The sequence below is a fragment of the Eublepharis macularius genome, chromosome 10 (genome assembly GCF_028583425.1).
Source record: "Eublepharis macularius isolate TG4126 chromosome 10, MPM_Emac_v1.0, whole genome shotgun sequence".
Classification (NCBI taxonomy): Eukaryota; Metazoa; Chordata; class Lepidosauria; order Squamata; family Eublepharidae; genus Eublepharis; species Eublepharis macularius.
In genome coordinates this window covers 18,623,685-19,200,400 of record NC_072799.1, presented here as the reverse complement: position 1 = coordinate 19,200,400, position 576,716 = coordinate 18,623,685, and the positions used below count along the sequence as shown (strand labels likewise).

The 576,716-nt window shown below is 43.7% G+C and overlaps 12 protein-coding genes across 22 annotated transcripts; 5 read left to right on the top strand and 7 right to left on the bottom strand.

The window, feature by feature from the left end:
• Nucleotides 1-4,656: 4,656 nt before the first annotated feature.
• Nucleotides 4,657-39,743, bottom strand: IBSP (integrin binding sialoprotein). Its single transcript, XM_054990359.1, has 7 exons — nt 39,669-39,743; nt 26,779-26,842; nt 23,751-23,801; nt 23,575-23,646; nt 17,016-17,087; nt 8,766-8,882; nt 4,657-5,818 (listed from the first exon to the last, which is right to left on the bottom strand). Exons 2-7 carry the CDS (start codon nt 26,830-26,832, stop codon nt 5,195-5,197), a joined length of 990 nt encoding a protein of 329 aa, XP_054846334.1. The 5' UTR covers nt 26,833-26,842; nt 39,669-39,743; the 3' UTR covers nt 4,657-5,194.
• Nucleotides 39,744-91,231: 51,488 nt separating this feature from the next.
• On the bottom strand, nt 91,232-99,954 carry DMP1 (dentin matrix acidic phosphoprotein 1). Its single transcript, XM_054990351.1, has 5 exons — nt 99,892-99,954; nt 99,409-99,456; nt 97,079-97,426; nt 93,894-94,945; nt 91,232-93,821 (listed from the first exon to the last, which is right to left on the bottom strand). The coding sequence occupies exons 1-5, from the start codon at nt 99,952-99,954 to the stop codon at nt 93,053-93,055; spliced, it is 2,280 nt and encodes a 759-aa protein (XP_054846326.1). The 3' UTR covers nt 91,232-93,052.
• A 9,939-nt stretch (nt 99,955-109,893) lies between these two features.
• DSPP (dentin sialophosphoprotein) lies at nt 109,894-117,828 on the bottom strand. The gene is made up of 6 exons (XM_054990399.1): nt 117,769-117,828; nt 117,197-117,235; nt 114,043-114,999; nt 113,935-113,940; nt 111,501-111,543; nt 109,894-111,440 (listed from the first exon to the last, which is right to left on the bottom strand). Exons 1-6 carry the CDS (start codon nt 117,826-117,828, stop codon nt 109,894-109,896), a joined length of 2,652 nt encoding a protein of 883 aa, XP_054846374.1.
• Nucleotides 117,829-155,740: 37,912 nt separating this feature from the next.
• SPARCL1 (SPARC like 1) lies at nt 155,741-178,072 on the top strand. Its single transcript, XM_054990441.1, has 11 exons — nt 155,741-155,794; nt 157,291-157,344; nt 158,946-159,122; nt 159,935-161,131; nt 162,650-162,719; nt 164,486-164,598; nt 166,482-166,602; nt 167,715-167,851; nt 169,055-169,203; nt 172,585-172,733; nt 178,044-178,072. The coding sequence occupies exons 1-11, from the start codon at nt 155,741-155,743 to the stop codon at nt 178,070-178,072; spliced, it is 2,250 nt and encodes a 749-aa protein (XP_054846416.1).
• A 7,781-nt stretch (nt 178,073-185,853) lies between these two features.
• Nucleotides 185,854-208,119, top strand: LOC129336579 (proline-rich protein 2-like). 2 transcript variants are annotated; one of them, XM_054989755.1, is made up of 14 exons: nt 185,854-185,946; nt 189,449-189,522; nt 190,892-190,918; nt 191,157-191,282; nt 192,766-192,801; nt 194,971-194,994; nt 195,506-195,526; nt 198,263-198,283; nt 200,761-200,781; nt 201,220-201,240; nt 203,021-203,041; nt 203,560-203,580; nt 207,075-207,106; nt 207,843-208,119. In XM_054989755.1, the coding sequence occupies exons 1-13, from the start codon at nt 185,901-185,903 to the stop codon at nt 207,078-207,080; spliced, it is 465 nt and encodes a 154-aa protein (XP_054845730.1). In that variant the 5' UTR covers nt 185,854-185,900; the 3' UTR covers nt 207,081-207,106; nt 207,843-208,119. The 2 variants fall into 2 exon arrangements, with proteins under 2 accessions (XP_054845730.1, XP_054845731.1); XM_054989756.1 differs by lacking the exon at nt 185,854-185,946 and adding an exon at nt 188,324-188,398.
• A 1,960-nt stretch (nt 208,120-210,079) lies between these two features.
• On the bottom strand, nt 210,080-228,081 carry NUDT9 (nudix hydrolase 9). Of its 5 annotated transcripts, none has more exons than XM_054989748.1 (9): nt 227,977-228,081; nt 223,154-223,405; nt 220,622-220,858; nt 219,224-219,319; nt 216,786-216,872; nt 215,187-215,298; nt 213,711-213,857; nt 213,507-213,591; nt 210,080-211,827 (listed from the first exon to the last, which is right to left on the bottom strand). In XM_054989748.1, the coding sequence occupies exons 2-9, from the start codon at nt 223,285-223,287 to the stop codon at nt 211,634-211,636; spliced, it is 1,092 nt and encodes a 363-aa protein (XP_054845723.1). In that variant the 5' UTR covers nt 223,288-223,405; nt 227,977-228,081; the 3' UTR covers nt 210,080-211,633. The 5 variants fall into 5 exon arrangements, with proteins under 5 accessions (XP_054845723.1, XP_054845725.1, XP_054845721.1 ...); XM_054989750.1 differs by having other exon boundaries at nt 223,337-223,405; XM_054989746.1 differs by lacking the exon at nt 227,977-228,081 and adding an exon at nt 227,688-227,762.
• Nucleotides 228,082-228,462: 381 nt separating this feature from the next.
• LOC129336576 (17-beta-hydroxysteroid dehydrogenase 13-like) lies at nt 228,463-242,438 on the top strand. The gene is made up of 7 exons (XM_054989752.1): nt 228,463-228,943; nt 232,487-232,594; nt 233,747-233,878; nt 235,064-235,170; nt 238,769-238,906; nt 241,686-241,802; nt 241,938-242,438. The coding sequence occupies exons 1-7, from the start codon at nt 228,734-228,736 to the stop codon at nt 242,026-242,028; spliced, it is 903 nt and encodes a 300-aa protein (XP_054845727.1). The 5' UTR covers nt 228,463-228,733; the 3' UTR covers nt 242,029-242,438.
• LOC129336577 (estradiol 17-beta-dehydrogenase 11-like) lies at nt 242,350-256,002 on the bottom strand. The gene is made up of 7 exons (XM_054989753.1): nt 255,652-256,002; nt 251,003-251,110; nt 249,327-249,458; nt 246,531-246,637; nt 244,760-244,897; nt 242,895-243,011; nt 242,350-242,549 (listed from the first exon to the last, which is right to left on the bottom strand). The coding sequence occupies exons 1-7, from the start codon at nt 255,859-255,861 to the stop codon at nt 242,459-242,461; spliced, it is 903 nt and encodes a 300-aa protein (XP_054845728.1). The 5' UTR covers nt 255,862-256,002; the 3' UTR covers nt 242,350-242,458.
• Nucleotides 256,003-258,362: 2,360 nt separating this feature from the next.
• LOC129336578 (estradiol 17-beta-dehydrogenase 11-like) lies at nt 258,363-288,666 on the bottom strand. The gene is made up of 7 exons (XM_054989754.1): nt 288,407-288,666; nt 285,486-285,593; nt 283,792-283,923; nt 263,655-263,761; nt 262,347-262,484; nt 259,096-259,212; nt 258,363-258,930 (listed from the first exon to the last, which is right to left on the bottom strand). Exons 1-7 carry the CDS (start codon nt 288,614-288,616, stop codon nt 258,840-258,842), a joined length of 903 nt encoding a protein of 300 aa, XP_054845729.1. The 5' UTR covers nt 288,617-288,666; the 3' UTR covers nt 258,363-258,839.
• Nucleotides 288,667-302,706: 14,040 nt separating this feature from the next.
• Nucleotides 302,707-322,194, top strand: LOC129336875 (17-beta-hydroxysteroid dehydrogenase 13-like). Its single transcript, XM_054990262.1, has 7 exons — nt 302,707-302,959; nt 304,881-304,988; nt 307,222-307,353; nt 311,216-311,322; nt 315,645-315,782; nt 317,631-317,747; nt 321,663-322,194. The coding sequence occupies exons 1-7, from the start codon at nt 302,753-302,755 to the stop codon at nt 321,751-321,753; spliced, it is 900 nt and encodes a 299-aa protein (XP_054846237.1). The 5' UTR covers nt 302,707-302,752; the 3' UTR covers nt 321,754-322,194.
• Nucleotides 322,195-332,448: 10,254 nt separating this feature from the next.
• Nucleotides 332,449-359,239, top strand: KLHL8 (kelch like family member 8). Of its 3 annotated transcripts, XM_054990453.1 has the most exons (12): nt 332,449-332,570; nt 334,971-335,108; nt 335,859-335,892; nt 338,242-338,505; nt 344,306-344,854; nt 345,720-345,906; nt 349,544-349,687; nt 352,146-352,257; nt 354,588-354,756; nt 355,263-355,422; nt 355,869-356,070; nt 356,960-359,239. In XM_054990453.1, the coding sequence occupies exons 4-12, from the start codon at nt 338,302-338,304 to the stop codon at nt 357,081-357,083; spliced, it is 1,851 nt and encodes a 616-aa protein (XP_054846428.1). In that variant the 5' UTR covers nt 332,449-332,570; nt 334,971-335,108; nt 335,859-335,892; nt 338,242-338,301; the 3' UTR covers nt 357,084-359,239. The 3 variants fall into 3 exon arrangements, with proteins under 3 accessions (XP_054846428.1, XP_054846426.1, XP_054846425.1); XM_054990451.1 differs by lacking the exon at nt 334,971-335,108; XM_054990450.1 differs by lacking the exons at nt 334,971-335,108; nt 335,859-335,892.
• A 6,368-nt stretch (nt 359,240-365,607) lies between these two features.
• AFF1 (ALF transcription elongation factor 1) lies at nt 365,608-553,114 on the bottom strand. 4 transcript variants are annotated; one of them, XM_054989575.1, is made up of 22 exons: nt 552,970-553,114; nt 541,684-541,746; nt 462,159-462,279; nt 459,316-460,221; nt 418,384-418,428; nt 415,953-416,039; nt 415,295-415,331; nt 413,712-413,763; nt 399,877-399,937; nt 399,695-399,732; nt 394,680-394,833; nt 390,363-391,301; nt 387,058-387,155; nt 384,074-384,320; nt 381,922-382,013; nt 379,933-379,996; nt 377,230-377,366; nt 374,820-374,891; nt 374,036-374,129; nt 373,098-373,141; nt 371,596-371,825; nt 365,608-369,486 (listed from the first exon to the last, which is right to left on the bottom strand). In XM_054989575.1, exons 2-22 carry the CDS (start codon nt 541,716-541,718, stop codon nt 369,365-369,367), a joined length of 3,675 nt encoding a protein of 1,224 aa, XP_054845550.1. In that variant the 5' UTR covers nt 541,719-541,746; nt 552,970-553,114; the 3' UTR covers nt 365,608-369,364. The 4 variants fall into 4 exon arrangements, with proteins under 4 accessions (XP_054845550.1, XP_054845551.1, XP_054845553.1 ...); XM_054989576.1 differs by having other exon boundaries at nt 399,883-399,937; XM_054989578.1 differs by having other exon boundaries at nt 459,370-460,221.
• Nucleotides 553,115-576,716: the final 23,602 nt, after the last annotated feature.

Here is a 576,716-nt window from a genome sequence, read left to right as displayed (position 1 = left end):
CCCCTCCTTATTACTTCCCCCTCCCACATGGCTTTTGGCCATGCATACCCCATGATCCCAGCATAGCTTTTCGGTGGTCAAAGGGAATTCTTTCCCCCCTTTTTCAGCAGTGAGAAAGCTGGCTGGCTCCAACCCACGCTACTGTTATTAATGCCATGAAACTGTCACACATAATAAGGATTCGGGACAAACAGCAGGAGAAGATGAAGTGGCACAAAGTACTCTTGTTTTCCTACAAATTACCTGGTAAGGTGTGGGAAGAAACGAAAAAGGAAAGGCTGTTGTTATGTGATGTACCAGAGAATATCTTTCCAAACAACAGTGCTTTTTAAACACTTCCCATAAGCAGGTATCTAAAACTGCCTCCTATTTACTGTAAGTGGAACCATATAATCTTGTCTGTGTGGGTTAATCTTCAGGGGGATTTGACTATATATACAGATCCTGAAGGCAGAAGTTTCAGTTTGATGTATGACTGGAAATGTGCTTATCCCTCATTACATAATTTATGCAAACATCAGCTGACTATTACATGCCTTTTTTGACCAGTTGGCACTCAATGCACACACTCACATAGCTCCCTTAACAACGCCCAGCCATGTACTTGGCTGGAGAAACGCCATATTGTGAGAAATAGCTCTACGATTTGGGGGGCATCCATGTTTTACTAGGTATGCAGACTTTTACTGTTCATCTATCTAGAACAACTTTTATCCCACCCCGCCTCCAAGGAAATCAGGGCGGCATGCATGGTCCCTCCTTCCTTCAATCACCTACTGAATGGCCTGAGGTCATCCAGCAAACTTCACAGCAAAATGGAGAGTTGAACCACAGACTCCTAGATCTTGGGCTGAGACTTTCTCTTCAGCTGTCTCTTCAAGCTGAACAGTTAGAAACGTACAGAGATATGTGGAAGCCCTGCACTGGGGACAGTGGCTGGCTGAAGCTCCATGGTTTTTATATATCTCATATTTATGTTTACTAGATGGGGTGCCCTTTTAGGTACTGGGACCAGTCCCCTGTTCCATGCCACACATGATTGTTTCTCAGAAGCACTTATACTTCAGTTTTGACACAAAAACTCTGGAGATTCGCCTGTCTCCCTCTATCACTGTCTTTTGACAGCAGATGAAGACTTTTTTTGTTTCGTTTGGCATACCCCCAGTAAACTATTATAAGCCCTCCTACCTGGTTGTGTGTGTTTGTTTAAATATCTATATGTTGTTTATTGTATTTATGTATGAATCTGATATTTTAATGTTTTAATTAACTGTTGTTCGCCACCTTGGGGACCCTATTTTGTGTGGAAAGGCAGCATATAAATGTTTTAAATAAATAAAATTAAAATATTTATTATGATGTATAGATATAACTAATCTTCATTTAAAAACTGCTTTGGGGGAAAATTTAATCTGGCATATATCTTGCTTCCCCCTATTTGCTCACGAGAATCTCTTCCCTGCTGAAAACTGAAATGTTACTTAGGAGTTGACCTTAACATTAAAATTTTTACACAACAGCTATTAAATTAAAGCTTCAATCATAAACACGATTACTCAGGAGTAAGTCCTATTTGATTTACTTCTAGGTATACAGTTTTAAGATTGCACTGCACATCCGGTGATATCTATACAACATGACAGGTTGGTTCCTCAGATCTGTTCTGCTATTGACCTTGCTTTCTTCCAGTGCATGGAGCCTTCTGTTGATGCAATACGTCTCCTGTTCCCAGAAGAAACTCTTGCATCAAGGGGCAGCTGCATGCACTGGGGGCCAGAGCTGTCAGCAATAGATATGGTCATGAACAGCAATACGAACAAAAAAAAAGCCACGAACAGCCCAATCTGCTGTTCGAGAACAAGCTGTTCGTGAGGCCCAATTCTAAATGAACAGGTGGTCCTTGGTTCGTTGCTGTTCATCAAACCAGACAGTCTGGCACCTGCAATCAATTCCCTTAGCAACATAGGCAGGGATTGTCTGAACTCTGTCTGAACTCCTGCTGTTGCCCTGGAAACCCCAATCTAAGCCCAGGCTGGTCTTCCTTCCAAGTGTGGAGCTCCAAATTTGTTAGAAGAGAGTAAAGACCATGGGGGAGGGGGGCTCCCAGCTCTGGCTTTGCAGACAGTGGAGAGGAAGAGACAGCTGCTGTTGGCATTTTGATAGAGAGAGTGCATTGGAGCTTGAATTTTCTTTGTGTGTGGTGGGATAGGGATCTACCCCTTCAGGTTCCAGGGCTGCTGCCAGGCTCTGGGGCCAAGCTATTATTTACTATTGGTACCTTTCCTGGTGCCTGCTCAGGTAGGGTTTCTTGGAGTGGTGCGGTAGGGATCTACCCCTTCAAGTTCCAGGGCTGCTGCCAGGCTCTGGAGTCAAGCTATTTATTATTATTATTGGTACCTTTCCTGTTGCCTGCTCAGGTAGGGTTTCTGGGAGTGGTGCGGTAGGGATCTACCCACCCTCAAGTTCCAAGGCTGCTACCAGGCTCTGGGGCCAAGCTATTATTTATTATTGGTACCTTTCCTGGTGCCTGCTCAGGTCAGGTTTCTGGGAGTGGTGCAGTGGGGATCTTGACCAAACTTGGATGATGGCTGGAGGAGAACCTGCTGACCCCTATGAACAGGGCCATGTTCATGGTTATTCGTGAGTCCCTGTTCATGGATGGCAATGAACATAAGAACATAAGAACATAAGCAAAGCCATGTTGGATCAGGCCAGTGGCCCATCCAGTCCAACATTCTGTCACACACAGTGGCTAGAAATCCAGTGCCATCTAAAGGACTGTCAGTGAGGCCAGGACACCAGAAGCCCTCCCACTGCCTTCCTTCCAGCACCAAGACAACAGAGCACCACCTCCCCACAAAGAGAATACCATCTATCTCCTGTGGCTAATAGCCACTGATGGACCTCTGCTCCATATATTTGTCCAGTCCCCTCTTGAAGCTGGCAATGCTTGTAGCTGCCACCACCTCCTGTGGCAACGAATTCCATGTGTTTATCACCCTTTGTGTAAAGTAGTATTTTCTTCTATCTGTTCTAACCCGACTGCTCAATAATTTCATAGAGTGCCCACGAGTTCTTGTATTGTGAGAAAGGGAGAAAAACACATCTTTCTCTACCTTCTCTAACCCGTGCATTATCTTGTAAACCTCTATCATGTCTCCCCTCAGTCGTCTTTTCTCCAGGCTAAAGAGCCCCAAGCGCCTCAATCTTTCCTCATAGGGAAAGTGTTCCAACCCTTTAATCATTTTAGTTGCCCTTCTCTGTACTTTTTCCAGTGCTATGATATCTTTTTTAAGGTGTGGCGACCAGAACTGTACACAGTACTCCAAATGAGGCCTCACCATCGATTTATACAGAGGCATTATGATACCGGCTGATTTGTTTTCAATCCCTTTCCTAATAACCCCTAGCATGGCATTAGCTTTTTTTATGGCAGTCGCACACTGTGCTGACGTTTTTAGTGAGTTATCTATCATGACTCCAAGATCTCTCTCTTGGTCAGTCTTGGTCAGAACAACGAACATCATGTTCGGGGTTTTTTTCTGTTCGTGCCCATCTCTAGTCAGCAATAGAATGGATAAATCTATGTTTACTGTGTCCTCTTGCTGGTGTAAATTAGTTGTGTAGTGCTGGAAACATCTTTTGAAAACACTTGATGCTCATGAATGTGCTTGCATATAAATTAAAAAGAAAAATGTTTCAAGCCCAGAGAATTGGTTAATGTGAATTGGTCTCTCTCTGAGTTTGGCCTAAAAGTGGCATGCATGGAGGAGCCAATGCCTATGACAAGCAAATCGTAATGTTTCTTAATGACTGGAGATATCTCATCAATGGGCCTTATTTGTTAGGAAATGGCTGTGTTCAGCTCCTATTAGGGCTTGGATAAGGTGATTACCCACCCACCCCCTATTTGAAGGGAGAGGACAGATGTGTTTAGTATGTGAAGGAACAGCAGATTAGATTCTGGAAGATCCGGAGAAAGAAGCAGATAGACATTGGTTTGATTTGGTTGAAACATATTCAGGGTGTGATCTCTCTCTCTTTCTCTCTCTGTCTCTCTGGATCAGATATAGGATGAGTAGAAATGAGTGCTTCTTTGCCTTCCCCTGTGCTCTACTTGAATATTTGTATACAAAACAAATATAACAAAAATACCATAGGTCTTCAGCAGCCCCCCCCCCAAAAGAGGTAAATACTGCCCGTAGAACTTATCACTGCTCAGAGAATTGGTGATGGTGGTGGTGGTGGTGGTGGTGGTGGTGGTGGTGATGATGATGATGATAAAGAAGATGCTGTTGTTGTTATTTGGTCTGAGTATGTGTGAATATTCTTAGGGCATATAATGGTGTTATACCATTGATATTGCCCTGATCTGGATAGCTCAGGCCAGCCTGATCTTGTTAGTTCTCAGAAGCTTAGCAGGGTCAGCCTTGGTTAGTAATGGCAGACCACCTCTGTTAGTCTCTTGCCATGAAAACCTCACTGGGTTCGCCATAAGTCAGCTATGACTTGATGGCACTCTCCATTAATTTCAGTATGGTTTAGTGACTGAATGAGAGATTCTCCAGGAGCTCCCTGTAAGCTAAAGTGGGTATTAAAGAGAAATTCATCTAACAAAGTAAAGCTTCTTGCTCAAAACAGATCCTCTGTACGCCATTTCAGAACTCATCTTGACTTTAATATAAACACAAGGATGGAGTATATATCATATACAACAGCCATCATTTTGATAATAATTTCATTTAACACATGATATTCTTTCACAACATGATTAAAAAAACAAGTTCTACACATCCTAGAAAAGTTCACCATGAGTATGTGAATACTGGTTGAAAGCGCAAACTTAACAACAGAGAAAAGTACACGTTTTTGTACTTTGCAATAACGCCACATGTTAATCTTCTATCTTTCCCAACTGATACCATGTTATATTGTGACGCATCTTCCTGAGTAGACATTTCTGAGCAACAGTCACGAGAAATAGTGGCTCGCATCCTCCCATTCTGTTTAGCAAAGGCTGAAGCCTTCTTACAGACTAAGGAGACTTCCTCACATGGGTGTGCCTATGGTTAAAAGAGCTTCTTCCATCGGAGGAACGTTCCTTAGGCTGACGGAAGGCTTCCAACTTTGCTGAGCTGAGTGCTAAAGATACAAGCCATTATCACGAATCTTGCCAAACAATGGCTTCGTTTCTTCACTGATTGTAATAGTAGTCTTGACCATAGACATCATATCCATGCCCTTTATAATAGCTATACTCATCTTCATATGTCCGGAAAGTGTCACCACGGGGATACCCGTCCTCATTCCCATAGTAATCTGTGTGAGTCTCATAGCCATTTTCGTAACCGGTGGTGGTGGTATCGTAAGCATATGGATCTTCGGTGGTGGTGTCGTACTGCCATGGATCTTCAGGGGTCACGTATTGCCACTGATCTTCAGTGGTAGTTTCGTATTGCTCCTGATACTCTGTCGTAGGGATGACAGTGGTGACCACCGTGGTAGGAACAATGGTAGTCGCTTCCTTTGCTTCCTCTTCCTCATTACCTTCCTCTTCCTCTTCTCCATTGCCACCATTTCCATTCTCTTCTGCAGTGCTGTTGGTAGAGGTACCATTGACACCTTGTCCATTCTCATCCACTTTCTCCTCTTCTTCCTTCTCTTCTTCTTCATTTTCTTCTTCCTCATTTTCATCACTGTCTTCTTCATTTTCAGAGCCTTCCTTCTTTCCTGTTTTTTCTGGAGCTTTGTCTTTCTCACCCTTTTTAATCCCACCTCCTTTCCCCGGTTTCTCAATGGGGTCTTTACTTACTGGCACCTGCATTGAAACATGAGGGTGAGAAGTCAGATTTACAAGATGTTGTCCTGGTAGCTATAAATAGGAAAACTACAATAAGTTCAATCACAGATTTTAAATCTAGGGACAGATCGTGATAATTTTACCTACACATTGTTATGTTCTCATATGACACAAACAATATTGTGAATCCAGTCCTGAATGGGCACAAAGAGCAATACAAACTAAAAAAACCCCACGAACAGCCCAATCTGCTGTTTGTGAACAAGCTGTTTGTGAGGCCCCATTCTAAACGAATAGGTAATTATGGTTGTTGGGGGTTTTCCGGGCTGTATTGCCGTGGTCTTGGCATTGTAGTTCCTGACGTTTCGCCAGCAGCTGTGGCTGGCATCTTCAGAGGTGTAGCACCAAAAGACAGAGATCTCTCAGTGTTCTGAGAGATCTCTGTCTTTTGGTGCTACACCTCTGAAGATGCCAGCCACAGCTGCTGGCGAAACGTCAGGAACTACAATGCCAAGACCACGGCAATACAGCCCGGAAAACCCCCAACAACCATCGTTCTCCGGCCGTGAAAGCCTTCGACAATACATCGAATAGGTAATTGTTGCAAGCCTCGTTTGCTGCTGTTCGTTGCTGTTCATCAAGCTAGACAGTCTGGCACCTGCAATCAATTCCCATGGCAACTCAGGCAGGGATTGTCTGAACTCTGCCTGAACTCCTGCTGTTGCCCTGGAAACCCCAGTCTAAGCCCAATTTAGCTTGATAGGTAGGTCTTCCTTCCAAGTGTGGACTGGAGCTCCAAATTTGTTACAAGAGGAAAAGACCAGGGGGGAGGGGGGCTCCCAGCTCTGGCTTTCAGGGAGAGACAGCTGCTGTTAGAGAGACAGGGTGAGTGCATTGGAGCTTGAATTTTCTTTGTGTGTGGGATCTACCCCTTCAGGTTCCAGGGCTGCTGCCAGGCTCTGGGGCCAAGCTATTATTTATTATTGGTATCTTTCCTGCTGCCTGCTCAGGTAGGGTTTCTGGGAGTGGTGCGATAGGGATCTACCCCTTCAAGTTCCAAGGCTGCTGCCAGGCTCTGGGGCCAAGCTATTATTTATTATTGGTACCTTTTCTGCTTTCTGCTCAGGTAGGGTTTCTGGGAGTGGTGCAGTAGGGATCTTGATGGCTGGAGGAGAGCCTGCTGGCCCCCACGAACAATGAACATGTTCGTGAACAGGATCATGTTTGTCAGTGTTCGTTGTTTGTTGTTCGTGGATGGCAACGAACACCGAACATCATGTTCGTTTTTTTCTGTTTGTGCCCATGTCTATTCCTGAATATTCTGAACATTTTTAAAATAAGATTTGGTAGCTCAAATGCACTTAAAAAATAAATTCTTTTACCTAAGTCCTTTGCTCTGAGGTCAAAATGCTGAATATCCTCACATTTTAAGTTTATGATTGGAGCATGAAATACTGATTTTAATTTAAGATAAATGCAATTTGTGCAGGAGACTCCCAATGGATGATTACAGTCTTATTTATATCTAAACCCTCCATGTCTTTTCAACAAACAGAAATTTATAGGTGTAGCTTTCTCCCATGTAGCTTTCCCCCCATCACTGCCTCCCCATTACAGAAAAAAGCTTCAGTTGCTCACCTGTGCCTGCTATGTACCTGTTAAAGGTCCTTATTGAATTAGATCAATAAGAAATGGTGTAATGCGAGAAGGGCAGCACTGGGACTTCTTTTGACTTTAAAATTCCTAGAGATTGACGTGGGGGCTCTAGAGGCTAGGGTTTGGGAAGGAGAAGGGCCTCAACAGGGTATAATAGCATAAAGTCCAGCTTCCTAAAGCAGCCATTTTCTCAAGGGGAACTGATCTCTGTGACCTGGAGATCAGTTGTAATTCTGGGAGATCTCCAACCACCACCTGGAGTAGGGTTGCCAGGTCCCCTTATCCTCCTGGTAGTGGGGGGGGGGGCAGCAATCACTGTTTGGGATGTCTTCACGCTTGTACTTTGCTCACGCACGTTCCTGGATGGTGTGATGATGTCATTTCTGGGAAGTGACACCATCGCGCAGGGGCTGGGAGCACTCCTGCACTTCACAGTGGGCCAATTTGGGCCCCAAATGGCCCAGGAGGCCTATTCCCCTGCCTCTACCACCCCGATTGGCCAGGTGAGTGGGGAAGTGGTGAAAGATGGAAGCAGGGAATCCCCTGCTCCTACTGAGGGAACTGGGATCCCTAACTTGAAGGCTGGCAGCCTTAGCCCTAGTCATGTTTTAACCTTGCTCCCAACAGTCTGGCATATATCTTACAGAGTAGGAGATTATCACAATTTTACGGGCTTTTAAGTGATTTTATTATATTTTATTATGTGGTAAACTGCCTTGCAGGGTTTTTAGTTAAAAGCTGGTTTATAAAGAAAGTAAACTAAAGGTCAAAGTAGATGTTAAGTGTACCATGGGATCACCTCCTGGACTTGCAGCAGGAGCACAGCAGCTGTGAGTCCCCAGGGGAACTCAATTCTGAAAAGCCGCAGGGGCCTCATTTGGTCTTCCCCTCTGCAACATTTTCCCAACCTGACATTGCCTTGAAAGGTACAATGGGCCCTGTGAAGCAGGCTGCATGTGCAAGTATTGGCTGCATGTGCAAGTATTCAGTGCTTCTGCAGTCCTCTGATGGGCCAAATAGTATCTCCTTAGGCCATTTTGTGTTGGAAAAATGGCACAGGAGAATGTTGAAGCCACCCCTGTCCCTGTGCCATGGATCGGATCCAAATCAGGCCCCTGCTTCAGAATTAAGTTCCTACTGGGAATTTGCACCTGCTTTCCCGCTGCACATCCCTATGGCGATTATGTGTTGCATACAACCTCTGGTTTGGACCTTACTGGCATTTCTGCCACTGTATGGGATGAAACTGCAGAGCAAGCTGCTAAGAGAAGCTGGCATCACTTTATCATACATGTATGACATGTCTTACCTGCTTAGGAGGTTTGGCAACTCCTTTATTCACAGTCCCTTTCCCAGAAGGAGCCTCCGTAGCAGCCTCTTCCGTTTCTTTCTCCTTGCCACCTTCATTTTCTTCATTGGACTGTCCCTGCAGAAATATGAAGCACCGGGAACGTCAGATCTCAATCTCAATCTCATTTTGGCTTCACCAGATGCTGCATTCTGCGTAGGCCTTTGAGCAGCAGCAGTTTTGTAAGCTTGTAGAACGAGCAGCAATTCTGTTCCTTTCAGTCTTTATGCATGTTTACCTTTTTGACTGCAGTATCAGATGCTGAATGGTGTGCAAGTTCTTGAGTAGCACATCTGCCTCCCTCCCCCCTCCCTGGGAGCTGAGCCATCTAACACACCTTCCCTCTTCACTCCTGAGTTGTCCTGAAATATAGCTAGTTGGATTTCCCAAAGTATCACGAGAGTTTGAGGAACCCTTCTGGGCATGTCCACCTTGTCCCTCTATGATTCAAGATGCCTGGAAAATGGGTAAGGATGGAAGTGTTGGCAGTTCTGGTTCCTAAGCATGGAGAGGAGGAAGCAAGCAGGGGCAGCCCCAGGTGGCACCTTCTGCTAAGCCTGTGCTGTTATTCGCCAAAACAATACAATGAGGACAATGAAACTGAGGTTGGAACTTCACATCTGGAGATGTCCCAGCTCTCCAGCAATCAGAAGGACTAGACATGTAGTTCTGGCTTTGGGAATGATTTTAATGGTTTGCCTATGTCAAACATAAGTTATAGCAGTACAACAGATTTAGTCTTTTAAGAGCAGGTTGGGCTTTAGTTTTGTATTAGGAAGTCACCTTATTGACATTAATTGTCCCAAGACCTGCAAAAGTAGGGCGCTTTCTGCTGGAACCGTCATCAAACTCATGGACTTGATATTTAAAAATGAAGGAAAGGGAATCTGAAGTCTTGGATAAATTTCGATCTCAAACATTTGCACTGGCACAGCAGCCCATGATGTTGGCACAGCCTTGCTGCAAAAGTGGCATAATGTCATGTTCTGCAGCATCGTCTTGGCATTATTGATGGTCACCACTCATGTTGCTGGTACAGGAATCCTTAGGACCAGATTGTTAAACACTTAAAATAAGACATAATGCAATGCCAATAAAAACCCAAGTTATTTCCCCTTCTATTGAGAGGGCATCCATAATTGAACCATGTGGCTTGCTATTTGGATAGCAATCAGAGGACATCATGACTTCCATAAAACAGCAATTACAGCAATGCTGTTTGTTTAAATGTCTCTGAGGCTCTGCCCTTGTCAGTGCTGGACACGGCCAAGACTAAAACCATAGAACTGGATCTAAAACAATGGCCCCTTTTCAGCATTCATACATGGCATTCTGATTTTGCACACACTGCTTTTAATGAATGGCTGGTGCATTATGTGAACCAGCCATGTGTACATCAGCCTCTGGCTGGCTGTTGCAACAAATGATTATGACAGCTACTACAGGCAACCGGACAGCCCTGCTCCACCCTCACAGAACCGCTGCCATTTATTTGCCCATTCACCTTTCTTGGCAGCTATTGGCATCTATAATCAATGGAGATGAGACACAAGGAAGTCCTTCCAAAGAGTTGAGGCACTGCAGGGGAGGGTAAATAGATGAGTGGTGGAGGCAGAAGGGGCAGTGCTGTTGGAAGGGCTGGAATTGGCTCTGCAGATGCTTGTGGCAACTGTTAGAAATGAGAGCTGGTACAACCAGCCAGAGCCTTCACCATATGGAGAATGGCAATGGAACACAGGCTTCTGCATATTTTAAAATTAATTTTTTCTTGGGATCATGGCTTATATCCATGTAACTTACTATACAATATTTTTCACTTACTATTTTTCCTCGGTACTACTATTTGTCATTTGAATCTGCCAGCAAGATCTATCTGCAGTTTATCAATGGTGCTGTTATTATTAATTAACTAGCGCTATATAACTTTGCAATGGCTATCATTAATTAATCTCCTACTACATTACTTTGCAAGACCAGCCATAGCTAAAAAACAACAACAACCTTCAGTCTCACATTGGAAAATCAACTTTTCCCCTTTTGTCCTTTTTTCCTTTGGTTTTATACGCTACAATTTAGGATTTTATACAAAAACCAAGCATAGATTTAGCAAAGCAGTGGTTTTCTATGTACAATTGGGGCAGAGAAGAATGGCTAGTTCCCCCTGCGCATACTTGAATAACATTATGAATACAATACTGATGCTGACCCAGACTTCAATACACATAAAAAATACAAGAAGTATAAAGACTGGAGGAGCATTTCACATAAGGATAAAAGGAATTTATAACTGCCAAAATACAGTTCTGTTGCAGGGTTTTTAGTGGCAAGGGTTGACCTGGAGTTGCCATTTTTGGCCCCACAGTCTCCAGAGTAAAGAGAATACTCTTAGAATGAAGGGAGGGGAGTAGCTGTTCTCTGTACCACCTAGACTTAGTCCTTCACCACTTGAACAGGCTATTTAAATGGGCACCAGGAGGAGGGGATGGTGTATTGGCATATCGGCAGTGAGCAATCCCCATAGGAACCAAATGCTGGTTAGTGGGAAACTCAGACATGATGTGGTGCCTTAGAATGGCAACACAGGGAAGGGGAGCTGGGAGCCTTGGTCCTCTCAGTGGGCAATTCCTACGAAGCTCAGGTGGTGGCAGTATTGTACAAGAAGGAGAGAAACCCCCTCCGAGCGTCAAGAAAGCCCAGAAAGTGGCATGTTGCCAGGCAGAGACTTGGACAACCACTGGTGCCTAGACACCTAAGAGGGCAAGAAAGGGCAGTGCCTGCATGTCAGTGGGCATTTAATGCTTAGCTTGAGAACTACTGCTATTCCTTTTGTTCTCTGTGTCCATCGACCACTGAGACACCACGCCTAGCCAGGCTATTCTCCTGGCTCACTAGGAATCATTCTCTTCCCCCACCTGGTGTCTCTAGGCTCCACGCTTAAGCCACCACCATGTTGATCATGAGCATTTAGCTTCTAAGTGTCACCCCAGGCTCAAGAGACCAGCAATTCTAGCTTCCATGATGACTGAAGGAGCCTCTCTTGCAAATAGAGTTACCATCTCCAAGTTGGGAAATTCCTGGAGATTTGGGGGATGGAGCCTGGAGAAAGCAGGATTTGGAGAGGGGAAGAACCTCAGCAAAGTATAATTCCATAGAGTCCACCCTCCAAAGCTGCCATTTTCTCCAGGTCATAGATCCAGAGGAGTTAGTCATATTAGTCTGTAGTAGAAAAATAGTAGAGTCCAGTAGCACTTTTAAGACTAACCAACTTAACTGTAGCATAAGCTTTTCGAGAACCACAGATGCATCTGACGAAGAGAACTGTGGTTCTCGAAAGCTTATGCTACAGTAAAGTTGGTTATGGTTAGTCTTAAAAGGTGCTACTGGACTCTTTACTATTTTCTCCAGGTGAATTGATCTGTGGCCTGGAGATCAGTTATAATTCTGGGAGATCTCCAGCCACCTCCTGGAGGCTGGCAACCCTACTTGCAAACCACCTGGGCAGGACAGGAAAACAACAGCAAGCTATGAAGGGAAGCTATAAAATACGAAGCGGCAACATCTGGGAAAATTCTTGGTCTTTAAGCCCTATTTGTTGGTCTTCCAGGGTGCTGTACTGGATGGACCATGGGTCTGATCCCACGGGGATTTTTTTTAACGTTCTTACATAAAAGGTATTCTAAAGGGCCTTGCTTGGGACCCTAACCCCCCAAGGCCTCTGTCACTCTAGAAACTGGAGAAATAGCAATGCATTGAGGCAGTTGACAAAGCCTGCGTTCAGTATAGGTGCAAACATCCATTGTAAAAAAATCCCAAATGACCAGGCCTACAGATCACTATGTGACTAGTCAATTGTGAGGCATGTAAAGGGTGAAAATACATGTTCGTAGAAAGGACAATAGAACATAGTGACACCTTTGTAGCTTCTGACCTTCAGGTCCTGCCAAACATTCCCTTTTATAAATGCCCTAGTGTCTAAGTGCATATTGATCCAGCAAACCAGAACGGTACTGAAGAAGCTCTTACAAAGTGTCCAGGTAAAATATGTGCTCCCCAAATAGCACACGTACCAAGATACATATTTACTCAGGAGATTATATCAGCTCTTGGGGAGTCAACACAGTCCTGAGGTAAATACAAACCCAGAGAAGAGGCACAACACCCACAATTGCGACAACACCTCAGGGCCCATGGCTCTGTGAGGACATCCGTTGATGTGGATTTAATGCCTCTTTTTGTATTGATGGGCTTGTTCTTTAAAACTGTTCTGAGGTGGGTCTTGCTGTGTATGTCTCTTTGGGCAAAATCCAAAGAAAGCAAGACATCTCTAAAAGACATTGAATTAGGAAAGAGGGGGGCCCATGACAATTTACAACAGAGGGATCTCATTTCTCTATTCCCTCTTTCCCTCTTGCGTCTCCTCTTTGCCACCCCCTGGCTATGTTTGCATCCTCTCCCATTTCCTTCTCTCCCACCTACTTATCTTTTCCTATTTCTATCCCCAGCACTCACTCACCCAGCTACCTTTTTCTGTTTCCATCCCCATCTATAGCTTTCCTTTTTCACATTTTTCCTCTTTCCCCCTCCAGCTTTACATTGACTTCCTCTTATCTTGTAATTTCTCTAGCCTGTCTCTTTACCCCTTCCCTTGTGCTGACATTAACCAAAGCTGGGAATCTTTGGCAATGTGGATGGGGCATGGGGTTGTTACAGGGGGTTGGAACTTCTTTTTCCAGAATTTTCTTTTTTAGATATAGCAACTGGCTCCTCCTATTATTTCTTTTTGATTTCTCATTAATTTATCTTAGAGGGTTTTTTTTAACCATGTGATAATTCAGATTTCCTCACCTGTGGATTTCTGCCTGTGTGCCACTGTAATATGTTAGAAAGGCTAAAAAAATAGTCCAATGCAGTGAGGATCCATTCTGACATGTCCTGGCTTGTGTTTGTTTCTTTAATGGCTCACCTTGTCCTTAATTTTTCAACTATTCTTATAGTGTATAAATAAACACATTCCTTCATAGAGACCTAAACGGAATCTTCCTCTTCATGAAAGAGGAATTGAATTTAAAACTGACTCAAATTCCTAGAGAGGAGTAGAAATGGACTGCTGGATTTCAGGGAGAAATTTGGCAAAGGGTAATTAAGAGAATTCCATTTAACTATAGTTGGGAGTTCCCTAGCAACTCCCAAAATGGCCACTGTGAACATTCAATGTAGTCTTGCAAGATCTTGGTGCCTTTTTTTTCTTAAACAGACGTGGCTTTTATGATTTTAGGGCCTTTGAAAACTACAGGGTTTTTTTGTTTGTCTGTTTGTTTTTCGTTTTGTTTCTGTACCATGACCTGCACAGCCCAGGCTAGAATGATTTTGCCAGTCTACGCAGGGTTAACCTAAACATGGTCAACCTTGGTTCATACTTGGATGGGAGACCACCAAGGAAATCCAAGGTTGCTACATAGAGGTGGGCAATGGCAAACCACCCATGAATGTCTTTTGCCTAGAAAACCCCACAGGCTTGCCATAGTCTGCTGTGTCTTGATAGCAAAAAACAAAAGCAGAAAAAACTGCATACCTGGAGCTTCTACCAGGCTTGTAGAAAAATGCCTCATACCTGTGCGTGTCCCCACTGAGCAGAGTTTTTGATTTACATTTGGAGATCTTTGTTCAGAATTAGATATAATGGTACTATGAACATCAGAAAAAGGACAAGTTTATAGTCAGCGAAGTCAATTGGTAAATATTTTTCCTACACCCTAGCAGATTGTACGTGAGGGTGGGAGAGATTGCATATGTGATTACAAAGATCAAAGACAGAAATGTAGGCTGAACATTTCTCCTTAATGTGTTAGTTTTCTTCATGCAGGGAGCAGGGAGAGCATTCAAACGTTCAGTGCAACACCCCTAGCTACAGCATGTAGCGATCCCGTACACAAAAAGCTCAGCATTTTAATTCTGCGAATTGTTTAAAATTTAGGACCGCCTACATTTCTCTGGACTGAGCCCAACTTCCTTCAAGGAGCACAACCTTACAGTAGTCCACAGTGAATAATTCTGTGGCCAAATACCAATAAGCACGATAGCTATTGTCAGGGCTTTTTTTCTGGGAAAAGAGGTGGTGGGACTCAGTGGGTTGCCCTCGGTGAAAATGGTCACATGGCTGTTGGCCCCGCCCCCTGATCTCCAGACAGAGGGGAGTAGAGATTGCCCTCCGCACCGCTCCAGAGGTGCAGAGGGCAATCTAAACTCCCCTCTGTCTGGACATCAGGGGGCGGGGCCAACAGCCATGTGACCATTTTCAAGAGGTTCCGGAACGCCGTTCCACCATGTTCCAGCTGAAAAAAAGCCCTGGCTATTGTATCTGCTTACAAATTCTTTGAAACCAGATCACATACATTTAGATTTGCTTGAGTGATTTTTTAAAAATAATTATTATTCAACCAGACTTATTTTGTAAAAGTTCATGCTTAGCAGGTAGTAGGTAAATTCCAGTAAACAAATGTATGCCTATGATGAATATTGTTGTTTTCCCCTTTGGGAGATGAGACTCTATGTATGCTCGAAGCCTACAGAATTAAATACTTGTCCAGATTGAATTGTCAAGGACAACTGAATGCACATCAGTCAGTCAATGCATCCAGAATATGTATAAAAATCTCCCTGCATCTTGCATCTTGAAACACATAAAGTTTAGACAGCCTATTCATAGGCATATACATCTATGTATAATTCCCTCAACCGCTCCCGTCTAGCCTGCCTCTGTGTTTTGGGGAACTCAACTGAAAGCTTAAAAAAGAAACCTTCTTGGGTGTTTTGCAGAACAGAGGTCAGTAGGACTATTCTTGGAACAAAGTGTTCTTATTTTGAGTTGAAAAAGTCACATGCACACTGAGGCTGCTGTGGCAAACCTCTTCTAAGAAGAGAGGCTAACTACATGTTACCCTTTCTCAGGGGACGGCCCCAGATCAAGCGGAGAAGTGGGTTCTGAAGTTCCATTGCTTCCTAGGCATGCACAGGCCTGAGTTCAGATTGGGACCATGGTACACAGACAGTAGTCTCAGGGTTGCCAGCCTCTAGGCAATGGCTGGAGATCTCTCAGAATTACAACTGATCTCCAGGCCACAGAGATCAGTTGCCCTGGAGAAAATGGCTGTTTTGGAGGGTAGACTATGGCATTATATCCCGCTGAGGTCCCTCCCCTCCCCCAACCCTGCCCTGTCCAGGGCCGACCTCTCAAATCTCCAGAAATTTACCAGGCTGGAGCTGGCAACCCTACCTCCCTGCAATGTTATCATCATAACCTGAAATGGCTCCAGGTGCTGTTTGCCCCATCAAGGGCTGCACATGTACTAACAAGCTACAACTTACATTTCCACAATGGGGCCCCTTGGGTGTTTCAGGTCAGGAAAAGAGTAGAGCTGAGATGGTCTAAGCCCACTCCGTGCATGCCACAGTCCCAATTCAAATTGAACCCACACACAGCTAGAAAGCACAGAATGTCAGAATACACCTCTCCACATAACCTTGGAGCATCCCAGGAGAAAATGCTGAACGAATACCTAGAGGATTTTAATGAAAACTTGGACTGCTTAATCCATCTTCAAGAATCCAAGGAGTATATGTTCAATAAGCTAAGATGGTTCTGGCCTCCTTTTTAAAAGTGCTTCTGCGTATTGATGAGTATCTATCGTTCCATTTTGGTTACCTCCTTAAATCAGGCTTGCACGAGTGGTCTGCTAAACCAATAAACAGACTCCTAGCTATGTATGACGGGCCACCAAGGGCTTGAGGAACTTCCCGTCCTGTTTTTACTGCCTACCCAGACTGCAAAAGCAGAGGGGCAATCAAGTATCCGAAAACCCATAATTCACAAGACAACCTTTAATTCATTCTCAGGCACTCTCTTTTAAAATATATTAACAGCTACTATTAAAATATTATGAATGCTTCACCCTGACACCACGGCAGTGGTGTTTGTACCAACTGACAAAAGTCCAACATATTTGTAAGCTTTCAGATCCCAAAGGATTTTGCTGTGTCTTGTTTAGATTATTTGAGCTTTAAAAAACACTCCAGCCGGCCAGAATGGAAACTTGTGGGCAGTTAGCAAACTGCACCATGGAACCTCATAGAGTCTATAAAAATAATCCTGGTTATTTTTTTTTCTTATGGTCTTGGTTTATTCTGAACATAGTTAAAGAAGTTCCTCCTTACCCCTTCTTCTTCTTCTTCCTCTTCTTCAGAACTGTCACCACCATAACCTTCTTCTGATGAGTCACTGTTAAACTAAAAAGAGTGACATTTTTGAGGGGTTGCCCATATTTTTACCACAAATAACACTGAACATCTGTACATACAGAATGTCTGTTCTATAAAACTTGTACATTATTCCCACAGAAAATGGAATCTATATAATACCTCAGGACTCTGTCATTAGCTTTCTCTTTTTGTTCTACAGAGAAATGACGCATGTTGAGTCAGGAAATGAAGACATTCACAAGATAATTTGCCATCTGAACCACCCACATGAAAACTATAGAGAGCCAATGTATGGTGTACTGTATAGAGTGTTTCCTTGAAGTGGGAAAACTTGGGTGCAAACCCATGCTCAGTTCTGAAGGTCATTGGGGTGACCTTGGCTACTCTCCATTTCTCGGTCTACCTTAGGGTTGAATCCCACAAATCCATTCCAATAGTGGAAGAGTTTTCTTCAGGCACAAGTAGACAATAAGGTGCAAAGGGCTTCTTGTGGCAGAGGAAGACTCTTTCCACTGGAGGGAAGCACTTCCAGAAGAATAACAGACCTGTTGGAGCCAGCCTATAAAATGGGATAGGCCTAGGAATCCCAGGTGCCTGCCGGCAGTGGGCAACCTCCGGGTGGATTACATGTTTGCAGGTTGCAGGCTGCCCAGCGATTGCCCACTACCAGCAGGCACTTCAGGCATAAGTGCGGTGAGCACACTTCCAGCGGGAGCAACATCACTTCCAGAAATGACATCATTGTAGTGGCCATGGGACTGCTCCCGTGCTCAGTTTGGGGCTCATCATCATCATCATCATCATCATCATCAACATCATCATCTCAAAGAGGATGCTGGCACAATGGTGTCACTCCTGGAAGTATCTCCAGCTGGTGAGTACCAGATCCATCACCATCATCATCATCATCATCATCATCATCATCATCTCAAAGAGGATGCTGGCACAATGGTGTCACTCCTGGACATATCTCCGGCTGGTGAGTACCAGGTCCCCCCTCCCACTAGGAGGGTAGGTGACCCGGCAACCCTAGATATTGCTTAAAGCACTTTTGAAGAGGTGTGTTAAAAATAATAAAACCAAGATTTAGGAAAAATCCGGGTTGAAAAATCCAGGGAAAGAGCTGCATGGAGAGATGTAACACATACCTGCTATGTATAGGGTTCCAGGTCCAAAAACTCCGTGACAGTAGAAAAGAGCAAGAGTCCAGTAGCAGCTATAAGACTAATAACATTTGTAATAGGGTATGTATGAGCTTTTGTGAGTCACAGCTCACTTTCAGATATTGAACCCAGACAGGACAGAAGTGATGCTGGTTGGAAAAGCAGAGATCTTGAAGGACATGGTGCTTCTGACCTTTGATGGGGTTCAGTTGACCCTGGTTTGACTCAGAGCTAACCTACAAGAGACGCATTACACGAGGAGGAGCACATGAAGGGAGTCGCAATGTTAGCCGGGAAGCTGAGTTTTAAAAGAGACTGGAAGGCTTTGTCAATTCCCCCTCTCTACAGAGCCAGACTGCTGCTCAGAAGGTTTATTTCCTCTTCGCCTCTTAGAAGGGGAGGTGAAACTAACAGAGCCTGTGGGAGGCAAAGGAGAAATTAACAAACCTTCTGAGCAGCAGTCTGGCTCTGTAGAGAGGGGAAATTGACAGAGCCTTCCAGTCTCTTTTAAAACTCAGCTTCCCGGCTAACATTGCGACTCCCTTCATGTGCTCCTCCTTGTGCAATTTGTCTCTTGCAGCCTGGCTCTCAGTTAAGAGTCTAGCATTTTACTTGCTCCAGGGCTACTGCTAGAGAAGCAAGTAAATGCAGCTGCAAAAAAGGCCTTCTCCTAACTCAGAGCCAAGCTACAAGTGACACCTGACACAGGTCGGACACTTGTCAGCTTCCCTCAATTTTTGATGGGAAATGTAGGCGTCCTGGTCTTGCAGCTGTAATGGAGGCCAAGCTATAAAACCAGGATGCCTACATTTCCCATGAGGGAACCTGACAAGTGTCCAACCTGTGTCAGGTGTCACTTGTAGCTTGGCTCTCAAATACCTAAAGAAGTGAGCTGTGGCTCACAAAAGCTCATACCCTATCACAAATTTTATTAGTCTTATAGGTGCTACTGGACTCTTGCTCTTTTCTACTGCTACAGACAGAACAACACAGCTACCCATCTTGAAAAAATTCTGCAGTTTGCTTGTTTGCTTGGTGGCATGCTTAATAGTGTGAGGGTAGCTTCTTGATTATATTATCTTTACTACTTGTCCTCCCCCTTCTTAAAAAAGTGAGTAGAGATTAGGGGGGAAATGCCTAACACCTACCTTTCAACCAAAGAGATTAGAGCAGAGTCATTCTTAGACATTCCCCTGCCTACGACCGTCCTGCCTGGCTTCTGTTGTACATGATATGCATTCATGACCTTTTCTAGTGCCTTTCTCCAGAACTATAGCTTCCCTTGGCACACATGCCAAACAGCAGCATCTAAAATCATTTTGTTTGGCATGCAGGGCCAGGTCTCCGCCCAATAGAAAGAAAAGAGACCCTGAAGCAATGGCAGCAGTACTGGAGGCTCAAGTTGCTCCCAGAGCACACCCACAAGTTGCTCAATACTGCACTATCATTGTGCTATAGCGCTCATTCAGAACTGATTGGATTGTAAAATACTGCTGTAGCACGTCATGATAAGTGACTACAGCCATATTATTTATGTTATTTATAGTCTGTCTTTCTCACTGAGACTGATGGCAGATTACACAGTGTAAGTCAATACAATCAACGGCTGGGACGTTCAAGAAACCATACAATAGTGTATAGGTTATGGAAATTTCAAAAACAAGCATGAATCTGAATACAGAGCTGAAAACAATGCTGGAGGGAGGGGAAGCAATTTGATAGGACATATTAAACAACGTGGAAACTACCCAGTAGGAGTATACTTACTGCAACAGTATATACACAGAAGTAGAGTCTGCCATCCTATTCCTTTTCCAAAGCATCTGTCACAGCTGTTTCCTTACAGTACAGCCCTATTACCTGTTTTAAAAAGCCCTCCTGAATAATTCAGTTTTGCATAGTTTGCAGAAAGCCAGAAGAGCGGACACGTTCCTGAGCTCTTCAGGCAGTTCCATAAACTGGGAGCCACCACAGAGAAGGCACGTATATGTTGATTTTGCTCACATGCTGGGTGGCACCTGCAGAAGGCCCTGTACATCATATCAGTCATATACGCAGATAGGCTGTACTGTGAGGAGGTGGTCTCAGAGGGATGCAAAGAGGGGTAGGGAGGGACCAAAGATATTACTACTATGTGCTACTGTGTGCTTTCTGTTGCTTTGTGTATGAGCCTACCGGGCAGTTCTAGGTTATTTTATGTTGTTTAATGTATCATTCTTAGAATTTCTTATACTCGGTTTCCATGTCTCCAACTCTATTAGATTTCCGCTGGTTTAAATCCTTGCAAATTTGCATTTATAGACCCTATTACATTGTTTATTGAAATGTTTTTGAAACGGATTGTACTAACTCACATTATGTAATTTGCCTTGAGTCTCAGTCAGAAAGGTGGACTATCAATAACATGGTGGTAGAGGGTGCCCTCAAGTCATAGCTGACTTATGGCAACCCCTGGCAGAGTTGTCGTGGCAAGGGACTAACAAAAGGTGTTTTGCCATTGTCTGCAACCTTGGTCTTCATTGGAGGTCTCCCATCCAATTACTAACCAAGGCCAACCCTGTTTAGCTTCTGAGATCTGATGAGATCAGGCTCACCAGGGCTATCCTGGTCAAGGGAAATAACATAAATGAATAAATAAATAACTAAAATAGCACAGCCACCTCAGGGTGTCTGGCCAAAAACAACTCTTGCCTCTGCCTGTTTGCCAGCACACCAACATCTTCACAGATAGATCTTGTGGTTGTTTTGTTTGGTTCTTGGACCAAAAAGATTGTCCAGCACATCTGCTATTGTCTGAACAATACCTCTGTATCAATCTCTGTTTAGGCAATGATATCAAGGTACATTTTCAGCATAGGTCGCTTATGTGGAAACAGGAATGTCATAGCTGTATCAGGCACCACAAGGCAGGAAATGTTCCTAGTCCATCCCAAGCAATAGAGGCTGAATAGCACTATACATTCGAACAATCAAGAGGTCATGCTGACACCCTGAAGCCCACAGGCATTTTGACGCTGTCCCTTGTATTGTCTGGACAGCAAGAAGCATGTAATTACAAGTTAGGCATGAACACAATTCTTCTTAGCCTTGCTGAAGCCATGGATTGGCACAAAAATATCCCTGTAACCATCATGCCAAACCAACATTCTGCCGAGGCACCATTCCCAGAATCAAGTCAATTTTTAGCTTCGTTTATAGGAGCCATCCTTGAAAACATGTAATTAGCATTCCCTGTACCACTCTCTCTTAGTCAAGAGAAGGCGATTGTCAGTCTACAAGATGGTGTTGCGTGCATATCCATCGTGTACCTAAAACGGTATTATCTTTTCTTATATTTAAGGTGGCGGGGGAAAGATGTTTAATGAACTAAATGGCTACTTCCAGTGACGCTTCTTTGCCAATGTGATCTTTCCCAGAACCAACCCACATCATTCCTGGGCTGATGCATGTTTACATTCTGCCATAAATTGATTCCTTTCCTGTGACTGGTCCATCATCTGCAGCTACCATCAAATGCATAACTTTGGACCAAGCTACAAGTGACGAATGACACAGGTTGGACACTTGTCAGCTTCCCTCAAGTTTTGATGGAAAATGTAGGCAGCTTGGCAGAAGGTTGGACAAGTGACCGTTGAAAAGTTCATTGGACAGCAGTTGGAGCGCCAAGCTGCAAGACCAGGACTCCTACATTTCCCATCAAAACTTGAGGGAAGCTGACAAGTGTCCAACCTGTGTCAGGCGTCACTTGTAGCTTGGCCCTGAGTTTTTTGCTTGTACAGCCCCCAAAGCCCAGCCCTTGCAATTGCAAGAAACTGTCTTGATGCTGTGTGGGGCGAGGACCTGAAAGAATCACAAACATTTTACATGGCGTTCATTGGCCCAATGGTTCTGTGAATTATTTGCTCTTTCTGGAAGGCTTTGCATAGGTAAATATGTCATGCACATGGCAGCAGCACAGTTTTGGAATGTTTAATTAGGATTTAAAGGATTGCAGGCCCAACTTCTGCATTTATTTCTGTATCTCATCTCAGAAATCAATGGTATCAGTTTTTAAGATCTGGCCTTGGGAGTCAATTTAAATGTTGGTGAGATGGGAAGTGTGACATTTTCACTCATTTTCACTCATATGAGTTGTTTTCCTGCCATCCTTAGTCAGGATGATGGAGAAATGGCATTCTGACTAAGGAAAGCCCTCCCTGTTCAGGTTTGCTTGTTGTCTACTCTTTTATTATTTAGACGCAGGGCTCATTTCAAGAGGGAACGCACAGGAATGCAGTTCTGGTAGTTCCCCAAAGAGGTCACATGTCAGGTGGCCCCGCCCACCTGACTCTCGTCCATTTTGGGCCAGTTTCGACCTGTATTGGGGCCGAAACGGCCTGGATCAGGCCTCTGACAGGTGGTGGATCACTCTCCCACTTAGCAGCGGCCTGATCCTGACCATTTGGGGCCCTTTTCCAGCCATTTTCAGCCCCTTTTGCCATTTTGGGCCCAATTTTGGCCCTGAATGGCCAAGATTGGGTCCAAAACAGCCAGAATAGGTAATGTCAGGGGATGTGGCATATGCAAATCAGTTATACTAATGACACACTTTCGGTGATGGCAAGAGGTGCGGCATATGCTAGTAAGTTATGCTATTGAGTTCCTCCAGCTCTTTTTCTACAAAATGACCCCTGTTTAGATGTAAGTTTGCTAGTCTCTTGTCAGGGTGAGAGATTCCCCCCCGCCCCCGGCTCCATTGTCCATTTCTGCTCCAAGCAGCAGTGGGAGAATTTTTTTTAAAATGGCGGCACTGTGTGTACTGTTATGTCATGTGTGGTGAAAACTCAGAAGTAACTGAGGGTAGCTCTAGGAATCACTGGTAATTCTGTGATTTTACCTTAAAGATTCTGGTATAAGTGCTATAAGGGACACTTGGCTCAGATTTTGCAGCAGCAAGAATGACCAATAGGTCATTTCTTCCTGCACTACTGCTGCATGGGAAGATGCAACGGGTGAGCTTAAGGCTTAGAAGGATGTAACTCCCCTTAGTTAGGCTCAACAAAGGCTTCATACTTTGCTGAGCAGAGTGGCTGGATACACCCCATTGATGTGGATAGTGCTTTTATGTTCCATGTCTTATGATTGATGGTTGTTTTTGCTGCTGGATGGGATGGTTTTGATGAGATTCATTGCATTAATGCTGATTTGTCTTAATGCTGTTTTTATGAATGCATTGTTCTCGTGAGCCACCTTGAGCACCTTTCCTGGAGAGGCCGCTTATACATAAATACTGCAAATACATACATACATACATACATACATACATACATACATACATACATACATACATACATACATACATACATACATACCTGGAATCTTTTCACAGGTGGGTAGTGGTAGGGATATCTGTAAAGGAAATACCGAAATCTGTTCTTGAATACCTGTCAAAAAAAGGAAACAGATTTTCAGTTGGCTGAATTGAGGCCAAAAATAATCTGCATAAGTTTCATTTTAAAAAAGACATTTCGTAAAGTTGACAACATACTGCATTTTCTTCTGAATCCTCGGCTTTAAATCTTCTGCGGAAGTTTTTTACCTGCAAAGAAAGAGGAAATTTCTTAGGGTGCGTGTGATTTTCTTTCTGTAGTTTATCACTTTGTAGACTTCACTGGTAACTTCAAAGAGTATTTTCTGGTTGGGAGAATGAGGGGGGTACATAGGTGGTTTCCCCCCTTCGGTTTGTGTTCTGAAGCTGTGTTAATTCTTTAGCTTCTGCAAAGAAAGAGTCAATAGCTCTACACTGACATCTAGTGAGAGAACTCAACATTTACCTTCATACAGCGAAGTGAAGTGTGCTGCTGAGCAAACCCTTCAAAATAAAAATGCCTCCAACCATTTTCAATAATGAGGCGGACGTTTCCAGAGGAGGACCGGGCTATACTTATTAGACACAAATCAGTGACCAGTGGGTGGGATGAGATCCGTACAAGATCAACAGTGTGGTAAGGACCTCCCTGACAGCCATAACTTCTGAGCTGCTGAAATGTCTGCAGGTGACTCTTTTGGATTCTACCATCTTTCAGAGGAGCCACAGGGCTGGGTCTGTCTGACTGTAGTAACAGCCAAAGCCTGTTGAAATAGTATTTGCAGCGATAATTACCTTGATTTCCCCATTCTCTAAGTCACTTTGAGAACCTTTGAAGATGAAGATTGACTAATACGTTAAATAAATATAGGGACATTAAAACAAAGATGCGCACACACTCTCTTTGAACGCTACGAGCTTACTACAAATGATCAAAGCTCTGACTGGAATATGGATAAAAAACAAAGATGCGCACACCCTCCCTTTGAATGCTATGAGCTTACTACAAATCAAAGCTCTGACTAGAATATGGATAAGAGAAACCAATCCATGTGGTCTGCTGCAGTGTAAGCTCATTCTAGATGTGTATTGTGTATCACCAAACATGATGGCGATCTAACAAGGAAGGGGTGCAGTGCATTGATAGAGCAGCCATTGCTGCTTTTCTTGCATAACATTTCAAGTTCAGTCCTCAGTGCTTCGATCTTAAAGGATCTCTCAGTCATAGGGCTGGGAATGTTATTGGTTAGTCAGAACAGACCACATAAGGCTGGATGGGCCAGTGAGCAGAGCCCGTTGGAGGTAGGTTCATTTCTTTATATTGGGGTGAGCCAATAGGTCAGGAGCAGAATGTCTGTTTTGCCTGCGTAAATTCTCAGATTCAGTTCCAATCCTTTCATCTACAGTTCAAAAGCAAACAGAGAACCTGCTTTTAAAGCCCCCTTAAAAGCCCTCTTTTAAAGCCTTCTATGCTCATGGCTGTCGCTGCATCCTCTGGCAGCAAATTCCACAATTTAATTCTTCATTGAGTGAAGAAGTATTTCCTATTGCCTGCCCTGAATCTAATAATGCTGGTGACCATGGTATGCCATTTCCCCCGTACTTTACCCTCATGGTTAGATGTTGTGGTTTCAAGCAACTCGGGCATCAGTCCATGACCAAATCCCTCCGATGGGATCTGCGGGGACCTGCTGCCCACTTATCCCCCTACCGGTGCTGCTTGCAGCTGCCGTTCTCAGTGTGGCCTGAGCAAGGGATGAAAGTGCTGCCAATGCACAGTGTTTTCTTTGAGCTTGTCAGCTTCCCACAAAGAGAGAGAGAGCCAGCTGGCAAGAAATCCAGCCGGTGGATGCTGGGCTCTGAATGAAGGAATCAGTCGCCTCCAGAAATAGTTGCTTTGCTTTTTGGCTTTAAGGATCATGCTAGAGCTGCTTCAGGGCATTCATAACCAGGGCTTTTTTTCAGCAGGAACGCGATGGAACGGAGTTCCGGAACCTCTTGAAAATGGTCACATGGCTGGTGGCCCCGCCCCCTGATCTCCAGACAGAGGGGAGTTGAGATTGCCCTCTGCGCCGCTCGGGCAATCTAAACTCCCCTCTGTCTGGAGATCAGGGGGCGGGGCCACCAGCCATGTGACCATTTTCTCCAAGGGCAACCCACTGAGTTCCACCACCTCTTTTCCCAGAAAAAAGCCCTGTTCATAACTATTACACAGGCATTGCCCTGAGGGATGAAAAGTGGGATATGGATTTGGAAATCAACACCTTTTTTACTGGCTTCAGCTTTTCCTACCCTTATCCCTGCTTCTCCTCTGTTTAATCTGGCTCTTGCTATTACTCTTCCTTGCCCTCTCCTATTTCCCTTCCTTCCCCCCACTGCCTTCCATCATGTTTTCTACCCATCCTGCTGGCTCCAGCTCAGTTCTGGTCTACAACTTTCTCTTTATTTTCTCCACTCCACTCTTTCTGGCTGCACTGTCCCCTCACCTTCCAGATCTCCAAAAGACCCCCATTACCCATCTGCCCAGTTTCCCTACCCCAAAGCCCACTTGTCTCTTTTTCCTTCTCTTCCCCAATCCAACCCACTCACCAGTTCCTAACTCATCCACCCAATGTTTTTCTTTTCCCGCTGATCCCTGCTTTTTCCATTTTCATACAGTGTTTTCAGTCCAAGATGTCTGCCATTTTTTCATTATGCATAGACATTGCTACTTACATGCAGGTGAGGTTAATTTTTTTTGGTATTTTTTCATATTTTTCTGCAAACCTATGGATTATCTCAGCTTTCCAGAAAAATATACCCTAACCCTAAGTTCTTCCCTTGTGGTTTTTTGATCTGCACAATTCGGCAACTCAGGTAAATTAGATACATGATGGGTAAGTGGTTGCAATAAATGCAAAATCTTATTTGTCATATGTGAGTTCTACTTGAAAACGTTTATGGGGGGCAGAATTTAACATGGATGAGAATCTCCACTCCAGCCTTTTGTATTCCAGTATGATGGGTTATTGATTGATATGATTTACCAATTAATGTTGCACATAGAAGAATACAGAGCATCAGCTGCAAAAAAAAAATCAATTAAATTGTAACAATAATTTATAATTAAACTGTAATCAGTACATACAAGGAGTGGACCTGTCCTGTAGTACACAAGTGAATTCTTTCAGTGGCCTGCATTAGATAAAGAATTGTTAGCTTTACTTACAGAGAAAGCACAAGCGATTCCCAAAAGGCAAAGAAAGAGTAGTGCTGTCCTCATGTTTTGCTGTCTGAAGATAAAAACAAAACACAATTAGGAACAATTGATTGATTGATGATTGATTGATTGGTTGGTTGGTTGATTACATTTATAGCCCGCCCGCCCTGCGAGTGGGCTTAGTGCGGGTTACAGAAATAGATAAATTACAGTGTAAAACAGATAAAACAGTAAAATAATAAAATCACATCTCAACATAGCAGTATACATTTCAGTATACTGCTGACAGAGCTGCTACTGACAGTTGCTTATATAAGTTAAAGGTCTTTCTATGAAATTGAGGTTTGGGTGCTATGTCCAAATGGATGTAAACTCTGATTGACAAATGAGACATTTATTTATTTATTTGAGATGTTTATACGCCCATTAGATTCTGATATTGTGCAGCTTTTTATTTATTGTTGTTATCTGCTTTGGTTTCTTATTATCTAAGAAACCAAAGCAGATAACAACAATAAATAAAAAGCTGCACAATATAACTTAATTCTAAGAATGACAGATTAAAATAATCTGCAAGTTTGTGTTTCACTGTCATGAAAGATTTACTGTGTCCTAAGAGACAGAGAGAATGTATGAATGTTTTTTGGGTCTTTGTTTATGGTCTTGAAATAAACCAGATTTGAATACATATATACAATCCTGCCTCATTTTAGGGTTGCCAGGTTCTTTTACCCTCCTGCTACACACCTGTGTGAAACTTTTTAAGAATCAGCCCATTTGAGGCCCAAGTCAGCCCGAAGCAAAGTGCAGGAACATTCCCATGGCCAGCGTGATGATGTCACTCCTGGAAGTGATGTCATCACGCCCCACCAGGAGCTCACCCACTGCGGGCTTGCCCGGGAAGCATTTTCCCAGTGCCTTCCCCCCCCCCACAAGCCAGGTGAGTGGTGGCAGGTGGCAGAGGCTAGAAGTGGGGGATCACAAGCCCCCACTGGGGGACTAGCAGCCCTACCTCATACTGAACCAGACCCTTGGTCAATTGACACCAGCACTCTCTGCTCTGACTGGCAGCAGCTTTCACATTATCTAATGCCTGATCTTCTTAACTGGAAAGGTCCAGGATTGGACCTGGGACTTTCTCCATACAAAGCAAAATTCTACCATGATGGCCAGTCCCTGGGTGGTGGGAAGAGTAGCAGAAATGAAGCAGTGGATACAGGGCCGGTGCCAGCATTTCTAGCGCCTGAGGCGGATAGCTGCTCACTACCATGCCACCAGGGCACCTGGCTCGCCAGGAGCCGAGCCGAGGTGGGCAGCAGTGGCGAAGGGGTAGAAAGGCGAGTGAGGTGGCCCGCTTTTCCACTCGCCTCCCTGCTCACTGCCGCACAGCTGGGATGCCCAGCTCGCCGGGACCCGAGTTGAGGTGAGCAGCAGCGGCGAAGGGGCAGAGAGGCGAGCGGGGATGAAGCCTCCTTCTAAGTTCAGCACTTACGGTGGCTGCCCCCACCGCCTCAATGGACGCGCCGGCCCTGACTGGATAACTTGTTGGCTTTGTACATAAAACGCAAGCAGTGCTATCATCCAATCAATAGCCATTGATAACAATGGGTTTAGGTTGGAGTAACTTTGCATGGGATTGCAGTGATAGCGTGTCAAATTCCCATTCAGCTCTGAAGTTTGCTCGGTGGACTTTGGTAAGTCATAACTTCTCTACCAAGTCTACACTACATTTAGGGGGAAAGGATATAAAATATAAGTCTTGAAAAACTATTAAGGTCAGCAGAAGCATATTCCATTTTATGTTCCTCAAGATTTATCAAAGGAACTTTATTTTATTTTTAATGTAGTTGATTATCTGGGTCATTTTTCCTGAACATATGAAGTTACTTGTATCAAAGGGGCCATAGCGTCGAAATCGCAGGAGGTCATAGCCCCTCTCTATACTGCCTTGGTCAGGCCACACCTGGGTCTGTTTCAGCCTGGATTGGGGCCAAAACGGCACGGATCTGGAGGCCTCACTTCAAAAAGGATGTGGACAAAATCGAGAGGGTGCAGAGGAGAGCGACAAGAATGATCAGGGGTCTGGAGACTGAGCCCTACGAGGAAAGGCTGAGGGCCTTGGGAATGTTTAGTTTGGAGAAGAGGAGGTTGAGGGGGGACATGATTGCTCTCTTTAAATATTTGAAAGGCTGTCATTTGGAGGAGGGCAAAGAGCTGTTCCAGTTGGCAGCAGAGGGTAGGACGCGAAGCAATGGGCTAAAACTACATGCACAAAGGTACTGGCTGGATATTAGGAAAAACTTTTTCACGGTCAGAGTAGTTCAGAAGTGGAATCAGCTGCCTAGGGAGGTGGTGAGCTCCCCTTCACTGGCAGTTTTCAAGAAGAGGCTGGATGAATACTTGTCAGAGATGCTTTAGGCTGATCCTGCACTGGGCAGGGGGTTGGACTAGATGGTCTGTATGGCCCCTTACAACTCTATGATTCTATGATTCTATGATTCTACTTCCACCATTGGTCCATGTTGCTCCGTCCTGACTCCTCTGACTGGCAACCACTGTCTTGGGCCTCTGCCAGAAAAAGTTTTCCCAAAGCCACCACAGAGGAAAGCACCCAAATAAAAAAATGGCTCTATTAAATAATAAACAATATGATAATGTAAATGAGCATAGAAACACATTTAGAAAAATATAACATACACCATAAATATAAATAAGCTGGACAATAGATATAATCGTAATGTATATTGTAGTACAAATTAACATGTCATACTGGACATAACTTCTTCAGATATCCATGCCCAGGGCTCATTTCGAGGGGGAACATACAGGAACGCAGTTCTGGCAGTTCCCCAAAGAGGTCACATGTCAAGTGGCCCCACCTGACTCTCGGCCATTTTGGGTCCGTTTCAGCCTGGATTGGGGCCAAAACGGCATGGATCAGGCCTCTGACTAGGGATGTGCGTTTCGGCATTCAGAATGCCGAAAGAATGCCGAAACAAAAGTGTTTCGGCTTCTTTAGGGGAATGCCGAAACGTTTCGGGGAATGCCGAAACGTTTCGGGTAGCCGAAAGAAAAAAGCCGAAACGTTTCGGGATTCTTTCGGCTTTCTTTCGGCTTTTCAATGGGAAAATGCCTCCGTCTTCCCGGACGTCTGGGGGAGGCATTTTCCCACCGAATAAGCCCAAAATTGGTGGAGACCTTCCTCTAACCCTTCTCTAACAACCACCCAAGTTTCAGACAGATTGGACTTTGAGGGGCCATGTTATGGCCCCCCAAAGCAGGTCCCCCCATCCTCCCATAAGAAAGCGAAGGAGCAGCATATTGTTAGCATGCTGCTGCTCATCTTTCTTCATTATTTCCTATGGGGAAAAATGAAGAGGCAGGCTTCCTTTGCCAGGGGTGGCATTTTGCATGCAAAATGCCCCCTCACCCTCAGGGGCCCTTCTCCCACCCCTCCTCCCACCCCCCACCAAGGCTCAGCCTGCTCCCACTTGGGGGGGCCATTTCATGGCCTCCCCAAGTAGGTGCTCTAATCTCTACCACTGACAGCTGGGGGAGGCTTGTGTTGCCAGGGGTGGCATTTTGCATGCAAAATGCCCCCCAGCCCTCTGGGGCCCTTCTCCCACCCTTCCTCCCACCCCCCACCAAGGCTCAGACTGCTCCCACTTAGGGGGGGCATTTCATGGCCTCCCCAAGTAGGTCCTCTCAGCCCCTAAAGTCCACCCCTTACAGCCCCACACAAACCCAATTCCCCCCCAGCTGCCACACACAGACCCAAATCCCCACATTAGCCCCTCACAGACCCAAATCCACCCCCACCTGCCCCACACCCATAACCCCAGGAACAGGCTGGCAAAGGCCAGCCCTCTCCCTTTGTTCCCTATGCTGGGAACTTCTAAACTCTCTTTCCCTGGGCAATTCTGCACAGCCCAGGGGTGCCACAATGGTGGGCACACTTCTGAGTGCCAGCTGGTCCCTGTGAAAGAGCACCTGAACCACAGACACCCTCCCTCAAATTCCCCCACCACCTACAGAGATGGCTGGCCAGCCAGCCCCATTGTTCCCTATGATGGGAACCAACTGCACAACAAAGAATAAAACAAGAACAACACAAAATAAAGTTTTAAATTTTTTTTTCTCCCTTCCAAAGTACAAGTAGGCAAAGCATTATGACACATTACACCAGCAGTCCCCCACACAGAAAAATTAAAACAAAACTCACTTAACATCAGAGAATCACAAAGCACAATTCCTGTCAAAAACACTTTATTTCTTGAACAGCTTTAGGTTACACAGCAGGGGGGAACACCAAAGGGCATGGCAGCACTATCTTACACAAAAATAACACAACTCACTTAACATCAGAGAATCACAAAAACACAATTCCTGGCAAAAACACTTTATTTCTTGAACAGCTTTAGGTTACACAGTAGGAGGGCACAACAGGACATGATAGCAATGTACTACAAAAAATAATACAACCCACTTCACCGTTTTTGACAGCAATTGTGTTTGTGTGATTCTCTGATGTGAAGTGAGTTGTGTTATTTTTGTGTAGTACACTGCTTTCCTTCTCTGTGGTGCCTTCCTACTGTGTAACCTAAAGCAGTTACAGAAATAAAGTGCTTTTGACAGCAATTTTTTGGGGTGATTCTTTAATGTGAAGTGAGTTGTGTTATTTTTGTGTAAGATACTGCTTCCATGCCCTTTGGTGTTCCCCCCCTGCTGTGTAGCCTAAAGCTGTTCAAGAAATAAAGTGTTTTTGACAGGAATTGTGCTTTTGTGATTCTCTGATGTTAAGTGAGTTGTGTTATTTTTGTGTAAGATAGTGCTGCCATGCCCTTTGGTGTTCCCCCCTGCTGTGTAACCTAAAGCTGTTCAAGAAATAAAGTGTTTTTGACAGGAATTGTGCTTTGTGATTCTCTGATGTTAAGTGAGTTTTGTTTTAATTTTTCTGTGTGGGGGACTGCTGGTGTAATGTGTCATAATGCTTTGCCTACTTGTACTTTGGAAGGGAGAAAATAATTTTTTTAAAACTTTATTTTGTGTTGTTCTTGTTTTATTCTTTGTTGTGCAGTTGGTTCCCATCATAGGGAACAATGGGGCTGGCTGGCCAGCCATCTCTGTAGGTGGTGGGGGAATTTGAGGGAGGGTGTCTGTGGTTCAGGTGCTCTTTCACAGGGACCAGCTGGCACTCAGAAGTGTGCCCACCATTGTGGCACCCCTGGGCTGTGCAGAATTGCCCAGGGAAAGAGAGTTTAGAAGTTCCCAGCATAGGGAACAAAGGGAGAGGGCTGGCCTTTGCCAGCCTGTTCCTGGGGTTATGGGTGTGGGGCAGGTGGGGGTGGATTTGGGTCTGTGAGGGGCTAATGTGGGGATTTGGGTCTGTGTGTGGCAGCTGGGTGGGGGAATTGGGTTTGTGTGGGGCTGTAAGGGGTGGACTTTAGGGGCTGAGAGGACCTACTTGGGGAGGCCATGAAATGGCCCCCCCAAGTGGGAGCAGTCTGAGCCTTGGTGGGGGGTGGGAGGAAGGGTGGGAGAAGGGCCCCAGAGGGCTGGGGGGCATTTTGCATGCAAAATGCCACCCCTGGCAAGACAAGCCTCCCCCAGCTGTCAGTGGTAGAGATGAGAGCAGAGCACCTACTTGGGGAGGCCATGAAATGCCCCCCCAAGTGGGAGCAGGCTGAGCCTTGGTGGGGGGTGGGAGGAGGGGTGGGAGAAGGGCCCCTGAGGGTGAGGGGGCATTTTGCATGCAAAATGCCACCCCTGGCAAAGGAAGCCTGCCTCTTCATTTTTTCCCCATAGGAAATAATGAAGAAAGATGAGCAGCAGCATGCTAACAATATGCTGCTCCTTCGCTTTCTTATGGGAGGATGGGGGGACCTGCTTTGGGGGGCCATAACATGCCCCCCCAACGTCCAATCTGTCTGAAACTTGGGTGGTTGTTAGAGAAGGGTTAGAGGAAGGTCCCCACCAATTTTGGGCTTATTCGGTGGGAAAATGCCTCCCCCAGACGTCCGGGAAGACGGAGGCATTTTCCCATAGAAAAAAGCCGAAAGAATGCCGAAATAATGCCGAAAGAATCCCGAAAGTCGAAAGCCGAAAGAGATTCTTGTTTCGGCTTTCGGCTTTAACGATAGAGAATCTTCTTTCGGCTTTCTACTTTCGGCTATAGCCGAAAATTTTTGGCTTGCACACCCCTACCTCTGACGGGTGGTGGATCACTCTCCCACTCAGCAGTGGCCCGATCCTGACCATTTTGGGCCCCTTTTTGGCCATTTTCAGCCCCTTTTTGCCATTTTGGGCCCAATTTCGGCCCTGAATGGCCAGGATTGGGTCCAAAACAGCCAGGTTAGGTGATGTAAGGGGGTGTGGCATATGCAAATCAGTTATGCCAATGACACACTTCTGGTGATGGCAAGGGGCGTGGCATATGCTAATGGGTTATGCCAATGGGTTATGCTAATGAGTTCCTCCAGCTCTTTTTCTACGAAATGACCCCTGTCCATGCCCAATTATCAGTCATTTGTCCTTGAAAAGAAGATACTAGTAATATTCACTTCAGGCATATCATGGAGCTTGTCTCCATGTTTTCCAGTGTAAAGCATCCATTCTGCAAATTTCCTCTACAAACAAAGGAATCACTCAGAAAGGATGAAAGAAATTACTTGTACCAAAGGAGTCAAGAGCCTGGGGAACTTGTCAGTTACATTATTCATATTCATTGTTCAGTATATTCATATCCACAGTTCGATATGAAATGTTAATTTATTCTACAATATACTTACTGAACTGTTATAATTATATTTATATCTGTTGTTTGGCATATTTATATTTATTTCTCAGTATAAATTATAGTTAGAGCCAGTTTGGTGTGGTGGTTAAGAGTGTGGGACTCTAATCTGGAGAGCCGGGTTTGATTCCCCACTCTTCCCCTTGAAGCCAGCTGGGTGACCTTGGGTCAGTCACAGCTTCTAGGAGCTCTCTCAGCCCCACCCACCTCACAAGGTGATTGTTGTGAAGATAATATTAACATACTTTGTAAACTGCTCTGAGTGGGCATTAAGTTGTCCTGAAGGGTGATATATAAATTGAATGCTGTTGTTATTATATTTATTGTTTTATATGTATTTATGAGGTCATTTATTCCCATATTTCTTATTCTTTGATATAGCCAATTGTTTTTACTTGGGTCTTTTCCTCTGTAGTTGTTTTGATTTTCCAGAAAAAAGATCTCAGCACTTGCTAACAAGTGGAGATGGTAGAACTTGGAACCTTCTACATAAAAAGCAGATGTGAGACATAAGAAGAGCTGTCCTGGGTCAGACCAGTAGTCCATCTAATACGGCATCCTGTTTCAAGCAGTAAGCATGATCTCTTACCAGCATCTAATCTCTGATTCAGAACATTTGCAAAGCAGGAAGATAGAGATTAACAAAGAGGAAAACTTGGTTATGAATGAGCTCTCACATAAGCACTGCTTCATACCAAAGTTCTTATAACATCTAATAAAATATCTGTTCCTGTTTCTTCCAATATTGGCCTGTGATTGATGAGAAAGAGAGCTTTTCACTGCCGTTTATTAATAAGGTCACAGATACATGCTCTGTTTTGTTCAAGCAGCCCTCCTGCCAAATCCCAGCCATGCAGAGGAATATTAAATACCAGTCTAAGGAAGGCAGTTAAGATGTAAATTCTGGAGAATTAACCATTAATTACATTTGTAAGTTCAACAAAGTTACCGCTAAGATTAAGTCACTCTGTGAAAGCTCTGGGCATGACTTCAGGTTCTATGAGGTCCCCAACTCTAGATTTCCTGTACAAATCGTGAGAACTAAGTGTAGCCAATCATTAGAGGGGGAGGAGTTTTCCTACCATTCCATGGATTTTGATATATCGTTTCCTGATTTCTCGTCCTCTAACCCTTGAATATAATACATTATAGAAACAGAATTTGGAAAGGATTCTGTTGGAAAGGATTTGGAAAGGATACTGAAAACTATCTGAAAGCCTCCTTCTGCTCCACATAGGAAAATTTAGGCCCAAAGCATGCCAGACACGTTGTGGAATTTAGGAAATCAGTTATATTTGTCGAGAACTCAGCTGACCTGTAGGCTTATCTGGAAGGACTGAGTACATATGAAGCTGCTTAATACCGAAACCAGATGACCAGAAGCAGGGACATTGGGGGGGGGTGTCAACAATTCTGGGTGACCTTGTCATTCATGGGTTTGGAAAAACTAGGGAATTTATTTTCAGACAAATTTTTAGATTGAATCTGCATGAGGTGTGTGTGGGGGGAGCTAAAGGGAACCTTTGCCTGGAGGCCCAGGGCTACTTTTGGTAGACTTATTCAACACTAGAGATGGGCATGAACTGCAAGACGAACTAAAGTTCGTCACAAACTGGGCCAGGTTGTGCTTTGCGAACCAGTGATTCGCAACTGGTCTGCCAGTTCATTTGGTTTGTGTAAAAGTCCAATACCCCTTTCCGTGCCGCTGCAAAGTGGCATGGAAAGGGGCATTTAACCCCCTGCCCGATCAGCTGCTTGTCAGGGATCTCCCCGCTAAGCAGCTGATCTAAGCTGGTGGTGGGGGGGTGAAATGCCCCTTTTTGTGCCACTTTGCAGCAGCACAGAAAGGGGTACTTAAATCCCACGAACCGGTTCATGAACTGGGGCGAGTTCATGAAAGTTCATGGTTCGTGGTTCGTGAAGTGGGATGAACCACGAACCACAAGGTTTATTTTTCCCCCGGCTCATTCCCACCTCTACTCAACACTGACTGTTCTGACTGCCAATGTCCCCCCAGCTCTCAGGCAGAGAAAGATCTCTCCTTTCACCTGCTACCAAAAATCCTTTTTCAGTTGGAGATACCAGGGATTGAACAAGGAAACTTGATGTCACTTCTGGCATGACCCAGAAGTGATGTCATCATATGGGCAATGCTTTAGCATTCTCCCCAAACTCTCCAGTTTAATCATAGAGTTTGGGACAAATGCTAGAGTGAGAGACTAGAGGAGGTATTGGGGAGGCATGATGAGAGTCATCTATAGGAATTGCCAGAAACTCTTTGGTTTTACCATAGAGTTTTCAGTAATTCCTAGAGAGGTATGGCATCGATTCTGGGCTTTACATGGCGTTGAAGTCACACCATTGGCCCAGCAAACATTTTAATTTCACTTTTCTCCTGCCACTACTTAGAGCAACAGTGGGAAATAGGAGCTAGAGGGGGAGCATCCCTTGCTTCTACGCTATAGAGCGTACTGCCACTATGCACTTTGAAAATTGAGAAATGTGTTAAGCTACTGTTTTATTTATTGAGATTGCATCCATCAAAACTGTTTAGGTAACTGCTTTGAAAAAGGGGAATCTGGAACGGGAACCTCTTGCTGGCGACCCGTCAGCAGTTACTTTTATTGTATTTAAAATCTTATAGCACGGTAACATTTGTATGTACCCATGCATGTTATGAAGAATATTTGTGATGGATGATAAACCTCAGGCGTTGTGATATTGTATATACACTTTAATTCATTCAAGGTACAATTTGATTTATGAGAATCACTGATTAAAACTCATGATTATTACTTTATTGTTGTAGCATAGTTAGTTGGGTGCGGTTATACAGATTGTTGCTCTACCAGAGGACTGTCAATCTTAGTCCCAGGAGATAAAGTGGAGCAGGGACATGAGAGGTGACCATCAGCGATGGTGTGATGTCATTTCCAGGGAAAACTTGGAAGCGGTGCCATGCCTCTCTAGGAATAACTGGAAACTTTATGGTAAAGCCATAGAGTTTTTGACGATTCCTAGGCAGGCACAATGTCACTTTTGGGTTTTCCCAGGAGTTCTCTCAAATCCCAACAGCCATTTTTTTTTCTTTCTCCCACCGGCTGCTGGAGTACTGGTATGGCAACCCTAGTCCCAGGTCAAATGGCCTTCCTGCTCCATCCTCCAACTGGCCCTTACTTGTGGTCTAGGCAGAAAGTCTTTTCTTCTTATCCATCACCAACAGAAACAAGTCACACAGTCCTTTTCCCATTCAAAATCTCCAGTCTTTGGATCAGATTAATCAACTCTAGCTTGGGAAATTCCTAGATATTTAGGGGTGGAGCCTGGGAACGGTGCAATTTGGGGAGGGGAGGGACCTCAGTAGGAATGGGATGCCATCAAGTCTATCTTCCGAATCTCCAGGAATTTCTCAAGCCATAGTTGAAACCATAGCCCAAGAGCTCTTGGCCTTTGTCCCAAACCTAGGACATAAGTTTGGCTTGCTGGCAGTACCGTCACCATCTTGGGACATATTTGTGATTCATTTCCTGCTTGAAGTTTGCATTGGGGGACCTGCCACGGTATAGATGCAATTGTAAATTGTATTTTTAATGTTCATTTTGTAAGCCATTTTGAGTTCATGGTGTGGGAGAAAATTGGGATAAAAATATTCTAAACAAATAAATGTCTGGGTTGCATGAGAGACACATCTCAGCTATATGAAAGGCATGTTTAACATAGGAGAACACACAGTTTTGCACATTCTTAACATATCTGTTATGGGAATGAACAGTTGTTTGTTAAATGAGGCTTTTTGAATCCAGCATAGGTTTGGGGCCTTTCCATGTGTCGTGGCTTTGGAGGTTTTTTATGCTAGTCTAATCTCGGATCCTTATTCCCTATCACCATTTGTGTGTTAAAAAGATATGAGGAGTGGAGGATAGGACTGGATCCTTGTGGGTCTTCCCCCATCTGCCTGTAATTTGGCCATCTGACATGGTATGGTGGTGCCTTGGATGAGAGGTGAAGACCATAAGACCATAAGGTGAAGACCACACCTCATCCTCCTTCTTCAAAGCCCTCCTTCGCAGTCATGCTGTTGTGTCACCTGAGATGCAAGGACTCCTCCCAACATACGCTCAGCCTTTGTATAGGTGAGGACAGTTACTTTCATACACAATGAAACAATGGCTGATTCTGCACACGTTGGATAATGCACTTTCAATGCATTTTATCAATCATTTGAGGTGGATTTTTTGTTCTGCACACAAAAAAATCCATTCCAAATGATCTATAAAGAGGATTGGAAGTGCATTATTCAACGTGTGCGGAATCACTCCCCATGTGTCTGTGCACCAGAGGAAAATTCTACAGATATGTGAAATGAACGCCTTTGATTGCATTGTTGCTTATTTAAGTCTGAATCACTGGGTTGGATACAGCCAGGTCTTCCACTGGGTAAAAAGGGAGATCTTGCCTACCAAAGAGGCTGTACCAAAGAGGGGTCAGAGGACTCCATGGACAAAGGCCACGTAGGATGGGAACCGGCTTAAAACTGTGCTAAAGGCCGGCTGGATTCAATGCATGGTTTGGATCATAACAAAGAACAGCAGATCCAAATGAGTGGCTCCTCGTTCTAGACCATCATAGTCTGTCTTATAGTAGTTACCTTGTATTTCAACACAGCTACAACGAGTGTCTTACTTAAAAAAAAAAAAAACTTGGCACCAAGGCTGCCCAGGAACAGTTTCATTCATTTCAACAGGGTGAAATGCAGCCCACGGTTAATTGAATGTGGTTGGTGGTCTCCTCAAAACTTTCATAACGCTGGAGGGCTTCCAAGTTTACATGGGCTGACTTTGTAGGGGAATTTGACCAAAGATGACAGCAGCATGGCTTGAAAGCTAGGGTGGAGGAATCTTCAGACAGCTAAATATTGCTGGATCTTTTGGGAATCTCTGAGTGGGAATCTTTTGTACACAGCCTTGAGTTTCAAATAAGAAGGGAGGGGTGTAAATGAAATCAAGGGTGAAATCAAGGCCAGTTTGGTGTAGTGGTTAAGAGTGCAGGACTCTAATCTGGAGAGCCGGGTTTGATTCCCTACTCCTCCACTTGAAGCCAGCTGGGTGACCTTGGGCTAATCTCAGCTCTCTGGAGCTCTCTCAGCCCCACCCACCTCACAGAGTGTTCTGTTGTGGGGATAATAGTAGCATACTTTGTAAACTGCTCTGAGTGGGCGTTAAGTAAAGTCATCCTGAAGGGCGGTATATAAATTGAATGTTGTTGTTGTTATTATTATCCTTTTCAACATAGTGAGCTGTCAATCCTGAGTGAATTCACCTCTGTTATAATGCTAATAATTTGATAGGGGCCACATAACATCTTAGGGATTAAATTCCTAGGACGGCATTAGTTCTTTTTGGAATAGATAACAACAATGGCAGCTTTGCATGCATCTTTTTGTTTAAATTAGCCTTAAGACCTGAAATAAACCACAAATTTAATTTTATCGATGCCATCCATGTTTGTGGCTTGGTTTCTTTAGGGAAAACGGTAAGCCAGGAAATTCGTTCACCATGAATCTATAGGTGACTTTGTATACCGGCTCAGCTCTCAGTTGCAATTTGAGGACTACAATAATGACCTACTTTACAAGGCTGTTGTAAGGATGCTAACATAATGCATGAGAAGCATATCGAACAGACAAAAAGCAAAGGTAGATATTGATACTATGTGTAGGTTTGTTATATGAAGTTGGAGGAATTTTTAAAAAAGAAATAAGTGTTTCATTCTCCCTTCTCCATTCAAGTAGTAATGCTTTAATAAATTCCATCCAAGCGTCTTAGATGGCAGGGGGCAAAGGAATATTGTTTCCTAGCTTATAAAATGGGAAGTTCAAATTTTGTTCTGTTTGATCACATTGGTCACAGAAAGTGAGCAAAAGGGGTTTTTTTAAAAAAAATCTACTAAACATTGCTTTAAATCCTAGAAGCCACACTGTTAAATCCACACCTAAAAAATAAAACATAGATGAACTCCAAAGCAGAATGAGAAATTCAGAAATCCAAGGATTTGAGAAGGGTGAAAAGCTTTCCACTTGCATAGAATCAAGTTGCCAGACACTTACCGTTTTGCTGTCCTGAAGAGTACAGGCTGGTCTCCAAGGAGTCAGGGGACCGAGATTTAACAGTTCATCTGTTTGTTCTTGGTCATCCTCCTGGAATATAAACACTATTTTTACCCTCCACTAGCCAATCACCACTTTCTTTGTGTGATGTCAGCAGATGGATTCTTACCAGAAAATCTCCAAACTTCAACATTTTTTTCCTAGTCCCAGATTTTGTTTCTAAACATAATATGCCATTTTAGTGCCCAGAGTTTTGCATCATTCCACTTAATTGAAGGGTTGAGCCAGAGATGAATAGCTTTAGAGGTTGAGATGTATAATAATGGTCTAGATTTAAATTAAAACTAAATATTGGGAACATTAGTTGGGGTGTGTTTTTTTTAAAGGAGTTTTCTTTGGGGGTGGGGCAGAACGTCCAAGTGGAATTTCTCTCTTTTCTGCTGCAAGACTGTCTATAAACAAGAGAAGTTGGGGAAGTTTAATTTGTTCAAGAGGGGATTAAAGTGTGGACTCGGGTGTCAAATGTGCCATTTCACACACAACATTCTTCTGTGTGAAAACACTAACATGCAGGCAAAACGTACATAGCACATACTATTGGGTTAATAACAGGCAGCTGTTTATTTTTCAAAAGATGGCTAAAGTGGGCCCATTATTAGATTCCCCATATATGTTTTAAAGATAATAGCAGATATTAAAGTGGAGAGGGAAGAATTTGGATCAGAGCTCATCTGGAACAGAAGGAGTAATAACTGATAATCCTTTTTTCTTACACCGTTTCCCAATATAACTAGACCTGCTATTTGCTCCACGGGGTGGGGGGGCACACAAAATTCAGGTACCATATAAATACTTTATGTTTCCTTCCCTCAAGGCAAAAAGCAGTTCCAGAGGGGGTGATTTAAATCAGGAAAATGAGAAGATGCCACTGAGAGCAATGTATGAACTCCCCTGCAACCTGCAAATTTTAGCAACCTTATTAAAACTCTTTTTTCACTTCAATAATAATTGCTTGGAAGTTTTTCTTAACCAGGTCTCTCTATGGACATCTCAAAATTCCGCTTTCAGTGTCATTGGATGGAAGCTCTAGAATTTATCAACTCTGCCCCTTGCAAGAAACGTTTCTTCAGCTGCTCCAAACACCCAGCATGACATTTTAAACTAGTGAGAGACAGACAGCAACCTCCATTAATAGTTTTCTATTTAATCTCAGGTATGAATTTACAGAACTCTCATAAAGAATTTTACTACATTTGATGGGACATCTTTTTGCTTCCCTTAAACAGCTTGTGTTGTTTCCCACAGATGCCTGTTTTCACTGAGAGTTTTCAAATGGACCTCTAAATTCTGTTTTAGGGAAACTTTAGCCAGTGAAAACAAGACAAATGGACATTTTAAGCAGGAAATATAATAAGAATGGGGAGGACGAAGGAGATATATTCAGCCAAGCATACATTGTATGGCCAAGTCAGAGGGACAAAACTAGAGGACAGATATACACACTGAATTTTGGCCAGGACGCCAAAATTAGCAATCTAATCTTGGAGAATCTACTCTTTACCGCAAGTTATATGGACATTGGTTTTATGGTTCCTTTGAAGGGTTCCACATTCTGAAGCAGTGCCCTTCTAGCAGTCTGCTAGGTTTGGAATTCCATGCTGGTTCAGAAGGGAAATGGCCACCTACGGAATGTTCAGGACAACTTCTGGCGATCTTTATGTTCCTTGGTGGTCTAACACTTGGCTGGACAACTAATGAGAGGTCATTGGCATATATGAGCTGGGATGTAAAAGGGTTGTTAAACTGGAAATTTCTTGGACAGTGTTTGCATCTACCAAATTAGAAAATGCCATGCCAGTGCTATGCATGAAGTACTACAGTGAAAATCATCCTGGTGAAACTGCAAATCTGGAACAGACTCTGGGATACAACCTAGAAATTCTGCAAAATCTGGATGGGAAGTCCAACTCGAGCCAAAATAATTCCACAATAGAATCAAGAAGGCTTGTCTTTTTGGTGGTCAAAAGGGCCCCCCTCCTTCTGTTCTAATCAGCAGAAAAGCTGGTTGGATCCAACCCATTGACCATGCTGCTATGAACCACCACTTGAAAATGAAAAGAAGTCCAAGGAATGGTCTAAAAGTGCAGTGTTGTGACCCTACAGTTGAACAGGTATCAGTCTGGGCAGGATGGCTGACTGCCTGAAAAACAGCTCCCACTTTGGAGATCAAGATAAAAATTATAATACTAATCTTAGAGGTCTTTTTTTTGTAAAGTTTTTTATTTTTTAATATATAACATAAAAAACTACAGAAGACTACAAAAGTATAAAGGGGAAGGGAGAGGGGGAAAAAGGGGGGAAGGGAGAACTGGGGAAAGGGAAAATCAACATACAAACAACAAACACTACACTACATGTCTTGTATTCCCTTCATACTGCAATTTTTCTTAAAAATTAACTTTCTAATATGCTGTCAGATTGGTAGGTCTTATACAATACAGATTATATTCAGGATCAGAACTTCTCCCCCCCCCCCTTGCGTCTCGGTCTTAATTCTCTCTGCGCAGCTGGAGCAGCTGCGCCCGCTCTTTCCTCCCCCCCCACTTTCCCCTTCAGACTTTGAACTTTCTTCCTGCTGAAACTCCTGATGGTTGAACAAAAAGTCTGTCAGCTGCGCGTCCGATGTAATCTTGTAAGTTTGATCTTTATATCTGAACCAGACGCCTTCTGGAAACAGCCACTTATATTTTATATCACATTTCCTCAAGAAAGCCGCAAGTCCTTTATATTTGAGTCTTCTTTTACGAGCCAAAAATGGAACATCCTTCAATACTTTAACCTTATTGCCCAAATAGTCCAAGTCCACATTATACGAATTGTCTAAGATGGTGTCCCGAATCTTCTTAGATGAAAAGTCAATAATAATCTTGCGAGGCAGCTGCCGCTTCATTGCATACTTTGAAGATGTCCGCCGGACTTCCAAAATATCGTTTTTTATCTCTTCTTTAGTTGCCTTTGTGAATGGCGCCAAAAGTCCAGACACCAAATCTTTTAAATTTTCACTTTGCTCTTCTTTTACATTTTGAAGACGCAATACCGTTTGGGCACGGTCCACTTGTAATCCTATTATTTGATTCTCCAAAAGCTTCACTTCCTTACTTGTTGCTTTCATGAGTACTGCATTCTCGTGCGCAGACTGCTCTGCTCCGGTCGCTGTTTCTTTAATGGCTTTCACCTCGCTCTCCACTGAATCAACCTTTTGCCCCATTTCATTCAATTTCGCTACAAAGGGCTGCACAGCATCGAAAACTGCTCGTCTCACCAGCTCTTCCAACGTTTCCCCCTTCCCCTGTAACGTCGCCATCACCGATTTACTCATTGCTGGGCTCTGCTTTCTCGTCGCCATCTTAGGGGGGGGGCGCCAACTAAGTTCCGAAACTCGGTGCAGGGGAAGAAGTCTGCACCTTTTTAGCTTCAATTCCCACCGATCCTTCGCATACGCTTAAAAATCAGAAGGGATTCGCTTACTTACAGGTCTTCACCTTAAATCTGCTTATTGCCGTTCTCCATGGCCCGGCAGCACACGCGGTGCTGCGCAAGTCTGCCGGCCTCTGTTGGGGCAAGCGGGCAATTTACCCCCTGCATTACTTCCAGAGGGTTCTTCCCGCGGCACCCCGGATCCAGGCTCCCTCCCTGGGAGTCCTGGAGGTTAACCCTCGCGGGTCAACCGCCCAGTCAGCCTGCTCAGACAGTTCCCCCCGGACCTGCGGAGAGGAACGTCCGACATGGCCGGGAAAACGAAACCGAATCAATCTTAGAGGTCTTTAATTACTGGTGTGGAGAAATGCATTTTACACTGGAGGTTTGGACTGTACCAAAACCTTCTGTTTTAGTTTTATAAAATCTCTCTTTCTTAGCAGAGAACATGCAGGAGGGCAGAAGTAAAGTCAATTGCTCTCCAGCCAACCAGGCTGCATGCAAGAGGCAAGAGACAATGAAGTGTTCACACCTCCAACTAGAAGCTGACAACTGGCAGGGAACAGAAATTTGGGAGGTGAAAAATGAAAGAGGGTATATTCCTGGAGATTCAGGAAGCTTCTTTGACCCACAAAGGGAATGGTATAGGCATAAAGAGATAATAAACCCCCTGGGGTACAATGTCTCATTGGCTGATTCCATCTAGGGCGAAGGAGCTCTTATACTTGGGATCCTGCTGAAGGCCACCATTGCCATATGGAGGGTTGCAGGCCTGAACAAAGACTCCAAGGTAATGAGAAGCTTTTAGAGCACTGTAACTTCTAAGTTAAAGAGCCTGCCTTAGAATAAGAACTACTAGGGCATGTACAGAGCAAGGGGCAGAGGAACTGCAAGTTTACACAACTTTCTTTTGAGATTCATTGCTGTGCTGAGAGTAGGCTTGTGGACATTAACTTTTTAATGAATGTTTTTTTAATTTTTAAATGCTGGTAGCTCTGTACCACCTAGACCTCCACTGTTCAAACATGATATTTAAACAGGCATCAGGAGAAGGGCAAATTGCTAATCCTGCAGTGGAGAGCAAGTGTGGTAAGCAGATCCCAGACACTGGGTAGCGAGAGAATCAGAAAGAGGCAGGGCCTTAGAATGGCAACACAGGGAAGGTGAACTAGGAGTCTTGACCTTCTCAGTGGGCAATTTCTACAAAGGCTAGGTGATGGCAGCGGTGTACCAAAAGAGGGAGTGAAATCCCCTCTGAAAGGGGGTTGCAAAGCAGGACTTGGAGGGCCGCTGTGCCTAGATGCCTGGGAGAGCAAAATGGAACAGTGCCTGTGGGTTGGTGTGGCTCTTTCACCACATTTGTATATGCCCACATATCCCTAAGATGTCCTTGAAGATGGGGAGACATTGCAATGTTGTAGGAATTCATGCTGCAGCATAGATGGAGCCAAGGGATCCCACGTGCCCACCAGTGGTAGGCAATCTCCCGGCTGTTTGCATGCTTGCAGTTTCAAGCTGTCCGGTAACTGCCTGCCACCATCAGACACCCTGGGCACAAGCATGGTGCATGCACGCCTGACAGACATGGTGATGTCACTTCCAGAAGAAATATCATCACACTGGCCATGGGAGTGCTCCTGTGCTATGTTTGGGGCCAATTTTGGCCACAAAGGGGCTGATTCTCAAAGAATCAAATTGTCAAAGAATCAGCCCTGCCCAGAGTGCGGAAGCACTCCCATGAGTGGTGCGATGATGTCACTTCCAGAAGTGATGTCATCAAGTCTGCTGGAAATGCATGTGAGGAGTATCGTCCTGGTGAGTGCCAGATCCCCCCCTCACCAAGAGGGTATAGGGACCTAGCAACCTTAAAGCCCCAAGCTAAGTATTAAGCCACTGACGTAGAAAATCCACATGGTGTCCCCTTCTGGGAATTATGATAAATATATTGATATGCTGTCAATGATATGCTATATATTTACTAGATATCTAGACCATTTTTAATTGAAAAGGTGGCTTACAGAATTATAACCTAACAGCTGTAATTAAATAATTTCGAGCCATGAATATAAACAGTGCTTTAGCATAATAAAATACATAATACCATCAAATAAATCCACCAGCCAACATTAAACATAGGCATTAAAAGTATATATTAAAAGTCACTTAAAAGAGAAATGAGATACTTTTCCATGTTCCTGAAATAACAGAGAACCCTTCAGTATTGGAGAAATCTCCGAAAAGGGCCAGATCCTAATGGACACCCATCACTCCTCCTTTTATGATGGTTTTCTCAGTAGGGCCTCATTGCTAGATCTTAAGGAACTGGAAGGTCTGTATACAAGCATTGTTGCCATTGAGATATAATATCACAGAGTTCACTCTCCAGCCATTTTCTCCAAGGGAACTGAGCTGTGCAGTCCGGAGTTCAGTTGTAATTCTGGGAGATCTGGAGGTTGGCACCCTAAAATGGTATTGGAAGTGGAGAACTGATAATAATTTTAGGATGATAACTTGGTCCTCATGTTGTTCTAGTTATCTCCCCCAGTTGGCTGCTTCTGTTTTTTTTTTTTTCTATTTCCCCTCCCAATTGTCTGTGCTGACAATTCAGATTGGGGACTGGGATTTATCAGCCAGTTTAAACATTTTCAGTTCAGTTCACAGGATGAGGTGCAAACTAATGTTTTTGAATGGAACATTTTTATTCAAACGTATGTTCCAACCTACTAAAAAAAGAGAGCAGCTGCCAAGACACCTCCTCCACATTTTTGTTCTCCCTTTCCCTCTCCTCCTGAAACATAATGAAATAAGTCAGCTCAACCATAAATAAGGCAGCTCAAATCCCTTTAAAATTAGTCCTTAAATCAAGGACAATCCTAGTCATCGAAATTTGATTGGTAATCAATTCTTCATAATCTTTTCCCTATATTGCCTATATAACCAAGCAGAAAAACCAGAGGATTAAACGGTAAAGAAATACCTCAGCTGTCTGTCAGTAAAAAGAATATAGTAAGAAAATGACCTTTTCTTCTTTTGTTTCTTTCAAGTTAGTTATAAAATGAAGGCTGTGCTCTAACAGTGACTTATTCAAAGGCTTGTGTTCAGTCAGTGGGATTCCTGGTGCTTTTCCTTATAGCAACAGAACCTCCACCCCAAGCCCACTGCCCAAAAGCACGTTGTGAACTGCTTTTGAAATTTCTTTCAGATGTCAAAATGGTTCCCCGTGTAACAGAAAGCCTGACACTAGAGAAACACAATAAATAAAAGATAGTCTCCTCTTCAAGTGCCCTTGAGCGTTTCTGGATAGTTCCCCTTACCCCTCCAACCTGTGTGTAAAAACCCCCAGCAGGTTTGGAAGAGACAGAATGAAGGTGAGGGATGTAACATCTTGGTTTCTTTCTCTGGGGATATGACTAGGCACGAACAGAACATGGGCATGAACAGAAAAAAAACACAAACATGGTGTTTGTTGTTCATTACCATCCACGAACAATGAACATTGACGAACATGACCTGATCACAAACATGTTCGTTGTTCATTGTTCGTGGGGGCCAGCAGGCTCTCCTCCAGCCATCAAGATCCCTTCCACAGCACTCCCAGAAACCCTACCTGAGCAGGCAGCAGGAAAGGTACCAATAATAAATAATAGCTTGGCCCCAGAGTCTGGCAGCAGCCCTGGAACCTGAAGAGGTAGATCCCTATCCCACCACACACAAAGAAAATTCAAGCTTCAATGCACTCTCCCTGTCTCTCTCTCAAAATGCCAACAGCAACTGTCTCTCCTTCACTGTCTGCAAAACCAGAGCTGGGAGCCCCCCCTCCCCCCTGCTCTTTGCTTCCTTGTAAAAAATTTGAAGCTCCACACTTGAAAGGAAGACCTGCCTATCAAGCTAATTTGGGCTTAGATTGGGGTTTCCAGGGCAACAGCAGGAGTTCAGACAGAGTTCAGGCAGTCCCTGCCTCTGCTTGCCAAGGGAATTGATTGCAGGTGCCACATTGTCTGGCTTGACGAACAGCAACGAACGAGGCTTGCAATGACCACCTGTTCATTTAGAATGGGGCCTCACGAACAGCTTGCTTGCGAACAGCTGATTGGGCTGTTTGTGGCTTTTTTTAGTTTGTATTGCTGTTCATGCCTATCTCTAGATATGACTAGTGGATCTGTTGCCCTGGCCTGTTGGAGTGCTTATTTGATTCTGTTTGATTATGTGATCTCTGTATCTGATTACGAGAGTTCTCTCATGAAAAATGATGGGGGAATAAATCTTGTTAGTCATGATGATGCAAATAGACTTTGTCTCATTTTTCTGCAACAGCCTAACATGTCTATTGTTCTGTATTTATATTCTGCTTGAATATTTGTAGATAAAAAACCAAATCTCATCTCCCCCCCCCAATCCTAAAATCATGTATTCTCTTCTCCAAAGGGAAACAACCTACATAGTGCTACCTCTGGAATTAGCAGTAGAGAGAAAATTAATAGAAGTGGGCATGTGGAATTAGTTGCAATGTTCCTTAGAGCCTGGCTTCCCAAAGTATTTTATGTGGGAAATGTGCAGTACAGCCACAGGCTTTGCCTATGGCAAGATATGAATGATCTAAAGTCAGAGCATGAAGCAACAGAGAACCAATGTGATATTACAGTGGTCTAAAGTGTTGGTTTTAGAACAGGGTAGACCCAAGTTCAAATCCCAGTTTAGTCATAAAATTCACTGTGTGACCATTTGCCATTTACTCACAGGATCAAATGGGAAGGGGAAACAATGTCCACTTCCTTGAATTCCTTGACAGTACAGCTGGTTAAAAACTTGATAACATGATCTGGGGTGGATTTCTACCCCAATTGCACTGTTTTTGGCATAGTGTATAGAGAAGTGGCTCTACAACCTTCTGATTTTGATTTTGGGCCAGTTGCTCGCTCTCAGTCTAACCTACCTCACAGAAGTGCTATTATCAGGATAAAATGAAGGAAGGAAGAACAATGTTGTAAGCTACTTTGGGTCCCCTTTCAGAAGGAAAATGAGGTATAGATGTCTAATAAAAGAAATAAAAATAAACTGTGAAAGATATTTAGGGTTGCCAAACACACACATACAGAGAGAGAGTCATATATGCCTGTCTGTATATTTGCCATGAATGTATTCTGTGTTCATATCTGCCATGAATGTATGCTGTGTTATATACTGGTCCTCTGAGGGCATGAGAAGTTTCTTATTGATGTTAAGGCAGTAGGTTATCTCACAAGTATTTACGTTCTCTTTCCCCGCGGCCTTCAGAAGTGTCCTTGAAGGCTGCCTATGGCCAGCTCAAAATGTATCTTTCTTGGGAACTGAGACAATTTCATTCTTTGCTTTGTCTAGCCTAAGCCTAGCTTCTCCCTGACACACACACACACATGGCTCTTTTGCGCCCAAAAACTTTAACGGCCCTTATTCTGATGGCAGGAACGTTCCCTATAACTAACATCACCAGCCCCAGTTATGTCACTTCTGCCAATTCAGTTGTCTGAGCACCTTTAATTTAATTTAATTTATTACATTTATATTCCGCCCTCCCCGCTTCAGCAGGCTCAGCGGGCTTAAACTTGCTGGATCTCTAATAAAGTTACTTCAACCAATACACCTGCATGTTTGCTGTGGAGAACTGAGGGATTCTACCCGCCAAGGACTCTCTTGGACACTTGTCAGCTTACCTCAAGTTTTGATGGGAAATGTAGGCATCCTGGTCTTAAAGCTTGACTCTCAATTTAATTGAAGTTTACAGAACCCCCCCAACACCCAGTGGGGGTGCCCGGTGAGAGCCCGACATCTGCACTCCCCTCCCGACCGCATGTTCTCCCTTCCATAGACTGCCGCTCTGTAAACTTCAATTAAATGGAGAGCCAGGACGCCTACATTTCCCATCAAAACTGGAGGGAAGCTGACAAGTGTCCAACCTGTGTCAGGCATCACTTGTAGATTGGCTCTCTCTCTCTCTTTCTCTCTCTCTCTCTCTCTCTCTCTCACACACACACACACACACACACGCACACACGCACACACGCACACACAGACACAAATCTCCTGGAATTTCCCAACCCTAAGGTATTTCAGAGTATAGGAGCAGAAAATTTAATCAGTGAATAATACTGAATAAATCAGGAAATATCAATAATATTTCTGTCAGGGCATCAGGGAGAAGCTAGGTTTAGGCTAGACAGAAATCAGTAATATCAATAACTTCAACTGATTTTGCAAAAATAAACAGGAGACTTGTTGTACCTTAAAGACTAACAAAATTTTATTCCAGCATAAGGTTTTGTGGACTAAAGCCCACTTCCTCAGCCTGCTTAACTGGGAAGCCTCTCTAAAGGAACCAGTAGAATTTTAATTGGTTTTCCTAACAGCCAATGCTGACATAAAAGCAACTAGCAAACAAGTACTTATTTAATTAGTGACTTGGTCGCTGAGGCCAGTAATACAAATGAACCTAAAAATGGCTCAGTGCAGATTATGGTAATAGTCAAAGAATCCCACGACTGATATTTGACAAACCAGCAAAGCAAACAGAAAATCAAAAACTACCCACTGGTTTTAAGAAGAAGAGTGGGACTGAATGTCCTGTTTCCAAATCAAATAGGAAAACTCCCTAGGACAGGAAAACCAAGGTTATGTCATTGTAAATTCCTTATCCCTGGCTGGTTTTTACTGGAGCAATGGCTTATAAACACCTGGCTAGGAATCCAAGCATGAGTATAAAAATGGATTGCATTGCTTCAGGTTGGGAGATGGCTGCCACATGAGATTGGCTGTGAGAAAGGTCAAGGATAGAACCAGCAGACCCAAGTCAGTGCAAACTTGTGGAAACTTGACAGAATCAGAGAGAGGGCAGAATTGTGTCCAACCAGGGTGCAAAACAGAATCAAGTTCAACCCAAAGGAAAGAGGGGTTGGCTGGCAGAGTTCTGAGCATAGGGGCAGAAAGCCCTCAAGCATGACCGGGAAGGGAGGAAGATGGAAGGTTTTTTGTGAACCACCCTGTGACAGACCTTTAATAAACCTGAGGGGACTCATACCAGCTCTTAAGATTTTGAAGGATCGGGCTGTTTTAAATAAAAACCTTCCCCACAGTTTTCCCACTCAGGTAGAATAGTGTATAAAGGAGGACGGAAATGACAACTGATCGCCTACCGAGATCAGTTCCTCTAGAGAAAATGGCTGCTTTGGACGGTGGACTCTATGGCATTATACCCCATTCAGGTCTTTTCCTTCCCCAAACTCTGCCTTCCCAAGGCTCCACCCCCAAATCTCCCGGAATTTCACAGTCCAGAACTGGCAACCCTATGCTGCAGTATGGCTGAAAGTCCCTGAGGGAAACTTATGTAAAAAGTAATGTCTAGGCTGGCTCACAGAACTACACACTAAAGTATTTGCTTCCAGAGGCAGACCTGCTGCCCCACCTTTAAATCGTCCTTCTCAAATGTTATTGGATGTTTGAGCAGCATTTAAATAGGCTCAGGCCCTAACAATTGATCAGTTGTTGCACTTTCAGGGGCTTGACAACCTCCTGTCTGTCACACTATACATTAGGGCTAGAACCTGTCAAATTCTGAGGTGGGTGAGAGAATCACAATTTGGCACTCATTGTTTGGGGTTCAAACCCCACTTACCAAGAAAATCTCTCTCAGCTTGACCAGCCTCACAGGACTGTTGTGAGGATAAAGTGGAGGAGGGGGAAGAATCATGCACACTGCCTTCAGCTCCTTAGAGGAAACTTTGGATAAGAATATACTAAATATAAACAATAGTATGTTTTATAATGTGTGTAAAACCAAGGCATGGTCATCTTTTGGAGGCTGCTGCCAAGTTGACTAGCATCTGTCATGCTAGTGTTAACAGTTATATAAACCACTTGTCTTTTTGAGGCACTGGCTTCAAAGCCAAGCTAAGGCCAATTGTGCTATTGCAGCGAGGGCTAATTACAAGGGAGATCTGAAACTCGGTTTGGGTTTCAACTGAAGCTGTAGGCCAAAAATATCCCACAAAATCCAAAAAAGACCTTGTTGCCTGATGCCAGCTCAGCACACGTCCAATGGAAAAGAGAAAGGAAGGACCAAAACACAGATTTTTGCCTTAACAATTTAACAAGCCTATGAATCGGACAAATGCCCAGTTAATGTCAGCATGGGGCTGTGTAGTGTGTACATGCTTTTGAGAAGAAACACTTTGTGGCCATCATAAGATGTGCTTATCATCAAATTGAAAAATTGCCCTAGGTGACAATGTATGGTTATTACCAGTGTACTATGATGCAGGAAAGTTACCCCACTAAAAACTGGTTTCAGCAGGCAATCTGAATCACATGTTGCAGGGTCAGTCCATGCAACTTATCTATGAAAGATGACCCTATCCTATGTATTGATTTGCTTAGTTTTTAAAATCCTTTGAACCTTTACCTTTGGACCTTAAATTCAGAGGCAGCAACGCTCCAGCCTCCCCGCCAGCCACCACGCTGCCCTGGAGAAGCCAGGTGCACTCACGCTGCTAGGCTGGGTGGGGGAAGAGGCAGCGATGCTCCAGCCTGCCCACCCGCCACTGCACCACCCCGGAGAAGCCAGGTGCACTCACTCTGCGAGGCTGGGTGGGGGAAGAGGCAGCGATGCTCCAGCCTGCCCACCCGCTACTGCACCACCCCGGAGAAGCCAGGTGCACTCACTCTGCGAGGCTGGGCAGGGGGAAGAGGGAGCGATGCTCCAGCCCGCCCGCTTGCCACTGCACCACCCCGGAGAAGCCAGGTGCACTCACTCTGTGAGGCTGGGCAGGGGGAAGAGGGAGCGATGCTCCAGCCCGCCCGCCTGCCACTGCGCCGCCCCGGAGAAACTGGGGGCCTCACTCTGCAGGGCTGGGCAGGGGAGGGTCAAGAAGAGACCATGAGCCAGAGATTGAACCTGGGACTTTTTGCACCCCTAAAAAGATCACTTCCTGCAAGGAAATTCTTTTGGAGGAGATACAGGGCCAATGAATTATGAAGAACCCAGGGAGGGGTGCGATCTTGTAGTAAAATGAAGAAGCAACATCACAGCGTTATAGCACATGCTCAAACTTTAAAAAAAGAGTGATGTTACATTCAAAGCCCGCAAAGGCCGTGACTGGACCAGTACATGATGTCAAGTGTAAAATGAAAGACCTGACGCACAATCGAATAGGCAGCGGACAGTGTAAAGCGCGTGGGTGCAAATCAGAAGCCACCGAGATCAGGGTGACTGCTCAGAAATAGTGATTTTGACCGTGAGTGTGAAAAGGGTCAGAAAGCAGATGAAGAGAAGGGGGCGCTAATGTTCAAAAGCTGTACAGATGTGCTCGTATTTTTGCAAATAAATCATATAAACATGCCTCCCTTAACCCAAACTTTTAAATCTTGGTACAAGCATTCTAATGTTTGGGAGGTTAAAGCAGAGACAGCCATGAGAATTTATCTTCTTTTATGTGAGGTCCTTATTCCTGGCAGTCCATACCTCCTCAGAAGGTGTGGCTCACATTTGGAGAAAGTTCTATTGAAGTTAATGGAACAAATAGAGGATCCGAATGTACTGTCCGGGGTCCACAGCCCAGCCCCCGGACTTACCTGGAGAAAAGGACGGGAGACCCCCAGGAGACAACTGCCCAGCTGCCTCAATAGCCAGTTGTCCAGGGTTGAGCAGTCAGGGCACCCCAGCAGTAGAGTCAGGGCGCCCAGAGGCTCCAGAGAAGGCAACACAGCCAGGAGCAAGTGTGGGAGGGGGAGAGCCAGAGGGGGAAGCCTGCCAGGGAAGGGCAGCTGCGCCCAGCATCAATGGACAGGCAGCCCAGATGCCAGCCGGGGCAGCACCTCAGGAGCAAGGCCAGGGAAATGCAGCCACGCCCAGCCCCAATGGACAGGCAGCAGAGATGCCGACTGGGGTGGCACCTCATGAGCAGAGGCAGAGATGGCCAAGGCACATCACCTGGAAAGGCCCTGCCAGCCCGGTTCTTCAGGAAAAACTGAAGGTGAAGGGAGGAGGAAGAAAAGGAGGCACACCTGGAGGAAGCCTCAGCTGGGACACATTCACATTCAGCCCCACCCTGCTAGAGAGGCCAGGAAGGCCAGGAGGAGTCAGTGAAAGAGAAGGAACACCTGAGAGCAGACACAGCTGGGCGGCATCAGGAGGGGGAAAGAGCTTGGAAGGAAGGGCGGGGGGGCAGCCAAAGGAAACCCTATAAAACCTGACCTAGAAGAGGGTTTGTGGTGGGTTATGTAGGAGTGGTGGAGTGGAGAGTAGTGAGGAGGAAAGTGGATGAAGGAGGAGAGTAAGAATGATGGGGTCAGGTTAAGCAGGCCAGTGAGTGGACTGAGAGGGAAACAAGGTGAGGTATACTGCCCCTCCTTCCACAGAGCAGGGTCCTGCAGTATCCCTGACACCCCTCTGAAGTCAGAGCCAGGCCTGCCACCACCCCGCCCTGTGGCGCCCACAGCAAACCCTGACATGTACATTGTAGTTTCTTGCCCCAGTTATGAACAGTACTCCATAGGGCATCCAAGTGTCCACAGATTCACTTTTAAAGTGGGGGTGGGAGTGGGGGGCTTTTTGTTACAGTGAATGGAGCATATGAATGAGGGTAGCTAAATTGTGCTCCTTCCTCTACCTTCCTCCTTCAGCATCTCCAGTGATTGTAAGGCTGGGTTTGTTCTGTGAAGTGCGGGGGGAGGGGGAAGCAGCTAATAAAACTCTCCACAACTTTTGTGTTACATGTTTTTTTAAAATGCTTGCAAATGTGGTAGAAAACAAAATTAAAACACTAGTATTCCAAACCTAACCATGTGGTCTTTTTTTCCAAAGAAAACATACTTAAGATTGTAACGCAAGGATCCTGAGCTAAACATGCTGGCTTTAAAGAAAATTATATTGGCATTTAGAAATGAATGTGCTTAAGATCAGAAGAATATAAAAGGAATGTGTATTTGTGTATCCAGTGAAATCTGGCGTATAGCTGATAACGAGTCAAGAGACATATTAACAAAAATTTTGCTTGGATTTTAAAAAATAATAGCTAAAGATGGGATGGTGCAAAAATACCCTGAAACCCAAAGGATGTGCCAAACCACTATGCCGCTGCTGAGACATCTTTCCCAGAAATCAAACTGTTTTTAGCTTCTAAAGTGCCTTCCTTTAAACTACCATCCAGCTGCTGCCCCCTGCATGTAACTGCATTCCAGTGTGGGGACATGCACACTCCAGGCAGCCTGACCCATTGGTGCCGTTCCAGTTCAAATCAGGGCCTGAGTTGTTCAGCAAAACCAGAGTCCCACTCTATATGCATGGAAGCAACTATGTCCCTTTTGACATCAAAATGCTCTTGAATGCCCATTTCCTAAGAGGAATTCTCTTTGCATCTACAGAAGATGCAGGCCAGCTTATGAGAGCGCTTTGGATCCCTTGTAGGTGGAGTCTGGCTGCCTTGCTTTCCTAAGTGCCTCGCCACATTTCTAAAAGTCCACTGTGCAGCAATGCCGGAGCATGCAAAGATTTGGAGGATGCATTCATGAAAAGAAGCATCAGCAGCTATTGGCAAAGAATGTGGACACTGTGGAATGCAGAACCCTTCACTGAGAATTTTTTTCTGTTCTCATGAAAACTCTTTTAGTTTTCCTTAAAATACCCTGGATATCCTCTCAAGAAGGAACCTCCTAGTTCATCACCACATTTTTAAGACACAGTTATAAAGATACAGGCCCATTTTCAATGGATACTATTGTCAGGGTAGTTTTAGAGCCAAACTACACATTATTGTTTTTTGGCGAGTTGGTTTGAGATCCTCAGACCTGGCTCGCTTTCCCTGTAGTCACATAACACCAGTGGGAAAAAGCATTTTTTAAAGTCCCCAGAAACCCAATTCTGTCCGGAACTGTGGCATGGCTAGAGGAGGGACTCCTGCCTTCCACTCCATGCCATTTTCCCAAGCCCAAATAACCCCTGCATGTGTGGCTCCAAAGTTATGCAAATAACTCCTTGCAGAGGCTGTTATTGGCTTCGGCAAGAAGTGAAAGGCAAGAGACCCTTCTCCTCCCAGGCCACCATTCTGAGTACAATTGGGCTCCTGGAGATCTCAGAAATGCCTTTCCCTGCAGCTGCTGTGTGACTTGTGGGAAAGTGAGGCAGATTCAAGGTGCTCAAATTGACTCGCCAAAAAAGTAACATCTAGTTTGACCCTTAGAGATTTAAGTGGGGTAGCCAGGGAGATCTTTGCTCAGGTGGTTTGTTGATTTCCTCTTCACCTCTTAGAAGGGGAGGTGAAACTGACAGACCCTTCTGGAGTCAAAGAGGAAATTAACAAACCCCCTGAGCAGCCATCTCCCTCGCTCTGTAGAGAGGGGAAATTAACAAAGCCTTCCAATTGCTTTTAAAACTCAGCTTCCCTGCTAACATTGCGACTCCCGTCACATGCTCCTCCTCGTGTAATTCGTCTCTTGTAGCTTGGCTCTCAGATCTACATATTGGGTTGCATCCGACTCTGGAGCACTCTCCCATTTTTTGCTAGGTGGAATGATGGGGAAAGCAGCTCTTTGCCTTTATTTAAAAACACTTTTTAGATTTACCCACAAAGATGGGACTGAAAGTACCAGAAAGTCACTCTCCATTTCCTGCAACATAGCCTCTAGTTGAGATTGGGCATGGAGAATGGAGCTGTAATTGAGGAGTGGGGAATGAAATGGACATCGATGAAAGGGTCACGAGATCCTCTGTGTATAAAACACCAGCCTCACTGCTTGGTGATGGCTTATATGAAGGCACATTATCAAAAATATTGGCAAACTTTACCAAATAATCATGATAACTTTTACAAGCTTTGCAAAGTAGAAGAGACACGTTTCAAAATTATATACGACCATGTGCAAGACATCATGTTGTATATTTAAGCACATTTTTTCCCACTGCTCCTCCCTTCATTGTCTATAAATACTTCGTTTTGCTGAAGGTAAGCATTTTTGTGAGAAAATTAGGGAGGGAAGGGAAGGAGACAATGGGCTGGGTTTTGTACTCATATACTATATGAATCCTGAGTGATGACTGTGATGGGAAACCAAAACTTGGTCAACTTTTATTGTCCCAAACCAATCTTGTCTCTTTTGAAGGAGGGTGTAAATGCTCAGGGCAAAATTACACGTGACGAAGAATATGGAGGTGCCACAAAAAAGGCAGCTCCGTGGAGAATTCCATCTTTCCTTTCCACAAAGTCTATTCATCATAGCCCATGTTCCAGCGGTTGCTGCTGCACTTTATTTTCTTCGGGTTCAAATGAACCCAGTTTCTGCAGGTTCACATGAAGTTGTCTTATGCCAAATCAGGCCACTAGTTCTTCTCGTTAAGTGTTCTCTGCTTGGAAAGACAGCAGCTCTCTAGGGTCTTTCCCAACACCTATAAGCTGGAGGGCCTGGCTGAACCTGGGATTCTCTGTATTAGAAGAGGAGCTGTGATTCTGGCTGTTTTAACACTGCTTACTGGGCACAGAACATTGCGCCAAGCTCCTGGAACGACAGCATCTTCTATTGGGTTTCAGTTAAGGCACATTAACTAACCAAACTGCGAGCTCTCGTCCAAGTTAGAGAACCAATCACTGTTTGTTTATTTAAAGAAATATATTTACATAAGTTTAGTGGAAAGAACTAGTAACTGATCTAACTAGCTAGGATGGCTTTAGACTGAAAGTAGGCCATCTGTCTCAGGAGGAGACACCATGCCTCTCCTGGTGCATTAGGGTTGCCAGACCCCTGGCGGGGGCTCCCTCCCCACCCCCCACCCCCACTTACCTAACCACCTTCCATGCGCGCCCCCCTGCGGTGCTGAGCACTTCCGTGTGCAGTAGCTGCCATGATCGGGCCCATTTTGGCCTGGATCAGGGCCACTGCGAAGCATGGGAGCACTCTTGTGCTCCACAGTGCCTCAAAACTACTGTGCTCCACAGTGCCCAAAATGGGCCCAATCCACGGCAAAACTGGCCCGTTTTTGGGTGCTGAGGAGCACAGCAGCGCTCCTGCACTCCACAGCACCTCAAAATGGGCACATTTCTGCGTGGATCGGGCCCATTTTGAGCCCCTGCAGAGCCGCATGATGATGTCACTCCCGAAGTGACGTCATTGCACTTGTGGAGGCACGCACCTCTCCCCCAAGGTAAGTGCCAGACACCTATCCCCCGTTGGGAGGTTGAGGGGACCTGGCAACCCTATGGTGCACTCAGGGAAGAAGAGAGAGAGAGGAGGGGGAGAGAAGGGAAGGAAGTTCCCCTGGCAGGAAGGAGACTGATAGCAGCCTATCTATCTAACTGACTCTATGGTTGTTGCCTTCCTTCTTCTCCGCTTGAAGTCCTAAAGGTCTGAGCAAGAGACATCGCCAGTCCCTTCTTCTAACATCTTCCTGGCATGATTTCATGTGAGAACTGCAGTTCTTGTGTGAAATCGTGTCAGGATGATGCTGTCATTCCGGGAGCTTGGCATGATGTTCTGTGGCCAGTAAGCAGTGTGAAAACGGCCTCTGTGTCAGAACATCGGCTCGGCATGCAGATGGTCCCAGGTCCAATCCTGGCATTTCCAATTAAAGGTAGTAAGTAGTAGGTGATGAGAAAGACCTCTCCCTAAGCCCCTGGAGAATGGATGCTAGTCTGAGTAGACAATACTGACCTTGATGGACGGAAGACCTGATTCAGTATAAAGCAACTTCATAGCGTCATGTGTGGATGCTCTATCATTAAGACCCAGTTCAGTTTTAGATGGAGAACATTAATTGACCCTTACCTTCCTTGATACTTTTAAAATATGTTTGCAGCCCTGGTTGTTTGGTGTTTGGAACAACTTTTTTTAAGGGATAATTTTTTCTCTAGGGATGTTGACATCATCATGTGGCCAATTAAATGTGTCTATATAACTATGCCGCCTAAGGGTGAACAAAAGTTAAGGACAATGTTCTCACTCTAATGAGCATTGTTTTCTCTTACTGATCCTCATTTAGCAAATAAGGTTGGCTTCATAAGGTTGACTCCGCTGATGGTAGAAAATCATTTTTTAAAAAAATACATAAGTAGCAGCTGATTGTGAACAGCCGTGAAACTGCACACACAGAATAGAGGTAAGATGTGATGCAAGTTAAATAGTAGAGGGGCCAGCACACGACCCTGTTTCACGCCTCTACTAATAGGGTTAATGAGCCAGAGGTTCCCACCCTGATTTGGGCAAAAGTATCTTTGTGCAGCTCACGGAGCAGAAATAGCAGTTGCTTATCACTGTTAAGTTTGGCAAGCTTGGACCATAAGCGGGACCTAAGGTGGTACTGAATGAGGCTGTTTCGTGACTCCTGGGATAGTTTGGTATACTGTATTGTTTTAATTAATTTTAGGAACCTATACATACTGTGATAAGGGATTTAATTGTTTATTAGTCAATGTTTGGTGAATTGTGAGGGCCTATGGCTATAGACAATAACCTCTTTTGATTTCCCCTATGAAGTAAAATGTGATGCACTGGATAAACTTTTTAGTTCTTTATTTTATTTCTCTTTAATATTCGTTTTTGTCAGTACTTTTGGTTCTCTTTTTCTCTTGGTTTTGTAGTTTTCTGTATGTTGTAAATTAAAAAAAATTTTTTTACACAGTATGTAATATGTACCATGATGCATATCATACATATAAAGTATCATTTTTATGTATTGATTTATGTAAATTTGTAAAAAATGTATCCCTTTTAATGGAAAAGATGCAGTTCAGGGAAACAGAAAATGGTAAGAGTCATGAGCTCCGTTTGCGCAAAAGGAGAGCAAAATCAACCTGGGATTTTCAGGTTCAAATGACAGAGATGAAAAAACAGAGATGAAAAATCTGAAGACATTTCTAATGGGGCAAAGTGAAGGTGGAGTGTGTAATTCTGCTGTAGGGCAAATGTTTCTCCATTTTTCATTTTCCACCTTTCAAAAATAGTGAAATGGGGACATGATTCTGAGGGCGAAGCTACAAGTGACGAATGACACTTGAACGGCAAGTGTATTTCTCCCTGTTCACTTGCACTCCACTCAATCCACTTGCCGTTCAAGTGTCATTCGTCACTTGTAGCTTGGCCCTCAGTGGAAGAAAATATTCACAAAACACGCATACACATCCCATTTTGACTCCACACCAGTCCTAATATCTATCATTGGTGGTGGTGGAAAGTGCCACCAAGTTGTTGCCGATTTATGGCAATCCCTGCTGGGGTTTTCAAGGCAAGAGACTGAGAACCAAGCTACAAGTGATGCCTGACACAGATTGGACACTTGTCAGCTTCCCTCAAGGTTTGATGGGAAATGTAGGCGTCCAGATCTTGCAGCTTGGCTCTCCATTTAATTGAAGTTTACAGAGCAGCAGCCTATAGGAGGGAGAACATGCGGTCAGGAGGGAAGTGCAGGTGTCGGGCTCTTGCCCCCCCTTCCCCTCCACTGGGTGTGGGGGGGGCAGGGTTCTGTAAACTTCAATTAAATGGAGAGCCAAGCTGTAAGACCAGGATGCCTACATTTCCCATCAAAACTTGAGGTAAGCTGACAAGTGTCCAACCTGTGTCAGGCGTCACTTGTAGCTTGGCTCTCAGAGGTGGTTTGCCATTGCCTGCCTCTGCATAGCGACCCTGATCTTCGGTGGAGGTCTCCCAGCTAAATACTAACCAAGGCCAACCCTGCTTAGCTTCTGAGATCTGGCTTGCCTGAGCTATCCAAGTCAGGGCCCTCATATCATTACTGCCTTCAATTCTTTATCACAGCTAGCAGTAGCCCCACTGTTCTTTGTAGCATGCATTTCTGTCTCTTGTCACTTTGGATAAAGCAACACTCAGTGCTTGGATGTTTTATTTAGCAGCAGCGTCTCATCTATGCAGGATTCTTATGGCTTTGTGATTTAAAAAGTGGTTGGAAATTACTCCCAGCCATAACTAGGCTGGCCGGTGCTTGGAATCGGCAAATTTGGCCCAATCTAGTATTTGATCTGATCGTTGTGCTTTGAAAAACACCACCACCACAAGTCTACAAAAGATCTTTGTTCACTGCACAGCTTGCAATCTGGCCATTCCATTTTTAATTATTACTTTTCCTAAGCACATTGAAAATGATTTTTTCCCCTCCCCGTTCTGCCAGGATATTTACAGTAGTGCCTGGGGATGTTCTTTTGACTGTTTCAACACACTAGCTTTGTTGTGTCATCAGGTCTCCATGCCCTAGTTCTAAAAGGAAGCCACAATTTCCAAAATAAGAAAATAAATGCAAAGCAAAACACTCCCCACCCAAAGAACACAAGGATGAAAGACTGGTCTAATTTTTCCACTGTGAACAGAAGAACCCCTTCCTTTTATCTATAGAGTTTCAAGAACATTGGTCTGCATCTAGACTCTGGTGAGAGTGGTGAGAGCATCCAACAGGGATGATATCAGTGTCCAATTACATATTTTCCATGCTGCCTGTGAACAGCGTCGTTCATCCTCAGTGTGGCCCCTTTTACGGTACAGTCTAATGATCCTCACTGAATGCCAGTATGGCTGAGCGAATACAGCTTGCACTGGGCCACACAGGGAAGCAGGAATCAGACTATGCTGATTTAATCAGCAGTCTGAATAAGACAAAGTATTGGCTGGTTGGAAGCTGCAAACACCATAAAGGAATTTTATACCAGTCTAAGAACACATTCCAAAGATGTAATTGTTCTTAAAGGGGTGGGGGGGATTTTCCACTGGTTGTCCCAGCCGCTGAGTCTCTTCACGTTTTGTTCATGAGAGGGTTAGTTTGCTCAGGAACAGCAAAGAGGCAATATGAAGGGCTGCAACAAAAAGGGGAAATTGGCAGAAATTGACTCGCCTTCTTAAGGTAAGTTTTAATTGTATATGGTCAAAGGCCGTCACAATACAAAGTTAAGAAGACTCTCCTTCTTAAGAAAACATAATTTCCCTTAAGCTTTGGTATGGTTGGATACAGGCCACCATTTTGGAAAGAATCCATTAATGTGGTCAGGTGAGATCAGCATCATGCCCGTAACTCCTTTTGTCCTTTTATCTAGTCCACTAGTGAGAGAACCAGCTGGGTTGGGTTCTTATCTGTGGAAGGCCTGCGAGCCCCTTCCATTAAGCAATAATTAGTACAACCACTCAGGGGCAAGTGACACTAACGCTGCAATCCTAAGAAGAGTTACTCCAGTCTAAGCAATGGGCTTAGATTGGAGTAAGTCTGCTTAAGATTGATTGATTTGACTTATAGTCCGCTTTGCCTGCAAATGAGCTCAGAGTGGATCACATCAGTATTGAAATTTACATTAGAATTTTACATTAAAACCATAAATAGACTACAATGTTACGTAATTTGTAACTGTGCACTTACAGTACAATAAATTATGTATGCACATGTATGATACTTATATCGGATTTCTACCACTCCCTGCCGTGGCTTCCTGCAGAGAATATGTTAGAAATTCTTAGCCCCACCCACAAACTGTAATTCTCACACTGCTCTAGGAAGAGGGAACTCACTGGTTTAAATAAGTAGAATAACTATGGCTTTGAGTGTCTTCCCATACTACAGATTCACAATACAGGTTGAAACCAGTTACTGTTTTGGTTTTTCCAATGAAATTGTTTGTATTATCAAAAGAATTCTGAGAAATGTAGTTTGATAAGGATGGTGAACATTCTTGTTAGAGATTTTCCAGCGCTTTTACTATAGCTATGTCTGTGAATTGCAGCTCTGAAAAGACGTAATTCTGGAATATCTGGGTGTTTCTAACAATGGTAACAACAGCTTCCTGGGGACCTGACTGGACTGGGGCCAGGATACAGGGGAAGAAGGGATTTAACCCTTACTCTTCCATGTGGTTTCATCCATTAAAACTGAGCCCTCCGCACAGGGCTTTTTTTCAGCTGGAATGCGGTGGAACGGAGTTCCAGCACCTCTTGAAAATGGTCACATGGCCGGTGGTCCTGCCCCCTGGTCTCCAGGCAGAGGGGAGTTGAAATTGCCCTCCGCGCCACTCAGCACAGAGGGCAATCTCAACTCCCCTCTGTCTGGAGATTAGGGGGCGGGGCCACCGGCCATGTGACCATTTTCTCCAAGGGTGATTTAAACTTTTAAAAACTCCCCCCTTGTTCCAGCTGACCTAAAGTGACATCATTGTGCAGCCCTGGGAGCATGCATACACTTTGTGTGCACGCATGTGTTACCGGGGGCACCACCTCCTGCCAGGAGTTGCCCACTGTGTTGGCAACCCACTGAGTTCCACCACCTCTTTTCCTAGAAAAAAATCCCTGCTGTTTTTAACCCTGAGATGAAAGAAAAAACAGGCAAAAAGAGGATACATGTCCCCCCCCCCTTCCAATAGTAACAACAACATAGAGGAGTCAGTTTTGATCAGTGAAATGGTGCATGAGAGAAGTTAAAACTCCTTCCTTTCCTCTGAACCATGGCCAGATTTATTGCTTGAGTTCCCCCAGGTTCATGCCTGCTTTGACCCAGGGTAACCGGAAATGATTAGGAATGAATGTTTGAACACAAACATTACATTTATCTTTCATTTATATTTGAATGATGTAGCCATCAAGTAAAAATTGAAATGTACTTCAGCACTCATGAAAAGTTGCTTCAATATTAATGAAAATCTGTCATTGTGCAGTAAGTAATTGCTCTCATTGTCTGCTTTAATATCATAGGTTTCCCCCAAGTTCTACTATTGTGTCTGCAGCTTTTTCTTCTTGGTATCCTCACTATGGTTTGTATTGTTTTGCCTTGATTTATTTGGAACTGTCTAAATCTTCAGAATCACTGGAATTACTGGATTCTCTGGACTTAGTATAATTGCTTGAATCAGTAGAATAAGCAGAACTGCTGGAATCACTAGTGTCACTAGAATCACTGGATTTGCTGGAGTCACTGGATTCACTGGAGCTGCTGGACTCACTGGAACTGTTTGTCTCACTGGATTCGCTGGAGCTGCGGGATTCACTGGACTCACTGGAACTGCTGGATTTTCTGGATGCACTGGAACTGCTGGACTCGCTGGTCTCACTGGAACTGCTGGCCTTACTGGAGCTGCTGGAATCACTGGAGCTGCTGGACTCACTGGAACTGCTGGACTCACTGGAATCACTGGAGCTGCTGGACTCACTGGAGCTGCTGGATTCACTAGACTCACTGGAGCTGCTGGACTCACTGGAGCTGCTGGACTCACTGGACTCACTGGAGCTGCTTGACTCACTGGAGCTGCTGGACTCACTGGACTCACTGGAGCTGCTTGACTCACTGGAGCTGCTGGACTCACTGGAGTTGCTGGATTCATTGGACTCACTGGAGCTGCTGGACTCACTGGACTCACTGGAGCTGCTGGACTCACTAGGACTGCTGGATTCGCTGGAGTCACTGGGGCTGCCAGACTTCCTTGAAGTGCTGGAATGTTCTGATTGTTCTTCATTTGAATCACTTGGACCGTTTGGTTCTCTGGGCTGCTGGCTAGAATTGCTCTGCTCCTCTACCTGCTGGCTGGAATCAGTGTGATCAGAATTACCTGGATCATCTCCTTGCATGCCTTCATCGTTGAAATAGTAGCTGTCAAAACGACGGTGAGGATCATTATCCCGGGCATCGGCATTTTGTCTTGCCTTAAAGTTATTCGTGATGTGGAATCCCTCGACATCCTGCCTGACGAAGCCTTTTGTTGCTGACACCAGACCACGGATGGCGTTTCTCTCCCTCCAAAGAGCCGTGCCTTTTTGCTCTGCGCCGCTGCTCTTTTTAACCAGATGATGGTTAAAATCTTTCCCTGCTGGGAACTCAACATATGCAGCCCTCCTTTCCTTTCCGGGACTTTGAGGATGGTGCTTGGCCGGTACAAGGCCAGTGTCCTTGTGGAACAACCAGCTGTCCGTTTTAAGCTGGTGGGCTCCTTGGGGACTGACAGGACCGGCTGTGGACTCTTCTTCAGCATTTCCTCTGCTCTGGTTATGAAATAACTCCTTGTCCCAACGTCCATCATTTGCATCCTGGTTGTTCTGTTTCTTATGAACAGAGATGGTTTTTAATACTCCCTTATTGGCAGTAATAGAAGTAATCTCCTCATAGCTGCTTCTGACTGGGATGTCGCTCCTTTTGATCTATCACAAAGGTATAACATTTTAAAAGAGGGTTTTTTATTAAATTTAAAAGAAATATAAGCATTTTCTTCCTGTTTGAATTTTCTTTATTTAAACAATAAACTATACACCATAACATAATAAACAATAAACACAGAGAATAAGAAAAAAAACACAATTCTAAACGTGACACACTAACAATACATATATCTATAAAATTAAGAGAAAAAGAAGAAAAAACCCTAAATTACACTACAGGTTGAGTTCCGATTTTCTCCGCAACAAGTATATATCATTTCTAGAGTCACAATTATTCCAGGTTAGTCACAAAACCCCTCTTTTTTCTATTGTTCCTGTTTCTTAATCCATAAATCCAGATGTCAACAAATCCTTGTTATCCATTTCATGCAAAAAGTCTATTAACGGTTTCCATTCAGTCAAGAAGTTAACTAATGTCCTTTCTCTAATTAATGCAGTAAGTTTTGCCATTAACGCAAACTCCAAAACTTTTGTCAACCATTCTTCCACTGTAGGCAATGTTGTAGTTTTCCACTTTTCCAAAATATAGGCATTTTCTTAAAGCAAAAAAAGTCTCCCTCTCCAGGGATTTCCCAGTCCAGAGTTGGCAAGCCTACTAATAGCTAGCACTGACCAGCAGTCTAGCAGCAGCATTCAGCACTACTGTAGCATCCAAACAGTCTTCAAATGTAGCCACAAGTAGCGGGAATTAAAATGTAACTAAGGCATGGATCACAGTGGCTAGATCTGATTGACCCAGAAATGGGATCCTTCATTACTGATTTTCTCAGGCAAGTGTCTAGAGAACCTCAAAACAGTAAAGAGTCCAGTAACACCTTTAAGACTAACCAACTTTATTGTAGCATAAGCTTTCGAGAGCCACAGGTCTCTTTGTCAGATGCATGAGAACCTCAGTGTTCCTCAAAATCACAGCACTACTCCATATCCTGCAAAGAATTTATACACCTGTACAGAAGACCCGGGCTACAGAGGCAGGCAATGGCAAACCACCTCTGTTAGTCTCATGCCATGAAAACCCCACCATAAGACAACTATGACTTGAGGGCAGGATTTCATTCTTCACAATCTTAAACATGCAACTATTCTGGTTAGCAGGAAAAAGAAAGAACTCTACAATTCTTAAACTGATTTTTTAAAGTCAGCTTTGCAACTCCATCCTATGTATGAGCTCAAAGGGGCTTAGAGTACTGACTAATGGCTCCAGGGCTACACCATCGCTGTACTACTGTGGCTACGCCATCCACATCAGGGTCTTTGGATGAGCCTGCGTGTTACAAAAGACCTGTCTTTGGGAGCTAAGAAACAGCATACTGTTTCAACTATTTCACGTTAATACTTTTCATATTGTTGCAACTTACCAGGGAAGGGACAGCTACACCAAGAATATTTATAAGCAAAAGCAGCGTCTTCATGCTTGGAATTGCTTCCTATGTATAAATAGAAAATATATTTCTCCAGTTACTTTGATTACTTCAATACCCAATAGTCAATATATGTTGACAGAGCTTATCCAGAAGCAAAACTAAGTTATCCCAGAAGAACCAAGTGCCTCAAAATGAGAACCAATGTTTTGGAGTGGTTGTCATGCTGACCAAAAACTGGGGAAGGCAAAGTTCAAGACCCTTCTCATTATGGAAATTGACTGGCTCTGTCAAATCAAATCAAAAGAGTTTATTGTCTATAGCCATAGGCCATCACAATTCACCAAACATTGACTAATAAACAATTAAATCCCTTATCACAGTTTGTATAGGTTACTAAAATTAATTAAAAAAAATACAGTATGCCAAACTATCCCAGGAGTCACGAAACAGCCTCATTCAGTACCACCTTAGATCTTAACGTATCCCATGAAGTTGTTGTGAAGATATAATGAGGGAAGAGAGAACTATGTAAACTGCCCTGAGCTAGGAGGAAGGAATAACATGTGATAGATAAAGAGCTGTGAGGAAAATAAACCAGTAATGAATAAAATACACACTTAAGCTCAAGATCAAATGATTCTGGTAGCTAAAATTCAAATGGTCCCCAAAACAAATGGTTCCTGATACAATTTAACAAGGGCTAAGATTCTGAAGATGGTTGGAAACGGGGCTTTTTTCTGGGAAATGAGGTGGTGGAACTCAGTGGGTTGCCCTCGGAGAAAATGGTCACATGGCTGGTGGCCCCGCCCCCTGATCTCCAGACAGAGGGGAGTTTAGATTGCCCTCCGTGCCGCCGAGCTGTGTGGAGGAAAATCTTAGCTCCTCTCTGTCTGGAGATCAGGGGGCGGGGCCACCAGCCATGTGACCATTTTCAAGAGGTTCTGGAACTCCATTCCCCCACATTTCTGCTGAAAAAAAGCCCTGGTTGGAAACCAATGCCTTCAGAGGTGAGATGCAGGTTGTTTTGATGAGCCGTGAGTGAGTGGTAGAGCATCTGCTTGGCATGTATAGGGTTCAGGATTCAAGCGATGGCACCTCCAATTAAAAGCATCAGGTAAGCAGGTGAGGTACTGGAGAATTGTTGCCGGCGAAAGTAGACAACACTGACCTTGATAGACCAAAAGTCTGACTCGGTATAGGGCTGCTTCAGGTGTTCAGTTAAGAGAAGACCATCTGAATTCCTCTTATGAGCCATTAGACCATTGCTCCAGTATTATCTATTCTGAATGACAGCAGTTCTCCAAACTCAAGGACAGGAGGTCCTTCGGCTCAAGGTGTGCTAGGGATTGGATCTGGGGCCTTCTTTATGCAAAGTGCTACCTATATTCTACCTGTGAATTATGCGTTCATTGTCTATCATGTGACACAGACACAAGACCAGGGGCATGGTTTCAACATGGTAGCACTATTCTGGAATAAGCCACAGACCCTCTGAAAATATAGGAGCCTCTACAAAGAAGCACAGAATTCTTAGAAAAGTAAAAGTAGGCTATTCATGAAATTAAATGCAATTACGAGTGATTGTTACACCACGTAGGACTGAACAGGGCTCTGTGGCATCAGGGTTCCTAAACCTAATCTTTTATTTTGTCTCTTGAGAACACTTTATGGGTATGTCAAAAGGTGTTTATTCAAAGGCCCATGAAAATCCCCTTGTCTTTTTGCCTGCTAGTTTCAGTACATCTATTGGAAAGGAAGTGTATTTAACGATATACAGAGCCTGTTACTGCTTCAATAATACCTTACTTTGCAAAGTTGAAAACCTGTGCTTCTCTTCGTATGTTCAAAAAGTTGATTAATCTAAACTTAAGATTGCTGGATCAGGTTAGTGGTCCATCTAGTCTGGAATCTTGTTTTACACAATGGCCAACCAACCCTGGCGGGCCAACCAGGGCATAGATGCCAAGGCCTCTCCCTGATATGGACTCCTACTGCTGGTATTCAGAAGTTAACTGCCTCTGGATGCAGATCCAGAGGAGTTAGCCATGTTAGTCTGTTGTTGCAAAATAGTAAGAGTCCAGTAGCTCCTTTAAGACTAACCAACTTTATTGTAGCATAAGCTTTCAAGAACCACAGCTCTCTTTGTCAGATGTATACAGATGCATGCATCTGATGAAGAGAGTTCTGATTCTCGAAAGCTTATGCTACAATAAAGTTGCTTAGTCTTAAAGGAGCTACTGGACTCTTTACTATTCTGGACACAGAGGTTCTCTATAGTCATCTTAGCTGTAGCTAGTAACTTTTAGACAGATTAATGGTCCCTGTCCGTTTCCCAAAGGTATAAGTTATTCTCAAAACATCTGTCAGTGATTACGGTAAACACCACAGCTGGCTTTGTTCTCAGAAGGCACAGCAGTAAATGTACACATGTAGGCCTCAATTACCAACACCAGGCCTGGGGCCCTATGTGCCACCCAAGACCAGAGAAGCCACATCAGTTTGTTAATCACGGCTTTTACAGCTGGCCAAGTGATTCTGTACTAAGCCAGGGCAGGTCATGTATATTTTGCAAGTTAACACAGGGTTCCTGGCTTTGTGAAACCACAGGGGAGGTAGAGAATGAGTAATAATGGGTTTCCCTCCCGTCATGAGAATGACATCCTAATTTAGGAAGAAAAAAAGAACCCCCTCCTTTTGTGGCTGAGGGAAAAGGCTGCAGGAGAAATCTACAGAAGAAGTCCACATGGGAAAGTCCAATCTCTCACATGGCAAAAAGGGAGGAGAAAACCAAGATTCTCTTTTTAAAAAAAATATACTTAAGAGTTAGTTATTGTACTTGGTTGAAACCAATGTATCTATTGAGAAATTCTTTTCAAACCATTTTGGTTTTAAGTTCTCCACAGATGGGGGAGCAATAACGTTCTCAGGCAATGGCCACGGGAATCCAAGTACGATCTCTAACAGCAAAACTCAATGTGATGCTAGAATTCCACTACTAGAACTCCATGCATGTTATTTGGACCTAACAAGAATTTGTAGATGAGGCCATGTGAATGTGGGTTGCAGTGCTGGACCGGGGGGTGGGGGGTAGGGAATAGAGTCCATTCTCTTCTCTTTAGACCATAGCCATGGGGAAGTAAATTATACTTTAGAGGTAAATAATTCTTGTGGTATTGTATACACTGATGTTTATTTTACAGAAGAATACGAATTTCCCGTGAAAAAGACGTGTGCTGAAACAGGAGAGTATCCGGAGTCCTGTTGGGAAATTTCGGAGGGGGATTCACCCGAGTTATTGCCTATGGGATTCCCCACGCTGCAAGTTATTCCTTTCTTGAAACTTCACATTGGGCTGAAGACAAGCCTTACATGGACTTTTTTGTAGTGGTTATACCACAAAGGAAGAACTGTAAATTCTTTTCCCTAAGAAGCTGGGTTACAACAGAGAATTGTTATTCGTGTACAACCTCCTACATGTTATGTTATACTATGTTATGTACTTTGTTCTGTATCTTTGCAGCTCCGATAAGCATTTAATACGTTGTGTCTAGGTTTTTCTGCCTGACACTAGAGGCATTCATAAATGGTTAGACTGTTGCATTTGCAGTGTAAATAACATTGAGTAGTATAACACTGGGTGAAGTGTTGTTACGGGGATTGTTGTTTTGGATGCTCAGAAATGTGGCTTCCCTGAGGCTGCCTTAAGCCTGGGCAAGGAAAAAAGGCAGGAACCTAAATTGTGTCTGTTGCGGAACTAGCACGGGGGAAGAGTTAATACCCTCCTTCCTCAGTACCATGGCCCTGATTCTGATCTCCTCTTCTGCTCTTCGTCTTGTAGTAGCAAACATACCAGTTCCCACACTATTTGTATGTTTGCCACATAAGGCTGTTGCAGGTCAGCACAATAGCATGAGGCGGATGGTTTAAACATTGCCTTCCCTCCAGGCTCATGCTGCCACTTGATGAATCAATGGCAGCAAAAAATGGGAGTGGGGGGGGGGGGGAAACACCATCATCAGGCAGCCCTGTGACATCGCTTTCAGTTGTACGTGACAAGCTAGGAATTTCCCAAATCTTTAAGGTAAAAACCATATAAACCTGAGGAATTCCTAGAATGTTGCTAATGCAATGATATCACTTTTGGGCACACAACTGAAAGCAATGCAATGGCATCACATGATACCAGTTTCAAGAGTTTCCATACTCCTGCTGATTCACCACACCCCATGCATTGACATGGCCATCTGAGAAATGGGTCACACTGCTTACACGTCCTTGTGTTTTTATGTGTTCTTGTGTTTTTATGCGGAGGGAAGCGCCATGAGGAGAAGGGCTGTGGCTTCTCTGCTTCTTCATGCTGGATGTCTCAGACTAAGTTTGTGGCATCTCCAGTTAACAGTTCTCAGGTAAATGGGTGTGGCTGAGAATATGACTTTAGAGAACAGCTGCTCATTAGAGCAGGTAATGCTGAGCTTGAAAGACCAATGGTCTAAGTCTCAAGGTGCCAGGTGCCTGCTGCTGGTTGGCAAACTCCCAGTGATTTACCTCTCTGCCCATTGGCAGTTGGCAAGAGGAGGCAGGCCACCTGGAGATCACCTCCCATTGTCAGGCAGCCCAAGTAAATGACCACAAGCACTCCCAAGTCTTGCATGATGACATCACTTCTGGTGTAACCGGAGGTGACATCATTGGTGATGTCGTTAAGAATCAGCCCGAAACGTGATGATATCACTTCTGGTCACACTGAAAATGATGTTATCACATGGGGTGCAGGAGGGCGCACACACTGAAGCGTGAGTTCAAAGAGAAGAACGGTAAGTAATCCATGCCCCTCTGTACCCCTGACCTCCCAACTATTCTTGATAGTAACAGTTTCCTTAAAAGGGAGGAGGAAGGGTAGTATTCTGGTAGCCACTTGTAGGTTTTCGAGAATGTAAATTCAAACACTTCTAATGAATTCTAGAGTTTGCGTTCATGATACCGTCAAGGAAGGACTAGCCGCACAACCAGATGGTTAAAGCTTCAGGTGGTAAATTTACTGCCAATAAATTTTAGTAGTTGTTGAAAGAATTTCCCCCTTACGCACACAACCCCAAGCATATATATTTACCCAGTTGCTGTAACCTCTACAGTTGAAGATTGCATAACAACTTTTGATTAGCTAAGAGTGCCACTTCTTGCAAGTTGTTTTGTGATATTTTGCTTTGTGTCAATAAAAAGTATTCTAGGGCTTTTGTGTTTAGATTGTGCTTTAGATGAATGCCAGTACCTGGTACCTCTCTCTTTATCAGTTGCATGATTGGCAGGAATCCAAAAAGCAACATTTCCCCATCACTGCTCCTTTCAGTTTTGATTAGCTGAACCTTTTGAATTTATGCCTATTGGCCAGAAAATGTCATAGAAATATGGGGATTATAAAGATACTGTGAATTCAGCAAATAACATCTCTGCCTCAGGTAACAACAGAAATCTAATTGCTGTTAATCTTTATCCACAAAACTGACTGTTTTTCCCCCTGAACTCAGTTTTGTTACCAGGCTAAACACAGACGGCTGCAAATAAATAATATCCTTTTATTAGAGGTAGAATAATCTGTACACATATCTTGTGTTTATTATTATTTTTTATTACAACATTTCTATTTTATTAAAACTTTTTAAATTAAAACATTTTCTATTCATTGTTTTTTATTAAAACATTTCTATTAAAAACTCCACATTTTAAAAAAGGAAGCATGTGTCACTTACCTCGTTTGCAGTACGGCAATGAATGATCTTAAAATCATTAGAGATGTTTTCTGTCTCCTTTGCACATCAGTTCTTCAAGATCTGAACCCAAAATGGTACCCAGCAAGAATTTAAACAGTGTTTTAGCTTCTAAGCAACCAATTGGAGCCTAGCAACTTAACTGTGACTTCACAAGGTCTTTAAACGAAAACCCACTAATCTCCCCTTTTGTCCTTGAAATGATGATGTGTCTTTGCACTAAATTGAAATTCTTCTTATTCAACACTCATGTAGAATACTAGATAAGTATATTTTATGGCTTGTTTTTGTGAGATAATATATGTTATGAATGCCAGGCAAGTCCCCAGTTCTATGATTATTGGATTCATTCCCCTACACTTTTCTTTTGAGATGTTCAGGTGCATTCTAGTGAAAACGTGAAATTTGGGTGACACCCTTGATCCGGTTGACTTATATTTCACGCTGCTCTTAATAACTATTTTTCTAGTGCTCTTAATGCGCACCTTGTTGCATAGCTATGGTCACAAACCTTCTATTTATTCAGACAACTAGAGGTTTTTTTTCCCCTTCAATGCTGCTAATTGTTGATTTATATATGGATGATTCTTCATCATTCCATCACTCAACAGAGGTAAGATAAGGGGAGCTTTTTGTACAAGTAGTTGACTGGATTTTGTTCCATTTTTTTCACTACATACTCAAACATGCTGACATTTTGGTATGCCACAGCTGACAAACTGCCAGAAAGCATAGTGGTGGCATGGCAAAATGTTGACATTTACTGGGAAATTGGGAGGTAGTTGGGCTTTGAAGCAATCCCATGTCCTCATTAACAGGGCGGGATGTACTAAAACACAGATGAAGTGGGTGCCTAAAACCTCCTAGATCTTTAGCAGCCTCAAAATCTTTAGAGGAAAAGAAATAGGCTAAACATTCAGTTTAATTTTTTAAAAACTCAATTGTAATGTAATTTTTTAAATAATAATACAGCATAGGAGATACCATGTTGGTGGATTTTGAATAGTTTAGACAGATATCAAAATAATTGGGAAGATACCCAATCTGGGCATTCTGATCAAATCAAGCCAGATCCCAAAATTGTGTGCGTGCATCGTAAAGCATAAAAATCTCTTTTTAGGTAGGTAGTTGTGTTAGTCTGCAATAGAACAGCAGGATTTGAGTCCAGTGTTTTAGAGATCAACAAGATTTTCAGGGTATAAGCTTTCAAGAGTCCAAGCTCCCTTCCTCAGAGCTAAAACAGGAGACGAATTACATGAGGATGCTCACGTGAAGGGAGACACAATGTTAGCCAGGAAGCCAAGTTCTAAAGACAGATTGGAAGGCTTTATCAATTTCCCCTCTGCACAGAGCCAGAATGAGAGGTGAAACTGACAGAGTCTTCAGGGAGGCAAAGATCCAAACTATTGCAATCATTAATTGTGCATAGCTCTTTTCAGTCACCATGATGTGTGAGTATACAGTTCTGTGACCTGACCTGACCTGACCATTAGATTTTTCATGATTCATGTTAATGCATACCAATGCTGCATGTGTAGGGTAAATACATGTGTTACTTCTTTTCGCACATCACAATGACTACGGGTATTAAAAGAATTTACACATTGCTAGTAGGCTCCCAGGACACCTGATTGTAATATCTGAAAAGAGCTATGCACAATTAAATGATTACAATAGTTTGAATCCAAAGTGAAGAGAACTTTCCTATCTCTGCCCTCCCACTGCAGCCCATGATGCTTCTGGAAATCCCCCCTGTTCCCTAGGCTCAAATGAATCAATTGTTTCTGTTGAAATGTGGTGCTGGAAGAGAGTTTTGCAGATACCATGGACAGTCAAAAAGACAAATAAGTGGATACTAGACCAAATCAAGCACGAATCCTCCCTAGAAGCTAAAATGACAAAACTAAAGCTATCGTACTTTGGTCACATCATGAGAAGACAAGATGCCCTGGAAAAGTCAATAATGCTAGGAAAAGTAGAAGGCAGTAGGAAAAGAGGAAGACCTAAAAAGAGATGGCTTGACTCAATAAAAGAAGCCACGTCCTCCAGTCTGCAGGATCTGAGCAAGTCTGTTAAAGATAGGAACTTTGGGAGGTCTTTCCTTCATAGGGTCGCCAGAGGTCAGAGGCGACTTGACAGCACATAACACACACATACCCTAAGCTAGGGTTGCCAACTCTGATTTGGGGACCAATGTACAATCTTCTCCATACACGTGGTGCCAAAATGGGAAAAACAACCCCTGGAGTCATTTCCGCTCAGGAAAACAGTGTGGGAGGGATAGCAGGAGCTTCCCTTCTCCCAGTCCTGAGCCAAACAGAGTGTTTGCATACTTTTAAAACATTCTCTGCAGCTGCTGTGTGGCCATTGGGAAAGCAAGTCAAGTCCGTACCTGGCTCATTAAAGAACGCCTTGTGTCGTTTGGCCCAATAGTGTTCACTATTTGCAATTTTTCTCTCCCAGCAGGAAGCAGACCTGTTATTGGAGCTACCAGATTCTCCTGTGTACTCTGTAGCAGGAATAAAGGGTGAAAAAAGAGACATGCTTACCCCTACCTACCCACCACACTTTAGAGGCTACTACCTGCAAAATATTGTTCCTCATTTGCCTGTTGGCAGAAATGTCTTCTGCCAGCATAGGATCTAAGCCAGTGTGCTTAGAATGTTTGCATTAAAGTGAATGGAGCCTACATAGTCAGACCAGAAGTAGCCGCAGTGTCATTGGTGTTAGGATAAAAAAGTCACAGTGCAATGATGTGACATCACACATTTTGGCTTACTAATCATTACATGGAAGAAAACAGGAGGAAACGCAAGAGAGCTACTGCTTTGGACAGCGGTCATACCTCGGCCATCATATGGCATCTGAGCCAGAGAAGACTGGGCTTGTCTAAATGCCTCTCTTTCAGATTTTAACAAGGTTCTGCTTTGTTTGGAATGTAAACCCTTCTAGGGAGGGCATAGTTACTTAAAACAGTATTTCCTATTGCAAGAGATCTAAACAAGGATTGAAAAATCAGGCTATAGGTTTACCCTCAAATATTTTAAGTTCTGTCTTATGTGTGTGAGGGGGAGGTTCCTATCTTGAATTAATAGTTCCTAAGAACAACAGCTAAAAGGTTACAAAAATACCCCAATGCATACATAGAACCAGCAAAGTCTTTTAAAATACCAGGTGCTTTGTGCCAGGTAAATTTTGTGCAGAAATTCACCATCTTCAGTGCAAACATTTCATTCAGATAGAGCCACAAGCAAATATGACAGGGTACGTCAAACAACATAGGTACAAATACTTCAATGTAATGCTGGGAGCATAGTGCTATAAAGGAAATAACATCCCATAAGCAAATAGACAGGGAAACCTGGAAGCTTGTTTACAACATTTGATTAAAATACGCTGACTTTAGCAGCTATGCCTACGAGATATTGCATTAGAATTGTGAATTGCTCAGGGTTTACATCTTCCTTATGCAAGCAAGCATTCCAAGGGAAATACTCTGATGTGTTTATTGCCACATCTTTAACAGTCAACAACTGCACTTCATAATTCATTCAGGTGCTTAATGAAAACTTCTGCTTTCCCTCAGCCAGCTAAAATTGCTAAGGAATGCAACTTAGGCCTTGCAGTAGTCAACTGGAGATCCCACTTTACCCATATTATAGTTCCACAAATCGTTTGCTCAGTCAGTGTACATGATATGAGAAAGCAAATCCCACAGAGGTCAACAAATATCTGTTGCAATCATGGAAGAGATTTGAGTAGGATTTTGAGTGGACTTGCTTAGGACTGCTCTATATGACTGCTGATGGTGACTGTATCTTTAGCTCTGGCAAACATGCCTCCAAACCCTGTACAAAATGAGAGGATTCCTTTATGCCACAAAGAACTGGAAGCAGGAGAAATCTTTAAATTCATGATTGATATGATAGGCAAGACCCCTTTACTGTCCTTGGGTGTGGTAGATGAATTGGGTATTGTTTCCATTTCTGTTTGTTTTTGAAGAGAATCCAAGAACAGCCAATCTTTTGCTGTTTTCTGTCTCTGTTCACAGCGTAGCATAAAGCAATACACAAGACTTTGCCACTCTCCGAATTCCTCAGGGTAGGATTGCCTATTCTGGCCTGGGAAATTTCTGGAGATTTGGGGGCCTTACCTGGGGTGGGCAGAATTTGTGGAAGAGAGGGAGCTCAGGAGGGATGTAATACCATAGAGTCCACCTTTCAAAGCTGCCATTTTGTCCAGAGGACGAGATCTCTGTGGTCTGGAGAGCAGTTGTAATCCTGGAAGGATTCCAGGTCCCACCTGGAGTCTGGCAACCCTACTTCAGCAGCGCCACAGGATGGAGAAGAGGGCTCTTGAAAGCTGTATACTGAGTCTGACCATGAGTCCATCTAGCTCAGTGTCATTTACACTGACCAACTGTGGCTTTCAAGAGCCTCAAGAAGAAACAGCTTGTTCCCAGTGCTTGAATCCTTCCAGCTGGGAGACATAGGGTCAAGCTACAAGTGACGATGAATGACACAGGTTGGACACTTGTCAGCTTCCCTCAAGTTTTGATGGGAAATGTAGGCGTCCTGGTCTTGCAGCTTGGCTCTCCGGTGGCTGTCCAGTGGACTTTTCAACTGTCACTTGTCCAACATTCCGCCAAGCTGCCTACATTTCCCATCAAAACTTGAGGGAAGCTGACAAGTGTCCAACCTGTGTCATTCGTCACTTGTAGTTTGGCTCCCAGATCAGATGTGCATCAAATGGCAGGCAGATCATTCAGTACTGTGGATCTGTGCCCTATGCTGTGCCAATACTCCAATGGCTGTAATCAATAAAGTTGTGACCTATCTCACCCAAGTTCTGTGTGTTCGTATGTTTATGTCAGGTTCTGCCATGTAGATCTCAATAACTTCCACTGCATGAGTTAAAGCTTTATTGATAACCTACGAGTTCAGCAATCCTTTACAGGGTCGTTGCCAGGAATGAAATTCTATGCCAAGCTCCAAATCTATATTGAAGTCAGCCAAGCTACAAGTGACGAATGACACAGGTTGGACACTTGTCAGCTTCCCTCAAGTTTTGATGGGAAATGTAGGCGTCCTGGTCTTGCAGCTTGGCTCTCCGGTGGCTGTCCAGTGGACTTTTCAACTGTCACTTGTCCAACATTCCGCCAAGCTGCCTACATTTCCCATCAAAACTTGAGGGAAGTTGACAAGTGTCCAACCTGTGTCATTCGTCACTTGTAGTTTGGCCCTAAAAGTACAGCCCAGTTCCCACCTCCCTAGCTGCCAGCCCAGCCCAGATCCCCACTCCCCCTCCCCAATAGCTACAGTATATTTAAACAAAAGCAAAGCGAAGCAACTAAGGATGAGAGCACAGGGGTTGTTTTAGAAAGTTCAGGAGTTCCAAGGTTATGTATCTATGACAATGGCAGATAAGCGTAGGAGGACAGAGACAGAAGACAGAGGCAGAAGAGACAGCCATAGCTGTCTCTAACCTAAGAGCACAATGTCCATTAGAGTTCAGTCCTTGGCCCAGGCCAAGGGGGTTGTCAAGCCCCTGAAGTATGGCATGGGATGCCATGACATTTTATTGCCCGGAACACCAGCCTCATACAGAGCCAACAGAGCTGCAGCAAATATTCACTGCTGGTGGATGTAATGACGGCCATAAGCATGGATGGGCTTGAAAGGGGGTTAAACAGATTCATGGAGGGAGTGTCCATCAATGGTTACTAGTCATGGTGAGTAAAGGGAACCTCCATATTCAGAGGCAGCAAACCTCTAAATATGGTTTTGGGAGGCAGCAGCAGGGGAGGTCCTCAGCCTCTGCCGGTTACTTGTTGGCCCTGCAGGACAGCTAGTCGGCCACTGCATGAGACAGGATGCTGGACTAGATGGACCACAAGCCTGATCCAGCAGGGCTTCTCTTATGTTCTTATAGCACAACAGCAATTGCCAGTTTTTTTAAAAAAAATCTGCTGTGGGGGAACAGCAGCTGCAAGGGGGGGGGTCAAGACAGGGGAAGTCCAGGGGAAACGGCCGTGAGGACGCTGTGTTACTGCTGCCAATGCATCTGAATTCACAGTGTCAACAAGAGTTACAGGCGCAGTGGCCATCTACTCTTCAGGTGCAGCAGCAAGGACAGCGCTCAAGAAAAAAAAAACTTTTTTAAAAACTCCAGCAGGCTGCATTCCTGTGGTATTCCAAAAATACAGTCCTTGCTGAAAGACAAAATGAGAGAGTGATCTTGTGTAAAGAACACTTTTAAAACCTTTTCCTTTTTTTTCTGTTGGTGTTATGCTATTATAGTAGGGGGGGGGGGAATTCCAGGCAACGGGAAACATTTCTGTGCAGAAATAGTTTGAAAGCTCTAATATTGCCATGCCATGTTCTTGCATCCTAAAAATACAGGAACAGCAAAAACGGGAAAGGTGGCTGTAGCCACCCCCAGCTCGAAAACTTACAAAAACAAAAAAACCTGACCACGACCCTGTGGTAAAACTAGAAACATATTTAGAAAGCTGAAAAACTTTTAAGGGGCAGATGCATCAATGCGAGTCTGTCGTACTACTTTCCATGGCGAACGGTGCAGGATTTTTAAAAGCATTTTGATACGAAAACAGTAAGCCAAGAGAGGAGACGAGAAACAAGGTTGAATTGGAAGTGAAACAAATGCGATGTGAGATTTTGGAAAAACCAAATTTACAATCTCAAAGTTTGCTTTTTAATAATTGGATGCACCTCAGAAAAACTGGTTCGTATGGACTGGATCCTAGACATCCTTTTCTCCCAGGCAAAGAGCCTTTCTCAGGGGAGAGGCTCCACATATGAAAGAGGTAGGGGGCATTCCCTTCTCATATTTAATTGGATACAGGGCCAAGCTACACATGACGAATGACACTTGAACAGCAAGTGTATTTCTCCCTGTTCACTTGCCCTCCACTCAATCCACTTGCCATTCAAGTGTCATTCGTCAGGTGTAGCTTGGCCCTCAGTATCGCCCTCAAGCACCCGCAGGTGACTACTGAGGGAAGGGGAAAACAGGGAAATTCCATTTCTGCTAAGGCCTTCCATTGGTGTTAAATAGGATTCAACTTACTGGCTTTAATATAGATGGAAATGCAATCCTGTTAAAACTAACTTTGCCAAACCAATATTTCCTGCAATAAAACCAAGCAATCTTCCTGCCCCCCTTTTTAATCTCTGCTCCAACCTAACAATAAAATAAAGACCATCATCTGCTTTGTCAACAGCTGATGTCAACCCCATCAAAATAGAGGAAGAACATATAATTTGGCATGTGAGCAAAATATATATTGTGCTTTAATTGCCATGTAGTAAGGGAAGGGGTTTGTTCCTATCCATTAACAGACACCCCCCTCCCCCGGAAGACTTCAGTTTTAAGAAATGGACCCTTTATCCCAGTTGCTTTTTTTCCTTACAAGATGGACTACTTTGGTTTCTTTTATTAACCCATATGTGATTGTAATTGTTAAAATGGAAAAGACAGTGTGGTTTTCTAAGATTCATTCATTCATCAAATTGCTGTATCCTCTTTCCAGGCCACAAGTACAGAACTCTTACCTCCAGCACTCAGCACATTGTTTATGTACCTTCACACCTAGCCCTAATGCTTAAAGTGCTTCTTTTTTTCAATCAACTTTGTCACAGAAATTTAAAGCTAGAAAGGTCTCTTTGTGTTTGCATTACGCATGCGTCTAACATTCTGAATACTAATCAAAGCAGAGATTGGCAGTGCAATCCTACACAGAGTACTCCCTTCGAAATCCAAAGAAGTCAATGGGCTTTGAAGGTGTTACTCTGCTTAAGGCTGCACCGTCAATGTCACCAGGAGAGGCAGTATCAACATTTTCTACATTAATTAATTAATGAAATAATCCAGCAACAGGTGAAAACTCTGTAAGCCAAGAGAAGATTCATACATTACAATGAAAGAAGGAGAGTGATAGTAAATTGCACTTTCTTAATTAGCTTACATCTGGTGTCTAAAGTATAACAGGGAAGTTTTCCTAGCAAACATCAAATATAAAAACAGCTAGGCGACATTGGAAATACACTGGTGTGTATTCCACTACTTTGCCTAACAAAGTCCAAAGTCTTCTCCGTGCCAAGGGGCCCTCCTTCATGAGAAGTGGCTCAGGAGAACAGACACTTTGACATCCTCTTTCTCCATCTTCACTCTAAGATGTGAAGTCACTAGGATGGCCTCTTGATGCACTTTTTTTGCCGTTTTCAAGAGCTAGAGGGAGTGTCCTGTACTCACATGAGCAGGCCACGTGACTTGGTTCATTGGATTACTGTGTCCGACCTTGACGAGTTGCGGCTGTATGTGTTGAGTAGTATCTGCAGAAAAGCATTGCATTTCAATTCCTACAAAAGTGCTATCTAGGCGGCCTGTTTACACATATGAATTGTCTCTTCAGGTTGCAATCAACAAGCATTGAATTGGCACACATGTAAACCAAATCTCCTACGAAGTATTTCATGTGGTCCTGAAGTTCAGTTTCTGAAAGCAGGCAAATCCACCCACTGCTTCTGAAAGATGAACCAAGTTACTACAAGAATCCCCTCTTCTAATGTTACACTACGTCCATTTCGACATTAAACTATTTGCAAGAATTCATAAAGGTGCAATTTAAAAACCCAAAAGAACATTAAGTACCATATCTAGGATATTACAATGCTAGCTTCTCTAAGTACCAGGGAGGTAGCCATGTCAGTCTGTTGCAGGAAAAAAAGTCTAGCGACTAGAAGTGGGCACAACCCAAAATAGGAACCGAAGTTCATCACAAACCGGGCCGTTTTGTGGTTCACGAACCAGTGGTTCGTTGAGGGCATTTCTGACAAACCACAATGAACCACGATGATTTTTAGGCCAGTTTGTTTGGTTCATTTTTCAGTTCGTCACTGCAGACAGTCTGGTGCTGATCAATCAGTTTCCTAGGCAATGGGGGGGATGGGCTTTCTACAGACCTTCTTCTGCCCCAGAAGTGACATATTCATGAACCAAACAAACTGGTTCATGAACCGGGCAATTTCATACTGGTTCATGGTTTGTGAAATGTGATGAACCACAAACCGCAACCAACTGCCATTTTCCCAGTTCGTGCCCATCTCTACCAGTGACAATTGAAGAGTAAGATTTTTTGTCACAACAACTTCTGTGACCTGTATCCCACTTCATCAAATGCACAAAGTGCAAATGCAGGTGTAACCCTCAATGAATGAAAGGGTGGGTGAGTTCAGTCTTTTTAGACAGTGAAACTCCCGTCTGTGGCTACCAAGACATATAATGGATATAAGTTTTTCTGTGTTAACTGTACCAGCTTCAAACTTAAACATACCATCAAGAAAGGAAATAGAAGATGCACTAAAGGCAGTTAGCACTAAAATAATGTCTTTATATATGCAAAAGGATTGAGATAATAATAACCTTCAGTAACAATGCTGCACTCTGCTTGTTATTACTTTGCAGCATAGCCCTTACTTAGTATATCATAAAGAAAATTACAAATCTCTTCAGCTCCTACGAGGGTGCATAAAACAGTAATGTGCGTGCATGCGTGCACTCCTTGTACATAAACCACTAGAATCTAAGTCCTCTAAAAGTCAGCCCAGGGTAGAAAGGGCTCAGAGACATTTGAACTGCAGAGAAAATATCCTGGCAGTATTTGGGAGATTTAAAAAGGCTTTCTTCTCAAGCCCTTGAATCCTGCAATTATTCCAAGCAAGTCTGTGAAACAACAAAATCTGTGCAGGCCATTCCCATCTTTCCGATTCTGTTCCTCCTTTCCAATGATAGAAAGAGTGCCTTAAGAAAGGCATGCTCTCAGTGGCTGTTGCTAAGCAACCACAACAATATTGCCAGCCTTCAAGCCTTGGTTTCTGTCAGAAGGAGGGGCCAGGTGGATTGTTTTGGCCTTTGATGAAAGACTTATCAGGTCAAGGCCCACCAGCATCTCAGTGAATTAACATGCTGAACTACTTGGACCTCGGATGCAGCTACGATTAACAGAAGTGTGCGTGTAGTACCATCAAGGAGCAGCCAACTTATGGTGACCCCATGAGGTTTTCAAGGCAAGAGATGATCAGAGGTAGTGTGCCATTGCCTGCCTCTGCAAAGTGACCCTGGACTTTCCTGGTGGTCTCCCATCCAAGTACTAAAGAGGGCCGACCCTGTTTAGCTTCTGAGATCTGACAAGAGCCGTCTAGCTTGGGACATACAGGTCAGGGCCCATGAACACATACCATGCTAATAAACAGTTACTGCAATTGTCTTTAACAAGAGCAGTAACTTCAGAATTCTATGGTCACATTGCCCAAATCTTGGGTATAACCAGCCTCTTTTGGGGGTGCATTGAACATGCTCCAGTTTATTAAGTATAGAAAGGGAGTACATGCAGACATAGAACTTGTGGTATATTTATTGTATATATTACAATGGATTGGTCTGCTTCCCCTCTGAGATTTGGGTGGGTTGGTTTAGTCTCATGGGGTGGAATTCCTGCTTATTTAGTTGCGTTGGTTAGCTAGAAGAATAGACTGCATGAGCTCCCTCGATCTGAAACCTATTGCCCCCATCCCTATATCTCCTTGTTAATAAATGGATGTTGTTTTGAACACACCTACCTCTGCTATATGAATCTAGGAGCTGGAGCCTGAATGGCTACCCTAATCCTGTTTTACAGGCAGAACATAACATACTTTGTAAACTGCTCTGAGTGGGTGTTAAGTTGTCCTGAAGAGTAGTATATAAATCGAATGTAAAAGAAAAAGAAAGGAACATTTCAGAAATATCATTGGCCCATGATGCCAGGTGGATACTGCTGAGATACAGAGATTGGAGCCATGGACTAACAGGACAGAGCTTGCTACAAATCCAAGAAAAGCCCCAGGGTTGCAGAAAAATCTAAAATCTTTTTAAAATGGGGGTTAGCCCCCCTCCCCAATGATAGAAAAAGTGCTTGTTGCTTTAAGAAAGGCATGTTCTCAGTGGCTGTTGCTAAGTAACCACAACAATATTGCCAGCCTTCAAGCCTTGGTTTCTGTCAGAGGGAGGAGCCAGGTGGGTTGTTTTGGCCTTTGCTGAAGGACTTATCAGGTCAAGGCCCACCAGCATCTCAGTGAATTAACATGTGGTGCACAGTGATGTCACTGTGGCACATATTCACTAACACCAAATACAAGCCATCAGGGACATCTCGGGTACCACATTCCTAAAAATATATTGGAGCCACAGTATAGTGCACACATACAAGCCACAGAGAGCTGAACTGGGATACATGGAATGGATTGTACCCTCTGTAATGTGATCAGGACACATACTAACCATTCCTACATTTAAGTATGTGCTAAAATTTTTGCTAAATATTATTAACAGAATAGTAACCAAAACTACACTGAAATTTTTAGCAAAGGGTTTTGGAACACCCGTAATGGAAACTAGCTTTATTTGAGGGAGGGGGTCAGCAGGGGAGGGCTGAAGTGCTTTTGAAACAGGTTGAAAGGCACCTTTTCCAGAACTTACAAAAGGGCTCTTCTTCGGTCTTTAACGATCTGTTTAGATTGTCAGGACAGGCAGGCAAACCACCCTAACCTCAGTCGTCCAGGAAGGATGCCTGAAGGTATAAATACTCCAGCCCACAACGTCCAGATGTAGTTCACCTTCTGTGATCCCCAAAACAGGTGGAAAACAAAGCTGGCTTTTAAGGCTCCTCCTTAAAAGTTTCTTTGACTGAGGAAGTCATAACTCCTTGCATAACTCTATTCCGACTGGCAGCATTTTTGCTATGCAAACTCTAGGGTCCCCACCCCACCCCACCCCCAGTATAGCTACCCAAAATCCTTGGGAGTGCAAATGGCTTTTAAGTCTACAGCATCACAGCACTAGATATAGTCAGCTTGGGAAGGGATAGTGATGAGGGATTGTGGTGCAGTGTTAAAGCATCCACTTGGCATGCAGAAGGTCCCAGGTTCAATCTCTGGCATCTCCAGGTAGTAGTTGGTGTGAAAAACCTCCCCTTGAGACCCTGGAGAGTGGCTGTCAGTCAGAAGAAACAATACTGACCTTGATGAACCAAAGGTCAGATTCAGTATAAGGCAGCTTCACGTATATGTTCAAGATCTGTTCAAGACCTGGATCCATGCTACGGTAACGTCAAGACTATTGTAATGCACTATACATAGGTCTCCCATCCAAATTAGCAAGGAGACCCCAATTGGTGCAAAACACTGCCATGCGACTGCTATCACGAGTGAGCAGGAGCACGAACATCACCCCATTCTGCAATCACTCCATTGGCTACCTATCAGCTACCATGCTCAGCTCAAGGTATTGGTTATCACTGAGTGATTCCATACACGTTGGATAATGCACTTCCAATCCTCTTTACAGATCATTTGGAACAGATTTTTTTGTGTGCGGAACAAAAAATCCACCTCAAATGATTGATAAAGTGCATTGAAGTGCATTATCCAACATTTATTTATTTATTTATTTATTTATTTATTTATTTATTTATTTATTTATTTATTTATTTATTTATTTATTTATTTATTTATTTAATCATATTTATATTCTGCCCACCCCACAAGCAGGCTCAGGGCAGATAACAGCATTAAAAACATTTAAAACATTTCATTAAACATTATCATAAAACATTAAAAGCATTGTATAAAGATATTAAAAATAGCAGCACTCTTTTTTTTTTTTAGTGGCGATTACAGAAAGTGCAGCAGTGCAATTGAAACATGGCAGCAGCTTCAGAACAGTGGTGGGCAGCTCTCATAGGGAGGGGAGTAGATGTTATATCCTCCAGCCAGTGGAGGCCCAGCCTCAGCCATAAACCTGGCGGAACAACTCTGTCTTACAGGCCCAGAGGAAAGATAGTAGATCCTGCCGGGCCCTGGTCTCGGTAGACAGAGTGTCCCACCAGGTAGGAGCCAAGACTGAGAAAGCTCTTGCTCTAGTCGAGGCCAGGCGGGCCTCCTTGGAGCCAGGGACTGATAGTAATTTCTTTTCTCCTGATCGGAGGGTCCTCTGGGGAATATACGGGGAGAGACGGTCCCTCAGATACGCTGGCCCCAGTCCGCACAGGGCCTTATAGGTCAATACCAAAACCTTGAACCTGATCCGATACTCCACTGGCAACCAATGCAGCTCGCGCAATATTGGTGTAATATGCACCCTATTTGGTGCTTTCATAATGATGCGTGCCGCTGCATTTTGCACCAGCTGTAATCTTCGGGTCAGGCACAAGGGTAGGTCCGCGTACAGCACATTACAGTAATCCAACCTAGAGATGACCGTTGCCTGGATCACTGTAGTTAAGTCACAGGTAGACAGGTAAGGGACAAGTTGTCTGGTCTGCCGCAGATGGAAAAAAGAAGACCTGACAACCAGGTCCGCTGTGACCTGTGCCTCCATTTTCAGGGAGGCATCTAGGAACACCCCAGGCTCTTAACCCTTGGAACAGGCACAAGTTGTGCCCCATCGAGGGTCGGGAGCCGGAGTCCCGAATCCAGTCCCCCATGTCTCAAGTATAGGACCTCCGTCTTTGTTGGGTTCAGTTTCAGTCGACTCTGTTTCAACCAATCAGTCACGGCTGCAAATGCATGTTCCAGGACATCTGGGGCTGAGCCGGGCCGGCCATCCATCATCAGATACAGCTGGGTGTCATCTGCATATTGATGGCACCCAAGCCCAAAACTTTGCACCAGCTGGGCAAGGGGGCACATATAGATGTTAAACAGTAAAGGGGAGAGTATTGCCCCCTGTGGGACCCCACACACCAATGGGTGACGGGGTGACAATTTCTCCCCAAGCACCACCCTCTGTCCCTGACTGTGGAGAAAAGAGACAAGCCACTGTAAGGCAGTCCCTCGTATCACCACATCGGCGAGGCAGTGAGTCAGAAGATCGTAATCGACTGTGTCATGTGCGGAACATACAAAGCTCTTCATGGCCTTGGCCCGGCATACCTATGAGACCTCTTCCCTCCCTATGTTCCTCTACAGCAGCTTCACTCATATGAACAGGGTCTCTTGCAGGTGCCACTCTGCACATGCGCGAAATCAACAGTAGCCCGCACACAGGCTTTCTCAGTGGTCGCCCCTACTCTGTGGAACAGCCTGCCTGGGGCAGTCAGGGGAGCCCCCACTCTCCTAGCTTTCCATATACGATGCTAAACCAAATTATTCAAAAAGGCTTTTGTATTGTAGGGAGGGGCTCTCAGATGCTTCGCTTATGAGTTAAGGACCACAGACTTCACCACTATATTGCCTCATGTACTACCTGTTGTCTTAAATAGGTGCTCCTATGAGCTGCTTGTGCTTCATGGGGTCTAATGTCAGCCCTAGAATTGCTTATGTTCTGTTTCAGCATTTCTTCAACTCTGTATTGGATTCTTACTAATGCTGTGTCTTTTGTAAACTTGCATTTACTTACCCTGTGGCATTGTTTATTGAAATGTCCTTGATACTGACTGTGCTGATCTCACACTGTGCAATCTGCCTTGAGTCTCAGTGAGAAAGGCGGACTATAAATGACATAAATACATGACAAATAAATAAATAAATAAATAAATAAATAAATAAATAAATAAATAAATAAATAAATAAATAAATAAAACCACTGTCCATCCTAGATGGGAGGGAGAAGGAGCAATTACAATGACTAACCTCCACATGTGGCCATCCATTTTTGTTCCATGACCTGGTCTGAATCCAGACTGAAAAGGGTCCAGAGCAATGAACGTATCCAAGAAGACCTGGAGTTGGTCAGATACTCCTCTCTCAATCACTTTGTCTGGGGTCTGATGTCCGACATCCAGGGAACAAGGAGCAGCCTAGAGCAGCTGGTGTGGCTGGCCCCACTGCCAGCAAAGATCCCTGCCGGGGGGAGGGCCAACACATTAATACTGGAACTGGGGCCGGAGAAGGGTCAGACAGTGAGACTGCATCCTGAGCCGCAGAGAACAGCATGGGTGTGCAGGTGAAGGATGAGCCACGACACCCAAGCCCCAGTGAGTCAGATGGGGCAGATGGAAGCCAACCAGCCCCACCTTCCATGGAGAGGCAAGGCGCCCAGGACAGGCAGGTGAGGACAGCCAACCAGGAGAGGCAGCTGAAGGGCGGAGGCAGGCACCTGTCAGGCCAGAAGAGTGAGGTGCAATCGAGGAATTGGCCAAGCCCGGAGGAGGGGGCGGGAGACCCACTTGAGAAGACGGGCTAAAAGGACAGAGAAAGGGGGAGACGGGGTGGAAGGTTTAGGAGAGTGTGTGAGTGGGGAAGAGGGAGAGAGAAAGGGGGGGGAGAAAGGGATATTTTAGGAGCCTGTGCGAGCAGAGGGAGGGAGGGAGAGGGAGAGATAGGAGAGGAGGGAGAGGGTTGGAGGTGGCAAGCAGAGTCGGTGGGAAGTTTGGCAGGTTGAGCAGGCCCCCGAGTGGCTGAGAGGGAGCAAGGGTGATGTATACCTCCCCTCCTTCCACAGAGCAGGAACCTGCGCTGGCCCTGTCCGTGTCCAGGAGCCGAAGTTCAGGCCCAGTGGCGCCCTACCTGCGCTGGCCCTGTCCGTGTCCAGGAGCACCCTACATAGCTGCACCCACGGTGAATCATGACACACTTTGCCCAGAAAGGGCAGATTAGAGACTGGCGATAATAGGCTGCATCAGTTTTGTCTAGGGATGTTTTTTTAATTAGTTGATGGATAACCGCATGTTTGAGTGGGCAAGCAAAGGTGCCCTGAGTTAGGGATTGATTTACAATACACCTCAGTGGTTCATTTATGTGGTCCTTACTGGATTTTAACAGCCAAGATGGGCAAGGATCCAGTGCACGAGTAGTGCTTTCCCAAACGTCAGGGTCCTCTCATTGTAACTGGTTCGAAGCAGTCCATACGTGAGCCAGATGGTGTATTAAGCATTTTTAAAATCTTGTCTATATTACAGGCAGCATCCAGATCAGAACATATTCATGCCATTTTATCGGCAAAAAACTTTACAAAGGCCTCACAGCTAATTGTCTGTTCCTGAAACTGTAAAGTTTCAGATTTAGGGGTTAGAAGATGACAAGATACCTTGAACAACTGGGATGGTCATAAACTAGCTGACGCAATGGTTGCTGAGAAATAACATTTCTTTACCACTTTCATTTCCACTTTGTAGGTCCTCCAACAGGTTCTGTAGCACACTCTTATCAGTTTCAGCATGAGTTTTCCACCACCATCTTTCTAGGCATCTTCCAACCTTCTTTAGGTCACCCAGCTCTATGGTACACAATGGGGCTGTCTTTCTTCCCAAGGGCTGAAGTGGTTGACAAGGAGCAATGGAGTCAATAGCTTCAAGGAGCTTCACGTTCCAAGCTCTTACAGCAAGCTCAATAAAACATGTGTCTGGAATTCTAAAATCTCCCAAGTTTTTTTGGAATCTAGAAGGATCTGTCAGCCTTTGAGGGTGAATCATTTTAACTGGTCCCCCCTTATGGCTGGATGTTGGGGCTATATTCACTTTTGTCTTCAGCAGATGATAGTCTGACCACAATTCAGGTCAAATCTCCAGCAATGAAATAAGACTTTCCCTCAATGGCTCAGTGAAAATGTTAAGTCCAACCCATGGCTTCTTTCATGCATAGGGTCTGTCACTATTAGAGAGTGACCTAGGGTAGCCAGGAAAGCTATAAAACCTGACCTGGCCCACTCAGCATGGACGCTGAAGTCCCCCAGAACAATCAGTCTACATGTTGCCAAATCATATCCGCAATTAGCTCTGCCAGCTTAGAAAGGGTACTTACTGGGGGGCTGGACGTCAATAAACAAGCAGAGTATGTGGGAAACATCCAGGAACATTTTATCACATGTGGTGGACTTGTCAAAATATACATAAATTTTGGGTAACGGCGCATACAATGGTCCGAACAATTCTACAAATCCCAATACCCTTTAAACCTGAGTTATTTTTGTTGATTTGCATTCCAAATGAATTTAGTAAGGATCAGAAATATTTCATAAGACATGCAGTAAGGGCAGCGAGAATTCTATTAGCATATTATTGGAAACGCCAAATAATGCCTACTCAAGAAGGACTAGTGGCAAAGATTATGGAGAGTGCAGAAATGGACAAATTGACCTCAATGTTGAAAGGGCAAATGGAAGAGGGCTTTGCTGGGCCCCGGACTTCATTCTGTGATTGGGTTAAAAATAAGCACAAAGACATGAGTATATTAAGGATATAAAGGCTTGAATATAATTTGTGTTAATCATCACTGTCTACCTATTCCTTGTTTCAAATGATATGTAGAGTAATGTTGTAAGCAGGCTACTTAACGTGGTTGTTGATTTCCCCCTTCTATCCCCCCTTTCCCTTTCCTATGCTCCTCCCTGTCCTGACCTTGTTAAAATTCAATAAAATGTGTATATATATATATATATATATATATATATATATATATATATATATATATATATATATATATATATATATATATAAAACAAACAAGCAGCGTACCTAATGTTTCGTTAGTTTCCAAAGACAGGAGCAAATAGTCAGTACCAACTATAGCTTGGACTGGAAGTCTGCAAACATTGAAGGACTCACAAAGAATAATAGCAACCCCCCTCCCCCCCGTTCCATCTACCATTGCAATAAGGGGGGGGACTATACTACTGTATAGTCAGGTAGAGTTACTTGGGATAGATACACCGCATCTTTTTCATGCTGCCACGTCTCTGTTATGCAAGCCACATCTATTTCCTCTTCTTGCAACCTCCCAGCAATGCATGCAACTGTGTTCCTAACAGACCTGGTATTGCATAGTATTAGTATAGCTGGGGGGTGGGCGGGTGGGGAGCATCCCCTACATTATCAACACTTGGGTTGTTAGAGAGGTTAGATGCTGGTGTATGTAGTGCCTTGTATAAATTTCTACAAAGGCTCAATTTTTGGATTCCCCAATTTCCTAGCTTTTTTTCCTCTTCAAACATATGAATGTAAGGCAGCTGCCTGACAAACTTGTTTGGAATGTTTGCACCACAGATCCTCAAAGTAACCTTAAAGTAGCCAGAGCCTTATGGTGCATTATATTGAACAGTAGCGCCACTTGCTGGCTATGTTGAAGAATCACAGCATATTTTCATAGTAGTTTTGGAGCAAACCTGAGGAGAATGAAAGCAAGCTGGTCCGTAAGGTTTCGTACTGGAGTCTTACATTTTCTTGATAAATATATAGAATACAAGTTTTCTTTTTTGAGGGGGAGAAATATGCAAAACCATCTGATGTCTAACCTAACTTTGGTAATGTCTGATTATAATAATTTGTTCTCAAACCCATAACCTTTCTGCTCATGGACAGCTCATTGACCTTTTCTGTGTTAAGCATGGTTATCTAAACCTTTCTTAATCTTTTGTTTTTGTGTTTTGAAGTGTTTGTGAAGATTCAGATGCACCACCCAACAGATAATATACTAAGAAATGGTTGTGAATATAAAGCAAAGGTTTACACTGACTGCTGAAATATACAGCAAATGAAATCTTAAAGTGGTTGTGGTTGGTTTCAATAAAGATGAGTCCCAAAAGTTCTTGGTATTAGGTTTAAACTCTAGTGCTGAAGAGTTAACTGTAATTTGTTTTATATAATGCCTTCAATGTGCATGGCATTGCGCAGGCCTCTGCTCCAAGGATCTTACAATTAAAATATGAGACAAGAAAGATGCCAAAAAAGAGATAGAAGCGGATGGAAGAAACAGTAGGGAAATATACAATTAATTTCAATTATATATATGTAGGTGGAGTAATGTGTATGAAGCAAATTGAAATGTCCTATTTATTTGTTTTCAAGGTCAGCTATGAAAAAACTTTTAAGGCATTTCATATGGATGCAGAGAGAGGAATGAGGTATTATATTATTGTAGAAAAAAACAAGAAGATCTAGGAAGGGAGTAATTTTGAATTTCTCATTCCTGGTATTTGACCCACAAATCCCAATTTTGATTATGCTTGTGTGAATCAGTACTGGGTTTAAATCCTCACTTCAACAACTAGATCCAAATGTTTTACTCTCTGATCCGCAACCTACCAGAAGAGGGAGCAGCTAGCTTCTTCTTTTCTGTCACTTGGGTGCCACCACTGTCCAGGAAGTGGTACTGCAGCTACTAGTTTAACAATTGTCAGGTGATGCAAGGGACCAATTGGGTGCCAGCTGGTTGTATGTCTCAGATTCTAGCCCTTCAACATGTAGCCTGAGTAAAGACAAACCTAGTTGCCTGTCCAGTGCTGGTGTTGCTTCTATATGGTCAACTGTGACACCTGATATAAGGCATATTCTTCCCCCACATCATATTACAATATAAGTCTATCTCAAGCAGGAATTACATTCGGGATCTTCTCCAGTAGTTCACATAGCATGATACTAACACTATCTCCACTACTGTTGTGGGGATAATAATAGCGTGCTTTGTAAATCACTTTGTAAATCATGGGAGGTAAATCGTCATCCTGAAGGGCAGTATATAAATCAAATTTTATTATTATTTATTATTATTATGCGAGGCAGTGGTTTGTCATTCATGGTCCGAACCTATACTTAATTTCTCCCAAATTTGCCTGTATTCTCAAGCTTGCAAATTGGCATTGGGACTCTGTCCTTCATATAACCCTTCTTTTCATACACATTTGCAACAACACAGGCAAATCTGAACCCAAGTAGCGACACATAAAAGAAACTGGTTTCAAAACCTATAAAATAAACCAGATGATCAATTTTGTTTATTTTAAAATCTTTATTATGAAATACAAACAGCATTGTTTTTTATTTTAACTTAAGATCTCTTTTTTTATAAAAGAGAGGGTACAAAACCTCCCACAATATTTCCAAAATACAACTATACATTTGTTACAAAATATTACAATACCTCCCATGTTAATACCTCCAAGACTGCAAAACCAGCTAAGGTTCAAATGCGACTGAAATGTGGCAACTTCTTTCTTTTGCTCTCTGCATACAGCAGTTGCAGTGAGTAGATTGGTCTGGATTCTCACACATTACCTTAAAGTAACTGCTTACTATATGGCTGATTCCGCACACGTTGAATAATGCACTTTCAATGCACTTTATCAATCGTTTGAGATGGATTTTTTGTTCCGCACATTAAAAAATCCATTCCAAATGATCTATAAAGAGGATTGGAAGTGCATTATCCAAAGTGTGCGGAATCACTCAATATCAGGAAACCTCATCTGCCCTAGTGTGTGCCCAGGTGCTAATATTTTGGAAGCTGCAGAAGCTATTCCCATGACTCAAGGACCAATCTTTCATGTGTATTGCAACCATTATCCAGGTTAAAAAGGACGGGAGAGGAGTCACATAGTACGGGAGAAAGCTTTACTACAGGGGAAAATTTGCACCATCTGTTCCCTTTAAAAATGGATGATGTATGTGAAAGCATACATGAAAGGGCACATCTAGCCAAGCAAGATTCTATACAGATGGAGCATTCATGTCGGGGAAGGAGAGAGCCTCGTGTGCAATTTGCCTCTTCTAAAAGACTGAAGGAGCGATTGTACTTTAGAGCAACGATGCATTTATCCTGAAAAGAACTTATTTTTAAAGAATGGAAAACAATCCTTCTGCAAATGCAAAAATTGCTCAGAAAGGGGGGAAAGGGAGGAAGAATATGTTTGTCTTTTTGGTAGCGATGTCACAGGTACTGTTCAATAGACGTCTACATGACCCAGCCCGCTAATACAGAGAAATATTAATGCATGGAATTCTACAGTTGTGGACCAATGACTGGAAAATCTCTACTAACTTAATTTCTTGAATCAAGGACTCATCAAAGCTAGTGAGTTTTGTAGAGGGGAAGACATTCCCTTAAGTGTTTTAAGTTTTTGGAAGTTGTTTGCAAATGGAACAGACGTCAGTGACCAGAGTGGTAATCCACTTGTTCCACAATTTTTTTCCTGTTGCTAATGGTATATTGTTTCCTGCGGGGTTTATACAAAACACATGCCACTCCTGGTAAAGTTCACCCAAACTCATCAGTACTCTTTCAGTCTCCCTGAAAATTCCTTGGATTTTTACTGGGGAAGGAACAGCCCAATTTTGCCTCAAATTTTGCACCAGCTAATTTTACCTCAGTCAGTAGCAAATAAAAGTACTATGAAACTCTTTAAATGAGCTAGAACCTGCAGAGGATTTCCACTCATGGAAGCGGGGCAATTTTTGCTGATATCCCCTTCCTGCTGCAGATCGCCAAGCCCACCTTCATGCTGTTCGTGAGACCTCCCTGTCCCTAGGAGTAACATTTGGGGGGTTAATTTGGGCTGCAATGGGGAATGAGGTGGTGTGAAAATCCTGTTCTGCTGAGGGAAATCCCTCCTATCAACAGGGACTTCCCATGGGATCTAAGTCATCTCGTTCTTCTAGTCGCCTTAGAACTCTGTCCTCCTCCCTCAAACAGGTATATTTTGGCCATGCAGGAATGTCCCAATCCACCCCATTTTTGTTTTACATGCAATTTGGTGGCAATGCTACTTCCCAGCAGTCAATATGCACATTGCCAAAATGATAAAATAAATTAAAAGACCACTTCCCATCTCCCAAACGTTATTAAATTTGCCTTTCAAAATGCATTTAATATCCATCCTGACAGTCATTATCTTCATAATCTCTATAAGGTTTGTTATGGTAAATGTCAAGCATTAACTTGCGGCTTTCAAGCTCATTGCTTCTCGACCAACTATCATCTTCTACACTGTCAGACCTGCTCAGTGTGTCCTCCCTGGATTTGCTGTCCCTTTCTACAGAGTGGCTGTTTCCCTCTTTGGATTCACTGGTATCCGCTGATCGGCTGTGCTGATGTTGCCCTTCTCCAGATTTCAAGTCACTTGAATCACTTTCATTGCTGTCTTCACTACCAGTACTTTCTTGGGAAACTTTATCGCTCTCGGATGATTCGCTTTGAGACAATCTGCTGTCATCGTGGACGGATTCATCGGTGTCTTCGTTTGATTCTTCACTCTCCTCTGTGGATGAACTCATTTCACTTGACCTGCTGTGGTGCCGTTTAACCTGTCTGGATTCACTGCTCCTTGGTGACACATTTTCTGCCTTTTCAGTAGAAGAACTCTCACGTTCTTTAGATTTGCTGGCACTGTCTTTCTCTGATTTATTGGTTCTCTCTTTATACTTTTTCACAGGTTTTTCTTGGGACTCCCTGCTATTTTCAGAGGATTCACTTTTTATGTCTTCCACAGATACTGTATCATCATCCTCTTTAGATTGGCTGTTCTCATCTTCTCTAGACTGACTAGCTATGCGTTCTCTAGACCGGCTGTGCACATCTTCCCTGGACTGAATGTGCACATCTTCCCTGGACTGACTGTGCATATCTTCCCTGGATCTGCTGTGCTTGCCTTCCCCGGACTGGCTGTGCACATCTTCCTTGGACTGGCTGTGCTTTTCTTCCTTGGACCTGCTATGCTTATCTTCCCTGGACCGACTACGCACATCTTCCCTGGACTGGCTGTGCTTGTCTTCCCTGGATCTGCTGTGCTTGCCTTCCCTGGACTGGCTGTGCACATCTTCCTTGGACTGGCTGTGCTTGTCTTCCCTGGATCTGCTATGCTTGTCTTCCCTGGACCGACTATGGACATCTTCCCTGGATCGACTGTTGATGTTCTCTATAGACTGGCTTTGACTGCGCCTTCTAGATGAGCTCTCTACAGCTTCTCTGGAATGGCTAGCTGCATGTTCCCTGGATCTACCAGGGACATTTTCTGTTGATTGACCGACATCTTCTAGGGATCGGCTGTCCTCTTTAGAGTCGGCATCATCCTCTTGCAGGTATGTGCTCTCGTCATGCTCAGGACTGTGATCCTCCTCGGAGTCACCGTCCACATAGTGGTACACTTCCCTGGCAAAATGTTCCATGGATTTGCTGTGATGTTTGCCTTTGCCTTTCACTGTGCCAATTTCCTGGCTGCTTTCTTTTGAGACGACATCTCCTTGAAGCATGCTAGAGTCACTGTCATCACTCTTAAAGACTTGGGGGTCATCACCTTGCATTCCTTCATCATCAAAATCGTACCTGTCCTCTTGGCTACTGCTGTAACTCTCAACTCCATGCCCTGTGCTATAATGAATAATGCGATTATCCTCTAGATCAAGACTTCTGCTCTCACTGCTGCTGCTGCTACTGCTGCTGCTATCATCGTGGTGTCGACCAACAGTGTTGTCACCATCTCCCTCTGAATGATGCTGCTCGTCCCCTTTGTTTGGGGGTACAGTGGGCCCAGCACCTTTCCCGTAAGTGCCTTCATCATTATTTCCATCCAAAGAACCGTCGCCACTGACATCTTCATCATTTATCAGATCACTCCCTCCTTTTCCAGTGAATGTATATGATACTTGGTCAGGAATATAGAGCATTCCGTCGTTTTCACCATCATGTCGTTCTTCGGAATTTCGGATATCACTGTAAGGGAACTCTTCTTGGTCAGAGCCCTGAATCTCATTTTCATCTTCCTGTGCAAGAAGACAAAAGAAGGAGGGAAATCCAATCATTAATTATATTCCATATGATAAACTGTTCTCAGCATTTCATCGGCCCAAGTAGAGCTCTTCCTTCTACTCATCCTATGCCACAAAATTGCAATGCATGGGTACTGTAGTCACTCCATTGGATTACAATGAGTGATTCCGCACACGTTGGATAATGCACTTTCAATGCACTTTATCAATCATTTGAGGTGGATTTTTTGTTCCACACATGAAAAAATCCATTCCAAATGTCTATAAAGAGGATTGGAAGTGCATTATCCCACGTGTGCGGAATCACTCAATGTAAGGGAAGGCTTCTAATTCTTATTTCTGCTTCTTCGCTCAAAGTGTGAAAAGCTCCCGGCACTCCTCCTTCCTTATACTGAACTATTTGGGGAGTGTATGATACTATTTTTTATTTCATTGTTTTCTAATAGTGACATCTAGTTTATTAGATTTTTGTTCTCATATTGTGATATCCAGTTTATTGCATTGTTCACTGTGCACATTATACTGGTCTTTATGGCATTACTTTTATAGCTCTATAGCCTTGACTCTCAACAAGAAAGCCGGACAATAAATGAACTAAGGAATTAATTAATTAAAAGAGGAGGATTGGCCTCTGTGTCCTCCTTTTGGGGACATTTAGTTGGTCAAACAGGAAGTTGAACTAGAGGGACCATTAATACAGCCCCGCTGGTCTCCTGTGTCCTCATTCCGTTTATCACTTCCAAGGATCCTGATCTCATCTTTGTGTTATTTATTTTTCACGTTTCGTTTCTACTTTTCAGAATGAAAGTTGTCTTGATAGTAGCTAACACATATGAAATGCATTTTTAAATTATTTAAAGACGTGTTTTAAAAAATCAAAAAATATGAACTATAATAAAAAAAGTTAAAACCATCTGCAGCTTGACCGTAAGAATAGCGTTTAGAAAGATGATCTACTTTCGATTTCAAAAGGGCAGCAAATTTTTATTTTAAAAAGATCTATTCACTTGCCTTATAATGGCAAAACTAGATCCAGCAGATAGACCTCACAGGGGAGTGTATTCCACAATGAAGATGTCTTTTACAGAAAAAGTAGGTCAGTCAACGGTTAGTTGTCACAGTAGCTAGGGCTGCTTCCATATGGGGATGATACCCCACCGTGCTTTCATTGCTGCCATGAATCTTTTACAAATGATGGGAGCCTTTTCAATTGGTATAATTTTGCTGTTTGAACTTTGTGTATGGGGAGAACACACGACCCACAATTCTCACCAATATGCACGGTGGCTCTTTTGTGTGACTCAGAGCCAAACTACAAGTGACACCTTACACAGGTTGGACACTTGTCAGCTTCCCTCAAGTTTTGATGGGAAAAGTAGGCATCTTGGTCTTGCAGCTGTAACGGACAGCCAAGCTGTAAAACCAGGATGCCTACATTTCCCATCAAAACTTGAGGGAAGTTGACAAGTGTCCAACCTGTGTAAGACGTCACTTGTAGCTTGGCTCTTACAGTGCAATCCTAAGCAGAGTTACTCCAGGCTAAGACCATTGAAATTAATGGGCTTAGAACGGCCTAACTCTGCCTAGGATTGCATTGTAAGTCAACCAGACTATTTTTCCAGCTTTAGTACATGTGGACATATACCCTCAATAAATCTGAGTAGCCCCTCATATGCATTCTCTGTGATGGCTTCCACCTTCTGGTATTGCCTTCCTGAGGAAATCAGAGAAGTTTCCACTTTCCTGGCTTTCCACAAACTGCAAAACTAAACTATTCAGGAGGGTTTTTTTTTTTTACACAGGCAAGAGGAGTGTGCTGTAAAGAAATGCTCCACAGAGACGCTTTGGTAAAGGTACAGGGACTGTAGACTATAATACTGGGTACTGCCTTTTGCTGTAAGTATGCTCCTACTGCGTAGTATGTGCATCGTTTTACATGTCATGCCAAATTGTTTATGTTTTGTTTCAGCTCTGTATTTGGATTTACGTTTTTTTTTAAATTTCTGCAATCCATACCCTATTGTATTATTCATTGACTGCCCCAGCCTTTTGTTGTATTGACTTATACTATGTAATCCACCTTGAGTCTCAGTGGGAAAGACGATCTATAAATAAATAAATTCCTACCACAGAAATTCTGTCGGAAGAATGGTCATCGGAACCATCCTCATCCATGTCTTCCATGCCATGCCGAGAATCCTTGCTTTCTACCCATTTCCTGTGCACTGCCTGGTGGATCCTGAAATAGCCACCCTCGTCATTGTCCTGAGTGCTCCATTCGCTGACATCTTCCACAAAGTTTTCCAAGCTGTCACTGGAAGCTTTTCTCTTTCCTTCACTGCTCTCGTGGCTAGTGGTTTTGTGTTCATTACCAGCAGAGTCTTCTCTGCTTTCCAGGCTTATGTCAAGCCTGCTCCCAGGTTCTTGATCACTGGTGTCTACAGAATCTGCTACAGAATCTTCACTTGCAGTAGCCTGTACAAAAGATGGAAGGAAGGACAGTGTCATTTTAGGGAGGTTATCTTGCATATGTTTCCATCAGTGTGATTGCGGAAAAAGAATACTGACAATCCTTTTGTGAATACCTGGAGATAGAGACAGAAATGCACACCATAATTTAAATACAATAATCAATGTTTGACATTATTTTTTAATGGCCCCAAACAAATGGGTCCAAGAAGGGGTGCTTGTGAAATTGTGGGGCAGGGATTTCAAGCAGCTGGGCTTTCCCCTTCCCTAGCAAAAATGTTTCCCTTCCTCCCCTCCCTGACAATCACCATTTGCCTTTGTGTGCCTTCCCTCCCAAATTCCCTTCTCCTTTGCCCTCTATGCCTTCCTACCAGACACCCTTCCCCTTTCGATCCCACTTCCCTTCAAACATCCAAGGCCTTGTCCCCCCGAAGATCCTTGCCCTTTCCTGTCTTCCCTCTAAAAACCATTCTCCTCCCCCTGTTCCTTATTTTGGGCTGTCCTCCCCATGGTGAGCCTGGGCCCACTGTGGGGTTCAGCCCTCACCAGGGCAGGCCTGGGCTGCCACGTAGGGTTGCCAGCTCCAAGTTGGGAAATTCCTGGAGATCTTGGGGGTGAAACCTGGAGAAACCTGGAGAAACCTGGAGAAAGTGGTGTTTGGGGAAGGAAAAGACCTTGGCATGGCATAAGTCCATAGAGTTCACCTCCCAAGGTAGCCATTTTCTCCAGGTGAACTGATCTCTTTGGCTTGGAGACCAGTTGTAATTCCGGGAGATCTCCAGCCACTACTTGGAGGATGGCAACCCTAGTGCCACGGCCTAGTGTTCCCCAGAGACAGAGGTGCCTTCCATGCAGCAGCTCTGCTTTTGGCTGCGGGAGTTAAATAGAGATGGGCACGAACAGCAATACGAACTAAAAAAAGCCATGAACAGCCCAATCAGCTGTTCGCAAACAAACTGTTCGCGAGGCCCCATTCTAAATGAACAGGTGGTCGTTGCAAGCCTCGTTCGTTGCTGTTCGTCAAGCCAGACAATGTGGCACTTGCAATCAATTCCCTTGGCAATGTAGGCAGGGATTGTCTGAACTCTGTCTGAACTCCTGCTGTTGCCCTGGAAACCCCAATCTAAGCCCAATTTAGCTTGATAGGCAGGTCTTCTTTTCAAGTGTGGAGCTTCAAATTTGTTACAAGGAAGCAAAGAGCAGAGGGGTGGGGGGCTCCCAGCTCTGGTTTCGCAGACAGTGAGGGAGAGACAGTTGCTGTTGGCATTTTGAGAGAGAGACAGGGAGAGTGCATTGGAGCTTGGATTTTCTTTGTGCGTGGTGGGATAGGGATCTACCTCTTCAAGTTCCAGGGCTGCTACCAGGCTCTGGGCCAAGCTATTATTTATTACTGGTACCTTTCCTGCTGCCTGCTCAAGGTAATGTTTCTGGGAGTGGTGCGGTAGGGATCTTGATGGCTGGAGGAGAGCCTACTGGCCCCCACGAACAACAAACATGTTCGTGAACAGGTCATGTTTGTCAATGTTCATTGTTCATTGTTTGTGGATGGCAATGAACAACGAACACCATGTTCATTTTTTTCCTGTTCATGCCCATGTCTAGAGTTAAATGGTTAGTGTTAAGTGTTTGGGTTTGGGAAAGTTAACCCCTCAATGTACTTGTTCAATATTTAAGATTTTTCTGCAAGCCCGGGGGTTGCCTCCAGTTTGCAGAAAGAACTGTTCTGTTCCCCAGTGGGCCCAATATGTGAGTTTAAGGATCTGCATGCAGGGGGCGGGATTCCCAATTAGATATGACAGGGTTGCATCAAACCAGATTTTTCATCAGTGAAAAGGGAGGAGGGGGCCCTGACTGAGAGGGTATGTCTGGTCCAAGCAAGCTCCCAAATTGTGATTCAAACCTGGGTCTCCAAGATCAAATTACCAACCTGGTAATTTGATAGGAAAATTCTACCTTCAGTGAAAACAAAATAAAGATGATCTACTTACCCATGACTCTTCTGAGCTTCTGTGATGTGCTCTTTGGTGTCTGGCTACCTACATAAATTGGAAGAAGAAACCACAGGTGAATGCTTTATAGACACTTAAAAATATTATACAATTACCCAACAAATGCACATAACGATCCATTAACAAAATATAACAAGCAAGAAAAAAAACCCAAAAGTGAATACAAAACAAAATAAAATATTAAGAAACAAATATATAAAATGTTTACAATTATTGTTATAAATTTTGGTTTTAGTTTTTATGATTTTATTGTATTGTTTTTATTTGGTGAGCCTCCTCGAGCAAGGCTCTACAAACATGGCATACAAATGCTCTAAATAAATAAAATAATCCTTGAAAAACACAAAGAGTGCAATCCACCATAACTAAGCTCTTTTAAGCCCCATAGATTTCAGTGGGAATGTTGACCATGTGCTTAATATATTGTAGGTTGTAATGCTATTTTAAAATATATATACTTACAGGATGAGAACATGATAGAGCCCACAGGGAGATCAATAAGAGCGCAGTTCCCTTCATATTCATTCAACAATCTGTAAAGAAAACATCAAAACAATTGTGTTAAAGCACAGAATTTATACTAGAGATCAATAATCAAGTGGCCATTTTAGGGCAATGAAGAAAAGACCCTTCACCAAGTTGTATGTGTGTGAGAGAGACTGATGAGGAAAGATCTGGCAACTTGCAAAGGCTAACACTTTTTTATATACAAAAAGGTATAAGGTAAGTGATGAGCCAACTGGTGAATTTTTATTGGCCATATCTGGCCCACGAGCTGCCTGCAGTTGATGACATTCACATTGTGCGTGCTTATGATGATGTTCCAGGGCTTCCTAAAGGAATATACAGTAATGCACAGCAACGACCTTTATTGGCATAAATAATACAGACAGAACAAGAGAAATGTTGTAGAATAAGTTCGTAGGGCAGCACAATCGTGTCCCCAGACAGCAAAATTATCTCGAGATACAGCACAGTCGTAGGAGGCTTTATAAAATATTACCCTTGACTTCCACACATAAGCCAAGAATTCAGCCACAGATAGAGTTATTGCTGGACTCTTGTCTGCTAAGAAAAATTTTAGATCCTTATCCAAAAAATCCTTCTGCACAGGAAAAAGGGGACGAATCAATAAACTACGCATAACAGAATATTTGGGGCAGCGAAAAAGAATATGTGAGATTGAATCGGGTTCCCTCAGAGCACAGTCCCACAGCCTATCCCTATATACAGTAATATACAGCAAGCAATGAAGAAACTATAGTGGAAAATCTCAAGAGGAATAGATAATTTTGTTCCAGGCAACTATTTACCAATAAGTTCTCTGAAGACCATATCTGCAGTTTAAAACATACTGTATTGGATCCCCTTGAGGGTGTTTTTCCTCCCATCTATGGAGCTTGACTTGCCTGCCTCCCCTTTCCTGCAGCAGCCTGAAAAGCCCTTTGCCAATCCTACTCTTGGCCCCCTGGTAGAACTCCAGTGGATCCAAGCCACTTATATATACAAATGAAAACAAAATTGTTTTTTGTTGACTGAACATGCAGTGGCTCAGTGGCCGATTATCGGCTTGGCATGCGGAAGATCGCCACCTGAGACCCTGAAGAGCTGTTGCCAGTCTAAAGAGACAATACTGACCTTGATAAATCAATGGCCTGAATCAATAAACAACAGCTTCACGTGTTTATACTTGGTCGGGACTATGATTTATTGTGTCTGTGTATAGACACTTGGGAAAAGCATTATAGACACAACTCTGTCTGCAGCACACAAATCTGCTTTGTGGTCGCTGTGGGTTTTGGTCAAACCAGTTTTGCAGATTTCATAACATTTCAAGCTATATTTCTAAATTAACACCATCCCAAAGCATGACAGTCACCAATGACAGAGGATGTGTCTATTTTGGTTTGACTGTCCCTGATGTCTTCTAGACTCTTCCATGATGAGTAACACAACCACCAGCACCACCCTGAACTCTGTGTGTGTGTGTGTGTGTGCTGGCAAGTCACAACCAGCAAGGGGCTGTCGAAGCAAGTGAGAAGCAGAGGTGGTTTGCCACTGGCTCCTTCGACAGAGCCTTCTTGGTTGTCACCCATCCAAGTCCCAACCCTGCTTAGCTTCTGAGATCTGACAAGATTGGGCTATACCTTGTCACCTTCCCTCCTGAACTATTATTACAGCAATGCAAGAATTTAATAAGATTTTTAAAGTATATGAAAAAATGGATGCATATTGCCCTTAAGCATTCAGGTAGCTTTTTAGTGCTTAAACGCAGTCTGATGTGGAGTGAAATTGACTAGACCAGAAGTTGCTAATTATGAGAGCTAGTAACTTTCACTGCTGAACTGTATGGGAACTAGGCAATCGGAGAAATGGAAAAACAGAGTTTCCCCCTTATTTTACATTTCTTTAGCTTTTTTCAGGGTGTATGCACTGGTATGGTGTACCAGCACCTCTTGGGTATTTGGGACTTAGGGGAGAGGGAGAACATCAAAGCACCTCTTTTTTTGTTGGGGGAGGGAGCACCGGACCTGACGAGGCACTGATCAGGGCTAGTGTGATAGAGCAATCCCTGATATTGCTCAAAATAAATCGATCATTTGTACGCAGTGGTTTCAAATTTGCCTTGGGACTTCATTGTTGGGGAGGGAGGTTACATGTTCCCTTGCAGTATGGTTTGGTGTTTCTCCTGCAGTGGCAGGTGAAGGTATTTTGCTGCCTAAGGTTGATAACCTGTGCTTGTACCCCGATGGCATCACTGTCCCCTTCTGGGAACTGGCTCTCCCAGCTTTCTTCAAAACCAGTATGGCAAGTTGTTCATGCCCTACTTCCTGAACTCTTGTGAGAGAACGAAATCCAGAGGGACATATATAGGTTTAGACAGACTTGGAGGCACAAAGAGATGAGAAGCATTACTTCCTTTGGCTCTCAGGGGGTGACAGTGAAGTAGGGTGAAAGGTAGAGGTTGGCAGAAATCGAGCGAGGTGGCTATCCCTTCTATAACCCAGTGTCAGAGGCACCACTTGTTCATGGATGAGCTAACCCTGGCACATAAACAAACATATGAAGCTGCCTAATACTGAACTATATCTTTGGTCTACCATGGTCAGCATTGTCTACTGACTGGCAGTGGCTCTCCAGGGTCACAGGCAGAAGTCTTTCACGTCACCTACTACGTGCGCCTTTTAGCTGGAGATGCAGGGAATTGAACCTGGAACTTCTGCATGCAAAGCTGATGCTCTACCACTGAACCATGGGCCTGGCTCTTACAACACGCTCAGGTAGCAACTTTTCAACCATTCTTTTAGAATTCCCTCCAGTCAAAGGTCACTAAACAGTATAATGAACCCATGAAGACATTTCTTTCCTGCTTTGCAATTCCGGGCCTTGTTAGCATAAGAAGTTCCAAACAGCCACATGGAAATACATCAAAGTGCTTAAGAAATCAAGGGCTATTTCATGAGGGCCACACGTGGCATCTGCTTTGTTAATGGCTCGTTCACGAATGCGTATTTCTCATTCATTGACCAGAGCATCAGTTGATGTTTTGCGGGTGTGGATGTGCCAACACAGATTAATCATCACAGCTAAAGCTTTTGCATCAGCTAACAACTACTGGAACACGTGTGGCTGAACAACATCAAGTGATATGTTAATCAATGCTCAATATGTGTGTGTGTGTGTGTGACTCAGCAGTAAGTCCATTGATCTATTCAGCTAGTGGAACAACACACAATTAAACAAAAATCAGAAAAGTAAAGACAAGGGAACCCGTATCCTATCCAGTGGAGGGGCTGTAACTCAGGGCCAAGCTACAAGTGACGAATGACACTTGAATGGCAAGTGAACAGACTCACGTGTATTCCTCCCTGTTCACTTGCACTCCACTTGCACTCCACTTGATCACAAAGTAGAGAGCAAGTGAACAGGGAGGAATACACGTGAGTCTGTTCACTTGCCTTTCAAGTGTCATTCGTCACTTGTCGCTTGGCCCTCAGTGTTAAAGTACTTGTTAGGCATGCACAAGTTCTTAGATTCAAGTCTCGATGTCTCCCCGTAGGAGATCACAGATAACAATTGAGAAAGATTCAGGCCCTGGAGATTTGCTGCTAGTGAAAGTAAATGCACTGAGATAGATAAGCCCATGATCTGACTCACTGTAAAGCAGGTTCATAGTTTCATTATATATAACACCCGACACATACATAGACGCACACATTCAAAGCGGCAATTAATTTGGGAGTTAAATTTTCTTTGTATAATTCTTTTCTTTGCAAAAAGAACACCCCACCATTGCACATTTCCTTTAGATTTGTTTCAACACTTCCACGCGGATGCTCTCAATATCAACACCCTTACTGTATAAACAGCCTGTAAAATCTCTCTTGCTCTCTTTTACCTTTAAATATGTGCAGGATCAGGTAACAAGATCCTTTAACATTTTCTTTCTACAGCCTTCAGACACCTTTTTCTAAGTCTCTGTGATACTCTGAGACACAACATTTACCCCATGCCACCAGGTGTGGGCATACATTCTTAACAACATTAGAACAAGGAAAAACTTTGGAAGTATTTACCTTTTGTGCGTGTCTCAAGGGGGTTGGCTCCAGGAATTTTTTTTAATGGCTTCACTGCAGCAGAGAAGGGCTATGTTTCTCAAGTTTCACTGATTTTGGGTTATCTTGCATGACGGTGCATGAATTTAAACTCTGCTTCAGCGATAAGGGGACCAATCACCAGCCTTGAGGAAGAGGATGATGTCATCAGGTGTCACCAGGCATCCAGCACTCCCCCGCTTCCCTTTCTGCCTCCAGATGGATATTTCCCCTAAAAATAAGCTGTGGTTCTCAAATGACTAGACTAGTTTACATTTAATGAGAGTTCTCGCTAAGGGTTCATTTGGATTTCTAAATTTATGCCATTTCACATGCGTGCAGGTTTATGAGCATAAACAATTGCAGGAGGCTGTCGTTCCCAAGAGGGAGTTTGTTTCCGGCTAATATATGTATTTTCAGATTATACAAGCAGACCGATGGTACTGAGATGCTTCAAGAAGTGTGACTTCAGCAACATTCTTTATGGGCTGTCATCTTTTCTGACCTTGAAATCCACACTGTGGGAGGATGGCTGGGATGGCTTCCCAATCAGAAATGGCTGAATTTGCCCTTTGTGGATGTGATCTAGCTAACATGCAGACAGCAAGATTTTTCTTGGGCAGTTCCATTGCAGCTACTTGTGTGCCACCAAAGAGCCAAGCTGCTTTTCTGTTTCAGTATGAAAGTGGGTTGCTTCTTCAACACAGAGTGAAAACCTCAAAGAAATTTTCAGTATTTTCCTTTGTTATTTTCTAAACCACAGTTTAAGCACCAGTGCTATGATCAGTAAACTATAAACTACACTAGCTGTTGTACTGTGCAAAGTGCCATTTTATTGGTTTTCTTCGCCATTATCTCCCCAATTCCTGAAAAGTCCAGTCTTGCTCTAATAAATGCACTCTGACTACTGAAGTGATGTGTTGGGGACACTCACACAGCCTGCTGCATCCAGCTAGGGACTGAAAATAAAACTTTGCCACATCCTGTTGGTGAGACATGAGGAACTGGAGGCAGGGAAAGCTTATTCAAGCCGAAGAAGAGCCGTGATAGGAACAGTTAACGTCCCTACTTCCCCACACACGGCTCAGCCACTTCCTCCTAACACCCACAAGAAATGTTAGGAATAGATGCTCAGAAAGGGCTTCTCCGAACCATGTTGGAAAAACCAAGTTTTATGAAGCACTGAGAAGTTTTTTTTTTAAATCTTGTTGCAGACATAAAGGGAGCACATATGTCCAAAAAGGCTCCACCTCAGGGCCAGGAAGTGGCATGTCTTTCACAGGTAGATAGGTCACTTGAGGCCAGGTAGCCAGGTTGAAACCGAGATTCTGAGAGTGCCTTTGCCTTCCCAGTGGTTTCTTCCCCCTATTCTTCCCTCACTCTGGTCCCTCATACTCTCCGCAACGTGCTGTACTGAGCAAGATTCCAGACATGCCTCACAGCAAGTGTTACCCAAATAGGAGGTCTCCTTAATTAGTTGGGGGAATTAGCTTCAAAGAGACAAGCGAGAGGGGATAACTGGGATTCTCCACCTATGTCTATGAGGATTATTCCCTTAGAAAACTCTCAAATAAATCAGGCAGATGTTCAACTGGAAAGGGTTTTTTTATTAAAGAGAAATAAAAGGCAGATGTGCAGAAAATCACACACAGCATGCATACAAGTCTAACTAGAAAAAGCAGGGAGGAAAGCGGGAGAAAGCAATTTCCGAGAGGACAATAATTGCCAGTCTTGAAGAGCAGAGATCCACGAAGGCAACAAAATGACCAGCGTTTCACAGTGAGAAGCAAACTTGAAGGTGGGTGTATGGAAGCGAGAAGCAAACTTGAGGGTGGGTGTATGGATCCACAACACATGGCTGGGGAACCCACTTGTAGGCCAAAATGTTCCCTGAGGCAAGCTTGACGTCTTGCTCTCAAAAACAATGGCTTAATGGTTTGTCTGGAGGTAGAACAATATGTTGGGAGAGGTTTGATGGATCCTATCTGGGATAGACTATAGGTCAATATTACCTGATGACCTGGTTTTCTCAGGGAACCTCATGATCTCTGTATCTCTCCAGAGCATGGAGGGGCCATCAGTCTGTCAACCGCTTCTGACTCATGTTCTGGTAGTTTTCCAGGCTCCCACCCAGTTGGCATCCTGTCATGTATGTCTGTACCCATTCATCCATGCCAATGTTAATTCTGGTGCTTATGTTCTAATGCCAGTTATTGTAACCATGATCCTGGTATAACTCAATTTCCTGTTGCTAGTATTCTAACAGTTTCTCGGGCTTTCACAGGCGGCTATCTGTTGAGCTCTACTATTTACGACCTTGGACTTCCCCTCGGACTATGATATGTCTTTCTTCTTAGTGGCGCAGCATGATAGCACAAATATGCAAAATGTTCTCACACCGAAAAAGCAGCAAGGGATTGTTTGGGAATTGAGAGGGGGAAGAAAAGCAGGGTAGAAAACAGATGTATTTTTCCCATGTTGCCATTCTTGTCAAACTCCTAGTCAAGCTACTTAGATGCTTACCTTACTCCTAAGTAGACCTTTGAACCTGAATATGGAAAAGATCTGATTTCTGGATAAAAGTCATTTAACCAAGGACCTGTGTCTTGCTAGAATGATCTAGGGATCTGTCTGCAATATACTGGCATCCAGAGCCTGACACATCCACTCTGGTGCAGGCAGTGCCTTGGACTTATGAGGGGCATTTATGATGTTCCATCCATAAACTGCCTTCTTAGTGTGAGGAAGGTGTCTGCTACAAGCAGGGGAGGAGGCAAACAACTGGCCAAGGAGGATGAAACAGATAAGAGAAGCTTGCATGCCAATACATCAGGGACCAAAGGTACACAGGAATCTGAGGGTAATAATAGGGATGCCATACGCCATATGAGGTTGGGGGATCCCCCACTCCCAGCTCACATTTACTATTGCCATTCATAGTGGTGGCAGGAGAATTATTTTTAGAAAAGGTTGTCAGGCGTATGGCATGATGTCATTTCTGAGAAATCCTGGAAGTGATGTCACGCATCTCTAGGAATCAATGGAAACTCTATGGTTTTACTATAGAGTTGCCAGTGATTCCCACAGAGGCAATCCTAGAGAGGAAAATCCAGAAATGTCACACCATCATTGATGGCTGCCCCTCATGGCTCTGCCCTCTGGGTCTCCTGCTGGTTGCCTGGCAGGACCAGCCAGTCCTAGGCTCTAAACAGGTAGCTAATGACCTTTAAAGTCCTTCACAATTGGGCCTTGTAAATGTCTCAAGGACCATCTCCTCCCATACGCTCTTGTGTGCCACCTGTTGGCTGTTCCCCTACTCAGGATGGCCCTCCTGCAATATTTTTCCATCTCCTGGGCAGAATAGGCTCCCTGAATAAGTGAGGGGATTCTTTTTGTTGGAGGTCTTTAGAATGCACTGTAAGGCTTGCTTGTTTGGCAGGGCGTTTCATGGGATACGAGCAGCCAGCATCTTTTAACGGGGGACAGTGATACCTGGAGTTTTTAATTTTATTTGGTTTTTAACATGTAACATTTTAATTACTGCTTGTAAGTTGCTTTGAGCCAAGAGGAAAGGCGAGTATAAATAGTTTAATAAATAAATAAATAAACTGATCCTAAATAATCTATCCCTCCAAAACTGTGGTGCTGGCATACTGGAGAGTAAACACATATGTGGTTCTGGTCTAACACGGGGCCAACCTGTCTAACAACTGGATTTTTATCCTATGCTTCCTCCAAGGATCTCAGTACAGAATACATTTTATCCTCACAACATCTCTATGAGGTAGGTTACACCGAGTGTCTTAAAGTCACCAGTAGAAAAGAACAAAAGTCCAGTAGCACCTATAAGACTAACAAAATTTGCAGTAGGACGTGAACTTTTGTGAGCCACAGCTCACTTCTTCAGATATCTGAGGTATCTATGACTCACAAAAACTCATGTCCTACCACAAATTTTATTAATCTTATATGGGCTACTGATCTCTTGCTCTTTTCTGCTGCTACAGACAGATTAACATGGCTACCCATCTTAAAATTACCAGCGAATTACCAGAGTGGGTCTTTGAAGTGTCCCAGATCCTGGTGTGACACTCTAAACAATGCACTCTATTGGCTTTTCTATTCTTGGCTGATGTTTTCAGAGGTGCTAATTTGGGAGACTATGCTGGGGGCTATTCTCTCTCTCTCTCTCTCTCTCTCTCTCTCTCTCTCTCTCTCTCTCTCTCTCTCTCTCTCAAGCCACATATGATTATCCACAAGAACACCAATATCTGTCCCCAGCTCACAGGCTTTACATTTACATTCGGACTCTCCCTTCTTTGCTTCACCCCTCTCACCTCCTGACTGGGATAAAAAAGCTCAAGGATTTCCATTCTTCTCTTTATCTAGAAAAAGGAGCTTTGGCTTGAAAGCTTATGCCCTGGAAATCTGGCTGGTCTCTAAGGTGCCACTGGATTGAAATCATGCTGAAAAGGAAGACTTAGCGGAAGAGAGTCTGTGGCCCCACCCCGGTTTATATCAAATAGAAGTTACTTTGGGATCCCAGCTGCTGGATTTAGGACAACCAGTATTTCTTCTTGTCCTCCCATATATTTCTATGTCTTAATACCATCCCTTTATGGGATGTACTTTTGAAACAATAGCCAAAACTGGAGAAACCCATTCCTAAGAAAAATGCATTGGACAAAGTGAAAAATAATGTTTATTTTACAGTTTACGCTCAAGGCAAGGGTAATTTCTAAGAGTGCAGTTCTAGAGTCATGACATTGACCTAGTACACCAAGAAGATCAGACCAATATATGTTTACCTGGTGATTTTTAGCCATAATGGCTCATTCATTCATATGAGCCATCGCTTCATGTGGTGATGAAGTGAAGGACATGGGAACTCACTGTAAATCCTTCGAGGTAGTAACATTTATATCTGGACATGTCGTTTGCCATTTACCAACAATCAGATATCCATTGTGTGAAGATGAGGTATAATTTATTGCAACATTAGCACCATATTTTAAAGCATTCAATGAACACAACATATCCTTTCTTCATGTCTGACCGAACTGGATAGTGCTTCTTGTCCTAGGGCCAAGCTAGACGTGACGAATTACACTTGAATGGCAAGTGAACAGACTCACATGTATTCCTCCCTGTTCACTTGCGCTCCACGTAGAGCACAAGTGAACAGGGAGGAATACGTGAGGGCCAAGCTACAAGTGACGAATGACACTTGAATGGCAAGTGTATTTCTCCCTGTTCACTTGCACTCCACTCGATCCACTTGCCGTTCAAGTGTCATTCGTCACTTGTAGCTTGGCCCTCAGTCTGTTCACTTGCCATTCAAGTGTAATTTGTCACGTCTAGCTTGGCTCTTAGAATCACTCCGATGTGACTTGGAGCCCATCCTAAATATACTTCCTTGGAATTCCCATTTATTTCAAAGGCTGCTACTCCCAGATAAACATGCTTAGGACTGCTCTCCCTGCCAAGACCATTAATACTTGGCCCCAGATGCAAGGTGGACGATGTCCTTTATCTCCCTCTTGGTGCACCCCACTTTTCCAGAACAAGAGGCCAGCCATGCAGTGATTTAACATGTAACAGGTCCAAATCCAATGTGTATAGATGTTATACATATGGAGACTACAAACTGGATTTGGCAAAATATGCACATGATGCCACTGCATGGCTGGCCAGTGGCATTTGGGCCAGCATGGCAAGCTAAGGGATACATAACATGCCCTCCCCACGGTGTGTAAGTCTATGAATTAGCTGAGTTGGCTCTTTGCTTCTATAACTTTGTTCATGTTTTCTTTCATAGCCATTGCCATTTCCCATAAGTTTATTTCCAGTTGGTTCTGTTCACTTTGGATTAATAATCACTGGTTGAGTCATTGCTCTCACTGCCTTCACTTATGGATTCGCTTTCACTGTCCACAGTGCCTGAAGGTGAGCCACCATTGCTGTCCTTGTTCTCTGCAGAATCACTGTCACTTGTGTTTTCTGTTGTTTCTGCCACATCGCTGCCATCAGTATCACTTTCGTCACTCATAGAGGCTGTCCCACTGTCAGAATGATTTGCTGATTGGCTGTTGCTTTCATTGCTCTTTGACTCATTATCACTAGCATCATTATCAGTGCCTGATCGGCTGTCATTTTCACTGCTAACAGCTTGACTTTTGCTTTCACTGCTCTCTGAGTCATTGCTCTCACTGCTGCTGTCAGATTTGCTTTCACTGCTGCTGTCAGATTTGCCCTCACTGCTGCTGCTAGATTTGCCCTCACTGCTGCTGTCAGATTTGCCCTCACTGCTGCTGTCAGATTTGCTTTCACTGCTGCTGTCAGATTTGCCCTCACTGCTGCTGCTAGATTTGCCCTCACTGCTGCTGTCAGATTTGCCCTCACTGCTGCTGTCAGATTTGCTTTCACTGCTGCTGTCAGATTTGCCCTCACTGCTGCTGTCAGATTTGCTTTCACTGCTGCTGTCAGATTTGCCTTCACTGCTGCTGTCAGATTTGCCTTCACTGCTGTCAGATTTGCCCTCACTGCTGCTGTCAGATTTGCCCTCACTGCTGCTGTCAGATTTGCTTTCACTGCTGCTGTCAGATTTGCCCTCACTGCTGCTGTCAGATTTGCTTTCACTGCTGCTGTCAGATTTGCCTTCACTGCTGTCAGATTTGCTCTCACTGCTGCTGTCAGATTTGCCCTCACTGCTGCTGTCAGATTTGCTTTCACTGCTGCTGTCAGATTTGCCCTCACTGCTGCTGTTAGGTTTGCTCTCACTGCTGCTGTTAGGTTTGCCTTCACTGCTGCTATCAGATTTGCTTTCACTGCTGTCAGATTTGCTCTCACTGCTGCTGTCAGATTTGCTCTCACTGCTGCTGTCAGATTTGCCCTCACTGCTGCTGTCAGATTTGCCCTCACTGCTGCTGTCAGATTTGCCCTCACTGCTCTCAGATTTGCTCTCACTGCTGCTGTCAGATTTGCTCTCACTGCTGCTGTCAGATTTGCTTTCACTGCTGCTGTCAGAGTTGCTTTGACTGCTACCAGATTTGCTATCACTCTCACTGCTGCTGTCAGATCTGGCATCACTGCTATCAGATTTGCTAGCACTACTTGCTGATTGACTGCCACTCTCAGTCTCCTTGCTGTGTGGTTGACTGCCACTGTCTTCATCATTGCTGTCTGAGTGGTCATTGCTCTTGTCCTCACTGTTACTCTCTTCTTCATCTTTTTCACTGTTCTCAGAGTCTTCGGCTGCATGGCTTGCATTGGGGTCATCTCCTTGCATAAGTTCATTACTAAAACTATAACCATCATTGTTCTCATCTTCTTTGCTGATGTCACTGGAGTCTCTAGGTTTGTTCCTATGTTTTCTGGCATCTTGAGAGCTGTTCATCTTAGTAAGCCCTCCTATGACTTTCCTTTCATCACGGAGGATCTTCCTCCTTTTACCGTCCAAGATACCATCTGCGATGCCATGGTTCCCAGCGATTCCTTCCTTTTTGTGGCTGCTATTGCCCTGAAGACAGAGAGGAAAGAGGAGCATAAATGAAAGCAAATCAAGGAGCACAAAGCCTTTGAAAGCAAACTGAAAACATAAAAAAACACGCAATATTCAATGTAGTTTTCATTTGTAGATTTATGAGAGCAATCAGAACATTACTGAAGCTGTTTTGTTTGCATTCAGCTAGATTTGATGCCACTAAAGAACATGGGCTGTGCTAGAATATTATACAGCAGTGTAGTGCAGCAGAGCTGAGAGCGTGAAGTGACAGAAGAGTCCATCCTCCCATTCACTGCCTCCTTGCTTGAACATTACTGTACGCCCCCTGCTGCTTTACAGCATTTGGGTGAGATCAGGGGTCATGTCGTAGAAAAAGAGCTTGAGGAACTCATTAGCATAACACATTAGCATAACTCATTAGCATATGCCACGTCCCTTGACATTACCAGAAATGTGTCATTAGCATAACTGATTTGCATATGCCACACCCCCTGACATCACGTATCCTGGCTGTTTTGGGCCCAATCCTGGCCATTCAGGGCCGAAATTGGGCCCAAAATGGCAAAAAGGGGCTGAAAATGGTCGAAAAGGGGCCCAAAATGGTCAGGACTGGGCTGCTGCTGAACAGGAGAGTGATCCACCACCCGTCAGAGGCCCAATCTGGGCCATTTTGGCCCCAATCCAGGATGAAATGGGCCCAAAATGGCTGAGTGTCAGGTGGGTGGGGCCACTTGACATGTGACCTCTTTGGGGAACTGCCGGAACTGCATTCCTGTGTGTTCCCCCTCGAAATAAGCCCTGGGTGAGATACTAGGCCTTTTCAGATGTTAGATCCACAGTACAATGACACTGAATGTATTTTGCATATGCCTACAGCTTTGGTACATATGAACTGACCACTGGATTTATCAGGGGTTTGGGTAATGTGTCCAAAAGCTGCATGTGCATAGAAAATTTCACATCACACAAACTGGAAACCATGCCTATCAGGAGCACTGTGGACAGCACATCCTCTCACAAGTGGGCTCCTGGAACACATAGTTGTAATGACAGGAAATGTTGCCACATTCTAGTAAATAGGAGCACCAGCACAACAGGTAAGCAGACCTTCTAAAATAAGCTCACCTGAGAAGTGCACCACTGTGCATGGTGAAAGAGGATTGTGCCCATATGTTATGGCTGAGGTGTGTCTTCCATGTGGTGGTACATATGAATACCTGATTGACGTGGTTCCTTCCCTTCAGAGGGAAAAGGAATGCACAAACCAGGCCACCATGAATACCACCTCTACATGGAGAGCCCAGCTCAACTTGAAATTTGACATTATGTGAACAGTGAATATCTGGTACTGCTCCTCTTCCCCATAGACTTCAGCATCAGCCACTGAGTACATACAAAGACATAGAAATCTAACGAGACAGTATAATGTACATTGTGTGGAAGTAGGTCCCAGCCCTATGAATGGAATTCATTTCCACAAAGTGTACTATGGACAAAGAGGATACGGAATTTCAGTGCTGTATGACTGGTATAACTTGTTTGGGTTCACATGGCTTAAAAAAATTACTGATTCTAAAACACGATTGGAAGTAAGGTCTATTGGAATCAGACAAAATTGCTTATAAATCATGTTCTGATGCTGAAATGTAGATGATGTTTCTATAATTAAGAAGGGAATCATGACCTTGATTCAGATCCACTGATTGGCCTCCCTGCCTCTCTCCTATTCGGGGGGGGGGCCTATATGAGTAATCTGCCCCATGTAGGAATGGTGGCAAATCACTCACCAACTCCTGCCTCCTCCCCTCTCTTCCCCTTATGGTTGACAGGGAAGGGTGAAGTGAATCCCGCCCTGGGATATTAGGAACATGGTACAGAGTTTGTTTTTATGCCCCTAAATCTGGCTTTTATCATTATACTGTTTTATCAATGTGTTTTTATTTGTATGCTGTGATCCACTCTGAGCCCATTTGTGGGGAGGGCGGACTATAAATCTAATAAATAATAATAATAATAATAATAATAATTCCCACAGAATAACACAGATGCACAAAATAGCTGTCAAAGACAGAGGGTTGTTTCCAGCCAGCATTTTCGCTCAATCTCACTCAATTCCTTTCTTTATTACAACCTTCACAACTACATAGCTTTTGTTCATGCAGGTCCATTATAGCCTTTTTGGTGGTCAAAGGGGACTCCTCATCCTTTTTCACCAGTGGAAAAGCTTGTTAGATCCAATCTAGAGAACTAGATCCAAGGACTAGTTTCCCCTAAGTCTTCTTCAGACAGCGAAAGACTTCTTCTGGCTGAGAATGACTTAGCAGAAGGGAAACATTGGCTCCAACACAGAGTTCATATGTCACATAAAGATCGTTCTGCTTATATAAGCAGCGATATAAAAATCACTAAGTCCTCCCAAGATCCTGTCCAAAGCTAGCAATGAGCTCACAAAAATAGACCAAAATAATAATTCTATGTCTAACTCACTTTACCAGTGCCCTTCCAACGCAGAACTCGATTCCTTCTCTTTTGAAAGTTGCTATGTTCATTCTTCTTTGCTTTGTGACACAGCTCCACAGTTTCGCTATTTTCAGCACTCCTGCTCTTATGTTCTTCGGAACTGTCTTCCTCGCTGGTGCTGAGAGAATCATCTAAGTCATCTCGGTCACCATCTCCTCCCCTGTTAGAATCGGTTGTTCCTGTACCATCAAGAGTCTGACTTTTGCTCCCATTATCGTGAATTTCTGTCTTATCCTTAGTTTCTTCAGAGTTTCCATCCCCCCAACCATCAGTAGACCCTTCTTCAGATGTATCTCCACCATGACCACTGGCACCTTCATTCATGTCTGTCCATTGCACATTTTCTCCATAGATCTTGCTTCCCATAGCTTTTAGACTTGTATTTTCTTCAGGCTCACTACTTTCAGGCACACCTACGTTTTTACTAGTTAGGTTTTGAACTTGGTTGCTACGGCTGCTTGCAGTATCATCATGTCTGTCTCCAGCTATATTTCTAGAACTGGCATTCTCTCCATCTGTGCTATTCTCATCATTTTGATCAAGTCTAGAAAATTCTGTTTTGCTTGCATAATGAACATTTCCTCCTCCAGTGCCATTGGGTGAGTAGCTAAAGATCTCATCTTCCGTATTACCATTAGTACTTTTCCTTCCAGCACCTTTTCCATCGGCAACTTTGTTTGTCTTACTTGAAGGTGTTTTAACATTGTTAAGGCTGGTTTCAGCTTTTCCATCCCCATTTTCATTGGCCTCAACAAAATCAGCAGCTCCATCAACTGGGCTTGCACTAGTGTAGGATTTTTTTATTCCGCTTTCTTCACTTTTAGCATCACTGTGTCCTTCACTGATGGGACTGGTATTTCCATTGACTTTCCTTGAAATTTGGAGTTCGTAACTTTCCTTGTTATTCTTCACAACATAATGTTCACTGATGCTACTTGCAATTGATACATCCTTTAAAGAGATACACAGTCATGAGGCCTTTCAAATAGAAACAAAAATATGAAAAAACTTAATATATGATATTTCGTTAAAAATTCCCCTCTGCGTGAACCATGCTACAATTGACTAAGGGTTGAGCTACAAGTGACGAATGACACTTGCCTGGCAAGTGAACAGACTCACATGTATTCCTCCCTGTTCACTTGCCCTCCACTTGCATTCCACTTGATCACATAGTAGAGAGCAAGTGAACAGGGAGGAATACACGTGAGGGCCAAGCTACACATAACGAATGACACTTGAACGGCAAGTGTATTTCTCCCTGTTCACTTGCTCTCCACTCAATCCACTTGCCATTCAAGTGTCATTCGTCATGTGTAGCTTGGCTCTGAGTCTGTTTACTTGCCAGGCAAGTGTCAGTTGTCACTTGTAGCTTGACCCTAAGAGCTGCTTTGCATGCTTTAGATTCTATGGGGAAACCACTCTAAATTACTCTGGTTGCAATTTTAAGAAAACTTCCATGGGCGTAATCCTTCCTGAATAACATGGGACTCACTTCTGAGCAGATATTCTTAGGATTGTTCTCTTACTGTTGTAACAGTGCCATCAAAATTTATTTATTTGGAAAATGTATATGCGGCTTCTCCAAGTAAAACTCCAAGCAGCTCTCCAAGTAAAACAATACAATAAAACAAAACAAGTAAAACAATACAAGTAAAACAATGCAATGAAATTATAAAAACAGCAAAAAATTATCATTAAAATTAACAAGCCATAAAAAACAAGTTTGCAGTGAGCTTTGATCCTGACACTTGGGAAATATCAGCCATATCAGCCCGTGCTCCACTACCACCACCCAAAGTATGGAACTGGAGGGAGATTAACAGCACAGTTCCAAGCAGAGTTGCATCCGCCTAAGCCCATTGACTTCTTAGGATTGCACTGTATACCAGCAAAAAAAAAGATTTTAATATCTTCAGGCCAGCATGTCTGATGGTACCTCCTCACCCTTATAAAAGCTTGCAAGACCCTTCTTATTCTTTATATTGGCACAACAAGCTCACGGTTTCTAGCAATTAAGAAAATGATATCTTTCAAATCAGAGTTTCACAGGGGACTCCTCAACAGGGTGAGATCGGTGGGCTTAGAATGTGGTAACTGTGCTTACAAACACGGTTAATCTTTTATTTGATTACCATTTCTAACAAAACAAGCACCCATGTCGACCTATCTGCCTTATTCTGTTAGCTCTCAGTCTAGCAATTGAATGTTTCTTGTGCCAGGAACACTACTTTTAACGTGCAGTAATTTATTTGCTAACACATTCATATTATGCACACATACAGTCCCCATTGACTAATCTAGGAGAGCTGATGTTTGGCTGGTGTTCACTGTTGATTTTTCTGAACCTGATGTGTCGAAGACAATTGCCAATGGGTGGGCTGTTTTCAGGCTTCACATTATGTGCTAGAACTTGTGACAAGAGCTAAAACAGGAGTTTAATTTGGCACAGACAGGAAAACCACTGTTCTTTAAATATTAGTTTTTCAGGAAGTACCAAATTAGGCCTGGGTGGACTCTGAATTGCTGAACGTCATTTTTCAAAGGAAGGCATGATCAAAACGACACAGTTGGGTGTAAAGATAACATCACCTGACCTTTTTTTGTTTACTCCATCAGGGATAGATGCCTGAGGAGGAGCCTAATGAGTGTGTTGTTCCCTTTTGCCTCCCCCCTTCAATTTTAAAGGCCAGCTTAATCCAATGCAATTTGAGAATGTGGAGCATCAAATACATCCAGAAAAAGAGGGTCATGCCTCTGAAAGATCAAGAGAATCTCTCTACATGAGACATCTTACACGAGGATGCTCAAGTGAAGAGAGACGCAATGTTAGCCAGGAAGAGTAGTTTTAAAAGACAGAGCTGGAGGCAGAGATTGCTCCTCAAAGGGTTTGTTAATTTCATCTTCTCCCCAAAGGGGAGGCAAAGATGAAATTAACAAACCCTCTGAGGAACAATCTCTGCCTTCTGCTCTGTCTTTTTAAATTACTCTTCCCGGCTAACATTGCGTCTCCCTTCTCTTGAGCATCTTGGTGTAAGATGTCTTGTGTGTGTAGAGAGACTTTCAGAGGATCTTGAATCCATCACAGGAAAACTAACACTGGCAGAATCAGTTCATACCCCAAGAAATTTTGAAGAGATAAGCTTACCTTATTTTCTCCAGTGGCACTATGTTCATTGTGAGAGAGCTGTTAAAATCAGAGAATATAGCTGAAATAGCAGTTTGATCTCACTGGGGGAAAAAAACCCCTAACACACAGTAATAGTCTGAGGCAATTTTTCTGATTTTTAAAGATTACATTTGGGAATGTATGGAATGAAGTGGAAGCATTTGTAAAATTGGGGGAAAGGACAGATACTAGAAATTCCATAAAACATAAAAGTCACCAATTTTAATTTGGGTAATTATTCTTCCAATCAGGCCAAACTAAACATGAGCCAAGAGATCCATGACTAGGAAGTTTTGGTTTTAAAAAAAATTAAGGCAGATGGAGGTGAATCCAATTGAGGCCATTGAGCTGAAGGAAAGTGGTAACACGTGTCCCTGAGCCATTCCATGTACCTTTAAACTAGTATAAAGCACTCAGAGAGGCTCTTGCACATGAACCATTGCCTTCGCATGAGAATTTCTTCATTTCGTTCTATGCTCAGACTTCATTGCTAATTTGCATCAGTGAATAATTCTGATATTTACTAAAGCAAACCATTAGGAATGACTTACTGGGGCTGCCCAGGCTATTGCCACGAGGCAAAGAAACACAATTGTTCTGTTCATCTTCATCAGCAGGTCTGGTCTATAACACATAAAGGGACTAAAAGTAAGTACATAATTATAAATCCAACCACAATAAAACTACAGCCGTAAGGACCAGAGCAATCCTATGCAGTCATTTCTGTCTAAGAGATTGGGCTTAGACAACTCTATACAGCTCTGCACAGCTTTGTAAACTACCTCATTCCTCTCGAAACTTGGTAAGTAGTTCATTGTTAATCATTTAATGTTCCTGTATGATTCTTGTTTTAAAATCCTGGAATACTAATAGACATCTCTTGGGGTCCAAAAGACCACAAACATGGAGTCCATGTGTTGAACTGAATGGGGTAAAAAATCCTGTTTGTAAGATTGTTGGTTTGTGACAGATTTTCTCAGAGGTAGCTGATAGAAAAGAAAACCTCTGAGGTTTGTTCCAGGGAAGCCATGGGCCCCTGTGAAGTGGAGGAAAATGCCCGCCAACGGACGCAATGATGTCACTTAAGGAAGTGCCATCATTGAGGCAGGGAGGAGCGTGCCCACTGAGCACTGGCCCAGGAGGTTTTTGGGCTCCCAGGCCCATTCCCCAGGCTTCCCACCCCACACTGCCAGCCAGGTGAGTGGCAGCAGGGGGCAAAGGCTAGGAGCAGGGGATCCTCCACCCACAGCAGAGAACCTGGTACCCCCACCTGGTCTGCGTTATTGCTAGTGTGGAAATAATAAAACTGAACTGTAATTCAGAGCCAGTTTGGTGTAGTAGTAAGCGCGCAGGACTGTAATCTGGAGAACCGGGTTTGATTCCCCGCTCCTCTGCTTGAAGCCAGCTGGGTGACCTTGGGTGAGTCACAGCTTCTAGGAGCTCTCTCAGCCCCACCCACCTCACAGGGTGTTTGTTGTAGAGATAATAATGGCATACTTTATAAACCGCTCTGAGTGGGCATTAAGTTGTCCTGAAGGGTGGTATATAAATCGAATGTTATTATTATTTATTATTATTATTAAAATGTCCCAAATTTCCATCTCAGCATATCAGCATCCAATGGTAGACACGCCTTATGTTCCCCATTAGGTGTTGATTCTAACTGCTGGGGAAACCAGTGTGGTGTGGTGGTTAGAGTGTCAGACTAGGATATGACAGACCCAGGTTTGACCCCCACTCTGCCAAGGAAGCTTACTGGGTGACCTTGGGCCAGCCGCACACTCCCAGCCTAACCTACTCACAAGGTTGTTGTAAGGCTAAAATGGAAGAAAGGAGAATGATGTAAGCTGCATTGCATTTCCATTGGGAAGAAAGGCAAGATATACATGACGTAAATAAATGAACAAATCTCTGTTGCAGATTACGGTTGGTCTTTTAGCCCCACCCTTCCTTCAAACAAAGATTGACTGCCTAAACTGTATTTACAAAAGTTCCATTTTTATGTTGCCTTTCCCAAACAATTAGAAAAACTGACCTGAAATTCAAGGCCCTTCAATTACAGTAATAGTACGAGCACACTGAAAGATTACCAGCCCACTCAATCTTTCTAATTGCCATTTGAATACAACTTTTAAACAGAAAATGACTAGGAATCGTTTTCAAGAGAAAAAAAATCTGAATATAGGATTTATATCTGATTTTTACAATCAAAATTTGATAAGCAAATATTATGATCACATTGACTGCCATCTATTTCTTGCAGCTCTTTGACTCATGAGCAGCCTCACCGACTACTGTGAAGAAATCCTTCATTCCTAAGTGCACTATCTCAATTGCAGTTATCGTAGCAATGCCTACTGGGGCTCAGTCTGATTTGAATGGTGTAAAGATTCCCAAGATATGAGATGCATAGTCTAGCAATCTTATTGAAGAAGCTAAGTAGGACTGAATCTAGTCAACACATAAGAATCCTATTATCTTGAAATCCATGGAAGAAAACTGGACATAATTTTAACTAATGAAATAGCTAATCAACATGACAGCTGGTGATTATGTTCAATAATCTCCTACCTTGACTTCCAAGGAAGGCACAACCTTCAGGATCTTGGATTTCTCCACCATATCACTGCAACTACTCCAGTCGAAGCTCTGCTTGTCACCTTTGAACTTGCTGGGCTTTAAACTCTACTTGAAGGCTATACTATCCAATCATTGCTCTTGGGGTGCTTTACGACACAACGTTGGTGGTGAAGTACATATTAACCACCCACATTTCCTTAAGAGGACAGCCACCCTCCTAGGCTCAAGAATCAACTCGGTTCCAGAGTGACTAGACCGTTTATGCTTTTTCTTTCCACTTAATTAGAAAGCTCCTGTGATGCCAGTTTAGCATCTCTTAAATATATAGAATCAGCTTGCTGAAGTAACCAGCAGTGCCTCTAAACACGGTTACCCAGACGTTTCTTTTCCTAACGTGGTCATCGAACTTTATAATCTGCCGCTTTCCCCCCACGGAATTTTCTTTCTTGGTGAAACTAATGCTTTGCTTTTAACAGGCATTAATTACTTGGATGATAAGGAATTCCCCTTTAATGGATCATGATACATCAACTTTTCCTCCCAAAGATCATTTTAAAAGGTGTAAAAATGCAAGAGCAGTTATCGTTCAATGGATTACCCAGCAATCCTAATTATAGAGGGTAATAGATTAGGGCTCATCAGTGCATCCTAAGCAGAGGTACATCTTTCTATTGGGTTTAGAAGAGTGTAAGACCACTTAGAATAGTTTCAGGTATCTTAGAAAGGAGCTTGGATTCTCAAAAGCTTATGCCTTTGACAAATCTTGTTGGTCTCTAAGGTGCCACTGGACTCAAATCCTGCTGTTCTAACTGCTTAGAGTGGCATTTGATTTGATTTGATTTGATTTGATTTGATTTGATTTGATTTGATTTGATTTGATTTGATTTGATTTGATTTGATTTGATTTGATTTGATTTGATTTGATTTGATTTGATTTGATTTGATTTGATTTGATTTATACCCCGCCCTTCCCACAGATGGGCTCAGGGCGGCTAACAACATTTAAAAAATACATTAAAAGTAAAAAAACCATAAAATCAATAATTTTTAAAAAGTCATTAAAATAGTCCAGGAGCAGGCTTTTTAAACAAATATTTAAACAGATATTTTAAGCTTCTGACTGAGGGTAGAAATACACGTTACTAAGTACCTAGGGATACTCAAGTGCAGGATTTTATATGTGGTCTTCAATTCACGTGCAGGCTGTTCTTGCTTGGTGCACGTGCATGTCGCTTTCACAAGAGCTCCCTTTGTGTGATCACATCTGCAAGTGATCCCAGAGGGCTAAGTGCTGGTTCAGCTCTGTTTTTGCTGCAAGAACAAGTACTGTAGGCTCCTCTGAACTGCCAATTTGCATTTCTTTAAGGTGTGAGAAAGTGTCAAGATCTGCACTTCAATGAATAGATGTGAGTGAAACTGGAATAATTTTAGCAGTTGAGGGGGAACTGATATCGAACACGTGAATGTATTCACACGGAGCGAATTGAAGTTTGACTGTGAGTACATAGGAAGTTGGAGGGGGGACATGTGAAATGAGGTTCACTTGAGCATCCTTAGGCAGTTAGTATTGTGTTCTTCCACCCTGACTCTGCTTGATCAATCCAAAGGTTCATCAAGTCTGGCATCTTGGATGCTTCTGGAAAGATCAGAGCCAAGCCATGAAGGACAAATCTTCCTCCTTAGACTTTGTGTAAAGCATCTCTTTGTATATTTAAACTGGAACAAAATCAACAGTAGGTTTCAGTCTCTAAGTCCTAGGTTTGATTCCTCCTCTCCAGTTCTAGTTGCTTTGGGGAAACCTAAAACCAGGGCATGAAGTCAATGGTCCTTTGGCATCTGGTACTAAAAGGTATGTTCCAAATTATACAGGGAGTCCTTGTACAACATCTCTTTGTATCATTAATAATAAGTGTGTGTGTCTTTTCCCCCAAGAGACAAATTGCTGTTCTGGGGGAGATTTGAACTGAGAAAATGTCATGCAGGGGAAAGGATAGCCCTCCTGCCTCCTGTGGTACAGTTCTGCAGGGCACTCCAAGCTGGTATTAACTTTTTAAAAGAAAAATTTAAAAAGGCCATCCATAAGAGATCCAAGAACAAGATTTCTCACACCCAACATGGCTTGAGCCATGTTGATGTGTCTGCTGAAGACTTACTAAATAAGTATCATGTAGAGGATTATAGACAGTATTCTAAAATCCTTTTAGCCATTATTTGACTGGAACATACACCTTAAAATATACCCAACATTCCCCCTGCAGCTACACATTGCAATAGATGGTCATTAACTGGAGACAAGCTGATCTGTCATTACGGATCTTCTCAAAGAGAAACTAAAACTTCCAAGTAACCCAAACGTGACCTAGAACACAGGTGATGCAGGGGGGAAAATTGAGTTACTCAGAATTCTTAGGGTAAGCTTTGGCATTACTTGGCATCCTCATGTACAAAAAAGTGTACCTGCAACAATGAAGAAAATACCAGGACCTCCAAAACAAGCATTTAGTAGCTAGTGCAATGGCTCATTTTCTGATATGTGTATTGCTGTCAAAACACACTCATGCTGACACTTACACTGTTTTACATTATTGATTTTCTATATCTGAATGTGTAATGAAAATATCAGCTCTCGATTAAGCAAAATAGAAAGGCAATGTTGTCCCCTCTCTATACAGAAAAGAAACTTATTTGTAATTATTTCTAACACTAGGGATGAGCCCAAACTACATACTTTTAAAAACATAGTTCATTTTCACAATGTTGAAAAGCTTCTCTAATCTTCTAGTGATTTCCACCAGTTGTGCACAAACATGCTGTTCTTTTCAGAGCTATTTCCCTCACTGTCCTTAATTATATTTGCCCTTGCTGACCTTTAATTCTATTGGCTGTGACAACTCACTTTATTCATTGGGGCATACTGCCAGAAAAAATAATGTTCTTAGGGTTGCAGCCTTAGTGGCAATGTGGGCAAATGAGGGCAAGAAACTCAGGGCAAAGAAAGTGGCACCAGAAAGACACAACCTCTGGGGAAGCAAAGGGCATTGAACACTGAAACACTTTTTGTGTGTGTTTATAATTTGGTTGGCTGCATATAACATGCTACTTTGAACTAGAGATGGGCACAAGATGGGAAAAACCGAAACGAGAGTTTCGTGTTTCATCTTTTTCCACGAATCACAAAACACGAACTTCCACTAAATTGTCCCATTTCGCAATACAATTCATTAGCTTCATGATTTGTCAGAACCTGGGGCAGTTCAATGGCCCCCTTCATACCCAAAGATGCCAAACTCACAGGGAGACTTCAGTAGGCTCTCTTCCACCCACTCTCCTAGTTTGGCCAAGATTGCAAAATGTTGACCAGAACCCACAAAGCTGGGCCCCAGAGCCAGGCAGTGGCCCTGAGACTGGGCTTGGGGGGAGGGCCCCAAAACCACCACATAGACACCTGCCCAGGGGGGAGAGGGGCACAAAATAAAACCAAAGGAAACAACAAACATGTGAGCCCTCAAAAGAGCAGAGAAAGAATTAAGAAGAAACAAAGACAAGCAAAGGAAAAATAAGAGACGCCTCAGTCAAGCTAGGCCCTAGAGCCAGGCAAAGCCCTGAGATTAGGGTGGGGTGGGGTGGAGGAAAAAAGGCACCTTCACCCAAAGACTTTCCCAGCAAGGACAAGTGAGGAAAATAGGAAAGAGGCTTTTCAGTCTCTTTTGAAGCAGCAGCAAGTCCATCCCCAAACTCCCAACTCCACTCTCTCACTCCAAATCCCAGCGACAGATCCTCCCTCTCTCTCTGTCTACTGGAACTAAAAGCACGAGGCAGAGAGAGGTGCCTTATATAATAAATGCTCACATAGAGCAGAACAGGAGGTCTGTGGTTGGCAGACAGAGCTACCTAACAGGGTGTGGAGGGATGAGATTGGTGTTACCGTGGCTACAGAAGGCCCATCTCCTCAGTTGCCTAGGGGATTAACACCCCCCCCTCCTTGCTGCATAGGGCAGAATGGAAGCTCTCCAGTTGGCAAGGACAGCTGCCTATCAAAGTTATGTGGGCTATGATTGGGGTTTCCAATGGCAACAAAAGGTTTGCAGACATTCTGGACCTATGTTGCCTAGGGAATCAATGGATCGGTGCCAGCCTGTCAGGCATCACAAATTGTTCAGGAATCGAACGAATCAGGCCAAAAAGTCATGAATTTTGTGAAAACCGCAGCCCCACAAACCGCGTTTTGCAAAACACAAATCGGCTCAATTCGTCATGAAATTTGATTCGTATTTCGATTCGTGCCCGTGTCTACTTTGAACACGCTAATAATGAAGTGTGGCAGTGTCCACACAGATTTTTACCCACAGCATTACCCCCCCCCACATACCTCATTTGGGAGTTTTCACACGATGCTGCGTTCTTTCCAAGCACGGCTTGTGAGGCTCCAGAGCTTTCCCTTTTATGCTGGAGCAAAGAAAAACCTCCTTGGCTCCAACCGAAAGTGGAAAGGGTGTTGCCACTGCAAGCAGATCTTCCATGTCAAAATTCTTCTGTTAGCCAGTCTGGGGGAGAGCAGAGCTTAGGGCTGTCTTGAAAATGGAAGCAACAAGCTCCAGCATCCCCTTCCTGCCTTTTAACAGGGCTTCTCCCCCCTCTTAAAAACTGAACTGATGCTCATCTGTTGGAGGGAGAGAGGATTGCTGAGCTGCAAGATTGTTGCCCAGTAAGTTCTTCTGTGCTGATGCGACAAGCCACAAGATGGTGGGGAGGCGTGGTGCCAGAAGTGAGTGACAAGAGGATGGGGCTTGTGGATGCTATCCCTGTGTGCCCCCATCTTGCTCATTGCTTTTTCTATATCAGGAGCCATTTTTCTCACTGCTGTATGGACGCAGTCCATCTTTAAAACATAATATGAGAAACTACCCTTATTAACAGACACTTTCATCTCCAGCTCTCCCCACTAAAGAGTAGAAAACGGAAAGTGTGCCATTCATTTCCACAAAACTCTACACTGTACTATTCTTTGTAGCAACCTAATTAAAGAAAACAGTGTGGCCAAACCTCAGGTATCAACCATGTGTTTATTGTGCAGTTTATGGGTGTAGTTAGGTCAAGCACACAACAATCACTGGACCACACCATTCTTCGGCTGGAAACCAAAATAATGCCTAGCAGAATCCAAGGTGAGAAAGAAAAGCACTCAAGGGCCCACCAAAACACTTACATTGTGGGCCTCAGTGGTCATCTATTGGCTCAGAAGGTTTCATTCTGCAAAGCATAGCTTCTTCCGTTACAGCCCATTATCTATCTCCATTCATACTTGTGTCTGAAGAAGGGAGCTCTGACTCTCGAAAGCTCATACTCTGAAAATCTGGTTGGTCTGGACAAAAACGCTGCAGCCCATTATCTGTAAACACTAATATCAGGGTGACAATGGCTGCAAGAAAATACAGTTGAAAGATACCAAGTTGTTAAAAATATGTACATACTTTTGAATGCTCAGCCATATAACTTGAAGCGTACATATAAAGTTGCCTTATGCCAAGTAAGAGTGTCAGGGCCAAACTACAAGTGACGAATGACACTTGAACAGCAAGTGTATTCCTCCCTGTTCACTTGCCCTCCACTTGCTCTCCACTCGATCCACTTGCCGTTCAAGTGTCATTCGTCACTTGTAGCTTGACCCTTAGTCTATCTAGGGGGCAGTGACTTTTCAGGTTCTGGGGCAGAGAAAAGTCATTCCCAACATTTGCTGCCTGAGTTCTTCAAAAATTGAAGCTGGCTAGTATCATCTGTAAGCAAAGTATGTGTTCTAGTCAGTCACTAAGAGCCAAGCTACAAGTGACGAATGACACTTGAACGGCAAGTGAACAGACTCACGTGTATTCCTCCCTGTTCACTTGCCGTTCACTTGCACTCCACTTGATCAAGTGGAGCACAAATGAAAGGTAAGTGAATGGGGGAATACACGTGAGTCTGTTCACTTGCCAGGCAAGTGTCACTTGTAGCTTGGCTCTAAGCCACTGTCCCTCCTCAATGGCATCCAATTCAAGTACATTCATATTTTGAAATTCGGCTTCATGCACTTATGAATTCAAAAGGCATTAATTTGAGAAGACGCTGGTTTCTTTCCTGTTTGGGCAAATCACCTAATTTATGAAGTGAAGCAGAAAGAATACTGAGGACAAAATCAGAATTAGATACCACCATAAACATGGGGAGAAATGGAAATTAGGTCATTTTAAGGTTTCCAGTTACTTTTAGCAACCCTTCTAAATATATTGCTATACCTGAATATAGGAAGGAGTTTTCCTCCGGGTTTGATTGGCCAGAGATCCTGGAAAGTTTTTTTTTTTTTTGGCCTTCCTATGAGTATAAAGCATAGGGTCACTGACAGAGTGGGGGGGGAATAGCTGTGAATTTCCTGCATTGTGCCAGGAGCGGACTAGATGATCCTTGGGTTTCTCTCCGCTTTATGTTTCTATGCTTCTAATATGAAGTAACTTACAATTTGCAACTTGATCACCTCTGATTACTCAAGGATAACTCCAGACGAGTAGCCATGTGATTGCAGCAGTATACAAAACAGAAGTCCTGTGGCACCTTAAAGAGTAACAAAATTTTATTCCAAAATCAGTTTTCATGGGCTGGAGCCCCACTTCTTCTTGCATCTGAAGAACTGGGTTCTAGTCCATGAAAATTTCTGGTGGAACACATTTTTGAGAGCTGTTAAGTTGCCAGGAGACACTCACTAAGAAAATCTTTTTTACGTAGCCTCCGGAAAGGGCTACAGCTTGAGTTTTTTTATGCCTCTCCAGAGTTCATTCTTACAGAGAGGAGATCACATGCGGGAAGTTATTCTAGATTGTGTCTCTTAGAACTAAAGTAGGGAAGTTGGTAGATATGTCAAATATGCCCTTTTTCGTTTGTTAGGGTTTTATATGTTATTGTGAACCTTTTAGTTTTATCCAACTTTTTCCCGGTATATCCTATTTGTTTGTTTCAATACTACTTTTGCACCATTTATATGTTACATGTTTCAATTGATTCAAAAAAATGCTTAAAACTGTGTATGTTTAATGAGAGAAATTGAATGAAAGTAGAAACACTCAGGTTCCATTCACACAAGGAAGAAATGAAAGCAATGTTTTCCATTTGAAACAGTGAGTCTGGAAAATGTGTTAGCATTTCCTAGAAGATGAAGGCCTGTATGATCCCTCTCCCAAAAGATTATTTCACATAGAAAGCTAGCACATCAAGGTGAAGGCTACATGAGAAGTTTTCTTACTGACATGCTCATTTTCAATGTGGAAGGATTTTTTTTTTACATGGGAAAGCAGTCAGTCATGCAACCTCCCCATCTGAAATATGAAGTGGTACAGTCCAAGACCATTGTAGCATGTGATCTGCTGATTCTATAGTCTAGTTCATAGACAAAAAGAACTACTGTGACAAATGGGAAGCAACAAATAGACCACAACATATGGGAAATTTAAGTCAAGCAGATGTCGGACATGAAGGATAGGAAAAGAGAAAAACATGGGAGCTTCCAGAGGGTATGGAACAATAATATAAGATGCCTAAAAGTGTTCCCATAAAAGGAAGTCAGTATCCTTGTGGGTATTTTGTATACTATAATTACATCTCTAATTTATCTAAATATATGAGTTCTGCGTGCAGTGGGTCAGGAAGTAATACCGCACTCTGCTTCAAAGCTTGGGAAAGTGGTGCACCTAAAGTCAACAACTTGTTCAAGCTACTTAGCTTGGGCTTTGCACGATGCAATTCAGTTTATACTTCTACCTTGTGCTTTGAAATATCTGCTTGCAGTAATTCTGAAAACAACAGAATTTTGTAGTATAGCGATTTATAAAAATTGTATCCATGTGAAAGTGCAGCATTATTGGACAACAAACCATTTATGAGATTTCAGGTCTGCCCAAGCAATCAATAGATGCTAATGATGCTAAAAAATTCCATATTTTGAGCATCGCATGCAAAATAGGAACTTGATTTCACAATTCCACATTCAAAACCCATGTGGAGATTTTGCAGGTTTGTGGGATTTGGGTGTTTAAAGGGCCCTGCCGCTTGCAAGCGGCAGGTCCCTTTAAACTATCAGCTGGCAGGTGGCGAGGGGGGATCCCCCCTGCTGCCTGCCAGCTGATAGTTTAAAGGGACCTGCCGCTTGCACACAGCAGGAAAAGTTTAAATGGCCATTTCCCTGGGGAAATGGCCATTTAAACTGCCCTTTAATACCAACCAAACGAACCAGTAGACCAGTTCGTGGAAGTTTGTGGAAATGAGCTTCCACGAACCACTGGTTCACGAACCATGAACCAGGCTGGTTCGTGATTTTTTTTGGTTCGTATTCAGGTTCGTGCCCATCTCTAATCGTGTTCAGTTCTCAGATCTCCTTTATATACACAGTTGACCAGATTCTTTTTTTAAAATTATCAATTTAGAAAGGGTAGATTCTGTCTTATAGACAGTGAGCTGCTCTATCACAACAGGCCTTGTAGAGTGAGACCTTCCCACTTCTTTCTCCCATTGCAGCCCACTGAGCCCCTGAAATTTGTTCTGCGGGTTGGGTGTGGGGCATCAGCAGGCTCCCAAAACCACACAGGAGTTCACTGGAGGGCCACAGTAGGAGGGAAAATGGCAGAAATTATACCCACCTCTCCCAAAGGTAGGAGTACCCTTCCATCTTCAGACCCAAGTGGCACAATTCTAGGCTCTGTGTTGGCCTCATCACTTTTGATACTTTTGAAGATCCCTTTCTTTCCCTACCATCTTCCAAGCCATTTCAGGCATTGCAGAGGGCAGTAGGGGAAGGAGGCAGAAACTGTCAAAGGGTCACTTGGGGGCAAAAATCTTGGCCCCTATTGCCGCTCAAAATGACCCTCCATAGCATCACTTTAAACTAGATCTAGTTCACACAAACAACAGATGAAGAGCTAAAATGCATCTCACATGACTGAACTTCCTTTATATAAAAACTGCCTGCTTCTTAAAAAAATATGAGTCAAGATAAGAATCCTAGCCTTGTTTTCTTCCTGATAAGCTGGTTTTCCATGTCAGGGGACATTTTTAATGGCAAAACATTCAAGCATACAGTCCTCCACATGTAATCTGAAGATGTACAGTCCGGGAACCATTTTACCACCTCATCTACTGTTGACATGACACGAAATAGGCCATGGCGGCTGAGCAAAGAAAGGGTGAAAAGCTGAAAACAATGAGCTGTTTTACAAAGTTACCTTTTTGGCACTCATCAAGGTTGAAGAAGGTGTGTAGTCTAAATAACTGTGTTTCTTCCCAGTCATTATCTGTCTGGGAAAACAGTATTCTTGTGGGAAGCGGCTGTGTGCATGTCTGCCTTTAAATAGATAAACCACAGTATATTAAACACAAAAGGGGAAGTTTCTTCTACAGATCTTTTTGAAAATGGCACACAACAGCTTTAACCGCAGAGGAATTTTTTTATGTCTTCAAAAAAAAAAGGCAGAGTATTAGAAGACAATGGCTGATTTAGTTCATCTTCCTAACTAAACTCTCAGGTATCCTTTTTGAATTGTACTTGTTTATCTTGTCACTAAAGACTTAAGTTTAATCAAAATATACCTCACTTATATTAGATTGGACTCAGTAAGAAATCTTGAATTGAAGGACGTGGAACAGTGGAAGAGAACTACTGAATTCAGCTCATTAATATAATATTAAAATATTCACATGACAAGTTTTGTTTATTTATTTAAGACATTTCTATACACCTTCTGCAGAACCCCCCCCCCTATTTAAAGTAGTTTACAGATCATCACGAAATACAACTGAGGTATGAATAAACAATATAACCGATATCATTATAGCAAACCTTGAGCTGGACTCCCATATGTTGATGACTGTCAGGAAATGATCTTTCTTTTGGTTGGGTTGCCCTGGGACAATTCACAGGGAAGGCAAGGGACAGGCAGGCAGGCAGGCAGAGTGGGGGGCTTTTTTCAGATGGAACATGGTGGAACAGAGTTCCGGAACCTCTTGAAAATGGTCACATGGCTGATGGCCCCGCCCCCTGATCTCCAGACAGAGGGGAGTTTAGGTTGCCTGCTGCAGTGGCACGGAGGGCAATCTAAACTCCCCTCTGTCTGGAGATCAGGGGGCGGGGCCACCAGCCATGTGACCATTTTCTCCAAGTGCAACCCACTGAGTTCCACCACCTCTTTTCCCAGAAAAAAAAGCCCTGGATGGACGGACGGACAGTCAGTCAGTCAGCCTTGGGGCCTCTCTAGATATGCAGGTTATTCTGCGGGTTTCTGCAGCCATACAACAGTTAAAAAGTAAAGGGCTGTTAAAAATTAAAGGAGAGCCCAAATGGCCTCAGAATGCCTCCACAGGAGGTGAAGGGGCTCCTCCTTCCAGCTGCTTGCCCTGGTCAAAATAGCACAGGGGGAGCTTTTCCTCCCTGTTTTTACTGCTCCACGTGCACAGAATTCTCCATGTGGAGCAGAAAAACAGGGAAACCCCCTCTCTCACATACTGTTTTGACACAGGGAAACGACTTGAGGGGAGAGGGTGGAACCCCCCCCCAGGAGGCGTTCCACAGCTGTTTGGGTTCTCCTTTATTTTTAACAGCTATTCCCCAAAGCTGCTGTATAGCTTCAGAGAGCTTGAGTTCCCCAGACCCAACCCTTTCAAAACTTGCATGTTTACCTTGGCCCTCAATATAGCTGATCTAGGGATGCCACAGATTTCCCCATGAACATGTTTGACAGCTGAAAGGAGTGTTTGTATATGATGATCAGGCATGAATCGACCACTTGGTCAGTTCATTGAACATTTGCTGAACAGGTTTGGAAATTTTTTTTACCACAATTGCAGATGCATGAAAATGCTGCCCATCCAAAAAGATTAGCAACTATTAATGTTGCTAACAGTTACTTAAACCAATGCCAAATGGAAGAACTCTTTTGTTAAAAAACTCAGCATCTATTCATGACTGATTGATATGATTTGCAAATTATTAACTGTTAAAACAATTTCCAGCCGATTGGACCAGCAGCATAGAGTGGGGGAAGAGCAGAACTCTTTTAGGCAGCGTGAGAGCAGGAACAAAAAGCCAATTGTACTTTACACTGGTGTTAGGAAGTAATACAATGAAGCCGCCTGTTGAATGGCCACGAACGGGTCGACAAACATTTGCCGAACATTCTGAGAAAAAATTGGCCTCCCATTTATGGCTGGTGAACATGGCATGAGCCAAGCTGGTGAGTTTTTGAGCATCCTCTAATCTGATCTCTCTCACACACACAGAGAGAGGCTTGACAATATCACCAGGCTTCACTGCCATTCCACTTCCAGTGCCAACTGTTATCAGAACTGCTTTGGATCAGGTCTTGGAAGCAAAACTGCATTGATACCTGTCCATTACCTGAGCCCTCTTTCAAACTAAGTGCATCAGCCCGGGTGGGGGGGGGACTTCCTTTAGAATCAAAACTTTGTTCATCTTCTACGGAAATACGAAAAATGCCACACACCTTTTACTGTGCTTGCAAGTTTGTGTACCACCTTTTACTAGCTTCTGGAGCTGTCTGTGCTGGGCTTGAAAGTAATTGCACCCTACTCATTGTGGTTGCCTTTAAGGAAATTGAGTAAATACCACTTTCTTTGGAGACATTCCTTATGCAAGAATAACAGCGGGGAATGCTGCCCCATATAAGGGCTTCCTGTCTTAACCTGGATCCCTTGTCCCAGTAATAGAAGCTGACCTCATCCACAGGACTGTAAGGTGAGAACTGGGATACAATCCTCACGTAACAAAGCCATCCTCATTTTATTGCTGCCTGAACATCGTGATGTATGCCATATGCATTCATTGCGCAGATCAAAATTGGCCCCCATATACTGTCCTTGAAGCCATTAGAGTGTATTGGAAATGCGCTGTGTGAATATTACCATCAGCATCAGAAAAAGCATGTCAGTAGTTGCTTGTGTTTTGTGGAAATTTTGTACTTTGAAACCTACGCATAAACACCCATGCTGCCTGTGACAAACACCCCTGAGAGAAGCATCCAAAGAAACCCTGGGCAGCAGTTTGCGTTAATGGCAAAACTTACTGCATTAATTAGAGAAAGGACATTAGTTAACTTCTTGACTGAATGGAAACCGTTAATAAACTTTTTGCATGAAATGGATAACAAGGATTTGATGACATCTGGATTTATGGATTAAGAAACAGGAACAATAGGAAAAAGAGGGGGTTTGTGACTAACTTAGAATAAGTGGGAATCTAGAAATGATATATACTTGTTGCGGAGAAAATCGGAACTCAACTTGTAGTGTAATTTAGGTGTGTGTTTTTTTCTTTTCCTCTCAATTTTATAGATATATGTATTGTTAGTGTGTTATGTTTAGAATTGTGTGTTTTTTCTTGTTCTCTATGTTTGTTGTTTATTGTGTTGTGGCGTGTAGTTTGTAGTTTAGATAAAGAACATTTTAATACAAAGAAACCCTGGCCAGCATACGCAGCTGGGAGCAGAGGCGACAAAGCACTTGCAAGCAGGCAGTGGGAGGGTGTGAGTGCAGGCAGCAGAGGAGATGCCTGAGGAGGGAGTCAGCAGCAGCGCGCCCTACCAGAAGCCACGGGCCCTGGCAACTGTTCCCCCTCGCCATGTGCAGATGCTGGCCCTGGTGTGAACATCTGGATCTGTTCCAACAGGAGAGGCAAGATGACATCTGACTTCTTGTGATATTGGGGGTGGGTTGCCTTGACAGGGATTTCACAGAGAGCACACTTGCGAGATTTCTTGGCAGCTCTAGCATTGATTCACTCGGGGAGCTGATGCTATCCCAAAAAATGAGCTGCTCTGAACCAGGACATGAAAATGAACCACAAACATAAGACAACGCTGTAGAACAGAGCTGATATGATCTGCTCTTGGGATTTAAATGAAAACTCTGACCTCCACTGCACAATCTTAAACAGATTTTAAATGCAAGGTTCTGTTTGGGGTTTCTGGCAAACCACCAACTCAAAGGAAAACAGTTGTGTGCCTGCCTCAACTTCATTGGAAATCGGCCTTTTCACACTACAGAGAAAAGGGTACCCACTCCAAGGGCATTTCCTACCTTGGCATAAAACACTGGCATTTTATGCTCAAACAGCAAGAGTGCCATATTCTGTGGGGGGACTGATAGAATTAGATGAGCCTATATGCTGGGGAAAGCTGTACTTTGAATTCCTTTCCTTTTGAAAAACCTGGCTGAATGAATACACCCACAGAAAATAATGGTGTGTACAACTTTCAAAGCTTTTTTTTATCACACAAAGGAGTACAGCAAAACCAAAACCTTATTCACACAATGTCACAGCAATGAAGCGGGTAGCATTTCTTATGTGAATGAATGCTCCAAGGCTGAGGTTATATGCAGCCAGCAAAGATTAAAAGAAAAGAAAATCAAGATTTTCAGAGTTGTGAGCGTTCAAAAGTCAGAGCTCCCTTCAGACATTAGTTGATAATTTCATGCATCTGAAGGAGGTGCCTTCTATGAGGATAGCTTTAGATGGGTAGCTGTGTTAGTCTGCAGTAGAACAGTAGGATTTGAGTCCAGTAGCACCTTAGAGAGCAACAAGATTTTTAGTGTATAAACTTTTGAGAGTCAGAGCTCCCTTCTTCAGATGCTGCAGACCAGCATGGCTACCTAACCTGAAACTATCTTCATGGAAAGTACCACATTCAGCCACATGGAGTGGAAACTTATATAAGTAGAAGGCCAAATTGCACAATGCTGGACACAACTGGCTCTCCAGATGTGTCACTTGGCCATGAAAAGCAGCTGTGGGGCCTGATCTGTAACAGGATTGTGTTGTTATGAAGGGGTACGTGTGGCTTCTTCCACTGCACAGTTTCCCAGTAAAAATGACCCTCCTGAGTTGCTTTAAGCCTCAGTAGAGGGGAAAGACTTGACACATTATGGACAGCTGCCAATTTCTCCCTTCCAATCTACTTCTTTTTAGTGGGGCTGCTCAGATACCCACTGGTTTACTTCAGATGCTACAGGACTGTCCCAAGCAGGCAGGCAATTTTTTTTGTCCGCAGTTCAGCTGTTCATGAGCAGTTCAAGTCTTTACAGTGGGTTCCTTTACACTTATTCAAACACAAGCACAACTAATAGCATTTCACACATGTGTCTTCTCACAGCCTGATGGGAAATTCCCACCCCCCTTCACTGAGTACCACTTCACAGCCAATTGGAGAAATTAAGTGAGCACAGTAGTCAGTTATTTAAAAATAAATACCATGGTGCTTAAAAAAAATATATTGGTATTCCTCTATGTTCGTGTTGTTTCATACGTACATGTTTCCACACAGCCTTATGGGAGTCATAGGCTACTTTCACACATGTTGGGTAACGTCCTTTCAATGCACTTTTGCAATAGTTTGCTGGTTGATTTTTCTGTTTTGCACAGGAAAATCCATTTGCAGACGATTGCTAATGGCTGCTTCCACACACGTTGGATAATCCACTTTCAATACTCTTTAGTGAACATTTGAAACTGCTTTTCCATGTGTGGAACAAAAAATCCACTTCCAAAGGATTGCTAAAGTGCATTGAAAGTGCATTATTCAACGTGTGTGGAAATGGCCAATGTGTATTGAAAGTGCATTATCTAATGTGTGTGAAAGCAGCCATAGTATCCTCCATGCATCAGCACCCTCCTGACCCAGCTATCCATGATCCTGCAAGAGCATCCATTTCATACAGATGCAAAAAACAGCCACAAAGCAAAAGTAAAGCTCAACCAGCTCTTCTTCAAGTTCTTCACCATGCTGCTCGGAGAGAAGAGAGGTAAGCAGATCCATAGCTTGGCTCACAAGTGATCGGGGCTGTAAAAAAATGGTGTGTTTGCCTGCAAAACAAATTTGCTGAGAAGTTCAGAGCATCCTTCATTTAGAGAGCAATCCTAAGCAAGTCTACTCAGAAGAATGTCCCATTTCATACACAGGGCTTTATTCCCAGAAAAGTGTTCTCGAGGATTGCACTGTTATAGGGCCAGGTTGCAAGTTGTATGAAACTTTTGCATCACGTACAATTTGGCCTTAAGAGCTGACACACACACACACCACAATGTTGCTTTGGTAGCATCACAATTCACGCAAATAACTGGCCTTGCATGTGCCCTATAAACTGTGCTGCCCCAGATAGCCACTTGGTTTGCCCGTACAGTAAGCCCAATCCTGCCCATGCAGGGAGTACACTAGTAACAAATGTACCATCAAGGGGAGGTACTTAATTTTCCTAACACTTTATCCCCTCATTTTCCCTGCAAAAGAAGTTCAACATTCAGGGAAGACATGCAGACGTCCAATTGCACATACCAATTGAGCAATTAATTGGTTATACAAATAAAATCTACTGACCGTGTGTTGGGGGGACTTTTGTGTGCCATGTTATTTCTATGCAAGTCACAAGCACATGTAATTTGTTGTGATAACTAAACAGAGCTTCTAGGTACTGCGGCTAGAATATCACTGCTCGAATGGGAACCTCAGACAAGGTCTACTGCTTTCATGGCTTGCCTGTGAGAGTCTCTCTACACGGTACTAAGTACCTAGGGCTGCTCAAGTGAACTTCATTTCATGTGTCCCCCTCCAACTTTCCATACACTCAATTGCACAGTCACACTTCAATTTGCTCCGCGTCACGTGTTTGATGCCAATTCCTCCTCAACTGCTAAAAGTATCCCAGTTTCCCCCACTTCTCACTTCCATTCATTGAAATGCAGATCTTGATATTTTCTCACACCTTAAAGAAATGCAAATTGGCAGTTCAAAGGAGCCTACAGTACTTGTTCTCACAGGGAAAACAGAACCGAATTGGTGCTTTTCCCTCCGGAATCACTTGCAGATGCAGTCACACAAAGGGAACTCACGTGAAGTCAGCATTCATGTGCATTGAGCAAGAATAGCCTGCACGTGAATTGAGGACTAGACATCAGGGCCGGATCGAGGGGGGGCAGGGGGGTAGCCTGCTCCCGGTGCCGCCAAAGAGGGGGTGCTGGGCGCAGCTGCCAGCTACTGGGAGCACGCCGGTGGCAGCGCAGGCAGCTGAGTGGCCACCCGCTCCATTCGCCTGCCCAGCAGGACAAGGAGCACGTGGCAAGCTGGCCTCCCTCTCAGCCGGGCAGGCGAATGGCACGGAGGGCTGGGAGGCTGCCCGCACCATTTGCCTGCCCGGCTGAGAGGGCAGCCAACTTGCCAAGTGCCTCCTGTCTTGCTGGGCAAGCGAGTGGCACGGAGGGCTGGGAGGCTGCTCATGCCGTTTGCCTGCCCACAGGACAGGGAGCATGTAGCAAGCCGGCCGCCCCCTCAGCAGGGCAGGCGAGTGGCGCAGGTGGCCTCCCAGCTACCCGCGCTGCTGCTGCTCTGCTGGCAGCACGCCCTCCCTGCGTTATGACATCACAGAAGTGATGTCATCATGCAGTGCTGGGAGCGTGCGTGCACTGCGCATGTGCACGAGGGCAGCCAGACTTGGGTTGTCCGGGTGCCGGCAACCCTAGATCCGGCCCTGCTAGACATACAATCCTGCACTTGAGCATTCCTAGGTAATTAGTAATGTGTAGAAAGACTCTGAGTTTCCCAGCTGGAGGTGTCTGGTTGGCCACTGTGAGACAGGAGGAGAAATTCTGGACTAGATGAAACTCTGGCTGCACCCAGCAGGGCTCTTGTGTTCCTAATTTTCATCTACGTTTATAGATATTTTTAGCAAAGCCTAGCGAAGAGGTGGGTGAATTTGGTGTGCCTTCACACAAAGTGATGAGCTTTCTAGACAGACATCCTGTTGACAAAGCCGAAAGATCCTTTCTTTAAGCCCCTTGTATTTATATTAGGTTAGGATTTTCAGGCAGTAGACCCTAAACATCTAATTTTCTGCACAAAGGGAAAATAATGTTCATGCCTTTTCCAGCGTGATGCTTATGTAGCAAGTTCTTTTTTTGGTACTTTCTTCCCTCAAGGCATATAGATACGAAACGCTTAACCCGTGCGGGATGAAAAAAGGGTGTATCTTTCCATAAGCTGGTTCCTGTTCCCACCACCACATTCCATAGTAAAACTATAATTTGATCCAAAGTCCTTTCCTCTCCCTGCAGCTATTTTTTTTTAAGGCAGTGACCAAAGTGTGGACATCAATACGGGTTCTCTCAGGAACAGAACATTCTGTCTAATATGGGTGATCCACACACACACCTTTTTCCCTCTTTGTTCTTCAAAAGATGCTTTACGTTATCCCAGGATAGAGAACAGAGACCGTTCCTGCCCTGCTCCCAATTTAACTGCACTGCCCCAGATTCGTACAGACATGTCAATAGAGCTGGATCCTTTACATTCTTTGGGAATTTGACTTTGCTAGCAACTTAGAGCTACATTATTCTGGGCATGTGCAACTCTAAAATGGAGCAAATAACTTCCCTACCCTGGGCTGTTTCAGCTCAGAGAAATGGCACAGGGGGAGACAGTCCCGTTCTCCCCTTGCCATGACCCAAAGCCGAATCAGAGCGTCAGGGTTGATCCAGGGAGGACTGATCCAGGGAGCTGGGTATGATTCCCCACTCCTCCACTTGAAGCCTACTGGGTGACCGTGGATGAGTCACAGCTCTCTCAGAGCTCTCTCAGCCCCACCCACCTCACAGGGTGACTGTCGTGAGGATAATAATAACACACTTTGTAAACCGTTCTACGTGGGAGTTGTTCTGAAGGGCAGTATATAAATCAAATGTTGTTGTGTTGTTGTTGTTGTTGTCATTATTTAAATGCTGACCCCCAAAGTGGTGTGTGGCTGCAGAGAAATGGAGATGGATCCAGGTCCCATGTTGGGTCTGGTACTCAACTTTTTTATTTTTTATTTCTATCCTGCCTTTCTCCCAAATGTGAATCCAGAGCAGCTTGCATCATTCTCCTTGTCTCCATTTTTTCTCTCACAACAGCCCTGTGAGGTGGGTTAATTTTGTGATCACACTGTGGTGGTGCAAAAAATCACTGTACTCACAGGAGCTGCTGAATGTAACACTACTTTATTCTCCACCAACAACAAACTAACACTGAAAAGGAAAGTAAGTAAGAGAACAGTCTAGGGGTGGAGCTTTCCTCCATCCCATAATCAGGTTCCAGTTAATCTTTAATATCTATTTTACTACAGTTAGGCTGTAGCATAACATATCACTGTGAATCAGCACTCTGCTGGTTTGAATCCCGTTACTACCACGAGCTCAGCAGGTGGCCTTGGGTAAGCCCCTCCTTTCAGCCCCTGCTCACCAGCTGTACGGTGTAGATAATAATACTCTGACCTTGTTCACCATTCTGAGTGGGGCACTAATCTGTCTAGAAGAGTGGTATATAAGCACATGGCAGTGCATGGAATCAAAACCAAAACCAAGAGGGAAAATCTCCAAACAACATCTAACAACAAGGGGAACCCAATCCAAGGAGACTAAACACAATATACACACTATTAACAATAGTAACAATTTTTATAGCTTTTTAAAAATAAAGTGCAGGTGCTCTACGTGCAAGATATATAAAGATATATTGTTACAGCTAAATTCCTTCTATCACCACGGTAAACATCCCTAACAGTCTACTTATTGTCTAATAGTCTGATTATTGTCCAAACCAATGCAAAGACTACAAGGTAAGAATCCAAGGTAAGTTTCTAAAGCTTTATTCCTTTTAACCAATATAATCCTTTTCCTTTCTTTCTTTGCAGGCAAGCAGCCGCTGAAGAGAACCCAGTCTCATCCGATGTAGCTCCAGCGGGAAGCAAATTTGGGAGAGGTGGCAACGGGTGTGCTAGCAACTAAAGCATCCCGTTTTGCAAAGTTTCTTCAAAAGCCATAATAAAACTGCCTGAAGAGTAGAGATGGGCACGAACCGAAATACAAACCAAAGTTCGGCACGAATCGGGCCAGTTTGTGGTTCACGAACCAGCGGTTTGTCAGAGCCCATTTCTGTCGAACCACCACAAACTTTAGGCTGGTTCATTTGGTTCATTTGTTTTGGTTCATCACTGCAGACAGCCTGGTGCCAATCAATCAGCTAGGCAACAGGGGATGGGATTTCTGCAGATCTTCTGCTGACCCAGAAGTGGCCTTCTGCTGACCTGGAAGTGACAATTTGCTGACCCGGAAGTAGCATTTTCACAAACTAGAAGAACTGGTTCACAAACCGGGGCAGGTTCATGAAAGTTCGTGGTTCGTGGTTCATGAAACGTGACGAACCACGAACTGCATGGTTCATTTTTTCCCCGGTTCGTGCCCATCTCTACTGAAGAGTATAAAAGATTCTTACAAACAAGATCTCAATAAATGCACAATAAATATTATACAATTATGTGTCTATAATTCTTTATAAATATTAATAAATATTTTAAAATTACTTAACTTGATCATACATAACAATCAATTTAGATGCACTGGTAATGTTCCAAGTAAGTTCATACCGTAATAGAGCCAGGATGGGATTTAAATATAAAACGCTGGTCAATTACAGAAAAGTTAAAGGGAAGTTAAAGCGACATTGCTCAAAAAGATCCACAGATATTTAAAGGTACATACACTATTTTATAAAAATACAGAGAAGTCAATTTCCTGATTTAAGTCTTTGGGGTAAGACTATCAAGTCTGAAAATCCATTGTGCCTCCAGTTGTAATAACAATGGTTGGACATTAGCATGTTGTTTAGAGTCTGCCGAGAACAGAGTATCTAAGGTCACGTTCATGGCAATCGTATTGGGGAAAATGTTGTACTAAAGGAGCTTCACTGATCTAATTCCTTAGTTTGTAGAGATGTTCCTGAATCCTGACTTTGATGGGACGCGTGGTACTTCCTACATGGCACATGTTCCCACATGAACATTCAGTAACATATATCACGTGGGATGTAGCACATGTAGAGAAACATTCTGTATACAGAGTTCTACTTGTTCTAGGATGTTTCAGGGCGTTGATGTTTATTGTTAGGGTGCCAACATTACAGTGGCCACATGCAAAATAGCCCTGTGGAAGCTATTGTTCTACAGTGCCCTACCTAAAGTCTGAATGTGTCTTTTAAGCTACTGGACGGTTCTTCGATACCCCACCATAGGGAGGGGTATAGCAGAACCAGGGGTGCGGGGAATCAAACCTGGGTGTCCCAGATCTTAGTCTGCCTGTCTAGCCACTACACCATACTGGCTCTCGTCAAAAAACGTTAACGTGTAATTTGACCCCTAACAGCTTCAAGGGGTGATTGGGATCATGACAATGACTCTGGGGGAGAAAAGTGCAACTCTTTACCCCATGCTATTTTCCTGCGGCAAACCACAAATACACCAGCTTCTGTTTCCTCAACAGGGAAATGGGAAGGTACAGCTACTACGTCAATACCTGTAATTTACACCCTGCGGCACAAATAGCAGGTCTTAAGAGTATGATTGGCCCAGACCTAGATAGCCCAGGCAAGTTTGATCTCAACAGATCTCAGAAGCTAAGCTGGATCAGCCTTGGTTAGTAATTGGATGGGAGAACTCTAAGAAAAACCCGGATTGTGGAGGCAAACCACCTCTGTGAGTCTCTTGCCTTGAAAACCCCAGCAGAGGTTGCCATAAGTCAACTATGATTTGGTAGCATTTTCCACCACCAGAGTACAATTGAAATGGGGGAAATAGTATGGAGTAGAGGGTTTGTTACCACATTGCTGTGTCCACCATCTCATTGGTGCTTGCATGGATGAGGGGTGTCTGCAAAGTGCTTGACTGAGTTGGCTCAGAGCGGGTCCCGTTTTTTCTGTGATGATGACTTGGAGGTGTTGTTGCTGGGCAGAATTCCTGAAAGCACTTAGGAGTGGGCTGTTTTAGCCCTAACCGATCTGCATGTATAAAATAGAGAACTACAGTCCTCAGTATAACTGGGGCCTGCCTACACAAGGGCTTCGGTGGAACCAATCCATTTGCAAAATCAGAGGAAACTTCTATCTTTGTTCCCTCCCTTTGTTAAGTCCAATCTTTGTTCCCTCCCTTTGTCCAAGTCCCAAAGTATGATATAACATAATTTTCCAAATTATAACCCACAAGTACTCTCTAGAGTTAACATTTTTTCAGAGATTCTTTGAAGACAAATACAATATAATTTAAAGCATGTGTGAGTAACACAGAGAGAGACACAAAAATATACTCAGACTAAAACTGATCTTTAGGAAGATCCAGAGGAGTTAGCCATGTTAGTCTGTAGTAGCAAAATCGAAAAGAGTCCAGTAGCACCTTTAAGACTAACCAACTTTACTGTAGCATAAGCTTTTGACAATCACAGTTCTCTTCGTCGGATGCGTCTCGCATCTGACGAAGAGAACCGTTAATTAGTGTTAAAGGTGTTACTGGACTCTTTTCAATCTTTAGGAAGAGGCTCAGAAATGTTTTACAATATAAATATGCAAATATTGATATTTGGTTTATTTCTTTAAGCGTTATCTGTGTTTTCAATTTAAGTCTGTAATCAAATTAAGGGTTATGTTTTGTTTTTTGCAAATCCTATAAGCACAGCAAAGAGCTGTAAGATCAGAAACTGAAGTTGTTCAAAGTTTTAAATGTTAATGATGGTTCTGTGAGTGTTGATATGGCTCTATACTTCCCTCTAGTGGCTATATATTATATGGCAATATTCAATAGAGTTGCCAAATCTGAGTTGGTAAATTCTGGAAGATTTGTGGGTGGATCCTGAGGAGGACAGGGAGTTAGAAAGAGGAGGGACCTCAGAGGGGTAGAATGCCATATATTCCACATTCCAAAGCAGCCATTTTCTCCAGGGGAAGTGATTTCTATCGTCTGGACATCAGTTGTGATTCCAGGAGATGTCCAGGCTCCACCTGGAGGCTAGCAACCCAAATTAGAGGTTTCATTAACCTGACCGCTGTGGATGAGTGTGATGAATCAGACTAGAGCCTGGAATACCCGGTTTCAAAACCCCACTCCACTATGATGCTCTCTGGGTGATGCTGCGCCAGTCTGCCTAACCTAATTCACAGGCTTGTGAGGCCAAAATTACGGGGGAGGAGCACATATACAGACTGAAGCTCCTTGCAGGTGAGGGTGGGGATAGACAGAGAGGGGTGTGGCTCAGGGCACTTGACCAAAGATTCTTAGTATTTCTTAATGGGAAAATTAAGTCCTGGGGTCACAAAGATCCAGCCGCATGGATTAATAGCCATGTGGGTTAGGGGGCTACAATGAACAAGGGGAACGGGTGATATCTCCCACTCCACCCACTTCATTCAGCACACCTCCACTGATGGAAGAGGCAATAGATGTGATTTTGTCTTCTTTAACCTCCACACTGCAACCGTCCTAATCACCCTGAGAATCAGCTTTTCCAGGGTCGGAGGGAACCGCTCACGGGAATGGAACACAGGAAAGATCCATTACCATCAACACCTTCTGCAGATAGATGACTCGATCTTTGGGGTTTCCGGGTGACCTTGGGCCAGACACACTCTCTCAAACTAACCTACCTCTCAGGGTTGTTGTGAGGATAAAATGAAGGAGAGGTGGATGGTGTGAAACTGCAGGTACCTTTTCCCCATCTGTACTAAAAAAAAAAAGTCAATAGAACATTTTTTTTGCCCTGATTGCACATAAACGGCATAAAAATGGCATAAAAGTAACAAATGAATTGGGGACACCAGCGACAGAAATGAGCAAAACGGGAAGGCTTGCAAAGATAACAGAAGAAAACAGTAAGAAATGGGAAAGGAATTATGCATCCCTAGATTTGAACTGGGAACCAGTTCAGCTCCTTAGCCAGTACTGACTCTTACTGACTCTTAGCATCCATCAGTTCTTGTAAAAGAACACCAGATACCTGTGTGCTCTTGCAAGAAGGAACAGAGCAATGGACTGTGCAGCTCCATAGCTTTAAATTTCCTTGGAAGTCTGGAATTTTAAAAGGCACAGATACTATGCATAAGTGATGGCCTGGCAACGCTACCTGTGCCTTAATATTAGCTTTACTGAGCCAGCTTTGATCTTCAGAGTTCTGTCTTCTGGTTGTTTTCTCATTAAAGATGGCCCACCTGGCAACAATGCGGATGCTTTTTCTGTTGTTGCTCTCATTCTACGGAATGGGTTCTCCAAGTAGGTGAAGGAAATGCTGCCCTTGGAAACACTGAGAGGTGTTGGAAGCTGTTTTATTCACCAGAGCTTTTAATGGATGGTAGATTGCAGGTATTTTAATAGTTATTATTATTGTTGCTGTTGTTTTTAACAAGATTTTTATCCCACCTTTCTGCCCTCACAGGGCTGCTAAGGCGATTAACAAATTTAAATCATATGGATTAAAATCACGTCTTAAAAGCCATTAAAACCAACACACAAATACATCCCTAAAATAATTTAAGACCCGAATTCAGAATAAATACAAAAGATAAAAACAACAATTAAAAACATTGGGCAGGAGATGACCAAGGGACTACCAAGCAGAACAAAAAAGTCTTTACCTGCTGGCAAAAGATGGTAACAGAAGGAGATGGGCCAATCTCCCGGGGGAAGACAGATCCAGATTTTGATGTCACTACGAGAAGGCCCTCTCCCAGGTTGTCACCTACCTAATTTTAGAAGGTTTTGTGGGGTTTTAATGTTTCTTTATGTCTTGTACACCACGTTGAGCCATGGGGAAAGGCAGGAGATAAATGCTTTAATGAATATAAATGAAATAAAATGCATTCACTTATTCATCTCTTTGCCAATCATCTTGGCTTAAATAAGCATGAAGGCTACACAGTTGCTGCTAAAAGTGGGTTCCTCTGGAAAAGATCAAGAACAAAGGACACAGGCAGGGGGATACTTCTAGCCAGGGCTCATTTCGAGGGGGAATGCACAGGAACGCAGTTCCAGCAGTTCCCCAAAGAGGTCACATGCCAGGTGGCCCCACCCACCTGACTCTCGGCCATTTTGGGCCCGTTTCGGCCTGGATTGGGGCTGAAACGGCCTGGATCGGGCCTCTGATGGGTGGTGGACCACTCTCTTGCTCATCAGCAGCCTGATCCTGACCATTTTGGGCCCCTTTTCAGCCGTTTTCAGCCCCTTTTTGCCGTTTTGGACCCAATTTCGGTGCTGAATGACCAGGATTGGGTCCAAAACAGGCAGAATAGGTGATGTCAGGGGGTGTGGCATATGCAAATCAGTTATACTAATGACACACTTCCTGTGATGGCAAGAGGCGTGGCATATGCCAATGAGTTATGCTAATGAGTTATGCTAATGAGTTCCTCCAGCTCTTTTTCTACAAAATGACCCCTGCTTCTAGCGTATTAAGATATATGAAGGAACAACAAAGAAAGCAATGGAGGAAATTAGTCCGATATATTTATCCTTGTTCCTGTTGACACTGGAGCCAGATGGTTCAGATCTTAGTGTAAGACAGATCTCACATCATATTGGCAAGACAAGTTCAGATCTGGAGGAACTATCAAGCTAACTAGGTTCAAGAAAAGAAGCAGTGTTGCTGTGTGTGATAGGGGAGACATAGACACTCAATACATGTGTCAACGTGAATATGGACCACTTTTCAATTTGACCCAAATCCATGCTGAAATAATAGAACCCTTCCTTCTACTGCCTCTCTGTCATCTTCAAAGAAGATACTTGCAACTTGCTTGACTTTTATAATCTGCTTAAATGATGCCCTCCATCTGAGAAGAAGACAAAACAAGATGGAGTCTTGATGGCAACTGATTTAGGGATAGATTGCTGGTATTATGAAGAGCTGTTCAGAAAAGCAGCCATGGCTACAGGGACACCACAAAAGCTGTTCTGGAGAAATATTTCCACCTCAGAGTTCAGGCAACTACTGAAGGGCAACTGGCTCTTCCTGAAGTATTAGTAGGACTAGCTGTACCTAAGTCTAGTCTCCCTTCTCATGAACTGAGCACTCTGTCTTCTGGTATGTGCTTCAGCTTGGGCCTACCACTCTGTTCTTGGCCACACAGGGCGATCGCAAGGGATGCTGTGCTGGGGGTCTGAGCAGAGGAGATATCTCTGATTCTCAGGATTGAGTAGAACCCATGGCTGCTGCCTCCTAGGTGGGTTGCTCCATGCTGTCTGAAGAGATTTCTGACTTGTCCTTATCCAGAAGCCTTCAGTAGAGTCCTCTCTAGGATTCAAGATGCCTGGTGATACTGCCTCTACCTCAGAGGATGAAACATTTCTGACAGGGTCTGGGAGGTTATGGGACATAATGGTCTCTGCACGGAGCACTGCCATACAAAAAAAAAAACCCCTAGGATCTTCCCAGGCGTAGACCTTCATAGAAGATGCCCTTTTGAAGAATACTATCTTGGCAGACAAACCTCTCAGAAAACCAAAGAATGTTCTACCCAAGCAAAGCCTGCCTAGTCAAACTTCCCCATGTCCTTTCACCCCACACATTTGTTCATTCTTTAGATGGAAACAAACAGTGCAGTTACAACGGCATGTGAAGGACTTGTGTTTTAATTAAGCTGTCTTGCTCAGGGCCGCTAATCATGTAAGAAAAAATTGCCCCGAAAGAGTAAGAGAAATAGGATGCCAAGCAGTGATAAGAAGATTCAGAGATTCTTGACATAATTTGCAAATACTCACACAAAGGGGGCTAACGCCCAAGGGCAAATATCCCAGCCCCCCCCCCCCATGAAAACGGTACAAGTTTGCTGCAAAAACTAATTAGTCCAACCTTTGCTGAAGGGGAAATAATCATGTAAAACTCTTGAATACTTGCCTCCGACTCGGCCTGGATGACAGGCTAGCGGAATTTCAGCTTCAATGGGCTTGAATCAGTTTCCAGGCAAGCAAGCAGAGATAAAGGAGGAAGGGGTTTAAAAAGCTGGGCAAGGGACTCTGTCGAGCTTTTCTTCTCCGGCAGTTCTTGGGAAAAAAAGGATCCGCGATGAGTTCGGCCTCTGATGTTCTGTAAGCTGTGTTGCTTAGATATACGTTCCAGACTCAGACAAACAAATCCAGGTAAATTTATGGCTATTTAATCATTACTCTTCTTTGTTAGAGTGGTTTGCAATGGTGAATTAGGTCTCCCAGCATGAAAGTACATCCAGATGGGTCGAGATCATCCTGTCTTTTTAAAAAATGCTCCTTTCCCTCCCTCCTTCCTTTCTTTTGTATATGTGCTCACCAAACTATTTTTGAAAAATAAAAAATGCTTGTATTTTATATGTTCATGAAACTGTGCTCAGTCAATACCTGTAAAAATGTCCATAAAATGACCAAGCAGTGAATAATATACCTGTCATGATCATAATCCTTTCTCAGCTATGAACTAATTAAGTGGTCTTGGTCAAGCCATCACCTTCTCCCTCACAGGGCTGTTGTGAGAAAAAGGTGGGATAAAATCTTGAATGCCATCCTCAGTCCTTATAAGAAGGCAGATATTAAAATGTGGTAGATAAATGGTTTGAGAAGGAAGACTTGAATTGCACAAATGTGCACATGATAGAAGCCCATCAATAAAAAATATATTGACAACATCTGGTTCATACGAAGTACTGATAGACGTGAGATTTTCAAAAATTGTGGAAAATAGAATATTTTAAGGGTTTGTTTATTAATCTGACGTTGTCATAATTTAGCCATGAAATGAACTATCTTTTAAAAGCTGTGTGAATTGATTTATGTGGGGTTTTTTTCAAGGCAACATATTCTCCCTTTTATCTGCCTCTCATAGGTAGATAGCACGTTTTCCCCCATGGAGTTCACAGGCTGCTTGTGAGTTCTATCAGTTGCCTTTTGGTAGCTGAGAATGCCATGTCTTCAAACTTTTTTAAAGAAATGAATCTCAAATCTTTGCTTACATGATTTTTGAGGTACTGAAAAAGTTAGTATTTTGGAAGTGAAATGTTTTAGGACTGCTTAGTATGAACATGTGCTTTCTAGGGATAGTATAATGAAATGTTGAAGTTAATATTATAAAAATGATTTAGAAACAATGCCCTGAGATCACATGGAAATTATATGGTCTCTTGGATTGCAGATTAAGTAATTATAATTAAGGTTACATGAGCCCCTCATCGACAATGCAAACCCAATGTAGCAATTTTCCTCAGTCAGATTTCAGGGTATGATACAAATGGATTATCTCACTACCTACACTTGTCTTCTCCTTCCACCTCTCCTTTTCCATTTCCTTGCCACTGTAGCTATCAGCCCAAACTCAAAAGACCTCAGAACAAACTGGTCCTAAGATGAGCTATACATTACATAGACTTAAGTGGTAAACCAATGGCTAGTCAACAATGAGGAGATTAAGACCTAAAGTGGTAGAATGGGCTGTAGTTCTTCAGGCTGCAGGTGAGAAACAGTTTTGAATATTCCCCTTACCAAAACAAACAAACCCTCACTCCCAAGAAGCAGAAACTTGTACAGAAAGAAGACCGAGCCAGTCTTGTCGCTAATGTTACCATTTATTACTTGCAGATTTTTTTCAGATATGTGGGAGGGGGGATATTAAAAATACAATTCTGAAGCGACACTCTTCCACTTCAGGACTCAGAACTTTGGATCTAGTAGTACATTATTTTATTTATTTGTCTTTATTAAAATACAACAATATATAATCAGAACCAGTATCCATTTCTGACAGTTTAAGTGTTTTTTTTTAAATGCAGCCAATTGTTGCCAATTTTGGCCATCTCAAATCTTCTTAGAATTTTAAATTGCTGTCAGTTTGATTGTTGATAACAATTCCTGTATCTTTAAGAAACATTTTAATTTGACACACAACGCCTGTTGTTTTCAATAATATGCCAACACCATCCTTGCAGATGGTATTTCAAGGCAGAACACATGATTCTCTCTTCCTCTTTTATCCTCACAACAACCTTGTGATGTAGAATAGGCTGAGAGAGAATGAAGGCACCCAGTGAATTTCATAGCACGTGGGGATTTGAACACCTGTCTCCCCACACATAAGCCATCGCCCTAATTATTATACAACACTGGTTCTCTTACTGAAAGTGGTCCTCATTTTTTTTTTTAAAAAAAGCCCTACCAGGAGTAAAATAGCACATTAAAGGAAAGAAGAGGAACAATCCGATATTCTACCACCTCATGTGTGAATTGGTGCTGTCAACTCCAGCTTGGAAATTCCTTAAAATTGGGGGGTGGAACCTAGGGGAGGATGGTGTTTGGGGGAGGGGTGGGACCTCAGTGGGATATAATGTTGTAGAGTTCATCCTCCAAAGCAGCCATTTTCTCTGGAAGAACTGATCCCTGTTGCCTGGAGATGTTGATTCTGGGCTTTCTTCAGGCCCCGTTTGAAGTTTGGCAACTCTAGTATGAAGCAACTCCCCCGTTGCTCATGAGATCATTTGAATCTGTTAGGATAGTGCTGGACTCCTATGCCACACAACGAGTGATTCCGCACACGCTGGATAATGCGCTTCCAATCCTCTTTATAGATCATTTGGAATGGATTTTTTCATGTGCGGAACAAAAAATCCACCTCAAACGATTGATAAAGTGCATTGAAAGTGCAGTATCCAACATGTGCGGCATCAGCCAGTGTCTGGTTTGATGTATATAACTTTTGTGGCCTCTTGCTTCCACAAGCATACCCTTACGCCATTTCCTCTAGCTACTAGACAACACAGCCACTCCAAGAGAGGCAAGAGACAAGCATGATCATTTCTGGTTTTTGAGAAAAGTCTCGATGGAAACTGATGTGGAATTTTCTGTCCTCCTTAGAATTTAAACAAGGTCAGGCCAGCCTGCTTCCCATTTACTTAACCAGCAGAGGTTGCCAGTTTCTCTCTGAGCCCTTTGTCAACTAATCACCAGCACTTAGCATTTCAATGTGAGGCAGGCCCGCTCTCTCAACCTACTGCGTGGGATGGGAGATAGGGCAGGAAACAGACAAAAAGGCCTCACCAAGCAACAGAATATGAGGAAGAGGGAGCAAAAGAGGCGGCCATTTAGACCGATTCTGACCCATGTTCAAAATTTTCATAGCCTCATTAAAATGTTCAGCTCTCTAATTACGAGCGGATGAAAAGAGTCAAAAAACAGATAGCAAATGAATAGAATGAAACACCTCAGAAGGCGGCTCAACAGATGGTCCCTTTCCTTGTTACAATTTGTTTCTGTGAGTGCTGTGCATTTATGGGTCCTGGATTTGGGCAATTACATGAGTACAATAGCAAAAAAAAAAAATGTGGTGATTAATCTATGATGACTGACTTGTACGTGCAAGTGAACACATTATGCTGGTCTGAAGAAGGGAGCTCTGACTCTCAAAGCTCATACTCTCAAAATCTAGTTGGTATTTAAGGTGCTGCTGAACCTGAATGTTGCTCTTCTACTACAGACCAACATGTCTGCCCACTGTATGATGAAAACCCATGTATGAGCCGGAATGAATGCAGGACACCCTCATGGGACACCGTGAGCACAGGGCCATGGAACTGCAAGCATATGAGAGGAAGTCACATGATTAAGGTTGCTAGCCTCCAGATTAGGGATCCCAGACCCCCGGTGGGGGCAGGGGATCCCCCGCCACCCACTCCCCCACCCGCCCTCACTTACCTAACCGGCGGGGGGCACGCACCTTCCCTGTGGGCTCCCCCATGGCACTGCACACTCCTGTGCACAGCAGCCACAAAGACTGGGCCCATTGTGGCCCGGATCGGGGCCTCTGCGGAGCACGGGAGTGCTCCTGCGCTCCTGAAAACGGGCCCATTCTGTGGCAAAATGGGCTTGGTTTTGGACGCTGTGGACCGTAGGAGAGCTCCTGTGTGCCATAGAGCCCCAAAATGGGCCCATTTCAGTGCAGATTGGGCCTGTTTTGAGCCCCTGTGGAGCCTGGACGTGTTCCCAGGGGCTGCGCGATGTCGTCACTTCTGAAGTGACATCATTGCGCCTGTGGGGGCGCGCACCTGCACGCACTTTGCACGCGCACCCCCTCTCCCCCAAGGTAAGTGCCAGGCCCCTATCCCCTGCCCAGAGGTTGAGGGGGCCTGACAGCCCTACTCCAGATGGCAGCTGGAGATCTCCCGGAGTTATAGCTGATCTCCAGGCACCAGAGACCAGTTCCCCTGGAGAAAATGGCTGCTCTGAAGGGTGAACTCTATGGCATTATACCCCATTGAGGCCTCTCCCCTCCCCAAATCCCACCCTCTCCAGGCTCCCCCCCCCCAAAATCTCCAGGAATTTCCCAACCTAGACCTGGCAACCCTACACATGACGGGAAAAGCAGGAGTCCCACCTTTCTTTCAAAATAATCCTCTCCCCCATACAGACTTGCAGGAATTATCTAGTCTTCAGAATTCTCCCACATCTAATGAAATAACATTTATGTTGTAAGAACTGTAAGGTAGGCCAGAATCATCACCCCCACCCCCACTGCAAATGAGTGACTGAGGAAGCACTAAAGCCCCTTGGAATCTTGTAGCTGAGAGCCGGATTATATCACAATAGATTAGAATCATTGCAGTACCCCAAGGAGCCGCTTGGATTGCATGGACTCCCTTCACCTAAGAGAAGTCACCTTCTCCAAGCTCTGATGTGTGTTTTAAAAGAGCTAGGAAGAGGCCATCTCATAAGGATTCCCACCTACTGAGAAATAACAACGACAACAACTGAGCTTATATACTGCTCTTCTAGACAGATTTGCGCCTCACCCAAAGTGGTGAACAAGTTAGTGTATATTATTATCTCCACAAAACAGCTGGGGACTTGGGGCTGAGAGGAGTGGCTTACCCAAGGTCACCTACTGAGCTCATGGCAGACGTGGGATTCGAACCAGCAGAGTGCTGATTCACTACACAACCACTTAACCACTGTGCTTCAGCACACATCTGTGATTCCTGTCCCCTTAGCCCACACCATAGTGATAAAACGATTCATACAAACCAGACAGCAATTTCACAACAATATTGTTGATGATGGGGCAACTGCTCAAGTATTTTGGCCGAATTTTAGCTTAGCACCTAATCCAGCAGGACTCTGATGTCAGAGGAGCCTCTCCCAGTGATATTCACCGGCTTGACATAAGACATTTAATACACACAGCTTAACACCACTCTTTCTTTAGGTCAATGTTGTGACTGGGCTGTCTGGAGTGACAAGAAAGGTGTTATGTAACATCCCTGACCCAAGCTGCCTCTCTGGCCAACGGTGCAAATCACTCATCCCTAGCAAAACTTTTGTCTCTGAAGCAGTTGTAATGCCAAAACTCAACAAGCAGTTTCTCAGTAATATTACCTTAGAGCTGCTTGAACAGATAAGCCTCAAATCACAGAAGTGAACAGAGTGAAGATAATGACCACTTATTGAAAAAGTTGTGCCCAAAAGGCAGTACCTCTTTAAATACTAAGGGAACGAACTGAACTGTAAAATGTTTAGCAATCAACAGCTGCCTGTACATGCGCATTCTCTGTGGTGGCCCCTGCCCTGTGGAACGGCCTGCCTGAGGAGATCAGGAGAGCCCCCACTCTCCTGGTTTTCCACAAACGATGTCAAACCAAATTATTCAAAAGGGCTTTTTTACTCAGATAGGAGGGTTTTATGTATGGAGGTGGTCTCAAAGAGATGCTTCACTAACAAGATAGGGACCAGAGACTTCACTGCTATGTTGCCTTACGTCCTATCTGTTGCTTTAAGTATGTGCTCCTGTGCTTCAAGTATGATCCTACTGGGTATTTCTATGTTGCCTAATGTCAGTCCTAGAATTACTTATGCTCTGTTTCAACATTTCTTCAGCTCTGTATCGGATTCTTGCTAATGCTATGTGTCTTTGTAAACTTGCATTTATTTCCCTTATGGCATTGCTTATGAAAATGTCCTTGATATTGATTGTATTCATCTCACACTATGTAATCCACCTTGAGTCTCAATGAGAAAGGTAGACTATAAATGACATAAATATAATTTTTAAAAAATGTAAACCAGTCTTATTATTTATGTATTCATTTAATTCAGGTTTTTACCATAGAGTTTAGACAGAATTCTAGAGTGTTGCACCTATGTGCTGGTATTGTTCTGCAATCTGCAGGCCAGGTCTAGGCTCTTCAGGAGTAAGGTCTCAGGCTCGGCTGGTTAGACTTTGGACCATAGATTGGAGCTGGAAGCAAGGAGGTTGGAGCTTGCACCTAGTAGAGTGGTTGATCCAACAATGCAGCCTTCCCACTCTTCAGCGTAAATAGAGTAGTAGTAAATTTGGCTTAGCTGCAATTGCTGGCAGGTGTGGAGGCTCCTGAGATGGGGATGGCCAGGGCCAGGACCCTCAAAGCAGTACTACATACCTTGTCTCCATCCCCCTGTCCCTTGTTTTGGCCTCTTGGCAGCCCTGAGGGAGCTCAGGGAAGGGTATGTGGGCTCCCCCCTCTCAATTTTATCCTCACAACCCTGTGAGGTAATTTAGGCTGAGTGACCGTGAGGTAATTTAGGCTGAGTGACTGTGAGGTAATTTAGGCTGAGTGACTGGCCCAAGTTCACACTATCCTCCTTCCCTTTCCCTCAGTAAATAGACCAGTGAATACATAGTTATACATGAGAGGCACATTGTCCAACTCCTCAAATTCCCATTCACCTCTGTTCCCACCTCCCGTTGGTAATATAGGCCTAAAAACTGCATAAAACACAAGAAGTTTCCAGTGTCTCCCTGGGTCCCCTTCTGTATGTGTCTGTGGGGTACCTATTATTAAAATAAAATACAATCAAGAACTTTCATTCTGTCATCAGTTGCATGAAATGGGTTCCTGATGTACTTGTCCCCCAAGAATTTGATGAATAACACTCTTATACTCCACAAGTCTGCCAGGCAGAATGTCATTGATATTCCTGACCCAAATGACTACAGCTGCCTTGTTGAAATGCCAAATTCCAGCTGACTGAATTGAAAGGGTTGTTTGGCTTAATTAAAAAAAATAGAGCAGTAAAAGATTTTATTTATAATGACAATGGGGAGTCAAGCCAAAGAGAACGTAGTGGCTGCTTCTACACTAGGGTGGTTTTCTGCAATGGTCTCACAATGGTGTGTGAAATTGCCCTTGCAACAGATCTAGAAGGCAGAGGGCAAATCCATTTTCTATCCATTGTTAGCTGTGGTTTCCCTTTCAAGCCCCTTGTGCATTGAAGCCCTCTCCCCGCCTCCCGATAGGTTCTCACATGACCCTCAGGATCTTCTACACACCCTGTTTAATTTTTTTCTTTAATTTCTGAGGAATGATTCCCTTCCCTCCTCATTGTCCCAAAAGTAGGCTGAGGTGTGGCAAGTTTTTATCAGTTTTTTTTAAATAGAATGCCTAAGACTGCATAGGAATAATATAATACCATTATAAAATTTCTCTTTAAATAGGAACCATGCATTTACAGATATACTTGTGGACATTCCCTCTTCCTGTTTAAAAGGCAGGAGATTCTCTTCTGTTATGCTAATTGTTGCCAGGAACTGGCCCCTTGAAGTCATCAAGTGAAAAGAGTAACTGACTAGCATGGAAGCCCTGCAATTACACTGTTTTCCCTTCAGACATAAAGAACTGTTCATGCTAGTAGCCTCCTCTTCAGGAAAGACCAGTATTTTATAGTGTTACTGCCCTCTTTATTTTTCAGTTAGATTTTGCCTTTAACCCTCTTCTTACACCCTCTGGGTAGATTGCTGCCACCAGGAATTATATTCCAAAATAGTTAATTTAAATTTCCCCTTTAATAACATGCCCAAGCATCAGGCTCCTTCATGGGACTATGTGGCCCTGAGGAAAGGAATGGGATATTGGAATAACATATACTCTGGGATGGAAAAAATAAACTTTTATTTTTACAAGAAGCCTATCGGTTTCACGCTATTACTTAAACTTGGAGGTTTCAAAAATAGTTCTCTCAGTTCTTAAAGTTTCTTTACATAGGCTCAGTCACACAGATATACATAAACTTTCTCTGTCAGGCACACACACAGTTTGCCTGTCTAAACCAGAATCAATATATCTCTCAGAAATGCATAGACACCCTCAGGCAACACACAGCTTGCCTGTCTAAACCAGAAAGCCTCTTTTTCTCTCTGCTCAGTAACTAAAAACAGCAGTTCACTGGTCCCACACTCTCAGTCATCAACCAAACATATTACTCACTCATCCTTCTCTTTCATCTCCATTCTTCATCCGTACCACACCAAGCATTTAAAGAAATACACACACACACTTAAATATCATCACGTATATGTTTAAAATTAAGTGTGGAAGGAAAAGTCTGCTAAAGGTCTGTGGATAAACAGAGGAAGACATCGTGTGGAAACGTGGGGTGGGGGGAACAGTCGAGTGGCTGAAACATGGGAAATCCTAACAACAACAGTATGCTTATATACTGTTCTTCTAGACAGATTAGTGCCCCACTCAAGCTCATGGCAGTAGTGGGAGTCGAACCAACAGAGGGCTAACTTGCAACCCAACCACTTAACCACTATGCTACAGCAGCACAGTGTGAAAGCTGCCCTGGACACATTAAACATTTCATGAGGAATATGGCATACGGGAATAATGTAACCAGAACAACCAGTAGATATTATTGACATACTTGAAAGACTGGATTCAAAACCCTGTTCAGCCACAAAGATCACTAGATGGTCTTGGGCAAACCACATGATGTTGGACAGGAATTGGTGGTGTCTCCAAAAGGGAAGGGGGCTTCACCCTCATAAATCACTCCCACTGTATCGTCCTTCATTTCCACCCATCCAAAGCTCCTCTTAGCTGCTCCACCTCAGTTCTGCCCATGGAAAATCCTCAACACACAATGTACTGAAGTTAGTGGTGATTATTAGCATGGAAGGCTTTTTAAAGGATTTGACAAGTGGATGGAGGGACAGGTCTACAGTTGCCTACAACAGGTAAAGAGAACCTCCATGATCAGAGGCAGTATACCTCTGAATACTAGCTACAAGGACAAGCAACACGGAAAAACCTTCGCTTATTAATTTCCAAAGGCATTTGGCTAGGCCACACTCCTTGATTCATTTTCCTCTCATAAGCCCCACTAAAATCTATTCCCTCAGATTTTTTACTATGCAAAGAGATTCTTTGCATACTGCACATGCAAGACATTTTAAGATTCTACCTAGAAATGTAAACACTGAAGGCCTCATCCTCTATGCCTGGTTTGTTGGCCCTTCAGGGTACCTGATTGGCTACTGGTGAAACAGGATGTTGGACTAGTCAGGCCACTGGCTTGATCCTGCAGATCAGGAAACTAGAACTGGTCGCTCCTCCTTGACAAATGTGCAATAAGTGAGATTCTCAGGCTCTCCCTGGAGATTTTTGGTACTCAGTGGGTGAAGCCTGAATAAGTCTGCTATTTCTGAGTGCATAGCGTGGCAAATCAGGATGTGTGGAGCAAAAGAAAGAACTCAGAGGCTATAAATATTCATAGTCCACAGATGTGACTACTAGCTGCACAAGTAGCCTTTCAAATGTCTCAGGAAGCAAGCCAGCCTCATATTTTTATTAAATATTTAAGGTATATCTCCCTTTTCTTGCCACTGGGGACTGAAAAGTGGTTTACGAAAATAAAAAAACCTATAATTTAGACAAACAAATCAAGAAAATCTATAACAGCAACTCCTGGTTGGTCCTGGCTCCATTGGGCATGGTTTGTGAACCACAGGCTAAGAGCCAGCACTCTCTGTCCATGGCTAGGCTTAATACCTGCAACAGACAAGGAACACGAACTCTGCTGAGATCTCGTAGAGTTGGCACAACGATATTTCCAGTCATCCTCCCTGTCAGACAGGGCATATTCGAAAGTAACTATGTTTTAGATGAAGACATGACCCGTTTGCCTCAAATCATCCAAGCCACTCAACAAAATTGTTAAAGTTGGGGATTTATTTTTCGTAACGAAAGCCTGGAACCTTTGGCACTATAGAATGGGGCAATGACGGGGATTTTTCTTACAGGCCCGGTCAGCATGAAGACTGTGATCTTCCTCCTCTATTTCACGGGGTCAGCAGTTGCCATCCCGGTGAGCTCTCTTCAACTTATCATTATTGCACATCAATACTGGGGATGCTTCCATAAAAAAGTGATTCTCCATTTTTCTCTGATCACCGCTATAAATTCAGAGTCATTCACAGCGACAAATGAATCTTTCTCAGGGGGATTTTCCTAGGCTTGCACTTGCCTGCTGGCATTAGGAAATGAGATTAAAGATCTTCCACAGAACTGAAAACAATAGATAATATATCAGGTAATTACCACCTGATATATTTCATGCACCTTGCACTTTAGTAATATAAATACATATTATTTAATCTCGTGTATTAATTGCCTTTACATGGTGCACTTTAAGTGTTATCTATTGTTTTCAGTTCTGTGGAAGATCTTTTTATATTGTCGAAGGCTTTCATGGCCGGAGAACATTAGTTGTTGTAGATTTTCCGGGCTGGATGGCCGTGGTCTTTGATCTTTTTCCTGCCTGCTTATTCCGCGGCTTCCCCTTCAGGTGTTGTTTTAGCATTAGGAAATGCCCTGCCCTCAATCTTCCACCAGTGAAAATGTAAGGAGCAGGAGAAAAATGGGGTGGTAGTGTTGATGGTGACACTGTAGCAATTTCCCCTAGTTTCTATAAACTTTATCATAGAGATTAGGTGAAATTCCTACATCATCACCTGGAAGTGATATTATTTCCTCCAGGAAGTCCACTGTCCCCAGGCACCACCTCCCAAATCTCCCAGCATTTGCCAGTGCTTCCTTGTGCCTGCCATTTTCATCCCCTTACCTCTGGTAGGGTTTTAACCTTTTTAAAAAATGTAGTAAGAATATTGCTATAATGTTAAGACACTATAGTAATATACTTGCTACTGGCAAAAAAAGTGAGGAAGGGGAATAGAAGGCACAAGCGGAAATAGCACCAAAAATGGTGCCAAATGTGGGCATGGAGGTATGGAAATCTGCAGTTTTTCACCCATAAATTCCCCCCGTCTTTGGGTGCAGTCTTATAGGACAGATGGTACCAAAGCAAGTTTGGAGAAACCTGCAGTGGAGATGGGGAAATTGTAGAAAGGGGATGACTGCTTGATGATGTCATGCGGAAGCCCCCAAAAGTACTGTTGCAGTTTGGGAGACAAGGCAGAGCAAGAGTTCTGTTTGGAAGCAACCTCTGTTTAAAGCCTGGCTCCTTTCTGTTTTATGTGGGAGGAGATGCAGTGAGAGGGCATGCCTTTTTAAAACAGGAATGAGAGACCGAGCTATTCCCAGATACCACCGAACATGCCCAGTCCTACACATACCTTACCCAAGTCCTGATGTGACCAGAAGGATGGGGGTTGTCATGGATCCTACAGTAAAAGGGATACTGGTTAAGACTGCAGCCCCCATTTAGATGTATGGATTGCACCAGTTTCCCATGCATTAGCCCTGAATAAAATTCAATTCATGGCTTTCTTTAGTAACATCATCGAAAATCTCTGCCACTCTTCGTTCATGCACAAGTTAATCTATTGTTTTTTTTTCTTGCAGACCTATTCTTTAATGTACAAACTTGGAATCCGAGGACGAAAAAATGCAGAAAAGGTATTTCTAATCATCTTATTCCAAGTAGAAATAACGTTTATAAAAATATAAAGGATATTCTAAGAATACTGAAAGCAAGACTATTTTTGTATACATAATGGCATCCTTCTAAGTTCCCCTGGAGAAAGTAGCTTTGGAGGGTGGACTCTGGCACAGTGGCTGTTTCCACACGGCTTACCACTGCTTATAACAACCCGGAAGATCACGCAAAAAACACAGAAGATCGCATTTTCTTGCCGAGATTTGCGTGATGTCACGAGACATCGCGCAAATCTTGCATTGTTACGAGCAGCGGTAAGCTGTGTGGAAACGGCCAGTGTCTGAGCTCCCTCCCTTCCCCCAAACTGCACCCTCCCCAGACACCATCCCTAAATCTCCAGGAATTTCCCAAGCTGGAGTTGGCAATCCTAATATATTGATTCTGTTCCTCTAACAATTAAAAAGTCATGTAGCCAATACTATTCATCTACTTGCCGAAGATGCTGTTTCATTTGCTAACTAAATCTCAGTGTCTATGGGATAGTTTTATAGTTTGCAAAAAGGAAGCTTTGCAAAGAAAAAATATTGCCAACTCAGAGGATTTTGCATAGAGTGCTACTGCCACTCAAAGGGAGGGGATTGCTGCTACTGTTGCCTAAGAGGAACTGGGAACAAAATGCTTTTCTTTGGAAGAAGAGTAAACTTGCATGGCTGCAAAAAAAATATTTTGAGAATACACAAACCTTTTTTTGCCCCTTTCCAGCCTCCCTCCCCTACAAATGAGCACCAAAAAGTGTGCACAATTCACGGGTGAGAAGTTTTTCTTTTCAAAACATGCCCCTCTCAATTTATCTCCGCCCTAACGGAAAAGTCTGCCACACTAAAGAACATTAGCACGTTTCCATGTAGGTAGTCAGCTGCCATTCACTCCCTAGAGGATGCTGCTTTGCTTGGAGAATCTCATATGCTGGGAACTGAACACAGGACTTTCTGCATGCAAAGCACACAGTCTGCCACTAAGCCACATCCCCTTCCCTCCAGCTGCTCTATTCCATCTGAATAATAGCCGAGCCCAGACCTGCTAAGCTTTAGAGATGGCACCACATTTCCAGATCATTATCTGGGATTTGTTAGTCTTCCAGGTGGACCACAAAAGTACAGGGACAGTACAAGTAATGCAGCCCAGACGAGGAAGATTTTGCTGCAGTAACCACAAGAGCCACAAAAACAGAAAAGCATAATTTGGGGCAGGTGTTTTCTTGTTGGTGTTTCCAGTTTAGTGCCAACATGCTTCTCCAGCGGTTCATGGACATGACCCTCTTCTCTAGGAATACATTGGAAATAACCTTTCATAAGCACACTCCACCAGGAAGTTTGCTTTCATAGAGGAAAAAAGAATTTGTGAGAGAGCACCTATGTATGTACATACACATAAGTGCTCTTGCACAAGCTCAGTTCATTTCAAAAATGCTGCACTGTAAAACTGAGGCCAAATAAAATGGATCTGTACCAATGTCTCTCTTTCAAGAAAAATACCTTCCATATTTCCTAACTCTCATAGCAGCCCAAGTATTCCTCCTTGTAATATACAAGGCTTAACTAAGAGTGTTTATGTTCATCAGCCAAATTTCAGATTCCTGCAAGACAATTCCCACCCAACGGTTGTCCCCCAAGTACAACATACCGAGAAGACATTGACAGAGAAGCAGACTTCCAAACCATGGGACGACATACAACTTCCAAAAAGAGATGTCAATTTTTCAGAAGGCCAGTTGAAGCTCAACCATAGCCAACCACAGGTAAATCATTGGCTAATCTAATCCTATATTCTTGCTCGGATATGATCACAGGCCCACCAAACTGCCTTTTGGGCCACGTGCTTCTCCCTCCATGCCCTTTTGAAGATGCTGCATAACTAGGCTTACTGTTTGCCTGCTGGTGGGCAATAAACCCAGTCCTTAGCCACAATAAGCTGCCCTCAAGAAATTGAGGAGTGGGAGCAAAAAAAGGCCAGAAAATGTTTTCTATAATGATGCTCTACAAATTTCCCCATGTTTCTATGATTTACCATAGAGATTTGGGGAATTCCTAGAACATCATTAGGAAGTGCCATCACATCAGCCCCAAATTCTACCCTATCTGGGCACAGCCCTCAAAATTTCCTGTTCTTTGCACGGCAGTGCTCCCTACTGTCTGCGTAACTCTGGTATTGCTGAGGGTTGAATAGATCCTCCCATGCTCTTGTGCAGCAGCACAAGTACTCTTTCAATTCATAGGAATTGTCTGCAATCAAAAACTGGTAACCACAAGCCTAGAAGGCCTTTTAAACTAGTTCAGGGAGGGGGAGAATTTCTCTTCAATACCCATGATGGCTTAGCTAGAGAAATCTCTATGTTCAAAGAGAGTAAATCTCTGTGTACTAGGGTTCTTGAGACAAACCATTGGGAATGGCTGTCACCTTCATCAAGCCCTAGTTACAGATTTCCCAGAAATGTATCTGATCATCACCGCTGGTGAAGTACAGTCAATGAAATGTGGTAGCCTCCCAGTATTATTCTATTGTTGTCCTTTCTATCACTATGTCTTGAAAGTATGTGTTGTTCTTCACAAGGAACACAATACTTCCTTGGGAGATCTCAAGATGGAAAATGCTGACTCTGCAGATCATCGAAACCGTCAAGAGGAGTCACTCAAGGCATTGAGGGATGATGAGCTGCAAGAAATCAATTCTGAAGAAGTCAATTCTGTTACCGGTTCAAAAATAAATAGCAAGGATCACTCAAGAAACAGAAGTCGAGCAAGTAGTAACATTTTGATTCAGCAAAGTGGTCCAGTTGGGGCACCCAACAGCATGGAAACAGATATTGGAGGTAATGTTAACCCACACCGCTCTAACCATGGGCACTATCAGGTTAAGCGAAGAGATATCATTGGCTATTACCAAGACAGCCAGGAGGATCCAGACATGGCATTGCATAAGGGATGGGAGGAAGATGGGTGGAAATACAACAAAAATGCCATTGAGATGTTTGCAAGAAGTAAAATGGTGGAACAGATTGTGATGGAGGAGGAAACAGAAGAGGAAGAGGAGGGGGAAGAGGGAGAAGAATGGGGTGGAATGAACTACCGAGACAGAACACAAATAGCCCGGCTGAATATTCCAGAAGATCTCCGAAGTAGTGATCACGAGGAAAACAAACAATCTGGTGACACTCTAAAGCACGCCATTCACCCCTTTCATCTAACCACAAGGCAGGAGAAAGATACTGAACAAATAGAAGGCAATGAAAAACACACTCCAGCAGAACTCCTTAAAGGGGGGCAGTTGAATAATTCAAGAGTGATAAATGAAAATAATCCAGATGCTGAAAGGCTGAGAGGAGGTGATGAAGGTAGTTTCCAGAATTCTAGTGATCACAAGGGACAAGTGGCAAGGGAATACTCCCAGAAGGTCATCGGAGCTGGTAGTCAAATTCACAGGCAGGATGGGTCTAGAAGTTATTTTCAGGTGGGCAGTGAGGACCATGACGACTCCTACAGACGTCGGCAAGAAGCGATGTACCAAGAGGGGGAAAGAATACAAAGTAATGGACAAGGAAGTATTAACCAGGAGGAGGAACAAGGAGAGATGAAAAGAGGTGGAACCATTGCCCCAAGTGGAACTGGGGCCCCCAAAACCAGCATTAAAGGGCTGATTGAGCCTGATTATAATAATGAAGATGTGCTGGATGGTTCTGACAACAGAGAGCACAACAAATCAACAACCCTGAAGCACAACATTGGGAAGACGGCTGACTTAGAAAACAGTGTAAGTGCTTCCAAGATCACACAGATTCCAGATGAGCCATATCAATTTTCACTGAGGTCACTGTAGCGCATGCAGTGTTTTGCATGCTCTGTGCTATATAAACAAGAGAAGCTAGGATTCTGTTCTAAGGTCGTGCAAAAATCTAAGATTATGCAAATTCGGTATATTTGCATATAATTCTTTTTTTGCATAAGCCACCTGAGATTTGAAGCAGAGCTGCGGCAGATGGAGTTTGAGGAGGGGAGGGAGCTGCGGTTGCTAACCTCCAGGTTAGGGCTGCCAAGTCCCCTGGTAAGGATAGGGGATCCCTCGCTCCCAGTTGCTGCCCCCTGCCACAACTTCCTTAAGTGATGTTATTGGTGGGCATGCTCCCACGCTTCACAGGTGACGGGTGCGATAACATCACTTCTGGAAGTGATGTCATCATGAGGAGATAGACTAGGGTAAGTACCAGGTCCACCCTCTCCCGCCCCGCCGGGAAGGTAAGGGGACCTGGCAACCCTATTCCAGGTGGGTCCTGGAGTTCTCCCAGGATTACACTTTCCAAATGACAGATATCAGTTCCCCTGGAGAAAATGGCTGCTTTGGAGGTGGACTGTGTGGCATGATACCCTGCTGAGATCCCTCTCCTCCTCAAACCCCACCCTCCCCAGGTTTTACCTCAATATCTCCAGGAGTTTCCCAAACCAGAGTTGGCAACCCTAGAGGGACCTCGGCAAGGATGTGATGCGATAGAGTCCCACCTCCAAAAGTTGCCATTTTCTCCAGGGGAACCGATCTGTAGTCTGGAGATCAGTTGTAGTTCAGAAAGACTCCAGGACCCTGGTGGGGTGGAGGATCACCTGCTCTGAGCAGCTGTAAAACCATAATTTCTGGCAATTCCTAGAGCGGTTGATGTCACTTGCTGGTTTTCCCTGCAAATGATGTCATTGTGCATCTGATGCCACCCACCATGTCCCCACCTCCAACCCTCCCAGCAGATGCCAGGCTTAGTTGCACAACCCTAGCCCCACCTGAAGCTTAGCAACCCTAAGTCACATCTTTCTGGGCCCATGGATTTAGAAGGGTGTAACCAGGGCTTTTTTTTCTGGGAAAAGAGGTGGTGGAACTCAGTGGGTTGCCGTCGGAGAAAATGGTCACATGTGTATTGGCCCCGCCCCCTGATCTCCAGACAGAGGGGAGTTGAGATTGCCCTCCGCACTGCTGGAGTGGCACAGAGGGCAATCTAAACTCCCCTGTGTCTGGAGATCAGTGGGCGGGGCCAACAGACATGTGACCATTTTCAAGAGGTTCCGGAACTCCGTTCCACCGCGTTCCAGCTGAAAAAAAGCCCTGTGTGTAACTCTGCTGAAGACTGAACTGTAAATGTCAGCCATATTTCCGGTGGGGCACAGGGGCGCGGGGATTGACTTCTATCATTTAAGTGAAATACTGAAGTGACTTTGAGTGGGGTGAGCTCTACAGGCGCCTTCTTTAATAGTATTTTTACCAGTTGCTTTTTTACTTATGCTTTGGAAGATCAAAACTACAAGCAAGCCCTACAGTGATGGAAAGCCAAATGAAGGAAGTACAAAAGCTCCCATTCCCGGTGAGTCTCATACAAAGCTATGTCCAAGTGTGGGGGACTTTTAATCTGCAATTACATAATTTCCTTACAAAACAGGTATTGCACTTACACATTTTCCTATTACAAGGCTTGTGCAAAGAGCATTCAGCTCTTTGCACCCCCTGCCCCCAACTTCTGGTATTAGAAAAAGACAGATTAGGAGGAGAGGGGAGACTTCAATCAGCAGACTGTATGGAGTAGATAGTAGTAGAATGGTGCAAGAAAAATTTCTCATACTTGTGTACTCTGCCAGCTCCAGTTTGGGAAATTCCTAGAGATTTGGGGGGTGGAGTCTGAAGACAGAGGGGTTTGGGGAGGGGAGGAACCTCAGAGGGGTATAATGCCATAGAATCCACCTCCCAAAGCAACCATTTTCTCTAGGGAATCTGATCTCTATGGCCTTGTGATCAGTTGTAATTCTGGGAGCTGCCCAGCTATCACCTGGATGTTGGCAATCCCATCTCCTCCTCCAAAAGCTAGGCACTATTCTCCCTCCAGATAATGTGACTGAGGGCCAAGCTACAAGTGACGAATGACACTTGCCTGGCAAGTGAACAGACTTGCGTGTATTCCTCCCTGTTCACTTGCGCTCTGCTTGATCAAGTGGAGCGCAAGTGAATGGCAAGTGAACAGGGAGGAAAACACGTGAGTCTGTTCACTTGCTAGGCAAGTGTCATTCGTCACTTGTAGCTTGGCCCTGAGCCTACTTGGAACAAAAAAACAAGATTGCCTGTCGTCAGTTCTCCCTTGTCCAATGCCATGGCTCTAACCCAAATCAGCTAAACACGCCCCCCTCGCCAAGCTTTTTCATTAAAATTTTAAACATCAAATGTTCTTAGATCTTCACCTGGAGGATGCTATGGATTGCATCTCTCTTGTACATCATTCCATCAGCAATCTTCTGTTATCTGATAGGCGAGGAAGCAAGGCACAGCTCCTTTGCACTTCTCTGGAACCCCTTGGCTGCCAACAGGGACTAAAGGAGAGTGAAAGAGTCAGAGCTTAGCTCCCTCCAGCCCTGCACCCAGCAAGAAATAAGAGATTGTCCCTAAGAGCCAGGGGCCTCTGGCTGGGGTGAGCCCCCCTTTCTTGAGCAGCAAGGGATGCTGGGTGGACAGAGACTCCCTCTGTTTCTAACCCTGGAGAGGTAGGTGGGGTGGGACTGGCCCTGGATAGTGCTGCTGCAATAGTGTGCAAAGATGGAATTTCAATATATGTACCTGTCATTCCAGCATCAAAGACATGTTGCCCTGCTGAGATTCCTTTTTCTACCCCATATAAGGCTGCTGTAGAGTTGCTAACATCTATTTGGAAAATTCTTGGAGATTTGGGAGTGGAGCCTGGAGATGACAGGGTTTGGAGAAGGGAGGGACCTCAGTGAGGTATAATGCCGTAGACTCCACACTCCAAAGCAGTTATTTTCTTCCAGGGGAACTGATCTCCATAGCCAGGACATCAGCTGTAATTCAAGGATATCTCCAGCCCCCACCTGGATGTTGGCAACCCTAGGCTGCTGTCCTACATATACATTCAAAAGGACATACTTTTGAGCGAACACGTATAGGATTGAGTTGCACATATATAGGAGCCTATCCATCTTTGGTACTGATCTTACTGTGTGTACTATTTATCTCATTCATAAACATATGTTGACTTCACGGTTCATGTCTCATATCGCCTGTCGTAGCCTTGACTCTTACACTACCCATTCCATTTGGGGGAAAAATTACTTTTATTTCCCATCCCAGATCCTTGTAGAGATTTCTATTGTAAGACTGGGAAGGTCTGCCGAGCAGATGAAGAAGGAAAACTCAGCTGTGTTTGCCAGGATCCTGACACTTGTCCTTCCACAAAAAAATATGTAAGTAATTTGGGGAATAAAACTGCTACGCTTTAAAGCTTAGAGGGCCTTATTTAACAATAATATGCATTATTTACATAGCGATTTAGTATGTCCAAAGCAATTCACATTAATTAATAGAAGAACTCTTATAAGAAACATTAATCATATGATTGGAGATTAGTTTATTTCAATAATACTTATTTTTTTTCATCCCAGTCTTCTCCCGAGGAGCTCGTGGCAGTATGCATGAATCTGGTCAGGGGAGAGTTAAGTAGGAAAGTGATGCGGGAGAGTCCATCATGTTGAAGTCACCATTTCCTAAAGGGAAATTGATCTCTGCAGTCTGAAGATCACTTGTAATTACAGTTGCCAGTCCCCCACTAGGGGTGAGGGATCCCCCGCTCCCATCCTCCACCCCCACTTACCTGGCCAGTGGAGGGAACATGCCTCCTGGGGCGCACTCCCAGGTGGTGCAATGTGCTCCCACACCCTGATTTGACCCAATTTGGGCCAAATCAGTCTGGATTTGAGCCAAATCAGGCTGCTGCGGCACCCGGGGGGTTTGGATACGTGGCAACTATACTTGTAATTCTGGGAGAACTCCAGGCCCTACCCGGAGGTTTGATAAACCCTACCCATTTCTAAGATCTCTGCCTGGGCAAGGCAGAGAGCCATGCTTTGTTGATTTCCCCACACACCTCTCCCATCAGGAAATAAGAGACTGACCCAAATGCCCCTGCGTCAGTCCCTCAATTTATGGTCAATGAAAGGCTGCGGAGACCAGAGCTGAGACTCTGGCCGTTTGCACACGTCCTTAAAGGGACGGTCCCCTCACTGAACGCTGGTGGTTTATCTCCTTCACTATGCACACCTCTGATATCAAAGCGGCAGCAGGCTGTTTGGCTTCTGATTTTTCGGTGCCTTTTTGGCAATACAGGAAAATGCAGGAAATTGCATTCTCAGAAAAGGCACCAAAAAAACCGAAAGCCAAACAGCCTGCTGCTGCTTTGATATCGGAGGCGTGTGGAGTGAAGGAGAAAAGCTGCCAGCATTCAGTGAGAGGGCCGTCCCTTTAAGGGCATGTGGAAACATCCTCTCTCTGGCCCCCTTTAAGCACAGAGATGGAGAGACTGGAGAACATCTTGCCCAGGACTCTCCAATAGGAACAAATATCACCTACTGGGGCGAGCATCAGCATACTTTGAGGAGAGGCAGTTGCCAAGGCCCAGGGCTTCTAGTGGGGCCTACTGCTGCCACACCTCACCTGTGTACCTCCCCTGCCCACCTGTGTTTCTCCCATATGCTCATTTGTTAACAACCTTCTTGCCACCCAGGGTTCCAAATCCTACCACATGCGCTTCCCAGCACAGTTGGGGTAAGGGTGCATGTCTGTTACACAGTGGTGGCACTCCTAACAGTGGTGCTCCCACCACATACACCACCCAGTGCCATCTAGGAACAGTGTGCACGTGGTATGTGGGCTGTGGCAGGACTCACAAGCAAGGAAAGGATGGATGGGCCGATGGGGGGGGGGCATTCTCGTGAGCAGGGAGAGAGGCAGAGTGGGGTGCTGCAGCAAGGAGGAACAGACCCAGGAATTCTTTGCCTGGCCCCCAAACCTGAAACCATCCTGGTCGCTTGCACTTCAAGAAGTTGTAAGTAACATGCACAACTAACAGAGGCTTATTGAAAGTCTGGAATCTTGTGGGCCCTGTGCAGAACTCCTCCATGACAGTAAAGGCTGTGCCTCTGCCTGTTCTTTTAAAGGCCAGTGCATTTGAACATTAGTTGTGTGTTTTTGTTTTCCTGGAGATCGCTTGTCTACTCTGCTTGTTTGTCAATATGCAAACAATGCTACAAAAGCACTTTTTAATGGGTCCTTCCTTCCTTCCTTCCGTAAGGTTTGTGGTACAGATAATAAGACGTATGAGGACACCTGTCAACTGTTCGGCACAAAGTGTAATCTCGAAGGGACGAAAGTGGGGCACCAGCTGCACCTGGATTATGTGGGAGCCTGCAAATGTAAGGTTCTGCTTTTATACAGTTCTCTCCAATAGAAAAAAAAAGTGCCAAGTTTCTTGCATAACTGTGTTCCAATGCGTTCCTTCCCAGTATAAATCCAGGAATATTTATGGTCTCCCTTGTACAAACACAAATGCCTCTCAAAAGACCCATTCATATGCTAGAGATCCAAACACTCCCATTTTCCTGCTAGGTGCGAGGGACTTTGCTTGATGTATCTCCTCTTAACTTTCCGGGACACTGAGGCAGGATGGGCTAGCACTTGCTGATACCCAGGGCCCAGATAGCCAAAGATGCTCCTCCCACCCTATGGCACTTGGAAACGGGACCTCTCCCCGCCAGACTCCTATAACATTATGCAGGGCTTTTTTTCTGGGAAAAGAGGTGGTGGAACTCAGAGGGTTGCCCTCAGAGAAAATGGTCACATGGCTGGTGGCCCCGCCCCCTGATCTCCAGACAGAGGGGAGCTTAGATTGCCCTCCGTGCCGCTCAGCGGCATGGAGGGCAATCTAAGCTCCCCTCTGTCTGGCGATCAGGGGGCGGGGCCACCAGCCATGTGACCATTTTCAAGAGGTTCCGGAACTCCATTCCCCGGTGTTCCCCCTGAAAAAAAGCTCTGACATTATGGGATTTCCCATTCCTCATAAGGCAAGCGCTTAAGGGGGGCATCAGAATGCAGCTTTCCCAAGGGACTTGGGAGCCATGCTCTGCTACAGGCCCTAGGTGTCTGTCGCACGGGGTCAGATCAAGATAGGCTGAGGCTAGATGGATCACTGGTCTGATATTTATTTACTACAGAGCTCTTCTTATGTTCTTATTGTATGATAATAGAAGTTAATTGCCTGAAATTTATGAATTCACCTTGTGGAGATGCATTATATGAATATCAAATGCAGAAGCGATTTTTAAAATATATTTAACCTTCGTGGTCAGAAATCCAGCGGTCAATATATGTCTGAGCTTACCCAGAGCCTGTAGCTTGCTATGTGTTGCTTACTGGCAAGAAATGGCTTTCTGGACCAAGAATTTGACCCGGAATAAGATTTATTCCTTCATTTTGGAACTGGAGATGCTAGGAATGAGCAGAATCTCGCTTTTGTGCTTTGGAACAGACATCCCACCTTGTACTGATCATGAAGTGGAACAGTTTCCTGTCCGGATGAGAGATTGGCTCAAGAACGCCCTCATGCAGTTCTATAAACAGGATTTGGACAAAGGTGGATTTCTCACAGACAAGCAGAGGAACAAAGTGAGTCGTCATAAACCAGGAAAAAATGCCTTGTTATTACTAGAAAAAGAGCGAGGAGAGGGCACCACATATAATTGGCGGTCATAGAAGGGCATATCTACACTACAAATAATGTTTGACACCCAAAGAATCCTGGTAATTGTAGCTTGGTGGAAAATTCTCTGTCGAGGTGCTTTAGACCCATTGCTGAGCTACACTTGGCAGCATTCCTTGGCAAGAGGGAATGATTGTTAAACCACTTGATGTCTGGGTGTTGGCATGCAAGGTTTTGCTCAGGATTTGCTCACCTTCCCCTCCCCCCATTACTAAAATAGCTATTTAAATGATGAACTGCATATAATAATTAATTACGAGTTATGTATAAATCAAAGGTTGTCATGTGCAGAATATTGCACAGGATCAAAAATATGGGATATACAGATAATCCCTGTTTGTAGTGCCATTTGGTTAAGCTACATTTTATCGGGCATGCTGGGAACCTTGTCAAGAATGTGATCACTAGGCACCCCTACCTTGCTTTGCTTGATGCTTTTGTTTGCATGCCAAGCGAGCTCCTGATTGGATCACCGTGACGATTGTTGCAAAGTTCATCTTGAGCAGTTTTGCAGCTATGCCGTAGCTGCTTGGGCTACAGGGAAAAGATATTGCAGCTTGCAGCTGCTTTTGCCCAATCTGAGAACGTGCCTCAAGTGACAATTGAGTCACGCATCACAGAATCACAGAGTAGGAAGGGGCCATACAGACCTTCTAGTCCAAGCCCCTGCCCAGTGCAGGATGAGCCTAAAGCATCCCTGACAAATATTCATCCAACCTCTTCTTGAAAACTGCCAGTGAGGGGGAGCTCACCGCCTCCCTAGGCAGCTGATCCCACCTTTGAACTACTCTGACCATGAAAAAGTTTTTCCTAATATCCAGCCGGTACCTTTCTGCATGTAATTTAAGCCCATTGCTTCGAGTCCTATCCTCTGCTGCCAACTGGAACAGCTCCTTGCCCTCTTCCAAATGACAGCCTTTCAAATATTTAAAGAGAACAATCATGTCCCCCCTCAATCTCCTCTTCTCCAAACTAAACATTCCCAATAATATCAATGTTACACAAGAGGAGATGTTTCAGCCGGAAATGAAATAAAGGAAACTGATTGAAATTCCATCTGCTGCTATTTTGTTGTCCCCCAATACCGATTTCACTCACGTGCTGTCTAGGTGAAAAAAATTTACTTGGATGAAAAGCGGCTGCTGGCTGGTGATCATCCCATTGAAATTCTGCTGCGTGACTTTAAGAAAAACTACCGCACATACACCTATCCCGTGCATTGGCACTTTAACCGGCTGGATCAGCATCCCATGGACAGGTATGAGCGAATTTTGCCTTTTTGTGTGCTGTCTCCTATACAGGGGATAACTGATGAACCTTATGTTTTTATCACATTTTGTTTTGTAAGCTGCCTCAGGCAGGTTCCCCAGAGAGGCGGCGTAGAAATTTTCCTAATAAATAAACAGATATTGGGATGAGCAAGAAGGAAGATGGTAGGATGAACCGTGGTACGGACAAATGATAGAGATTTAGGTTTGTCCGCTTGAAACCTAATTCATTGCAAGAGAGGATTAGGAAATGCTTGATAATGTTCAGGATTCTTGTAGCCTTAAAAGTGTATGGCCTGGTTTATCTGCTTACATGAGCTGAGAACAAAGGCTTGGATCCAGCCAGCTTTTCCACTGAGTCCCACACAATTCTCCTCCTTGCCACAACTCCCATTGCACATGGCTTTTGTCCATGCAGGTCCCGTGATCCACAGCATAGCCTTTCTGGTAGTCAATGGGGAGCCTATGGTCTTTTTTTTCAACAGTGGAAAAATATGGTTGGATCCACCCAGATGCACAGCACGATCAGTGGAGGCGCTGGAGGCTCACCTGGCCAGCCTTCACTGGCACGCTTACCTGGACAGGGCTCTCCTGCCCTCGGCACCACCCATCCTACAATGGAGAGAAGGAGGGACAGAAAGCAGGATTCTTCCGGCTTTGTGCCACTCAGATAGCGGCATCAGTGGTGGCTCCACATGTGCCAGGATCATTGGGGGAGGGGTCCAAAAACATGGATGATCCAAAGCATTAAAAATCCTTGGACCAGCCCTGTTTCTGGTTTCAAAGTGCAGCTTACATTTACATGTGATGTAAATGAGCATGGATGTGACATCCATTCACAAGTTAATCAGAGAATTTTATGCCAGTCGAAATTGGTTTCCTTGGTCTACAAGACAGTCTATTCAGTGCACCTAATGGCAAAAATAGCTACTGTGCCTATCAAATAATCACAACAGGAAGGAATTCTACTGCATCCGACATTTCTATAACACATTTTTCTTTCCGTACTGCCTCTTTCATGCCTGCCAAGGATTTGGCATGAATGGACTACAGGACTTTTGTGAGTGAGGCTTCTGCTAATTCTGCTCATATGGTTTCTAACTCCAGAGACTGTATAATACCTGTGGTGGTTATGTGGGATTAAGCTGCAAGTACAGGAGAATGTTTCTGAGCCTTCTCCACCTGAGCTGGTATTTTCTGTTTCAGCCCAAACCTGTTATTATCCTCTTACCGATCCTTGTGGAACACATTTGAACTGTATTTGAACTGTACTAACAGGGCTTTTTTTCTGGGAAAAGAGGTGGTGGAACTCAGTGGGTTGCCCTCAGAGAAAATGGTCACATGACTGGTGGCCCCGCCCCCTGATCTCCAGACAGAGGGGAGTTTAGATTCTAAACTCCCCTCTGTCTGGAGATCAGGGGGCGGGGCCACAGCCATGTGACCATTTTGAAGAGGTTCCGGAACTCCGTTCCACTGTGTTCCAGCTGAAAAAAAGCCCTGTGTACCAACATTCTATTATTATTTTTTTTACTAGAGGAGGATAGAATAAAAAGACAGACTATATGGTATTCTTCCTAGATAACAGGCATTTCGGCTCGTTTCTATTTTGTCCATTGTAAAGACCAACCAGGGATGTACTGGGAGTTCTGTATCTAGAACAGACAGAATTTTTTTAAACTGAGTTCTCTGGTGTGCAAAGATCCCACGTGCATAAGAACCAAGTTTAAAAAATCGTGGAACTTTCAGTGCATGTCTGGTTTGGCTGTAAAAGGTAGGTGCTACGAGAACTAGGTTTAATCACTATCATCATATCATTACCAGATATGATGTCCAGAATAAGCAGCTGACTGTTTTGAGTATGTATGGTGTGGTGTAAGTGAACTGATATAAGGAAAGAAAACTGGATAGCTGGATTTATATGCACCTAAACATCTTCAGTGTGTGATACTAGGCTGCTACTTTGATAAAAATAAACATTATGTGTAACACGGGCCGCTGTCAATAACTGCTGCCTTAAGTCTAGTTCTTCCCTTTGGGATGTATAAAACTTACACCATGCTCTCATGTTCGCATATCATGCAGCCTCATGTGCCCAGGTAGAAATACCTGGCCCCAGTAACTGGTGTTGTGGCAGTGAATTATACAACATGATGAGCCCTTTTCAGTTATTATGGTCAGCTGTGCATAACGGCAGGATTTGAGTCCAGTGGCACCTTAGAGACCAACCTGATTTTCTGGGCAGAAGCTTTCAAGAGTCAAAGCTCCCTTCTTCAGAAACAAAGAGGAGTAGCGTTCCTTGAGCCTTTATATCCCAGTCAGGAGATGGGTGTGATGGATAAGGTTGCCAGGTCCCCTTATTGTCCTAGTAGGGGGAGACCCAGTACTTACTTTCTGCCTTGCTCATGATCCTTTTCACTCTCTCACAAAGCGTGCACACACTTCCAGCACTTCTGCAATGATGTCACTTCCTGGAAGTAACATCATCAAATTGGCCATGGGCGTGCCCCCACACTTTGCATGGGGATAATTCTCGCCTGTTTGGGGCCAGAATTGGCCCCAACAAAGCACAGGAGCATGCCCACAGCAAGCACAATGATGTCACTTCAGGATATCCCATTGCTGACCTAAATGTGGTTGTTCTCAAAGAAGCTTCAAGGGCAGATTAAGTTTGCTGAACTTGAGTTCATTCACAAGTTCAGAACAATGGAACCTCCAGGACTGAATAGAGATACAGGATTCTTATCTCACAACAGAAGTTAATTTCTGCTCTAATCAAGCGCACTGTACCTGACTCCCTGCTTTGCTTCACCCTGGCTGCCTCCATTTCGATCTAAAGGCTCAGGGATCTCCACTGTTCTTCAGATCTGAAAAAGAGAGCTTTGACTCTCAGAAGCTCAGACTCTGACAATCTTGTTGGTCTCTAAGGTGCCACTACTCAATTCTGGCTGTTCTACTGCACACCAACACAGCTACCTACCTGTAATTGTGTATAAGGGGACATTGCATGTAGCACTGTCCTCTTGATTTGTGTGGTCACCTCTTTGTGTAAACAGAGCAACACATGCATTTTCCAACTTTAGTACATGTAAATGGGTACCCTCAAAAATCTGGGTTTTCTGATAGCAGAAACAGAAAAATATGCATGTTGCCCTGTTCACACAACATGGCGACCACATGTATCAAGAAGATTGCCCTGTGCACGATCCCTCTTTATGCTCTATTTATTGTAGTGACTGAAAGGGCTAAGGTTTCAGAGCACAAGGCTACACTGCACATTACAGCTGAGGAGGGAGAACACTCAACGGGAGATGCTATTTAAGTTATAAGCCCCCTATTTCTCTTTAACGTAGATCTGCCTTTTATAATTTCAGGAAGTTAACACACTCTGAGCTTGCTCCTTTACGTGCCCCTCTTGTTCCCATGGAGCACTGTGTAACTCGCTTCTTCCACGGGTGTGACAGCGACAAAGACAAGCATATCTCTCTGCAGGAGTGGTGCCGTTGCTTTGGGATTAAAGAAGGTAAATCTCTCTACATTGCTGGAGAACTTTGCATGACCCAGCTCAACAGAGGGGTGGGGGGAGCATATATTTAGGAAATGAATCATGGTTATATAGGAGCATCCTCATTATGGCCAGAATTGGACAACCAGTCCCACGTGCCCAGTGACACCAGGAGGAGGGCAGGGACATGGGGGAAGAGCTATAACATCACGTGTCCTGTTATGCCACTTCTGGGGGAAACCTGAAAGTGACAGAAAGCAGCTGTAGGAATTGCCAGAAACTCTATGGTAAAACTATAGTTTCCGGGGAGTCCTAGAGCTACCCTCTGTCACTTTCAGGTTTTTCCTGGAACCTGTTCATATAGAAATAAGTTGTGGGCTGGGGTGGGGATTAACTTTTCTTCCAAATAAAGCACACAGTTCTCATTCTAAGTTCCTTCCAGGGGCCTCTTTGATTTTATATTATATTTCCTAAATTCTTCATCAGTTTCTTCCATTCACTTCTTTAGTCTGCCTACCTGTCCTTAACCCAGTCTGCTGTTTAGTGGGGATGGATTTTATACTAATATACAATGCCCAAGAACTGCAAAGTTCAGGAGAATAGTTTCCTCACAATAATTAGCTCACAATACTTTTGTGAGTAAACAAACATTTTGCTGCACAGATAAGCAAGGATGGGAGCGACTGCAGGAGAGAATACTTGAAGGCTGCAAAAAAAAATGAGAAGAGTTCAATTCTGTCTCCAGAAACATTTGTGGAAGGAAGAAAGGTGTGTGGATTCTAATCCCAGGGCGCTGCCTATCTGCACCCATTTTTTTAATGCTTGGCGGCACTATTACAGGGCGCTGCAGGGAGAGTAATCAACTTTGCATTTTCTCAACGACTATCACAGGGCCACAGAAGCCTGGCTTGTATATTCACAATGTGTGGCTGTATTATAGATTTCATAGTTAAGCTGTAACAAATAGTTTTAAGTTTGTCCACTTAGCAACATAATAAAAGGAGACAAAATTGATTGTTCTTTAAGTAGACACTGGAGTTTTAGCCAAAACAGTTTATCAACGTATTTTATTCATTTTACTCATTTCTCTTTGGGGCAGGTCTTTTTCTTCTCTTGATGGACACTAAATAAACACAAGCCAGGCTATCAGTCATTACTTATTGTTGAGCATAACTGTGTCTTCATTTTGCATGGATTTCTAAAGGATCACTCGTTTTGTAAAGGACACGGAAATTGTTATTATTATTTTTATTTATTTATTTGTTGTAAGAATGTTCATTTTAATAGCAAGGAATTTGAAGTGGTCTAGTAATTAGATTAATCTTATTTGCATATGCCACATGGTATGGCATATGATTTCTTGCCATGTCTTCTTGACCACAATTCATACTGAGACACTGATCTGTCTTCAAAGTTTTTGAATATGCATAATTCTTGGATGACCTGAGGTTGGAAGTTTTTTGTAGAACATTTGAGACAGCTGTAGCTTTAGCAAGCTGTAAGTAAATTGGTTTTCATCAATCAGCCAAGTCTGCAATGAGGCCAGAAAGGAATCCAAGAGGTCAGGAATAGATGGATGGGTGGTAAAAATAGATGGATGGGTGGGGATTGGTTGAGAGGACTGGCTCCATTTTTTGTCGTACGACTTGTCTAGGTGCTGTAAGCTAAACACCCATGCCCACTGCTTGTTTTTTGGACTTCTCAGTGATTGTGATGAAAGTCACCTTGCTATCTTCCTTAGCTTTCAACCCATTATGTTCATCAATTGAAATTTTGAGTGACTGGCTCTAGCACAGAAAAACACTCATGAGTGAGTAGTCAACAAGGGATTCTCTCTGTAGTGTATAAAATCTCTTATCTCCTTCTAGATATCCAAGTTAGGAGATTATACTTCTATAATTTTCTGCAAACTTGCAGACGCACTCATATTTTTGAGTCTATCATGTTTCACGTAGTACTGGTATGCTGGTCACCAGGGCTTTTTTTCTGGGAAAAGAGGTGGTGGAACTCAGTGGGTTGCCCTTGGAGAAAATGGTCACATGGCTGGTGGCCCTGCCCCCTGATCTCCAGACAGGCGGGAGTTTAGATTGCCCTCCGTGCCGGTCAGTGGAGATCAGGGGGCAGGGCCACCAGCCATGTGACCATTTTCAAGAGGTTCCGGAACTCCGTTCTACCGCGTTCCAGATGAAAAAAAGCCCTGCTGGTCACCAGGTATCTTTGGATACTCTCCAGAAAAATCTTTATTATAGCTTCAACTACATTAGATTAATTATTTACACCATTCTGAACATTGACTGTGAGATTGTCTACAAAATGAACAGTGAACAATGAGGGAAGAGATTCAAATATGAGTAATGCTCAGATCGCACCCTCTTTTCTTGCCACGGTTGGACAAATATCACATCGTTGACAAGATTGATCAAGATCTAATCCAGAATCAAAACAAGTAGATAAATTTCATTGTTCTGAAATTAAAACAAACTCAAGGAATTCCTCATGTATTCCCATAACTCTCTTTTTAAAAGACACAGAGGTGGTTGTTCTCATGCAGAAATAACAGCGGTTTCAACAACTGAACTGAGAATCTCATAGAAACATTCAGTTTTACAGCAATCCCTAATAATTTGTCCTGACGGCTCATTTTCCTGTCTTGCAGATATGAGTTTAGCATTGTCTGATTTTAATATCTTATTATTATCATTGTCTGAGTTTTAATATCTTATCCTCTGTAAAATTATGCAATTGGGGAGTGCAGTTTTCACTGATTTGTTGCTGTAATTCTTAAATATTCTGTGTGAACTTGTTAGGGACAGCTTTTCTCTGTTTATAGTAGAAAGAAAGTCAATAGCATTTTCATGTAAACTTCAATGCCAATGGCTTTTCATATGCACGCTCACAGCTTCACTGGAATCTTTGCACCTGTTACAAGCTTAGGTAACAAATGTTTCCTGTGCTGCTTGCAATCCTAGCTGGTGAAATAAAATGCAATAATGATACTGGGCCTTTCAAAACAGTAGAGTGTGCTAACCAAGGACGATATTTTGAAAGTCATATGTGGTGAAATGCTGTTGGATTATCATCAGCAGATTTTCTGCACAAAACCCTCAAATTTTAACACATCTGATAAAGGATTTACTTGAGATATATAATACCCCATAGTCAACTTTTTCTCCGGTTCTTGTGATCACTGTAGAACCTTGGTATTTTCATTTGGGATCTTTCATATTCTTCTTATACTGGCACATTTTCTGCTTCTCTTGAGGCTCTCTGGAAAATACAGTAATGCTAGGAAAAGTTGAAGGCAGTAGGAAAATAGGAAGATCTCACATGAGATGAATTGACTCAATAAAGGAAGGCAGGGTCTTCGATCTGCAAGACCTATGCAAGGCTGCCAATGACAGGATGTTTGGGGGTGGTCATTAAGTTGGAAGCGACTTGACGGCACGTAACACACACTTGAGGTAGATATATCACAGGTGAGGGCAGGGCCAGCAAACTCTGTCCTCCTTTCCCATCTATGCAGGTTGTCCCATATTCATCATAGTATGTGTAAATAGGGTTCTCCAATCCCTATACCTTCCTGGCAGGACGGGAGATAGGTAGGACCCTGTACTTACCAGGAGTCTGCTCCTTGTTTGCATGCTTTGCACACGCATGCTCCTGGCACCATCATGATGACATCACTTCCAGAAATGATGTCATCATACCGGCCACGGAAGTGCTCCTGCACTCCACATGGGGCCGATTCTTTGGGAACTGCCCATTTGGGGCCAAAATTGGCCTCAAACAAAGTGTGCGAGCACTCCCGCGGCCAGCAAAATGATATCACTTCCAGAAGTGACGTTGTTGCATCTGCCGGGAGCATACACATTGCACATGTTCCTGGGATGCCTGCCAGTACTGGGTGATCTCCAGGTGGCCCAAAGCCTCCTGCTGGTCACACCAGTGACTGACAAGCAAGCAGGTAAACCACCAAGAGATTGCCCACCACCAGCAGGCACCTGGGATCCCTACGCGTAAAAGACTCGAAATCATGCTGTGAGATAACTGTAGCCGGTATGAAGGTACTGTTTCTACCATTACTTGGTCCCTGATTTGCTGTTCTCCAGCAGTCAACTTCCAGAATAAAGGACTAGCTCTAGAGACACCTGGCAGCCAAGATGAAATATTCAGATGATATCTCACAGCTCAATCCCACCCCAGCAGCAAAACTCTTTTCATTGCGCCCCCTGGATCTACAGTTTGTTCCTTGAGCGTTCTCTTCTCCTTTTTTTATACCTGCTAAACGTATCCAAAGCTAGCATTATTGACAGTACTGGCTAACACAACAATCAAACAGCCACAATTCCAGGCAGAGACATAAGGATGACTGAATGAGAACAATAATTAGCAGTGGTGTGATACTACTGATGATTTACTGTAGGTTATTGTGTTAAAGCACAAAGATTAAGGAATAACAAACAGAAAATAAGATTTCAAAAGCTAACCCTGGGTAAGTTCAGTGCTGGCTGTGGAATGTGCCCACAGATGGAATTCTGCAGAGCTTTGTTCCACAGCTACCACACACTGGGATGAGTGAGGCATGTCATAGAACTGTTGAAACCATGTTTGTTCTCCTTGAGGGTAAAAAAAAGGTACGGGGCCCCTTCCCCGCCTTTCCACACCCAGGACTGCCATATCCCCTAGCTGCTGCCCTCCACCATCTCTCACCTGGCCAGTGGAAGGGAAACAAAGGGGGACTCGCCGGCCAGTGTGCGTGTTCACAGTTGACATAATGACATTGCCAGCAGACATATTGAGGTCACTTCCTTTGCACCTGGAGGTGACATCAGCCTGTCGCCAGTGAAGCATTGTTTAGGGGCAAAAAAGATAAAGAGTTTTTGCGTCAAAATTAGAGCACTTCTCCCAGGCCAGCAAAGTATTGATGTCACTTCCAAAAGTGATATCATTACACCTCCAGCAAGCATGGGTAGCAGCTGGTAAATCTTCCCCTCTGCCCCTCCATCAGTTGCCAGTGGGGACCTAGCAACCTCCACACCCACTGGGTTACAGTTCAGGCTGAAGCTGCCCACCGCCACTGATTTTCATGATAAAAAGAAAGTGTCCAGAAAAACAACCATGTAACATGTAATCCAACCCTTAATCATGATTAATTTGACTTGTTTGGGCAGAGGCCTAAAATTATTAGGTAATTTATTAGTAATATGACTGCAGCCACTGGGATAATGGTGTAGGTTGGGTTGCAAACCCAACACTAGGATACGCAACAAAGCTTGCAATTCCCTTTCAGTCTAAGGATTGTAACAATTTTTCTCCTCTTTTTTGCAGAAGACATCGATGAGAATCTTCTGTTCTGAACAAGCTGAATGGCATTGCAACTCCCTGAAATAGCTTTCTTGAAGACAACATTTCAACAGGATATCAGTAGTTAAAACGTTTTTTAGTTGCTGGACTAACGGTGCCATCCTAAGAGAAGTGACACCTTTCTAAGTTCATTTGACTTCAATGAATTTAAGAAGGGTGTAACTCCACTTTGGATGGTATTCCAAGTATATTAAATGTGGAGACGGGGAATAACAGTAGTAAAATCAGAAATTTTCTAAGGTGTTATGTATAAAAAGAAAGTTGCTTTTCCTGTTTTCTCCTTTGTCCAAGAATCTACTTGACAGAATCTTGGCCTCTTCCAAATTCTAAAGCTTTGTTCACAGTGCATGCACATTGCATGTGTCACTTGCTTTTCGTTTGTTGAGTGTGTCTACTGTTAAATGTGCAAGCTGCTTCCATTGAACACGTGTCGTGTTTGTGGTGGTAAGAGATAGCATGAATGTTTGCTCTCTGGTGCTTGATCTTCGATGAATCTTTCACCCAGGCATGTCATCAAGTAGTTGACGCCTCCATTAATGAGCTTACCCTAAGAAAATCCATTTTAATCACACACACATACACACCGCTGAGATAATTTTTCTGCATTTTGCAATAGTGGGTTTTAAAAACTGGAAAATGGTACCTACTTGTTCTACATTCTATGACAAACAATTCCAAATGCCACATTTCGGAACCAACTTCAAGTATATTCATTAAGCACCTTTGAGTTATTTATTCTGACTGTGTGATTTGTTCGCTGCAGAAATGGAAGAAGTTCAGAAGATTCCTTAGAGACTCCAGTGAGTTTTATTGTGTATATCGTATGCACAAAAAAGTCCCCACAAAATGCTTGGGATATGAAATTCCTTGGAGCCTAAATTCTGCATTCCAGGCATATACATTTCTGCACACAAAATATATGCAATACAATTCTTCAGAATACAGTTTGTTATGTAGATGCATAAGATATTATCATCATATGTACTGCAGAAAATATTAGGTGTTTCAAAATCAGGACTGCTTCTCGTGTTTATTTGCTCCACCTTTATTACTAAAGTCATGTAAAATGTTTTTAAAATATAATTTATCTAGGCTAATCACTTCCTGGAAATAATTTCTCCAAGCTTATTTGAAGATAAACATATATTTTAAAGTAATCATAAAGTCAGATAGTGTGCACGTGTTTCTCTGTAGAACGATTGTTCCTTTTCATTGTTTTCTTAATAAAAATTACACGTTCAGTAAAAGACCAACAAATGCCAATGAACTGGGAATACGAATTTCACACCCCCAGACACACACCCTGACACGTGTATGTATGTGTGTGTGCAATATTACCGTTAACAAATATTTCTTTACATGTGAATCTTGACAAGTGACCACAACAGGGAAACATTGCTCACAAAGTAAAATCAGAAGTAAAATTTTCAAAAATCTTATGTTGATAGGAAGAGTTGTGGACATTAATGATGCTTTCTTATAAACCTGGAAAATACCATCTCACACACACAACCCATTTGTACAGTGTAGTGTCATTGGTGCCACCTGGTACAACACCAGAGCTCTGGTCAGGTTAGGTCTTCTAGGCCCACACCCCTGAATCCTGGGCTCTGGGAAGGTGGAGTCTAAGAGGGGGAAACAATGTCATGGATGACATCACTTCCTGGTGATCACACAGAAGTGACATCTCTAGGGTTGCCAGGCCAAGCCTGGCCAAGTGAGAGGATTGAGGGTGGGGACATGTTGGTGGACAGCATCACAGGAATGATGATGTCACTTCGGTGGAACTCAGAAGTGACATCGTAACACTAGTAACAATACCAGGTGTCCCCCCATCCCCCACTCCTGCTTGGAGCAATGGTTGGTAACGGCAGTTTTTTGTGGGGGGAGGGGGCGTCCGTTTTTTCCATTATGATGTTGCTTAGGGCAGCCAATCCTCTGGCTCCAGCTCCAGTTTTCTGCTGCAACTTGAAGTGGCAGCAGGAGAAAAAAATGGCCAAAAAATGCCTATATATCGGTCTCTAGCAATTGCCAAAAATCTATAGTTTTACACTGACAGCACCCCCTATGTCTCCCCCTGCCCCGTGTCTCTCACTAGTTGCCAGCTAGTGTTGTTTAAAACTTAATCTGAGCTCTTCTGGACCCAGTCACGAGAACCATCCCTCCACCCCAGTTTTAGCACTGCCAAAGGCCTGGTCCTTCTTCCCTTCCCAAGCAGAGTTGAGAGGAAGGTCAGCAGCCATTTTAGCACCATTGATACCCCATTCCTGTCACCAGGTTAATACTAGAAGAAAAGAAAACAGTGGCCATTATTGTGAGCCTAGTTAGGCAAGACTTTTCCTGTGGTGAAACAGGGAACCCTTTATTATTTACAAAACTCTCTGGAGCAATATCCAGGTCAAGAGAGGTTATAATTCTTCCTTAGGAATTAGCACTTCACTATCTGTGTAGGTCATCGCTTGATGCCTGCTGATTCTTTAGGGTTCAGGCAAGGCCTGGCAACCAACAGGAGATCAGTGGGACATGGACATTTCTAGAGAAGACTGGTGTCACTTCTGGGTTTTCTTTGGAAGTGATGTCCTATCATCACCCAGTGGTGATTTTTTTAGATTATTTTTTTCTCCCATTAGCCACAGCAGGAGCCGCAGAAAATGGGAGATGGGGAAGAGATCCTCTGCCCTGGGGGGAGGGGCTTGGCAGCCATAAGAATTTAAGAAGCTTGCTGGATCAGATGAGTGGTCCATCTAAGTCCTGAATCTTATCTCACACAGTGGCCAACCGTTACTACGGAGGGTTAACAACAGGGCTTAGAAGTCAAGGCCTTCCCCTGAAGTTGCTTCTTTGCCTCTTCAGGCCTCTGCGCCTCTTTAACTGAGAGCAGAACCACAAGTGACAAAAGGCACAGATTGGACACTTGTCAGCTTCCCTCAAGTTTTGATGGGAAATGTAGGCAGCTTGGCGGAATGTTGGACAAGTGACAGTTGAAAAGTCCATTGGACAGCAGTCAGAGAGAGAAGCTGCGAGACCAGGATGCCTACATTTCCCATCAAAACTTGAGGGAAGCTGACAAGTGTCCAATCTGTGCCTTTTGTCACTTGTGGTTCTGCTCTGAGTCCAGCCTAGTTTAGGCCAGGCTGCATTCTATTTCATAAATCTGGCTTTGCTTTTGCCCAATGCCTGTTGGAGATGCTGTCTATCTCTATGACAGTGAAGCCATTTTTCAGTCATTGCATTTCTGGTGTTCCTACTTTGCATACTGGGGACAATGTGCAATCCTCTTGATGTGCATTATCGTGATTTTGCCTGAACAGGGCAGCATACGCATGACTTGAAGGAACCCAGGTTTGTTGCAGGTATGCATTCACATTTACAAAAGCTTGAAAATGCATGCATTATCCTATACACACAAAATGCAGACTGTGCATATTGGCAGGATCACAGGAAGTCTGCTTTCTCAGTGTGAGTACCAGAAACGTAACTGAAAAGGACCCTTGTACTTAACTGAACTGCTGGTGACAGTCAAGATAACTAGTATCTTTTGTTAAATCTTCTGGACATTTGTCATAATGCAATATTAGACGACACGCTACATTTGCTGCTTCCACACACATTGGATAATGCACTTTCAATGCTCTTTAATGATCGTTTGGAACTGGGTTTTTGTATGTGAAACAAAAAATCCACTTCCAAAGGATTTCTAAAGTATATTGAAAGTGCATTATTCAATGTGTGTGGAATTGGCCATTGTCGTGGAACAGCCAGGCCCTGGAGACAGCTCTTGATTGTGATGAACAGCTGTGCCTATCAGCCACCAGCCAGCTGATCAGACGAGGAGTCATAATTAGGAGGCAATGAGGTGTGTGTTTCATCCCCCCATCCAGAGACGACGGTTCAGGGTCAGCCAGCTGCTCTATCTCCTCCAGGATCTTCAGCTCCACAAAAGCAACATCAGCGCAGGTGTAGGGGGGACTTACAGGCCCGTTGCAAGTCAGCACACCTCATAGCTCAGCACCAGCAATCAGTTGCAGAGGAAGGAGGAACATCACCAGAGGAGACTTGAAGCAGCTGTCGCAGGCGTGACGTAGGACTCGCAGCGTATGAAAGTATGAGGAAGTAGCCCTTCAGCATGGCTTCAGTGTGTTCCCTGAGACTTGCTGCTATCGGACTTGCTTTCTTGGAAGACTGACCTTGGCCTGCTTAGACAACTTTTGAGCAATTTACTGACTCTGTTTATACAAGTCTGGCATCCTGCCACTGATAAGCTGGCTCTCGTTATCTGCAGGAGTTAACTCTGCGGACACCGGCACCTGCCTGAAGCAGAACATGCATGCATGCATGCATGCATACACACATACATATATATAGGTCAAAGTATGCAACAATACAGTAAACTTAATGTCACAATAAATGGGAAGGCAATTACAAATATGGAAAACAAAACAATGGCCCACAGAAACTTTCAGTCTTCATTCCAATCCAAAAAAGGGGGATGCCAAAGAGTGCAGCAACTATGGGACAATTGTGTTAATTTCCCATGCAAGCAAAGTGATCTCCAAATTCTACAGCAAAGACTCTTACCATATTTGGAACAAGAAATGCCAGATGTTCAAGCTGGATTCAGAAAAGAGGCACTAGAAATCACATTGCAAATGTATAATGGCTAATAGAGCATACCAGGGAATTTCAGAAGAAAATCAGCCGGTGCTTCATAGATTACAGCAAAGGTTTTGATGGTGTGGATCATGAAAAGCTCTGAATTGTGTTAAAAGAAATGAGGGTGCCACAACATCTGATTGTTTTGATGCACAATCTGTACTCTGGACAAGAGGTTACTGTTAGAACAAGGGGAATTAGAATGGTTTCCAGTTGACAAAGATGTCAGAAAAGGATGTATATTATCTTCCTATCTGTTCAACCTATATGCAGACCCTATAATAAGAAAAGATGGATTAGATTTAGAAGAAGGCGAAGTGAAAATTGGTGGAAGGAATATTAACAATTTGAGATACACAGATGACACCACACGCTACTGGCAGAAAATAGTGACGATTTGAAACAACTACTGAGGAAGGTTAAAGGAGAAAGTGCCAATGCTGGATTACAGCTAAACATTAAGAAGAAGAAAAGTAATGACTCTTGACGAATTACACAGTTTTAAGGATGATGATGAAGAAACTGAAATTGTTCAAGATTTTCTATTCCTTGGCTCAATCATCAACCAAAAAGGAGACTGCAACCAAGAAATCAGAAGGAGACTGAGACTTGGAAGAGTAGTCATGAGGAACCTGGAAAAGATCTTTAAGCAGGGCTTTTTTTCAGCTGGAACGTGGTGGAACAGAGTTCCGGAACCTCTTGAAAATGGTCACATGGCTGGTGGCCCCGCCCCCTGATCTCCAGACTGAGGGGAGCTTAGATTTCCCTCCGCGCCGCTGAGTGCTGTGCACTGAGCGGCGCGGAGGGCAATCTAAACTCCCCTCTGTCTGGAGATCAGGGGGCAGGGCCACCAGCCATGTGACCATTTTCTCCAAGGGCAACCCACTGAGTTTCACCACCTCTTTTCCCAGAAAAAAAGCCCTGTCCTTAAGGATGTCTCTCTGGGGACCAAGATAATCCACACTATGCTATTCCTCATTACTATGTAGGGATATGAAAGTTGGACAGTGCAGAAAGGTGACAGGTAACAACACACAATGCACCTTCCTAAAGAAAAAAATGTGAATACAAGAAGAACACAAGACAATCCCAAATGCGAATACCAAGGATTTACAGCAATTGCAATATTTAGAACAAGACGAAAAGTTGATATAGGGCATTATATATGTCAAACAAAACCTTTGATCATGTGTCACATTTTAAGCTGTTTATGAAACGTGTGGCTTTCTAAATAGTCTTAAAGGTTAGCACACACTGTGTGTAATTCGTTATTGCATTTTATTGCCCCACAGGAAGCATCGATTATCAAACCTTGTACTGAGTACAAAAGATTCCAAGGAAACTGTGAGGGACCATGCAAAAAACAGTGGCATTGAAGTTTGCGTGAGAAGAATGTTAACTTTTTCTGTTTTATAAACAGGGAAATGCTGTTTCTTAAGCAACTGGTTCACACATGCTATTTAAGAACTAAAGAGAAAAGTCAATGAGAATTGCTCTCCATGATTTTAGTCCTTGCTAAATGTTGATGCCATGATATTGCTCTTAACAGTAAGACCCATATCTTGGGCAACTAGATAGATATTTTAAGGTACAGCCCAACTCAGTATTCTGTTCAAGTTTATCCAATAGAGCTTAGTCACAGGAAAGTGCTGTTAGGATGGCACTGTTAGGGACTCTCTACATGAGACGTCTAACACGGGGATGTTAAAGTGTAGGGAGACGCAATGTTAGCTGGGAAGCATAGTTTTAAAAGACAGAGCCAAAGGCTCTGTCAATTTCCCCTTTCTACACAAGGGTAATTTAAAAAAATAGAGCCAGCAAAGATCGCTCCTCAGAGGGTTTGTTAATTTTATCTTTGCCTCTCCGAAGGCTCTGTCAATTTCACCTCCCCTTTGGAAGGCTTCATAGCCCACTTTTGGGTCCTGAGACCCACAGGCTGGGAAAGACTAGTTTAGCAGTCTGTACAGGATGAAGATTTGATTATCTGCTCAACCATGAGAAATCATTGGGTGCTGTCCACCTTGCATCACTTGAGCTTCAATCAAAAGAAGAGAAACATCTGCACCAAGAAGAAATTTAAAGAACAACTGTTTTGGCTAAAAGAATAATCCATTTTTGTCTCCTTTTACAGTGTTACTATGTGCAAATTAAAAGCAATTTGTTACAGCATAATACTGTAACCACACATTATGTAGAAACAGTCAAGGCCATGTAGCTCTCTGATGGCTGCTGACCAATCATTGTTTTGTTTCCGTGTTGACTCTGTTCAGGGAACTAGAGAACGTGGTGCAAATAATGATCAGGCCCGTACCCCGTAATTAGCATTTATCCATCATGTCCCCTGTGCCCAAGAATTATTTCAGCAGATGCCTTTGCAAGAAAACAGCATTTTTTCTGACTATAACATGACCTTGCTGAAAAGTTCATGCACCATCATTTAGATGCAATTTCTTTCAAAATTGGTTTCCAGCATTACTGATGATTGGGCTGGGAGATTTCTGCAAGGTAACACAGAGAGAGAGAGACACACACACAAAATGAACCTTAATCTGATGGGTATTAACCAGTTGTGACTCATGGATTTTTAAAAATAATTATGATCCATATCCTCAGGAAAGTATTTAAAAGCAAGCTGTTTCCCCAGATCTTACTGGGTGAAGTTGACTTCTTGGTTCATGTTCAGCTCACCACAGTGCAAAGCAGAGGTAAGTGAAGGATTCTTGTACAATTTAGAGGGGTTTTCTGCACAGGGCTTTCCCACCGGTTCTGGCCCCATACAGCTTCGATTTGCCCGGAGTTCTGCATGCACAGTCAAAATACTTCCGTTTAAGCTTCAGATTGCTCCCCATATTCTTTTGTGTTCTGCATGGTGAAGGGCTGCGTTTGACACAGCATCTGATGCAGATTCGATTTTTCCTCTGGTTTTCTGTGGCTTTTCTTTCTGTCCAAGTACCCTGATTTCCGTTTACAGTGAAGCTAAAAGATGGCTTTTTTGAATTGCAGGAAGTTTCCTTCGGTGTAAGTCCTGCCTTTCATTCTCCCTTCATCCCCCTGCACCTTGACTGGTTAAACAGCAACGTGTTGTTAGCTTTGCTCTTTAGCCAACAGTTTACCATGCGAGAGGGGGGGAATCTTTGATATATCTCCAACTGAATCAGAGTTTCCCAAATGAGAAGAGAGCAAGGATACAACACAGGCCTGGACATAAATTTCAGTAAGTTTTATTTAAATCATTCTGCATAGGTTACATAGACTCTAAGTATCATGGTACGGCATGGTCTTAGCATTGCAATAGCTTGATCAACAATACAGCAAGAACAAGACATAGTGAATCATCTTACCAATCCTGGAGATGTCCCAGAGATTCTCATTGATGGAAAGAATGGGTGAGCACCTTGCCAACCTGAAAGGAAAAGGAGAGAGATAGCAAGGAGGTGTTCCTTCCTTTCTCTCCTCCTAGCTTCTTAGACTCCATGGTTTTCTTGCTCATTTTTATACTGTTTTGGCTCACATCAACCCATTCAAATTCACCAATGAGATTCTTCAGAGTCATTCCTGGCACTGGAAATCACCTAAAAATTGCAGCATTTGCAGATTTTGCGCTGAGATCGTGACATCTGTAAAACGGTCAGGTCACTCTGATCCCTTAGTATTTGCTATCATTACTCATATGAATATCATGTATCAGCGAAAATCCCCTGGATCTTAACTTATTGCCACGTCTCCATTCAAAGTTCATTTAGACTCCATTTTGTTTGGTTCAGTATATCCTTGGTTCCTTATGATTGAGGCCTATGTGATTGATATATGCATAATGATTGCTGAGTTATTTCATGTAGAGATATAGTGAGATTGATTGAGCTGTGAATATATGAATATATGCATGCATGTGTGTTTTCCAGTAATGCAATCATGTGATTAGTGTCAGCGTGACGTTACAGCCAAGACAGTGTCTCTGAGTGTCTCTGAACGGTTTGAGCTAAGTCTGAAATTGGTCAGTCAGTGATTCTTTTTCTAAAACCAAAAACTCTTTAAAAGAATCTCTCTTGCTGTGGATTTTCCTCATGTTCCTTTCTTTAAGTGTGTTCTCATGATTGTTAGTGTGTGCATAGTGTCTTCCTTCTTTAGGCATAAGAATAAATGTATGAATTACTGTGTTTCAACGTCTTTGAATCTTAAAAGAGGGAAAAAAGCTGAAATAAGCCTCTGAGTTTCTTTGGTCTTTCAGCCCCTCCTTTTCTGCTAGGTTTCTGTGACACTGAGCATGATCAGGTTCTGGCCGACTGACAAGATACTGACCTGCTATCGATTTTTGCTTCTGTACACTAGCTAATGCAAACAGCAAAAGCAAACACTTTGCCCCTTCCCGTTCAGAATATGTCATCAAGCAAAATAGTCTGGCTCTTTCTATACTTAAAGAAAATGGATTCCAGGATAGAAAAATAGGCTGGTCTCACTTATACAGGAATACAACAGTGTAACCACACCCTTCCCTCTCTTTCTTCCTCACCACTCTCCGCCTTCACCCTTCAAAAAATAAAATCTCATCGTTTGTTATGTGATGTGTGCACACTAACCTCAGTAGTGTGAAGTAAATCATTTTCTTACCAACTCAAGCTGTTTAGCATAACATTTTGTACAGGTGCCTCTGTGTTGCCTATATTTTTTAGTCATTTCCCACCCACCCCAAATTAAATAATATCCTCTGGAAGTCAGCTCCACATGTTAATCACTTGTTGAGTAAAGAAGTACTTCCTTTTGTCCATCCTTCATCATTGCCCCTCAGCTTGAGCAGGTGCCTTCAAGTTTTAGTAATTGGGGAGAGGGAGAGAAATTTCTCTTGCCCACTTTCTGTATCCCATGCATAATTTTATAAACCTCTTTCATCTTCCCCCCTTAGTTGCCCCTTTTCTAAACTGAAAAATCCCACACTCTTCAGCCTTTCTGAATAAGAAAAGCACTCCAAACCCTTAGTCAGGGTGGTTGTACTTTCTTCCAGCTCTGCAATGTCCTTTTTGAGATATGGCAACTAAGACTGCTGCACCAAATGAAGCTGCACAGACGATCTTCACAGGGGCTAAAAGATACTACATTATCTTAACACGTTCAGCCTGCTTTGCTCGTTTTCATACAGCGGGGATCTTTATGTAATGTTTACCACATGAGATTTTTTTTTTAATTGTTTGAACTATCCGTGGATCTCTGTTTCTCCTTCAGAATACCCTTCCTGGGACAGGATGTGTGGGAAGGATTAGACCTAAGTGCGGGAAGAACATTATACATTCTTTATCTGCTAGAATTTCTATTGAAGCATTGAACGATTGCTTCACTAACAGTGAAATTCTAAGCAGAGTTACTCCGGTCTAAGCCCATTGAAATCAATGGGTGTAGACAGACACAACTCTGGTTAGGATTGCACTGTATGTTGTCTGCCTTTAAGGTTAGTATAGACCTCCTTAAATTGAAGAGGGGAAGAAAGGAGAGTACTTGAATCCAGGAGGGAGTAAGAGGGTTGCTGAAAGAGGAAGTGGTGGGAACAGACTATGATTGACAGGAGGGGGGCAGGACAATACATCTCACAAGGAGAATAAAATTAGTAAGCAGATGAGAGTGCTCTAGACTGCATATAACTTCACAGAAAGTGAGTCCCGGATCTCCTGGAAAAGGTGAGATCAGAAATGGAGGCATCCTTGCTCAGAGCAAGGATGCCAGATCCCAACGGAACGTTAAGTTTTGCTGATAAAAAAAGACCAAAATGGAAATCATTTAGGCCTATAATTTTTAGCCTTGATTCCCCAAATCCAGAATTTTATATCCCATTTGGGGGTGCAGCACTTCAGGGGCACGCTAAAGTCATGAGAGCGAGGTTTTTGTTCTTTATTGCATATGTGATTTATTGTTTTCATGGCTTGTATAAGCCATCTTCAAGGAGATATAAGATATAATTTGAGGGGGTTAACCTTTTTTAAACAAAATAAATACATGTTCTCCAATGTGGCATCCTAAGTAATGCTTATATACATACAAGTAAGTTCCATTGAATGCAGCTGTGCTGATTTCCAAGTAAATGAGTCTTTGAATATAATCTCTTTAGGGAAGGGACTAATCTCTGCTATTTTCCACAATGGTACCATATAAATAATAAATATCTGCAGACAAAGACTATAAATCAAATAGCAGCAGGAATGCTGTAAAATAATCTTGGTGGGAGCATAAAGTTGGAACCAACTACTTTTTTCACTTCTGATGATGGGATGGTTCTCTTTGACTATCCTTTACTTCTGATGAAGGGATGGTTCTCTTTGACTATCCTTTACTTCTGATGAAGGGATGGTTCTCTTTGACTATCCTTTACTTCTGATGAAGGGATGGTTCTCTTTGACTATCCTGGGGATTAAGGGACCTTTATGGACAAAAGCTATGAGGAGCAGGCAGTGTAGCAAGGCAGGAAATGAGGTGCGATTGCTTGGGAAAGCTGGCTGGATCCAACCCCAAAATCTGACTATCTTGCCATCAAATCCAAATTAATAGATTCTCACTCTTCAGTCTGTCGGTCGAGTCCTGGTATCACCTTCCACCTGAATGCCTTAACAGGTCGATCCTGGGTTGAAATGACTGATAAATTTCTGTAGAACTTGTATCCAGGTAAGCATGCTCACAGCTTGAACAACCCTCGGGGAAACTGCCTGAACTGTTTCTCAACTCTGTTGCTGCAGATTCCTCTACCACCATGAAACTGCTGGTTCTTCTTTGCTGTTTTCTGAGCACAGTAGTTGCTGTCCCAGTCCGTGTAAGTAACATTGATACAGTACTTCCAACCAAATGCAGAATGTCTTACGGCTTGAACAGACAATATAATTGCTTCTTTCTTTTTAAACTCTTTTTGCTGCTTTCCACCAACCTCTGTCTTAATTTAGACTGTATGATCTTTGGTACAGAGATCTGTGATTTGGTCATGAAACCTTTATGAAAAACAGTGCACATAGATGATGCCTAGAAATAATTAGTACTCTCACCTGATTAAAGGCATCTTAGTTGATTAATAATACGGTTTTTATTGATTAATGAAGTGGTTCAATCTGCAAACTTTTGCATGTGATCAAGTCAAAACTCAAAAGAAAACAGTGTATTCTGTTTAGGAATGACAACCACACATTGTAACAGGCACCACCCTAGAAGAGGCATGCCGTTCTGTCTGAGAGATGAGGGAGAATGCCTCTTCTAAAATGACATGTACTCTTCACAGTGATTTTGCCAGTGAATGTATTAAAAACAATAGTTTTTCTTTTAATAACATTGCTGCCTGATTTATTCAGGGCAGCTTCTGAATTGGTCAAAAAAGTTCAATGAAATGGTGGCAGCAATAATAAATAACAATTATAATAATTTACAGATCTTTGATTTGCATCCAAAAATCATGAGCAGAGCTCTGCTCATAGAGCACAGCTTCATAGTTCCTCTCTGTTTTGTCCCCTGCATTCTCCTCCCCACTTACAACATGGGTTCTGAGATCTGGCGAACCAGCCAGGCAGCTGCAGAACAACCCTGGATAGGAATCACACATATACAACAGCCCTGCTTGTAGTACATGCAGGGCTTTTTTTCTGGGAAATGAGGTGGTGGAACTCAGTGGGTTGCCCTTGGAGAAAATGGTCACATGGCTGGTGGCCCCGCCCCCTGATCTCCAGACAGAGGGGAGTTTAGATTGCCGAGGGCAAACTCCCCTCTGTCTGGAGATCAGGGGGCGGGGCCACCAGCCACGTGACCATTTTCAAGAGGTTCTGGAACTCTGTTCCACTGCGTTCCTGCTGAAAAAAAGCCCTGAGTTCATGCAAGGACAGGTTTGGATGCCAGCTCTTGTTGTGCCCAGTCTGCTGTGGTTGGTATCATCTTTTTGGCAACCTTGGTCCACTGCCTTCTTCAGCTGGATCTTGATGCCACGATCATTAACAAAATCACAGAGTATTTTTGCTAAGCTCATTGAGACCCAAGCAGTTCCCATGGGTAATGACAGGAACCCCGAAAAACAGAGGGAAGTGATAGCACAGAACATGTAATTGAATGTTTTGCAAAAACCTTTAAAGGTTTTCTTACATTTTAAGGATAAAGTGTATTCCATAATCATGTGAACTCTAACCTCATTCTATCTTTTCTGACAGCGGTCAGTTGGACTTTCCAGCGAAGAGGTAAGTCACCTTATAATTGTTCATCTTGACTGAGTGTATGAGTTAGCTTTACTGGGGTTTCAGCAGTTTGAACACACATTCCAGGATGGGTTTTCAGTTTCTAAAATGTATTTTCAGGGTAGCAAATCCTATAGCATACGTTATATTTTCTTCTACCCACTGTGTCTGGTTTCAATCAATTCTCAAACAGCTTAAGAATCCCAGTTCCCATAGATAACATTACTTTGTATTTCCACAGCGTCGACCCATTTTGATTTCTCAGGGGCCTCCTGTATTTCCTCCGTTACCAGGATTTGCACAATTACCTCAGTTACCAGGATCTATGCCATTTACTCAAGTAGCAGTACCTCAGCAAGCAGCACAGGTAATACCAGCATTTATATTAAAGGAGGAGAACATTTTTCAGATCGACTGTGGCAAGTATTATTTTCATCACTTCATTTACACAAGTGTATGAAAACAAAACACAATAGGTTGGATCCAGTGGTTTCCTTCCAGCAAAGGAACGTGGTTCTTACCAGAGAAAGACCTCTCAGTTAAGACAAGGAAATCACTGGATTTGTTCACTGCTCTGAGTGGCGCACTAATCAGTCTAGAAGAGAGGGAGATAAGAGCTGTTATTATGTGCAGTTATTAAATATTATAGTAATATAGCTGCCATATCTTCCCTCACAAACATGCACATGTAATAGCTGCCAGCTTTGGACTGAGATCGTAAAGATGTCTGTGTGTGTGTAGGTGTGTGTGTGTGTGTGTGTGTGATACTTCTCTGCCATTATGATACAATTAACATGATACAATCTGCACATCCCTGTCCGGTACCTGATTGTTTGCACAGCCTTTGGAGACAAAAGCCAATGCAGCAGAACCGATGCATACCTTGGCACCTTCTTATAACATAGAGAATTGTTTTCTCAAAGTGGTATCTGGGGAGCCTTGGGGGTCCAGTAGGATAATCCTGGTAATGGGCAGAGCATGGGCTCCTCTTGTGCCCATCTGGCTAATGTGTAGCAGAGCACTGGGGGCAAGGATCCTTCACTTCATGGGAAGTGAACAAAGGGGACAGAATTTGAACACACACCCCTTCAAAGCGTAGGAGTTCTTAGTTATCTATCTTTCAGGTCTTCCCAGAACATAAGCTAGAAAGTGCAATGCTTAGATGTTGCAAACCAGTAGCTCAACCCTGGGGATCTCCAAGAAAGTTAGTCCTAATGCAATCATTAGTTTGTGGGTTTCGCTCTATTTTCCTGTGTGAAGGATTTCAGCATATAGATAGAAAGACTGTCATCTGCAACAATGGCCAATCTTAGGTTTCAGCTGAATACTGTAAATTCAGGGTTGCCGTTTTTCTGGGTCTTTTTTGCCACACATCTACTTGCCGCACACACTTTAGAAAGGGGCTTTTTGGTGTGTGGTGAGTGTTTGTCAAGGAAGGAAGAGGTGGCGGGGGGGGGGGAACCAAATTTTATTACTGAAAACGGAGGTCCTTAGGTTAAGTTTGAGAGCCACTGATATACTGTATTTAATGACACAGAAAGGGGGAGTCTAATTAATATGCTTCAAAGTATCCCTCTGTAGGTTTAAGGAACTCTGGTGTGCAATTTCATTGTGTTAAAATCAGGGCTTTTTTTCAGCAGGAACGCAGTGGAACGGAGTTCCGGCACCTCTCGTGTCCGGTGGACCCGCCCCCTGATCTCTAGACAGAGATCAGTTTCCCTGGAGGAAATGGTTGTTTTGTAAGGGGGCCCATGTGTTTCTCCCTCATTTCCTTCTTGAGAGTTCCACCACCTCTTTTCCAAGAAGAAAAGCCCTGATTAAAATTATTCTCTCTTTCTCTCTCTTTCCAGTATGCTCCCTGGAACAGATTCCCTGAACTTTACAATGTAAGATTCTTCATTCACCCTATGTCAATGGCGGGCAAACCAAAAACCCTATAATGATCTGATTGCATAAGTATAATTTACTTATCATAAGTATGATTTACTTATAAGTATGATTTACTTATGATTTACTGATTGCATAAGTATGATTTACTTTAATGGAGTTCTGGCACCTCTCGTGTCCGGTGGACCCAAAGCAATTTACATCGTTCTCCTCTCTTCTACTTTATCCTCACAACAACACAGGGAGTAGGTTAGGCGGAGAGTGTGTGGCTGGCCCAAAGTCACTCAGTGGGTTTCCAAGCCAGAGTGAGGTTGCTCAGATCCTAGTCCAGTACTCTAACCACTATACTACACTTGCTGTGGTAGGATTATACTTTTACATTTGATGAGGAAAAGATGGCTGATTCCGCACACGTTGGATAATGCACTTTCAATGCACTTTATCAATCATTTGAGGTGGATTTTTTGTTCCACACACAAAAAAATCCATTCCAAATGATGTATAAAGAGGATTGGAAGTGCATTATCCAACGTGTGTGGAATCACTCGATGTTTCATTAGTGTGAAAAAAGAGAGCTGGAGGAAAGAGAGAAGAGCTGATCCCATAGTATACTGAGAACTGATCTTGCGCATGAATTTTGGGGCTTATTTTTACTAGCGCTGGCATGGAAGCCACTTTCCTGGGACGTCCATGCTGCTCTGGTCATGTGCACAAAGGAACCAGCACAGGCAGGATCAGTTATGTGGTCCTCTTCCTATATGAGCAACACATTTCTGTTGTGATAATCCACATGCCCAGTCTGAGACCCTTCCGCATGCTTAACTATTTATTTGTTCTCCCTTTTTGGCCATAAATGCTGCTGCTGGAAAATCTACTACAGCAAAATTGCCTGGCAGGGGAGACAGTAATGTGGGAAAGGGCTGCTACATCAGCTTTGCTGGCATGCATACATTTCTGGAATGGCAAGGGAAGAAGGTGCAGATCCCTCTACCACTAGAGCTACCACATTCCCACTGGTGGTACAAGATCCCCTGCCCCTCCCCCAGCTGCTGCCCACCACCACTGATTTGGAAAACGGCCGGCAAAAGGGGATTCCCCAGAGTGATGATACAACTTCCTGCATGACCCAGAAGTGATGTCACCGCATTGGGTGATGCTTTAGCATCTGCCAAAAGGTTTAGCCATAGAGTTTTGTGCAAGTGCTAGAGCATCACACACACCTCAGCATGATGACATCATTTCTGGGTTGCCCTAGAAGTTGCATCATGATGCCAGGGATACCAGTTGTGCTCTCCTATAGTTTAAGTCCCTGCTTCCACCATCACCTGCCAATTGCCAAGCTGTGCTTACTAGTCCTCCTGATCCTCCAGTGGCTGTGACTGCTGCTGCAGCTGTGGAAAACCCTTTCGTTTGGATAAGAGAAGCCAGTAACAAGTCCTGCCTTGCAATGGCCCCAGCCACTTTCTGAAAAGCTCAGTGGGTGCCAGGGGAAGTACTGGTGGGTGCCACAGTGCCCATGAGCTAAGAAGCTAAGAACCCTGAGCTAAGGAGTCAGAATAGCACAGTAGTTAAAAATATCAGACTAGGGCTGCAGTCTTAAGAACATTTTCCTTAAAGTAAGCACCACTGAATAAAATAGGATTTACTTCTGAGTAGACCTACTTCGGTAATAAAAATCCAGTACAATATAGTTATGAAATGTGTATTCATCTAGATAAAAAAATTCATCATATGAGTTGTAATTGATTAACAATGCAACCCTATGCAGAGTTAATTCCAGTCTAAATGGACTAAAATGGACTAACTTTGCATATATTTGCATATCGTGAATTTATTTAAAGGGGGAAAGCAGGCATACTGTACTAGGAGGCATCACAGGAAACACTGTCCTAAAAGAGGCATTCCCTCCTATTTGAGACAGAAGTGAGAATGCTTCTTTTAAGACAGTGACCGCAGTCTGAAGCTTTAATAAATACTTGCATTTAAAAACAGCATTTTGTAAAAGAAATATGTTAAACATTTAATAAGGAGCATAATTAATTATTTTAAAAGATTAATTGACTACGTTTCCATCAAAATTACAACATATTGTGTTCATAGAAGCTGTATAATTTGTTTTAAATTTAAAACTAGTTTTTTCAAATGTCTAATGATTTGTGTCTTTTTAGAATTTCTATGGATTCCCTATAGGGGTAAGAACTTTATATTTCTGCCTTTCAATTGATGCAATGATATTCATTATATGTTGGAGCTGTTCCAGTTGGCAGCAGAGGGTAGGACCCGAAGCAATGGGCTTAAATTACATGCACAAAGGTACCAGTTGGATATTAGGAAAAACTTTTTCACAGTCAGAGTAATTCAAAAGTGGCATCAGCTGCCTAGGGAGGTGGTGAGCTCCCCCTCACTGGCAGTTTTCAGAAGAGGCTGGATGAATACTTGTCAGAGATGCTTTAGGCTGATCCTGCACTGGGCAGGGGGTTGGACTAGATGGTCTGTATGGCCCCTTCCAACTCTATGATTCTATGATATTTGTTTTAACTGATTCATTGATTGAATCTGCATTGATTTGAATATTGCAGTGGCTTGGAGAAAGAACACTTAATTTTCTAATAAGCATTTTAAGAAATGACTCAATATTTTTAATCAAGCCTTGGGGTTTTTTTGCTTTCAAATATCTATATATGCTGTTCTATACATTTTTAGGGTATGCCACCACCTGTCGGGGTAAGTATTTTTATTCAAATCTCCACGTAAATATTAATAGGGTGCATTAAGACATTTCAATTAATTGTATGAGTTTAAAATGTTACAGGCCACAATCCTAAGGATACTTCCCAAGGAGTAAGCCCTATGAATGACATGAGAATTACGTCTTAGTAGACCTGCTTAACCCCCTAAATCTGCATAAGCAATGATGGAAGAGGGAAGAATGTTAATTCCCCAGTGCAGTCTACTAACCTGCATGGCTAATGGAGGTTCAATGGCCATTGGAATCAACTTTCTTGGGGTTGGAAGGGACTGCTTGGGAACAATCCGCACTATTAGCCATCAGCACTTTCTGCAGATTGATCACTGAATCCAACCCAATGTGATGTTTTCACAAAAACTGTGTTATTTGCCTTAATGTTTCCTTCCCCTATTTAAATTTACTGTTTTGTGCATTTGTAGGACAACCCACCTTTTAATACTAATAGTGCAATTAGCCCTATAATGAATAGAGATGGGCATGAACTGAAATACGAACCAAAGTTTGCGATGAACCAGGCCTGTTTGTGGTTCATGAACCGGCAGTTTGTCAGAGCCCATTTCTGATGAACTGCCACGAACTTTAGGCTGGTTCGTTTGGTTCATTTTTTTAAAAAATAATTTTTTTTATTTTTAATATCTAACATAAAAAACTACAAAAGACTACAAAAGTATAAAGGGGGAAAAAAGGGAAGGGGGGGCTGGGAAAAAAGGAAAAACAACATACAAACAACAAACGCTACACTACATATCTTGTATTCCCTTCATGGTGCAATTTTTCTCAAAAATTAACTTTCTAATATGCTATCAGATTGGTAGATCTTATACAATACAGACTATATTCAGGATCAGGTTTTCCTCCCCCCCCCCTTCGTCTCGGTCTCAGTTCTCTCTGCGCAGCTGGAGCAGCTGCGCCCGCTCTCTCCTCCCCCCCACTTTCCCCTTCAGACTTTGGGCTTTCTTCTTGCTGGAACTCCTGATGGTTAAACAAAAAGTCTGTCAGCTGCGCTTCCGATGTAATCTTGTAGGTTTGATCCTTATATCTAAACCAGACGCCTTCTGGAAACAACCATTTATATTTTACATCACATTTCCTCAAGAAAGCCGCAAGTCCTTTATACTTAAATCTTCTTTTACGAGCCAAAAATGGAACATCCTTCAATATTTTAACCTTGTTGCCCAAATAATCCAAGTCCACATTGTACGAATTATATAAGATGGTGTCCCGAGTCTTCTTAGATGAAAAGTCAATAATAATCTCGCGAGGCAGCTGACGCTTCATTACATACTTTGAAGATGTCCGCCGGACTTCCAAAATATCGCTTTTTAACTCTTCTTTAGTTGTCTTTGCGAATGGCGCCAAAAGTCCAGATACCAAATCTTTTCAATTTTCACTTTGCTCCTCTTTTACATTCTGAAGACGCAATACCGTTTGGGCACGGTCCACTTGCAATCCTATTATTTGATTCTCCAAAAGCTTCACTTCCTTACTTGTTGCTTTCATGAGTACTACGTACTCGTGTGCAGACTGCTCTGCTCCGGTCGCTGTTTCTTTAATGGTTTTCACTTCGCTTTCCACTGAATCAACCTTTTGCCCCATTTCATTCAGTTTTGCTACAAAAGGCTGCACAGCATCAAAGACTGCTCGTCTCACCATCTCTTCCAAAGTTTCCCCCTTCCCCTGTAACGTCGCCATCGCCGATTTACTCATTGCTGGGCTCTGTTTTTTCGTCACCATCTTAGGGGGGGGGCACAGCTAAGTTCCGAAACTCCATGAAGGGGAAGAAATCCGCACCTTCTTAGCTTCAACTCCCACCAATCCTTCGCATATGCTTAGAAATCAGAAGGGATTCGCTTACTTACAGGTTTTCACCTTAAATCTGCTTATTGCTGTTCTCCATGGCCCGGCTGCACACGATGTGCTGCGCAAGTCTGCCAGCCTCCGTTGGAGCAAACAGGCAATTTACCCCCTGCATTGCTTTCAGAGGGTTCTTCCCGACGCGCCCCGGACCCTGTCTCCCTCACTGGGAGTCCTGGGGGTTAACCCTCGCGGGTCAACCGCCCGGTCAGGCTGCTCGGACGTTTGCTCCCGGACCTGCGGAGAGGAGCGTCCGACATGGCCGGGAAAACGAAACCGAATCCGTTTGGTTCATTTTTTGGTTCATCACTGCAGACAGCCTGGGGCTGATCAATCAGTTTCCTAGGCAACAGGGGATAGGCCTTCTGCTGGCCTGGAAGTGACCTGCTGGCCCGGAAGTGATGATTTGCTGACCTGGATGTGACATTTTCACGAACCAAATGAACCGGTTCGTGAACCGGGGCAGGTTAGTGAAAATTCGTGGTTTGTGAAATGCGACGAACCACAAATCGCACAGTTTATTTTTTCCAGTTCGTGCCCATCTCTAGTAATGAACACAACCCAATTAATCTTACAATGCAATCCTTTGTGGAGTTACTCTAGTCTAAGTCCATTAGACTGTTTAGACTGGAATAACTTTGCACAAGAACCTATTTGTATTAAAAATAACGTTTTTCTAAAATCACTTGTTGCTTAACTAATAATGGGCTTCTTTATGACACATCATTCAGTTTTAAATCAGTTCAACTGGCCAATTCACTGATAGAACATTTCTGCTCCAATGCAATGTTTTCATTCCAGTCTTCCCCCCTCCCTTTCCTTTCAAATATCTTCATATATTGTTTTGTACATTTTAGGGCATGCCACCTCCTGTCGGGGTAAGTAATTTACACATATGTCTATGTAAATAATAGTAGTGTGCATTAGCACAATTCAGTTAATTGCATGAGTGTGGAATGATTAAATCTACATAATACATTTGCACTGGAGTAGCACAATAGCTTGAAGGTGGAAATAAATCTCATTTTTTAAAGGCATTATCTTAGAACAAGGTTCCAAGACCCCCTCCCCCCCAGATAAAAATGAAGGGAGGAGTACAGGGCTCGGTAGGCAACCATTATTCATCTGTAGTAAAGAGCCCAGTAGCACCTTTAAGACTAACCAACTTTATTGTAGCATAAGCTTTCGAGAGCCACATCTTTCCTTATCAGATGCATATGACAAAGAGAGCTGTGGCTCTCAAAAGCTTATGCTACAATAAAGTTGGTTAGTCTTAAAGGTGCTGCTGGACTCTTTACTATTTTGCTACTACAGACTAACACGGCTAACTCCTCTGGATTATTCATCTATGTGCATGTACAAAGTGCATGCACCTGTATCTCTGGACATTATTTCTGGCACAGAACTGAACCAATGGGTCACACCATGACTGATTTAGTAAAAATCATTGACCAGGAATTTGGACAGACAGACCTGCACTCCTGGTCTGCATCCTGGCCTGCCTCTCCTGTTTCCTCTTTGTTTCCCCCTACTGGCTAGGTGAGCAGCAGCAGGGGCAGAGGCTGGGGGTACGGGACCTGGCAGCCCTGTCTTAGAAGAGGCATTCCCTTCCTTGGGACATAGAAAAAGGAATGCTTCCTCTAATATGGTGGCTTCCAGCTGCATTTTTAAAAGATTTGTTTTCAAAATAACCAAGTGGTGGATCCCTGAGAACTCATGGTTGTGGAGCACTGTCAACCGTAGCTGGCGTATGGAGACCCCTGCTGGAGTTTTTAAAGTGAGAGACTAACAGAGGTGGTTTGCCATCACCTGCCTCTACAACCCTGGTCTTCTCTGAAGGTTTCCCATTCAATTACTAACCAAGGCTGGCCCTGCTTAGCTTTTGAGATCGAATTTACCTGGGCTATCCAGGTCATAGGAAAAAAACTCATGAGGGCATCTCATATCCTCCTGTATCCCCCCTCCCCACACTATTTCCATTTTCCTTCCCCTTGGACCCCATAGCCTGCCCTTGCTTCCTTCTCTCTCATATTCCCACAAGCCAACCTACCTTTATCTGCTCCCTCATTCCCCGCAATGTTCAGCTTTCCCTCATTCCCTCCCTCTGGTAGTCACCCCACTTTCTTCTCTCCTACCCACCTATCTTTTTCTGTTCTTCCTTCCCTCTCTTCCATCTTTTACCTTCTTCAGTATCTCTTCTCTCCACATCATCTTTGACTGACAGAAACCAAGGCTGGGTGATATTCTTGTACTTGACTAGCAACCACAAAAATGGCCACCAAGATCTCAAAATGTAGTCTCATGAGATCTCAGTGATCAATCACCTCTTAAAGCTATAGACATTGATTCTAGTCCCTTCTGTACTGGAGACATAACTCCTCACTATCCCAGAAGTCAAGCCAAAAGGCATGGAATCAGTTTGTCTGGACCCTTTTGCACCTCTCACATTTGGTCAGTGTGGTGCTGTTCTTTTTAGTCTGGCTGTAAAAATATTTCGGGTTAGATAAATGCTGGCGCTTTTATCACTGATGCCATCATCGATGATGTCACTGATGACATTCCTTCTTTTCTGCACACACAATGAATCGAAGCATAGCTGGAAAGCTAGGTCAATCTGTTTCCTGCATTTCTCCCTCTCAGCCCATCAGTGCATCGATCCTATGCTGGATTTTTAAAAAAATTAAAGGAGTAGGAGAGGAAAGAGGGGAGGGGATGGAAAGGAGGGGGATGGAGTGGCTAGATAGACAGCAGTGGCCAATCACAATGAAGTGGGCTGGCAGAAGGGGACAGAAGAGGGTGGAACATTAAAAGACGGAATAAAGAGTGTACACGGGGAAATAGCTAACTAGAAAATGGATTTTTTTATTAAAAAAAAGTCAGGGTTTAAGCGCTCCCAAGAAAACTGCGGAAAAGCCACATAGTAGCCGGATTGACCACACATGGCAGCAAATTAGGTGCAGATGGTCATGAAAAAAATGCTGCAGTGTGAGAACTGAAGTGGCAAAATTTGCCTGTGCAGATGGGGTTTCGGAGGGGGCGCGCGTGATTTGGGTTTGGGGGGGCTGTTTTTTTGTTTCAGATGGTTCTGCAAACCTAAAGCTTCTCTCAGATTTGTAGAACACACACACCCTGGTCTGTCCCTGGCTCCATTGGTTGGATTTTTTGATCTACACTCTAGGGTTTTGTTCAAAAGTAGATGTATAATTAGCACGTTTAGTCTTTCTTTGTTTAGTTTACCAAATATTTTAAAGTAAGTGAATAAATATTGCATGACAGCTTACAATATGTTTCTGCATTTTGCTTTAGTTTTAAATATTTTCTCCAAAATCAGAGTGTTGTTGTTTTGCATTTTTAGGGAATGCCACCACCTGTTGGTGTAAGTATTTTTATGCTTTTATCAATATCAATGTAAGTAGTCCTCTAATAAACACAACTAACCTCCCGAGTGTCATACTACAATCTCATGTGGAGTTACTCCAGTCTAAACCTAATGATTTCAATGATCTGAGACCGATGTAATTTTTTATAGTACTGTACAATTCATTTTGTGTATACTTATTGCTTGACTTAGAAAAAAAGAGGCATTCTTTCTTGTATGATACACAAGAGAGAATGCCTCTTCTAAAGATAGTGACCACAATATTTGTATTAAAAGATTAACAAATAAATAACAAAAATTAACAAGATAACCCATTGATCAATAATGGGCTTCTTTTTAACAATCCACTGACTGTTAATTGATGGAACATTTCTGCTATGGTTTGTATGAAAACATTATCTTTTTTTTCTTCACATACTGTTTTATGCATTTTAGGGCATGCCACCTCCTGTTGGGGTAGGTATTTTAATACATTCAAGTAGTAATTACATAGAATATCTCTATTACATAGAATATCTCCTTTTTACTAAAGGCATTATCTTTGATGAGGCATTCCCTCCAGTCTGACATCTTTTAAGGCAGTATCCAGTATCAGCATTTTTACAGATAGCTGTATTAAAGATAACAAGCAGGGGACTATTGAGGACTCGTGGGGGCATCTCATTTCTCCTTGCTTCCTTCTACCTCACGCCCACCAGCCAACTTATCATTAGAGAACCAGTGTGGTGTAGCGGTTAAGAGCAGCAGGACTTTAATTTGGAGAACCGGGTTTGATTCCCCATTCCTCTGCTTGAAACCAGCTGGGTGACCTTGGGTCAGTCACAGCTCTTTCAGAGCTCTCTCAGTCCCACCCACCTCACTGGGTAATTGTTGTGAGGTAACACACTTTGTAACTACTCTGAATGGGCTTTAAGTTGTCATGAAAGGTGGTATATAAATCAAATATTATTATATTATTATTATCTGTCCCCCTCCAGTTTTAGCTTCCCTCCTCCTCCCCACAACCTCTCTCCCACCCACCTACCTTTTTTTGCTTTTTCCCCTTCAGTTCTTTTTTCCCTTCTTCCCTTCTCTTCCCTTTCTCTTCTTTTTTACTTTCCTTTTATCTTTTTACCTTTTTCAGTCTCTCCCAGCACCACAAGTGACTGACAGAAACCAAGCTGGGCAACATTTTTACAGTTCCTATAGCCAATGACATCCCAGAATGTAATCCCATGAAATCTCAGCAGGCATTATCTTAAAGCTACAGATGTTACTTCCATTATTTGGGGAAATTAATCTTTTTTAAAAAATATATTTTTTTATTTTTAAGATTTTTCTGCAAACTCCAGGTTTGTTAAAAAAATCCTCCCATTCTGTACCTGACTCCATTGTGCGGATTTTTTTGATCCATGTTCTAGGGACTGGTTCAGAATTAGATGTAATGATTAGCACTTGTGTCACCCCAATTTTTAGGAACTCTTTCAGTGCAATCCTAAACTGATTTACCCCAGACTAAGCCCATTGAAGTAAGTGGGCTTAGACTGGAGTAACTCTGTTTAGGAGTGTACTGTTTGTTTAGTTTACCACAGTATTAAAGGAAATAGATGGCTAAACATTGCATTACAGCTTGCAATATGGGCAAAATTAACAGCAGCCTGTAGACAGGCTTTCTTTGAGGTGGCCCCTACTCTGTGGAACAGCCTGCCTGAGGAGGTCAGAAGAGCCCCCACTCTCCTGGCTTTCCACAAACGATGCAAAATTAAATTATTCAAAAAGGCTTTTTACTCAGATAGGAGGGCTGTATTGTAGGGAGGGGGTCTTAGATGCTTCATTGAGTTAGGGACCATAGAGCTCACCACTATGCTTCCTTACATAATATCTGTTTGATTTAAATATGTACACCTATGTACTACCTGTGCTTCATGTTGTCTAATGTCAGTCCTAGAACTGATTATGTTCCGTTTCAGAATTTCTTCAATTCTGTATTGGAGCCTTACTAATGCTCTGTCTTTGAAAACTTGTATTAATTTACCCTATGGCATTGTTTACAAAAGTGTCCTTGATACTACATGGAAATGTCCTTGATATTTATTGTACTAATCTCATACTATGTAATCTGCCTTGAGTCTCAGTGAGAAAGGTGGACTATATAAATAACATAAATAAATAAATAAAAATAAATATGCTTCTGCATTTTGCTTTAGCTTTAAATATTTTCTCCAATGCCTAAATGTGTTGTTTTGTGCATTTTTAGGGAATGCCACCTCCTGTTGGCGTAAGTATTTTTAAACTTTTTATTAGTATCAACGTAAGTAATCCTGTAATAAACACAATTAACTTTATGAGTTTTCTACTGCAGTCCTATGTGGAGTTATTCCAGTCCAAGCCTATTGATTTCAATGGGCTGCAGTCAAAGTAACTTTTCAGGGGACAGCACAGTTTGTCATTTAATTGATTCAATTTATCTATTTTTATATATGATTAGTACTTTCCATTGAAGAAGAAAAAAGCCATTCTTTTCTATGCAAGATAGAGAATGCCTTTCCTATACATAGTGAATGAGCATCATACTTGCTTTACAAATAATTAACATTTTTGTTCTGATATAATATGATTCTCAATTAATCACGGGATTCTTTAATAACAAACCACTCAATTTTTAATCAGTAAAAATGACTGGTGAATTGGCTTAATTTTTCTGCCATGTTTACAATATGATGCTTTCATAGAAGCCTTGCTGTTAGTTTCAAGTAGATTTATTTCAAAAGCCTATACTGTTTTGTGCATTTTTAGGGCATGCCACCTCCTCTTGGGGTAAGTATTTTAAGCATGTGTCTCTGTCAATAAAATTTAACTGTACTTAGTTAACACAAGGCATACTGGCACAGCTTCAGAAACGCTTTCTACAGAGAAAAGTCCCTGCCTTTTCTCCCCAGTTTGTAAGGGCTAGAAATGAAGACCCCTGTAATGCAGCAGCAGCTACAAAACAGCAAACAGTATATTAAAATTCTATCAAACACAAGGGGGGCATTATGTACCGTCTGCATTCAGATTGTTTAAAGCCAAATCATTGGCCCAATTAGTATGCGGATCATTCTTGGGGCCGCCATCCTCCTCTTTCTCTCAGCTTGAGAAAGTGTAGTCCAAATTCCTTAGAGCCCTATTACAAGTGCCCAAATGCGTGCCTAAGAGCCAAGCTACAAGTGATGCGTTACACAGGTTGGACACTTGTCAGCTTACCCCAAGTTTTGATGGGAAATGTAGACGTCCTGGTTTTACAGCTTGGCTCTCCATTACAGCTGCAAGACCAGGATGCCTACATTTCCCATCAAAACTTGAGGGAAGCTGACAAGTGTCCAACCTGTGTCAGGCGTGTCAGGCATGTGTAGCTTGGCTGTAACTCATGGGTTAGACTGGAAACAGGAATGTTGAGGGTAGAGGCCAGAATCACCATCCTTTCAATTTTCAAATGGTTGTCAGGAAGTCTAAACCCACAAGGTCTGCTCCCTCTGTTATTCCAAGACAGATTTCAATCTAATTGGCAAAAGGCGACTCTGAAATCCCTGGGAAAATTGGGTCTTTCCCCTCAAAGTTTGCTAGTCATGGGGTTAGACCGGGCAAAATCACTCATTAAGCAGAGAATGACAGGCATTGAAAGACAAACAGATTTACTTAGAGCACCAGGTTTTATTTCTTCAGATACTACTAAATATATTGCTGCTCCTGCAGCCTATTTTTACTTTCTTGAATCCAGTAACTCCAGAAGGGCATTTACTTTAGCTAGAAGTTCGACTCTACCCTCTGCCGTTCTGGAAGGAAAGTTTAAAGCTGTCCCTTACTCTCTTAGGCTTTGCTCCTGTCCCCTAAGAGAAATTGACTCAATGGAGCACATCTTCTTTAACTTCCCAAGTCACAGTAAAATTAGAGCGGAAACCATCAGTCCGTTAGTAGAAAGATTCCCTGGAAGTTCAAATAAAATCAAACTTGATTATCTTTTGTCTGATCGGAATCACCAGACAACACGTCAAGTAGCAAGATTCTGTGCCCAGGTCTACATGCAACGTAAATCACATAAGGCAGACTGAATGTATTTTAACCTTTTAAACAACTAATTTATGATGATCTTATTTTTCTACTCCTATATTTATTCATTGTTCTTCTCCTGAATCCAGTCTCAACTGTTTTTAAACTGATTTGCAAATGGTTTTATATGTGCTGGTCGCAGACTGTAATAATAAACTTGACTTGACAGCAGCAGCTCATGCAGCAGTTTGTAGGACTACATCCTTCCACTGCTAAATGAGCAAGGCGATCAGCTGGGGAGCCTACACTGGTGCCTTGAAATGCACAACTGCTGAGACTGGATTGTGGCTTCCTTCATAGGTGATGATGACTCAACTGGCCCATGCCTGGCTGCTACTGTCCACTCAGCTCCCGTGCACTTTCAAAATTGGCCCCGTACCTGGGCTGTCACTTCATATTACCTTTTTATAAGAGCACAGGGGCCCATCAAGGGCCATTTACCACACTGGAAAGTTCCTGGAGGACTGCTTGTGACCAGGAGCAAGCAGAGTCAAGGCCCATCCATTTTGCTGTTTCTGCAGAGGGTGCTTGGCTCTTCAAGGGTTTCCAGGAGCATTTGAGGGCAGAGACTGGAGGAAATGATGTCACAGGATGCTATGACATCACTTTCAGGAACTCACCACCACCCCTGTTGTTCTCCCATCACTCCATTGAGCAAGGGAGGGGGCCAGGGCAGCGGAGACGGTGGCAGCCAACCTGGCAAGACCAAACACTTTGGCAGCAACAGCAACAGATACTGGTTGTCCCTGATGTCTACGCTGCAGTTCTGTTTCCTGTATTGCAGAAGATATTTAATACAGCTGGTTTATTTTCTTGCAGCTGGTTTCATGTTCAACAAAACACTCAAGAGGGGTTTTCCCCCCCTTTTTAATTATTATTTTTGTGTCTGACTTTGGGGTCTATTTGACCATCACACTGTACTAGTAAAGTACTGTTTTGTTTAGGCAGGGGCAAAAAACAGAAGGAATCTTCACAAGGGATCAGGTTTTGCTTACAGCAGCTTGGATCCTACAATAAGTATCTACTGAAGGTAAAGAGTTCTGTAAGGGAAATGGGATTTCCTAGCTTTCTCCCTCCTGCTGCAGCCCAAAATGCCCTCAGAGATGTTGCCCCTGGAGGACAAAGGACCCAACCCTCGAATAGCATGAAGGAGTCAAAGTCTGCAGCTGGAGAGGTGAATTGGAAAATCACCCTGACTCCCCTTCTGTGGACATTTTCCACAAGATCTCTTCTATCTCGACAGGCAATTAATTGTGTTAGGAATGAAAGGGAAAGCAGAGTGCTGTAATACTGAGTTGAGCACGAGTCTCTACATGCAAGCACACTAGAGTCAAAATGAATGTACTTTTCAGTGTGAACTTTAAGCAGTTACATTCTTCTAAGCTCAGAGACTTCAATGGACTTAGAAGTGTGTAGCTGTATTTAAGATTTGCATCACTAATTTCTAAAGATTCTGGGCAAGGGGGCTGCAAGTGGAAAGCCTTCTGTGACTAAAATCATGATTGTTTAAAGGCCTCCCCAAAAGACAAATACAGAGCATGTTTTGCAAGCCATAGAACCAAACACACATGAAGTTGCTTGAGTCAAACTCAAAACTAAACTACAAGAGACAAATTACAGGAGGACAAGCACATGGAGTTGCAATGCTAGCCAGGAAACTGAGTTTTAAAAGACAGATCGGAAGGCTCTGTCAATTTGCCCTCTCTACAGAACCGGCAAAGATGCTCCTCAGAGGGTTTGCTAATTTCCTCTGCCTCCCAAAGGCTCTGTCAGTTTCACCTCCCCTTCAAGGAGAGGAAGAGGAAATAAACAAACCCTTTGAGGAGCCATCTTTGCTGCCTCTGTAGAGAGGGGTAAACGACAGAGCCTTCCGATATGTCTTTTAAAACTCAGCTTCCTGGCCAACATTGCGACTCCCTTCATGTGAGCGTCCTCGTGTAATTCGTCTCTTGTAGTTTAGCTCTCAGATCAACAATCCACCAAGGTCAATATTGTCTATTTAGACTGGCGGCTGTTCTCCAAGGTCTTAGGCAGAGGTATTTCATGTCACCTCCTAGCTGATCCTTTTAACTGGAGATACTGGGGATTGAACCTGGGATCTTCCACATGCCAAGCAAATGCTCTACCACGGAACCACGGATCTGGAAAATAATGCTATTTGGAATGTGTGCTGTTTTGTTTGGCTCAAAAGTTTTTAATCACAGAAATATTACTTTCCTTGACAGAAATAACATCCTAACTGAAGAACCTTCTGCCAGTATGTATTCAGTGCTTTTGTTTTACAAATTCCATTTTCTTCTTTTAAAAACTTTTTTTGTTTACTGCATGAGTTATGCAATGCCTTCTGACCGCAAGCCTTGGCATGGAGTATGTCTAATTTTGGTAACTTTAAACGTTAGGCTAGCAATTTATTCAACATTCCATTTTAAATCTTCATTCCAGCTTCCCAATCCAGATGACTTCAGAAATGTAGGACAGTTTGATGAAAAATGGGCTTAAGGCTGTGAATCTTATGTCAACTTATTAATTATTATTTATTTTATTCGATTTATACCCCACCCTCCCCACAGATGGGCTCAGGGCGGCTCCTTATCCCTTATCTGGGAATAATTTCCTCCCTACCCAGAGATCTTTCACAGAGACCTTTTCCCTGCAGTCTTAGTGCCAAACTGCTGAGAAATCATGGAGAAATGATAAGGATACCACAGAAACAAATTGGCAATGATGTTGTGAGGAAGCTTGGAGGGAAAACTGCTGTTAGCACCCAAGCTACAAGAAAACCTCTGTGAAAGACCCCTTTTCTTTGCTGCCCTATAGTACACATATACTATACATCAGCACACATGTACTATGCAGCAAAGTATACTATATTTGGAATTTATTTGAATTATTTTTGACCTCCAAAACCTGGCTACTATTATCTCGCTTTTTAATCACAACAAGAAAGAACTTATTCATGTCCCATGACTGTAATCTGCTCTTGTGTTCTAAAGGTGACACCAAGAACGTGAAAGATGTCTTCTGACCTGGTCTTTCATCTTTCAACACCCCTGCTTTCAACCCACATTTTTATGCCTCCCTCATAGCAACTGCTTACTCTAAATAGCTTTAGGCAATGTTGAAAAGAAGAATGAAACCACAAAGGCTACAAAATATTTATTCTAAACTTACAGGATAAATATTTTAACTTCTGCCAGGGTTGAATCAGATAACAGGGAGATAGTACTGTCTTGCGTACATTTGATTGTCTTACTTAAGGCTGGCCATTCAATTAGTCAAAAAAGATTTGGTCAATTAAGTCAATCACTGTCAAAATATTAGTCAAGCATTTGGAAAGTGTTAACCTTATTAGAACAGAGATATGCAAATCATCTACAGATTTGTGGTTATGTAAACAAATTAGTTAACCGTTATTGTAAAAGAAGTAAAAAGTGTAATAAATTATTGCGGTCAGTAAAAATAAAACCGGAATCTCATGGCATCACACACAGAATGAGCTTTGACTCATGAAAGCTTATACTGGAGTACCTTTGTTAGTCTTTAAGAGGTCCTGCAGGCTCTTTTATTTTTGCTTCCACATAGCTTGCTAACACAGCTATCCCTCTGAAATTGTGTTAGCTAAGAGTGATTCTGCACATGTTGGATAATCCTCTTTATAGATCATTTGGAATGGATTTTTTTGTGTGCGGAACAAAAAATTCATCTCAAACGATTGATAAAGTGCATTGAAAGTGCATTATCAGCCTAGGAGTGGAACCACACAAAACACATGGGTGTGTGTTGGATCCTGCAAGGATCCCTGGGAAATGTAGTCTTTAAAAAAACAAACCAGCCCCTTGATGTGATTCTCAGCCAGGGAGAACTGCAACTGGAGGGACTCTCTCTCTCTCTCTCACACACACACACACACACACACACACACTTTTTCTCTTTCAAAAATCTTCTGGGAGCTCGGGATAGGGGTGGGGGGACAGGGAATGATGTAACAAGACACAGGAAAAAAGCCAAGGTGTTTTGCAAGCAAGAGAGAAACCCAGTCCCTCCCATTCTTCTTCTCCCAGCAGGGAATCGTAGTGTGGATTCCCCCCACACCCGGCCCCCATCTCTGAGCTCCTGAAGGAAAACCGAAGTGAGTGGATTTTTGAAAGGGAAAATCTCTCCAGTTGAGTGGCTGCTCTTCGTAAGAAAAGCCACTCAGCTCAGTTTTCTTCCAGGAGCTTTGAGAGGGGGAGGGTAAGACTACTGCTCCCAGGGAAGCTTGCAGGACCCAACACATGCGCTTCATGTGTAATTCGTCTCGTCTGTTTCAGCTCTAAGCTATCTACAGATGTGAATGCTTCACATTCTTTTGCTTTTATCCTACAATTTCAAACTTAAACCAAAGTTAGATTAATGACAAAGCAAAGCAACAGCAACTATGACAGAAGTAACATTTTGCAAAGGGCGGTTGCAAAGGCCAAAATAGATGTTATGGTGTCCGCAGACCAATGCCATTTAAAAATGCAGTGCAAGCCTGATCCTGATCAGGACAAACCGCAGTGTGGTGGAATCAGACGATCGTGTTGTTGTCATGCCCCATGTGCCTTTTCAAGTGACAAAACAGCCCTGGTAGCCCATGAATGCCATAATATCTAATCTGGTTCAAAGCAGGCAACAGGCACTTGGAGGTGCCTCCAGTGACAACAGATAGCTAGGAGAAGCTTTGCTGTGCAGTAAGGCCAAAAAGCGTTTGCTGACAAAAGACACCCCTAGAAGGAAAAAATTTTTAAAAGATGTCATCTAGACAGTGACATTTGTGCCTGCATGGAAGATTTAACAAAGGCAGTCAGTTGATAATAGCTAACCTGCGAGTTAACCAGTAAGCCAACCCTAGTTGTAGTAATAGATCAAAGCGCAAACGTCTTTGTGTTTCATGCTGGAAAGCCATGTTACTCCTTTTAAGAAACTGCATAATAAAATAATGTTTAAAAAAACAGCATCAGTTATTTTGATCCCTTGGTTGTTGCGAGACTGAAATGCAAACAATCTATTTTGAAGCACGGCATCATTCTCCACCCCGCCCCACCTTTGATGTCTTGGCACATGCATTATGTAACATCCGTGGCCCATGGGATGTAGTGGTTACAGTACAGTTCCAAGACCTATGTTGTTGTGTAGGGGCACAGAAAACCAAACAAACCTAATCAAAGAACGGTAGCATGCACCGAAGGCAAAATATACCAGAAAACAGTGAAAATCAGTGCCATTTATTCAGCCGTGAATAATCCAAGACTAAAATCACACTGTGTAAAACAGTTGCAGATTGACAAGGCAAGCAGCAGTGTACTTAACTGACCGTAAGCACAACTTCACAGGCCACTTCGGAAGAAAAACAAAACACTGAAGTTGTCCAAGGATAGCAGTGATGCACTGGTCTGTGCGATGTCTGTGAAAGCAGCAGCAATTTCTTAACCAAGAGAGGTCACTGTCAGGCATGCCGTGCCACAAAGACATTCAAATGGGAACCTGGGAAGCAGTCGGCCCACAGAGCAGCCAAAGACAGGTCACGAATCCGATCCGTTTGGGGTGGGAAGCACAGGGAACTCGCAAACAGTTATAAAATGCTGGTGGCTTCAAGCAAAGAATTTCTGCCGCTGGGGGTCAAAGGGCAGCACGCCCAGTAGGGTTTCTGAAGACCCTGCCTTATTGCAGTCTCCCTGGACAGCCAAACAACACTGGTTCTTGAATCTCAGAGGGCCCTATGGAGCTGTGAGAAGCATTCAGTCGGAGGAGAACATCAGATAAGCTTCAGGTTTAAACGTGGATCCCAGGTTACGTTCTTAAAATGAAGGAAACTGCCAGTATGAGCTAATACGTGGGTACATTTTAATTCCTCGGTATTGTTTGTATTTCAACAGATTACTTTTTCAAACCTCTGAAGTTGTGTTCACGGCCCCTTGGGTTGAAACCTGTTTCTTTTTCCTTCTAATTACCTTCCAGTTTGGATTTTCTTTTTCTTTATTTCTCTACAATGACAATTTAGTGAAATAAAATGCTACGACTGTTAGTTTCTTGTACTTATCGTACCTTGCTGGTGGCTTGTATGATGAATGTGAAATCAGTTCAGGTTCTGGCTCAAAGATCCGATTCCTTAATTACTTTGGGATTGTTTGGGAAAGGCAACATGCAGGGTTTTATCTCCATGACATTAGATCAATTATCAGCATACAAAGGAGAGAACGGACGAGTACAGAAGTCACAACTGTTTGACACTTAGTGATGCTGCACAAGAATAGAGTGGTCTGTGAGTCTGAAAAGCCTGTCTGGCAATGGAAATCAAAGACGAAGTAGGAAAGCGATGCTTTTATCCTGAATTCTCCCTCATTTAGATCAGTTCTATTTGAGAGCATGATCATTTCAGCCATTAAGAATGATAAGGACTTTTGTAATTTAGGCTTCTCTTCTCAAAAACATACATATTAGTCCTGGAAAAAATCAGATCTTCACACCTGTATTATGTCTCTGTACGTAAAGAGCATAATGGAGGCAGATGTGATATTCAATCCTTATACAATATTTTCTGATAAATGGGGAAGGCAGCATGCAACTAAAATTAGACACTTTTTGAGTCATTCTGAATTTCCATGGAAGCATTAGGAAAATGTTTAAATGTATCCCAATGAAATCTAGGTGGTCTAAATATACTTGGCTGCGTACACTTTCTGCAGTAAACTTATTTCTCTCAAAGCAGCATTAACATCGCATTCCTTTGCTAAACTGGCACCTGGTATTTCCAGTCTTACGTTCACTCTTTGATCCCAGCCACACTGTGGCATCCAACAAAAGGGTCTTCACTCCAGTGAGCTTCTCTTTTCTCTGCTACCAGCCTGACAAAGTCAGCGTGGCTGGCATACAGCTTAAGCTTTTCACCAATGTCGACCCATTTCACTTTCCCAGCATCGTCCCCAGCTTCCAACTGCAAGTTATCCATGGTTTCCCCTGTTAAGCAAAAAAATACTATTGGCATCCAGTTGGAATTTCTTGACCTTTTTATTCTCCATTTACATCGTTCACCACCACTTGCACCCACATCTTCTTCCGATGCAGAGTAGAAAGGTAAAAAGTTCTTTCTACTGAATGTTCTATTATGAAGAACATTCACATATGCTTGGTAGATGTATCTGTTGATCAATAGTCTACCTTACCCACTGTAAGCAGTCAGCCCCGGTCTCCACCATGTTTAATAGCTGTTTAATAGCTGCCTGTGATATAAAGATCACAAGGCCCCTGGATTAATGCAGCCTGAATTCCAGACAGCGTTGCTGAGTCCCACCCGGGAAATTAAGCCATGAATGGTACGTTCATGCAAGATGCTGAGGATCAAGGTGATTTGATTTACTGTCCCCTCCAGCTGCGGGTGAGGTCATGATAAGAAAGAGTCTCGCTGAGTCACTCCATTTAACACATTCCGATATCCTCCTTCCATGATTAAATCCCCACCCCAAGATCGAGAATTATCAATCAGCACTGATAAGTTTCTAATTTGTCCATGGGAAAATACCGTCCCGAACTAAATTCATCAACTCAGCTCTGGGAACATTAATTAGCATACTGCTTCTTTTCAAACCACCAGGAGAACACTCTGCATTTCCTTTATCACACCCCAGCAGCACCAATCAAAAATAATCAAACCTTTGTCAGTCCCAGAAGCTGATCTTTAGGGTCTTTGTTCCAATGGGTGAGAGGGCTCTTCAGCCTTGGGACATGTTTTGCCCTATAAGAACCAAGGCTCTTGCCCCATTCAAGCTGTGCACACTTACTGGACCCAAGCGCTGCTTCCTTAGGGACCTTGGGGTCCCTAAGTCTCTCTTCTGACGTTTGAAGCTCTCTTCCTCTGTGGACTACTATACTCTTCTGGATAGGTAAATCTACCCCCCTCACTCTATTCCAACCTCTGGCTAATTTCCTAGGACTGTGTGTGTGTGCGCGCACATGTACACTGTTTTTATTTGCCTCTTGTGAGTATGTTGGTTTTTCCTCTTTAAATAAAAATACTCCTGTATTTATGCACCAAGTCTCGTCTGCTGCCTTGGGAAGGGGACCCCGTAAATACTGGTACAGTATCCCATTGTTACTTCTCGTAGAGCCTTCCTCCTTGCCACTAATTCTCCCTACTCACAAGGAGACCCATTCCAGTAACACCCACAAGTAACCAGGATTGAACACCTGCATGCATAAGGACAAGGCTGTCTGAAGAATGTCTCTAGTTAACAGAAAGCAAGATCTAACGTTTGGGGGCAACAGCACCAGAAGCAGTAAGGCATTAGAAAGACCTAAAGTTAGCATAAAAACTCTAGTTCTAGTTTAGTTCTGACAATGCTGGTTTTTTACAACTTCCGGCACTATATCTGCATAAATACGACATGAGTGTTAAGTGTTTTTCTGCAGAGAAGTTAGCCGTGTTAGTCTGTGGTAGCAAAATCAAAAAGAGTCCAGTAGCACCTTTAAGACTAACCAATTTTATTTTAGCATAAGCTTTCGAGAATCAAGTTCTCTTCTTCAAGTGTTTTTCTGCCATCCCAGTTTCAGAAGCTGAAAAACACTCCAGAAGGGCTCCACTGACAATTGTTTTTAAGCTTCCAACTGCCTGATGACTGGGGCCCCCATCTATTACTCACCAGATTCATCGTGGTAGTTCACAGCTTCGGTTTCCATCCAAGCATTGTCTGTATTACGGGGATCATCCACATACCCCTTGTATACCTGGAAGACAAAGCTGTGGGTGACGACTTGCTGCTTCACTAGCCTCCAAGGCCCTTTAAAAAAAAAAGCTTCAAGGCTCTTCGTGGGTCATACTTGATGGGCCCAGAGAGTTCACTCACCACAAAATGATCCTGATTGAAAAGTCTATTCAGCTGCTTCTCCATCTCTTCTTTCTCGGCATCAGATTTCTGCAAAGAGTTCAAAGCCTCCTCACTGAATTCTCGTTTCAGCGCGGCAGACAATTTCTCCCCTGGGTCTACCATTCCCTAAAAAGAAAAGATCATCAAGTGTGATGCGTCTTTGCAAAGCATTCTGTTCCCACGCGTCAGGCGACATATGGCTCCTAGGACAAGCTGGTGATATTTGGAAAGGTTCCAGGGACCTCAAAGACATCCCAGGTATTCTATTATTTTTCTTCCATGGCAAATGGGTCATTTGGGAGCAGTCTTACCAATGGTCAGCAGTAAGTAAGATCAAAGTATCCTATGCCAATGCAAGGAGAACAGATCCTATGGTAAGAGGCATGTTGAGCAAGGAGGGGGAGGTCCCCCACTGCTTTTCTGATGACCCTGGCTCAGTCGGAAGGGTGCCCGTGGAAGAGGGCTGGTAAGGCATCCTGGATCTGACTCTCTTCCTGTAAGCCTAGAAGCGAAGAGCTGATGCTTCCTCGTCAGCCAGCTCTTAGCCTTTTATGAAAGGCAGCTTTGCAACATGCACATTCCCCGTTTGAACTTCCTGCCTCCCAGACAGGAAGTCCCCCTTCCAAGGGGAGCTAGTTCCCTTGGCAGCTCTAGCTGCTTTCCAGCCAGCCAGATCCTCCCCTGCCCCTTTATTGCCACTGCACAGCTGATCAGCATACATCAAGCCCTTAAAGGGCTGGGCTGTTGTAGGCACCTCCTGAGAAGACAGTGATCTCCACCACCACCCCTCCAGCAACAGCTCTCAATCAAGCCACGGTGATCTCCAGCCCCTGACAGCCATTGGTGCTTTCGGTTCTGTAGAGGTAAGGAAGTCTTTCCACGGCAGGACCGGGATACAGCAGTCACTGATATGCTGACCTTCACCCCAAGTTATAAGGGAGGCCCAGACTGTAGCACAGAGATGCTCAGTGCTGCAATGCAAGCTTCCATTTACACTGCAAAGTCTAAAGGGAGGGGACAGAGGATCAAGCTATTAGCTTCTTAAGGCAAGGCGATGAGTTCTGACTATTCCCTGGGATGCAGGCAATTCCCCAAGGGACAAGCAAGAGCCCCCTGCCTTGCCTTAGTGAGTCAGCAGGTTGATCCTATTCCTTCCCACAAGGCATTTCACTTCTTTTAGGAGCAAAATTCTCTAGTAACTTTCAACAGGATTAGCATAGAAAATGTTTCACCATCAAAAGAGGACTAACTCATACACTAGGGGATGTAATAGATGTCAAGAATTAACAGCCTGTTGCTGAGCGTCGTGTTTGTTTCACAACCACAATATAGTCACTTGTCAAAGGATTAGCAAGAACTGTAGAACACACCCAAAGTCTGAAGTTGTCATCTATCGCCCAACTGCACCACCCCCTCCCAAAGCCTTTTTCCTAAAGCCAATTCTGCATTGCTCACCCCTGGGATGGCCCATTCCCCACAATCCTTCCTTTTGATTGCGATGAACTGCAAGAGGTTTTTGCCAGAAACTGGGTGAGCCACCTTATTGCCGCTGCTGTCTCTCTTCCACCTGGAATGAGTGCCGGGGGGGGAAAAAGAGAGAGATTCCGCCCCCCCCCCCCATTGGTTAGCCCAAATTATTCAAGAAAAAAACAAGCTAGAGAACAAATAGGTGGTCTGAAATAATAGCACTGCTTCGTACAATACTGGATTTCAAGGTAGGACATGTTGGTCCTAATTCCTGGGTAGCTTAGGCAGCGAAAGCAGAAAGACAGAAAAAAGATCTTTTAAAAAACCCACTAAACATTTCCACAGCTATACCTTGCTACTAAAATGCCTACATCATCGGGAAAATTATTATTTTTGCTTATGCAGTACCATCAGCGAACACAGCACTTTATACAGGTTCATATCCACAGGAGGAGACCCCCTCACACACACGTGCTGTCCCTGGGCCCCCCTGTGTATGAGGAGAATCCACCAGTGGGTGTGTTTCAGTTGCAGGGAGAGAGGGGAGGCAGTGAAGTCCCACCACAAATGGAAATCCCATCCATCTGCAGAAATCCTCTGATGGACCCAAGCCACCGACTGTTTACGAAAATGTCAACTGGTTCAGAACACGGCCGTCCGTTTAACGGCTGAGGTTAGTTGCTTGCTTTTAAAAGATCTATATTGGCTATCATTTTGTTTCTGAGCCCAATCCACAGAGCTCATTTTGCCATTAAGCAGTCTGGGATCAGGCTTCTTAAAGAACGTCATCCTGCTGAAAATGTCCAGATCAGACACTGAGATCATCACAGGCTCTCCGGACCGTGACCCTTCCCCAAGCAAAGGAAGAAGGGTTGCCAAGAGAGAGACAGAGACTTTTCTGCCATCGCTCCCTATTTCTGGATTGCCTTCCCATTGGAAAACTGTTTATTCCCCTCCCCAGCCCCCCTGCAACAACAGCTAAAGTCCCATCTATTTGGTCACGCATTTGGATGCGTCTTCTGATCTAAAGATCTGTACTGTAATGACTGTTTTATTCTGATAATCCTTGTCTTTATTAATGGCATTCTATTCTTTGTTTTCATGGGAAGCCACTTTGAGCGCATTGTAGAGAGCCTCCAAGAGAGGTGGGATATAAATATTTTAAATAAATAATAGGGGGGGGGAATCCCAAGTCCCTGACCCCAACAGAGAGAGTAACCCTGTTCGTAAGTTATGCTGAATGCCTGTACAATCCATGCACAGTGTATATTTGATTGTTCTATGAATTTGCATTCATTGATTCTGATGGTTACATTCAATTTGTGATACAAACCTCACAGGTACTGATCTCCGGTTTCATTCATAAAATGAATGTGCATTGGCTCTTTCTTACAAACAGACGTATGTATGTATGGTCAGAATCTATGCGCATTCATTGTAATGTGGGCACGGCTACTGTGAAAAACTAGAGAAAGAAAAGTTTGAAGGGAAGGGAACCTAAGTGACTGTACTTATGGATCCTGAAAGCACAGCTGCCATTGGGAATGAGGATTAAGAGGAGCAATCGAAAGCGAGGGTGGCACTCACCTGGTTATCAGAGGATCTGCAGCATGATTGGGCCCCCAGCGCCCCAAGAGACCTCGACCGGCAATTCCTGTTCTGCCCATGGGATTCCTGGAAAAGGGCTGGTGTTAGTGCCAGTGAATTCCTGGCTGCGATCAAAAGGTTTCCACTGCTCAGGTTCCACCTGTCCGAATACCCATTGGGGTGTACGTTTCCCATACAGCCGTTTCCTTTGCACACGGCAAACTGAAGTACAGTTCAAAAGCAATTTATGATAATGGCATAGGGGCAAGGCTCTGGAGACCAGAAAACGCTACTAGAACTGCACTATTCTTTTGGTTTGCTTCAAACCACTCTTTGAATACAGGCTTACATGTTTTAAAATATTTAGCAAACCACTCTGGTCATCAAAACTGGCCTGAGAGAGAAATATTAGTCCATAAGGGCTGGATCCACCCTTGACCTGGGTAGCCCAGGTGAGCCTGATCTCGTCAGATTGCAAAAGCTAAGCAGGGCAGCCTTGGTTAGTGATTGGATGGGAGACCTCCAACGAAAACCAGGTTTGCAGAGGCAGGCAATGGCAAAGCACCTCTTTTAGTCACTTGCCATGAAAACCCCAGCAGGGGGTGCCATAAGTCAGCTGTAACTTGAAGGCACTCTCCACCATCAAGGGCTGGATCCAGCCAGTTTTTTCACTCAATCTCACCTAATTTCCCTCCTCATTATTGCCCCCTGGCCATACAGGCTTTGACCATGCAGATTCCATGATCCCCCAGCATAGCCTTTTGGCTTTCCAGGTCAGAGCTGTATTTTAGAAGTGTAAGCAAAGCAAATTATTACAAGACCACCACATTTTTCCAATGCTCAGCCCTCCAAATGGAACCAAACACAGGCAGCACTGCCCTGGAACTTCCTATCTGTCTGGGAAGTGGGGAACGTGTAACAATCTAATGTTGTGTTTAATAATATACCTTAGTTGGTTTCCAAGACTACTGCTGTATTCAGACGTTGTAAACAGTTTTGTTGTTGTTTTTAAGGTATGGATCTGGTTAGCTGCCAGACTCACATACTCCAAACTCCTTCCCTTTGCACTGTGCACCAAGCTTGGAGATGCAAGTCGTGATGGCTAAATGGGGGTTCTTAAACTCAGATTCCTTTTGATAACCACCTTGAAGCAAGCCAGTTTCTTAAGGCACTCATATTTAGACATCACAACAAACTGGAGTTAGAGTAAGGATTTAAATCTTCAGTCTCCGTGTGCTGCTGGTGGCGGTGGGGATGTGAGCCCAACAAGTAACCAGGTTTGTGCCAGTCAAGAACAGACTTCTGTTTGTTTGTAACATCTCAATGCCAGCAAATATTCAGCTAGGGTTCTTAAACTGATCAATACCCTGGTGGTGGTGGAAAGTGTCGTCAAGTCGTAGCCAACTTACGGTGACCCCTACTGGGGTTTTCAATGAAAGAGACTAACAGAGGTGGTTTGCCATTGCCCGCCTCTGCAACCCTAGTCTTGTCTGGAGGTCTCCCATCCAATTACTAACTAAGACCGACCCTGCTTAGCTTCCAAGATCTGACGAGATCAGGCTTGCCTGAGCTATCCAAGTGAGGGCAATCAACACCCTAAGTAACCAATTAAAGAAAAGCATAGATTTATGGACTTGAGTTTTACTCCAAGGCTGGACAGGAACCATTTTATGGGAAAGCAGCAATACTGCTTAAGGTTATGGAGTCTGGAAGGGGCCTAGGGCTGGTTCAAGCGTGCTCATCATTTGATAACCAGACTGCTTCATTTAGCAGTAACTGGACAGTGCAGAAAGGACTATATCTCACTCTGTGAGACATCATGCTTTTTAATGGAGTCAGTTCACATAAGCTGAAAGTGGAGTAACCAAGCAGTGAGAAATCAAGCAATATACACATGTGTGACAGCCAGCATTAAGAAAGCACCTAACACATGGCAAGGCGTTGGTTTCACTCACAACTTACTAACATGACATCCAATTTCATGTTGAAAATTTGGTATCTGCTAGCACACTCTAGGAAAGGGGAGGAAGAATAACAGTAGATAGCCCACCTGCCTTATTGTTACAGAGAGGTATACTAACAAATGATTTTAAAAGGTCTTGTTATATCATGGACAGCGTTCCCAAGGAAAAACTTCTCTGAAAGGCTAAGATATGCTGTACTTGCACATCATTTTCTGGACTTGTAAAACAAGAAGCCCCATTCCAGGGCACACCTGCAAGGGATCCTCTCGCACTCTCACACTAAGTGTCTGAAATATTTGGCACCCCCAAAGCAACAGAGCTCACATGCCTGCAGCTTCTGGACAGTTTATCTCAAAACCCTGGTGATATGACCTTCAATGGCCACTCTACGCAGACAGCCTGGGGGTGCTTCTCACTAAACATCACGCCAAAATCTTACACCTTAAAGCTTCATACGTACAAAGTGACAAATACCTGGGCCTTCCATTTTCGACCTGATATAAGCCACTCTGGCTCTTCCTCTCCACTTGCCCATCCTTCTCATTGAACTTGGGAGAAAATTTTTTGGCCCTTTTCAAGGGGAAAAAAAAGACAAAGATGATTTTTTTAAAGTACATTTTTAAAATCAATCTCCTAATCCTAAACACGCTTCCATTTCATTGGAACGTTCCCACCAGTTAAGTGTGTTCAAGATCACACAAGCCAGAAGCTCAGTGCTTTAGCTCAGGTGGCCACAGCTGTTTATCTGCTGCCACCCACACCCCCTTCAAACTACTTAGCAGCTTTACTTCTAGGCAGCACCATCTACCACTATATATCATACATTACAAAAATAACAGCTCTCCGCCGCCTCTGCACTACTGGGAACAACCTTGCAGAGGTGCAAGGTTGGACTGATGTGAGACGTAGGCCACTTAGTTAAAAAAACAAAACAATAACCACTGATATTTAAAACTTAGCATGATCAACCTATAGCAAAAGATTGTCAATGATCTAGCAAAAAATATGCAGATTTTACATTTATTCACATGCACTGCTCAGAAGCACGTGCGTTTTGAAACTAGTGTGTCTGTATCTTTATATAATTGCTTGCCATCTATTATATTGCATGCGTTGGGTGACTTTGGGTCAGTCACAGCGTCTCAGAGCTCTTTCAGCCCCACCCACCTCACAAGGTGATTGTCGTGAGGATAACAACACACTTTGTAAACCACTCTGAGTAGGCGTTAAGTTGTCCCGAAGGGTGGTATATAAATCAAATGTTGTAGTTCTCTTTCTAGGGAGTGGGGAGACAAATAGTGCAAACTGAATTTGTCACAAAGGGGAATTCCCACTGCAACTGACCAGATGCCCCAGAAAACACACACCAGAGGCACACAGGCCAAAGCCGTCCGCTTACTACAGCCTCCCATCCACGGGCATTCAAAAATGCACTACCTCTGAACGTGGAGGTTTCCAGCCCCTTTTAACGGAATCATTAGATCCCATGGCAAGTAATTACACACTGTGTAAAGAAGTCTCTCCTAAATCTAAGATGCAAATCTCTTGATTGCAATCATACTCACAATATATCCTCTCCACCATTTTCTGTAAGTCAAACAAAAGGGCATCATCCCCCAGAAGCAAGCCCACCCCTCTCACTGCACCTTGCTTTTCAACAATACTGCTTTCCGCTGGTTTGACTCCCACTTCTGCCATGAGCTCAGCAAGCGGCCTTGGGTAAGCCACCCCTCTCAGTCCAGCTCCCCACCTGTATTGTAGGGATAATAGTGACGCTGACTTGGTTCACCACTTTGAGCGGGCACTAATCTGTCCTGAAGGGTGGTATATAAGCACTATGATATTGTTGTTATTATTATTAACAATGCTCACCCAATCTCTGGATCTGCCCACTGAGGCCCTGCCAAAACAGAGCGTGCGGTGTATTCAACTGGGCTATACTCCTCCCATTTGGTTGACCAGTCCACCTTATCATTGGGTACTTTGCTGCGCTCGACCTTCGACCCTGGATACGGGGAAGTCCTAGCTTTGTTGTGTACATTTTCTTTTGGACCTTTACAACTAGACATTCTAGCAGAGTCACTGTGGAACCAGTGTACTAAAGATGAGCTGTAAGAAAGCAGAAGCAGTTATATACAGGAGGGGGAAACAATCTTGATGAAATACTGTTCTTTTCAGCTTGTGATGCAGGATTGTGGAAATGGCCAACCACTAACCTATACTGGACTACAATGCAATACTGTCCCAGCAACTTGAATAAATACCAATATTCTAAGATGGGCAGCCATGTTAGTCTGTCTGTAGCAGTGGAAAGGAGCAAGAGTCCAGTAACACCTATTAAGACTAACAAACTTAGTGGTAGGGTATGAGCTTTCGTGAGCCACAGCTTACTTCTTCAGATACAGCTAGAATGTGAGTTCATCTCTCCTTATATCTTCGACAAAGAATTAATAATAAGACATAAATCTGACATCAGGAACCTAAACATTCAAAAATCAGTGGGGTACATTCAGTTGCTGACCTAAAAGTAGCAGTTCTCCTGCACAGGAATTTCAAAGGGAATTTAGAAAGAGAGAGTGCTGAATTGCAACTCATAATGAAGCTCAAGACTATGCATCCACCTGGACTGAATCAAGACAAAGGCTTCCTGTCTCATTACCAATGCTAATTTCTCCACACCCACTACCCCTCTGCATACCCCACCGTATTCGATCACACCTGCCTTTGTCATTCACCGGCTATTATCATTCAGCTTCTGTAAGCACTCCACTCTCTAAGATAAAAGGACAGATGGACTCACATACTAGATGCATCTGAAGAAGCTTTGACTCACAAAAGCTCATGCCCTGTCACTAATTTTGTTAATCTTATGGGTGCTACTGGACTCTTGCTCTTTTCCACTACCAATATTCTGTAAGTGGTTTAAGCAATGCGACAAAAAATTAAAACACTGGGGCGGGGAGGTCTTGCAATGGAGGGAACTTCCTTGTCTAAGATGTTGTATTACTGCCTGAAACCTAGCCTCATGACATTGTGAAAGTCAACAATGCCATTGCACGGTATGGGCAAGGTTTCTACATGAAGGAATTCTTATAATGCTTCTTGGGTTAGGGTGGAAGAAAGACAGAGAGGCTGCTTTAGTAAATGAAGTCACTTGCAAGCACTGAAAAATTTGTTTTTATGAAGTTTTATGTTGAGCGCTGCTCAGAGCAGGTCTCCAAAGAGGGGGTGTATACATTTTCTAAATAAATGAGTGATACATAATCACAATAGAGAAATCACCAGCAATAATCATACATGTTGATCATAAGCACCTACAGCTACAGCTTAGATGGCACCCAACATCTCTGGGAAAAAGCCCAGGCAGTAGGTGATGGGAAAGATCTCTGCCTGAGACCTTGGAGAGCTGCTGGCAGTCTGAATAAACAAGACTGATCTTGATGAACTGATGGTCTGATTCAGTTTAAGCTTCATGTGTGTGCTCATGCGCGCGTGGCATTTTGACATCACAATAAAAGATAAGTTGGATTCAGCCACTGTATCTGCTCAATCTTGCCTAATTGCTGTCCTTGATGCAGCCCACATTCTACATGGCTTTTGTCCAATTGAAGTCCCATAGAACCAAGCATAGTCTTTTTGGTGATCAATGGGGACACCGTTCTTCCTATTTAAACCAAGGGGGGGAAATCCTAATTTGTTCAGATGTCTGAATTCAAACTGGGATTTTCTGGTTAAACCAGTGATTTCAAACTAGGGTTTGTAGATGATTAGGTAGGTAAAGGTAGTCCCCTGTGCAAGCACTGAGTCATTACTGACCCATGGGGGGAACATCACATCACAACGTTTTCTTGGCAGGCTTTTTCTTACGGGGTGGTTTGCCATTGCCTTCCTCATTGTAGATGATTAGTTAATCACAATTTGTAAGAATTGTGGCTTGTCAGACCATCTAAATTTTTTAAAAACGTTTGGTGAGCAGCACCTATTCTTGCAGTCATCAATCCTCGACACTAGTATAGGGAGGATATCTTGGCTGCTGAGAGGTGAGGAGGACCCAAGAAGACAAACCAGAGTTGATGAACAAACCATCTTATATCTGACAGACTAACCAGAGTTTGTTGCACTAGCCAATGTTTATCAAGACGTCTGAAAGCAGGCTTATACTTCAACTATACATGATTATTGATCCAGGGCTGCCAGCTGTCTGGAGAAAAAAAGTTCCATTCCTTTAAGAGAGTCCTAATATTTGGAAGGGATAGCTGAATTTTTTTTATTGCGTGGTGGTAAATAACATCCCATTAAGCATCTATTAAAGGGACTTTTTTTCTTCAGGCAATCAGCAACACTACACTTTTCTGTGTGCAAAACTGAAACACAAATAGTAGTCTTTTTCCAAAATATATATACCAATTGGCTTGATTCTTGGCTGACTGGAATAATGGGAGTAGATAGTGGCAGGAAGATGACCGAGAAGTAACAGCAGATAAAGTTACAGAAAGAGAAACCACCGTAATTGTCTGGGCCAGAAATCCCCGTGCCATTCCACGCAGCGGATTCACAAACAACTGGACCTCAGAGAGACAAACCCACTGGCTGTGAAGCAATGTGGATCATCAGGAAACATCTGCATGGGACATCTCTCCTCTTCTACTTCATTCCCTACAAGAAAAAACAATAGCGATTTCACAATATATATCAGATTTGTAATGTTTATCCATAAATTGATTTCCGTAAATCTGAAAAATATTTTTCAAATTTTATTTCAGTGGTACTTAATCTTTCATAAATTAGTGGTCATACACAGAAATACTCAGGATAACTGATGGAGGTGTGCTATGCTGAATGCTGATTTGCTCCTTACCTTTTGGAAATGTTCCAAAGTTCATCCCTTGTGGCAATATATAGATCAGTTCATTAATTAGTTAGGAGATAGTATTCCTTTGGAATATTTCCAATAAAAATATTATCAATAGGTTATGTAAAAACGTATATGGAGTTAGTTGATTCTGAGCCTACACACAACTGCTAAGATGGCAATGGTGCAAATTGGAAAATGCCAAAGATTTGATTATTTCAAATATTAAATAAATATTTCAAATATTTAAAGAGAGCAATCATGTCCCCCCTCAACCTCCTCTTCTCCAAACTAAACATTCCCAAGGCCCTCAGCCTTTCCTCGTAGGGCTCAGTCTCCAGACCCCTGATCATCCTCATCGCTCTCCTCTGCACCCTCTCGATTTTGTCCACATCCTTTTTGAAGTGAGGCCTCCAGAACTGCACACAATACTCCAGGTGTGGCCTGACCAAGGCAGTATAGAGAGGGGCTATGACCTCCTGCGATTTCGATGCTATGGCCCCTTTGATACAACCCAGGATTGAATTAGCCTTTTTTGACACCGCATCACACTGACTGCTCATATTCAGTTTACAGTCCACTCTTACCCCAAGATCCCTTTCACATAGACTACTGCCCAGAAGTGTATCCCCCATCCAGTATTTGTGCTTCTCATTTTTGTGGCCCAGATGTAATACTGTGCACTTGTCTTTGTTGAATTGCATCCTATTCACAGCTGCCCACTTCTCCAGAGTATTCAGGTCTTGTTGAATTTTAATTCTATCTTCTTGGGTGTTTGCTACCCCTCCCAATTTGGTATCATCAGCAAATTTAATGAGCAGCCCTTCCACTCCTTCATCCAGATCATTGATAAAAATATTGAAAAGTACCGGGCCCAAAACCGAGCCCTGCGGCACCCCACTGGACACCTCCCTCCAATCTGATAAAACGCTGTTGACCACCACTCTTTGAGTGCGGTCCTCCAACCAGTTCCCTATCCACCGAACTGTCCTATAGTCTACTCCACAGTCTTCCAGTTTGCCCATCAGAATGTCATGGGGGACCTTATCAAAAGCTTTACTGAAATCCAGATAAATCACGTCAACAGAGTTCCCCCGATCCAGTAAGCTGGTTACTCGATCAAAGAAGGAAACCAGGTTGGTCTGGCAGGATCTGTTAGGAACAAAACCATGCTGACTTCCCCGGATCACTGAGCGGTCCTTCAGATGCTTACAGATTGATCCCTTTAAAATCTGTTCTAATATCTTCCCAGCAACAGAAGTCAGACTGACCGGCCTGTAGTTTCCCAGGTCATCCTTCCTCCCTTTCTTAAAGATTGGGATAACATTCGCTCTTCTCCAATCTTGTGGCACATCCCCAGTCCTCCAGGAGGCCTTGAAGATGATGGACAGGGGTTCTGCAAGTTCTCTGGAAAGTTCTTTCAGCACTCTTGGGTGCACCCATCCGGCCCAGGGGATCTGTATTCATCCAGTGCAGCCAGATGCCTCTCCACTACCTCTCTATCAATGTCAATTAGCCACTCAGGTGTCCTGCCACATTTTCTACTATCTCTAGATGTGCCTGAGTTCTTCAGGGAGAAAACAGAGGCAAAAAAGTCATTAAGCCTGTCTGCTTTTTCTCTGTCCTGCATCAGAGTTTCTCCATCTACTCCCAACAGTGGTCCAATTGCCTCTTTTACCTTGCGTTTGCTTCTCACATATCTGTAGAAGTTTTTCTTGCTGTAGCGAGCCCTCCTGGCCAGACCGAGCTCGTACTGAGCTTTGGCCTCTCTGATAGCTGATCTGCAGTACCTAGTAACCCTCATATACTCCTCTTTAGAGGTCTGTCCTTCTCTCCATTTCCTGAACATTTCCTTTTTCTCCCTTAGCTTATTCTGGAGCTCTCTATGTATCCACATCGGTTTCTTGGAGCCCTTACCATGTTTCCGTCTTGCTGGGATACTGAAGGCTTGAGCTTGCAAAAGCTCATGTTTGAGAATGGCCCACCCTTCACTCGCTCCTTTTCCTTCCAGCACACTCCCCCATGGAATGACTCTCATCAAGCCTCTGAGTTCATCGAAGTTGGCCCTACGAAAATCTAACCTACGAGTCTGGCTACGAACTTCCTTGGCTCCCCACAGCAACTGGAATTCAAGAAGGACATGGTCACTTCCCCCTAAGGTCCCCACCACCTTCATCTCATCTACCAATTCTTCCCTGTTGGTTAATATCAAGTCTAGTATGGCCGAACCCCTTGTAGCTTCCTCCACCTTTTGAAAAAGGAAGTTATCGGCCAGGCAGGTCAGGAAATTGCGTGATTCATGACGCTTTGCTGAGCCTGTCTCCCAGCACACGTCGGGGAGGTTGAAGTCACCCATAATTACAAGGTTCTGATGTCTGATGTTGGCAGCAGAGGGTAGGACGCGAAGCAATGGGCTAAAACTACATGCATAAAGGTACCGACTGGATATTAGGAAAAACTTTTTCACGGTCAGAGTAGTTCAAAAGTGGAATCAGCTGCCTAGGGAGGTGGTGAGCTCCCCCTCACTGGCAGTTTTCAAGAAGAGGCTGGATGAATACTTGTCAGAGATGCTTTAGGCTGATCCTGCACTGGGCAGGGGTTTGGACTAGATGGTCTGTATGGCCCCTTCCAACTCTATGATTCTATGATTATATTTGTCCTATTGTTTATTAACAAAATGGATGTATTATTACAGGTCCTTAAGAAACTGTCTTCAAAAGTCCAACAAGTTTAATGAACAATGAATAATATTTATTATGTTTTGGAATGTTAAAGTACACAACACAGTCTGTTTGCCTGTGTGACTTGTTTTTGTTTTTCTTCTTGTTTGGTATTAGTAAGTAACATGTTTGTTCTATGCAAAAATTTTTTAATAAAAATACTATACAAAAATTGTTTTTATGGAAACCAAATGTTCCATTTACAAATCTTATATCAAGTTAACCCAGATTCTTTTCTGTACCAGAAGATAAAGTGTATTCATTTGTGAGAGCTCTGTATTTTAACCTTTGTGTGTAAACAGCTTAGGGTATATTAGAAGGCAATTTGATTATTTGCTGGCCAATATTTGCTTGTGTTCTGCATTAAAAATGTGGATTAATGAAAAAAAACAGCCAGCCTATGTTGCCCTTAGAGATCTTGTAAGTATATTGATTTATACTATCTCTAATATCAGGAATATGCGGTTTCCACAACTCAAGCCTAAACATCAGTTAAAACTTTTTTAAAAAAAGATTACAACTCAAACCAACCATTTATTATGTTCTGTATGAAAACCCCCAAACAGGAAATATTTTAAAAGCTGACCTAACATAACCAAATTCAAATCAATAAAACTTTGACCAAGCCAAGAAAAGCCTGTTGTATTCATTAAAATCCAATGTAAATATAAACAACTATGAATTTGTATCCACTTGTGTCAGAACAATTAGAATCAACAAGTTATAAACGTATGGTGTAGCACAGTAGCTAAAACAATGAGCAATGAAACAGGAGTATTTGTAGTCAAATACCACTTCTTCTGCAAACTCTCTTAGACAAGCCATTCTCTCATGCTCTCAGTCCCCCGTCTCCACTATGGGTACAGTAATAGTTATAAGGTGGTTATAAAGATCACAAGGTATATGAAACTCTGTAGGCAGTCATTCTCAGCCTAGGATCTTGAAAACTCAGGTTCAAACTCCTACTACGCTGTGGAAGATCACTGGATGACCTGAGCCAGTCAAGGCACATTTCCAGCCTAGGCTACCTTGCAGTGTGGTTGTAAAGGATAAACCAGAGGAGAAAACATGGGGGTAAGTCACTTTGTGTCCTCCACTGGAGAGAAAAGCTTATTACAAGCATCTAAATTAATAAGTAACCGCTGACCTGATTTTATTATCGGCTATGTTAGTTCTTACTGCTATTTTATTGGTTTGTGTGTTGTTACTACCAGAGTTGCCAACCTCCAGCCACCACCTGGACATTGGCACCCATAGCGACCTTCCTTCCCCGCCTGGTTTCCTCCTCTCCATGCCTTTTCACGGCCTCCCCACTTCACCTTTGGGATAACCCCCCAAACAACTTCTGCACCACCACAGCACTTACTTCCTCATTTTCGTCCCATCCATTTCGAAAAGCTACCATAGAAAATAAAGGCTAGAGCGATACACAAGACAGCACTTCCGGCGAACGAAACCATGAACGCCGCCAGTGGTCGCTCTAGCCCTCCATACATCTGTGGTGAAAACACTTTCCGTTTGAACTTACAAGACTCCGGAAAACTAGACCGGAAGTTTCGAGAACGGCCGTCTTCCGGGTTTTTTTTAACCCTTAAAGCGCCGCCTTCCCATCCTAGTCACTGCAGCCTTACTACAATTTTAGCTCCTGCGCTTACCTCAGCGGAATTACTTTTTTCCAAAATCCAACGTTTCCGTCCGACGTCAGCGGCCTCAAAAAAACGCTTGAAAGGCAGTTACGAACGTTGAGAGGCAAATGGGTTGTAGCACCTTGAGTATCCGTCCGCGAGGCTCAAAGTAGTCCCTGCTTCAGTTAGAGCGACGCAAATACGGTTTATTACTAGGGTTGCCAACTCCAGGTTGAGAAATTCCCGGAGTTTGGGGGGTTTGAGCCTGGCGAGGTCGGGGTTTGGGAAGGAAGGGACATCAGCGGGGTATATCGCCACAGAGCCCAGCTTCCAAAACAGCCATTTTCTCCAGGGCGAAACTGATCTGTATGGTCTGGAGATCCCTTGTAATTCCAGGGGATCTCCAGACCCCACCTGGAGGTTGACTCACCCACATGTAGTGTCTATAAAGGCTCGCGATGGGTTTTACAAACACTTCCAGAACAGTAACTTTGTTACTCTGTAGCAACATAATAAGGTGCCACTGGACTCCTGTTTAATTTTCCTAAGCTGTTAAAACTCACTGCCCCAGATAAAAATAATAAGCTTAACATGAGAGTTTATAGATGTAAATTTTGAACTTCTTCCTGATAATCCCTCTGGAAGAGATATTTCCAGTCAAATAGTACAGCTTCCCTCCATTTTATTGGTCAATATTTCTTATCTCTAGTAAATAAATAGCCTATTATATCACAAAGTCCAGTTACAGTCAGAGTGGGTCAAAAGTATATGTGCAGAACAAAGAAAAATGAATCTGTTACTTGAGTTCCTCTGGCTTTTAGTCACCTTAATCTATTCTTATGTGGAGGCCTTGGTGAAACTTTTCATTCCTCTCAAGAGAAAATCTGTCAGTGGTGAAATTGTGCTTATCACCGGAGCAGGACACGGCCTTGGAAGACTTACAGCCTACGAATTTGCCAAACGTCAAAGCAGACTGGTTCTTTGGGATATAAACAAGGTAGACATTGTTCCCCATTTTGAATCAAAACAGGAAAAAGAAGTACTCGATTTGGGTGGAAAGTGTTAATAACTTTGTGGGTGATTATAATTATTTATGGTATTACTGAGAAGTAAGCCCCAGTTGATTTCAATAGAATTTGCTTCCAAATAAATATGCACTGAGGGTTGCAATCGACCTCTGATTTTGGACAGAATTTAGTTTTGACCTCTGCATATCAAAAGAATGAAGATAAAATTCACCTAATTTCAATTACTGTTTTGTAATACTGATCAAATATTTCTTTGCAACTCAGTTTTGATTTGCAGATTTGTGTCTGTTTTAAGAAAGGTATTATGGAAAATGGGTTAAAATCCAAGGCAACTTGGGGTGCAGTCTGCTTCAAAAAAGGCCTTTAAATTTTAAGACTGATCATGGAGAAGTGATGTAGATGCAGCTCTCACTCATATTAGGAAAATGATTTGAGAATCACTTCAGTAGTATCCTTGTCAATTGAATGACATTTTTAAAATGTATCTGAAGAAGTGAACTATGACTCACAAAAGCTCATACCCCTACCACAAATTTTGTTAGTCTTATAGGTGCTACAGGAAAGGAGTCACTAATTAAGTGAGAATGTTATTGATTACACTTCCTATCAATTATTGATTATTCCTTCCTATCAAGAAAACCCTTTGCAACTCAACTCTTTGCATCTTTTTGTCCCTTCTGCGGCAACTTCACCCCATCTCTTCTCTGCGGGTTGGTTTCTCAGAACCAGCCACACAAAAGGAACACAGATTGGGTTGACACTAATGGGGTATCATCTTAAAGTAATAACCAGAGTGACTGACAACCTTCATGTACACCAAGTCTAAAGGAAAGATTCTCAGCACTCTCCTGCTGAATTTATTAAATTCAAACTACTAGCTATGCTTTTTTGCCCCTCACACACACCTGTGCAGAATACTGGTCTTAAACCCCATCATGCAGTTAACTTCCCACTCCAGAAAAAGAAAATCGCCAACCTATTAGATTCTATTGTTGGAATATCAACTAAGTGAAGACCAATCTACTTAACAAAGGATAGATACCCATAACATAAAATTCACAACACAAAGATTATCCTTAATACATTTTAAAAACAGAAAAGAGCAAGAGTCCAGTGGCACCTATAAGACTAACAAAATTTGTGGTAGGGTATGAGCTTTTGTGAGTCACAGCTCACTTCTTCAGATACATTGTAAAAATGTCATTCAGCTGACAAGGAGAGAAGACTACTGAAGTATCTCATTCTCAGGTCATTTCCCTAATACGAACGAGAGCTGCGTCCATATCACTTCTCCATGATCAGTTTAAAATTTAAAGGCCTGTCAGGAGTGACAAAAGAAGGCTTGGGAGCGGAGCCAGTTACCCAGTGGAGTGGGGCAGGAGCCTGGTTTCATGTCAGCAGGGGAAGAAGGCTTGGAATTGGCGACAACTGCAGCCATCTTTATGCCCTTAGATTTACCTGGCATGAATAAGGTAAGCAGTGCTATTGGTTGAAATTAGTACAGAACTAGGATCCATAATGGCTTTGGCCCAAAGCTTCAGGGCCCAGCTGGGTCCTGAAATCTGGGTTGCAACACAATTGGCAAAACTTTAGAATCTGAGACCCAGTTGGTAAAAGGGATAAAATCTGAGATGGCATTAGATAATTCAAATCTCTTTTTGTAAGGGTACTAGTAAGGGATGACTAGGTTATGTAATGGAGAAGTCATGCCCAACGTAGAGTTCATAGAGATCATAGAGTTAACTTTGGTCACAGGCATGACTCATATCTGCTGACAATTGCCGGGACCCGGGTTGATTACCCTTCCTGTGCTCTTGATTATATTTCCAAGGAGATCTATATTGTGAGGGAGATTCTGAGGGCCTCAGTTATTGTCCAGCAAACTTGGGCTGCTACTCATGGCCAAGGTATGAGACAAAGAAAGGTCCTTGATTAATGTTCACCTGAAATTCTCAAGCAGATAGGCTACTTCCTTTTAAAAGCACTGAGGGGAAGTACATATCTTAGTTAAGGGACCCTGCCTTGATATAAAAAACGATGGATTTGTCCATGCCTCTGATTTCACAAACCCTGAGGATCATGGGGGTGCAAAAAAGACATGGGTCTCACTGGGCCATAATGGGGCAACCTCTCCTTTAAGCTACAGATATCAGTTCAGGTGCAGGCAGGGCTGTGTTGTCCAGCTAGCCATGCTTGTGGTTCATCTCAGGCTGACTCAGCTGCCAAGCCTGGGAGAGGTGACAGGGAAGGCAGCCTGTAGCAGAGCCATGATACCAAGGCTATGCCTTTGTCAGCCTGGACGTAGCAATGCGGTGTTCTCCCTTTACAGCAGAGATGCAAATGGAAGAGGTTTGATGACTGGTTTCAGCCCAGACTGCTCAAGATAGCTTCCAAGATAGCTTTGGTGGTTGGAGGGGGGGGGGGAAGGTAGCGGGGAATTTTTTTACTTCATTTATACCCCATCTTTCTCCCCAATGGGCCCCCTAAGTAGCTTACATTACTCTCTTCTCCATTTTTTTCCTTCTCAACAACCCTGCGAGGTAGGTTAGGCTGTGACAGGCCCAAAGTCACCTAGCAAGCTTCTATGGCAGAGCGGGGAATCAAAGCTGGATCTCCCAGATCCTAGTCCACCACTTTAGCCATACCACCACTCTGGCTCTCTAAGGCAGACGGTGGCTTGCAGAAGACTGTGGGTCTTTTTTTTCCTGGGCCTCTCTTTTAAGTGCAGACTATCTTGGCCAGCAAGTCCCAGCTGCTGCCTGCTTGGCTCCTCCACAGCATCCTAAAGGGTACTGAGTTTGCAGCCATCCTTGCCACAGGCTGCAGTGCTCAAACAAGTTGCTCATCTTCTGTGGCAGCTTCAGCACTGAGTGAAGAAGTGGCAGCAGGAAGCCAGCCAGGCAGCTGGCCTTCCTTCCCTCTCTCCCCAGTGACTGGTAAGTGCAGGGATGGGTGTCCTGCCCCTGAACATAATGCATGCTGTGACAGATGCTGTTTAATTGAATTGTCTGGATAACAAAATGCTGAATAAAACATTGTCTACTATAGTATTGCAAAGAAATAATAATTCTTGCGCTCTTAACCACAACGGAGGGTACTCACCAGTACAAAACAAAGAATAAGAATAGGCAACGTAATGCTGAGTGAATACAGATTGTTAGATGATCTACACAGGCTGGTGGGAGAGCTTTTTGGTAAGTGTGGCCACCACTAATGGTCAGTTGTGAAGGATCTTAATTTGAGTGTATTTGCCATCAGCGGAGAAGCATTTTGGCGTAAGAGTCCCTCTTCTTTAATGTCAAGTACTTCATGTGTTCCAGGGTTGAGTCATAGCAATGAAGAAGTCACTGCTTAAGTTACACCTTGAAGTCACTGCTTAAGTTACACCTTGAAGTCACTGCTTAAGTTACACCTTGAAGTCACTGCTTAAGTTACACCTTACTTTGTTACCCTGGTTACATATTACTGATAGGATGCAAAGGGATACATGATTTCCCCCTTTGCCTTTGCAGCATGGTGTTCAGGAAACAGCAGAAGCATGCAGAAAGCTGGGAGCCACAGCACAGGTGTTCACAGTGGACTGCAGCAATAGAGAGGAAATCTATAACGCTGCAGAGAAGGTGAGAATTGCTGTGAGCGAGACTCAGAGGTTCCTCTGACTGGCCGACAAGACTGCTAAAAAAGTCTGAAAACAAAACGACTTTTATAAAAAGAATGGTAAATGAGCCCAGAAGTTACCTCTTTCTGCCATATACCTTTTTAACATATTCATGATTTAAGTAGGAAAAGGCCTTGCCCAAAGATTTCTTACTCTTCCATGGTTTAAATTAACAGGAGCAACACTTCTTAGTTTTCTATACTTTACAGTGCAGTCCTAAGCAGAGTTGCTCCAGTCTATGCCCTAGAAAGTTGAAAGACTGTAAATCAACATAGCCATCATTCAAATCAGAAATGACATTCACGTGCATTTCAAACTGTCAGTGCACATCAACAACAGGAGAGGGGTGAAAAGCACTGTAAAGACAAGCTTGAATTCCATTTAGTATATCAATGCCAGTTACAGCAGTAGTTTCTCCACAAAACTCCATACATGGGGATGATCATGTAGAGAATGTTCATATCAGCTGTATGTAGGGGTCATTTTGTAGAAAAAGAGCTGGAGGAACTCATTCGCATAACTCATTAGCATATGCCATGCCCCTTGCCAGCACCGGAAGTGTGTCATTGGCATAACTGATGTGCATATGCCACATGCCCTGATATCACCTATCCTGGCTGTTTTGGACCCAATCCTGGCCATTCAGGGCAGAAATTGGGCCCAAAATGGCAAAAAGGGGCTGAAAATGGCTGAAAAGAGGCCCTACATGGTCAGGATCAGGCCACTGTTGAGTGGGAGAGTAATCCATCACCCGTCAGAGGTCTGATCCAGGCCATTTTGGCCCCAATCCAGGCTGAAATGGGCCCAAAATGGCCAAGAGTCAGGTGGGTGGGGCCACCTGACGTGACTTCTTTGGGGAACTGCCGGAACTGCATTCCTGTGCGTTCCCCCTCGAAATGAGCCCTGGCTGTATGAATTGGCCCCTAGAGTCTCAAAAGGTTCACTTTATTTGTTTCACTTACTTAATTTTTGCCCTGCCTTCCTGTCTGAGTCAGACCTGTAAGAAGGCTTTACACAAAAATTCAAATGCACTTCTATTTCTCTTTATAGTAAGTAGCAGCTTAACTTTGACAATTTTTGAATTTTCATAATCTCCATTTCTTATATTTTAAAGGTGAAAAGAGACATTGGAGATGTGAGCATCTTGGTGAATAACGCTGGAGTGGTAGCAGCAGCAGATCTGCTTTCAACGCAGGACAAGCAGATCCAAAAAACGTTTGAAGTCAACATTCTTGCTCATCACTGGGTAACTATCAATAGAGACTTCATATTTTACAGCATTGGAAACAACGAATGCAGCATTACATTTAGACAGTTATAAATAAATGAAAGCAAGACATGCAAGACTTATTATGCAGGTGCAAAACATACATTTATTGCTTGCCGTAAGAGAAATTCCTAATAACTCTGTATTTTCTAAAAATTGGAATGCCAAAGCTGTGGTCAGAGTGTTCACTGTCCCCTAGCTGATGACCCATCCACCTTGAGTCTGAGGAGGAAAGACAGGACATAAACGTTTTAAATAAATAAATTAATTAAAAGATGTTCATAAGAGAGTTGAAAGAAGGAATGGTTTTAATTTTGAGTATGATTGTTTGGAGTTTGTGTGGTGGTGGAGAGCCTTCACATTATAGCTGACCTATAGCGACCCTTGGGCGAGGTGGTCATGGCAAGAGACTAACAGAGGTGGTTTGCCATTGCCTGCCTCTGCAACCTGGTCTTCATTGAGGTCTCCCATCCAATTACTAACCAAGACTGACCTTGCTTAGCTTCTGAGGTCTGATGAGATCAGGCTCACCTGAGCTATCCAGGGCCAGGCAGAGTCTGTGTATGCCCTCCTCCCCCAATAATGCAACATTTGTTACTAAGCAGTTTATTAGACTCCTGGAAGACATTTATGCTATACTTTTTAATCTCTCTCTTCCTCCAAGCAGCTGAGGGTGTTTTATATGGCTCTTCTTTACTCTATTTTATGGCCACAACAAACTGAGGTAGGTTAGGTAGGTTTCCTTGTGTGTGTCTGTGTGTGCATGTGCGTGTGCGTCCCCACATGTCCACCGTGATTACTTTCTATCCAGACATTCTCTGAGAGGTTCCATGCTCAAAAGTAAATTCCAAGAGTTTGGGAACCAGATTTGAATCAGCACTGTGGTGGACTGGGAGAGGGAGCTTACGATTCCCCCCATGCTGTTTTATCAACCTGAAATAACCGCAAGGAACCACTGTTTGCCCCACTGGGGAAATGTGTTTGGGGACTGCACACACAATTCTCCAGTGGGGCTAATAGCAACTCCCCAGGGATGTTTCACGTCAAGGGAAAAAATAGATTAAATTTAAGCAGCCCAGTTCTAAATTGAAGACTGTATGTATTTTTGATTGAGAACCATTAGTATCTAAAGTTTCTTTCCCTTCTTTTAAAACCTGCTTGAAGACAACAAAAGCCTTCCTGCCAGAGATGATGAAAAATAACCACGGCCATATTGTCACAGTTGCATCAGCTGGTGGGCATGTAGCAGTTCCCTTCTTGGTTTCTTATTGGTATGTGAAGATTTTTCTGTTATCAACAAAGATTAGCTTTACAAGGAAGAGAGGAAAATTATTTAGATCTAATTTCTCCCTTTTAAGAGTAATTACTAGCCCTGTTCATGAATCACAGCGAATGCATGTTCGATCCATGTACAGTACACTAGATTTTTTTCTTTATGCATATGTTGATTATTTCTCATGTTACATTTAATATATGTACAGCTGAACTTGTGATTCAAACCCCACATTTATCCCAGTATTGGTTCTCACTTTCATTTGTAAAAGACAACACACGTTGGCTCTTTCTTGCAAACAGATGTATGCTCATACATGTGGTATACACATGTCTTCACTGTGCCACGTGAATAGAGCTACTTTAAGTACCAGTTCAGCATCAATATAAACTCTGTCATGTTTCACCAAAAAAGTGTTTAAAATGCTGCAGTCTGTGTCATTTTTGGCTAATGCTGGCTTTGATCCTCCAAAGCATAGTTTTGGCATGCCAGCATCCTTCCCTCTGTCCTCTCTCTGCTTTACTTTTCCATCTGCTGTTTAGCACAGATGATGGTATCTGAATTTGCAAACTGTGGTTTGCGTTTGTCCTCTAAATCAGAATTGGAAACCACAGTTTGCAGCGGGTGTCTGATTCTGGTACAGAATCAAGGTACAAACTGTAGTTTGCCAGTTCAGACATCATGTCATATTATGATTTGCAGTAAACAGTCAAGATAGAGAGGTGAGAAGGGACATTACAAGACCACAGCTCACTTATGATCTGATGATTACAGGAGTTAATTGACCTACATCCTGATTTCTGCTTAAAAAAAACAGTAGCACAATAACAGAGTAAAACATGTTACACAAGAACCTTCACATTACTGTTTGAAGGTTCCCTGTGCAATACATGTTTTACCCTGTCAGTTTTGTAAACGCACAGGGCTCCAAAAAATGTATTGAGGGGAGTTTCCAAGAGCAGGAGTAGACTTTGTCCTAAAGGATGATGTAAAGAACACTGTTTTAATCGTCTATGTACATACATACAAATCATTTAACTGGGTGCTGTAATTTTTTGCCTGCTGTGTTCTTAGTATTTGAATCTTTTCGAAAAATCACTGTTTTTCATCTGAAGGTTGCTGTTCCCTTACAAAAAACTTCAGAGGGAGAATCCACAGTGAAAGTGCTGACTTGGGATTCATCCAGAAATTTAATAGTGTCTCTTCTCCAGGCTTGAGCAAGGGCCTTGAGTTTCCTCACTCACTCAGCCTCACCCACTCTTTGCAGTTGTTAATTAGTTCTGCTTATCTTGTTTCATGGATTAGATTTTATGTTTATCGATTCTGCAAATCTTCTCAAGTTAGGAGTAGACCTCACCCACTCTGTGGAAATGGATTTCTCTTTGATTGGTTGTTACTTCAAACTGGCCTCTCTTTGCAGCATCTTCCACACCCTCCCATCTTCTTTATTGTAATTTTGAGTATAAATATATCTCCTATGGATGTACACTCTATGTATCTGATGATGCGAGCTCTCACTGATTTATTCTCGTGAAAGTTTGTTGGGGAATAAATTTTGCTAGTCTTTAAAATGCATCTGTACTTTTGGCTTTTAAAAAGAATATTGTTGTCACTGTTAAAAAGTATTTTTCCTCGTATTTTATTTATTTACTTAGAAAATTTTTGTGCCACCACTTCAAGGAACCTGCCTTAGATGTATTGTCGAAGGCTTTCACGGCCGGAGAACGATGGTTGTTGTGGATTTTCCGGGCTGTATAGCCGTGGTCTTGGCATTGTAGTTCCTGACGTTTCACCAGCAGCTGTGACTGGCATCTTCAGAGGTGTAGCACCAAAAGACAGAGATCTCTCAGTGTCACCCCCCTGACCCCCCTGACACTGAGAGATCTCTGTCTTTTGGTGCTACACCTCTGAAGATGCCAGTCACAGCTGCTGGTGAAACGTCAGGAACTACAATGCCAAGACCACGGCTATACAGCCCGGAAAATCCACAACAACCACTGCCTTAGATGGCTTACAAAATAAAACATAATAAAAACACAAAACATTAAAAATGGTTACTTTTAACTCAACTCTACAAAATCAACCAGACAAGAAAAACGTAAGATAATTGAGCAACGTATGATGAATAGCTTTCAAACAAAAATGTACTGTATAAATGTTGTTAAATTATTGGTCTCTTAATTAAAAGCCTGAGTAAACAAAAAGGCTTTGTAACAATAGAAGGATCCCGTGTTCCATGAGATGCATACAGAATAACTGGCCTGGCAAACATTAGCAGAGAACTGAAATTTAGAGCAGCTGCCATTTTTTGAGTTCTTGACAGTGCATAATAGAAACAGGTTTCTGAACATTTGAGGTCTGTGTCCACCGTCACTAATTTTCCATCAAAAAATTGCTGGAATGAATGCATCCAAATGGTGTCGCCAGTTTTTTTTAAAAAATGTATTTATTTTGCTGTTTGAGCATAGCTGGTGGGTAGTTGTCAGTGCTTTGGAAAGAGTTTTGGGTGGGTAGCAATGTTGGTCTGTAATAGAAGAGCAGGATCGGGATCCAGTAGCACCTTAAAGACCAACTCGATTTCCAGGATATGAGCTTTTGAGAGGCAAAGCTCCTTCTGTCAAATACAAAGAGTAGAAAATGGAAGGAGTTCTTATAATCCACCTGATCTTATAGAAGTGATACTTTAGTTGAAGAGTTGCAAATAATGTTGGTCGGTAGTAAGTGATCTGCCATAAGTACACAAGTTTTTTTATTAACACTGCCGGTTGAAATTAAATCAAAAGAGTTTTCAGCTAAACATTAGGAAGAACTTCTTGACAGAGTGGTCCCTCAGTGGAACAGGCTTCCTCAAGAGGTGGTGGGCTCTCCTTCTTTGGAGGTTTTTAGGCAGAGTCTAGGTGGCCATCTGACAGCAATGCTGATTCTGTGAACCTAGGTGGATCATGAGAGGTAGGGCAGGAAGGGTTACATCAGTGCTTAGTTCTTGCAGCCCCTTTTTGCATGCCCAGGGTAATGCAAATCACCACTTTTAGGAAGCAGTTTTCCCCAGGCCAGTTTGGCTAGGGATCCTGACAGTATTTTGCCATCTTCTGGGCATGCAGTAAGGGTCACTGGGTGTGGGGGGAGGTAATTGTGCATTTCCCACATTGTGCAGGAGGTTGGACTAGATGACCCTAGAGATCCCTTCCAACCCTGTGATTCTGTGATTCTCTATGATTCTAATTGTTTGGATGCCCTGACCTGGATAGTTCAGGTGAGCCTGATCTTGACTCAGAAGCTAAGCAGGGTTGGCCTTGGTTAGTAATTGGATGGGAGACCTCCAACAAAGACCAGGGTTGCAGAGGCAGGCAATGGCAAACCACTTCTGTTAGTCTCTTGCCATGAACAATCCCACCAATGGTTGCCATAAGTCAGCTATGACTTGAGGGCACTCTCCACCAGTTGTTTGGATAATGGTTGTTTATCTGTTTTAGCAATCAATTAATAGCTCTGTTTTCAAAGCTTGCATAGTGCAACTAGCGAAAGCTAAGCAAAGTTTAACTTGGACTTGTGAAATAATAGCAAGGTTTAACCAAATTGCCTTCCCCTCCCTTTAGTTCAAGCAAGTTTGCGGCTGTTGGGTTTCATAAAAGCCTTACTCAAGAATTGTTGGCATTGGGTAAAGATGGGATCAAAACCACATGCCTTTGTCCTGTTTTTATAAACACTGGCTTTCTAAAACAACCAAGTTCAAGGTAAGCTGCAAGGAAGGTGAGTTGATTTTGTATGCTAGTTTAAGAGTGGTTGCTGTGTGTCTCAGTACAGTAAAAGCTCTCCAGTACATGAAATGCAGATCCCCACGTTATATCACTAATTGCTTTTGAAACTCTATACTTCATCGAAAGTAGTTTGCTGTGTGCTGCCCTAGGGGCTGCTATTAATGGAAAATACGTCTAACAGTACAGTCCTATGCAGAGGCGTTGCAGCCTAAACCTATTAAAAATTACTAGGTTGTATCCATCCAGCTTTTCCACTGGAGAAAGAGTGAGTAGAGGCTATGCCGGGTATCCTGGGGTCTGCCGCATGGGCAAAAGTTGTGCTGGGTGGGGGCTCTAATAAAGAGTGAAATCGAATGAGATTGAAAAACTGTTTGGATCCAACTCGCTGGGCTTATCCTGGAGTCACTGCATTGCACTGTAAATTCTTTAAAGTTTCATGGATAGCTACAGTTCAAAAATAGATTTCAGTTGCTTTTATGCAGGTTCATCAATGCAGTGAATTAATAATAATCCCCAGGGCTTTTTTTCAGCAGGAACGCGGTGGAACGGAGTTCTGGCACCTCTTGAAAATGGTCACATGGCCAGTGGCCCTGCCCCCTGATCTCCAGACAGAGGGGAGTTTAGGGCGCGGACGGCAATCTAAACTCCCCTGTCTGGAGATCAGGGGGCAGGGCCACCGGCCATGTGATCATTTTCGCCGAGGGCAATTTAAACTTTAAAAGACTCCCCCCTTGTTCCACCTGATCCAAAGTGATGTCATTGTGCAGTCCTGAGTTCCACCACCTCTTTTCCCAGAAAAAAAGCCCTGATAATCCCAGTGGGGTGCTAGTAAGGGTGTTAGATTAGACTCTGGAGGTTCAAATCCCCACAATGTCATGAAGCCCATTGGGTGTCCTTTGGCCAGCTGCTCTCTCAGAGCCTGCCCTCTACCTCACAGAGTTGTTATGGGAAGGGAGACCCTGTGCTCCTGGGAGGAAGGTTGAAGTAAACAATGTATTATGTTTGTATATTAAGTGCCCAGGGCTTCAAGAGGCTTCTTGGAGCAAATAGCTAAGTGTAGGAGTAAAATCTTTGCCCCATGTGATGATCTAGTTCTAATCCTTTAGGGCTGCTATCTTAAGAACACTTTCCTGAATAAAATGTGGCCTATGTCTGAGTAGAACTGTGTAAGATTGCCAGGAATACTTTATAGATTCTGTACATAGGAAAGCCACAAGTTGTACCCTGGATCTCTCCCCATCCTGGCTGCTGAAATCATGTACGGATCACATTAACAAGCCCTTGGTGTCCATCATCTGGCACAGAGTATCTTCCCTCAGCAACTCAAAGAGGTGGTTGTCCACCCGCCACTTTATAAACAATCACTACAGGAAAATAATGTGGCCAATTATTATCATGTCTCTAATTTATCTGTTTCTGGGCAAGGTGATTGAGAAAACAGTGGCAGACCAACTCCTGGTCGTTTTGAATAACTCGTCTGCTTTGGATCCTTTTCAGTCTGGTTTCAGGCCAGGCTAGGGGACAGAGGTGACGCTGGTCAGCTGACCCTTGATGACTCAGTTAAGAGCCTAGGTGTTATACTGGATCCAGCATTACTGCTGGAAAAGCAAGTTCATGCAGCTGCAAAGGACGCTTTTTCCAATTTCCTCAACCTGGAAGATGACCTTGACTCAGCTGATCTAGCCAGCTGGATCCATGCCACAGTACCATCGAGATTAGACTGTTGAAATGCACTTTACATGGGTCTGCCCTAGCAGTCAACACAGAGGATCTAGTTAGTACAAAATGCCACCGCTCGGTTATTATCAGGAGCTAGATTGGACTTACACATTACACCTATTCTACAGTCACTTCATTGGCTGGCTATCAACTACTGGGTTCAATTCAAGGTGCTGACTATCACATACAAAGGCCTGCATGGCATTGGACCCTCCTGTCTGCAGGACCACCTCTCCTGCTACGTTCTGCCATGACAGCTCTACTGATCGGTCAAGGGTCTCCTCTAGGTGCCATCCTGCAAATGGGCAAGATCAGCAACTGCCTATTCAAGTGCTTTCTCTGGTGGAACTCAGTGGGTTGCCCTCAGAGAAAATGGTCACATGGCTGGTGCCCCCCCCCCCTGATCTCCAGACAGAGGGGAGTTTAGATTGCCCTCCACGCCATGCGGCACAGAGGGCAATCTAAACTCCCCTCTGTCTGGAGATCAGGGGGTGGGGCCACCAGCCATGTGACCATTTTCAAGAGATTCCGGAACTCCGTTCCACCGCGTTCCAGCTGAAAAAAAGCCCTGGGACTAGACTATGACAGAAAAGTTCAGGAAGGTGCTTTATATAGGGAAAGGGACTGTGGACTGTATCACTATGTACAGGACACATTATTAGTTTGCTGCATGTATTACCTTGTAGTTTCATAGTTTTCTATTGATGTAATACCACTTATCTTCGTTATGCCCTACTCTGTGTCATGTCTAATATGCTTATGCTCATTCAGATTTCAGTAAATCTAGTCACATTTGATGCCTCCTCATATTGATTGTATTGACTTATACTGAGCTTGTATCAACTTACACTTATACTGAGCTTGTATCAACTTACACTGTCCTTTGAGTCTCAGTGAAAAAGGAGGGCTATAAACATAGCAAATAAATAAGATAAATTCTGGCAAGTTATTATAACTATGTTTAAGACAGATCTCAAGCTGTCATGTTCCTTATGTCAAGGACTGTCTTTTCATGCATCCTTTCCTTTCACTTTAGATTATTGCCTATTTTGGAGACTGACAAAGTTGCGAATAAACTCATTGATGGAATACTTTGCAACCAGAACATGATATTTGTTCCACCTTTTGTGAAACTCAGTCTACTCCTTGAAAGGTGAGAAACGAAAGCTAATTTTTCCTTTTTGCAATGTAATTTACAGTAGACGCAAGAAAAGTAATCAGAACAATTGTGTGGATCTAACAGACATTTTTGTACTATTGTAATTTAATGTTTCAATCTTTCTTGCAGAATTGTACCAGAACGTGCCTTGAGAGCTATGAACAAGTTTGTAAAAATAAAATTTGATGCAGTTGTTGGACACGGTGGGAAAGAAAATTAAATCAATAGATAAAGAAGGATGATAATTCTGTTGAGTGTGTGAAGAAATTTCTTAACACCTGGTCTAGCAAAATAACATGCAGAAGGAATCGCATAACCTTTTTGTCTCAAAAACACATTGAAAATGCCAGGAAAGTCCTCCATTTAATTTATACAGACACATGGTTTCATGGGGATAAATCAAGATGGATAGCTGTGTTAGTCTGTCTGTAGCAGTAGAAAAGAGCAAGAGTCCAGTAGCACCTATAGGACTAACAAACACCATGGTTTCATGGGGTTAATGCAGTCTTATGTAGCTATTCCAATCCAGTCCCATTGAAATGTAAAGGATTTAGATAGGAATAACTTTGAGTAAGATTGTACTGTTCATCAGAATGAAAACTTCAAGGAATTAAAAGCAAATTAAAATCACATGGAATGCATCTGGTCCCTTATTTTTCTTTGTCCTTATATGCAACAACGACATCAAATTTAAGGTCATTCAATCTCCACAAAGCTGGAATTGCACGAACTGGAAGAAGCCTAAAAGGAAGATGAAAACATCGTGTTAGTGTAGCCCTTTTGTACTGACTCTCTAACAACAACAACAGTCGATTTATATATCGCCCTTCAGGGAAACTTTAACACCCATTCATAGTGGTTTACAAAGTATATTATTATTATCCCCACAACAAATACCCTGTGAGGTGGGTGGGGCTGAGAGAGCTCCGGGAAGTTGACTGACCCAAGGTCACCCAGCAAACCAGAGCAAACATCCCAAAAACAACAGGGAAACAACTAAACACAATGTAGGCCACCTAAAGCATTAAATGCAGAAAAACAACAGCTGAATTTTTATTATTGGGTTCTGTTGTTCAAAAAACTTACCTATCCAGCATTACACTGACTTTGAGAAATGGTGGAACAAAAATCATATTTTGGTTGGTTAGTATTCCCTCCATAACTTGCTTTGCTACTTCTTCTGGCTCCAAAGGCGGCATCAGTCTGAAGAAACAAACATACAATAGCTATAGTCTGGGTAGAGATGTACCATGTTTAAAGAAGCGGGATCACGCTTTCATAGAAGAAATTGGCAGATGCAATCATTCCTCACTTGCCCTTTCCCCAAGCAGCGTGCCAAGACTCCTGTCTGAGAACTGAGAGAACCTTACAAGCAAAAAGTACCAGGGGATGTGTACAGCAGTGACTATAGTGTCTCTGGTAAAATTGCCTTTCTCCCCCTTCCGCTAGTGACTTGTTTCAGCAGAGGAGGAAGTAATTGTACCTGGTTCCCTCTGATCCCTGCAGCACCTAGTCCTGTGATGTATTGTGCATGAGAGGAGTTTCAGGGCAACCAAGCAGGCTGCTTGGGAAAGGGGAAGGATCTGCTCTGCTGCCATCTTCCTTGAAATCTTCCACTGCAGCTAAACCCTGTGCTCGAACCAGCTTGTTGCTTAAATATAAAACTGAACCTAACCTGGAACCATTTATAAGGAATAAGGGGATCATCGAAGTCCAACCACAGATGGAGAAGGAAGAGTTAGCCCAATACCTCTGTGGAAGAGTATGCGACACATTTCAAGACGTTATCAGCGATGTTAAGCGGCTCGCACTGGCATAACAGCCAGTGTGCACCTTATATTTCTCATGGGAAAACTGTTGAAAACAAGCCTCCCAGTGGAAACTATACTCACATCATCTGTGGCATTTCAAAGCATTTTCCATGCAAATTGTCCACCACAACAATGTGAGTCTTTATGTCCCTGCCAGCACCCACCAGGAAAATTCAGGGGTGTCAGGGTATGGAGACTTAGATGCTGCATACTTACACCAAGGGACTTTTATTGACAGAAAATCAGAGAAGAGTTTTAAAATATTTAGTGCAACTGTATTCAGTTTATTTTTAAAAGACTGAACTGAGCATCTGCTATAGAAGAAAAGAGAAATGGTGAACTGTTGGCGATACGGGCTGCATTCTAAAGTCATGATAAATTGAGCATTGATTAAACCACAGTTTACTGCACTCCCTAGTGGCTATCAGAGGTATATAATAAACTGTAGTTTGTTTGCATACTCCAGTTAGTCAGCTACTTGCCTTCTTGCCTGCCTGCAAGCACAATCCTCGAAGGCTATCCTGAATTCATTTGTTTTGCATGGCTAAATGTCAGTGTGTGTGCAACCAGTTTGCTATAGGTTGGCTTCGTTAAATAAGAAGTGAAAAGTAGAAAGATCTAGCGCAAGCCAAGTCCTCCCTGTCCCAACTAAGGAATCTGTCCCACTCCCCCCAATCTTCATTGCCTAGCTGTTTCACTGCATTGCCTAAACTTTACTTCAAAACATGTTTTGTCCTACAGCCCGTTCAAACCTCTCTTCGTCTTCCATGCCTCTCCTTGTCTTCCAGCCCATACCCTCTGGCCACTGCTCAGCTGGGCATAACTGGCTCTGTCTCCTTCCATGTGCATCTTAGATTTTTCCAACAGTACAAGAGGATGCATCACATCACACACAGCCAGTGCAATTAGGGCTGGCAGCTGAATGGCCTCTCCTACCAGCCACCAGGCTGTCAGGTACAATGCTGCCAGAAGCGTAGGCTTGGCTGTTCTTTTCCATGGCCACAGCTCCGCTTCTGCTCCTACCAGCACAGGGGATGAAGTCCTGGCAGGCTGTCACGCACACTAAAACAAAGTTTTAGCAAACTGGTTTATCATGACTAAATGCAACCAGAGGAACATTTTAAAGCCATTATACATTACCTTGAAGAGGGATTTTTGACAAAGTCACTGTTTATAAACATAGGACAGACACATGAAGTTTGGACTCCATTCTTTTTCAGTGCAGTCAGTTCCTGCGTCAGAGCTCTGTGAAAGCCAACAGCAGCAAATTTGCTTGAGCTGCAAGAAATTTCAGGCATGATTGAGGGTTTGCATAATATCTGCCATGATTAGTAATTGATTCCTAAATTAATGCACAGCATGCCCCACGCATAAGCAGGCATGTACTTATGGAGGCAGCTGTTGATTCGGCTCTCTTGGCCAGAGGTTTGCATATGGAATGAGTAGCGCGTGCATTCTGAGATTGAAGCAATGTAAGGTGGTTTCCTCACCTACCCAGATCTTTGGTTTGCTATGCGATTGCTGCCCAACTTTTGAAAAACTTTGCAGCTGTGCAGGAAACTGTCAGACATTTGGGGGGGGGGGCGGGGTGCTTCTAAATATTCAGTGAAGCTGTCCTCAGCTCAGCAACCCTCATGTGAACACATGCTCTGTAACGAAATGGTTTCCAGGGGTGAAATGAGTGCCAGTTGCTGTTATTCTGTTTTTAAAGAAAGGAGAGGAAATGTTCCCCCTGAGGGTTGATGGGCTGTGGGGCTGGGGAGAGGCCTGCAGGAGTCTTGGTGTGGGACCCCCTTCTTCCTGGACTACAACTCCCAGCTGCCCGGGCCAAGAAAGGGCGGGAAAAATAAGGGGTGGAGCCGGAATGGAGAGACTCAGCCGATCCTGAGGGGGGAAAGTCAGTCAGCTTCTTGGTTGAAGAAGGAGAGAGGCTCCTGCTGCTGGGTGAAACCCAGGTGCCTAGGCCCTAAATGTGGAGGGCCTGGGAGGTAGCACAAAGGAAATAAAAGGTGAACCTTCCCTCAGACCACCAACCCCTTAAGGTAGAGTAAGGAACAGTGTGGTAGGGAAAGCAGACAGCGGTTCTCTTCAGTTTGATTTTCTGCCCTATGAGTTTTGAACAGGGGGGTCTACCCCTGTGTGTTGTGCCTTTACCTGCTTTGTATATAGTGCTCTGTTTATAGTCAATAAATTATACTTTTTTGAATATAAAGAACCTTGTGGTGCTCTGACTACGTAAACTCCCCCACTTGGCACGCTACAGGAAGGGAGGGAGCCCAGGAGAAACTGATCAGGCCAGACCTTGGTGGGTTGCCAATTCTCCAGGGCCCACCCAAAGATTGGGGAATTCACTTCCCAGTAGGGAAATTCAGCCAGAGGGGTCTCACTGCCCCTTAGTCAGGTGGTGTACGAATCAGTGAGTGGTGGCAGCGATGAAGAGGGTGAGCCATGACGGCGGCTCAGTTGCCTGGACTGAGAGCCAGCGCCCGTTCCGCCACATGCTCAGAGTCATGTGGCTTAACCCTAAGAGAGCAGAACAACTCACAGGTGCTTGCTTTGAATTGTATTTATTTCCAGTATGCTTGATCAGTTTTACATTTAAATTGATAGGCCAGTGATTTGCGGTTCTTTGTGGTTTTGTGAGTTTCTGAAGCTGAATGGTTGAAAATGGAGATTTATAGAACATTTATAGGTTGTTGCCTACCCTACTCAGCCTTATTAAAAAGTCTGAAAATGTGGAGAACCCTGATGTTTGAATCACAAAAGAAACATATTGAATTGTGAAAGATAAATATTTCTAGATTTTGCCTTTCATGGTAGGCTTTTTCCCGTTTTTGCGAAACCGAGATATTTCTCCTACTACAGGAAGACGATCCTTTCTTCTGATAAGAAAATTCTCAGCCATACGTACCAATAAGGCACAATAAATGGAGCCACTATGTGACCAACAGCAGATGCTACAGTGACAATATGGCCATGGTTGTTCCTCATCATGGTTGGCAAGAATGCTTTTGAAGTCTGAAAGTGAATAAAAATGGAGAAATCAACTGTCTGATATGTTAGTTGTTTATTAGATTTTTAAAGGGAAAAGAATAAGTCTGGCAACCCATCTATGTCTAATATGTCTGATATTAGACATAATATTAGACACTATTTCTAATATTTCCAGTATTCTGTCAGATTCTGTAGTGATAAAGAAACAGAATCCAGGATGGAACTGTTGATCTGCATAGTCCCTTCCTGGACTATGCAGCAAATTTGCTAATTAAATATTAGTTGGGTCACTGTGAACAGAGAGCAAATTTAGCCATCTCCACAATGGGACTTCTGGGCACATCTTTCCCTTTTGCTTTCTTACAAACAGTCAATTGGTTGCCATTAACTTGTAACCAAAAATAACAAACAAAAGAATATATAAAATCAATTATGAAATAGATAAAAACTTAGGAAAGAGGGGAAATCCCCACTTTCCTTCTCAAACTCTGCTTACCCAATCCTCCTTTCTATTAACTCTGTGACCACTTTCCCTCCAACCTTCCCCTCATATCCATTTGTCTAATCTTTCTTCCCCCATGTCCACTCACCCAATGTCTACCCAGTCCTTCTCCACCTTGGCCATTCACTCCTCTTGCTCCTTTTTCTCTCTCTTCACCAACTCCCCATCTCACACCTCTGCATTTTCTACTTCTCCTTCCCCATCTTTTCCCTATAGCTCCTGTTACCAATTTGAAAATTTTTAATGCCATTAAAAAAACCTCTTAAACTTTGAATTAAATTAAATATAAGTGCACATGAACACTAAGGATTTCATCCTACATAGTCTAACAGACATTTCAAATAACATTTATTTATGGTTGATTCTAAAAATCTGTAATAGATATATTAGCCCTATTTTAAACAGTGATCTTTTATACGTGTTTCAGTTTGCACCGTGGTCTGTTGTGTTGTGTAGCTGGGATGTATTAGCAAACATTAAAACAGGTCAAAACAGGTAGTCAGTTGGGGCGTGGTGTCGCTTCGGAGGAAGACAGTTGCAGAAACCTGAGCTCCGTCCCCCCCCAAAACCAATTTCAATATCTAAAAATCTCACATCAATATGAATTCCCAAAATATGGGTAAGCATAATGCAGAAAAGAAAAATGCAAACAACGAAACAGCTAGAAGACTCCAAGACTCCTGCACCTCTGCAGATTGAAACCCAGAATGGCACAGGAGAAGACACAGCTAAAATGGCATCAGAGGCAAACTTGGCAGGTAAAACTCTACCTGAAACCAATCTACCTTTATTACTACAAAATATAGAGCAAAGAATCCTGGACAAAATTACAAACCTAACTGATCAGATTAGTAATATAAAACTCGACATTACTAAAGCTATTCAAACTGACTGCTCAATGGATCCAAGGTATCTCATTGCAAAACAAAATTCAAGTCTTACAAAAAGAAAATGATTTAATGCAAAATAGAATACAATCCCTAGAACTTTCAAATTGTCAACTAAATCTTAAATTTAGAGGGACTGATGAGGAAGAAACAATAAATGAAAACCCAACGGCATTCTTAACAAAATGGATAACAAAAATTAATACTTTTATTAAGGGAAAGTTTACTATAAATCACTGAGTTAGGGGGAGGGGGGTAATTTCAACAAGAGGGAGGACAGTTGATTGTTTGTACAACTGATAAGACACAGTGTTAAAATTAAAAATCAGTGTTGCATATTTCTTTAATTGAAACCATTCTTAGGATGTATAAATCTTGTAATAAGTAACACCAAAGTTAAAATCTTCTGTAGCTATTGTATTTTTGTTAAATGAATATCATCCCTTTTGTTATTGAAAATATTGAAAATAATTTTTTTAAAAAACAGGTAGTAAGTTCAGTCTGCAATGCTTAAGTTCAAACAGAAAGGAAACTTGTGGTCTTTGGGAGGAGGCAAACTTTGATTTCCTACCCTTTCTTTCCCTTCTAGACTGGTTTCACCAGTAAGTGAGGACAAGTTTAAATGCCCTGGAGCACACATCTTTGCTCTTCATCACATAAGTAAACAACTTTTGTTCCTATGGAAAATATCGTAGGCTGGCCGCAAGGCTGAACTCCTCTCTCTGCAGCTCCAAAAGATCCCCAAATTCCTGCTGTTAAGAGGATAAGGGATCCTAAGAAATGTCACTGAGGACAGAGCTGAAGGTCTGCAGTGGGAAAAGAAATCAGGCAAAACCGCCCCCTTCCATTAGTAGACATTTTGTGGGATCTAATCCTCTCTAGCCACTATATGAAAAGTGCGTAATTTTTTTTTTCAGACTGAGGACCCCATCTGGCTTTCTGCCCAATTTTCTGAACTTCCAGAGCAGCGCTTGAAACCGAGAGGGTAAAAATCCAGTTTGGAGCTCTCAAAAGCAAGTGGAGACCCAGATGTGGATCTCTCACCCCTCTGCTGCTGCTAATAGCACTCTGGCATCAAACTATTTTTTAAAAATAATTCAGGATCATTGACCTGCTAGATAACACTACAGTCCAGCAGGCTCCCAACAATGTATTAAGCATCTTGGGGGCTGGGTGAAAAGGTGCTGTAACTCTAGATGTGACCCTTGGGCCACAATTTGCCACCCTCTGCAATACAGCATACCAGATCACTTGTCCTTCACACTTATAAAACTGATCTTAATCAGAGAAGCACTACCCATTTGTTGATTTAATGAAAAATTACCCAGTAATGAGCAAGAATGTTGACTTCAAATGTCTTCTGAATTTCATGGTCCTCAATCGACAGCAGATCTGTGGTGGAGATCACTCCAGCATTGTTCATCAAGATAGATACATCCCCAATTTCTCTTTTCACCTTCAAAACATCAAGTGTCATGTAAGTACATAAGAACACATTGACCAATAGACCAATCTCATCTAGCATCCCATTTCCCACCATGGCCAACCTAGTGCTCCCAAGACAGGGAGGCCAAAGCTCACCCATGCTGCTGTCTCCCAACAATTTGTATTAGAGGGTACACTGCCTCAGAACATGAATGCTGCACTTAGACATAATAAGAACAACAACATTCAATTTATATACCGCCCTTCAGGACAACTGAACACCCACTCAGAGCGACTTATAAAATGTGTTATTATTATCCTCACGCAGGGCTTTTTTTCTGGAAAAAGAGGTGGCAGAACTCAGTGGGTTGCCCTCAGAGAAAATGGCGCGGAGGGCAATCTAAACTCCCCTCTGTCTGGAGATCAGGGGGCAGGGCCACCAGCCATGTGACCATTTTCAAGAGGTTCCGGAACTCCGTTCCACCGCATTCCTGCTGAAAAAAAAGCCCTGTCCTCACGACAATCACCTTGTGAGGTAGGTGGGGCTGAAAGAGCTCTGGAAGAGCTGTAACTGACCCAAGGTTACCCAGCTGGCTTCAAGTGGAGGAGTAGGGAATCAAACCTGGCTCTCCAGATTAGAATCCTGCCATTCTTAACCACTACACCAAACTGGCTCTCAGAGCTAAAAGCCATTAACAGGCTTATCCTCATTTAAAGCTGTCTAACTTACTGAACACCACTAAAGTCTGTACCAGTGAATTCCACAAGAAAATAATAAAAAGACATATTTTCCCATGTCGATTGTGTTAATTCTCCTCTAAATACAGCTATGCATGGCTATCCTGGAAACAATAGGAAGGTCAATGAATGAATGGCTGTGCCATTCTACTGAGTTGCAGGGCTGCCAAGGAGGGCGGGAGGTGAATTGCTTAAGGGACTGAACCATGGCAGAAACCCAGCGGCAGAGATCATGTTCAAAACAGCCCAGATAATCCCTGATAGCTCGTTGGCTGGCAGAACTTCTACCATGATGAGTCAGCGTAAGGGTTATCAGGGCTTAGATCTATAGACTCAGAACCGACCCATGATCAGCCCACTTCCAGAAGCACGACTGAAATTCAATGCATGTTAAGAAAAAAGGCGCTAACACAAAGATCCCCCCTTCCCAAAGATAAAACTTAGTAAACACTGTGACCAGCTATGTAGTAATAGTAAACTAATGGATAATCTCATAATAACATGAGTAAATGGCTCTCATGACAAACTTAAATGATAGCTACGGCACTTTAATAGGACCTTGGTGAAATAATAGGACAAGTTATGAACACTTCCTTCTGAATATGACTGCAGGGTGGAGAAACAGTTAACCCCTAATGCTTCCCCAACAACCGAACCCAAAATGGGTGTTAAGCCAGTAATAAAAAATGTAGTGATACGGGTAATCAAAAATGATGTCTCTAAAATTAAAAAGAGATGAAATTGGGACTTCCTTTTCCACATAGATGTTTTAGGAACGATTGTACTCATTTTATCCTGTTATTTTAAGAGACTAGAATCATTGCTAGTTTGGAAAACCTTCTCTGCAATACAGTAGATTTCCTCCTTCTTGCTGCAGTCCACCACGAAGGCATGAGCTGTGGCTCCCAATCTTTTGCATTCTTCGGCTGTTTCTTCAATGCCATGCTATAAATAGAAAGTGATTTTTTAAAGTTTTTTTTTAAGTTTTGCTCTTTTGTATCCCACCAACTGGTATTCTAAAGCAGGGTCAAATCTCAGTCTGTGAAAATTAAACTCCCATTCACTTCCACAGATATAACCTCTCAGGGAGTCTCGCTACGCAAGACGTCTGACATATGAATAACTGGGAAGCCTGGAAAGATAGTTTTAAAAGACAGAGCCGGCTGCAGAGTCAAGGCTTTGCTATACACTGGAGCTGTGTGAAGGGGCTGTGAAATGCCAGAAGGGAAACCAGCCCGTTATAACCTATCTAGGTCCAAGCCTGGCTCTTGAAGGCAACTCCAGTCCATTTCCATTTCTCGCTGCCCTCTGGTTGGGATCCCACACAGTTTTAGACTGGAGAAGTGAAATTGACAGAGCCTTCCAGAAGTGAAGATGAAATTAGCAAACCCTCTGAGGAGCAATCTCCGCTGCTCTTTTTAAACTATGCTGTCTTTTTAAACTATGCACTCCTGTGCACAGTTTCTCCAAGTGGAGCACAAAATCAGTGTGAGAAAATGGCAATGGGGGAAGCAAGAGCCTTTCCTCCCCTTGTGGCTCCATTCTGAGCTGGGTTGAGCTCTCCTTTGTTTAAAAAGAAGCAGTTCCCCACAGCTGACGTTTGGCTGCAGGAAGTACATTAAGTCCAGTGCATACCTGTGCAGAAACATATCATGTAGAGAGAATCTCACAGCTGCCACTAGCCACGGTAAGGGAGGAGGAAGTAAGACCAATACATGCCTCAATCATGCTTGCCACGTAGCATTTCTAGTCAGTGTTAGGCAATGGTTAGAGTACTGGAGTAAGAATGGGAAGACCTAGGTTCAGATTTCCACTCTGACCTGAAGCTTGCTGGGCCAGCCCCTCTTGGGCCAGTGACTTTCTCCCAGCCTAAGCTACCTCTCTAGGTTTTTGTGAGAAGGAAATGGAGGAGGGGAGAAGCATCTACACCTCCCTGAGCTCCTTATAGGAAGAGCAGGATAAAAACATGACGAGGGCTTGAGAGTTGCTGCTCCTGATGGACTCACATTCTAGTTATATCTGAAGACGCGAGCTGTGGCTCACGAAAGCTCATACCCTCTCAACAATTTTGTTAGTCTTATAGGTGCTTCTGGACTCTTGCTCTTTTCTACTGCTACAGACTAACATGGTTACCCATCTTGATCTGCTCCTACCCTGTTCATCCTCAGAAATACCTCACTCTGAGGGCCAAGCTATGTGACAAATGACACTTGTTATTCAGCACTTGTAGCTTGGCCCTGAAAAGCTACTCTTGGAGCCTCAATTAGGGGAGTCAGGCAGGAGTTTCTTGGCCACTCGGGTGCTCTTCCTCCCTGCAGGCCTGCCTCCCCCACCCCTGACTGCTTATGACCTCAGCCTACTGCATCTTCCTTGGCTCCTGTAAGCAAGGGCTTAAATACCCCGTGGCAGTCAGCCGAGGCCCTGCCTGTCCTCCTCCATATTCACAAAGCTTCAAAGTCTCACTCAGCCAGCAGTGTCATGGCAACTGTGCCAGCATTGGGCTCCATCTTGGGCATCTCCCTGGATGCCTCCCTCTTTCTCCTGTATTGCTGGGAGCCCAGTGACTCCATCCTGATCCTGCCAGGTGGCTCATTGGCTCCTCACGTACCTACGTCTCTGCTGCTCAACTGTTGGATAGTTGTAGGGGTCATTTTGTAGAAAAAGAGCTGGAGGAACTCATTAGCATGACTCATTAGCATATGCCACGACACGTGACATCACCAGCAGTGTTTCATCAGCATAACTGATTTGCATATGCCACACCCCCTGACATCACCTATGCTGGCTGTTTTGGACCCAATCCTGGCCATTCAGGGCCGAAATTGGGCCCAAAATGGCAAAAAGGGGCTGAAAATGGCCGAAAAGGGGCCCATAATGGCCAGGATCGGGCCGCTGCTGAGTGAGAGAGTGATCTACCACCCGTCAGAGGCCCCATCTGGGCCATTTTGGCCCCAATCCAGGCTGAAACAGGCCCAAAATGGCCGAGTCAGGTGGGTGGGGCCACCTGACATGTGACCTCTTTGGGGAACTGCCAGAACTGCGTTCCAGCGCGTTCCCGCTCGAAATGACCCCTGGATAGTTGTGAAAGAAACGTTGACAGCCAGAGCCAGCCTCAAACAACAGACAGTTCACAACAATGACAGCGTCACCACTGTGTGAGAGTGTGTTTGTAGCATGTGGGCATGCGCAAGGGCAGGTTTTGTTAAGAGGAGTGTGAGAAGAAATAGGAGAATGATGGAGAAAGAAGAAAGTAAGGTCCTCATGTTGTCATGTGGGGTGTCTGAGGCACCAGTGGACATCAAAACAAATTGCTTGGAGGCTTCCCACCATAAGTGGACATCTAGCAACCTTCCTTCAGATGCAGATAAAATCGACAATACACTAACCTACAGCATGTGAAGATGTAGTTACTCAAAAACTCAAGTAGTGAAGCTTGGGCGAGCACAAATAGCTCTTAGTGAAGCAATGACTTCCCAATTCAGAAAAATGGAAACCTCATTAAACTGTCCCAGACTTTGGACCGGAGTTCTTCTGTGCCTCAGATCAAGGAGATTTGCCTAGGCTTCTTACCCAAGATCTTGAACTGAAAATGCTTGAGACTGATCCTTCCTAAGATATTCCACATGCAAAGCATCTGCCCTGAGCTATACCTCCTGTATACATAGTGGCCTCTGCATCAGGGTTAGCACCTAAACAACAGTTTTCATATTTAGCCATCCCAATATTATGTTTTGTTACTGGAATTATGATGATTTACACCACATCATATAGCATTTACACTTTAAGCTTTTTAATCAAAACTTTTTATTTCATTCTCTAAATATTTTATAAACAACAATTTAATCAATTGAAGAAGTAGAGTTGGAATACTAAGTGCTAGTAAAATACAAAATCTGAGTATTCTTTTGGCAAAGAAATATAAGATGCATAATTAGTTGCATGATCAAAAAAGGGAAACTATTTTTCAAAAAAACAGGATTTAAAATTGGTGTTATCTTTCATTATTAACTGTTCAGATATCTTATCCATTACCATAACGTCCCAAATTTTTTGTATCCACTGTGTGATTGAGGGAACATTATCAGATTTCCAGCTCTGCGCTATTAAAGATTTAGCTGCATATAATAATAAGATTAAATTTCTCCTCAGTGGTGGAACTGAACAGTTGTTCCAAAGGTTTAATAAAATGATTTCTGGGTTAAACGGTATACTGTATCCTCTTGTTTTTGCGATATAGTCTACAATCTTACTCCAGTAGATTTGTGTTTTGCAGCAGGACCACTAACAGTGGATAAAGGTGCCATTCTCCTTACAACCTTTCCAGCATTTAGGGTTATAGTTGGACTTACAGTGATATAAGTTAAGTGGTATGAAATACTATTTTAAAGGTTTGTCATCTGATATTTAGCGACTTAAATGAATAAAGACCTGATGACCAAATTGAACTCCAATTGTTGTCACTGAATTCTTTCTTACAATTTATATGCCATGCTTTTTGTTGTTAATGTAATTGTTGACAAATATGATTTATTTATCACAATAATGGCAATAATGGATGTCATTCCTTTGGCTGTGTAGCTGTTTTTCATTAAGAGGGATTCAAAAGGAGTAGGATCTCTGTGCATTAGTGTATGAAGACCATATGATGGATCTGATTATATTGTATCCAAGGAACACTGGTTCCAAGTTTCTCTGTTAGTTGGGCTAATGTGATTTGTTTTTTGTGGATAATATCGTGTAACCTATAAACCCGTTTGTCCCTCCATATCTTGAAATTGTTTGGGGCATTTCCCGGGACAAACCACTTCTGCCCTAGAAAAGCTTGGGCTGGGGAGACACCTGATGCCAACATTTTTCTAAATTTATCCCATATGGATAAGGGGAATGACACAAATGGATTGGATGAAATCTTTTTTGGTCTATCTTTAGTTCTATTCCATAGTATTTCTTTTAAATAGGAGGGGGAGGCATAGGTTTGTTCTATGTAGTCCCAACACTTATTTTTGTCTTCTGCAGTATACATTAAAATGTTTTTGAGTTGTACTGCATTGTAGTACATATTCAAGTTAGGAAGACCCACTCCCCCTAAATTAGTTGGACGGGTTAGGAACCTAAAATTAGTTCTTGGTTTCTTGTTTGACCAAATGAATTTATTAATCTTTGCCATGATTTCATTTCCTTGTGTTTGATTGGTACTAATAAGTTTTGGAAGAGGAACAAAAATTGGGGAAGTATAGTTGATTTAATCTATTATTTCTAGCCAGGATAAATTTGTTTCCAATTTTAATGTGTTTTTTATATTTTTGTATAGTGGTGTATAATTAAAGTCAAAAAGATTATTTAACTCATTTGGGATATTAACCCCTAGAGGCTCACCTTAACTAAGCTTAGTTTGCCCAAGATGACCCTGTTATCCAATGTTCCAGAATATGGCTCAGCTGCTCCAATGTAGACAGGCTCTCAGCCTCACACTAGGACCTTCCTACCTTGTTGATATCCCAGAGAACTAATTTGCAGCGACGCTGTGCAAATTCGTAAGCCATGGCTCTCCCCAGTCCGTGGCCAGCTCCCGTGATCAGGACGATCTCTCCATCGACAGCCTTTCTCTTCACAGGAATGAAAAGCTTGACAAAGGCCTCCAAACAGGAATATAAAATAATCAGCAAAAACAAGGGGATCTCAAGCAAGAGGTGCATTGTGCTCTGCTAATGTCCTGGATGGTGACTGATCCTCAGTTGTTTGCACAGAGTTTATTCATTCAACAGACATAGAAGCCTAAACTAAGCTCCACCCAATCAGAGCTTTTGACAAAGCACCAAAGACCTGCATATCCCTCACCCCTTCTTATCTATATTTTTGTTCATGTGAACTGCCCATGCATGTCCTCGCCAACCTTTCACAGAGGATTGTAACACTCCTATTCAATGAACTAGTATAAAGTCTAACAGCCTGCCCACTGCTGATTTAAGAAACAGGAAAGTTCTCTGGAGGGGGACAGTTTCCAGTGCCCCTTGCCTGACAACCCCCTGACTCACTGGGAAAGGAAACCAGTGGCCTTGGAATGAGGGTGGAAATACACGTTATGAAATACCTAGGGACTCTCAAGTAAACATAATTTCACGTGTGTCCCCCTTCAACTTCCCGTACACTCGCTCACACAGTCACATTTCAATTTGCTGCACATGAATACATTCACATACATGTTCGATATGTGTTCTTCCTCAACTGCCAAAAGTGTGTCAGTTTCCCCCACCTCTACACCCATTCATTAAAATGCAAATCTCGACATTTTCTCACACCTTAAAGACATGCAAATTGGCAAGTCAAAGGAGTCTACAGTACTTGTTCTCGCAGCGAAAACAGAGCTAAATAGGCACTCTGCCCTCCAGAATCACTTGCAGATACGATCACACAAAGAGAGCTCCCATGAAAGCGCCATTCACATGTGCCGAGCAAGAACAGCCTGCACATGAATTGAGGACCACACATCAAATCCTGCACTTGAGCCATCCCCAAGTAATTCACAACGTGTATTTCCGCTATAAGAGGGAAAGGGTTAGCAAAGCACCTCGTGTTCTCCTCCTCTTCTCTTTGGCCATCTTCCCAAAACCTTAAGACCATGGAGCCAATGTTTTTTCATCCGTTAGCTGCCAGCCTCATACAAAATTGGCTCTGTAAGCTGCACATGCCCCGTTACAGCTTTCATCCTCCTGTGTATGGAAGTCCCTCTCCCAACAGGGTAGAGGTAGTCAGCAGATGTACATTGGCAGATATAGCCACTTCTTGGCCAGAAAGGGCCTCTCCCATCCCCTCAGAACCACCACTCAGCTGCACAGTGCCTCCCAATATTGACACGAAAAAAATATTAACAAGGCATCCAGGTTCCAAAAAGACATTTAGTAGGGACAAATACCAGAAAATAGTGATTGCCCCCAATCTTGTCTCCATCTTGGAGATTATCAAGTCAGTTTGGTGAGAGATCTGGGTTCAAATCTCTATCTACCTTTGGCTATTCCTGCTCTCTATGCTAACCAAGCTCACAGTGTTGTTGTAATGCAAAAATAAGGAAAGGTTTGAATCCAGCAATTTGCTCATGCAAGGATCATGGGTCTTCCCTGCTTTTTCCTCCCAATTTTCCTCTCCTGAACCCAGGAAAGTTGATTCTCCATGTCACAGGAACTGTGTAGATTTATAACCATTAGGACTGTTTGAATACTTCTATGCCCCTTGTCAGTTAGTTAACCCCCTTTTGCACCGGGGACATAACTCCTCACTTTCCCTGAAGTCATGCCAAAAGGCATGGAATCGACTTGTATGTGGCCATTTGCACCTCTCTAAAACTCAATATAAAATCTTTGTTTTTGATACCCAGATATTTAGCCCCATATATAATATTCCTACCTGTGCCAAAGCAAAAAGAATAAAAAGGGAACTCCCCCCTCTGCTTTCAAACCAGTGATTCATCAATCCTGTGCTGGACTTTTAAAAAAAAATTAAAAAGAGGTAAGAGGGGAGCGGGGAAGAATGGAAAGGAGGGGAGGGGGAGTGGCTGACTTGATGAGAGTAGCCAATCACAATGCAGTGGGCTGGCAGGAGGGGAAGAGGGGAGAAGAAAGTGGAACAACAAAAATGGAATAAAGAGTATGCATAGGGAAACAGCCTACAGCAAAGCAGATTTTTTTTTAAAAAAAGTTGGACTATAAGTGCTCCCAGGAAAACTGGGGAAAAGCCATACAGTGGCCAGAGCAACTACTCATGGCGGCAAATCTGGTGCAGGCAGTCATGAAAAAACACTGCAGTACCGGAACTGAACCGGTGAAATTGACCCATTCAGCCTTGGCTGTAGTTTGGTTTATCCAAAATAAAATACTGCATAGCAAATTCCCTGCCTAAAACACAAAGGCCTTTACTGCTTATACTAACCAACTTTCCTAACAGTGAACATAAAATAATTAATAGTATTTAAAGTTCAAATCTGTACCTATTTACCTATTGTAAAATGCTCTTACTGTCTCTGACTAAAGGTGTAAGTTTTCGATATTGATTCTGACTTTGCAATCACATTAATTAGTCAGATTCTGACCATAGCTCTAGCCAAGGCTGGGAGAGTAGTAAAATCTTCAAAAAGGACAATACTTTTCATATTGCTTTGCCAACAATCCAAGTTCAAAATAAAATTATGAGGAAAATATACATATTTCAGAGAACTTGTCTATTTTATTTACATTATTTATAATTCACCTTTTCTCACTGAGATTCAAGGTGGATTACAGTGTAGGTTAATATGAGCAACAGCTAGGACGGTCAATAAACAATACAACAGGGTATGGATTGGAGAGATTTGAAAACAAGAAAAAATCTGGATATAGGGCTGAAACAATGCCAAAACAAAAACATAAGCAATATGATATGACACATTAAACAACACAGAAACTACCCGGTAGGGGCATACTTACAGAAGTGAGCAATACACAGTAATATAGTCTACAGTCCCTATCCCTTTACCAAAGCTGCTCTCTGAACCACAGTTGGTTCTGTAGAGTTATTCCATTCTAAGCTGATAGAAAACAATGGGTTTAGGTTGGAATAACATTGCATATATGATTCTATGGTGTGTCCAGAATAAAATCACTGACAAGATAAGGAATGCAATCATATGGAGTAATCTGTTCCCTTATTTTTCTTTGTTCTTGTACCCAACAACAGCATCAAATTTAAGTTCATTCAGCCTCCACAAAGCAGCAACTGCACGGTCTGGAAGACACCTTGAAGGAAAACGAAGAGATTATATTAGTATAGCCCTTTTGTATTTACTTTCTACCTTACACAAACATCCCAGGACAACAGAGAAACAACTAAACAACACAATGTTGACCCAAATCATTAAAAATAGAAAAACCACATTGGATGTTATTGTTCGACAAACGTACCTATCCAGCATTACATTGATTTTCAGAAGTGGTGGAACAAAAATCATTCTCTGGTTGGTTAGTATCCCCTCCATTACTTGCTTTGCTACTTCTTCTGGTTCCAAAGGTGGCATGAGTCTGAAGAAACAAACATAAAATAGCTATAGTCTGGGTTAGAGATGGGCAGTTTGGGTTTGGCAGTTTAAAGGGCCCTGCCGCTTGCAAGCAGCAGGTCCCTTTAAACTATCAGCTGGCAGGTGGCGAGGGGGGGATCCCCCCCTGCCGCCTGCCAGCTGATAGTTTAAAGGGACCTGCCTCTTGCAAGGTAGGAAAGGGTCCCTTAAACTGTCAAATTTCCTTTTCCCTGCCACTGCTAAGCAGCTGGAAAAGGGCATTTAAACCCCACGAACCATGATCTGGTTCGTAACTGGCCCCAGTTCCATGCCAGTTCATGGTTCTTGGTTCGTGAAAAGCCACAAACCACGAACCTCATGGTTCATGGTTTTTTTGGTTCATGCCCATATCTAGTCTGGGTGTAGGCAAGGTTGCATACCATGGCTGTTTTCACACTGCTTACCGGCCACGGAACATCGTGCCAAGCTCCCGGGACAACAGCGTCTTCCAGGCACAATTTTGCACAAGAACAGCAGGAAGACGCTGTTGTTCCAGGAGCTTGGCGCGATGTTCCATGGCCAGTAAGCAGTGTGAAAATGGCCCATGTGAGAAGTAGTTTGGCGTAATGGTTAAGAGCGACAGGAATCTAATCTGGAGACCAATCATTTGAGTCAGTATAAAACTGTTTATGAGAAGGATATAGCTATGCTTTGGATAGCCCTGCCAGTATCCTTGTGTTAAACTCTTTTAAAAATTATTGAAAAGATGGGGGTCGCTCACCACAGGAAGACTATTTTGGTGACATCCCAGTGGTGAGTGTAACATATGACCAGTTCCTACACACTAATCATGAAGCTCAAGAAGTTTATCTAGATAGGCAGTGCAGAAGGGGTGATCTCATTCTGAAACCAGAGGACTTTGATGGATTGGGAAATCACAGACAAATTTTTAAATATTTCGTACAAAATAATTAAGATTATTCTTTAAAAGACTGTGAACTGAACATTGTCTAAGGAACAAAAGGGAAAGGGACCGTTGTCACACCGCATGCGAAGTGACGCCAGGAAGACGCTGTCGTTCCGGGAGCTTGGCGCGATGTTCCATGGCCAGTAAACAGTGTGAAAACAGCCAGAGTAAACTACTGGAGAAACAAGTTGCATTCTCAGATAAACTGCGGTCTGCGTAAGCCACAGTTTGTAGCATAAACCCTTGTTAGTCTACCATATATATATATATATATATATATATATATATATATATATATATATATATATATATATATATATATATATATATATATATAACAAACTAGTTTATTTGCATATCTCAGTTACTTGGCAGCCGCTTGTCTTCTTTCCTACCTCCAAGCACAACCCTTGAAGGCTATTCCAGATTCCCATGCTTTGCCAGACAAATCCTCAATATGTTTGCTATTGGTTGGCTGCACTAAATAAGAAGGGGAAAGGCAGAGAGGGCTAGCATAAGCCAAGTCCTTTCCTCCCTTCTCTGAAAAGGAGACAGTCCCCACCTCCACTTTCTATATCGTCTAACTGCATCATTGCATTCCCTAAACTTTACTTTAAAACAGTACAAATTTTTGTCCCACAGCACAGTCCTGTTGGGAAAGTATGGAAGCTTGAAAGGGAGGTGGAAGGATATAGCCTGAGAAAATACCATGTGTTAACACACAGATATCTCACATTGTAATTAACAAATGAACTTTATCAATGTGAAAAAGACACGCAGATCTCCTTTCACGCGTCACTCTCTGGCTTAGACTGAATGAATCAGCTGCAGGTGTGCCACAAGTCCCTGAGGAAGTCGTTCTGACGAAGCTAGAACTGTCAGAGCCAAGCTACAAGTGACGCCTGACACAGGTTGGACACTTGTCAGCTTCCCTCAAGTTTTGATGGGAAATGTAGGCGTCCTGGTTTTACAGCTTGGCTCTCCATTACAGCAGCAAGACCAGGATGCCTACATTTCCCATCAAAACTTGAGGGAAGCTGATAAGTGTCCAACCTGTGTCAGGCGTCACTTGTAGTTTGGCTCTCAGTGGCTATATTTCTCTTGTAACTCCTTGTTAAGATCAACGTGAGGCACCTGGAAAAAGAAACCACATTACATAGACCAGCACAGGAATTTTTATTCATCACCCAAGGAGTTCTTACCTTGTTCTAAGAAGAAACAGGACGGGGTTGGTGGTCCCCTGCGGTTAACAATGTGCTTTGGAGGCACTGGAGACACTTTAATAAGAGACATTTGAATGAACCTTGTTGTAACATGATATGTATTAGTACTGTTGTACAATGAATGTTACACTGTGATGTGATTGTATTGTTTGCACATCATATTCTTTTCACATTGATAAAGTTCATTTGTTAATTACAATGTGAGATATCCATGTGTTATCACATTGTTGTTACTGTCTGTGAACGGGTATCAGGCTTGTTTTGCTTATCTGAGAAAATACCATGGCTGGCTGAATACATCTGGGAGTGGCTAGGTGTTTTCTGTTCTGAGCAACCCTCTGTAATTGCAACAGTATGAGAGGGTAGAAGTTCACTGAACAATCACAACCCCCACAGTCAGTACTAAACACAGTTAACAAAATGGTTTAAAAAGGGGTCAAGGATCCCAGCTTTGCATTTGTCTCAGAGCCAAGCTACAAGTGACGAATTACACTTGCCTGGCAAGTGAACAGACTCACGAGTATTTGCCATTCACTTGCGCTCCACTTGATCAAGTGGACAGGGAGGAATACACGTGTGAGTCTGTTCACTTGCCAGGCAAGTGTAATTCGTCACTTGTAGCTTGGCTCAAAAAGCCACAGTTTGTTTATGAAGCCTGCATTCAGATGTAAAATCTATAATGCACTCAGAAAGGCCAAAAGATGGTTCAAGCCTTTCCTTATATTGCTTGTTAGTTGTACAATGAACACAGGCTCCTGGCAACCGAGGCTGTTTCTTGGCTCTGTGTCTCCAAGGCCCCCAATCACCTCCACTTTTGGCGCTCCACTGCATCAAGTCAGGTCCCCACAAACGTTAAATTGGAGTTGAATGAAACTGTGATTCATAAACAGTGATTTATCATGCAGCCAGAGGGACATTTTAATGGAAGGGGTTTTAAAGAGCTAATATCCTACCTTCTGTATACATTACCTTGCAGATGGATTTTTGACAAAGTCACTGTTTATAAACATAGGGCAGACACATGAAGTTTTGACCCCGTTCTTTTTCAATGCGATCAGTTCCTGCGTCAGAGCTCTGTGAAAGCCAACAGCAGCAAATTTGCTTGAGCTAAAAGAAATTTCAGGCATGATTGACGGTTTGCATAATATTTGCCATAATTGGTAACTGATTTCTACATTAATGCACAGCATGCCCCACGCATATACTTATAGAAGTAGCTGTTGATTAAGCTCTCTTGGCCAGAGGCCCACATATGGAATGAGGAAGTGCATTCTGAGATTCAAGTACTGTAAGAATCTTTCACCACCTGCCCGGATTGTTGATTTGCTATGCAATTGCTCTCTAACTTTTGAAAACCTTTGCCGTCACATAGCAAAACGGCAGATGCTGAAAAACTGTGGTTCCAGGTATTCAGCGAAGCCACGCTCAGTTCAGCAATCCACAGGTGGACACATGCTCGGATTCATGTGACTTAACCTTAGCATAGTGAAGCAACTCACAAGTGCTTGCTCTGAATTGTATCAATTTCTAGGATGAGCAATCATAGTTTGGTTCACAAATTTATAACAGGATATAAAGACCAGTGGCTAGATCTTCTGCCTGGGCTTCTGAACACAAACTGCAAACTGTCTAGGTTACCTATAAAGTAAAGTTGCCAACACGCACTTTGGCCAAACTTGGAGATTTGAGGAGGGAGCCTGGAGAAGATGGAGTTTAAGAAGGGGAGGGACCTCAGTGGGGTATAATGCTGTAAACACCATCCTCCAAAGTAGCCATTTTCTTCAGGGAAACTGATCTCTGTGGCTGGAGATCAGTTGTAATTCCAAGAGATCTAGGCTGAATCCACACACCTGCGGAGCGTCCTGGCGTTGCGCTAAATGTTCACTAAACACCCAGAAGTGTAGCGTCTTTCTAGTGCAACTCACACTACAACCCGGGACGCTCCGTGGGTGTGTGGATTCAGCCCTATTCTCCACCCCCTACCCTGAGGTTGGCAACTGTACTATAAAGTCAAGCAAGCACATCTTTTATGACAGGTGTCTTGTCTCCCTTCAAGCTTTCCTAGTTGTTTGAGAATCTGGGGGACTCTGGTCATGGCAAAGGTTGTGATCAAGCAAAGGAAATATCATAGTATTTTCTTTTTTCTATTGTTGGGATGCTAGTTTATAATATAGTCTTAACTGTGAGGAAACATAAATGCACAAGAAAACCCCAGATGTCTCTCCTGCAATTGGAAAAATATCATCTTGCTGCTAGGAAAGTCGAGGCTGTACACACCAGTAAGTCACGACAAACGGGGCCACTATATGACCACCAGCAGATGCTACTGTGACAATGTGGCCCTGGTTGTTCCTCATCATGGTTGGCAGGAATGCTTTTGAAGTCTGAAAGTGAATGAAAAAAAGGACATTAGCTTTCTGCAGAAGGTAGCTGCGTCCATTTCCCCCGTCTTGCACCCTCCTCTCCTATCTTTCTTCCTATCCTTTTACCAAACCATCTGCCCGGTCTTTGTCACTCACCACAACCACTCACAGCACTTGATGCTTTCCCCCTCCCTTTCCCTCCCTGGTGCCTTTTTTCTAAACATGCATCGAATTTCAGCCGTGCTCCTGGAAGTGGGCTGATCATGGGTCAGTTCTGAGTCTATAGATCTAAGCCCTGACAACCCTTACGCTGACTCATCATGGTAGAAGTTCTGCCAGCCAACGAGCTATCAGGGATTATCTGGGCTGTTTTGAACATGATCTCTGCCGCTGGGTTTCTGCCATGGTTCAGTCCCTTAAGCAATTCACCTCCCGCCCTCCTTGGCAGCCCTGCAACTCAGTAGAATGGCACAGCCATTCATTCATTGACCTTCCTATTGTTTCCAGGATAGCCATGCATAGCTGTATTTAGAGGAGAATTAACATAATCGACATGGGAAAATGTGTCTTTTTATTATTTTCTTGTGGAATTCACTGGTACAGACTATAATGGCATCCAGTAAGTTAGACAGCTTTAAACGAGGATAAGCCTATTAATGGCTTTTAGCTCTGAAAGCCAGTTTGGTGTGGTGGTTGAGAGTGCAGGACTCTAATCTGGAGAGCCGGGTTTGATTCCCCACTCCTCCACTTGAAGCCAGCTGGGTGACCTTGGGATACGGCTCTCTGGAGCTCTCTCAGCCCCACCCACTTCACAGGGTGTTTTGTTGTGGGGATAATAATGACATACTTTGTAAACTGCTCTGAGTGGGCATTAAGTTGTCCTGAGGGGCGGTATATAAATCGAATGTTGTTGTTGTTGTTGTTGTTACAGCCCCTGTAGTTTCTCCTCCTCCCCTGTCTTCTTCCCACTCCTGCTTCCCCCCAAGCTAATCTTTTTTTGTTTGCAACATTTACTGGACACTATTTTAAGTTGCCCTATCAACCCCAAATGCCACCTAAAGTTCTATTTTTTCCCTGCTATTCATTTTGAAATTTTGGTGCACACTGCACATTTCCCCATATAATTCCACAACAAAAATTACTAAGGTTACACTTTTTAAAAAATGATGAGAGCTACATAGAGAATTGTCACCATGTGGAAGCAGCCCTGTGTTCTATTTATCTTAGTTTTGGGCTAAAGTTTACTGTGACATAATGACAGGAACCTTTCTATTTTCTTGTCAGGTTTCTCAGTCCTATTACCAGGTACTTAATCTCTCTCCCACAGAGGGGTACAATATGTCTCTGTACACAGAGCAGACAGATCTCCTGCACTTCCATGGGGTTCTTGTACTGTACAAGCCATTTTTCTCCCCACATGTATTGCTTATCACATTCATGGGTGCTGCTAGCTTAGACATATTACTAAATATAAAACCAGTTCCCTAAAAGAAAGTAAGGTCAACTGTCAATGGGTAAGAACCAAGAGAAATGAAATTGACTGCAGCTAGAAAGACTGTTGAGAGAGAGGCAAAGTAGGATCCCCTCCCCTGCCCCCAAGACTGGTTTCAACAGTGACCGAGGACAGGTTTAAGCTCCACCCTAGCAATGCCCCTGAGCACACACACATCTTTATTTTTCCTCATATAAATAAACAACCGCTGTGTGTTTTTATGAAAAATGCCCTAGGCTGACTTCAAACCCAATTTCCCCACACAGATTCTTGCCATAAGTTAGGAGTGGAGTGCCATGTTAGAATATCCCCAAATTCAACACTTTGTTGTTCTCCATTGGTACGAATGGCAATGATTCATTGATAAAGAGCTAAATAATAACAATAACAACATTCAATTTATATACTGTGCTTCAGGACAACTTAATGCCCACTCAGAGTGGTTCACAAAGTATGTTATTATTATCCCCAAATCAATCACTCTGTGATGTGGGTGGGGCTGAGAGAGCTCTGAGAGAGCTGTGACTGACCCAAGGTTACCCAGCTGGCAAGAGGAGTGGGAAATCAAACCTGGTTCTCCAGATTAGAGTCCTGCCACTCTTGACCACTAGCACCAGACTGAAAGTTCACCCTGATGCAGAGGGCTGTTCAGTACCCAAAGAGCTTTAGAACAGTGCTTGATCGTCACCAATCTTGTCCTGGAAAAAAAATCTATGCTAAGGCTATTTCCATGCAGGTTGTGTTGCCAAGTAGGCCCCCTCCCCTGCTTTGAAGCCTGCTATGAACTGTGTTAAAGTTTCCTGCGTTGCTGTTTTACTGCTACACCAAAGACTGCTTTGCACGTGTGTGCTCTGATACACGTGTCAGTTTCCTGCCTGCGTGTCAATTACCCCGCTGCTGTAATAGACTGTGTAGTTTACTGACTCCATGTTTGGGTAACTGCACCAAAGGACTCTCTTTCTGGGCAGCCCTGCCCTGACCTATATCGGGAATTCCCAGTGTGTGTTTGGACTCTGTTACAAGTGTGCCCCGTGCATGCATTGCCATCTGCCACGGACCGTGCCTGTTCCCTGCTTTGGACTGTGTTTTAAAGTGCTGTTCCCCCTGCCTCCATGGAAGCCTGCCTCATATGGGCCCAAGCCGCTGCTAGCAGCCGGGCGCCAGCCGGGGAAACCTCCAGCGAGCCTGGCTAGGCGCTCCCTGGTCAGTTCCCGCCTGGAGCCTCCCGCGGGCCGGCCGCCACGCTTGCCCTCGCTACCGGGCAGCCTGCTATCCAGCCCCAGCTATGCCCAGCCGGCATCCATGTTCTTAGGCAGCCAGAAGACCCTGGGAAGAAGACTGCTTTGAGAAGCCATTTCGGCGAAGCGGGCACACCATGTCCGCAGCGAGAGCCCCTCGCCCCGCTCTGCATATCTTAGGAGCCGCCCCGGAGAAGGAACTAAGTGCCGACCATCCCAAGCACTTAGAGAATGCATCTCAAAGAAACCTCCGCATTCCAAAGCTGATGACATCAGGACAAGCCCTGTCCGCTGGAACATCCTTTCAGCCCACTTGGATTTCCCCTCCCTCTTTTGTCCCCTCTTCCTGTGGTGTCACTTATCACAATCTGATTACCAAAGTGGCCCATCCAAGCCATTCAGTAGCCCATTAGACCCTTTGTTTTAATCTGTGAGAACCACCAAGTACAGCACCAGCCCCAGGGTACGTTTTGGGGTATTTAAGCTGGTCTCCCAGACCACTCGGTGCTCAGGCCATTCCCTATCCAGACCTCCTTGCTGTCCGTCTGTGGTCCCAGTGCTGGCATTGGGCCACCCTCGCTGCCGTGTCTCTGCTTCGCTCCAGGATTGTGAGTATTTCCCTTACCATCGTTGGGAACCCGCTAATGCGAACGTCTCTGTATTTCCTACTCTGTATTTCCTAGACCTTGTATGTTCTTTGTATGATTGTGCAAGCTAGGCTTACGCTACACTCAATACACGTGTTTGGACCTTACTCCTTGTCTGCCTCTTTTTCACTAGAGTGTCTGGGATCGGGACCTCCGTAAACATAGGTTATGATCCTCGCTTAATATTAATAGTTACAGACTGCTACAGCTAATTCCCCATTATAATAAAAGAGCAGTTCTGGTAACAGTTTACTGGTGGAGAATGCGGGCATAACCCAGTTCGTGTGAATACACGTGAGTCGACACGCGTGTTTTCGGCGAACTGACTTAGAGGAAAATTCTCCAGACCTCAGTGTAAAGAGCGCAATTTAGCTCAGGGAATTAAAAGTGTGAGTGTGTGTGGCTCTAGTGAGCATTTCTATCTTGTGGGTTGGCTTTCCCCCCATTTCCTCCTTCAGCCAGCTTTGGACTACTTGCCTTTTGTGGTGCACCGCGAGGCCCTCCAGCCGTTATAACCGGTGTACTGTGGGTGAGGACCTCTGAACTGGTGAAGTTCCTGGCCACCTTCCGGGCCGCCTAAACGCGTCTATGTGGGTGGGATCCCAGAAATAGGCTCTAGATATATACGCATATATATACTTCCTGAAGCAGCACATATAAAATTCTTTTCCGCCCTCCCCCGTCTCTCCTAAGTCCGTCCAAACCCCGCTCCTGCCAGCACTTAGGCTTCAATCCCCGCTCAGGAGGAAACGTGAAGGGATCGATAGTCCGTTTGGTTGTTCAGTCAGTTTAGCTTTGGGAATCTGAAGCCAGGTTCCTGAAGCCCCGCGGCAGCCAGCCGCACCGTGCTTAAGAGTTTTAAGTTAGACTCTTGGGCGCCTTTCCGCTTGCGAGTTTTAAGTTAGACTCGTGGGCGCACCTCGCTTGGGAGTCAGTGGGACTCTTGGGCACACTTTTGCTTGGGAGTTGTTAGAACTCTTGAGCGCACCTCGCTTGGGAGTACAGTAAGCTTTACTCCTGGGCACTTTTGCTTGGGGACTTGCAGAGGCAGTCCTTGAGCGCTTTTAGTCTTTTGGTCGAGGCTTGGAGACAGTTTAACCGTTTGTCTCTGAGCACGAGGCCTGGGGACTTTTTGGAGTTTAGTTCTTGGGCTTAGAGAGCTTGAGAGCATTTGTAGCTTCTGAGCAGAGCTTGAGAGCATTTCTGGTTGCCTGAGCAGAGGCTTAGGAGACCCCTTAGTTGCAGTTTCCGGGCAGAGGCTTGGGAACACTTTTTGGTTTTCTGAGCGCAGAGGCTTGGGAGACCCCTGAGCTTTGGTTTTCCGAGTAGAGGCTTGGGAGACCCCTGAGCTTTGGCTTCTAAGCAGAGGCTTGGAAGCACTGAGCGTTTTTGGTTCTTGGGCTTAGAGAGCTTGAGAGCACCTTCTGAGCCAGTAAGCGTTTCCTGGTCCCGTGGCTTGTAGGCAAGCTTGAAACGGGAATAGGAATTTTCCTTCTCCCCCGGTGGAGAAGAACTGAGTGTAGAACCCTTAAAAATACCCTTGCAAACCCAAAAGTAGAACCTTAAAACCCCCTGGTAAAAACCCTTGAGGACCTGAGGGAAGGATAAACCTCCCAAAAGGGACATAGAGAGGAAGAAGTTGTTAAAACCCTTGAGCAGCTTTAATCGCCCCACCCCTGGTGTTGCTGATCCACTCTTTAACCTCCCCCGAGGTCAGCCTTAAACTAAAAAGAAAAATGTACCGGGCAGCCCCCACCGTGCCCCGCCTGGAGAAGTGGCTAGTTAAGAAGGGAGATTGCCCCTGGGAAGCCGGTTCCTTCAAGGGACCTGACCCGCTCCAAATAGTTAGAAGCGCCTTCCAGGATTTTTGCGAAAAGGAGAAACCTAGGTCAAGTAAGAAGGACAGATATGGAGCCTGGGCACTTTTCACCGCCCTACAGGACAGCGTGTCCCTAATTAATAAGCTACAAGTAGCTCAGGAAGAACAGGAACAGGAGATAGAAAAGCTAAGGAGAGAAAAGAAGGAACATGAGGAAAAAGCAGCCGAGTGGCGTTCAGAACGCGTTAACTTCATGCTGGAGAAGCAGGGACTAGCCGCTGCCCTCCAGGACGCCCAGCACAAGGCTGAAGTAGCCACCGCTCGTGCCGATATGGCTGAGCACGCAGTAATTGAAGGTCAGGAGAAAATTGCAAAGTTAACCCATGCTGCCCAGTTCATGGCAGAGCAGAAAGTCGCAAAGATAGCCGCAGCAGACCACTCCGCTTGTAAGAGGGAGCTAGAGGCCCTAAAACAGCACCTGGGGATGCAGCAGGCCGTAATTTCTGCCGTGCATCCCGCAGCCCTCTTGGCCCTCCCCGAAGGTAGTACCGACAACTGGTCACCCCCTTCGCCCCAGTCTGCCGAAGCCCCACAGCCCCTCCACCCAATAGCCACCAAGGAAATTGTATCCATGGACGAGGATGGCAGGAAGACAGACCGGGTCGTTAAAGAAACCCGCAATTGGAGGCCCGATGAGCTCCAAGCCATAGCCGACCGTATGGGACCCCTAAACCGAGACACAGCCATCCAGTGGTTCACCCATGTGACCACCTCTCAGCCTTCCGCTAGTGGTTCCGATGTAGCCCAACTGGCTCGCCAATGCGCCGCCCCTGAGATAGTTTCGGCCCTCAATGCCTATATTTCTAACCGACGGCTAGCCACACGCAGCCAGTATGGAGCAATTAAAGAAATTTGTGCATTCCTGTGGCCCACCAAAAGCTTGAAAGCCCTGTATATTGCAGAGTCTCAAAAACCCGGAGAGGATCCAGAGGCATATTTAGCTAGGAAACAGCTTCTTGCAGAGCTAGCAGATGAAGTAGATTTAGATGCAAGCGATGTACCCGACTTTGACGAGTTAGAATTCAGGAGAGCAGTCTTAGATGGACTCAATAGTACCACCCGTCTAGCACTAGCAGGAGTGGAGCCCGGGAGCATCTCATGGGGAGACCTGGAAGCTCGCATCAGAAGCATTGCTGGCCTGTTGCGAGAAACCGGCGCCATCCGCCATGTGAAGCCCCCGACCTCTCGAAGGAAGGAGAGCGAGCCGATAAGTGCAGTCACCTATGCCAATCATGGCCCCCACTCTCAGTACCGACCACAGGGACGCAGCCTGTATCCGGAGGCAAGGGGAGGAATCCTGAGAGGAAGGAGCAGTAGCTTTAACCGGGGTAGGGGACCGAGGGACTACCGCCCGGGAGTCTCCTTTGCACCCACCCCGAGTTACAGTTCCTCCTCCCAGCAAGGACCCCACGAGCCCCGACTACAGGATGCACCCATAGCCCCTTCTCACTCGCGAGCATCGCACCCGTACCACCATCAGGTCTACCCGCCTCCAGATCAGTCTAACGCTTGGGGAGCATCGCAGGGCGACCACGAGGGCTACCGGGACCGAGGCAGCACGCCCCAGTCCAGGGACTCCCTCCGTTGGGAACTATGGATGCGCCTCAAAAACATTGGAGCGAACATGGAGCTCTTCGACGGAAAGCCCACGTCCGTTCTAATGAAGGCGATCATGGAGTGGGAAGACCAGCAGCAGCCCCCAGTACCTCCGTCGGCGCCCCCTTTACCGCCAGACCCTCCCTTCTCGAGTCCCCCGATAGCTGCGGTCCGGGAACGCCCGAGCCCCAACAACCCCTTTAGAGGAAGCGCCGCTTCCACCGATCAGGGTGCAGGATCAGAATAGGGTTGCCCCGAGTCCCAGTCTCCCTCCGTGGGCATAGTTGCCAAACTAAAGCCGGACACATGGGGGAGACCGACAGTGAAGGCAGGGATCGGGACTCCCGGGGAAAAGAAGAAGCCTGCCACTCTCCTCATAGATACCGGAGCTTCACTTAATATACTCCGGCCCACCTTAGTCACAAAGGGAACTCAGACCCCCACAACCATGCAGCTCGCCGGTTTTGGAGGCGGCATGCAGGAATCCCTGGTCTGGCAGGATATCCCCCTCTCCGTTGGGAACCTGGCCACCCGGATTTCGGCATGCGCAAACTGGGGAGAAGATGATGGACTTTTGGGTATGCCGTTCTTCCGAGCCGAGGGACTGACCATTGACTTAGCGAACGGGCTCCTGTGGCGCATCCCGGGAGGCCCAGACTTTGTTAATGCAGTCCATCGATGCGCAGCCCTCAAGGCCCCCCTTCCTCTCGCCCCCATCACAGGAGACCCCTGGGTTCAGGACTTTCCCGAAGTGTGGGTGACCGACAAGGCCGAGTGTGGGATAGTGAAGGGCGCCTGCGTCCTGATTGAAGGAAAGGATCCCCCTCCCCAACGACAGTACAAGTACCCAGCGGAAGCTGAGGCAGGGATAGCCAAGACTATAGAAGGACTCCTTGAGTGGGACGTTATACTCCCGATGCAGTCCATCTGCAACGCCCCATTGTGGCCAGTTCTGAAGGCAGATGGAGTGACCTGGAGAATGACGGTCGACTTCCGTGCCCTGAATGCCACCACCCCTCCAGTTGCCCCGGTTGTGGCCAAGTATAATGAGATCCTAACGGCCATTGCCGCTGGGTCCCGGTTCTACTCGGTCATAGACCTGGCCAACGCTTTCCACTCCATCCGGTTGCATGAGTCTTGCTGGTACAAGTTCGCGTTCACTTTCCGCGGCCAGCAATACGCATTCAAGCGGACACCCCAGGGATTCCACTCCAGCCCCAGCATTTGTCATGCCCATGTGGTTCAGATGTGGGAACGCCTCCAACCCTCCTCGAGGCCCCACGTACTGAGCTACGTGGATGACATTTTAGTCCACGCCCCCACGGAAGAATTAGCCCGCCAAATTACCAGGGAAGTCCTGGAACTCCTCCGCGAGACTGGGTTCAAGGCAAGCAGGGAAAAGGCCCAATTGGTTCAGACCAGCGTCAAGTACCTGGGTCTGACCCTGGGACCCGAGGGTCGCACCCCGGACGCCCAGCGAATGGAGGTCATTTCCAAGCTGCCTGCACCCACCGATGTCCCCTCCCTCAGAGCCCTTCTAGGAACTTTTAACTTTTCCCGAGACTTCATCGAGTCCTTTGCAGACAAAGCTCGCCCCCTTTATGCTCTCCTCAAGAAGAACACCCCCTGGGAGTGGGGACCGGAGCAACAGACAGCCTTAGCCGAGCTGAAGCGTAGCCTGGCCGCGGCCCCGGCCCTAGCCCATCCAGACGTAACTCAGCCATTCTTTATCCAGTTAGCAGTATCAGACAAGAGCATAGGAGCCACGCTCACCCAGCAGCAAGCGGGGACCGCTAGAGTAGTAGCCTATGCCTCTCGCAACCTAACCGCAGTAGAAACTAAGTTTAGCCCATGCGAGAAGACATGCCTTGCTCTAGTTTGGAGTCTGACCCATTGGGAATTTATCATAGGAGGCTCCCGCACAATAGTTCAAACCACTCACACGCCCCTCAAATATATTCTGTCTGGCAAGATACAAGACGGACAAGTCTCAAACGCCCGCATAGCACAGTGGACCCTGGCCCTGGTCAACCGCGGAGTAGAATTTAAAAAGGAGACCACCGAGCCACCAGCCCCCTATGGCCTATTGGTAACCGGGACCGAGCACGAGTGCCCCCTGGACCCGCCACCGCAGGTTGTCTGGCCAGTCACCTGGGGGGTCCCGCTAGAGGAAGCCCGACAGAACGGCTTCACATGCTGGTTCTGTGACGGCTCCTCCTTTCACGTTGGAGGCTCCCCTCGGACAGGCTACGGCGCCGTGCGAGTGAGCGACGCCCATACTCTCAAAGGTCCAGCCCGCCCCCATTCCAGCCAAGCGGCTGAGGTGCAAGCGCTTCTGGCAGTGCTTGAGTTTGAGCCCCCAGAAAGCCCACTTGCCATTTATACAGACTCGGATTGGACGGCCAAAGCCGCCACGGTCTGGCTCCCGGTGTGGCAGAATCAGGGGTGGAGAGCTAGCAATGGGAAACCCGTAGCCCACCTACAGCTATGGCAGCAAGTAGCAGCACTCCTTCAGTCCCGCTCAGGCCCAACGCAGGTGACCCATGTCAAGGGACACCAGAAGACAAATTCAGAGACCGCTTATTGGAATGACCAGGCAGACCTTGCAGCCAAGGCAGCCGCCACTGAAAATGCTCCCCTACCGGAACCAGCCACCGATTGTCCCCTCCGCCCTGTCACCACTCGGGCACAAGCCCGCAGCCAAGTTCAGGGAACCGCAGGAACACTAGACCTAGCACAACTGCAGCAGTCTGACCCAGAAATAACTGACCTCCTAGCCGCAGGAAGGGATCAGACAGGGAGACTCATGGTCAGGGAAGAGGAAGGCATAGTTTGGGCAGTAGATGCAGCCGGCGAACGCCATTGGGTAGTGCCATTGGAAGTTAGGGCTGACTTAATTCAGTTTGTCCACGAGCAGGGACACCGAGGCAAGGATCTGACTCTGGAAAGGGTAAAAGAGGTTGGTTGGTGGCCTGGCATGCGCACCGAAGTAGCGCAATGGGTAGACAACTGTCTGTCCTGCGCTATGGTCAATGCAGACCCCACCGGACCTAAAGCTCCCCTCCAGCATCAGAGAATTGATGGACCCTGGGCTCGCATACAGATTGACTTTATCGGCCCCCTCCCCCCCACTGCTCGCGGCAATCGCTACTGCCTCGCTGTCATAGACCCCTTTAGCAAATGGGTCGAAGCGTTTCCGTGCAAGCGCAACAATGCAGCCACCACAGCCAAACTACTATTCAACAATGTCTTTTCAAGATGGGGCATTGTGCGAGTCATGGACTCCGATTTAGGCTCACACTTTATCGGAGAAGTTACACAGGAGCTTTGTAAAGCACTGGGCATCCAGCAACGTTTCCACATAGCAGGCCACCCTCAAGCTTCAGGCGCAATAGAAAGAACCAACCGGACCCTCAAGGAGGCTCTCCGCAAGATGGTTCGCTCCTCCGGGAGAGACTGGGATGAAAAACTCCCCATAATCCTAATGGCCATTAGAGGCACTACCGCAGTTCATGGGCTCACACCCCATATGGTGATGACAGGGCGAAGAATGCAGCTCCCGGAAGCCTTCTGGCTAGATACGCAGCTCCCTTCCGACATGCAGCCTGTAGTGATTAATGACGCCTGGGTCCAAGACCTGCTCTCATCCATACACGCCGTCCATATGCAAGTGGCCCAGAAGTTGGGCACAGCTCAGAAAGATATGGACCGCAAATTAGGATGGGTCAGGAACCCCAGGCAGTGGGAGGAAGGACAGCTCGTGCTGTACAGGAAGTTTTCGCAAAAGGCGCACTCACTAGCAGCCAAATGGCAAGGCCCAGTCCCTATCACAAAAAGAGTCTCCCCAGCTGTCTATCAGGTAGCCATCCAGAGAAAGACAGGAGGAACGTGGCTAAAATACTTTCACGCCTCTCAATTAAAAGAATGGAAAGGGAAGCCGCTCCAAACCGCCCCTCCTGTGTACGACCCTGGGGGAACCGCCACCAGCCCAGCCCCCCTCTGCCCAGTGATTCGCCAGATATCCCTTCACCCTGGGCCAGAGATACCCTGTGTCCCCTTAGACCAGACCTTTGTAGCTTTAGTATAAAAGAAACAGTAGAATATGTAGATATAAGGGTGAGTGTCAAGAGTTTTTCCAATTCTATTCTTTAACTTCATTAGGCGGGCCCCACAGTTGGGACCCTTAGGGAAAGACACGGCAATCAAAGCCAAATAGGACCACCACCGAAAGTGATTCTTAATTGGATTGTAAGCCGCATGTTCGGAAAAAAATTGCACAGGCAAAAGAGATTTGCTGTGTGAAAGTGTTTGGAGAGGCTTTAGCCCAAAAGTGAATGCGTTTCCAATATTGGAGACACACCAATAAAGGTGATCTCTGTATTTGAAAACATTTCACCCGCCGTGCTGGTGAAGATCCCGCATCTACGTAGATTCGGGGTCTCACCTGCCAGACCCACGCTTTCGCATGATGGTCGGCTTTGGCTTTGAGGGCCGTGCCTCCCCTGGAAAAGGACCCCCAGATAGCCCAACATCCCTCTTTTACTAATGTTTATACCCGTCATGGTGAGTTGCTATACGGCGCCACCACTTAGTACGCTTTAGTGCAAAAGTAAAAGACCCACCAGTATTTTGTAAATATGTTACCTCTGGAATATGTTATTGGGGTGCGTTCGCCACGCACAAGGGACAGCGTACCTCATTTACATAGCCAGGATCCCCCGCGCCAAGATGACCCCCGATTCACCCAGACCCAGTGGCGCCGGCAGATCTCGGCCGTCTCCGCCGCTTTTCGATAAACGCCGCCGAGCGCCTTCGGCTCCATTTCGGCCCTTTCCTCCAGCAGCCGCCCGCCCCACGTAATCTTTTCCCTTGCCCGTGCCGTACAAGGGAAAAGAAGGGGGGGAGACATGTTGAAGTTTTAATGAAGCCCTGCCAGGACTTCCAGGTGAGGGCAACCCGAAAGTACCTCACATCCGTATGCCTCTTGCTCCGTGTATTTTTCTTTTTGCTCAGTGCATTTTTCTTGCTCAGTGTATTTTTCTTTTTTGCCCGGTGTACCTTTTTTTTTAAAACCAGAAAATGGGGCCTCCCGAGGGAGTCCCCCCCAAAAATTGGTTGTCCTGCAAACATATGACGAAGGCCTATTTTTGAAAAATTAAAACGAGGGCCCCCGTCTGCAGCAACCCTTATAGTTAATGTAAACCGCTCTTTAGTTTTCTTTTCTTTTTAAAACGGCAAGGACAGGCCGGGCCGGACCGATAGCTCTCAGCCCGCAAGATAAAAGTAGCTCGCCGCCGAGCAAGGGGCACCTGGAGGCCACATAGTTCAGGCACCCAGGGACCCCTGGGGCGAGTTTGCATAATCCCGCCTAACGCACAGCCGACCCTCGCCCGACGCAAAGACGTCCCCCCTGAAATATACACGCTTTAGAAAGAAGCCTTCGTACAGGAGTTCCCCAGAGCAACAAGCTGGAAGGCTCGCTTAGTGCTCCGGGACTTCTCGTTCGAGCCCCACCTAATAGACAGTGCTGGCAGAAAAACGCTCTCCCTTTTTCTTTTTCCCCCTTTACTTCATTTATTTTGCTGCAAGAAACTCAGGGAACCTGTACTTATATCCGCAGGTCTCCCCAGGATATTTTCGGCACAAAAAGGAAAGGAAGGCCAGGAGATGAGGCACCTGGCTACTCTGTGTTTGCTCGTGCTGGCAGGCACCCTAATAGAGGGACGCCCGTCCAAATTAATGCCCTACCCCCACTGGAGATGTATCAACACCCTGGCAGGAAATGAAATGATGGTCTGCAAGGTTGTGCAGCAGAGTAATATGACCACCCCCACGGATCGCACTAACTTCCGCAGTTGCGAAGAGCAGTGGATCCGACCCCCAGAGCTTGTTATTTTATGTGTGGGAGTAAAGACTCTGTCTCAACAATTAGTATGTTACTCGCCTACTGATACGGTTTCACCACTTGCTCCGATTCCTTGTATGTTTCTTCCCCGTATCAGGCCAGCCCCCACCGCAGTCCCGGTGGTAGACAAATATACCACCCCTGCCAACTTCGAAACCTCGCCATTTGTCACTGAGGCTTTCGGACCATACTGTGAAGTTATTCTAGTGTCGGCCGCAGTATGGAAGGCAGGAGACCCCTTTAGAATGACCATCCTACTAGGCACCACTACCACTGAGTCTGCATCAGTCACTATCACGCCCCCTTCAGGCGCAGTTCTCTCCTTCGCTATAGAGCACTGGGAGAACCTGACCTGGATTGTAAAAGAGGAAGACCTAGCCAAACATGGCCCACCCGATTGGATTCTGGTTCAACAGACGCCCGAATGCCAAACCAAGCCCCTAGTAGAGAAATTTCACCGGCTTGGGCTGCTCTTTGTAAATTTGACTCATGAACCAGGCAATTATTCCCTGCTGATCCGGACCCAGGAGACCCACACCATCCAAATTGACCCTTTGATTGCTAGCAATGAACAATTAAGCCAAGGCGGCACGCATATAGTGGGCTCCCATGTTTTGAAGACTGACATTCGAGAGAGAGTTCTAGTCCGCCCGCAAATGTCTTTAAAAGAGATCCGCATAGACTTAGCTGAACTAAATATAACCCAGAGGCTGCCGCAGTGCGCTCCCTATCTGGAGGCCGGTAGCAAGGGTTGGAATGCATGGCTACAACTGTGGATCGATCCCTCCCCCTCTCTCTCGCATGCCAGACGAAGCATTGCCGACTGGACTGCTCCTGCAGCCGGAGGCTTAGCAATCATGGATTCGGTCAATATTGAGACTCTCGCTAATAAGTTTGCCCATGTCACGACTAGCATCTCCGACTTAGGTAAACCGGTGGTGCAGTCCCTAAATTCCATTTCAAATGGGCAACACGAGATCAGCTCCATTTTAGTTAACTGGGAGAGTCAAATTGAAAGAGATTTTTCTCTGCTGCTCAAAGGTACACAGTCTTTTGAACGCAACGTGTCAATAGCCATGGCATGTATGCAAGCCCAACAATTAAATCAGGCTGTGGCCATGGGGCTAATTCGGCAAGCCACGGACGGGCACTTGCCCCTGGAAATTAAAAGATTGATTATGCCCAAATTGTCACCCATAGAACTGGAGCTTGAATCCTGGTGGTCTCTCGTAAATTCCTCATTCTCACCGACCACCCAGGAGCTTAAATTATTTTTATTAACGGCCAGTGCGCACGAGTCATTCCACGTGTATCCAGTCGTGCCTCTGGGACTCCAAGTCAGCGACACCGAGGTCCTCTACGCCCGCCACCCCGACCATTGGGCCCGTTTCACCCCGACCGGATGGCAGCTCGTCAGCCTCCAAGGGTGCCAGCATCGAGACCAGACCGGCTTCATCTGCCAGGACCAAGCCTTTGCACCTCATCACCCCTGTGTAGCCCCGCAAGTCGACGCCCTCAATGAATGCCCTTTCGAGGTCGTCCAGGAGAACAGCTCCGCTGTGGTCTACATTGGGAAAGGATGTGCCTGCGTGCGAACGGCCTGCGATTTTGTGGTCCTGAACTCGTTCCAGCTGAAGCCCGTGATCCCGGGAGTCAATCGCTGCTTTTGCAACCTGTCTTCGGTGGCAGCCTGCGACTTCACCTACACGGTACCGGTCTGGACCCAAGAAGAGATCCTGGTGGCACCCTCCATCTATCGTTATGTGAAGCCCATTCCCCTTGGCATCGGCCTGGAACTAATCCACGAGCTCCTGGCCCACCCGCAGCTCCACCGCACCCTCCAGAGCATCCAGAGGGACGGGGACACCACTGCTTTGGTTGTGTCCCACAACGGAAAGGAGATTTTGGATCTGGTCCAGCGGTTTAAGACCACCGGCGAGCATTCGTGGTGGGAGACCCTCTTTGGCTGGAGCCCCACTGCCACTGGAATTTACAATTTGGCTCTGCACCCGATCGTTGTTATTCTGGCCTTCCAAGTTTTGTTATGTGCCTCACTGCTTTATTTGGGCTGTTGGAGCCGCCGACAGCTCCAGCAACTCCAGCTGTCCTACCGTTTGGATCATTACAATCCAGACCTCCTCTTGCCTTAAGGGTTGTTCTTGGCGCCCTCCTTTAACCCTTGTATAGTTGCTTATGTTGTTATGAACTATGACTATGTTTTATTATGTGTACGGATCCTGGACCAGCCCCATGGGCGCTTTGCTGCCGGACACCGCTCCGAGGCCCTCTTGTGGACTAGGGGGGGACATATTTCCCTGCCCCCCAGCTCACGGCCAGCCTATGAACGACTGCTAGCAGCACTACCTCCATGAGGACTAGAACTATGTGCCTGAAGCCCTTCTCGCCGCTCATCGACCCTGCTCTGCGGTTTGACGCAGACAGCAAGGGGGGGTGGAAGTGTGTTTTGGAGCACATGGACTAAGTTTGCTTGTTCTTGTATATATGCAACCCAGTCCAGCAGCTGTACTGCGGACTGAGCCGTCTGTGATCTTTGTTACTCTATGATCTTATGAATTTCTTGCCATTGCTTCTTATGAATTTTAACTCCCATGAATTTAGCCCCGAACTAGTCCCTCCCTCTATCTACTGCAAGTGCGCCCATGGACTTTAGCCCGATGAATTTGATTTTAACCTTTTGAATTGCCTTCTTAACCCAACTCCCTCCGCCGAGGCAGTTCTAGTCTATGAATTTGATTTTAATCCAGCCATATTGATTTGGTTTTTAATTGCAGAGTGTATTTTTCTGCCCCCATGAGCCCTTCCGCCGCCTACCCCTCATGAATTGTTTCCACGCACTTGCTTTTATTCTTGCTGCTTTTGACTTCATGAACTATTGCTTTTAATCACATATATGTATTTATGATTTTAGCCATTTATGAATTACTCTACCCTTGATGAATTATGCCATGCTTGCACATTTCACTTTACCCTGTATGAATTGCTTTTAATTGTCCCTGCTTTTAATCCTATGTATCTATTTATGATTTTAACTATCCATGAATTGATCCATGTATATTAATTGCTCCTGGTTTTTAATGCTTTTAACCCGTCATGAATTCCGTATGAATTACCTTCATCCATGAATTAATCAATGTACACAATTATGAATTATTGCTATTTATATGCATGAATTGATCATTGCTGCCTATTATGAATTATTACTATTTATTCTGACAATTGCACTTAGCACACCCCCTGGTGTGAACCCAGAGACCTGCAGCCCATTGGCTGATCTAAATTGCACTTATTCGGTTAGGTGGTTCTCCAAACTAAATTTTTGAGTGACGCCTCCCCCTCCTTCCCTTCCCACTCCTTCTTCACTCGAAGCTCGACCACCGGACATTGCTGACCACCTCGCCTTTGAAGTCAAGTTCGGAGACCCGCGCGCCTGACGTCCCGGGGTCTCCGAGGGGGGGAATTGTTGCCAAGTAGGCCCCCTCCCCTGCTTTGAAGCCTGCTATGAACTGTGTTAAAGTTTCCTGCATTGCTGTTTTACTGCTACACCAAAGACTGCTTTGCACGTGTGTGCTCTGATACATGTGTCAGTTTCCTGCCTGCGTGTCAATTACCCCGCTGCTGTAATAGACTGTGTAGTTTACTGACTCCATGTTTGGGTAACTGCACCAAAGGACTCTCTTTCTGGGCAGCCCTGCCCTGACCTATATCGGGAATTCCCAGTGTGTGTTTGGACTCTGTTACAAGTGTGCCCCGTGCATGCATTGCCATCTGCCATGGACCGTGCCTGTTCCCTGCTTTGGACTGTGTTTTAAAGTGCTGTTCCCCCTGCCTCCATGGAAGCCTGCCTCATATGGGCCCAAGCCGCTGCTAGCAGCCGGGCGCCAGCCGGGGAAACCTCCAGCGAGCCTGGCTAGGCGCTCCCTGGTCAGTTCCCGCCTGGAGCCTCCCGCGGGCCGGCCGCCACGCTTGCCCTCGCTACCGGGCAGCCTGCTATCCAGCCCCAGCTATGCCCAGCCGGCATCCATGTTCTTAGGCAGCCAGAAGACCCTGGGAAGAAGACTGCTTTGAGAAGCCATTTCGGCGAAGCGGGCACACCACGTCCGCAGCGAGAGCCCCTCGCCCCGCTCTGCATATCTTAGGAGCCGCCCCGGAGAAGGAACTAAGTGCCGACCATCCCAAGCACTTAGAGAATGCATCTCAAAGAAACCTCCGCATTCCAAAGCTGATGACATCAGGACAAGCCCTGTCCGCTGGAACATCCTTTCAGCCCACTTGGATTTCCCCTCCCTCTTTTGTCCCCTCTTCCTGAGGTGTCACTTATCACAATCTGATTACCAAAGTGGCCCATCCAAGCCATTCAGTAGCCCATTAGACCCTTTGTTTTAATCTGTGAGAACCACCAAGTACAGCACCAGCCCCAGGGTACGTTTTGGGGTATTTAAGCTGGTCTCCCAGACCACTCGGTGCTCAGGCCATTCCCTATCCAGACCTCCTTGCTGTCCGTCTGTGGTCCCAGTGCTGGCATTGGGCCACCCTCGCTGCCGTGTCTCTGCTTCGCTCCAGGATTGTGAGTATTTCCCTTACCATCGTTGGGAACCCGCTAATGCGAACGTCTCTGTATTTCCTACTCTGTATTTCCTAGACCTTGTATGTTCTTTGTATGATTGTGCAAGCTAGGCTTACGCTACACTCAATACACGTGTTTGGACCTTACTCCTTGTCTGCCTCTTTTTCACTAGAGTGTCTGGGATCGGGACCTCCGTAAACATAGGTTATGATCCTCGCTTAATATTAATAGTTACAGACTGCTACAGCTAATTCCCCATTATAATAAAAGAGCAGTTCTGGTAACAGTTGTTTACCTAGACTTTGATACTCTTGGGAAATGGTTTTTCCCCTCCTGCTTCCCTTCAGCATCATGGTGCATTCATGCACCTCCCAGGGTTTCCCTGGCTTTTCTTCAATCTTTACCAAACCTGTTTTTTGCAGTGTTTCAGGACAAATCACAGCAAAGCCTAGATGGTTGCCATGGGGGTGATACAATTACCTGCTGGGGCGGGGCAACTCCCAGCCCTTCTGCCTGTTTCCTGCCCTCCCTCTGCCAATTGGTTGTGGAGAAATGTGGGAGGGGGGTGGAATGGTATCCCGCAACCTCATTGCAGGATGCTCTAGGATTGCCTAAATCACTTATGATTTTTATCATAGAGTTTTGGGGGAATCATAGAGTATCCCATGTTGCAGTGACATCTCATCTGATTATACCACCAGAATTGATACTAGGGCCGATTCCAGATGACTAACCTTAAGGAGTTTCATGCCGCCCTCTTCCGGATCGCGACGGATCGCGACGACGACGCGCAAAACTCGCGTGAGGAAACGCGATATTTTGCATTTTCCCCGTCGCGATCCGGAAGAGGGCGGCATGAAACACCTTAAGGTTAGTCATCTGGAATCGGCCCAGGATATTTCAGGACGACGTTTCTCAGGATGAGAGGGGAAAGTTCAGATTTTCCCTGTCCCACCCCATATTTTCCCTGCCCCTGCAGGGGTCATTTCCTCCCTCTGCCACTGGGGGGCTATTTTGATGTGTGTTTGTTTTTAAACTGGAAACTGAATACTGTTACATGATTATAATATTACAACTTTTTGTTGTCAGGTTCTCTGAATTTTCAGATTTCTTTTTTTTAAAAAACCCAAGTCTCTAGCCCCTTTTATTGCAGAGATTGCTCTGTATTAGCAGCAGCACAAGCAAAATACACAAGCCTGTCTCTATACTGAAAACGCCTTCATTATAGCACTGCATGTTGGTATAATATCACATCTGTTGGTAAAATCCATTCAATACAATAGTTTAAGATATTGCAATCAGTACTCTTATATCCTGTTAAAGACTTATCTACCTGGACACTCATTGCAGAGCCTCCAGATGGTGCCTGGAGCTGTTCTGGAATTCCAGCTGATCTCCAGACAACAGAGATCAGTTCCCCTAAAGAAAACAGCAGCTGCTGAGGGTAGATTCTGTAGCATTGTATCACCACTGAGCTCCCTCTCTTCCCCAAACTCCACCCTCCTAAATCTCCAGGAATTTCTCACGCTGGAGTTGGCAACCCTACCTCACATTTTTATCCCGAACTTCCTGAGCTGAATTCAAATAGCATACATGGGGTGCTCTTCCACTTTGCCCCCACAAAAATCCCGCGCAGCAGGTTAGATTGGGAGATAGCTAATGGTGCTATGAATGGGCATCATAGCTGAGCACACATTTGAAACTGGGTCCCCGGTCAGTCTCCTACTCTAGCCACTACATGAAGGTGGGCAATTTTTTTCCCACCTCTGTGAGTCTCTCTACACGAGACGCTGAGGCGCGTGTCCGTCAAGTGTTGGGAGATGTAATGTTAGCCAGGAAGCATAATTTTGAAAGACAGAGCTCCAGAGGGGGACGCTCCGGGGGGGAGCTCCGAGGGGGGGATGGATTCTCTCACAGCCCTCCGCCACCTCTGGTGCACTAGACTGTCTCCCCTTCCAGAGCTTTTATCCCACCACCCTTGCTGCTTTAAACTTTGAATTAACCATGCCTTGGCAGGGCAAAGGCTTCCAGAGCTTTTATCCCACCACCCTTGCTGCTTTAAACTTTGAATTAACCATGCCTTGGCAGGGCAAAGGCTCTGGAAGGGGAGACACCAGAGGCAGCGGAGGGCCGTGAGAGAATCCGTCGCCTCTGGAACGATCTCCGCCGCCTCTGTCATTTAAAACTATGCTTCCCAGCTAACATTGCTTCTCCGGACATGTGAAGAACATGTGTCAATATTATTGTGTAGAGAGACTCTGTGTCTCTGCCCAATTTTGATAGTTAGGTGGGTAGCTGTGCTGGTCTGCAGTACAAGAGCAGGATTTGACTCCAGTGGCACCTTAGAGACCAACTAGAATTTCAATGTAAGCTTTCGAGTGTCAGATTTTCCTTCTTGTTGGTCTCTAAGGTGCCACTGGACTGCTGCCCAGTTTTGAAGGCCTCCGGAGATAATGCACAGAGATAATAACAGGAAGGGCTGACATCCAACTCAGAGTGCTCAAAAGCAAGTGGAGACCCATAACTGATCCCCTCTACACTACAGCATACTTTGTCTTCTTGGTTCTTTCATGTGTGTTATGTGCCGTCAAGTCGTTTCCGACCTATGGCGACCCTATGAATGAAAGACCTCCAAAACGTTCTTTCATACACAAAACTAATCTTAGAACAAGGCTGTACTAAGGCATTGTTAATTTAATGAAAAATTACCCAGTAGTGAGCCAGAATGTTGACTTCAAATGTTTTCTGAATCTCATGGTCCTCGGTCGATAGCAGATCAGTTGGAGTTATCACCCCAGCATTGTTCATCAAGATAGATACCTCCCCAATTTCTTTTGTCACCTTCAAAAAGTCAAGAGTCATAAATATATAAGAATCAATTGACCAATAGACTAATCTAGCATCCCATTTCCCACAGCAACCAAATATTTCTAAGGAATGGATGCCAAAGCCTTTACTTGCTGTTGTCTCCCAACAATTTGCATTAGGGGGTGCACTGCCTCGTAACTGTGGCACCTTGATTGTGGGTTTCCCTCTTCTCAGCAGTTCATCTAGTTCCTATCACACAAGTACTTTTTGGTTTATCAGGATCTTTGATTAGGGACTCCCCAGTACCACCTTGCTAGACTTTAATTAATTGAACTTTTCTTTGCAACCTGTATGGCTATGCTAACTTTTAATAATGATTTAAAGCTATTTTGTGATTTTAGATTGTGCTAGTCCGGCTCTGGACAACTCAGTGTTACAGCTGGGTAGTGTTGGTTATATCCATCATTATTATTATCGTTACTTGTTAATATTATAATTGCTTTTTATTCTTCTGTATTGTCGAGACTCAATACTGTAGTCATAAGGGCAGAGAATAAATAAATAAAAGAAAGGAAATCAGATTGTGCTAGTGGATTTAAAGGAGCTCTGGGTTTTGTGCCTAAATCCAGCTTTTATAGTATTGCTGTGAATTAACTCTAGAGCTATAAACAGAGAGGTGATCTATATATATTTTAAATAAATAAACACACACACAAATAATGCCACCATTGTCCTGAACATGAAAATTCAAGATTACTTATAACAGAGATGCAAAGAAAAGGGAAGCTCGAGGCGATCTTATTTTCCGATCCGTCCATCCACATTTCTGCCACATCTAAAGCTACTCTTGTAATCAACAGAACTGTACCATACCTTATGTCTTGTCTGTAGGACATTCATTGCCTAAGGGAACCCAGTGGTACCTCTATTGCAAAATCACTGTCATAAGTCTGAACACAGAAGACCTGCTGAGATTGAATATTTAACAGGTTGTGTCAGGCTCCAAAAGCAAGCCTCCCATATAATGTACTGGTGGCAGGGAAGACTTCATCATAGCATGTGCAGAGCAGCCTTTCTTAATTGCAAAAGCACCAGAATATGAAATTGGGAAAGAGGGTGAGTCTGGCTGTATGGAAGAGGCCAGATAGGTTTTCCAGGATTGGGGGTGGGAACAAGGGGGCGGGCATATGTGTGATGTCGGCAATGCTGCTGATGTTACTACGTCACTTCTGGGTGCAACCCAGAAATGACAAAGGGTAATTCTAGCAATCTCTGGAAACTTTATGGTATGGTGAAACCATAGAGTTTTCAATGATTCCTAGTAGTACCCTTTGTCTCTTCCGGGTACAACCATTGGTGACCTGGCTGCTTTTTATTTTTATTTTTTTCTCCCACTAAACACTAGCGGGCAACAGAATTCACCGTTTGGAAGCCTGACAAACCTAAGCCCAGGACATCTCTTTTTACACAATAAAATGGGGAAAGAGTGTTATAATGGAGAATATTCCTTTCAATTTAGGAGGTCGGAGGGGTAGGAACAATTAGAATTATGTTATCCTGTTATTTTAAGATACTGGACTAATCGTTTGGAAAACCTTATCTGCAGTAGAGTAGATTTCCTCCTTCTTGCTGCAGTCCACCACGAAGGCATGAGCTGTGGCTCCCAATCTTCTGCATTCTGCAGCTGTTTCCTCAATGCCATGCTATAAATGGAAAGGGATAATTAACAGGATCCTATGGTTTGTGGCCCAAGTAATGGAAGAAAATGGCTGCATTTGCTAAGGTGCAATTTGCTGCAACAGGCACAAATAGGGGTGCCAGACTCCCGGTGGGGGCGGGGGATCCCCTGCCTTCACCCCCCACACCCCGCCCCCGCTTACCTGGCCATTGGAGGAGCGCACCCTCCATGCGAACTCCCCTGCGAAGCTGCATGCTCCCATGGATCGAGCCCGTTTTGAGGCGCTGCGGAGCGCTCCTGCGTTCCACTGCGCCTCAAAACGGGCCTGTTTTGGCACGGATCAGGCCCATTTTGAGCCACTGCGGAGCTCAGGAGCACTCCTGCGTGCCACAGTGTCCCAAAACAGGCCCGCTCTGTGCCAAAACGGCTGTGGATCGGGCCTGTTTTGGTGCAGATCGGGCCTGTTCTGGGACGCTGCAGCATGCAGGAGCGCTCCCGTGCACCACAGCAGCTCAAAATGTGCCCAATCCGGGCCAAAACGGGGCCATTTTGAGGTGCTGTGGAGTGCAGGAGCACTCCTGCATTCCGTAGCGCCTCAAAACGGGCCCGATCCGCGGGCGCATTTTGGGCCGCTGTGGAGTGCAGGAGCATTCCTGCTCTCCACAGAATCCCCCAACGCGAGCCCCTGAGGAGTGTGAGTGCTCTGGGGGGGGCGTGCACAGCATGATGATGTCACTTCCCAAAAGTGACGCCATCGCGCTTCGCATGCGCAGAGGTAAGAGCCAGGCCCCGATCCCCTGCTGGGAGCTTGAGGGGGCCTAGCAACCCTAGGCACAAATGTGAGTTGTGTCTCATGGCTGTACTATTTGCTCTCACCCATGAAATGCTTTGGGTGCCCATTGAGGAGACTGGCGGAGTATAAATAAAGTAAATAAATAATAAAAATAAATAAAACCCTTCTCATGCAAAGCATAGCTAAGGATTCCTGGCCTGAAACAGCTCCAGTTCCCCATGACATATGAATGCAGGAACCCCAAGTGAATCAGAGCTGGATACTCCCCACAAACCAGGATTCTAAGCCAGGACTAAACCATGGTTTGAAATCCTAGAGTTGGATCCTGACTTAAAGATGCCAGATGAGCAGTACCTGGCAAACTGGTAGGTGAGTCTGGGAGTGGGAACAATGTAATCGGCATCGCACCGATGTTTTGACATCACTTCTGGCATGAACCATAATAGCAACGCCTCAACATGGTGGCATCACTTGGTTCACACCCGAAGTGATGTGGAGGCATTTCTCCAAGACTTTCCTCACACTTGCTCCACAGAGAATATCTGGAGGTCCAGAGATGCCAAGCGGAAGAACTGGCACCCCCATCCACATTGCATTTTCCACTGATAGAAGGCTTGTCATCAGCTGAACAGAGTTTTGTTACCTTCTCCAGCCTGCTATAGCCCTTTAATCTGACTAAAATGTTGCTCCAAAGTTGCAGGGGACCCTTAGGAATGGCATAAAGGCAAATAGGGGGTTTGCGACGGGAAGAGGGAATTGGTAGAAATGATATCTTCCAATCCCAGCCAGTTTGGTGTAGCGGTTAAGAGCGCGGGACTCTAATCTGGAGAGCCAGGTTTGATTCCCCACTCCTCCATTTGAAGCCAGCTGGGTGACCTTGGGCTAGTCACAGCTCTCTGGAGCTCTCTCAGCCCCACCCACCTCACAGGGTGTTTTGTTGTGGGGATAATAATGGCATTCTTTGTGAACCGTTCTGAGTGGCCATTAAGTTGTCCTGAAGGGTGATATAAATTGAATGTTGTTGTTGTTGTTATCCATTAGTGGAGAATGTAATCTGGATCCATCCCTTGGTTAGGGGAGGGGGTAAGTAAACTCCCATTTACTCCCATAGGAATCACTTCACTGAGCTGTTATACTCCATGATAAAGAAAGAGGCAGATTCAATACAGGCATGAATCACATATCTCCCACATAGGGTTGACAGTCCCCTGCTAGGGGGCGCGATTTGGCCTCCCTGCAGAGTGCGGGAGCGTTCCAGGGGCAGCCACAGCCCACGCAATGGTGTCACTTCCTGGAAGTGATGTCATCACGTAGGCCCAAGATAAGGTAGGTGTCGGGTCCCCCACTTCCCTCTGGGAGGATGGGGGGCCTGGCAACCTTACTTCCACATGACATTACATTGTGGTGTAATGGTTATCACAATTGTTTAGCTATTCAGATGCAGATAATTGATAACACATTAATCTGCAACATGTGAGATATAGTTACTCAAAAACTTGAGCAGACAAATGCGAGGCTTCAGTGGGCACAAACAGTTCTCACAGCAGCCATGACTTCCCAGTTCAGAAAAATGGAAACCTCGTGAAACTGTCCCAGACATTGGACAGGAGCTCTTCTGTGCCCCAGATCAAAGATCTTCCTTATGCTGAACGCCACCAATGGTTCACTCACCTAGTTCTGTACTTTTTGGGTCCCAGACTGTGGACTTGCCTAAGCTTCTTAGCTTAGATCTTGAACTGAAAATGCCTGAGACCAATCCAAAAATATTCCTTATGCGAAGCATTTGCCCTGAGCTATAACTCCTGTCCTGTGTGCACAGTGGCCTCTTTATCAGGGTTAGCACCTAAAAAAGTGTTTACATTTAGCCATCTAAATGTTGCGTTTTATTACTGGGATTATCATGATGATTGTCCCCACGTCACCTAGCATTTATACCTTAACTAAGCTTAATTTGCCCAAAATGACCCTGTTATCCAATGTTCCTGAATACGGCTCAGCTGCTCCAATGTAGACAGGCTCTCAGCCTCACACTAGGACCTTCCTACCTTGTTGATATCCCAGAGAACTAATTTGCAGCGACGCTTTGCAAATTCGTAAGCCGTGGCTCTCCCGAGTCCGTGGCCAGCTCCCGTGATCAGGACGATCTCTCCATTGACAGCCTTTCTCTTCACAGGAATGAAAAACTTGACAAAGGCCTCCAAACAGGAATATAAAATAATCAGCAAAAACAAGGGGATCTCAAGCAAGAGGTGCATTGTGCTCTGCTAATGTCCTGGATGGTGACTGATCCTCAGTTGTTTGCACAGAGTTTATTCATTCAACAGAGATAGAAGCCTAAATTAAGCTCCACCCAATCAGAGCTTTTGACAAAGCACCAAAGACCTGCATATCCCCTAACCCTTATCTACACATTTTTGCTCACGTGAACTACTCATGCATACCCCCACTAACCTTTCAAACATGATTACAACACACTTCTTCACACACCAAGGGTCACTGCCTGAGCCTTCGACTGTTGCATAGTCGAAGGCTCTGCCTGCCACTAATATACTGTACTAGTTTATTCCCTAATTGCTTGTCCACTGCTGATTTAAGAGCCAAGAAGGTTGATGATTGTTTTGGATAAACAGACACTGGGAAAATATATTTGTCCTACTCTATGTCAGCAGAAGTTCAAAATGTTTCTCAGCAGCTGCAGATCATCATGAACGGGCAGGTTTGGCACTAGAGAGCACATCAATGTCCATGCACATGTATCCACAGGGTTGCACCATTGGAGATATGCTGTATTTATGTCGCACTTAAGAGATTTACCAATTAGAAACTTAGAGCCAAACCCTGAAGGATTACAACATTGGCAGTTAACACTTACACAATATTAACAAGACATTCCCCCCAAAGTCCAAAATAATGATTTACTAGGGACAGACAGCAGAAAATAGGCACTGTCCCTGAGAGACAGGGAGCATACGTTGAGATTGGAAAATTTAGGAAGTCAGTGTGGTACAGTGGTAAGACTAAGAGTGATTCCGCACATGTTGGATAATGCACTTCCAATCCTCTTTATAGATCATTTGGAACGGATTTTTTTTTGTGTGAAGAACAAATAATCCACCTCAAACGATTGATAAAGTGCATTGAAAGTGCATTATCCAACGTGTGCAGAATTAGCCTAAGACTGTGGAGATACTTGACACATTTCCCTAAAATATAATGTAAGAAATTCTTCTGCCCTTCTACCGAGGCACACCTGTTTAAATCCTGTAGTAATGTTTGATTTCTTGATGTAGATAGAAATGCATACCCTCAGCCAGTGCTTTTTTTCTGGGGGTATGCAGGGGTATGCATATCCCTAAACATTTTGTGAATCTAACGGGAGAAAGTAAAAAAAATTAAATGTTGGAATTCCCGCTAAACCAACTCGAAACGTATTATGGATATTTATGTGATTTGTTAAGTTTTATGCAGCGTATGTTGGCAACAAAGATGTTTAGTTATATTTAAACTCACTAGGAGCGCTGTTTGTCTTACAAAAAATGGAATGTCTTTGAGCATCAAATAAAGTCTCAACTATTATGAATAAAGTCTCAACTATTTTTCAACCCTTTGAGGAACAACTTGCTGAAATAAAATCAGCTATAGACAAAGTAGCACAAAAGGCTAATCGTGCCCTTATATTAAGCAATTCACTGCGATCTGAAATAGCCATTTTACAACAAGAAAATAAACAGCTACAAGAAAGACTATTACAATTGGAAATCCAGACAAAACAATCTAACCTTAAATTCAGAAATTTTGATGAGAAGATATCTGATAATGCAGATCTACCCTCCTTTTTAGAATCATGGCTGTCACAGCATTTACAACTTGAAAAGGGAGCAACTCCTATGATCACCAAGGCTTTTCGCCTGGGGTCACAAAATAATCCAAAGATTAATAAACCAAGAGATATATTAGCCACAATCCCAGACTGGAAGACAAGGAGCAAAATACTAGAAATAGCAAGAAATAAAGGATCAATCCCTTACAAAGGGACAAATATTCAAATCCTTACAGACTTGCCATCCACAATATTAAAGAAAAGAACTCAGATCTACAACAGAAGCATTGAGAAAAGCCCAAATAAAATATAAATGGGCTAATTATACACATCTTCAAGTCAAAATACAAGATACAATCAACCAAGTTTTAGATCAGGAAGCTGGAAAGACATTACTGTAAGATCTTGGCATTGAGACTTTTTCAATCAGAGACAGAACATCACAGAAACGAAAAATGCTCAGTTCGTTATCACCCTTTAAGGAAAACAAGACCCAAGCAAAACACATTTAACAAGAAAGAAAAAAGACTGAAATGTTAAAATCCAAGTTGATAGCAAACTAAAATATCCTGTAAAATGTTATGACTGTAAAATGCATATATGTAATATCAGATTAGAGGCATGGTGGGGAGGGAATGGAGCTCACAGACTGGGCCCCCAGTTCTCCAAATTGGTAGTAGTAGGCCAAATAGTCTATAGGGGGTTACACTTGGGCTACAGAGAACTGTTATTAAGCAACTTAATTAATCCAATTTAAATAGCACTATTTAGTAAAGTAAGAGGGGACAGAGGGAGAGGGGAGGGGAAAGGGGGTAAATTTAGCAAGGTTTATAAGGGTTACAATAATGAGTATATATTATCATTGTTGGTTCTTCTATTAATATCTGTAAACGATGGGTAAAAGGTTTGACTTCATAATAATACTTATTTAATCATTATTATATATATTGAAAATATCTTCCTTAAACAGTATTTTTGTTAATAATCTAATCATTATCAAAGTAGTTCAGTCGTCTATGTTTATGATATAAATCTTCTATAATAAGGTTAAGATTTGTTATCATTTAGTATATCAACCTTTAATGGAAACCCAAGTTGAAATACTCATTTGTAAGAAAATTCATGGTTACAAGGGCATGTAAATTATTATTAATATGTAACAGAAGATTTCTTAGTTATCAGTGTTTAATGACTTTCTCTCAATATTGTAACTATTAATGTGCATAATTAAATTTTTTTTAAAAAAATTAAAAAAACACGCCACCAAGATCACTGGCATAATCGGTGATCGTCAGGGTGCAGACAAATACAAACAAGTCTTCTCTAAGCCACTTGGAGCTCTGGTAGTTGGAGTCTAGCACAGTGATTGGTCAGTCTTGTTGCTACCCCCAATGGTGGCGACCAATTTGTGTATTTGTGTATGTTTTGCGCAGAGTGCAAAGAGTTTGTCTATACCGAAACTCTTTGGTTGTGCGCACATGTCACTATAGAGGGGCTTGGTTGGCAATATTGATACCCATAATTCTCATCACTGACAGTCTTCTGACGTCATTTCCACCAAAAGCAAGCAGAGGAATCGGGAAGATGTTAGTGAACACAACCTCATGCCAATCTGGAAGTTATTGTGAGCTGTGCAATATGAGGTAATGCATGTTCTTGGTAATTTTGTCCATTGACTGCATTTATTTTTTCCGATTTGAACTATAAAATGGTGATTTTCTTGAGGCAAACTGAGAGTACCCCTAAACATTTTTTTAGAAAAAAAGCACTGCCCTCAGCCACTGTGTGGGTGGGATAACTCTGCACATTTCCCTTCCCTTCCCTTACTAGCAGCCACCTGAATAGTCCAATTTGGCCCAAACTTGTTGGGGCTAGAGAGCTAAATATGGCAGCCATGGTCAGATGAGAGAACACCAAGGAAACCTGAGGTTGCTATGCCAAGGAAGGCCTTTTGCCTTGAACACCCCATGGGTGTTGCAATGAGTCAGTCGCGACTAGACATGGGCACGAACCAAAAAAATTTAATGAACCAGCAGTTCGCGGTTCGGTGCCAATGACGATCCTGAAGTCGCGAACAGCAACAAACATTTCCCATTGCCAAACTGGTTCGTGGGGTGCGGGGCGTGGAACGGCCCCCATGGCACTTAGAGAACCCATATTCCCGGGGAGTGTTTTGAGGCTCTCCTACAGCCATCACCCAAGTTTGGACAAGATTGCAAATGGGATCTTGGAGTTATACCCTCTCCAATCCAAGGCCCCCAGGAAATTCCCACAAAAATCCAAGCTCAATTATACTCTCAGTCTCTCTCCCCAAAGGCTAGCAAGTGGCAAGCAAGAGCTCTGTCCCACTCCACTGCTCGCTGAAAGTGAAACCCAGCCTGCAAGCCCACGGCTATTTATAAGCACAGGTCCCATTGAGCAACACAGGAGGTCTGTGTTTGGCCGTCAGAGCTGCCTATCAGGGTTTGCAGGGATGAGATTGGAGTGCCCATGGCTACAGAACACCCCCTTTCCCCTCCCTCCCCTGGGTGTCTTCTCCCAACTTGTAACCACTTTGCAGCTCCATGGTTGGAAGGAAGACCTGCCAATCAAGGTAAGCTGGTCTTCCATTCGGGTTTCCAGGGCGACAGAAGGAGCGCAGACAGAGTTCAGGCATTCCCCCGGCTTCGTTGCCAAGGGAATTGATTGCTGATGCCTGAGTGTCTGACTTCCCGAACCACGGGCAAACGCACCGAACCAGGCCTCTCCCGAACGCTGGTTCGTTGGCCATGGACAATCACGAACCGGCGGATCATGATCACCAATTTCGTGGGTTTTTGAAGTTCATAATGCAGTTCGTGCCCATCTCTAGTCGTGACTCAATGGCATGTTCTTGTATTACTTGTGGCTCATGTTTATTTTTGGCTAGGAGCTGTGGACTGGCTTATGAGAAGAGCCACAGTATTTGCCAACAAATCTCACATTTCATTTTGCCCGTTTCTCTAAGAAGCTCTGGAATTTTTTGTTGCTCCAAACTAGGGTTACCAACTACCTGGAGGAGAAAAAATATTGTCCCTTAAACAGAGACTCAATGGGATGCTATTTCCCGGGTGATTATTTACTTTCCTACCATGAAAAGCGTCAGCTGCCCATTTCCACACATTAAGCCTCCTTTAAAGGGATGAGACATTCTCCTCCAGGCCCGTCAGCAACTCTATTCCCAACTAACATGGTGGTGCCTGACATTAAATAGCCAGAATATCCGACTCGCTTTCATTCCTTGTCCATTGATAGTTTAGTTTGGTTTGATTTCTTGATGTATCAAATATTTCATAGCAAATGCATTAACCAAACTGCCAATGTTGTTTACTGCATGTACTAACCATCTTTTCTAACTCTGAAGACAAAAAGAAGTCTAATTAAAATACCTGAAATTCAGATATGTATCTATTTACCTGTTGTGAAATGCTCTTCTTGCTCTTCCTTCTGGTCAGCTTTCCTCATTGGCCCCTTCCACACAGTCAGTTTATGGAGATTCAGATTCCATTCTGCTTCTCTCAGTCTCTAGATTTCCACATGAGGAAAGAAGGCATGAGATGCAGAATCGACCTTTCCCTGGCCTTCCCCCGACCTTTTTCCATATGCATATAGGACAGGTTTTTTTAAGCTGCTGTTGAGTCACCCCAGTGCATCTTTTTTAAATGCAGAAATGATAGCCCCTAACTGCTTCTCTCCCCATCACCTTCTCCTTTCTCTGGGTAGTGGTTGGTTGGCCAGTGAAAACCACTCCCTCCCTCCCCAGCTCGCCATACACTCCTTTATTTTTTTTCTCATATGGCTGTATTGAGAAATCAAGACTGCAAATTCATAATCTTGGAAACTGTACCCACAAATTACATTTTTATTATCTGATCAACTCTTTGGCATTAGGAGAAACATGCCCCAAGCAAATGAGCATCCAGTCCCCCCTTTTTTAATTAGGAGAGAGTTGCAACACTGTGACGTTTGTGCATTCAACCCCTTGAAGCACAATGTCCATCCCGTTCTCTGGTGACAATCCACATTCCCCACTGATCACTTCTTGAGTTTACTTTTTTATTTCCTTTATTTGCAACCGGGGCTCATATTCATGGTGATTTGGAAATGGGTGGAGGACTCGTCTCAAGAATCCGCTTCCCAGTCCCAGAACACAGTCACGTGATGTGAGGAGGTCAGTGAGAACACCATTTTGTTTGGGCAGCAGCATTTGAACATTTTGCTCTGGCAGAGAGGCGCTGTTTTGTGCCAAACAGACAATTCAGACCACACTACAGCCATCTGCTAGAAGATAGAGGAACAAGCAAGGAAAGTACTTTGTAGGTTTCCCCCCAGAACTCCGCCACCAATTGCCTCTCCAGAATTTTTAAAAAATAGTGGACACCGAACTGCCCCATCGGCAAATACAGGAGCAGGAAGAAGGGGGGGGATGGTGGATACACCGGGCTCCAACACTGCAACATTACGACGCATAGGGTTGCCATCCCCCTGCTCAGGGCAGGGGATCCCCCAATCCCACCCTTTCCCCCCCATCCCCACTTACCTGGCCAGTGGGGGGGCATGCTCCCTGGGGCACCCCCTCCCCAGGTGGCACGGTGCACTCCTGTGCCACGAGAGTGGGTGGTGGTGGCAGAGAGAGCAGGCAGCTGTGGCAAGAGCAGGCCACTCTAACTGCCGCCACTGCTGCCGCCGCAGCCCACTCTCTCACCGCCGCCCCTGTGCAGCCCGTGCCAGCAGGGACAAGGGGCTCGGCAGTGGTGGCAGTGGCAGCGAGAGAGTGAGCTACAGTGGCACGGCCTGCTCTCATGCCGCAGCTGCCATGGCAACTGTGCAGCCCACACTGGCAGCGACAAGGGGCACGGCGACGGTGAGAGAGAGAGAGAGCTGCCTGCTCTCTCTGCCCCTTCCTGGCACGCGTGACATCATCACGTGGGGCGCGCTTTGACCCTGTGCGATGACATCACTCCCAGAAGTGACATCATCATACATGCCGGGAGCGCGCGTATGCTTTGCATGCACGCAGTCAAAACATCAAGAGCAGCAACAGGGTAAGAGCTAGCATCCCAGTTACTCCCACTAGGAGACTTGAGGGACCTGGCAACCCTAACGACGCATATGCTGCATTTTTAAAAACTGATGACCACTCTAGCCCCACAAAAGGTGGTGTAATGATTCCAAGTAAATGTGTGCATGTGTCTTTAAATGCTTGGTTTGAGCTAGGTGAAGAGTGGGGGGTGAGAGAGAGGGATGAATGAGTGATATGATTGGTTGATGACTGAGAGTGTGGACGGAGTGAATGCAGTTTGACACTGACAAAGTAGAGAGAAAGTTTTGAGTCAGAAGAAAGCAGGCTAGCTGTGTGCTGCCTGAATATGTTGAAGTGTTTATGAGAGAAATATAACCTGTGTGGAACCTGAACAGAGCATGTTTGTGAAAGGACACTCCTCAGACGGGGGGCGGGGGTGAGAGACTGAGAACCAAGCTACAAGTGATGAATTACACTTCCCTGGAAAGTGAACAGACTCACGTGTATTCCTCCCTGTTCACTGGCCATTCACTTGCTCGCCACTTGATCACGGATTGAATAGAAACATAGGATTCTTATGTCACTGCAGATGCTAATTTCAGCTCAAATCAAGCTGCACTGTACCTATGCATTCTGACACCTTCCTTTGCTACACTCTTCCCAACTAATTGAGCTGCATTGTACCTTTGCCTCCTGACACCCTCCTTGCTCCACTCTTCCCACCTAATCGAGCTGCATTGCACCTTTGCCTCCTGACAGCCTCCTTTGCTACATCCTTCCTACCTAATCGAGCTGCATTGCACCTTTGTCTCCTGATACCCTGCTCTGCTACACCCTTCCCACCTAATCGAGTTGCATTGTACCTTTCCCTCCTGACACCCTCCTTCCTCCACCCTTCCCACCTAATCGAGCTGCATGGCCCCTTTGTCTCCTGACACCCTCCTTTGCTACACCCTTCCCTCCTATTCAAGCTGCATTGCACCTTTGCATCCTGACTCCCTCCTTTGCTACACCCTTCCCACCTATTCGAGTTGCATCGTACCTTTGCCTCCTGAAACCCTCTTTGCTACACCCTTCCCACCTAATCGAGATGCATTGTACCTTTGCCTCCTGACACCCTCCTTTGCTACACCCTTCCCACCTAATTGAGTTGCATTGTACCTTTGCCTCCTGACTCCCTGCTTTGCTACACCCTTCTCACCTAATCGAGCTGCATTGTACCTTTGCCTCCTGACACCCTGCTTTCCTACACCCTTCCCACCTAATCTAGCTGCATTGCACCTTTGCCTCCTGAAACCCTCTTTGCTACACCCTTCTCACCTAATCGAGCAGCATTGTACCTTTGCCTCCTGACACCCTCCTTTGCTACACCCTTCCCACCTAATCGAGTTGCATTGTACCTTTGTCTCCTGAAACCCTCTTTGCTACACCCTTCCCACCTAATCGAGCTGCATTGCACCTTTGCCTCCTTTTTTTTTATTATTAACTACATTAACTAACAATACAAAGGAAAAGAAGGGAAACAAGGGAAGGAAAGAGGAAAAAAAATCCAAACAACAACATATAACATCTACACTACACAGAATGCTTTCCCTTCATACTGCCATTATTAAAAACTAAAGCTTTGTATAATATTGATGGAGTGGTTGACCTTACAAAATGCAAATTACAATTCAAATTCAAATTAAGTTTTCCTCCCCCTCCTGGGTCCTGGACGCAGTTCTCTCTGAGTAATTGCAGCCGCAGTGCTCATTTCCTCCCCCCGCCCCTCAGACTTCTCGTTTTCTTCTTGCTTGGTGTCTCGCTGGAATTCCGGATTTTTATCCTCAAAATCCCTTAGTTGATCTTCTGATAATATGTTGTAAGCTTGATCTTTGTAACTGAACCAGATGCCTTCAGGGAATAACCATTTGTACTTTATTCCACGTTCCCTCAGAAGAGCTGCAAGCTTTTTATACTTAAAACGTCTTTTCCGGACTAAAAATGGGACGTCTTTCAATATCTTGACCTTGTTACCCAAAAAGTCCAGATCCGCATTGTATGAGTTGTATAGGATGAAGTCTCGGATCCTTTTAGATGAGAAATCGATGATGATCTCACGAGGCAGCTGACGCTTCGTTGCATATTTTGAAGAAGCCCTATGGACCTCCAAAATGGCGCTTTTAACCTCTTCTTTAGTTGCCTTCGCGGGTGTCGCCAATAGTTCCGAGTCCAAACCCCATAAATCCTCATTTTCCTCCTCTTTCACATTCTGGAGGCGCAAAATTGTTTGTGTTCGTTCCACTTGTAGCCCGATCAGCTGGTTCTCCACCAGCTTTAACTCTTTATTCGTAGCCTTCACGAGTGATGCACTTTCCTGAGCAGACTTCTCTGCCCCCCCCGCTGCTTCCTTAATGGTTTTCACTTCGCTCTCAATTAAGCCCACCCTTTGATCTGTTTCGTTCAGCTTGTCAACAAAGGGTTTTATGGCTTCGGTAACCGACCTCCGCACCAGTTCCTCGAGCGACTCTCCCTTCCCCTGCAGGGCAGCCGTAATTGACTTGCCCAGGGCGGGACTCTGTTTTTTCGCTGCCATTTTAGGGGGGGGGGACCGCCAGCCAAATTCTGAGACTCAGCGAGGGGGGAGAACTAGCCTTCTTAGCTTCAGATCCCACCACTCCTTCACGTACGCTTGTAATAACAGAAGGGATTCGCTTACTTGCAGGCTTCCGCCTAGTTCTGCTCTTTGCCGTTTTCCATGGCCCAGCAGCACACGAGGCGCCGCACACGTCTGTTGGCCTCCATAGGGACAAACGGGCAATTTACCCCCCACATAGGTTTCGGGGGGCTCTTCCCGCAGCGTCCCGGACCCTGCCTCCCTCCCTGGGAGTCCTCGGGGCTAATCTTCACAGATCAGCCGCCCGGTCAGGGTGCTCGGGCACTTCCTCCCGGACCTGCCGAGAGGAGCGTCCGACATGGCCGGGAAAACGAAACCGAATCCCGCACCTTTGCCTCCTGACACCCTCCTTTGCTACATCCTTCCCTCCTATTCAAGCTGCATTGCACCTTTGCATCCTGATTCCCTGCTTTGCTACACCCTTCCCACCTAATCGAGCTGCATTGTACCTTTGCCTCCTGACACCCTCCTTTGCTACACCCTTCCCACCTAATCGAGTTGCATTGTACCTTTGCCTCCTGAAACCCTCTTTGCTACACCCTTCCCACCTAATTGAGCTGCATTGCACCTTTGCATCCTGACTCCCTCCTTTGCTACACCCTTCCCACCTAATCGAGCTGCATTGTACCTTTGTCTCCTGACTCCCTGCTTTGCTACACCCTTCCCACCTAATCGAGCTGCATTGCACCTTTGCCTCCTGACACCCTCCTTTGCTACACCCTTCCCACCTAATCGAGTTGCATTGTACCTTTGCCTCCTGAAATCCTCTTTGCTACACCCTTCCCACCTAATCGAGCTGCATTGTACCTTTGCCTCCTGACACCCTCCTTTGCTACACCCTTCCCACCTAATCGAGTCGCATTGTACCTTTGTCTCCTGAAACCCTCTTTGCTACACCCTTCCAACCTAATCGAGCTGCATTGTACCTTTGCCTCCTGACACCCTCCTTTGCTACACCCTTCCCTTCTATTCAAGCTGCATTGCACCTTTGCATCCTGACTCCCTGCTTTGCTACACCCTTCCCACCTAATCGAGCTGCATTGTACCTTTGTCTCCTGACACCCTCCTTTGCTACACCCTTCCCACCTAATCGAGTTGCATTGTGCCTTTGCCTCCTGAAACCCTCTTTGCTACGCCCTTCCCACCTAATCGAGCTGCATTGCACCTTTGTCTCCTGACTCCCTGCTTTGCTACACTCTTCCCACCTAATTGAGCTGCATTGTACCTTTGTCTCCTGACTCCCTGCTTTGCTACACCCTTCCCACCTAATCGAGTTGCATTGTACCTTTGTCTCCTGAAACCCTCTTTGCTACACCCTTCCCACCTAATCGAGTCGCATTGTACCTTTGCCTCCTGAAACCCTCTTTGCTACACCCTTCCAACCTAATCGAGCTGCATTGTACCTTTGCCTCCTGACACCCTCCTTTGCTACACCCTTCCCTTCTATTCAAGCTGCATTGCACCTTTGCATCCTGACTCCCTGCTTTGCTACACCCTTCCCACCTAATCGAGCTGCATTGTACCTTTGTCTCCTGACACCCTCCTTTGCTACACCCTTCCCACTTAATCGAGTTGCATTGTGCCTTTGCCTCCTGAAACCCTCTTTGCTACACTCTTCCCACCTAATTGAGCTGCATTGTACCTTTGTCTCCTGACTCCCTGCTTTGCTACACCCTTCTCACCTAATTGAGCTGCATTGTACCTTTGTCTCCTGACACCCTCCTTTGCTACACCCTTCCCACCTAATCGAGTTGCATTGTACCTTTGTCTCCTGAAACCCTCTTTGCTACACCCTTCCCACCTAATTGAGCTGCATTGTACCTTTGCCTCCTGACACCCTCCTTTGCTACACCCTTCCCACCTAATCGAGTTGCATTGTACCTTTGTCTCCTGAAACCCTCTTTGCTACACCCTTCCCACCTAATCGAGCTGCATTGCACCTTTGCCTCCTGACTCCCTGCTTTGCTACACTCTTCCCACCTAATTGAGCTGCATTGTACCTTTGTCTCCTGAAACCCTCTTTGCTACACCCTTCCCACCTAATCGAGCTGCATTGCACCTTTGTCTCCTGACTCCCTGTTTTGCTACACCCTTCCCACCTAATCGAGCTGCATTGCACCTTTGCCTCCTGACTCCCTGCTTTGCTACACCCTTCCTTTTTAAAAATAATAATAATAATTTTTTTATTTAGCTTATATAATTGAATAACAGTTAACAGTTAACATTTCAACTTTTAAACAATGTAAAACAAATGAACAAACAAACTTAATACATGCAATTCTCAGGTATTAAAACAGTGCCACAATATTATCTTAGGGCAACCAAAAGAAAGACAAGTGTTTAGGAGGATGTATGTCATTGATAATTAGAAATTCAAAAAATGGAAACCATTTAGTTACAAAGTTAGATTGTTTTGAACGGAGTTGTAATTGACTCATAAGGTCCGCAATTCTTTCTTGGATAAAGAAATCCCATAGCTTAATTAACCAATGCTCAATAGAGGGGATTTTAGATGAATTCCAGTTGGACACTAATAAAGACTTGGTGGCCATCAAAAAGTTGCAAATTAACTCTTTCCTTATTTCAGGAACATCTACAGATTCCCATTGGTTCAAAAAATTAGTTTTGGATCAAATGGAATAGAATATCCAGTGATATCTTGTATATTTGTTAAAATTTCTTTCCAATATTTCTCAACATATGGGCAAGCCCACCAGCAATGTGCGAACATGCCTACTTCCTTCCCAACAGAGAGGAGAACGCTTTGGATAGATTAAAGAGAGTTTTGGGGGGGTTAGGTAGCAACGATGCAGAATTTTGTAAGACTGGACTTTAGCAGAGGTAATATTAGATTGTAGTAGATTGGAAGTCCAAATCGCTTTCCATTGTGTTACAGAAATATCTGCGTTACAGTCGAACTGCCAATTTTGTTGGTATTTTAGAGGTTTGGATTCAAGTGTGCTTAAAAGCAAATTATAAAATTTAGATATTAGCCCCTTTTGAGTCAAGGTTTTTTGATTTAAGATAATCTCAAAGTCTGTCAGGGGGGTGATAAAGATTTGTGCTACTTTAATGTGGTTCATCATATGGGCTAACTGGAGGTATGTAAACCACTAATTTGTGTTGAAGTTTTCCCTCTATTTCTAATTTGTCTAATATGCCTTTGGATGAGGAGATATCGATCAGTCAGGTTAAGTTGGTTTGTTGCCATGTTTTTGCAAAGCCTGTAGTAAAACCAGGGAGAAACCAGTTTTGGCCCAAAAAAGATGAATATCTTGATATGGTGGGTAAGATCTTCTTCCTATGTTGGTTCCAATTTGTCAGCATATCCTTAAAAAAAGGGTTATCAATCTTTCCTGTCAATTGATTTTCTTTGCCATTCCAAATTAAGCTCTGAATTATTGATATTTATTTGTTTGGGTGTATAGTTTTAGTCCAGTCTGAAATACTTGTAGATTTTAAAATTTGTGTGATGTTTAATAGTCTAATCGCAATTTGATACATATTCAAATCCGGGTAGTTGAATCCTCCATCTGAGCGTTTTAGTCTGAGAGTCTTAAAGGCTCTTCTGGGTTTCTTTCCATTCCATAACAATTTGTTTAGTAGGTTCTGCAAATTTTTCATAATTTTTGAGGGACCAATAAAGGAATTGCATGGAGAAAGAATAACAATTTTGATGTAGAGTTGAAATTAAATCACTGTTCTCAAATTGGAATTCTTCTATTCCACGTAGCCTTAAATTTCTCCTCCTTACAGCCACTTCTAGATTGATAATTCTTGCTTGAAAGGAGTAAGAAGACAACTGCAGATCACGAATATCACGCTGGGACATTAAGGCCATATATAGTGCATTGTCGACTTTCGCATTTGTTTTAAGTAGTTCTAACTTTATGTCAGCCAGCTGGTTAGATAAAGGCTGTATTAGTTCAGACATTTGCTTAACAAGTGCCTGCTGCAATTGTGTCAATTGTTTATCAAGGGGAGCAGATAAAGTATTTACCACTGCGCTAGCTTCCAAAGTTCCATCGGCCATTTTATCTGCTTCGTGACCGTGGATTTGCTGTGCGACAGGAACCGCTTCTGGTAAAAGTGTTTGCTGGCTTTGGTACGATCTGGTCAGTGATTTTTTCTTCCCCGACTCTTGCTTCCTCATTCCTTTCTTTTTTTTTTGTAGTAACAGCTTTATTTTGCGTGTTTCCAGGCTGGGGGGAGTCGGAGCTCCTTCAACATGCGTCCATCCACTCCGAGACTGCCGCCACGCCCCCTGCTACACCCTTCCCACCTAATCGAACTGCATTGTACCTTTGCCTTCCGATACCCTCCTTTGCTACACCTCTCCTAATCGAGCTGCATTGTACCTTTGCCTCCTGACACCCTCCTTTGCTACACCCTTCCCACCTAATCGAGCTGCATTGCACCTTTGCCTCCCGATACCCTCCTTTGCTACACCTCTCCTAATCGAGCTGCATTGCACTTTTGTCTCCTAATACCCTGCTTTGCTACACCCTTCCCACCTAATCGAGCTGCATTGCACCTTTGCCTCCTGACATCCTTCTTTGCATCACCCTTCCCACATAGTTGAGCTACATTGCACTTTTGCGTACTGCTACCCTTCATTGCAACTCCCCGCCCACCTCCCGGCTTCTATATAAAGGCTTAGGGATTTCCAGTCCTACTTTTATCTGACTAATTGTGCTCTGGCTCTCAAAAGCTTATGCTCTAGAAATCTTTTTGGTCTTTAAGGTGCTACTGGACCCGAATCTTGCTGTTCTACTGCAGACCAGCACGGCTCCCCACCTGAAACAGGCTTCACTTCACAAGCCTTCCAACGCTATCGACAGTTGTAAAGCTAAGCATTTAAAGGAGGAAGAATAATGGATTGGCTGCTATTCTCTAAGGGTATTTTAATCGCAATGTTTTCTTATTTGGAGGTGCTGGTGAAGCAGTTCATTCCCAAGAAGAAAAAATCTCTGGGAGGAGAGATTGTTCTGATTACTGGAGCTGCCCATGGACTTGGAAAGGGAATAGCTTCTGCATTTTCCAAGCACCAGTGCCAACTGGTTCTTTGGGATATCAACAAGGTACATGCAAATTGTCCTTCCTCTTAAAGCTCACCTGTCACTTACCCTGCTTTCCTTTAGGAACCGGTCCAGAACACTTCTTTTTTACTCAGGCTTGTAACTAAAGGCTTACATCTTCTTTAAATCTCCTTTTTGGTTTGCTTCTAGCCTGAGAATTGTTTTATGAATACCATTTTAGGTTGCCGTGTTGTGTTTTATACTGTTTCTGCCTGCTAGCATGGCCTTTATGGCTTGGTGTTATGCAGCTGATTACTATGCGAAGCTGAATTATGCAAGGGGGCCTTTTCCTTAGATAGGAGGGCTGAGCTGTCAGGTAGAGTTCTCAAAGAGATGCACCAATAAAAGGATAGCAATTAGCAACTATAGCGTTTTCTATTGTGAACTGTCTGTTGCTGTAAGCATGACCCTACTTGGTAGTTTCTATGTTGTTTGGAATTGCTGATGCTCTGTTTCAGCATTTCTTCAAATCTGCATTGGATTTCTGCATGCTTTAAATCTTTGCTAACTTTGCAGGTATAGACGTTTTTACATTTGGTTATTGAAATGTGTTTGAAATTGACTGTACTGACTCACACTGTGCAATTCACCTTTCCGTGGGAAAGGCAGACTATAAATAATATTAATATTAGTGATGATGATGATAGTTTCATTGGATTGTTTTATTATTTCATACCCTGAGTAGTTCCTCTCTGTCTTGACGCTTGCTGGGTGATCTTTGGCAGTAATTCTTTTCTGACCTGGCCAGCTGGGGTTGTGGCAAGGATAGGAAGAGCTGTATGTTTCATTCTGAGCTATGGCAAAACAATGGTATAAAAAGGTTTTCGATAAAGCAGGCTTAAGATCTCAAGGATCAAATGATGGCTTCTTTTGTAAAGGTTGTACACTGGCCTCCTCTGGCAATTTATTCATGCAGCCAGGATGTACAAGGACCTGTTTCATCGTCAGGGGATTGGTTTCTAGTCCACTTTTGCAAGAGACAGATTTTCTATGTGATGCAACAACTTTCAGTTTCTGCCTTTGAAGACATCAGAGTTCCACACATCTGCAAGAGACTATGGATTTTAACTTCAAAAGTCCAGCCTCCAGTTTCCCCAGAGCACTGGCTTTGTTGAGGCGGCTGTCGAAATTATGAAAATGCGGTTAAGAAGCATGTAGATCCCAATAAAGGGCTGATGGACTACAGAGATGACCCCTCCCCAATGGATACAGCCCTGCAGAGTTGCATATATGCCAACAACTCACCAATAGCCCCATATAAGCTCCTCCCACAGAAAGTAAACACAAAGGATTGGATTAAGTAGGGAAGCCATAGGCCGTCTTCACATGTCTTACCAGCTGCAGAAAATCGTGCAAAACTCCCAGAACGTTGGCATCTTTCTGGTGTGATTTCCCATCATGACTCTGGTTTGTGGCGTGATTCGTGTCAAGCTGGAGTCATGATGGGAAATTACGCCAGGAAGACACCGTTGTTCCAGGAGTTTTGCACGATTTTGCACGGCCGGTAAGACGTGTGAAAATGGCCTATGACACCTACCACAGGCCTTGAGTCAGGTTGCCAGGTTATCTTTCTGTAGTCCATTTCCTCAGGCATTTTTCTCCTATCCTGGCTCACTTTGGGTACCAAGCCCAGGACTGAGGGGAAAAGTACAACCAAACTTTTGAGGGAGGTAAGGTGGGGAAGGTACAGCTGTCCACATTTGTCTGTCCGGTTTGATTAATACATGAGTGAGGCAAACACATGATTAAACCAACATGGCTGCCGCTGTCCCATTTCATTTGGCCCTTAGCCACGGTCATATCAGCTCCAACCTTTGCAGTCCACCTGAATTCTGACAAACTATGGCTTTGGTATGCAGGTCTCCAAGTATCTCTGGTCACAATACCTGTAGGTTACGAAAGTTTCTCTGCTTTTTACTTGCAGCAAGGCGTTGAGGAAACAGCAGAGGAATGTAGAAAGCTGGGTGCTTTCGTCCATTCATATGTGGTGGATTGTGGGAAAAGGGAGGACATCTACAGAACTGCAGATAAGGTAAGATGTCACTGAGCCAAATTCTTGACCTTTGCCCTTGTCTGCTGGACCATCATAAGAGGGACCATGGCTCAGCAGTAGAGCGTTCAATCTGCAGCTTGTCCCATTAAAAGGATCAGGGCCATTTCTGCACACGTTGAATAATGCACTTTGGAAGAGGATTTTTTTCCCCACATATCGAAAGGTAGTTCCAAATGTTCACTAAAGAGTATTGAAAGTGCATTATCCAACGTGTGTAGAAACAGCCCAGGTGAAAGACCCCAAACAAAGAAACCGGAGGAGAACTAATTTAAACAGGAAGTCAATAAATATACTAAGAGTGAACCAAATTAATAGAAACAATAAAGAAATTATCAAAAAAACATTTGTAATGGTTATTATGATAAATAAATCACCAAAGAACAGTGGAACACAAAAGCAATAGTGTCCAAAACGGTCCAAGAATCAAAGTGCACGCAGGCACACAGTGAAACAGCAATATAAGGGTGCACACAGGCACTCCCCTGTACAAAATGTACAGACAATGTATAAGTAACAGTGAAAGGTCCAAAGCGGCAACAGTGTCCAAAGAAAGAGAGTCAACAATTGAATAAACACTTTCTGAAGATATGAGGCTGTGCTGTGGGGAGATGTCCGACGTCCAGTCAGCCACGCCTACAGGGTTTGCCAGCATACGTAAGTAACACCCGTTTCATGAATAATTCACTTCTTCATAGGCACGTTACTCTCATATTGCCAATTTCCATCTGATATAGCACAGTAGTCTATTCTGCCGCAGTGATAGCAACCATAATGATCCTGATGCTCATTTCGAGGGGGGATGCACAGAAACGCAGTTCTGGCAGTTCCCCAAAGAGGTCACATGTTAGGTGGCCCTTCCCACCTGACTCTGTCATTTTGGGCCCATTTCGGCCTAGATTGGGGCCAAAACAGCCTGGATCGGGCCTCTGACAGGTGGTGGATCACTCTCCCGCTCATCACTGGCCCGATCCTGACCATTTTGGGTCCCTTTTCAGCCATTTTCAGCCCCTTTTTGCCATTTTGAGCCCAATTTCGGGTCCAAAACAGCCAGAATAGGTGATGTCTGGGGATGTGGCATATGCAAATCAGCTATGTTAATGACACACTTCTGATGATGGCAAGAGGTGTGGCATATGCTAATGAGTTATGCATGAGTTATGCTAATGAGTTCCTCCAGATCTTTTTCTATGAAATGACCCCTGGTTTAGCTTGTTGTATTTATAGGGTTTCAGGACCTTCTCTTAACAACAGCTGCACCAAAGACTCAAATTCTTGGCTATCTTGTTATCATATGACTTCGTACACTAAACAAGGTTATCTATATTTGAAACATCTTCTTGAAACATATAACAATAGTTAGTTCATTCTTGCTACTTCTTATCTTAATCAAGTCTATGTAGAATTAGTGCTTACAAATTTATCCTACATCTGAATATCTTTTGGCCCTCTACCAGTATGTCTATAATATTGCCAGCTTCTATGAAGTTAGACATTCCTGCCATTCTCAGATACTCCCTGCCCCTGGGCCTTGGTACAGTGTATATATTGAGACAGATGGCTCTTAAAATCTACACATGACAATACACAGGTCTTTTTTTCTGGGAAAAGAGGTGGTGGAACTCAGTGGTGGAACTCAGGACCGCACAAGGACATCACTTTGGGTCAGCTGGAACAAGGGGGGGGGAGTTTTTTAAAGTTTAAATGACCCTTGGCGAAAATGGTCACGTGGCCGGTGGCCCCGCCCCCTGATCTCCAGACAGAGGAGAGTTTAGATATGCCACACCCCCTGACATCACCTATCTTGGCTGTTTTGGGCCAATCCTGGCCATTCAGGGCCAAAATTGGGCCCAAAATGGCAAAAAGGGGCTAAAAATGGCCGAAAAGGGGCCCAAAACGGTCAGGATCGAGCCACTGCTGAGTGGGAGAGTGATCCACCACCCGTCAGAGGCCTGATCTGGGCTGTTTCAGCCCCAATCCAGGCTGAAACGGGCCCAAAATGGCCGAGAGTCAGGTGGGCGGGGCCACCTGACATGTGACCATGGAACTGCATTCCTGCACGTTCCCCCTCAAAATGAGCCCTGGATTGGAATAAAACTCTGACATAAACTGTATTCCTACACTAAGGACGAGCTTCATCTTAATTCCCTCTGAATTTACATCATGTGTATTCCTTATTTATGTAATAGATTTTCATTTTCTTTGCATTTTAAAGATGAAAAAAGACATCGGAGACATCACTATCTTGGTTAATAATGCCGGAGTGATCACCATAGGAGGTCTTCTTTCAATCAAGGATGAGGACATCCAGAACATGTTTGAAGTTAACGTTCTTGCTCATCACTGGGTAATTGTCACCAGTATCTCAAAGTTTTAAGTGTAATGTAAGAATTACTAATGCCATGGTATACATACAATGGGTATGCCCAATGTGACATTTTTATTGGCTATTAGCTTCTACTTAGTATTAACACTGAGAATATGACTTCAGTTTTTCCCATCACCTAATTCTACTATCATTTTAGGCACAATTCTAAGCAGAGTTCCATTCCATTGACTCCAGTCAGGGTGTAATTCACCTTAGAGCCAAGCTACAAGAGATGAATTACACGAGGACGCGCACGTGACGGAAGTCGCAATGTTAGCTGGGAAGCTGAGTTTTAAAAGAAATCGGAAGGCTTTTTCAATTTCCTCTCTCTGCTGAGAGCCAAACTACAAGTGACACCTGACACTAGTTGGACACTTGTCAGCTTCCCTCAAATTTTGATGGGGAATGTAGGCATCCTGGTCTTGCAGCTTGGCTCTCCGACTGCTGTCCAATGGACTTTTCAACTGTCACTTGTACAACATTCTACCAAGCTGCCTACATTTCCCATCAAAACGTGAGGGAAGCTGACAAGTGTCCAACCTGTGTCAGGCGTCACTTGTAGTTTGGTTCAGAGTCAGCAAAGATTGCTCCTCAGAGGGTTTGCTAATTTCCTCTTTGCCTCCCAAAGGCTCTGTCAGTTTCACCTCCCCTTCTAGGAGGCATAATAAACAAACCCCCTGAGCAGCCATATTTGCAGGCTCTGTAGAGAGGGGAAATTGACAGAGCCTTCCAATCTCTTTTAAAACTCATCTTCCCAGCTAACATTGCAACTCCCATCACGTGAGCATCCTCATGTAATTCGTCGCTTGTAGTTTAATTCTTTGGACTGCCCTGTTTATCTCTCAGTTTTCCTAGCATGTAATTGTACTGTCTATCATTAGGGTAGATTTTCAATACAGTCCTAAGCAAAGTTACTCCAGCGCAGGGGTCATTTCGTAGAAAAAGAGCTGGAGGAACTCATTAACATAGCTCATTAGCATAACTCATTAGCATATGCCACACCCTTTGACATCACTGGAAATGTGTCATAGCATAACTGATTTGCATATGCCACACCCCCTGACATCACCTATCCTGGCTGTTTTGGACCCAATCCTGGCCATTCAGGGCTGAAATTGGGCCCCAAATGGCAAAAGGGTGCTGAAAATGGCCAAAAAGGGGCCTAAAATGGTCGGGATTGGGCCACTGCTGAGCAGGAGAGTGATCCACCACCTGTCAGAGGCCCGATCCAGGCCAAAACGGGCCCAAAATGGCCGAGTCAGGTGGGCGGGGCCCTGCTCCAGTGTAAGCCCACTGACTTCAAATGCACTTTTGTAATGGTTTCTTAATGTGGCAACTTTCTTATCAGCTAAAGCTCTTGAGAGAGCAAACTGCCTTTTGCAATCCTAAGCAGAGTTACTTCTCGGTCTTAGAAGACTTACAGTGCAACCATAAGTAGAGTTAAACCCATCGACTTAAGTGGATTTAGAAGCATGTAACTCTGTTTATGACTACTCTGTCAGATGATGAAGGCACCAAACATCAAGGATATCATTTATATATTTAGATCATTTAATAGTCTCCTCTCCAGAATTTTTTTTTAATTTTAAAAATAATTACCCCCTCCCCCAAAAGCACATGTGATGATCATCTCTAGAGAAATAGCTTGGCTGTCTTGAATATATAATAATAATGACATTAGATTTATATACTGCCCTTCAGGACAACTTAATGCCCACTCAGAGCGGTTTACAAAGAGTTATTATTACCGCACAACAATCACCCTGTGAGGTGGGTGGGGCTGAGAGAGCTCCAGAGAGCTGTGACTAGCCCAAGGTCACCCAGCTGGCTTCAAGTGGAGGAGTGGGGAATCAAACTCGGCTCTCCAGATTAGAGTCCCGCGCTCTTAACCACTACACCAAACTGGCTCTTAAATAGAGTGACACTCTTCTATTGAAGTCAAGGGCTTTGGAGGGTATCCCCCAGCAAGATACATGGTACCACCCAACTCTACTTAGAATGGCACTGTCAATCTATCCATCCCCAAACAAACGTAGAATACAGATAAATCAATCAATCCACATATCTATTAACCATGGGCGGCTCCACTGTGCAGACCAAAAAATCCACAAAACAGGACCACTCAGGGCTAGGGTAGCAATTTCAAAAAAATCTGGAAGTAAAAAAGGAGAAAAATAACAAAAATACAGCAATGTCTGTGCAAGCTCAGACATTGGAAAGAAACCTAAATAGTTTGGTAGCCAAGATCTCATCAGAAGTCCTTGTGAAATCTCAACTGCTATTTTGTGTTCCCAAGGCAATTCCAAACAACAAAGAGCCTTCTCAAAAAAATCAGACAAGATACCATCCAAAATTGTGGAGACTGGGGAACAAAGAGGTGTTGGGGAGAGGTGAGACCAAGCAGACTGTGGCAGAGGGTGCGGAGGACAGCCAGAAGCAGAAGAAGAGAGGACAGTGACAGGAGGGGATGAAAGGGAAAGCAATGGAGTGGGATGGGGGAGTGCAGAAGGAAGCAGAGGGTGTGGGAAAAGCAGTGCAGGGATTTCTCAGGAAAGAAGCAGGGCACAGGGAAGCCGAAGCTTGCAAGGGGGGCTACAGTCAGCTCAGGGAGTCGGTCTGGAAGAGGGTAGGGTATTTCCCCTCCCTGCAAGTCCGCAACGTTGTTATGGTATATTTGGAAATGATTAACTCGCCTCTATGTCTTCTGACTCCTGTTTAGTTTTTTAAATCTCAATTACATATCCATGTGGTGATAAAAAGTGGTATCAAGCCGTAGCTGACGTATGGCGACCCCTGCTGGGGTTTTCAAGGCAACAGATTAACAGAGGTGGTTTGTCATTGCCTGCCTCTGCAACCCTGGTCTTTGTTGGAGGTTTCTCATCTAATTACTAACCAAACCAACACTGCTCAGCTTCCAAGATCTGACGAGATCAGACTTGCCTGTTCTATCTAGGTCAGAGCACAGGTCCATAATCTCCGGTCTTAAATTTATATCCTGCCTTCATTCCGTCATGGTTCTCATGAGATCTTCCATCCAGCATTCACCAGCTCCATACATTCTCGCTCTAGCGAGGACAACTTTCTATATTAAGTACTCTCCCATAACAGGAGGACTGAAATGCAACCATTTCAGAAAGCAGAGAAACTGGGAAAGGTTGCGGGGGGAAAATCGTAATGTTATCTAATCCACAAGATGTGTAAAGGCCAAAAGCGGCAATGGATTTGCAACAAAATGTAAAATAAATATAAATACATGTATGTACAAAAATGAAAAATAATGTAAATCAAAATACTGTAAACCGTTACAAAAGAACCACTTCAAGCACAGGCTTCAAACAGAAAACGAGATGCATTTTGATAACAAGGTCTTCAGCAGTGGTCAACTGAATAATAATAATAAGTTTATAATACAGAATTAAAACTTCTGTTCAATTGCATCCAGTCTTAATAATAATAATATCTGATTTATATATTGGCCTTCAGGAAAACTTAACACCCACACAGAGGGGTTTACAAAATGTGTTATCATTATCCTTACAACAATTATCCTGTGAGTTGGGTGGGTCTGCGAGAGCTCTGAGAGAGCTGTGAAGAGAGCTGTGTGACTCATGAAAGCTCATACCCTACTACAAATTTTGTTAGTCTTCTAGATGCTACCAGACTCTTGCTCTTTTCTAGTCCTACTGATTATATTGACTTACACTGTGTGATCTGCCTTTCTCAGGCTAGAAATGTAAATCAAATTACTGTAAACAGTTATAGAAATGAAGCAAATAAGAAAACGTCCTAAACTTCGGCTTCTAAAGTTTGCCTGTTTGTTTTACTTTTAATTGTATTCAAGACCGTGAAAGCGTTCCTGCCAGCAATGATTGCAAAGAACTATGGCCATATTGTCACAATTGCTTCAGTTTCTGGTTGGGTGGGTGCACCATTCATGGTGACTTATAGGTATGTATAACCTGATTGTCATGCATCATACTAACATAATGGGGTAGATTCCACAGATCTGCTCCACTAAGAGTGGTGCCTCCCCATAGAGTGAAATGCTTTTCTGTGATGCAAGAGAGTCTTACATCTGCGGCACCAGCATTAGTGGACTACTGCCGCAGGATCCAACACAGTGTGTGAATAATGCTGTTGGTTATAGAGTAAGAATAGGCAAATATAGGCCTGGAGGTTGAATCCAGCCCCTCTCCTCCCCCAAGTTACCCTCTGGCCCACTGAATAGCCCCTGATCCCAAGAACCCCCCTGCCCTCCTGCACTGAAACTATTTTCTACCAAATGGAAACACTGGAAAATGACTTTTTGACACCTCTTGCAGTGCATAGAGTGGAAGATGCTTTGGAAAAACCCTCCCCTTACCACATGCTTCAGCTGCTTTCTTGCATGTACAAGCCAAGAAACCGATAGTCTTGTGACCTGATTTACACTGCAATCCCAAGTGGAGTGGCATTCTTCTAAGCCCATTGACTTCAATGAACTTAGAAGGTTGTAATTCTACTTACAATTGCCCTGCCAGTAGGACAACTCCTGTCCTGTTAAATCAATATCCCCATGTTATCTCTATTCCTCCTAAGGAGACCTTATTAACATTTTCAGTGCAATCCTAAGCAGAGTTACTCTGGTCTAAGCCCATTGATTTCAGTAGGCTTAGACCAGAGTAACTCTGTTTAGGATTGCACTGTTAGTTCCATTATTTGGCTTTCTTGCTTAATTTGTTACTTAATTTGTCTTTCTTCAGTCACCTTCCCTTTCCATAGCTGTTAAGTCTCTGAGTTGCAGGGGGGAGCAGTTTGTCTCTAGATGTCCTGTACAGCAATGCATGTGCCCTAAGGCACCCTAAGGCACCATGTACTGGCCAAAAAGCAAGTACTGTGGCATAGTTTTAACTGTAGGAGAGTGTTTACTATATTTAGTATATTTTAATAAATATATTTAGTATATTTTAATGCCAAACAACAAACATCTCCATGCCTTTCAAAGCAGCAAAAACCAGACTGTTTCAGGGTAAACAAACAAATATTAATTTTATTTTATTTAATGTACTTTATTTATACCATTCCTTTCCCTCCAATGGGGGCCCACAGCAGTTTAGGTCATTCTCCTCTCCTCTGGTTTATTCTTACAACAACCCTGTGTGGTAGGTTAGGATGAAAGTGGGTCACAGGGCCAAGATCAGCCACCAAGCTCCCATGGCAGAGTGGGGATTCGAACCTGGATCTCCTGGATCATACTGAGCCATGTTCACCTCTGCACTATGCTGTGTAATGGTAATGGAGTCTTTGTCTCCCAAAGGCAAATTCATTAATTTATTAATACTCTGGCTTTCTCAGAGATGGGCTCAGGGCAGATTACAAAATTCAAAAAACAGCAATATAATAAATACAGTAGGAAACTATCAAGAAAAATTTCAGAGATATTAAATCTACAACACCAGGGCTCATTTCGAGGGGGAACGCACAGGAACGCAGTTCCAGCAGTTCCCCAAAGAGGTCACATGTCAGGTGGCCCCGCCCACCTGACTCTCGGCCATTTTGGACCCATTTCAGCCCTGATTGGGGCCAAATCGGCCCAGATCAGGCCTCTGACGGGTGGTAGATCACTCTCCGGCTCAGCAGCGGCCCGATCCTGACCATTTTGGGCCCCTTTTTGACCATTTTCAGCACCCTTTTGCCATTTTGAGCCCAATTTCGGCCCTGAATGGCCAGGATTGGGTCCAAAACAGCCAGGATAGGTGATGTCAGGGGGTGTGGCATATGCAAATCAGTTATGCTAATGACACACTTCAGGTGATGGCAAGGGGCATGGCATATGCTAATGAGTTATGCTATAGAGTTATGCTAATGAGTTCCTCCAGCTCTTTTTCTACGGAATGACCCCTGTACAACACTATTCCTTTTACAAAAATGCCCTCCATTTTAAATACTCTATTCCATGACCGGGTACCCCAGGCAAGCCTGATCTTGTCAGATCTTGGAAACTAAGCAGGGTCAGTTAGTAATTGGAGGGAAGACCTCCAACGAAAACCGAGGTTGCCGAGGCAGGCGATTGCAAACCACTTCTGTTAGTCTCTTGCCTTGAAAACTCCAGCAGGGGTCACCATAAGTCAGCTATGAATTAATGGCATTCCCCACCATCACCAAGCTTTCGAGACTCAAAGCTTCCTTCAGGAGCTTATAATAACCTGAAAATCATGTGGGTCTTTAAGGTGCTACTGGACTTGAACATTGCTGTTCTATCATTGACCAACTTGGTGACCCCCCCCCCCCCAAAAACTATCTTCTCTAGGAAAATTTATCTTCCCACCTCCAGGCTGAGGATATTGGCTATCCCTACTTTAAGTTAACCTAAATGCTTTTTTTTATATATATTTCAATTTATATACCGCCCATCCCCAAGGGCTCTGGGCAGTGAACAGTTAAAATCGATAAAAACAAGAACTAAAATCAATATACAAACAATAAAATAAATTAACAAAGTGCAGTGGTGGGGAGAACCCTCCCCCACCCCAAAGGTGGGAGGCCGACATGGCACCGCCCCCTTCAATCACCAAACGGCTGGCGGACCAGCTCTGTCTTACAGGCCCGGCGGAACGATAATATGTCCCGCTGGGCCCGGGTTTCCATTGACAGAGTGTTCCACCAGGCTGGGGCCAGGACTGAAAAGGCCCTGGTTGAGGCGAGGCGGGCTTCCTTAGGGCTGCCAAGATGCTTTTTAAGCATCTTGCCATACAATAATAGCTAAAGGGTTTTTTTACTAGAATTTTTCCCTGTCCTAAATACGAGCTCATATTTTTAAGAATAGAGAAGTTACATACATATGAAAAGTAGGATATGGATAGCAGTCCCACAAAGCCATATACACACCTCTCCACACATTGACTGAATGTGCAGGGAAGGACGGCAGGCATGAGATCATTGGGCCCACCTCTGCCTGGTCACTGAGGGCCAAACTACAAGTGATGAATGACACTTGAACGGCAAGTGTATTCCTCCCTATTCACTTGCCCTCCACTTGCTCTCTACTCAATCCACTTGCCGTTCAAGTGTCATTCATTACTTGTAGCTTGGCCCTCAGTCTTCTGCATGGTACGACCATGTGGAGGAAGTGTGTACGTGAACACTCCCTCCCCATATTTGGGGATACTGCTTTCCAAATTTTGCTCATCATGGGGAGGGAGCATACACATGAATCCTTCCTCTGCACATAGATGCAGTGTTTGTGAGCTGAGCCGGTGATCACATGAAGGCAGGAGGTGAAGCTAGTGCACTAAGGCCCACTCTTCCTTTCTGTGCAGTCACTGTGCAGACAGCCTGTCTGTACAGGGCTGAGGTGAGCTGCTGAGGTACTTAAAGGAAGGGTTTTGCCAGAGCCTATGTGGCAGTTAATTCCAGGGCAGAAGGGGATAAAGTAGTGGCCCCTAAGGTGGTGCCTTTGGGTGCCATGGTGTCCACTTTCTTCCCCAAAGCAAAGACCCAACCCCTGTCTTTTCTCCAGCAGGGGGTATTTCAAAATAGCCCAGGAGGCATCACCTTTGTGTCTGTAGAAACAGCTTCCTTGATCCTCCACCACAGAAAGGCACTTGGCTTTGGGGTAGCCAGGTCCCCTGGGGCCAACCCGGGGTGGAGCTTGTACACAAGGGGGACTCTGGAGCACTTCCGTATCATACCGCAAATGTCATTCCCAGCACATCGTGGAAGTGGACGGTCAAATCAGCTCCACATAGGGGCCTTCACTTCCTTGTCATGCTGGGAACAATGTCATGCTGGGAAAGAGCTCCCCCACTCTTTCTCCACACCTTTCCCCCCTGCTGTCCATGTAAGCCGTGGCGGGGGCAGAGGCTGGGAGCGGAGGATCTCCTGCCCCTACTGGGGGAATGGAATCCCTACTTGGTTTGGAACCTCCCAACATATTATGATTGGCTCTAACTGCCATGGCAGCCATTTTGTGACGGCATTCACTGTCAGCTTTCAAAATTCCCAAACTGCCCACAGATTCAAGTTCTTTGACAGAACATGTAGAAGTGACTCAGTTGGTGGGTAGAGGCAATTTTTTCTGATTCTGCTGTCCTCCCTCAGTTGAAAATAAGAGCCCTGTTAAGAATTAGTTGACCACCAGGATCATAGGTAAATCTCAGAGTTTTGCCCCTCAAAAATGATAGTTTTAAAAAAGATGACAAAGAAAACACATGAAATACTACACAGCGCAAGTATTTCTGCAAGTAATTTCTGCAAGTAATATCTAACTTTTCCTCTCTCCTATCCCCCAGCGCATCCAAGTCTGGTTGTATTTCATTTCACCAAACCCTGAAAGAAGAACTACATCTTTTGGGAAAGGATGGAATCAAGACAACATGTCTATGCCCATATTGGATTGACACTGGCTTTACAAAGGATATCATTACAAAGTAAGCACGTCAAGGAGAAAAAATGTTATGTTTAAATCCCATTACTACCACTACCATGGGTCCAGCCATACAGTTCTCCAATCGAACAGCATTTCTATTTGCAGAAGATGGAGTGGTGGATTTCCACTTATTCTCCCCTCCTATTACAGACCACCACTTTGTCCCCTTTGGTAATCTTGAGGGGACAACATTTCAGGCAGGTCAGCAGTAGCAGAGGGAAGCAGGAGAATCCCATTCTGTGAAGTCCAAAAATGTAGGATACACAAGACCAGGGCTCATTTTGAGGAGGAACGCGCAGGAATGCAGTTCCGGCAGTTCCCCAAAGAGGTAACATGTCAGATGGCCCCGCCTACCTGACTCGGCCATTTTGGGTCCATTTCAGGCTGGATTGGTGCTGAAACGGCCCAGATCAGTCCTCTGATGGGTGGTGGATCACTCTCCCACTCAGCAGCGGCCCAATCCTGACCATTTTGGGGCCCTTTTTGGCCATTTTGGGCCCAATTTCAGCCCTGAATGGCCAGGATTGGGTCCAAAACAACCAAGATAGGTGATGTCAGGGGGTGTGGCAGATGCAAATCAGTTATGCTAATGACACACTTCTGGTGATGTCAAGGGGTGTGGCATATGCTAATGAGTTATGCTAATGAGTTATTCTAACGAGTTCCTCCAGCTCTTTTTCTACGAAATGACCCCTGCACAAGACTATCAAAATATGCTGTCTTGATTGTATTGCTCCAGTGCTGCACGATCTTTCCTAGTTGCCAAGTTGTTTCCAGACTCAGAGCCTTTCTACACAAGACATCTTAAAAGGGGATGCTCAAGTGACTTACTTTCTGTGTGGTCTTATATTGAACTGTGCACCATCTCCCTAGCAGTGCACGTGTATCTACAATGGGAGAACAATGGCGTAAGAGCCTCTCTAAACGAGACGGACTACACTAGGATGCTAAAGTGAAGCGAGACGCAATGTTACCTGAGAAGCCAAGTTCTTAAAAGGAGCGATCGGAAGGCTTTGTCAGTTTCCCTCTACAGAGACTGCAAATATGGCTGCTCCAAGGGTTTTGTTTATTTCCTCTCCACCTCCCAGAAGGGGAGGTGAAACTGACAGAGCTGACACTGGACATGAAATCCAGCTTGCCCTCCCCATAGGTGCCTGAGTGTGGAGGACGTCGCCCCTTTCTCGGCAGTTTCCTGCCCATAGGACGTTGCCTTCCCTCCCTCCTGGACTGGCATCAAGCCACCTCAGCCTTCCACTGTCACTCATACACTTAGCAATATTTTTTATTTATTTTTAATTGCTGCTGGAATCCACAGAGCACTGCTTTCCTATGGTAGCCTGATGTCATTGCAGCTGCCAGTGCAGTGCAGTGCGCTGCAGTGCAAGAGCAACGGGGCTGCCAGGTGGCAGCTTTCTCTGCATTTTCTTTGCCTGAGGGCCAAGCTACAAGTGATGAATGACATTTGGGCTGAATCCACATTACCTCGGCGCGTCCCGGTGTTGCACTAAATGTTCACTAAACACCCGGAAGTATAGCGTCTTTCAAGGGCGATTTCTGAATCGCGCTAGAAAGCGCTATACTTCCGGGTGTTTAGCGAACATTTAGTGCAACGCCGGGACGCGCCGAGGTAATGTGGATTCAGCCTTGAATGGCAATTGAATAGACTCACGTGTATTCTTCCCTGTTCACTTGCACACCACTTGATCACGTAGAGTGAGTCTGTTCACTGAGCTTGGCTTGCAGTCACCATGGTGGCAATCCCCAATGTTGTGCTGGGGGGGAGCATTTGGGAGCTTATATATATATAGGTATAAATATATCATTTTGTTTTTCATTCCATTTAATACAGAGTTCTTCCCCTCTTAGACACTGAGTATACGGTCAATAAACTGATGGAAGGAATACTTACTAATCAGGAAATGATTGTTCTTCCAGCAGAGGCAAACGTCATGGCGAAACTTTCAAGGTAAGACTGATGACTATTACAGGGTTATATTTGTCTGATATAGTAGATTTAGAAATGTATATTATTTACTGTGCAAGCAAATTTATGCCAAGGATACATATTCCTCTGCTTTTGACAGCAAAGGATTGATATGACCGTCTTTTTTGTTTTTTAAGCATGATGACATTTGGCTTTGATTTCTAAAAAGAAAAGGGATAATTTTCCCACTTTCAGCTAATTTCTTTTGCGGAGCAACACCCATGTGCATTTCACTGTTGTGAATAGAACACATGTCCAGATTATAGGTCAAGCCATATTTGGATATCTTCATTTCTGAACAAGCACAAATATAGGTCAGAGCAGAATATGAGCATAAGTTTGACCGTACACAAAACTGGAACGTCTGTGAATATTCACAGTGAGATAACTGAAAGAGCCCTTTCACTGTGTTTCCCTTACTAATCCCTTTACATTCACCTCTCCTTCACTATCATGCGCTTCTCATACTGCCAAATAGCCACAATCCCTAGGTGATGAAATTATACAGAACATGGGGTTGGTTCCTGTATAGAGTTACATGTTCCAAAAAGGGAGCAATTTCCACCTATTCTCTCCTTGCACAGCAGTCCCAGACATCCCTTGAAATGGTGCTCCTGGGATACTGGAGCAGCTTGAGGAGCGGGGAGAATCAGTGGACTTCTTTGGGGGTTAGCACAACTTGCCCCCTTGCTGGCTCCCACAGAAATCTCTGTAGAATCCAAGCCACACCCTTAATATTCAGAAGGACCCACCCTATTTAAAATTGTAACAGTCACATCTGTTTTCATGGTTGTAGACTTCTGTTTCCCCGTTGAGCTGTGGCTGGGCCATACCTGGGAAAAGGATGGGTCAAAATCTGGGTAAAACCCTCATAACCCTAAAATATACACCCTGAATCTACAAAACAGAGACACAGAATCTAACAAAACCAGCACAAAATATAACCAAGAAAATCAAATCTTTGTTACATAAATTAAAAACCAATTTGAAAAAAATATAACCAGTTAGAAAAAATATATTCAGTTAGATCAAGATGGATAGCCGTGTTAGTCTGTCCGTAGCAGTGGAAGAGAGCAAGTGTCGTGGGCTGGTCCAGTAGCATAGTCAGAGTCCATTCCAGAGTCCAAATAGCAAGGTCAGGCAGTCCAAAGTTCGGTTGTCAGCAAGGTTCAAGAGCTGAGCAAAGGCAGAGTCAAGGCACGGCCCAAAGGTCACAAATGCAAGGCACGGTTCAATGGCGTGGTCACAGCAATAGCAGGATTCTGACACGTTGCTTCCACACCTCCTGGTCTTCTGTGGCTGGCTTTTATAGTGAGGCTGGACTTGCAGCCAGTTGCTTGGGAGCTATCCTGCGGTCACTCCTCATCACTCTCCACAAGCAGCTGGCGCCTGGCCAGGAGGCGTGCACTTTGCCACCTCTCCTGCAGCTTCTCACGTTGCCTTTGTATGTGGCACTCTTTGGGTGAAGCTGGAGGTTTGGGCATCCTTGACTGCGTTTCACCAGTCATGTTGGAGCTGGAGGGTGTTGGTGCCTCTGGTTCGGCTGCTGGCTGTGGACTTTGGTCAACTGGTGGCTGAGCTTCACTAGTGGTGTTGGGGCTAGAGGGTGTTGGAGCCTCTGGCTCAGCTGCTGGCTGCGGATGCTGATCAGCCGGCAGCTGTTATTCCTGATCCCTGGGCTCTGCTGAGTCAGGGCTGGCTACACGAGGCTCCTCTCCTCCTGAGGAGTCCTCATTATCACGGAGCCCCATGACAGCAAGAATCCAGTAGCACGTATATCTGAAGAAGTGAGCTGTGGCGCACAAAAGCTCATACCCTACCACTAATTTTGTTAATCTTATAGGTGCTACTGGAGTCTTGATATATTCAGTTATACACATTGCTAGACTTTTTCAACAATTAATATACTTCTTCTAATTGGTGTTGGCTATAACATTGGCTATAACATTAAGTAAGCCCCATCTCCAGGAAGCTGGGTGGTTGAGTCTGACTTGGCCTGTCTTTGACTGTAGAAAGGTCTTTATCTTAAAAAAAAAAATCCTTGAGAATGTCCTTTCCGATGAAGCAGGTATAGTATGGTTTTGTCAGTTCTGGTAGTAGCTGTTGCAGATGTATGTTTATTTGCAACATTTATATTCTGACTTTCTGCCCAATCAGGGCCAGCAAGACGCCTAACAATTAAAATAGCATAATAAAATACATCATAAAATAAAATCAATTAATCAAAAAAATCAATTAGAAACAGAGCTAAAATACATTTTATAAAACAGATGGCAGCAAATTAAAACATAAAGGAAGAAGGAGGGATCATTAAGGGAATGCCAGATGAAAGTCGTAAGTCTCTACCCACTGGCAGAAGACAGTAATAGAAGGGGACAAATGAATATCCTTGGGGAGAAAGTACCATAATTTCACCCCAGCTGAGGAAGCCCTCTCTCACAGTCTCTCTACACATACTACCTAGGGATGCTCAAGTGAACCTCATTCCACATGTCCCCCTCCAACTTCCCATGCACTTGCTCACACAGTCATGTGTCCAATATCAGTTTTTCCTCAACTGCTAAAAGTATCCCAGTTTCCCCCATCTCCCACATTCATGAATTGAAATGCAGATCTTGACAGTTTCTCACACCTTAAAGGAATGCAAACTGGCAAGTCAAAGAAGCATCACAGTGAAAACAGAGCTGGACTCACCACGCCCCCAGAGAGCATGTGCACGGTGTGTGTTCCCTGAGTGCCTGCCAGTGGTGGGACACCTCCGGGAGGCTTGCTACTAGAGATGGGCATGAACTGGAAAAAACCCAAACCATGTGGTTCGTGGTTCGTCAAATTTCACAAACTTTCATGAACCTGCCCCTGGTTCGCGAACTGGTTTGTTTGGTTCATGGAAATGTCACATCCGGGTCAGAAAATCATCACTTCTGGGTCAGCAGAAGGCCACTTCCGGGTCAGCAGAAGGTCTGCAGGAAGTCCATCCCCTGTTGCTTAGGAAACTGATTGATTGGCACCAGGCTGTCTGCAGTCATGAATCAAAAAACGAACCAAACGAACCAGCCTAAAGTTCATGGTGGTTCATCAGAAATGGGATCTGATGAACTGTGGTTCGCGAACCACAAACCGGCCTGGTTCATGCTTAATTTTGGTTCATATTTTGGTTCGTGCCCATCTCTACTTGCTACCTCCTGCCGATCTCTGGGCAAGGGGGCAAATCCCCAGGAGATTGCCTGCCGCTGCCGGCACTTTGGAAGCCTAACTACATTTCCCAGGTCCCTTTTGGACCCTGTGATTGTACCAATAGAGAAGTAGGGAGATAATGCCTGAGAAGAAGGGATAAAAGGCCTCACCCACAGGGGGAGAGTGTTCACTCCCAGGGAGCAGAACTGAGGAGAGGCTGCTGCAGATAAAAGGATTCCTCATCCAGAAGGGGTGAGTCAGCTTTTTTGCCAGGAGACAACTAGGAACAGTCTAGATAGACACATTAGGTGTTTTATTTTGTTTGTTCACCTACTTTTACTGTTCTCATTATTCTAAAAGTTTTTTTTGAAAGTCAGTTGTTAGTAGACCTCTTAAATAAAATTGTTTATTATTCTGCCTCATTTGCTCACATATAAAGTAAAACATACTGGGAAAGAGTAGGGCCGGTTGGGTGCTCTGGGGCCCTCTAAAGAAACCTGTAACAGAGTAGTGGCAGCCTACAGAGAGCTTACCTGGTCCCCCATCTGTGACAACAGTCAACTCCAAGGTTTCAGAATCAAACTGACTATAGCTCCTCTGCTCATTTTTTTATGATGTATTTTTAAAAAAATTAATAGATCTCATCATGGGGCAAAAAGGATTCTAAAAAATAAGTTCAGTGCCTTGTTAACTTTCCCCCCTCTTTTACGTTCTTCCTTTCAGTCTTCTACCAGGACGTGTTCCCAGATTTGCGACAAAAATTGAAAGAACGGTAATTGATAGATACAAAAATCAGTGCCAAAGTTGTAAATAAATTAACTGACGGTTTGCTGCAGTGTTTGTGGAAGGGAGACAGCAGCTGGCAGTGGGAATTGGATCCCTGAAAAGCAAAGTATGTGTTTGGAGATATTTGGAAGTTCCTGACGTCTAGAACCCAATTTTCACTGTCAGCGCTTTACTTGAACAATATATTCTTATGTCTTCCTGGAGACGATATTGCGATGGCTGTTAACTGGTTTGAGATTATTTAGTATTTAATCATACCTCTTTGGATTACTTAATTACATTACATTTAAAAATATTTGCATATTACCCATATCTGTGTATTGATGCCTCCTTTTTATTTCTTTTTGAGATACCAAAGGAAATGCAAGACAATTTTATCTTATTTACCCTTTTATTTCATATCTTTTTTTTCAATCTCACACGATTAAAAAAGCCTCAAATATAAACAAACTTACTCTAAACAGTTAAAAATGGCCATTGCTAGTTAAAATTGGCCTGCATTCATTACCAATAATGCTTTTGTGGATCAATCTACGGATTAAAGGCTACGGATTGATGAAGGCTGAACACAAAATGGCAGATTATACAAAATGGCTGACTGTTGGAAATGTTTTAGAGGTGGGGCTCATCAGGGCCAGTTGTGATGAGGTGAGATGAGACAGTGGCCTCAAGCAGCGGTAGTGGAAGCTTCCACCATGGAGTCTCTGTCACCTCTGCCTGCTCCTTTCTCAGTCCCCCAACTCAGCAGTCAAAGCAGTTAATGGCCCTTCCCTCCTTGGACATAGCAAGTCACACACACATGTCTGGAGATCAAGCCCTGTGAAGACAGGCTGAGGGACCTGAGAATGTTCTGTTTGGAGAAGAGGAGGTCGAGGGGAGACATGCTTGCTCTCTAAGTATTTAAAAGTCTTGTCACTTAGGGGAGGGGAGGGAACTGTTCATGTTGGCAACAGAGGATAGGACTTGAAACAATGGGTTTAAACTGCAGAAGGGACGGTACCAGCTGGATGTGAGGAAAAACTTCACATCAAGAATAGTTCAGAAGTGGAATTGGCTGCCTAGGGATGTGGTGGGTTTCCCTTCACTGGCAGTCTTCAAGGAGCAACTGGACGAATACTTGTCGAGGATGCTTTTTTTGCTATTCCTGCATTGTACAGGGGGTTGGACTAGACTTCTGTAAGGCCTCTTCCAACTCTATGATTCTACATGCCCAGTAGGCTGATAATAATAATAACATTCGATTTATATACCCACTCAGAGCGGTTTACAAAGTGTTATTATTACCCCACAACAATCACCCTGTGAGGTGGGTGGGGCTGAGAGAGCTCCAGAGAACTGTGACTCGCCCAAGGTCACCCAGCTGGCTTCGTGGAGGAGTGGGGAATCAAACCCGGCTCTCCAGATTAGAGTCCTGTGCTCTTAACCACTACACCAAACTGGATGGTCCCAGAGCCATGCAGCAATTGATGGTTTGCTTTTGCATTGTTCTCTAACTTCCATCATCTTAATCCTAATGCGCTGTTCACTGGTTGTATTGTGTTGTTTGTCTGCAGTTTTTATGCTGTAATCTGCCTTGACTCTCAATGAGAAAGGCAGATGATAAACAAAGTAAAAATAAAATAAACTGTATACTAGATTGCAAACACTGTAATCCTATGCCAGATGCATGTGACGAAGAGAGCTGTGGCTCTCGAAAGCTTATGCTACAATAAAGTTGGTTAGTCTTAAAGGTGCTACTGGAGTCTTTGCTATTTTGCTACTGCAGACTGACATGGCTAACGCCTCTGGATCTGTAATCCTATGTAGAGTCACACCAGTCTAAGCCCATTGAAATCCATTGTACTGCAACACTGAAATCCATTGCACGGCAAGATACTGGTTTATCCCTGCTACATGCAGTAGATTCTTATAAGGGAGATGATGAAGCTGCAACACAGTTGAGAGTGGTAGGAACAAGAAGAAAACAAACGGAAGCCATAGAGTACAAAAGAATGGGCTTCTGAGTGCCAGAAGCCCTAGCAGTAGCAAGAGAAGTACCACAAAAGTTATGCACTGTCAAAGGCCTTCTAAGGGCTAAAAGACCCATGATGTTCCAGGAAGTGATGTCATTGTGCAGACCGCAGCTGCCCCCAAGAGTGCTCCTGTGCTCTGCAGGGGGCCAAATTGGGCCCGAATCAGACCAGATTTGGGATGACTCGCAAGAGCGCTGCAGCACTCTGCAGTGTCCTGATTTGTGCCCTAATCGGCTCAATTCGGGCCCTCATTGGGCTGCTGCCCGCAGCAGCTTGATCTGGCCCAATTTGGGCCCAATCCAGGCCCAATTTGGCCCATTTGAGGCCAAAATCAGCAGCGAAGTGCACATGTGCCCCTAAGCCTGTGTGATGACATCACTTCCTGGAAGTGATGTCATCGTGGGGGTGCACACACTCAAAGCACACAAACAAAAGGCATCACGGGGGCACCAGTAAGGTAAATGCTGGCTCCCCCACCTCCTGCTGGGACAATTAGGGGTCCTGATAACCCTATGTGGCAGCCATTTTATGGCTGTGCCCACCATACTATGTCAGAATTCTGGAAGTGCACACAGGCTCAAAAAGTGGGGACCCCTGCTTTAAAGGTATGAAACGGTGTATATAATTTTAAGTAATTTCAAAAAGCAGTCTGTGATAATGGAGTCATATAAGCACTCTAAAACCCTTTGTGTACCTCTTACATCTTCAAGCCTCTTTTTTATTGCCAATAAACAATATATATTAATTCACTAAACATCTGGTGTTTTAGAAAATGCATCCATCTGGAATCATAAATACGACATTTCTTAGCAAAAACAAGACTACCCAGAGCAATATATTGCAGAAGATGATAGCTGTTTCCTGGAATTATAAAGAGGAGCTCAAATAAAACAGGGTGTCATAAATTGTTAAAAGCATCCAGGAAAGGAGGTTAGCACTAGTGTCCGGGAAAGCTCAGGTGGTGGGAGTGGGGAAAGGGTTGTTTCTCATAAATGAAATTTAACAAGCTATCGACTTTTAGATTTAGATTTCTCTGTATATTGCCAGAAATAAGTGCTTCTTATATATGTTAGGTTCTTAATACAAAACAATAAAAGCTCTCCCAAGAAAACAAGGGCTCAAAAACAGCGCAGATCAATATTACCTTTGAATGTACCTCTTTGCATGTGGGTCGGAGGACTCTAATCAATATGAGAGAGTGTTGTGTGTGTACAATAACAGGATTCGTTGATCTGGAAAAAGAAAGTCCCATTTTGTGTCTGTAGATTGCTTTGTAGATGAAATGGCAGGAAAATCCCAGCAGATGGCAGTCTTCTCTAATAGTCCATGTTGAAATAATAGCGTTTCTCCAGTCCTCCAGACAGAAACTTCAGGTTTTTCTGCCCTGCCGTCAACACCATCAATGTGATGCACCTGTAATGTAATGGCCATCTGATTTACTATACCTGCCCCAGAAATACAGGGCATCAGTGATTGCCAATCTCCAGGTGCTGTCTGGAGATCTGGAAGTACAACTGGTCTCGAGACTACAGAGATCAGTTCCCCCAAAGGAAATGGCTGCATTGCAGGGGGAACACTATAATATCATATCCTTGCTGAGCTCCCTTCCATCACCAGGCACTGCCCCGAAATCTCCAGGAATTTCCTGAGCCTGAGTTAGCAAACCTATTAGGTGTTAGCTTTCTGAGGGCTAGAGAGAGAGAGAGAGAGACAGAGAGAGAGATTAGCTTCAGTGTTCTGGGTTCTCCTCCACTGAAACTGTTAAACCACTGCAAATTCAAATACTGATCAAGTTCCTATTTGCATGTTGGTACAATAGCATGGCAGCCCCTTGACTATGGTGCTATCCCACCCTGCTGTGGGAAACAGGTGAACGATGCAACCACACCAACATGCTTGATGTTGTGGGTCTTTCCCTCTGTAATGCATACAAGAAGTCAGGAGTGCATTCTCCCTGGGTACCACATGGAGGATAAAGTGCATCCTACGCTGGTGTTTGCCACGCTGGGAAAGGCTTGTGGGGTTGCTCCATTGCTGCTGCGGCTGCCCATACAGCACAGCAGCAAAAGGCCCTCCGTATGGCGGGTTTCCTCACTGCTGCCTGCCCTGCCACCATCACCCAGCAGCTGCCACTAGGGCTTTTCAGGGGGCGGTTTTGTTTGTTTAAATCAGCAATTGACTCTCTGTTGAAACTGAAAGAAGAAAAGACCTCCAAGGAAGATCAGGGTTGCAGAAAAGAAGAAAAGTAGGTCCACCGGATTCAAGACTGGCACAGCAGTTACATACTTTTTGTAAGGTTCATTTAAATTGTGTTCTACATGCTTTATTTCTCCTTTATTTTTCTTGGCCCCCACATGGAGGTAGGGTGGCCAGGTTCCTTAAGTCCCCCGGTGGGAAACTGGGACGCTGGCACTTACCCTGCACTGGCTTTGGAGATCACCTTCCCGCGTGCGCACTTCCAGGAAATGATTTCATCATGCAGGTCAAAGGGTGGCCCAGGAGCACGAGTGTGCTCCTCAAAGGGCTGAATCGCCCCCCCCCCATGCTTTTCAACCTCTATGTAAAGCCTTTAGGAGAACTCATCCATAGCTATGGAATTGGATACCATCAATATGCAGATGATAATCTCACTATCTAAATCCCCTGGTGATGCAATAGAGTTACTAAGTCACTGCTTGACATCTGTTATCAATTGGCCGAATGCAAACAAATTGAAATTGAACCCAGATAAGACGGAAGTGATGCTGGTTGGAAAAGCAGAGATCTTGAAGGACATTATTCTTCCGACCTTTGATGGGGTTCAGTTGACCCTGGCTGAGAGCCTAGAGATTATACTAGACTCAGTGCTGCTGCTAGAGAAGCAAGTAAATGCAGCTGCAAAAAAAACCTTTCTTCCAACTCAGACTAGCCTGGAATATGTCCCCTCACCTTGACATGGGCAATTTGGCCACCTGGATTCATGCCACAGTAACATTGAGACTAGATTACTGTAATCCACTCTACGTAAAACTCTCCTAAAAGGTGACTTCGAGACTCCAGCTGGTGCAGAACGCTGCAGCCCATTTAGTTCAGGAGAGCTCCTGCTCTCCTGGCTTTCTGCAAACTATAAAAAACTGAATTATTCAGGAAGGCTTTCTACCCAGATTATAGGGCTGTGTCATAAGAAATAGCTCAGAGGGATACTTATTTTTCAAAAGAAAGCCCATGAAATCTCAGAAGGGTTACGGGATGGGTGCGTGGCTCCAGTTGAGAAGAACCTGACCAAAACCTAAAAGCACTACTGGGAAAGTACAAGGAGCAAGATGTTGAAATATAGCTTGCAGATCAGGGTAAATGGCATTACTTATTTTGACCACTTACTAACTCCTGGTCCAGAGAAGATTAAAGCAATAAAACAACTGGATACTCCAAAGTACATATCAATGCAGGAATTGTAATGGGAATGTGCAATACCCTAGCCGGGTTTTCTCTGGGACAAGAAACTATACCATTAGGAAAGCAGCCAAGGCAAGAGGGCGGATGCTCCCCAGCACCATTAAGGAGAGAGAAGTTTGTATTTGCTATTTTGTTTTCTCCACTAGGAAAGTTACTCTATACGGTCACTGAATAAGTCTAGAATGAAAATTATGACACAACCTGTGGAGAGTCTTTTTAACAAAGAAAAGCATCTTTTACATTACTGGTTTGTGAGGAAAGCATGCAAAGTAAAGTATTGTCATTGCAGTGAATGAGGACAGCAAACCCAAACAGGTCTACTAAGATCCTACTCAAGTCTATTCAGTGGGGCTTTCCTTCAGGCAATCAGAGCTGAGCATCCTTTGTAATTGCAATTAAAAAAAAGAAAGAATCAAAATTCTGTGGCCTGTGGATGCTGTGCAACGTCATGCGTCTTCAGAGCAATCTTAGATATGTCAGGTCTGACATAAGTTTCTTGTGTGATCTAACCAGAGAGACTCCATTTTAATCCTGTCAGTGTTTCAAGCTCTTCTTTTGCAGGTGACAAGCAGTCCAGTAACAGTTATCTCAAAGAAGAGGAACGTTTTGACTACAGTCTTTCCAGCCTTGGGAAAGTTTCACTCTCTCAGCTTCAAGCCGTTTGTTTTGAGAACTGTGGGGGGAGGATGGGATTTGACGGGCTATGCTACTCTGTACCTTAACCTTTACCTTCATTCGTAACAATACCCGTGTACCAGCCAAGATATTGCATCTTGGTCAGTGGACTATAATGGTTGTTTATATTCAGTAAAAATCTTTTGAAACCAATGGACTCATGTCTAATTGCAAGAGATAGTCTGGATTGCAACTTTTAATAAGCCACAAGATGCCCCAATTGTCCATCTTTAAACCCAGACAGTCTTTACTTCTTGGTACTTGTTGTCCCTGGTAAATCACTATCCATATGTTTCACCTTGGGGTGGGGTGGAGAGAGCCCTCAAATCAGAATTGATTTATGGTGAACCCTGGTGGGGGTTTCCTGGCAAAAGATTAACAGAGGTGGTTTGCCATTGCCTGCCTCTACAACCCTGATTCTCCTTGGAGGTCTCCCATCCAATTACTAACCCAGGCCGGCCCTGCTTAGCTTCTGAGATCTGATGAGATGCCTTGTCAATATAGTGTGAGTTGCTCGTGTTGGTTTTCTTCAGGGTTCTGTCCCCTTTCTGGAGTCTCTGGGAGTTTAGTTTCCATACAGGGGAAGGCTGCATCTTGTCTCTGGTGGGCATCAGATTAGTACAAGCGCATGAACCCCAGGGGTCTAACTATTCATTAATTTTCCTTGCATTCTTCCCAGATCCTCCAGGAAGACTTTTGGTCCAACTTTTGGTCCAGCACATCCCCTGTTGAACCGGGGAAATGTTGGATGATATGCAGCCTATAGATGGAGAGCAATTCTAACATCTCTATGATTAATCTGCGTGCATGTAAACCATATGCGCCAACAAGCCCTGTTTTATGTTCTCTTTGTTCAAGCACTGTCTCTATTTTTGCCTTTGGGGAAAATATCTGGTCTCTGAAATTAAAATCTCTGAGCCAGGGGACAGATGCATCTAGACACCACTATATATTTAAATGCAAGGTGCCGGTGCACTTCTCCTCGGCTGCATCCACACATCATTGGTCTTTGTGCTACCTTTGTGCTGTAGCCGTTAATCATTCTCCAGTATGGACATACCAATCCAGTGGCAAATGTTGTTTTTATCTAACCAGCGAATGTCCCTGACCGTGTTTAGAGTAACAGCTATCCTATAAATATATCCAGAGCCATCATGAGATGGGACAATCTTAACTTCTGGTAAATAAATAACTTCCACCAAAGTTACTGATATTGCAGCTGCCAATGTTTTCTGGCAAGAATCAGCAGGCAGACCTGATGCTACTGAAAAAGGGAAGTGTGCAGCAAACAGACCAGTTACAAGACCTTCTTTTTATGGTCCCCTGAGCAGGAATGGGAAGATTAGCCTTGTCCCGGGGGGAGCTGTCCTTTCCCATGAACTCCCAGAGTTCTCCTTTAACTGAGCTATGCCAGGACCATTTATGTCAGCTGTGCCTACTCTTTGTGCATTCATGCACAGCATTGCAGAAGGAAATTGCCAGTGCAAAAATAAGCTCAGCTTGCCTGTTGTTAAGGTGATAGGCAGATCAGATGCAAAGTCCTGCTTTTCCGGTAAAGGTGACATTCTTTAGATTGTTTCCTTAGGTGAGTCACGTACTATAAAAGCAGATTTTCCAGCAAGGACTCTTTTCTCACAGAGTTCTTGATATTTTTTTCTTTTCCATTTAGGTGGACCAGATACTAAAGGGAACAGAGCTCCTATACTTTTAGGTGTGTAGCTATGCCAGTCTGCAGTCAAAGAGCAAGATCCAGGTCCAATAGCAATAAAGTCTTTAAGATGCTATTGGACCTGGATCTTGCTCCTACATCTTTGCAAGCAGTGCCTTAACCAGCTGAAGCAGACTCCCAATTCTACATCGGCCAGGATGGGGAGTGGCACTGGGATAGGTGGAAGCATGTTGCTTTAAGGGTACCACGGCTGAAATCCCAGACCAGCAGCAAATTGCAGGAAGTATCCAGCCCTTCCATCACCTTGCTGGTGATAAGTCCTGGGCTTGGTGAGTGCCAGAGTGCCATGTTCTTTGACTCACAGGTCAGAACCCTCTGTTGAGTTGCTGAGCACCTCCTACTGGATTATAAGTCTCCACAGAGGTATCATTTTTGCTGACAATTTGAAGGTCATGCTAAGCGTGCCATGGCTTCTGCCTCTTTCTGTTTACGTGCTGAGAAGAGCAGCAGGATGGAGAGAGGAGGTTGCTCTGTGGTGAAGAGGATACCATCGCGACTGTGCCCTTAGCTTGTTCCTCACTGTGGCTCCCCTCTTGGTATTCAGCTTGTGTTTCCTGTCCCTTTTTTGGGTCTGCTATTCACGGTCCTGGCCTTGACAGCAATTAGATTGTTCATTTGTTTGTTAGTTTATACCCCATCTGTCTCCTCAATGGGGACCCAAAACAGCTTACTTTGTTCTCCTCTATTTTATTTCCCCAACAACCCTGTGAGGTAAGTTAGGCTGAGGGTGTGTCACTGTCTGGGATTTCAGCAGTGGTATTATACCCTCTCCAGGCTCCGCCCTCTCCAGGCTCCACTCCCAAAATCTACAGGAATTTCCCAAACTGGAGCTGGCAAACCTAGTGGGTGGGCCCATGAAGTATGTTAAATATACCTTTTCACTAAAACTGTGGAGGTCCTAAGTTGTGTTCAGTACTGATTAATGATTATTTAAATCTGGAATGTCCCTGTCAGAATTGGACTATAATACATATCTGTCTTCAATCTAGATTGTCTGCACTCCACCCTAAAGATGTGGCTTCTGCACAGGTTGAAGAGGATCAAATTTCTCTGGTTCCCCCATCCCAATTGCCCCAGAATAAAGACAGATTTTTCTCCCCCCCCTTTTTTATTTTGGTGTTGTGCGATTAGGCAAATACCAAAATGTATATATAATATTTTTAAAAAATCAGAAATGGGAACAGAAGTTGAATCAGTGCAATGAAAAACGTAGGGGATGGGAAGCACCAGAACTTATGGTCTGTGGCAACTCAGGTACATGAAAGCACATCAAGAGGAAGTCTATCCAGTGGGAATTCTCCCCTCAGTTAATCACGCGTCATTCCGTTCCCCAGTTTAGCAGCAATCTCAACAAAACTATAAGAAAATTAAGTAGCAGACATGCAGGGACACCCTAAGCAGGCATGCTTAGAGGGGCTTACTCCCAGCAACGTGTTCTTTCCATTTTTGGCAGTTGGGGAAGTATTTGACTTGCTTTTCAGTGCTTCCCCCACATTTGTAGGGGGTATGGGGGTGGGGAGGGAGATGGTATTAAATGCGCTTGTTCTGGGTTTTAGAAGACTGGTAGTTATGTAGAAAAGTTGTTTTACAACTTCATTTTAAAATTTCTTGTGCTTTACTATGTGTATGTGACTTTTGAGTACCAGAATATCGGATGCTGCTGGAATCAGCTGAAAATGTAAGAGCTGGAATTTCTCATAAGGTGGCAGTTGTCAGAAAGCTTTAAATAATTCTACAGAATCTTCTGTATCAGAGCAGTAATAAAAAGTTTGCATTGTGAAACAGGATTTATTATTCAGTGAATATATCCCATGCTAATTTTGTATGACAGAGGTTTGGTGATGAACCAAAAACTGATTTTAAGAAGATTGTGGATGTACACAAAATCTACAACTTTGTATTTTCTTGGTAAAACATAAACAGGGGTCCTGTCACACCTTATAGACTTAATAGAATTATATTCCAGCATACATTTTTAGTGAACTACAGCCACATTTCATCAGATCTTATTTTCGTTGTACCAGACTTAATATGGCTGGAATTTCTAAGGTTGCCAGCTCCATTTAGGGAAATACCTAGAGATCTGGGGGTGGAGCCTAAGAAAGGCAGGGTTTGGGGAGGGACCTCAGCAGGATATAAGATCATCCTCAAAAGCCACCATTTTCTCCAGGGGATCTGATTTTGGTGGTCTGGAGAACAGTTGTGATTCCCAGAGATCGCCAGGCCCCACCTGGAGATTGGCAACGCTATAAAGTCTTTTAAACACGTGGTTTTCTTACCACAACTGCTACTGGAAAATAAATACTACCTATCTGAGCTCTTTAAAAAAATGCAAATAGGGCTAGGGGTGCCAGCTTCAGGTTGGAAAATTCCTGGAGAATTTGGGAATGGAACCTGGAGAAGGCAAGGTTTGGGGATGGGAGGGAACTCAGTAGAATAAAATGCCATAGAGTCCACTCTCCAAAGCAGCCATTCTCTGCAGCTCAGCTGTACTCTATGGTCTGATCACTTGTAATTCTGGGAGATCTGCAGCCACCACCTGACGGTTGGCAACTGAAGTCCTGCCCAAGCTACCCAAAACCTCCCGTTCAACTTTTGAAGAAAAAACTACAATTCCCAGAGGCCCCGCCTTACTACTAAAACGAGACATGCGCAGAAATCGCGTTGGGTTCTTCAGGCCGCCGCTATTCCGTTTAAACAGTATGGACGCATGCAAACTTTGCGTGACCGAATCGAGGATAGGCGCGTGCGCACTGAATCGCTTTGGTTGAAAGGCGCCTGTCTCTGCAGCGCATGCGTCCAGGCAGTTCTCCTTTGTTCCTCTGCCCGTCGCTCCCACCAAAACCCTTCGTCTTTTCAGAGGCCGGGTGTTTCTGAGGGCGCATGCGCGTCGGCTCACGTTAGTGTCCCGTGTTGTCGGTTGTGTCCTCCGAAGTTTACGTGGCGTGTGGCTTGGAGTCAGGTAACGGTCGAGAGGCAGCCGCACCTCTTCAGGTAGGACAGCTGAGGAGGGGCTGGGAAGGGGCTTTGGTTGAAACCTCCTCAGAGCCATGCTGGGAGTTTGGGGGCGGGGTGCGCTTTGCTCGCTAGGAAAGAGGGAGAAAACACTCTGTACATGCTCAGAGAGTCCTCGCTTTCCTGGAAAAAGAAAGTCTGGGGCGCTGAGCTGAGTTTAAGCCTGGAGGTGATGTTTTGAGGGGGTATATGTGATGGGTGTGTGTGTGTCAAAGTTACAAAAGGTCTATATTTGGGCTTATAGCAGACCATATTTGTATGGGGCTGTTGTTGGGAGGTGTGCCAGGAGGAGATGATGTTGGGAGTGTGATTTGGTGAAACCTTTAAAAACTTGAGGGAAGAGGGTGGGCTTGGAATGCTTTTGCTAGTTCTCTCATTAAAAAAAACCCCGTGTGTATAGGTTCCTCTATGATTAAGGAGATAAAAGGGGGAAGCTAAAGGATGGGGGGGGGATGGAAATTCCCAGGGTAGATCAGTATTTAGGCAAAGCAGATACCTGAGGGAAACAGGTAGATACAGAACAGGTGTGTACAAGGTATATTTGTTATTTTCATTGATAGTCCACCTTTCTCATAGTAACCCAAGGCTGATAACAAGTATGTGATAAAAATTCTTTTAAGTCAATTAGGAAGTGGATTTTGACTCGAACAGCAAAGATTCCAAGTAAGATAAGAATGCAGGGAGAAGGGAGTGCATAAAACTGAGAAGCTTATGTAAGGCATTTTGTAGCAGTGGATGTTGTAGTCAGCTTTACTCAAACAATTAAAGGGGATGGAAGGAAAGTGTAGCCTTTTAAAGCATGCCCATTTATATACTCCTGATTACAATGAGAGCACTGAAAATACTAACCAATACTTCAGTATTTAGAAACATCATAAAGAGTTGTATGTTATGTAGTGGGAGTTCAAATTCTGGTATTTAGTCTCATCTATGCCATGTTCTGTAGCATCTCTTTCTTTTCTAGCATTCTTTGCTAGCTGCTCTGCACAGAAACTTTTTAAAAAGCACTGTTGTGATAAATCATATGCACAAGCTATCATAGCAGGATTTAAGTCCAGTGGCACCTTAGAGAACAACAAGATTTTCAGACTGTAAACTTTGGAGAGTCAGAGCTCCGTTTCTCATTATCTGAGGAAGGGAGTTCTGACTCTAGAAAGCTTGCACACTGAAAATCTTGTTGGTCTCTAAGGTGCCACTGAACTCAAACCCTGGTGTTCTACTGTAGACAAATACAGCTACCCTCCATCAATCTTGACTCAGAGGCCAGGATCCTGAAAGTTTTTCTTAGTTATGACCCGTCTAAAGGCGGGATTTTTTGCATGTGCACAGAATAACAAATTTTCTTAAAATTTCATTCTGAGTTATAAGCTAAATGCTGGTTCCCAGCTTCTTTGCTACAAGTCATATATGAGAGAGTGCTACTTCATTACACATTACATTTGATATGCAGCCTCCCACCCGAGTGCTTTGGGGTGGTATTGCCTGAGGCTTACTGAGCTGAGGAGCAAGCAGCAGCAAAAAAAGAAGATTATAGAGTTGATTTTCTGCTATAATTGGGCCAGTGTACCCTCTTAGTTCTTTGTCTAGCAATTTACAGCAGTAGCAGAAAATGAAGATTCAAATCCACAGTGTGATGGCATCTTCTAGACTGAACACTAAGTCCTGTTGGGTAGATAGAAAAGATTAACCTAAAGAATCTTTACAGAAGTCTCTGGGACAGAACAAAATTGGCCCCCTGAGCCATGAATTACAGGAACTCGTTTACTGAACTCTTCTTACACATTACATGAATATATTGTCTCATGCTGTAGAATTACTAAGTAATCTCTGTTCCATTACAAGATACCTTTGAGCTACAGCATATCTTAATTAAAAACTAACTTTAGATAGGACCCCCCCCCCCCCAAAAATCTGATTTGTATTTTTAAAGCTCTGGTTTTTAAAATTGTTTTTAAAGTATTGATTTTTATCCACCCTGTCCAAAGCTGTGTGTGCATTGATTGTCCTGTATAGCTAACAGTTGTCACAACTCTTCTGAAATACCTTTAGATTAAAAACATCTTTATCATGATGATGCCTCTTTTTAAAAACATTGCAGAAAGGGCAGAGCTGTGGAATAACTTTTGCTAGATATGCTAGAACAGTGAGCTGTCAGACTCATCTAAATCGGCCAGGATTTGGGTGTTAGTTTTATAAGCGGTAGATGTGTGATATTTTTCTTTTGTGTCTATGAGCTTTCTTAAAATAGCCCAAAGTAGGTCACAAAGTGAAATACTGAAATATGCTGGCTAAAGTCAGAAAACACATTAGAGCAAAGTTCAGTTCCAATAGTATCTTAAAGATCAGCTACTGAACCCAAATCTTGCTCTTCTGCTATAGACCAACATGGCTACCCACCTGAAACGATCTTCAAGGACTCATTTGGTTTAGCTGTGGTTGTACTTCAGTGTTATGAGACCAAAAGGGTAAACGGCCAGGCCGTTGGTATGGCAATGGAAACTGAAACCATTGAGTCTGGTAATTCCTTTGTTTAGCAATGAAAAATGCGTATTTTTAGCAGACAGAGGAGGGCTTGTATTCAGTTTGTGAAGTGAATAGAACATTGCAGCATTGTTAAAAGAGAACTTGAACTTTCCAGTGATGGGGAATTGTGAGTGTTTGTCACTGTAATATCTCGGAGAAATTTCAACAAGTTGAAGATCATTAGCGTAATTTGCAGAGTTCAGATTGGATGAGAATGGACAACCTTTCAGTGCCAGATTGGTGTAACAAGTGGTCTATCTACCTGTTAACTTGAGAAGACCCAGGTTATAGGTTGCCGGGCGGTAGCTTTAAAAAGCAATTTATTTGTTTAGTTGCTGTTAAAAAAGACTGATACAAGTAGGAAAACAGTTGTTGATGCCACGGGACCTGATGATTTTCTAGAGTGGTAGTGGCCAAAGTGTTAAAAAGTTACTCAGAAGTTAGATGTTTTGAGTGTCTTGTTCCTGTTTGCTACAACGTTAATGAAACATACCTATTTTGCTTTTATTGCTCTATTGTGGAGCAGGCTTCAGTTTTATCATATAGTTTCTGAACTCTGAGGCAGGTAGGATCTTTGAGGTAGGGGAAAAACTAAAGCTGGCTTATATGCCATATCAGCAATTATAATTTCAGGAAATACAGTCACCTTCTCTTCTCCCCCCCCCCCCCAAGCAAGCAAGCAAGCAAGTTTAACAGGTCGTCTGTATTTCAATGGCTCTTAAAATGTTACTCTTCTTTAAACAGAATTCTTCTTCCGGTTGGTCTGGTTGTTGCTGAAGTAAGTAATATATTTTAAAAGGCTAATTAGAAGTTCCTTTTTGTAGCTCTTTGTGGGGAGGTCAGGCATTTGGGTAGACCAATGTAATAGGAAGTTTGGGACAGCCAGAACTTGGAAACAGTTCCTGTTGAAGTAGTAGGATGAGATTATTTGAACTGAGAATGACAACAATAGTTATACATGAAGAACTAGAAAAGAGAGATGAATTCTTTGCAGAAGTCAACTGACAGCCACAAGTTGGATGGAGAAATCCCCCTTAGTGCAGCCTTACTCTCTTAACCAGCAGCAATAGATGCAAGGAAATGTTTGACAGCATCCAGTCATTGTCTACTCACAGCAGTTTGTCAGACTTTTCACCTTCAGAAAGGAATCACTGCCTTGACTTATCTATTGGGAACCTCTAAATCTCTGCCACAGAACTGCTCATTGCGGAGAATTCTGGGTTATATTCTAAGAACAATTTCCAACCTTTTCAAGTATGAGGATCAGTTTTTAATATCAAAAATTTTTGTGCCCCCCCTCCCCACGTGATAGTAGTTGTAGTACTAGTAGTAGTTGCTATACTTTTCAGATATGCTTAGTTGAAAAACATAATACCTCAAATCACATTGGAAGCTCATGAGAGGCCTGCGACCGTTGATATTTTTACAGTGGCCTTGTCTTCTGGGCTGCCTGAGTGATACGAGTGTACTCATACTAAAACTCTGAAAGTTGTTTAATTTATGCATCTTATAAGGAGGTTACCTACAAGCTTAATATTTTTGTTGAATAGATGCCGAATTTCTGACATTGTATAATGTCAAGGGGAAGTTGGAGTTACTTAGCACTTATAAATCTTGCAAGAAATGTAACAACAAAGATTGTAATTCAAGATTGGGACAATTGTGTGTGCACTCCTTTGAGCTACGTAATGTAACCCTTAGCTAAAAACAGGTAGCAAAACATTGCAGAGTTTACCCCATAAGTTAAACACAGGCTTAGGAAATTCAGCTAATCATAGCAGCTAATTGCTTGCAACTTTTCTTTGTGGCATGAAGAGTTAAAAGAAAATGACAACTCTGCAGAGCTACACAAATGGACAAACATGTTTTAAAGCGCTGTTTGGGAATCTAGCCGACTTAATTCATGTATAATTTGAAAGCAGACAGATACTCAAGAGCTCATACTACTTGCCAACCTTCTACTCAGCAGGGTTGTTTGTTTCCGGGTCTTTTGCTTTTATATTTTGCCTCATTTCTGCGCTGGTTTTGGATCCTTTAGTAGTCTATGGCAGGAATACTGTAGAGGGACAGGTGACAACTTCAGCACAAGCAAGATCTCCAGGTGATTTTATCTTGTTAGAACTCCTTTTATAACATGCAAGTTGAGTTTTTGATCAGTTTTTTTTTATCCCTGGCAAAATTCATATCAAGCATAGCAACCTGCTGAGCAGTTTTGTACCTCTTCAGTAGCTGCTTGATAGTTTCAGTTTATGGCTGCTTTAGCCCAGTCCAAGAACTCAATCATCTAATTTACTGGAAAATCATGGTTTATCTGGGTCATTAAATTGACTGATTTGTGCAAAGCATGGAATTGCTTGCAATTTGTTATCCCTTCATAGGTACCTGCTTTAAATGGCCAGTATTGGGTAAAATCCACTGCTTGCTTTTTGCTTCTGTACCGTCAGCAGCATCTATTCCAGGAGCGGCCACACAGTTAGGTGGGTTCATGGGTAGACACACTGAAGACACAGACAGACACCGACAGACACCAGGTAGTACATCTCAAAAATCTCAAACTGATTTTAAAAAAAATTGGTATACTTTTTAAAAATCAGAGGCAGTGGGAGACGGGTTGGAGGCAGTGAGAATCTTAATTGTGCAAGAAAATAGTTTAATAAATAAGATGCAAATAAAATGCATCCAAACGTTTGTTGAACAGTTGTCTCCCTGATCACAAGCAGGATGCGAGCCAAACTGGCGTGTATTTGAGCATAACAAACTGAATCGCAATGAGGAAACTCTTGAGTAGTTCTTAGAATCGAAGGGTGTCACTGCTGCATTCGTTATAGCTTCTGGATGTTCTGGTCAAACTTGCTGAACGTGGTTTTTAACTTCGAAAAAAAAATCTCTAGAGAAGTAATGCCACCTGTTTGTTTTAAAATATAATCTGTAGAAATTTCCACTTACTAGTTTTGGTCTCTTAAGAGGTTGAATATCAATGAAGCACTCTGAGGCAGAGTACTTCATATAACTGCTCCCTTAAAAGCTTTGCTGTGGAAAACATCTCAACATATTTTTACTTTTTGATAGAAATGAGAAGAAGACGCTGCTGCTCAGCTCTGATTGTTTACCCTGATTCATTTGGCAGGATTTATTGTGTGTCTTTTCATGGAGACTGCTGACGAACTTGGAAGGAGGCAGTTAGCCAATGGCTTCTGACTCCATGGTCCCAGAGCAAGCGGAGCGTCGTGTGGCAAAAGGGAAGAGGCAGCATCAGCAGGAAAAGTCATCGCTGAATAACGATGGGGAAGACGAAACATTTGTATTTGAAGCAAACGAAGCTTGGAAGGATTTTCACAGCTCTCTCCTTCGCTTTTACGAAGCTGGGGAACTTTTTGATGTCACGCTGAAGGTGCTGATATATATCTATATATCCCTTGTGTTTATCTTCAGAGTTTTCCGTATGTGTTTACTATTTAGGGTCATTGCAATATGCGTTTGCTCTCCTATACTAGCAACATCCAGAAATTCATGCCATGTGCTTTTGCCTCACTATAAAAATATATTGCTAGAACTCCTGCAAAATTGGGTGGAAAAGCTGGTTCTTAGGTAACCTGTCAAGCTTATGTCTGTCTGTCTTTCTCCCTTTTTCCCGTCTGGTAGTATGTAAGTTGATCATTCCCCACTGCCTCAAGTTTATGAATGCTATGGTTCTAGGAATTGCAGAGGCAACTCCAGTTTCTGGGATACAAATACAATAGGAGCTTATTTACAAACAGAATCAACTGGTGCTTATAACTGCATTGAGCTATGAAGAAGTAAGGGAACCTAGGAGGATAGTAGGAACCAGCTATAGATTAGGGGAAGCAAGTTGCTGCAAGAAATGGACTAATGCAGGAGGGTATTCAGATTTGAGCATGAAAGAAAGAAAGAATCAACCTCAGAGGTGCTACAAGCAATATAGTTCCTGACACTGGAAATATGGCAATTTCAACATGTTGTTAAATTATGTCAGACTTTTAAAAAAAATGTTTAGATCATCATCTTGTTTCCATGAACAAATGTAATGATTATTTTCTCACTTGCTATGAAGGTTGTATAATGTGCCGCTTCTTGGACTGCCTGCCAGAATATTTTTATTTATTTACTGCTGCCATTTTTTTTGTTTGATGTAGCCATTTCTTTAATAAGAATGTATTATTGATCCTTTCAGCTGATAGAGGAAAACTCCTATCTCGCAATGGGTGGTAGGAAAATAGTTTAATAGAATACGTTTACTCTTAGTGCATTTTCTATTCCATCTTGTTTCTTACAGTGGAAATTGATTGGCAGCTTCAGTTCTGTCCTTGAGAGTCTGAATAATAATAGTTGATTAGTATTTAGCTGAGCAAATCTAAGCAAAAAGCGCTGAGGTTGTGCCATACAATTATGGGCTTGAACTCGCTCTTGAAAGTAAAGTTTTTGTCTCTAAACACAATTTGAAGATGCACAGCTACATAGACCACGTTTCCTGAAGAAGCCCATAAACTGATATTAAATCAAACTTGTCTTAAACTACTCATTAGATAAAATGACACATGTTTTTCCAACTCCTGTTAGTGAATATCAGCTCCAGTATTTCACTGTAGCTACATGATCATGAAACAGAATCCAAGATGGGTAAAATGAATGAAAGCAGGCTTGAAGTCCCTGGGATCCTTCATTTGACCCCAATAGGGTTTTCAAATGCAACTTTTTATTTATTCCATGTAAATAGTGGGCTGCACCCCCATGAAGATTTCTTGGGTGCGAGAGGCTTTAAGTGCAAGCTCTGAAGTTATTCCTCACTGTTTGCTTGTGTTTATTGAAAGCAATTGTATCCCGACTTATCTTTTCAGCATGTGTAAGACATAACGCAAGACCTTTTTCCTGGAACAGTTTCTAAAACAAAATCAAATCACGCAAACCATCTGTGCCTATGGAACAACTCAATGCACATTACTTTGTTAAAGTACTCTGCGTTGCTGCAGCCCATATGCTGTTGCTTACTCAAGTGGCACTGCACTAAGTACATCTTCCTTTCTGCTCACATGTCACTGGATCCAAGCCATCGGTTAGCATGTTCTTTTTGACGGAAAATGCAACAGAATGATCTTGTGAGTAAAAAAAAAATTAAGGAGTGGGCCTTGCCACTCCATGCTGTCTTGCCACTCCCCCAGTCCTTGCTACTACCAAAAGATACGGTGTGGATGGGCAGGGGGAAGGCTAAGATAGGGGACGATTAGCCCTCCCCTGCATTTCTGTGCTGCTTGCTAGCTTCTTGCCTTTTGAGGAGAGCCAGGATAGGTGACAGCCGTGAGTGCTGTAGGTATGAGTACCTCATGAGTAGTATGAAGTATTCATAGACATTCCATGAGAAGCCAGTATCTCAGCTAATGCCTGGGGAAGATTTTTTTTTTTGCCAGCTTGCACTTTCAATTCTGAAATGCTCTGTAGCTACCACAGCAGTGGCATGGGAGCTGCTTTTCCGTGAGTCCATTACGCGATGCTGCTTCAAGGTTAAAAGCCTGCTGTTGTGGGCAGAGCAGACTGCTGATGTACTTACTGCACTGCCGTTGCTTGGATCAGTGGTGGCAATTCCGATGGTAAAGTCTTGTCCCATTGACTCTGTCCATGGGGTGGCCTTTTAATGTACAGCCCCACCATGGGATGAATCCACAAAAGTGCTCCCCCTCCCAGTTCCCGTTTGTGGGCACCAAGGGTTTGGGAAAACTGGAATGATTTTTTTGACAAATCTGTAGTTTAATTTAATGCATGATACGTTTTTAGAACCATGGTAAGCAGGAATCATTTTAAATTGTCTGTGCTCTGCATTTTAGTACTGTTGCTTGCTGTTTTTCTTAATATTTGACTCCTTTATTTCAAGACTTAAAATGATATTTTTGCCCTAATTGCTGCCATCTTAAAAGTTCTTAATTATGTAAAATATTCCATCATTTTAACCTATTGCCAATAGCTGCCTTGGGGTATCAAACTGATACAGAGCTGGGTATAAAGCTTTTTCAGAATAAATCCTTGACAGTTTTATTTAGCATTAGCTTCTATAATTTGGAGTTGTTCAGTTTTCACCTATGGAATCTCTGGAGGTGTGAACGTATATATGCTGGACAAAAAGGGTTCCTCTAGTGCTGTTTCCTTACTGCAGGGGAGTATGTGGGAAGAAACTAGACCTGCAGGAGGCTAGCTATGTTTTTTTTCCCCTTTACAGTCATAACCCATTAATGTCTAAAGTGATGAGCGGAAGGTCTAACTTTGACAAAAACTGCGTGCAAGTGAGGGGTTGATCCCTCCCTTAGTGCGGCCTTACTGTGGGGTGCTCTGTCACTTCCTTTCAGCACTTTTCTCCTAGCTTTGTATGTGGCACACTCCAAAGTTGGAGTGTGCTATTTAGTATCTATGTGATAATTAATTCAGCAGTCTCTTGATAAATGATGCTCGAAAGCTCATCAATAAACCACACCACAAAACCATCTAGCAATAAGAAACCCATATAAAAGTTGCAAATCCCCGCTTCATGGGTGGAGCGTCTTATTTGTTACTTTGGGCCGATGGGTCTGAATGACTCGGTCTAACTAGTGAAGTTAGAACAGGCAATCTTCATGTGAGATTGGGATAAACCTATAGGCTGATAAACTATTAAGGATAGCAAGTGAAACTAAGCTACTAATTGCATTGTAACTTTTGGTCGCTTCTGAATTCTTGTCTGTGGTGAGCACGAGGCTCATCTACATTTTCCTATGTTGTTGATCTCAACACACCTCTGTAACTCCAGGGTGGCTCAGCATTTTCAATGAAGTCCTTGTAGATAGTAGAAAGGAGTTGGCCATTTGCTTTTAGCAATTTCTCACTGTTGTAGGATTCCCCTGCCTTTTCATTCTCTTATTTCAGATATATTATTTGATTACTGTGGTGCTCGTAATAGCAGTTACTTGAAGTGGAAATTAAGAGATTCTTTCTATTCTTCACCTAGAGTTTGGAGTCTTTCCTAATGAGAAAGATTTTCCTTTCTCCTAACCACCCTTAATCTTCGTAACTGTGAATAGTTGCTGAAAGGTCTAACAAAACTGAGTAGAAAGAGCCTGCTTCTCATGGACTCTAAACAAACTGGTTCCTAATGTTTTAATAGATATGTTATGTGTGTCAGTGATGTATATAACACTCCAGTATAAATCTGTGAATTAAGTGCATCTCCATTATTAAATTGTATTTTATTTTAATAGCATGTAAGGTATGTGAAGAACTTATACAATTGGCTCAGGTTGATTATTCATTGGGAAACAAGCTATTTCTGTGTTGAAATGCCAGGCAATTTTATGTTAGCTATTTGTTGTCTAATACTTGAACAAAGCATGTGCGCTAACCTTTTCTTTTATGCAGAATAGACACAAAGATCCACCAGTTTTGTAGTACTAAGAACTGGACATAGTGCTATCTGTGTGTTTCATGGCAACACTTTGTCTAAAGCCATGTACAGTTAATTCCTTCACAGCACTTTCTTGGCAGTAAACCATTTTGGCTGCATTTTCTGGCTGGGATCAAGTGGTTAAAAGAATAGCTAATTGAACTGGATATTTCTGCGTAATGACTAAACTAGAGGAATGTAGTAACAGTGAGAAACAGAAGTGCGTAATAGATCCAGAGGAGTTAGCCTTGTTAGTCTGTAGTAGCAAAATACTAAAGAGTCCAGTAGCACCTTTAAGACTAACCAACTTTATTGTAGCATAATCTTTCGAGAGCCACAGCTCTCTTCTTCAGGTGCAGCTGACAAAGAGAGCTGTGGCTTTCGAAAGCTTATGCTACAATAAAGTTGGTTAGTCTTAAAGGTGCCACAGAAGTGTGTAGTAGGTCTTATATTGAGGAGATGAGTAACTTTGTCTAGCAGGTAAAACAGAATGTAGGTCTTGCAGGAACTTGCAATAAAATGTGGTTCATATTCATCAGGAGATGTATGTGGTATGATCAACATGGAACACATTTTCAGTTTTGTAAAAGAGATGAAATGATGGGTTGGATCCACTCAGTTCTTTCTATCTTGCGAAATTCCCCTTCTTACAACAGCTTCCATCCCACTTGAATTTTGGCCATGCCTGTCTCATGGTCCCAGCACAGCCACTTTTGATGGTTAATGGGGAACTCCTACTTCCTATTTTACTGGAGGGGGAGCTGATTGGATCCAACCTGCTGTGTTCAGGAGTCCAAATTTAGAGTGAAAAATGGATCAATTAGATAAGAACATAAGCTTGGCAAACTGTCTCTGCTAGGTGAGTTGGACTCAGAAGTTAGATCTACATCACCTTCTTCAAACCATAGTTTCAAAGAAACCAGGCTAGGGTTAACCATGGTACTGTGACATCCTAGTTAATGTTGGCAAAGGAATGTCCTGGAGCAAGGAGGCCAGCTCTATATTTGCACTTTAGTTTGTGATTAAAACAAAAACAAAGTGATTCTAAAAAATAGGCAAGGTTTATCCACCTAGCCTGATACCGTTCTTGTGAAATTAGAAAATAATTTTACTAGTATTTGGGTTTCATTTTTTAAAAAAAAAAAATTATTGGGTGAGTAATATAAAACAATAATACAATTTTTCAAATAATCCCCTCAATTTCTTATTCCCCCACCCTTTCCCCTCCCCCCTTTTATCTTAGACTTCCAACAGTTTTCCAACCCGTATATTTGGTAATTGTAGTCCCCGTCTTTCTTTGGCATCTCATAACACTTGCATTTTCACTCTGGGTTTCTTCCCTGCCCATACAAAGTCTGATATTTTTCTTTGCCATTTATCAAATTGTTTGTTATCTCTTATTATTGGTATCGTTTGCAATAAAAACATAATTCTTAGTAACACATTCATTTTGATCACTGCTATTCTTCCTAGCCATGACAGATTCAACTTGTTCCATTTAATCATATTTCTGTCTATTTTCTGCCATAGCTTCTCATAGTTGTTCTTAAACAAATCAATATTCTTTGCAGTTAATTGTATCCCTAAATATTTCACTTTATGTGTTACCTCACAACTCTAGTATTTGGGTTTCATGATAGCTCGGGGTCGAAATATTCTGCACTTTAGCTTTGATAATGCCAGCCTAATTCTATTACTACATTCAAGTTCATAACCAAAGACCTCAGATACAGTTTCATTTGCATAAATGTAACATATGTTCTCCCGACAGGTGGGGTCAAAATTGATTTCCTGTCACAAGCTAGTGCTGGCTTGTGTTATTCCTTATTTCCGAGCCATGTTTCTTTCTGAAATGGCTGAAGCCAAGCAGACGTTAATTGAGATCAAAGATTTTGATGGTGATGCCATAGAAGATCTGGTGAAATTTGTCTATTCATCTCGGCTGACCCTGACAGTTGACAACGTCCAGCCCCTCTTATACGCTGCTTGCATCCTTCAGGTGGAGGTAGTGGCCAAAGCTTGCTGCGAGTACATGAAATTGCACTTCCATCCCTCAAACTGCCTGGCAGTGCGGGCCTTTGCAGAGAGCCACAACCGCATTGACTTGATGGACATGGCTGATCGCTACGCCTGTGAACATTTTGCCGAGGTTGTGGACTGTGAAGACTTTGTGAGCGTGTCACCTCAGCACCTTCATAAACTGTTGTCCTCAAATGACCTCAGCATTGAGAGCGAAAAGCAGGTCTACACTGCTGCTATTAAATGGCTTCTTGCCAATCCTCAGCATCACGCCACGTGGTTAGATGAAATACTCGCTCAGGTGAGGACCAGGAGAGAATGGGGTAAAGGGATCTGTTGAAGGATGTTGTGTTTCAAAATGCAGAGGTGTAACCAGTTGTGGGGTGGATGTGTCAGTGCTGTATTGTCTTTTAGGAGGATCGTATCACTTTTGCCTAAATGAGTGATACTCTCTATTAGCTTGTGACAGGAGCACTTTCACCATTGTCTCTTGAAACTTCAGAAGATCTATTTGTTATAGATCTTGCTGCTTCCCTCTCAAACAGGCTAAAAGGCTAGTTCAGACACACATGATTTGCAGCTACCCATGTGTGAACTGCCTCTGATGAACATCGTTGGGTATGTGGCATTATGAAACTTCTGTCTATGGTATGTTGATCTGTGATGGCTCCCCCACATGTAATTCATAGCCTGCAAGTTATTTAGTGATGACCAAGTATGGGTCAGTGAGGTGTAATGCACAAAAGCTATGTGAACCTTCGGAGCACCCAAGAGGAATGTCACTGTAGTTCCAGGACTTGCTTTTTGGGGTATGCCTCCAATGTTGTTCATGGTTGTGTAGCTAAGAACATACAGTGCAGAAATGCATTCTCTGTGTATCCCTCTCAAAGAGAGGGCAAGGGGTTGGAATTGACTTTCTTGTTACCATACCATGTGAGTATTTTTCTTTTTCTTTCTTTCTTTCTTTCTTTCTTTCTTTCTTTCTTTCTTTCTTTCTTTCTTTCTTTCTTTCTTTCTTTCTTTCTTTCTTTCTTTCTTTCTTTCTTTCTTTCTTTCTTTCTTTCTTTCTTTCTTTCTTTCGAGTTCTCCCTTGCAGTTCCTGAGACCCATGACCTTAAACTGAACTAGCATTACCACATCTTATGCAAAGTGTCTGTTCCTATCAGGTGCGTCTGCCTCTTTTGCCCATTTGTTTTCTGATGGGTGTAGTGGCAAAAGAAGAGATCGTCAAACAGAACCTAAAATGCCGGGACTTGCTGGATGAAGCAAGAAACTACCACCTTCACTTGAGCAGTCATACAGTGCCAGACTTTGAATACTCCATCCGAACTACACCAAGGAAACACACGGCAGGTAATAAATGAACTTCTGTGCTAATACTGTAGAAAATGACAGTCTGTGTTATTGATTTATATGGCTGTTTTCTTAAGTACTTCCTTTTTGCATTACGTTAGTGGTTTTTATGATAGACTGCGAGACAGTATTGCTCAAGAAGGGTGCTGTTCGTATGTTCTTCTTGGGGGTTAAGAACATAGGACATCTGTTAATTGGTTTATTTAAAAACTGATGTTTGTGCTATGTCTGTTTCTGGTTCTTGCCTGTTTATTTATTTATTTATTTTATTTATTTATTCAATTTATATACCGCCCATCCCAGGGGCTCTGGGCGGTGAACAGTTAAAATTGATAAAAACAAAACTAAAATCAATATACAAATAATAAAACAAATTAACAAGGTGCAGTGGTGGGGAGAACCTTCCCCACCCCAAAGGTGGGAGGCCGACATGGCACCGCCCCCTTCAATCACCAAACGCCTGGCGGAACAGCTCTGTCTTACAGGCCCGGCGGAACGATAATATGTCCCGCTGGGCCCGGGTTTCCATTGACAGAGCGTTCCACCAGGCTGGGGCCAGGACTGAAAAAGCCCTGGCCCTGGTTGAAGCGAGGCGGGCTTCCTTAGGGCCGGGGACCACAAGTAAATATTTATTCGCTGATCGGAGCGATCTCCGGGGAACGTACAGGGAGAGGCGGTCCCGAAGATATGCCGGTCCCAACCCACTCAGGGCTTTAAAGGTAAGAACCAACACTTTGAACCTGATTCGGAATTCAACTGGAAGCCAGTGCAGCTGGCGCAGGACAGGTGTGATGTGTGACTGGTAAGGTATACCAGTCAGGACCCGTGCCGCCGCATTCTGGACCAGTTGTAGTTTCCGGATCAGGCCCAGGGGTAGCCCAGCGTAGAGTGAGTTACAGTAATCTAGCCTGGAGGTGACCGTTGCATGGATCACTGTAGCCAGGTCCTGGGGCATCAGGTAGGGGGCAAGTTGCCTGATCTGACGAAGATGGAAAAATGCAGACTTGGCAACCGCCGTGACCTGGGCCTCCATCGATAGGGAGGCATCCAGGAGCACACCCAGACTCTTTACCACTGGCAAAGTTGCCAGTGGTGTCCCATCGAGGGCAGGGAGCTGGATCCCAACATCTGGCAGCCCCCGTCCCAGCTGCAGGACCTCCGTCTTCACTGGGTTCAATTTCAGCCTGCTCTGTTTCAACCATGCCGTCACAGCCTCCAAAGCTCTGGCCAGATTGTCTGGGGCCGTGTCTGGCCGGCCGTCCATCAACAGAAAAAGTTGGGTGTCATGCTGGTTTGTATGCTGGTTTGAGCCTACTTATCAAACAAGAAAGGCAGGTTATAGAACATTTAAGTAAACTCCTCTAAGTGACTATTCTGCAAACAGCCTTAGTTATAAGGTATAATAAACGGGGACCTCCAAGCGCGAGGGTGGGATCACATCTGCCCTGTGCCTGCTGGGCCAGCCACTTGCCAGTCGGTCTGCAAACTGGCCGCTCTGCTGCTCCCCCTGTCATCTCCGTCCTCCTTTCCCCTTGGTCATTACTGGGCCAGCTGCTAGCCAGACAGGACCCTTGCCTGGCTGAAGTGCTGCCACTGATTGCCTGGCTTGGCGTTCCTCCTCCCTCGCCTGCCTCAAGTGGCGGCTCCTACTCTCTCTTGACCACCCAGCTCATTGGTGGGGGCAGTGGCTCCTCCTGCCCTCACCTTGGCCACTAATCCGCCAGCCCCTCCACCACTGTGCCTGCTACTACCCCCACATACAGCTGTGGCACCTCTGCCGGTGCCATGAGGCAGCAGTTCTGATGGAGGTTTGTTGTCTGTACATGCACAGACAGTAATTCTGTTTTGGGGGATTTCGACCCCATCTCCATTTTCCTCTTGGTTTTTCTGCAAACCTGGGGTGTCCCTCAGATTCGCAGGAAAACATCACGCACATGACCCCAGTCTGCATATTTAAGTGTCTGCAGATGGGGCCATGTTGACGGTGAGACATATTGACAAGTGGGGCACTTGCAAGGACTTGTGATGGGTTTCACTTTACACTGTATCCCCCTCCCCACACTATTCCTTTCCTTCCTCGGGGTGGCTCTCACATCCTTCCTCTTTCCCTGCTTGCTTCTTCCTTCCCACCCACATATCTTTTATCTGGCCCCCGCCTTTAGCTATATATATAAATATATGTGAATGTATTTATTTCATCTATACCCTACCTTCCCAATGGGAATCCAAAATGGCTTACAACATTATCCCTTTTTTCATTGTATCCTCAGAACCCTGTGAGGTAGGTTAGGTTTTGGCGGTGTAGCTGACCCAGGGGGTCACCCAGCAAGTTTCCATGTCACAGTGAGGATTCGAACCTCGATCTGACATTCTAACCACTGTACTGCACTGGTATTCATGCAGTGGCTGCTGTTTTATTGTAGTGAGCTGCCAGGCCTACGTGAATCGTGCAAGTGGCATCTAGTGAGTTAGGTAGTTGCTGCCTGTCCTCACCTCTATGAGTCATCCCTTAAAGGCCAAAATAGCCCTGGAAAAAGCCCTGGCCTTTCCCCTTTGCCTTTTAGTGACAGGAAAAGCTTGAAGGCTGGCAGTACTGTTGGGGTTGCCTAGCAACTCCCACAAGGTGACTGAGATTCTTACAGCTTCTGGCACTGCTGCTATTTTGGCTTTTATGTATATTTTTCCTGCAAATTTCAGGCTTTTCTTAGGTTTATAGAAAGATCTGACTTCTGTATTCACGGTTCTAGTACCCATACTTAAGTATCCAGACGTAGGGCCACGTATTCAAGGCAATGTATAGAAAACATTTCTAAAAGTATATAGTATTGAAGAGAAAACAAGATTTGGGCCCAAAAGGATTTTAAGAAGTTCCTTTAATAAGGACATAACTTCTTTGCTTTAATGTCATTTAGATATTAAACAGTGAATTTCTTATGCTTTATGAACCCATGTATTATAATGAGTGCTCAGTCCCTGTCTAGCAGTTCCTGATCACAGGAATGCAACCAATCAAGCAGGTGAGAAAATATTCCTTTTTCCCACTTACTGTTTTTGAAAACTACCTTAGTTGTTACCAGCAGCAAAACGACCATTGTTAGAAGAACTAAATAACATCCCTTGACACGTCAGTCTGTCATGTGTATTTTTTTCGAGTGGAGAGAGGAGATGAGATTGTGCTTGGGACTAAAATCCGACTTCTGGGTGGGCACCTCTGGCAGACTAGACCAGGCAAGAAAGTTTTGAAAACAAGTTGGCTTTCTTTGCATCAGGCTATTGATGCACTGCCGCAAACGGCTAACATAGGTAAATGTTGATATGTAGGAAGCGTAAATACATGCCGGCTGGATGGGCTTTTGTCCCTTCTGGTTGTTAGTTTTTCTGCAACTGTCTGCTAACCTGAACTCTTGAGCAGTCTTGAATGCTGTAGTTGAGATGTGGTAGAATTGTCAAGTTGAATGTCAAATATTAAGTCAGCAGACTGGGCTCTACCACTTAATTTTGTTTCAGCCGAGCCTATGAATAATGTTTTCTGCCATGTTCATGATCCATCAAGTTATTTGTAAAGCGAAGCAACTTTCAACCTTACCTTACTCATGAAATTCTTTGTAAATAATGTACTCTGTTCTTTTTCTGTTAGGAGTCCTTTTCTGTGTTGGTGGTCGTGGTGGATCCGGTGACCCATTTCGCAGCATTGAATGCTACTCAATAAATAAGAACAGCTGGTTTTTTGGCCCTGAAATGAACAGTAGAAGAAGGCACGTGGGTGTCATCTCTGTGGGAGGTTGGTATAAAAACAACAACAACCCTGTGTTCTAGGATCACTGTATGCTTTGTTACTGTTTAATGACTCAGTTATTCCACCTACAAAAATTATAGCTTTAATATACAAATGGTACTGGAGTGGGATAAATGGTACAATTGTTCTTTAAGTCAGAGGGTGGGTTTTGAATTGATCAGGCCAATGATGGATAGTTCCTTCTTATGCTGAGAAAAATGTGCCTAATAATCTAATCCTGGGGCTGTTTATCAGCAGGTTCACAGTGGCGCTGGTGGCCTATGTTAGGACTGCAGCCTAATAGACTTTGCAGGTAACTTTATTGGGCCACAGAGAAATCCAAAAGCCACGTGATGCTTTTTATTAGGACCAGCACAAGATCCGACAATATAGTACATGAACTCGTTCTTTAGCACTCTTCACCAGGCTGGATTTTTTAAAAGAGGAGGGCCCGAGGGAGCAAGTTCTTCCAGACTCTGTGCTGAGACCCTTTGCCTGCATCTTGCCCAGGATGAGCTTCTTGCTCGATAGTCTGATTTTTAAGTATCAAGTGGCCACCTTTTAGAGGCCTCCTTTGGATTTCAAGGTTGTGTAGTATTTTCTAGTCTGAGTCTTCTCAATTTGGGGATAATAGCATACTTTAAAAGGCAACATAATGTAGGCAGAGTTCTTCAAACATCTGAAAGCATTATATATATGTTAAGTTATAATGATTATATAATAATCTCATCCCCTCAAGTCTTTCTCCCTTTCTCCCACTGTTTTCTCTCCTTTTTATTATATTTTTCTTCCTTCTACTGCTCTGGCTATCCAATGTTCCTTCTTGCTTTCCTGCCCCATCCTCCTTCACCTTGAGTTCAAAATAAAATTCTGGCACCCATTCTGTATTACCTAGGTAACAACAGACAACATCAATGTCATTGTCTGTTGTTGCTAGGCAATCCAGAATGACTGCCAAGATCTCAGGTAGTAGTCACACTCGATCTTTATATTCTAAAACTTTCTAAATGTCTATTTTGAATAAACCTGAAGATCATTCAGAGTGAAAGTACACGCATGCAAGGAAAGGGATGTTCTGCTTACTTCCTTTTGAAAGGGGAGGCAGTTAATGATGAAAGGTTGGGCATTTTTATTTTGGCACCCCAGCTTTGGAATGCCCTCTTTTTTAAAAAAATATTTTCAAAATAAAAGGGGTACAGAAGAAAGAGGGGGAGACACAGGGTCAAAGGAGGGGGTAAGATTTTGCACTACAAGAGTTATAAAATACAGAGTACTCAAAACACATCTTACTCAGAGTTAATCAATATTAAAATAAAGAATACATATACTATTCCAGCTACTGTATATTTTCACATTTACCTTCCCAAACTAAATACATCATGCAGTCTACCTCGTCATTAATATTTGCCCATTTCCATCTTATCATAGCTTTATATTCAATATTTAACAATATATCAATATATAATCCTCATTCCATTATTGCTGCACTATTTCATCTTAACTCTGTATATAACTGATTAATATAGCAATCCTCTCTACTTGTCCCTAACTTTATCAATGTTTCCAAATCTACAAACTATTTTCGCAATTAAATATTTGATTATATATTCATACCTTTCTCCCCTTGTTAGGCTATAAGCTCTTATAAACTATATGCAATAAGTCAGTATGTGATCTTATTCTACTTTATAAAACTGCGACATCTTATTTATATTATTCCTTATAAGCAAAATAATTCCCCCATTTCTCTTCAAATTCACTTATTGGTCTTCTATTTATATAACGCGTCAGTTTTGCCATCACTGCATATTCTGCCATCTTGTCTTTCCAAATTTCCTTGGTTGGACATTCATCTTCTTTCCATTTCCTCGCAAATGTCACTCTTGCCGCCGTCAACAAATACCTGAATGATTCATGTAATGTTTTATCAATATTTTCTGGTATTATTCCCAGCAGCATTGTCTGGGGTTTTAAGGCAAAATCTAGTTTTAATGCCCTCTTTTTGATGTTCTTTTTGATACAAGATTTTGTTGTCTTTCTGGTGCTGGGCAAAGATTTCATCTCCCAGATTCTCAGATGATCGGTTCTTCTTTCCCTCTGCACTGAGTCTTTTGATTTTAATCTGCTGCTTTTATTACTGCTGCTACGCTTTTGGCTTTTTGCTGGCCGCTTACACCTTTATGGTTGGCTGCTTGGTATTTTTAGAATGTTTACAGTGCAATCCTAAGGAGAGTTACTCCAGTCTAAGCCCATTGACTTCAATGAGCTTAGACTGGAGTAACTCTCCTTAGGATTGCACTGTTAGTTAGGACTGTGATTTTCTTTAGTTATCTGCCCCTGGAAGCCAGATTTTTGGTTGGTGGATGGGATATAAACATTCAAAAATTAGTGTGGTCTCAATTGTAGTTGCATTGTTTCGATTGGTGGCAGTTTTTCTAAATCCAGATGTTCCTGTGTATTTCAGGTAAAGTCTATGCTGTGGGAGGCCATGATGGAAATGAACATCTGGGAAGTATGGAAATGTTTGATCCTCTCACAAATAAGTGGGTGATGAAAGCATCTATGAATACCAAAAGGTGGGCCAAATATGAGCTGAACCATTTCAGAGCAGATGGTATCATGGGACATGAATGTTTTAAGTGCCTAATCTAAAGCTAACATGATGCATGAGGAATAAAGGGAGCAAACTGAAAACGATTGGTAGAGAAGAAAAAAAGATCAATTAGAAAAAGCATGAGTTGGCAGTAGAGAGAGAACAGACGGCTGACTTAAATATGATATTGGAATCAGAGTGGCTTATGAATATATTAAAAATCCTCAATACAACAAAAAAGAATGGGCATCTGAGAGTTTAGACTACATCAGTTATGGCAGTGATACTCAGGAGCCACCTGTGGATTTTCTGAGAGCAAAGCTACAAGTGACTTTCTTCACATGGAGAACACTAGATTTTTCTCGCAAGGTTACCTGGGAAGTGAAGTCCGAGTGGTCCTTCCCTTCTCTGTTAGAATCGCTGCCTGAAGAGCCACAAGAGGGCTTCGTTTAGGGCTGGGCAGCTGCTACTTTCTCCCAGGGCGTCCTGCAGGCTGCCTGCTCCCGGGGAACTGCTCTGGAGAAAGCAGCAGCGTCGGTGAAGCTTCAGTCGCAGCGACAGCAGAAGAATCTGCAGAAGATCCTTCAACTGTTGCTTCGGCTGAAGCTTCACCAACGCGGCCGCTTTCTTCAGAGCAGCTCCCCGGGAGCAGGCAGCCTGCAGGACGCCCTGGGAGAAAGTAGCAGCTGCCCGCCCCCAAACGAAGCCCTCTTGTGGCTCTTCAGGCAGCGATTCTAACAGAGAAGGGAAGGACCACTCGGACTTCACTTTCCAGGTAACCTTGCAAGAAAAATCTAGTGTTCTCCACCAATGTTCCCTCTAAGCTTTGCAGTGTTGTTAGCTAAAAATCTACTTTGTGAGCCGAAACAACAGCTTAAAGTTTTGAGTGCACCTCCTTTTTAAAAAAAATTACAATCAAATTGCTTTGATTACAATCAAAACAATTTCACAATAAAAGCCATTAGGTGAAAGGGCCACAAAAATCAGAGTATACTTCTGTATAAAAATGGCTATGTCCATGCTGATTACAAAGGGGTAGTTGTATTAGTTTGTTGCTACAAAATAAAGCAGGCACACAATGGCACCTTAAAGACTAGCACATTTATTTCAAGATGAGCTTTTGTGAGTCAATGCTTACTTCTTCAGCCTCCTTCTGCACCAAGGCCAAGTTAAATGACGCCTTCACCATGGTGGCGGCTGAGGTGCTACCTCCTCTCCTCTGCTTTCTGCGGCTGAGGGGATCCTAGCGATTTCAGGCTGCATGGGTCAGGCCAGACCCGATCACTCAGCTCTGCTCTGTTCCCCAGCTAGTGGCTGGAGGGGCTCTCTGGCACCACCCTGGGGGCCAAACCAGCCACAGCCAGGAAGGGAGGAGAGAAGTGGGATGAGGCTCCATCCCTGCTCCACCCCTGTAGGGCCCACCTGCAGATGCTGGCTGACTGGGAGGGCGGGGCCGCCTGAGGGTTAGTATCTGTGAGCTCCAGCTGAGAAGCTGTGAGCGGAGGAGTCAGAATCTGTGAGCGATTGCTCACGTGCTCACATTAGCAGGAACACTGTTCTCCATGTGAAGAAAGTCACTTGTAGTCACACTCTCAGTGATGTTTTCCAGTGTGGCTGGCTGAATTCCAAGTTTGTAAATGATCCAGCACCCAAGGCTTGTTTCTAACCCTTGTGTTGGCAGTGGTTCCTGTCTCTACTGGCCAATTTTAACAGTACTTACCTCTTGCGTTTGCTTTACGTCCTTCCATGTATGGGCAATCTATATGATACAATAACCTTTAAATGGTTGTTCTACACACATTACTGGGAACGCATGGAGATTTTGCGTGCCAGTGGCAACCCTTCTCTTCTATCTCCACTTCCCCCTGACTCCACCACTTCTTGTTCTCAGCGAAGCTATATAGAGCCTTAAAAGTTGCTTTGCTCTGTGGATGCCCCACCTAGAGAAGTTCATTCAAGGACAACTGTGGCTAATAAGTAACACTTAAAGAGGATCTGATTCTATTACAGTTAATTCTTTTGACTGCCAGGCTTGCTAAACGGGGGCCGTCTATTGTTAATGGTTCCACTTGATTTTTGAGCTGAGCTCTCAGTGCTTTCTTCCTGAAGTTGTTAAAGCAGAATTGTCACTGAAGACCTGCACCCTAGCCTTCAAAGTTGCATCTCTTTGAATAAAATGCTGCAGATGAAATTTTAAAATTGGGGATTGCTGCTTTGTTACGTTTTGTAGCTTTCGTTTCGGAACCTGTTACCCGTTTTGAAAGTTTCTTTTAAGGTTATGTAGTGCAATAACTGCCTGTGTGGTTTTGATAGGAGGGGAATTGCTCTCGCCTCTCTCGGAGGCCCCATCTATGCCATAGGAGGGCTTGATGACAACACTTGCTTCAGCGATGTGGAGAGATATGACATAGAATCTGATCAGTGGAGTGGAGTGGCGTCGATGAACACGCCTCGGGGTGGTGTGGGCTCCGTGGCTCTTGTGGTAAGTGCCCTTTCACCAGTGTGGTGAGTGGTTGCATTATATTGAAGCCATGTTCTAACACTTTGCATGCCACCTATTGTAGTGGTATGTAGAGGCGAAGAGATTGAAGTTACGTCGGCAAGCTCATTATTTAACCCGAGGATGTAAAATTTCTCAACGTGTAATTTTTTTTCTGCATTGCTGACCTGTGTATTTAAATTAGATTCTTGCTCATATTAGTTCTGCTCAGTTTTGTTTAATGTGAGAGGAATAATTAAGAAGCTTCCGTGGGCACTCTTCTTAGAAACTGGCAACGATCCATTATGTTTCTGTTCCTGGAGCTCACGGTTGAGAGACCAGCATACGGCGCTTTGCAAAACGCTTTCTCTTGGGATAGGCGGCTGTTGCAGACCCTGCTGGTTGCACAGTTCTCTCTGTGTGTTGTGTGTGAGAGTGAAAGGGACTGGAGGAGTGACCTATGCTATATTAATACTGGCTCATTCGCTTGACCTTTGCTCTTGTTTCAGAACTACGTATACGCTGTTGGTGGGAATGATGGGGTAGCTTCCCTTTCCAGCGTGGAGAAATATGATCCTCATCTGGACAAATGGATAGAAGTAAAAGAAATGGGTCAGCGGAGAGCTGGCAATGGGGTTAGCGAGCTCCACGGCTGCTTATATGTAGTAGGTGAGTAATGCTTAGAATTGCCCCGAGTGAATCGCCTTGTAGATCTACAGTACCCTAAATGTTTGGGGCAGCTGCAGTCACCTAATCTTAATGTCTGAGTTGGTAAACCTTTGGGGAAAGCTAAACATATTTTCCTTACAATGGAAATAGGTGTGAAATAATGAGTTATTTGTGTGAATTGAAGGAGTTTTCACAAGCCACGTGTACCGCTAGACATTGTCAGTAACCTTGCGCATCTTCTTTCAGACTGTGTGAACAGTGGTATATGTGTCTTACAAGAACGAGTTTCATTCATACTAGACTACTCTGTTTTTGTACTGTTTGAAAGTTTTGCCGCTGTATGTATTGTATACTTGCACTCTTTTGAATAGCCTGGATACAAAGGTTAGGCTGTTTTCAGCTTGAAAGGAGACTGTGTTTGTATATATGCATGTATCTTGTTGCAGGTGGCTTTGATGACAATTCTCCACTGACCTCTGTAGAGCGATTCGACCCTCGCAGTAACAAGTGGGAGTATGTAGCTGAGCTTACAACTCCTCGGGGTGGAGTTGGCATAGCAACATTAATGGGGAAAATATTTGCTGTTGGCGGTCACAATGGAAACGCTTACCTGAATACGGTGGAAGCCTTTGATCCAGTGGTGAACAGGTGATCAGAATCTTGCTTTGACTAAGCTAGATCTCCATTCAGGATGAATACATGATACACTGACACGAGTTTTAAAGTACTTTCAGGCATTGCAGACCTCATGTGCGTTAGTTGTCACTTTTGTTAAAAATCGAGCCATTCTGGGACACTTTATGAAGCTATCACCCACCCTACCCCATTCTCCTAATATTCCAGGTGTTTTATTCTTGAATTTTCAGCTAAAATTTAACCTTGTACTGGAAGGGGAAATGTGCAGCTAGTGTTCTACCTTATTGCTCTATCAGCTTGTGTTCAGTGCTCTCTGCCGCAAGTCCAGAGGATGATTGCTAACTAATTTAAACGAATGTTCCCAAGTAAACCTCCATCTCCAAAAAAAGAGCCAATTCAGGCAAAGAGATGCTGGTGAGGGGTGAGGAGGAGAGACTTGCCCTGTACGGAATCAAAAAAGGCATCACGAAAAATGTCTTCTCTTGAAAGTTCCTCTGTTCGATTCATCATCTCCCAGCTCCCCTTTCCTCAGACTCTGAAATCTGGTTTTAAAAGCTCAAGCAGGCATCCCTGAACCAGAACAGTGAAGAGAGAAAATGCCATCATACTTTTGAATGATGACAATAAAAGGACTGTTTTCTTACATGGTTTTGGTTCATAAATGAATCACCCCTATCTCTGAGTAGAATTGCCACGGGGGGGCTTTACTGTGCGTGTTCTGTGTTTCTGTGATCACCATTCCTTCCTTAAGTAAAATTTTGTTCATATGGTAGACTTGATTCTACATGGCCATAAAATATAAATAAATGATGGGAGCAATTTTTCAGCATAGTCTGTGTGTGTGTGTATTAAAAAAATAATGTGGAAACTAATTTATTTTTTATTCCTTCCATCTTTTTAGGTGGGAGCTTGTGGGGTCTGTGTCCCACTGCAGAGCTGGAGCTGGTGTAGCCGTGTGTGCGTGCCTGGGCAGCCAAATCCGTGATGTGGGTCAGGGTTCCAGCAATGTGGTGGATTGCATGTGAATTTGGATTCAGATCTCTCCTAATGTTGCAAGGCTTCAAAAACCCGAGGAACTCCCTAAATCAATATTTGTAAATATTCAGGGGTGCTTTTGTATGAGAGTTTGAATAACTGGCAGCTTTTAAAGGCTCGGCAACAAGGTCTCAGTGACTGTACAGGGCATAATGCCAAGGAGTACTTAAGAAATTGGAGGACTTCTGTTCTGCAGCCTCTTGTACCTTAACCAAGGGGGGCTTGGTGGTGCTGAAAGTGTTCCTTGCATATTTCAAACTGGTGAACTTTTCTCAGACATGTCCCCGAAATGTTGATACTTGAGCGCTTAAATCTCTGAAGGATGTTCCGGTTAAAAATAACCACTGCATTTATGAGTAAGCATGTTCTACTCTAATGCTATGCAAACTTGAACTGGATTGATGGACTCTGGCCTCTTGAAAAATGTAATGTCGTAAAGCTCTTGTAAACTGACATGTTGTTTGCCAGAGAGAAGCACCAAATAACCATTAGTCTTGTTGACGTCCATTCCAGTCACCAAAAACCTAAAGCATAAGCTTACTTTTGCCTCAGCCAGATTTGTATGGCATGTAACCACCGTTGGGCATGCCTTCTGGTAAAAGCTTGCGACAAAAGCTAGGGAAGCACACTTTTCAGTTTAAATGGAAGACGTGATTGCTGATGACGTCAGACCTGAGCTTTTCCATTACAGACCATCCCCATTTGGAATGGTTAATTTTGTTGCTCACGACCTCTGTTTATTAAGGGTCTTGATTGGTATTGTGGCTGCCAGGTTTTTAAACGTTGCATCTCTTATCATAGAACGCTCCGTTCTCAGATCCTCAAACGGTGTCGTTTATCCTGCATGCATTCTTAGGCTATGTGTGAGCCATAACTAGAAGACGTGCATCATTGTAATCAGGTAAGCGTCTCAGACAATCATTCGGCTGCTACGTAGGAGATGGCCTTTTCGGACGTGTGTTATCTGGCCTTGAAATGACTCTTCCAGTCGGTTGCACTCCTCAAACCACTTGACTGTGCGTTGTGCTTGGGGAGTGATCACAGAGGTTGTTTGCATTAATGATTATTTGGAACCGGACCGTCTTCCTTTGAATGAAAGAGACTTTTTTTTTTTGGTGGGGAGAGGTGTGACTAAAGGAAGGGTGTATATATTCCAACCCAACAGGAGCCCAACAACAACAAAAAATCAGTGCTGCAAATCGGTGGTGGTGGTTTAAAGCGCTGTCCTGATAGTGACTTTGCACACATGTATCTTCACACCCTGCAATTCATTACAGGAGTCCAGGTTCCCTGCAGAACGGGCTGTGCTAGGGAAACACGGCCACAGCATTTCATCTGCATACCCTTTGCTTACTGTTGGAGTTGCCAGTGTTTTGGAGTGCCACCATCAGAGACCTGACCAGGCCTTAGATTGGCTGGAAAGTGCCCTGCTGTTGTTACGCAGGGGGAGATGCAGCTGCTGGTAAGAAGCATTGTTAAATATGCCCGGTTGGCTATTGGAAAGAAAAAAGGAATTGTGGCTTTCCTTCAGACTGGATGAAAATTTCCTTTGAAGAAAAATAACAGTGCGTATACTAAAGATAAGCGTGTTTGTTTAATGTAGGCAGTCCTTCCTCTCCACCCTTGCTCTTCTTCCTTGTCAGAAGTCATCTGGTTGTCCTTTTTTTCTGTGTGTTGGTTGTCGTGCTTTGCAGCTGTGTTACATGAGACTGTGAACAGCTGAAGTCATAAGAATTGGCATCAGGCCCTGGTCCTTAAGGCAAACAGAACCTGAAGTGGCAGCAGCTCACAAGCCAAGCCCTGCAAAGCGTGGGCGGACTGGAGCTGACCAACTCTAAAGGCGACCCCTTGTGATGGGGGAGCCGGACGCGACCCAAGCGGCGTTCCCAAACCATTTTGGATGGGTGGGGCTGGTCTGTGGCAAGGTCCAGAATAAGAATGTGTTTCTTAGAGAAACAGTTACGTAATGATTCTCTGTGTTCAGCACCACTGTGTGTCTGTCGTCAGATCACAAAGCACACATTACTGCTTAATTATCACATTGCCACTTTGAGAATCTGTTTTTGTATTAGTCTGTGGTATCCAGTGGACAAAATGCAGAATGAAGTGGTGAATGGTGGTGTATGAGAACCATTATAATAAAAACTTGTTTGTTTATTGGCCTTGTGCATTTATTTCTCTTGGGTAAACCTGTCAATGCAAACACCCCCCTCCCCCTTAAAACAGATGCATTTCTAACAAGTGGCAGTGCGTATCAATCATCTGGATGAGCCTGAGAATTTTTCACAACACCATTAGGCTGTGGTAGTCTGATTCGCCTCCCAAGTTTTAACTAATCTGGCTTGTGTAGGAGGTGTGTATATATGTCCCATCCAGGGTTTTCTTCCAGCAGGAACGTGGTGGAACGGAGTTCTGGAACCTCTTGAAAATGGTCACACGGCTGGTGGCCCCGCCCCCTGCTCTCCAGGCAGAGGTGAGCTTTGATTGCCCTCGGCCCTCAATCTAAACTCCCCTCTGTCTGGAGATCAGGGGGCGGGGCCGCCAGCCATGTGACCATTTTCTCCGAGGGCAACCCACTGAGTTCCACCACCTCTTTTCCCAGAAAAAAAGCCCTGGTCCCATCTATTACAGCTGAGCATGCCATTTACCAGTGTTCCACTGCTTGAAATTACGCATTCAAATACAAACGAGTATGGCGCCAAATGTGAATGACACACACCGTTCATTATGTGCTGAGAGTCAATATGTCACCGGGGCTGTTTAGGGATTAGTGCTGAGAAATCAGCTGCTCCTTCCAGTTCTTCAGGAAATAGGATTTGTCAGAGTTCTGCTAGAAGGACTGTCCGTGTTTATAGTCTTGTCGCATATTCTCAGACATCCCTGGAAGGACATCACAACAGGCCTGTCTTTAGAAACGTGAAGCACAGGGAAGGAAGAAGTCTTGGCTGCCTTCTCATGCCAAATGTTACATGTTAAAAGAACGTCGTCCTAATTAACGTCTTTCCTCCCTTTTACAAAATGTGCATGATCAAAGGGATAATTAAGGAATGGGGTCTGCTGCTCGGCGAAGCTAATTTATAGTTGATACATGCATATGTATGCTTAGTTTTCCTAGTATTGCCTTTTAGCCACAAGTATGGTTCTAAGGGGGAAAGTTTTCTTTTTTAAAAAAACATTTTATTTAAAGAAATGAAAGTAAGACAAAAACCGAGTAAAGTAAGTGCATAATATAAAAGTTATGCAAAATTTAGACAGTAAATTGAAAATTATACAATCTTATACAACCAATAAGTATATAAACAGTGCAGATATAAAAATCTTAGGAATAAAACGAGCAGGACATTTAAGTTTCTTTAAAAAAGAAAAAACAGTTTTCCTGTGTTGCCACAGGAGCTGAAGCATTGATTCGGGAATAAAATACCTAATAATTTTTCATACAAATGTAGAGGACCAAACTGTTCAAAGCTTTCCCCCATGGCTTCCTACAGTCATTGCTCGTGAGGAAATATTGTTGTGCCAGAAGTAGCTATTTTTCCACATTTGTCAACATCTGTGTGCATTTGTGAAATCCTGTAATGAAGAGGCTCCCCTGTATTGGGTGGGTGGGGAGTACACAATAGGCTGCCACCTAGTGGTATCAGTTGTGAATTTTAGCCTATCTGTACTGGATTCAACCATTGTTTTATCTTTTTTTAAAAAAAAAACTCACTATACTTTTATGCTGAGAATTAGTATATTTCTAAAACTGTGCCTCATCTACAGATTGTAGGATTCAAGTATGTGGACTCCTGTGGTACAATTATCTGCAGATACCATTTCAAAAATAGCCCCTTGCTGCGGTTTGTATTTTGATAGCTGACCTTGTGGCGCATTACACCCTTGGCACTTCAAGCTAAAAATATCCAGTGCGGTAGAAGTAGTAAGAGTTCTTGTCTTAGCTGAAATGCAGTAAAACGTTAATCTTTTGCATTCTCAAACCCACACAGATGGCAGGGGCATGGAACAGTTTAGAGCAGACAGAGCGGTATATGCTGCAAACGCCAGAGGGGTGGGAGTGGAATCTTGCCGTCCGCTAGGATTCGAGGTCATGGAGGGTTCTACCACAGAACATTTTCCATGGTCCAAATAGAGCTGGGCTTCTATACCCAGATGGTGAGCCTTTAGATACATCAGGCTGGCGGCCTCCCCCCTCAAGCTGTTCTGACACCTGCATCACTGTCTGTAGCTCACATTGTGGGGGGGGGCAAACTCATCCTTTGCCTGCCTGCCTGCCAGCATTGCTGCCCGTCCATGGCTCATATGGGAGGGGGGAGTGCCTCCCACTCATCCTCCAGCTGATAGCATTACCAGCCCTCTGCACCTCCCGAAGGGTGGGGGCAGCTGTGGTGGTTTCCATTCCTCCCTTGCCTGCAGTGGTGGTTGTGTCAAGTGTCGCCCTCCATCAATAAACCCCTCCTTCTGTTTGGGGAGATATAGCTCCAAACATTTTTCAAAACTTTCTGGATTTATCTGCGAAGGTGAGGGTTCCAAGTTTGTAGAAAAATCTCTCTCCGTGGCTCCAATGCATGGATTTAAGTATCTGCAGAGGGGTCCATATTGAGAATTAGATGCATTAATAAGCTGGAGACTTCCAAGGACTTGGGGGAGACACCTCATTTCCCCTCCTCTACTATTACCTCTTTTTCTTCCCTGAAAGTTTCTGTAGCCTCTTTTCCCTCTCCCTTCTCGCCTTCCCACCCTCCTGTCTTTATTTCCCTATCTTCAGCTTTCCCTCCTTACGTCCCTGGCAAACTCTCCCTGGGAAACCTCTGTGCAGTTACAGCTGCTGAGCTAGCCTGGGCCCAGTTGTATGGTGCTGCCTGCCCAGCTAGGCTATCCCCCTTCCTAAACTTTCCCCCCATCTTCTTGGCAACCTCCATATCCTTACCCTTCCTTTCCTCCTCACCCACCCACTTTTTATCTGCCCCCTCCTCAGCTATATTTATTCATTTATACCCACCATTCTCCATAATAGGGGTCCAAAGTAGTTTTCAGCATTCGCTTGCATTTTATCCCAACAACACCTGTGAGGTAAGTTAAGCTGAAAATGTGTAACTGGCTCGTGGTCACCTAGTATGCTTCCACAGCAGGGTGGGGATTTGAACCTGCGTCTTCTGGATCCTAGTATGAAACTAACCACTTCACCGCAGCAGCTTTTATGGGGTGGCTGCTATTGAACAGTGGCAAGTAGCTGGCCCTGGGTGAGTTACGCAATTCAGGTGGTAGGAAGTAGTTGCTGCTCAATCTGTCCCTGATGAGTCCTCCCTCAGCCAGAATAGCTCTGGAAAGGGTGCTGTCATCTGTCCCTGCCTTTTACTGACAGAAACCAAGGCTTGAAGGCTGGCAATATTTTGTGTGGCTACTTAGGTGCCACTGCTGCTTTTATTATTTTTGAGGGTTTTAACCTAATTTTTTTCCTTTAAGATTTTAGATTTTTCTGCAAATCTGGGCCTCTTCTCAGGGTTGTAGAACGATCTACCTTGTCTGTTCCTTACCCCAATCTCCAGACTTTAGTATCTAGAGATTTGACCACTGAGAATTAGATGCATTACATTTCACCCTGTACTTGCTGTGCTTCATGGTCTCTTGACCCTTCTGTTTGTTTTTCAAACCTCCTCCATAAAATGACTGCTTAATAAGGAGTCCCACTCACACTATCTGGTGCATGGAAGCCGATCCAAGAATGAAACTGGTTAGCTTTTAAGGTGCAAGAAGAACCCTGCTTGCCAGCAGAGGGAAATGGAGAGCTGCGACTTGCAATCTTCCGCACAAAATAGTCAAAAAGAACATGGAAATTGGCTCTGAATCATCAGGGCCTCATAGTATGGGAGGGCTGTTCTTGAAATCCCAGCTGGGGCAAACACGAGACCTTGCCCAAGGCTACCCATTAGCTGAGCTTTAATTAAAGAGTCCTGTGGCTCCCTAGAGACTAATGGAGGTATTGAGCCATGAGCTTTTAGAGCCAGATACATTGGCAAGAATAGCTTGGAAGGTCTCAGAGGTGCCACAGGACTCTGGTGCTATTGCTACAATGGAACACAGCGAGCGAGTCTTCTGGAATTTAATCCAGATGTAATCAAGGCCTAGAAATCTGAAATATTCAGCTGGTTGTGGGACTGCCCTTAAGAATTTAAAATACACCCCCATGGCAGAATAAATAGAGCCCTACAATCAGTGAGGGAGCTAGTACAGTGTCGTAGGCTAGGCAGTGGTAGCCAGATACTTAATAAGACAGCCATTGAGATAGTTATACCACCTCTCTCAAGCTAGTCTCTGTATAAGTTTTGGTCCTCTGTTTTGTTCTGTTTCAGAAACATCTGCATAGCATATGTTTAGTGCAGTTTCTTTGGAATGCATACAAGGTACTGAATTTGTAAGTTTCACTCCCAGCCTTATGTTCCAGAATTTTTTGCATGTCCGTTTATAGTTGCTTGCCACCAAGACAGAAATGGAGGGGGGGGGGATCCTAAGTGAAATCTGTCCTTGTCCTTAGAGATGTTGCTGAGCGTTTACTGTTTAGCCTGTTTCCGGCAACTAGTAGAAATTACTCAATTGGGGAAAATCTTCAAATGCACCTCATGAGATTTCTTGTAAACTTGTAGATGGTTGCAGTGGGGCTATATAGGGGCATTAGTTAAGCCAACAGTCACATATGGCTCTTGGTGGTAATAAATTACATGTAAGATGGACTATGGATGGAGAAAACAGTTAAGATTGAGGTAGAAAGCTTAGCTTTTATGCACCCCACCACCTCCGCTGGCTGTATACCTTTGAAGAATTTCCCTGGTGCTATTTGTTTAATGGCTCTGAACACAAATGTTTTAAGAAGGAAACTTATGTGGCTGGAAGAGAGATGGCGAGATAGCAGTTTGCTCCACAGCCAACATGCTAGCAGTTACTCTGCTTGTCTGGATGCAGGCAACAGATACCTCATACAAGAACTAGCAAGGTTTCTATCCTGCTGCTGGAGAGATGGATGAGCCAGCTGATCAAAATCCTTTGCCAAGAAGTGATTTCAGCTTGAATAAACTATGCAAATATACAGCGGTCTTTATTTCAAATATGTGCATGATGTTGTTTATTTAAAACTTTCCACTAAGCTAAGAGCAAACACTAAGCATATGATAACCTTAATGTCTAACAATTGCAATTACTGATAGTAGTTGGTAAATGCATGGGTGAATAAAATCTTTGGTACCTTTGGAGGAGGACATGCTGCAATATGGGTGCCACCACTGTGAAAACCCTACTGTCAAAAGCACATCCAGATCAGAATCTCTAATGATGATGCAATGAACAGGCAAACATACCTTTCCCCTATAAAGGTGAAAAATCAATAGGAAACCAATGAAATGCTCTCAGCATAGCCTGTCAATATGGCTTGAGTATCATCTTTAGGGCTGCATTTGGCTATAAAATTTGACAAGGACCTCTGACAAGGTCCCAACTGCAACAAAATTTATAATACTATCGTGTGGTTAGATCAAGGACTACTGTAGATTTCATAACTGGGCAGAGTGGTCAGGAATAATATACGTGGTTTGTTTTTGTGATGGTTTATGGGTCAAGGCCATGAGAGATTCCAGATCAGAAGGGGAAGATGCATTCTTTTATTTATCCCCACTCAATGTCATGGTCTGAAAGAATCAATTACCACCAATGTGTACTTTTAGGTGGGTAGCCATGTTGGTCTGCAGTAGAACAGCAGGCTTTGAATCCAGCAGCACCTTAGAGACGAACAAGATTTTCAAGATGTTAGCTGTCGAGAGTATTCTTCAGATAGCAAGGGAGCTCTGACCCTTGAAAGCTTATACCCTGAAAATCTAAGGTGCCAACTATAAGTTGTTGTATTAATCCAAACATACAGCTGTGATTTGAGTATTTGGTTGCTTGCTTCTGCCATGGTGTAAAAGTCATGAACCACAAGTTCTTCATGGCCAAGAATGTTGAATGAGAAGATGCTCAACCTGCCCATTTACGCTCAAACCCAAGGCATTACACCACCCTGCACACTAAACAGACCGAAAACTAGATCTGAATGCAAATCTGAGTGGTTTGGTTTTTGAAAAAAGGGTTGAAAGAGAACACCCCAAACGAAGCTGGCAAAATTTGTGGCCTGCCCAGCACAATGCTGCTGTATGGTGAGGTACTGTGGTCTGCTCAGTACCTAAAGATCTTGCAGTGCCATGGAGGCTTGCAAACAGAATGAGAAGTCCTGAAGGGCCAAGTTTGGCAGGTGTCAAGGTGTGTGGACATGCCCCAAAAGATTCAGGTGGACCCCTTTGTCACCTGTATTGTCTTTGGACAGTCATAGTGTTTGAGAAGAAAGCTCTGAAACAGCACCAAACCCTTCCACTTAACTTGAGAAGCTGGTTTCGCTCATGCTGAAAGCCTCAATCACCATCACAGAGCCCGTAACAGAAGATCAAAACAGCAACTCCACTTAAATATTTCTGGAGCAACTCTCAAGGAAAAGACCTTTTTAATTAATATTTATTTCATTATCCCACATGAATTAAACAAATCAGCCTGGAAATACCACCAATACACAGGGCAGAAAAAATGTTATTTACAAGATGCAGACACAACACCCCATAATAAATTTAAATGTACAGATTTGATAAAGAAACCATGGACAGGAGGGGAAAGGGGAGGAGGAAGAGACATCGCTCTTTAGAAATAAGTCATCAATCTAACTTTCAGTCCACGTCTCCAGTGTCAATGGAACCTGCAAATTATTAAATAATGGCATCTTAGACATATAGAACATTTGACAATTTAAATACATTAATTATAATTCTAAATAAATATCATCTGGGAAGGGAGTCTGCTTTGAGCCTGCAGCTCCATTGACCTGTATTTAAAATGGCAAAACTTTTTCTTTCACGCTCCTTATGTGGAAGGCTTGGCCCCAACTCCTGTTCGAAATCAATGGAAGTTCTACCAGCATCTAGAATGGGGATAAAATGGCGTTTCTTCTGATCAGTTGAGCTTTCTTTATATATTTTTATTTTAAAAGGTCAGAGGTTTTTGCTACATGCGTTCCCCATAGACTGGCTGCTGCTTTGAAATTGCATACAAAACAAATTTTTAAAAGCGCAGAATATAAAGAGGAAAAGCAGGCAGTTCAGTTCTGATTACAGGATTCGTTTTAACTTCCACAGTAAGTAAGAGGAGGCATGGCTTCCGTTTGCTTTATGGCCTAAATCAAATTGGAATATATATTTGTTTAAAGGAGGCGAAAGGCCACGTGCTTTGCTTGTCCATTAGAATGTCACCCCCCCCTTTTCATCACCCCACGCCCTGAAAAAAAAAGCAGCGCAGAACAGGAATTCTTCTGAACATGAGAAGTTGCTATTAGAATCGAACTCTTGATATCGGAGGGGGCGTGGATGGGGGGAGGGGCAGGAGAGTAGGTGTAAATTGATTATTGCCGTCCCTCGAATAAAGTGCTTAACAAGCAGGTTAAGGCGGGTCCCTTGACTCCTGGGGATTCTGAATCTGAGGCAGGATTTAATAGAGTGGCAGCACCTGGCAAGTGCTCAGGCCCCCTCTGGGAGGAAGAACTCCAGAGGGTCAGGCCTGAAGACAGAGAGGTACGTTGGTCGGGATGAGAGGGGAACGCGATTTTCAAGAGAGGGACCAAGTGAGTTTAGTGTTTGCTTCTCAGCAAGCCAGGCCCAGGAGTGCTAAAATTCCAGAGGGGTTCTAAGACAGGTTACTATTCCAGGACCCCCTGGGAGCAACCAACGTGCTCTTCCATACTTGCGTGTCCGTTCCCAGAAAAGGTAGGTGCCAGTCTAGGTGCATATCAGATCTGGCAAGCTTTCACCTCTTCTCAAGACACCCTTGAAGCAGGCATGATTTTTCTTTTAAGAATTTCTAACCGGAAGCAGCATAGGGGAGGGTGGACTGAGACACTTGGCAGAGACCAGGGGCTGGGAACCTGGACTCTCCGATCGGCTGGCTATAGTTCCAGATGCATTTTGGCTGCATCACAGCATGTAGAAAAAGAGAAAGCACACTCTTCTTCCACCTGCCCCTTCCACATCGTTTTGCAGCTGCTCAGCAGAGACTGCCGGGATTCCAAGTTCTGGATCTCCACCATATGTCTCGTTCCACCATGTCTAGTATTTAAAAATCCAGAGAGGAAAATATTAGAATTGCTTCCAGTGGTAAAAGTGGCTTATCCCTGAAATCAACTAAGGCTTAATTTTCTCCAGACAGTCTGAGATAGGTTACCCCATCCTGCCTTTTTGCACTGATAAATTCCCAAAAGAGCTGAACTGGACACCTCCCACGTAGAAGTCTCTCTCGGTACGGCAAGGCGCTTTGAGGCTGATTAACGTTTCAGTCAGCCTCACAAGTATGCCAGACGTCCCCCCCAAACAGGAATACTGCTTCCACCCTGCACATGAGAGAGGTCTACTTGTGTGGGACAAACATATAGAAATGATTGCCTCCCCTAACACTTTGACAACAGGCAAACAAAGAATACACACACCTTCACGAATAGTTTTGTTGGAAGATATTCCCATTGGTCTGTCCTCAGGATAGAGACAGAAGCGAACAGGAGACTTAAGGCACACAGTTTGAGAGGAGGGCGGGAAAAAATGAGGGGTCTTGAACAAGTTATATACTTCAGGAAAGAGGGTGTAGGAGAGAGGGGAGAGGCGGGAAGCCCCAAGGGGGTCCTCTTGCATCCATGTGCATCATTTGTGAATGAAGCAAGGATCATTGGCTTCACAAGTCTAAGACAACTGCTGTTTACTTTTTTTTAGAGTGGCCTGGGAATTCCTATAAAGTTGGAGGATCAAATGAGTCTCTCCGTTACAAAAAGGCAATCTCTTATGGAGAGGGGAAACATGTCTCCAGTGCCAAAACTTGTGGTCGAGTGTACCCCTTGGCTGGCATAAATGGGATTTGTGCTTCAACAGCTGAAGGCAACAATTTTGAACCTATGGGTTTCAGAGAAGATGAAATGAGATGGTGTACTGCTAAGTTCCTCCCAGTTTAAGGATGCAAAATGGAACGTCAAGTGTCACACTACCAAAATGAGTGCATTCCAACCGACTGACCCACCCACCTCTGATATAAACAGTCCCTCACAGATGGCTTCCTGTGCAAAAACCTCCCTTCGGCTCTCCCTCAACTGTGCATGCTTCGTAAGACCTCTCTTGTGAGCTGAGAGTATGGCCTAAGGGAAATCTCAGGAAGCGAGTCCAAGAGAAAGCCTCTAGTAAGGCTTAGCAACTGTGGTTAGCGACCGTGAACAGTTCCAGTTCAATTCATTAGTGCAGTATTGCTCAACTAAACCGGAAAGGGGGTGGAGCCAGCCTGCTCCGTGCTTCGCTCACGTTGTTTGGGGAGGTGACAGTTAGCATCACAGATCTGCTCACAGTGGTTTCTGGTGATGCCATCCCACGCTCCTGTGTTCTCTTATAAAACGGCATGCCAGGCTGTCAGCAAACATGGCAGCCAAGACTAGGGCACAGCCAAGGCAGGAAGGGAAGAAGCCAGGCTGGGAGGACAACTTACAGAACCAAGGAATGGAGGAATTAGTGCAACAGATGGATATGAATGCAAATGGGACCAAGGAAGGGAGAAATGCTCTTTTACATCTGTACAGACTTGAGTAGTGCGAGGTAAGAAGGCCCCTTCGCCCTGGTCCTCCATCCGTCCCACCCTCCAGGAACAAAATCATACGCTACAGACAGCAATTCTGGTTTTCACTTTTTAAAAACAGAAAAGGGAAAGGGGTGTGAATCTGAACCCCCTGCCGGGCCCAGGAACATCACTGCATCTTTTGGAGGTGCTGCAGACATTTCTTTGGGAGGCGGATTTCCTTTCTCTCCAGCACTTCTTCATGCTTGCTGAATTGTTTTGTTTTTGTCCTGCTGGTTATTCATTTATAGAAATGTTTATAGACCATTGACACGTTGAATCATGAAGGGGGGAAAAAAGGAAAAAAAAGAGAGAGAACATTGCACTTTGTCCTTTGAAAGAAAGCAAGGCAGGCATCCTCAGCTCGGAGGCCTCTTCTCCACTTCCCATCTTCCAGGTAGCCCATTGGCACCGCAGAGTCCTTAAAGTTTTCCAGTGTCACCAAGATCCTTTCGGTCATGCTTCAGACCACCTTCCAGGTGCTTTTTCCTTGTATCCCACGAGGCTGTTTTGGAGGCTTCCAAAGTGCAAACGAGTCCAAGGCGAGGTCCCTGCCTTGAAGCACCAGCTAAGGTGTATTTGGTTCCAGTTTCAGCCACTGTAAACCCTGACGGGTGTAGGGTACCAGTTCCGTCATACTGCTGTTCAAGGAGAGCGTGCACACGGCAGCACTGAGCTCGGAAAAAAACTCTACGGGGAAAAAGAGAGGGGGGGGGAGAAGAGTCATGTTTAGCTCCTGGCAGTGGGTTGGACGGTACTATTCCACCGAACAAAGTGTATGAATTAAAATATTTATACCTCATCTTGCCTTTTGTCTCCAGTTTAAAGCCCTCCTATTATCTAGGGTGCTTCCTCCAACTTAAGTGGCTCCTGCGTTGATGGAAGAGCCGCTTAAGTTGGAGGAAGGCTGCTTGGAGGGCAGTTCCATGACACAGAATGGTACAAGGCACAGACAAAAGAGAAGAAGCATCTACCTATAAAGACAAGCAAAAGGGGTGCGGGGAAAAGGGTTGCTGGAGAAAGCTTGGCCCCAGAGGTGCCGCCAAGCACCTCAGGGCCTTGCCTCTGTCCCACAGGCCAGGAAACCTGCCTCGACACACAGCTAGCAGAAGCAGAACGATGCAAAATGAGCGTGTTCTAATGTGAGTAATTTTAAGATTAAAAATTCAGAGCTTTGACGCTCTCTCTGATGCACACTTTTGGGCGAGGAGCTTTCCTGTTCCTTGGCAGTGCAACCCATAGCTGAGTTAAGCTAGCTCCACTGAAGTTGATGAACTTAGAAGGGCATAACTCTTCTTAGGATGGAACTGCATAATGTGGCAAACAGATCTAGACTGATGTCCGAGGACGCCCCTGTGCTCACGTGGGTACAGGAGAACACACACACACACACACACACTCCGTGACCAATAGATGGGCAAGAGAGGGCAGGCAGGCAGGCGGGCGGGCAGGCAGGCCTCTCCTTTGACTGATTTCAATCAATCTCCAAAAGTCAATGACAGCAGGTAACCAGACCAGGTCCTATCTTCCTTTTAAACTGGGTGGTTTCTCCGAGTTCTTTCTGTAACCCTATACTTTTATGTGGGCATTAGGAGTCAAAAGGATGGGCTGGGATCTGGGAGGCTGTTCAAATCTCATTTCAGCAGCAAACTTCAGTCAACCTCTGCCCATCCCATTTTGTCCTCCATTCGTAATACGAAGATAACCCCATCACTCTGCCTTGCAGTACTATTATAAGAATTACTGCAGCAATACTGCTGAATTGCTTTGAATGCTGAAAGCCGTATACAATTCAGCGATATTGCTAAAATCCATTCTAGGAGAAAAACACTTCTGCGTTGTTGTTGTTTAAAACAGCAACTGCTCCCCAACCATCATGCCAGTGAGGGCTGATTCACACTTTCCGTGGCAAGGCTGTTCACTGCTGCTTGTAAAAACTGGTCATGCGACAAATGCCTTCAAAAGCAAACCGAGATGGGAGCTTGCGAACAAACAGTGGTTCGCACACGAACTAGACCTGCACCACTGTGGACCCCTGGATAGAGTTCAATACCATTTGTTGCAAGCTTACAAACATGGAAAAAGGAAAAACTTTTTCACGGTCAGAGTAGTTCAAAGGTGGAATCAGCTGCCTAGGGAGGTGGTGAACTCCCCTTCACTGGCAGTTTTCAAGAAGAGGCTGGATGAATATTTGTCAGAGATGCTTTAGGCTGATCCTGCACTGGGCAGGGGGTTAGACTAGATGGCCTGGATATCCCCTTCCAACTCTATGATTCTATGATTTACTACTGCATCTGTGTGCCTCTGGAGTTGCCTTCTATCGACTATAACTAAGGGCTTTGTCAGACATGTGCTGGAGTTCCCTATTTGGATCTCCCAGAGATTTCTTTTACACTTCTTCAGGTGAGCAAGGACCCAGTTCAGGAAGGGGGGCTTCAGCCTCCCTTGTGGAAGCTACAGGCCCTTAGCCCACAGTCTCAATCTGAATCAAGACCCCGTGTGCCTGAAAATGAAGGGTTTTTTTTAAAAAATGCTGGGAGTTCCAACCACAGAACCCTCGGCATACATCTGGTAGAATCCCTAGGGTATCAGTGGTCCCTCTGACCTCAGTACTGTATATTAAGAATTGGATGAGGTGCCCCCAGGCATCAGGTCAGAGAAGAGTCTTCTTTAACTGCCCTGTTAACTGGAGCACCAGGAACCAAACTGGTGACCTGCATTTCGAGCCACTGCCTTGTGGGCCTTTCAAAGTCCATGTGCCCCAGTTACCAGCAGAGACGGACGGAGACAAGCCCTTACTTTTATTCTTCCTGGCCAAAACATCAGCTTGTTCCCAGAGATCATAGGCATAGAGAATATAGGAAGTGATGTTGACGAAGGAAGAGGTGATGGGTGGGATGTGATGAGGGACGCTGATGGAAGAGCCCCCGCTGCCTCCGCCGCAGCTACTGGTGCTGGAGCCCGTCTGGGAGCTCACAGAGCTGGCTGGAGAGGGCATTGGAGAAAGAGGAGACGGTGTTCCTGTGCTCCTGCAGGACAAACATACAGCAAGAGGAGTTTAATATCTCTCTTGGCCGCTCCATTCAAAAGACAGCTAATCCTCACTCCTCTCTCTCTCTCACACATACACACAAAATAAAACACAAACAAGTCTTACCCTCTCTCCCTCATTCATATAAGCATGCAGGCTTTAAAAGCAAATTCCCATTTAATTTGCAGTTTGTAAAACTTCTATCATCCGCCATTGTGGAGTCAATTTGCATGGCAACTTTTTTTCCTCATCATGTTTAAGAGTCAGCACACAAGCCACACCAGAGGCTTTTTCTACATAGAAAGAATTCTGGACACAAAGGGAATGCTCAGCTAACAGCACGTAACTCAGCCTAGCTTACAACAGCTTTTTTGATAAGCAGAGCAAGCTTAAATTTAATTTATCTTTTAAAAAACAGCTTATTAATTTGTTGATGACTTATGTTTGTATGAGGTTTGATTTCGCAAGCTGCCTTGAGCAGGATTTCTGGAGAGGTGGGATGTTAATTTTCTAAATAAACAGAACCCTTTATACTGAATCAGAGTATTCAGTATACCCATCAAAGTCATTACTGTCTACTTAGAGGGGCAGTGGCTCTCTAGGGGCTCGGGTGGAGGTCTGGCACATCACCCCCTCCTGCATGCCGAACAGATGCTCTACCACGGAGCCACGGCATCCCCCTTACACACAGAAATATCAAGAACTCTCTTGAGCCTATGGCCATGGTTATGGAGAAAGTGGCCTGCCATTTGGAAAGTACCCCCTGTTCTGCCCTAAATGCTACCAACATTTCAATATTGAACAGACTTCAACTTCTTCCTAATCTTCTCGTCTCAAAGAAGCTCAGGGCAAATAGAGGCCATTTCTGCTCAGCCCCGTGGCATTTCTCTCACTGGGACTCGTCTCTATTCTGTAAGCTGTTTAACGTCTTCATGAAATTACTGGGAAGGGCCACCCGAGGAGGGAGGGGCCATCCTGGATGAGGCGCTGCCAATATGCAAATGAATACCCAGCTCTGTTTTTCCTTTATACAGCAGTGTCTAGGCCTGTTCTGACAATCAGACTTCTTTAATGAGATTAAGAATATAGTTATTTCCCTTGGGAGAAAAATCCATGAGGAATTCCTTTGTGACATATTGACAGGGATAAAACTGAACCCATTTCAAACTGTTCCTCCCTCCTAGAATAGATACAGCCCGGCACAGTTAAAACCAGCCAGGTCTAAATTTTTTAACAAAACAAGGGATCAAATCTTTATTTTCAATACTACCTTGCAACACATGGAGAAGGTGCTTGTGTGATTCTAGAGGAACTCTGCAATCAAAATTGAAATTCTAGTTAGATGCAACTGACACCAATTTAGGGCTAGTTTCTGCATTAGATTTCTGACTACAATCTTAGACATAAATACAGAATTGGCTAACAAGGACTGCCAGGAAAAACAGGCTCATGCCATGCAAAAAATAAACTAACCCCGAGAAGCACCAAAGTAGGTCTAAACCCACCTATCAGATTTACTAAGAATCTGTTCCAAAGAAATACTTAACAGTGAAGCTGGAGGGGGGCGAAATCTGTTTACATAAGCAGCAAACTTGCATAGGATCACATGGCTTCTCTTTCTCAGAAATAAAGACACGGTTTTTCTTTTTGCAGAAAGGGAGCAGTGATACTGACGTGCCAATCTCATTCTGCTCACAAAGGCAGGCCACTCAGCTGAGCATTTCATCCGAGCAGAAGTTTGCTTCGGAGTATCATTGGAACAGACTCTAAGATTCACTTCCCACATGCAGAAGTTTGGCTTCTGAGCACGTTTCAAAATTCTGGAAATCTTGCATATAGGGAGGAAAAATCACATCCTATCAAATGCTTGCTGATCTGATCCTTCAAATACTTTAATTATCTTAAAGGACATGTTGAAGATAAGATAATTCAAAGTTCATTAGCAAAAACAACAGCGCACTAACAAACAATTTTTCCCTCCACCAAATGGTTCTTTAGAATGCTGGCAGTCAAATGAAGGGACAACATCCTCAGAAGGCTTACTTTAGTACAAGCCTCTTTGTAATATTCACATACCTCTGTAAAATAATATAAACAACAACACAATAAAATACATAACAACAATTCAGAGAGATTATTTCCAGCCCATGTCAGAATCCATCTTAACTCGCATTCAAAGTTTGATACAAAACGGTCTCAATTCTCTACCTTGAAGTGTTCATTAAGGGTCCGGGAATACTTTATTGCAGTGTCCTTTTTGTAGCGGAACATTGCCATGTACAAAATGGCTTGGCAGCGCATGCTGTAAAAATGCAGTTTGAAACATGGGAGACAAAAACAGATCCCCTTTAAATGCAATTTCTATGTTTATATATATATATTTCTTATTTCACTGTCGTTCAGTACTCAACGGGCTTCACATATACAGTGGGTTAGACCTCTCTTAGAGCCAAACTACAAGTGACGTCTTACACAGGTTGGACACTAGTCGGCTTCCCTCAAGTTTTGATGGGAAATGTAGGCGTCCTGGTCTTGCAGCTGTAATGGAGAGCCAAGCTGTAAAACCAGGGCGCCTACATTCCCCATCAAAACTTGAGGGAAGCTGACAAGTGTCCAACCTGTGTCAGGCGTCACTTGTAGTTTGGCTCTCAGTCTTGCCCCATTCCATTCCTTACTTCCCATCCCACGTAACGTTTGTGTTATGTAGGTGCCTGAAGAGCTTTCTTTGGGTGGTGAAATCCCCCCCCCCGGTTATCCAGCAGAAAAGCCAAATGGATCCAACCCATTATCTCAACAATCTTTACAACCACCATGTAAGGTAGGGCTCACATTATTACATCCACATGACAGACTGAAGAGGAAGAAAGGCTGCCTATCATCGAGCCACTGAATTCATGGGTGACTTCTGGGTTCTTTCCCCCATTCACATGAATTGACACAAATATCTTTTTAAAACTGAAACATCTGAAAATAGCAACAAGGGCCCACTCACCATAAAACAGCAAATATTTTTTCATGTGTTGTTGTTGAAGAGTCCGCGAAGGATTTTAATGTCATTATGAATCTAAAAGCAGACAAAATTATAGATGGCTGTCATCATAAAAAAAAATACACGATCCCAGTGTCAACACAACACAGTAAAGTGCAGTTTACACAAGGTCATGCTGACAGGAAGGAAACACAGAAGAACCGACATTTTTTGTGACCTCAAAATTGCAGGGCTCCTCCTTCCTTAATTTTTTTCTCCTCTAGCTCATGCAACCACAAAGGAAAGAAACACCGATATAAAATACCCCCTTTCAAAATACTCGTTTTTATTCTGAAGGAAAGCAAAATAATAAAGACAGTAGGAAGTTACTTTTTTAATTGTAGTACTGTCCCCTCACTATGCTCGGAAGTACATAAAATGCAAGCAAAACTTCATTTCCACAAAATGTATCCTTTAAACACGCAGAGATTAAAAACCAGCCATATAAACATCAGCAGCCAACATCTGTGTAAAACCTTCCATATAGATTAACGCTAAAGGAAATCAGCCGCATTCTTCCACAGCAGTAAAGTTAACAGAAAGCATCAGCTTGCTTATCCACAGCCCGAATCCACTAAGCCGCCTCCTGAAGCGGCAGCTCAGAAAATCCATGTACGGATTCTCGCTTTGCCATGATGAGATCTGAACCTGGCCCCCAAAGCCACAATGCACAGACTCAGCACAATGCAGCTTCATATGTTAACACGATTCACCTATAGCTACTGCCTTGGGAGCTGAATTTTATGATAACTATGATCAGGGCGGGATCTACGGTTGCCGGCGCCCACAGCAACCAAAGACTGGTCACTTGCACGAGCGCACAGCGCATGCGTGCTCCCGGCGCTGCGTGATGACGTCATGGAAGCGGCGCGTGCCACTCTGTGGCAAGCCAGCTGTCCTGGTGTGCTGCGGAGCTGGCGGTGGCAGCGGGAGTGGCTGGGAGGCCACCCGTGCCATTCGCCTGCCCCACAGGACGGGGCAGCTGGCTTGCTGCGTGCCCCCTGTCCTGCAGGGCAGGCGAATGGCGCGGGCGGCCTCCCAGCCACCTGCATTGCCTTTCGCCTGCCCTGCAGGACAGGGGGCGGCCTGTTTGCTCCTGGGGCTGGCAGCTGCACCCAGCTCTTTGGCGGCGCCGGGGGCAGACTACCCCCCCTGCCCACCCGTCGATCCAGCCCTGACTATGATGTGGTTTTATTGTGTTTTTAAAATGACCTTGCTGTAACCCACTCTGAGCCCGCTTGCAGGTAGGGTGGGCTAGAAGCCTGACAAATAAATCAATAAAATAAATATAACTCTAACCCTGATTGTGTGGTGCGGTGGCTGCATGCAGTTGACTGGTCTTACTCAGATTCTATTTTTCAAGTCCTATGGGTGAGGTAGTGTGGTAGAAAGAGTGTGAAAGAAAAAGCATAATGTGTGGGAAACAGGAAACTACAGACATCTTCAGGAATTCCAGGTGGAATTCCTGAAGAGAGAACAAGCCAAGCTGACCCTCTTTTCCAAGAGTTAGAACCCTAGATACAAGACAATGGTGGCCTAGATGGCAACAAGGAGCAGGGCCTTCTTGGTGGTGGTTCCTTCCACTGTGGAGCTTCCTACCTAGACAGACACTTCTATTTAGTTTGTTGTGTTTTGGCTGAGTACTTTTATTAATATACTGAGCTGTTCGGGTCAGCTTGTAGGTTTGCTTTCTTAGTTTTTGTTCGTAGTAGTATTATAATTGGCTTGTATCCTACCACTCTGATCAAAAAGGTGTGAAGGTTTGCTCCGGACTAAACATTTGAAGTGTTCCTCTGTCACCGGTGGTTGTTGCCTTGGAGAAAAGGTTTCAAAGCCTGTTGAGCAGAGTGGTAAGATACAAACTAGAGTATGTAGGAAACGTAATTAAGGGAACCATTATCTGGGCTGGTTGGCAAGGAGACACACTCAGAATGAATGAGTACGTGTAGATCAAACGGGAAGCACAAGCGTCAAAAAGCCCCTCAAAGTGCAGCTGGGAGAGTACAAACTGAGTTCCAAGGAATACCATTTAGAACCGGGATGAGAAAATGTCCTTGTCCATGGACCACATCAGGGTCTCCGCTGGCTTCTGAGGGATTTGGGTTGGAGGCTGGCGCTTCCCATTTCCAAAACCATTCCTTGCAGCCCAGTTTGAATTCTGATGTGGCCTTCTCTCCCTGCTCTGAATAGCACATGGCCTTCTCAACTGTTTGCTCATTTTCTGGGAGTCCAATGCGCTAGACTGCAGTCCTGTGCGCTGCCAATAAACTGCTTGAGGGCCGATCAAAAAGCCCTCCTGCAGACCAGATGTGGCCCCATGGGCTGTAACTTCCCCACCTCTGTTTTAGAAAGTCTGCAAGAGCTCCCCGCTTACTTTATGAGGTCTATGGTCTCTGCAAACATGGTATATGCTGGCTTTGGTGTCAGGGTGTCCGATTCCATCGCAATGCCACACTCAATGAACGACAGGGCAGCAGCCAAGTATTTGATGGCCTTCCCGACTTTGTCTGTCTGTTGGGGATAAAGAGAATGCTGATCAGCTCCAAGAGCCCAAAGATGCCTCATGCATTCAAATGTTCAGAGAGTGGCCGAGACTGAAACGAGATGCCCGTTCGCTTTGACCCCAGCTGAAATCACGATTCTCTCCGCCCTCCCAAAGGGAACGCCTGAGCTTAGAAGAGCCCTGAGAATGCAACTGCACAGCCCCACTGGGAGATTTAATTCAAAGCTTGGCAGCCTTGTTGAAAGAAAACCCATATATTTAAAGCAATAAACACATTTACCGCTTGCCACCAGCATTATGTAGCAACCATTTGGAACACAAAGCACCAAACTGCTGCTTTGGACTGGAAGCTCTCCTGACTGTTTCAGGTAAATGCTTTTATGTAACAGGGTTACCTCTCCAATTAGTTAAAAAAAGAAAGCATTTTTTAAAGCTTTAAGCAGGCTGAAAGGTAAGTACCAGCTGCTGTTAAGAAAGAAGTGAATAAGCAAAGCCTATGCATGCACACCTGGCTCCGGCATGCCTCAAGAAACACACTCCAGTGGCACAGCCAAAATATACTAGGTTAACTTAGGGGCAGATATTCCCAAAAGAGTTTGGCCAACAAAAGGGGATCAAACACAAAGGCCAATTTGAGGTATTCTGACATGTCAAGAAAGGTACACCCTATCAGTGCTTGGACACAGGAAGGAAGTGGGCGGTAGCTTTCTTTGCTGGGAAACTCCCCTTAACCCTGAGTTCCCTGGAAAGCACCCTGATAACCCAATGCCACCATTCAGGTGCCTCCTGATACCATCTAGACTGATCCATTAAGAAGGGGTCCTATTAACGCATAGTGATTACGTAGCATCCATGTAGCACTCCAGCATGCAGGGAAGAGATAAAATGTCCCAGAGGAATATACTGCATGACCAATGCAAAAAAGGGTCTTTCTTAAAAAAAAAGTTTATTATAGAAAAATAGGGAGGGAAAGAGCAAGTTGGATTCAAAGAAGATCAGAAAGGGACAAAACACAATTACAGGGAAGGACACACAATCTCACAGCACTCAGACTTCCAAATAAAAGGAACAAAAAAAAGCACGCTCTATCTAGGCTGTAAGTAGGTTCTTCAGAGCATGTACAGTTCCCTTGCATACCAAGATAATGCAGGTGTGAGGTAGGCCCCAGAGGTGATGTTGGACACCTCCTGTGCAGCTGATGGAGGGTGAGCTGAGCCGCCGTGGTGTCTTAGTACCCCAAAACAGTCGCTTAGGTGGTTTGGCTAGAGAACTGGCCTGCAAATTGGTGGCACTACGCTCACTCCATGCCAAGCAAAGGAGCAGCTCAGCACGGACCATTTCCACAATGTCTGACAGTCCCACGTCATGCTACAAACAACAGCCAGTTCTGCCCTGCTCAGAAACAAAGCCCAGGATGGGGCTATATGGGCAGAAGTTGTGGCTCAATTTACAACAACTAGTGTCCCACGGAGCCCTCATTCTCTCCTCTTGTGCGTCAATGAGCACTTTCCATCCACACCGGTGAGAAGAAACGAGGCCTTTCCTGGAAAAGTTGTCACCACAAAGGCAATAGTAATTTGCCCTCCACCTCATTCTCTAGGGGGGTGCCCCCCTCAACAGCCCCCTCCCACCACAAATGTGTATTATAAACCCCTGTCATCGTCAACCCAAGCAGCCACCCAACGTTAAATGAGCCAAACAATGGCTGGCAAAGCCTTGCTGGGGCTCCAACTCCATTCCTCCTTACTTGAATGGCAGCTGATGACGCCTACTGCCTTTGCTGCTGCCTCACTGGCCAGGAAAGGACACACACTCTTTCCCATACACCTCTGGCCTAGAGATAGTCTCCTTCATCCTGCCTAAGATCAGTTAATCTGGCTGAGGGTCAGGAGGTCCGTTGGTACCTGTTCACTCAAGCTGTCACCATATCCCATGCAACAGGTACATGCCCTTGTAGCCCCAGGTGTCCAACCATTACAGTCCGCGGAACAGTTGGCACTGCCTTCCTGCATTCCAAGCAAACAACCCATCACCCCATAATTTGCTCAAAGTGCTGAGTACTTCTTGGGAACAAAGCAGCGCAAGAATACTCCAAGGTCAACAGGTATTCCTGAAAAAGCACAACCAATGCTGCTCTATCAGTGGCACACAGAGAAATTATCTCACAAGTGTGTCCGGAGGTGAACATAAAGTTACGGCTGGTAAAGCGAATAGAAGGCTCGACAAGGATCTGGGAAGACCCGAGTTCCAGTCACGGGTCTGCTGCAGGCCCAGCAAGTCCCCTCTCCCGGTCTGAGCACAGTTTTGCAGGATGGGAGTCGTGCGACACGACTTCTAAAGGGTACAAAGACCCCCAAATCCAATTAAAACAAACATTTAGGAAGCTAAATCAATGAGTGACAGAAATAACTACATTCTACTTCAATCTAAGTGCAGAATATTAATGAATCAGATATGGGGTTGTGTCTAAAGATCAGTACATTATATGGAACCACCAACTGCGCTCTTTTTCTGCATATTCTCACTCATATTTTCTAAGAGACCAGTGGCCAATTAAGAGACACTGACACATACCGTCGCATCTGCTTTATGCTTCAGCCTCTTGGCCTCCTTTAAGTGATATTCCACTGGATGTTGTCTGAAATTAAGACGCGGAGAAAAATGTTTTAAAAGAAAAACAATTAAAGCAAAAATACCGAGCTGCTCTTTCATCCGCGGATCCTCCATGAAAATTAAAGTAACTGGCAGGCTTCTAATGATGCGATGCATAACTGCATAATGATTTTTTTTTTAAATTAAAATATTGCAACTAAGATAAGGGCTGAACTTAGGGATAGGGGAAGGTGATCATGGAGTAGAAAAAAAAGGAAGAAAAATAAGAGGAAGGGGCCAGGAGTAATTTAGGCTGAGTTGCACATGTGAAGCCTCCTGGTAGCAATTCAGGCCATTGGTCCATACAGCTCATTGTCTAGGCCGACGGCCAGCCCGGCTCTTCCAGGTCTTCTGCAGAGAAGATCTTTCCCAATACTTGCACCCAGGGCTTTCTTTCTGGGAAAAGAGGTGGTGGAACTCAGTGGGTGGCCAGCACAAGGGGCAACTCTCAGCGGGAGGTGGTGCCCCTGGTACCACATGTGCATGCGCAAAGTGCACGCGCGCTCCCAGGACCAATGATGTCACTTTGGGTCAGCTGGAACGCGGGGAGAGTTTTTAAAAGTTCAAATTGCCCTTGGCGAAAATGGTCACATGGCTGATGGCCCCGCCCCCTGATCTCCAGGCAGAGGGGAATTTAGATTGTCCTCCGTGCCGCTTCAGCGGCGCGGAGGGCAATCTCAACTCCCCTCTGTCTGGAGATCAGGGGGCGGGGCCACCAGCCATGTGACCATTTTCAAGAGGTTCCGGAACTCCATTCCACCGTGTTCCAGCTGAAAAAAAGCCCTGCTTGCACCCGAACTCTTTTATCTGGAGATGCTGGAGACTAAGCCCAGGACTGAGTCCTGGCCTCTCCTCATGCAGTAAATTTGTTCTGTTCAGTTCATATTTGTTTAATTTTGGGCAGCTATCAAGTCAATTCTCATGGAAATGTCTCTTCATACTTCCTCCTGGCAGAGAGGTTATCTATGAGTTCTCTCTCTCTTTCTGAAGGCTCAGACAGACAGATCTTCAATCCAAATCATCCAATTTGCACATTTTTGTCTATGTTTATAAACCAGGAGCAGATCTGTCTGTTTTTAACCAGCATCTTTTACCCACTCCAAGAGGCACACCTGAACAGGGTAACAACTGGAAGAGAAAATCCAGTATAAAGTAACCGGTGTCTGGGAAAATGAGATTTCCGAAATCGTGTTTTCGAATGCATGGGTGGCCTTAGCAAATGACAGCAAGCCAGACACGCCCACCTTAGAACCTCTGCTTCAGCAGAACATAGGTAAGAAAGGTGGAATAACAAGCCATTGATCTTGCTGACTCTTATTTCAATAGTGCAAAATGGAAGAGTCACGAGTGCCGAGGGGATGATTCTCAACGTAACGGCACAAGAACCTGAAAGGGTCCTGCAACGGTAAATGTTGCCATAGGCCTAGGAAAAACAGGGAAGGAAGGGGGACAAAGACTGGGTAACTAGTAGGAACTCTGGGGGGGGGGGTTGAGGCTGGTACTTGAACACTGCCTGGGCAATCAAATGAATATGGCCAGAATCCAGTTTCTGCTCACGTAAAGATGTGGACGCACTTATATGCAAGTCCAGTACAGGTTGGACCAATACTCAGTAGGAGCAATGGGAAGACAGCAATTGCAACTTCCCCCTTCCCCAATTTCTGTTCCAGGCAACTACCGATGTTCCTTTTGAAAACAAAGCCTGAACCAAAAGTTGGGGGCGAACTGGCCATGTGAGAAAGCGTTAAGCAAGGAAGCAAATGACATCATCGCAGCCCTTGCAAAGAAAACTTGGAGGACGGCTGTATGTTTTTAAGGGGAGAGGCCAACCAAGTTGTTTACAAGGGAGAGAAGGAAGCAAGACGGAAAGTCTTGCTTCCTTGCAAGAGAGAGAAAAGAAAGAATTCTTACTTGTGCGGCTTGCTTTGAGGTTTCGTTGGCTTGGAGGTACCGTTTGGCAAAGAAGGCACTGGGAAAGGGTTAGAGGCATCCTCTACGGATCCCTAGGAAGTTAGAGAGGAAAAATGTCAGCTAGTTGCCGTTAGAAACATTCACAGCAAAGTTTTTGTCTTTCCAAGGTGAATACTTGTTTAATTTCTCCCCAGATTTATCTTTCCATCTTTTTTCTGCAACCCCCCCCCCCCCACCAGAGGATGAAGAATTTGACTTCCTGCTAGCTATGTTTGAACATGCTGTGAATTCGGGGGGGGGGGGGTGAAGTCACAAGTTTTTCTTGGTGGCAAAGCCAAACCTGAGAGTCAATGACAAAAAGCCCATAGTGAGATTCCGCATGGAGCATCACACGTGGCCTCTGGCAACGTTAAATTATAAAACAACCACAACATATACACTGACTTCTTTTAAACTGGATGCAGGTGATCTCAAAGGACAGAAGAAAATGTCAAATTAACAGTCAAAATGAAGAGGCCAACCTGGAACTGTAACCTACGAAATTGCCCAATGATAGACAGGCAATATGTTATCTGTTGTTGTAACAAACCCAGGACAAATTTAGTTATAGGGGATAAGAAAGAAAGACGGTTTTGTTTTCATTGCTCCACCTGAAGACCAGTTTTACAGAACCAGGGATTTACCAGACTAGTTCTGCCCTGAATTCTGCAGAGGACAAAATTAATTCCCTGAGAACTAGATTGTTCTAAGGGTTGTAGCCTGGAATTTTGTTCCCAACTGGGTTGTGTTAAGGGTTCCAACCTGGAATTCTGACCCCAATGGGATCAACTGAAGCCTGGAATTTCATTTTCTAAGATCAACAAGTCAGATTCCTCCGTAAGCTCAAAAGCAACCCCCCTGCCTTACCACGGATTTTCAGTAAGTGGAACTCAAGTATACTTCCCTTGGAACACAGCAATCCCATTTGGCTATCATAGCAATAGCCATCAACTGATCTACGCAACTGTGAAATCCTTTTCCTCTTTTTAAAAGCTGTCTAAGTTGGGGGCTATCACCATATCTGGTGGCAAGGAATTCAATGTGTGCCCAAAAGTTACTAAATACAGGAGTTTTTTTAAACACTTCTGTAGCAGAACATCTCACTCTCTTAAAAATAAGCTAGATTTTGAAACATCTGTGAGTTTAACTGTACAAGAGCTGTTGACTGGGACAGTCACAGGACACAAAAAAAAGTACACGTGTACTCAAGAAGGTACGGTTTCCGTACGATTCTCTTGGGCCATACGGTTCTCAAAATTCAGGGCTGCCTCGAGAGATTGGAAACAGCCTCAAGTTTCCCAGGAAAGAAAGGTTTCTTGCAATTGCTCCCCTTGTCTTATATTACCTCCTGAGAAGCAGATGCCAGAAATAAGCCCTTATTTTTTGTAAAAAGGCCTGAATATGTTGAATATTCTTATTTAAACCCTTGCAGAAGAACAGATCCTTGATGGACATTCATTCTGACATTAAAAGTCTGGCTCCAAAAAAGGCATGCTTAAACTATGCGTCAGATCCAGACTGTGCCTTCCGCTCACAGAAGGCACTTCTGTCAACGGAGTGCAACTATCCTGCCTCTCCATGTTCCACTGAGGTCCACTGAGCTCCCTGAAATAGGCCGTTTCCACACGGCTTACCTAGTTCCGGAAAACAGCGAAATCTCGCGAGAAGATGCTGTTATCGCGTGAGAAGACGCAATAACAGCGTCTTCTTGCGCAATTTCGCACGAGATTTCGCTGTTTTCCGGAACAAGGTAAGCCGTGTGGAAACGGCCATAGTGCTCCTGGAGGACAAAGAACTTTCAGAAATAACACAAGAGGTAAACAGGGGATCTGCAGCAGACAGGAGGAATTGGTGGAAATTACCCTCCCCTTCTGTTAGTGGAAAATATTAGTCTGGATCCAACCCCATGCATTTACAAAGATATATAGGTGTTTTTAGCATTGATTTCCTGCTCTTCTGTTCTATTTCTTCCTCTTTATTCAGCTCAGTCCTTCATATACAGCCTTCACTCAGAATTTAAACATGCCTCTCATGGATCCGAACTTTTTACAAGCCTATTCCTTTAAGCATTACCATCAGTGGCTCCAAGAAGCAGCCAGCTATTGACACTTACTTTGCTGCTCTTTGAGGTTTCGGAAGGCTTTCCTTCCATTTTCCTGTGCTTGGAGGACGATGAATCTTTGTGGCTTTCCTTGTTCTTGGGGATGCTCTCGCCATGTCTAGGAGGCTGGCTGGAGGCACCGCTTTCACTCTTTGGCCTTTTCTGGGCCGTCTTGGCTGGCTTCTGGGCAAGCTGCGTGGGAGACACTGGTGGTAGCGGCAGCTCTTTCCTTTGCGTCTCTGCTGACATCTTGGAAACCCTAGAGATGAAGAATTCAATCAGTGTTTGAGATGGATGATAGAACACGAAGATTTGGAGGTGGGGAGGGGCAGGGGAAAAATGTTAATTCAAGCATGTAATATAGTTGATCCATTTATTTAATGGGATCTATAGGAAAAGCAAGATAACAAAGTGACAAAGGCTTCTTCAAGGGCATTCAGGAAAGTCAGGGGCTTTCTGGTGACTCATTATCAATAACAACGCAGAAGTCGAAACCAGGAAAAAATGTATATGGAAGAACATTCATTTGGGTTTGTCTGTATAGGAGATCTGGAGCTAAAAGAGCTGATGACGCGTAGCGTTGTTGAGGGTTTCATTAAGATGCAGGAGGGCACAGCCGGTTGTCCTTCACAGCGGCTAGGATCAAAGAATTACTTTAGGTGTTTCCAAGAAGTTTGGTTACACCCTGTGGGGCTTTTCTTGCTTTGAATAGCAAATTTTGCCCACTCACAACACACCTTGCACCATTTCTGAAGGCCCCATGTTTCACAAGGGTGCTCCACTTGGCTAGGGTTGCCAAATGCCTGGAGAAAAACCCACTGTCCCTCCATTAGAGGGCAAATTATCTTGTGTAATTAAACCTCTAGTAGCTTAATGGGATGTTGTTTACCCTGGCCTGGATGGCCCATGCTAGCCTGATCTCATCTGATCTCGGAAGCTAAGCACGGTCAGCCCTGGTCAGTACTTGGATGGGAAACCACCGAGGAAGTTCAAGACTGCCATGCAGAGACAGCCACGGCAAACCACCTCTGAAGTCTCTTGCCTTGAAAACCGTATGGGTGGCCGTTAAGTCATTTGTGACTTGACAGGACTTTGCACCAATGAGATGTTGTCTACCTTCCTGCCATGAAAAGGCTCAGCTGCCATTTCCAGCCATTTAGCCTCTGTCAAAGGGACAGGATATTCTTCTCCAGGCCTATTGGCAATCCTGAATATAGCAAGGTACGGAGCGGCGGGGGGGGGGGGGGGGCTGTGGTTTGAGAAACACAAGCCCAAAACCTCACTGGGTACACAAAACTTGCGCAACTTTTTGAGATACTGACCCACTTCTGCAAAGGAACACCTAGTATTTTAGCAAAAGACTGTGAAGAAGCAATGCTCAGATCTTCAGCATCAATGCCTTACTGCTGATTAATGTCTATTTCATGCACACTGAACCTGAACTTCACTGCTACTTTCTGCACCATGGGGATGGCCGCCAGCATCCGTGTAGTAAAATCCAGAATGACTAGGCCTGTAACGTTTCATCTGAAATCAGTGCAGCAATTCAATGTTAGGTAGCTAGGAATATATTCAGGTTGGTGGGACCATACTTCACAGCTACCATTTTATGGCAACAGAAACTTCTCCATTACCCTCGAGGATGCTGCCCGACATGGTAGGACTATGTGTGATGACAGCCAAAAGTTTGGCAGAAACATGCTAAAATATTGCTAGAATATATAAAATTGTTCACACAGGTGCAACAATAAAAGCTTCCTATACAAAGGGCTGCCCTAACCTGGATAGCTCAGGTGAGCCTGATCTCGTCAGATCTCAGAAGCTAGGCAGAGACAGCCTTGGATAGTAATTGGATGGGAGACCTCCAATGAAGACCAGGGTTGCAGAGGCAGGGGCAATGGCTAACCACTTATGTTAGTCTCTTGCCATGAAAACCCCACTGGGGTTTGCCGTAAGTCAACTGTGACTTGAGGGCACTCTCCACCACCGTACAAAGGGCTAGTCCAATGGCCAAAGCATAGTGGTATGGTATTCAGTGCAACTAACAGCATAGTGTAGCAGAATCCAGAACGACTAGACCTGTAATATTCAACCTGTAGTCCAGTTTTTGCAAATTCCGGTGGTATAAGCTGCCCAAAGCTGTCCAGAAAGTGTTATAGCATAGCTGTAAACACTTTTCCAAATCCCATATTCTCAATACAGTCTCTTCAAATAATTACTTTGTGCAGTTCATTCTGACAATGTAAAACGCCACCCTTGCAAGTGCACCCATTATCAGCATCTTTGTTTCCTAGGGTCACGTGTGTTCAGCAGCCCAGGCCACACACATCCAGCCCTGGTTAGATATTTTGAATAGAGGCCAATCAACTGTTCAGCAGGGAGAACAGAAAGGGGGGAGGACTGAATCCAGCCCCCCGCCACACCCTTCTGAAATAGGCCATCAGTCCTATTTGACATACCTAAGTGGAAGGTACACACGTGTGCTGCCCTGATGGTGCACTGAGTTTGGGTATTGCACATGCAACATTTGCTCCCCTTTCAGATGCACAGAGAGCTGCTTCCAGACACGTTAAGGCTTTGAACCTGGATCAGAGCATATATGTTCAGGGTCTAAAGTTTAGGCACTTCTCCAAGTCCACACAAAAGCAAGGATGAAGCCTGCAGAATTCACTTATGGTTCAGAAGGGTTCAGCAGGAAAGAACAGTCTGAACAAATATTGCAATGCTAACTGGCAAATGTTTGCTAAATTAACACACTATGCATATTATAACAAGCCCCGTATTTGAGGACTGATGACAGGGGCCCTTAGTGGTGTAAGTAGAAAGGTTATATTCCAAGAATGAAGCAACAACAGCCGTGCTATACCCTGCCTTCCATTGGGGCCACTCTTGATCCAAAAGATAAATAGAAGTTCAACATTTGGAACAGGCAGCTTTGCTGTTCGTTTGCTTTGGTCTTTCACTTTTTAAAAAAACTCTGGCCGCTTGGTACTCACTTGTTCCTACTAGAGTCTTTATGACTTGACAACGAAGACGATTTGTTTTCTTTCTCCAGCTTCATCTTCTTCGGATCGTCTCTGGGTGCATCTCCTTGCTGGTAATGCATAAAATGAAAAGCTTGGTAAATTAAAAGGTTGCGGGGCTCCCAAGTCAACTATGTCCTTGGTCACAGCAGGAGGGGAACTGGCACATGGGGGGTAGGGATCGCGATAAGCTGGTGCTTGCTGGGGAATGGCAGGAGACTAAATCCCATCCTGTCTCCATCCGTCCCACTCTACCTCTCCTCATCCTGAACAGCTATCATTGGTTTATTAAACACGATGATGAACATGATGCACCAGCAGTTGAAACAGCGGAAGAACCACTCACACAGCACCAGTGTGTGCGCATGGGTCCTCCTCCTGCTTGGGGTATATCTGTGCACATATTCTCTTTAACTGGATAGCGGCGTGAATGTACAGAAGAGAGGAAGCAACCGGAGGCTCCAGAAATCTGACCCACAAAGGCATTTCCACTTGACCCCCTGCATAGCCTCATCGTTCCTTACACTATACTGTGTACCACCTACCAACAGACTGCAGGCAAAGGGCTCTTCAACCCACTTGCGCAGCAGCATGAACTGTTAAGAGAGGCTTTGACTTCTTGCTGATGAAGCTTTCCGCTGCACATCTCTGGCATAAGCAAAGATGGTGGGAACGACAGCAACTGCTCAAGGGCTCTAGAGGAAAGGCTCTGACAGAGGGACTCTCTGCTATTCACAGTGGGAGCAAGAGAGGAGGCAAAAGAGCCCTTTGCACAGTCCTTGGTTTGTGAGGGAATGAGACACTACACAGAGGCAAAATGACTGGCTTTTCAGTGCTTGCTGAGTTGTAAATATAAGCCCACATTTTTTAAAAAAAAAAGTTGTTCAGATGGGAAATTACTGAGCTCGTAGGTATAATAGTCCCTGTTCACTGAATAATCTTTAGCATTCAGAAATCCCCGTATTTTTAAAAATGTGAGGGGAGACCAAATGGTTTATTCTGAGATCCAAGAGAAATATAAATCTGGACACATTAAGTCCAAAAGTGATGAAGCACTCCGTACAGTTTGGGGTCAGGTGAATGAGTCTGGAAGGAACCCTGGCTTAACACACGCTCCCCCCATCCTCCATTTATTCACCACAAATGAAATTAGTTATTGTCCAGTTTTTAGTAAACCATTTCAACCCCTTTACAACAACATTTGATTTATATACCACCCTTCAGGACAACTCAGAGTAGTTTACAAAATGTGTTACTATTATCCTCATGAAAATCGTCCTGTGAGGTGGATGGGCCTGAGAGAGTTCTGAGAGAGCTGTGACTGACCCAAGGTCACCCAGCTGGCTTCAAGTGGAGGAGTGGGGAATCAAACCCGGCTCTCCAGATTAGAGTCCTGCCACTCTTCATCACTACACCAAACTGGCTCTCTGAGCAAAGGCATTTTGGGGAACATAATCATGCTCTTGACACACCATGGCTTGCACTGGGCTTGAAAACCAAGATCAATAATGGTTTTCTGCTCTGGATGGAATAGCAAATCATATGTTGCTAAAACCCAGGAAAGCTCCAATGAGCTGGCAGTAGACAATGCGCAGAAGGAGGACATGCCTAAGGCTATTCCCAGACTCGTTCAGGACTGCCAGTCTTCAAGTTTGACATTACATCTGCCCATGCAATGAGCTTTCCAGACCTGTAAATGGTTCAAATAACTTTCTGTTAAACCTGCTCTTGGATATAGTGTTTTTGATGAGCATGAATTATATGAATGCAGGAGGGAGAGAGAAACACAACACATAAAATTCCTTCTGGCTAAGTAATTAATGGCATGCAATCGTACCTTGGTTTGCCAAACCAACCCCCCCCCCCCACACACACACACGAGAGTTAAAACCATGTGGATCCCCTAATGTAATTTGTAACAGGAGTAAGATATGCGAGGAAGAGCTGAGAATAGGGGAGATGAGCCTGAAGCAATTTCGAGTGCAAATTCCCACAGGAAAAATGCTAGCCTCTGAGCTAGGGCTGGGCAGAAGTTCATGAGTAAGTTCAAAAGGATATATAAAGCAAGGCGAGCAAACTCGGAAACAAATCACATGATCTCGGCCATAAGGCCTAGAAACAAATACTAGACTTACCAAGACTTCAAGCCAGCTTTTTACCTAAGCAATCAGTTTTTGTTGAGCAATGACTGCATTTCCAAGCAAGTAATCCAACCCCACTTATCCCCGAGTTACTATACTTTCTGTAAAAGAAGCCAGACAACTCTTTGAGGCAATATCAGGGCATGCCTCTTTAGCACTTTGCAAAAGTGCAAAATCTGGACTCTTTCACCCACCCAGTGGCCATCCAGGCTTTGTGTCTACCTTTTCTCAAACTTTGGAGCAAAGCAGGTTTGGATCAGATCTGGGGAATGCCAGGGACACCCCAGGAGATATACAAATACACTGCAATTCTGTGAGGAAGCAAGACAACAGCACTCTCCAATAGCACCAAACCCTGAACAAATAACCATCAACACATGAGTTGAATTAGTACCTGGATACTAAAACTAAAGCAAAAAAGGGATCATATCGGAATGTTGTCTTGCAAACCATCTCTTGCTGTTAGTGGAAAAGAGTCATGCTGCCAAGTACCCCAGAGGTGCAAGAAATCATTCCAACACAACTCACATTTCTGTTTTAGCCCCCGTCCCCACGCTTGTCCTGTAAAATGTGTGAAGGCTTGCAAATCACACCTAAAATGAAATCCAATAGTCCCCCGCAAAATTCTTGACCTCTCGGATTTCCCCATGGAGAAGATCTGTTGAATTTTAGTTTGGAAATTGCCTCAGAATAGGGAAAGCTAACAAAGAGCAACCAGAACTGTATACAATAGTCCAAGTATCACTGCACTGTAGATTATGTAAGAGGCATTATGACACCCGTTGTCATGTTAAGACTTGCTTGGGGGGATGGGGGTGGGGACGTCAGTGGAAGAGTCTCTCCTTCACGTGCAGAAGGACCCCAGACCCTGGAGAGCTGCTACAAATCTGATTAGACAACACTGACCTTGACACACTAAGAGTCTGATTAAGTATAATGCAGTTTCATATATATGCCACCCATAGATGCAATTAGTGTTCTTATGAATTACTCAAAAGGAATTATGTGATTCTTTTAAAAAAAACCCTGGAAGTAAAGTTAGAAGCACCCATGAAATATTAGCTTTTTAAAAGACGCCTAGCATTTATCTTATCAAGTCACTTAGGGCACATTTGCCATACCCCAAGCCCCTCTCACCTTCCTCTTTTTGGGGAAATTGCTTGACATTTCTGCACTCCTCCTGTCTGCATCCGACTTCTTCATATCATGGCTCTCTTTGATCTCAAGACGTTTGGGGCAGCTCCCCTTCCTGCCTGGCTGTGGAATACGTGCGAGGAGGGCAAGCTCAATTTTAACCACAAGAGCTTGAGGTACCGGGTGATCCCTCAAGGGCGACAGCAACTTCTTATCCCTGATTGGCAAGAGAAACTTGTCCCTATGGAGGTCCTCTCTCGCTACAGTGGCCGGCTTTGCACTGCTGGTTCTACCAACAGCAGGAACCCGGGGGCTTTGAGTTACGGGGCTGAGGGGCAACTGTTCCAGGGTGCTGCTGACCACATTCTCTTTTGCAGCATCGTGGTCTGGAAATGATTTAACAGTGTTGTGGTGTGAGGTCTTGTGCTTCTTCTTCTCCGAAGCCTCCAGCGCTGTTGGTTTGGGCTCCTTCCTGTCACCAGGCTTGGGCCTCCCTTTCGTTTTTACTTTGGGCTTGTCTTTGGAAGACTGGTCTTTAGCCCCATATGGACCAAGTGGCTCGCTCTCCACTTTCAAGCCTCCCTTCTGCTCCTCCGGTACTAAGGCTCTGCTGGACTTCTTGGGTTGCTTGCTGCCCACAGTCTGTCTGCCTGAGTGCACGGGAGACTTCTGGTAGCTCCGCTTGGTAGGGAGATGCAGTTCCGGGGCAGATTGGGAAGCTTTGCCAGAGGCTTTGGAGTGACGCTCCGTTGGCTGGGGACATTCGCTTTTGCTGCTGTCGCTGCTGCTACTGCTACCGCTGCTGAATGACTTGCCTTGCTCTTTAGTGTCCTGGAGACTGCACCTACTGCGGTCATCCTCAAGGAAATTCTCAGTGGGAGACACTGGGTGAGGCATCCAATTGTTCAGCTGCCATGATCTACTGGATGTCTGTAGACTGGGCTGTGGAAAGAGAATGGAGAGGTAAAAAGGTATTCATTGTTCAGGCAGGGGCAGACTGGAACATTTCATGATGTGCTAGGTTTTATTTTGAAAGCTTGCATAGAATGTTTTACATTGAGAAGGATTTAAAAAGTACGTCTGTTATCTGTAGACCAAAGTGGGACAGTCCTTTTTATTAACAAGTTCTCCTCTGTATGCAAAATTAATATTTAGACTGAGTTACTCATGGTACCCTTCTGGACTGCCAATCGGGATTCAGACTCCCGGTTTTGTGGTGGCTTCAGTCCTACCTAGAAGGTAGGTTTCAGAGTCTGGTGTTGGGGGACTGCTGCTCTGTCCCTTGGCCTCTGGGGGTTCCACAAGGTTCTATCTTGTCCCCCTTGCTTTTCACTATCTATGTAAAGCCACTGGGAGAGGTCATCCGGGGATCTGGACTGAGCTGTCACCAATATGGGGATGACACTCCGCTCCAACTCGCCCTCCTCTGTATCCTCATGATGATGACCTTGTGAGACAGGTTAAGCTGGCCCAGGATCTCCCAATGTAAGAGGCTCAGGGCCACCCAATGAGTCCATGACAGAGTGGGAATTCAAACCTGCCCATCCCAGACCCTAGTCCAACACTCTAACAACTATGCCACGCTAGACTAGGCATTGGAAGTAGAATCAGTTTGGTGTAGTGGTTAAAAGTGGCAGGACTGTAATCTGGAGAACTAGGTTTGATTCTCCACTCCACTGCTTGAAGCCAGCTGGGTGACCTTGGGTCGGTCACAGCTCTTTCAGAGCTCTCTCAGCCCCACCCACCTCACAGGGAGATTGTCTTGAGGATAATAACAACACACATTGTAAACTGCTCTGAGTGGGCATTATATACTGTCCTGAAGGGCAGTATATAAATCAAATATTGTTGTTGTTACAGAATGAGAAGCTGAGATGCAGACATAGAGTAAGATTTTTGGGAATGTCTCCCTTGCAGTTCACACTGGGAAGAAGAGGTTAAATACATCTTGGCCTGTGCCTCATGAAGAAAGGCAAATGAGCAGTATGAGACGGACCCTTGGGATCAAGCTCTAATCCGGGGGCTGAGTTGAATTCCTAAACCCGGTAGCTGTATGACCTAACTACTAGATCCATTCAGACCCAGAAGGAGTGCAGCATGTCGGATCCTAGATTGTAAGAGGCGCTTAAAGCGGGGAGGGATCACTCAGTGGCCTATTTCTCTCAGAGGTGGTAATCCTGCTACAGGGGTCTGCACGTCAAACTGTCATGAGAGAATGTTCCTCCATACAAAACACTGCACATTTCACTTGCAGACTGAAATGGTACGGCCTGAAATGGTACAGCCCTCTTCCAAAGACATGGGCCCATCATAAACCATCTATCCCCAGAGGATACTTTGTATTGGACTAGGTTCTGGGAGAGCTGGGTTCAAATCTCCATTCTGACGTGGCTCACTGGAAAACCTTGGTTCAGTGCCTCTCTTTCAGTCGCACCTTCCATGGAGGGTTGTTGCAAGGATATAATGGAGGAAAAGAGAACTACATATACAGCCCTAAACTCACTGAACGAAATAGCCAGTTGAGTCAAGAACCTTTATTAGGCACTGTAACTAAATAGATAGATCGTAACTCTCACACTCTTCAAGTACCATGGTGCTTTTTCAAGATGGCGGAAGGGCAATCCATTAAAAGAAGCCGTTTTCACTATCTCAGGGTCACCTTCAACATGGCACTAAGCCTGATGCTATGCTAATGACGTGAAAAACACATTTTTATTTCTGAAGCAATTTCAAAACATGTCTGTTTTCAATTAGGGAACTGCGGAGTTTTTTCCGATTTCCCAAGTAGGTCATGGAGGCCTCCAAAATCCAACCAACCAAGCCAAGCAAAACCACACAGAGTCCAGCCACGTCTCAGAAAAGAAAAGGAGGTGCAGGGAAGAATCCTGCCTCTGACTGTTCCAGGCAGAGTCCTGTTGAGATTCTACAGCTCTGGATAAAAATGAATTTCCAAAAATTGCATTATCCAATATTCAAGTGATTATTTAAATACACAGCAAAGTGAACAGGTTTGAATGAAAGGATCAAAACAACTTTTACACGTAGAGAAATCCCCAATCAAAACAGGAAATATCCCGTGTTTAATCTCTGTTCAGCTGCCGTGTTTTTAAAAAGGGAGGCCTGGGGTCAGAAAGGAGATGGGAAAAACTGCACGATCCATATGATCTGCTGCATGCAAATGGTTTTAAAGTCTGGTGACAGCTGCCATGTGGCCACAGGGCCTGGCTCTTTAGGGACATTCTACTCTCATTCTTGCAAATTTCTTATTTAAAAAGTAAATAAATACATGCCAACTGTATCCATTTTACTTAGTGTATTGTAAGTGCCAATCTGTAGGCAGCATTCTACCCAATTGCCCAGAAAACATTCCAATGTTATAAGCGATGATCAACTAGCACCCAGGGAATTTTGCTTAAAATTATATTAAATCAGAAAGCAATCCTAAACAGGTCTACTCAAAATCCTATTCAAGTTTACTCAAAGGGGCTTATTCCTAGGAAAGCGTCCTCAGGATTGCACTGCTAATAAATTTAAAGAACTCTGACCACAGCAGATAACTTTGACTGAAGTTTGGCATGTTTAATATTAACTTACAATAGCCCTCCCCGCAAATTTCTACATATGGGGCATGAAGGAAGTGGTTAACTGAATTTTGTTTCTGGCTTTCATATTGGCTTGGTTCAGATGTCACACAAAAGCAGGCCTTAATTAAACCACCTATGGTTATACAGGAATTGTTCGAATGCAGATCACTCCATGAACCATAGTTAGTTTTTGGTATCATCAAAACAAGATCTCAAGCCATGGTCTCAAGTTGGATTAAAGAATCACAGTTAGCCTTAACTATGGTTTCATGCAATGCACAAACACCAACATTCTGGCTCAATCTGGGCTCGTCCCCTGGGGCCACAATGCAGGCTGGAATATCAACTGGTTTTCTGTGGGGAAGGTAGGTGAAAGGGGGAAGGTGATAAAACCAGCATTTGTTGATGAAACCCCAGGCCCAGGATGACTGTCCATGAGACAAACTATGGTTTCTCAAACTAGCCATCATTCAACATAAACCACGGTTTTGTGTTATAACTAAACGGATTCATATAATGCTGGCATGTGCACTACAGTAATGCGATAGAAGGCAAACTGCTGAGGCTCAAATACAGAGAGGGACAAGGGATGAGTGGAAAAGAACCAAGATTATAAAAAAACAGAGGATAATCTTCTCTGTAAGGACAATTATTGAATTAGCCAAAAGCGCAAGAAGGGGTCCATATTGGCTATCCCCACAGGACAGATCACACATTCAGAATGGGGACACGGTACCTCAGGTGTGGAGGTTCTTGTGGGGGGATCATTTGCTTCACTGTCGCTATCGCTGCTCTCGGAGTCCGAGGAACTGTCTGAGCCGCTTGTGCTCTCAGACTCCGGGCTGCTGGAATGTGCCAATGCCACACTCTCCGGCTGCGATTGTGGGGCACTGCAAGCCAACACCATGAGATAAAATTAGAAACGGAGAAGGATCATCTTTCTCCACCCTCACCCCCTCGACAGGCAGTGACACAACATCACTGGTGTAAAAAAGAAATGTTATGAACCAAACTTAAAATGTTTTGCCATTGTCTCCTGGACAGCAAAATAATTTTTAAGCTATATTTTTATGTCCCCCGCCCAATAAAATTAAACACATTAACATATAATTAAAAATAAACATTATAACCGTATATGAACTTTCAGGTGAATATTAGAGACAGGCTTAAATCTTCTTATGATGTATTGACAGAAGTTTTGAAATGTTTAAAGATATTGTATAATCCCAACAAATAGAGAACATTGATATCTAAAAACAGAAATATATTTCAGCAGATGTTTCTGTTCATGTTTGATTTTTCTATGAAGTTTAAGAAAATTAACCATCTGTTTTGGAAATGCATGGAATATGTTGAGATGCTGACTATTTTCAACTATGGTGAGATCTTAGAGGAAATTTCCCTTTTTTTTAAAAGGGATGAAAATTCTAACCTGCAAATAAATAGTTAGAATTTCATAAACGTTCTGGAAAATCTGTTCGCCTAAGATAAGCACCAACAAAGCAAAGAGGATTAAATGTATTTCCTCCTGTAATCAAGTGGCTTAACGGAAGCAATCCTAAACAAGTCTATTCAGAAATAGGTCCTTTTTATCCAATAAGGCTTACTCCCAGGAAAGAGTTCTCAGGATTTCAAGCAGAACCACAGAGGGGAAGACCAATTTAAGTTCAAAATATGTATACGGTGGGCTTCTTAAAATAAACACTTGTATCTGTACCATCCTGTTTCCATTCTCGTTTCCCCTCACAAATGGTTGCTATGCTCTGGAAATTAAGCAAACCACATTAAGAGCATAGCTCCCTTCACAGCAACTTCCCTTCAAGAATAAATCGTCTGAGCCTTCCCAAACTTAATTAAGGCTCCCTGCTGATCTAGCATTCACCTTCACGGGAATGCATTTGGAATTATTCCTGTTGCTGGCAAACACGTGGGAAAAACACCCGAGATTGGTCAACCATGCAGCATTCTTCTAGAATAATTCCATCTAGAGGATACCAGTGCAAATCTAGGGATCGCTTCCTGAGTAACCCGTAACAGAAAGCAGGGTGAACCTGCCCTTTGGTTTACTCGGGAAGTTCCTGGTTGGCAGCGTGGGGCAAGGAACAAGCAAAACTGAACCCGAGTATTGCTGGCAGTGCCAAGGGGGCTCCTTCTCTCCTCCCTAGCTCACCACCTCCTCCTGCATCACTGGTGCCCCATCCATCATTTCCAGACCAATCCTTGTCAATAGTCCCTACTAGGACACTTAGGGCCAAACTACACATTACGAAGGTTAGCAAGTCACACGTTTGGGATCCCAAATCACTTTCCCCAAAAGTCACATAGCAGCTGCAGGCAAATGAATTGTTTAATGTGCACAAGGGCCCGATTCAGCTGGACTGTGGGGAAAGCAAGTCAGGTCTGGGACTGGACCTGACTTACCAAAAGTCGTAACATATAAGTTGGTCCCTTAGATCAGCTTCTTTCTGGAGCATTTTAATGGTCCCATCCATCCCTGTGTATAATAAGCCTCTACAGTAACTACTGCGCTTTAATGGAGGAACTGCTGCCATGTACCAAGGCTGAGCCAGAGTTCTTAGTCTAAAACACACAGCTATCTCTCTTCTGTGCCCCACCCTGAATGGTCCAGGTTAGCCTGATATCATCAGATCATCTCGGAAGCTAAGCAGGGTCAGCTTGGGTTAGAACTTGGATGGGAGACCATCAATGAAGTCCAGGGTTGCTACACAGAGCCAGGCAATGGCACACCGCCTCCATTCATCTCCTGCCTTGAAAACCTTACAGGGCTGCCATAAGTCAGCTGCAACTGACAGTGCCTTACACACACTCACACAAATGCACACGCACCTACCTCTTCCACACTTCTAGCGGCTATCTCTGTCCACCCGTCCACCCCACCATGTATAAAACACAGAAATTGCATTTGCCATGTAAAATGGGGAACTTCTCTAATATGAAGACAATTCACCTAACACTCTTGTCGGTGGCCATTTCAATTCCAGCAGCACAGGGGAAATAACCCTTTAGTATAACCAGTTGTCAGATAACTGGATCAAGGAGGAGGTGATGTGAAAGACCCTGGAGAGCCACGGCCAGTCTGTGTAGACAATACTGACCTTGATGGACGGATGGCCTGGTTCAGTATAAGGCAGCTTCATGCGTTCTTGTGATTTCTCTCTTTTCCCTTCCTTTTGAATAGGCATTTTCCCCCTATGTCCACCACACTGCTGTGTATTTTGTTGCTTTAAAAGCACACACTTTCCCCCTGGCCGTTCCAAATGTACATCATAAAATGCTGTCTTTCAAAAAAGCAGGATAGAGATCAGCGTTCAGCTCGGGGATTGCTCTCCAAATCATTACTAGTGGTCTGAACTCTGCAAAGGGCATGAGGCCAAAAAGCGAGTCTGTATTTAGAAAGCGTTCATTTTCATTCCATCCTGAGGCTTGCTTGGGAGATGCTGTTTAAACATCACAACCAGGAAGAGCACACACAAAATGTCCGGTGAGGATTTCTGGATAAGGTTATGTGATTCTCACAGTATAGTCCTTTGAGCCTGCAATTTTCCTTGATTTAATCTCGTCACCTCCTTCCTAGCATTTTACAATAGGGAAAGCAGAATGCTACTGGCCTACCGGTGTTTATACCTAAATGCCCTGAACTTGGAGATCAAAACAAGTTAAACTAGCTTTAAAACAGGAGTGGAGCACTTGCATTTCTTGCTAAGGCCAACGTAAACAGATACAGGCTTGGATCCACAGGAGATTTCTGCAGACGGGTTTCTATCTGTGGAGTGCAACTGACCTGCGTCCTGCACCCCTTAAATGCTGCTCCTAGGGGAACCCCCGGAACAGCATGAAAGGTGCCTGAGGCAATCGGTCTACAGAAATCTTCCAGTCCTTAATATGCATTTAAAGAGGACAAATAATTTATTTAGGTGCTTAAGATAAATGTGAGGACTGAGATTTGAATAACTTCCAAAAGGGATCACAGTTGCAATGCTAAACATGGATAATTCCAGGGGTCGAGGGGGAACGCACAGGAACGCAGTTCCGGCAGTTCTCCAAAGAGGTCACATGTCAGGTGGCCCCACCCACCTGACTCACGGCCATTTTGGGCCTGTTTCGGCCTGGAATGGGGCCGAAACGGCCCAGATTGGGCCTCTGACGGGTGGTGGATCACTCTCCTGCTAATCAGTGGCCTGATCCTGACCATTTTGGGCCCCTTTTCAGCCATTCTGGGTCCAATTTCCGCCCTGAATGGCCAGGATTGGGTCCAAAACAGCCAGAACAGATGATGTCAGGGGGTGTGGCATATGCAAATCAGTCATACTAATGACACACTTCCGGTAATGGCAAGAGGCATGGCATATGCTAATGAGTTATCTAATGAGTCATGCTAATGAGTTCCTCCAGCTCTTTTTCTACGAAATGACCCCTGGATAAGTCCAAGAACTGTTAATATAAATTCAAAGGACTAGAATCTCTGGAGTGGCGCTGAGTTAGATTTGGACTGAGGAGACGAGAGTTCAAATCCCACAGCCAGCCATGAAGCTCACTTGGTGATTTTGGACAAGCCATTATCTTTTAGCCTAACCTACCTAATAGGGTTATGGTGAAGTCACCTGCAGGGCAACCTCTGAGTGCATTCTACTCTAAACTCCTGGAAGGTAGCGGGGGAAATCAAATGATGACAACTCTATTCTCAAGTTCCCAGAGGCTGCAAAGAAACTCTTACGATGCTGTACGCAACATCACAGGGTATAGCATGATACTAGAATGGCAGGCTGATGTGGCACACACTATTAGTATGCGTCAGAGGAGTTAGCCGTGTTAGTCTGTAGTTGCAAAACAGTAGAGTCCAGTAGCACCTTTAAGACTAACCAACTTTACTGTAGCATAAGCTTTCGAGAACCACAGCTCTCTTCGTCAGACGCATCTATAGGGTTGAATATCCAAGTTTCAGAATTTAAAGCGACAGGTTGCTGCTCCCTAAGTTGCCTCTACAAACCCGGAAATGTGCACTTTCTCTCCTGGTTTGTGGTATGCACCAATGCCAGCTTTCTCAAAACGCGATCTGTTGTGACTATGTTTTCCAAACCCACTTGAAGGCACATATTCAATCCCAGGTTGATGAAGGACAAGTGGAGATCCTTAGGACAACGTTGTGGACTATTCTAAGTGGGCTCCTCATCTTCCGGCCCATCTCAGCTCCAGGCGGCATTTCCCAGTATCAGGGCCTGAAAAGCTGCTGTTTCTGAAGCTATGAAACAATGAGTTGAACCTCTAATCCTTGCCTGTTTGCAAACCATAACATGCAGTGAACCTGCCTTACATTTTCTAGTCCAGTCCGTCTACAAAGTCTTAAGTTTCTTTATTTAAAAAAAAGTAAAAACAAAGTAGATCCTTTCAAGTATGTTATTACTACTATTCACATTTCTTTCTGTGCTTCTCCCATGAAACTCAGGGAGGCACACTTGAGATTTTCCCTTTTCTCTCAAACCTGCTAAAACTGCTCTGCCCAAAGCCAAGCAAATCAACATACACCATGCAATCTTTTTCATTTTGGGGGGTAGTTTTATCCTGCCTTCCAAATCAGCCTTGCAAGTTACCTGTAAAAAAGTTTTTAGTTGGGCCCACTTTCTCTTTTCACATTTGCCCTGTTCCCACAAGAATTTATGCCACATTAAAACCTCGTATCATGTTTGTTTCCTTCTCTATTACTCTAGTAAGCTCTTGCCAAAGAAACTGTACCTTGGAGGAGTGGATGAGGAAGATGGCTTATCAGAAACCTGAGTATTTAACAAAAAATAAAAAAGAGAGAGAGGGAAAGCAGAAGAGAGGAAGGTTAGTTTAAGTAGCTCAGGAAGGGGAAAAAAAGTCACGAAGATTTAAAAAGGTATTTTTGCAACCTTTATACGTCTATATATACACACACTGACTTGGTCATCTTCGCCGTCTTCGCTATCACTGAGCAAAAGGTCTTCCTGCAGTGTTCTGAAATAAAGAAAGGGGGTAATCAATGCAACTTAAAGGCTTTCAAATGAATCAACGCACCATACTCTCTCCAGAAATCACATGGTCATTTACAGACGAGGTTTAGATCATGTTTCAAAAACTTTAAACCCAACTAGAGTCAATCTGTCGCTCAGGCTTGGGAAACTTTCTGTACTCATCTGAAAACTTCTTTGTGCTCAAGTTTGTGCCTTCTTGTTATTTTTCTTGGAAAATGGTCTGCCCTGAATGCCAGTTTTACTGTGCGGAGGGGGGGGAGGCCAGGCTGAACCATTTCCTCTCCATGATAATAAGGATTTGTGCTTCCTAGAAGCTTTGCCCATAAAAAAAAGAACCAGTGTCATCTAGAGGAGACTCGACGTTTATGACGATTTTGCTAGGTGTTCCTAAATACCTAGAGACGATGTTGCTAGAGTTTTCTAGAGAAGACGATGTTGCCGAGTGTTCTAAAGAGCAATCAGCGTAAAGCTGGCTGTGAAATTAAGGGAGCACTGTGAGTACTAGTCTCACTCACATGCAACTGTTTATGGCTACAGTCATGAGACTTGGGAGGTCCACAGGCTCCTGTTGGGTCCTTAAGGTGCAAAAGTTCAGACAATGAAGACTTCTGGTTTCCAAATCACAGTTTGCTGTGACAAAGAAGCCAAATTATTTTTCCTAAAAATTAAGTGATGATGAACTGTAACTCCAATTTTTGGGCCACTAAAAAGTTTTTCAGATAGTATGCTGATTTTTGAGGGGGGAAAGAGAAAAAGATTAGAAATATACCTCTTGATTTAAGCAGCAAGATCTTCCTTGTTTAAAATCACCACTTACTATCACACCATTCCATCTTTCCCACCCTTCTTACAATTGCAGCATGTTTTAAAAAATAAGGTTTGAAACGCTCCCAGTAATTTAGCCAATGACTCACCTAAGTTTTGCCCTGTTGTATGACTGATATTTTCTCTTTTGATGTTATTTATACTTGCGCTGATTCATCAGTTTCCTAGCTTTATCAGCAATATAAGAGTTCCACTTGTTATATCTGCAATATAATGGCCTACCAATTTGATAAGAACGGGAACGCACTTTTAATTCAAATGTTACGGGGGGTTGATCACTACAAAAGATTTCCATCATGGTGAATAGGTAAATTCTTGGAAGCAATTCACCTGCTACAAGAATATAGTCTAAAATACTGGCTCCTTGGGGAGAGATATAAATAAAGTTAGCTATCTGATCAGATGGTGGCCATGGTTTGATATACTGGGATCCCGAGTCAACTCTGATGTTCAGTGCTCTAATAATTATATTATTTTGAAATTGTTGTTTTCAATAGATGTAGGCTGGCTGGAAGCTGTTGCTAGATTTCTTCCATATGTTTTTAAATGATTTTAGTATTTATTGTTTAATGGACATGTTCTGTTTCTGTTTTATTCATAATCCAACCAACCTACGGTTGAAGGGATTGAAAATGAAATAAATGAAAATATTACCACCGTTCCTCATAAAATCATCAAAATCTCCATTTGATAATTCTATGGACGCTTCTGTAATGCAAATCTGACTTAGCACTGTATGCCAAACTGAGATCTTTTCTTTAAAGAAAAAACACACCTTAAATGGATTTCATTTTTTGCATTTGTTCTAATAATGAAAACCAGAGAAGCTTTGGCCTCTATTCTTCTTCTTGTGCTCAAATAGCTTAATAAAGGCAAATACTGTTCTTCCCCCATTTAAATGTCAGATTTCACTCTGAAATTACATCTAAATGAAGACACGGAAACATGAATACTTCTGGGATGGATACAGGCAGTTGTTTGATATCAAATAATGCTCCCAAAAGCTGAGAAGAGGAAGTGATAGATATCAAATCAAAATAAAATCACAGGAGGAAATGGGGCTGTTAGCCAGGTGATAAGATCTAATGTGTTGAATCCAGCAGTGGATTTCTGCTAATGAAAGGGGGGGGGGAGTTTCCATCATTTCCTCCTTTCTACTGCAAACCTCTCACGCTTATGGTCCTTGCTCCTCCATAAACAGCATTTCACGGGGATATTTTTGCCTGCAATAGGATGGGGGAGGCAAACAGAGTCCTGGTCGGTTGTTTACAATCCCTTCTGTCAGCAAAATTATTGCTGGATTTAGTGTTGCTTCAGATATTCATTTATGCTCAGCTATACAAAAACATTCCTTGCACACAGAAAACTACCATGTCAGGAGGAAAGCATAGCATTTTTTGGTGGTCAAAGAGGACTGCCTCTCCTTTTTCATCAGGCGAAAAGCTGGTTGGATATGTTTGTGTTTCAATAATTTTGCAAATATTTTAAATACTGGATACACTGTAAGGGCAAAACCTCTCTTCCGGACGTGCTCATTTCCTGTATTCAAGGAATGTTTCTGCACTGAGCACTCGTTCACATGAACATAGAATGGAGAAAACTGGCAGAATCAAACCCAATAACATTCCTATTTAAAAATCCACGCTGCTTCCCATAAGGACAGCTTATATTGTGATTTTATGTTACGCACAATATAAGAACAGGCAAACATTTGACAAGTGAAGTTCTCTTTTAATAACCACTGCAAAATGTTTTTCTTGGGCTGCTTCCCCTGTTGAAGGTACACACAGCTTCATTTCCTTGCCCTTCAGTTACGTCACTAAGAAAACAAGAGCTGGTTTGCGAGGGACTGGAAATGCTGTTAATGAAAAACCCTTTAAAGAGCATATTCTTGGCTCAAGGAAACGGAGTGCTACTCCTTTAGCACTGACAACGCTCTTCCGAGCGTTCAAAGCAAGCATGTTCTCTTGGTAATGGTTGCAGCAAACTTGCACGGTAGGGCTAGTACTCCCATCAGATGGGGTTCGCTTGAAATGCCCGCGCAGCCTGGCACAAGCGGTGGTCTGTTTTAGACACTGTGGAAACATTTAAATGGGTACAAGTTTTAAAGTCCCATGGGGCAGGCTTCCTTAACGCCAGTTTGCAGAACTCAAATCAGATGCGTGAATCTATGGTTCAGAGTTCTGGGCACTTGGTCTCTCTCTCTCACACACATGATGTTGTATTTCCTTCCCACTTCATGAAAAGAAGCCTCTAACACAGCTGAAACATTCAAACTAAACCTATATTGCAAAGCTCACCATAAGCCTCTAGATTCACCTCCAATCACATGGGACAACACTTCTGCCAAACTGACAGCATACTCAAGTACAACGGCTGTCACGGCAATCAGCCTCTTATTAAGCCTCAGTCAATGTAAACACACCCTAATGAAGTTCGGTCCTTCGGCATTTGTGGTGTACAATGGACCCTATTATGTTAAGAAAGAGATCTATCGAGGGATTACAGCAGCATAACCACAATCCCTGAAGGGCAATCCTACAGATACTTCCAGAGGACTAATAAGGAGGTTCTCTGCATGAATGGCCTCTTTCTTCCCAGTTCTACAGCGCAGGCTACACAAAATGACACAGTGGCAAGCACAGGACTTTAAAAAAAAAAAAGATGAAAGCAGGGGCAAATGGGTAACTGCAGTATCCTATCACAAGAGGCCAAAGGTGACTAACAAATCTTTTAAGATCTTAAAAGATTTGAACTTGTGCAAGATATTATATGAAATGATTCTTTCATCTGAATATCCTCTTGTGGCAATTTAAAAGGCGGCAAAAATCATACACACACAGATTCTCAAATCAGGGTCAAAAGATTCTGTTGCTTTAATAGTAACTCTCTATTAGCTTTCTGAGTCCAGGCAATGCACACTATTGAGTATTCAGAGAAGAGAACTGGAAGCAAGCACACACACACACACACACACACACACACACAGCCAAGTCAGGCTGCTGCAATTCCAAGAAATGTTGTGAGCTTCCCTGCATATTATATAGAACGTGATGGTAGAATCTTGGACTGGTCAACTTCAACCCACTCCCCTGCATATTAAGCTCTCAGCATAAAGAAAACGAATCCCAGAGAGAATATAGCCCATAATGTGCTAATTTACTACAAGCAGGGAGGTTTTTTAGAAGTGAAACCACCCCCCTGCAGTATGAAGCTGTGCAATTCAGCACTCTTCCTCCACAACCTACTTATTGTATGTAATGTACAAAACCCCCTATTTAGCAACTCCAAAACGGACTCTGCTTCTCTTACAGCAATTGCATATAACTGGCAATGAATGTGCTTTAGGTACACGGGTTGGTTCCTCCATTTAACTGTGAACAAGCAGGAATTTTAGGACATATATTTGTAGGAAACTGTACAATGGAACTGGCCTTTTCTTAGGTCATATCCACCCTTCGTCATCTGCTCTTAAACATCTTAAGAAAGAAGTAATATGGGTTTCTTATCCCATATGCAGATGAACCCTCTTCGAACTATGGCATTAAGTGGGAAGGCTATCTACCCATTACCCAAAGACAACACCATTTATTTTTCCATTATCTTATGAAGGGCTTCTTCTAGAAAGAAAGACAGACAAATTGCCTCTGTTGCCATATTATTAATAGCTACCAGATAAACCTATTAATAATACAGCCAGAACTTTGCAACTGATGGATCGTTCGTAGGAAGGATGGATACTTAAAAGCTTTACAGAGGAGCCAACATTTTATTACCTGGAAACATGGGCAGAACATTTCCTAAACAACGATTCTGAACAAGCACTTGAATGCTGTGGTGGGATTTAAGAGAAAAGGCTAGATTTTTAGCAACGACGTCTTATGCCATACATTTCCATAATGTTTAAGCCTTCTCTTTTAGGGCATCACCCAGTCAAAGGCAAGTATTAGGAAATGTTTAATTCCACCACTGAAATCCATGTAACTTTAATTTGTGTAATTTTGACAGCATCATTGCCCTTAATCTTGGTGGCTTTTTTAAAGCTCTTGCATTTTTAAGCAGCTTTATCCACCGCAGTGCCTCCAGCAACACCACAGAGAGGAAGGGGATAGAGGTTTGGGTTAATTACAAACAGAAGCTGGTCTCATTTCTGAGCTTTGATTGTAAACTTGAATTTTACTGCGTTGTCTTTACCTTGTAATCCTCTTTCTGTATTGTTTATAGTCAGGGTTTTTTTTCCGGGAAAAGAGGTGGTGGAACTCAGTGGGTTGCCCTTGGAGAAAATGGTCACATGGCTGGTGGCCCCGCCCCCTGATCTCCAGACAGAGGGGAGTTGAGATTGCCCTCCGTTCCGCAGCATGGAAGGCAATCTCAACTCCCCTCTGTCTGGAGATCAGGGGGAGGGGCCACCGGCCATGTGACCATTTTCAAGAGGTGCCGGAACTCCGTTCCACCGCGTTCCTGCTGAAAAAAAGCCCTGTTTATAGTACATCTTGCTTTAGATAGCTGGTTGCTGGCATTGTTCCCTAATTCTGCAATCCTAGTCCTATTGGTTCACCAGTTGTCTTACGTTGTCTAATTGCACTGTTTTATATTCTGTAGTCTGCCTTGAGTCTCAGAAAGAAAGGCAGAAAATAAATAAATAAATAAATAAATTGGGTGCATCACTTTGAGCAGACATTAGAAAGGCAGCTCACGCATTTTAGAAAATGAGCTAATGAATTCAAGCAAGCTTTTAGTTTAAGGATACATTTTAAAAGATATTTAGGCCTGCAGGAACTGTGAAAAAGACACACAATCTGCCTTTGAAACCAATACTTAGAAGGAGAAAGGGTATATTTTAAAACGGATTATTTCAAAAAGCAGAAACTTTCACTTAGGCTAATTCTGCACACGTTGGATAATGCACTTTCAATGCACTTTAGCAATCGTTTGAGGTGGATTATTTGTTCCTCACACAAAAAAAATTCGTTCCAAATGATCTATAAAGAGGATTGGAAGTGCATTATCCAACGTGTGCGGAATCACTCTAAGACTAGCTGAGGCTAGAGAGGACCAATGTAAATCGACGGAGTGCACTCTCTCTCTCATTCTCTCTCTCTCTCAGGCACCTCCAGCTGGAGAGAATAAACCTGGCACCTGTTCTTGTAAACAACAAAGCCTGCTTCCATTCCAGCCAAGCCAGGTGCTAAACTTAAGGGCTGAACTCAAGAATGAAAAGCCCTCTGGGAAATCCTCATTCGCTCTGCAAAGCTGCATGTTTAATTTGGGCGCGCACAGATGCAGAGGGATTTGGGCCTCTAATTAGCCGGCACAAGCCCAGCTTGTTTTCTGTCAGCGGCAACGACACGGTGGCTCAAGGTAGATGGAGATTCAGATGTTCATGTGCATTTTGAAACAGAAGAGGAAAGAGAGAGAGAGAGAGAGGCAGCAACGCTGCAGAGAGCAACATTTGAAGGAAAACAAACATGAGACTCAGGCACAAGTCCTGGGTCGCTTACTCCGTTTATATGCTTGGAATTCAAACCCAGGCTGTTTCTTCCATATTACTGTGGAGTGACAGAGCGATCTTGTTAACTGCAGGTAAAGGACTCCTTGACAAGTAAAGGCAAGAAGTTCTCCTACACTGGCTACCACTGTAAGATGACTGGTGCGCAAGCACCCGATAAGGTATGGCCGCATCCAAGCAATGAATAAGTTCTATATTCAGACGTAACAGCAACACTACTTCTGTAGCTCGCTGGAACTGTTATGTCCAATCAGATAACCTTCATTTATTTATTACTTCATTTATATCCTGCCTGCCTCCCCAGTGAGGACCCAAAGTGGCTTATGCTGGTCTTTTCTCCTCCACTTTATCCTCACAATGCTGTAATGTAGGTTAGGAAGGGTGCGTGTGACTGGCCCAAGGTCACCCAGCAAGCTTCCATGGTGGTGGTGGTGGGGGAACAAACCCTATTCTTAAGGACAGTGATCCCTAGTGCAATTTATGAAGGTGCCCTGGTACCCACCGGTGAGTTCCCCGAGACCCGCTTTTTTCTTGAGCCTTGAGAATAATATCCAAAGAGTCTCAAATGGAAAACAAAGACAAGGCGCTATGAACTGATTGACCAGCAAAACTTACCCCAGGCAAGCAAATCAAAGCCATGTGCTCTTGACCGGGACATAGACTCAGGCTTTCTGATGCTTGGACTCTCAGAAGCTTATACCCTAAAAACCTTGTTGGTCTCTAAGATGCCACTGGGCTCAAATCCTCCTGTGTCCAACACAGCTACCTATCTGAAACCTTCTTATGACAGTGAACTTTGAAATCTCTCCCTCCGACTAGGCAGTAAGTAAACCCTCCCCGTTCTTTGTAAACTCTCCCCCAAAGCCTAGAGCCTGTCCTGGTTTTCCTCAGCCTCTTTGGCGCAGGAGGTATTTCACTGGGCCCACGAGGCATTGCCTTTGTGTTTACAGGGAAGATGCTCTTGGAATCAGCTGCTTCCATCGTAGAAAGATGCTTGGCGTGGGTCTGCCCAACGTTTTACGACTGATCCTGATCCACATCATTTAAAGGCTTTAAAGGTCAAAAAAGCAGCAGCTATTAGCATTGTTATTAACAATGGAGTTGATGTAAGATAGGTATAACATGCTCCTATGGGACTGTAGCAACCAAAAGTGGGGCAGGAGCACTGTGATCTAATTTCTGGGCTGTCTTCAAGGGAAGTTCCATGTGGCATGCATTGCCCATAGTCTAATCCAAGAGGAATGAATGATAATGGCTAAATCTATGTTCCACTAGTGGGTGCACTAGTAATCTAGATGAAAAAAGAAACGCCAGACCACAGACAGTATCTGGAATTTCAGAAAGAAAACCAGGTCCTTGAGCACCCCTGAAGTTGTGAACCTAACAGCAATCCCATCCAGAATATGCACTCCTCCAGTCAACTCGTCTACTGACAGTGCAATCCTATGGTGAATTACTCCAGTCTAAGCCCACTGGAGTCAATGGACTTAGACTGGAGTGACTCTCCATACGATTACACTGTGAGTCACCTTAACATCTTCTCACTACTGATTTTGTGTTTATTCACCCTAATTTAGTCCATTGCAGATTCCAGGCACCTAATTCACAGATCTTACCAATGATGAAAAAGAGAAAGCATACAGATAGCACTTTACTCTGTATCTCTGGATCAATTTTGACTGCGGTTTCATGTAGATGCTTTTAAAAAGAGTAAGATCCACAACTGAACTCCAATCATACACACAGACCCCACAACAGGATACCTCCCACATTGAAGAAGAAAAATCTCCCAGAAACAGCTTCCTTGTCTTCAGGTAATATTCTGCAAGGTAATATTCTGAGTCTCAATTTTGAGGGATGGATACCACAGTCTGTGATTTGAAAAGCCACTGCCAGTGCAATTTTAAGCAGAGTTAAACCTTCCTTAAATCACCTGAAGGTCAAAGGATTTACAAGAGCGTAACTCTGCTTATGATGGCACTGTATGAATGCCGTGCAGAGAAATCAACCGGGACAGACACACTTCCTGACGAAGGGCAACTAGTAGGTTAATCAAAGCAGTTTCCATCCTAAAACTGGGGATGAAGCCAGAATGAAATGGATCGAGCTGCATTCAGGAGCATCTGGAGTGGTCCAGCTGCAATCTGCTCAAAAGAGCTTGCCCCACAAAAGGACATTCCAGAATTTATGCAAATCAGACTGATGAACTAAAGGTGCAGTCCTATACATACTTAAAAGTAAAGGCAGTCCCCTGTGCAAGCACCGAGTCATTACTGACCCATAGGGGGATGTTGCATCACGACATTTTCTTGGTAGACTTTTTACAGGGTGGTTTGCCATTGCCTTCCCTAGTCATCTACACTTTACCCCCAGGAAACTGGGTACTCGTTTTACCAACCTCAGAAGGATGGAAGGCTGAGTGAACCTTGAGCCGGCTACCTGAACCCGGCTTCCGCCGGGATCGAACTCAGGTCGTGAGCAGAGCTTGGACTGCAGTACTGCAGCTTACCACTCTGCACCACAGGGCATACTTACTCATGAGTAATTGCAGCCAAGTGCAATGAATAAATCTCCAAAGGATAAGACTGTAAAATGTCTTTTAAACTGAATGACAGCTAAAGTTAAAATTATGATGGAAACTAGCCCTTAGGGGTATTAATATGCACAGAGCACGAATAGACCCTTATGATGAACAGCATATAACAAAATATATCCTGTATCTCAAAGGATACAATACAACACTGCTTAAGTGAACCATCCCTCTCTATTGACACTTCTATTCAAATTGTACAGAGGGAGGCTGGTTGTCTTCACTTATTAGAATGCTTTTGAAAAGCTCCCAGACATGACCCAGTATCTATCAGCACCGTCAACAGATTGGAATAACATTGCAAAAACTAATTTCGTTACTCAACAGGACTTCTGGAAAAATTATCCTAATTAGGCTAAATCAGCAGGTGACCACAGGAGCTGCTGCTGCTAATGGTGAGAACCAGAGAACATTCACTCACACTTTCCCACATAGGTATCACTTTCACACCAACCCCCCCCCCAACAACTCCAAACACACCTCAGCTTATAAAACAGTTGCTTTTGTATGCACACATGTTGATTGTATGCACATGTGTGACTGACAGAATATATATAATTTGGGAAACAGCAAAGGAAACACAAAAAAATTAAATAAAAATATGAGTGTGTCAGGTAAAATTTCAGAAATTCTTCCATTTTTAAAAAAATGTTTCTTATTCTTTATGCCACTCAACAGGACCCAGGCACCTTATGGTAAATTACAGCCAGTTAACAATATGGTATAATAAACACTCTAAAATAAACGTAATAAAAATATTTCAAATATAGCAAGTCTTCAGGCAGGACAGCCCGGACCTGAATAGCCCAGGCAAGCCCGGATCTAGGTATTGGTGTAGACTTAGGACCAAACTACACAAGACATTTATTAATGTGTCAGTTCAGACTTCACATGACCCAAAGAAGGGTATTTCCTTGACCCAATCCTTCCACCAGGTTTATGGTGGTTGAGGCAGACGAATCACCCAACCAGCCCCTCCCAGCAGGGGAGGGGAGATACATCCTGACCTATTTCTAGTAAATCCTAGCCACCCTACCCCGTGTACCTTGAGGATGTTTTGAGATGTGAGGTGTAATGTTTTAGCCTTAGATGTTTTAGCGCAGTATTTTAGTGCAGTTTTATATGATTATATGTTTTTATTATATGTTGTGAATCCGCTCTAAGCCTGCTTGCAGGGAAAGCGGACTATAAATAAAATAAATTTAAAAACTCTTGCGTAGTTTTTCCCCTATAGTGACCAAGAAAAGGGGAGGGCAGAACAGCTGGAGCACTCACCTCTGAAACAAGAGGGAAACCCCTCCACACAAACACAGCCCCCCTCCCCGCCTGCTTCCTTCCCTTTTGCTCTTCCTATCAGCACATCTTCCTCTCCCCCTCCTCAGACCTCCTGGCCACGTATTTTCCTCATACCTACTCACTCTGTCAGGCGACCTCCTCCCAACTTTTAAAAAAAATGCTCTTGGTTTGCAATGTCTGTTCACAAGAAGCAACTGCAGCTTACTATGGGAGGGTCAGGGTGCGTGCAATCCTTTTTTTAAATCTTCCGTATTTTCACGGAAACCTGGGGGTTATCCTAAGTTCACAGAAACATGCTCTAGTGCCACTTAGCATATTTTTTTATCTGCACAGGAAGGTTGCTTATCATTATTAGTTTCAGACAGGCAGCCATGTTGATCTGCAGTAGAACAGCAGAATTTGAGGCCAGTGGCACCTTAGCTCCCTTCTTCAGATATATAGAGGAGAGCCTTGAGCATTTATATCCCAGTCAGGATGCAGGCCAGGTGAAGCAAAGCTGGGAGTCAGGATGTAAAGGTGCAATGCAGCTAGGTTAGATTTCTCCACTCCTCCTTGTGGGATCAGTAAAAATGTTATGTTTATAATGTTTATGTTTTGAAATGATACAGTAAACCAGTAGCAGCATTTTTAAAACAGCAAAAGATCTAACTAATAAAGGTTTCAGATATAGCAACGATCAGGCTGTCTAGGAATATCAAAACACTAAAACAAAACGGGATGGATCCTGTCTAAAACTTCTGTGCAGAAAAAAGCACAAATTTCCCTTCCTCTTTCCACATCCCTGCAGCCTGAAATGCTCTCCCTAAAGTTGCTCTTATAGTACAACAGGCACCCAGGAAAAGCATAAGGGGAGAGTTGCCACTAGAAAGGGGAACGAGTGATAATCCTCCATCCCTTTGTGCCCGTGGATCTTTTCAAAAGGTTTCAACCCATTCTTTTTATTTATTTATAGGAATTTATATCTCAACTCTCCAAACAATACCCTAAAACCATAAAGACAACATAAATTAGCAATATTAAAAAAAGCCATTTAAAAAGCCAGGCCACTAAGGAGACAAACATAAAACGACCACTATACAGCCTAAAACATATCCATAAAACAGCTAAATGTTATTTGACATCAAAACCCACCGTGTATGTGTTGTTAATATAAGGTCAGCTCTTTAGCAGATCTACTTGTTTCCAGGATCATGACTTCTACAGTAATAATATAATACCTACCAGGGTGACTGTGTACTAGAAATACCCAAGCAGAGGATGAATGAAGATTTACTTAACGCAGAAATCAAGGGTGAAAGCACCTGCTGCAAACAGGTATTACAAAATCTGTATCTTACCTTAAGAGCAGAAAGAAAGCTAAAGTCTGCAACAGTGCCAGTGATTTTAATTTTCAAGAAGAAAAACTGTGACTACGTTGCCGAATCCAGCATTTGAAGTTTTACACTAAGATCTTTTTAGGCATTGTTATTTATTTGTTGCTATTTTAATTTTGCTACTTCACACTATTTTTAGGTAGACTGTTTCCAAGAATGTTAGTATTCTCTTGTTTTAATTACTATTGTTACTGCTCTTAATTAGTATTTAATTGATTGCTTGGATCATCTTAAGCTGCCCTGAGTGCTTTAAAAAAAAACAGTAGAAAGTTGGGATACAGTCTTTTGAAATAATAAAAGGATATACTGAATTGCACTTTTAACATTTGGAGAAGGAAGAACTCAGCAATATTTATTTTAATGACAGACAAGGAGAAAGACCAACACTGGGCTCCAGTCCAGACTTCTTCATCTGTCAGATTCTATTTGCTCATCTAATTTGGCCAGAAAAGGGATCCTATTTGTTCTCGCCCCCTACCCCGGTCCCAAATTTCCAAAACAAACTTGCCATGTAATGTGGTGTTGGGGAGATGATAGCACTATTTGGAAAAGAAGCCCCACTGGCCACAATAAAGCTGTTTGCACATTTCCTCAGAATGCAGCCAACTTCAGTCATCTTGCTGGGAACAAATCTTTTACAAGAATATAAAGGTGGCTCCTTTCTCAGAAACCTCTGGGTAGTTTCCTTAGTGGCTGTCTGTCCCTGCCCAGAATTTTCATGCACCATCTCAATGCCCTGGAAACTGGAATGGGCATGTGATCTACCCAGGATAGAATGCATGCCCCAAGACATTTAAGATGTAGTAGCCATAGTACTGAGGTAGCAGCCATAGTACTGAGCTGGCACGGTGTGCATTTGTTTTCATTGATACATGGATTTTTTTGTACTATCAGACAGCCCTTAACTGTTTAGCTGAATTCAAGTCCAGCACATTCCCAACAAGTGGTGGCCAAAAGAACTCAGTTTTGAGATTAACAACTAACCTGCTAAGATATAAACCATGATCCTATGTCCTAGCTCTGTATATGAAAATCAGCATTTCCCTCTGACATTTTATGGAAGCCCCATTCATTTTATGGAGTTCTCTGCACATAACTAGGAATGGTAGCCTTGTTCACACATGCCCTTGATCATGGCTAAATCAAGGCGGTATTTTGTAATTCCAAGTATGTGCCATGTAAGCACAGAATTTCAAACTGGGAAGGGAACCAACTCAACTGTTAATTTAAAATGAAAAGGCACTTTTCACAGGTACAGTTTTCATAGTCATGTGAATATGAAAGATAGGGGGAGCAACATTTGATTTGGGAGGTGCTGTAGCTTAGTGGCAGAGCATCCTCTTAGCATGCAAAAGGTCCCAGGTTCAATCCCCAGCATCTACAGTTAAGGGTCAGGTAATAGGTGATGTAGAAGACCTCTGCTCCAAGACCCCGGAGAGCTGCTGCCAGTCCGAGTAAGCAATACTGATTCTGACGGAGCAGTGTTCAGATTCAGTATAAGGCAGCTTCATGTGTTCACGAGTGAATTCATCATTCCATAGATGTCAATTGACTTTGGTTTGGTGTGGGGCATAAACAGCCACGAAAAGTCTCTAAGTGTCTGTTAAAGCCATTAAGATGCCAAAAGACTGCATTTCTCTTCCCTGCATAACTTCCTGGGTCAGAGAGTACATCTGGTTCCACTTAGTTCATGTGGGTGGAGTGCCCCTTTGCAGTGGGAACGTAGGTAAACAGGAACAGCCATGTGGTTTGCCAATCATGTGATTACTTCCCCCATCACTACTTTGGGCAAAAATAACCTTCCACCTGGGTGGCTCACATGGCTGAAGCGTGCAGTCATTACTGTGACATAGTAGAGGCTTTTTGGCGGCGACCATGTATCAGCTAGGAGAAAAACTCAATCTTCAAATCAATACTCTTCCAACTTCTTTTGGAAGTCGGTTCAACTGCATTACAGGCATTACATTTCACAAATGATCAGTAGTGGAAGCAACATAAAATGTGGCTATTCCTGAAATGCTACAGCAAACTATATTATACTAGAATTCAAAGTTTATGATATCAGCAAGTGATAATTATGTCATATATATTTAAAGCCCTAATTATCCTAACTTCTGTAACTGTTCTTCAAATGCACAAGAAAAAATTAAGTTTAGCTACTTACGACGTTCCTTGCTGAGAAAGAGACAAAGTTTTAGAAGGTGCATCATACTGTTCTGTAAAAAAGAAAAAAGGGGTAATTTTTTTAAGGCTTCGCATGCATCTGTACCTTCAATACGTTTTGTTGTACACTGTTTCTCTCTCCAGTAATTTCATGCATATGATATATCGGATTAAAATCATGGTATACAGCTAGAACATTGCTGAGAGCACTGATCAACAATGGAGGCTAGAAAACAAACCTTGGAGACAGGCAGAATAGAAATGCTTTAAATAAATAAATAAAACAAAATCCCTCCTCTCTGCTTCTAAGTCCTTTTGGTGATACTGAATTTTTCCTCTGTTTACAGAATATAATTTACAGTCTAAGCAGCTGTCACCTGTGGGTTTGGGGGTCCCCCCCCCCTCAAATCTCATCATGAGTCAATTAATCCTGCATACATTTGCCTACGAGAAAAAATTCTAAAGAAAAACGTATTTTGATTTTACATGATATGCATATGCATCTCAGCAGATGTTAACAAGGGGTATTCCTTTTCCGCTTCCTCCACCTTCATATACACACAGGATTTCCCATCTGAAGTTTGCAGTAAGTACTTGTATTGAAAATAAACAAAAAGATTTAAGCATCAGCTGCCTCACTAAATCGGGAACATGTTTTTAGTCAACCTAAACTTTATTCAGCTACATGTTGCAGGCTTATTATTTACGAGTTACTACACTTGATTTCAACATGCTGGACCCTGCACAGATAATGACATTTGAAAATTAGGGCAAGTTGCAAAGAGGGAAATCCCCAGATAGGTAGTAAAATGCATCTTTCTCCTTTAAATCTCAACTGTGGAACATCTCCCCCCAATAAAAAGGGGATGATTGCGGTCTGCACATGTGTTCCGATCACATTATATAAAGTAGCAAAGGCAACCAAAATGCCATATGAAGTTTCCAAGGCTTCGGGTACGATTTGGGGTTGGGGTTATCAATCCAACCAGACACTTCCTGCTGTATCACTGGGGCTTGCCTACACAGTTCCATGCCATCAGGATTCAGTTCATGCCATCAAACATATAGTGTCAGATGAAATACCTGACACTTGGCCAAGGACCCCCATATTCTGCAATGGCACAACAGGAACCACACACCTTGACATCTGTGGAGTTGCCATGGTTACCCAAAACGGCATCCGAACCCTAAGAAAGTCTTCGGCAAGACCGGGAGCCATTTTTGGTTGCTACAGCAACCCAGTGGGATAGAAAGGCCTCAGCTCAACTCAAGCTGGCGAAAACAATAGCAAAGGGGGGAAGCAGGATGGAAAGAGGAAGGGGAAGCAGAGGACCCCTTGCTATTTCTCATAGGTTAATTGCAAGTAATATTTGCAATAGGTATTACATTTGCAAGTAATATTTGCAATAGATATTACATGCACTGGGATCAAGCCTCCCAGGCAACACTGTAAGGTAGCCTTGCCCTCTTTTCAATGAGTTTTTGGGATTTCCTTCCAATTCCTACTGAAATAACAGAGCAGTGGGATGCAGAAGGTTTTTATCCAAGCACCCACAACTGATCGGCTTTATCCATCTTACTTACTCTGGCTCTGAATTACTGATCCAGCATGCTGGGATTCCTAGAAAGAAGGAAAATTGAAGTTGTTTAGCACAGCAAAGCACAGCATAAGAGTAGCACTAGCAACCAAGAAGTCACCTGTTCAAATTTCAGCTCTACTGTGAACTTTCAATGCTCCCATCTGCAATACGGGGATCATACTGGCCTATCTGGCAGGGCTGATGGGAACTTTACTGACATAATGTACGAAAAATGCATTGAACCCTTTAAAGCACAATCTAACTGTTAAGATACTCCGATTTTTTTCAGAAGAGGTGTTCAAAGAGGAATTCCAGATTATACTTTGCCCAAATTATATTTCTAGGCAGTTTACAACTGATCTCCCATAATTAAAAATGCACATTTTGTGGTTATCTAAAACCCAATGTTGTACAGCCTAAAACTGGACAAAACAATACCGATAATAATAATAATGGAAACAATAATAAAGGATGACCAACACATGAGTTTGAAACAGGATGCTAGATTAGATGGTCGGCAGGGCTCTTATGAAACCCATGCAAATAAAACTGAGGCAAAAGTAAAAGTTGGTCTAATTTTCATGCAAATGAAGTCTCCATGTTTTTTATATATAAAACATATAAATCAGTTAGAGGTAAGAAAGGGAGGCAAGTGTTTTTACCTTTGCAGGAAAAGGAAACTTAGAAGGCTCAGCAGTGCTAGGAGTATGGATAGCTGTCAAAGGAGGCGGCCATGAATGGGTCATTTCCTGGGGAAACATGGAGAAGAAAAACCAGACTTTAAATACTGATTTATATTCGCATCCTATCCACAACTTCAGGGCCTTGGGAAACCCCAAGCAATAGAACATGGCAAAGATATGCCACAATCAGGTTCTGTTTTCTGGTGACGGGGGACCTTGGCTCTCTAAGTGAAGGGGCAGACAGGTGGACTCAGGGTTGGTGGATGGGGAAACTGGGCAGAACAGGCTGTTTTTTTATCCTAGGCCGTTTCCACACTACTCATCTTCATCCGGAATGCTGCGGAATGTCACAGAAAAAACACGGAAGAACTCGCACGAGAAGATGCTATCTTCCGCATTTTTTCCGCAACATTCCGAATGAAGGTGAGTAGTGTGGAAACGGCCCTATATAGTGTTTTTCTCTTATAGACTATTACACTTTTTTTGCAACTTGTTGCTGCTTAATTAGCCACAAGGAGACGAAGCAGGATATAAATATTTTAAGTAAATAGACTCAAGGAAACAGAGATGATGCTGTCTGCCAACATATTATTTCTTGGGAGAATTAATATTCCACCTCCCCAGAGATCTGCATGAAGCTGCTCTCAAAATAAAAACCAATACAATTCACTCATAACAAACAACAAAAAGACTCATCTGCGGTCACCACCTGCCTCACCTCTGCAAGCAGAGATGCCCAGGGCTTGAGAAAAGGATTTTAACTGGTGGGTTGGACATTGCCTCTCTCAACAGCCTGTGAACATAAGGTACGGGACCCTGGCAACTTGTGTCTCTCCAATTTTTTATCCTGCCCTCCATCCAAGGAGCACAGAGCACCAGGTAGATTGGTTTGTTCACCTCCACTTTGTGGAAGTAGCAGCAATGGTCAATAGGAGTAGAGAAACAGCAGGGAGGGGCTGGAACCTCAGAAGCTGAAAGGAGGAGGAAACTAAAAATTCAGCCCTTCTTTTTTTTTAACTGAGACCCAAGTAAGCCTCCAATGGGTTTTACCCAACATGGTATATACTGCTCCTATTTAAAAAATTTAGATACCGCTAATTCTGGAAGAACAAAATCCTATTCATTACCAAAACGGCAAGATTAGGGGGTGTAGGAAGACATCATCATCATTACTCTGGTTTCATGCCCCCCATGTATTCCTGTTCAAACCCAGTGCACGGGAGTCACAAGTACCTAGACCTATTTTGCGCGTGTCAAAGAGAGGCAGCTCAAACTTTGCCGCTACAATTTACCCACAGGTGTTTACAAATGCTCATAGCATTCATGGCAGAAAAATGGGTTTCTTCCTACAGAAATATGTACTTCTTTAGAAACAACTCTTGCTAGAGGAGACTGCTGTGCACTTTGTTGCCAATGAAAAATGTCCAGTATAGACTCTCCCCCTACAGCACCCTTACCTATTTATAACCCAAACTGATTTATTTTGAGCAATAGATATGTCCCACCAATTAATTCTTTTTAGTTCAGCAGTTAGTTATTAGGCACAGAACAGTTAACTATCTCCATCACTGCGCTGGTGAAGGCCCCTTTTCCATACACCATATAACAGAATTGGCTACCACAAGATATGGTGAGGCCTTTAATTGGGCATTAAAAAAAAAAGGATAGCCCAGATTCACAGAAGACAAGCCTATCAACAGCTACTGGGCACGATAATGAAACTGAACGTCCATAAAACAGATGAGCATCAGGTGATAATCAGAGGCAGGGCTTTTTTTCAGCTGGAACGCAGTGGAACAAGTTCCGGAACCTCTTGAAAATGGTCACATGGCTGGTGGCCCCGCCCCCTGATCTCCAGACAGAGGGGAGTTTAGATTGCCCTCCGCGCCGCTCGCAATCTAAACTCCCCTCTGTCTGGAGATCAGGGAGCAGGGCCACCAGCCATGTGACAATTTTCTCTGAGGGCAACCCACTGAGTTCCACCACCTCTTTTCCCAGGAAAAAAGCCCTGATCAGAGGTGTCCACCTGGCATCAGTTGGAAAAGAATGCTGGAGGTTATCAGTCTTGGTACTTGACCATATTATTTGGGGAGCTGAATTACATTTCTCATTCATAGTGTTAACCATTTTTTTTTAAAAATCAAACACTATGCTTTGTTTTAAATCTTATCATCTTTAAATCTTTAATCGTTATATCTTTAAAATACTCTGGTTGCATTGTTTGCAATGTTCCATTGGAACTCATTACTGTCTCTCTACTTGCTTTGGCCAGAGAACTCACCTTTGGATTTGCCCCTGAAAGCAGATAAGAGAGACACAAAATAATCCCTTCCTTTTTAGCAGAAATCGGTATGTCTACTCCCCAAGTATCTCTCTCTAAACACATGTGGACCAATGGCAACAAACTCACCTTTAAAATTTCTTCAACACAATGGACTTCATTGGAGAAGGATTGCTGAAATATACCAAGAAAAAAGAATAGTGAGTTTGGTTCTTCTGAGGACTGGTGGCAGATTCACAAGCAGAAATATAAATTGCAAGACGAAGGAGAGCTGCTGAAATAGCTATTTTATGTGTCACGTCTGATGTTAAAAAAACCCTGCTTGTTAACACCTGCGGCTTTTTTAATTGCACTTGATTGTGTGTTCTAAGGGGGGAAATGGTCCCATATAAGCCACATCCCCAGTTCATTGGAAGTGAATGGATCTACTCCCATCCAGCAGCCAAAAATTAAGGATACTGTCTGGTCAGATGAGGTTGTGAATGTTGCAACACTTTCCTGCTATCACCACCGCCACAACCACAAACGAATGCTCCTGGCAAGTCAGACCACATAAGTGCCTCCCCCATTTTCAGGGCAGGCAGCAGGTACAGTCCTGGATCTGCATCCTATGAATGCAAGTCCTACATGGTGTCTTTTCTTTAGTTAGCTCTTTTTGCTGCTTGTCAGAAAGCACTCACAAAGTAACCACAGGAGGCTGCCCCTCCAAGGCACACAACTGGTGTGAACACAGCTAAAGTCACTCCTCACTTCAAGATCGTACGCCACACCCACCGCTTTGTTACAGAAGCACTCAGAAATTCACCTTTGTCCACCACACCCACACAAAGCTTAAACCCTTTCTGCAGGCACAGTAATTCTCCCTTCGAGGAGGAGAAAGCAAGTCTCAGCTAGGATTCAGCATGTTAAATCCAGCATTTAGCAAGCGTTTTAACACCCAATAGTAAACTATTATGTGGTGGAGGATCAGTGCTTGGAAGGAGGAAGGGGGAAAAAAGAAGCATCCCCCCCAAAACTTAAAGAAACTGCAAGTAACTAATCGAGTGCAACTGGATCCTGACAGGAGAGCTCCATGTGACATTACTCAAGAGCTTTGGGGGATTCTTTTTGAATCAATTTGCAAAACTCAGAGATCTCCTCACAAGTCTAGCCACTCTGGTCCAAACTGCTTGGTTTCTCCTCTCCACGCTTCCCGGTCTCCTCTCTGCATAAGGTTTCCACTCTACCTCCTGGTCCTTACCTCAAATTCCTATTCCTCTTTTCCACAGATCCTTTCTCCCTCCAAAAACATTCTTCCCCTTCTGACTTTCCAGCCCCTAGATTAAGTGAGCCTCTGACTGCCTTTCCTTCATGTTAGGCACACCAGCTGTTAAAAATTTTTGACTGCAAGATTTTGCTTGAACATTCCATGACATCATGCCAGCTAAGCCAATGGCGTGAGAGGACTTCTATGTGGCAGGAAGCAGCCAGTTCTTTTTGAATCCTATGTCCATATATTCTGTTTTACCTCCCTTCATAGCAGCCTTGCATCCTTTGAAGACAGCAGTATCGGCCATCATGTATATTTTCAAATTACCAGCATAAACATGATTGGTAACAGCAGTTCCATGGAACTTGTGAACGGGGATGAAAACGGACAAATGCATGCATGCTAAGTCCAACCTGTTCAACTGCAACCCAATTGTAGTCTCTGCTCTGGAGCCACTAAGAGTGAGTACCCAGTTTCCTGGGGGTAAAGTGTAGATGATTGGGGAAGGCAATGGCAAACCACCCCGTAAAAAAAAAGTCTGCCAAGAAAACGCCGTGATGTCACATCCCCCATGGGTCAGTAATGACTCAGTGCTTACCCAGGGGGACTACTTTTACCTTTACCTTTTTACCAATTATACAAACACCAAATCAAAACACATAATTTCTTCAATATATTTAAACTTTTTAATCCTCCCACCTTTGAGCAGAAAACAAACTCGGTTTCAGACACCACTTCAGGCAGAAGATGGATTGTCATCTGAACATGTCCTCTCTTCAATTGCTGTCCATATCCATCAACATCATCATTCCACAGACCAGACATGCAACCCTGGCTGTCTCTCAAATTCTTTGCTCCTGTCCTCACAAAAGCCAGGCCACAAACTTCTTCCTGGACAGCTTTGCAAAAGCTACCCATTCCTCCCCATTACTGGAGCTGCAGCCTCCTTTTTCTCTGGCCTCTCTCTCAAGTCCTCAACTCTGTCCAAAACCATTCCCCTCTCTCAATGCTCAGACCATAATCAGCTGACCCTCCCTCAAAATCCTTTCACTGGTATTCCATCCCCATCTGTATCCATTACAAGCTTCTTCCCCTTATTGTCAAAGCTCTTACACGGCTTTGCTTTGTCCTATTTCCCAACCTGTGCTCCTTCAGCTCTGCCACTCTCAATGTCCCAACAGGTCTCTTGCTCTCTTTTATGATTCTAACCCACTCTCCCCTGCTTCCCCCCCCCCGCCCATGTGGGGTACACCTCTCTCTCCGTTTTCCAAGACCCTCTTCAAAATTGACACGTAGCCTTCAGCTTATCCCCTTACTACTCACTCTCAACTGGCTATCAAGTTTTAAGCATAGGTAATTCATTACATTTCCCCACATTTGTCTCTTGCTATCCTCACTTTACCTATTTTAGATTTTAAGCTTCCTGAGGGCAAAGTCTGGTGCTGAACATATATGAAATGGTTTTACAGGCATACACAGTGATGGTGTCATATACATATTAAATAAAGAATGAAATTAACTAAAGCTCTTAATAGTATTTGAATGAAAACAGGCCTTGCAGAAGCTGAGCTTCTGAGACCAGCATTCCATACAAATCCTGAGCTCCTCTGCAACTATGGACATAATTTACGGTTGCCCAAATTCAGTCAATGGGTCTTATAAGCATAACTTGGCTTTCTCCTCGCCAACAACCTAAGCAGGAGACACGGGGTTAAGAATTTGCAGGCAGCATGCGAGAAAGACAAACTCTATTGTTCAACCTTGAAGTACAAGCACCACAAAATGTTAGTGTTACTTTTAGCATACATTCAGAGATAAGGTCTGACTAAAGGCAAATACTAAAATGTATACTTTGAAACAAAGCCAAGCTAACCAATCACAGGTCAAGTACTAGGGGCAGGGGGAAGTAGGGGCTTTGCTGGCATTGCCTCAATTGCCCTCTTTTCAACTGTCGACGGGTGTATTTGTATCAGATAAAATTACTCATATGTTTTTAGGGGAAGTTAATCCAGAAAGCTTAGTAAAGGAGGTAAAATGACATTTGTGATCATATCGGAGATCCAAAAATATACCTAAATAGTTTACAAATATTATTAAGCTTCCCAAATGAATTATCTCCCCCCACCCCACCCCCTAACAGAGGAAGCCATCAGTCTGCGGGTTTGGGCTGGCAACATTTCACAAAAACTTTTGCAAGGACAATTTAATCATTCAAAAGATACCCTGGGCTTTAAAACTAGTATGGTAGTAGAGAAAGGAATTGTTCAGCAACAGATAAGGAAACCCAAAAATTTACTTGTGGGTGCTGTTACATTATTTCCTCTAAGAGCTCAAAGATCCAGCAATTCGCCTGAGACCACACAGTGGGCTCCGAGCTGAGATTCGAACCAGGGACTTTGCAGCTAATGTGTCATTGTCTTAACCACTTGGCCACACTGTCTGTTGCATTTTTAGCCTACCCTTCCATCAAAGGAGTTCAGGGTGGAATACATGGTTTCCCCCGCCTCCATTCTAGCTCTCAACAAGTGGTGTTTAAACCAACAGCAGAACTCTCTCCTAAACAAGTGTTGCAACCATAATGTGCCATTTATAGCACCTATAAACCTATAAATCCTAGAGACTCAAAATACTTCACATTTTACCACAAGGAGAAAAAAATGTGAGGGCATCTCTTTTCAGCTAAGGGATGCTATGGAAACCATTGCCCTGTGTGGTTTGCAGCGTCCGTCCAAAGTATTATTCCCAGTTAAAGCCCGACCCTCCTTCCCTTTTTAAGATTCCATTTCCTCCCTTTTACTACCTTGTAAAATGAGTTAATAAGCAAGGGCACATAACACTGACATAATATTTAAGTATTATGGAAAAGGTACCTCATACTAGATGGCCGCATGACAGGTATAGGAGCATGCAAGCCTCTTGTGTTTCACAGAACCATTCATCAGGCAAAACAGAAAGGTAAGAGGATCTCAGGTGTATAGCAAACCATCTTAATTGCAAATGACCGGGGGGGGGGGAATTCTGTGCACCGCTATGTACATAAGGGACAAATGTACAGAAGAGGTACATGATCCAACAGCTTACTCCTCATATCCACAGGTAACAAGATCAGGGTGCTTTAAGTCTGCACTGGCCAAAGTAGCCAAGAGCATATGATCCTAACAAGGGGAATCTGTTTTAGTTTATTTCAATCCAACCCTTATGTACAAACCTGGGGATGAAATTATGGCATTGTCCCTGAGTAACTGATGGTGTAAGTACACCTAAATGTCACTATGTCCTGTCTTATTAGGGAGATAAATAGTATGTCTTGTGATGAGGGACGATGAGTTCTATTCCCCTATCCAGAAATTCATGACTAGTGCATGTGACAGCCAACCGAGTGTAGTAGTTAAAGGATCGGATAAGGATCTGTGAGACCCAGGTTCAAATCCCTACTCTGCCATGGAAGCTTGCTTGAGTGACCATGGGGCAGTCCCACACTATCAGCCTAACCTACTTTGCAGGGTTCTTGTGAGGATAATATGGAGGAGAGGAGAGCGAGGTAAGCCACTTTGGATCCCCACTATAAGTAATGAATTTGTTTTCAAGAATTCCATTTACAAAACACGTGAGAGAACTTCCATACATGGATGTGTCTGGGGTGCGTGTGGTATGGGGCAGATCCAGGGTCAATGCCTGGTTCATACATTGCAAGGGAATGAGACGGCCATGATGTGGTAGAATGAAAAGAATCACTTCAGAGTAGGGTTGCCAGCCTCCAGGTAGTGGCTGGAGATCTCCCAGAATTACAACTGGTCTCCAGGCCACAGAGATCAGTTCACCTGGAGAAAATGGCTCCTTTGAGGGGTGGACTCTATAGAATTATGCCATGCCAAGGTCCTTTCACTCCCCAAACCCCACTTTCTCCAGGCTTCTCCAGGTTTCAACCCCCAGATCTCCAGGAATTTCCCAACTTGGAGCTGGCAACCCTACTTCAGACTACAGGCAGAGTGTCCCATTTTGGAATGGCTGACTATGTTAAAAACTTCCTACATATAGAAAACCAGCATACAGATCAGTTTGGTTGGGGGTGGGGCTTGGATCCAAGGTCTGAAGGGAGAAGCAGAAAACTTTCATTCCACTAACAGAAATTAGCAGGAACTGTTAGCAGAAACAAAACTTGCAATCCAACCCCAGGGTGTTTTATGCCTTAGAAACAATACAAGAGTAAATTAAATGTCCCTCAAGATAAAAATTTTAAAAATCACATGAAATGAAATGTCTGGACATTTATACAGAAAAAATTAAAATACAAAATCATCATTTACAAATATAATAATAAAACTCTTAATATCTAATAATAAAAACACTATACAATCCAAAGGCCAATGATCCAGAGCAGAGCAATTACAGGCCAACCATGCTTGGGTCAAGTTTTAGGCCAAGGAACAGTCAAAGTTGGAAGCTTGGAGCGATAAAGTCCATTCAGGACTCTGCCACTTGGTTCTCCTGCATTCGTGAACCAAGTCTAGCCATTTCTGTGACTAGCAACACTCTGGGAACATCAAAAAACTAATTAATACAGAAAATAGGAAGATGGACAAATAGGTCTCTACCAACCTACAGCGATTCTTTGAACATTTGAAGGACTTATACTGATTCAGTCCACTGGTCAGTCTAGTCCAGTATTATGGAATGACTTGGCAGTGGCATTCACACACAGAAAGGTCTTTTCCCAGCACATATGAAAGGGGATCCATAACTAGAAATGTCAGGGGCTCATCCTGGAATCTTCTGCTTGCAAAGTATATCTGCTGCCACTAAGATGACATGGTACCTGGTACAATATGTCTTGCTAGCATCCTGAGTTCCCCACTCTTTGTAGCTCTGCAGTTCAAAGCACGTGAGAGCCAGATTGGTGCAGTGGTTAAGAGCGGCAGGACTCTAATCTGGAGAGCCAGGTTTCATTCCCCACTCCTCCACTTGAAGCCAGCTGGGTGACTTTGGGCCAGTCACAGCTCTCTCAGCCGCACCCACCTCACAAGGTGATTGTTGTGGGAATAACAACAACATACTTTGTAAAAACGCTCTGAGTGGGTGTTAAAGTCATCCTGAAGGGCTGTATATAAATTGAATGTTGTTGTTTGTTGTTGTTATTATGGAGATATTTCGGAAGGCGACTTGAATGTCACTACTTGGATGTTTAGGAGCATGTCAGATGAACGGCTGCCTGCCTGCCAATCTCAACATGGTGTCAACCGTGTTAGAAACTAGCTGTGAAACTAATGACGTAAAATTTAAAATCACACGAACAGACTTCTAAGCAAAAGTTCTTGGAGCAAGGGTGACGCTTTTGTGATGCTTAATCATTTACAGAGTTAATGTCTGAGGTGCTTCACCTTTTTCATTTGGGTAGAAGGTTGTTCTCATTTTACAGACTGGGCATGGAGGCCCAGAGACAGTGGCCACCCAGAGAGTTCATGGCTGAGCCAACACTGGCCAGGGACAAAGTCCAAGATACTATTCCAGTGGACCACACATGCAACTAAAATACTTTCCAGCCTGATGTGAATATTGGAACTTTGCAGTATACACTTAATTGCTATATGTGGGCTGCAGCATTTCACCAAGAGCATGTAATTTTTGCCAATTACACTCTACCCACAGACTGGGGGGCTCTGCCCCCAACCCCATTTCCCATTCTTTTTGTTTTCCTTCCTTCCTGGCTCTGCTTTCTGTAAATACACACTCTTTCTCCTCCCTACAATCTTCATGCCTGCCCACTTCTCTCCCTGCACTGAACATCTGTCAGTTTCTGAGTGGATACCTCATCAATTGGCAGTCATTTTGGATTAACCGGGCAACCCAAAACAGCCTTCAAGACCTCGCTTCGGGAATCATGGATTTGGGGTTTCCGAAACGGGCCCAGCATTCTGGGGCTGCTTCGGAAATCCCAAATCTTTGCAAATCGAGTACAATTCGGTTATTTTTCCTGAATCGGAAACCCAAATCGCACACCCCTAGACCTCAGCACAACCTATCTGATGCTTAGTAACCCCCCTTTTTCTAAATTTAAGAACATTTGCCCAATACATACCTGGCACCATTGTGCAGATTTTTTGACCCACATGTAGATTTGGAATTATGTACAATATAAAAAAAGTGAGAAGATTGGTATTGATGGGGTGTTTTGTAATGGATAGGGAGAAGATGGGCGTTAAAGCAGCATCTATGCATCCTTATGAACAACAGCAGTTGTTCACAGCAGTGCAATGTTGTAGTTAAGGGTTTCTAGCCCTGCTCAGCTCAGGTGATATTTGGGACAGTCACTCTGTCAACCTACCTCACAGGGCTGCTGTGAAGATGAGATAAAAGTGGCAGAGAAGTAAACATGCCACCATAATCTCCTTAGAGAAAGCAGGGGATTAAAAGCACAAGACAGACAAAGCAGCTCCTCTGGGTGGGAGATGAATGAGTGGAGTGCACAGAATGTGTTTTGGGGAAAGCTATGCCCTGACCAATTAAATGGGGGGGGGGAGAGAGATTATGAGTTGGTTTGGGATGCATAGGGGGCATCTACAGCAAAAGAGATATGGAAAAGTTGATGTGAATGGGGTTAATCCCTTGACGCTGAGCCAAACTGAGTAGCCAGCCACATAAGGGATGGAAAATAAGTGAGCTTTAATGCATATGATGACAGAAATCTTAAAGTTTCATTTCACTTCCTTTTGTTTGGTTTGCATTTCTCTTTTTGCCTGGAATGCCTAACACTCTTTGGGCTGTTATTTACTGTGACCCAGGGAAGGAGGCAGATTACAAACCTGAAATATGTCCCTATAACTACAGCTGCCTTCCCCCTGTCTCCAGTTGCATCTTTTACGATCGGAAAAGCACAGGTGATCAAAGCAACTACACTTGCTTCATTCGGGTAAGTTTTAAAGTCAGAGATTGCCAAGACATCTGCATTTGGTTTTTATGAAATTCCATTTTTGACAGGATTCAGGTTTTGTTTTCATTCTAAAAATGAGAATGCAGATGACTTGCCACGTGGAGATTCCCCCCCCCCCGGGCCTGCTCGATTAATATGAAAAGGAAGTGACACATTCTGGGTTGCCAGCCGTGTCTTCATTTCATTCCTATGGCCCAGTTCATCAGAGGCCTCACTAGAGAAGAGTCTTGAAATAGATGACAAAAGAGGCTAAACCCAAGAACACAAAGATCAGGACTTCATTTGCTCCAAAGCACTCCCAACCCCAACATACTCATATTAATTCATCATGGAAGAACTTGGCCCAGTGACATGAGAATGAATAAACAACAGTACCCCTGAACACGTGCTGAATTGCATTTCATCCACCACAATCAGCTCGTATCTACGAACAGAAGACAGGGATTATTTGGAGAATTATCTCCCCTCCCCCTCCCAGCAAAGTGACAATTCCAAAAGTCAGGAGCAGGTATTTCACAGCAGATAAGACAACCAGCTAAGCAATATCAAGGCCTCAATTCTTGAGAAAGCCCCTGTGCTTAAACTATACCGCCCCATCTGCAGCACTGGAATCATAATAATGACCTACTTTTCAGAGTCAACAACATAAGGATCGCAAACGGATAATTAGCTCTGAATGTTGGGCATGCTGCAGAATGGCCAATTCTTAGCCAAAACATTTGAACTGAACACGCAGATGGACTTAAAACAACCCCTGGCTACTACTTAATGTTGAACTTCCATGATGCTAATTTGTGCCGTTTCAGCATGGGGCAGGATGTGGTAAGGTGATCAGCAGTTAATGGAGATATGTAGGTTTCCAGATTGTGAATCTGGCCTTCTCGGGGAGGTGTAAAAAATTGCCACAAGAGACCAGCATTCCATCTGTCTGATGAATGTGTTCTGAACAGATTATCGGTTTTAGAGATCAATCGAGGGGAGAGTGGGGAGGAGTGCTGCCAACTGCTTTTTACAGAAAGTTTTGTTCAGATAATTCAAGATCTTGATCTTCCTTGCCCGTAGGCCAAGAAAACGAGTGTCTTGTCAGTCTTCATTTGGGAAGGCATCTTCCATGACTGTCCCGAATCGAAGAGGTTTACTTTGGAAAACCTAGCTATTGCACTCGTCCAAGGTAAAGCATATAGTAACAAGTTTCATTCCAGGAAGGCCTGGGATATGCAATTAAGCCAATTTGATTGTTGGCATCATGAACAGAGTAGAATGTGTAAAAGCATATATTTTAATTGCTGGTAAGAGGCCATTCCTGTGGTCTCTTTTTTGTTCAATGTTTCGGCATGTTCAGGGATATAGTGAGGCTGCAATTCTGCCAGAGTTCAAAATGTTCTACTGGCGGCAGATGAAAGTTTCCTGAGAATTTCACCTTTTTTCAAAAAGCAACTTTCTAGCCCTTATGATTTAAAAAGTATGTTATAAATGCAAAACTACTAAAATCCCACAATCCTTAGAGATGGCTAAATAAATGGATGGAGAGAGGGGCTTTGGTATCTTTGCCCCCTCCCCATGATTGCCATAGCTAGAACAAGTTATGCAAAACGCTAATTAATTCTCGGTTCAGAATTGAGATTGGTGGGTACACAGAATTTTGCATTTGTATACAGTGTGCATGTGGGCTGCCAAGCACCCACTGAAAGCAAGGGATCCCCTCTCCTCCAGCTCCTGTGCCCCACTGCAGCTACAGGCAATCACTGAATAAATTTTTTAAGAAATGGTTGTTCAATGAATAGTGTGATGTCACATCAGGGGGAAACCTGGAAGTGACATCAGTTCTCTCTTAGAATCACTGCCAATTCCTAGAGAGAACTGACATCACCTGCCCCCCCTCCGTCCAGTCTCCTGCTGGAATCTTCCTTCCTGATGATTTACTACATCTAGAATGCATATATATAGATATAGATATAGATATAGATATAGATATAGATATAGATATAGATATAGATATAGATATAGATATAGATATAGATATAGATATAGATACACACACACACACACTTTACCACCTCAAAAATGCATGCATGCAAGCACACACAATTGTTTTAAATTTAATTATGAAAAAGAACAAAACAAAGCAAGTAACAATTTGCCTACAAGTAGGCTTCCCATTTGCCTGCCGGTGGCAGGCGATCTCCCAGGGATTTGCCCCATTGCCCACTCATTGTTGGTGATCGATGGGAGGTCCACCACCAGCAGGCAACCTGGGAAATTGTGCACTGGGCGCGCTCCCAGTGTGGGACACAACGGTGTCACTTCCTGAAGTGACATCATCGCGCCCCTCATGGTGGATGTGCTCCCATGCTTTGCCTGGGGCTAACTCTGGCCCATTTGGACCCCGCAAAGCACAAGAGCACACCCATGGCTGGCATGAGAATGTCACCTCAGGAAGTGACGTCATCATGCAAGCACCAGGAAGCAGGCACAAGACACAAGCTAAGTACCAGGTCCCTCACTCCCCTGCCGAGAGGGTATATGGACCGGGCAACCCTACCTACAGACATCGAGGCAGGGAAGCTTTGCAAAAGTTGGTTGCTACTGTTCCTCATGAGGCTAGAAATGAATTTTAGCATGCTTTACTATAATATTAATGCTGATATTTAGGGTTTTTTTAGGCTGTGTGTTTGGTACATAGTGCTTTAGATAAATGATTACTTCCTTTAATTTGGCTGTTGTTGATTTTTATTGCATGCTTCAGTTTGTTTTTAAGCCTCTTTGGACACATTAAACAGAAAGATGAAGGCTAGGAACTTAAAGGAAAATAAAAGTTATTTCAGAGAACAGCAGAGTAAACACTGATACGTACAGCAGGGACTACATAGACTTAACCAACACAGCTCATAAAAATCCAGGCTTGTTTGGGAGCTTTAAAAATGTAAGCCACCCATAACATAATGCACTCAGTAACAAAACCAAAAGACACATGGAGCATTCATTTTACAGTCAAAACTGCTTAGAATTGAAGCTACGGACAGTAGAAACAGCACCCAGGAGCCTTGCAGCGAAGTATTATTAGTACAAACTGAGCCACAAGCAAATGCACCCACACCCCACACTTGCATGGGAAATGTCTGCTTGACTGCATCGGGACTTCTATAGTTTAGTGAACTTATGAGTCTAATGAATTTGTCTTTAACAGGTTTTGTCTAAAATAATGTACAGTGGGATGAGGATTTTGTGCATCCTAAGTGGATCAGCAGGAGTTCTGCATTTGTTTGCATGAAATTTAAATCTTCATTCAGCTACGAAATCTGCTGCAGCAGTCTTGGACAAGCCACCATGGCTCAATTCAGACAGCGTGCCAAAGTTTGCTTACAGCTTGGCATGATTTTTCGAAGTTGACAAACCGTGCTTTGCAATCACCTGGCAAGCCAGACCAGAAACAATGGTTCAAAGTGGGTAATGAAAACACGCGAATCATTTCAGGCTATAATTGATTGTTTGGAAAATCAAACAAAGTGTGTGGGGGACTCTATAAAGGGGAATTCCACTCACAGAATGGACTCTTCAACTCACCTCTTTTTGCTGCACCTCCACCTGTCCCCAAAAGACCTTTCTGAGGTTTGGGGAATCTAGAGAACTGCAGCTCAAGGGGGAAATTTATGGAAATCGCAGGCTTCTCCTTGTGCATATACAAGGCGTAAGTGGTGCTTGGCTACCACACTATGGATGATGCTACCAATGGTTTGGCATGATGTCTGAACCAAATCATTCTCTCTCAGGCCTAATTTATCACATTGAAGAGTTCTGTTTGACACTATCTCCCACCACCTGGCGGTTGCACAAGAATTTGGAATTTCATACTCACTTCTAGCTGTTATTTATCTGAGCAAAACCTGAGGCCCATTACTGATATTACCCAGTGCAGCCATTGTTCTTGATTTTAACCTTATTTATTTACTTTATTTACTTCATTCGTGCCCTGCCTTTCTCCCCAATGGGGATTCAAAGCATCACCCATGCGGTAGGTTAGGCTGAGAGTACTTGACTTGTCCAAGGTCACCCTGCTTCCATGGCAGAGTGGGGATTCAAACCTGGGTCTCCCAGACCAACATTCTAACCACGATATCACACTGGCTCTCATTTACATTTGGCCATGTAATTCCCTTCATTGAATAGCCCTTTGACCACTGTTTTATTTTTTTCATACCTCCTACCAGGGGTCATTTAGTAGAAAAAGAGCTGGAGAAACTCATTAGCATTACTCATTAGCATAACTCATTAGCATGGGCCATGCCCCTTGCCATCACTGGAAGTGTATCATTAGCAATAATTGATTTGCATATGCCACACCCCCTGACATCACCTATCTTGGCTGTTTTGGACCCAATCCTGGCTATTCAGGGCCGAAATTGGGCTCAAAATGGCAAAAAGGGCTGAAAATGGCTGGAAAGGGGCCCAAAATGGTCAGGATCAGGCCGCTGCTTAGTGGGAGAGTGATCCACCACCCATCAGAGGCCCGATCAAGGCCATTTCGGCTCCAATCCAGGCTGAAACGGGTCCAAAATGGCCGAGTCAGGTGGGCGGGGCCACCTGACATGTGACCTCTTTGGGGAACTGCCAGAACTGCGTTCCTGCACGTTCCCCCTTGAAATGAGCCCTGCCTCCTATATAAGAGACCTGCTTAGTGAAGAGCCACTGACTGCACCTGCAGATGCTAAAAGTAAAAGTGTGTGTAGTCTTTAAGATACCACTAGACTCCCTGTTTATCTTTGCTGCAACAGACTAACACAGCTCTCTCGAAGAAAAGAAGAAAAGCAAAATTTGAAATAGCCCTGAATTAGGGATGGAGAAGACTCCACTCCTGACAAGTTTATACATGGCTGCCGATATTTCAAAGATTAAACCAAATTTAGCCACATCCTTAAGCATCCCAGGGGAATCAACTCTAAACCAACAATGGAGGAGATACTGGGATTCAGAAAGAGCCAAACTATTTCTATCCTCCCTAAGGGGTGCCTTTGAAGAAATGCAGAATCTCCTATGTCCCAGCGTCCTTTGGAGGGAAAGAGTGGAACATACAAGCGCTGAAGCATCATTACCTTGCAAATATGCAGCCTGTTGCTCGCTGAGTCAGCACAGCTGTATCTTTCTTGCAGTGCCCAGCAAAGTCTGCAGATACGGAGGAATTTCAGATCTCATCCCATGCAGATCCTGCCCCTGAAACTGGGCCAGTGAGGATACGCCTTCAGTTGGGAAGCAGCATTAACTCCTCTTGGCGGGAAATGCTGGTGAATTTCTGTTCTTGGCAGAACACTTTCAAATACTAAGCTGCATTCCTTCCACTGCCCATATTTCACTAGCGCTCCTTTCAGCATGATGGAATTTGTTGGCCCATATATTGTCACAAATAAGATGAACTTGGAACTAACTCGCCCCGATTACTCAGGCATCTGAATCAGGATCTCAGTACATCTCTCCCTTGAAAACAGGGGCCTAAAAAGTATACCAGAGAAGCAAAGACATTTCCGCACCAACTCCCAACCCCAAAAATCACGAAACAAGCAGCCTGACGCAACCTGTTTGCTAGAAATGTCTGACTATAGGATGGCCTGACATTTCATGGCCAAAAAACTTGAGACCTGACGTTTGCCCCATCCTAGAAGCTGGCACAGAGCAAGTGTAGCCATACAAGGAAAAGTATGTTGAGGTGGACGCTCCAGTCTCCCTTAACTTCAGCCCTTGAGTGGGAGAGGGAAGATTTCCTGCAGCAGCTGGGAATACATATGTGCTTAGAGAATGCATGTTACATTTGTTTCACAATTTAATTCTGTAGGATTAACACACACACACACACACACACAGCGCATACTTCAGTTTCAGATCACTTCTCAAAATCAAAGCACACAAGTTGGAGGAGGGAAAACATACAAACTTATTTTGAAGGACAGGTCAGCATTGGCCCCACTCCTTTCTTCTCGACTTCAGCAAGAGGAGGGAAAGAACTGTTCAGGGCCCGAAGGACAAGATGCAGAATTCCAAGCCAGCTGGCTCCCTTGCACAGTGCTATAGGGCTACAAGGACCCGCCGTGCAATGAATGGTACAGTACAGCCCCGAGGCATCTCCTTATGCAGTTTAGATTTCGCAAATTTCAAGCTGTGCGGCTGAACTTATCAGTGTGCTCCCAGGCTGTGCAGGAACCAGCAATTCTGCTTAGACCGCAATTTCTCGATCGAGAGTTCCCGCACCTGTAGTGAGGAACGGTCAATGAGCTGGTCTGTGCACAGAAGCTTAAAGAAGGATAAACATAATGTGTCTCACTGCACATTTTTTGCTCTCCCACAGCACCCCCAAAACGACATTTAACTGAGAGCCAGTTTAGTGTAGTGGTTAAGAGTGCCAGGACTCTAACCTGGAGAGCCGGGTTTGATTCCCCACTCCTCCGCTTGAAGCCAGCTGGGTGACTTTGGGCTAGTCACAGCTTCTAGGAGCTCTCTCAGCCCCACCCACCTCACAGGGTGATTGCTGTGAGGATAACAACACACATTGTAAACCGCTCTGAGTGTGGCATTAAGTTGTCCTGAAGGGTGGTATACAGGGCTCATTTTGAGGAGGAACACGCAAGAACGTAGTTCCCCAAAGAGGTCACATGTCAGGTGGCCCCAGCCCTCTGACCCTCGGCCATTTTGGGCCCATTTCAGCCTGGATTGGGGTCAAAACAGCCCAGATCGGGCCTCTGACAGGTGGTGGATCACTCTCCAACTCAGCAGCGGCCCGATCCTGACCATTTTGGACCCCTTTTCGGCCATTTTCAGCCCCTTTTTGCCATTTTGGGCCCAATTGCGGCTGTGAATGGCCAGGATTGGGTCCAAAACAGCCAGGATAGGTGATGTCAGGGGGTGCAGCATACGGAAATCGGTTATGCTAATGACACACTTCCGGTGATGGCAAGGGATATGGCAGATGCTAACGAGTTATGCTAATGAGTTCATCCCGTTCTTTTTCTACGAAATGACCCCTGGTGGTATATAAATCGAATGTTATTATATTGACAATAGGCTAACCAGAGTGGCTTAATTAGCAGAGTATGGGAGGAGATTCAGTGGAACTACACACTTAAAGACACTCTTCTCCCCCACAGAAGCAGCCACTTCCTTGGCCCACATTTTAATTCAAGCCAGGGCTTCAAAAAAAACTAAGTTCCAGAACCCATAAGCTTCCTTTTGGAACCTACTTTCAGTTGTGCTCATGCATGAGTCTGCATGTGGAGAGGGCGGGATACAAGCCTAATAAACATAACATAACGTAACATGGCATGGCATGACATGGCAGAGGCCCCTCTGATTGCGGACAGGGTACACTGTGTACAGAATACATTTCACTCACCACTAAGTAACCACAGCCCTTTCTCATAGATGAGACTGCCAGGTCTCCCACTGGTAAGTCCTGTTGCCTGCTGCTGCTCCAAGTGGTGGAGGGGGGACACACACAGTGATGTTGACAATGTCACTACATCATTTCCAGGTAAAACCTGGAAATAACACAGGGTAGCTCTAGGGATTGCTGGAAATTCTATGGCTTTACCCTCCATGTCCCTGCCCTTAGCCACCCTGCTGGTTGCCAGGTTCAGACTGGCAACCCTATTCATCGAGTGTGAGGTTTAACAAGTCAGAGGCTCTAGGCCAGCGGTTCTAACCTTTTTGGTATCATTACCCATAAGTGCAAATTGACTTGGTATGGTCACCCACTTAAGGGGAAAAAGAGCATACACAAATCCATGAAGCAGCAAAAGCCTAGGACTCACTTTCACAAAGCTTCAGGGCCCACTTTTGAGCTAGGATCCATAGGTTGGGTGATGCTGCTCTAGGCAAGCTTGACCTTCTGGTATGGTTTCAAACTCTGAACTGGGAAATGCCTGGAAATTTGGGGGTGGAGCTTGGGGAGGGGAGGGACCTTAGTGGAGTATCATGCCCTAAGAGTCCACCCTCCAAAGCAGCCATTTTCTCCAGGAAAACTGATCTCTGTAATCTGGACACGAGTTGTAATTCCAGGAGATCCCCAGTCTGGGGACCCCAGACCCCACCTAGAGGTTGGCAACCATAGCCCTTGCACCTCCCCCTTAAGAAGCTAAATGCTGGACAAGACCACCCAAGATTCTCCCAAAGTCAGGTCTCCCAAACAAGGAAGTCATAATACTAACCGACTACCTCCCAAAGCTCCTGAGAGGATTAACAAAGCTAATGATTATACATAGCTCTCCGGTTAAGTCTCCTGGCGGGAATTAACGCCGACTCAGCACACTCCATCCCAAACAGAAGGGAAGGTCATTTCTCTCCCCTTTTGCCAATGCAGCAAGGGAATTCAGGCTGGAATGAAAAAGATTTCCAGGGACTTCTAGCCTCCCTTTCTTTGAATAACAGCGGATGACCCCCGCAAGGATTCAAGTGTTTTACATGAAAATGCTCCCTTCCACAATGGCCACATTGTATGTTTCAAGCGTGGGTCCTTGGAGGAAACCAAACATTCCTTTCAAGATTTTACACGCTTTTCTGAGCCAGAGATAGATTATTTAAGTTCAATGTATGCGAAGAGCCTCATTTAGAGAAAGAGAGAGACATGGACCGTTCACACACACACACACACACACATATATATCCCCTTCTCCCAGCCTCCTCCTCCATTCCTTACAAAGAAAGTATGTGGGGTGGGATAATGCTGAAGTCAGCACATCTGTACAGCAGAACGATTGCTTTATACATTTGGACGAAAGGTTTAAACATGAAGGGCCCTGAGAAGCGTGAATGGATGCGGCGAGTGGCATGGCTAGAAAAACGAAACACCTTGAGCAGAATTCTGTGGACGGGGGACTCTTCTTTTAGTTAAGCAAGTTACTAGGCCTTAATGTTACAGAGATTTCTCAAAGCCTGGATGTCTGTTGTAACTTTGGCATACGCGCCTGGACAACAGAAAAAGATTTAAGTGAGGATTTCACAGTTCAGGTAACAGCCTGCCTGCTTACCCTTATGTAAAACTCCACACATTTTCCTTTCCCCCCCTTGGCTTTCATGACGGGGGGGGGGGGAACACAAGGAAGAATAGTTTTTTTTAAGAAGAAATTCTGCCCACTTCCTCTTCAAAAATAAATACACAACCTACAGTACAATCCTAAACGCAGTCACACTCCTTTCACTGCACTGTTTGGATATTGCTTAAAAACTAGGCTGTATGCAAATCTCTGAACTGCGTAATTTCAGCTTGTCTAGTTTTACAATTCCACACTGTAGTGTACAACCACTGATTTAGAAAGCAGCAGTAATTGAAAAATAATGCAAACAATGGACTTTTAAAAACATGAAAGCTAATGAGTGTATTTAAAACCCAAAGCCAGTTTTATAAACTAATCGTTCTTTCTACAGGTAGAACACAAATCTCCATAATTTTTTTGTAAATCCTGTTTTCCAATAACGAATACACACATACAGCAGTGTTTTCAGTGACTACACAACTATGCCACCCCATTTTTCTATAAATTCACTAAATACAAAGCCTGTGTATTTCCAGAAGTGCCTTAAAAAGGTTCATCCACATGCTTTGCCTTTAATAGCTACTAGAACGAGAGAATTAGGAACAGAGAGATTTGGCATTTTTCTGCATTGTGGGGATTTGGAAAGTTTTTTGCCTTCTTGCCATACAGCTCTATTTTGAGTAATTTTAAAAATACGTTATCTGCTTGCAATGTTACAACTTGCCCTGCAATTTAATAGGATGAATATGTGAGTATGAGTCACCTCCCTTTTAATATTTTAAACTCATACTAAAATTATTTAAAGACATCAAACTCATCTGCATCCTCGCTCCACCAGTTCTGCTACTAAGGGCCAGTGTTACTCTTCCTCCAGTGCAAATACCACTTTCTCTTCCCTTACTGGACTTAAGATATAATTTAGAGTCACAGCTGTGTGTACACTAAACCTGATTTCCTCTGCCCTGGGGCTTGCAAAACTACCACAAAATCTAGTTTCTAAACCTGATTAGGAGGGCATGCTTGGTCAGCATTATCCACATGTTAGTGATAGTGCAGATGCAACACTAAGCCATAGTTAAGTCTGACAGAGAAAGGGAGGAGAGGCCAGCTGCTCTGTTTATCATGACTTCCTAGGTCACATCCAAGTAGGAGAAAACTCTGTGCACGCAAAAAGATGCCCAGTGCAGAACTACAACTTCCAACCAAGTAAAAATAAAGCTTCCCAGTTGCCCCTGCATTTCACTGGGGCCAATTATGGCCCCAAATGAGCCAGAATTAGCCCCACACAAAGTGCAGGAGCATGCCTGCAGGTGGCATTATGACATCACTTCCTGGAAGTGACATCATCACGCCTCTCTGGGAGTGCACACGCAACACCACGTACATCCCAGGTCCTCCTCCCCACTCCCACTGGGAGGGTACAGGGACCTGGGAACCCTAGTGAAAGAAGACCACACAAGTAGGAGCGCGGGATGCCCAGACAGGGTTGCATCTGAAGATACCCTTCTGTGAGCAGAAGGCACAAGGAGGGATGATCCATTTTGGGAGATTTACCATTCAAGTTGCTGTCCCCCTTGCTGCAGCCCACAGAATTCCCTGAACGTCCCCTCACCCCCAACGAACAGCTTTCCCCCACGATGTTGAAGGCTGCAGAAAAGGCCAGCAGAGTTCCCTTTGGATCCAATCCAAAGAGCTTTAGGATGGAGTGTGGAAAAGGATCCAAGGAGTGGGGCTGGAGTAACAATGGATTAGGGAACTGAGACAAGAGGTGGGCATAATGTCTGTCCATTTCCGGACCTCTCAAGCACAAATTGCTACAGCCTCGGGCACTGTGCAAACCCATCCTAGCTGAGATTTGGAACAAGGGTTTGAGAATGCCAAAATGGAAACCCAGTTAACTGAGCGAGGGGTATTTGCGCTCAACAGTATAAGGGCTGGAGGGATCCAGTCCAGATTCCTCCACTACGGTCAAGGGATGGTCTGCATTTGCATCAGCCACTGAAGCCATAAGCAAACAGAAAATCAAAACATATTCACTCGCACACTGAAAAAGTTATTTATCTCTTTTAATAAAGCTTTATTGGCTTTTATATAAATAGATTATCCTCTGGTACTTCACACTAATAATGAATTAAATGTCCCTCCTTTTTTTGCATTCAATTAACAGGCATCAATAGGGTAAGTTAACCCCAATAAGAAAACATTCCACAAAACCTTCCCAGATTTTTTTCGTAACAAAAAACGAACCAGTCACATTTGCATCTGACGAAGAGAACTGTGATTCTCAAAAGTTTATGCTACAATAAAGGTTAGTCTTAAAGGTGCTACTGGACTCTTTTCGATTTTGCAGTCACATTTGCTGAATGTGGTCTTTTGCAAGGCCAGTACAGAGATTTCTGTAATCTCTGCCCGGCCAACCGTACTGTAATGATAATATTAATGCTTGATTGCCATGAATTTTTAAAGGACCATCTTTCCTGATATGAATTTGTGTGCCAGCTTCAGCCTACACAATGGTTCTTTCTCTGTCCCTCAACTAAGGTTACTAGATTGCCTCTGAACTGCTTTACAGAGTTTCCCAAACACTGTTGGAGTAGCGGCCGTTTTGAGTAGAAGTCCCATTCCACTGGAATAGCCTTTCTGAGCAAATGGGGAAGACGCCAACTCTAGCACTGTTGGGGAAACACAGTACAGCTTTCTACTTAGGAGAACATTTAGAGTAGACTATATCAGCAGTCTTTGGTCTAGTGGGACATCCATATCTGTAATGATTTAAAATGCTATTGGTGGGCTGTGTCCAGATTTGTCTATTTTGCATCTTGACAGCTACCTTCTCCCCTTATGGGAAGAAATGAGGATAAAAATATTGAATACAGTTATGAATAAATACACTTTTGTATTTATTAGGACACCCTGACAAGGATAGGCCAGGCAAGCCCGACTGGTGGACACAGCCCACCAATAGCTAAGCAGTAGTAATTTAATGGGAGACTTCCGCGAAAGATCAGGATTGCAGAGGCAGACAGTGGCAAACCACCTCTGTTGGTCTCTTGCCTTGAAAACTCCAGCAGGGATCACCATAAGTCGGCTATGACATTAAGGAACTTTCCACCGTTTACTAGGAGACGCTTGTTTTGCTTAATTCCAAAAATCCCGTAAGATCTACTTATAGACAAACTCAGGGATTTTTTTCTGGGAAAAGAGGTGGTGGAACTCAGTGAGTTGCCCTCGGAGAAAGTAGTCACATGGCTGATTGACCTCAGAGGCGCAGAGGTCAATCTAAACTCCCCTCTGTCTGGAGATCAGGGGGTGGGGCCACCAGCCATGTGACCATTTTCAAGAGGTTCCGGAACTGTTCCCCCGCGTTCCCCCTGAAAAAAAGCCCTGGACAAACTACACAAGATACCGTGACTGGATCTCCAACATCATGTAAACTTTTTTTATTATTCAAAGCACGCGGGGAGAAGAAGCAGTACTCGGTAAAGTGGTATTTAATCCCCAAGTTACTTTTCCTGATCCAACATACCAAGTAGTTGCTATTTACCTCCGACAGGAAACATATAGGCAGGGAAAAACAGCAGGGTGGCCCATCGCCAATTTTCTGTCCACCACCTCCCCATCTGATTTTAACTTCTAAAAACAAAGCATAGGACAGCCTGTTATAGATTTTCTTCACCTAGCATGTCGATCTTAGAGATTCAGATCAGGCTACCATGGAAAAGGAAGAAAACTGCGACTCTCCTTCCAATCTGTACAGTGCAGTGATTTTGAAATTAAGACAAGACCCCAAAACAGGCCCTGGCTCTTGCAGGTGGATTGAAAGGCCAGGAGGAAGAACAAGGTGAGATGAGAGAGGGGCTTGGGACACAAAGTAAATGCAAGTTGGCTGCTGCATAATGGTTAAAATGGCTCTGAAATACAGGTGATCAGTAACAGAATGCTAACTATTTACCAATACTAACCAAGAACATTAAAATATAAATTTGTTCAGTGTTGACTGATGCAAGGTTGCTGCATTTTATTTTAGGGGGGAGAAATGTACCATCACATTACTTTGCAAAAGGTTCCCGAGAAAGTTTAGAAGAGGGCTCTCATTGCAAAACGTTTGAAAACCACTGCCAAAGCTGGCTAAAAATATACTTAAATAAATATACTAAAAGTTGTCACATACACACAAACGGAACAAGGAAAGCACAAAGCTGTGACCCAGCCCACAAATAAAACGGTGCTACACTACCATTCATGTTCATGACAGAGAATGTAGTGTTTTCAACCAACATGGTCTCATGTGGTTCTCATAAATATCTGAAGATAATTGCCTTTAACTACAGATGATCCTAGACTTTCGCCTCGGTTCCAGATGCCGCTTTCCACATGCAAAACAGTACGCCACACTGCCCCAAGTTTCACAAGCCATCATGTGGCAACTTTCTACTGGGGAGGATCTAAATCTGAGTTAAAAATGTTTTTCCACGCATGATGTTTTCAATGCTCAGGATCCAAGGAATTGTGCACCAAAACGGCTTTAGATTTGTGTTTCCTGAGCAGCAGTTGTTCTCAGACAACAAAGAGAAGCTGTGATACAGCACAGAGGTCTATTCTAAAGAGTCAAACACCTCCCTGAGTGCACACAAGTTTGGGGGCAAGAAAAAGAGCCCCCCTGTGGATCCTAGTCTTAGTATATTATAGAACAATATAAAAAAAAACCTGTTAAAGAGACATTCTTTCTTGTTTCATACAAATATTTAAAAGCCTAATCCTAACCCTGCCGAAAGTTATTTATTTAACAGAAAACCTTGGGTTCATTTTAGCAGCTCCTTGGATCAGAGCCGATGTATTTATCATAGTGGCCTTTGGGAGAAAAACGCTAAGAAAAGATAAAACGCGATGAAAAAAAACTTGTGACCAGAGAGATAACAAAAGGTACACATTTGCATTTTTGTGGTCTTCTTTGCAAGGGAGATAAGCGCCAACATTATTAGACCCAGCAACAACCACCACTCTAGTTGCTTATTAACGACAGATGGAAGTGGAGATCCATAAATCAAAAGAATAATTAGATTAAGGTTAGACAAGCCCTGCATGCCACATCTGGAACTTGGAGGCTTTGCCTCTAAGCCCACACAAGCCTGTGCTGTCCCATGTTGGGGCAGGTTACCCTGAGGCCATTTGTTCCAAGGAAAACTATTTCATGGTGGAGGGCAATACAGGCTACCAAACCCATCTTTAAAGATGGCCTGAACTAAATGTCTGCTTGAGGGGAGGGGTTATGACCTTCCCCCTCAAACAGAGAAATTCTTGGGGTGCTGAATCCTGCTGCCAAAGCAAAATGCAGTGCTTGTGAACTTCAGTTATAGAATTTCAGAGGTCCAACCTTGCTGGAGGTACCAAAAACCACATTAGCAGTAGATGGAAGCTCTGATACATGGGACTATTTTTATGTATCATTTTTCCTCACATGCCATCAGTGTTAAGGGCAGGGCTTTTTTTCTGGGAAAAGAGGTGGTGGAACTCAGTGGGTTGCTCACGGAGAAAATGGTCACATGGCTGGTGGCCCCGCCCCCTGATCTCCAGACAGAGGGGAGTTGAGATTGCCCTCCGCGCCGTGGCATGGAGGGCAATTTAAACTCCCCTCTGTCTGGAGATCAGGGGGCGGGGCCACCAGCCATGTAACCATTTTCAAGAGGTTCCGGAACTCCGTTCCACCGTGCTCCAGCTGAAAAAAAGCCCTGGTTAAGGGAATAGCACCATATACATGCCTCACTAGGACTAGTGTTTTCCTGTTTTGCCATCTGAATCTGTGAGTTTGTCCACAATCAGTGGCTCTAATCTAATGTCATGGCTACCACTGATTTACCTCTACAGAAGCACATGCATAACCAGGAGAAGAAAAAAATGTCAACAGTATAAATGACTTGGTGGTTCTAAAGATGGACAGAAATGGGCAACTTATTCTGCATAAAAATCTGTTGTGCAGAAATATATTATAAGCAAGAATATTAGCACAACCTTGATAAAGTACTCAACTTCCCAAAATGGCTGGCCAGATTTTGCTGAAAACATACAAGGTAGGCAATGCCTTCCCATTCTGGTTTGCATTTAATTTGCCTATGCAAAATATACTACTATGTAAGTACAGAAAACAAACATACAGAAATAATTGATGTTCTCTGATTTTTAAAAGATGTATTAATAACAACAACAACAGCGCTTATATGCTGCTCTTCTAGACAGATTAGTGCCTCACCCAGAGTGGTGAACAAGTTAGTGTCATTATTAGAGATGGGCACAAACCGAAATACGAACCAAAATTAAGCACGAACCAGGCTGGTTTGTAGTTCGCGAACCATGGTTCGTCAGATCCCATTTCTGATGAACCGCCACAAACTTTAGGCTGGTTCGTTTGGTTCGTTTTTTGGTTCGTCACTGCAGACAGCCTGGTGCCAATCAATCAATCGGTTTCCTAGGCAACAGGGGATGGACTTCCTGCAGACCTTCTGCTGACCCGGAAGTGATAATTTTCTGACCTGATGTGACGTTATCATGAAACAAACAAACCGGTTCGTGAACATTCGTGGTTCATGAAATTTGATGAACCACGAACCACATAGTTCGTTTTTTTCCACTTCGTGCCCATCTCTAGTCATTATCCCCACAATTTAGTTGTGGAGCTGGGGCTGAGAGGAGTGGCTGATCCAAGGCCACCTGCTGAGCTCATGGCAGTAATGGAATACGAACCAGGAGAGTGCTGATTCACAACCACTGTGCTACAGCAGCCTGAAGCAAATTTATGAAAGTACAGAAAAAAGTTAAAAAGCTAAATGAATAGATAAAACCATTAATTCAGCTTCTGTGTGAAAAAAGGGCATAAAGCATTCATACAGGGTCTATCTCAGAGATAATCTAAGAAGAGGCGGCTTGCTGCTATGCACTGAGTCAATGGTGGCTTTGGGGAGGGGGAGAAAGTATGCAGGTATATAAAGGTAAAGGTAGTCCCCTGTGCAAGCAGCACCGAGTCATTACTGACCCACGGGGGGATGTCGCATCACAATATAAACCCAGAGAAACTGATTTGGACAAAATAAGCTCAGCAAAATATCTCAGGGCCAGGTTATGCCAATAAATCTAGGCTGCATTCATTTTCTAAATTCCTTCCTTATCCACTGAACGTTTCAATCCACGTTAATCATAACTCTTCCAGACGAGTCAAAGGTATTCTGTTGCAATGAAGGAAAATCGAGCAGTGACAGTCTAGCATTCTTGTAATGTGAGGAAACACACACACACACACCCCACGCAGACATAGAAGCCTTCCAGACAGAAAGTAAGCACAGTGGGACATGGATCAGGCCTCTGTGGAATACACTAGGTGTGTTATGAAAGCTTAAGCCAGCCAAGACTCATTTTCCATGCAGTCGTAAGGTGTGTTGCCTTCCGCTCTGAAGAAGGCAAATCAAGCTGCAATTTACAGCTTTTGCCCTGCAGCTATAAGCGTTTTCTTGACTTTAAATATATATATACATAATGGTGCTGACTTATTGAGTTGTTTGGGGAGGGAGAAGGAAAACCTATGAAGAGATGCAGGAGGGCTTTCCTATGGGCTAAATTTCTTAAATCATCATCATCACACCTGGATTTTAACGCTGTGTCACACTATACCACAAACAAAAAGGGAAGATCTATATGTATTAAAGGATGAGGCTACACAGATGCGGTAGAGAGAGGAATTAAACTGGGCTGCATCAGTGCTCAGTGAGTACGAGACGGGGGGCTGGATCCAAAGTGCTCTCAGCAGTCGAGAAGGACTTCCTTTCCTCTTTTCTCCAGCTACAATTCCTTGCAAACCCCAACAGCTAATCTCAGGACTGTAAGGAATAGCACAGCAGGGGTCTGCAAGAGGGAGAGGACAATAGCCCCAAACTTCCCTCCCCTCCTCCATTACCTCTGGATTCAGCCCAGCAAAATTTGAGGAGAGAGGCACGTACTGTTTTTTTCCCCTCCCCCTCCAGAAGCTGGAGCCATCAGTCAGAGAGTTAACCCACCCACGCCATTGTTTCCTCATGTTCTTTCCTTTACTGTTCATTTGCATGAAAAAAGACAAAATCATAGAATTTTTGGTAAATCCATAGGAGAAACCTCAGAGCCAAGCTACAAGTGACACCTTACACAGGTTGGACACTTGCCAGCTTACCTCAAGTTTTGATGGGAAATGTAGGTGTCCTGGTTTTACAGCTTGGCTCTCCATTACAGCTGCAAGACCAGGATGCCTACATTTCCCATCAAAACTTGAGGGAAGCTGACAAGTGTCCAACCTGTGTCAGGCATCACTTGTAGCTTGGCTCTCAGTCCACTGGCTTCTGTGGTTCCTAATGCTGCACTTGCAGTGACTCTCCTTTCTTCTGGAGGGCTTATAAGAGCATAGAAAGGACAAGGCATCCAAGAGGGACAGGAGATGAACCACACTATCCCTTCCTTCAGTATTCCCAACAGGAGGAAAAAAGTTACCACCACTACAGGGAGAGCAAACCAGAACAAGGCAAGGACCTCAGCTCATGCCACGGCGGCAGCTGAAATGCTGGCAGGGATCCTGGAGGGTCTCCGACACCTTTGGGATGCTTACCAACTACAACATTGATGAGAAGGGCAAAGACAACAAAAGACAGGCCATTTAGCTTCTGGAAGAATGATTCTGTCTCCTACCCATATGAAACAGCACTCCTCCTAACCAGACTAGCGTTTCCAAATCTTTCAAAGTTTCATACCGTTAGTTAGTTACATGGCAAACTTCTCCTTCAATATGGCCTTCTACTAAGAAGAGGTCTGTTAGCTATTAATCATCTGCTTGTTAGAATTCGACTCTGGCACTGGGGTTCTAGACCCAAGACCTGGACAGCCCAGGCAAGCCTGATCTCGTCAGCTCTCAGAAGCTAAGCAGGGTTGGCCTTGGTTAGTAATTAGATGGGAGATCTCAAAGAAAGACTGGGGTTGCAGAGGCAGGCCATGGCAAACCACCTCTGTTAGTCTCTTGCCTTGAACCCGAGCAGGGGTTGCCATAAGTTGGCTATGACTTAATGGCACTTTCCTCCACCACACCGGGATTCTGGGCTATTCCAAAATTACCAGACTTACGGGGAAATTAAAATTAAAATCAGGGACCCCTTGTCTAGTTTGATTTGGATGCTCATTCTTGCCACTCATCATCCACTTTTCAGCTCCAGCGTAGAAGATGTAGGCCACACACACTCAACACACTTACATTCTCAGGCTCATTCAGACACCCCAGCTATAAAAAACCCAGTTCATCACTGAGCTTGTGTGCTCCCTTCCTCCTCCTCTACCCCCCTGCAGCACGCAGAAAATGAAGCTGGAAGTCTTCAGCTAAATGGAAGTGCAGCCATGGCTCAGTGGCAGAGCTTCTGCTTTGTGAGCAGAAGGCCCCAGGTTCAATTCCCCACCATTTCCAGTTAAAAAGAATCAAGTGTTAGGAGATGTGAAAAACCTCTACCTGAGAACCTGGAGAGACACTGCCAGTCACAGCAGACAAGACTAACCTTGACAGACCAACGGTCTGACTCCGTACAAGGGAGCTTCATATATTAAATCTAATTCACCATGACATCCAAATCTGGGCACCACCATCAGCTCAAGTTTTTTTCCGTCCTAGTACTTGGGATTCTAAAACCCAGTTTAAGTTCTGGTTCAGAATCTCAGTTACTAAGAAGAAAACTAACTGGAAAGTGTTGAAGACATCTGCTTTCAGTCTCCATATATGCTGTAGGAGGGAAGTGGAAGGGAACACGTGGGCCTGGCAATTAACCAAATTCATACTCATGAACAAACTAAGATTTGTTCTTGAATTCTGAACTGAGCTTTAGAGAGCAATGTTCTTGGGTAATAAAGGGAAGCAAATCAATAGCACAAGTTATTATGCCTGAAGGCTAGCACGTGGGCATGAAAGGGCCGGTGCAACATGCCGACAGGGAGTGCGACATACTAATATAACTGAGAAAGCAAATATTTTTTTTCAAAGCTGGGAACTCCAAAAGGTACTGCCATGACACCACACACTTTCAGTTGATATGCTGTGGACACAGATTAGTCGAGTGGTTCTGAAACCACTTTATGGAACAGAAATACTTGCGGATTAAGTGAGAAACAATCCACGTGACAACTGAATGCACAGAAGCCTACATAAGTTCACCTTACCAGCAGTGGTGACTGATCTTATTAATGTTTTACCTGCCTTTAAAAAGGGCTGCAACTCAGTTTACTGTCTGCACTAACACATTTCAAAAGCTCATAGACCAAAAAGAAAGTGAACGACAATCGCAACACTAAACTTTGCTTAAAAACAGAAAAACTGTAACAGCCAACAACTGTAATATAAAAACACACGAAGCTGCCTTATACAGAATCAGAACTTTGGTCTATCAAGGTTAGTACTGTCTATTCAGACTCGAAAAGAGTCCAGTAGCACCTTTAAAACTAACCAATTTTACTGTAGCGTAAGCTTCGTCAGATACGCATCTGACGAAGAGAACTGTGATTCTCAAAAACTTATGCTACAGTAAAGTTGGTTAGTCTTAAAGGTGCTACTGGACTCTTTTCGATTTTGCTACTACAGACTAACACGGCTAACTCCTCTGGATCTACTCAGACTGGCAACTGTTCTCCATGGTCTCAGGCGGAGGTCTTTCAAATCTCCTAGTACCAAAGCTGGGGGTTGAACCACAGACCTTTTGTATGCAAAACATGGTTTCTACCACTGAGTCATGGCCCTTCCAAATAGAGATAAGTCACCTGCATCTTCTAGGTGTAATTTGTATATCGCAAGTCAAGATTTCAGTCGCCTCTAAAACTGTATAATGATGCGTTAGCCCAGTGGACAATATGTTCAAATAAAATTCACATGATGCCATACATAAGAACATTTAGTACATCTGAATGAAAGGAAAACAGAACAAATCAAACCTCTAAGAGAAATCGTTTGGTTCTGATGACAGCAATTACAAATGTAATCAACAAGGTGTTAAAAGACAACAACAACGCTTTCACACCCCTAGTTTACCAGAACAGGTTTTTAAACCATTACTTTACTCAGCAGATGGGCCTGAATAAATTTTGGGACCATTTCTGTATATATATTTTTTTAACAACAAATGGGTAAAACAAATATCTTCTGCAGCTGGGGATGCATTTACCAAAGAAAAAAGGAAAGAAACCCTTCCATGCATTATACTTTACTGCTAGTGGAAGAACAAGTACTTAAAGATAGGAAACAAGTGAATAATTTATAAAGCAGCATTTTATTTGCCTAGTAAAAGACTGACATAAAAAAGGTAAAATGAAAAACTAAGCAGAGCTGAGTAACCCCCCAGGGCGCAAATAAATTTCCCATACAAAGATTGAATATTCTCCCTGTAACGCTATCCCCCAAAGGTCAAAATACAGTGGGCACTAAGGTTTAAGTAAACACTGAATTAACTGTAACTAATTAGCCCATTAGCAAAGACGTTCCAGAAGCCGCTGGTCTAGTAGTCCTTTTCAAACCTCTCTACCTTAAGGGAAGCTTTTTCCCATCGAACTTGTCTGCCTGCTATTGAAACACTGTGCTTTGCAAAGGATGCTGGGCATATCCCAGGGCAAACATTTAATTCATATCAGGTACTGGCCAGACCTGTTGGACATCATCATTATTCTGCATAAAGAGTGGAACACACTCTCCTCCCCTCTGCAGCTGCATGCAGCAGGCAAAGATCAACAGGGCAAGCTGTCAATCACAGAGGTGCAGCCACCATTATTTAATCTTCTCATTTGGGAATCTTTCATAAGTTTCTGAGGAACATCCAGCATGAATCACTGATCTACTCTAGTTGATAATGAAGCCAGCCCAAGAACAAAGTTATCTAACCTAACGTTTCTCTGTGTCATACAGCAAGGGCAGGATTATGACGAAGCACAAAACTTCAAGCATAAAAATTCCGGCTCTAAAAATCCCCCACAACAGTGATATTCCGGGTTAAGCTCACTCACTGCAAAGATGGCCTGATACGAACAGCGCAGTGCCACGGGCAATGCTGTTGTAGGGATTGTCCAGCTCAAAATAATTTCCTTTGGGTGGGGAGGAGCAAGCGCATGAAGCAATAAGGCCCCGTTTTGTGGTTATTTCTTGAGAAAAATTTGATGACAGGAATCCCAATCAAGTGGTCTTCTCCTTTAATCAATGCTTGCAGGAACTTGAGGATACAAGACCCCCCCCCCCCCCCGACAATTTCTTATTGAGATTAAAGGGAGGGGAGGAGCACATATTCAGAACTCTTAAATTTCTCCTAGGGAAGTAAAAGCTGAACAGGGTGTAAGCAGCGAGCATGGAAAAACTTATTTTCAGGGCTTGTTATCATAATAAAATTCAATCCAATTTTGCAATTAAATCTGCCTGCCAGACATGATCATGGTTCGCTACAACTATGAACTAGAAGACCATGTCTACCTTTAGGCATCCTCAACCTGCTTCCAAACATTTTTCAGGTTTCTCTTCAATGCAATCTGAAATAACGCAGAGGAATCCCCAATAACCTGAAATTAATACTGCCTGCATCTTATTTTATATTCCAAGGCAGGTGCACTCCTTTTAGAAAAGGAGCCATAGCTATTCTGCATGAAATTAGCATAATTCTTATTACTTTCATGAACCTGACCAATAGAAAAGTGCTGTTTCCCTTATACTCTGACTAGCTTCCCCTTGCAAAAAAATTCTGATGCAAAACTTAAAATACAAACTGTGTCAATTCTTTTAAAGGGGTTTTTTTATGTTGATCCAGGAAGAATGCAGATTTTTTTTAAAAAAGTTTTCCCTGGAATAAGACAGAATTCATTTTTTTAAAAAAATTCATAGCTATCTTATCTCCCCTTCCAGAAAGCAGTCTTGGAGTCACCTTAAAAGGTGCCGTCCCTTCTGCCACAACAAGTTATGTACTTGCAAATTTTTTCTGGAGCTTTTAGGAAACCTTGCTAATAAAATCCAGGTTGACTGACGCCAAAGACAGATACCACAGCTTGTCAATTATCCACCAAGCTGTTTGACAGGAGAGGGAGGGAGGAACAACACGGCCCTGCCTGGATCTGGGCTGCATCCATCCTTGTTTACGAGTCACACATGCAGGGGAGTTCACTTGTACCTGTTTGCTTTAGCGAGACAGCCCTCTGAATAAGCAGCCCTTCCATTGGTTATTTATAGACAAGCCAGAAAAGAAGACATCTGGCCTCTCAACTCCCTCTCAATGGCCCCCCGGCAACCTGTCTTGCTTTCCCCGGCTGGGTCCCTCCCCCCCCCCCGTCCCCAAGTAAAGAGCGAGCTGTGAAGACCGAATCGTATTTGTGCGTGTGCGCGCAGAAAACAGGGGGGAGCCACTTACCTCCGTGAACATGTCTTACTGCCTCCCTACATGGCAAAAGAGCTTTCCTGTTTTCATACATTCCCTTGTCAGCTGCAATCAGTGTCAATAAGGTTAGCGTCTCTTGCGCTGGCGGCTGCGGTGGTAGCCCTGACAGGAAAGAACTTTTTAATCTCTTCCCTCACGCTGAGCCATGAGAAGCCAGCGAGCGCTCCCAGGCAGAACTCCCTTGGCTGCACTCCTAAAAAACGCTCCCTCAAGTGCATGGTTGCTAAGCAATGTCTGCTGTGCGTCTCCCCCCCCCCTTCTCCTACGTTTGAAACTGGCAACATCTGTCCCTTTGGCAGTTTTTGACTTGTGCAAAGGAGCGTGTGGAGAGCTTTTCGTAAACACAGGAAAACATGCCGGTGAAGATGTTTCATCTGGCCTCCTCTCATGGCCAGCTTTGTTCATATTTGTTAATATTTCCAGCGGGAAAGAAGGAGGGCGGGGGGGGGGGGGACTGCAGTTGTACCCTGAGGAAGAGCAATGAGGGAAAAGCAAGCCCAGAGTCCAGTGGGAGTCACCTACAGAAGCACATAAAGCAAAGTAGCTTTTTCTTCCCTCTGTTTACGTATTTCAAACCTGCACTCCTTTGTCTCTGTCTATTACTATCACTCATATTACTTCACATCCCACCACCACGTGCACACACACACACTTTGTCAATTTTTATATTAACCTTCCAGATAATTAGCTGTATAAATGAAGGATCAATTACAATAAGCAGAATAACGGGCTTTCGTTTACAATATTAAATCCACAGTGTTATTTCAATTGGAGATTTCCACTGGGACTGACAGCTGTTTCTCATCAAAGGTATTATGTCATTGTCTATTTGCATATGTATATATGTGCGTATGCGTGTGCGCATGCATGCACAGACGCACACCATGATGAGAACAAGAAATGTGGAACGTTACTTTCAAGTGTTATTCACCTTAGATATTTCAAGTCGATGATGATAAATAAAAGATACCTATGCACACATCTCCTCATCTTGACCTGGATGGCCCAAGCGAGGCCAATCTCATCAGATTTTGGAAACTAAGTAAGGTCAACCCTGGTTAGTACTGGGCAGGCAGTGGCAAACCACCTCTGAACGTCTCCTGCCTTGGAAACCCTACGTGTTGCTGTAAGTTGGCTGTGATTTGACGCCATTTTCAACCATCACACCCTACTGAGCAGGGAGGAGCAGGAAGGGGGATGACAGAGCCGTTCAAGAGACTTTTATAGTTTTGTCACAAGAATTTTCTTCTGTAGTATTTTCCAGTATCCTATGCTAACAATATCATTTTACAATTTGTAATAAAAAGCATATAGGGGTTTATTATTGTTCAGATATTTCAAAAAAAGAAAAAAAATTAATATGCATAGCCCCTGGGCATCTATACAGAAGAGTTGGAGCTGCAGGGCCATGGGCCAAATCCAGCTGACTGAAGGTGTCATCTGCCCCCCACGGAGAAAACATGGGAGCAGAGAAAGATCATTACCGTGTGCTCCTACCTTCTGAAGTGAGGCGGGCAGATAGATGACTAACCGAGGAAAGACTTTTTCCTATATGGCAATGCACCTTTGAACTTCCCCTCCCTGTGTCTTTTGCTCTTTTGAAAGTTAAGCATCTAGTAAAGATGATCTTGTTTTCCTAACCCTTTTAGAGACCGGTTATAAAATCAAAATATTGTGTGCAGAATCAAAAAAAAAAGATGCCTCACAATGCCGGCCATTAAAAAATAAATAAATATGCACAACGCTGAGCTTAGTAACAGAATAAATAACTCCACTGTTTGTCAAGAGGCCTGGGGGGAAATGGACCTTGTGGCTAAATCAAGCACTTAAATTGTTGATTTTGGTGGGCTTAAGCAGTAAAGTAGTGGTGGTGGAGAGTGCCCTCAAGTCATAACTGACTTATGGCAACCCCTAGTGGGGTTTTCACGGCAAGGGACTAACAGAGGTGGTTTGCCATTGCCTGCCTCTTCAGGCGTGATTTTCGTTGGAGGTCTCCCATCCAATTGCTAACCAATGCCGCCCCTGCTTAGCTTCTGAGATCAAGCTCACCTGGGCTATCCAGATCACGATCAAGCAGTATGGTAGAATGGTGGGATGGGGCCTTTGTACAGCTTTGTACTAAAAGCTTGTGAAAACTGGTCTCTAGGGATATGTTTAAAGTTGTTAAAATATACATTAAAGGACCCTTTTGCACTAAATACTCAAGGACAAGTGTGCATGCAAACAGAGTTTACAAACAGTCTTGTAACTCCTTAAAGACCAACACGCTTTAGTCTTTATGATACAAATAAAAAGTTGCATGAACTCATGACTGATTGACATAGACACCCCCCATATGAACTCTGTTTGAGTTGATTGCGCAGAAAAATACCTTACACAGTGGTATTAAATCACTATACATGAACCTGCTTCATGTACCACCAGTTCTCAAAGTATTTTCTCCACATGACCACCGGCAAACTCTAGTAGCCTAAACAAATGTTGTAAGAATGGAAACGATATAATAGCTGAAGTGTCAGAATGTCATAAAAGCTGCTATACTACCTCAATAGCAAGATTTAATCATAAAAAATTGACTTTAGAAATATCTGTTTTTATGGTAACAGCCCTCTTCCGTAGTTTGTGATCAAGACTACATCACACACTCTTGCTCTAACACTGCAGATTTTCACGCTGTGCTAGTATAGCAACTCTTCTTCCTACAAACAAAAGACGGAACATAGAGGGAACCTGTGGGGGAAAGCAGTAGAGGCAACCAGGGTCGTAGCGAACAACTGCCAGGTTTATATGGGAATGCACACCACAATCAGGAAACTGGCTTTGTATCTTCTGCACCGTTCAGTTCAGGCTAAGAACCGTACCAAAACCAACCACCTCCTAAAGTGCACTGAAATAAGAGAACTAAGCCATTAGCATTATTTTTTGTATTTGTTCCCCGCACTGCAAAGCAAAACACCACCCATTCTGCAGTAAGTATGCTTTCTTCTCATTAGGCTTGTGAGAGGACAGATCCCGAAAAGGAAATACCCTCCAATGCTGGGGTCACCCAAAAGAGTCAAGGGGTCTCAACAGATGTAGAAGGCAATTATCACAGGGCAGCAGTGACACACAGTGGAATACTCCCTTCACTATTCAAACTCTCCTTAGCCAATGAAATCTCTGCAACCGGTCTCTGCCTCCTCTCCACAATGAAAGCCAGTGTGGTGTAGCAGAGAGTGTGTCAGGAAGGATAGGCGATCCAGGTTCAAACCACCACTCTGCCATGGAAGCTTGTTGAGTGACCTTAGGTCAGTCACACATATTCGCCTAACCTACCTCACAGGATTGCTGTAAGGATAAAATGGATGGGAGGAGAATAATATACATTGCTTTGGGTCCCCACTAGGGTTGCCAGGTATCTGGTTTTCACCCAGACAGTCCAGTATTTTGTGGGACTGTCCAGGGAAAGTGTTCTCCCCAAACTAGACACCTGGCCCCTCTGTTTCCCCCCTCCCCTTTGGCCACGCAGCGCCATGCTGGCCTGAAGAAGCGCATGATTTATATCAAAAAGCAAGTCCTCTCCACCTCTCCCCAAGATCCAGTATTAGTCCAGACTCTGATTTGGCAACCCTAGTCCCCACCGGGATATAAATTAAGTACAAGCCAAAAAAATATCCACAGGCAATTCTCTGGGCTAGAACTTCAACTCCTGGAACCTCCTTAACGCCCAAAAGGAATTTTTCAGGAAAGTGTTTTGTTGATTTCATTCCCTATTCTGGATCTTCATAAAACCAAGCGTCCTGCTAGACCCTAGTATTTCTTTTGGGGGCAACTTTCTGCCCCTCTTTCTTCAGCTAGGCCTCCAGTTCAAATAGGCAGAAGTCAGTCCTGGGCTCTGCGTAGCTTCTGGCAGTAGGGTTCCCACCAGTGCCTGCCAGTGGCAGGCAAACTCCTGGGGATTTGCCCCCTCGCCCAATGATCACTCCATGATTGTTGGGAGGTAGCAAGGCCCCCAGAGGTTGCCCACTACCAGCAGGCACCCATGGAATATGTGCCATGTGTGCATTCCCTGGGGATGCATCACGCAAGTTGCAGGAGCATTCCACACTTCATTTAAAGCCGATTTGGGCCCCAAACAGGCCGAATCTGCCCCATGCAGAGCGCAGGAGTGCTCGCTCTGTTGGCACAGTAACATCACTTCAGGAAGTGACGTCACCGTGTCAGCCCCGGGGCGTGCACATGAAGAATAACATTGTGCCCCACATGAGGTAAGTGCCAGGCACCCTACACTCCCAGTGGGAGGGGAGAGGGACCTGGCAACTGTATCTGGCAGTCATTTGACTCCTCCCCCCCCACCAAATCTCTCCTGTCTCTCCCCAGAGTTGCAAGAACGTGCACTGCTCACCTTGGGGCCAGGACTCTTTTGGATCCTGACGTTGCCCCAGACAGAAGAGAAACTTTAAAGCAGCTAGTGAGGCCTTTTCCTCTTGGCTTCACAGTTCCTTCGACTGGTATATGTTGTAGAGTGCAAAGCAGCTGGATCTCTTGGGGTGTGGCAAGATACTTGGCCTGACAGGAGACAGCGTGTCTCTGACCAAACCAAGAGCACTACAGAAGGGTAAGCAGGCAGCCAGCTGGCTAAAGAGAGATCCTGCCTGGAGTTATAAAAAGGGCGGCTCTGGATACTGTAAACAAAGTAATGCAGAACTGGATACCAGCTTGCCCTCCTTACAGAGAGGCACAGTGAAAAGATCCAGGTTTGAAGTACAGAGAACCTTCAAATGGGGGAGTTAAATAATTTCCCCCCGCCAAGCCTTCTAAAATATGCTTCTAAGGAGCACATCACAAGAGGCACCTCTGCAATTCAAGCATTAGTTGTGGCAGAAGGTGCAAAGGAAAGGAAAGATGGAGCAGCTCAACATGTCTGATCTCTCCTCGGAAGCTCAGGAGCTGGACAATGCTGCATTTCTGGCAGTGTTCATCGGTCATTAAGATGCATATCCTCCCCCTTCTCACCTCTCCCTGACTTAATTGTTTGCTGCATCTCTGCCTTGGGAAGTGTTTGCCTGACATCTCTTCTAAGCGATGCTCAAGTTTTTCCCTGCTGGTTCTTGCCATCTTTCTCCCCTCTCCCCCTTCCTGCTCCTTTCATGTCAGTGCAGATTCCACTAACACACAGAATGATCAACAGCTTCTCATTAAGAATTCTAATGTATTACTATGTCAAACTGTGCCCGGTAAAAAAAAATCAGGGCCAAGTTTTTTTTTTTAAAAAGGCAAGAAATTAAAAATAAAATGTTCCCTCACCACCTGGGGCTGCCAAATGTTCCTAATGTAAAGAAACACCTTAACTGAAGAAGATTAAAACTCCACAGAAAGGGAATACCATAGCTGAGAACAAACTACCACCAACCGCACTCTACTAACTATACTATGGAACAAGTCGCTTTGCCTGTATTTCTATCTGATTCATACTCACAAACTCAGTTTCCAAGAACAGCAGTGTATCAGCATGATTATCTTTGTAACCAGAAAATACTCTATTTCCATTCCGTTATAGGGTCTCCACTCCATTAACTCAAAATTATGGCCGCCCACAGCCATACATGGAGGAGGGGGTTTAACACTTCCACTTACTCATGGTTTTACCATGAGAAATAGGAACCCCATGCTATTATTATGCTTTTAAAGAAAAAAAAGATGGTTACAGGGGCAACCAATTAATGAGTAATGAGAGCTGGGGCAACCAATTAATGAGTGAAATCATGTGTGCACGGGAAAAGTAAATCTTTCTTCCTCTCTATACGTGGCTCCAATCTGAACTGCGGCTGTGTTTAAAAGATGCTAGAAAGATTCAGCACTAGCGATCCCAGCATCCTGTCACAAGGATGAACAGCAGAAGTGGTACCTGGAGGGAGTGCGACCATCATACTATGATTTTTGAGTAATGAAAGTTTGTGGCTACCCTAAGCCACAAATGAAAGACGGGCGTCATTCAAGCGTCATGAATGAACTTGCCAGCTCATGACAAGAATGAGTCATGGAGTACTCAGATTTGTGGGGCCCTTCATCTTGTGAGAGGCTGCAAAATGTAAGACTTTCTGATACTGAATGAAGCACAGAGTTTGACATGACGTTGAAAGTGGGCAAAATGACAAGTGTCAGATTGTTTTCTTGCCTGCAGAGCAGGATCTTAATCCACAGTTTAATCCTAGTGGTTGGGACACAAAAGAACACAGTTCGTAGCTTTGACCAACTTGAACATCATGATAAACTACAATTAGGTGAAACCTGGAAGTATTCGATTCTCCAGCCATGAGCCAGAAGAAGTGCACAAATCCCAGAATTTCCTGGATCATTTTCATAACCAATAACTAAAACATTAAAAACAAAGCTTAATACTTTTTATTAACACTCAACCAAATAACACAAAACAACATGTGCATTTTCAAATTCTCTAGAACTCTTCATCAGAATGAATGTTAAAAAGGAAGAGGAAAGGAAGGTGGAGAAGAGCTCTCAGGCCATGATCTTAGAAGTTCAGGTTGCTTAGAAGTTCAGATTCAGAAAACTTCCACCCCCACCCCCTCTTATCAGACAGCCTGATGAAGAGTTCTGGAAAATTCCGAAGTTTGCACTCCACACACTGTCATTTGGGTTGGTTGTAATAAAAGGTACTGCATGGCATTTTTGGATCTTGCTATGGTCCAACATGGCTATCTACTTTTCATGTCAACGGATACAGATACATATAAATGGAGTTCTGCATTTCATATGAACACACAAAGCTGCTTTATACCATCAGACCATTCATCTAGCAACATTTGTATTGTGTGCTCTGACTGGCTCTCCAGGGTCTCCATTACATCATCAACTACATGATTTTTTAAAAAATGGAGATGCCAGGAATTGAACCCGTGACTTTCTGCATGCAAAACGGATTGCTCTAACACTGAACAACAGACCTACCCCCCAAAGGGTGTGTACACATGACAGTGCACAGGCTAAACAGCCCCCAAGAACACTCAGTGAAACCAAACAGTAAAAGATGTACACTGTCCTCTAGGAATGCAACAAATGTTTTCAAAAGCCACAGGTGCTATTCTCTTACCACAGTTGATATTTGTGGAAATCCTGAGGTTTACAGTTCTATCAAGACAGTCATTCTGAAAGTGCACATTCTCCAATTTGCATGTGCAATATAAATCCTGTAAGCTCAACTCAAAAGCAAGTCACATTTGAAAAAAAACACACACACCCAATAAATTAACAATGAATGCATTCTGTTGACTCCCAAGCTTCTGGTTTTGAAGTCCACAAACAATAGGAAATAAAGCACAAAAGGAGCCCTGGAGAAGCATTAAAGAAGTTGATAAGCCAGCTAGCTTGGAGCCTCTAGCACAGTAAGTGTTCTTTAAAGAACTGCCAAGATTCAATTCCATATTTAGGAAATGCAATATATATGCTTAGCAACACCTGAAGTCGTTAAAAAAAAGAAAATGATTTTAAACTGCCGTATAAACACCAGTCACAAGCAGCTCACCTATACTACTGACTTCAAACTGAAGCATTTTGCCCAAAATCTCAGTTTGCACAAAGTGCAAAACTGCCCCCCACTAAAAACATGCATGCACGTACATGCACACACATGCAAGAGGATCTGGGTTAGAGTTCCACTTCTACCATGGGCATGTCATCTGAGGAATGGGAATATTAACGGCCTACCAATGAAGGACTGTGACGGAAAGCACAACAGTTGGCAAGGTTTGGAAACATTTCTGCAAAGTACTATAATAAGACAGCTGTTAAGCAGAGGATTAGCTCTGGCTCTTCCAGCAATAAATTAAAGCGTCCTTCTTACATTGGCTTTGATATGAAAGGCATTTTTATCAGGACTATTGTGTACAGGGAAATTTCAAACGTGAGATTACCATAGATGCCCCACCCCATGTATTTATAAAGCAATGTTAGAACTCTTCATTATACCTCTTACTCTCAAGCTGAAAAGAAAGAGAAATTAAGAAACATTTGTCCCGATCCAACAAAGGAAATGTATGCACAAAAGAGGAACTCCACATCAGCAAAATTCATTTCAGGCCAGGGCCTTTCCCATGCTCCTAGGAACTACAGCAAACTGTCTCACTGCAGAGCTAAAGGCTTGCACAAAATGATGCAATCCGCCCCCCAATCTGCAATCCGCCCCCTAAAAAATCTGCACTCCGCGCCCCCCCCCCCCCAATCAATACTCTCACTTTGCCTTCTCTCCTATTTGTACGCCTGGAAATTCTAGATCCCAATGGCAAACTGGGCCCTGCTGCCTGCCTAAAAGGTAAAGATAGTCCCCTGTGCAAGCACTGAGTCATTACTGATCCATGGGGAGATGTCGCATCACGACATTTTCTTGGCAGACTTTTTACGGGGTGGTTTGCCATTGCCTTCCCCAGTCATCTACACTTTACCCTCAGGAAACGGGGTACTCGTTTTATCAATCTCGGAAGGATGGAAGGCTGAGTGAACCTTGAGCCAGCTACCTGAACCCAGCTTCCGCCGGGATCGAACTCAGGTCGTGAACAGAGCTTGGGCTGCAGTATAATTCCGGAGTGATGGCATATTCTAAATTCAAAAGTTCTAAATTCAAAAGTTATCCAAAGCAGCTTTGTGAAAGGACTCGCATAACAGTAGATTCAGTGAACATACACCCATAAGGTGAAAACGAAAAATCTATCTAAATTTGACTGGGGGTGGGGGGTGATTATACTCTACAGCAACTAAAACAGTGGAAGTTAAAAGACGACAGAATTTGGAACCGTAGAACGATTTGTACAGATTTAGTGGTAGGTAGTGCAAAGTGAGTCATTGCACTGCAATCCGCCGCAGATTAATTGCCTCTTGTAGTAAAGCCGATTCCTCTGTTCAAATGGAAAGGCTTAACTTGTCAAAGTTGCCATGAGTATAAGCCATCTACAATTAATTCACAGCTGTAGGTGACACACAAGACTTGCACATTCAATTAGCCAAAAACTGTTTGATGGAAGAAGTGATGTCAGAAGCAAAGGAGAGGAGGATTTTTTTGTAGCTGTCAAACACAGTGGAGAGAAATACTTCAATGTTTATTTTAGGGCTTAACAAGCCTCTCAGAAGCTTTGATACACCTCAGACATATCCTTCTGAGTCACCTTGCTAGGTTGGGATCTTGACAGGGATAATGGCTTGCATGAAAGAAGGGTGTGTGGCCGGCACACAAAATTCACCTTCCCCGCTCCAGCAATCCATTCAAAACTACAAAAAGATAATTTCTGGGGTCACAGAGCCCACACAGAGAAATGAGTCAAGGGGCTGCAATGAGGGAGGAAGGGCAATTACACCTCCTTTCCTCTTGCACTGCAGCCTCTGGACCACCATGGCTGTTTCAATTGCTGGAATGACCTATCTACAACTTGGAAGGGACTGCAAGATCTAGAGAGGAACATCAGAAAATCAGCACCCCAATGCATGCTTCACTAGAGACCAGCCACTACTTGGCAGCAGACCGCTGCTCTGTTCCATAGCCCTTGGTTTACGGGGTGCTCCCACAAGACTCTCTCCTTTCTCCCATTCTGTTTGTCATCTACCTGAAAATGTTGGGGGAGGTCTCCTTTCGGGCTGATTCTAAGGAGGCACTGAAAATTCCAGGTTGGTGTCTGATGGACTAAGGTGGACCAACAAGCTGAAGGCTGACCCAAATGATAAAAAGACGATGGTTGTTTGTGAAGTGGGTACCCTTTGAAATGTGCTGCCTATATTGGATGGAGTTGTAATCCCCTTTAAGACTTCCAGTTTGGACAAATTCCAAGATCCAACACTACATCAGAATTTTTAATAGCACTGATAGACCAAAGTGCATTATTACAACCTACGCTGTTCTGACTAGATTTCCTGTAGAGGAATGACTCAAGCTACAGTCACTCATGCCTTAGTCACATCTAGACTACTGCAATATGCTCTATGTGGGGCTTCCTCTGATGAAGTTGTTGTACAATATAGCAGTCTCAGTCTCAATTCGAATTGGAACCAGCTGGATGAAGGATATTATGAAAATCCTTCATCAGCTGTAGTGGTTGTCCATGACCCAATTAAAAGTGCTGATTCTGACTTCTAGAGTCCTGTACAGTCTGTGTCATGGATGCTTCAGGGACAGCCCAACTTCATGAATCTATGCCACATGCTATGATCTGCCTTGGAAGTTCTTTTCCATGTGCTGCTTTGTCAGAAGTCTGCTTGGTGGCCACGCAGCAGAGGGCTTTCTCAACAGTGGCCCACAGATCATGGAACTGCTCCACTTTTTATTTCTATTTTGTTACCCTGAACAGCCCTTCACCTGATTTGCTAAAATCCTCCATTAAAACAACATTAAAAATCACTTTTTGCGCAAACCTGGTATGAACAACAAGAATGGGAGATTTGACCAACCTCAGCTGGTTCAGTAGGTATTTTCAACGCGGGCAACTTGGCTTTGGAGTTCACCTTTATATCTGCTATTTTCCCATACAATTCTTCATGGTATTCTTCAAGAAGTGGCTTGAGCTCTGGGGATTCGTCCGGTGCCTGATCTTGACCGTCCATTGGTCTGACGTAGGCAGTTGGTTTTTGCTGTATTGCACTCGTTTTTGATGGTAAGGATGGGGGAAATGTCTGGGAGGAAGGCTGGGAAGAGACAGCTACGGGGCCGCTCAAGCTGTCCTGGCTTTCCTTGTCACAGGTTCCAGCCACTAGGTCCTGAGAAGGGGAACTCTTCGGCCCATGGCTTTTGTATTTGCTGCTGCCGTGAGACCTGGAACTGACATGCTGGCTGGAATGTAGAGGAGACAGGGGTGCTACTGGGGAAGACAAAGTGGACAGCAATGGGGAAAGTTCCAGCAGGGAGGCCTGCAGCTCTTTGGCAATGTCCTCTTCAATGCATTTTTCGTTCTTCTTCGGACACCTCCTACTTTGGATTTCTTGAGTTTTGCAGATCTGCTCTGGAGCTTGCTTCTGGTTGCCGGACAACTCACCGCTCCGTGGTTTCAAATCAGAGGCCGGTTCTATCCTTGAGTTAACTTTTTGGTAGTGAGCAGAGCAACCTGCAGAAGGATTTGAAGTAAGGGGTCCCAAGGGCTTGTGGTGATGGCTGCTGTTCTGGAATGAGGAGGGTAGCACATTGCTGGTCTTGTCAGGGAAGAGTGGGCGATCCGGCTGGTGTTGAGGGATCAGAGACATGACATTTTGAGGGATCCCTATGAGATTCTGGTGAAACCTGGTGGCGATGAACTCCTTCATCTCTTCGTAACTACCCAACATGTTCTGAATTCGGCTGGACAACTCATCTGCTTTGTTAATCTAAAAGAGCAAGAAGGGGAGAGGTAGGAAAAGCTGAAATGAAGTCCAGCCTCTGACTAAGAACGCTGGTTAATGGACCTCACCAATCTAGCAACGACAAAAGGTCTGGCTCAAGTTTTTCAGTAACCTACAGATTACAATGGAATATCAGAAACTGCATTTTTGATAAGGCTGCGGTACAAAGCCATGAGAATTTCAGTGTTTATTGTTTATTTCAGGCATCTTTAGCCTTTGGCAGATTTTGCTGCTATGAGAGAAACATGGTCATAGAAATGTCATGGCAGAAAGGGCCTAAAGATTACTTGGGGAGCAACACTGTAAGCTCAAGCAATATATTTAAGAGTCTTAAATTTCATATATTAAAATTTATGCAAATTGTAAAAATGAGTAAGTGCTTCACATTTATCTATTTCAAAACCAACCCATTGCTCTTCTGCCTCTTGTCCAAACGTTTAACAAATGTTTGTTTAAAATATTAATTGCACGTTCCTGCATTTTTTACATCTGTACCCAGATGTAAAAAGTGTTACAGACTTGCTTAAAGCAGTGGTTCTTAACCTTTTTGGGGGCCAAGGACCCCTTCGGGAATCTGAAAAAAGCTATGGAGCCTCTAGAATGAAAAAATTACAATGAGCACTTGAAAAAACTACAGTGTTGCCTTAAACTTCACCACGATCTGATGTAAACAAAGACTGATGTCCATAATCGTAATAGCAGGATACATTTTCTTTAATTCCTATCAATTGGAAGCTATTCTAGACACCATAACATGGCAACAATGACAATGGTCCATTAGTTGACCATGTACAGTAGCATCCCATGACACCCTATTCTTGTTTGGAGGGAACAATACCTTAATCGGGGCTTTTTTCTGAGAAAAGAGGTGGTGGAACTCAGTGGTGGAACTCCAGACTGCACAATAATGTCACTTTGGGTCAGCTGGAACAAGGGGGGAGTTTTTTAAAGTTTAAATCGCCCTCGGCGAAAATGGTCACATGGCTGGTGGCCCTGCCCCCTGATCTCCAGACAGAGGGGAGTTTAGATTGCCCTCCACGCCACTTGGCGGCGCAGAGGGCAATCTAAACTCCCCTTTGTCTGGAGATCAGGGGGCGGGGCCAATGGCCATGTGACCATTTTTAAGAGGTGCCGGAACTCCATTCCACCACGTTCCTGCTGAAAAAAAGCCCTGACTTTAATAGCAGAATGGACATGACATTTTTTTCACAAAGACAATTTTCAGATTAACAGGAAGGAAATCAAAGAAACACTTCTTTTGTATTCAGATCATGGTCCTCTAAAGCCCATCTATGGACCCCTAGGAGTCCATGGGCCACGGGTTAATAATCCTTGTTTTAAAGTAAAAAGAGGAAGAGGAAAGTATTTTAAAAAGAAAGCTGAAAACTAGAGAGATCTGGAAAATTCTCGAGGGGATCCTGAGGGCTACTACAGCTGCAAGCAACTCTAGAAAGATAAAGAAATAATAATAGTAATAACAACGACTGTGTTTATATACTGCTCTTCAAGACAGATTAGCACCCAGCTCAGAGCAGTGAACAAAGGCAGTGTTGTTATTAGCCCCACAAGACAGTTGGTGTGGTAGGGCTGAGAGGAGCGGCTTACTCAAGGCCACCTGCTGAGCTCATGGCAGTCATGGGTGACGAACTAGCAGAATGCTGATTCGCAGTCCAACCACTTAACCACTATGGTACAGCAGCCCTCTTAGGTAGAACATTAAAGATCCATTCTGCAATGCAAAGTCCATCAGGACAGTTTGAATCCTATGATGCCCAAGAACTTGGTTCAAATCACTACTTGGCTAGGAAGTTCACTGAGTGACTTTTGAAAGGGTGGTATATAAGGATGCAAGTCAAAACAGAGGGAGGATTCTCTTCTCTACCTTCAATCTGTCATGCAATGATTTTTTTTTTAATCGATACCTTATATGGTTCTCCAAATAGGGGAACACTGGCTGGAAATGGCTCTCTCTCCTGATGAGCTTCCTGATTTCTCCTCTCTTTTTCTTGGATGCGGCGCAGATTTCTTTCTTCATTATATAAGCTGTTCAGAGCAGAAGGGAATAAAAACTAATTATTACCAAGCATTTCACTGTCTGATACAGTAAAAGCCAAGCAGCTGGAACTGATCTTCAGCCAACAAGGACCTTTAGAGGATCATGGAACTGTCTGGGTAATTAAGTTGGGGAGAGGCAGAATTTGCACAGGGTAGATAGCTGCAAAACACCGAGAACAGATCCGTACAATCAGCCTGCAGGGGAAGGCAAAAGTGAAGTGGCTGCAGTGGGAAAGTTTAAGGAAATTAATACTCTAGCAAACCTTCTGGATGCATGAGAAGTACTGCACAGGATCCCTACGTATCTGTCTAACACAGCCTTGTAAATATGTACTTATAGGGTGGCCCATGTAGCCTTATGTTCTTTATTTCACACAGTACATGAATCCAGCAGATGAAAGACGCAGAACTCGCATTCTCCTGTTCCTTGGACTGCAAAGGAGAAAATCAGTGAAGAGAGAGCATGTTTCTAGTCCTCGAGTCCTCCTGACTCCTTGCTTCATTCAAAATATAGTATCTGTTAAAAAGTAGCGGAGTCTGTATAATTATTATGCAGTGGACCACAGACCTCTGGAAATTCTATCAACCCCAGGTTGTAACTGCTGCAGTAACCCTGGCTGGAACCAAGACAATTTGAGCCAGATCAATGCCTCCAGGGAAGATGTCCATATGGAAGAAATGCAAACATTGAAAAGTTCTCTGTGTCTTTAAATATTCCCCCAAGTACTATCCGAATGTTTCAAGTCATTCTGCATAGGCCTTGAGGACTAGGACCTTGCATTTCCAGAAGCATACGAAGACAGACATAGTCAGGATATTGAATTCTGTGGCTTTCTGATGTTCATGCATGCTCACAGTTAAAAACGCCTCTGCCAAACACCAATCCGATCCTTTCTTGAACACCTCCAAGTGAACGACACATGTGGACTCTCTTTCTAATGTTTAACCCAACCTCCCTCTCTACAGGGATCCAAGTTAACATTTCAGCAGAATCCAAATGTCCTTCTCTAGGGCACGCTCAAGGTTAAATGGAAAGACCTGTTAAAGAGGTTGTGATAGTTTTCTATTAGGCACCTGATAAGAACAACAGTAAGGGTTATCATCCTAGGCTAACACGATTAGTCCCGAGGATTATTTTTGCAGAAATGGGATGTGTGCCTTTGGAATGCTTGCCTAGCACACAGGTCCATTTAATTGTTTGTAAGGCACACCACAATTATTGACCAGTGCCAATGAGCTAATCAGAAATATTGATGCACTCACAAATGAGCAAAAACTTCCCTGACTCCCCCTACTTCTTAAATCCATTGCTTCTTAGATCATCCCTGTGATAGATGCATGATCTTTCTCTTTTCCACTGCCCTTTTCACCAAGATTCTGTCGTGCACATTTCACCAAATCTATTTTTCCAAGAAACAGGGATCTTTTAGGAAGTTTTCACAGGACAGAATTTGTAATTATCACACATCAGGAATAGGAAGGGAAAGTCGCTTGTCCTTTTCTATGCAATCATGCTTATGAAAGGGACCCAGGTGTGGATTTGTTCTAAACAATGGCTACATGTGAACCAGAGCCTCTGAACCAATTGTTATTCTTTGATAAGCACACAGACAGGCAATGCCAGAGAATTGCAGTGTTATATAAATAAGCTGGCACAGCTTTATGAAACCTTCACTGCTGGAGCTGCACCCTTCTTTCAACTCATTTATACCAGCAGTTAAAAAAATTAAGCAACATAATCCATATGGAATGGTTACTTCAACATCTCCAGCCATTGCAATGGATCTGGAGAACTTCCTGGTACATTGTGCACCTCAACTGCTTGGTGATTTAACCTTCAAAAATGGTATTTTATTAAAATATTTCATACCCTAACTTTTGATTCACAGAGTGGTACAGCAATTAGAACAGAGGCCCCCAATGTGGTGCCCGTGGGCACCACTGCACCTGCCAACACCTTTCCTGCTGCCTGCCAAGTGTTTTTTTAAAAAGTAAATGGGGCCAGGTAGGGCTTCTGCCAAGCGTGGCTTCTCATTGGCCACTGGAGATTTGATTGGCTGTGCAGATTTCTAAAAGCATTGTTTTGGCAGAAGCTGCTTCTGCCGCACAAAGATCTTTACTGTGTCACTGAAGGTAAGCTGAGACAGCCATTTTGTGGCTGGCTTTGCCTTCTGCAGAAGCCATTTTGTAGCTGCGCACACCATACTCTGTCAGAATTCCAAATGTGCCTGCAGCTCAAAAAGGTTGGGGACCCCTGAGTTAGAGAGCTGGGACTGAGATTTGGGAGGCCCACCATGTTCAGATCCCCCACAATGCTATGAAGCTCATCCAGGTGACTTTGGGACTGTTACACTTCTTTAGACTAACATATATCATGGAGTTTCTGTGAGGACAATATAACAGCATGAGGGAAGAAAGCCTTTTACGTGGCCTTGAGTTTCTCAGAGGAAGGGCAGGATAAACATTTATAAAGAGTAATCCACAAGTCCTAGCCAAAAGGAGATGTCACTGGTGGAGGGAAAGTTCGATCCAAGAATTGTGTCTTCTGGATGGGTCTGAACTCCCCCTAAAGGAAAAGATTTGTAGCTTGTGCTACTAGAGCCAGACCTCCTTTTTGGATGGTAGGGGTGTCAGAGGTGGCCAGGGAGACTTTCATCAGTTTCAATTGATAAGTCAGCTGTGGACCTTCCTGGACAGGAAAGGTCTTGCCACAGTGGTGCATTCCTTGGTAACATTTAGATTAGATTGCTACAATGGACTCTACATAGGGCTGCCCTTGAAGATTATCTGGAAGCTACAGGTGGTAGAGAATGCTGCTGTCAGAATGGTGACTGGAGTGAGTCATAGTGAACAAAACTGTATTACTTCAGTCTTGTTCCATCTACAATCAATCCCAATTTGCTTACAGGACTCATTCAAGGTGCTGGTACTAACCTTTAATAACAATAACAATACTAACTGTGCTTATATACTGCTCTTCTAGTCATATTAGTGCCCCACCCAGAGCAGAGAACAAGTTAGTGTTAATATCCCCACAATACAGCTGGGGAGCTGGGGCTGAGAGGAGTGGCTTACCCAAGGCCACCTAATGAGCTCATGGCAGTAGTGGAATTTGAACCTGCAGAGTGCCGATTCGCAGCCAAACCATTTAACCACTGTAAAGCCCTATACAGCTTGGGGCCAGCATGCCCAAAGGACCACCCACTCACCTACCACCTCCTCAACATCAGTCATCTTCAGAGGCTCTGTTGAGAATGCCCTTGCCATCCGAGGCTAGGCAAGTGGCAACCCAAGAAAGCGCCTTCTCATTTGCATCTCCAAACCTTTGGAACTCCCTCCCCAGGGAGATTCATCTGTCCAGGGGTCATTTCGTAGAAAAAGAGCTGGAGGAACCCATTAGCATAACTCATTAGCATATGCCATGTCTCTTGCCATCACCGGAAGTGTGTCATTAGTGTAACTGATTTGCATATGCCACACACCTCTGGTATCACCTGGTTCTGGCTGTTTTGGACCCAATCCTGGCCATTCAGGGCCGAAATTGGGCCCAAAATGGCAAAAGGGGCTGAAAATGGCTGAAAAGGGGCCCCAAATGGTCAGGATCGGACTACTGATGAGCAGGAGAGTGATCCACCACCCGTCAGAAGCCCGATCCGGGCTGTTTCGGCCCCAATCCAGGCCGAAACGGGCTCAAAATGACCAAATCAGGTGGGCGGGGCCACCTGACATGTGACCTCTTTGGGGAACTGCTGGAACTGTATTCCTGTGCGTTCCCCCTCGAAATGAGCCCTGCATCTGTCTCCCTCTACTGTTTTCTGCTGCCAGAGAGGGAAAGCTTTTTTTGTTTTGTTTGGCATTTCCCTCACTAACTCTCACTAGCCCTCCTCCCTGTTTATCTGCTTACATGTTTCATTTAATGGTTTTTAAAATGTTATATATATATATTTGTATTTTAAACACTTTAAATGTTTGCCACCTTGAAGATCCAGTGTTGGGTGGAAAGGCAGCACAGAAATGTTTTAAATAAATGTCAGCAAACAAAATTTCTTAATTTTTAAGTGATTGTTTCATTTGAAACAACCATAAAGAGCCACTAACCCAAAATACTAGCCAATAAAACCAGCAAACGCCAAGCAGGGAAAGAAAAATAATCAAATCCCCCCCCACCCCCAAATTAATAATAATCAAGAAATCTGAAAAGCCTCTCCAAAAAGAGATCACCTTTACCAAATGTCTAAGAGTCAGCAGTAAAGAATTTAGATGTTTTAATGTTTCCATTCAGCCATTCATCCTACCTCTAATGGCAAAGGAAGCACACATAGCCCGACTTCCAATGAAGATCTCAACATACAAGTCAGCTCAGGTGTAAGAAAACAGGTATGCACGGTGATACATGGTGTTATACCCACAGTGTATGCTGCTTTTTCAAACATTCCCAGTTTGGGGAAGGAAACCTACAAGCACACACTTTGAATGTACACCATTAGCCTCATCCTCATATTTGAGAAATCAAACACAGACAGGATGGGGGCAGCGCACTTCCACTGGTCATCAGGAATACATCATGTGAAGAGGGCTATACCATTCCAAACAGGCTCTCAGGAAAAATGGAAAACTTCAAGTGAGAGACAGACCCTACACCAAACCCTTGAAATTTTCTCTGCGTTGTTCCAGTTTTGTCATATGTGGTGCCAAAGCGGACTATTATTCCTACTAAAAGGCTGAAACATAAATCCAAGAACTCACTGGGGTGTTGATTAAACTAGATTCTGCATAAGTTAAGAATGTCGGGAATTTGAAATTAATAACCAAATAAATGGAAATATGGCCTCAAGAAAAGCACATTGCTTGTTTTTGTTGGAGGATTCAAGATTCTAACTTGGATGAATGACTTGCTTCATGGTAGAGACAGTAAAATCAAACAAAAATGCTATTATATAATGGATAGCTTCTCTGGTGCGTGGTGTGGGTTGATGTTATCCACCAGCTTCTCTTACTGGGCAGTTCATGAGCCATATGGCTTTTTTACCACTGTGGGGGCTCTATCTAATACATTTTTATCCTGTCTTTCCTTCAAGGACAACATTTCTTCCACTCCCTGCACATTATCTTCACAACCCTGCGAGATCATTTAGCCTAAGAAAGAACAATCAGTCTGGCCCAAGATCATTCAGTGAAATTCATGGCCAAGAGAGTATTTGAACCCAGACCTCTTCAGTCACAGTCCACCACTGTAACCACTACACCACAGAGGCTGGAGTTGGTAACAGTGATGTCAGGGTCCAAAACATGCAAAGGTCATATCATATATTGAGCTGTAAATGCCATCTCTTCCTGAGACTCAGTCAAGGCAGCTATTAAAATAAATTAAGAAACACCCTCTTTTCAGTTTGGAATAAAATGGCACTTGTTTTCAAAATGGCCATGGGCAGAAAATTAGATGATGGCTGATTCCACACACGTTGGATAATGCATTTCCAATCTTTATAGATCATTTGGAACGGATTTTTTTGTGTGCGGAACAAAAAATCCACCTCAAACGATTGATAAAGTGCATTGAAAGCGCATTATCCAACATGTGCGGAATCCGCCGATGACTGGTTCAGAGATTTAATACGGGCAGTGGACCCTGCAAGACTGACACCAGGGTGCTTCACACTGGTCCAGTACTTACAGCCTAACATAATTCAGCACTCTTAAGCACTGAATATTGTGTGGGCAGGAGGCATTGAAAAGTAGAGAAGGCTGACACTGGACAGCAGCAACTAGCTTGACTCCTACCCGAGTCTTCAGCAGTAGCAGTCTGAGGGCCAAGCTAGACAATACCACATCTATGAATTCAGCACAGGGACATGGGGGAACAAGGGGCTCCTCTCTCCCCCAGTCCTGATTTCAAAAGTCAAAACAGCTGCACAGCTGTATTGGCTCTGAAAAATGGTTCCTAGGGAAGAGGAAAAGGCCAGGCCCCTATGGTGTTGTAAAAATTGTAAACTGATGCCACATCCCTGTCACGGAATCAGGAAAGCAGTATTGTCTAGTTTGGCCTTGAGCAGTGAGAACTTCAGCTACTGTCCCTCATAGATCAACAACTATTGCCCAGTTCCAGTTTTCAGCAAAAGGGATATAATGCTGGCCTAAGTGTAAAAATTTCTAATTAGGGCACCAAAGCCAAGCTGAAAGCAACCATATGAGTCACCTAGTTCAACCCATCATTCTAAGAGAGAGTATCCTGCTCCTTTAAGGTACACAATACCTTGCCCTAGAACAGTGTGTTACATTAATGACCTATATTTATATGTATTTGCAACAGATACTGGTCAAATCTTTAGCAATCAATGGTAGGTTAAGATCTGCTTAGAAGACTCACATCGTATTTGCCACTGCTCAGAAACAGGTTAACCTACTTGACATGAATGTGGGAGAATCTAGGTTGAAACACCACCTCTGCAATGGGCTCATTGGATATGTAAACTACTGATTCGGAACCTGTTTCAGCAATAAAGTCCTCTAACTAACTTTGGGCAGGTCTTGCATCCCAACCACCCTCCTGGGGTTGCTGTGGGGCTAACACAGAGAGAAAGACAGGAGATGGAAGAAACCTAATAAAATGAGAACAGCATAACACTACTTCACAATGCTGGAATAGGGACACTTATAAAACGTTTTGAAACTGTAATAAGCCCTTCAACAGTTGCCCAGGTGCCTTCCAGAAGAGAAGGTTCTGTGAAACTTGCAGAGGGTCCGACTTAAAAGGTCCAACAAGTTTGACTAGTGAAGGGTCCTTTTCCCAGGTTTCCCATCCTCCCATTTGCCATGGAGTTCAACACTTTTTAGGGAAACAAAGGAATAAGCCAGGCCCTTGTCTCCAGGTCTGCCTGAGAAGTTCTGACTAGAGATGGGCATGAACCATGAAAAATCCGAACTATGTGGTTCATGGTTCGTCATGTTTCACAAACCATGAACTTTCACAAACTTACCCCGGTTCATGAACCAGTTCGTTTGGTTTGTGAAAACGTCACTTCCAGGGCAGCAGAAGGTCTACAGAAAGCCCATTCCCCCTCCCCTCGTTGCCTAGGAAACTGACTGATCAGCACCAGGTTGTCTGTAATGAACCGAAAAACAAACTAAATAAATCGGCCTAAAGTTTGTAGCGGTTCGTCAGAAATGGGCTCTGATGAACCGCCAGTTCGCGGTTCACCAGAACCGACTCGTGATGAACTTTGGTTCATATTTCGGTTCACGCCTATCTCTAGTCCTGACTGGTAAGAAAGAAACCTTTTCCTTTCCTTATTTGAGATGCTCCACACAAGACTCCCTCCTGACAGAGAATATGATCAGTGATGTTCAGACCCCCACAAGGTAGTTTCAGGTAGGTAGCCATGTTGGTCTGCAGTAGAACAACAGGATCTGAGTCCAGTGGCACCTTAGAGACCAACAAGATTCTTCAGATACTAGAAGCTTTGACTTTGAAAAGCTTATAGCCTGAAAATCTTGTTGGTCTCTAAGAGACCAACAAGATTCTTCAGATACTAGGAGAACTTTTGACTCTTAAAACCTTATAGCCTGAAAATCTTGTTAGTCTCTAAGGTGCCACTGACCTCAAATCCTGCAGTCCACAAGTTTACATCTCCCGCTTGCTGCAGTCACATGGGCTGCCTTGAGCCAAGTGGAAAGGTTAGGTATACATATTTAAAAAAAAAAAGGTGGAACACGGGCACTCCAAAATTGTCTAATGCTTTCTGTAGGTTCAGATTCTGGCTTGTCCACAGCCCCCATCTTAACACAATGGTTTTGTATCCATGCCCAAAAGGTTTCCACTAACAGGACCTTGTGCTCTTCCTTATTATTCCTCCTTCACCACTGCTCCTTTCTGACTATTCCACTTTAAAGGAAGATGGAAAGAGGAAAAGCAAACCCATTTCCAGGCGATGACGTCAATTCATACAGCTCTGCTGAAAGGGAGAACACACACACAGGTTCTGGAATCAACTTGTTGGGACGAGCGTTCATGCACGCTGAAAGCCTGAAGCTAATTAGTCACGCATTAGTGTTCCATGCCACTCACTGCTGTCATGACAACGGAAAGACCAGACCATTGGCTAGACACAGCTGACTGTCCATTTACCACCTGGAGAGGCCATTTGCTTTACTGCTTCTAAATGAAAATGCTTTGCTAATGAGCAACCCCTTCTCCCTCGCCTTTTGTCTGATGAGTGCTGTGTAATTTGAAAGCCTGCAGACTCATTTCAGCAGCAGAGGCTGTTCTTAAAGACAGGCATGGTTAAGACAAGCTATGCTTCCCCAGAAATAGCTGTATCTACCACTGATCTGGGGCTGCTTAATTTTAAATCTTCTTTGCTAAATTTTCCCTTGGTTCTATTGAGGGTGCTAACACCATATTAGAAACAGCACTGTTACTTCTCCCTGGAGGTGGAAAGTGCTGTCAAGTCATAGCTGACTTACGGCGACCCCTGCTGTGGCTCTCAAGGCAAGAGACTGACAGAGGTGGGCGCCATGACCTGCCTCTGCTTAGATGCCCTGGTCTTCCGTGGAGGTCTCCCATCCAATTACTAACCAAGGTCAACCCTGCTTATCTTAGCAGATTTGACAAGATCAGGCTTGCCTGGGCTATCCAGGTCAGGGCTATTTTTCCCTACCTGAAAAAACCCCCGACAAAGGAACCACTGATTCTATACATTTTTTTAAAGTTATTTTTCCTTATTCACTTTTATAGTTTTATGTAATTTCTAGCACTCACTGAGTGGTAGAAATTAAACTTAATTTAAATTAACAACAGGAGATGGCCATGAAGCATTTAAAATCCTGGACGGCCCTGTTATCTACCAATGGGACATTCAGGTCCCAGGTAAATCCAACTGCAGGAAGAAAAAACTGGAATATGCCTTCCAGACTCAAACTTTTGTAGCAGTATTTTTATGCATTTTATTAATCCCACTAAAACTGATAGTGAAGGTATTTGTGTAAATAATCTGCACTCTCCTGTGAAAGTTTTGGCTACTGTGCATTAGGAGGTATTTCGAGGTGCTTTTAAAAGGAAAAATTAGTCTGGATAATCACGCTTGGTTATTAAACAGCAGCATTCAGAAGAATCCCACTGTAGCTATTAAGGACAGTGAGGCAATTGAAAATCCAGAGGAGTTAGCCGTGTTAGTCTGTAGTGGCAAAATCAAAAAGAGTCCAGTAGCACCTTTAAGACTAACCAATTTTATTGTAGCATAAGCTTTCGAGAATCAAGTTCTCTTCGTCAGATGTATCATACATCTGACGAAGAGAACTTGATTCTCGAAAGCTTATGCTACAATAAAATTGGTTAGTCTTAAAGGTGCTACTGGACTCTTTTTGATTTTGCAATTGAAAATAACATCTTTGATATTTAATTAAGAGGCCCAATCATGACTCTCTGAAATCATCATTAGCATATCCAACATGGCACTGAAAATTGAGATGGGCACCAAAGAAGATCCCTACGAATTAAATGCCACCAAGTTTTCGCTTTAAACTTTTTTGTAGATGTTCCACAATTTCAAAACAAAGCTTCAAAACTTCTGTTTACAATCCTCATGATGTAGATAATTAGGAAAAAAACAGCTAAAGCTATAAACTTTAGCCTAAACATTAATATACCTATACTACCCAAGGTATTTTTGAGGAATGACCTTTAGAATGTTGAGAAACAATTTCAAGACATTATTTTGCATTTAGTAACAGTTGCTAGAATGGTTTTTGCCATTCAAAAGAATGGTTTATTATAATCAAACTATTTTAAAAAGAGGAAAGAACTTAACAATAATAATTGAACATATAAATTATGTAAATGTCAGTCTAGGTTACAGTTTGTTGAACTCTTTGTTATGTATTTATTAATAAAATAAAACGTTTGTGATCTTTGTTTGTTGGATGCCTCGTGTGAAATGTCTACATTGTTTTATGCTGACTAATCTGCCTTGAGAAGGTGGGCTATAAGTAAACAAATAAAAACATTTTGGTCAGAAAGCCAACATTTATTGGCCTACGATCTTTACCAGATAAGGTTTGTCCAATGTTGTGTGTGAAAACATTAGAAGAGCCCCTCTGGATCAGACCAGTAACTAGAGTTGCCAGGCCCCCCTACCCACCAGGCAGGAGGTGGGAGGCCTGGCACTTACCATTGTGGTCTCTGTGTGCCCGCTACCAACCTGCGTGATGATGCCACTTCCAGAAAGTTGCATCATTGTGCAGGGAGCACTCCCAATCCAGGCCAATTTGCCCCCGATTTGGGCTGATTGGGCCTAGATTGGGCTGTTGCAGAGCACGGAAGCTGCTGCACTCCACAGTGGCCCAATTCGGGCCCAAATCAGGCCGCTGCAGTACATGGGACCACACCGTACCACACTGCCTGGGAGCGCGCCCCATCAACCTCCAGGAGCTTGCCACCTCCCCCTGACCACTGGTAGGTCAGCAGACAATGTGGCAAACCCCCAGGAGTTTGCCCGCCATTGGCGGACACCTAGGAAGCCTACCAGTAGCCCATCTAGTTTAGCACCAGTGGCCAACCAAGAGCCCTGAAAAGTATTTCTCACAGTAATATTGAAGTGAAAGGAGTTCAAACACTTCTGTACTCCTTCAGCTTATGGAATCCAAGGCCACAAGATGTGGCAACGGCCTGCAACTTAGACGGCTTTTAAAGGATTAGACAGATCAGTGGGAGGACAACGGGCGTTACTGGTGGCTGTCAGCTAAGATCTAAGAGTCTTCCCCTCTGTCCATAAAATCCTGGGAACTTTAATTTGCTATAGGAGTCTAAGGGTTTTTCATAAAGAATTCTTAGCCTCATCTATCAAGACTCCAACTCCCAGGCTTCTTTGAGGGAAACCATGACACAAAACTGTATAAAACCAGTTGATAGTGTAGACACACACACACACACACACACGCCTCATACACGGCGTTTCTGGATTTGCTACAGGCACAGTTTTATCCCACTGTGCTCTGGAGGCCTCCATGTCTATGGCAAACCAGGAATCAATCCTTGTGCAGCAGGACAACTTGCACAAGGTTTAACTGTCACAGTCCTTATGCTCAGCGCCAATGGGGAGGGGAGGAGAAACAGAAGAGGAGTACAGTGCAAGCATGGACTGAATGGGAGCTCTTGCAAACACAGTAATCTTTGTACATCCCTCTCACAAAAGATGAAAAAACTCCTCCCTTCTTCAGAGTCCCTGTTTTCCTCAAATGACTTGAGGGTGGACATCATACGTGGTGCTTGTGGGAGCCACAGTACCCAACAACCCCTTTCCTGGTGCCTGTCAAGTGTTTTCATAAAGTGGATGGGACCAGGTAGGGCTTCTGATTGGCTCCTGGCTATTTGATGGGCGGTGCAGATTTTTAAAAACATTGCTTTGGCAGTAGCTGCCATCACCACACAAGGATCTTCATTGTGTGCCTGAAAATAAAGTCGCAGCAGCCATGACACCTGTGGCAGCCATGTTGGGTCAGAATTCCAAAGGTGCCCACAGTCTCGAAAAGGTTGAAGAACCATTTACTAGGATTAGAAGTGATTAGGTTTCAACCCTTGGCGAAAGGCTTTGGCTTTGTGGCGGAGCATCTGCAGATGATCCCTCTTCCAGTTTGTGGCTTCTCTGGTTAAAAAGTCTCAAGTAGCAGTTACAAGAAAAGAATTCTCTCTCTCTCTTTCTCTCTCTCTCTCTCTGTACCTAATCCCTAGGAGACTTGTCGCCAATCCAGGTAGACAATACCTAGATGGACTGATGGTCTGACTTGCTATATGGCACTGGGAACTTCAAATAGTCATGTATAAATGTTTCCATGACAAAAAAGATACATGAAAACCTCTAGAAAAGAAAGCTACCAGCAGGGGCTTTTTTTCAGCGGGAATGCAGTGAAACGGAGTTCCGGCATCTCTTGAAAATGGTCACATGGCCAGTGGCCCCGCCCCCTGATCTCCTGACAGAGGGGAGTTTAGATTGCCCTCCATGCCGCTGGAGCAGCATGGAGGGCAATCTAAACTCCCCTCTGTCTGGAGATCAGAGGGCGGGGCCATCGGCCATGAGACCATTTTCGCCGAGGGTGATTCAAACTTTAAAAAACTCCGCCCTTGTTCCAGCTGACCCAAAGTGACATCATTGTGCGGTCCTGAGTTCCACCACCTCTTTTCCCAGAAAAAAAGCCCTGGCTACCAGTGCTTGTCCTATTGCACTAGAATTGACATTGAGTTATGCAGTACACAAAGCACTCATGTTTTTTAAATGGTTTAATAAATAGAGAACGTAATACTACCCCAACCGAGGGAAAGCTAGCAAACTTTTTTTTTGGACTGTAGCAGGTTTGTTGTCTGCAGCATGGAAGAGGGTGGAGAGAGGAGCCGTAACAAAAGGGCATTAAGTTTCCTCTCCGTAACATGCAACCACTGTTCCCTCAAGAGATTAAAAGGGGACATTTCCTTTTAATACAACAGCAGGAAATCTCCAACCTTAAGCAAACCCTGTAAAGCCACACTTTTCCTGCTATGAGAAGGGAAGGATTTAAGTTTCTCAAGATCAAGGCTGGAGCTTTCTCTCTCCCTGTGCACCCCCCCCCCCTCTGAACCACACTTTTCTTTCATGAAAAGTCAAGGCTGTAAAAAGAATTATCCCTTCGTATTTATCATCACATTAGTCACATAGAACCCTGTTCAGCTTCTTGCTGAAATCTTGATAGGAAAATTTCTAACTAGAAGTCAGCCCTCAAAGTTTTGGCTCATTATTTGATATTAATGTAAAGCGTTCCCTTGTAGGTCCTGCAACACACTTCAGCCCCTCCAGTTTTCACACACGCACCCCATTTGAGGAACAGCACACAGCACTTCTTATCCCTCATCTTTGCATGAGTAATTTCAGCTGAAAGTCCATCAGCGTCTCCCACAACAAAATGCGCCACTTCCCAACGTTCTATGGACTGACTCTTTGCAGAATGTTCATGGACATTCCTTATCATCATCATCATCAATCTTTATTGCACTAGCAAGAAGCCATAGCAACAATACAAGAGAAACATTTCTTACCATTGCTGCAATCTTTTCTTTTGTTTTACAAATATACAAAAGATTAACAGGCATACATTTAGATAGTTTCAGGTGGGTAGCCATGTTTAGTCTGTAGAAGAGGAAGATTTGGGTCCAGTAGCACCTTAAAGACCAACCAGATTTCCTGAGTAGGAGTTTTCAAGAGTGACTCCTGAAAGCTCCTACCCTGGAAATCTAGTTGGCCTTTAAGGTGCTACTGGACCCAAATCTTCCTCAAGCATACACTTTAAAAAAGATGAAATATACAACAAGAACAGGTAACACTATTACTATATTCCATTAAGTAGCAGAAACAAAAATTTACAAAGAATACCTAACTGGCCTAAAAGCTATCTTAAGCATAAAGAACAATCTCTTAAAAGATTTCATTTTCCATACTGAGCCACATTTGGCTCTGAAGCCACAGACTGCAGCCCCCTGCTCAGACGTGCTTCAAAAAAGCCGAGTCTTATTGTTAGCCAATAGGTTTCCCCGTTTAATTACAAATAGGTAATCTTGCTTAACCTGCAACTGCAGCCTTTTCTCCTCCTCCACAATCAAGAAGACAAAACTTCAAATAATCCAGACACTCACCATCTCTCCATTTAGCTTTATGTTAATAAAGAACAGTCTGGAAAGGTGTTAATGAGAAGCTATGAAAGAAACATGAGCATTATCAAGTCCAGGCCCTAAAGGATATGCACTCCCAGGGAGCTTTTGTTGAGGAGGAAAGGGGGAGCCAATACTGTAGTGTGTGTTTTTTTAATCGCTTCTGCATGTGCAAAATGATTAAAATTAAGACTGCCGACTGGATACAGTGTTTGGCAAAGGGGAGGGAAGGCTCCCTCTAGGGCACTGCAGCATTTTTGGGCTGCACAAACCACAGACTCCCTAGAGCTGGCTTCCAGTCTATTCGCTTTTGCAGGATCAGTTTGTTGGCGTGCCGGAGCCAAAACACACAAGCACAAAAACCCCAACTCAGCAGGGCTGTTTTTTTAAAAAAAACAACAACAGAAAAATAAAGAACACAATACAAAGGCTGGAATGTGCTTACATGGCAGCCAAATTGGGAGGGTTAATTAGCACATCAAAGGTAAGAGACAACAAAGGAGAAAACTCTGCAGCAACACACAGTGAGCTGGATAAGAGAGTCCAGAGAGCAAATATTTAGAGGGCTGCTACCTTCTTTCCTGGCTGGGCTGGTGTGCCTTTAAACAGCTGCAGAAAATCTAGCAGATTGGAAATCTTCCTTCCCCTATCATACTAATTGCATGCTGGGTAAAGCTTCACCTGCCAAGGTTCTGCTTGTCTTGCAGCTGTTAAAAGTCACAGGAACCCTGCAAAGAAAGAAGGAAGAGGGCCAAGCGTCCTCTCTCATCTATGGAGTCGGGGTAGACTGGGCAACAGGCAATTCTCAAAGGGCAGCGGGGGACAGCTGTCAAAACCTGGATGCTTTAGCCCGCTTATGTTGATACAAAGCCAACGTTATAATTAGCCGTCAAAATCCCACAGGACAGATCTGCAAGCACATCTTCTCTAAGGTCAACATCTGTGAGAACCAGAGGGGGGGATTACTCTTCCTCCCCCCCCCGCCCCCCTTCCACTGGCTGTTTGTAATTAGACTACGAACATGCAGGGTGAGGGATAGTTTCCACCTAAGTTTTAAACAGCTCACAGCTTTTTAAAATGTTATAATACAACAGAAATTGGTGTTGTTGTTAGACTGCCAGACTAGGATCTGGGTTCAAATCCCACTCTGCCACGGAAGCAGAGTGACCATGCGTGACTTTGGGCCAGTCACACTCTCACCTTGATCTCGTGGTTTCTGCAGTACCGTGAGCCACAGAAATTTGGAACTTTCTGCGCCCAGTATGCAAGGCTCATTTTGAGGGGGAACGCACAGGAATGCAGTTCCGGCAGTTCCCCAGAGAGGTCACTTGTCAGGGGGCCCCACCCACCTGACTTGGCCATTTGGGGCCCATTTCATCCTGGATTGGGGCCGAAACGGCCCAGATCAGGCCTCTGACGGGTGGTGGATCACTTTCCTGCTCAGCAGCGGCCCGATCCTGACCATTTTGGGCTCCTGCTTGGCCATTTTGGGCTCCTGCTCAGCCCAATTTCGGCCCTGAATGGCCCGGATTGGGTCCAAAACAGCCAGGATAGGTGATGTCAGGGGGTGTGGCATATGCAAGTCAGTTATGCCAATAACACATTTCTGGTGATGTCAAGAGGTGTGGCATATGCTAATGAGTTATGCTAATGAGTTCCTCCAGCTCTTTTTCTATGAAATGACCCCTGCCAGTATGTAAACATAAATGCTTCACCAGCATAATATCTGTGGGTCCAGCAGGTGTTGTTGCTGTTAAAGGCATCTTCACAGCCAGTAAGAAAGGTAAAAAGTCCTTGCAGGTTGCTGCCCTGGTCCAAAGCACAAGCCAGGCAATACTTTTTATTAGGAGGATGTAAGATACCACTTGCATTAATTTCTATTATTTTAGTTAGACCTAATAAAAGATATATGGCTTCTGTAGTAAGAAAGGTGTCACTGCTAGATATGCACATATATAATGCTGCAAAGTATACTCCACATTTATTTTATTTACTTCATTTATATCTCCATCTTTCTCCCCAACGGGGATCCAAAGCAGGTTATGCTGTTTACCTCTCCTTCACTTTATCTTCACAACAACCCTGTGAGGTAGGTTAGGCTGCGTGTGAGTGACTGACCCAAGGTCACCCCGTGACCTTCCGTGGCAAAGCAGAGATTCAAACCCAGGTCTCCCAGCTTACTACAATAATGATAACTATACATACACACTTGAGTTTGCCAGGTAAGGTTCTCAAAAGGCACTAGAAAGCCAGGTCCACAAAAGGAAAGGGCTCATTTATTTCAAAATGTGAACAGGGATTTTGAGCTGAAGCTCAAGATAAAACCTTTTGCTTGTGTTTAATCAGTTTGTAAATGACTCCTACATCCTTTGTTGTTATGCCTGATTTACTGTATAACCTATATTAACCTATATTAATAAACAATATAATGTTACTATAATTGGCTGTTATTTCTTCTTTCCTATATTTATCACTGGAGCTATTTATGTATTTTAATATGTCCTTTTGATACTTAAAAAAATAATCAATGAACAACCTGCTTTGATACTCACTCCTACTTGAGCTCTGTGCAGATTACAAGGCACACGTCCCTTCCCCAAACATCCTAATTTTTTAAAACAGTTATCACTTTTTCTTATTTCTACTGAACAGACAACACTCTCTTTTGGAACTAAGTGCTGGACATCTTTCCACTATCAATCAGACCATTCAAAGGAGCACAGCCTGTTCATTAATACTCAGGTAACAGGTTTGACAACCTGCCTCCTTTTCCCTCACAGAGATGATTTCGAGATAAACTTTCTGCCTTGTTTCTAAGTGACAGTAAAACAGAAGGTACAAAGATGACACAGCTCCCAAAAAGAGAACTGTAGGGCAAAAACTTTGCCAGTAAAAAAGAGCTTCGGAAATGTTATATAAAGAACAATCCATACAAGAAGTACTGAGGGAAGGCAGAAATGTGAGTGTCTGGTAGACAAATTTGTAAGTGCACGATAATTCATTCTCATACCACTGGTAGACCCATATATAACAACGACAAAACCCCAAGTTTTTTCTACATGCTTACAACAGATTTTAAAAAGAAATAACCCTCCTCTGAAGACATGTTACATACCGCAGTCTTAAGGCCAATCAAAATTCATTATTGTTTCTGACATCCATATAGCAAAACAAGTTCCCAGAGCCCCTTATAATTTCTTTGTTATAGCAAAGAAACCTTTGGGGCATTTCTCCATTATCTATCCCAATCTCAGCAGTTATAGTTTTCAGTCAAGGTCACACGCATGCAAGTACTACGAGCTGAAGTGAGCTTGGACTAGTTCTTGACACACAATCACAACCATAATCCATAAGCACGCAGCTAGGACCATGCACACACTGATTAAAGTTCTACTTATTGGGTTGAAAGGGCTGCAGGCATTGGTCTGAGTGCACCATAAATGTTCACTTGAGGATAACATGCCAGAGCTTCTTGGAAGTTCATCACCACTTGTGCTCTTGGTGACATTTATTTATTTTATTTATTTGTTTTGATTTCTATTCCGCCCTCCCCACATTAGCAGGCTCAGGGCGGATTTACACGTGTGCACATTAAAAATTTACAGTTAAAAACACAATAAATACAATATAAATATTTAAAATACAAATACAGCGCAGCGCTAAATTAATTCAGTTGAGCCATTTCCACTGTCACTAAACTTTCTTTGGAGGTGGATGTTTTGATAGAGAGGGCTCCGTTCTACCCTAATGGCCGGCAGAGGCCAAACCGAGTGTCAACTATACGCCTGGCAGAACAGCTCCATCTTACAGACCTGGCAGAATGATAACAGATCCTGCTGGGCCCTGGTCTCAATAAACAGAGCTTTAAACCAGGTTGGAGCCAGGACCAAAACAGCACAGCTTTGTGGAGTATACACTTAGAAGAGCTATCCCCTTAAATGAAAGAGATTTCAGAAAGCCTTCACTTAGCCACAAAAGTTCAGAATGACCTCAGGCCAGTGGCTGGCAGAAGACTGGGAGAATGTCGCATCCATGGCACAGTATCATTTCCAGAAGTGATGTCACACCAGTTTAGGATTCAGCAGAAACTCTATGGTTTTACCACAGAGCTTCCACTGAATCCTAGAGTGGCCTTCAACATAAAAGCAATTTTTGCCTTATTTTTTTCCGTGCCAGCCTATCAACTGCGGCAAGGGTTGGGGGCTGCCAGAGAGAGACCTGGCAACCTATATATGAGTCCAAACACCTTTCACTGCCTTAAAGGAAAGAACTCTTGCATACAACAGCCTGAGTGAATATTCCATATGTAAGCCAAAAATACACATCTTTTCTTCTATGTAACTGGTACTCCAGCAATCTGGATTAGAACCTACAATAAAAGTCAATTACATAATCATGCTTCTTTAACTCTTCCACATTTGCTAAAAATGCAAGCTAACCAACAGTTTTAAATCCACACACACACACACAACAATATCATTTTTCCTTCTTCCAAAGAACACCATGTGCTGCCAAGCTTACTCTGCAGGGAGCAGGAGTGAAGGTGAAGTCAGAGAAGCTGATCAGGTTTCTCAATGTCACAATATAATATGCATTTATATCATGTGCATGAAAGTCAGTGGATTATACTGCTTTGGCACAATTGTGCATGATCAAAAAACAGGACCCAGGAGGGGGCTGGCTATTAAGCTGCAAGGCCTAACGGCTGGGACATCTGCCCCTTGTGCCCACCAGGAAAGAGCAAGCTGCTAGCAACCGTAGACCCAGACATAAGAGGTTGGGGCGTCAAACTTTTTGGAATCAGGTGTTAGATTTAATCTCTGGTATAACTGGTTTTTTTGAAAGACAGTGTTGTAGATACAGATAAGGAATTTGCCGCAAGTTTGCTTACACTGGCTAGATTATATATTGCCACTTGCTGGAAAATTAAACAAGGTCCACCTATCTAAACTCACCTGTATTGGAAAAGTAACTTTGTTGTCTAAATAGACTTAGCTGCTTATGAGATTTTGGGATCCAACTTGATAAATATGTAGAAAGATGGTCTCTTTTCACAATGTTTTGCAAAGACAAACCGCATGCCTGAATTTGTCCACGTATATTTTAATGTCTTGCAATTGCATTTTTTTTGTATCAGAAGTAAAAAATTAAGAGGTTAGAGGGGCAAAAGGATCTCCTAGACAGTTTTAGCCTCGTGCAAATTGGTGGGCGCATGCTGCTTTCCCCCATATAAGCAAATAAAAGGCCATTCAGTCCTTTGTGAGGAAAAAAATCCAATCACTCAATTTGGGTTTACTGCTGCAGTGAGAGCTAAAGCTGTATCCCACATCTGACACTGGGTAGCCAAGCTTTGAATGGTATCAAGAGAGCTGCAATGGACGGCTACACACAGAGCACACAGAAGGGGGCTTCAACAACTGGTACACACTGTGTCCCTGCTGTATAAAGGAATTCTCTCTACCCTTTGTCACAGCCATTTTGCATACATGTTTAGTTTTGTTTTCACCTCTCAATTCCGATTTGCAAGTGCCATCACAAATAATTTAACAAGAAGCCTCAGAGAATGCACAGGCCAGTATCTAAGAATTTGGAAGACTTTTCCAGATACAGTAACAAATTTGTCAAGTAAGCAGCGGGAGGCTCTTTCCCCATCCTGTGAGTAAATCTTTCTTGTGACGTCTGGCAAAGGGGAGCCACGGGAAGCAATTCCACAACTACCTTGGGAAACTTGTGTGTTAATCTCATTTGCACTCTTCTGTAAAATAAGATTAACAACAAACTGGAATTGTTGTGAGAACAAAAGAAGGAAGTATTTCAACATTTGCAAAAAGCACTGCACAAAACATCTTATTTATTTGCTTTATATAAATGTTTTTTCCTCCCTCTCTATCCACCGTATATGGCCTTTAACGTGGTTTATAAAATCAATTAAAATACACCAAATAACAAAAAAGCAACATATGAAAAATCAATGAAATTACCAATTAAAACAAGTCTACTAGTTGCCATCATGGCTCGAGCAAACTGATAGAAAAGCTCTAACACCAACACATCTAAGCAGCAGCAACTAAAACAGTTCATAAGTAAAGAAGTGGTTCAAACACTAGTGATTGCTGAAGAATCTGGGAATACTAAACTGACCTAGCCTGGCATCTGAAAAATAATGGAAAAGGGGCCAGCCAGACATAACTAGGAGTTCTACACCTGTAAAATCATTCACAAATGCACACTTATATAATTAAGACTACAGTTTTGAGGATTGTGACAGTCATACAAACAGCTGTTCTTTGCCCAGTTTAGAGAGCTGTCTTGCCTCTATCCTAGCCAGAAGAGTCAAAAAGGCTAGTCTATGGTGTTCCTTTGAACCCTGGGATGCATCAAATGTTTGTTCTGTGGTTAGAGAGACCACTATAGAGCAATGGTTCCAATCCTGTTGAACCTTTGGGCATTCTGAAATTCTGAGAAGAGGTCATGGATGCTACAACAAAATGGCTGCCATGGACGTTGAGACCAATCACAAAATGGCTGCCACATGGGGGTTGGGATCAATCACAAAATGTTGGGAGCTTCCACAGGATGTCTAAGCTGTTTCTGGAGGCAGCTGCTTCTAAATGAGTGCTCCCTGTGTAGACAGAGCGAGAGAGAGAGAGATCCTTCTGAATGCTTCCAAAGCAGCTCCTACTCCAATGGAGCAAGAGAAAATAATAATAAATAATAATAACATTCGATTTATATACCGCCCTTCAGGATGACTTAACACCCACTCCGAGTGGTTTACAAAGTATGTCATTATTATCCCCACAACAAAACACCCTATGAGGTGGGTGGGGCTAAAAGAGCTCCTAGAAAGCTGTGACTGACCCAAGGTCACCCAGCTGGTTTCAAGCGGAGGAGTGGGGAATCAAACCTTGCTCTCCAGATTAGAGTCCCGCACTCTTAACCACTACACCAAACTGGCTCTCAGGATTGGCTGTTTTGGGGAAAAGGATGCTTTTGAGAAGAAGCTAGCGTGCATCAAGAAACGCACTGATGGGCACTAGTTTGAGGATCACTGGTTGAGTTATTCTGTTGAACCCTCCTACCAATCTTTAATAAAAAGGCTAGCAGAGCAGAGCAGCATCTATTGGCTTTGTGGGCCAAGAAATGAGCCCTGCAGCATTTTTTCCAACTGCAAACACTAGCGAGAAAGGAAGATGCGCAGCAACTGTTACTCTACCCATCCCAGCCACAAACTGCACTACTGGACTATGACGCTAGAATTAAGTCACCCAGGAACAATGGATCTTTCATAAAAGCTGATACTTAGGATTATTACAATTCATTTGATATGGGATGACAGGCTTTTTTTTTACCAGTTCAAACCACACACCTTTTTGCACTCATCTGCTGATCTGTTAAACCTCACCAGAATTGCCACAGCAGCAATAAATTTAGTCTAACAAGTGTTAAAATGACATTATGCAACACTGCTTGGAATAGTGAACTCCTAGGAGATTTCTTTTCCCCCAAATTAAAATATGTTCTAGACGGCATCCTGAAATCACTAGTCACAGCAGATCCAGTGTTTTCTTTTCCTTCTGTGTGGCAAGTCAAGAAAGGAAGAGTTCATAACTGTGCAGAGTGCCTGAAGGCACATCTAGAATCATTTACTTACCCAATATCTTATCTTCATTCAATCACAAAATGCACATTTTTTAAAAGAATGTCTCTTGCTTTGTGACATCAATATAGCCTTAGCTACAACACAGTATTCGCCTTTATCTCACTTTCCCCACCCCCCCTTTACAGACCTGTGAAATAAGACAAGGCTAATTCATTTATCCCTTTCAGTGTGAGAGCAGTTGCTTTGGCTGATGTTGGCTGGTAATGGGGGGCGGGGGGCTCACCTGGATAGCCCAGGCCTGCCTGATCTTGTCAGCTCTCAGAAGATAAGCAGGGTTAATCTTGGTTAGTAATTGGATGGATGACCTCCAACAAAGACCAGGGTTGCATAGGAAGGAAAGGCAAACCAACGCTGTTAGTCTCTTGCCTTCAAAGCCCACTAGAGGTTGCCATAAGTTAGCTATGACTTGACGGCACTCTCCTCCACCACCAAAGGAGCTGGGAGCTTTAGCCTTTGAGCCTTCTTCCATAGGCCTTGCAGGGCATCTGGTTAGCCACTCTGGGAAGCAAGATGCAGAACCAGAGGGACCACACATCTGATCCTGTAGGGTTCTTCTGGATTTGAACATGGGTCTTCAAAAGACTAAACAAATTACTCAGGCAGCATGCAGATATTACAATAAACTTTGATTCCATCAAGTTGTGGTCTGATTTTTTGGGGGGGAAAAGAGGCCAACAAAGCAGTTACTAGACTGACAACAAACTAGGATTCCAATCGAAGTTTTTTAGCTGGTTTGTTAACCACCATTTGTATATGGATCGTTTGTGACATCTGAATTCAGAAACCACACACTGCTGAACAGCATGGCCTTGTGCACGTATTTGGCGGCAGATACAGCAACACGAGGAAGACGCCCTTCCAGCTGCAAGGTGGAGAAAAGGCAAGCAGCAAACACACTGGGGGTTATGCAACAAACCAGGATTTGTTGCTTATGTCTGGTCGACTAACCAGTTGTTGCACAAGCTTGTAATCTCTGAACAAAGCCTTGTTCTCCAAAAATGCTTACCAAAGCAACCATATCACCTGCTTTCAAAGCATCAATTAAGCATGACTATTTTCTCAAGATCAATACTGCAGTATGAAGATCCTTCCTCGGGCCTGCTTCCAGACAATTCTTTCCCCATGAAAAGAGAGCCATTCCCCAGGACATCGAATGCAATAAGGACAGAGGGAAAAAAACAGCATTCCCTGGAGGGCTTTGCATTCACACAATGTGTCAGCGCTCAACTAGACATAGCACTGTCCACAGCCCCACCCCTTCAGCAGTTTCAGCGCTTGAAAGGCGCATGGGAGTGGGTCCCGCCACGCTGTGGGCCCATTCAAAATTGGACCCCCACGGTGATAAAGAAACAAGATTTTCATGAGTTTAGATAGTTTAAAGTGATAATGATGAGTTATGTCTATGTGAATTGGGTATGTTAAAGTGTACAGTTCTTATTTTGTTGGTGTTTGTATGGCTTATGGCTTCGGCCAGAAAAGCAATAAACATATTATTATAAAATTGGACCCTCATAGCATTTTAAATGGCCCAAATTCGGTTGTAAAACGGCAGCAGAGGCAGCCACAACTCAGACTTGTGGACACTGTAACATGTAGTTGTGCCCTCATTTAAACTAGGCTGTTATTAGGCTTGGCAACTTCCAGGTGCGGCCTGAAGATCTCCTGGAATTATAACTGATCTCCAAACCACAGAAATGAGCTCCCCTGGAGAAAACAGCAGCTTTGGAGGGTGGACTGTATGGGATTATACCTCTCCTCCCCAAACCCCGTGCACCTCAGCTTTCACCCCAAATCTCTAGGAATCTCTAAACCCAGCATTGGCAACCCTAGCTACTACAAAGAAGCTCTTCCTCCTCTTATATGTGTCCTAACTTTCTAGTCAAGTCCTAATCCAAATACAGTCCAGCAGCTCTCAAGTTTATCAGTCGAGTTTTTACACAGTCTGCAAAAGTTGCATCAAATGTTCACACAGAGAACCCTCCCATACCTTGTCACAGCTGATAAAAAGCTCTTCGTTGCCACATGCCCTTTCTTTCAGCAAAGAAAACCCCAACGAATTACAACAGGATCACTCTGCTAGCATTGTGCCTGGCCTAGCTTATCCTGTTCAAAATATCCACAAGTCCAATGCCACGGGGACTTTCCTGAGCTAATGAGATGGTGATATTCTATTTGGTTGGTGCAAGGCCGAAATACAAAGCACACTAACTTGGAAATAAATCTCAGTGAATAAGATGTGGCTTCCTTCCACATAAACCTGCATGGATCAAGCTGCATTAGGACATGGAGGTTTCATAGCACACAGGGAGCAAGTCATTTGCATATGTCCCACTAAAGACATTGCATATTTAAAAGTTATTTCCCCACAATCCAGAAGGCATATATAGAAGCTATAATTTTGCACGGCATTGTTACTGTGCAATATTTCACTCTCTCTCTCTCTCACACCCCCCCCCCCCGCAAGAATGGGATTTTCAGAATTCAGCACACCCTAGCAAAATTGCAAGTTCCAGTTCCCAATATGGAGAGACTTCATTGCGCCAGCAAAATAGCCAGCCTTCCAGAATATTAATTCAGAACAGATTCAGTGCATACACACATTTGTAGACGCCACAATTATCAGGAATACATTGAAGGCTATGCACTCTGCCCATGGTATGCAGTCATAGGCTCATAAGCAGTATCAGTTGACATGCTACCTGCAGTTCTTCTGACTGCCATTTCTCAATATAGAACCTGCCCTATATTGCAGGAAAGCGTGCAAGGCCCAGTAGGACTTGTGTTACAAAACACAGTTGGTTCCCACCTTGAAACTGCCACTGGAGGAATGGGTAAGCTGTACACCTCCCTAAAGTGCAGACTTCACACCAGGGATGGAAGTAAATGTGACTCTTTGGATTGATAATTGCGAATGCGGCTTTCTGCAAACCATGGAGCAAGTACAACTGGTACGGAGTCTCTGAAGACCAGTGGCAATTTCTGCTTTACAGGGAGCTTCAAGGAAAGGAAGGAAGCTGGTGGCTATGGGTGCAATCACAGAAGCATATCATGCAAAAAGGGTACACTAACTCCGATCAAAATTGTCTCATTTTGCAATTACTCGTTTGTCGAAGAAATGGGCCTTTGGACACTTACCGTGAAGGGTCCTTCTCCTCTGAGGACAGGAGGACATCTGTGGGTGTTTCCCACCGTCCTATCAGGGAGGCAGGAAGTTGAAACTTCTTCCTCTTGTAGGTGGGACCACCCCCTGGTCTTCAGTTTGGGTGACTCCCCTCAGCAGTGTTGACTCCTTCATATAAACTGTAATCTATAACTATATCAACTTGTTAATAACTGAAAACAGAGAAGATAAAACACAACGTGCCGAAGAGTGGCAACTAGGAACAGATGAAAAATCACACATACAGAAAATCACAGTGGAATCAGAAAATACTGGTATGAGGTCGGTGGTCTTGATAGTAGACGAAGATCCTGGGAGGGCCAGATGTCCTCCTGTCCTCAGAGGAGAAGGACCCTTCACGGTAAGTGTCCAAAGGCCCATTCTCCCTCTGAGGCAGGAGGACATCTGTGGGTGCTCCCAAAGCAGTCCTTCATCGACCGGGCGGGATCGTATCTTCGTCTTCGACCACATGTTGTAGAACTCTCTGACCGAAGGCTGCGTCCGCCGACGTGTACGTGTGCAGTTGACAGTGTTTAATGAACGTGGATATAGTTGTCCAGGTGGCAGCTTTGCAGATGTCGTCAATCGATGCGTTACGTCTGAGCGCTGCGTTGGTGGCTGCACTCCTCGCTGAATGTGCTGTAATTCCCGGAGGGATGTCCAGCTTGAGGGCTTTGTAGGCTTCCCGAATGCACAACTTGATGTTATAGGCAATGGCCGAGGACGACATGCGCTGACCTAGTTTTGGCGGTGACACATTTATGAACAAGGAATCCGTCTGGCGAATCTTTTCAGTCTGTATTATGTAAGACTTAATAGCCCGACGGACATCCAAATTGTGCCACTCTCTTTCCCTGGGATGACTAGGGTTGGGGCAAAAGGACGGCAGGTTGATCTCCTGTGCCCGATGGAAGGTGGAGTAAGCCTTTGGTAAGAAGAATGGATCAGTCCGTAACACCACCTTCTCCTTGTGGAAGATGCACAGATCTGGCCTAATAGACAGAGCGCCAAGCTCCGATATCCTGCGCGCCGAAGTTATTGCCACCAGGAAAATGGTTTTAAGTCTCAGCCATTTCAGAGCGATGTCCTTGATAGGCTCAAATGGTGGCTTGGTGAGTGCTGATAACACGACGTTCAGACGCCAGGTCGGGAACCGATGCACCACTGGAGGGTTGAGCAGGGTGGCCCCTCTGAGAAATCTCTTGATGTGTTGATGAGACGCGAGGGGAATGCCGTCAATCTCCTGAACGACAGTACCAATTGCCGCTATTTGTTTTCTCAGTGTTGCTGGTCGTAGTCCCCTGTCTAGCCCCTCCTGCAGAAAACCCAGGACGGAATTTAGAGAGGGACCGAGGGAATCCACCCCCTTACGTCGGCACCATCTGTGGAAAGCTTTCCATGCACAATTGTAGACCCTGATTGTGGAGCCTTTTCTGGAAGCCAGGATGGTATCTATGATCTTTGGCGCGTAGCCCTGTCGCTGGAGACGTCGCCTCTCAATTTCCACCCTGTCAGTGACCACCATTCTGGGTGGGGATGACAGATAGGGCCCTGGTGCAACAGATCCGCGGATATTGGCAGACGTACCGGGGATGCCACTGACATCCATCGTAGATCGGAAAACCAGGGACGCCTGGGCCACCACGGTGCCACTAGAATCACAGTTGCCCCTTGCTCCCGGATCCGTTGAAGTAGCTTGGGTATCGTCGGTAACGGCGGGAAGGCGTATAGAATGGTCCTTGGCCATGGGCATGTGAGAGCGTCTACTCCCTCTGCTCTGGGATGGAAGAACCTTGAGTAAAATCTCGGTAACTGAGCGTTCTGATGAGAGGCGAACAAGTCTACCTTCGGAGTTCCGAAGTAGTCCGTCAGTAGGAGAAAGACGTCCCTCTTGAGGGTCCACTCTCCCGGGTGCAGGGTCTCCCTGCTCAGCCAGTCTGCCCGGGTGTTGAGAATTCCCCGGATGTGCTCTGCTCGAATGGAAGAGAGGTTTCTCTCCGCCCATATCAGGATCTGGTTGGCTTCTCTTTGGAGACCTGACGACCTGGTCCCTCCCTGTTTGTTGATGTATGCTTTGGTAGCTATATTGTCCGTGCGGATCAAGACGTGGCAGCGAAAGATCCGTCCGCCGAAGTGATGCAATGCCCTCAGGACAGCCTTCATCTCTAGGACATTTATAGGGAGTTTCCTCTCCTCTGACCAGCGTCCTTGGACTGTTGGATCCCGTCTAGGATTGCGCCCCATCCCAACAGGCTGGCGTCCGTGAAAATCTGCGTCGGATGATGCAATAGAAAACTCTTGCCCTGGCCGAGGTTTGAGTCCTTGGTCCACCAGAGAAGACTTTCTTTTACCGTCTGTGGAACCTGGAGTTTGGTATTTGCTTTCTGTGCAATGTGGAATTGAAACGGTCGTAGCAGGGATTGCAGAGGTCTGGTGTGGAACCATCCCCAGTACATAGCCTCCGAGTATGCCACTAGGAGACCCAGCAGTTTGGATAATTCCATTATCGGGGAAGAAGGAGATTTGACTACATCCATTACTAGTGCCTTGGTCTTGGTTCTCTTTTTCTCTGGAAGAAAGAGACAGCCCTTCCTCGTGTCTATCGTCAGACCTAAGTGTTCTAGCCGTTGCGAGGGCGTCAGAGAGCATTTTGCCCGGTTGACAAGGAACCCGTGCCTTTCCAGGAACTGGATGGTGAATGCTGTCTCTTCCCGCGAGGCTTCTGCCGAAGTCGATCTCAGGAGAATGTCGTCCAGATACGGGTGTACATGGATGCCCCTCTCTCTGAGCTTCATTACCGGAACAACTAGCAGCTTGGTAAAGACTCTCGGAGCTGTCGCGAGGCCAAAGTGCATTGCCCTGAACTGCAGGTGAGTGTCCCCCACGCAGAATCTGAGGAACCTGCGATGGGTGGGAGCAATGGGTACATGCAAATAGGCTTCTGTTAAGTCTATTGAAGTCAAGAACTCTCCCTGCTGTAGGGCTTCCGCGATGGACCGGAGAGTTTCCATCCTGAAGTGTCTCAACTTGATGAACCCGTTTACATACTTCAGGTCCAGGATGGAGCGCCAATCCCCATTCTTCTTGGGAATAGTAAAGAAGATCGAGTAGACGCCCCGCCCCTTCTCGTCTGAGGGAACCGGCTCGACGGCTCTTATGTCTATCAGGTGTTGTATAGCCTGGGAAGTTATCGCGCCTGAGAGGGTCTTTCTTGAGAGGTGAGCGGAGGAACCGTTCCGGTGGGAGGGAGAAGAACTCTATTACGTAACCGCTTGAGACAATTTCTGAAACCCAGGCATCCGCCTTGGAGTCCATCCACGCCTGCTGGAATAGAAGCAGACGTCCCCCCACCGGAACGTTCAAGGAGTCAGGGCCGGGGTCCCTTGTCATCAGTATCCTGTCTGTTGCCGTGAAGACCCTGAGATTTCCCAAATTTTGCGTGGAAGTTTCCTCGTCTCGGTTGTCCTCTGGATGAGCCCCAACCGCGCTTGTGTTCTTGTCTGTTCCTAGGTAAAGTGTGTTGGGTTCTGAATGGCTGGTAAGAATACGAACGTCTCGGAGTGTATTTCAGTGAACGTGGGAGGGACTTCTTCTTGTCCTTGGTCTCCACCAGGACCTTCTCGAGGGGCTCCCCAAAGAGTTTTCCCCCTTGAAATGGGTAGGCTAAGAGAATCAACTTTGCTTGTAGATCTGCAGGCCAGGTTCTAATCCAGAGGAGACGTCTGACTGCGGTGGTAGAGGCCATGGCCCTGGAGGTAAGGGACAGAGAGTCCAGAGTGGCGTCCGCCGTGAAGGTACAGGCCTTGAGAATCCTGTTGGCACCCTCCAGCAGTCGTCTATTGTTGTTGGGGAGCAATTGGATGAGTCTCCTTGTCCATACCACTGCAGCTCGTGACACCGTGGAGGCGATGGCTGACGCTTTGATGGAGGTGGCTAATGCCTCGTGAGCTCTCTTGAGTATGGCTTCACCTTTCTTGTCCAGTCCATCCTTAATGTTGCCATGTCCATCTTCGGAAAGCAGACCTTGAGACTGCAACGCTGCCACTGGTGCGTCTACGATGGGTACCTGTAACAGCTCATCAGCAAAGTTAGAAACCACGTAGATCTTTTTTAAGGCATGAGGGACCTGCTTACATGCTGCCGGCATGGACCATTCAGCCTTTAGCTGACGTTCAAAAAATTCAGGGAATGGGAACACTCTAGCTTTGCTTTCTGACCTGGGGAAGAATTCCCTGTTCCCTTTGGGCCTAGCCTTGTGTCCCTTAGTCTTTGCCTCCTCCTCCTCCTCCCCCTTCTCGGCTTCATTTAAGTCCAGAGCTGAGAGGGTTTTTGATAGCAGATATTGGAAATCTTCCATCTGAAAAAGTCTATTGGGCTGGTCAGGAATATCACTATCAGCCTCCTGATCATCTTCTGATAAAAATTCCCCACCCTCAGATTCCTCACTGAGGGACTGCTCTTCCTCCCTCCACCTGGGGGATGGGTCTGGCACTTTACTCTGGGGCTGTTTTCTGGCCACCTTGGTGGGCCACGAGCCCCCCTGGGGACTTCTACTAGGAGCCTGGGGCACCACAGTGGCTCTGGAGGAGGATGGACTAGGCTGGTCTGAATTGCAGAGGTCCAATATTGCAGCTCTGACGGAGTCCCTAATAGCCACCAGCATCTCTGGGGATAAGGGAGAGGAAGAGGCAGCAGCACTTACTTGGTCTTCAGGAGTGTCAGCACTGAGACTCTGTGCAGGAGTTGCTGTTCTGTGTTGCCTATCTCCCGCCGGGAGGTTGGCAAGCACGTCTTTGCGTTTTGGCGGGAAAGCACTGTCTGCGGTTTTTCCCGCCGATTCTGAGTCCTGCGCCGCTGCGCCGCTGTCCTCTCTCTTCCTCCTGCGTCCCGCGGCTTTCTCCGGCTCCCGGTCAGTTGTTCGGGGCCGTTTTCTGGCGGGCTGATCTGTAGGTGACACTCCTCCACCGGGGGTCCGATCATGCCTGCGCGGCAAGTCGGAGCCGGTCGGGTCTGCTCCCGCCGCCGGCAGGACGGCTCCAGGGAGGCAGCCCTCAGCCCTCTCCATGAAGGAATCTTCGGAGTCCGATGACTCCCTTGTCTCCATAGAAGCTTTCTCTCTCCAAGATATGGACAGAAGTAAGGTAAAGGATAGAAAAAGAAAGTATAGGTAGCAGAGCTAACCTAAACTAGAACTGCTCTCCCCTGAGGCAGGAAAAGAACTGAAGACCAGGGGGTGGTCCCACCTACAAGAGGAAGAAGTTTCAACTTCCTGCCTCCCTGATAGGACGGTGGGAAACACCCACAGATGTCCTCCTGCCTCAGAGGGAGAAACTGTTTTTTCATCCTTCTTCCAGTTTTTCTTTACCTAACATACGCAAAAAGCAAGCAGTATCGGCTAACAGCAAACGATTTAAAATTAAAAAGGAATTCATAATGCTTTCCCACAAATTAGCCACCATATAATATTGGTTTCTTCTAGCTCAGGAGGATTCGATTCAAACCACAGAAGTGGAACTCCCAGGCTAGTAAACAGAACACCCAGCACAACTCAGTTCCAGTTCAAAGAGCCTACCCAGCAAGCCTAATCAGAGGACATAAAATCCTCAAAAGCTTCTAGCAACTATTTAAAAATACTTTATTCAATTGCTTAAAGCAGCATTTCCCAGTCTGTGAGTCCTGACTCAAAATTGGGCTGCAAAGCCTGTGAATGTGGGCCCCAGGCGTTTGGAATGTTAATGATTTGTGTGTGCTCTTTTTAAAAAAAATGGGTCACCATATGAAGTAAATTTGGACTTGTGGGTCACCATACCAAAAAGAGTGGGAACCACTGTCTTCAAGGAGCATGACATTTTGTTATTTTTTAAAACGGCTGTTCCTCCCACTGATTTAACAACATTTTGCAAAATAGTGCTAACGGGATTCTTATAGCTGAATTACAACTAACAGAGACATTATCCCAAAGGAACAGACCCTGACTAAGCCTGGATGCCAACTATGTCCCCACATGTACTTAATGCAAGATTACTACAGAGCCTAAGAACTAATGCCACACTATCAAAGGTCTGTTCTTCTGCTCATTCTTACCATTGTACATGCCATCATCTGCCAACAATCGCCTCCTGCTGTTTATATAAGACAAAGAAAAAATGCACAAAAATTGATATAAAAATGGCAATATTCCAAAAACACAGGGGGGAATGTTACAGTCTCCTAGTGTGCTCAGCTGCAGAAACTCATCATTCTTCCCAAAAGAAACTCTAAAAATGGCTGGATTAGAATTCATCAACTGGTGTGATCGTATCACCAATGGGTGAAACAGAACAGAAGCTTTCCTTAGCTGCCACAGATGTTCAATTGCTTCACATAACTGAGTTAACTTGCTATCAAGTGTTCTCCTCGCATACACTCAAGCAACTCAATCACAGGACTTAATCTCATCAGCCACACCTTCTCTGTCTCTTTCATTTGCTCCTCTTCCAATGTAATATATGCCATCATGTGCTAAGAATGGCCTTCTGCTCTCTGCACTGAAAGAAAAAAAAAACAAGCCAGTCCCTATGCAAAAGAATAAATGGGCACAAATCTGACATAAAAACACAATATACAAAAATTTGAGTAATTATATACCACCTTATATCCTCAGATTCAAGGCAGCTAACAAAGGACCCCAAACCATCATAAGTTTCTAAAAGCAGGTGTAAGTGTATATGTACCATTTAAACACACACTTTAAAACACAGCCAGATCTGCAACAGTTTCCACTAAATGCTCTCTGGAATAAAAATGTCTTATAAACCTTTCCAAATGCGGCAAGCGAAAGCATTCTCCACATCCAAGCCAGTAGGCTATTTGGGAGGAACGGACCAAGCCCCAGAAAAAGTTCACAGCCTAACTCTTGTCAAACGGACAATCCTGGAAATGGGTACCCCCCAGGAGTTTTGCCGCTTAAGCGGCAAACAGGAAAAACTAGTGGGCGAACATTTTATACTTTCAAAGAATTTTGTTGCTGATCTAAAAGTTTATTTATTTGTTTACTAGCTTGATACCAGCGCTTTGCTATGGTATTTAACTACTTTAAATCGAGTTATAATACTTATGGGTATGTAACACTTTTTGGTTTGTGAGGGTTTTTTTTGTTTTTTGGAGTTGGTTTTGTAGCATAATAGGATAGTACCAGAGCTTCACAAAGGTGTTTGAATAAAGCAATGCGTGTTATCCCTATTCAGGAGTCTTGTACCATCTTTCTTCAACTGTCTGCAGTTTCCTTTACCTGATTTTTACCTCAGAACACAGAGTTCCATAGCTGATCAATCAAGAGAGAGGGGGGTGCAAGCAGGCGGGAGCCTGACAGCCACACAGGAAAGCCAGGCCCACAGGGAGACTGGCAACCATAAGTTTAGGGGAAGACTAGGAGGTGCATTTTACCTCAGGACACATTCAATGACTCCCGATAACAAGTGCATACTGTTTAGAATGTGGGGGGTGAGGACCAATCAGGCCACATATGCAAATGACCTCTTGTTCCAACTGTCTCTGGGGGAGTATGAAATGTGGAATGTTGTGAGGCCCAATCAGCCCGCATATGCAAATTACCTATGCCAATTACCTTGAAAGGCTGGCCCAATCAGAGAAGAGTGGCCAAGCTAGCAGTGGGTGGGCGCGCAAGCAGGCAGCAGCCTGCCGGCCGCACAAGAAAGTTGTATCCCTTTGGGAAAACACATTTTGCCCCTTGTTACCCCCTTAGGGGGTGAATTTCTTAAAATCCTTTCTTCGTGGGTGTTTACATCATGAAAGGAATGTTCTCTCCAAATTTCATGTTTCTAGGTCTAGGGGTTTGAGCTGGGCATTGATGAGTCAGTCAGGACACTTGTCTTTATATATTTAGATTTACTTCATTCTCCTCAACGGGGACCTAAAGCTGCTTACATCATTCTCCTCTCCTCTATTTTATCCTTAAAACAACCCTGTGAGGTAGGTTAGGCTGTGTGTGTGTGACTGGTTCAAGATCACTCAGCAAGCGTCTGCGGAAGAGTGGGGATTCGAACTTGGGTTTGCCAGATCCCAGTCCAACGCGCTAAGCACTACACCAATCTGGATTCCCTTGAGTGAACTGATTTCACTCTTTATTAGATCTTGCTTTAAAATAGCTCTCCTCCCTACCTGTCTGCTGTAAACATACTAGTAAAAACATGTGCTTAACGAATTTACCCTCCAGTACTCCTTGTCATGAAAACTTATGCTGGAATGAACTGTTAATGTTTAAAAGCGCCACTGTACTCCTCTTTGGTTTTGTCATCGACAATTACAGAATGGTCACTACAATTATATTTTCAGAGGGGTGGATTAGTCTGTTACAACAAAAAGATAAACAGGAGCACTGGCACACTTTAAAGACTAACAACATTTTATTCCAGCATAAACTTTTGAGGACCTACTTCTTCACATACAATGAGTGAATTCTCACTACGTAGGCATTTTACATAGCAGAATAAGACTTATGAAATGATACGAAATGCAAATAATATAATTACATTCCAATCTAATCAAGGCAAAATACAGACACTGTTCACTAGTTATGCTAAACTGATTATCACATTCAGTGGATGGGGAATCAGAGATTTGTTGATATATTTATCACCTGAAATGAGTCACAAATCCTAAGTCTTTGCAGGGGAGGGAAGGGGCAGCATTATCTTGCCTGCTTTTGTGCTTTGCATAGGACTGTCACTCTGTCTCCCATTTCAAGGTTCTTCATTATTCCCGCTGCCGTAGTTCACCAGATGATCCTGTCACAATCTCTCAGCCTAACCTACCTCGCAGGGCTGTTGTGAGGATAGCATGGAGGAGGGAAAAATGGAGTGATAAGGGAGACAAACAGGATACATATAAAACATATTGCTTGTGCATATTCTCTCTTCCTTGTGCACATTCTAGATCAGTAGCTCTGTTAGTCAAAATATACAAGCTACAAATAATCTAACTACAGCTGGAAGCATCTCACACCCCTGCTGAGTGAACTTGATTACTCTTTCAATTGGATTCTGCTTTGAACTGGCCTCTCTTTGTAGCATGCGCGCGCGCGCGCGCGCGCGCGCACACACACACACACACTTTCTGTTGTGCATATAAACTGGGCCTGATGGCTTTACACTCTCATTCCAGCATAGTCAGAGCTCCCTCCATCTGATACATACATTGCTAGTCTTTAAAGTGCCAAGTGTTTTCGTTTATTGTGTATATGTTTCTGATAACTGAGAATCTACTTTGCTCCTCTGTCAAAGTGAGCTTCCGCCCACAGAAGCTTATGCTTTCACAGATATGTTTGTCTCTAAGATCCCACAAGCATTTTTGGTTTAGGGTTTTTTCCCCGCTGCAACAGACTAGCACAGCTACCCTACTGGCCTTTTATCCAAGTAACCTTTTATTTCAGATGCCTGTCCCATTTGTACATGGTAACTGTATCTATTATTATAAACTGAAACGGACCTGAATGCCAGAGAATGATCTGGGCTGCAGCACAGGGCCAAGGGAAGCTGTGCTCAGGGGATACCCAGAACTATTTTCTAAAACTCTGTCCAAGGGCAGAATGGTAGCTGAAGGTGCCAACCTTCCTTTTGCCTCCTCCCGTTGTTTTTGCCTGGGGTGGAGAGGGTGAGAATCTCCCTCCATTTTATTCTGCGTATTCCATTCTTATCTCCCCCATTAGCAGCTGCATAATGCATTCCTTTAGTTAGCAGCACCTCTGTTTCAGAAGGTAAGAGAAATAACCAGTCCTGGGTTTTGTTTTGTTGGCTCTTCCAGGCAATAGAACGGGAGGTGCTGATGGTGGAACTGAAAAACCACCTGATTCCCAGCAATTGCTGCTTACTTATTGCACAACTCTGTGATGGAAGAAGCAAGCAGATTTGTATGTGTAATCAAGCGCATGCCCAAGGTGTGCATGCATCAGGAGGAGAAGGGAATGGTGCTTGTGCAACTGCACCCCACAAACCAATGAAGCCTGCAACTCCTTCTTTGTACAGAAGCATACATAACAACACGGCATGACCAATAGCCCCTAATTCCCCTCTTCTTCCCTCATGCCACCTTAACAGCAAAGCTCCATTTCCGTACTTTGCAAATAAAGAAGAGATAAATACAGGTTTCTTCTGCAAACATGCTCAGCACACTGAAACCTTACCTAAAGGCCCTCTTCAGTGGAGTGCTATTATTTTAACTTTTAAGGACAGCTCTTTAGCTGTTGCAATAGTTGCACAAAACCTACAGGATTGTACAACACACTCTATACTTCCTATTTAAACGAGGCCAACAAAGAACAGATGGACTAGAGAAAAACTGCAGCAACTGTGTGAGCTACTAACTTTTATGAACTTATTTGCAAAAGGCTGTGGTCAATTAAAAAAAATTTAAAAAAAGAGATTCCTCTTTGGCTCGCATTAGCCTTTTCTACCTTGGATTGTCAACATGCCACCTTAGGGAGCATATTTGGGTGGAATAGCAGCATAGAAATGTTTTAAATAAACACATTGAAATGGATGTCTGATGGTGCTAGCCCAGGTATTTTGTCATTTTAAATCCCATCTTCTTCCAAGAAGCTCAATGCAGCATATACTTTGTTTTTCCTTCCTGTCTCATTTTGTTCTCACTACAACCCTGTGGTTTAGACTAAGAGAGTGACTGTCTCTCGGTTATCCAGCAAACCTCATGACAAAGGCAGAACCACAAGTGACAAAAGGCACAGATTGGACACTGGTCAGCTTCCCTCAAGTTTTGATGGGAAATGTAGGCATCCTGGTCTCGCAGCTTCGCTTTCCGGCTGCTGTCCAATGGACTTTTCAACTGTCACTTGTCCAACATTCCGCCAAGCTGCCTACATTTCCCGCCAAAACTTGAGGGAAGCTGACAAGGGTCCAATCTGTGCCTTTTGTCACTTGTGGTTCTGCTCAAAGAGTGGGAACCTGAACCTGTATCAATCCTAATCCAACACCGTAACTACAACACCACAGTGGTTCACTGTGGTTTACTTACAATAAGATCCTAAACAGAGTGACACCCCTCCAAGTCCATTATAGTCCACTCTGTAACTTCACTTAAGGAACACTTAACGCACAGTAACTAGCAAAGCTACAATACTAATAAGAAGGTAATGCTGTTTTAGGGAGATATTTTATTAAAGCCTCTTAACAGACCCGCTTGCTATACGCGCAAAGAAATAATTTCAGCCGCATTTTGCACCAAGGGGGAGAGACTTACTTTGGTTACGCCATGACACAAGGTTAAGGATTCGAACAGATACAGCCGGATAAACCCAGTCACCTTCGCTTCTTTCCTTAATACTTCCTGGAAAAGAACTGCAGACCAGATTCCAAGTACAAAGAACAGCTCCTGCCAGAACGCATTACAGGTATCCTCTGCACAGACTGTACCAAAGAATGCCCCCGTAAATAGTTTTACTCCTGTGGTTCTTGAAAGCTTAGGCTACAATAAAGTTGGTTAGTCTTAAAGGTGCGACTGGACTCTTTACTATTTTGCAACTACAGACTAACACGGCTAACTCCTCTTCATCTGAAATGTTACCTGTTAAATTATTCTAAGGTCAGTTGTCTTCGTGGGAATGACTCTCACCTGTGAAACAGAAGTGGTGAATATTCAGGATTGTGCCTCTTATCTCTGCAACTCATAATGCACAATCTGGTGTGGTAATAGTCCTCAATCTATTGATCCTAAACTGCCGTGCACGGTCCCTTGTAATTCTACACTATGTATCTTTTAATCATCTTTTCCCCTTCTCTTAACTTTTCCCCTTCGTTCTCTTCAAAAACAAAATTTAGAAGTTGGAGGAAAATTCCTTTGAAGTTCTTTGTGCTCACTGAAACCATGTGAAACTTTGCTTCTCTTCGTCAGATGCATCTTTACCATTTCAGATGAAGATGCAGTTTCAATAACCAAGTCTCTCCAAGGTATTGTAAAAACAATTTTAGAAGCCAAAACGAATAATTTATTTTTTTCCAAGTTAAAAGTATACAAGGGGGTCCATAATACACAGCAAAAGAAAGCTGACTTCTCTCTTTCCAATTATCAACAGCCTGAATGTGTTTCAATTACACGTTCTGAGAATAAAGCTTCAGCCTTAATCGGGGCTCTTTTCATAATCACCCTTGCTGTCTAGATTTTTGTCTAATGAGTGATTCCGCACACGTTGGATAATGCACTTCCAATCCTCTTTATAGATCATTTGGAACGGATTTTTTTGTGCGCGGAACAAAAAAATCCACCTTAAACAATTGATAAAGTGCATTGAAAGTGCATTATCCAACGTGTGCGGAATCAGCATTATCATACAGAGCTCTAACATTGTTTTATATGTGCTTGGCTTTCAAAGAAACCAAGGTCACCCCATTAACTTGCACTCAGTAAAATAGGGCCCCTTTAGGTGCTGAATGAAAACCTGAAAAAGCATTTCCGCTAGCCCCGACTTGTGCAGGACTAATAACCTTGGATCCTTCCCTCTGGGGCCGCCGTTTTACTGCAGTATCATTCGCAGGAGTGAGGCAGCAGTTTTCCTGAACATTAATCTCCTTGACGCCAACGTGAATTTGGGCCAAACCAAAGGTAGGGAAGGCAAAAAAGGGTGGGAGAGATGCTTAAAGGATTGCAGCTGGTCAGTGCTTCTCAGATCAGAGTCAACTACACCCAGTAGTTCAGCATTTACACATGTTAGCATGTTGGAACTCAAGCCCTTAGTAACCTGGTTGCTTCCCATCCAATTCACACAACTGTTTTTGAGGCGAGCAGGTTATGGGGTTGGATCCAGACTAGATTTTCCGTTAGCGGAAGAGGCACTCTGTCAGCAGAAGACAAACTTTCCTGCATCCTGCTGCACTCCACCAATCTCACCTTCAGGCTACTCCTGGGGAAAAGAGAGCTCTTGAAAATGGCACGAGGGGCAAACTGGGAGTCTGGAGGTAGAAAGGGAAGGCGGTGGAAATTACACCTCCCCTTCCGTTAGTGGGGGGGAAATCCCCTTCTGCGAGTGGAAAACCATCATGAGGTGCTTTTATTTATTATGTATTTAATTATTTAATTTGATTTCTGTTCCTCCCTCCCCACAACAGCAGGCTCAGGGCGGATTACATACAATATAAAACAAAGATATATATAGATACACACTTAAAAACAGAATTAAAATCACATAAGTATTATAAATATTTAAAACGTCTCAAAACTTGCAAAAACGGTTATCAAAATCCCTCTCCCTCTCTCCAATGTGGCATGCTTTGAATAAAATTTGGAGTTGGGGGGAAACCAAGTATTTTTCAGGATATGACAACTTTTCACCTTATCTAAGGGTTAACAGCACAAAGACATGATAACACCTGAAAGACAGACCAGCTCTTCAAGCCACAAAAATCATGCATATCACTCAAGGCACTTATTGCTCACACCTAAAAAGATAACAGGAAAGGTGTTTGTAAAAATAGGTTCAGAAATAATAAAAACAAATAGTCAGTGGGTAACATTTGCTCAATACAATAGCAACATGATGGCAACAATGTATGAAATATCGTAACTTAGAGTTGTAAATTTTATTGAGATTAATTAGAAGCCTTGGAGAATTATAATATGAAGTTAAGCAAGCCTACTGAAACTGTACTGAACTGTTCTGAAAACTTTATTGCTCCTTTTTATCTGTTTTCTTTCTTTCTTATCTGGAAAAAATAATAAAAAATATAATTTAAAAAAAAAGAAGAAGCAAGATTAGAGTTGAGTAGCCAAATTCCCTTCCAGTTACTGATCTTCTACTGCAGACCAACACAGCTACCCACCTGAAACTATCTGCCCAATGCAATAATGCAAAGGCCTGCACAATCTTGTCAACCGGCAAGCTAAACACAGCCCACTAGGACCTCAGAAAAGCTGCTGATTCTGCTTCCTGGAATAACAGTGGTTGTTGAGCACCTTAGAAATCCACCTTCCATGACAACAGGCTACATTCAACATAGTAGGCATTAAGCTAAGCGGGCCTGCCTAGACACAACATTCCCCAGAGCCCTGACCCAATGCAACAGTCTGACACCCCATCCACAGGTAATGAACTGGGAGGAGAGAGGGCGCAGCCTTGTTCCTGGAGAACAGCTTGTAGCCTGCTCTTTTGGCCCGCAGTAATCAGTCCAGCGCAGTGGATCAGTTCGGTCACCTTTGTTTCTGGCTATGAGCAGAACCACAAGTGACAAAAGGCACAGACTGGACCCTTGTCTGCTTCCCTCAAGTTTTGGCGGGAAATGTAGGCAGCTTGGCAGAATGTTGGACAAGTGACAGTTGAAAAGTCCATTGGACAGCAGTCAGAGAGCGAAGCTGCGAGACCAGGATGCCTACATTTCCCATCAAAACTTGAGGGAAGCAGACAAGTGTCCAATCTGTGCCTTTTGTCACTTGTGGTTCTGCTCTATGACTGCTTTCTAGCATTTTAGCAAGCTATAAATATACCCAATATCAAATCTGGTTTCCTTCCCGAAAGACACCTGGGTTCCACAGCCGTTTATACAAATGCAGTTTCCTGAGTGGGCAGCTTCTCAGAAACTGCACATTACAAAACTGCACTCATATTCAATACATGTTGAAATTTTAGCCAAACAGAAAAATAGTTATGTAGCATCTCCATATACGCAGCTTATACTCCTTAATGTTCACACACTAGACAACGAAGAGATACCTAAAATTCAGCAGAAAAGCAACAAATTTCCATTCAGTTCATGAAAACAATAATTCTGTGTGTGTGTGTGTGTGTGCGTGCGTGCACGCACGCACGCACACGTCTCCTCAAGTTTATCCTCACAACAACCCTGTGAAGTAGGTTAGGTTGAGTGTGTGACTGGCTCAAGGTTCCCCTGCTAGATTCCATGACAGAGTGGAGATTTGAACCTGGATCGCCCAAACCCCAGTCTGATACTTGAACCATTACACCACACTGGCTACACACACCCAACATCACACATGAAAAATAAAAAATGTTAACTGTTAACTGATTTGAGATTCTTGTGCTTTATGTTAAGGAGAGGGACAGTAATTTGAAGTTACTTTGCAAGAAAGTCCTCAAACATACAGTAAACCTAGGGTCTCATTTCAAGAAGTCTGGGGAACCACCAGGTTACGGGTCTAATTATATCCTATCTTTTTTTACATTTTGAGCAATGAAACAATGTGATTTTCCATGTCTTTAGGCACATGCTCCTACCTACTCACAGAAATACAGCAGCTGCTATAGCGATACTATGTGCTTTAGCGATGCTATGTGCTATAGCGATACTATGTGCTTTTCCCCCTGGGAAACAAAGCAGAACTGCATGGAACTCTTTTGATAAAGTTACAAGAGGGAGGAAAAATTTGCTCATATGAAGAACTAACGAAGTGCTGGACAGGAAGACAATTGGAACAGGGGGTGGTGGGACCACCCCATGCCCTCAACGCTAGTTTGAAAGACTGGAAAGTTCTAGCAACTAGGATGAATTTTGTATTCCAGCTGTCATGAGATCTCACATTGACTTCTCCTGCAATGCCCTCAAGTGCAATAGTTAACCCTCTTCTTTGGCTTTGGAAGTCATAACAGAAGGCACAATTTGTATTTCTACTTTTTGGTGTTCAGCGGATGGAACATGCACAACATCTGAATCTGACCTATATAGATATGGGGTGACTTTATTAACTGCATCCCTCCCCCCGCCCCCCGGGTTTCTCCCAAAGAACAGTATGGGTCCTTAGAATGCGCTGAGACCTCTGGGAAGTTTATAAAATGAATTTTACAACACATCATTTTGACTGCATTTACTGGCTTGGCCCATTTGTTGTTGTGCTTCCGAACAGGCTCCACTTCAGAAAACAGCCTTAGGTTGCATGCAGACATTGTCATAGAAAGTGGTTAGTTTTAACCAGTTTGTGACAGATCTAGCATATGTACCTAACAGAACACAGACTGTTTGTATACCCTAGTTAGACCACTGCTTGCCTTACTTTTCACCTCCAGGTACCACTCCCCAGGCACCAATCTGTGCTGCCTGGTGTTGCCAGACTGCTGGCATAGCCTCACTTGATATATGGCCCACATGCTATTGGTCAGCTGAAATAAACAGCTGTCCAATACCATGTGGACCAAAAGGTAGGGAAGTTTAGGGTGAGTGAAATCTCTTCTTTCTAAACAACAGACAGACTCCCTTCCTCTCCCATCTAAATATTTCACCCAACTCCTGAAAGTTTTAACTCTGAAACATAACGGCTTAGAACCCTGGAGTACATCCATGGGCATAAATATATGTACTCATACAGAGCAGCTTTCTCACCTGCCCAACATGGTGAGAAATCCCACCCCCTGGAATTTTGTTCCTGGGGCATTTCAGGCTGCAGGGAGTTTAGAAAACTGCACCCTGTGAACACAAATCCTTCTGCTCGTGGAAATACTCTGGGTGATCTAAGACAACAAATTTCTTACAGCTCTCCCTCCTCACTGCCTTTTAAATCCCTCCTCCCCAGGAGATGCTGAAGTCTCTGAAGCCCAACACCAGCGTAGGGCTGGGGCATGGAGAGAAGGCAGAGGGAAGTGGCCTGAAAGCATCAGGACTCAGAGTAATTCTACGCAAGATTCATGCAGCTGGAGAAGCAACGTTTTCTGTTGGACTGTTTCTGTCTCTTTATATAGGAGGCTAAGGGGGCAGTGCTACTGAACAGACTGGGGATTCTGAATTCAGTTTGAACAAAACAGATTTTAACCAGCTGGTGCAAAGCACAGCTAAGTATCCACCAACAAGCAGCCTCCATTCAGACATCACACTGAACTGGAGTTTAGCCAAACCATGGTTTATTCTGATACCCAAATACATCTTAAAGCATGTGCCATTTTCATTGTGGGGATAGGGAGGTCAAGCACAGGTATGTTGCCAACCCCCAGGTGGGTCCTAGACACCTCCCAGAATTACAACTGGTCTCCAGGTGACAGATCAGCTCCCCTGAGAAAACAGTTGTTGTGGAAGGGAGACTATATGGCATTATAAGCTGCTGGGGGTCTCTCCCTCTCTAAACTCTTCCCTCCCCAGGCTCCAACCCTCAAATCTCCAGAAATTTCCCAATCCAAAGTTGGCAACCCTAATTACAGCAGTGAGTCATCAACAGCTCTATTGGACTGATTACTTGGTTATTTAATTCACTTTAGCATCTACATACCGCTTTTCTCAGTAATGGAGATTCAAAGCAGCTTATAAATGCAAAAACACAATGCAAGGGAGCAGAAGGAAGAGAGGTGGCCTCCAAGAACAAGGCAGGTCTCTCTTTCAGTCTCTGCAAGCAGATCTTTCTTCCAGTTCCAAGCTAAGAGCCACAGCAGCTGGTCAATGTCCTCGGTTTCTTGGCTACATTTTGTTGCTGTTGAATGCAAATCCTGGAAACTGCTGTATTTTCCTCCCATCTTTATTGTTTGAGTCATTGGAATTACATAAACTTCATATTAACTGGAAATAAGGATCACGTCTATTGCAGAATAAGGATTCTCCCCACCCACCCCATATTACAGACTATCTCAGTGATTCTCTCTATTCCTCTTGCTATTCCACCCCTTCTTCATCTAGAGTTCCAGACAGTTTTAAGGGGTGGGTGGGTGGGAATCCACACAGCTTTTATGCAGGCTGAGCCATGAAAACCTCAAGATTCCCTTGAAGGATATTCACAATACAATCAGACTAAAATTATAGTCTTATGGTCTGTAGTGCTGCTTTTAGGTAGTATAGGAGATGAAAGGGCAAAGAAGAATGCAGACAAACCAAGCCTCCTTTACAATTTTGCAACTTAGAAGACAAAGTAAATAGGGCAGGTTTATTTAAAATGTCAAGCACTGTGTTAATGGTTCAATTCAATTCAAATACCTTTAATGGCACACAAAGAGCTAAGACAGCAAACAGGTCACTTATAAAATTACATAAAATATCAGAAGTCAATATATTTATACAAAACTTGTATGAATCTTAAGCACACCCACTAAAAACTCTGCATCCACTTTAGAAATCGCTGTATCATTATCCTTTAACAGAAAACGACAAAAAGATAGATTGTTCTGGTGTTCAATACGTGTGTGTGGTACTGCTCATTCAGCTATTGCCTTAACAGAAATCAAAATGGGAAAACCCATACTTAATATTGTTTCTCTGGTATTTAATTATTGCCCCAATATATTTTACCACAGAAAGGGTAATGGAATCATTTGTATCTGATAATAACCACGTCACCTGGCCACTCATATTAGGTGGTGTTCCATACTTTTAAGTAGAGGAATAATTAAACCAGCCCCCAACTCATTAAATATAGGACATATTTATAGGGAACGAGTTTTCACATTCACTAGAAAGTATCATCAGGATGAATGTACAGAATAAAAAGAGGGGGAGATTTTATTTTATTTTTAAGTTTCAGGATGGGATGGACAAGTCCCTAGTCGACACTCTGAAGAGTCATATAGAATACAGGATGTATTACAGAGTTACAACACAATCCTAAACAGAGTTAAACCCTTCCAAGTCCACTGAAGTCTATGAACTTAGAAGGGTGTAACTCAGATGCCTGATGAGACCTGATGGCTCTGACTGTTTTAATATTGTATTCTGTTTCTAGAGAGCCAGGGTAGTATGGCAGCGCTTATAGTGTCAGGCTAGGATCTGGGAGACCCAGGTTCAAATCTCCAATTCTACCATGGGAGCTTCCAGGGCAACCTTGGGCCAGTCACATTCTCTCAGTCTAACCTACCTCATAGAGTTGTTGTGAGGATAAAATGGAGCAAAGGAGAATGAAGTAAGCCACCTTGTTTCCCTATTGGGGAGAAAGGCGGGGAACAAACGAACATATTCTGCTGAGAATGGCACTGTTAATTGTTAGTTGGGTACCAGGTGAAAAATATTCAAGATATAATAAAGGAAACTAGAATTCATTTAAAAAATAGTCACTCTCCCTTTAAGAATGTAACAGGTCCCCTTTCTAGAACAGAGCAACCATTTCTGCCCGTTTGTTATCGCTGACTGTCAACATCAAGTTCCAAAATGGTATTTTTATTATAACCTCTGGGCAAATAAGCAGCCATCCAAGTCAGCAACTTGCTCCCATTTATGGTTTTTCCTCCTACCCATAATTTTAAAAGCAATTATCTCCCCCCCACTCCCTTTACATGGATCTTGCAATGGTCTCTCTTCCAAGGTACAGACCAGACTCACATATAATTTGCTTCAGAAATACTCTAGTCTGAGATGCTCCTAAACTGTTCACCAAGATCTTTCCACATTTCAAGACGAGTCTCAGGTATCGCAGTCTATGATGAGACCCCAGCTGTAAACCGCTAACCATGGGCCAAATACCGTTTTAGAGCAAGTATCCATTTCACTGCCCTACTTTAACAAGTGTGTGGAAAAAGGATTTTAGATATGATGAAGGCAACTTTCCCTGCCCCCAGCCCTTGATTTCTCAGATTTGTTAACACAGGAATTTTAAAGCAGAAAAAAAGTTTTTGTAAAACTGTAATTTCTCTCTTAGTAGACACTGACACTACATAAAATAAAAGCTCTGTCTTAAGTAAGAAAAACCAAACATATATACGCCTGAAAAGCTGTTGTGCTAATTACAGAGCACTGACACAAGCCTTAAACTCAACCACACGCATAGAGACAGGCTACATCACAAATAGTCTTCAAGGCCCTGATATTATCAGAAAGGAAAAGAATTATATCAGAAACATAAGCTGTTATTACCTGGAGCACAGTAGATACCCCACAAAGCACAGAGTTCCCAAAGTGAGGCCTTCAACATAGGAAGCCTTTCTGGCTTCCAATGTACCACAAAGCTTCCGGTGCCTCCACAAAGCCTCCTGGGGCCTCCACTAACTGATTCCAAGTTTATCCACCAGTTAGGGTTGCCAGCCTCCAGGTAGTGGCTGGAGATCTCCTGGAATTAGAACTGGTCTCCAGGCCACAGAGATCAGTTCTCCTGGAGAAAATAGCTACTTCGGGGGGTGGACTCTATGGAATTATGCCACGCCAAGGTCCTTTCCCTCTCCAAACTCCAGTTTCTCCAGGTTTCACCCCCTAGATCTCCAGGAATTTCCCAACTTGGAGCTGGCAACCCTACCACCAGTCGACATTACAGTCAAATGAGTCCACAGAAGTTATTAGCCAACTGAAAGATTGTTCCAATCCACTTGATCACATATAACCAAATCAGTCATTTGCGGCCTAACAGAGACGGGGCAGACCCAGAATTTTGGCCACAAAAAGATGGAAACACGATAAGGTAGCGACCTTGCTAAAACTAAGCAACTGCAGATATTGTCACTGACTGGATAGGAGATATCCCATGAATCCTACTTAGCAGCCCTTGAGGTCTGTGATAAAGGAAAGATGAAAAATCAAAGCAGTAAATTAACTCTCCCTGTCTGGTATCTTGGGGAAGATACTTAGTTATCATAATCATTCCTGATGTTTATAAACCTGTCACCAAAGCCATACATTGTCATCCACACCCTGTTTCTAAACACATGCCCACACACTGTTAACAAAAAGTGATAGGGCAGAATTGTGTTAACAATTACAGGAAGAGTATTCAACTACAGTTTCAGATATTCTTGCCACAATGCTGTGGGCCTGGGGGTGGGTGGGGTAGGGGGGCAGGACAGAGGCTCTCGGCAACCAAAAGCAACTTATATGGCAGTACTCAAAATGAATGACTCGTGAAAGATTCCAGTGAGGGGGATGGAAGATCATCAAACATGAGTGGACAGGGAGTGCAATGTGTAAGTGAACTCTAGAGATAGTGCAATGTGTGAAATACCTGTCACTATGTAGTACTGATACTTATCACTTATTTTAGAAGCGTACATTCCACCTACTAACTAAAATGGTCAAAGTGACTTAACAGTGTGTTTAATACACAAGTGATCAATACTAAAAATATAACAAAAAACTTTGCAAGCTTTTATAATTAACAAGCCAAACGACATCAGCATCCACAGCAAGAGATCAACAAAAAGCCACTACAAGAAAGCCCATTTGCTAAACTGAAAATACACAACATTACCTATCCCTCCAATGTACATTAATTTAAAAGTTTATTTTTTTCATTTCTCTTCTTTTTTTAAAAAAAGAGGCATGGTTCTGTACTGAGACCTGTTTATGGAGCAATAGATTGCAAGACCCCTGCGCCTGATGATAAGAACTCCACCAAACACTAAACCAATCAGCTTACATGCTAATCAGCAAAACACCCTATTGTACATCAGTGTTTTTACTCTGGCACCTAAGAGTCAAAGTAAACAGCAGATAGTTGGACACGCGGATAGGCAGTTCCTAACTTCTTTCAATTTAGTAGCAAAAAGCCCTGAAAGCCAAAAGCCACAACAAAGTTTCAGACTCAAAACAATAAAACAAGGATTACTCACACATGTTCAAAAGGGGCTTAAGTGGTTTCCAAGCAGTTACACACTTCTTATCAAGAAGAGTATCTCTAAACCACGCCAACTCCAAAACAATTACATTTTTACATCAACCCTGAGAGAGAAAAGCATTGTTAGCGTTATTTTTTTCTGGTTCAGAAAACAACGAAGGCAGGTGCAAGATAAATAGGTCAGCCATGCTTATACCTAACAAGTAGCAGCATTCAGAGCCAAGCTATAAGTGACGCCTGACACAGGTTGGACACTTGTCAGCTTCCCGCAAGTTTTGATGGGAAATGTAGGCATCCTGGTCTTGCAGCTTGGCTCTCCATTTAATTGAAGTTTACAGAAACCTCACACACACACCCAGCGGAGGGGAAGGGGGTGTCTGGCGAGAGCCCGACACCTGCACTCCCCTCCCGACCACATGTTCTCCCTCCCATAGACTGCTGCTCTGTAAATTTCAATTAAATGGAGAGCCAGGCTGCAAGACCAGGATGCCTACATTTCCCATCAAAACTTGAGGGAAGCTGACAAGTGTCCAACCTGTGTCAGGCATCACTTGTAGCTTGGCTCTAAGTCCCCAGCAAATAGCCAAGCGGGAGACTATACTAACCCAGTATCCTATAGTAGTGGTTCATGCTCATAGTGGTACTATGCTCGTGATGTGCTCCTTGTCACAGCACTAGGGTACTTGCAGTCTGGCTTCAAGCCCAAGGATTCTTTATGTTCAGGTTGGATCCAGCCAGCCTTTTTGCCCAATCCCAGCCAATTCCCCTTCTTATTACAAACCATACGGCTTTTGTCCACGTAGGTCTCTTGATCCCAATACAGTCTTTCTGGTGGTCAAAGGGGAGTCGCTTTCTCCCCTTTTCACTCAGCTGCCTGGATCCAAACCTTTGTGCAAGCAAAAGGCACTTCAGCTCAAGAACGTTAAGAACCACCATGCTGGGTCAGACCACCAAAGGCCTATCCAGTCCAGCACTCTGTTCACACAGTGGCCAGCCAGCTTCCTCCAGGAAGCCCTTAAGCAGGATGACTGCAACAGCATCCTCCCGATGGTGCTCTCCAGCAACTGATATAAAGAGGCATACAGCCTCTGGTACTGGAGAGAATAAATATCCATCATGACTAGTAGTGACTATGAATAGCGGCCACTGATATCGTCTCCCTCTGGGAATTTGTCCACTCCCATATTAAAGTTTTCCAAGTTGGTAGCCGTCACCACATCTTGTGGCTGTGAGTTCCACAAATTAACGAAGCTTGTATGAAAAGGGCCCCCCAAATCCCACAGATTCCTCCTTCCACTGCAGCCTACTAGATCATAAACCAGCCTGGTCTAAGAGACTCTACCTCCAGGAGCAGTATTTCAGGAGCTGCAGGGTGAAGGGAAATGTGGGGAACTTCCCTCAGTAGAACTTTTCCTCATGATAGTCAAGACCATGTCTCTTGTCCTTACAGGATTAAAAAAATTATGTCCAGCTGTTGGTGTGCTATTTTAGTTGAGGAAAATAGACTCAGGAGGGATTTCTACTCAGATTATAAAACTGTATCATAAGATACAGCTCAAAGAGATACCTTGGTAAGGGACAGGGTCTATAAACTAGCTACTGGGTACAGTCTGCTGATGTAAATACACTCCTACTGAGCATTATGTTGCTAAAGGTATGATGTTAATTAATTACACTTTAATTCAGAAAGGTTTCATCTCTGTGCTTAGCTTTATGCTGGTTTTCAAATGTGCTGTTACCATACCCTATTGTATCTCTTTTCATTGGATGCCCTCATTGTTGATCATATTGTATTTTTGCTCAGTGAATGTCCTAGTTATCAATAATGTTTTATTCCCTTACATTGTATTGTATTCCCAAAGTATTCCCTTTGGGAATACTTTGGGAATACAAAGTAAGAAAGATGGACTATAAGTAACAACAACAACAACTCTCAAATATGGCTGGGTCTTCTGACCTTAACCTTAGTCATCATCACATGGAAAGCACAGATCCAACAAGGGACACAAGGGCGTGGGAACAGCGCCCCCACCCATGGCTCCACTCCCCAATGAAATGATTTGCTATCAGGGCTTTTTTTCTGGGAAAAGAGGTGGTGGAACTCAGTGGGTCGCCCTCAGAGAAAATGGTCACACGGCTGGTGGCCCCGCCCCCTGACCTCCAGACAGAGGGGAGGTTAGATTGCCCTCCGTGCCGCTCAGCGGCGCGGAGGGCAATCTACACTCCCCTCTGTCTGGAGATCAGGGGGCGGGGCCACCAGCCGTGTGACCATTTTCAAGAGGTTCTGGAACTCCATTCCCCCGCGTTCCCCCTGAAAAAAAGCCCTGTTTGCTACTATCATAAAGACTTTCATGGCAGCCTGCACATCTCCAGTTTCCTGCTGACCCTTTGGCTCCTCTGAAGCTTCAGAACAGGTCAGGTTCTAAAGTAAGTCTTGTAAATAAGTCCCAAGACCAGTCCAAACCTTTTTTCTTTCCTCTCAAGGTTCTTGGGATTTTATCATCAAGCCTGAAGCAAGGACGTGCCGAGAAACATATCAACAGGCACCACATTGGGGATAATTGGCCTATTATGTCCAAACTGGCCAGTGTCTTGCCTAGAGGCACCTCCGTCTTTAGCTAACATTTCATTCTAATCTTTGGACAAAATGTCTGGTATCTGAACCTGCTACAGCACACTGCGATCTGAACATAAAAACTACCTTATAAAAACTGCTTTGCTGTGTCTAACCATTATTAAACTTAGTCAAGCACACAGTCTCAAACATGGGCCAAACAAGATAGCCCTGAGACAGTCGAGTGCAAGGAGAATAAAGGGCACAGCAATCCCCCTTTGCTTGATACACAGAGATGTACCGCCTCTAAACCTGAAGATTTCAATCTCAGCTATTATGGCTAGTAGCCCCTAGTAGACAAGTTCATAGAGAGTAACTGTTAACAACAGACAAAATACAGGGTGAGAGAATCAGCCTGCAGAAAGAATAATTTATGGTGTGGACTCAAGCTTGGTGAACAAGATGTTCTTTTAGACCTGGTTGTATTACCTGATCCCTTTAGGTCTTGCTCAAGCTGGCCAGCATATATACCCATCTTATTTGAGAACTTTTTTATTAGAACTGAGAAATTCTCTTTGGCAGAGCCAGCCCAGAAATTTTTACTGTTCTGAGCACGGACTGTACAGTCTGTCAAGTTTTTTTTAAAAAAATCAACATTTTGTTTTTCAAAGGGAAAAGAAAGCTGGTCTTAATTAATCCTCGTTATGTTAACAGCTTGCAAAGGTCTCAACTGTCATATATTCATCAGCATCCATTGATCACATATTTCTTTAGCTAAACAATAAGGATCCACTCGTAAAATTTCATCATAAAAACTTCTAAGGAAGTCTGATGGATTAATGGAACAAATCTCTCTCGGCTTGTGAAAGGAAATCCAAAAGCAGTATCTACAGGACCATCATACACACGGAAGTTGCATTACATTGAGTCAGATTGTGGTCTCTCAAGTTCAGTATTACTTGCTCTGATTGGCAGCGGCTTTGCCCGGGTCTCAGGTCGAGGTCACTGACATCACCTCCTACCAGATCCTGAAATGCCAGAGATTGAACTTGTGACCTTCTGTGTGTGACAGAGAGTTTGTGTGTGTGTAAAGAAATAGAAGAGAGATCTATTTAAGCTTTATGATACCCCTTTGGGGAGAAAGACAGGATATAAATGAAGTAAATAAATATAAAGCAGACACTTTCCCACTGAGCCACAGTCCCTATGCTGTACATGGTTAGAGCAGCAAACCAACTGTTAAAACAACTCCTGCATAAGCCTTCTTAATGGATAAACCTGTGCGCAAGAGAGATTGGATTTGACTGTCTGAGCTTCCAACCACCCTAACACTCTATAAACAAAACAGCAAGCCAGGACATTACTTTCCTCAGGAAAAGATTTGAACACTTGAAAAGGTTGGGGGGGAGTTTCTGGAAAATAACTTATTTCCTCAGTTTTCACATTCCTAAAATTTTTAATTTTCACATCCCTAAAAAGAATACACATTCGAATGAAAAAATATGAGCAGAATCGTCATAAATATCTGTGAGCACCCAATTGCAAGCTACCACTTACTCTCAACGCATTTGTATTTTCAAGTCTTTTAGAGTTTTTATGTTTATAAAACTCTGTGAGGAAATTCACTGTGATTCTACTGATTTAAAACTGTGCAGCACTTTGAAGGCAAGTCTGACTTAAGGTTACACCTGGTTGGTTAGAATAAGTAAACTTGTGACTCCAAAAAGATCTGCCTACATGCTAGATTTAAGCATACAGGCCCGGAGTATTTAAAATGAATCAGATGTGCAAAGCTTTCGCAAGACCAGGAGCTTAATTCTACATACACACGTAACACGCCCACAGCTAGCCCTTTCAATTTAATCTTCAAAGTATTTCTCAATCTACTAAAATATACACCTCAGCAAACTGCAAGGTTGCTCCACCTAAGGACGCTATCCTCAGCTGTCCTCACTAATATTTTTCATGCACCTTAGTTGTGTGAGGGCGCCTTGAATTTGTCACACAACTCAATGCAGAATTGAGCCTGCAATATTTTTTGTCATCTTTTATTTGCTATCCTAAAGGATGCTTCACCATGAAAACAGCCCCTACCTAATTCAGTAGAACTTAGATCCAAGGAAACTGCAGAAGTTAGACTATTGCTAACTCCAAAAAAGCTACTCCAACATGTTGCTTTTCACTCCAATGTGTTCCTAAACTCGAAAAGGATTCCTCCTCTTATTCCTGAATTGTACTGAAATAACGGGAAACCAGAGGGTCAAAGGAAATAAACAAAAGGGAGTGACCTAAACATGGATATAATATTGGACTAGGAAGACACAGGTTCAAATCCATGCTATGCCATGGAAGCTTGTTTGGTAACTTTGGACACTCTCTCAGCCTAACCTTTGGGTCCTCTGAACAATTGCTTAGGGCTTTACCCTATTTCCTTCATTTATATTTTATTTACTAGTTCACTCCAAGGGCTTCTGGCATGTTATGATTTGTACCACGGCTTTTTTTCTGGGAAAAGAGGTGGTGGAACTCAGTGGGTTGCCCTTGGTGAAAATGGTCACATGGCTGGTGGCCCCGCCCCCCGATAGAGGGAAGTTTTGATTGCCCTCCACGCTGCCGAGCGGCGCGGAGGGCAATCTAAACTCCCCTCTGTCTGGAGATCAGGGGGCGGTGCCACCAGCCATGTGACCATTTTCAAGAGGTTCCGGAACTCCATTCCCCCGCGTTCCAGCCGAAAAAAAGCCCTGATTTGTACTAACAGCAAAATCCTAAACAGAGTTACTCTAGTCTAAGCCAGCTTAGACTGGAGTAACTCTGTTTTGGATTTCAGTGTAAATGTACTTAGTAACTTTAAAAAAAATCTAGTACATTTCTTATCCCTTCCTTCTTCCACACAGTTCAGAGAGACGCACATCATTCTCCCTTTCTCCATTTTATCCTTACAACAACCCTATGAGGTAGGTTAGGATGAGAGAATGACAAGTCCAAGGTCACCTAGCAAGCACATGAAACGCCTTATACTGAATCAGGCCATTGGTCTATCGAGGATAGCCCTGTCTACTTGGACTGCCGGCCGCTCTGCATGGACTCAGTTAGAGGTCTTGCATATCATCTACTTACCTGGTCCTCTTACCTGGAGACTAAACCTGGCACCTTCCACATGCAAATCCTCCACCAGTGACCCATGGCCTCTCCCCGCAAGGCTTCATGGTCGAATAGGGATTTGAACTTGGGTCTCCTAGATCCTAACCTAACAGCTTAACCACTATACAATCATGCCGGTTCTGCCCTTTATCTTTGCAACTACCCTGCAAGGTAAGTAAGGCAGAGAGATAACCAGTGATATTCACAACCCAACAAGTCCTCAAGCCTGGCTCTCCCCAAACAGAAACTCTGCACAATATTGCAAAGACTCACAGCTGTGGTTGTGACACGGTTTCCCAGAAACAAACCTACTCAGAAATGATCCTACCTCTTCCCCCTCTGTATAAGTGGCAGCATTAAGAAATAGGGAAGGCCAGGGCAAACTGCAGAAGCTGCCTGCTGCTTTCTTCACGTTCCAAGAAACGGTCGGGACGTGTATCAGAGGCAGCAGATAGCAACAGCCCCAGAGATCAGTTGAGGAAAGCAGAAGTAATAAACCAAGAGCTGTACACTACTAGGCATGTGAGAGGCCGGGTGAGACTTTCATTTCATTACTCAGATTTAACTTTTTTAAGCCCTCTTCCCAAACCATGTTCTTGCTTAGGCAAAAAGAGAAGAGCTCCTACAGAAAACCAGAACTTGAGGGCACAGCCAGGACCATCCAGATAATCTGAAGAAAAGTGATATCATCATAGTAATTTTACAGATGTGAAGGTGGATAATAAGAACTGAACCATCAAATTGTTAATAGAGGTCTCGTGAAGAGACCATTATTGTTTTGAGATGGATTTACTGCTCAGATTTACTGCTCAGTAATTTAAGTATTATTCTCCACCTTCACATCATTAAGTTTACTACTAGAGGCGGGCACGAACCAAAATATGAACCAAAGTTCATCACGAATCCAAACAGTTTGTAGTTCGCAAACCGGTGGTTTGTGAGAGCTAATTTCTCATGAACCGTGACGAATTTCAGCCCGGTTTGTATTTCAGTTCCTCACTGCAGACAGCCTGGCACCAATCAATTAGTTTCCTAGGCAACAGGGGGGATGGGCTCTCTGCAGACCTTCTATTGACCTGGCCGAACGAACCAGTGTGCGAACTGGGGCAAGTTCATGAAAGTTCATGGTTTGTGAAATGCTACAAACCACGAACTGCACAGTTCAGAATTTTCCCAGTTTGTGCCCTTCTCTAATTACTACAATATAATTTCTGTTTGGTGTATCTGGATATTCCCGGCTCTGCCCTAGGTTTCTGGGTTTCTTAGTGATTCTGCAGTTAAGTTTCAACCTGGATCCTCTTTCTGAAACGTTATTATTTAGATTAACATTTTTAAAAAGTACTCTACAAGGCGTTATCTCAAACATGTTGGAAGCACAGCACCCATTTTATAGACCTCATAACTGATACAGACAGCTTGTCTGAGGCCACCTAGAGAGTGAGTCTATGATTAGGTGTACAATCTGATCTCTAAAATGCTTAGAACTATTTACTTCCACAGCATATGTAGCCAACTAAGTATGAGGACGGCAGTCTTAGGGCAGAGCTAGATCCAATAAAATCACATGAGAAGGTCCTTCTTGGACTGTACCACTTGAGATGGTTGTTGGGAGTAGCACATGAGCATATGAAGCTGGCTTATTAACATGTCAACCTCTCTCATTGCCTACTCTAACTGGCTGCAGCCCCTCAGAGTTTCAGACAGAGAAGCATCTTTCACAATACCTCTTAGCCAAGAGGAAGGGATAAGAAATGTTCTACCACTGTGCCACATTTTGAGGGTTCCCACATTTAAAAGAACAATACTCCCAAGTATTAAAAAGTAGCTGTTACGGAATTCATGTTAAAGTTTTCTTAGTGCAGCACTCAGAGATGGAAGAAAAGGAATTAACAACTGCCTGGGGAGTTTGATTGATACACTGTTCCCTCCTCTCTCTGCTTGACCAGTCAGAACCAGCCCTCAGGATGACAGCTGGAGCTGACAGAGTATTTTTTAGTTCATGTGAGTGTGTGTAACAGTCTGGCAAAGAGGGTCAGACAGATTCTGAAGTAAGAGAAGGAAACTGTCTGCCCTATCTGTAACAACCTTGTCTTAAGGAAGACTTTTAGTTAAGGATTCCAAGTATAAAAGCTAGCACAAGTTGAAACTTGTTTACACAGCCGAGATAGAACTGGATATGTTAATAGGGTTATGTCACTATTTTGCCTATTACTTTTAAAGTATTCTATTCTCCCAACAAATTTTACCTCAGCAATTTCATCCCCCGACTACCCGTATTCCATCCTTGCCTGTTCAATAAAGTTGCTGTTTCTTTTGAGAGTTATTCAGCCTCTAGTGCCATTTCATACAAAGAAGAGGGCTCCTTCTTTTCCCCTATCAAGTTTGGGCTAAAAAGCCAAAAATATAACTGCTTATCAGGGTGGTACAAAAGGAACTTTACAACCATAGAGACATGCTACTTGGAGCTGATCAACTACAGAAAGCAAACTTCGATTTTGGCAGGAAAATCTGCCTCGGTGCAGGGGAATGAATGGGGAGGTCTGTCATAGTAGCATATGAGGGAACAGGCTCCTGAAATGCTTGTTTTTTCTACATGCAGGGAACTTCTTGCAAGGGTGAATTCAAAACAGCACAGTGGTTAAGTGGTTCGGCTGCAAATCAGCACTCTACTGGCTCAGATCCCACTACTGCCATGAGCTCAAGTAGGTGGCCTTGGGTGAGCCACTCCTCTCAGCCCCAGCTGTATTGTGGGGATAGGAATAACACTAACTTGTTCACCACTGTGGGAGAGGCACTGATCTATCTAGAAGAGCGATATATAAGAGCAGTTATTATCATCGTCATCTGCAGGCTGAATGTGTAGACCCCTGGACAGACTGTACCATACAACCTTGCTGAATCTATCCTCCCAAAGTCTGCTTGCCAAAATCACACTGCATCTCTACAGACATACAGCCCTTATCACCTATGTTCATCCCGCTGTGGTCTTCATGCTAAAACCCCCCTAATTTATCCCTACAGGGTGAAGCAACGCAAAGAACACTGCATCTATGGCATGACTCTGACACGGATCCACCAGCAGGGCTTTTTTTCTGGGGAAAGAGGTGGTGGAACTCAGTGGGTTGCCCTCGGAGAAAATGGTCACATGGCTGGTGGCCCCGCCCCCTGATCTCCAGACAGAGATGAGTTTAGATTGCACTCCACGCTGCAGCGCGGAGGGCACTCTAAACTCCCCTCTGTCTGGAGATCAGGGGCGGGGCCACCAGCCATGTGGCCATTTTCAAGAGGTTCCGGAACTCTGTTCCACCGCGTTCCAGCTGAAAAAACCCCGTCCACCAGAAAGAAAAACAAACCCTGCTACAAAGGCTCGGAGGAACCACTGCTACTTGTGCTGCTCACTGAAACAATGACCATTCCAAGTGGTGGCACAGCCCAGTGACACTTACTCAGTGACTCAGAAGCCAAATGTGGCTTTCGACATGCCACTCGTGGCTTTTCTGAGCACCATTCCCCAATGCGGACCCACCCTATGTCCTGGGAAAGTAGGCCCTTGCCTGGTAAGGACTGGTATTAATTGTTAGAGTAGCTCTCCATGATCCATAGAGTGAGTACCACTGGTCGTGTACCCATTGGTTGTGCAGCTTTCTCCACAGAGGACCACAAGCCAAACCTTTATGGGAAATGCCATTTATAAATGCCATGCTTTTAGCTAGTCCACACATTGAAATAAGGATTCTTCCTCACCAGTCATCACTCAGGTACACTGCAAAACCAGCTCAAAATAAGCAATATTCTATAGCATAACACATTTATGTTTCAGTAATCTGCTGCAGGGCACATCTTGGTAACAAGCTGGCTCTTCCCCAATCTCCATGTATACTGTTAGAAATGAATGCTGTGCATTAATGGCACTCTCGATAACTGCTTCCATTTAGAATATATTTTACAGGTAATAATGAGAGTCTATAGCAGTGCCATTAGCTATCCGGATTCAATCAGGGGGAAAGCATGGGGGGGGGCGGGGAGGCACCATCTGCATTCATTAAAGTTTTGCTTCCCTTTTCTTTTTGTGGAGTCTTCTATTCAGCCCCGCAGGTGTTCCCCCTACCCCCATTCGCCTTTTAGAAGCTCTGAAAAATAGTCTGTGAGCACAGACAAGAGAAGGTAGGAAATTTCCAGATGCAAAGAATTTGAAAGCAATCTGAAGAGAGCACTTGAAGCTTTTATTTAGAATATATATATATATATTTTCCAAACTTGTATCTCTTGTCCCTAATGCTCAGAGAGCAATAATGGTCACAAACAAGCACACTCCCATTTTACAGGCAGGAAGCTGAAGCTGAGCAGTCTAAAAACGTATTAAGCAAGCCCAGATTTGTTCCTGCCGTTCCCAGGTGCTCCTTGCACAAAGTAGGGAAAGCTCTTTCTAGTGTTCTGAAGAGAACCACAGAGGGGGACAATGGAGGAAGTGGAGACGCAGCAGGCTTCGGTTCATGCCAACTTGGCGTGGAAGATTACCTTCTAGTGCTAACTGGCTGTGTGAACAGTAAATGAAGTAAAACACTTTTAATTATTCTGAACTAGAAGTTAGTTATTTATACGCCCATTTTTCTCCCCGACGGAAAGCCAACGCAATTTACAACATCATTCTCCCCTCTTCCATTTTATCTTCACATCTTCACAACAAACTTGTGAGATAAGTTAGCTTGAGGGAGAGTCACCCAGTGAAATGAATGGGGATGTGAATCAAGATCTTCCAAATCCCAGTTCTAACCACCAAATCACGCTGGAATTCACTCTCATAAACAAATCCAGAAAAAGGACCTGATACACATTTTGCCTTCTCTGGGATCACCCAGGAGAACCAACACCAGGATTATTGACGTAAACGCACCATCAGCCAACCTACGCATACGGCAGAATGACACAGCACAGCTTTTCCTTGACTGCTTCTCAGCTTTCAGAGTTTTTCCATGAAAAAAATTCCTAGCACTTGGCAAACAGCATCCCAACGACTTCCTCCTTAACTTGCTGTTTTTCTTCTGATGAAGGGAGGTTTCGAGTGAGGTCCATTAACCCTCAGAGTTGGATTGAGCCAGCTTATCCACTGGAGAAAGAGAGGAGAGGTCCACACACACACACACACAAAACCACACATTTTTCAAAAGAAAAATCAATAATCCTCCGATAAATATTTTAAACACCAATCCTAGCAGCTCAGGATCTAACCCTGTTTTGGCCAAATCTTTATGAAACAGTTCTTACAAGGGTGGTAAACCTGGGTCTAGCTGGCAGCAGTTCTGGCGGGAGTTGACACGACTTAACACTCCTCCAAACAAAGTCTCTGCAAACACAGAAACCAGTTTACCAAATGAAAGATTCTAACCTACTATTTTTCCTGACAGGCTACATTTCTACAGGTAGGGGGGAGGGAGTTATATGGAAGAGCCCTTAATCGTGATCCCTGCTGTAGCAGGAAGTGGCCCAGCCCAGTCCAAAATTTACCACCTCGCTGAGAATTAGGCCTAGAAAAGAGCACTCCACAATTGTGGGAGTCATTCTGCATTGTCTGAACACAGCCTGATTTTAAAGTGCTCTCTTCAGTTTATAATTGGAGTGCTAAAGACAGCAGCTGCCTCCAACATCTGTAGCTCTACATAGGAAACAGAGGAAGCACTATCTTTAGGAAGAGGAACCACCAGTGATATGGTATTTTACCACTATAATCTCTGATTTGGAATGATTCTCCTGTCCTGATTCTACAAGTCTTTTTGCATAAGGAACAATCACCGGAGATACCAGCTCAGATACCATCTCAGTCCCATTGTGATTCAGTTCCACTATCAGTAGAACGATTCTGTACATCTGTCACTCAGAACTGATATAGACATTCTATAAAAATCAAGTAACAACATCTTTCCTGGACCGAAGCAGAATTCTCCCCCGCCCCCCCAAGCCAAAACGTCCTTGGATTGACAATACCAGCACATCAAGAGAAAAGGTAAAGCTCAGCTCCTCTCGCTATGCCAGTTTTTTACAGGAAGAACATTTTTATTATGAGAAGATGTTTTTAAATGCTCCCTCTGACCTGCCATCTACAATAGAACCTTCTGGACAGGACATCACCACACAAATTCTGCTGAACGAGTGGATCCATCACGCCTATCTAGAGGCTCCCTCAGAAACTGTAAAACACAACATCTGTGTTTAAAGCCACACAGTGCCACAGACAGAATCTGAACGCTGATCTTACAGCCGCGGGACCAGCACACTGGATTACGACGACCCTCAAATTCAATTTACATCAGACTCAACTAACGCCGGGAGAGTCATTTCTACTGGCATAAAGTTTAGGTCAATTGGTTTTACAACCATGTTCCAGAGAACTTTGGAGCTCTTCAGAAGCTTGTCAGGAATTCCTCAATGAGAATATCTGTAATGTAATCTGAAACATAATCTGACTGGCATCAGCAACAGTCTCCTAACACAGGGGCATGTTTGATATTTTCTAGGGCAGCAATCGTCAATGTTTTTCTGACTCAGGACCCACCTTTAACACCTTCTCCAGTAGAAACATGGGAGTCACCGAGCTACAGGCATGTGACAGGATATCAGTCACAGGACAGGAAGAGGCAAAGTCAGAGTTACAAGCTTACCATGACATAATCAGGACTAAGGGCAGCAGACCAAGAAAGTTGGGGACCGGAAGCACAACCTGAGCACCAGAAGATGTACCATAGTGAGGAACCAACCAATGGTCCAAGTCACGGAGGAAGTCTCTCCAGCGTTGAGCAGCTTCACTTCTCTGTAAGGATAATGCTCTTGGTGTGAGTATGTGCCAAGACATATGAGGTGTGGCACTTTTGCTCTCTGCACATGCACAATGGCATCAGGTCCTTCCATAATGCAGCATCCCCAAGCCTCCACAATGGATATATAAAGGTTACACAACCCTCCTTATGACTCCTGATTCAAGGGTTGAAGACCCATATATGTGCATTCTCTGTTGTAGCTCCCACCTTGTGCAACAGGTCAGGAAAGGCCTCATATCCACATCATTTCACAAAATGTGGGAAACTGAAATATTCAGGAGGGCATTTTTATACAGGGGTTAGAACTGTTGCAAAATGGAACAACTCAGAAAAAGACTTTTATAAAGGAATAAAGTTGTAGTCCATTGCATCTATCACATTTATTGCATTCTCTTCTACCTTTCTAATCCACTTCCTGCATTATGGTATATTATCCCTTTGACAGTTTTTCTTTTTTGCGTTGTTTTCTAATTCTGTAATCCTAGGCCTACCCTATCCTGGATAGTCCAGGTGAGCCTGATCTCCTCAGATCTCAGAAGCTAAGCAGGATCAGCCTTGGTTAGTAATTGGATGGGAAACCTCCAACAAAGACCAGGGTTGCAGAGAGGCAGGTTATGGCAAACCACCTCTGTTAGTCTCTTGCCATGAAAACCCCACCAGGGGTCGCCATAAGTCAGCTATGACTTGAGGGCATTCACTACCACCAATCCTAGGCCTGTGGCATGGCTTGCTAGATGCTTTATGCCATCTGACCTGATTGTTTTTTATATTTTGTCATCCGCCTGGAATCTCAGTGAGAAAGGAGGGCTCTAAATGAATTAAAGAAATAATATTCATTCATAAGAAGCATTTGCAACGGGTACAATCGGCACCCCCCAAGCAAACCACATATGCATCACAGAACCCTTCCCAGAACCCTCTGATACACACAGAGGAGTTCTTGGGAGGGACCCTGGCTCACTGGTGCAGCTCTTGCTTTGAATGCAGAAGGCCCCAGGTTCAGTTCCTGGCGCCTCCCGTTCAAAGGTAACAGATGTTGAGAAACAGCAGAGACCAACAAGAATTTCAGGGTGTAAGCTTTCGAGAGTCAGAGCTCCTTTCTTCACACATAGGAATTGGGAAAGACTTTCCCTGCCTGAGGCTCTGTAGAGCTCCTGCCAAGCAGAGCAAATAATGCTGAGCTAGAAGGACCGGTAATCTGATAAGGCAGCTTCATACGCTCCCTAGCAGACATAAATGCATTTTTTGTGTGTAAAATGCCATCAAGTCACAGCCAACATATGGCAGCTCCATAGGGTTTTCAACGCAAGAGATGTTTAGAAGTGGTTTGCCATTGCCTGCCTCTGCGTAGTGCCCCGAACTCCCTTGGGAGTTTTCCCATTCAAGTACTAACCAGGGCCAAAACTGCTTAGCTTCTGAGATCTGATGAGATCGGGTTAGACTGGGCCATTCGGGTTAGGGCAAATCCTTTTCAGGATTCCCTAAAACGTTTGATAAGCCACAGGGACCTTCTCTCTTCCTATGATCACAGTACCACTGTAGCGGTCGTGTGTGTCTGTGTCTGTGTCTGTGTCACCTCTTAAATAAAAGTGCTAACAATGCTGGAGATGGAACTTCAAAACACAAAAGAAAACGAAAAGCACACATCTGTGTATTTTTGCAGGTATTACTAGAAACAGCCATTTTTAATTCTTTAAGGCAGGAGCCATTTTGACTCGGTTATAAGAGTGGAAGAATGCTAAACCCCTGAAGCTATTGCCCAGCTTAAGAGATCCATGTTCCCTGCAGGACCAACTCTTTGCAAGCAATTTGCAGAAAGGAAGAAAAAGAATTCAAAGATCTCGGTATTTTTTTGCCTATCTGTTCCCCCTAGGCTGAAGACTTATTTTTAAAACTTGTGTCCATATACTTGGCGAGCACCATTTGGTGGCAGTAGCATTCACAAAGACTCTGACCACAAGGTTGGGGAAAATCTAAAGTGTTTGGGTATGTAGGAATTTATATATTTTTGCAGCCCTGTTGGTTTGTTGGGGTGAGGAGGATGCAAATATATTGTGCTTAAGAACATCTTAAAATTCTGCACCGTAAAGTTATACAACACCTCTCCGAGATATTTCTTAATAATAACCTATGTAAAGAACTTGGATTAACAAGAAGGATTTGGGGGGTAAAAAAAAGGAACGCAGGTGGTGTATGGATACAGAAAATAGGAATCTATGCACTCCACAAATGTGCCACACAAGGACAGAAACGAGTACAGATACAGAATCTTGAGACCTTGCCTAGGGAGGACAAAAATAAAGTTTCTAGATCTCAAGTTTCTCAAGATGAGTTTCAAAGCATGTGGCAAAGTCTGGTGAAATCAGGAGAAGGGTGGAGGAAGCCTCAGAAACTTGCTTAAGATTTGGACTGTTTGCAAAGACCACCCAATTTAGTTTTCTCTAGGCAAAACTTGGGCAGCCAAATAAAAGAAGTTTTAAATGTCTGATGTACGCACAGCCCTGGAAATAGTAGCCCTGGGAAAGAACCAAAGAGCTCTGCACAAATCTGAACTCACCGTCAGACCAACAGAAGTTCCAACCGTGAGGTTTTGGAAGCCAGGCTAGGACCCACTCATTTACAAGCTTTTTTCTTCACTGGACTCAAAGGCTAGAAACAGCCACATGCAAGTTGTGACTGGCCCAACCCATATGGAAGAATCTTGCTTTCCCCACCCATCACAACATAGAACACCTGCTTCTGTAAGAGCTACATACAAAGGGGAACAGATTTAGCAAGCAAGAGATGGGGGGAGGGAGCGAGAATAAAGATTGCAACATCCAAAGTTCGTCGGGTGAGAACATTTGACCATTCGTAGAGGCTCATTATAGAGTCAGAGGGCAAGAAGCTGGCAAGAAGCTCACAGATCTATTAAAACAAAATAAGATGTTCTAGCACTAAGCACATTGCTGCTTATGGTAACTGCAAGCTACAGCTGGCTGAACACCGCCTACTTATGATCCATTGCTCTGAAAAATACATTCTGGTGCCACTCAACAACTCCAGCACAGCAGCAGACAGAAGCATCTCACAACTATCAGTTACAATCAGCCATGGCCCCAGAAAACATCTACAATTTATGCAAAACCAAACGCTTTTATTTAAGAGGTCACTTCCATAACTTATGGGTAGTCTTTGTGATCCTGGGGCCCTGGGCAAAAAGTCAGGAGGGGAGGGGTCCCCTGAATCACCATCCTCCCCCACAGTGACCAAACTGTGTCGGTTGGCAGGCGCTACCACTGCCACCGGAAACTAGGAGCCTGAGCCCCAGATGGGGCAGGTACAGATGGCAGCAGCTAGGGGACTCTGTTTTTTGTTAGGGGGCAGGGTGGTAGCTGGTTAGGAACCCCCCACCCAGTGTCCTCGTTGCCCATTAGTCAAGGCAGCCCTGCCATAACCCAAGGAAATGGCAGGGCGATAACAGAGCAGAGAGGACACACCTTGATTTCGAAAGGTTAAACATAAATCAGTAAGATAGCCCCAGTATAATGCCAGGGCTCGTGCCTACTTTTAAGTGCCCAGTGCTCTAGAAATGCTTCTTCTAAACCCCACATAGAGAGAAGGTGACTCAGTGGGGAGAAGTAAGCACTATGGCTGTGCCTAAATACACTCATTTCTTCCTTATATGTGTTCCAGATCTGAGGACTATCGTTGGAAAATAGGGCAATCCTCCAAGGCTGAAATTAAGCTTTAAGGCAAGCCAGTTCCAAGGCACTGCTTTAACAGAACGTTTGCAATGATGCAACAAAAGCAGGAAAAGCTACATCATAAAACTTACATCCGTTTACGAGTCAAAGCTTCCACCCAAAGATTCCTAGGAAGAGCAGTCCAGCAACTACTCGTACACCCAGCTTCTTCGGCGATGAGCTGAGCTTGAAAGGAGAGCAAGTGCTCAGCTGTTGCATCAATGTAGGGAGGAAACCGAATTTCATGAACCTACTGCTTCAATTCAAAAGTTCAGATTTCTTTTATGGTATCGCCTCCTTCATGACAAAACTGCAGTTACCTTCTTCCTCTCCAACCACACTAACTAAAGTTAATAGAAATGTTATATTTCATTTATACCCTACATTTCTCCACAATGGGAACCCAAAGCAGTTTATATCATTTAACAGTGGTTAAGAGCGGCAGGACTGTAATCTGGAGAACCAGGTTTGATTCCCCACTGCTTCACTTGAAGCCAGCTGGGTGACCTTGAGTCAGTCACAGCTCTCTCAGAGCTCTCTCAGCCCCATCCACCTCACAGGGTGTCTGTTGTTGGATAATAATAACACTGACTTATTAACCGCTCTGAGTGTGGCACTAATCTATCCTGAAGAGTAGTATATAAGCACAACGTTATTATTTATTTAGCTTCATTTATACCCTGCCTTTCTTCCCCAACAGGGACCAAAAGGGGCTTACATCATCATTCTCTCCTCCATTTTATCTTCAAAACCACCTTGTGAGGTAGGTTAGCCACTGGCCCAAGGTCACCAATAAACTTGGTTATTGGGCGAACAGGGATTCAAACTTGGGTCTCCCAGATTTTAGCTTAACACTCTAACCGCTACATCCAGCCTAAGAATGCCTTCCTTAGCACCAGAGAAAGACATCACCGTTACTGGAACAGATCTGCTATATCCAGGCCGCTGCTGTTAATGCTGATGCTTGTTTCTGCATAAATTGTATAAACATGGAATACAACATTATTCATTGTGATAAAAATGGCATTAAAGGTGGAACATAGCATTAAAAATATCAACAATCAAGATCTAAGATGTTTGGCGAAGAAAGCAGGAGGGACAAAAATAACATTCTCAGTCATGCACCAAAGCAAAAAAAATTTTTTTTAATTGTACATATCTATAGTAGCCGCAGTGTTTTGTCCTAGGACTGACTAAAAAGGATGGTCAGTAACACTCAGAACTAAACTACTTCAAAAATAAGAAGCAAACAACTTTATTCCAAGTTTGAAGAAATTTGCCACGCGCTGCAATCAACTGGCACATCTGTTAGGTTAACATTTTGCCCACAATTTATATCAACATAGTAGTTACCATGCTGTGTTGAACTCCGCGAGAGATAATATTTTATCAAATTGCCAACATGTTTAAGAGATGATTTTTAAAAAGATGTATTGGAGGTAAAGAATGATCAAAGTCCCCAAATTACACTTTCAAAAGCCCTGCTAGGCATGAAAAACAAATTTACAGGAAAGTTGACATGACAACAAATGTATAGGCTTGGCATTTTATGCCTTTCACATTTGGAAATAATTGCAGATTAATTAATGTATCTTCTTCACCAAGAGCCATTTTAAATATCTATTTAAATTATTTATTTAAATAAGGCTTCCATTTTCTCTTAGTGTGTAGTATTTCTGCACTGCTTTCTATTTGACCCCATGTTTCTAAGATTAGGACACCATGGTTCAATTTACATAGTAAAACCAAAAATATGAAGATTAGAAACAAAAACCAAAAAGACATAACCCCTAAGAAGAAATAACACAGAATGAAACCTTGAGGTGACATTCTGACTGTTCCAATTAGAAATGTCTACATCTTCCTTTTTTTCCTGATGCAAACACAAAAGCAGAGGCCAGGCAATCCAAAGCTAAACACAGCAAGCCAGAAGAGTATTAGAATATTATTTCTCAATATCACAGTGCAATCCTGTACAGACCTCCTCCATTCTCAGCCCACTGATTTCTGTGGTGTAATTCTGCATTAGACTACATAGTTTGTCTCGCTTTTGTGCTTATCTGAAATCAGCCTTGGAACAGCAATTCGTCTGCAGGGAGATTTTTGCAAACTAGAAGAGAAAAAATGCTTCCTCTACCCCTTACGCTTGCCACATTTCAGGAATAAGGACAGCTTTTGTTTTGTGGGACATTACATTCAGAGGACTTATTTGTAAGGCTGACCAAAATATATCCACACACTCACGAGAGGGGGGAAAGGGGGCCTGCGTGTGGTTTGTGCTCACATGTTAAAATGTAACACTATCCTAAACACAGTTACTGAGAAGTAAATCTCATTAGAGTCAAGAATCGCTCAGACTTGGCCTCCTTTGACACTGCCTCTGCAGAAAAGGAGGGCCTCTAATTCAGGGTCATCATAAGCAATAAGCACTTTCAAAATTGACCAAACATCCATCTATTCTATTGCATGAGTTGAGAGCTATGCACAATGAAACCAATTTCTGCATGTGCAGTTACACATGCAACCACTTTTTTGCACACGCGCACGCACACACACAGAACCTAATCTGGCAAGCTGATCTGCACAAGAAAGCCTGCTTACACACACACACAGGAATTGCCCTTGCTGATTAAAGCAATGGTAGTCTAAAACAGGAATCAATTAAGAGGCTGAAAGCCCTCTGTAGTTAAACATCATTTATAAAAAGTTTCTGCTCTAGGTAGAGGATCAATGCGCTTCTTTTTCTTCCTGACCCCTCCTGCCAAGCTTCCCATCATCTATAAAACAGAAGCAAGAAATCAGGCGTGAATTGCATAAACTGCCTTGCGTGCAGAGAACGCAACCTGGTTTCTGTACTACCATCTCTGGAAACACCTACAAGTCTGGGCCAATAAATTCCTGTCAAAACTAAAGTGTTTGAATATTCTTAATACCCACAATTCAAAGGCATAATATGCTCTTGTTTATATTTGGAGTTCTCTTCCCTAAACAAAAGATTTTCCTTACAACCAAAACAAAATATGCTGGGGTGGGGGGCGGAAGGGGATGGACACAGGCAGGAAGAACAAAGTTCAAGGCTCTTGATGACGTTGCCTCCCAAATTACATACAGCAAGGGGGCCAAGATGCTCCTATCCATACCCCATGCCACACTGTTCAAACCCCAAACTGTGCCAGCATGCTTTTTGCCAGATGTTGCCACCTGCATGAACCGCGGAAGACTTTATATAAGCTAGATATCAGACCAGAATTCTAAACATAAAAACTTAGGAAAAGAAAATACATTTCAATGTTCTCAAAAATAAAACACAGACCCCCGGCCAAATCAATGAATCCCAGCCAAACTTGATTTCATCCACACTGTATTTTCCTTCAAAACACACAGAAGAGAAGAATTACCAGTGGCTTACTTGCTAACCCCAATCATTAGAGTTACAGTCATTTTTACCCAACATGTCACTCACCACATTTACAATCCCCGGTTCCCAAAAGGAGAAGAAATACAAGAATCAACATTAACAGCACCAGTGCAAAATTTCACCAGTTCTGGATTGATAGCGAAGGAGAGCTCAGACGGTGAGCTTTAGAAATAATCATTTTAAAAAAAAAAACTCTGCTAAAGAAGAAAGAAGAAGCACGGACAACAACCAGGAACAAAAAGCCTCTCCCAAGGAGTAATCCAACTTTATTAGAAACAACCAATTTTTAAAAACCTATGCCTGGCTTCATCACTCGGCCCTTAATTTGACAGTACCTAAAGATAATGACTCAGTTTCACTGGCTGCCTCCCCTTCATAGCAATTCTTGGCCCACTCAACAGGATACACTCCAACACCAACTAGCTACCATTTTAGAAGGTGAATACATAATCTCAAAGGGAACACCAGACAGGCAAAATTCCACTAGACACACAAAAGACAGACAGCATTAAAAGATTCTTCACTCTTCCCCACCCACCCCTTTCTAATTCAAGCGCTGTTAAGAGAACAGCAGGGCAGCAGGAGTTCAATCATCAGTTTTTAAGAAGTAGATGTGACCACTATACAGGCTGCTCTTGCTAGGAGTTTAGAGCACAAGGCTGTAGGGATTTTTTCCTCTTTCCTATTTCAAGGGAAAGAAGGGGCTTGTGAAGTGACCCAAATATTAAACAGCCCCTGATTTTTCACAATCCAGGAGGCGCTTGGCATTCCTTTTTATGAGAAGCTGAAGTGGTTTATAAAATGTGCCAAGTTTGGCTTGAATTAATAAGTTGGTTCAATGAGGTTTAATACGAGTTTTTTGCAGCATAATAAAGCTAGCTTTCTCTCCCCTGACAGAAAAATTGTCTTCCTTCACCAAAACAAATGCCCTTCTTTTGCAAGCTTCACAGAGACCATTAACACGGAGAGAGTTGGTTTTTATTTTTGAAACCCGAAGGGATTTTTAAAGCCGATCTGGAAAATGAAGAAGCCAAACTTTTGGGATGCGAAAGGAAAAGACTGGAGTTGAGGCACAGAACGAAGCAAACACACACACACACAAAGTGGAAAACAGGGAGGGGGGAAGTGACAATATCTGTTTTAAAACAGCAGGATTTGGGTTCAGGGGCACCGTCGGGACCAACAAGATCTTCAGCGTTCAAGCTTTCCAGAAGACGCTGTAAGTCTTGTCGGTCTCGAAGGTGCCCCTGGATCCAAATCCTGTTGTTCTACTGCAGACCAACGCAGCTCCCCACCTGAAACTGTTTAAAAACCTTCCTGTAAAATGCCCGCCTTACCTTGACTGGGCAGCCATAGTGAAGTTTCAGCAAGCCCGGTGCCTTCTGTCCATCAGTGCCCTTCGCCCTTGCCCCTCCTGCCTCCCCAAAACTTCTTTTCCATTTGCTGAGGCGTCTCGGCTCCTCGTGCCTCCCTCTGCCTGCTTGGAAATATCACTTTAATTTAAAAAAAAAGAAAAGGGGAAAGAAAGGGCAGCCTCTTCCTGCCTGCCTGCCTGCCTCCCCGAAGGCTTCCTTTCCCCAGATGAGTCGCACACTAATTTGGATAGACATCCAGGCACCAGAGGGCCTCCTCCTCCTCCTCCTGCCCGGCTTGATGCACTGCAAACCTGCAGGGAGACCAGGCTGGGCTCGGCTCCTGCAGCTCCACAGGTAAGCCAAGTCCTGCACGCATTTCGCCTGACAGCTCCTTCTGCACCCGCAACCCCACCCCCCAAACCCGGCTGCAGCAAGAAAACGCGCAGCGAACACGCAACTCAGACAGGCGTTTTAGGCAGATCGAGCACGTTTGTTTCCATTCGGGTTTTTTTCTTCTCTCCCTAAAGGATTCATTTTTTAAAAAAAACCTTTTCCCCCTTCTCCCCCCTCCCTAAAGTTTGCATGGTACAATCCCGTCTCCTTAAATGGACATGTTATTCTGTCAAGGCGAGAAAAGTGAAGGATTGGCTCAGGAACGAGGGACCGGCCTGAATGGCCAGCCTATCGCAGAGGCCAGGCGCGGGAGCCTTCCCAGGCTAGACGCCCCGCCTTCATGTTCGGCGGGGGGAAACCCTGCCCGTGCCAAAAAAGCCTGAACAATGTACAAACACGCACCAGCCGGTACACGGAGTTCCCAGCCGCCTGGCACTTGGCATGCAATTATGTCTGTTCCATAGGAGGGAGGGGGTGCCCAGATAAGCATGGAAAGATACAGCGAACTTGGCCACAGAATGCAGTGCCGGGCAGCTGCCCTTGAACACTTGCTGCAACTTGTATGGTTGCCAACTCCGGGTTGAGAATTTCCTGGAGATTTGGGACTGGAGCCTAGGGGTTTGAGGGACGGTAAGGACGTTGGCTGGGTTTGATGGCGTTGAGTACACAGTCCAAAGCGGCTGAAATTGAGTTTATTTGCAAGTTTGGAGCAATGGACCCCACCACCACCACTAGGGTTGAATCAGGACATAGGATTTTTGCATTACAGATGCTAATTTTCTGCACCCCTGGTCTATCAAGCCAATTACAACATGTATTTTAGCTAGCTTCCTGACACTCTTAATTTATAATTCCCCTCCCATCTGCCTGGATTATAATCTGCCTGGATTATAAAGACTCTTTCCTTTTTCCACTCCTCGCATCTGATGAAGAGAGCTTTGACTCTCAAAAGCTGATAACTTTCAAATGTATTGGACCTGGAATTTCTCTGGTGGAACTGATCTCTGTATTCTGGAGATCTGTTTAATTCCAGGAGTTCTCCAGGGCCCACCTAGAGGTTGGCAAGCCTAACTACAAGCAGTTGCCAGGCAGAAGAAAGGGTGCTGCCTTTGCACCCACCCTAGCCAGTATCCAACTGTGGCCAGCTAGCCGGTCTCAAGCAGGGCATCAAAGTGACACAGTTTTCCCAGATTGCCTCCTGCACATTGGGGTTCAGAGTACATTGCTTAATGAGAAAGCGGTGGGGGAGCCAAGCTAGGCTGGAATGTTCCCTGTCCAGTCTGGAATTCTTCCTCCTTTAGTCTTACAAGTCTGGTGATTCCTTAGGGCAGTGCAAACATCAAACAGTGTACATGGCATGCACACAGATGTAAGGGGCACTTTGTCTAGGGACCCCTGCCCAGACATCCATGTCATCAGCTAAAGATCTGGAGAGACCGTGTACAATGATATGCACGTAGGCTGTTCCGCATGCAGTCACAACCACTAGAAAAAGTCATGTCTCAAGCATCTTCTTTGCTATAGACTTTGATGGAGCGCATGGTGGCAGACAGCATGACCCTGCTTCCTTCTACACATGTATATCACATTGAGGGATCACTTTCTCCCGTACAATCAAGCCTGCCTGTTAAGATCCTCTGCCCAAGCCCTGTCCTCTGTGGCTCCATTAGCAGGGATGACATAGGCTGCATATAGGATTTTTTCCAACATTGGCACCCGGCCTTTGGCATGCCTTCCACTTGGGGCTTGCCTGGTGCCTTTAAAAAGAAAGAAAGAAAAGAAAATACATACACTGCCACTCTTGAGACCTGCTGGAGGCTGCTAGCAAAGTAGAAATTTGAACTTGGATCTCCCCAGTTCTAGGCCAATACTCTAACCACTATACTGCCCTGCCTCCTACAACACAGCCTTTGTTTTTGAGGTTTAGCAGTTCATTGCCTTGGCCATTGTGGGGTGCCATGGCAAATACAATATGTTCTCCGTTACTGATTTGACACTTCTAGGATTTCTGTTTAGTGCTTCAGTAAACAGACAATGAAAAAAAAAATTCTCTGAACTAAGTGTCAAGAGTAAAACACTCTTGATAAAAAGCACTGGACTGCAAACATATTAGCAGTGCCATCCTTAGAAGGGTCTAACTCTGCATAGGACGGCACTGTTGGTGAGCTTCAGAGAACAGAAAAAATAATTTGTGGCACTTAGGATATTTTTCTCCTGTTCCAGCGTACACACTTCTGTTTTTGTAAACTGATAAACTTCCTTGTTTGTTGGCCACTATTGGAAACAAGACGCTACACCAACATTGCTTTTCATCTGAACTGGCCAGTTTCTTCATACCCTCCATGCATCTGACGAAGAGAGCTGTGGCTCTTGAAAGCTTAGGCTACAATAAAGTTGGTTAGTCTTAAAGGTGTTACTGGACTCTTTACTATTTTACTACTACAGACTAACACGGCTAACCCCTCTGAATCTGAACTAGCATAGCAGTGCTTATTGATCAACTTTTCACTTTTTTGGCTTTGCCTTTTCCACAGGGTAATGTAAGTCACTGTTCAGGACCAATTTATACATTCAGCGCCGTACAAATCACTCACAGTTCTCCTCAGCATTCGAACTAACGAAATACAGAAATATACATATATAAGTAGGCTGAATATCTGAAGTTTTAAAACAGACTGGGATTTCTGGAACACACTAGAGCCCCAGTGTACGCTTCATTTTGCACATCTGGGTAGAAAAGGTGCCTAAGTATATCAGCAGCATGGGTGAACTTAAGATATTTGGGCATACCCAGATTTTCTTTCCAAATTCTCCCTTCCTCTATTTTATCCTCACAACAACCCTGTGTGGTGGGTTAGATTGGGAGACAGTGATTGGCTCAGTTACTCATTAAGCTTCTATGACAGAGCTGGGATTCAAATTTGGGTATCTCAGGCCCTATTTAAAAGAAGGTGCTTCTTTGCCTATATTTTAGAAAGTAGACAGTGTGATTCAGCTCTCAGCAGGGCTTTTTTTCAGCAGGAACGTGGTGGAACGGAGTTCCGGAACCTCTTGAAAATGGTCACACGGCTGGTGGCCCCACCCCCTGATCTCCAGACAGAGGGGAGTTCAGATTTCCCTCTGCGCCGCAGCAATCTCAACTCCCCTCTGTCTGGAGATCAGGGGGCGGGGCCACCAGCCGTGTGACCATTTTCTCCGAGGGCAACCCACTGAGTTCCACCACCTCTTTTCCCAGAAAAAAAGCCCTGGATCTCAGAATGCTGTTGATGAGTATAAGCACGACATCATAGGTGCAGGGGTTGAGCATTCTAGAAGTTTCTAGAAGTTTCTAACCTTTATGGATGCAAAGATCCAAAACCAGAGAGTGGAGCTAGAGTTCCTATACCTCATAAAACTTCTTACCCATTCCCATTAATTAGAAAAATCAGGGTAAACTTTGTAAACCAAAGCACACACATTTGCAGAACTGTGCAGAAGAAGAAAATTTGTGTTGATTGAGCAAACATGCATAAACTATACCCCTCACAGAATTTTGGGTTTTTTTAATGCAAAGCATTTAAAAAGCTTTGGCAGAAAACATGGATTACACACTGCCTTGCTTCTATGTTACAAATAATATTTATTCAAAATATTTCTAAATTGCCTTTCTGTTATTAAAATGGCATCCCAAGGTTCTCACATAATTAAACACACATGCAATAAAAATCATGAAGTTGCCATCTAAAACCAACAGTAACCTAAAACAGATTAAAATAGCACTAAAAGTAAAAGTATCAATTTAAAACTAATAAATAAAAAACACAAGTAATAACAACATTCGAATTATATACCGCCCTTCAGAGCAGTTTCCAAAGTATGTTGTTATTATCCCCGCAACAATCACCCTGTGGAGTTGGTGGGGCTTAGAGAGCTGTGACTGATCCAAGGTTATCCAGCTGGCTTCAAGCGGAGGAGTGGTGTGAATCAAACCCAGCTCTCCAGATTAGAATCCCGCTGCTCTTAACCACTACACCAAAAACAGAATAGACCAGAAGTCTAGATTAAACTAACATAGTCTAGATTAAACTAACATCACATCAGGATGAAAAAGCAGGGACAGTAGCATGATAAACATTATCTCACACATTGCAAATATTCAGTAGTTAACGGGTTTTAATAACCAGGGCACAATGGGGTTGCAGTGTGGGCAGAGCAGTTCTATGGTTTTCCTATGGGATGTTAGAAATTGTTTGCAATGCTTTTATTTGAAAGATATTTTGAACTAAATCTCTATCTAGCTACTGGAGGAATTAAGACATTTTATCCAAATTTAGAAACCTTTTTGTGGGGATTAATGGACAAACAGTTGGAAAATCAGCATGGTATTTTATTTTTATATATGACTACAGCAGCTAGGCTTTTATATGCACAAAAATGGAAAAGTACAGAATTGCCTTCAATCAAGGACTGGATTATGAAAATGATGGAGTTAGCGGAGATGGCTAAACTTACAACTTTGATCAGAGATAAAACATTGTCTATTTTTATGGCTAACTGGAACCACCTTATTGACTTTCTGTGTGAAACAAGGAAAAATGATTTGATAATTTGTGGTTCTGACTCTTAAGAAGACAAATTTGGGAAAAAATAAATAGAAGGGGGCAGTATTGGAAAAGGAAATTTTAGACAGATTAAAATCTAAAGTATGATGTTTGTTAAAATATGATAGGCGTTGTAGAGAAAAATGGAAAATGAAACGTATTATTGTTTTCTGTTATTTCTAATTTTGGTCTTTTCTTTTTTATATGGTCTTTATTTCATTTATTTTTTTGCCCTTTTTACTGGGCTTTTAATTCCATTAATAAAATTTAAAAATTCTTGTAAAAAAAAGATATTTTATCCAAATTTAGATCTTTTCCGCGAGGAGTTTGTTCCTCCAGCTCAGACACATCATATTTTGATTTTTTCGGATAATTAACTATAGTTTCCATTTCAGTATCACTTCTGCAGGAGCCATCAAAAACGACAAGGATCTGGAAGAACCAATAGGTGGAAGAAAGAAAAATTGGGACAGTCCATCATACAAATGCCAGTAGCTCAAAATAACCCATATCTTTCCAATTTCAAAGCAACATTGTTCGGTGGAGGGAGCTTTCTTCCAGCTGAGCACATGGGCTACAAATATCAAACTAAGTATAAAGAACAGACCTTTCTACCTTTTTTGTCCTGACATGGAAAAGGAGTTGATAAACTGGCGTCAAACCGAGGCAAATTATCAAAAGTCCTAAACAGAGCTGACTGTAAGACGAGAATAAAAACTCGCTCACATAAACATCCAAAACCACATCCAATGACAGGAATGCACAGTTCGCAAGGCACTAATGTAATCCCGCAAACAGACACTTCTACAGTACACAAACTCTGAGAAAAATACACAAAGCTGACGTGATGAAAGTGAGCTCTAATCCCTAAAGTTTATGCTAGAATAAAAACTTCAGTCTTTAAAGTGCCCACCTGTTTATTTACGCTGCATCAGGCTAACACGGCTACCTCTTTGGAATTACCTCATAAAGCTGAGAAACCCCTCCCAAGGAGAAAATAAGATTATTGATCTCTACCATATGGTAGCAAAATCCCCATCAAGTTTCTTTCAGAGCTAAAGACTCTTGACTCATATTTTCTTTTTCAAGTAAGATTTGCAGCTAACGCTGTGTGTAAAAAAAAAAAAAATTCAACCAATCACTCAATTATTTGGCATGCAGAGAAAGTCCCATTACGCTTGCAAGCAAACAAAGTGAAGGGGAGGCCTATTAATTAACACAGCCCCCATTTAGGTCCAGTGAAGATTCTTCTGCAGGAGGAGGTGAAGAAGGTCAGCTGCGTATTGTGATTCCAAGTACTTCCAGCAGGCAGGCAGTCAGCTTTTCAATTGCAAACAGGGCGCTGGCCCCAGTCCGAATGTCCCATTGAGGGAGATTTCAATAGCTAGGCCTCCACACGTCCTCTACAGTGCTGCACAGCCAAAATAACCAGTTTCCCAACTGAGATTGCAGATGTGCCTTGATTCCACTGGGCCAACAAAAATGCACAAGAGAATGCTGAGCAGGGAATTGGAAGGGGTATCCTATAAATACCCAGCATGCACACATCCGAGAGAATCCACTCCAGTCCTCTTCCCCCTGTCTGTCACCACTGCGGAACCATCACAGACTATGTACACTGTTCCAGAGGAGTTAGCCGTGTTAGTCTGTAGTAGCAAAATCAAAAAGAGTCCAGCAGCACCTTTAAGACTAACCAATTTTATTGTAGCATAAGCTTTCGAGAATCACAGTTCTCTTCGTCAGATGCATGGAGGGCAGTTTCTTTCTGCCCTCCATGCATCTGATGAAGAGAACTGTGATTCTCAAAAGCTTATGCTACAATAAAATTGGTTAGTCTTAAAGGTGCCGCTGGACTCTTTTTGATTATGTACACCGTTCAACCTTATCTACAATATTTAGGATTTAGCACACTCATTGTCCTCCTGGGGAAGACAGCAGCACAGCAAAGAAAGACACATTTTTAGTGTTCAGATGCATTTCACAGTGGTAGGATTACACCATAGGAGAAGCAGCGCTAGCTTCCTGTTGTGGTGAACGTGGAGGGGCCATAACAGGAATACCCTTCAAAAAGCAGAAAAGCACGCAAGTTCTGAGAAGGACTGAACTCGAGTTTTGAATTTGAGAAGGCCAGGAAAGAAACAAACACAACGTTGAGTTAATTTGCAACTGAGAGCAAGTCCCGGTTCCCAGTAAAAAAAAGGAGCAAGAAAAGGTATTTATGACCAAACACTATCTTAACTAAGCAGTACATGGCTTAAACTGAACCAAACTGCTCTTCCTTGCCTTTCTTCTACAACTCAACAATCCTTAAAGCTTTCGGCACATTTGCATTAACAGAAATCCCTGTGAAAGCAAATTAAATTCACATTTGATACATACAGAGGATCAGTAACTTGACCCTCAGCAAACTATTCATGAGCTAGGATTTAAAGCAGGTTTACATGCCCGTACTGCTGAGGAAAAACAAACTGGGACAACACAGCCCTATTACTAGTGGGGGTAGGTGGGGCAATCACACCAAAGGGACTAAACCTGTATACAATTTGCAGTGAATAGGAAGACGCGTTCACCTTTCATGTATACACTAACACATCTGCTCATGAGAACAAGGCAACACAAAATAAAAACAAGGGACCACCAGTATGTGGACAAATGCAGGGTTAAATATGTGTGTTGAGGTCTACTCGCCGCTGAATGTAAACCATAAGAACGACTCATCCTCAGATTTATTTATTCAGAATATGTATCTGCTGACTCTTCAGAGACCTAACTATTTGTTTAAATCATGTAACAATAAAAAGCACCACCAGATACCAGCTCCATCAGCAATACAATAATTGGCACAAGGCATAAAATCAGCCATGGGAGGAAGAGGTGTGTGTGTGTGTGTGTGTGTGAGAGAGAGCAGTCTCACAACCCCCCCCCCCCCGTAGAGTTTTAAAGGCAAGAGTTACAAACAGAGGTTGTTTGCCATTGCCCACCTCTGCACAGTGACTCTGGACTTCCTTGGTGATCTCCCATTCCAATACTAACCAGGGCAGATCCCCCTTAGCGTCAATGATCTGACAAGATTGGGATAGCCTGGTTAGGGTAAGGTAAGGCGAGCATATAAAGAAACAAGGATGGGATAAAAAGAAAAAAATTAGCTTGATGCCTAAATGGCAGCATGGCAGGCACCAGGAAAGCCTCAAGAGAGGGCATTCCAAAGATGAGACACCTCTGCTGAGAACGCCCTGTCTCTAGCTGCCACTCATCTCCTTTCTGCAGATAGGAGTTCAGAGAACAAGATTTGTGGTAAGGATCTTACAGCTAGACAGAGCATTTAAAAAAAAATCCATTACTTCGAAACCAGTCCATTTGTTTCTTAGGAATTCCTTTCAGGTTTTCGAGCATGAAAAGGAGGACCTAAGTTCTCTAAATGTATATATGGCAATATACAAAGAACACCATGTACTACGCAGCTGGAAAAAGAAAGAGCACCATCTTTCCTTCACTCTCAAAATGCTACCCTTGGTTTACATTTCCATAACAATGTCTACTCACTCTCACCTGCTTTCAATGGCAGGCTTCACCCATGTGCTATTCAGGGCCTTCTCCAATACATCACCAGAGGTGCCAAACTATGCGTGTGAGCTAGTTCCAAGATTTATTGTATTTGTTGATTAAATTTGTACACCACCTTTCAGTAATCAACTTCCAGGTGGGCAGAGAGTCTAGAACTCTTAATTTAAGCTTGGCAGCCATGTTGGCCTGCAGTAGAAGAGGAAGAATCAAATCCAGTAGCAACTTAAAAGACCAATAAGATTTCCAGGGTATAAGCGTCCAAGAGTCAAAGCTCCTTCCATTAGATATCCTTGGTCAGGAAGAACCATTTGTAATGTCTCACAGCATGCTGGCACATACTTCTCATTTGTATACAAAACTGGCTATGGAGGATCAGGCCAGGATGCCCCCTGCCCACATGAGTTGTCCTAGGAAACCTGCTTAGTCTGCCTGTATAGTTGAGCCAGCCTCGAGATGAGGAGTTCTTGTCAAGGACTACCAGTTCACCAGGATTTCTGTTGTCCTTCTCTAACCAGAAGCCAAACTACTACCACTACCTATTATTGTTGTTGTTGTTATTTCGATTTATAAACTGCCCATCCTCACGGGCTCTGGGTGGTGAACAACAGTTAAAATCAATAAAAACAAGAAAACAATTCTAAAATCAACATACAATAAGCAATAATAAAATAAATTAACCAAGTACATTAAAGTGCAATGGTGGGGAGAACCCCCAACCCCAAAGGTGGGAGGCCAACATGGCACCGCCCCCTTCAACCACTGAACGCCTGGCGGAACAGCTCTTGTCTTACAGGCCCAGCGGAACGATATGTCCCGCTGGGCCCGGGTCTCCATTGACAGAGCATTCCACCAGGCTGGGGCCAGGACTGAAAAGGCCCTGGCCCTGGTTGAAGCAAGGAGGGCTTCCTTAGGGCCAGGGACCACCAGTAAACATTTATCCGCTGATCGAAGTGGTCTCCGGGGAACATACAGGGAGAGGAGATCCCAAAGTGGCTACAGCAAAGGTGGTAGCCAAACTAGCCTGTTGTCATTTTGGGAAGCCAAATCTTTTGGTTTAATGCAGGGCACACTTTTTTTTTTCAAAAGATGCCCGTATGTGGAGGCCTATGTATTTTTCTTGGGCTTTGAGAGCAATGTAGTCAGAAAAACGGGCTCTAAAGAGCAGGGGTCATTTTGTAGAAAAAGAGCTGGAGGAACTCGTTAGCATAGCTCATTAGCATATGCCACACCCCTTGACATCACCTATCCTGGCTGTTTTGGACCCAATCCTGGCCATTCAGGGCTGAAATTGGGCCCAAAATGGCAAAAAGGGGCTGAAAATGGCCGTAAAAGGGCCCAAAATGGTCAGGATTGGGCCGCTGCTGAGTGGGAGAGTGATCCACCACCCGTCAGAGGCTCGATCCAGGCCATTTCAGCCCCAATCCAGGTCAAAATGGGCCCAAATGGCAGAGAGTCAGGTGGGCGGGGCCACCTGACATGTGACCTCTTTGGGGAACTGCCGGAACTGCATTCCTGTGCATTCCCCCTCAAAATGAGCCCTGCTAAAGAGTGATAAAGTACCTTGATTAATATGTCAGTTGAACAAAGTCCACATCCACGGGCAGAACACAATGTCCTCTTTGGACTCACTACAACTGTCAGATTCATTTTGATATGTTATCTGATCCAGGATAAGAAAGAGATAGAAGTTCAGATAGTACTCAAATTAGTCTGGAGGATTTATTTAGCTTTTAAAATTTGAATGCACTTCTTTCTGCTCCAGGCACACCAATACAAAGCAATGCAAATTCATCTCACTTCACTAAAAGCCTCAAGAACATGTGAGAGAGCTGATCGAGTTCAATTTGGGGTGGGGGGGAAATATCACACAGCTCCCCTATTTGTGAATAGGCTCATCAGCCCATCTTCTTGTAAATAATCTCTCCTCTGATACGTCAAGCAGCAAACATGTTATCCATGTAAGCCCAGAACACAGAAAGCAAGCTACAAAACAAATACTTTAGGAACTGGTGGTGGAGGAAAGTGCCATCCAGTCATAGCTGACTTATGGGCAACCCCTGCTGGGGTTTTCAAAGCAAGAGAGTCACAGAAGTGGTTTGCCATTGCTGCCTCTGCAACCCTGGTCTTCTTTGAAGGTCTCCCATCCAATTACTAACCAAGGCCGATCCTGCTTAGCTTCTGAGATATGACAAGATCAAGTTTGCTTGGGCTGTTACCGGAGGTTAAAGGCACAATTTTCCTACCCAACCTGCCACTGCTTATATTTTATATTGCTGTAAGCTGTCTTGAGCACCTTTGGAGGAAAGGCAGCTCATAAATGTTTTAAATAAACAAAAACAGTACTTGCCAATTCCTGTTCTACCCCATGGTTTTGTCCTAATGGAGTATCATCCATTGATATGCAAGCAATGGGTGAGATTATTAGCAATTTTGGAACACAGTGTCATCAATATATTTCTGAAGCCCAACTCTATTTTATTTTTGTATCTGGCCCAGCGGAAAGTTCCTTGAATCCAGAAGGTGTCTGGATACTGCTATGGACTAGATGAGAACTAAACGGAGTGAAATTGAAATGAATCCTGGTGGTTTCTTGTGACTTTCACATAAATCATTTAGACCAGAGAGGTAACTCAGAAGTTTTCAAGAAAATACATGCAGTTGCTGTAACGTGGCACTACATTTCTCCCACTGGGGGAATGCAGCAACGCTCTTCTGAACTGGTGTGCACAGCCTAACTCTGTGAATCAGCGTTAACAGTATATAGCCCTACAGTTCAAGCTCGCTTCTAAAAAAATCTTCCAAGGAGCCACTCTGTTCTTCAGACAATGATCATACATTAGGAAATGTGCTTTACTACACAAAACGACTCTCTTTCCAAGTGATCGAGCTCCATAGTAATGTAAGGCTCCTCATTACAGAGATCATGCAAAGTACTGAATACTAATCATAATAATAACAGTGTGCTTATATACCGGCCTTCTAAACAGATTAGTGCCCCACTCGGAGCAGTGAACAAAGTGTTATTATTATCTCCACAATACAGCTGGGGAGCTAGGGCTGAGAGGAGTGGCTTACCCAAGGCCACCTGCAGAGCTCATGGCAGTCATGGGAGTCGAACCAGCAGAGTGCTGGCTTGGAGCCCAGCCGCTTAACCACTATGCTACACAAATATTACGCTTACATATTAAAAATAAGTTTAACTCAAGCACATGGCACACGCACCAATTATATATAAAACCTCAAAAAAAGAGAGAGAATATTAAAATGTGAAATGACTCTCTTTTCTATACAAGTGACATTGTGCACAAAGTTTACAATCCTGGGATCAAATCTGATACAGTTACCAAGGTCCAGATATGGTGATCTCTGAACTATCATACTGGTTACCTGCTAAAGGACTATGGCATCAAAACTGACACCCTTAACTCTCCTGCATTTGACAAACCCAAGGTCTGTTCACGGGAAGTTAAAGGGAGAAGTTGTAAGGCAGATTTCCATGCACCATAATAATATAAGCCATGTTCTGTTTCTGGAGGTGCTGCACAAAGAATGCGTGAATGCCATCAACCACCTTTCAAATGTTGAAAGAGCCAGTGTTACACCTTCACTTCAAAGGTACACCTTCGTAACTTCAAAAAACCACCATTTTGTCCCCAAAACTGCAGGACAAAGGGGCTTCTTTCAGCTGTAAATGGGTTTCCTCTTCCGTATCTAACAAGTAATATCTTGTCCATGTAAAGATGATGAAGCAATGCAGGTTTTCCTCACTCAACGCCTCAAAAGGTACTTAGAAAAAGGAGATCAGATAGTGACTTTTTAACAGATAAGTTTAAACACAACGCAGTGAAAGCAAGTTCAAATTATATCCACTGTGTCATCACTCTGGATTAAAATCTTACCTGTTTTTGCTACTTGGAGTGTTTGTGGAAGCCATCTTGACAATTCAGCGTGAATCAACTCATCTGGAAGTGAAAAAAATTGTAAACAGCCATCAAATGAAGGTTTTTTTTAGAAGAAAATTATCAGCTTATGCACCTTTTTAAAAAATGGCAAGCTCGTCACTGAATCTTTTCTTCCCCATGAGGAAGTCTATTCATTCCTATTGTAAACAAAATTATTTATTTATTTACAGCCTGCCTTTCTCACAGGAGACTAGCGTTACCAGCCTCCAGGTAGTGGCTGGAGATCTCCCGGAATTACAACTGGTCTCCAGGCTACAGAGATCAGTTCACCTGGAGAAAATGGCTACTTTGGGGAGTGGACTCTATGGAATTATGCCATGCCAAGGTCCTTTCCCTCCTCAAACCCCACTTTCTCCAGGTTTCTCCAGGTTTCACCCCCTAAATCTCCAGGAATTTCCCAACTTGGAGCTGGAAACCCTACTGGAGACTCGGCAGATTGCAAAATTTAGAAAGCAAACAAATGATGCCGTCATACAATGCAATAGGACTAGGATACAAAATTAGAAGACAATGCAAAAAAACAACAGCCTTACTCTAAACAATGCAAAGAGGAGTTACAAACCTAAAAATGAGATAATTCCACGGCTACTGTAATCACTGGCCCTTCCCAACTGCACAAGACACACTATCAGTAATTGTTATCGGTATCTGCTCATTTTATGACACATGGGGGGGGGGTCACTTGACATCATTCAATTCTCCCTAAAAGATGTCCTTTGCCCTCATACACCTCTTTATTCCTGGCTGCAAATGCACACCACAAATTCTTTGTTTCCCAGTTTAAAAATATACTACAACTATCACAAGATTAGCAACAAAACTGACCTAACTCCAAAATGAAAACAATGTACTGCACAAAGTCATCATGACAGACCACAGTTTTGGATAAAGGGGTATCCTCTCTTTGACTGGACAAACAATGGAGGGTAATTTGGTTTAGTTTTTGTTGGTTCCTGAATGTGGTTGTATATTTTAGGGTAATGTTGTTTTGTGGATATTTAGCGCTAGTGGATTTTAAGGATTTTTAAAATAATTAAGAATAGTTTTAATTGGAATGTTTTTGTGTAGCCATATCTTTCCTATTCACCATCTTCAGCCATTTTACTTGTTTGAATAAAAACATCAGAATGGTGCTTGTAAACTAGAGTGATGAAGGCTATAGTGTTGGACTTTGTTGACCAAGGGGACTTGGATTCCTCAAGAGTAACCTTGACTGAATCTTTATTTCTCAGCCTAATTTACGGCACAGGATCATCAAGTGTATACCATTTGGTAATGGCACGGAGATGACTATTGGGCCTCATGTACTTCACAGGAGGAGAGAGATAAAACGCAACACACACACAAGTACATTTAGTCATGTTTTATTACATTGTTTTCTAACTTTAGAATCCACTTTTATTACGTTGTATTATATGTCTATTATACACACGGGGCGGCTGTTTCAACTTTTGAAAATGGCACAGGGGGAGACAGCAGCCCTTTATTCCCCTTGCACCACAGTCCCCAATAAGATGAGGCCCCTACAGAATTTTCAAAAGTTAAAAAAAAATATCTAAAATGGCATCACATCCCTATGGCAAACTTGGGGACGTGGACTCTCATGTAGTTCAGCCCTTTCACTGTTCCTATTGCATTGCTACATTTTGTAACGTGCCTTGAGTATCAGTGGGAATGGTGGACTATAAAGGAAATAGAAAGTCCTGTTCTTCAGCAGCTGAAAAAAATCTCTTCTCTTCCCTGTCTGCTGGACGCCCCCTCCCAATCGCTTTCCATAAAGTGTTCTGAAACACCCAGGGCTTTCCTTTAAATCAAAGCACAAGAAAGCTGCTCTCTTTGAAGTGGTTTGCTGAAAGCAACACCAAGTTTCTAGGTTTTAGTACAGGATATGCTGCCAGTATAGACTATTATCTGGTGGCAACTCCTTGTAGTGGCTAAATGGCATGCAAAAGGAAGGGGGAAGGGAGAGAGGAAAGGCTCTGCTGGAACTCATGAAAGTTCAAGGAGAAAGGTAAACAGCATGAGCTGGAACAAGTTCTAATCACTAAAGAGGCATTTATGGTAGGCTGGGAACCAGAAGATTACAGACTGCCAAGGGCTGGCCCAACCGCACCAGCCAGTTGAGCTGTTTCTCGCAGCCAGCAGATGAAGCAGGGTGCAGTCAGGGAACAGCGCTGCAGGGACCCCTACAATGGCATGGCATTGAACCCTGCAGGGATCACCATTGCAGGGCACTGGACCCTGGTTGAACCCATTGCACCAGTGATGAACCCATTGCACCAGTGATCACCACTGCAGGGCACTGAACCGGGCAGTATCACCACTGCAGTGTGGGCAAGCAGAAGGCAATAGGAGCTGCATGACTTAAATGATCTGAAAAGTCACAATCGAGAGAACTGAGAGAACGATTAACGCCTCTGCAAGAATACCACTTTGTAAGACCTTTCAAGCATTGTTGGTATACCTGCTCTCCCCACGACTACAAAATGCCAATTAAAAAGTAGCTGCCACTGGAAAAGCATGTTTTAACATTTGCAGACTATTCCAATGAATTAGAACTTCTCACTGTTTGGAAATGACCAGCAAGCCAACTAACAAACTCCCCAAACAAGGAAATGCCCATTGTCAAGACTAGGGAAAAGAGAAAATGCTTGGAAAGATGGGGCCAGAAGAGAAAGCAGGCCAATTCCTGACAAAGAGAGGTGCGATCACCTTTAGCATCAACTATGGCTTGTGATAGTAGAGAGCTTTACTCCTTTCACCCCTGCCAAAGGACCGGGAAGATGTCCAATCTGCAGTCTTCTACTCATGCATGGAAACAGAAAATAGAAGAGGAGGAGACAGACATGTCTCATATCAACATGCTGAACAACAGAGGGGCTCAAGAGAAGAGTGCGCAAATGCCAACTCCCTAACTGTGGTTTAAAAGGAAAAGGTGCAAGCACCGAGTCATTACTGACCCATGGGGGGACATTGCATCATGACGTTTTCTTGGCAGACTTTTTGTTACGGCGTGGTTTGCCATTGCCTTCCACAGTCATCTACACTTTACCTGAGTCAACCCTGAGACGGCTACCTGAACCCAGCTTTCGTCAGGATCGAACTCAGGTCGTGAGCAGAGCTAGGGCTGCAATACTGCAGCTTACCACTCTGCGCCACGGGGCTCTTAACTATGGTTAGGAGAACACTTTTTTCTCCCCTCTTCAATACCAGTTCCCCCCCTCCCCTTTTAAATGGTCTGTTTGAACTGCAACATACTGTCAAAATTGAACACAAATCCAGGGGCATCATAAAGACTAACAAAATGTATCCCAACATGAGCTTTTGTGAATCTGACCTAAGTTCATCATGTACATGAAGGATTCTTTCTGAAGCCAGAAGTATTTATACTCAAAGCTGCAGAAAATTGTGTGCAGGGTGTGTGCATATGTGGTGTTGCACTATAATTGCACTAACCAGTTAAGCAAACCAGAATCCCCCTTGTAATCAGTTAGAAGCGAGTTTGCAAAACAGCAGATGGCAAAGAACCCAAATTCAAAAATGCAAAGAGAGTACTGCTGGACCCATCTAATCCAGTTTCAAAGAGTGGCCAAAGAGAAAAGTATTACAGGATGGAAACTTGATGGAAAGCAGAACAGAGAAAGGCATCTTCACCCTAATAATTGGAAGTGGACAGGGCACCATGTGACATTTCTGTCCTAAGCAGAGTTATACTCTTTTAAGTTCATTGAAGTCACTGGGCTTAGAAGGCTTTAAGTTTGTTTAGGAAACACTATAAAAGAAAAGCAGCAAGTGCAATGTGTTTTCTCATTCAATGCTCCTCTACCATCAAAGTTTTGAGTATACTGAAGTCATTTTATAGAACTACACAGCCGTTGTCTACAGTCAGTTCTCAACAATCTGAGATACCAATAAACCAAATTAGTCCGGCAAAACCTGTTTTGTGCAATCATCATGGACTGTTATCTTGACCCAGCTGAGAGCTTTCCGGAACATGAATACATTTTGAACATGAGAAAATAGCCTGGGAGAAAAGGTAACATATAATTTAGGTCACACTTTTCAATTAAGGAGGCTCTCGACGATCTTTGCTGGCCCACACATTCATTCTCACTAGATCACACAGGTTCCTTAATAGTGGCTCCAAAATACTTGTCGGCATATTCTCTCTCCCTCTTTCTGCATTCTTATAGATTGTGAGTTCCACGCTAGCCAATTCATGTACAGGATAACAATCTCCAAGGGTTAGGAGGCAGCAGTCTGGTGAGTATGGGAAACATAGAAGGGCTTGGCTCCAATTTTTATTGCGTTATAAGTAGGCCACAGAAATTGATACCACCAAAAAATCGTAACATTCCATCATTGCTTGTGATGGTTTAGGGTAGAGTATGACCACCTTTCATTGTAGCTACTTCAGAGAACAAAATGAAAAAGAAAAGAAAAACAACAGGTAAAATCTGAACCAGGACATTGTTCCTCAAACTGTTTGAACTCAAGCCCTCTCTAATCTTATTTTCTGCCAAGCCCCGCCACAACAGCTCACTGGTAACCTTCTGTTGGGCAGCTTAACTTCCAGTTATGGATTCTGGACTAGATGGGATGGCTTTTGTTCCTATTTGAACAGCTCCAGCAGAATACCTGAAGTTGTAAGAACATAAAAGCAGGTGTGATGAATCAGACCAGTAGTCCATCTAGTCCAGCATCCAGCAGCAGGTCCCCCAAATTTACAAGGAGGCCAAAGCTTCCCCGTTGCTCCCCAGTGATATTCAAGAAGAGGTTATTTTCTCTTAACATCATCATGGCTACCAGTCATCAGTGGACCTTTCCTGCACGGGATCTGTCCAATCCCCTTTTCAAACCATCTAAGAGCTAAACTACACAAGACGAAATCCACGAGGACACTCAGGTGAAGGGCGTCACAATGTTAGCAGGGAAGCCAAGTTTTAAAAGACAGATTGGAAGGCGCTGTCAATTTCCCCTCTCTACAGAGCCTGCAAAGATGGCTCCTCAGAGGGTTTATTTCCTCTCTGCCTCCTAGAAGGGGAGGTGAAACTGACAGAACTTTCAGGAGGTGAAGAGGAAATAAACAACCCCGCTGAAGAGCCATCTTTGCTGGCTCTGTAGAGAGGGGAAATTGACAGCGCCTTCCAATCTGTCTTTTAAAACTCAGCTTCCTGGCTAACATTGTGACACCCTTCACCTGAGCGTCCTCGGTAATGTGTCTCTTGTAGTTTAGCTCTAAATTAGTAGTCAGCAGACACTGCTGTGTTACTATCTTTCCTCCATCCTGAATTAACTGCTTATCAGTTTCCCTGGGTCCTCCGAGTTCTAAGAATGAGAGAAGAGGAAGAGAAATGCTCTCTCCATTCTTTCTCCATCCCACAGGAAAAAAAAACATACTTTATGTCTTTCTTCTAAACTAAAGAGTCCTCTACCAACGTAACCTCTCTCTCTCTCTAGGCAAGGAGCTCAATCCACTCAATTATTCTGGTTACAGTTTTTCTGCACCTTTTCCAGCATCTCAATATACTTTTCAAGATGTACTGTCCAGCATGGTACAGAGCGTTCCAAATGGGGCTGCAGCTCAGATCTATCAAAGGATATTACAATGCTGCCCACATGTTTTCAGTCCATTTCCTAATAATCCCTAGCAAGGAATCTGCCTTTACAGGGCAGGTTCTAAGTTGGGGGGGCAGGCTTGGAAAGAGAGTGCCCCTACACCCTCAAAACCCTCCGCCTCTTGTACTCCCAAGTCCATGCACCACTTCTATGCTGTTCCCCAACAGCACTGGGCAATGCTTGCAGCTTAGAAGGATAGGTGGCAGGTGGGCTTGTGAGTGAGCATGGTGAGGGAAGGGCAGGGAGGAGCAGCAGCAGGTCCCACCAGAAATCCTGGGGCTTCAGCATCTGTCCCAACTTGCAGTATGCTGATGCTGGCCCTGTACCATTCTGACTACTGCTGCACACTGAGGGTCTAAATTGTGTGCATTTCAACAGGTTCCACATGGAGGCCCAATTCAGACTACGACCGTGGTGGGAGGAGAGGCAAAGTTAAGCCTTCTCCCTGCTCCTGAAATGGCCCCAGAAAGTTACAATTTGCCCCACTGGATAAACTTACACATACCCCTATCTGTGAACAGAGCACCTAACATTTTTTAAAACTTAATTTTCAGGCATGCAGGGGTCAATTCTGATCAGGACTGCAATGTGATTGGATTGTAGGCTTAAGTCTCTCCCCTCCCCACCAAATTCCTGATCTGAAAAGGCCCCAAGAAGCCCTGCTTGGATTATATACCATCAATTGTTGGTGAGGCAGGATTTCCCTTTGAGAAGCCATGCTGCCATTTCTTCCTGTTATAAGGCTTGTTCTTCTACAAGTGCAATAATTCTTCCTCGAACAACAACTTCCTCCAATGTATCTGGAACAGATCCTAGCTAGTCTGTAAAGTGCAGTTCAAGATTTTAAAGTATTTGCAAAGTAATAAACAATAAGCAGCTTTGGGAAAACAGGCTCCTTCTCTCCCACTGCTTTGCATCATAGTTTGCAAGCTGAAACTGAGCTTGTGTATGCGATGGGCAAACAGGAAAAAAATATACCCAGAGACAGGAGAACATATGTTTGAAACAGAAGGAAGCACCATCAGTTTTGCTTTCCAGTGCAACTTAAAATTGGCAATGCGGCTCCAAAACAAAATAGCTCCTCTTGTAACTGGATGGATCTTGCTTTGCATACAAAATGTAAATTGCAGGGAAAGGGGGTGGGTGGAGTACCTACACATGCGTACCATACATACTGTAAGCACCCATTTCTGTACATCACTTTTTCCATCCCTTTAACATAAGGCTGGATGTTGGAAATAGACCGTGCACATAGGACGACCTGAAGAAGAGAGAGCTCCCACACTCTTAAATGGAGATCAACGAGAAGTCGTTTTGGCATGAGCCGCTTCACAACCATGACAATTGTCCTGGAAGCAGCCATGCTAGGCTGGAAGAGAGATGAAAATAACTTACATTTCTTACTGGCATTATCTCTCAGGAGGCCTTGAAGCAGAAGTTGGGAGATAACCACTTCAACCGTATCAGAACTCCATACACCCAGTATTGGCTTACTTTAACCCCTGAGCTGGCTCCACACATCATTGGATAAAGTACTGTTGTTTCACTGTCGTAACCATTCACCTCTCACTTGCCTCATCTACTCCTAGTCTGCTGCAGGCTTGCGGCAAAACCAACCTACACAAGAAAAATGCCGGAACCCGCACAAAACACACTACAAGGTGTACAAAATAATATCTCTATATTCCATACAGTGAATGTATACAATACATGCAATAAATATATATCTTCGTCACTGTAAATTTACAGTCCGTTATAATTCTTCAATCCATTAGTTTGTTACAGTCCTCTTCCTACCGTCCAGTAACTTGTGAGAACTATATTTTCTGAGAACTAAATTTTCTGAAAGCCCAATGGCATCTGTGGCACTCAGTCAGCAGTCCAATTCATAGCTTCCTCCTGACTGCAAATAAATAAATCCAATGTGCAATGCTGTCTCCGGCTGAAACTCGCCCCGCATTCGGCCAACAAGTTGGCCGGGAGATTGGCAACGAGCCTGCCAGCTTCTTAATATGCTTGTTTCGGCAATTCTTCCTCACAGCCCGTATCTAGACCAGCCACAATGTTCATGTTACCAGTCCATATCCGATATAGCACCTGCCCCTTGCAAGTGCTACTGCTGTTTAGCGTGGTTCCCCACTGTTGGAGTCATGACAACTTGTTGGCCGAATGCGGGGTGAGCACCATGTGCAGCACCAAAACGCTCACTCTCCCCGATCATCTGTCTCACCTAACACTGATTCTCCTGCCCTACACTCCCACAAGCCCCAGCGCAACCCACAATTAAGCCTCAAAATAATTTTTTTTTTAAAAAAATGTCAGCCTTATAGCGCTATAGCGTTATTCTGCCAAGGGCGGGAAACCTCTGCTACCTATCACGGTTGGCTTTTGGGTTGGCCCAGCACAACATTGGTATAATAGAAGAGTGATATAGCACAAATATGCAAAAAAAATTGAAAAGGGGCGACGGGATTTTTAGGGCCCCGTTTCCAAAGGCACTTTGACTGACGGTCGAATTGCACTTTCCCCTTTTAATGTGACTGACTGAAAGCGCAAGCAGTCATCAAAAGATGGGAGAATCCGTTCTAGTAACAATAACAGAAGAAACGATTTCTAGTGCAAAACTGATGAAATAAGGGCCCGTGTGACGACGGCCCATGTTAACCTATTGCAGTCAAAACAAAGAGTCTTCTGACACCTAAAGAGTCACATACATATTGTGGCATAAGCATTTGTGCGGCAGAAACCTCGATGTGGTAACCTCAGTAAAGAACATAACATGCATACGGGGAGAAGGAGGAGGATCATTTGATAAAGCGAAGCCAAGCAATATGTGAAATTGGCTGATTCCACACACGTTGCATAATGCACTTCCAATCCTCTTTATAGGTCATTTGGAACAGATTTTTTTGTGTGCAGAACAAAAAATCCACCTCAAACGATTGACAAAGTGCATTGAAAGTGCATTATCCAATGTGTGTGGAATCAGCCATTATCACACAGAACAGAAATGAAACTGAGATCCAATCAAAAAAGGGAAAGACCCAGTGAGACTGGGAGTGACACATTCCCAACTGGTGATGAATTGGCAAGGCAAGAGGAATATTGCACACCCACTCTCTCATTGGATACTCTTTTGGTTAGCTGTCATTTTCATATGAACAGTATGTCATCTAGCCTCTTGGCTTCACTGCTAAGTATATTTCCCCAGCCGTGTGTGTATATATAATATCGTGAACATAGCCTACCACCGCTTGCCTACTGAAGTTACCGCATGATGCGCCTGGCCCACGAAACATCATGCCATGATAAAATTTGCTGTTCTTTAAGATGTCACAAGGTTATCCTCCAGAGAATGAAAATAAAGCAAAATGCACAGTGCTAACTAGAATTAAAAACAAACCGGGAAGTGTTAAGAAAGGAGATTTTTTTCTTTAAAAATTAACATTGCTTCTCAAAGCTTCACCCATAATACCAAAATGCAACACTCCCACTGGCCTCAGGTCTATACTATGAGAGATTATGCCAAACAGTTAAACCAATTAAATTAGCACATTTATATGAGGAGGAGGAAGAGAAAGAATCTTCTGCTCCGTGGACGCTCAGAGGCCCTCCCCTCTCCAGCAGCTCTCAATGAAGTTATGTTTTAGCAATAGCAGAATTCTTCCACGTCAAGAAGAACAACAACATGCTGTTAAGTCTCAGCCAACTGATGGCAACCCATCCATGGGGCATTCCAAGCAGGAAAGGAGCAGAGGTGGTGCGGTATTTGCCTTGCTTGCGCAACTCATGTCTTCCTCGGCGGTCTTCCACCCAAGTACTAACCACGGCCAACCCTACTTTAGCTTTCAGGTTCTGAGCAACTCAGGTTATTCCGACTGCTATGCAATTCAAGAGGAGCTAAAAATGACCAGCTGGGGAGATGAGCAGCTATGCAAACTTGTGCACGAGACTGACGAAGCGACCTCTAGTGGGCAGGATTCTACTCAACTTTCTAATGCTGATGACGAGGTCGCGGAAAGGAGCCATTTATTAGCACCTACCATAAATAAATTATTATACAACAATAACAAACCCAGCATCATCTATTACACAATCTGTTTTGTAATTCAGTGGATGACTTAAAACTCACTTTGGCATTAAGTATTCATTTGGCAACAGAGCAATAATATTGACTGTTTCCACAGTGGTTTCAGTGAACAAAGCCCCTCACATGTTTTAATGCCTGCGACAGCCCTGTAAGGTAGGCCATTGCCATCCTCCCCCCCATATTGCAGACAGCAGAAGGGGAAATGAGGCAGCTGAGGAGAAGTAGCTTAAAGAAGCCCACTTCTTGAGTTTCTAGCAAAGGCAAGATTTTAAAACAATTCTTCTAGCCTGCGCCTTCCACTCAATGACTTTAAAGCTACTTCACACATCCAGGTTTTATTTGATTTATTTAGGCAATGCATATGACGCCTCTCTAGATTAGTTTTTAATTTGTACTCAGGAACAGAACATTTTATGAGAGACATTTCTAGACCTGAAGCAAGCTCTGAATTTCTTGCGTCTCTCCCTAGCAGCCCCATCAAGAGTGCTAGAACTACTACGAACAAAGACAGGTTTTATACATCAGAAAATACATAAAGGTAGATATCTTCAAGTATTTACAAACATCAAAACACTGTTAAGTAATGGGTACCTGAGACCCATTTCCTTCTGTCTAGGTTGTCTAGACAGGGTTAAGGTGCCCATCATTTCCCCCTAGTTACACAACTGTTTTGCACACACTACAAATGCAGGTTTAGTACTCTATGGATCATACAAGTGCATGGCCTAGGAGGCAGACTCTGTGTGCCAGTCAGATGTACACATGGTACCATATAGACACTTTTCCAGCCACAGATTTTGTGGAGGGACTCACAGCAGGAATAAAAAATAAGTTATTCAGTTTAAAGGAATTAGTAAAGTGCATAGCATGTGTGTGTGTGTACTTAATGCAGAAAGAACAACAACCAGGATAAATATTATTTGATTTAAAATACAAAGAAAACGGCAACTATAAGGAATTCAACATAGTAAAATTAGGTAACAAAAGGTGGGAAAAGATGACACTCATTTGAAACAAGCAATCCACTTCAACCACGCTTAACCAAAAGAAGGAATGGATTAATGCTGTATGCCTTTTTCAAGTTTGATGCAGCGAGGTAAAAATGCATGGACTATTATCAAAACAGATCTCGCTTTCGTCCCCAGCACCTCCACAGATCTCCCAAACAGGATCCCACCTCCCAACAGGTATTTAAGGCACCAGATTTAGCACCTTTCAACCGTTCGCAGCCCGGAACTCAACTGTCATGTGATTGTTTTTAAACAGCAATTAAATTGGGGACGCCAGAACACCTAATAGGATTAGCAAAAGCAGCCCAAAACTCTCACGCAGGGAGGGGAAAGAAAAACTCCAGCAAAACTTTTTTTTAAGTAACTCCATCTGGCTTCGTTGCTTTTCTCCTCCCCGTCCCCCCCACCCCACTCCCCTTGCCCGAAAAGAAAGCACTCCCTGCTCTTTGCAAAAGCAAAAAGAGTTGTTGGGGGTATCTTGCGGTTTAAAAAACGGGCTCTCACCTTTGCTAAACCAATGCAAAATCCCAATCCCGAGACGGAGAAGGGGTGCCTGCTTCACCCCCAGAAAAAGCAGCCGCCGGTGGGAGGAGGATTCAGGGTCTCTCGCGCCCTCCCCGACCTGTTGCTGCTGCAGCAGCTGTCGAGGCTTCGCCCTCATTACTCAGCCAAAGAGGCTGGACTCCGTCGAAGCGCGATTGGGCGCCCCCAAGCAAAACAGACAGCCCAGCTGGAGTCTCTGGCCCCGCCCCTGGGCTCTGGACACGCCCCTTCGAGGAAACCCCTCCTCCTTTCCCTCCCTATGCAGCCCGAGGCCAAGAGACCCCGGGGATGCCCGAAAATGCTCGTTCAGTCTCTCTCCGAGGAGACTGCGCACGCGTTCCACAAACTTGTTGCAAAATTAACTACAAGGGTTTTTTTTTTAATGCAGCGCGTCAATAATGTATTGGTATTATTGTTCCAGAGGAGTTAGCCGTGTTAGTCTGCAGTACCAAAATAGCAGAGTCCAGTAGCACCTTTAAGAACAACCAACTTTTATTGTAGCATAAGCTTTCGAGAGCCACAGCTCTCCTCGTCAGATGCGTATGCATCTGACAAAGAGAGCTATGCTCTTGAAAGCTTATGCTACAATAAAGTTGGTTAGTCTTAAAGGTGCTACTGGACTCTTTGGTATTGTTGTATTAAGTTTTTATTAATAATAATTATACAATTAATAATAATATACTGCTTTATTAAATCGTTACAAATTGGCATTTATATACCCTATTACATTGTTTCGCGTAGGTAGTCCTCTTAGTCTGCAGGAAACCAGCAGGATATGAGCCCAGTGGCTCCTGAGAGCCCAGTAAGATTTTCAGGTAGATCAAGAAGGGTAGTACATGCATCTGACGAGGAGAGCTGTGGCTCTCGAAAGTTTATGTTACAATAAAGTTGGTTGTTCTTAAAGGTGCTACCGGACTCTTTGCTATTTTGGTACTGCAGACTAACACGGCTAACTCCTCTGGAACAATAATACTAATACATTATTGACACACTGCATTTTAAAAAAAAACCCTTGTAGTTAATTTGCAACACGCTTGTGTTGCAGTAGCATGTATAAGATTAACAAAATTTGTGGTAGGGTATGAGCTTTTGTGAGTCACAGCTCACTTCAGATATCTGAAAAAGTGAGCTGTAACTCACACGAAAGCTCATACGCTACCAAAGATTTTCAGAGTATGAGTTTTCCAGAGTCAAGGCTCCCTTTTTCAGATACAGGGAGGAGTGGAGATCTCTGAGCTTTTATATCCCAGTCAAGAGATGGGAAGGGTGAAGCAAAGAAGTGAGTCAAGTTCTTTTCATGGGGTTGATAGATTTCCATTCCATGTGGATGAACGTGGGGCCTTCCATGAAGATAGTGTCAGGTGGGTAGCCATGATGGTCTGCAGTGGAACAGCAGAGTTTGAGTCCAGCGGTGCCTTAGAGACCAACAAGATTTTCAGGGTATAAGCTTTCGAGTATCAAATATGTGAAGTATCTGAAGAAGGGAGTTTTGACTCTCGAAACTTTATACTCTGAAAATCTTTTTGGTCTCAGGTGCCACTGAATCAAATCCTATTACATTTTTATTGAAGTGTTTTTGAAATGGACTGTACTGACTCATGCTTTGTAATACGCCTTGAGCCTCAGTGAGAAAGGCAGACTATAAATAACTTATATAAATCATCATCACCATCATCATCTGAAATATTTAAATATTATGGAGCTCTCCTTCCTTGATAACTCGCGTCAAAACAAACTCACAATAAATAATCATTTGTACAGCAGCTGCCCTGCCAGTAGCAAGGTTACATATCTTCACTTTTAAGAGAATTCTGTTTTTTAAAAATCCCTTGCTCTAAGAAGCACAGGGCATCTGTCTTCCCCTTCCTTCTTTCTGCCCTCACAATAGCTCAGAGAGGTATACTGAGAGAATTAAAGGGGTGAATAAAGTTCATAGCATGTACGTATGCATATAATGCAAAAAGATAAAACAATAGCCAGGATACATAATATTTTACTTAAAAATCAGAGAATACTGAGCTTGTAAAGAATTGAAAATTTTGTAATTGGATACCAAAGAACGGAACAGGTGATGCTTTGGTATTTGAAATGAACAATGCACTTCAGCCCACCATTAACCAGTCAGTGAGTGGCAGATCGGGGATTTGAGCCTGGGACTCTCAGTTCTAGTCCAAACACAGTGGAATCCTAAACAGAGTTATACCTATCTAAATCTACTGACTGACTCCAATACCAAGTCTTGAGTGAAGGAGAAATTTTCAACTGATGCTTAAAAATGAACAAGAGCAGCATGCCGCTGTAGTGAGAGAGTAACGAAGCATACACACTACGGACCCAAAAGCCATATCTCTCATGGCCATGATCCTGCACCCCAACACCACTCCTTACCTTGGTATGGAAAAAGTGTATATATAAAGTGCCCTCAAGTCACATCCGACTTATGGCAGCCCCAGCAAAGGGACCTTCAAGGCAAGTGAGAAGCAGAGGTCTTCATCTATCATTGATGGGAAGGATTGCAGCTATCAAAATGAATATACTGCCACCCGTTGGCATTAATCCTTTTTTGAAGAATTAAACAAATCAATATCAAAATTCATCTGGCAAGGCAAAAAGCCAAGAATTAAACTGAAAGCATTACAAGATTTTAAAGAAAATGCCGGCTTCACTTTACCGGATTGGAAAACATATTATAGAGCGTGTTGTTTGCTCTGGATGAAAGAGATGATCTTACTTGAAAATCAAAGACTTTTGGCTCTTGAAGGACATACAAAGGCTGGTATGCCTTTGTATGGTATGGAAAAGTAACTGGACATAAATACTTTAAAAATCAATTGATAAGAAAGTCTCTTTTATCAGTATGGGAAAGAATTGTACAATGAATATACTCAAAAACGCCACAACGGGTCTCGCCCCTGGAAGCTTTTTCACAGCCAAATTTATTTTCAGCAGATAAAATCTTCAGATACAAAGATTTGCTGGATGATAAAGGATCTTTAAAAACGAAGGAGGAATTGCGGAGACAAGGCATCAACTTAGATTGGTGGTCAAGAGCCCAAATTGAATCTATATTAAAGATTAAAAAACTAGGTGGTTTTTATTTAGAACAAACTACTTTCGAAAAATTGTCATGTACCTCTGATAAAAAGTTGATTTAAAAAAGTATGTATTTTTAATGCAAATGAAAATTAAAAATGAAGTGGTAAAAGAATGCATGACTAAATGGTCACAAAATTTAGGCTATACTATCGATTCAGCAAAATGGAGTAAATTGTGGAAAGTAAATATTAAAATAACTAAATCAGTTACTTTTAAAGAGAACATGTATAAAATGTTTTATAGATGGTATCTAACACCAGATAGATTGGCTAAAATGTACAAGAATGTGTCTAATAGATGTTGGAAATGTGGAAAACATACAGGAACATTTTATCACATGTGGCGGACTTGTCAAGATATACATAAATTTTGGGTAATGGTGTATACAATGGTCCGAACAATTCTACAGATGCCAATACCTTTTAAACCTGAGTTATTTTTGTTGAATTGCATTCCAGATGAATTTAGTAAGGATCAGAAATATTTCATAAGACATGCAGTAAGGGCAGTGAGAATTCTATTAGCATATTATTGGAAACGCCAAATAATGCCTCCTCAAGAAGGACTAGTGGCGAAGATTATGGAGAGTGCAGAAATGGACAAATTGACCTCAATGTTGAAAGGGCAAATGGAAGAGGGCTTTGCTGGGCCCCGGACTTCATTCTGTGATTGGGTTAAAAATAAGCACAAAGACATGAGTATATTAAGGATATAAAGGCTTGAATATAATTTGTGTTAATCATCACTGTCTACCTATTTGTAGTATCAAATGATATGTAATGTTGTAAGCAGCCTACTTAGCGTGGTTGTTGATTTCCCCCTTCTATCCCCCCTTTCCCTTTCCCATGACCCTCCCTGTCCTGACCTTGTTAAAATTCAATATATATATAAAAAAGAGAAGCAGAGGTGGTTTGCCGTTGCCTTCCTCTGCAGAGTCTTCCTTGGTGGGTTCCCATCCAAGTACCAGCCCTGTTTAGCTTCTGAGATATAACGAGGTCAGGTTATACCATGCGGCCTTCCCTCATGGGAAAAGACAGGATGCAATTTTGTGCCTGTCTTTTTTACATGTCAGTGTTAACGCAGCCCAGAGGACCTTGTTTTGATCAAGGGACAACGAATCAAGCCCAATTTTTCCAGTGCTGCACCCGATTCACCATCCCTCACACACAAACACACACCACCTGGTCGACACATGGAGTACAATGAAGTGGCTGAGTGCTGAGGTGGTAGAACAGTTCAACAGACTGCAAAACTTCAGACTACAGGAGAAGGACTACATTTGTCGAAGTTCTCTTATATGAATTATTTCCTATCACAGCATGCAAAGAGCCAGGCTAGAAAATTTTATTTCAATGCTTGAATCTTTTTTTGGGGGGGGGGAGAGGGGCAGGGAGTTTTGACAAAGGGGAACGTGAAGGATGGGAATCTCTTCACAAACAACGTGAAAATGGTACTGCCCGTTCTATCACCTCAACTACCACCTCATTCCGCTGCATGAATTGACCAAACTCTTTGTTATTCTGCACGTGTTGGATAATCCACTTCCAGTCCTCTTTATAGATCAGTTGGAACGGATTTTTTGTGTGTGGAACAAAAAATTCACCTCAAACGATTGATAAAATGCATTGAAAGTGTATTGTCAAAGGCTTTCACGGCCAGAGAACGATGGTGGTTGTGGATTTTCCAGGCTGTATAGCCGTGGTCTTGGCATTGTAGTTCCTGACGTTTCGCCGGCAGCTGTGACTGGCATCTTCAGAGGTGTAGCACCAAAAGACAGAGATCTCTGTCTTTTGGTGCTACACCTCTGAAGATGCCAGTCACAGCTGCCGGTGAAACATCAGGAACTACAATGCCAAGACCACGGCTATACAGCCCGGAAAATCCACAACAACCAGCATTGAAAGTGCATTATCCAACGTGTGTGGAATCGTTGTCTGGTCGATGTCTGCCGCAGAAAGAGGCATCTTCTTTGCAATTCCTGACAATGTTTTATTTCATTTAAAAGGAAGGAGAACAGCATTGTGTTTGTCGAAATAGGACTGAAAATGTGCAATCTAAGGATGAAATCCAGGGTAGCATGTTTGTGTCATATCTGTGCATCTAGCAGTCCATTTCCATTACAGACTGCATGAACTAAATAAGACTTTTAAAAAACATTCTACCTTTCTCTCCCCCGCCCCAATTATTTACTCTTTTCAAAATCTCAACGATACCAATAACTTTTACAAGGATAGGTATCTAAAAACAATTGTTACATTCAGTATACGTCTTCTAAATTATTATACACTCATACATTCATAAATAACATATATTTATAATTCACATTTGATCGTATAGCAATGATTATCTTATTGTATTGAATATCCATCCTATTATGTTTTGTTGTACATGAGCCATCAGCTTGTAGAAGTGGATGTGTATAACTAGTAGTGGAGATATCGATAATAGTCATGTTTTGAGGTGATATAGAGGAATTATATACTTCCAATTTACCACAGACATTTACGTCTTTTGGGGATTTCTTGTTGTTTCATTAGGTATTCTAAGGTTGGGTACCAGTTGGGTATAAAGTCTCTCGATGTCCCTGGAGGTCTATATGTGAGAAGATTGTCTGTAACAGCAGCCATAGTATAATTGTCCCATAATTTTTTATGCCAGAGAGAGAAATCTGGAGCATTGACATTTTTCCAGCGAGTGGCAATGGCTGCTTTGGCAGCAGTTAACAGGATCTATGTAGTCCGTGTCTTAATCTGTGTACCTCCTATTAATGCCCATGTGTTTAGGAGCAAGGTCTCTGGCGAAAAGGGAATATGCTTACCTGTGAGTGTTTTGACTTCATTTAGAACTCTTTTCCAGAATGTTGTTACTTTGGGACAGTATAGCCAGCAGTGAATGTAATCTCATATCTCACCACATTGTTTCCAGCAAACTGGGCTGGTGGCTGATATGACATGGGTTAATTTTTGAGGTATCATGTACCAGCGCGAGAATGCTTGTAAACTTTCAGTTACAATAGGAGATTTAAATGGGGGTAGTTTCCAAACAGATATCCCATCAGATTATGTCAGTTGTTGTGTGTCACAGATTTTTTGCCAGCATGCTTGGTATGTGAGCGTATGTGTTTTATTCAAGTCAGATAATACATTATAAATGGCCGAAATAAGGTGTTTTTTTCCAGCTCCTGTGCTTTTCTCATTACTATCTCAAAGTCTGTTAGAGGTTGCTTAAGAATGTTTTGCAAATCTATTTGAGAGCACATATGCATTACCTGAAGACATTGAAACCATGGAATTGATGTACCTAATTTGTCCTCTAATAGTGTCTTATTCATTAATTTACGATTGATTGTGAGATCCTGAAGTAGCAGTATCTTGGCCCTTCTTGTTTGCGTTCTATTTCTGATGAAGCAGGAATGCCAAGCTGTTGTAGCATGTGTAATCCGGACTGTCGCCCAAAACACCTCTCCTTTATGTAGCACTTGGATCTTGGCTGCTGCTACCCTAGAGTTGCCGGCCTCCAGGTGGTGGCTGGAAATCTCCCAGAATTACAACTGATCTCCCCTGGAGAAAATGGCTGCTGTGGAGGATGGAATCTATGGCATTGTAGTATTCTGAGCCCCCCTCTACAAACCCCACCCTGTCCAGGCTCCACACCCCCAAATCTCCAGGAATTTCCAAACCTGGACCTGGCAACCCTATGCTACCCATTCGTAGTGTTGATTAGCTGCACGGAGTTGTGTAGTGATAGGCTTTAAATCTCTTTAGCGCTGTACTGCTTTTCAAGGTAAATCTAGGTAGATTTCTATTTCGTGTCTTCTATATGGTAAGTGCCCCCGTTTTCGGGCTTCCACCAGTATTTGTTGCTTTAGATTAACGTCTCTGAGTTGAATTATAATGTCCTTTCAAAGATTCATATAAGAGCCGGCCCTATAGGCTCTAAGCACCATCACATCTCCATTTTTCCCAGCGTATATTTGGGTGCTGCTGAGCCATTTATCTATTATCTTTGCCAGATCGTTGTTTTCTTCCATTTGTTCTGGAAATCCTTTTGCCTTTACATTTAATTTCCAAGCATCTAGTTCCAGCTGAAGCACCCTAAAATTCAGTTCCTCTTTGTCATGATGTAGAGCCTTGACATCTTCCTGTAATGTTTGCCCAAAAGTGAGGGCGTGCTCTGCTTTCCAATTTGTCTCCTGAGAGGAAAGTTGCATTTGATCTAATCGAGCTCTCAGCGGTTCAATCAGGGATCTCATCGTTTCCAGAATTCTGGGTTCCATGGCTCCTATTGCTGTAATCATCTCTGGTTTTGTGGTTTCTGTCTCCATCGGGCCTGTTTCATTATGTCCGGCAGCCATTTTGTGTGTATTGCCGCCTGTAGCTCTGTGCTTGTCTCTTTGGATTTCTTCTTGGGAATATTGTTCTACCCATCTGGAGGATATGTTATTCGAGCTTGAAGCGTTGTAGGCTTTCCCTCACTTTCCGTTTGGTATTTGATTTCAGCAGATAGTCTGATTTATTTGTAGATTTGAGGAGGTGAGGAGAGGAGCTCAGATTTTAGGCTGCCATCTGCTCCGTGCCAAGCCACGCCCCATTCTGCTTTTCTTTTAATAAATTGTTTGCTGTTTGCTTTGCTCTCCAGCTTTTGTATTCTCCTCGTTTTCAATTTGATTTTAAGTGGCTGCTGTGGATTTTGTTTTAATTAGTTTCAATTGGCTGCTATGGGTTTTAGTTAATTGATATTGCTGTATATTGGGTGTTGCTGTTTCTGAAACACATTGTGTTTGTAGGGGTTGGTCAGTGTATTGCCTTTGGGATGTAAGATTATTTTTATTCTGTAAACTGCCTTGGCTGCAATCCTAAGAACACTTTCTTGAGTGTAAGCCCTATGTAATAAAATTGGACTTACTCGTTAGTAGACTGGCTTAGAGATGCTTCTGTGGGCACTGTGATGAGGAGACAGTACTAAAATGTTCCAGATAAATTACATAAATGAACCAAGAGTTCTACCTCAGCTATAAATACCTAGCACAGGACTCAATGTCATTAGCAATTAGTTTATATTAATAGAAGATTAGTACATTTAACATAGATGTTAATATTACATATTTTAAATTGTTTTTACTGTCTTTGAAGAATACAAAGCTTTACAGAAATGGCTACGTTAATGATGTTACTTTGAGAAAAGTTCCAGGCCTAGAGATACGGACAAATAAAATGTATTTTTGTCAGGAATGCAAGAGAAGGGACCACCTGTTGTTCAGGGCCAGACTTTCTCAACCTTATCACAAAACCAAAACAAACTAACCTTGGTGGAAATAGATCAATTAATCTGGTCTCCTCCCATAAGGTGTCGAGCACATGTAGGCACCATTAACTTGTGTGTCTCCTGAATGACAGAGCAACACAAATTCACACTTTTTTTGGTAGAAAAATGTGGGGGTGTTGTTAATCAAAAGCGTTTTGGGAGTGTTGCAGCCTTCACATTAGAGCCGGGAAGATGGAAAGAGAAGAACTGCAAATTAATCACGGTGAGAGAAGAGTTTTTTTAACACCAGCAACAGGGTGTTAGAAAAACAACAAAAAATCTCCTCGCTACCTAGGAGATTTCTGCTAACATCTGTTAAATGAGACCTTAAAAACTGCATGATAACATGTTTGTTATATTATCATTAATGTATACAATAATTTTAACACAGAGACTTCATCCTATCTTACTGAGAACCCGTGTGGTGTAATGGTGGCTAGACGAGGTTGAAATCCCCATTCTACCAGGGAAGCTGGTGACCTTACAAGGGTTTGTAAGGATAAAGAGACGAGAGCAACATAATCTGATTTGTTTCAGGTGGGTAGCCATGTTGGTCTGTCAAAGAATAGCAAGACTTGAATCCAGTAGCTCCTTGAAGACCATCAAGATTTTCAGGGTTTAAGCTTTTGAAAGTCAAAATTCCATTAGTCAGATATATTTGTATCTGATAAAAGCAGCTTTGACTCTTGAAAGTTTATACCCGGAAAATCTTGTCGATCTTCAAGATGCTACTGGACTCGAGTCTTGCTGTAATCTGATTTGGTTTCCCACTGAGGAGAAAGGTGAGATATGAAGCAAACCAATCAATAAATTGGCTGTCACCACAAAGTATTGTCCCTCAGTTCTAATCAGGGAACTGAAGCCAGGAGGCCATTGTTGTGCCTTCTTTGAGATCAGGCGGTCGCTTCACAGCTAAGCAGGAATTTGAGCAAAGCTGCTAACCAGTCAGTCCACAATAACAACATTAGATTTATATACCGCCCTTCAGGATGACTTAACACCCACTCAGAGCGGTTTACAAAGTATGTCATTATTATCCCCACAACAAACACCTTGTGAGGTGGGTGGGGCTGAGAGAGCTCTGGCAAAGCTGTGACTGACCCAAGGTCACCCAGCTGGCTTCAAGTGGAGAAGTGAGGAATCAAACCCAGTTCTCCAGATTAGAGTCCCACGCTCTTAACCACTACACCAAACTGGCTCTATCATGTATTTGTACCTATATGGTTTGCCTTTTGACTTACAGTTTAATTGTTTACCCCCTGTCAGACTGCCTGTGACCATGTTGACTTGTCCAGTCATAAAGATTGGAGGCTTGTCTCTAGTGGCCTCATGCTTCAGAGAAGTGAGTTGCTATAAAGGGCAGGGCCTTTTCTGTGATAGTACCTCATTTGTGGAACTGGATCTCCCTCCCCATAGCTATACAACTGCCATGTACATTGATGGCTTTAAGTTGCCTAATGAAGACAGTTTTGGTTGTTGGGGGTTTTCCGGGCTGTATTGCCGTGGTCTTGGCATTGTAGTTCCTGATGAAGACAGTTTTGTTTCTCTGTGCTTTTAATTATTGCAGAGTGGTAATTTGAACCTGAGTCTCCTAAATTCTAGTTTGACCCTTTAACCACTACATCGAGTTCAATGTATCTTGCAATAAAAATAGTTTCAGGTGGGTAGGCGTGTTGGTCTGCAGTCGACAAGCAAGATTCTAGTCCACTTGTGCCTTAGAGACCAACCAGATTTCCAGGGCATGAGTTTTTGAGAGTCAGAGCTCCCTTTGTCTAACAAAATTGGTTTCTAAGGTGCAACTGGACTAAAATCTTGCTCTTCACTTGCAATAAAGAGGAAACTGAACAGTGCACTGGAGTTCTTGTTTCTTTGCATCCTAAATGTTGTTCCTCCCCAGGGCTTTTTTTCAGCTGGAACGCAGTGGAAAGGAGTTCCGGAACCGCTTGAAAATGGTCACATGGCTGGTGGCCCCGCCCCCTGATCTCCAGACAGAGGGGAGTGTAGATTGCCCTCCGTGCTGCCGAGCGGTGCGGAGGGCAATCTAAACTCCCCTCTGTCTGGAGAGCAGGGGGCGGGGCCACCAGCCATGTGACCATTTTCAAGAGGTTCCGGAACTCCGTTCCACCACGTTCCAGCTGAAAAAAAGCCCTGGGCCGTTTCCAGACGGCTTACCTGCAGCCGCTCCATGCCGCAACGTCGCGGATCGTGCCGGGGAAAACGCGAAATATCGCGTTTTCTCGCGCGAGTTTTGCGCGACGTCGCGCAAAACTCGCGCGAGAAAACGCGATATTTCGCGTTTTCCCCGGCACGATCCGCGACGTTGCGGCATGGAGCGGCTGCAGGTAAGCCGTCTGGAAACGGCCCTGGTCCTCCCTTTTCAGCCAAACCCTGAAGAAATACAAGTCAATTCTGTGTCATGAAAGAAATCTGGCTTCCCATATTTATCTCCTGCTTTTTTAAAAAATAAGCTTCTTTACAAAAAGCTGGCTACAAAGAGATGCTGAAGGCAGCAATATTATGGAGTCAACAGTGCAATGCATAACTGAATAATGTGAGCTTACTCAGCTCAGCAAAGTTACTCAAATATGTCTTCCCGTAGGAATTTCACCCTTCCTTTCCAACTGAGATGAGGCGCCACTTTGGACAATGTTATTCTCCTGGCTGGAACACTGAAAAAAACAAACAAATCCCTCTCTTGGCTTGCTCAGAGCTTTGGCTGGCAAAACTGGAACCAAGGCATATGCAGAACGTTCTGTTCCTCTCAGTCCACGGTGTCTCCTTCCTTTGCATCTCTTGCCTCTGATACAGGGTTCCAGACTGAAAAAGGAAAAGGAAGCTCTAGCTACAAAGACCACAGTAGCCTGTAAAAAAATGAAAGCTGTCAGTAGAAATGGAACCTCATGGGTAGCACTTGCTACCTTAATAGGCAAGGGATAATTGCAGGGGTAAAACCTGCCTGGAAGCTTTGCATTTTAGAGTCTTGCCCATTAATGTACTCTTAAGTGTGGAAGTGGGCTGTGGTTGCTCACCAATGAGGGGAAGGCACTCTGTCCATCCCCAGAAGCATTACCATACTGTCACACATTCTGGCTGCCATTTAAAAAAAAACCCTCTTCTTTCCGTGCAGAAATTTAGCCTGTGAAGCTTCCCCATCACTTTATTTCCAAAACAGGAAAGCTTTTTCTAATACAGTTCTGTAATACAGAAAATTTGGTGGGTTTGTAGTTTAATTCTTGACAGATGATAATTTACTGCACTATGGAAGTTTTTGGTCCACAGTTTCTCTGCTTGTGGCAGCCTGAGGGCCTTGTGTTAAAAGCAGCAACTGGAGTGTACAAAGATAAAGAGAAGAAGAACCACCAGGGGGCAGCAAGGATTAATCAGTTAGGAGTGTGAGGACAGCACCTCTGTTTCTTTTAGGGTCCGTTCCTTGTCTTGTCTCCTGATTGGTACTCTCAGGGCAATATTCTGCTTCTTTTCAGTACTCTTTTTCTCTCTTAGTCACCTAGATAAATGCTGCTTTTATCTCTCCTCTTCATTATCTAAGTGTAGAAGTTCCTAAACAAACTTTTCTTTACACTTAAGCATTAGCGTGTAGCCATCACTGTGTAAGGCACTCTGCCAACATCTTCATTACTGTTCCTTAGGTTAGCAGGGAGACTCAGAATGATCTTAGCCTAGGTCTTCTTCAGCCTATATATGATTAGCCTTTGGAATTCAATGCTGCATGATATAACTTTGATAGATAAAAATAGAAGCCTACATTCAGAAGCAGAAGGGAGATATAGGAATTTATGTAGGTATCCAGACTCACGTTACCCAATATTCCCGTTCTTCCTCCTTTTCTCCTATAAATGCTACTGCTGAAGTGCCTCCTGCTTGTTATAACCTTAACTAGGTGGTGTGGGTGTTACTGGTATTGGGGGATCCAGGTAGCTATCTGGTTCATGAAACCTGCTTAAATTCTGTACATGGAGAGGCTACAGATACCTGAAAGAAATAATGGTGACCATACTGTTTCCAAGTGGCATTTCGTATGAGCAAAAGGGGATATTTTATTTATGCATATCATCCTTAGGAACCATACTCGTACCTTAAATCTTCCACGTGTCTGTAGCTTTCAAGCTGATCCATATGGAGAATTATAGCATATACCACCTGAGCTCCACTATAATGCTGGAGATTCAAAGCAAACATATTACCTTATCACTTGACGTCTTCTAGTAGATGAGCAGGCAAGCTTTTGAGCTACACAGAATGCTTTGTCTTAGGGCATTTTCAGGGCTTTTTTTCCAGGGGAACACAGGGGAACGGAGTTCCCGAATCTCTTGAAAATGGTCATATGGCTGGTGGCCCCGCCCCCTGATCTCCAGACAGAGGGGGGTTTAGATTGCCCTCCGCGCTACTGGAGGGCAATCTTAACTCCTCTCTGTCTGGAGATCAGAGGGCGGGGTCGCCAGCCATGTGACCATTTTCTCTGAGGGCAACCCACTGAGTTCCACCACCTCTTTTCCCAGAAAAAAAGCCCTGGGCATTTTCATACATTGTACTCAAAATACTTTCAGTCACCATTACACTATTTTTGTGCATTCATGAATACTGCTAATACATGATGGTGGAAGAAGTTTTTAAAAAAGTCATATATACTAGCCTGTGTAAATTTTACAAAATAATGCAAACATTTTAAGCATCACAGTAAAAATAGCCTTTCAGATAACCTTTTAAAAATCACTTTATTTCAAATCACGTTTTGCATTTTTAAACAACTCACAAAAATTATTAACTGACAATCATTACAATATTGCAATTACGAGATCTGAAGCTTGTTGATGTAAGAATTAACACTCAGTCTTAACTATTTACTCATTTCCATTTAATGTAAAATGTAAAAGTGAGGCACAATTGTACAGCTCTAATGTTATATTTAATTCCTCCAAAATTCAAAAAAAGATTTCAAGCTGTCAGAAAAATACGATTTTTTAATATGACCATCTCTCAATTGAACAAGCCCTGACAATTTTGATAGTTTCATGTTACCCCAGACTTTTTCCCATTGAAAAGTGTGTTTTTAAAGGCTCCGGCATCAGTATGAGTTGGGGGGAAAGAAATTATCCCATTACGACCAGTTTTGTGATTGACTTTTTGTGATGAAAATAGCAAGTAAGAAGCACCAATATAAACAAAAAGAGGTTTTGTGGGTTTATATTTATCTTTATATTTCAATTTATATACCGCCCATCCCCAGGGGCTCTGGGCAGTGAACAGTTTAAAATCAATAAAAACAAGAAAACAAGAAAAGAAGGTTCTTATGATTATCCCCAAAAAGAGGTTGTTGAGTGACATGCGTCTAAAACACAAATGTGTGCATGCTAAAATCAATAAGTATGTAGTTATCTGTATTGTTTGACCTCTGCTGTTAAGCTGGAATACCACTAGATGTCATCCGTGCCATGAGAGCTGCTTACAACCCTGCGTTAGCAACCAGGGCACCATAACTCAACCGCAACCTAAGCGATTGTTTGAAGAGGGAGGCTGAGGCCCTATGAAGCCTGCTTACAACACCATCTTTTGTTGTGAAAACTTCTTCAAGAACAAAAAAAGCACAGAACTTTGACAGGTAGGTACTTTTGCACACAGGTCCCTCGCACAAGGCCCTGAGGGGCCGTTTCCCACACCACAGGAAAATGAGCTGAGTTCTGTGGGACTGGATCCCTTTCAGCTTTTTCTTCTGCGTCAGTTTGTAATTTAGATCCTGAGGTAAAGGCTAGTATTCTGTAATAGTTTGATTATATGAAAAGAAAGAAGACTGGAAAGTAAATGGAAAGTGGGTGAGAGAGAGGGGGGAGCAGTTAATATTTTTCTTAATTGTTATTTCTGTCCAAATCAGGTCTGATTCATACCTAACCTGAAAGGGTAGGTTTTACACATACTCATGGATCTTTGTTGCTTAGTTTGAACCGGTGCAGGACATGTGATTGCAGAGTAAAGGAATACATCATACCGTGAAAGAAGAGCCTTAGCAGTGTATAATAATACCCCCTCTGGGGCATTGTTCTTTGATGTGAGAATGAGTATGCAACCTTATGCAGAGTTACACCTTTCTAAGTAGAGTTGCTAGCTTTAGGCTGGGAATTTTCTGGATATTTGGGGACAGAGCCTGGGGAGGGCAGAGTTTGGGAAGGGGAAGGAGCTCAACAGGGATGCAGTTCCGTAGAACCTACCCTTCCAAGCTGTCTGGAAATATAACTATATGAGGGAGACTGGGGTTGAATCCACATTCACCCATTACCCGCATGTTTATCGGATATCTTCCGTTTGCCTCCAATCCGCGATTTTTTCCTCTTCGTTCACATTCCTGCTTCCAATCCGTCTTTCTCGCGCGTCCCTCCAGTCACACGGCCGCTCGAAACCACTTTTTTGGGCGGGACCTTTTTTTCCTGCCCATTTTTTTAAAATTTTTTGAGCACACTTTTCCGTTATTTCGATCTTGCCTTATAAAGATAATGATGCCTCCCTTTCCCCCACTGACAGCACTGATGGCTCTCTCTCGTTTCCTTTTTGGAAATTTGGAAACATGTGGGAAGCTTTCGTGGGCATTTCCTATGCAGGACAGTTCAGTGCCTGGATTTTACTGAAGTTTCACTTCCTTGGAGTGTCATTATTTCGATATTACAGTAATATAAAATAAAAAAAAATAAAAAACGGTTAAAAAGGAAGTTTCGCGAGTCCGTTCTGAGGATGGATTCACCCCAAAATGATTTTTCAAACTACCAGATTTGATTCAGAAACAGCATAATCAATAAATCCAATGCTATGAAGTCAAAAACAGTCTTTTGCAGACTACGGAGCACTTGCAAGTTGAATCAGCCAATAGGAACTCTCGGAACGGCCGGAGAGACAGGAAGGGGGGTGGTTTTTAAAAAAACCGCGTAAATTGCGCATTGGCCCCTTCACGGCCACCGTGAAACTCCCGTTGAAAATCTGTGACCACATATTCGGGAGAAATGAGAATGAAATGCGTCTGTTTAATGAGGTAATGTGACCGGCACTCGGGATTGCGTGGGGAATGCAGGGAACATGCGATTTAGAATGAGTAATGTGGATTCGACCTGGATTTCACAGCTCCTTAGTCACTCTCCAAATCTCATAATTTTTTGGGTGAAGCCATAACAAAATTTAAAAAACTGATATAGGTTTGAACTAAAGACATACCCTCAGATAACAGGTCCCCCTCCTCTCTCTAGTAACACAAAACCAGTGATGCTTTACAATACTCTTTATTACATCAGTAGGAAATTTGTGAGGGATATCAGAAATAACAGGACAAGTCTATGGCCAAAGTAAAAATGAGGGTGATTTAGGGTTCATGTCAAATGCCTCTCCAAAGGAAAGAAGTGTCGAAGGGGAGAGTATTTGGTTACTGAAGAGTGAGGACACTTGAAAACTCTGTGACTGAGGAAATCTACATGCCTACACATTGAGCCCACAAAACCCCAGGTATTATTTATTTATATTCGATTTATATTCCGCCCTCCCCACAGCAGCAGGCTCAGGGCAGATTACAACCAACATACAATTTAAAATTACATGAAACAGTTAATACCAGTTTAAAAACCATATAACATTCAAAATTACGTATTTAATATACATATACATAGCGGCACAATAATCCAATCGACCATCCTTTGACCATCTCCAGAGCATCTTAGCAGGGAATATTTAAGAGATGGGGGGTGTTACTAGTAGGGAGAGCATGTTCTATACTCTACCGGCCAGGGGGCTCCGCCTAGCATCAGCCGTACGCCGGGCAGAACAGCTTCGTCTTGCAGGCCCGCTGGAAAGATAACAAATCCTGCCAGGCCCTGGTTTCATTGGACAGAGCATTCCACCAGGCTGGGGCCAAGACCGAGAAGGCCCTGGCCCTGGTCAATGCCAGGCGGGCCTCCTTGGGTCCAGGGACTTTTAACAGATGTTTATCACTAGAACGACTTTGGGGCTTCTGCATGACATTTTCATGTATTTACCCACCTTCTGGGTTTGCCTGGGCTGTGCTTTGGTGTGAATTTCCATACCATCCTGTCCACATTGGAGACATATCCGATGCTATTTTACCTCCTGCCCACTCTCACCCCCATTTTTTGTTTGTTTACGATCTAACAAAATCTCTGTTTCAGGTATATCATGTAATATTAGAGAACACTATATATAGTTTTAACTATTTTAAAATTAAAAATATTAAATAATTTAAATAACTAAATAATTTATTTTTTAAAAAATTACAACCCCACTAGTGGTGGTTGCAGAGAGAATGGCAACTGGAGGGGAAAGCCCAGGCAAAATCACCGTGCGGAAGCTCCATTTCCACTGCAAATCTAGCAAGTTGGAATGCGATGTAAACTAAAGAGAGAATTTTATAAGTTTGTCAAGTTTATTTAAGATGTCACAAAGTCATTCAAGGACGGGTGGATTAAAAAAAACAAAATAAAAATGCAATTGAAATAATTGCTTCTGTTGGATATTAACTTCAAATCTTCCTTGGGTTGATTGCATGAAAATGTCTAGGTGGTATTAAACTGTGTGACAGGTAAATGCTGCATTCATCTTTCCTGTTACAGGTGAGCACAAATCCTGCTGTTTTTGAAATGGTTATGTAAATGAGCGGCACCGGCTATCAACAATGGAATACAATTTGCACAGGAAGAGGAAGTTAACATCCGTCTTGAAAGCCGGCATTTACAAAGTGTATGTGTTTAGTCTCATATTGCGCAATAGAGTTGCTATGATTTATTATTTCTTTTTTAAAAATCAACTAAGAAATGTAGAGATGAGAAGAAGAACCAAAGGGGATCACCCCCAGTCTCTTGCCATATGCCAGGATTCTTCACTATTCCACAAACACACCGTGTGTCACAAATGGAAAATGGGAGTGGGGAAAAGGTGTTTCACAGTCTGAAAGGCCAGCACCAGGGCCTGGTATTCTTGGACAGCTGGGCAGCTGTAGAAGCCTGAGAACTTTGGGAGGGCCCACCGCTGCCTTCTGTCCCATTATGGGGCACATCTGCCCTCTTGTGCTGTGTGATGGTGGCAGAATCTGCCCTGCCCACCATTCAAGCTTGCCTGAGCAAGGTATTGATGGCAGCAAGGAAGAGAAGCAGCAGCAAGCTGCTGCCCCCTTTCCCCTACTTCTTTCTGACCTACCAGCGGCTGCCACTGACCTAGGAAGGCTTGCCACTCACTTTCTGGACCCCAGGCAGCAATAGCCACCCCCAGTTTTCTGCTCAACTGATGAGGAGGGCACAGCAGTGTTATTGGTGTTGTGTCAAGTGGTAATAAAGACTCTTTGCCCAGAGAAGCCCACGCCCTGAACTCCTGGGACAGGGCCTGTTACTTTGAGTGAAGCAAATTACTCACAATTGGAAAACTACAATCCTGAAATTCAAAAAAGGTCTTGTTCACCCAGCACATCCCCAAGTTTTGATGTGGCAGGAGACAGAACTGAGTCCTGGGCTCATATGTGTCTGACATTACGTGTGACTTTCCTCTGTGGGAGTAGACTCCACTCATGCTTTCTATCCTTAACAAAAGTAGTTGCAGTAGGACTGTGCAGGTAGGATGTGTGCACCTACAGAAATCCATTTGGCCTTGTGTCCGCATGGGGACCCCAAGAGTATACATTCATGGTGGGACACTGTGTGAACCAATTCCTTACCTCCTCTTTTCACCTCTACCCTTCAGCCAGTAAGATGGGTGACTTGTGTGATAATTTGTACAGTCCTAAATCTGGAGAGACTGACATCTTTGTTTTAGAAACACATTTTGGGAGGGAAGGTGGCATGGTATCGCCTGATCTTATCAGATCTCGGAAGCCAAGTAGAGTGACTACTTGGATGGATGACCACCAAGGAAGACTCTGCAGAGGAAGACAACAGCAAACCACCTCACTTGCCTTGAAAACCCCAGCAGGGGTCGCCATAAGTCGGTGGTGACTTGATGACACATATACATGCTGCAAACGATGTTTTAAGTGTACGCTGAAGAACATAAAATGTGAATGCCAGAAATGCTTATTTGTAAATACATATTAATTATATAAGGATATGCATCAGAAGCTGGGATATACCATCCAGATATGTTGACAGTACCTTTAGCGACACAGCCAAGTTTGTAAAAAAGGAGTATTTGGAATTTTTCATAGTATTTCAAAAATTCATTTATTCCACAATTCCTTGTGGAACTCCTGATGATGTCCTGCAGAGCCCTGGTTGGGTAACACCATTCCAGATGTTCAACCTCTTCCTGCAGGAAACTTTTATTTCTGCCATCACAGTGAGAAATTATACAGATGCTCTCTAATACCAGAAAACACCAAGCACGTGTTTTCATATAATCAGCATTTTCTGCGTATTTCTTGGACCGTCCTTGCTGCCAAACCTTATTGCTAACTGTGATATTGACATTTCAGGCATGACCGTGTAGAATTTGCTTTGATTACAAGTCTTTTGCTAAGAGCCTCTGAGAAACAAACAGGCAACCCTCTCCATGCTGAAATATGTCACGGATGTCCTTTCAAACTGCGGCCAGTGACAACTCTTTGGAAAGTCCGGATCCCCTCCCTAGAGAGTAAGTATATGGACTTACATGGGGTGGAGGGTACAGTATATGATCTGGAACAGGAGTTGTATTTGTTGCCAACCTAATGCATTCTCTTTCCTCCATTTTTGACAGCTCATTCAATGCCATGTGCTCTTGCTATTTTCCGATACTCTATTATACCCTAAACCACTGGTAAACTTATATATAAGACTGCTGAATTTCAACGGATAGCAAAGCTCAAGACAATGCATCCACTCGGATTGAATCGAGACCTAGGCTTTCTATCTCGTTATCAATGCTGATTTCTCCACACCCACTACCCCTCTGCATACCCCACCCTATCCAGTCACACCTGCTATTGTCATTCACTTGCTATTGTCATTCAGCATCCGAAATCACTCTACTCTCCAAGCTATAAGGACAGATGGACTCACATTCTAGCTAGATCTGAAGAAGTGAGCTGTGATTCATGAAAGCTCATACCCTACCACAAATTTTGTTCATCTTATAGGTGCTACTGGACTCTTTCTCTTTTCTACTGCTACATGCAGATGAACATGGTTAATCATCTTGATTTATTTATGTATAAGCAAGGCAGTGATAAAAATATTAAAAAACAAATGCCATGTTAATCATATTCTACAATCGTTTTTTTAAAGTTATCAGATTTGTAATGAAGAGAATGAATAAGATTGTGTCTATATGACCCCCACATTCAGTTAAAAAAATCAACATAAGAAGTTGCAAGAACCCCAAACAGTATTTGAAATGGGGGAGAATGGTGCTTGGGGAAATTTTATCACTCCCTGAAAGCCTCTTTAAATTGAATGGGAAGGGGCTGTCTCTCAACAGTAAAGTTCCTATTTTATATGGAGAACTGTGTTCAATCTAGGTGTCCAAACAGGATATCTGTAAAAGATAAACTATACATGTGCACACCTTGACTTGGATAGCCCAGGTAAGCTTGATCTTGTCAGATCTCAGAAGCTAAGCAGGGTTGGCCTTGGTTAGTAATTGGATGGGAGACCAACAAAGACCAGATTTGCAGAGGCAGGCAATGGCAGTCCACCTTTGTTAGTCTCTTACCATGAAAACCCCTCCAGGGGTTGCCATAAGTCAGCTGTGACTTGAGGGCACTCTTCACCACCACATATGTCCCAGTTTGGATCAGGGCCATGCAGAAAGAAGAAAGAATTTAACCTGATTTAACCTTTCAACTTTATGTCATGTAATGCAAGTTATTCAATTTTAAAGGGGAAAGAGACTGTTTTTTAAAGGACTCGTCTCCCACCTCAAATGCTAACAACAGTGCAGGAGGCTGGTTTCAAGAAGCAAAACGGGGGGTGAGGGAAATGAAGGATTAAATTCCTTCTCTGTTCTCTGCATGGCCTTGCTCTTTATTGGAGCTGCACACCTATGCAATTTACCTGTTACTGAAGGACACAGCTCCATGATCTTCCTCACACTGACTTACGACCTAATGTAGCAGGTGTAGGAAAAACTTTTTCTGCCTAAGGCCCTGAAGAACTGCCAACAATAACCATAGATGGCGGTGACTTAGATAGGCCAAGGGTTTGATTCAGTATGAGGCAGCTTCCTATGTTTAAACAAATCTTTCTTTAAAAAATTTTGCCCACTGGTTTTAAAAACCACAAATAATACTTAATATTGCATATGTTTTTGATTTTGCATAAAACTTGTGTATGAAATTGAAAATGTGTATATTTATATGTAAGTCACTTCTAGATTGTCACTGTTACAACTCCAAACCAGACATTCCACTTTTTATATTTGACCACCCTAAAAAAATTTCTCAGGTTAGAGAGTTACTTTACCACCCACAACCTCCTTTTCTATTAAAAGGTCCACCTTCAAGTTTTGGAGCGTGAGGCAATGTGATATCTTTTACTTTTATACAGGGCTTTTTTCCTGGGAAAAGAGGTGGTGGAACTCAGTGGGTTGCCCTAGAAGAAAATGGTCACACGGCTGGCGGCCACGCCCCCTGATCTCCAGGCAGAGGGGAGTTTAGATTGTTGCACTGAGCGGCGCGTAGGGCAATCTCAACTCCCCTCTGTGTGGAGATCAGGGGACGGGGCTAACAGCCATGTGACCATTTTCAAGAGGTTCCGGAATTCCGTTCCACCACGTTCCAGCTGAAAAAAAGCCCTGCTTTTATATTTCTTTATACATGGGGGTCTTTTAATCCTTAACAAAGAGAGCTTCCCCCCCCCTAGATTCTGTTGACGGGAACACAGGAGTCTAGGGTAATAAACACGCTGAAGTTTATTTAATTTGTAATTGTGGCACATTATACCTTCCCACTCTAGATGACAAAAGTGACCAGAGCTGGGAGGTGCTGTATGCTCAGTGCTTACAAAATATGTTTTCTAAGAGGTTCAAACTAGGAAACAATAACCAAACACTTTACTGTTTTTTTCTCATGGGAACAGTGCCTAAACGCTGCCTGTCTGAACAATACTTTAAAGTTTCTGTTGGACTCCCTGCCTATTTCAGGGATCCTCCTTTCCCTCCAAAACCCGACTCCCCTTTTTTCAGTTGCTTGTTGGATATTAAATCGCCTCAGGTCCCGCCCTCCTCCTGCCTCCAACATTCTAGTCAGCATGTCAAATCTGATTGGTCTGAGCTGAATGGAGAAGAAAGAGGGCAGCATCTTTTCCTGTCTGTCACAGTCACTGGTTTTATTATGGCGCCCAACCAGTTACGTGGGAAATTAAATTTCCAGCTCTCCCCACAGCTCGCTCTGTAGAGAAAAGGAGAAACCCTAACAATATAGAAATTGGCCAGCTCTCTTCCTAATGGGTGTGCTTTTATTAATATTCCAATATTTTTTGTTTTCTAATTCCTAGCATTACAGTTGGAAAGGACTTCAGAATGCCAAAGATTTGAGAAGATTGACTTTCAAAGCAGGGTTGCCCAGCAAATAGAACCTGCATTGAAAAGCAAGGCATTTTTGGCCAGAAGACCGTTGCCACCTGTCTCCAGGATTCCCCGCTGGGATTCGCTGTGGTATTAATCAGTGTCTCCCATCAATAATGTTCTGGCCAGTCTTGCCATTCACTACTTCCATGGGCACCACCAACGGACTTACTACAATCACACTGCAATCATGTGCCACACCATTTTAACAATTAAATATAGAGTTGGAAACCAGGTTACTAATGCCCTGTGGGCAACACAGCCTTTAACCATCCTATATACCTGTTTGAGTTTTCAGCACAAATACAGCAACATTGTTCTGGAAGATTCTGGTCAGACTTGATTCAGATATAGGCATGAACTTAAGGAGCCTTGAGCGTCCAATTAGCTTTCCTATATCAGATCATTTAACATCAGGCTCGAGGCACATCACAGATAACATTTTTGGTTTGTTTGGCTATTGTACTTAAGTAATACAATTATGGAGCTTCTGCTTCCTTTTTAAGCCTTTAATAATGACTCAATCAACAGAAAATCATATCATCCATTTTAACAAATACAAAGACCATTAAGGAGAGCAATTACATGAGTCTAAAAAGTATCTCACCCAAAGATAAGGTCACAGGTCAGGAGCCTCTTCAAAGAAGCTATCAGTTTAGCTTGTCATATTAATAGGATTTCAGAACCTTTTCTTAAGAATAGCTGCTTCAGAGACTTAAATTCTTGGCTAACCTATTATCTTATGATTTCATGTATCAAACAAGATTATCCAGATCTGAAACATCTTCTTGAAACATTTAACAATAGCTAGTTCATTCTTGCTACTTTTTGTGTTAAGTCTATATAAAATAACTGCTTACAAGTTTCTCCTACATTTGAATATCTTTTGGCACCCTACCAGTATGTCTATAATATTGCCAGCTTCTATGAAGTTAGACAATTCCTGCCGTTCTCAGATACTCCCTGCCCCTGGGCCTTGGTACATTGTATGTGTTGGTATGAGGTGGATGGCTCTTCTACTCTACACATGGCAATACAACCGTGTAACTTTATTGTTTTATGCAAAACCTTTAGACTCCCTTTCTGGCCTGTCTAGTTATGGGGCCGGGCTAGCCCTGTTTCTGTGTGCATAGGTGGTAATATCCAGCAATTGTTCTCCTACAGTTCTAGCCATATCCATGACAACATAATGCATTATGTTTCTATGAAACAACTTCCCCCAAAGCAGAATCGAGTAGGATCTGAATTGATGGTTGATCACCGTTTGCCATCCTCCAGGAGCCCTTCCAGTTCAAATGTGGATTTTTGAAACAGGAATCATGCCATTGTGGAAATGTATCTCTAGCTTAATTAGGAAATCCTCTCCCTCCCCCAGTCCAGCTTCTGCAATTGCACCTGCCAACCCCATTTTGAAATTTATCAAAGGGGCAAATGTTTGATTTGGGTGGCTGGATTGATCTTCCTCCCTCCGCAAACAGCTGCCTGAGCACATTTGGATCCTAGCTAATATGGTCAGAGTGCCCAAAATGTAAACAAACAATAAAAACGATGGCTGTTGTGGGTTTTCCGGGCTGTATTGCCGTGGTCTTAGCATTGTAGTTCCTGACGTTTCGCCAGCAGCTGTGGCTGGCATCTTCAGAGGCGTAGCACCAAAAGACAGTAGAGACCCCCTCACCTCTGCAGGAGTATACCGTATACCCTGCAGCTGTGGACAAGTTTACATTGGGACCAGGGCCGGTGCCAGAGGCTTTGGCGCCCGCGGCAGCGTGTGCGCACGG

Coding starts and splice junctions, on each gene's coding strand:
- AFF1 (XM_054989575.1), bottom strand. CDS start 541,718: ATGGCTTCCACAAACACTCCAAGTAGCAAAAACAG. Junction 462,280..541,683: donor ACTCCAAGTAGCAAAAACAG/GTAAGATTTTAA, acceptor TGCTCTGAACAG/CTTATATAATGAAGAAAGAA. Junction 413,764..415,294: donor ATCAGTAATTCAGAGCCAGA/GTAAGTAAGATG, acceptor TCTTTTTTACAG/AACAGTATGATGCACCTTCT.
- NUDT9 (XM_054989748.1), bottom strand. CDS start 223,287: ATGGCACGGGGATTTCTGGCCCAGACAATTACGGTGGTTTCTCTTTCT. Junction 215,299..216,785: donor GCAGATCCTCTGATAACCAG/GTGAGTGCCACC, acceptor CACTCATTCCAG/GTGGAAGAGAGACAGCAGCG. Junction 213,592..213,710: donor TCAATCAGGATCATTTTGTG/GTGAGTGAACTC, acceptor TTTGTCTTCCAG/GTATACAAGGGGTATGTGGA.
- LOC129336577 (XM_054989753.1), bottom strand. CDS start 255,861: ATGCACCTCTTGCTTGAGATCCCCTTGTTTTTGCTGATTATTTTATAT. Junction 249,459..251,002: donor TCTACTGTATTGCAGAGAAG/GTTTTCCAAACT, acceptor GATGTTTTGAAG/GTGAAAAGAGAAATTGGGGA. Junction 246,638..249,326: donor ACATTCTTGCTCATTACTGG/GTAATTTTTCAT, acceptor ATTCACTTTCAG/ACTTCAAAAGCATTCTTGCC.
- KLHL8 (XM_054990450.1), top strand. CDS start 338,302: ATGGCTTCTGACTCCATGGTCCCAGAGCAAGCGGAGCGTCGTGTGGCA. Junction 338,506..344,305: donor TTTTTGATGTCACGCTGAAG/GTGCTGATATAT, acceptor TTCTCCCGACAG/GTGGGGTCAAAATTGATTTC. Junction 356,071..356,959: donor TTTGATCCAGTGGTGAACAG/GTGATCAGAATC, acceptor CCATCTTTTTAG/GTGGGAGCTTGTGGGGTCTG.
- DSPP (XM_054990399.1), bottom strand. CDS start 117,828: ATGAAGATGAACAGAACAATTGTGTTTCTTTGCCTCGTGGCAATAGCC. Junction 117,236..117,768: donor CAATAGCCTGGGCAGCCCCA/GTAAGTCATTCC, acceptor TGATTTTAACAG/CTCTCTCACAATGAACATAG. Junction 115,000..117,196: donor GTGCCACTGGAGAAAATAAG/GTAAGCTTATCT, acceptor ATCTCTTTAAAG/GATGTATCAATTGCAAGTAG.
- SPARCL1 (XM_054990441.1), top strand. CDS start 155,741: ATGAAGACTGTGATCTTCCTCCTCTATTTCACGGGGTCAGCAGTTGCC. Junction 155,795..157,290: donor GGTCAGCAGTTGCCATCCCG/GTGAGCTCTCTT, acceptor TTTTTCTTGCAG/ACCTATTCTTTAATGTACAA. Junction 164,599..166,481: donor GTCCTTCCACAAAAAAATAT/GTAAGTAATTTG, acceptor TCCTTCCGTAAG/GTTTGTGGTACAGATAATAA.
- LOC129336875 (XM_054990262.1), top strand. CDS start 302,753: ATGGATTGGCTGCTATTCTCTAAGGGTATTTTAATCGCAATGTTTTCT. Junction 304,989..307,221: donor TCTACAGAACTGCAGATAAG/GTAAGATGTCAC, acceptor TGCATTTTAAAG/ATGAAAAAAGACATCGGAGA. Junction 311,323..315,644: donor CCATTCATGGTGACTTATAG/GTATGTATAACC, acceptor CCTATCCCCCAG/CGCATCCAAGTCTGGTTGTA.
- LOC129336578 (XM_054989754.1), bottom strand. CDS start 288,616: ATGCACCTCTTGCTTGAGATCCCCTTGTTTTTGCTGATTATTTTATAT. Junction 283,924..285,485: donor TCTACTCTACTGCAGATAAG/GTTTTCCAAACG, acceptor GACTTTTTGAAG/GTGACAAAAGAAATTGGGGA. Junction 258,931..259,095: donor ATCAATGTAATGCTGGATAG/GTACGTTTGTCG, acceptor TTTTCCTTCAAG/GTGTCTTCCAGACCGTGCAG.
- IBSP (XM_054990359.1), bottom strand. CDS start 26,832: ATGAGGACAGCACTACTCTTTCTTTGCCTTTTGGGAATCGCTTGTGCT. Junction 23,647..23,750: donor AGGATTCAGAAGAAAATGCA/GTATGTTGTCAA, acceptor TTTTTTTGACAG/GTATTCAAGAACAGATTTCG. Junction 17,088..23,574: donor CACCTGTGAAAAGATTCCAG/GTATGTATGTAT, acceptor CACTCTTTTTAG/TTTAACAGTGACTCATCAGA.
- LOC129336579 (XM_054989755.1), top strand. CDS start 185,901: ATGAGAAGAGAGCAAGGATACAACACAGGCCTGGACATAAATTTCA. Junction 189,523..190,891: donor TAGTTGCTGTCCCAGTCCGT/GTAAGTAACATT, acceptor CTTTTCTGACAG/CGGTCAGTTGGACTTTCCAG. Junction 190,919..191,156: donor TTGGACTTTCCAGCGAAGAG/GTAAGTCACCTT, acceptor GTATTTCCACAG/CGTCGACCCATTTTGATTTC.
- DMP1 (XM_054990351.1), bottom strand. CDS start 99,954: ATGAATATGAAGGGAACTGCGCTCTTATTGATCTCCCTGTGGGCTCTA. Junction 99,457..99,891: donor CTCTATCATGTTCTCATCCT/GTAAGTATATAT, acceptor CAATTTATGTAG/GTAGCCAGACACCAAAGAGC. Junction 97,427..99,408: donor GAAGCTCAGAAGAGTCATGG/GTAAGTAGATCA, acceptor TCTTTTGTACAG/GCTACTGCAAGTGAAGATTC.
- LOC129336576 (XM_054989752.1), top strand. CDS start 228,734: ATGAATCTGTTACTTGAGTTCCTCTGGCTTTTAGTCACCTTAATCTAT. Junction 228,944..232,486: donor TTCTTTGGGATATAAACAAG/GTAGACATTGTT, acceptor TTGCCTTTGCAG/CATGGTGTTCAGGAAACAGC. Junction 238,907..241,685: donor CTAAAACAACCAAGTTCAAG/GTAAGCTGCAAG, acceptor CTTTCACTTTAG/ATTATTGCCTATTTTGGAGA.